Here is a 576,716-nt window from a genome sequence, read left to right on the forward strand (position 1 = left end):
TCGTTTGCTTCTTCTATACAATACCAGTTAACTATCGTTACTCCTTTGAAGAATTATAGAACTCTTAGGGAAGTACGAACCTAGCTAGTAATAAATATCGAGACGTGTTGAAATTATGTAGTTTTAAAGACATTTTGTCTAAAACTATTTTGTGTTTTCACACGGAAATACTGATTAGGTATAATTATGGGTCAAATTAAAAGAAAATACATTTCCAGGCATATTATTTTTAAGTATCGTATAAGGAAAGAAAGAGATAACAAGTCTTGTAACGTAATTTATTTTACTGCTGATAGCAATTGTATACAGATAGCATACTAGGCAATTTTTACTTTGTACAGTAAAATTCGACGTTTCACATGTACAATTGAAAGCGGAACTACAAGATCTACCTGACGATTTGGTATTCTTCATACTGATGCAATACTCAAGATGACTACCTAATCCAACTAATTAAACCCACACACAGTATGTACAATTGAAATACTTTTGTCAATCATATGCCTGTTTTAATATGAAGGAGGCGGGGTATTGTAGTATCCTACCGGTGCATTATATTGTTGTGGAGTTTCGTAGCTTGCTGGGTTATAGTACTGACCCTCTGCACTGTATTGTACCGGAGCAGGGTACTGCGCCGGAGTAGGGTACTGCTGCGGAGTAGGGTACTGCACCGGAGCAGAGTACTGTACCGGGGCAGCTACACCACCTTGTGATATTTGTTGTCCCTCTTGATTGGCTTTCTTTTTTTCTTGAAGTTCCCTCATGTAACTGGTTACCACAAAATACCCATAGCAAGATAAACCTGGAAAATAAAAAAGAAACAAAATTAAAACACAAAACTAAATATGAAAGGAGGAAAATAATTTACAGCTCCATTCCTTGCAACACAATGTTGTGTGATGGCGCAACGTGTCAATATCTATTAAATTTAAAAGTTCTAAATGAAAAAAATAGTTTTACTTTCCACGATTATGCCAGCAAGGCTAAATGACACGGTGATGATGAGAAATAAATAAGAAAGTGGACATAAACTGTAGAACCCCGAGGGAATTTATGCACACGGTGTTTGTCCACCATAAAGTTTATATGGCGGAAGTAGGGTTTGAACCTGTTCTAAAAGAATTAGAGAACTATGAGAAGTACTGAAACATGAGCAATTTATCTTCAGTGTGCACCAATACATTTCTATATGTAGAAAGAATATCAGGACGGGTCATTTCTCCGAAATATGATGTGAATGATATTAATTCATAAATTGTGATACAATGTAGTGTATAACACATGTCCATCTATGACCCAGAGTGTGGTTCGTACAGTTTGGAAATTATATATCAGTTTCTAGAAGTGTGCCCTGATATGTTCCCCAGCTAGGTAAATTAGGTATTGTTTTCTTGCATTTGATAATAAGTTATATATATTTTTGCTAAAAATGTAATTGGAACTCGAATTTTGTTTAACTAAAATATAATAAAACATATATTTGTTTTCGGCTTTTGTTTGAAATAGCTTACCCGCTATTGACAAATAAATGTATCCCCTTACACGTACCAGTACGTCCAATTCTTCATTTTCATTCTGTGATAGCAGAACGTAGTGTGTGTAACATTACCGAGTGACTTATAATCGTTACTGTTTTTTGTTTTCAATTGCAATGTGTATATTCATGTTAAACACATAGAATAATTCACAACAAGCATAGTAATAAAACATACTTAGCTGTCAATATCTTGGAAGAAGTTAGAGAACGTTAACTTATTGTGATCAATGCGATACATTTATTTTATACAAGGACATTTTATGTGTGCAAGTTCGAATGTTATTATTTGGCGACTGTACCTGAATATCAATATGTAAAATTAAACACAATTTGACGTAGATAACATGCCAGCTCTCGGAAATGAAAGTGAAATAACGTGAACTTTATTCTGTTTACTACAATCTTAATTCTAATTTAGAACTTTTGTAATAATAAATAATTTTTTTAAAATAAAACTGTATTTTCATTTTTCTCGAAGTAAAAAGGGTAACTATATTGTTATATTTCTGTATTCATTAAATGTAGTTAATTGTAACTTCAACATGGATAACCCCTTGTATTTAAACACGAGAAAATTTCGTAGAAGAAAGAAGGAATATAGATCAATTTGCAATGTAACCGCAAAGGTACACAAGTATGTGTCATTCATTTTCAACTCGATTTTGTACCTACCTGTGCTCACATTCCTCTACAGTATCTTTTAACTCATAATCTCTGTTTCGTTAAAATATTAACAAAGGTTTAACTTAAACACTTGTTAAAAAGTCCGCATCGACCGCAAATCTTATATATAAAAGAGAACGCACAAATCCTTTGTTCCCTCATCACGCTAATACGGGTGAACCAATTTCTTTCATTTTTGGGGGGTTATTAGGATTTGGACCCTAGATGGTTTTTATCATATCACTTTAATTTTTAATTACCAGTGTCTTGAGATAATTGACCATTCAAGTGTCCATAACGTACAAATCCTTTGTTAGTTCATCATAGGTAAAAATAAACGTATTTATATGCAACCCGCATGACCGTGTCACTCGGCGATTTAACATAAATGACAGGCGATATAATGTTAACATTTACTGCAATCTACTATGGTTTTTATCATATCACTTGAAAGCGAAAAAGTAAAAATTATCTAAGTAACAAAGTTTACTGCGTTCCGGGATGACCGCAGCGAAGCGGGGCGGGTTAACATAAATGACAGGCGATATAATGTTAACATTTACTGCAATCTTCTATGGTTTTTATCATATCACTTGAAAGCGAAAAAGTAAAAATTATCTAAGTAACAAAGTTTATTGCGTTCCGGGGTGACCGCAGCGAAGCGGGGTGAACGCTGCTAGTTCAATATAAAATAGAAATGCTAGACTTTTGCGGGACATTTTGTTTCGGGAAGAAGGCGTTAAATCAAGTGAACTAACCTTGCATCGCAATCGCGGTATAGTTTGGCTTTCTATTGATACGTGTACATGACCAAAAACAATGGTATGCTTCACTAATAGAATTACATTTTTAGCATTTGAGGCATTCAAATAATATAATTCCATGATAAATAGCAAGATCTAAATTTCTTAGTTTGTTTAGTAGCTAGAGCATGTCTTTAATGTGATGGCTTCGGGGCTGTTTCCCTGTAGATCATTACGTGTTAATATTATAATTCAGATTCTACCTCAAATTATTATTGTCTTATAAAGTTGTCGCAGCGCCATATATATCACGGCATTGTCAAGGCTCTATATTTGTATTTTACATTTAAAGTTCTGTGTGTGTCTGACTGCCGTATTCGGTAGCCCGATCATCACCTCCGTTCTTCGCGCGCACAGTCATTGGAAGAACTGAAAACGTACTCTGTACACAAACAGTTTATGGTTGTGAACTCGGAAAGCCTGGTACTTCTGCTTGTCAAGGTCAAAAAGTGGGAGAAAAAATGATGTGTAGAATGTAAAGAGGGTGCAACAGTGTCTGATGCTTGTAAGGGAACATATTCATTTGTAGTTCGTGCACATTCCGCCTGTAGCGCTACTGTGGCACAACGTATATTGTAACTGTATAACTCTTGTACACCGGTAGTAGGTCTATTGGCGTTAGTGACGACCGAAACTATGTTGTCAGCTCTGACTGCGATAAGGCACTGCCGTGCTGCTTTTGCTTTTCTTTTTTCCCCTTTTTCATTTGTGAGACGCCAAACATGTTGTTTTTGCTTGTTGCACGCGCTGAACGGGTTCCTGCGAGCGAAGTATTTAAGAAGTTGACTACATATTCTTGTTTGCGATAGTTTTAAATTGGTAAACTGTTGAAAAATATACGAAAATAAAGCTGTACTTGTTAAGGTATATTAGTCGACGACGTAGCTACTGACAGTGTTGATTACAGATTTTCTCGAGGAAGAATTTAATTACAGTAGAGGTGAAAAGGAGACGTCCATTTAGACAGCCCCCCCTTATCACACTCAATCGGAAATGTTCTCAATCGTTTGTACACAAATGTGCAGGCGAAATTTTCGTTTGTACACAATTAGGGGCGCCGTCAGAACGAAAACAAAGTGAGGCTGTCTAAATGGTAGCCCCCACCCACCATGTCCAATTCAATCACAAATTGTCGCAATCGTTTTGTACATCGTTTGTACAGAAATGTGCAAGAGAAATTTACGTTTTACACAATAGGGGGCGCCGCCAGAACGAAAACAAAGTGGGGGCTGTCTACGTGGTAGCCCCCACCATGTCCAATTCAATCACAAATTGTCGAAATCGTTTGTACATGGTTTGAACAGAAATGTGAAGGCGAAATTATCGTTTGCACACAATTAGGAGCGCCAGCAGAACGAAAACAACGTGGGGGGCTGTCAAAATGGAAGCCTCCCACCATGTCCAATTCAATCACAAATTGTCGCAATCGTTTGTACTTCGTTTGTACAGAAACGTGCAGGCGAAATTTTCGTTTGTACACAATTAGAGGCGACGCCAGAACGAAAAAAACTGGGGGGCTGTCTAAATGGTAGCCTCCCCACCATGTCCAATTCAATCACAAATTGTCGCGATCGTTTCCACATCGTTTGTACAGAAATGTGAATTCGAAATTTTCCTTTGTACACAATTACGGGCGCAGCCAGAAAGAAAACAAAGTGGGGGCTGTCTAAATGGTAGCCCCCACCATGACCAATTCAATCACAAATTGTCGCAATCGTTTCTACTTCGCTTGAACAGAAATGTGCAAGCCAAATTTTTGTTTGTACACAATTAGCGGCGCCGCCAGAACGAAAACAAGTGGGGGCTGTCTAAGTGGTAGTCCCCCACTATGTACAATTGAATCAGAATTTGTCGCAATCGTTTGTACATCGTTTGTACAGAAATCTGCAAGAAAAATTTTCGTTTTTAGACAATTAGGGGCGTCGCCAGAACGAAGAAAAGTGAGGGACTGTCTAAATGTTAGCCCCCCCACCATGTCCAATTCAATCACAAATTGTCGCAATCGTTTCTACATCGTTTGTACAGAAATGTGCATGCGAAATTTTCGTTTGTATATAATTAGGGGGCGACGGCAGAACGAAAAAAGTGGGGGGCTGTTTAAATTGTAGCTCCCCACCATGTGCAATTGAACCACAAATTTTCGCAATCGTTTGAATATAGTTATAGAGAAATGTGCAGGCGAAATTTTCGTTTGTACCAGGGCCGGCGCTAGAGGTTTTGCCGCCCTGGGCGGTTCTTTCACACGCCGAACTTTTATTGTTTTCTTTATCAAATTTTGCCGCCCCTGTATTCTTTTCTTTTTTCAAATTTTGCCGCCCACCAGACTTACCGCCCCGGGCGGTGGCAGGGCTCGACCCCCCCTCGCGCCGGCCCTGGTTTGTACACAATTAGGGGCACCGCCAGAACGAAAACAAAGTGGGGTCTGTCTAAATGGTAGCCCTCCCACCATGTTCAATTCAACCACAAACTGTCGCACTTGTTTGTACGCCTTTGTACATAAATGTGCAGCTGAAATTTTCGTTTGCACATAAATGTGGCCCCGCCAAAACGATAACAAACTATGGGCTCTCTAATTGATAGCCCTCCCACCATGTCGAATTCAACCACAAACTGTCGCACTTGTTTATTACGGTTTTGTACAGAAATTTGCAGGCGAAATTTTCGTTTGTACACAATTGCGAGCGCGCGAAAACGATAACAAAGTATAGGCTGCCTAATTGGTAACACCTCCCTACTCCGATTCAAAAGAAATCTATCTCAATTGTTTGTACATCGTTTGAGCAGTAATACGCACGCGAAAGTTTTTTCTACTCTATCAGGTGCGTGGACAAAACGAAAAAAAAGGGAGTTGTGTAAGTGCTAGCCCCACCATGTTCGATTGAACCACAAATTGTCGCGATCGTTTATACATCATTTGTGCAGAAATGTCCAGGTAAAATTTTCGTTTGTATTAAATAATATACGGATATGAGTATTTTTAATATCTGCGATCAACGTTAACCGGTTTGAATAATGGTTGCTGAGTTTGAAAATGGTACCTATTACACTAGTCGAAAAAAAGAATTCTTTTTCTCTGGCACACGGAAGAAAATACCTGGTTCTAATAGAACTTTTCACGTAGAATTCGAATCTGCAATTAGTGTTTCTCTATCACCCTCATTTTTTCCGTGACAGAGGTGTTTTCGGAAAATTTCCCCTCAAATTTCTTTTCTTTTTTCTTTTTTTCTTTTTTTAAAAACCATTTTCATACTTGTAGCTTGGGTACGTTAGGTATTTAAACACACAAATTATATTGTATGTTAGCTTGATTTATACTTAGTAAGCCCTCTAAGTAGCATTATTCTATCTAGAGAAATAAACATATTTATATAAAAATATGCTATGTGTACTGTTCATTTTACAATATTCATTAGTGCAGATAAAATCACATATAACTTCCATTACAATATAAGCACGGTTTATATCTTATTGGATTTGAAATAAAACATATCAATGATATATGCACCGTGTCAGCATTTTATATCTACTTAATAAATAATACAATAGAAGTGAGTGGTATCTTCTTAATAAATGGACACTTACTTACCTCAACTAATATGTTTTAGTTGTCGACTTTCTTCTGTGTTTGGTTTCTAGAACATCTCTTTTAAGTGTCCAACAGTAATCAGCTAGCATTTTTGAACTTCACTGTCACTGGTATCTCTTCTCCATGGAGGAATTGTCCTGATGAAAATGTTCCCCACACTCATCACTAACAGCACCAAGGTTTTCAGGAAAGAAATGCAGGTGGGAGTCTAGAAAGTGAACTTTAAATGACATGTTGCAACCCATTTCATTGAATGATTGCCGGAAATCACTCACCATTTCACGGTAATTTGGGGCTTTCTTGTTTCCTAAAAAAATTCTCTGTTAAACATTTAAATGGACACCAAGCTGCTTTCTCAACCAGAGTTAAGAGATCCTCAAATTTTTGGTCACGAATCAAACATGTTATTTGGGGGTCTGCAAAACTCCCTAGCGTCACTAACCCGAGGAATTTTTTCCTTGAGGTAACAAGATCCTGCATTACGTTTGCCCATTGCCCTAACAAAGTTTTTGAAGAGCCCCATTTTTATGTGAAGAGGAGGTAGAACTATCTAATCAGGGCTTACCAGTGAGGAAAAAACAGCATTCTTCTGTCCAGGAGTTAATACATGCGTTGGCCATTCCTTCTTGATGTAATGTTCCGCTTTGTTCCTACTGTCCCATTTGCAGAGGAAACAACATTTCGTATAACCAAGCTGCAAACCCATTAACAAAGAAATGACGTAAATCACAGCAAACGGTCCATTTGTATTTCTCACACTGAATGTTTTCTAACAATATTTCGATGTTTTCATAGGTTTCCTTCATATTAGTTGCATAAGCCAAAGGCACTGAAGGAAATTTGTTGCCATTGTGCAAAAGGACAGCCTTAAAACTAGTTTTCGAAGAGTCAATAAGCAATCTCCACTCTGCACTTATGTGCATGTGCAAGTGTATCCATCACAGCACAGACATTATTACAATACACTAAATCATTTTCTTGAGAATAATAGTTTTGAAACTCTTTATGAAGGTTTCGAAAAATACACACTTTAGTGTCACGATGGAGCAGATTCCAGCCTTAAGTTTAGTATCAAGAAGTTCTGTCTGTGTGTTGGAGAGTTTTAAATCCAGTACGAGGTCATTTAGTTCACCCGGAGTTATCAGATGGTGATCCAATGTAGATGTGCTTCCTACATAAGTAGGATCATCATCTTCATTTGGAACTTCAATAATTGCCTCAAGTACGTAATCCTCATTTACCGTAAGATGAAGAAGAGGTACTGGTACAGGTAATTCTGCACTGTGTGGAACTGGCCTAATTGCTTATGGCAAATTAGGGTACTGTACTGTGTGGTTAGATTTAATGCTTATTTCTTTTATCTGTGTCATACAAAAGTAGCAGTCTGAAGAATGATCTTTTCGTTCCCTCCATATTATCGGTACTGCGAAGTTCATGTTTCGTCCACCCTTTGCCCACCCAGTCAGACGTTTCACGCAAGTACAACAAATGTAGTGAGGAACCCAGTTCTTATCTTGGTCTCCTACACAGCAACCAAAATATAACTGATAACACTTCCTCACAAGTGAAGTAAAACATCGACGTTGTGATTTAAATATCAGCTCCCCACATACATAACAGAAATTGTCCGGTTTATTACACACTTCCTCGACATCTTGTATCCTGTAACGTATCACACACACACACACACACACAAACACACACACACACAGGAATCTACACTCCATCAAATTCCCACAAAATCCCTCTAGAAATTTCCTCATACAAAAATGGTGACATGGTGTACACATCATTGAAAATGTTTTATTGGAAGTCCAATGAGGTATAAACTGTGGTATATTGAAATTTTCGTGGAAATTATATGTGTTGAAGACCGACCCGACCACACCCGTGACCCGAATTGACTGACCCGACCCGACAACCCGACCAGAGCTGACCCGATTGGCCCGACCCAAAGTGACCTGAGTGAACCAACCCAAAGTGACCTAACCCGACAACCGACCCAAGTGACCTGACCTTACAATCTAATCAGTTTGAGAGAGCTAGAACCTTACAAAACTGCCACCAGAAAAAAATGCTGACCAATTTTTATGCATAAGCCATTGTTTCGGCTTTTTTATTTGTAGTATAATTATCCTCCTCCTCCTCCTCAGTGTTCTGCCATTAATGACAGGCCAGTTTCCGTGAACTAGGTAAGAAGCTTCCATTTTTGCGATTTTCCGCTAATATCTGCCTCGCAACCCAACATAAAGTACCACCCTCCTTATTACAATCTATCAATTGCTACCTTCTTACACACTATCGCTCTCCTGATATCAGCCCCTTTACTACATCTCTCAGAATGCAATCCCTTAGCAAGATCGAAACTTGTGATCAATCCATTTTTTCGCTTCCTTATATCGTCTAACATTGCTCTCGTCTCTTGCACTTTTTCAGCATTTCCTAATTCGTTTTCCTCTCTACCCTGCTAACCTTCTTTATTTTACTCCACATCCAAATTTCCAAGGTTAAAATTTAGGCAATCAACTTCGAAAATCAAAATAAAATTTGACTGAGTTCTGAAGACAAGTTCTGAAGACTAAAAGAATAAAAGTTCTGAAGACAACATTATTTTCTAGTAAGGAATGTATATAGAACTTCTTTTAATATTATTTGCTGTGTAACAAACAAAAATGTCATCACGTTAACATTCCGATTTTTCTATTTAAAAACAGCGTTGCTGTCTGATAGAATCATAAGGAACTAATTGCACTGAAATTTCGTTCTGTAGGGAATTACCTTTTATTTTTCCTTGATTAATTTATCTAGAAGATATTTGCAACATTATATAAAATTAGCAAGTATTTTTTGCGGAGAAAGTCAAATCACTACCGCAGCAATAATAATAATAATAATAATAATAATAATAATAATAATAATAATAATAATAATAATAATAATCTGAAGATGACCAAGAAAGTTCTGTCTCTTTGTGGAGGTCTGTGTTCAATTGGCCCCTCACACCGTGAGTTGAATGCGAATGGATGTAAGGTGAAGGTCAGTTGTTGGACGAGACGAGACGAGACAGAATTTTCATGAAGGGGTACGAGATGAGACAGAGCTCTTTCAATAGAAACATATGCACTTTTCGAGACCAGACTACCTTCACGACACATTTTCGAGACGAGAATGCCCCAAACCTGGTCTCGTGAGCAACACTAGTAAGTATATCCAACATACTACTTGGTTGTGGCTGTTCAGATACACCGTGAACGTGCGTAAGGACTGAGTGAACATGGGGCCTTCACAGAGCGTCATAAGGGCTTGTTTGCTGTACGAGTTCAAATTGCTGCTCCGCGGGGCGGAAGATATGACACACCTTTGGTGAGGGTGTCGTGACTACGCGGAGAGTGCAGTGGTATGACGGTTTAAGGACGGTGACGAAACACTCGAAGACGCACCACGTGCCGAAAGACAAAAAGACGTTCAAAATAAAGATCTTCAGGCAGCAATTGAGGCGAAGACAGATATGTGAGGAACTGGTACTACATTTCAGTGTGAGTGGAGATACCATTCGGCACCACCACCATCAACTTGGGAAGCACTGCAAGTTGGGTTGATGGGTCCTACATGATTTGACTTGGAGCCAGAAAGCAACGCGAGCAGACACCTGTGTTTTCTTTGGTGTCTTGTCTGAGGAAGGAGCAATTTCTGGACAGGGTGTTGACATGTGATGGGAAGTGGGTCCTGTACGAAGCTCCACGGCGCCGTCATTGTAGGTTAGCATCCCATGAACCGGTTGAAAACCGCCCAAGCCAGTACTACACCAGAATAAGGTTCTCCTGTGCATTTTGTAGACTGCTCTAGGCATCGTCCATCGGGAACTGCTACAAGCTAGTCAGATCATCAATGCGACTGTGTACTGTCACTGTGTACTGTCTGGATCCAGCAGTTCTGAATCGCAAAGGTGTCCTCTTGTTACAAGGCAACGCTATGCCCCACGTGGCTAAAATGACCCAGTACATCATTCTACGCCTTGAATGGAAAACACTATTGGATCCGCCATACTCCACGGACATTGTACCGTCCGATTATCGCCTGTTCCATTCCTTGGACAATCACCTTAGAGAACGCCAATTCAAATCGCTAGTAGAGGTTCAATATGCCCTTGATACCTTCTTCACTTCACGTCCCACCAAGTTCGACTGCGATGGAATCCATAGTCTTCCAGAACGTCGGCAGAAGGTCGTCGAGGCTGATGGAGACGATTTTTGATATTCCAGGTACGTCTTAGGTTACATACCAATGTTCGAAGGTGTTGGTGAAAAGGCGGCGGAACTTTCTTGGACACTCTTAAAGTTATAATAATAATAATAATAATAATAATAATAATAATAATAATAATAATAATAATAATAATAATAGTAATAATAATAATGTGTCCTGCCCAAAGGCAGATGTTTGACCGAAGATCCATGGGTATTGATTCCAGTTCGTACCAAGTAAGTTTTCTGGTGGACAAACACCATGTGCATGGGTTTTCTCGGTGTTCTCCCGTTTCCTCCCACTTTCTTCATTCCACCATTTCATTCATCAGTCATCATCACCGTCTCCTTTAGCCAAATCGGCATAACCGTGGGACGTAAAACTTAAAGATTATATTTTCATTTCATTTTCGGTGTTCTCCCATTTCCTCCCACTTTCTGCATTCAACCACTTCAATTATTTCTCATCATCGCTGTCTCTCTCAGCGTTGCTGCATAACGTTGGACGTTAACTAGATATTTCCTTTCAATTTCACTTAATGTGACATTCAACTTGACATAGAAACGCAGAAAGGAAAAAAGTCAGTAGTAATATTAATTACAATTACAATGCCAATTAGTTAATATATGGTTAAATTAAAATTTTGTTACTATTTCACCTTCAATTAGTCACAATTATCATTCATTCACCAACTTCGAATTGAATTCTACAACAAAGCTCCTTATAGTATTCCGTATAGAAAATAAGTGAAGAATGTGACGACTCGACCCGAGTGACCCGACACGAGCTAACCCGACTGACCCGACCCGACAATCCAACTCGATCCGACCCGACCCGTAACCCGACTCGACCCGACCCGTTTGAGAGCACTATCAGAGGGGTACAATTTACAGTACAATTTATTTTGTATGGTTTAGCATACTTTAAGGCTACCATACTTTTTCAAAACAGAAAAAACGGGAAATCTTACAAATAGTAGTAAATATTACATTTTGTATTAATTTTATCTTTCCAATTTTACTACAGTATCGCAGTAGTTATACAACTTAAAATAATGTATTAATATAGTCCATACTTAATCAACAGTGCTAAAAATTATTATAGAAGCTAGAAGCTGTTATACAATATAAACGCAATCAGTGAACATACAATATTTAGGCAAAAATTATATTTTCAATATTATTACATATACCACCTTTACATGCTCTACATGTCTATAAAGAAAAAAAATCCAGATTTATGAAGTTGTTTCCAAATTTCAATAGACTGATTTATTTTTGTTAACCTAAAATGCGAACTAAAAGAAAGCAATTTGCATAATTGTTTTTCTGAAGCAGAAAAAAATGAGTTTTCGGGGCTGGTCTGCAACGTCACAAGAATTTGTTGCCACCTCGGGGTATACATTCTTACTTTTAGTGATAGGAGTGCTACTAAGGAGGATTTAAACATTGCATGTTATATCCGGGGAAGCAGCGATTGGAATAATAATAAAAATTAGAATGAAATTGTTCCTATAGTATTGTCGGAATTGAAAGCAAAATGAATAAGTCGATTTTATTATCTTTTCAGAAATTTTGATATGTAATTAATAATAATAATAAAGAAAAAACAGGACAAGAAGGAAAATTTCTGCACACCGGAACAAATTTTAAGAAACCGGGGCGTATGGTAGCCTTACATACTTATTTGCATGCGGAAAGTCAGTACGGAGCCACTACGTAGCAGAGTTGAAACAAAACCTCGTAAATAGGTTGCCAACTCAGGAAAACAAAATTACCGGCACACCCTCAAAATTCTCTGTACAAATGAGAAACTGAAGACTGTATTGATCGTTATTTTATTTACCAGCAATTGCCACTTGTTTAAAATTATCGAAACAGATGAATAATACTGGATATTAATCTTTATGTAACAATAGTTGATTCATAAAATGAAATTTACTCTATAAACTTACACTTCAAACAAAGGAAATTGCTTTAAAAAGTCATTTTCTACTCTCAATAAATGTATAAAATCCTTTTACAATAAAATATAAGTGTTATCAAATTTGTTATGTTAAATAAATAAAAAAGAAACTGTCATACATTAAAAAAATATCGGTAATGTATAATACAACGGAAATTTGTGTTTGTAAAGGCACTGTTGAAAAATTTCGATGTTCAATGTTATATTCTGAATTGCAGATTCCAAAATACCCGTCAGAAGGAGGCTAATAAGTTTGTACCGGTCACCGGCCTTAATCAAAATCACAGCAAATACCGGCCAGTTAACAACTCTACTCGTAAATCAGAATGCTGAATGCACCAAAATACTTCACCATGCATTCTATAGTTTCTGCAAAATGAGTTTAATGAAGATGATCAAATAAAACAAAATACTGTGTTATAATTTTCCCTTTAACAGTCTACTTTGTGAATTTGTTATATCTTCCACTTATCAATTTCCTGTACGAGATGAGAATAACGGTTTCTGCGCGAGATAGAAAGAAAAAAATAAATTCTTCTCATAAGGATTCAGCTCACGTAAGAAATAATGAATAAGTTTAATAATAAGAGCCAAGGAGTGTTAAACTAACTCAGCAATAATGATTGCAAGTATAAATATAAACAAAAAAACAAAAAACAAAAATATACATTTAATTCCATCATCGTTAGAATAAGATCAATATAGTGAATCACACGATAGTGTGAACATACCAAACCACAGAAAAGTGTGAACAAAGTCCTGTTAGAAAAATACTCCATAAATGTAACACATTTTTTTAATGTTTCTACCATTTATACAGTCCCCCACATTGTTTTCGTTCTGCCGGCGCCCCTAATAGAGTACAAACGAAAATTTCGACTGCACATTTCTGTGCAAACGATGTACAAGCGATTGATATAATTTGTAATTTAATTGGATATGGTGGGGGCTACCATTTAGACAGGCCTACTTTGTTTTCCTTCTGGTGGCACCATTAATTGTGTACAAACGAAAACTACGCCTGCATATTTCTGTACAAACGATGTAGAAACGATTACGACAATTTGTGATTGAATTGGACATGATGGACGGGGTACCATTTAGACAGATCCCACATTAATTTCTCTCTTGTGTCGCCTCTAATTGTGTACAAAAGAAAATTTTGCCTGCACATTTCTGTACAAACGACGTACATAGGATTGCGACAATCTGTGATTGAATTGGACATGGTCGGGGGCTACCACTTAGACAGCCCCACTTTGTTTTCGTTCTGGCGGCGCCTTTAATTGTGTACAAACAAACATTTCGCCTGTTCATTTCTGTACAAACGAAGTACAAACGCATGCGACAATTTGTGATTCAATTGGACATGGTGGAGGGGTTATACTTAGAAAGCACCCTACTTTGTTTTCGATCTGGCGGCGTCCCTAATTGTCTACAAACAAACATTTCGCCTGCACATTTCTGTACAAACGAAGTACAGATGATTACGACAATTTGTGATTCAATTGGACGTGGTGGGTGGGCTACCAATCAGACAGCCTCCACTTTGTTTTCGTTCTGGCGGCGCCCCTAATTTTGTTCAAACAAACATTTTGCCTGCACATTTCTGTACAAATCATGCACAAACGAATGCGACAATTTGTGATTGAATTGGACATGGTGGGGGGCTACCACTTAGACAGCCCTCACTTTTTTCTGATCTGGCGGCGACCTTAATTGTGTACAAACGAAAATTTTGCCTGTACATTTCTGTACAAACGAAGTACATGCGATTGCGACTGAATAGAAAATGTTGGTGGAGGACTGCCACTTAGACAGCCCCCACTTTGTTTTCGTGCTGGCGGCGCCCCTAATTGTCTACAAACGAAAATTTTACCTGCACATTTCTGTACAAATGACGTACATAGGATTGCGAAAACTTGTGATTGAATTAGGCATGGTAGGAGGTTTCCATGTAGATAGCCCTCCCACTTTGTTTTCGTTCTGGTTGCGCCCCTAATTGTGTACAAGTAAACTTTACGCCTGCACATTTCTGTACAAACGAAGTACAAAAGATTGCAAAAATTTGTGCTTGAATTGGACATGGTGGGGGGCTACCACTTAGACAGCCCCCAATTTTTTCTGTTCTGGCGGCGCCCCTAATTGTGTACAAACATGCATTTCGCCTGCTCATTTCTGTACAAACGAAGTGCAAACGATGGCTACAATTTGTGATTGAATAGGACATGTTGGTGGGGGGCTAACACTTAGAGAGCCCCAATTTTTTTCGTTCTGGCGGCGCCCCTAATTGTATACAAACGAAAATTTCCCCTGCACATTTCTGTACAAACGAAGTACAAACGATTGCAACAATTTGTGATTGAATAGGACATGTTGGTGGGGGGCTAACACTTAGACAGCCCCATTTTTTTCTTTCTGGCGGCGCCCCTAATTGCGTGGAAGCATACATTTCGCCTGCACATTTCTGTATAAACGAAGTACAAACTATTGCGACTATTTGTGATTCAATTGGACCTGGGGGGGCTACCACTTAGACAGCCCCCGTTTTTTCTGTTCTGGCGGCGCCCCTAATTGTATACAAACGAAAATTTCGCATGCACATTTCTGTTCAAACGAAGTACAAACGATTGCGATAATTTGTGATTGAATAGGACATGTTGGTGGGGGGCTACCAGTTAGACACTCCTCAATTTGATTTCGTTCTGGCGGCGCCCCTAATTAGTGTACAAACGAAAATTTGGCTTGCACATTTCTGTACAAACAATGTACAGACGATTGCGGCAATTTGTGATTCAATTGGACATGGTAGGGGCTACCATTTAGGGGAACTCCCTCGAGAAGAATCACTCTACTTATTTATTGCAAAAAGCAGAATTTAAAAATTCGCATTCGTTCAAAGTTATCGTTGGAAGTAACAGCCGTTTGTATGTACGTACTAATATCGATAAGTTGCACTACGCAATCCCAATTAATACTTCATATACCCGCGCCACACACACACACACTAGCATATGTACACACGAAAGTATACCTGGTAGTATCCACATGCTTACGCCGGAAACTAGAAACAAAAAAACACACACACACACACACACAGAGAGAGAGAGAGAGAGAGAGAGAGAGAGAATATCTTGTTGTACCTTTATACTGAATGCACCATTACTCACAAAATCAGTTAAAAAAGAAAAAGGAAAAGAGTTGTAAATGAAACTTTCAAAGATTGGTACCACTGCTGCGTGTCACACATGAGATTGTTCCATAATGATTGATTCGTAATATGATGTATATGGGTTTCTTAATGGTAGTATAATAAAATGCCTTCAAATTTACCACTAAATAAAAAGTGAAATTTATTTCTCAAATTTTGTAAAATCGAAGTCGGTGGGCATTATGGGAACAGTCTACAATAACAATATATGCAAATAAATATTAATATACTTCACGTTTTCCAGTGGGTGCAAGAAAGCTTCGAATAGTCTTTGTTGTGATAATGATTAGCTGCTGTAAATATATATATATATATATATATATATATATATATATATATATATGCAAAGTGTTAGTGAACTATACCGACTAACTTTAAGAGGTGATTCCTTACATCAAAATAAGAGAGAAAGCTCAGATGTACACCTTGTCTCAAAAAGGTTGAGCGCATTCTTTATTGGTGTTTTGAGGCAAAAATTTTCTAAGTCCAGCTTCGGGTATCTTCGGGAAAAAGTAAGCCAGGTTCGAACCTCCAAGCCAGCCTTTGCAATCGGGAAAAAGTTTGCAGATGTGTTTTTCTTCTTTTAAATATAATAAGACTTGTTACCAAGTGTTTAAAAAAGCAACATTGATTGAAATACTTAATGATACAATATTTCGAAACCTTTTATTAATGTGAGCACATGCTTGTTTGTCATTTAGCTTTCTATACGTAATGGAACATTTAAATACGTTAAAGAATCTTTCCATATGTAAAAGAATGCTCAAAGTTAAGAAATAGAACATAATTATCGCCTGAGTACTAAAATAAAAGTAAAAGTAGAACAGAAACAGCGTTTGTAATGGATATGAATGTCATAATTATCTTGAGATCCGTTATACATCGCTAGAAGCTTAGTTCTAGAAGTCCTTGTGTTAGCTCATTGGTAAGCTGTCGGATTTCAAATCATAAGGTTGTGAGTTCGAATCCCATCTGGGTCAGTACCTTTTTTAAAGTTATATTTTCCGCAATGCATGAAAAATTATATAAAATAATTACATTAAAATACATAAGTTGCTTATATATAACATAATAATTGCAGAACATAGTAATTATTATGTTTAAAATATAACATCTGAGATAATTTTCACAGTAGATCGTTATTATATATGAGAATGTTAAATACAAGTTAGGAAAATCGTTTAATAGCAATAAATAAGTTATGTAGTGTATTTATTTGCAGCTATTTGTCACACAGATTTAACTTCTCAATATTCTCATTACAGTATGTTATTTATATTCGTGAAATACAGTATATTCCTGCGGATATAGAAAGTGTGTAAACAGAGTATCCAAAGTCGTATCCTGCTTCAAGACACATAACTTTTCCCGATCCCCTTAACGTCACGGAAAGAAACACAAATTCTCTTTAGAACGGAATGTCGTTACTTAGAGTCTCATTCGAATACGTTGAATATGCTTTTGTGTATTCATCTCTCTCTCTCTCTCTCTCTCTCTCTCTCTCTCTTTCGCTTTGTTTATTTGTGTGTGTGTGTGTTGCTGGATATCCCAAGTTGAATACGACATTTGCAAAGTATATGAGCATCATTGTCATCGAATACCAGAAATTAAAAGTCGTGTTTCTTCAGGTTAGGTTTGCGTGTTCATGTTAGCTCACTGGTAGAGTACGGACTTGCCACTGAAGAGGTCTTGAGTTCAAAGCCTACAGCTAATTATCATTCTTTTGTTAGTAGGACTGCACAGAAATCGGATACAAGGAGTGGTTTACTTCTAGAAATATTTTCAGAAGCGTTTAGGTAGCCCTGAAAAGGGCTGGTTTTCGGGAGTTAAGGCGGGGACATTAATATTGTGTTCAAGACCCTTATGTATTTATTACACGCTCCATTCTTCTGGGCATTGAATCTATTACATGGGTGACAAATCTATCTCCTTCCCTTACCTCCAGCCATGCTTCGGAAACAAGATGCCACAGGTCATCCTGAGTTCTTGGTGGATCTGCCTCAGGCCAACTTTCCCTTAGAGTACGCTTCATTTCTGCCCACATATTTTCCATGAGATTGAGGTCTGCTCCACGAGGCGGCCAGTCGATTAAATCAATCTCAGGGTGCCCTGCGAACCATTCCTGAACCACACGGGAATTATGTATTGGCGACTGGTATTGGTGGAACTGAATTACACCATCAGGCTGAAATACTCGTACAGATGGCACCATGATATTACTGATAATGTCTAATTACTGAGCATTATCCAGATGTCCTTCAATTCTATGAAGCTGTCCTGCTCCGCGTCTGGAAATCCAACCCCAACATAAAATAGATACATGGCCACTGCGATTGCAAGCAGCCACATATCCATGGTCATATTGGGTGCCTCTCGGACGATACACAAAACGGCGTCCCTCCTTTGATGTTGTGAATATGGATTCATCTGAGAAAACTACGTTTTCCCAATTGAGACCCACATTCGCCTGTGTAAACGCGAGACGGTAAATTTTGTGGTCGTCTGAGAGTTTTTCCTTCACGGCAGCAACACGGCCACGTAACCCAGTATGATAAAGCCTTCGCAGAGCTGTATGCTTACTACCAGGAAAGAGAGAAGCTTCCCTTAGCTGTCTAGACGTCCTTAGTGGGTCTAACCGGGCTTCGTTTACTAATCTCGCAGCTTGGGCTTCGGTTGACACATGCGGACGACCAGGAGATCGTAAATTACCAGTCTGACCTGTAGCACCATATTTCCGAATCCATTGCCTTCCTGTAGAGGCCGGGACACCTACTCGCCTGCTAGCTGCAGTTGCAGAATAACCTTCCAACTCCCATAAAGTAATTACTGCTGTACGTTTATCCATAGTTACCAGTGTTCTGAACTGTGAGAAGAAAGCAATAGGTAAAAGCTAGTACCTGACGTGTGATTGGTTACTTGCACGACACGCCTATTGTGGGGAACAGCGTTGCCAGATCTAGCATAATGATGCTAGATCTAGCATAATTTGCATGTCGCTAGAACCTAGCATCTTGCTTTTAGCATCCTACCCAAATCTAGCACAATTTCAGCAAGTTATCAAAAAGTCGTAAAACCTGGAGAAGTTGGTCGTGGGAAGAAAAAGAACGGCAGAAATGTATCCTCTTCCATTGATTCATACACTCGGTAAACCATACAGGCAGTCTTATTTTCCTAAGTAAGTTCGGAACGGCTTTGGGCTTTTTTTTTGTGTGTGTGTGGCTCCACTCAGGGTTTTCTAATCCTTTAACTCCGAGGCATGGGCGGAGCTATGGGGGCCATTCTCCCCCCAACTTTTTGACAATTTCGCCATCTTTACTTCTGACTTCATGATCATATTTATTCCTGAAATGACAGCTGTGAGACCGACCAAAAATCTGCCCCCTCCCCCAGCAGACGATTCCCAACTCCGCTTATGCTGCGAAGTAATTTTCTTTCAAAATATGTAAACAAAAACTTTCCATTCATTTATACGATATATACGCCATTGAGTTTGGCAACGACTGCAGTAATTTAGTTGAGTTAAAATTTTGGTGCGTGAAGTATTGAGTTCTATTCATGCATTCTTGCTCTCTATGTATTTTAAGTTACGTTATCGTATCTCAACTTTGTTTTTTTTTAAACTCCTGAATTAGTAATTATGAGGATCTAGCATAATTTGACCAAATCTAGCATAAGTTTGATCAGGTTTTGGAATAATTCCGAGCTGTGAGTCTGGCAACGCTGGTGGCGAACGACTTGGTCAACGACTCGCGGAAGAAATCTGAAAATGGTGCGCCGTAATAATAATAATAAAAACAGTTTTTATAAAGGGATATTAATACATACGAAAAGCTGTTTAAAGAATGAATTGTTATACTGACTTTATACGTATAAAAACATATACCATATACCAAACAGATTGAGCGATATGATTATAGCTGTTTTGAGACGAACACTTTCGAAGTCCAACTTCGGGTGTCTTCGGAAAACAGTAAACTAAAGCTGCTGGTTCGAACCTCCAAAGCCAACCTTAGTAATCGGGAAAAGATGTACAGATATGTTTTTCCTTCTGTTAAATATAATAAGACATGTTGAAATGGTATTAACATCGGGACCTCCCCGCACAGCGGGGGTTGCGGGGGCAGCTGCTACGCCACTGGATACAATATTTCGAGACTGTGTATTCACACTCTCGTTTCGTCATTGTGATTTCCATACGGAAAAGAGCATTTACGTATGAGCTCAGTTATATTTCAGAAGCAGCTTCCGAAAAGCGGTCATGTTAGCTCAGTGGTACACCACCGAGCGTTTAAATCGTGAGTACGATACCCGTTCAAGTGAGATTCCTTTATGATATTCTACTTTCCTCAATGCATGAAAATTATGTAAAATAGTTACATTACAATTCATCAGTTGTATATATATTTTCATATCATCAGTTGTATATATGAGTTGAATATATATATTCATATCATCAGTTGTATATATCAGTTGAATATATATATATTCATATCATTTCACGACATAAGTAATTCTTATCTTTAAAATATAACATCTGAGGTATTCACAGAAGGTCGGTGTGTTATGTGTGAATATTGAATACAAATTTAAAAAATCGTGTAATAGCAATATATAAGTTATGTAATATATTTATTTGCAGCTACTTTCATCGCAGATAACTTCTCAATATTCGCATTACAGCATTTAGGTAGAGCATATCGAAAATCGGATCGTGGTTCAAGACAAAAAAAAACTAGCTAGCCCCAAACTGTCACGTAAGAAATTCACGAATCGCAAAAGTAAAGTGAAGAGATTGAGAGCGGTAATTCCTTAATCGCTCTCTCTCAACTCTCTCTTATCTGCATTTATACATATAAAAGTGTATGTATGTATGTTCCATCATAACTCATGTATGCCTAGAGCAGGGTTTCTCAACCTGGGAGTCGCGGCCCCTAGGGGATCGCGAAGATAGGCGGGAGAGATAAATATAATACCAGAAATTATTTTTAAATATTATTTTTAATTTTGTTCTGATAGGCATACTTTTATTTTTTATACACACTGTAAAGAACAATAAAAAATAAGTCTACTGAACATTTTCAAAGGGTGTAGAATTCGTGTTACTATTCGGTTCAAAGTCTCTTGTCGTCGTGAATTCTGTCGAGAAATTTGAAGCTTAAAATATACAAAACGATAATCATGCCTGTTGTTCTGTATGGTTGCGAAACATGGTCGCTTACTCTGAGGGAAGAACATAGACTGAAAGTATTTGAGAACAAGATCCTTAGACGAATATTCGGACCCAAGAGGAACGGGAATGGGGAATGGCGGAAACTTCATAACGAGGAACTACATAATTTATACGGTTACTCAACATTGTTAGGGTCGTCAAGTCTAGGAGGCTTAGGTGGGCAGGTCAGGTAGCTAGAATGGAAGAAAGTAGAAACGCTTTGAAAGTCTTGACTGGAAGACCAAACGGAAAACGACCATTAGGAAGACCTAGGGGCAGATGGGAGGACAATATTAAGATGGATCTCGCTGAGATAAGAATACAAAGTAGAAACTGGATCCAATTGGCTAAGGATAGAAGTCAGTGTAGAGCTTTTGTGAACGCGGCATTGAACCTCCGGGTTCCATAGGCCATACAGTTAGTTAGTTAGTAGAGTTGTTTAAAAATGAATTTAAATCAAAGAGGTATGATATAAAACTAATGAGAACTGTATATAGAAATACTAGAAAAATACACATGAAACAAAACCTGCACATTGAAATACAATTAAAATTAAAACCTAATGAGATACCTAAGCATGGTGTAATTTCACTAGTGAAGTAATACCCGGTTCAATCTTCATGACGAATATTATCAAGCCATTTTCAACTGATAAGCGATTTCTTATCTTTGTTTTAATGTTTACCATAAAAAAAAACACTTTCGCACAAGTACGATATAGCAAATGGAATTATTACTTTTAAAGCAGCAATCACCAGACCAGGATATTCTTCTCTCCTCATCAGGCAGAACTTGTCCAAGTCTTCGTTACAAAAAACCAGTTGCAAAGACTTGTCGCATGATCATTCTATTATTTGGTCAAGAAGTTGTGGGCTTAGATCGGATACGTTAATGGCCTCTTCAATGAAGGAGTTTAACATCCATCTTGAACCAGCACCTTCGTCGTTGGGAATATAGATATTACAGTTACTGTATCCACTGTCAGTGCCGAGCGCCGAAAAGAGGGGCCACACATTTCGGAGGAAGTGTGTTACTCAAGTTAGGAAAGTGCATGTGCACATGCGTAAAATAGAAGGAAAAACGTAATAAAATGTGCTCAAAATTAAGGAAAGGTTGGGTTTATTTTGAAAATGTTATTGAGCTTCGTGCCAACCACGGTGGCGCTTCGTAGCTAGTCTGTCGACGTCACTCATATATACGGTGACATCGTACTATACTCTCGCCCCGGGCAATGATTTTCCATGGCATCTTTCACTATAAACAAAAAAATGGATTCTACTATTATAGAAATAGGTATGTTAAAAATCCCACACAAGCTTATTATAAAACAAATTATAAAAGGGTCGCTGGCAAGAGCGTGTGATAAAAGGGGGATCGTGATAGGAATTAGATTGAGAACCACTGGCCTAGAGTAATTTTAACCACATTTCTTATAGTTTCAAAAAGAGTGCTGTCGGGTTACCTATGATGAATGGGAGGGGGATACATATAAAAGGTTGCTAGAAAATGATCGATATTAGATTCATAGTTTTCGGGGTCGCTTAGATAAATAGTGAGACTTTCAATTTCGCTTAACTCCGATTAAGCTCTCATTAGTAGGAATGGGCACCAACGACTTTTCTTTGAAACTCGACTCGACTCGAAACAGACATCTTTGAGGTCTACTCTTGGACTCGGCGCGAAAAATATCTTCCAACTCAACTCGGATTAGAGTCAAGTCGAACCAAAACGAGCCAAATCCTGTGTGTAGTCCTACCTAGACAATACATAAACAATAATTATTCTATCATCAATTATACTACTGTTACTACAAATAATAATAATAATAATAATAATAATAATAATAATAATAATAATAATAATAATTATTATTATTATTATTATTATTATTATTATTATTATTATTATTATTATGACAACACCGTGTACAAACATGAACGATAGATGGTTAGTAAAGGAATACTAAAAGCTAGTTGACTGCCGACGTCGGTAGTCATGAAGTCTACAAGGCAAGGACATCGTTCATTACCCTAAGCTGTAAGCGTCGGTGGACTACAGATGGTCAACTATTAACCTCTCACCAGAAATTGGTGGCCCCGCAGCGACGATCCGTGATGGCCCAAGTTCCATTTTAAAAACTTTACTACCAGCGGCAGAGACGCGATGAAACGCCAACGAACCAGAAAATTTACTCTCCCAAAATATGTTAAAATGCCTATATGTGTGATTTGTTTATGTTTAGGTGAAACAAAAAAACACAAAACAAATACCCCGAGGTGGACGCGAACTATCAATATTACGATTACTAGGCACGTGTTCTTCTGACTTCCCCACGGAAACGATCATAAAAAGCTTGGTTGTTGAAGGATAAATAATTGACGTCTTAATTTAGCCAATTAGACAAACCCCTACATCTCGAGTTCTAGGAGGTCATACCGTGAACCGTTTCAGATTTATTGCTTTCTGGTGGAGTACTATCCATGCGCAAAATTTGAGCATAATAGCCGACATGCATCTTCGGTGCCTCTTATCTTTAGTACAATTTTAACCAGAGATGGTGTGGGTCAATGAAAATTTGATCCACGACACACCATGACCCACTATGACCCACCACTTAAATGACCCATTGGCCGACTCTGACCCATCAACCATCGTGATCCACTCTGACCCACCACCAACTATGAACCACTCTGAACCATTGCGACCAACTCCGACCCACCAAAACCCATCGACATCAACTCTGACCAATGACCCACGTCCTCCTCTCCATTGACTAAAGAGATTACACTTGTAATAAAACAAGACTGTGTGTGAAATTATCACTTATCGGAGTTTGAATTTCTACCGTCATTGGCTCAAGCACCTCTTTGTTACAATACTGGTAGGTCTGACCTTTACGATATATAATGGCAAAGTGTTTCTCATCTTCCGAATTAAAATGAATTTAAATTTATCATATGTAATTATTTCTTTGTTGCCTTACAGACACATTTCAGTAGAAAATAGGGTGAAATTTAAAAGTTTCGAATCAAGGAAAAGTAGACCAACGTAAAAAAAAAAAAAAAAGAGAGAGAGAGAGAGAGAGAGAGAGAGAGAAACTAATTTTCTATATAATAAAGCATGCCGTACTAATTGAAAATGCCCATGTAATTAAGTTTAGAATACAAATTTTATGGCCATTTTTCTCTAACTTTATGGCTTGATTGCCTTATGCTCGGAACGCTCCATATATTAAACACCAGCTTCAGCAATTATAAATAGAAAGCAGTGGGTAGAAAATTCAAAAAGAACTTTAGTTTGCATTACTCAAATTTTTTCTCAACTAATATCAATCGTTTTCGATTATTTTTACAAATCAACCCACTACCAATTTCCAATATATAGAAAATGCACCCCCGTCCCCCCGCTCATAAAAGACAATTTTAAAAAATGCCAGGGCATATTCTCTTTATTTTTAATTAAGAGTTATATGCTGAATTTTAGCTCTCAGTTGAACGGCTTGTGAGATACTAAATTTTTCGCAAAAATTCGGACTTCTACTCCCCCTAAGGATATGTATTATAATGGAAGTGACACGCGTATGATAACTTCCCAGTTGGGATTGGAGCCTGATTATATACCAAACGTCAATTCATTTGACTTTGCAATTTGACCGTGATGATTACGCAGACATAATTACTTTCAATTTTTTATGATACATATCCTTATTTCATATGTTACAGATGATTCAAAAATATTTTTTCAAGCAGTTAGCTCCTCTAGAATCTCACAGGCTGCATCCCAAAATCCAACTCCTACTATCCTATGACAATCCAAAAGTGACTGAACTTTTTTTATTAGGAACAAATGACAAAAGAAAAATGGAGATCTTGAAAGTAAAATGTAGAAAAGCTCAGCACCCCCAATAACTCCATATTTCTCCGCCTCTTCATTCCGAACTTAAAAATAAAACTTAATTCGAATATGGTTAATTAGTGAATTTATTACAGTTAAATTCCACTCGCTACATGCTACAGCTACAACTATGTAAGAAAAAATAACAACTGTGAAACATGTTCTGAATTACTATTACATTTCTTACGCTATTATTAAACATATTAGAATAGTAAAAGAGGATTGTTCGTGAAATAGTATATTTGCTCATGATTTTTAACTTTTTCATACGGAAAAAAATTAAAATATTATTCAAGTTTTAAAATTTGCACTCTGCAAATATGTTGCCCTCTAGGCAATGGGACTAATGTGGACTAATGGGAAATGCTGCACTGTTAGCGGCGCTGAAAACTTACGATTCGATTCTAATATCGGTTGATTTCGATATCTTTATGTCGCTACGTAACCACCCTGGGTGCTAATGGGAGCTTAATTGGACTTGAATTGAAAGTAGAGCTATTCACCTAAGCGACCACGAAACTATGGATTCAATAATAATATCGACCCGTTTCTAGCATTTTTGATATGTATCCCGACAGTACTCTTTTTCCAGACTGTAAGAAATATAGTTAAAATTGCTCTGGATATATCAGAATTATGTTGAAACACACACATAAATCCACTTTTATATTCTGTATAAATAGAGAGTGAGCGAGCGAGCGAGCGAGAGAGGGCGACTCAAGGCATCACCACTTCCACATTGCAAAAGCATATATCAGGAATTGAATTGAAAATCTATGTAAAGACTTTCTGCTGTGGCATGCTTCATAAGGACAATTCCAGTCTGCTCACGTGACCTTTGGGGTTCATGAATTTTTTTGCGAGGGTTCCGACTTTGGATTCTCTGTTTATACCCTCTGTTTATGCATCGAATAACTTTTCAAGAACATAAATGACATTCTATATTATGAATGTTGAGAATTACTCTCTATATGACAAATAGCTGCAAATAAATACACTAATGATTTATTTATTGCTATTAAACGAGTTTCTTAACTTGTATTTACATCCTCATATATAATACCGACCTACTGTGAAAATTTTCTCAGATGTTATATTTTAAACATAATAATTACTATGTTCTGCAATTATTATGTTATATATAAACAACTTATGTATTTTAATGTAATTATTTTATATAATTTTTCATGCATTGCGGAAAATATAATTTTAAAAAAAGTACTGACCCAGATGGGATTCGAACTCACAACCTTATGATTTGAAATCCGACAGCTTACCAATGAGCTAACACAAGGCCTTCTACAACTAACCTTCTAGCGATGTATAACGGATCTCAAGATAATTATGACATTCATATCCATTAAACGCTGTTTCTGTTCTACTTTTACTTTTATTTTAGTACTCAGGCGATAATTATGTTCTATTTCTTAACTTTGAGCATTCTTTTACATATGGAAAGATTCTTTAACGTATTTAAATTTTCCATTAGGTATAGAAAGCTAATTGACAAACAAGCATGTGCTCACATTAATAAAAGGTTTCGAAATATTGTATCATTAAGTATTTCAATCAATGTTGCTTTTTTAAACACTTGGTAACAAGTCTTATTATATTTAAAAGAAGAAAAACACATCTGCAAACTTTTTCCCGATTGCAAAGGCTGGCTTGGAGGTTCGAACCTGGCTTACTTTTTCCCGAAGATACCCGAAGCTGGACTTAGAAAATTTTTGCCTCAAAACACCAATAAAGAATGCGCTCAACCTTTTTGAGACAAGGTGTACCTATGGGGAAAAGTGCATGTTTCAGAGCTAAGGTTGTCCTAAATCACGAAAAAGACAAATTTCAAATGGTCGTATTTCGAATTGAAAAAACTGGTGATGGTGGCCGTTATCGGCGTAAGGGAATCCACGGATACAGAATTCAAAAGTGTATATATTACCGAGCAGGAGTGAGGAGTGCAGGAGTGAGGAGAAACACGATCTGACAAAATGACAAAAGGGAGTCTTTGGATACTTGCACTCACAGTACACAGCACAGTACCAGAATAAAATATACGAACAGCAGAGGTGCCGATGAGAAAATAACAGTCGGGTAACTTAAATAATCCTATAATTAACTCGAACCTGAGTCGGCCGATTAGAAAACTATAACTCTAACAACTCATCTAAAGTGTTTCTCCTTTCTTCTCGCCTAAATAAAAAACCTTTTATCATCGCTCAAAACAGTAGCTTGTTAATAGTCAGATTGACTGGCAAAATGCAGGAATATGAAATTGAGCGGAGGCTATTATATCACTGTATTCACTAAATTATCAACATTACAAATTTAAAAAAAATACAAAACTGTTTTATTTTGAAAAAATGAAATGAAATCTTTGAGTTTTACGTCCCACGGTTATGCCGGTTAGGCTAAAGGAGACGGTGATGATGAGTAATGAATGAAATGGTGGAATGAAGAAAGTCGGAGGAAACGGGAGAACCCCGAGAAAACCCACGCACACGGTGTTTGTCCACCACAAAGTTCACTTGGCGAGGGCTGGGATCGAACCCGGGACCCCATGTTTTATTTTGAATAAAATATGGTGTGTGTATTATACTCGTAAACAAACTAAAGGCAAATCGATTCCGTAGTAAGCGTGGTTATCGTAGTAATCGTAGTTAAGTAGTTTTCGGCGTGGTTTGATCGAAGTAACTTGTGTTTTTTTTCGAGCAGCTAATGCTTTAGTGTAGTATATCGGTTACTCGTGCCTTTGTGTAAGTTATCTGACTGAATTTGATTGTATTTTTCACTTGTTCTTGATATTATCACCTAGTTTATTATTATTTTTTTTTTTTTTTGAATTCAGTGTTGTGACTTAAGGTCGATACGAATACGATTCCCCTCAATACACTTCGTATTAGTTCTCAAAGTGTGGTAACTTTGCCGACTTCTATTATTTTACATGAGTGGACTAGGGATACCTTTGGGCTTCTCTTTCAAACCGTGTTCAGCGTAGAAAAGGATTTTCCACGTAAGCTATTATATATTAAATTGAAAACTGAGGAAGATTGTGAACGCATTTTAAATGTATTTTCTGATACTCTTAGGTATTCTGATGCGGTAGGTTCTTGTAACCTACAAATTGATTGGGCTTCATATATGATTAAATTGCTCCGCATTCATGCGGTTTCAATGGAACTTTCTGATTTACATCTTTAACAACATTTTCTTTACTTATGGGCAAATTCTAAGTCTTACTTATCAACTCTACTATACTGGACATATTTACCCGTTGCCTTCCGGGCGGAAATTACTTAAGATCTTCCTCAAAAACAATATTCCCTCATATGTCACACTTCATGGTCTACGTTTGTGGTTCACATGTCCAGGACAAATTAAAACTTGTGCGCGATGTGATAGTGGTCAGCATTTGATTTCTCAATGTGATAAACGACTGCCTAAACGTGCCCGTGTGACTCTTCCGGTTCCTGGAGGTTTCAGAATACCTCCTGAGTCAAATTCACGCTTGGCTCCGCATTCAGTGCCACTTAACGCTATTCCAGATGTTACTAACTTCAGTGTTTTTCTTGTACTTTCTATTTCTTCCCTAGTCAATACTACTAGTGCTGATGTTGATGTGGAGAATAACCCTTCATCTCTTAGTGTTCCTGGAACTACATTAGAAAAATATTCTGTAAATATTTCGACTGCTGATGTTTCTAGCACAGGTGCGATACTACCTTCTATTTCTTTGGGACTGAATCAGGTAAGTTCGCGTGATACTTTAGAGGCTGCTGCTGTGATGCCGTTAGTAGTGGACTCGTATCCTTCGACGTCCTCAGTAAACGTTTCAAGTGACCAATCATTACGTTACCAACAAGCTGCAGCATCTAGTCCGGAACTTCCTACCTCTCCTAGTGTTTCTGTTACTCCCACCGCAAATTTGCCTAGCGTGATGAATGTTGAGGTAGTACCTTTCGATACTTCGAAGAGAAAGAAACACCCTCTATTTGATAGTAATGCTCCTACAGTTCAAAAAGTGTTTGACTCATCTCTTTTTTCTGAACCTTATGAACCTCTCCGCACGCGATTAAACAACTTTCGCATCCACAGGTGCTCACTGTGTCTAATGAACATTCATTTTCGTCACACCAAAATGCTGAAACGCCATCTTAATTCTTTTGTTATGTTTTCTGGGTTTACATTTTTGGAGTGTTTTTTATGCTTCGTGCATACTTTTTGTATTTTGTAAGTGTAACGCTCCCGCGCTTAAAAGTGAAAAACCATCTACTTCGTCCAACGATCCCACAAAAAATACCGTAATAAGAATTACAAGCAAGGGCGATTCGGCAAATCACAATACAGTGGGGTGCTTTAAGAATCACAGCCGTGCTCCGCAATTACGTTAACTGTTGGGCTTTCTTTTCCTTCCTTCTCAATAGAAATTACAGCGAACATTTTTTCCCAACATGGAAATAAATCCAATCGATGGATAATCAAAATGATTCAGAAAGTCCAAAGATTCCGATCACAGTACCAAACGACGTAAAATCAAAAACCACAAAAACAGCAAAGAATTCAATTAGAACAAGTCCCTCTTAGATTTAAACACACACACTCAATCATGCAAACAGCAACTCGTTGACGTGGCAGTACAGAAAGCACGGATGGGATTGCTTCGGTGCTGCGAAATAGCACCTCAGGCAACGTTCAATTCTTCCTAGCTTCTGGCGCGAGGAAAGCGAAGCACCAGCCACGAGGAAGAGCGCAATGGTACAAAGTTGACTATTGACGTATAAATACATAAAACTCTATACAAAACATCTCTATTACTTTTCAAAGTGATTTCTTTTCAGTTTTTCTTCACAATTAATGTATCTTCTCTTTATTCTTTTATTTTTTCTTTTTAGAAAAAAGAAAAACAGAAAGTTCTTTATTTTTGAATAATTTTCGCATAAAAATAGTCCATTTCACTCCAATAGCAGAATGTATTTCTTAAATCCAATAATTCCTAATGCTTGTAGAGTCGAAACAATAGGGTACCTCAAAAGTTCGGATACAAAAATAGAAATTCAAAGAAAATATTATGACGATGAGTCCAAGTTGTCACATAAGTTACTCCCTTATGTTCTACATTTTTCCTTATGTATTTTCCATATTTTGTATGGTGTTAGGAATGATACTATAAACTTTAATGGACTTTTTTCCGCTACAAAACAGGATGTAGTTTATGCCTTTAATACAAGAATGATTGATATTTTGTTTGCCCAAAAGAATAAAATTACTGATTCACACAGTTTATATAAGTATACTTTTCTTAGTAACGAAACTTTAGCAGGTACAGGTACTGCACTTATTTATCGCAGTGATTTTCAACTCGATCATGTTTATAATTATCTTTATGGTCGCATAATTACTGGAAATTTGGAAAATTTTCGCTATTGGAATTCCTATAGTCCGTCTGGCTCGCAATGCCTTAATCAACATAACAAATTTTTCAGCATTGACGCTGCTACTGCATTACACGCTGGTACTCGATCTATTATTCGGGGGAGGAGGGGGCTATCACAATGAGGGTCGCGTTTGTCAAGGTTCCTTGCTGAACCGTGCCCCTTCCACAAATTTTCGGCATGTTCTTACTGAATTTGGTATCGTGGTTGTTTGGCGTCATTTTCATCCTCACAACCCGGGTTATACGTATGTTCATTCTCAAGGAGCATCTCGCATCGATGCTTTCTCATCCCTGCGTCCTTGCTTCCTCATGTTCACAGCATAGAACTTGTTCCGGCCTGTTTTTCTAATAATTACCCTGTTCTTTTAACTGTTAATTTACCTGTAAGACAATATCTACGAAGATCTTTTTTGGCATCTCAATACTAGTATTTGGTCTGATCCATTCTTTCAAGCACTTCTTCGACACAAATGGACTAACATAAGTAAGCAATCCTTACGTAAGCGGAACATTATGTAGTGGTGAGACTCTCGACGTAAACCTACCCTTAAACGTCCTTGGTTAGAATATTGTCGTGAGGGAAGTAAAATCTTTCATGAGCAGTATAATTATTATTACTGACTTTTACATGAGTACCATCTTGGTTATCAACAAGGGGCTCCTGTTTTGTCACAAATTAATCAGGTGAAAGCTTTCCTTTTATCATTACATAGTACCAACTTATCCGGTATGATTTTGAGGAGTAAAATTATTTCGAGCCAGCTCACTGACTCTCCCGGTCTGGTTCAAGTAAGTACTAATAGACGTCGGGGCAAACAACGGCTAATCGGTGAGATCTAATACAAGGAGGGTTGTTTATGGTTGGTAACCAATGTTGCTACTTGTTTTACCGGTTATTATGCCCGTCTTTATAGCCGGTATCCTTCTTCTATGTGCCCTGATGATTTGTTTTCTTGAGTTTACTCCCTTAGATACTCCAGCTAAAGATGTTTTGAATGCCTCTTTTACTGAAAAAGAAATGAAGTATGTTATAATGACTTCACCAAAATGTAAACCTAGTAGTGTGGATGGATTTCCTTATGAATTTTATCAAAACTTTGCTGCTATTTTTATTCCTTTTTTTACCGAACTTGTTAATGATTTTCGTGTCAACTTACGTTTAGGGACCTCTCTTACGCATAGTATTACAGTTTTACTTCCCAAGCAGCCTCAGTCCTTTTGTGCCACTCAGTACCGGTCTATTAGTCTAAGTTGCTGCGATTATAAACTTTTAACCAAGGTTCTTGCTTCTCGTTTACGTAATATCTTCCCAAATATTTGACATTTTGCCCAATTTGGTCTGGATGCTCAGCACCGCCTATATTTGGCACTAGCAAACATTCGTGACACCATCGCTTTTTAGAGCGTTATCCCACTCGTGCCACAGCAATATTAAGTACTGATTTTTCCCAAGCTTTTATAAAATTGATCATGGCAATCTTTTTCGTGTTTTGGATGCATTTCATTTGGGCACCATTGATTATATTATGTTCCGTGCTGTTTATGGGGATCATACGGCACAATTGATACTTAATGGAGCACTTACTTCTTCCTTTCGGCTTGAACGTGGTCTTATTCAAGGGAATCCTTTATACACCCTTTTGTAAAACATTGCAGAAGTGCTTTTATTAGTAATATTTATCGTGAAATTGATGGCATTTGTCATAATTAAGGCGGTTCTTAAACTACAAACATACGTTGATGATTTTAGGTTCTTTTTCCATTCTCAAAGTGACCTTCATATGATTCAACATAGTTTGCAGTTATTTTGTTAGGCATTAGGTGCGACTCTCAATGTTCATAAAACTAAATTGCCTTTCGGACCAAGCGAAAACGTCCTTTGTTTCCTCCTACACACCTGTTTCATGTCATAAAATTCTTGCTATAACCCGGTATTCATACTTTATCCATACCATCTCGGTAAATTATAATCTTGTTGTTTCTAAGTTGGTTACTTTATTCTATCAACATAAAAAAAGAAATATTACCCTTTTTCAATGTGCTACATTTATGCAGGTTTATGCTCTTAGTCTTTTATATTTTATTATGTAAATTTCCCCGCCCTCGGTTGCTAATCTTCAAAAATTAAACAAACATATGTTATATTTTCTTTGGTATCAACATACTCTTCGGGTAAATCGCCAGGTAGTTAGTTGTCCACCTTATATTGGAGGCCTTGGAATCAAGGACATTGCTTTACAGGCCAGATGTCTTTTTCTTCATAGAACATCTAAATTGCTATGTGTTTATAGCAAATCCTTTTGTCACAATATATCATGCGCTGTCTGAGTCATGTGACGCTTACTGCTCCTGACTCCGTTCATGGATCATCATCGACCTATCCTAATTTAAAAATAGTATTTCCCGATATTGCATATAGCGTTATCGCAAGTGCTCGGCTTGAAAATATGACTGTTTCAAAATTATATCAATATTATGCTTCTCCCTCTTGCATTCCTCTTATTGTACATAAATTTCCTGATAACTTGCATCTAATTTGGCGTAACATTGCATCCCAGGTATATCTTCACCATTACGTTCGCTTTGGTATTATTTGGTGCTAATTTATTTTTAACAAATGCGCGAGCTTTTACTCTTGATATTTTTCCTGCTTCCCTCTGTCATATTTGTGGGCAACCCGACACACTCCCACATCGTCTTCATACATGTACTAGGATATACCCTGTTTGTAAAAATATACTCAGATTCTTGGCCTATTCCTTCGCACCGGTATTGACTGTATAACTTGTGGCAATATGATTTTGCGCCCCGATTTTGTTTTCTTTCCTCCAGTTAAACATAATTTTGTTGTGTGTTTGACGATGGCAACGGCCGATTTTTCTTCACCTTTTTGCCGATCTCTCTCCGGATTTACAGATTTTTTGGTTATCTTATTCTCTTTTCGGTTCCCCAACTTCATCACTGGTTTGCTGAGTATTATCATGCGATCTATTAATGTGTTGTTTCTTCCTCTAACTACTGGTATATGTTAATTTTTTTGTATTTCTAGTTATTAGTTACATCCTTCTAATTTTTATTAAGTAACTATTAAGTAATAGCTCAATAAATATTATTAAAAAATAAAGGGTGGTCAAGGCACTCGACCAGTAATCTGAAGGTAGTCGAATCGAATCGGATCCACGAACGACAGGTACATTTTTTTACTTTAGCATTTTTGGTGGCGATTGAATGGCGATAAAACACGTTCTTTCTTTTGATACTTGAATACTCGGATGTTTCAATACTTGAACTATCAAATCTTCTGCAATAATAATAATAATAATAATAATAATAATAATAATAATAATAATAATAATAATAATAATAATAATAATAATAATAATAATAATAAAAACTAATATTTATTATCCCCTAGATGATTAAAGGATAGGAGCTTATTATCGCTCAGGGCATAACATTAAAACCAGAAATGCAACATTTTGCAAGAATATTTCGCTTTTGTTAGTGTTGCTTACAAAAAGAGGAATTTCTAACCTCGTATCTGAGACAAAATAATCCACATCGAGATGAGAGTTAACATATTACATTCAAGATCAGACAAGGGTAGCCCTAGTTATCGTTAAGGAGATTGAAATTGAGATGAGGTCAAAAGTATAGTAAATATTTTTCGCTTTATCTCGATTCTCGAAATAGTGTATTTCTATTCTTTAGGTAAAAATTGCTTTGTAGACTGAATCTTATATGCTGTTTTGTTACTCTATATTTCGGACTAATCGAATTTATTATGGTCTGATTAGGTATTTTTGTAGCAAAGCCCTTATAATTACTTCTCCATATCCTAAAAGTTAGTTAATTATATGTCTTAGTGTTCAGTGATATTAAGTTATTTTTATTACAGTTATTTTTCCCAAGACGTATAGTAGACTACTTTTTTACACGTGACATCAATGGAACGCTTTGGTTTAAAAATTTGGTAGTTGCAGAGGTGTGTCCAGGAGGTCCAGTCACTCTCCCGAAATCTCGATTTATCTGTGAGTTTTGCCTAATTTTAGAGCAACCTTAAACCTTTTAATACCATTTATATTATTATTATTATTATTATTATTATTATTATTATTATTATTATTATTATTATTATTATTATTATTATTATTACTAAAATTTTATTACGTAATATTGCAATGTAAATAAGCGTACCGAAGTGATAGAAAAAGAAACCGAAAGGATAAGAGATACTGATTCAGAAAGGATAGAGAGATTAGTGTCCGGAAGGAAATGAGAGGAAAGAAAGAAGGTGTCGGCTCCTGGACAACACTAATATCGAATCTTCGGATGCCTAAGCAGAAATTAAGTAGGACCTGTCTTCAGCACGATACATAGTAACATGCTTTCTTTGGCTAAAAGACTTTGGATTATATATGCTTTATATTGATATTTTAACAACATAAACATACCAATATAAAAAAGAATAGTTTCTATTTACAAAATTTCGTTGAAAGGATATGTGATACATGTTTGAAATGGCGAATGAAAATATTATTATTTCTAGCAGTAGGTATAATTCTGGAAGACGTTCCGAATAATTGCTCGGGAAAAATATCGTTTTAGACACATTTATGACTTATATTAGGCCCTAACCATGATCCTTAGGGGTCATATTCATGAATTGTTCGCTTAACACGTTACGGTTTTCACCAGAGTACGAATCAAGGTTATAAACAGATATGAGACGTCAGCTTCTTAGATTTTTTCCTGTGAAGAAATCAGCCTCCACTCTAACTTGTAAGACCGAAGGAAATAGAGTTTTTTTTAATTTCTTACACATCAGAAGTATGAATATCATAGTTCATAAATACAATTTATCGCAGCAAGAATCGATCCCGGGACCACCGAATCACGAAACGAATATTCACACCACTACGCTAAGACTGCTCTGTTAAGGAAGAATCAAACATTACTCGTTTATGCACACCTTTACGATAACGACGAAACACAATGATTTCTGTCATGATACAATACTATAGTCGAGATACTTCAAATCTAAATTAAAAAACAAAAATAGACTATATAGTGCCTCAGACCACTTTCTTTCTGATTCACCGAAAGTATCTCCTTAACTTGTCTTCTGATATATACTTGGGGAACGTGCCTAGTACGTTCTAGGTTTGTTCCACATGCCGTAAGCGCCAATGAAGCACAAACTTAGTCCCCCAAAATATGTTAAATTACCTATATGGTTAATGAGTTTACATTAAGGCGAGTTTAGAAACACTTTAAACAAGTAAAAAAATGTACCCCAAGGTGTGCGCGAATCACGAACCTTTGAATTAGTAGCCGTGTAATCTTCTGACTTGGCAATGGAGGCGATGAAGAGAACGTCGTTTGTTGAGGAATAAATAACTAATGTCTTTTGAGTTTACTCCAATTCGAAATTCAAACTCCTTTAACTACGCATATTCTGCAATAATCGCTTGGGAGCAGATAAAATGTGCTCGCCATGTATTTTTATAACAAAATAATGAGTGTTTATTTACTTTATTTCATGGCTGTACCGTATTTTCTTTCAAATGCCATGTAATAAAGTTACCACCTAATGAAGTTTATATTTTTATGATAGTTGCCATAATAAAGTTTTAATTTTGTTTAATCTACAGGAGTAAACAATCGCTTAGAAAAGGAACCAACAAATGCATCGAATGTGGGAGAAGAATTTAGAACCATAAAAGTACGCATTCCAAGCAAATTTTGTGCTGTTAGCGTATCTGAAACAATATATACCTAAAGGACTTACATAGAACATGACAGATATATATTCCAAGTCACAACATAAAACAAGTGACTGTTAGAGTGCGAAACTGAGCCAGGTATATAAATGCTATATTGTGGTGCATAGTTGCAAATAGCAATTAGGTGTAACAAGTACCTAAAAGTGTAGGTAACTGAAGTACATACCTAGCACACGACTATCATATATGCCAAGTGTTGGGTGCCTAAAAAGTAGCTGGGACACCTAAATGACACATTCCTAGTACATTTCGTGCTGTTGTGGTAATACTCGTTTTAAACTATTTGAATTAACTTTCAACGACAGGCACACGAACACAGATACATCGAGGACATATGCAATTTCAAAGGATCTCTCACCGGGAATTGAACACGGGATCGCGAGCACTGAACAATCTGAGGCAATGATGGCGAGGGTCAATGAAAACTTGACTCACGAACCAACGTGACCCACCACCAACCCTGACCCACTCTCACCCACCCTCTTCTCTACTAACTAAACAGTTATACTTGTAGTAATATAACCAGGTTGGGAAATTGTAACGAATTGGAGTTTGAATTTTTACGGTCACTCGCAGGCCCTTGCTGGCCCACCGGGACACCGGGACGTGTCCCGGTGCGCCCTCCGAAATATCACACTATAAATAATGGTACAAGTTTTTAGTAATAAATTCTTACAGTTTTATTGGTAAAGAACCCGTGAAAGGTGCAGTGAGCCTTTACATTAGGCGCCCTTCCGAGACCACATCAAAGATGAACGATTTTATTTACTCTTCAGTATAGCACAGTTCTGTACAATAAATACACACAGTTACTGTTGGCGAAGAACCCGTGAAAGGTACAGTGCGCCCTTTACATAAGGCACCCTTCCGAGACCACATCAAAGATGAACGATTTTATTTACCCTTCTCTATAGCACAGTTCTGTACAATAAATACACACAGTTACTGTTGGTGAAGAACTCGTGAAAGGTACAGTGCGCCCTTTACATAAAGCGCCCTATGAAACATCACATTATAGATAAGTGGTTTTAGTTATCCGGTATACCAGCTTTGTTTAATAAATTCAAATACTGACTGGTAGTACAGAACCTGTGAAGAATACAAGGCGCCTTTACATAGGATGCCCTACGAAATATCACATTATTATATTTTATTTTATTCTTCTGTATTTCAGTTTTGTATTATGAATTCTCAGTTGCTATTGGCAGAGAACAGGTAAAGAGTATAATCACTTACAAAAATATTATAAAGTTATATAGCTATAAAACGAAAAGATGTGATACATCAAGAATAGTTCGGATAGTCAAACGTACGATGCATTTATGTAATACTATACTGACACTAGTCTCTAATTTACGATTTTTACGGCATCGAAGCTTTCACAGTCTTAATATGCATCCATATATGCGAGCATATTGATTGTTCCTGTGTGTTTTAAAGCAGTGTTCGGATAATCAGTACCTGTTGTATTTCCGAAATATAGCTGTATTAATTTCCGTAAAATGTGGTCTTCCTGTCATCACGGCACGGCGCGTCTTCAGGTTGTGGATCGAGGAGAAGGCCTCTGTGATATAGAGGTTAGCTGCGAATATACGGAATAAGCAGTCGTGGACAGACTAGGGGTGATAATCCAGCTTGAGAATTTGGTGTGAGGCTAACAACCTCATCCTATAAAAAAAGGATTGTTCAGATAAGTTCGCAGAATCCTCGGATCAGAACTGATAACTTGGCGCGAATTCCGCAAAGTAAAATCGACATAAGATTTGGAACATGAAATGTAAGAAGTATCTATAGGTCAGGCGCGTTAAAATTTGTAAAAAATGAGTTTAGAAATAGCGGTTGGACCTAGTGGGATATCAGGAAGGTAGATGAGAAGGAAATGTAGGAGTCAAATCGGGAAATTTTATGTTCTTTTACGGGGAACAAATTAAATATTACCAACTAGAAACAGGGCTTTCCGTTCACAAACGAATACGTAATATCAGCAATTACATAGGTTGAATTTGTTAATGATATATTTTCTTTTACTTCTCTTAAGGGTCGGTGGTGTAATATTATTTTAAATGCACATGCCCCAACAGAAAATAAGGATGGCGATTTTAAAAAATACAGTCTTTACGAAAGAATAGAACGGGTATTTGATCATCTCCTGCAATACCATATGAAAATTCTGTTAGGCGGTTTCAATGCGAAAGTAGGACGAGAGGGTGTTTTCAAATCGATTATAGGGATTAAATCTTTGCATAAGGAAGGTTGCGACGATGGCGTTAGACTCGTGAACTGTGCAATATCCAGAAACCTTATCGTGAAGATTACAAAATTCCAACATCGCGACATTTATAAATATACTTGGACTTCATCAGATGGAAAAACACATATTCAAACTGATCACGTTTTAGTAGACAGAAGAAAACAGTCTTGCACAACTGATATTCGGTCGTTCAGACGAGGGGTTGTGATACTTATTACCACATGGTAGCAGCGGTAATAAGAGAGAGACTGTCGTTGAATAAAGGAAATATTCAATAGCTGAAAACGGAGCGGTTTAATTTAAAGAAATTAGAGGAGAGTCAGGTGAGAGGGAGAAAGATTGAAATGTGGAATAGATTCTCTGTTTTAGACGGTTCGGAGTGCACTAGTGTTCACGATACTTGGTTTAAATTAGAGATAACATTAAAATTTCAGCAAAAGAAATACTGGAGCACGCAGAAATACGTAGCATGCATTCGTGGTTCAACCAGGAATGTACTAAAGTAGCAGAGAAGAGAAAACAGAAGAAACTGCGTTGGCTACAAAATCCGAAAGAAATAACTACATAAAATTTCATTGTCATCCGGCAGTGACTTCTAAAACTTCTAAAACTTTTAGAACAAAGAAATTCGACTTTTGAAAGTTAAAATTAATTAACTTGAAGATAATAGTGAAAACAAAAACATTCGGGACATGTATAAATGCATCAACGAACTTAAGAAAGGCTATCAACTCCGTGCTTATATATTAAAGTAACCTAAAGGAACAATTCTCACTGATACAGATAGCATCTTAAATAGATGGAAAGATTTCTTTGACGATTTGCTTAACACATAGCCAAAAACTAATGCGTGGGGAGAAAGTGAAATGCATGCAGCATAACTATATATTCCAGAACCTACCCATACAGAAATTGAAATCGCTATTTAAAAAAAATAAACACACATCTCCGGGTTTAGGCAAAATTCTGGTTGACTTAATTTTAGCTGGAGGGGAAAAATTGTAGAGCAAGATACACAAAACTCATTATCTGGAACAAGGAGGAATTACCACAAGATTGAAGAGAATCAATCATTGTTCCAGTTCAGAAGAAAAGCAACAAAACAGATTTAATAGTTATCGAGACATTTCTCTTCTGTCAACATCCAATAAATCCTCTTAAACATTGTGTTAGCAAGATTGACTCCATACGCAGATGAAATTATTGGAGATTATCAGAACGGATTTAGGTAAAATCGATCAAATATCGACCAGATATTTACCATTCGACTAATACTTGGAAAGAAATGAGAGAATACAACATCCTGACACATCAATCATTGACTTTAGACTCTGGTTGGAGAGAAACATTGTACAAAATGCTTACAGAATTAGCAATAGCGAAAAAGGTACATTAATTAAGGTATGTTTAAATGAATCCCAAAGTAAGGTTCCAGTAGAGAAATTCTTGTTCACGAGCTTTCACGTTGAGAATGACCTGAAACAAGGAGATGCGCTGTCGTAATTATTATTTAACTTTGTTCTGGAGAACAGAGACAGCAATGAGGTCCTAGAGCTGAATTGTGTTTGCCAGGTTATGACGTATGCTGATGATGTAAATTTAATAACTAATGATAGAATAATAGAAAGGAATGCAGAAATCTTAATTAACGCTTGCAGGGATATAGGCTTAAAAGTAAATCCAGAGAAAACTGAATAAATGGAAGTTTGTCGGGATAGTAATACTGCATTTTATTGATGCGTTAAAATACCAAATAATATTTTCTTTCGACAAAGTGAATACTTTCAAATATCTAGGATCATTATTAACAGACCAAAACCATAATTACTAAAAAATTTGATGTCAACTGAAAGCAGGGATTTCGTGCTATTATTTAGTTAAAAATCTTTTGTTGTCTCTAATTCTGTTGTAGCTCAAAATATAAAACGATAATCATGCCTGCTGTGTTGTATGGTTGCGAAACATGGTAACTGACTGAGGGAAAATCGCCGCAGACTGAAAGTATTTGAAAAAAAGTTACTTAAACCAATATTCGAACTCCAAAATCAACGGGAATGGGGAAAGGTGGAAACTTCATAAGGAGGAACTACATAATTTTATACCGTTTACCAAACATTGTTAGGGTCATCAAATCCAGGAGGCTCAAATGGTCATTTTATGTGGCCAGAATGGATGAAATTAGAAGTTGTAACTGGAAATCCAAATAGGAAAATGACCTTTAGGAAGACCAAGGCGCAGATGGGAGGACAGTATTAAAATGGTTCTCGCAGAGATTGAAATATAAAATAGAAACTGAGTTCAGTTTTCTAAGGACATAAATCAATGGAGAGCTTTTGTAAGCGCGGCAATGAGCCTCTTGCGTCCATAGGCGCGCTATATTAAGTTGATACATTTAGCTTCTTTTTATTTGACAAATATGTTATTACAGGAACTAAAAAGTTTTTCTCTAGTAAAGAGGATTTCGATTCGAGGTTAGCTATTTACGTTAATACTAAAACAAATTTGGTGGATATTTTGATATAAAATGGCAGCCATACTTTCTTTCAAAGTCTCTCTCTCTCTCTCTCTCTCTCTATATATATATATATATATATATATATATATATATATATATATATATATATATATATATATATATATGTATTCCCGTTTGTATAGGCGCCCTTTTAGTAGACTTGTCCATCGCCCTCATTAGTATCCCAGCACGGCCCTGGTCACTCGTTGAAGCACCGATCTGTTACAATAACGGTCAATCTGACCTTTACGATATAAAATATTAAAGTGTTTGTCTTGAGCCAAATTTCGATGAATTTCAATTAAATTATCATGGTATAATTAATAATTATTGAATTATAGATATTTTTCTGTTAAAATTTGAAAAGCGCTTGAAATTTGAAACTCCCAAATCACGTATGGCAAGAGAGCTCCCCGACTTTAGAAAATCGAATCAAGAACTAGTTTATTTGTTTGCACCACGCTTCTAGCGTGTGCACCAACAATATTTTCGTTTGTATCATTTTCCTTATAGCGGTACTTAATAGGTCAACTGGGGGCTATCGCTTGTACCTTTTTTTTTTACCGAAAAAGGTTTTGTTTGTACCCTGATAGTTTTCGAGAAAGAGGGGATGACATTTGGGGGGCTATCTTGGCGCGAAGATAGCCTCCCGTATCACAGCTCAAAAAATTGAAATACACCATTCGAAAGCTAATCCTTTGTATCGTTTGTACTGAAAATTGTTTTGTTTGTACCTGATAGTTTTCGAGAAATAGGGGATGATATATTGGCCAAAATAACCCCCAAATGTCATTTTATCTCTCTGGAAAACTATCAAGGTATAACAGAACTCTCTTTTGGTACAAACGATACAAACGATATGCTTTCGAATGGTGTATTCTAATTTTTGTGTCGTGATACGGGGTTCTATCTTTTCTCCGAGATAGATCCACAAATGTCTTCCCCAATTTCTCGAAACTATCAAGGAACAAACAAAAGATTTTTCAGTACAAACGGTAGAAACGATTTGCTTTCGAATGGTGTATTTCATCTTTTGTGCTCTGATACGGGGGGGGGGCTATCTTAGCGCCAAGATAGCTCCCCAGTTGACCTCTCAAGTAACCCTATAAGGAAAATGATGCAAACGAAAATATTTTGGGTACAAACTGTACAAACATAATACAAACGAAGAACAGTCATTGTTTCAATTTTCTATAGTCGGGGGTCTACCTTGCCATACGTCCCAAATCAAGACAAGTAGACCAACGTACAGTCCAAACTTAAAATTTTCCTGTAATTATGCGTACATTAGATTTTATGTCTATTTTTCTCACAACTCTATTACTTTATTGCCCTGTGCCCTAAGCAATCCATATAAGAAACATATGCTTCACCAATTATTATTGTAGAAAGCGCATGGTTTCTATTTCTCAATTTGTTTGTTAATATATTTCCCGTAACAAACCCACCCACTATCGATTTTGCATATATAGAAAGTGCCGCTCCCGGTTCATAAAGAAGAATTTTACAAAATGCTATGAAACGTTGTGTTCATTTTCAATACAGAGTTAATATCTTGTATTTCAGCTCCTTAAGTTTTACGGCTTGTGAGAGACTCATTTTTTTCGCACAAATTCGGATTTCCGCTTCCCTCTTAAAATATTATTATAATGAAAGTGATATGATAACATATTAGTTTAGATTAAGGCCTAACTATATAACAAAAGTAATTTAATTTGACTTTGCAATTTGGACGTGATGACCACGAACACATAGTTACATTAATTTTTATACAATAATTTATATTGTATAATGATTCAAAAATGTATTGTTTCTAGTAGTTAGCTCCTCTAAAAACTCACAGGCTGTGTGTCTTGAAGCCAACTAGTAGTATAAATCCTATTGTTATTATTGCAATTACAAACATCAAAGTACACAAATTCCTGAAGTTCATTTTTCACTTAGAGATACTCATCTCAGGTAAGTAAACAAAAACAAATGAAAAAGGAAGAGTAATAGAAAATAAAACTTGCCTTGAAAATAAAACTGAGATAAATTCACCTGTGTTCAGAAGCATATTTTTCAACGACGCTCGACCCTAGCAATAGAAGCTAAAAGCGCGCTTCTAATTAGTTGAAGTTATCTATTTCCCGCCACCTACCGTAAATATAGCAGAAACAAACAACCTAGTGCCGTCGCTGTGGCCGATACTGCTTGTACAACTGGTTAGTAATTATAATTACGTTTGGAAAGGTTCAAACCGGCCTCAGAGAAACTTTTTTAACTCATATTTTTATTAAGTTTCCATAACACGATTTCCATAAAAAAATATGATAAATAATACTAAAAAAAGTGATTTACTTACGTTACGCGTGCAGTTTTGCTACACGAATCCATAGTGTAGGTAGTAATAGTAGTTGTTCTAACAAGGGGTCAGAAGCCCCGCAGGGCTCGTTTTGTTTCAGCTTGACAGCCATGATATTAATTTAACCTCAGCTGCTTCTTCCAATTTCTTCTTCAATTCCAAGAAAGTGACAATTTTCTTCTATTACTATAATACACAATACATACACTAGAAGGTTTGTACAATCGAAAACTGTAACGAATAAGAAACGTGTATTTAGTTCTTATGGCTAGTGTCGAGAGTCAAATAAAAATATACTTTTCAGAAGATACTGTCTACAATTCAGTAAGCAGAGTGGGTCGGTAGATAAGAAAAAAATGAAGTAAAATCTTTGAGTTTTACGTCCCACGGTTATGCCGGTTAGACTAAAGGAGACGGTGATGATGAGTAATGAGTGCAATGGTGGAATGAAGGAAGTGGGAGGAAACGAGAGAACCCCGAGAAAACCTACGCACACGGTGTTTGTCCACCACAAAGTTCACTTGGCGGTGGCTGGGATCGAACCCGGGACCCCAAGAACCAGAGATGAACGGCTCTATCACTGAGCCACCGACCCAATCAAACTCTGATATGATGGTGGGGTATTTGGTTCGTTCCCAAGGTAAGTAAGCTTGAAGTGGACAACATCGTGATCGTGGGTTTTCTCGGGACACTCCAATTTCCACCCATTTTCTCTTTCCACCAATTTTTCCATAATAATTCACTTGCTTTAATCGTGGTCTTCCTTAACCTAACAGACGTTATCGTGGAATATTAAGTGCAAAGATTACGAAATATCAAAAGTGCTAATAACAGTATGTCAGAAGTGCCTAAAAGACATGATGAGTTGCAACGAAACTTTGTGTAATGACAATACGGAAAAAATAAACGAATATATATTTTTTGTTTCACATTTTCCTGAAAGAAAAAGGTTGGGTGGGCACGGATTCCAGAAAGCCTTTGATAATGAAATATCACAATTGCTTATAACAGTATGTCACAAATGCCTAAAGGTCATGAGCAATGGCAACGAAACATTTTGCAGGGACAATACGCAAGAAAGGAAACGAATGTTTTTTTTTTTTTCATTTTCAGCGGAAGAACTGCTTTATACTGCAAAAACCCCTATCTGAAATTGTGAAAGTTGAAAGCGTAAAGGCAATAAGTATTGGACTGAAGTGAATGTAATTGTTCACAGACATTGTATACATAAAATGAGGCAATATTTGTTTCGTATTTTCCTTGAAACAAACCTTCCAAACATTTGATTACGAATTATCTAAAGTGCTAATAAGTATACGTCAGAAGTGACCAAAGAAATGGAGGATTGCAACGAAACATTTGTAGGCGAGAAATCGAAAAAAAACATGTGTTTCTAGCTTGTGCGGAGAAACAGTGTTGGGGCCAAGCCTCTTCCACAAAATGTAAATATTATCGTAAAAGTACAGGAAGGAGTGGATCGAAGCGATTGAAATTGTGTGTAGATATTGTATATTTAAAATAAGGCAATTCGTGTTTCGAACTGTCCCCATGTAATCTATTTCGTAAATATATTGATATCATGAGTTATAGTTAATACAGTCGTTGCGTAAAAAATATTCTTGACGCTTCGTGCCCACATCTGTTGACAGGGTGAATATTACAAGGGGGATGAGAAATTAATCGTCTTTGGTAATACTGGTGTTACTATAATCAAAGGAGATTATCCCTTATTCCACTTCTATTAAGCATCGAAAATCTGCCTCCAATATTAGGATGGACGTAAGACTGTTCCCATATTTTTTGAAGTGATGTTCAAAATATTTATGATGCTGAAAAACAACACGGTGCAAGATCAGGGGGCAGAGTTGTCTTCAACATTGTGAGGTGGGCAGATCTGAGGCTTATTCTGGAGAATATCAATTTAATCTCATTTTCCTTTGTGGCAATCAGACAAAATTCATCACATTTCTCCCCAAAAAACACATTTCAAATCGAATTATTGGGTGCACAATCCCTCAGTTCCAGGATTGGATGGGACATGTACCCCTCATCTCCCCTTGCCATTTGTGCCAATGCGTGTAATGCACCACTGTCAACAGATGTAGACACTATGCATAAGAACATTTTTTTACACATCGACTGTGGAAACCATAATATAACTCGTGATATCAGTGTATTTATGAAATAGATTATATTTTGTTGCCAATTACCATGAAATATTGAAAGATTTTACAACTGATTGGAATATTTCGGATGTTTTAATTCATTATAAACATAAGGAGAATTGACATTTTACTTGTGGCTAATTTATTGGATGAAGCGAGAAGGAGGTGACACCAGTGGGAATCAAACCCGTAAGCCTTGAAATGTGAGTCACATAAGCTTCTGACCCTGCTACACCGTCTCTTAATAAATTTGCGCAACGTACTACATATCCGGAAAGTCGAAAACTTTAAGACGCTTTTTCTATGCTATATTACGCCATTGCGCTCTCGTAGTTTATAATATGAACTTTTAAATGTTCACAATCACCTTGCAAAATGGCCCCGATGGTAGTTAACCAATGTCTTCCTTCTCCTTGTAAGTGAAAGAAGAACTTCATGCATTTTTGGATATTGATATTTGTAATTGTAATAATAGCAACATACGGAGATATTTTCGTTGAATCAGAAAAGAAAGTGTTCTGAGGCACTATATGTCTATTTTTGTTTTTTAATTTAAATTTGAAGTCTCTCGACTATACCGTTTATCATGACAGAAATCAGTGTGTTTCGTCGTTATCGTAAACGCGTGCAATTTCATTCATAAACAATTGTTTAATGACCTTGACTTAAAAGAGAAATCTTGGCGTGAGCATTAATTTCGTAATTTAGGGGTCCCGGGTTGGATTCTCGCTGCGGAAACTTGTTGTTATGTACTACACTATTCATACTGAACTATTCACACTTCTAATGTGTAATAAAGTGAAACATACCCAATTTCTTTCGGTCTTACAAGTTAGAGTGGAGACCGCCTTCTTCACAGGAGAAAAACTAGCAAACTGACGTCCCATCTCCCATGTCTGTCTATAACCTTCATTCGTACTCGGTGGAAACCATAACGTGTTCAGTAAATAATTCATGAATACGACCCCTAAGGGTCACACTTAGGGCCTAGTATCTCATAAATGTGTCTGAAATGATATTGCTTCTCAGCAAGTAGTCCGATCGTCTTGCATTATTACTCCTACTGCTAGAAATATTTTCGTTCTTCATTTCCAACACGTTCTATATATCCGTTCAACAAAAAAATTGTAAATAGCAACTATTCTTTCTTATATTGGTATGTTTATTTTGTTAAAATATCAATATAACGCATACATAATCCAAAGTCTTTTACCCAAAGTATGAGTGTTACTATTAATCGTGGTGAAGACAATTCCTACTTAATTTCTGTTTAGGCATCCGAAGTTTCGATATTAATGTTGTTAAGGAGCCCACGCCATCTTTCTACCCTCTCATTTGCTTTCGGACCGTATTCGCTCTTGTCATTTCTCTATCACTATCTCTTATTCTGTCTTTTTCTTTTCCTATCAACTTCACTTCGCTTATTTACATTGGAATAGCACGTAATATTGAAATCTTGAATTTTCAGTAATAATAATCATAAAATAATAATAACAAAATTGTTATTATCCCCCTTGTAACATTTGTTTTAGTCTAATTTGCGCTAAAATTAGACTAAAATTATAAATAAATCGAGATTTCGGGAGGAAGTGTTGACCTCTACAACTTCCAAAATTTTAAACTAAAGGGTTCCTCTGAAGTTTCATGTAGAACGTATTTTACTGTACGTTTTGAGGAAGATAACCGTATTAAAAATAACTTAATATCACTGAATAATAAGGTATACAATAAACTAAATTTTAGGATATGGAGAATTAACTATAAAATCTTTCCTTTCAAAATACTTACATATACCATAATAAATTCTATGAGCTCCAAAATACAAAGAAACAATATAGCATATAAGATTCAGTCTACGAAGCAATTGTTATCTAAGAATGGACATAACTATTTCGAGAATCGAGATAAAAGAGAAGTGTTTAGGATACCTTTCGTCTCGTCTCGATTTCCATTTTCAAATCGAGACGATAATTTGGGTTCACCTTGTCCCGTCTTAAATCTAAAATGTTAACTCTCGTCTCAATTTAGATTGTTTCGTATCAGAAATGAGATGAGAAATTCCTCTTCTCTTGAGCAACATTAAACAAAACTGACATATTCTTGCCAACTGTTACATTTCTGATTGTAATGTTATGCCTTGATCGATAATAAGCTTTTAATTTTATATCAAATAATAATTATTATTATTAGTTTATTATTATTATTATTATTATTCCTGAAGATTTGATAGTTCAAGTATTGAATCATCCGAGTATTCAAAAATCAGAAGAAAATAAAACGTTTGTCATCTACGATCAATCGCTACCAATAAATTCTAAAGTAAAAAAGAAATACTGGTCGTTCGTTGATCCTATTCGATTCGACTACCTTCAGATTACTGGTGGGGCGCCTTGACCACTTAAGGACGATAACTATGCAGCAATCGATTTGTGTTTAATTTGTTTACTTTTATAATACACGCGCCGTGTTTGATTCAAAATAAAGGAGATTTGTATCTTGTTGTTCTTTTTAAATCTATAATGTTGATGATTTAGTGAATATAGTAATATAATGCCCTCCGAGACAATTACATACTCCTGTGTTTTACCAATCAATCTGACTATTAACAAGCTACTGTTTTCAGCGAACAGAAAAGGCTCTTTATTTAGGCGAACTGAAAGAAGTAACCCTTTAGATGAGTAGTTAGAGTTGTAGTTTTCTGATCTGGTGGCCCGGGTTTGATTCCCTCCTTCGCCTTTCACACTTTTAAAATGTTTCACACTGTTAAAATGTTTAACTCAGAGTCTAAAATTCGTTTACATGTAATCAACACTCCAATCAGGTAAGACTACAGCTTACCCCAGTATACACCCGACACTGCAGTAGTGCTTAGTGCAACTGATAAACTTTGAACAAAAACTTAGTGCACCCTCTCTCTTGTGGGGGAAAGTTATTCGTTCCATAGAGACAGGAGCTTTGCTCGTTGCTCTCCCGTACAGGGGTAACTATGCCGAAACCTGGCGGAGCAGAGTTCACAACTGTAGCCCGTTCGGGGGACCTCCTTCGAAATATCACGACATTGAATTGCCGTCCGTCGTCTAAGTTGGAAAAGGGCCGGGACGTTGACACGGACTTTGCGTCTCTTGTTCCTTCGGGATAAATCTTCTAAGTTGTTGACGGGGACTAACTGTACGTCACAGCGTCGAACTTCTATCGGAGAGTTTGTCGAACTCCCTTTCCAAGAGATACACTTGACGTCTCGTCACGTCCATCAACGACTAGTGCTACCTTTTGTGTTGGTACTGACTATAAATTCAATCTAACGGCGTACGAAGCGAATACTTTCATACCATGGTCGCTTCACTAAGAACTTCCATGTCTTAATCTTATACAAACAGTGCGTATGCTATCGACAATTTATTCATTAGTGCTAACTTCAGCTGGACAGTACCATTTGTTTAATTGTGAGTATGCAGTCAACCTAGAACTTATTTACCATTAAAAAGACTCTATCAATTTCTGAGAACTGGCTCTTCACGGATCTCTTAACGATCCATCATTAACTCTGACTGATTGTGTTCTTGAACGCTTTCTAGTTTGCAACTATAGTTTGCCTGTGCTAATACTAATTTACAAAACTTTCGAGACCTCATAAAGGAAGTCACTTGTGTTGTATCAAGTTCACGAACTTATTCGAGTCAAATAATAAAAATCTTTATACTTCGAACTACTGTTTACGTCATGCAAAATTCTCAATACTTTCTTAGTCGAATCTCTCATCGTTTTTCTGAGATCTCTATGAAATGCAAGTGATAGAAGCGGTGTTTTCGCAATTTCAAAACACTGCTATCTCCCCTTCAGATTGTTCGTGGGCACGACGTTCTTGAAGAATTAGTCTCTAAATTGAAGTCTGAACAATTCATTTAAACTTCACAAAATGTTACTCAGTAAAAAAAAATACCCTTAGTTGTTCGTAAGGGGATTTATCCTTATGTGCAAGTGATATATTTCAATAAATGCAATGAAAAACAATCGGCCCTGAAACAGATTTATAATAGCTTATTAAATGGAACAGAATTTCTTATGAGGATTACAGTTATGTTCAAGGTGTTTGACATATGTTTGTATTAGAAATCTATGTGGAAATTTAGAAATCTAATAATAATAATAATAATAATAATAATAATAATAATAATAATAATAATGATATTTAAAGTTTTAAATTTCCCCTAAAATTTGGCAAAACACTTAAAAGTAGAGATTTCGGGAAAGAGATTCTGTACCTTCAAGACACACTTCTGCAACTACCAAAATTTTAAACTAAAGCTTTCCACTAAAGTTTCATGTAGAAAATATTCTACTGTATGTTGTAAGGAAAATAACTGTAATAAAAAAACTGAATATCACGCAGAGTAAAGCTCGTGATAAACTGATTTTGGGGTTATGCAGAGGTAATTACAAAAGCTTCGCTACAAAAATATGTACACAGACCATAAGTCAACGAGCTCTGAAATACAAATTAACAAAATAGCCTCTAAGATTCAGTCTACGGAGCAATTATTAATTAAAGTATGAACACACACTATTTCGAGAATCGAGACAAGACGTTAAATGTTTACAATACTTTTTGTCTCGTCTCGAATCTCATCTGGAAAGCGAGGCGAAAATTTCAGTTAGCCTTGTCCCGTCTCGAATGTAAAATGTTAATTCTCATGTTATTTTGTTTGTTTTAAAAACGAGATGAGAATTTCCTCTTCTCGTGGGCAACATTAAACAAAACCGAAATATTCTCTCCGAATGTCACGTTTCCGCTAGTAATGGTATTACGTGAATGATAATTAGCACCTAGCTTTTATCTACCACGAAATAATAATAATAATTATTATTATTACTATTATTATTCCTGAAAATTTGATAGTTCAAGTATTGAACCATTGGACTATTCAAATGTGTGAATATAATAAAATGTATGTCATCGCCAATCAATCGCCATAAAAAAAATCCTAAACTAAAAAAATTGCCAGGCGTGGATTTGAACCAAAACCCTCCAGATTACTGGTAAAGCGCCTTGACGACTGAACCGAGATCTGTACCCGGTAAATGATTCGTATTTTGTCTGGTTACTTTAAGTTTTTTGCCTCCGTTTGCAAAGTTGTCTGTTATATTTCTTCAATTTTAAACATCAATATAAGTGAATAATCTTAGGCAAAGTTTATATTAATAAGTTCAGTTATTATTAAAGCTTCGGTGGACAAGTTTGTTTCTTCTCCACACGAAACTACAGATATGACAAATTTTATTCTCATACTCTGCATTTGTTTAAAAGCAGTCGCCATTACCCGGTCAAACACTTATGTCCGCCACGATATATTTTACATCATACTTTGGGGAGGCATGATATTTAATCGGCCACTGTGTATTAGTCATTAATAAGTAGTGTGTAGTTTGCTTTCACGGTACTAATGTTGCGCAGTAATACTTCGTGTATACGGATGTAAGAAAGAGGAAAATAAGCGGGAAACTAAGAAATGTTTGTGATTAATATTTAATAGTGAAGCCTGGAAATGAAACGGATAATTGTATGTAAGGTACATGAAAGTAATAACAGGTAAGTTGTAATACAACGTTAAAAAAGATTCATGTGGGTTTTATCCGGGGCCGCCATCTGCGGCAGTTTAACCTTTCCTATAAATGTTCTATTTGGTAAAACCTTTTGCTGGAGTGAACCATTACAATGTTCATAAAACGTAAAAGGGTGCCGTAATTATAAAACGTATTCACCAGTGATGATTAGTACACATACGTGAAGGTGAATATGCTAAATTTAAGAACTTTCTACTTTACAACAGTCTTCCTGGGGTAGTTTTTCACCCTGAGGAAGACTACTATGTACCCGAATATGATTGTATCTACTTCTCAATCCGATAACCACGATTGCCATGAACCGCGATTACTGGTGAATAAACCTTCTCTCGTTTTTACTATATGATTGTGCAGCTTTGATTTTCAGTTTTTTTTTCGTAAGGTAAAACAAATGATGGCTGTTATTTAGTTTCTTTCTCAAATATCTTTATCGCGGCTCCGGCTCACTTTGTAGTGAGTATTGTTCGTTATTTGTATGCGTAATGTAGTCATTGATGGTGTATATAGTATTGGATTACGTGCGTAATGTGGGTAATTAACGCCCTCTGGTTTTTTGAGTTTTGAAGTCGTTTGACGTGTTTCTGGTATTATAGTTTGAACGGTGAGTACGTTTGCATAAAACACGGATCCATCTCGGCTAAGTGTCCTCTAAAAAGAACCAATGTTATCTAGCCGAATCAGGGCAGAAGTACAGCAGTGGGGAGCAAATGGCAGCGAGGTGCGCTTCCGCAGGAGCAGGCGCGTCATCGTTGGTGGGCATATATGTAAAAGATGCCAAAATTTTGGTGCACCACATTTTGGGAGATTTACAGGTAAAAGTCAATACTTTGCATTAAAATACATGTTTCAACCGCCCGACCGATCTCGATTAAATTTCAGTTTGAATGAGGTTTGAACATGATGACGGTTTTATCTATTCAGTTTGACGGTAGAACTGAGGAGAAGGGAAGCAGAGGAAGATATAAAATCAATTTATATAAGAATGAAAGTTATTATGTGAGACTTCATCTCTAATTAACCACTTTGCCGATCTCGATCAAATTTTGAATATGTGTGAGGTTCGGGCCTGGGATGTTTTTTTTATCATATCACTTTGACTGTGGGACTTACGAGAGAGGGAGGGGAAATGCATTTAAAATCATCGAAAACGACCGATATTAGTGTCGAATCCATAGTTTTCGGGGTCGCTGAGACGAATAGTTACACTTCCAATGGCGTTAAAATCCATTCCACTAAAAACAAAAATAGTATAATTGTGCTTTTAAGTTTCTTTATTTTAACCGGTAATCACTGCTAGTTTTCATTAAAGATGAAACGGTCATAGCCTTAGTTCTTTTGGGCGTCGCTCAGTAAGAATTGTTCACTTTCGCTTCTCACTCTTCACTCAGTCAATACACTACATAAGCTGTTCCGCTTGTGCTTTGGGGAAGCATCAGTGTTGAATACATAAATGATAAACATTTTTAACAGAAAAAAACGAAAAAATTGAAAGGAAAGTAGCATTAAAGAGCTTCTGGCAGAACAGACCTTGTCAACCCTTCACGAGACCGTGTAATTTGTATTTTGTGAATAGTTTTTACTTTCTTGCTGTCCGAAATGTAAACATTTGTCCAGAAGAATATAATTCTGATATGTTCTAGAACACACAAAAAATGACAGCTTTCCAGAAAGTATCGTAGTGTGTATTAGGGTACGTTTTCTTTATTGTCTCGACAAACGTTGCCTTTGACAAGGAGTGTTTCCTTTTTTTGAAAAAGAAAATAAAAGGCTTCAATAATTTGAATGCCTACTTCTGGCTTTGGCGTTCTCCTTTGTTTCCGAGATGGAAATATTTTTATTTAGCTCTTATAATTCCTACAGTCAATATAACATTTTATTTATAATGCTCACGCTGCATAGAGGGGGTTGGATAGAGGGTGGATACAAACCGTGCCCCCCTCCCCTGTTTATTGTGACACGTTTTCATACATTTCATGAGTCTATTCAGGCGAATACCAGGATGTTATTTTTGCCTTTCTACACCAAAGACCACGAGAAATATTCATTTTATTCTGTACATTTCCTGTTCTGTAAGTAGGCTTAAGAGTATTCATGGAATGTTCTTCAAGAATGGATATGAAGAAGGTTGTATATCTCATCTGTAATTTCGAGGTTAGTAGTAGAGAAATTTCACCCGACCTGATTCCTCTGTGAGAGAGAGGGAGAGAGAAAGAGGGAAAGAGATATAGGTTTTATTGTTTTCTATCTGTCTCCCGCAATATATATGTTATTTCCTGAATTCCATAACATTTAGTGAAACACGAATTATGCTTGAAACACCCGAGTTCCGGCTGAATATAATTTCATTCACTTTGAAAGACTCGTTCATGACTGACACATATTTCAAGGTGACGTTTTACCCGTAACATTGTGCGCGATTTTCGCTCTTTCATATATTTCACGTTTTCGTTTTTCCTTCGAAAGTTATAGATGTATAAAACACATGAAACAAGCCAACCAATATAATTATAGTGGAGATACGGACAAAATCTCGTGGCCGAAACATCGCCGCCCAAAATCTCGCCGGCCAAAACCTCGCGGGACAAAATCTCGCCGGGCCAAAACCTCGCGTGGCCAAAACCTCGCCGCCCAAAACCTCGCGTGGCCAAAACCTCGCCGCCCAAAATCTCGCCGGGCCAAAACCTCGCCGCCCAAAATCTCGCCGTGCCAAAATCTCGCCACCCAAAATCTCGTCGGGCGAAAACCTCGCCACGAATGAAACTTTTCTTTAATATTTACCCAATGTGTTTCTTAATATGCAATTCCACATTACAAATAATAATAATAATAATAATAACAAGAAGAAGAAGAAGAAGAAGAAGATACAAAACATCGTGTGCGTGGGCTTTCTCGCGTTATTCCCGTTTCCTCCCACTTTCTTTATTCGATCATTTCCTTCATCCTGGTCATCTACGTCTCCTTTAACCTATAGGACATAATCAAGGGACGTCGTAAAAACTCATGTATTATTTCATATTTTCATATATATTATTAGATTTTTGTTAAAATTTTAATTTTTGGATGTTCCAAAGTTCACGAAACTAACCTCGTTAGTTGTCATTACTTTCCTTATGCAGACTTTCTTTCCCTATAACCAGTTTAGAAACATCCTGTCGCCCTACCTTCACATTGAAATCCTCTAATACAGAAATAGAATTTTCATATGGTATCGCGGGACTTGGTCAAATACCCGTGATGCTTCTTCTGAAACAGCGTCTTTTATACCGTCATCCTTATCATCTGTTGGAACATTTACATTTTGGTCAGGCGAGATTTTGGGTATGGCGATATTTTGGGGCGCGAGGTTTGGGCCCGGCGAGATTTTGGCCCGCGGGGTTTTGGGTGGCGAGGTTTTGGCCAGGCGAGGTTTTGGCCCCGCGAGATTTTTGCCCGCGACGTTTTGGGCGGCGAGGTTTTGTCCAGGCGGGGTTTTGGCCCGGCGAGATTTTGTCCCGCGAGGTTTTGGGCGGCGAGGTTTTGGCCAGGCGAGGTTTCGGCCTAGCGAGATTTTGGGCCGCGAGGTTTTGGGAGGCGAGGTTTTGGCCAGGCGAGATTTTGGTCCGCGAGGTTGTCGCCGCGAGGTTCTGGCCGCGAGGTTTTGTACCCAAACCTTCTAGTGTTATTTTTTTCTGGATACAGCAAGCTTACATCCGTCGTATAAATTAGCAACAGATGACGAAATTGCTTGTACTACCAAGGGCGTCATGCCAAATAAGAGGGAAACAATGACAGTTTGGAGACTCCTCGTGGTAAATCAAGGTCATTTGAGGATTCATCTTCGTCTGTTCAGAAATATTACCATGGTACATGACTGCTTTTTTGACACTTGATGTTGTTTAACAAAAAAAGTAAAGACAATTTGTGTAACAAGAGTGTAGTTATTTTTTTAAGTGGTAGGTGACTGCTTTATCTTGAGCTCTGTATGTGACTTGACAATCTTAGGGAAAGAAGGAAGGTAATGAGAGTAATATGAAAAGCAGATTGGAAATTTATAATTTTCCTGTTAATGAATTTTGCTACAATTGTCTAGTTTTTATTTATTTATTTATTTATTTGGTACGTAACTGCATTTCTGCGTCACTACCTGGGTGATAAAATCTTGAGAAAACATTTGTTTTTCGTTCAATGACAGGAATCCTCTTAATTTGTTCCATGGTCATCCGAAAACGGTGTATTAACGAATATAACTCCATAAAATATTTCATCACTTGGTAGTGATAGTGTAAAGTATGATATTTCGTAAGTTATATTTTTATGTCATGGACGAGAAATTTAGTATCTTTCTCATCATTTTTAGTGCTTGTTATGAATATTCAAGAAAATAGTTATTTTTTTTAAAAAAAATGATCAAACTATTTCTCAATGAAAAATCCATACAAGTCTTTAGTGCATTATGATACTTAATATTTTGATATTAGTTCAGCTCAGATTTTATTATTATTATTATTATTATTATTATTATTATTATTATTATTATTATTATTATTATTCCTACGAAAGTGACGTTTAATATGTAATTCACACATAATTTCTCGGTATTTCTAATTATTTTTGTAGTGTAGGTGATTACCACCAACATGTCTTAAATATAGTAGAATTAGGAATACTGGGCAATATGATCAATAATTATAGTAAATTGCGACATGTTACTTTCGTAACTATCATTGTAAGGCTCTGCTAAACGATTCTTCCACATCTCTATTTTTGAACAAATGCTGGGTAAACTAAAGAAATATTAGATTCTTGAACAGTGGCTCATATAGTAGACATGGAACTCTATAATATTAACGGAAAGTTTTTAATAACTCATTTGTAGTTTAGATAGTTGTTGGCGCAGACTATGACGTTATCATTTGTGACTTATTAAACATCTCAATACAAGTGAGTTACTTAAAACATTTCTTATTTCAGATCATAGAGTTCGATGACCATTATGTGTCCACTTTCCAGACGTCTTCCATTTTCTTTAATTTTCCCACAATTCACAAATAAATATAATTGGCAGCGACCGTTTAGGACAACTTAAAGAATTTTATTCCACGGAAATCACGTTGATAATCCGATAGTCATCACGATTGTGAGTGATACATGGATACTGGCCGTCCCGCGAGCATCCCATGGACATTTGTGGGACCAAAGTTTGAGCTCCGAAGAACACAATACGTTATATAATCAATGTCCCATGAATATCCCATATTGTACCCTATGTCCTCCTATCATAGTCGATTCACATCCCATTGTTATCCCACAGTTTACTAATGGACATGCCTTTGAGGTCTCGTTGAATACCTCGTTTTCCCGCGGATGTCCGGGGAGCAAATTCGGATTATCCCGTTATCCATGGCAGAATCAGTCTCGGACGACGGGTGGACGTCCTTGTATTATATGGAATAAGCGATTTACCTCCCATAGTTATCCCCCTTTTTTCCAATAGACATCGCTTTGTGGTCCGGTTGAATATCCTGTATCACGGGATATTAGCGGACATAGGATCTCCTTGGAAATCATGTGGAAATATTGGGAGCAAATTCGGATAATTCCGGGATGTCCCATTGTCTGTTGCGGACTCAGTCTAGAAAATCTCGTGGACGTATTTGTGCTATGTGGATTGTGGTAATAATGTGCATACCATTAAAAATATTTATGATGATACTGTGCAAAAAGACAGTTTTATCATATTGTTATTGGGCAAAGAGATGGTACAGATAATAATCAACATCCTTTGTTACATAACAGTGTAAGTGTAAGTGTAAATTTTCGCCGTCTTGGAAGTAATAATATGGTATCAAGAAGTAAAATAGTGAGAATATTAAAGAACAAAAATGCAGTATGAGCGTAGGAAATCAGAATTGGAATTATTTGCGTGTCGAACTGGTTAAACGAGTATTATACGTAATAAAATAGTGCCAGATAAACGTGTGACGTTAGTATCTGATAATGTTCCAATTGAGTTTGTAGTTTCAGCTAATGGTGACGATTCTATTGATATACCCATACAATGTCACGTATTAAATTCAACATTACTAAAACTAATAGTTCTAATTTAGCGTGTGCAGATAAGTAATTTTTTGTTGTAGACGATTTTCTCAGTAAAATGTCCAGCGATGTACAAATATATTTAATTAATTAACTTATTTTCTATTCCTCTTATACATACTCATATGGATCGTATATTAAGAGACTGTTGAGTTATAATAGCGCAAACAACTTATCTTCAAACCAAAAGGTTGTCAAAAGACACTTCCGGATATATGGACAGCATGGGCGATAGGAATATAGGTTTTTAAACAACATCATCTTCTCAGAAATTTAAGTCAGCACTTCAAATCACTGGGCTTATTTACAGTGTTCACCGATTAGGAGAAGTTTCTACTGTGTATTGTACCGCAGACTCACTAACAGATTCCATCCAAAGCGGATTATTGTCTAATGGGCGAAATGTATACTGAGGAAATGTTATATTTACGGATGTAATAATATTGGTAACAAAGTTTGTCGTGTCGTCTGCTGTGAAAATTGCTCATTTACATAATCCTAAATTTATAGTAAAATATCCTATAATAGTGTGGCATGTTAGCGTAAGTATTCTGCACTTCCTGTTATCAACATGCAAGTTCTCCATTTTGTTACATGTCCAATCAAGACTGGAAAATTGCCGAGAGAGTTCGTAGGATCACTATTGTCGACACTGGACGCCATATTGGAAGATGGCCAACTTCCAGCAACTTAATCAAAATATTTATATGAAAGCTTTAGAAAACACTTTTCTTCTTCTCCAGTCTGTTGCCAAAGGGAAAAAAAATGTTAATAGCAAAAAACGTCCGATTTTAGTCCTTTAACCCATTGGTGACCGATTGAACAGATCAGCACCATAGCGTCGTCCTTTGGAATTCGCCTTTTAAGTCTCTACTTAAGCTTTCCACACCGTTTTTTGCATTTATTCAAGCGTGGAAGCATCAAAGAACGTGTCTCATGGGCATTTGCCAGTCACGCGTGCGATGCCTACGGGTGGTGACGTCAGGAACATTGAAGAAGAAAAAATGGGTAAATTTTAGAGCTTTGTTTGGGAATTTTTTGACACGTTCCTATGTATTCTAGAATCATGGTTCGTACCTCGTTGTGTTCGTAGTTAAGTACTGCTTCTAACTGTACTATTACAATTTCCCTACTGTGTATCAGAAGCGAAGAAATCGCGTCCAAATTGAAAAAAATGTATATTTTTAAAATTTCGCCCCTCAGGGACACGACAGGGACATGTGAGTGGTACTATTTGAAAGATACGCTAATTTGACATGAAATCGTTTGCGAATTATAATCCTCGGATAAATAGGAACGTGTGAGGTATTTTTTGTTTTTCCCTTAAGGTAGTACGGGTTACGCTTTCCACGTGGGGAAATTTTCTTTAACGCCCTTAGTTTTCAAAATATGAGATTAATATTTTTCACAGATATTACATACACCATGTAGTAGGTTTTAGGCGATTTTGAGAGCCAAGCGTTAACACAGGGGGGTGAGGGTCCCAAACTTGAAAAAAATTATTTTTCTCACAAACTATCCATTTGGAGGTATTTTCCCGTCCAATAGCACATGGTACCCACATGCGAATGGTACCACTCGAAAGGTTGGTTCATTCCAAAGACTATAAGGTAGGATTCATTTCCAACGAAGAGAAGTCTTTATGCTGAAGCTCATTGAAAAACAATTGACTAACAACGTATTATTGGGGAAATTGGTAAATCGGCTAGAGCAACTACACTAATTTTTGGGGGACCATTCTTTATGCCTCATCCTATTCACTATAAAGCAAAGTTTTTTGGTACCACTTGCATGTTCGTGTCATGTACCACTTGCATGTTCGAGGGGAGATATTGGTGCCATTTTTTGTACTTTCTGTTTTTACAGTTTGTGCGGGAAATTCCCGACTTAGATACAAAATAAGGAAATTTGACAAATACAGTTCGAAACGCAGCTTCATTAGAAAAACGAGGTATGGTCCATTATTCTACGATAAATAGTCTCGTCGCAATAGCTGTTTGACTGAAACTCTAAAATTTACCCAAAAAGGCAAGGTCCCATAAAGGTTAACTGCATAAATCTCCTCCCCGGTCACCCGACCTCACTATGAGTTTAAACAGGTATCAAGCACAAACTAATACAATTTATCATTCTACAAATTTAATACTTTTGCTACAATTTTACATATCTACATAACTCATATACACTTTAAATTAAAAAAAAAGTTCAGCTGCTGTGTTCATAGTGATATCACTGTGAGCTCTGTCCTTCACATTCTGAAAGCAACGTACAGACGAGGAAGTTCTTAATACCAGTACATTTCCCAGTACAGCACAGTTTGCTACGGTATATCACTAGTTGTCGATTGTTATCAGACATATTCCTCAACGTAGTCCACACAGGTTGGTTACCGAGTCCTTCATCTGTTTCTGTTCTTAGGTTCAACATCATGCACATCCTTTTCGAGGCACTGTCGCTAAATCTTGCACTGAAGAGTTGCTCTTCTTGCATGAAGATTCAATGCGTCTTCGGTTGGAGGTATTCTGTCTAATGTGCAATTTTGTTTCTGAATAGAATATGTCTGGTTTCGTTGATTTCCTCGCAAGTACTTGATCTGTCGTACATGAGCGTCACAAATCGCTGGATTAGCATGCGAGATTGGTAGCTTACAACATCGTAAGAATGAACGACTGCCAGTTCCCGAAAAGCTGCCTCCACTTCTCCAAACACCATCCACGTATTCCATGCACTTGTCTTGCCAAGCCAAGGAAGGCTGACTCTGTCACAGCCCGTAAAACTTTGAAAAACGGCAGCAAAACTATCGTACCAAAAGGTAAGTTCTTGCACATGATATGTATAGGAATAAAACGTCGCATTTTTGCAGAACCAAAATTAATCCACAGTTTCTTCAGAGTGGGTGACAGATGCAGAAACGCAAAGAGAGCGATAACAACAACATCGGAGTCAACTGTACGAACTGTAATATTTTTGTGTCCCTTCTCGGCGGCATGACGGACGTGAGGATGAATGCTTCCATCAGCTTCGATCTGGGATGAGGGAGAAATACCAGTAATATCTAAGTCTGAGGAAGAGGATAAGACTTGATTTCCTCTTGTGTGAGAAAATTTCTTTTTTTGAAATATCAGCTGCAGTTTGAGCGATGTAATTTTATTTTATTTTATATATATATATATATATATATATATATATATATATATATATATATATATATATATATATATATATGTATGTATATATATATATATATATATATATATTTTAATGCTCTGACAAGGCTCTTCAGTTTCAGCACCTGAAGATTTGAGCTGAAACAGGGTATCCTCATTGCAATCTTCTCTTCCTCTTTATTTCATCATTCACTTTATTTTTTTCGGGGACAAGGCCAAGGCCAAGGTTCAGGACGAGGGTTGGGTTACGAAACCGCGTCACATTGAACGGAACAAAACAAACAAAACAAAATAATTTTTTAAGAAAAAACAGCAAATCCTAACTACTAACTGCTTTTATCTAATGATGATTTAAGTCTTCTTTGCCTAATCAAACTAATCTACTCTAGTTTTTGACTCATGTCGAGATTAACGTTGATCCTATCAAAAATATCATCATTCATTGCTTTTGGTCTATACTTAGGCCATCCATGTAGTATTTCTTTTTCTTCTTTGTTTCATTTCGTTCAGGTTTTCCCTGTATGATTTCGCTTTTCACGTTTTCGGCGAGGTAATGAAATAGCCTTTCCTTGTTGTCATTCTTTGCAAGGAACTTCTGAATTTTTTTTTTGTAAGCGATCCCATTGGCTTGACAACAAAGCGGTCGCCCTCTTCCCACGCTTCTGACGCGTCTGTGTTTTCAAACTCTTTTCAATGTAGTGGTCAAAGACCAAGTCTAAGGTTTAGTGTCTCGAAATGTGAAAAAATCCAGTTAATCAAAACTGCGCCACATTCTGCAAATGTTTACTCTGCTCCTGGTTGCAGTTGATGTACCAGCACCACTCCATTGACGACAAGGTAAGAAGAATGGAGGGATGATAGTACTTGTACACCCGTCAAATTTTTTAAAACAAATTTCAAAATATTTGATTTGAAGGTAGGCAGTCTGATATCTCCAAATTCCGATATTGATCGACGATAAGTTTTGTTCTCATGAGAAACGAATTCTCTGATATCGACCCCCTTTCCTAACATGCTATGAATATTTTGCAGAACAGGTTAGAATCTTTGTGTGCACTAGCAAGTTTCAGCTTATCTTTGCAACGAACTTTCAACGAGCTACAGTTCGAAAGCTGCAAATTAACTTTGTTTATAACATCGTGTATTAACTGCTTGCATATCATTAGACGGTTATACACAAAGTCCTCATACATTTTGGTTCCTGTGGTAGCTCCGACACGGGGAGACTGGCACGAATCTTCTGGCGCCATATGTCTGGTGAACCCAACTGTACACATATGTTCTTTTTCAAAAGGATTACCAGTATCACGAAGTACATCAATTAGGTTCTTCACAGTTTCCTGTGCTTGCTTTGGAATGCATCCATGTCCTCGTGGTGTGATCTCGATACGTGTAACTCAGCAGAGTAGCTGTCATACTCAGCCAGTAAACGAGCGATTTCGGGACAACTAACCATTTTCTTTAAAAGAGTAAATGGGTTATCGTAATCTCCCCATAGATAACCAGTTTTTTTTATCAGTTTATTGTTCTGTTCGTGAAGCTGGTCGTCTGACATACGTGAAAAATGCCGGTAAGATTTCTTACTGGTGAAATGTCCCTTAGATAATTTCTTAAATACATCAGGATAACGAACTGAAAGTTACTTCAGAGTATGAAGAAAGACTGGTAACCATCGCCCGTAATGTACGCGGTTCAAAGCCAAATACCAAAGACACATAGACTGGACTACTTGTACATAAAGCATGAAATTACCATCACCCATACTTTTCACAAACAATAACAGAAGCGCTTCTAGCTCCATAACTGTACCTAGTATTGGAATTGAGCCGAGTTCCGCCTCTGCTGGGATATTCACATTGCTATATTACTAGCTTCGGAAGCTTCATGATTGGAAGACGTGTAGGCTTCGTACAATAGAGCGTGTAGAGCACCAATTGTGTCTTCATGGGAGTACCTGGCACGTTTCACGTGAGATGATGCAAGGAGCTCATCAGCTCGACCGGGCGTTGTTACTCCAGCTTGAACAAGTACATCAGTCCATCCGCTACCAGCTAACCATTCCTACGACATTTAAATGTCTAATTCACCTAGCATTAATATAACATTAACCTCATCATACCACTTAAATATTACCATTGTATTAGTTTAGCAATGGCGTACACAGGCTGGTCAGGAGTAATGACAAGAGCTTGCAAAGGATTTCATTTCTTAGTAGTCCGTATAGTAATTTCCACACAATGTCGTACTGTAGCAGGAGAATTTATGTTTTTGGGCATGAGATTTAACACTGCTGAAACGCTCTTCACATAAGCAGCGTTCTGTTCAGTTTTTCTCGAATTGTATGCTGACTACGACAAGCCGTTTGCAGTATTGTTGGCTTGAAAGAGCCATTCTTCAATGGCTGGCAGTGGCTGCGCTAGTGGAGAGTCTATACCGTAACAAACAGTAGATACTGCGATGTTATTTCGACATACAAGAGTTGGAGTAAGTTCCAAATGAGACGATGGAAGCGATGTAGACACTTCGTACGTAAAGTCTTCTTGACACAGCTTGATGGAAGCTTTTTTCATAGTTGGTTGCGTGCGGTGTTGAATTATTGAAATTCTCGTCCCTTGAAACGATTGTGATGACGTATTAGAGGAAGCCTTATCGTAAATGTTTTCAATTGCTGTTGTGGTGAAGAGATTCTCTTCAAGAAATCGTGTTTGTTAACGTCGCTTCTATTTCCTGGACACGGTTGTAGGACACAGAAAAACCAAAATTATGTAATGTATCAACTAACTCCGTCTGACCTGTGTGTGCATGCACCAGCCATCCAACGTACAGATGTAGTTTAGTTTCCCTCTCGATGGAGTGCTTTTGGAATTTAGAAGAGCTTAATCGCGGCCCTTTCACTACGTTGAACCTTATTATATCTGTGATGTTCGTGGCACACTTGGAAATGTTTACTTCACCGGCCGTTGCTCGGGAATCATCTGCCCCTCATCCTTTCAAAAGCATTCTCATGAACAATACAACAGTTTTAGGAACGTTCTCGGAGGAAGTGAAATCACCATCTAGCGAATCATAAAACTTCGCAAATTCCTTCAGTCTTTCCACAGTATTTTGGCAGCTAGGGGTAGACAAATGCCATCACTAAAAGAGTTGGCCTTACAAGTTGTCCTGATCGCATTTCTGATGTCGTCTTCAAATAACAAGAATATATCCCTCCCAATCTTATCTTCCCGAAGAATTGAAATTAGAACATTTAGCTGCTCTTTAAGTCTTGTAGAGTGTATATAAAAATCATTGTATCCAATGGCAGCAATGTGACAACGCTAGGTGGGAAGAAGGGGGCAAGTGCCCTCTTGTAGCATCGTGAGCCAGGCTCGTAGCCATCGCAAAAATGTAGGGGGTCGGTAGAAGTTAGCGGGCCCGATCCAACAATATTAACTGTAATATATGCTCTTGCAAGCTTATCGTGAAAACTTTATGGGGCAGTAGAAATTTAGGGAGTGGCCTCCCATGACCCCCGTGGATACGGGCCTGCCGTGAGCCCCCTTCCCAGAGATGCTGACTTAAAATATAGGTCAAGCAACACAATAGTCTTATTTTTGGTGTACACAAAATAACTGCCCTCCCCCCAGAATACCTGTGCCTTTTCTCTATCCACCTCAATAAATTAAAGCTATTGCCGTTATAGTCTAGCAGTTCACAGACTTCTATAGTCGTTTTGCCTGTGAATTAGAGCCCAAAGACGGTGTAAATTGGACAAAATTTAAGGAACTTGTGAAAAGTAGGAAATTTTTCAAGATGGCTTCCAGAGTCACACGAATCATATTGAGAAGCTGTCTCCCGGCTTTTTTCTCATTTACATGTCGCGTTAAACACTCTGACCAAATTTGGTCCTGGTAACCGGAAACGCACGATTAATACAAATTATTGCACTTACGGACCGCACTATAATAAAGGTGCAGGTGAAAACAGAAACTTTATCACAAGGAATTATGGAAAATACCCTTCCAGATCTTTGTTCTGGAATAGTACCTAGACCTGTTATTATTGTTACTAATGCTGATTTTATCGGTACGAATGCTACTAATTCTTTTAACTTTAAATTTAACTTTAACTTTAACTATTGTAGTATGTCCTTCTTTCGATGGTAAGTTCCCAGAACTCCTGTACCATCCAAAACACTACAGCGAGAGTTTGATAATTAGCTATATACAAATGCACATAATACATTATTTACATGGTCTGGAAAAGGTATTATTTCGATTTATTCGAATAAAGGTAATAATATTTTTGCTTCATGAATATTATAAAAAATAAACTTTATTGGTGTTTGATTGAACTCCTGATTCTAGTGCTAGTGTATCTTTTCTTACTAGCCCAAACCTCCAAGAATGTGTGCGATGGGGAGTTTATTTTAAACAAGAACTCCCATTTTATATAACGGGTGTTATATATGGGGATTTTTCTTCTGAGCTAGAAATTGATTTCCAGAGGAAAATACATATTGATTAAGATGTTAGTTGCCCACCAGCTTTATGAAGCATTAGAGCTGAATTTGCCTAACGAAATTTTTATATATGTATTAGTTCATATAAGTTTCCAAGCTCTTTCATACATTTCTAGTAGCCATAATTATAAAAACTAATCCTGAAAACAAGAATGGTGAACATGGGGTTGCCGTGTATATTTGTAACTCTGCCAACGTGAATAGTTTGGTAGTTATGGCCTACAAACCTATATGCAATATCTTATAAATTTCTTAAACCAAAACTGTTTTTTTAAATACGTGGAGTAACGAACGTGACCTATCTCAATTTTGGGAACATTGCTGTTTTTAAGATTACACTCTAGTGCTACGTTATTCTAAGATTACATTATGCACTGACTATGTTTCTATCAATGTTTCTCTTTAGTAATAGTATAGTAACATTGTCATGGTGCATTCACTAATGAGAAGTTTAGTATAATAAATAAACCTTAAACTGTGTTTTTCGATCCCTTCTCTCTCTGTGTGTGTAATTCCTGCTATGGCAATAGCCTAGTCTATATATAATCTTTACTATGTTAAATCGATGTTAGAAAATTGTAGTCATAAACTGCGTGCTTTCCTAGTAGTTTACACTGTATGTAATCTTTCATATGTTAAATAGGGTTTTGAGAAATATCAAGCTAGAGAAAGACGTATACAACAAAATTATTGAATAAATGTCGAAAAACGTATATCTCTGTTTTGCTCAATGCAGTTGATAAAAGTGGCATACTCCTTTATCATCATAGAAAATGTGCAGTTTATACCATGTTCAATAAGAGTTGGAAAATTTTTATACTACTTATCAGCTATAATGTTCGTCTCTTTTATGTTAGATGCCTAGACTTTACTCTGGTCAATAGGGGTACAAAAAGAGAACGAGTACAATCTTTTGGTTTAACCTCTGCTATGTTAAATAGGGTTAAAAAGAGTAATACTCTTTTATGAAATAGTACTTTTGAAGTGTAATTTCTGCTATGTGAAATAGAGGTTGCGGAAATGTGTTCGTAGTCTGCTGCTATACTGTAGTGTACACTTCGTGTAATTTATTCTAGTCATGGTTTCTTGTGTGTAAACTCTACTATAATGGTTGCGGAAAGGAGTTGTAAAAGAGAATGACTTTATCATACCTGGTACAACTTTTGACATGATAAATAGATGTGGTTAAAAGTGGTTATTGCCTTTCCTGTGTAATAGGGGTTGAAGGCAATGTTCGTTGGCTTTCTTTTGTAATCAGTGCTGTATTCAATAGAGGTTGTAAGAAAGCTGTACAATGCTATGAGCATAGAAAGAGGAGTCTCAAGAGACAAGAAAAATATACTAGATATGGTTACAAAAAATCACTAAAAAACTGATGAAAACTGAGCTACATGGGTAATTTTTAAACTAATGGTAATAACCAGTCTTCAAGTAATTTGGAAGTTAAGACAAATCAAAACTCAAAATTAGTAAGTTACTATAAATGAATTTCACATTACTTCTTTACTCTGATATGATCAATCTATATTATTTAACTGGTCCGTTTTAATATGTTCCTGTGTTAAGTTTAAGAAGTCACATTCGAATTAAGTAATTTCTCGTCGACAACTCCATTTATAAAATGTCATTTCGTACTTTGTCGATATTTTTAACCTACGCTGCGTTCAAGTAATAACATTTCTATTGAGTAAAGGCAAGCTATTACTACCTCATTTACTTTTAATTAGAAGATACTGGACTACATACGACACGATGCTTGTATTTTCCACAATATCTGAAACCTGAGAATTATACGTACTTGCTCTCGTCTGGTTTTAGCATTTTACGGGAGGGTGAGCAGTAACTGCAGTTTATAATTCTAATAGACATGTGTGCGTGTGTTTGTATAGAAGTAGACTGGTGGCACTTGACAGTGTTTTTTACATACTGCGCATGCGCAAACTGTTCCGGTTCCGATTCATGTTCCGACTCCTCTTCCAACTCATGTTCCACTACCTGTTCCGGTTCCCCCGGAACAGACTACGCGCAACGAGTAGTCTTTTACGACTATGAACACCAAAGCAGACCACGCATACGCAGAAACATTACACACAGCAGCACGACTATGACCAAAGTGGAACGAGCATGACACTGCTAGTAGTGTTTTTTCAACCATTATATAACATCAGGAGTGTAGTCGTTCTCCTTTACAAGCACTTTTTGTCAATGGCAACAGAGTAGAACAAAGATAAAAAAAATAACAACAGTATCTAAAGATATAGCATAAGTCTGGTTATTCACACACACACAAGCACTTGGTTGCTCTTGCGCAATAAAATTAAATTTCCAATTAAGTACAAATTACACGCATGCGAAGAAAAATTACAGTTCCAACTCCCACTTCCGTTTAAGATTAAACACACAAGCAGCAGACTACCACATAGAAGAATATGACCACAGAAAGGCTACAACATAGGACTATGAACTCATATTCCAACTCCTATTGAACATAGTAGAGCAGTCGTTCGCTTCCCGCTTGTATGCGGTTCACACAGACAGACACACACACACACATCCACACACTTGGTTTACGGAGCACTTGGTACCGCATGATCTAACTGTTCTGTGCCTGTTATAGTTCCGGAGCAGACTATGCAATGAGTACCCTTTTACGATTGTGACCTATTGTAGCGATTACAGAGGAAGGGCACCGAACACTTAAATGCGCTAACTTTTCCGCTTACTGTTCAGACTCAAGTACCAGTACCTGTTTCGGAGCACTCTACGAAACGACTAGGCTCTTACGATCCCTCATTTTGAACCGTTATAAAAGAGTATGACCTATTTTTCATTCACACACAAACAAACACACACATATTCCAACTCCTATTGAAAATAGTATAGCAGTGGCTCGCTGCCTGCTTGCGTGTGGTTTCTTATACAGCTCACACACACAAACACACACTTGGTTTTCGGAGCACTTGGTAGCGCATAAACAAACTGTTCCGGTTCCTGCTCCAGTTCCGGTTCCTGTTACGACTCATGTTCCAGTATCATAACTGGTTCCCCCGCAGGAGACTATGCAAAGAGTAGGCTGTTACAACCTCTTTTTTGACCAGTATAAAAGACTATGGCCTACTTTTCATTCACACGCACAGTAGATAAATGCTCAGTTCCATTTAAGTTGAAAATACGGTTCCAACTCCCATTCCCGGTTCCTATTGAACACAGCAGCAGCAGAAAGAGCAACAGACTACAAAGGCTACAACATACAATTATGAACACATATTCCAACCCCTATTGAGCATAGTAGAGCAGTGGTTTGGTCACTGCTTGCGTGTGGTTTCCTTTCTAGCTCTCTCTCTCAAACACACACATGTGGTTTACGTAGCATTTTTTGGCGCATGAGCAAACTGTTCCGACTCACGTTGGAGTACAAGTTCCGGTCCCGAATACACAACACCGGAGAAGCTGCACCCGACTACGAACAAAGCAGATTTTTTTTTAGATTACACAAGAAAGGCTACGGCACAGCAGCAACAGACTACGGAACACATATTGTAACTCCGAGTGTAGAAAGGTTATGGCCACATGTTGAAGCGACCCCTACATAACATACAAACTCTATCCGTTTTCCTCGTTCGCTCTTCTACAACGAAAACAGTGAAGCAGAGATTAAAACACACATACACACAAACACATGGTTCAGGGAGCACTTGGTAGCGCATGAACAATAAAATTACAGTTTCAAATTAGAAGAACTAAAAGGTATGTGCCAAAACACTACAGTTCCGATTCCGACTACTGTTCCAATTCTGGTCTTGTATGACATTGGCTGCGGTGTTTTTGTAGCCTTTTATGACTATGTCGTATAGTCCAGATATTTTTTTTTACCTTATAGTTTATGTGGGGTGTGCTCTTTTTATGACAATTTTAACCGTTTTGGATGAAAATCGGCATATAGGGGTTTTCGAAAATGCCGACTACGAATATCATTTTTAATTTAACATAGGTCTTTCAGTTGTTGTGGGATACAACATTTTATGACAAGTTTAACCATGTGTGTAAAATTCGGAATATAAGTTCTTTCGGACATGGGTTAAATACGAATATCATCTTTGCTTTTACCTAGGGCTTATAGCTTGTGCGGCATACGCACTATTATGATAATTTTAGTTTTGATAGACTTTTGCGACCACTTTTAATTCCCTAAATCAAATACAATGGTTACCCGTATTACGGCTACTCGTTTAAAAAATAACAGCTGCACTTTCTCAGAGGTTCGCTCTCACTTCGAGTGTTGTCTTATTTAGCTTATCCGGCATTTTCGTGGGCCGCAAAACTTAAAAATTGTATTTCGGCTTACTCATACATACACACAGACACATTTTTATGGAGCACTTGGTGGCGGGTGCGCGGTTCCAATTCAGTAGAAATTACACGCAGAAAAATTGTAGTTTCAACTCCCCGTCTAGAAAGGCTATAACATCATGGAGAAGTGCAGAATCGGCGCCTAAATAACATATTAAGTCGATCAGTTTTACTCCTTTACCCTTTTAGATCACTTGTATTGGTGTGCAAAAAGATCCTATGGCACCCTTATTTAACATAAGGGAGAAGAAATTAAATAATAATATCACCAAAGTCTGGGGCAGAGCGGTGGCTCAATGGCTCACTCCCAATTTCGGTTCCGGTACCAATTCCGTGTCCGGTTAGAGCGCCAATTCTGGTTTCAATTATACCTCAACTCGCTGTGGGTTTAATTTCCCCTTCTTGATTATTACCGCCTTATTTAGCATATTCGGCATATCTGTGAGACATAAATCTCAAAAACTGCACACCCACACATATATTGTTTATGGTGCACTTGGAGCCGTACGCGCAGTTCCAATTTCGGTTTCAGTGCCAGTCCCTGTTCCAATTGCATATGACGATACTGCGAACATATTTAACATAACATAATTATAACAGACTATTACTAAAATCTACTAGCACACTTTTTAACCCTATGTAACATTGCAGAACTAATAAAAGAGAATGACTTCATTTTATACCTTTGAAGCTCTATGCAACATAGAAAAAATTACAACCCTTTTCTCTCTTACATGTAGAGATTTTTATAAGGCTATGGCATATGTTTGCAATTCCTATTTAATATAACAGAAATTACATAGCCGTGGCCGCAAACGTTTTTCAGCTAGAGTCGGGATTTTCTGCTATGACAGGAGAACTGCAATTATTATTCTTCACGTAAAGACCGAGGACATTCATAATTTCGATTTAACCAATTTCGTCGAGCTCAACAAAATGATATGACTCTTATATTTTCAGAGGTGCAGCGCGGAGCATACCCCTATTCTGCAGTTTAAGACTACCACATTTTCGGATTGCTGCAGGGTTATCGACGAAGTACAAGGTTGATACAAAGTCTCTTTCAACAGACCCTTCCCTGTTTTCCCTATCACCATATTTTCTAGCATTAATACGAAACTCTAGAGCCAGTCCTCCTGTTACGCAACAACGCTAATCCACATGTGGAAACAAAATAGCATCTGACATACTCCCGGACATTGCACCTGTTCCATTCCTTGGAAACGACAGTTCAAATACTTTCTTCGCGATGTAATTTATGGCCTTCCAGAACGTTGAAGGAAGGTCATCGATGCTGATGAGAACCATTTTTTATGTCTTAGGTGAGATATCGATGTTCCAAGAGGTCAACTTGAGGTCAAAGTTCAAATATTTGATTGCATATAACTAGAGGTCCGTATTTTTTTTTGAACAGTCCCACATATTTAAAAATTAAATTTAGTTTTAATACTAGGTTAGCACATAGATTATGTATAAAATGGTCAGCTCGAAGTCGAAGTGGGGAACCATTTGACGTATTCAGTTCTCGGGTCAACACATGTATGATGTACAAAAGTGGTCAGCTCGAGGTCAAAATGGAATTTGAAAATTGCAATTGACAACCACAGTGTCAGATTTAAACTTAGAGGCAGCGTTAGCAAGGTGAACCTCGTTGGAGGAACCGGAATAGGAATCGAAACCAGTCACAAACAAGTTCTGATTCTTTGGAGTCACGCAGAACACTCTTACTCGTTAGGCATTCGTAATTATTGTTCAAGATGCCGTCATTAAAAGTGTTAGGTTATTATATCCACACTTTAAGAAACGCTTCCCGGCAGTTCTCTAAGCTCAATTTCGTAAAAAGAACTAAATAATAGTTTACTAAATATGATTCCAAAATGGCGCCGAAATTAGTCCCGAGTTACATTTGTCGTGAAGCTGACTATTTTTACATATGCTATGTACCAACGTAATACCAAAATTAAAAAAATGGGAGTTTTATCAAAAGCAATATATTATACTGCAACTGCTTTTAGTTTTATGACTACTTTTAATATTTTCGCAAGCCAAGAACTAAATATATAAAATTATCTTTTACTTTTAAAATTAATGAACTAATTAATTGAGTTTCTCATTGCAAACTCGTAAAAGAGAAAAAGAAGTTTACTAGATTTGATTCCAAAATGCCGCAGAAATTAGTGTCCCCCAGAAATTTTTTTCCTACCTATTTAACAGCGAACCTGAAAATAAAAAATCAAATGGTTTCCCACATTGACGTCGAGATGACCACTTTTTACTTATTATATTTGCCAACGTAATACCAAAATTGAAAACAGTACGTTTACTTATCTGAAGCATGATATGTAGCTGCACCCGCTGCCTTTTAACATTTTCCCAAGCTAGGAATTAAATATTTAAAATTATTTCTTTTTTGTTAATTTTAAAATCATTGTACTAATTGAGCTCCTTACAGCAAGCTCATAAAGAGAACAAAACGTTACTAAATTTGATTCCAAAACGATGCCGAAATTAGCCTGCCAACGGTACTTGCGGTTTCAATTGCCCGTGAAGAAAACGCCGGTAACGTAATGGCATGCGACTACTCACTTCAGCATACCGTTTTCCCGTAACAGAAGTTTTGGGTCCAGAGTTTTGTATTAATGCTTGTAGCAATGCCCAATCCACAATGCAGCGATTAGTGCACAAAACAAAACTATCTTTTATTGTGAGAAATTTGCGGTGGTAGGGAGAGACGAGAGGCTGTAATTATTGTTGTACAAAGAAAAACATATTCTTATCACCATTAAAATTCAAGAAAACTACACATAACAATTAAATCTCTGACATCGTATTTAATTTTTTAGTTTAACGGCTCAAAATTATACCTTTTACGTTAAGGAAGAACAATATGGAAGAATTGGTGGAATGAGAAATTGGGAGGACACGGGAGGACACAATCTTGCCAACCACAAATTTACTTTGATAAGAATCGAACCAAGGATCCACGTACCAAAGGTAAGCGCTCTATCACTGAGTTACCATGTCTCCCAATTAGCACGCACTACTCTGTTGAAAGGGACATTGAGCCCACCCTGAACTTCGTTGGGGACGCTGCAGCAATCCAAAAATGTTATAGTCTCAAACTGCAGAATGAGGGTATGCTAATCGCTGTACCTATAAAACTACGCATAAGAGTCATATCCTATTGCTGAGCTCTACGAAAATCATTAAATCGAAATTATGAAGTCCGCGGTCTTTACGTGAAGAATAATAACTGCAATTCTCCTGTTATAGCAGAAACCCCCCTCTAGCTGAAAAAAGTTTGCGTCTACGGCTATGTAATTTCTGTTATGCTAATAGGAATTCCAAAAATATGCCATAGTCTTATAAAAATCTCTACATGTAAGAGAGAAAAAAAGGTTGTAATTATTTCTATGTTACATAGGGGTTCAAAGGTGTAAAATTAAGTCATGCTCTTTTATTAGTTCTGCAATGTTACATAGGGTTAAAAAGTGTGCTAGTAGCTTTTAGTAAAAGTCTGTTATAATTTTGTTATGTTAAATATTTTCGCAGTCTCGTCATCTGTAGTTGGAACCTTGACTGGCACTGAAACCGAAATTGGAACTGCATGTATGGCTCCAAGTGCTCCATAAACAATATATGTGTGGGTGTGCAGTTTTTGAGATTTACGTCTCACAGATATGCCAAATATGCTAAACAAGGCGGTAATAATTAAAAAGGGGAAATGAAACCCACGCCCACCCACAGCGAGTTGAGGTATAATTGAAACCAGAACTGGCACTGGAACCGAACTCGGAATTGGTACCGGAACCCCTCTGTCCCAGACTATGTCGTTATTATTCTTTAATTTCTGCTCCCTTTTGTTAAATAAGAGTGCCATAGTAGCTTTTTGCACATCAAAACAAGCTATCTTAAAAGAGTGAACGAGTAAAACGGGCCGATTTAATATGTTATTAAGCGCCGATTCTGCATTTCTGCGTGCTGTCACAACCTGTGTAGACTGGAAGTTGAAACTACATTTTTTGCGCATGCGTGTAAATTCTACTAAATTGAAACCGCGCATCCGCCACCAAGTGCTCCATAAACAGTGTGTCTGTGTGTATGTGCGAGTGAGCCAAAATGCAATTTTTAAGTTTTACGTCCCACGAATATGACGGATAAGCTAAATAAGACAACACTCCAAGTGAGAGCGAACCTCTGAAAAACCGTAGCTTTTATTTTTTAAGCGGGTAGCCGAAAATACGGGTAGCTATTTTATGTGGTTTAGGGAATGAAAAAAGTGGCCGTAAAAGTCAATAAAAATTTAAATTGTCTTAAAAGTGCGTATGCCGCATAAACTATAAGCCCTAGGTAAAAGCAAAGATGATATTCGTAATTAATATGTCCGAAAAACATATATGCCAAATTCCACATAAAATTGTTAAACTGGTCATAAAAGGGGCGTATCCCACATAAACTACATGACCTAGGAAAAAAATAAATATGTTATTCGTAATCAGCATGTTCAAAAACTCCTATATCCAGAGCTGCGTCCAAACTGGCTAAAATTGTCATAGCAAAGACGTATCCCACATAAACTGTAAGACCTAGGTAAAAATAAATATTATATTCGTAATCAGCATGTTCGAAAATCTCTATATGCCGAGTTTCATTTAAATTGTTTAAAATTGTCATAAAAAGAGCGTGTCCCACATAAACTATCAGACCTAGGTTAAAACAAATATGCTATTCGTAAGCAGCATGTACGAAAAGCTCTATGTGCGGAGTTTCATTCAAATTGGTTAAAATTGTAATAAAAAGGGCGTATCCCACAGAAACTACATGACCTAGGTAAAAATAAATATAGTATTCGTGATCAGCATGTTCGAAAACCCTGATATACCGAGTTGTATCCAAATGGAATAATATTCTTATAAAAGTGCGTACCCCCATATAAACTATATGGTAATGTCTGCACTGTACGACATAGTCATAAAATGCTACAAAAAGACCTCCGCCAACGTCATATTGCTGCTGCTCCTGTGTGTTGTCGAGACCGGAACTGGAACAGTAGTCGGAATCACTGTAATGTTTCTGCACATACCTGTAATTTCTTCTAAATTGGAACTGTAATGTTATTGGGCATGCGCTACCAAGTGCTTCGTAAATCATGTGGTTGTGTTTGTATTTGCGTTTTAATCTCTGCTTCACTCTTCTCGTCGTAGAAAAGTGAACGAGGAAAACGGATGGAGTTTGTATGTTATTTAGGCACGTCTTCTGCATTTCTGCATGTAGTCATAACCTTTCTACACTTGGAATTGGAATATGTGTTACGTAGTCTGTTACTGCTGTGCCGTAGCCTTTCTTGCGTAATCTAAAATAGTCTGCTTTGTTCGTAGTCGCGTGCAGCTTCTCCGGTGTTGGGTATTAAAAACCGGAATTTGTACTCCAACGTGAGTTGGAACACTTGGCTCATGCGCCACAAAATACTCAGTAAACCAGGCATGTGTGTGTGAGAGAGAGAGCTAGAAAGAAAACCACACGCAAGCAGTGAGCGAACCACTGCTCTACTATGAGCTAGAGGAGTTTGAATATGTGCTCATGATTGTATGTTGTAGCCTTTGTAGTCTGTTGCTCCTGCTGCTGCTGCTGCTGTGTTCAATAGGAACCGGGAGTGGGAGTTGGAACCGTATTTTCTACTAAAACGGAACTGCGCATGCGCAATCTACTGTGTGTGTGTGTATGTGTGTGTGTGGGAGGGGGTGCGTGTGTGTGAATGGAAAGTAGGCTATAGTCTTTTCTAATGGTTGAAAAAAGGGGTTGTAACAGCGTACTCGTTGCGTAGTCTCTTCCGGGGAAACCGGTTAGGTACTGGAACATGAGTCGGAACAGGAAACGGAATAGTTTTATCATGCGCTACCAAGTGATCCGTAAACCTAGTGTGTGTGTGTGTGTGTTAGCTGCAAAGGAAACCACACGCAAGAGGCAGCGAATCACTGCTTTACTATGAACAATAGGAGTTGGAATATGTGCTCATAGTGCGTGTGTGTGTGTGTGTCTGTGTGGATGAAAAGTAGCTCATAGTCTTTTATAACGGTTCAAATGAGCCTAGTCGTTGCGTAGTCTGCTCCGAAACCGATACTGGTACTTGAGTTGGAACAGGAAGCGCAACAGTTTGCGCATATAGGTGTTCGGAGCCTTTCTTGTGTAATCACTACAATAGGCCACAGTCTTAAAAGGCTACTCGTTGCGTAGTCTGCTCCAGACAAAAAAAAAGGGCGCTGCAAACAGAACAGTTTGCTCTTGCGCTACCAATTGCTCCGTAAACCAAGTATATATATATATATAATGTGTGTGTGTGTGTGTGTGTGTGTGTGTGTGTGAACAACACGCAAGCGGGTAGCGAACCCTGCTCTACTATGTTCAATAGGAGTTGGAATACGTGTTCAAAGTCCTATGTTGTAGCCTTTGTATTCTGTGGTCATAATCTTCTATGTTGTAGTATGTTGCTGGTGTGTTTAAACGGAAACGAAAGTGGGAGTTGGAACTGTAATTTTTCTTCGCATGCGTATAACTTGTACTAAATTGGTAATTTAATTTTACTGGGCTAGAGGAACCAAGTGTGTGTGTGTGTGTGTGTGAGTGAATAACCAGACTTATGCTATATCTTTAGATGCTGTTGTTATTTTTTAAATCTTTCTTCTACTCTCTTGCCATTGATAAGAAGTGCTCGTAAAGGAGAACGACTACACTCCTGATGTCATATAATAGTTGAAAAATCTATACCGACAGTGTCATGCTCGTTCTATTATGTTGATAGTCATGCTGTTGTGTGTAATGTTTCTGCGCATGCGTGTTCCGGTGTGGTGTTCATAGTCATAAAAGACTACTTGTTTAGCGTAATCTGATCCTTGGGAACCGGAATAGGAACTGGAACATGATTCGCAACATGAATCGGAACAGCTTGCGCATGCGCAGTAGGTCAAAAACACCGTCAAGTCCCACCTCTCTACTTATTGATAGATACATAAATATATAAATATTTATTTATATATAGAAAACCAGTGTTAAGACTGGAACCTCAAAGCGGAACGCTTGTGAGGGGAACGTACGTTCTTCTCTGGTTATTCCTTTAACAAGCATTTATCGTAGGATCAGGCTAGGGCTGACGTGAAATACGCTATTAGTATTTGGTATTCCTGAAAACCATTGTGCTCTACATAAACAAATGGTAACGGCGAAAGGAGAATTAGAACTAAAATGAACAATCTCTCAAACAAACAAAAGAAAAGTTTGATTTTAGATGCTGACAATAGTCCCATGAACGAGGTGTATATTCGATATAAAGAACTATTTAGTTCCCTACACATCCATTTTCAAATATTTTATACATTAACGATATAAACATAAAAATTAATATTGGAGTATCTTACCCAGAATGACAATAAGAAGGAAAGCAACTCCACCTACAACCTTAGTTGACAAATAAGTATCAAAAAATTCTTCCAAGATGCAAATACATATTGCAACTATGATGATTCCAATTGCGTCTCCACCAAAATAGATCATCACCAGTGCTTGATTTTCCTGCAATGAGAGTTAAAACTATAATTCACGAAAATCCTGTTGTTTCTAAAAAAAATATTCCAGCAAAAAAGGAAAAAAATGTATTCTGTGCTATTTCCTCTTAGTAGGAGAGCAAAACTTGCGTATCTATATAACTGTTTTTATTTATTTTTTATATATTATTATGTAAAACTCGCTACTGTTTGAATGATTGTAATGCAGTTATCACTTGAGATATTTTTTCTGAATGTTTCTATTGATATCTGGACTAGGGACCATAGCACAACGATATTTAGGATATTCTCTTCTAAATTTAGAAATAGGTAGGATTGTTCACCCCACAATTTAAAGGGAGAAGCGTATGAATTATTCGATCCTAACAATTTGGAAGACGATTATGTGATCGTGACAGGGATATGCTGTTCCATATAGGATGACTTCACTGTTTATTGATGTTTTGAGGCAAACATTTTCCAAGTCCAACTTCTTATATCTCCGGAAAAAAGTAAACCATGTTCAAATCCCAAAAGCCAACCTTTGTGATTAGGAAAAGTTGTGCAGATGTCTTTTTCTTCTTTCAAATATAATAAAATATCTTACTAAGTGTAGAAAAATGGATCGTTTATTGAAACACTTAATGATACAATATTTAGAAACCATGTATTGATCCTAGGAACACAATTAGGGGGAGGGCTCGCAGGCCCACAAAATATTTTGTTATATTTTTAAACAATTCTAAATGCATAAAAAATCTAAAAAAAATATGATATTGTCAAGGTTTTCCCGATTAATCAAAAAACGTACTTGCTTAATTTTTAGGGTTATGTTTTTTTTTTTCTATTTATAAATGTAGAAAATGTTGTGGGCCTCAGGGGCCCCAACTTGGTAGTACTAAGGGGCTATTCACCGCATACACTATCTGTTATATTCCAGTGTTTTGGCTACTTATTTTACTTCCCTTTGAAACAATTTTGGTATTACAACATGGAGGGTTACGCTAGGCTATTATTCTGCTGCAGTATTGCCAACTGCACGTTATAAAAATTAGTATTATATTTTTCTGATTTTTTGGCACCGAAATATTTTATTTTCTATTAGTTTATTCAAACCTGCTATACACACACACACAGACACACTCACACACACACACACGCATATATATATATATATATATATATATATATATATATATATATATATATATATATATACAAGAAAGAGAGAGAATCAAGGTTCAATAGTATCAATAGTGATGGAAAGGAAATATGCATTCCAGTGAATCCCTTGTAATATTCATGATGCTGTAGTGGTGTTAGTTTAAAAAACTGACAGACAACTCGGAGGTAGTTTGCTTACGTCTTACATGTTCATTACATAGGTGCAAAAACCTAAAAAGTTGAAACTTTTGTTGAGTTGGCAGCACTGCTTCTCTGGTGACATCCCCTATAGTGTCTAATAAACACCCCTCACACTGTCCACTTTTTTGTGGAAACAAAATTTGAAAGAAATTCGCCACTCAAAGGATAACCGGAGTGGAATTACACAAGATTAATCCTGAATTCATTGTAATACTGAAGTGTACTTCACTCGTCCCCACTGACGAAAATCTTGGGGGACGAGGGGGATATGTCCCCCAATCTTGGACCTGGGGGACTGCCCCCCCAATAATCTGACTTAAAAAGTGCTTTTGAGGATAAGTGTAATGATTTGAGTCCGACTGCCACAAAGGAATGTAAGATGAAATTGATTTCTCTTGGCTTTTCCATTTTTTAAAAAAAAATCGTATTCTGTAATATTTCAAACTGAACTTCGTGCTGTAGTGCGTTTAGTAGTTTCATCAATCTATATATATAAAAGAGAACGTACAAATCCTTTGTTAGCTCATCACGCTAATACGGCTGAACCAATTTCTTTCATTTTTGGGGGGTTATTAAGATTTGGACCCTAGATGGTTTTTATCATATCACTTTAATTTTCAATTACCAGTGTCTTGAGATAATTGACCATTCAAGTGTCCATAACGTACAAATCCTTTGTTAGCTCATCATAGCTAAAACTAACCGTATTTATATGCAACCCACATGACCGTGTCACTCGGCGGGTTAACATAAATGACAGGCGATATAATGTTAACATTTACTCCAATCTTCTATGGTTTTTATCATATCACTTGAAAGCGAAAAAGTAAAAATTATCTAAGTAACAAAGTTTATTGCGTTCCAGGGTGACCCCAGCGAAGCGGGGTGAACGCTGCTAGTATGTATTAATTCCACTTCCGCTACTTGGGCACAAATTGCAATAAATGCCAGAGGATGATATGTCCCTCTCCTCATTCTGGAAAGTTGTCTCAGCTGTAGGTACGGGCACAAATTCCGGGGAAATGTGGACACGTCCCCCCAACATTGGAACTGGAGGCTGTCCCAATAATCCGATTTGAAAAATGCTTTTTGCAGATAAGTGTGTGATATGTGTCCGACTGCCACAAAGGAAAGTGAGATGAAAATTGTTTCTCTTGGCTTACCCATTTTTAATGAAAATGAAGGCGTGCGACTGTGCGTGACGTAACCTGATATGAAATCTTATCCCCTCCTCACCCCTAGTCCCTAGTACACGAAAAGTATATAGAGTATGCAATGTCAATAGAACCCATCTGTTCAGTAAATGCGCAGTTAATCTATTTGTAGTATCAGCCTAGGCATTAACTCATGCTTCGTAAGCTAACTAACTCTATAGCCTATGGAAGCCGGAGGTTCAATGCCGCGTTCACGAAAGCTTTCCTTAGCCAACTGGATTCAGTTTCTACTTTGTACTTCTATTTTTGCGAGATCGATCTTAGTTTTGTCTTACCATCTGCGCCTATGTGTTCCTAATGATCGTTTTCCGATTGGTCTGACTGCTAACACTTTGAAAGCGTTCCTACTTTCTTCCATCCTGGCTATATGTCCTGCCCACCTAAGCCTCCTAGACTTGATGACCCTAACAATGTTTGATAAGCCGTATAATCTACGTAGTTCCTCGTTATGAAGTTTCCGTCATTCCCCATTCCCATTCCTCTTTGGTCCGAATATTCGTCTGAGCATGTTGTTCTCAAATAGTTTCAATCTATGTTCTTACCTCAGAGTAAGCGACCATGTTTCGAAACCATACAGACCAGCAGGTATGATTATCGTTTTATGTATTCTAAGCTTCAAATTCCTCGACAGAATTCGCGATGACAAGAGACTTTGAACTGAATAATAACATGAATTCCCTGTTTTAGCCGACATTTAATTTCTTCTTGAATATGATTTTCGTCTCTTAATATTGATGTTAGATATTTGAAAGTATCCATTCTATCAAAAGTATTATTCAATATTTTAACGGCTCCACACTTTGCCGTATTACAGTCCCGACGCACTTCCATGTATGAAGTTTTATCTGCATTTACTTCTAAATCCTTGTCCCTGGAAGCGTTTAATAAAACCTCTGCATTTCTTTCTATTGTTCTCCTATCATCTATTAAATTTACATCATCAGCGTACGCATAACCTGGTAACCACCGTTCAACTCTAGGCCCTGCTTGGTATCTTTGATTTTCCTTATAGCATATTCCAGGACAAAGTAGAATAATAATGGCGACAACGCATCTCCTTGTTTCAGGTCATTCTCGACATGAAAGCTCGTGGCCAAAAATATTCGAGGCCTACCCGGACTTTACTTTGGGATTCATTTAACCATGCCTTAATTGATCTAATTAGCTTTTTCGTTATTCAAAATTCTGTAAGAACGTTGTACAATGTTTCTCTACTAGCCGAGTCGTAAGCCTTGATAACATTAATAAATAGTTGGTGTACCGGGCTACTGATATCCCCACTTCTTTTCGAGTATTTGGCGAATGGTAAATATTTGATCGATAGTTGATCGTCTAAATGCACACTGATAATCTCCAATAATTTCATCTGCGTATGGGGTCAATTTTGCTAATAGAATATTTGAAAGGATTTTATACGATGTTGACAGAGAAGAGATGCCTCGATAATTGTTACAGTCAGTTTTGTCGCCTTTCTTGTGGATTGGAACAATGATTGATTCTTTCCACTCTTGTAGCAGTTCTTTCTTGTTGATGATAAGGAGAATAAGTTTGTGTATTTTGTTCCACAGTTTTTCGCCTCCAGCTAAAATTAACTCAGCAGGAATTTCATTTACACCTGGAGATTTGTGTTTCTTTTATTTCTTTATAGCGATTTCTACTTCCATTCGGTTAGGTTCTGGAAGATACGGTTCTGCGGAATGTATCTAACTTTCTCCACGCACATTAGTTTTTGGCTGCATGTTAAGCAAATTGTCATAAAAAATCTTTCCATCTATATAAAATGCTATCTGTTTTATTGAGAACTGTTCCATCAGCTTTCTTTAATATAAGCACGAGGTTGAAAGCCTTTCTTAAATTCGTTGATCCCTTTATACATGTCCCGAATATTTTTATTTTTACTTTTATCTTCAAGTTCCTAAATTTTAACTTTCAAAAAAAAAAAAGCGTTTCTTTGTTCTAAAAGTTTTTGAAGTTTCCCGCCTGATGTCTACGAAATTTCCTGTAGTTAGTTATTTCATTCAGATTTTGTAGCCAAAGTAATTTTTCCTGTTTTCTTTTCTCTGACAGTTCGAACCATGGTTTGTTCCTACGTATTTCCGCGTGTTCCATTTTTTTTTTTTTTTTTTTTTTTTTTTTTTTTTTGAGAGAGAGAGGACGCTTCGTAAGCAAAGAAAAGAATTGAATTGTTGGAATATTTTTCTCCATAATCTTAAGGTTACATCTGTTAACTAAAGAGTATATGACATGCGTCAGATTTCGGTAACGATTCCTGTAATGTTATTGAGGTTATCATCATTTTGCTGAAAGAGTATTGTTGCGTCATACATAGTTGATATTCCTTCTTCATAGTTTAGGGGAATTCATTATTAATATTATTATATTATTATAAAGCAATTTTAATGTGTATCTTTGTGGATGCCTAATTAGAAACATGCCAGTTATAAATATGCATGTATTCAAATTTCAGAATGTGTTCACGGCAGTGATTTGTAATACTGATATGTACTACTACTTCGTCTACATCGCCTAATATATAATATACTCTACAACATTTGATCAGATTCATCTACCGTAATATGAGTTTTATCTCACTTCTCTAGAATAAGGCGTATTTAGGATTTTGTTTCGAGGGGCTATGCCCAACACAAGGAAGGAAATGGGCAATTGCCCTTCTGAGTTTGAGAATTAAATGTATTTTAATTTATGCATAAATTGCAGTTACAATGGCAATAATTGCGGACTGATAAATCTTATATGATATGATACAAAAATTTAGGAGTGAATCTAACAGTTATTTCTATTCATACAAGTAAAAGGAAACATCCTCTTGGTATTTCTAATTTCCCGGGCTAATTATTCCCTCGTTTTGATTCTCCTTAATTCAAATATTTCCTTCTTTTTGAAATAACTAAACAATATAATTTTTCCTTTGTTATAATAACTAAAGTCCTGTCATGATATCCGCTCAAGTTGGTGTAGAACACCAGTTTCACTTATCAACTCCTCTTAGTTTTGGTGTTACTGATGACGGTCGACTTGAATCACAACTGACAACGGTCGATAAAGTACGATAAGCGAAATGAAAGAAAGTAACGTCAAGAAAAAGAAACAGAAAAGTAAAAATGACGATTGAAAGAACAAAAAGACGCAGTTCTTATATAGAATATTTGACAAATACAGTATTATTTCTGAACAAAGAGGATAAGAAAATGGAAAGTCAATGACATTGTTAGAAATGGTAAGAAGAATTATTTTTGTACGTGGAATGCGAAAAACTAACAAATTTATTTCGGGGGGATTGAGCCCGAAAGCCTCCTAAACACGCCATTGAAGACAATTCTGCTCCCCTGATCTTTCACTGCATTGTTTTTCAACTTTATAAATATTTTGAATATCGCTTATATATATATATATATATATATATATATATATATATATATATAGGGAACGGTCTTACCCGTCCCCCCCCCCAACGTTGAAGACAGATTTGCGCCGATGCTCATCCCCATTCTACCCCATTCAACTGTACCACACCTAAATGATTTCAGAAGCCGCATTTGTACATATACAACACTGTATTAAGTTACTATTGATCTGCTTGGTAGTTTTTTCTACACAAGCAAATAAAATAAATAGATCATAGTTACAGACATAAATAAAAAATAGTAACTTAAACAATTACACACCTATAGTTGACAACACTATACTTATAGTAGTAATAGAAAAGAATAATATATGATGTCTTGGACATCCCATGTTCATATGAGAAAAGATAAATTATTCTCCGTGAAAAATAATAACCTTTAATGTGTGGGCCTCAGAGGCCCCCAAGTTGGTGTTCCATGTAACCCAAAAATACCTTGGTGTTCCTTGGGTTAACGTCAACACATGCTTTCCACACATAAAAGAACATAAGGTATGTAATGGAATCTCTACATATGTAAAAGATTGAAAGAAAATTATTGATCACAATTCTTGTCTGCGTAGTAAAATAAAAGACAGTAGAACAAAAACACAGTTTGGAATGGATATAAGTACCACTGTCTTTTGATTAGAACGAATTACTGTAGAATGTTCGTGTTAGCTCAGCGGTAAGCCGCTAGAATTCAAATAGTACGGTCGAGGGTTCGATTACAAGCTGGATCAATTTTTTGTATGAAATTCTTTCTTTCGCAATGGATGCAAAATTATCTATATATATAAAAGAGAACGCACAAATCCTTTGTGAACTCATCACGCTAATACGGCTGAACCAATTTCTTTCATTTTTGGGGGGTTATTAGGATTTGGACCCTAGATGGTTTTTATCATATCACTTTAATTTTTAATTACCAGTGTCTTGAGATAATTGACCATTCAAGTGTCCATACGTACAAATCCTTTGTTATTAGTTCATCATAGGTAAAAATAAACGTATTTATATGCAACCCGCATGACCATGTGACTCGGCGGGTTAACATAAATGACAGGCGATATAATGTTAACATTTACTGGAATCTACTATGGTTTTTATCATATCACTTGAAAGCGAAAAAGTAAAAATTATCTAATTAACAAGGTTTATTGCGTTCCGGGGTGACCGCAGCGAAGCGGGGCGGGTTAACATAAATGACAGGCGATATAATGTTAACATTTACTGCAATCTTCTATGGTTTTTATCATATCACTTGAAAGCGAAAAAGTAAAAATTATCTAACAAGTAAACCTTACGTTTGGGTGAATCGAGTTGCTGACTGAGACACATATGACAAAGTAGTACTAAATGTGGTCAGTATTTCAGTGAAGTTTTAGGTGCGAAGCTCCAGGGGTTTAGGAGATACAGCTACCAGAACATCACATGCAAGTACAGAATAGTCTTCATACAGTTGGAGGTAAAAGCTCTGTAAGACCTCTTGTAACGACCAAAGGTGAATAACATATATATTGGTATATATTAGGACTAGGGAGAAGTCATATAGTAAGGGTATACCTGGCGGCGGCCATCTTGAAATCCGCCATTTTGAATTAAGGTTAAGTTTTTAAAATAGGAATAGGGTCATGTGATACATGATTTAAGGCGCAAATTTAATCAGAAGAACAATGGTGACGTTAATTTTGATTTACGCGCAACTGGTAAAAAGTTACAGGGAAATTAAATATTGTTGCAGCATATGTATTAGTCCTTTACATCACCTTGTAAATTTTGTGTTAATGATAATAATTAAATAAAAAGCAGGTGGATAAATATTAGGTCTATGGTAAGAGTTGCCTTGATAGCGGCCATGTTTAAATCCGCCATTTTGAATCAGACAAAAGTTTTAAATAAAACGCATAACACTGACACCTTATTAATAGCAAATCTTACCATAACTCCAACGGTATAACCATTTTTGCTTTATCATTAACCAGCACAAAATTAAATGGATCGCTCCTTATGACTATTGCTTTGATGGAATTGTTAACGACAAATGTGTCAAGTGTAACTCGATTGCCTTTGTCAGGTGTGCTCACTGTGAGCATAGCATTTGTGCAAGTCATGCACTCTTTTCTGAACTACATATTGATTGTACTAATTGAGGACTTTTCTGGAAGAAAGACCCAAGTTCAATTATGACTCAATTCCACTTTGGTCATTTTTCCTTAAATTAGCAACTTGTTTATGCGATAACAAATGCTGGTTAACGATAAAGCAAAAATGGTTATACCGTTGAATTTATGGTAAAATTTGCTATTAATAAGGTGTCAATGTTATGCGTTTTGTTTAAAACTTTCGTCTGATTCAAAATGGCGGATTTAAACATGGCCGCTATCAAAGCAACTCTTACCATAGACCTAATATTTATCCACCTGCTTTTTATTTAATTATTATCATTAACACAAAATTTACAAGGTGATGTAAAGGACTAATACATATGCTGCAACAATATTTAATTTCCCTGTAACTTTTTACCAGTTGCGCGTAAATCAAAATTAACGTCACCATTGTTCTTCTGATTAAATTTGCGCCTTAAATCATGTATCACATGACCCTATTCCTATTTTAAAAACTTAACCTTAATTCAAAATGGCGGATTTCAAGATGGCCGCCGCCAGGTATACCCTTACTATATGACTTCTCCCTAGTCCTAATATATACCAATATATATGTTATTCACCTTTGGTCGTTACAAGAGGTCTTACAGAGCTTTTACCTCCAACTGTATGAAGACTATTCTGTACTTGCATGTGATGTTCTGGTAGCTGTATCTCCTAAACCCCTGGAGCTTCGCACCTAAAACTTCACTGAAATACTTACCACATTTAGTACTACTTTCTCATATGTGTCTCAGTCAGCAACTCGATTCACCCAAACGTAAGGTTTACTTGTAAGTAACAAAGTTTATTGCGTTCCGGGGTGACCGCAGCGAAGCGGGGTGAACGCTGCTAGTATATAATAATTAAATTAAATACATTAATCGGATATACACTACCCTCGAAAAGTTTCCGGACAAACACGAAATAAAGAAATTTTCAAAATGTAACAATAGAATGCTTTACAATTTGCTTACAAATGAAAGGTGAAACATTTTAGAATCCGTAGGGAGAAAAGGTTTTGGCCTATTGTGGATGAATTAAGAAAAATAAACTTAAATATCGCGCCGTTGTGGATCGTGCATTACGTACCCGTGAGATACAAAACGGCCATTACATTGCAAATTCAAGGTCGAACACACAATAAATGCCTCATAGGTGTCTCTCAAGCTGCTCTGTCTACTTCTCTCTCAGATCTCACTGTTGGGAGTTGTCTATTGCACGCTAGTTGTGTGGGCGTGGGTGTTGAAGTGAGGTGTAAAGTGTTCCCTATTAGTCAGCATAATGCCCCGTACGAAAAGGGAATTGGGCATTGAAGCAAGATCAAAAATAGTTACTTTACGAGAAGAAGGCTATACAATACGGGAAATGGCCGCAAAAGTGAAAATACTCCATACTACAGTGTATGATACCTTAAAACGATTTGGTGAAACAGGGGAAAATCGCTCTCGAGCAAGATCTGGAAGGGCTAGAGCTACTACTGCAAGGGAGGACAAGTACATTATAGTGACAAGCAAACGCGACAGGTTGAAAACAGTGCCCCAAATACAAGCTGAAGTGAAGGAAACTCACGAAAAGCCAATCAGCTATGAAACTGTTCGGACACGGTTAGTTAATGCGGGAATAAACGGTCGTGTGGCAACTAGGAAACCGCTCTTCCGCCCTCAAAACAAAAAGAAGAGATAGTTGTGGGCAAGAAAATTTGCAAGCTGGGGGACAGAGCAGTGGAACAAGTGCTTATTTACTGACGAATCAAAGTTTGAGCTCTTCAGTCATAGACACAGGGTTTTTGTGCGTCGCTGCAAGGACGAAAGACTACTTCCGTCGTGTATTTTGCCAACGGTAAAGCACAGGGGTGGTTCTGTGATGATGTGGGGTAGCTTTGGTAACAATCAAGTGGGGGATTTAGTGCAAATACAGGGTGCAATGCAGAAAGAACAATACCATCAGATTTTGATCAGACACGCAATGCCATCTGGGAAGAGGCTCATTGATTATAGTTTAATCATGCAGCAAGACAATGACCCAAAACACACATCCCGACTTTGTAGAGGGTTTTTGTCAGCAAAAGAGCAACAGGGAGATCTCAAGAATATGATATGGCCCCCACAATCACCGGATTGTAATCCAATTGAGTTACTGTGGGATGAGCTTGATAGGGCAGTTCGAAAGATGCGTCCCTCTAGCGAGAAACACTTATTTGAGTGTCTTCGCAAAGCGTGGATAGGAATCAAGCACGAAACTCTACAGAAACTAATACGGCGAATGCCCAAGGTCTGTAAAGCTGTTATCACAGCACGTGGAGGCTACTTTGATGAATCAAAGATTTACATTTTTGACAAAACAATGGTCCATTTCTGTTAAATTTCTGTATTTTCCTCTCAAATATATATTGTAGGTTCCAGATAAAAATAAATTCCATTAATATGTCTTTGTTTTTTCTCGAATACACGTAAAGTATACATAAACCTACTTTGTACGGAAACTTTTCGGGGGTAGTGTATATTCATATAATCATCGCAGAACATAGCTAATTATTATGTTGAAAATATAACATGTAAGATAGTTGTTTACAATACGTCGGTATTATATATGTGAATGATAAATACAAATTAAGAAAATCGTATTATAGTAATAAATGAGTTATGTAACAAATTTATTGGCATCTAATTATCATGTAGATATTATTCCTCAGCATTCTCGTAACTGCAAATCATTTACCTTCTTGAAATATTACGAGAGACATGTACACAGGGTATAAACAGGGAATTCCCAAAGTCGGATTGCGCTTCTAGACAAACAATTCAATAGCACCAAAACGCTCACAATAAATTCCTGAACCCAAAATGTCACGCGAAGATACCCAAATCGTTTTTCGAATGCAAAGTTTTTACATAGCGTTTCCGTTGAATGCTATGATATGATTTTGTAACATAGAGGCAACATGTTTTATAACATGGCGATGCCTTCTAGCTATATATATATATATATATATATATATATATATATATATATATATATATATATATATATATATATATATATATCTTGCGCAGAGCTTTCGCATCCCTAGTTGTCTGTGCAAGATGTTTCGCATCCGTTCCTCCGATACCCCCACACTCAGCTATCCTACTCACTTTCATTCGCCTTTCGTCCAGCGCGATATCATGCACATTTTGGATTATTTCCGATGTGCCTGCAGTTTACGAACTTCCTTCACGTGGGTCATCTTCGAGGGATGTGCGACCACGTTTAAATTCAGCTGCCCTCTTTTTAACGGTTGAAATGGAACTAACAGAGTGCCCGCAAACTTATGTAAATTTCGGATGAATTTTAGTAGGGGTTAATCTATCCAAAACGAAAAATTAGCTTACCTTACGATATTCGTTTATCCATTTTCACAACTAAGACGCAAGATGTCTAACTGCAACAATGCCTGCACAACAACTACTTGAAAGAAGAAGTTGACACTTGTCTACATATATAAAATTGAAAATTACTATTTTTGTTACTCTAAATCTCCTGAAACGTAAGAGTGGTCTAGATCGAATTTATAACACAGATTAGGCTCGAGGCTGGGCAGGTTTTAGACTACTCACTTTGTTGGGATAGCTGAGGGTTGGGTGAGAAGGAGGGGTATAAAAAAGGGGTTAAGTTCCAAAGTTGGGCATCCGTTTGCAGCAAAATTTTTAAAATTTACAGGAAGGATATGGATAATTTGATCATTTGTGTGCTTGATAATATATAAGAGTTGAGTTGATTTTAGTTTAGCGTCCCTTTCAGCAGCGAGGCTATATGAGACGTGGACTTACTGATTAACGTGGAATCCGAACCACGTGAGCTCCCGCCGGGAATCGAACCCGGGTCTCCCACGCCAAAGTCGCGTACGCTAACCGCTTAGCCACGGAGGAGCTCTTGATAATAATATAAGAGTCTCGAAAGATCTCTTTATTTGTTATATATAAGCGGTTATAAACGTGGGACTATACGGCGAGCGGAGGGAACTACTTGGCGCAAGGTAACTGAACAGTTGCATTGTGAGAAAGAAACGAGTATTTATGTTATCAACATGGCGAATGTACAAGGGCAATGAACTAACAATTTTAACATTTATGAGGCAATACTTTTAAAAGTTTGTGAAGAGCACGGATTAATGAATCTAATAATAATTTGCAGAAAGTGTGGAAAGGAGATAAAAGCGAAAAAACGTGGCGAAAGCGGACGCCCAACTTCGGAATAAATGCCTAAAAAAGAAATAACACTCTATAACTCCTCAACCATTCGACCGATCTTGATCAAATTGTCAGGATGGATGAGGTTCAGGCCTGGAATAGTTTTTTTTTTAATTTTAATTAGACGGAGCAACGTAGGGGAGAAGGAGGGGAGATGTATAAAAATAAATTTATAAAAGACTGAAATTGAAAATTTCTGTAACTTAATAACTGTTGAACTGTCCGAAGCATGTCAATCAAATTTTAAGATACATGAGATTTGCGTCTGGGAGCATTTTTGATATTTCACTTTAACGGTAGATCCTAGGGATGAGGGAGGGGAGGGGGACGTATAAATAAGAACAAAAAAAAATGAACCAGCCAACAAATCACGATCAAATTTTCAACATATATGAGAGTCGGACCTCTGGTGCTTTTTATCGTTTCAGTTTGATAAGCCAACCTGGGGGGTAAGAGAAGGGAGATTAATTTAAAAAATAACAATAAAAATGACTTCCTTCGTGACTTCATCACTCTTGAACCACCGAACTGACCTCAATCAAATTTTCAACATACATGAGTTAAATGGCAGGGATTATGTAAGGCTATTCACTTTGACGATGCAACGTAGGGAAGGGAGAGCGGAGAGAAATTTAAAAATGAAGAAAAGTGATCGATATTAGTGTTCAATCCATACTATTCGGGGTCGATTAGGAAAACAGTGACACTTCTGATGCTGTTTCAGTCCAAGTTCAGCCCTGATAGTTGGGGAGGGAGAGAGTGCAACGTAGGGAAGGGGGTAAACATTTTAAAATTATCAAAAATGACTAATATTACTGTCGAATCCATAGTTTTAGGAGTAGCTGATATGATCGGCGCAAATCTGTCTTCAACATTGGAGGGAACGGATAAGATCGTTCCCATATTATATATATATATATATATATATATATATATATATATATATATATATATATATATATATATATATATATTTTGTCTAGGAATTAATTCGTGCGGGTGGACAAGAGATGACGCAACGAACGGAGCGTCCCACAGTTCCGTGTATCCACACATGTGTTGCAAACCCCTGTCATCGCGTATCGTTCGTAGTATAGGGCAGTGGATTAAAGCGTCAACAACACCAGTTTGTAGTTAAGTGAACATGGCGCAATTTGTGCCTGATAAAGTGTTTTTGCGGGGTGTCCTGCTGCATTACTTTAACATGCAGAAAAGTGCGACTGAAAGTCATCGTATTTTGGTGGAAGTGTATGGTGACCATGCTCTAGCTGAGCGAACGTGTCAGAAGTGGTTTGCACGGTTTAGAAGTGGTGATTTCGGCTTGGCAGACCAAGAGCGAGCTGGACAGCCAAAAAAATTTCAAGACGAAGAATTGACAGCATTGCTCGAGCAGGATTCGTGTCAAACGCAGGAACAACTTGCAGCAGCATTAGGCGTTGATCAAACAACAGTCTCCAAACGCTTGAAAGCCATGGGAATGAATCAAAAGATATCACATTGGGTTCCACATGAATTGAAAGACAGAGACGTTGAAAAACGAAAAAACATTTGCGAATTGCTGCTTCAACGACAGAGCAGAAAGGGGTTTCTGCATCGAATTATTACGGGCGATGAGGAGTGGATCCATTACGAGAACCCTAAACGAAAAAAGGCCTGGGTGAAACCAGGTGAACCAGGTCCATCACAACCAAAACGAGATATTCACTGTGCAAAGGTTATGCTGTGCATATGGTGGGATATGAAAGGTGTGGTGTACTATGAGCTGCTGCAACCGGGTGAAACTATGAATGGAGAACGTTATCGACGACAATTAATGCGTTTGAAGCAACCTCTGGCCAGAACACGACCAGAATAGGAGAACAGACATGATAAACTTATTATTCAACATGATAACGCTCGCCCACATGTCGCAAAACCGGTCAAAACCTATTTAGAAAATGTCGGATGGGAATTTTTACCCCACCCGCCGTATTCACCAGATGTTGCTCCTTCGGACTACTACTTGTTCGATTGCATGAACCACGATTTGATTGGACAGTGGTTTACTTCTTCAGAAGATATCGAAACATGGGTCTCTGACTGGATCGCTTCCAAGGATGAGGACTTCTTTCGCCACGGAATCCGTACATTGCCTGACAGATGGGCGAAAATGGTGGCTAGCGATGGACAATATTTTTCTTAAGGTATTTATGTATTTTGTGTTTGTACTACAGCTTCAATGTGTGCGTACCAACCGCACGAATTAATTCCTAGACCAAATATATATATATATATATATATATATATATATATATATATATATATATATATATATATATAAGCAATGTTCAAAATATTTATGAAGTTGAGAAACAATGCTGTGAACGATCAGGGGAGGAGAATTGTCTTGAGTGGCGTATTTAGGAAGCTATCGAGCTCAAGCCCTCCCCGAAATTAGTTTTTTAGTTTTTCGCATTCCACGTACAACAATAATTCTTCTTACCATTTCTAAGAATGTCATTGACTTTCCATTTTCTTATCCTCTTTTTTCAGAAATAACACTGTATTGGTCAAAGTTCATTCCATGTAAGAACTGCGTCCTTTTGTTCGTTCTTTCGTCCTTTCTAGTTTCCTGTTTCTTTTTCTTGACGTTACTTTCTTGCATTTCGCCTATCATACTTTATCGACCGTTGTCAGTTCTGATTCAAATCGACCGTCATCAGTAACACCAAAACATATGAGGAGCTGATAAGAGAAACTGGTGTTACACACCAATTTGCGCGGATATCAACATGACAGGACTTTTTTATTATAACAAAGGAAAAATTATATCGTTTAGTTATTTTTAAAAGAAGAAGATATTTGAATTAAAGAAAATCAAAACGGGGGAATAATTAGCCCGGGAAATTAGGAATTCCAAAAGGATGCGTCCCTTTTTTTTGTATGAATAGAATAAACGGTTAGATTCACTTCTAAATTTTTGAATCATTTCATATAGGATTTATCAGTCCGCAATTCTTGCCATTGTAACTTCAATTTATGCATAAATTAAAATATATTTAATTCTCAAACACAGAAGGGCAATTGCCCACTTCCTTCCTTGTGTTGGGCATAGCCCCTCGAAACAAAATCCTAAATACGCCTTATTCTAGAGAAGGTAGATGAAACTCATATTACGGTAGATGAATCTGATCAACTGTTGTAGAGTATATTATATATTAGGCGATGTAGGTAAAGTAGTAGTACATACCAGTATTAAATCACTGCCGTGAACACATTCTGAAATCTGAATACATGCATATTTATAATTGGTATGTTCTAATTAGGCATGCACAAAGATCTAAGTTAAAATTGTTTTATAATAATATAATAATATAAATAATGAATTCCCCAAAACTATGAAAAAGGAATACCAATTATGTATGACGCAACAATAATCTTTGAACAAAATGATGATAATCTCAATAACATTACAGGAATCGTTACAAAAATCTGACGCATGTCATATACTCTTTAGTTAATAGATGTAACCTTAAGATTATGTAGAAAAATATTCCAACAATTGAATTCTTGTCTTTGCTTACGAAGTATCCTCTCTCAAAAGAAAAGTTGGGACACGCCGAAATATGTAGGAACAAACCATGTTTCGAACTAGCAGAGAAGAGAAAACAGGCGAAATTACGTTGGCTACAAATTCCGAATGAAATAACTACACAAAATTTCGTATACATCACGCGGGAAACTTCCAATACTTTTAGAACAAAGAAACGCGATTTTTTGAAAGTTAAAATTTAGGAACTTGAAGATAATAGTAAAAATAAAAAAATATTCGGGATATGTATAAAGGGATCAACGAATTTAAGAAAGGCTATCAACCTAGTGCTTATATTAAAGAAAGCTGATGGAACAGTTCTCACTAAAACAGATAGCATTTTAAATAAATGGAAAGATTTTTATGACAATTTGCTTAACATGCAGCCAAAAGCTAATGTGCGTGGAGAAAGGGAGATACACTCCGCAGAACCGTATCTTCCAGAACCTAACCGAACGGAAGTAGAAATCGCTATAAAGAAATAAAAGAAACACAAATCTCCAGGTGTAAATGAAATTCCGGCTGAGTTAATTTTAGCTGGAGGCGAAAAATTGTGGAACAAGATACACAAACTCATTCTCCTTATCACAACAAGACCCCATCAGGATCCTGCCGCCTATAGTCGGACAATTTTGTCCATGCCGACCAGATGCCGACCATGCCGGGCTTATATTTCCCTCGTATAAAGCTTTCTCGAAAAAGTCGGCAGACAGTCGGACGACGACTGCAAAAAGAGACTGCCGGCAATCTCTTGAAAAACGACGTCGGCACGACGTCGGCGAAAGTTGCAATAACGCGTATCAGCGGCAAAGAGTCGAATATTGGAAAATGAATAGAGCCTGTATCTTCTTTAATGATGAAGTAAAAATTGAAACTGTCCGAAGGTTTTTCTTGTGGGTTGACACTAATTCCATAAAATATGTCTTTTGAAAACGGAGTCGGCAGAAAGTCGGCATAAAGAGGACGGAACGATATCGGCATGTGATGGTTGTAAAGACGTCGAAACGTTGACGGCGTGCCGACCATAAAAAGGGTAAATGAATGAAAAGAAATGTAGTGAAGGGACTGTACGTAAAGTATATATGAGAAGTAAATATTTAAAATTAAATTACAAGTACGAGAGGATCCTTAACAAGCATTTTGGAAGAAGACAGCAAACAGCTGACGGGTCGATCTCGGCAAAGATGCTCGGACAGGCGCCCAGCCGCCTTTGCCGCCGAAGAGCCTGATTGGAGCTGGTCACGCTGTCTGTATGTTCGGTTCGCGTCCTTCATTTGTCAGATGGTGATGCAGTGTGGGTGAAGTATTTGAAAACAAAGTTCTTTGATTATTATAGTCAAGTGAAGATGAGTTTGCAAGTGGAAAAAATGTTTCGTATAAAAAATATTCATTCATTGGCACTTCAAGTTATGTATAAGTGTACCTGGTGGGGAAGACGACGAATAAACTAAATATTAACCTGCACATAAGTATTCCATGTGCAAAGATCTACAGTATATACATGTGGTGAGGTCATGAAATATTATGCATATACATTTCAAACTGTTATAAATTATTATATGTTGTGTTCCATATGTTAATTGTTGCTGCGCTAGAAAAATATTCGGTTATAGTATGTTCCCGCGCACTGGCGTCTCTGCATAAAAATTTGTGGGGGGACATCAAAGAAAGTGATTTAAATGGTACTACCTAGCCCAATCTGTTTATTAACTTCGATTCTATTTGTTATCTTTCTGCTTACCTTCACGGACCCCCTAAGGTATATCAAGAACTCGATTACAATCGTAGGGGCCGCAGGTGGCTCAGTGGTAGAGCTTTCACCTCTGGTGCTTGTGGTCGTGGGTTTGATCCCAGGCATCGCCAAGTGAACTTTGTGGTGGACAAACACCATGTGCTTGGGTTTCCTTAGGGTTCTCCCGTTTCTTTCCACTTTCTTCATTCCATCATTTCATTCATTACTCATCACCGTAGAATGTGCGTCAGCGACGGTGGGTATACGCGTAAGCGAGGATAGTGAAAACATGTGGGCTTTAGTAATAATATATATTTCACTATAACTGGTTATGGTTTCATACTAGTACTGCTTCAGTTGTAAACATAAAATACAGCTTTCGCACACTGTGCAGAAATACATTGCCGTACTCTTCGGTTGAGTTAGAAGCCACTTACATTAAAAACTAAGGTTTCTAAACTTTTGCAATTTCAAGAATAAAATCGTGTACTACAGTTTCTTAAAGATTTCATTTAATTTTTTATTTAAAAAAACGAGCGACAGTTAAGGAACTGTAGTACACAATTTTCTTCTTAAAATTGCAAAAGTATACATGCCTTAGTTTTTAATGTAAGTGACATCTAACTCAAGCGAAGAGTACGGCAATGTATTTCTGCGCAGTGTGCAAAAGCTGTATTTTATGTTTACAACGGAAGCAGTACTAGTATGAAACCATAACAAGTTATATTGTAATATATATTATTACCAAAGCCCACATGTTTTCACTACCCTCGCTTACGCGTATACCCACCGTCGCTGACGCACATGCTCCCTTCGGACACCCCAACGCTGCCGCGCGGACCCATCAGCTTTGCCCTGCTGTGACTCAGTTACATAGACTTTTTGCTTTTTAGTAGCCAACTAACGCCAAGGGCGGATCCAGGGGGCGATCGGGACAATCGCATTTCCTCCCAAAAGAGGTGACTTTCTTATTTTATATATAAATAAGACCCATTCCAGAGTTTGGAGTTCTTAAAAAGTACTTCTAAGTAGTATTACAACCTACCGCCCCCAGAAGTCCGTCCTGGATCCGCCCCTGACTAGCACGGTTTTGTTTATGTTTCTTTGCACTGTAGTTTTTATGCCCCTAACCTAATGTAAATTAATCGAACGTAACAATCTAATCCAACCAAAAAGAACCGGTTGGAGTACGTTTTAGTACTTTTTTTTTCGATTTTTAAATTGGTCCTGTGATACCACAGTAATTCCCTAAATTTAGGTTGGGTTAGTTTGGATAATTTTTAGATTAAGAGCTCTGGCTTCCTGCTAGAGGTAATAACTTGATTTTGTCTTTTTGTGAGTAGTTGTTGCATAATAGAGTGCAAAAGTGACCCGCAACGTTTTCTTATGGCAGAAGTACTTAATAAAGCGAGGTGGTATACAGGCAGCACCCCTATAATACCATAAAAAGTACGCTATTTCCAAGCAGAAATCCGTACTTGAGGGGACAAACATTAGCGCGATGAGTAGTACACTGATAAATATGATCAGTAAACAACTGGAGGTTAAAGGACAATTTGGCTGTAAGAACCAGTTAATAGTTTTATGTATGCCAGGTGTGATATTTTCATGTCGCCATGTGGAAATATTTTAGAAGCAATAAGAAGAAAATTGGTGAAATAATTATAATTTTTCATCAATTATTCCGGGTGGTGCGGCAAAAGTAAATCTGCACGAACGCAAGTTCGGATTTGTACATGTTTTAAGCCTAAATAACAAAAAGCAAAGATAATTATCTTAGAGAAACGTGGACAATTTCTCATAATGCTTAGTGCCACGACAATGTTTATGTTTTTTAGTATTCTCTAGTATTTAGTGTCTTTTTAGTAACCTACTAAGATCTACTAGGTTATATACTGCAGGACTTGTTTCATATGTGAGCGAAAATTTCCAATTGAAAAAAAATACAGGAGAAATCAAGTAGTGAATAAACGCTCTTGTGTACAAATTTACTTTTGGCGCAATACTAGACAAAACTGTTGAAAAATTATAATTGTTTCAACATTTTCCTTTTTATTGTCCCCTAAACGGTTTCCAATGGGCGGAATATATTTTACATGGCATAAATTATATTCAAGGGGACCTCTAGATAATTGTTGAAAAATTACAATACAATTACGATTTGCGTATAAATACGGCTTCCAGATACGTAGCATAAAAATAGCGCAAAAATCAATCTGTGCTGGGTAGCCACTAAATAGCATGAATGTTATCTATCCGAGTCTAATAGGGCGAAGCTGGTGGGCCCGCGCGGGGATACGTCCGAAGGGAGCAGGCGCGTCAGCGATAGTGAGTACATGCAGAGGTGAGGGTAATGGAAGTAAGTGCGTTTTGAAAATGATCGAGTTTCAATAGCAGGTGTTTTGGTTTCATATTAGTAACTCTCCACTTGTAAACAAAATACTGCGCAGAAATATGATGCCGGTGTACACGGTGCAGAAATAAGCCGCCCGTGGAGAATAGCATCTAATAGAGCCATTTTTCATATGCACTAATTTCTTTTATTCGTCTGTAATGATTTAACATTAGTAAACCTAAGATACAGTTGTATTACATTGTATGTAATTAAGTTTCCTGTAGAAATTCGTTTCTTATAAACATGTCCTTTCATGGAAAGTATTGAATTTTACCTGTAAATTTTCCAAAATGTAGTGCACCAGACTGTCTTATTTTGATTTTTTGCGGGCCGCGGTTGCTCAGTGGTAGAGCGTTAATCTCTGGTGCATGGGATTCCTGGTTCAAACCCTGCTCCTGCCAAGTGAACTTTGTGTTGGGAAAACAACATGTGCGTGGGTTTCCTCGGGTTCTTCCTTTTCCTCCCACTTTCTTCTTTCTACCATTTTATTCATCTCCTGTAGCCTAGTCAGCATATACGTGGGATTGTAAAAGTAAAAGTTTTTTTTTTAAATTTTGGTTTTATATAATTTGTAAGAAAAAAGTCACAGCTAAATACTTTTCAAACAGAATACCGCAAATGTCTCAAACAGAATGACGCGAATACCTAATTCTTCTGCCACTTCCTCATTAAAACGTAGTGATGTTCTGGCCGTATAAGTCAAAGCCTTTTCCATATGGGTCATCACCTGTTTCGCGTCTGTTAGATACAATTGTGGGATATCTCTCCAGTAGGTAAATATCAGAATGGATTCTTGGAAGTATTTGGCATCCAACTTCAGGTTTTCTTCGACCTTGCGTATCATCAACGTACCCTCATATCCGAATCCCGTAACAACCATAAATCCACGAGGGAAACTCCCTGCACAGTTTTTTTCAATAAAACCAACTGTTTAAACCAAAAAACGAAAAATTTTCGTAAAAGTGTAAGTGTTCGGGAAATTTTGATGAACACACATTTGTGGGTTATCACATTTCACTCCCGTATATTATTCGTATTATACTCAGACCTTAATTCTCCATTCATTACTCAAAGAGATTATACTACAAAAGCAACTTTTTTTTTTAAATGTATAAGCTTATGAATGTTTCTTTTGTGATTTTTTAATAGTTTGTTATTGTTATGCAATTGCAATCAAAGAAATTCTAAATATTGTTTCGTTTTAATAATGTTTACTATTGATAAAATACATTGAAATCAGAAGTATCTTTTGTAACTATTTATGTATAAATGGGTCGGAGCCAAAGTGGACTCAAATAATTCGTATCTTTATTCATTTTTCTTACTGATATGCAAATTAAGTCGTTGTATTTCTTTAACTTGGACTAATAAAAGTCGTAGTAAACTAACTTGGACTAAATTACTTCTTCGGTACTCTGCAGTACTTTGTAATTGTCCATATGTAGTTCTGTATAATGGTTTCACTTGTGTAACTGATTATCTTTTCTCCTTCGGAAATGACTCTTGACAATTATATTAACAAGTATGTAAAGATTAGTGCAACGTTTTTTTTTATCAGGAGTCCTTCGTGAGTGAGGCGGCAGACGTATCACATTTGTGGTCAATTAGTCCTGGTTCCGAGTTCAAACGGAGGACAATTTCTCTCGGATGTAAGCAGAGAAGCGGTTTGGATTCCACTTTGGGTTTATGTGACCCCTTCTAGCATAACCCGGTTGTTGCATAATAACACCAAGGCGAAAAAAAAACTTGTTTCTGTCCATATGAGGTGTAAGTACATAGAGCAAATTATTTAAACCAAAAAGACCTGGTTTAAACCAAAAAATAAATGTTTTTTTGGTTTTTTTCAATAAAAAACATGGTTTTTGCCAACCCTGGTTGAGGGTACGAAGTGAAATCTGTAGACCATATCACATTGAGTTGGGAGATTTTCTTAGCACTCGATGGATTCCCCTTAGCACTACGGGTGTCACTTTGCTTGCAGGCCTTCTTCTAGTAGTTGTCGTGGGTGAATGTTTCGCAACGGTATCCTGTTGTGTGTAACGAGCCACAATAGCTTTTGCAGTAGTCGCCCCGAGTGTTAACCCTGTAGGCCGCGGTGGCTCAGTCGTAGAGCGTTCACATCTGGTGCTTGGGGTCCCGGGTTCGGTCCCTGCCCCCGCCAAGTGAACTTTGTGGTGGACAAACACCGTGTGCGTGGGTTTTCTCGGGGTTCTCCCGTTGCTATATATTAAATATATTCTTTTAATAACGTAATAGGTGTATTTGTTATGTCTTATTCTTTAAATGTTGGAGTCTCTGCTGTCGAGTTATAGTTTTGATTTTTTTTTACCGTTTCTCAAAGTTATGTTCATTCGATTGACTTCTTTCGATATGTGTTTAAGCAGAACACAAATGTATTTGTTTTGAAACTTTTATCATTTTTGCCCACCTGATCGATTTTACCTGTAGTTTATTTAAGTATATGTGCATTTTATTTGTTCCACTAACAAGGTTTTATTTTAAGATGTAATATTTTGTATTGAGCCGAATACAAAATTCTCAATTGCCAATACAATAGTGTCGCAAAACCCTGACGCGTATCGAAGTTCTATTTCAAAGTAATATAATGCTATCTTCACTAAGTATAATATTCTATTTTAATACATCTTTTTGTCTGGTGAGGGACTTAGGGATTTATTGTTTAACTTGAAGCTTCAAGGTAATGTTTCAAAGATTTCTCAAGAAACTCCAATTCCTGCCATTGGATATACGGCAGGATTTCTTTTCTTTTCTGATTCTCGTTTGAGGTGGCGACCGTACCGTTGTAATAAAGATTAAGTAAAAGTTAACTGTTTCGACGTAATTGAATTCTTCATCAGTGACTATAGTTTTCATTACTCTTACAGGTTTTCTTCTAACATATAGCGTCTAACATATAGCGTTGAAGCCGATTCATTGCAACAAGGTCTATTGCACTGTGTAGTTTTGGTGTGATGAAGTATATTTTCGATTGTAATAAATATACGTGATGTGCCAACGCCGTACACATTGAAGAGTATATTTTACAAAGCATTATATTTGTTCTATTTGAGATATTTCATTTATTTCTGGAAGCAAGGGGAAATGTTGCTCAAGAAATACAGAAGTGTTGCAATGGAAGAAGAACCACAGAGAGCAGTAGCGTAGCCAGGATGTGTGTTTGGGGGGGGGGGCAAGTGCTGTTATAGGTACATATGGAAAAATTCCAAACGAAAAATATATAAACATAAAAATATATAAAAAAATTACAAACATCAAACTACATTGTCGGACCTCTTTGAGGGCCCGGCCTCTCTGGGCCCCCCTTCCCTACGCCACTAACGGAGAGTATTGACAAATATCATATGTACTAACATCCTTAAAGATATTTGTGAAGACTGGTAGGATATATGTGGGTCTACAGTTTTTTTTTCTTTTAGAACTGGTGAATTTCATTCAATCATAACATTTGTAAAAAAATTCCCATTTTAATGCGGTTTATTTCAAATCACACGGGAATTATGGTCATCATCAAGCGAATATTGAGAATTACGGCTTTGAAATTGATTTTTGTTTTGCCAATATTACCTTAGTCTCCCTATCCCAGTTTTTGTCGTTAAATTCTTTTTTTATTATTACTTCATCTTTTCTATGCAGTGTTGTAAAATTTTCTGTATCTCTCTGTATTTTTACAATTCTGATTCTGAGCTATTTAAATTCTACATTACTATTTCATAGGTTTGAAGTTTTCTTCAATTATAAAGACAACTGTTGTTTGATATTGTTCTTAACTTTTTTTTTTTTTGCGTTTAATCAGTTAAGAGAGAAAGTGTAATTATATTTCTCAGAGTACAAGCTCCTTAACGGTGAGGTTCAGTACCATCGCCTCCTTTCTTTTCTATCCCATTGATTTGTAGGGGAAGTATTCTTCCTTTTCTTTGAAATGAATAAAATTTTTGATGTTCTGATTTTACTGATTTCTTCTGAATATCTATTTAAATGTCCCTTGCTTTGCCAAAATGATCTTTTAGTATATATAAGTATATTATTATTTAAATTAGATGTCATTTATGAATATTAAAAACATATAACACAGAATTTTATTTCCACAAAGTAAGAGACATTTAAATAGACCTGAAGAAAAATAATAAAAAGTAAATCCCTTAAAATCTCAAAGAAACAGAGGAAGATTTCCTCGTATATATCAATGGGCTAAAAAAGAAAAATGGCGGAGTTATTCAAGACAAAATATGGATAGCAGGAATTCTTTAGAATAATATAGTGCTTTTTTGAACATTATAATCACTTCATATATATTTGCTTTTCTGATTTTACATACTGTATGAAGACTATCTGTGTTAAAACTCAATGTTATGAAATGCTACAAATTTCTGTTTAAAAAAAAATAGTAGTACATCCGAAGGTATATTACATATAACTTCTAAATGATGATAAGGTTCATTACATTGGCTAATGCATATAAGTTAATACGATGTGCATTGTATTTTGTTAATACAATTTGGTGTGTTTTTAGTGCTAATGTAGACCAGAAATAATTGTGATCTTCCCTTCATTTATTCTCTTAAAGAATTCCTTTAAAACAAAGGATCTTTGCAAAGTATTATGTTAAAACACTTCATTTTTTATGTAAATGACTTCATTAACCTTTTTTTCTCTATATAATGGGTATGCACTATGAGTATACTGTACATGTGACTGTTTCATTTACGATATAAATTACTTTCTCACATTTTTCTGTTTCATTGTATACAATTAATGTATAAATCAATAGAAACGAATTATATGAACAATTAGTTACCTACTTAATTGTTATTTTATCTTAATATGATTTCCACTTTTAAAGTGTATTTAAATAAATATTTAACGCATACAGTTAGAACTGATAGCTTAGTCGTTAGAACTTGTGTTTAGTGCATTTCAGTGTTTGGTTTCTACAAATATAGTCATGGGTGTAAGTAGGGGTAAAAGTGTGGACAATGCGGGTGGACGTCGTTCCCTCACTTCCAGGAAATGTCCGTGACGTCCCCCCACTTTCTAACTTAATTACAATGTGCAAAGATAGGTACGGGAGAATTCATGCGTCTCCCTACCTTTTCAAATCCACTTTTACCCCTGGGTGCAAGTAAAGCTGTACCTTGGCCAAAGGTGCCGATTTCTCTGTAAATTTGGGGGAGGGGGCATCCACATGCAAAAGGCATACATAGGGATTTAAAGACAAATTGCATTCAAATTATATCAAATATGGTATATTCATAAATACAATGCGAGGAAGCCTTCATGAGCTTTGGGGGGGGGCTAAGTTCTCCAGGATCGGCGCCCTTGACCCTGGTTTCAACAATACATACATGATGCATTAGTATCGGGGATTTTAAATTATTGCCTCACAATTTCGACCATAGCCGGACAAGCAGACAAGTGATCGCTCCAGCCACTTTTTTTTTTAATACCAAAGTTACAACAAATGCAGAGACATTTTTGGTTTTAGCGTAGTATAAGAAAGTGAATGCATTCAGAGACGCAGGCGTTTAATTGGTAGTGAAAGATGTTTAACATTGTGGCCAGTATTTGAAGCTTGATTCATACACATAATCCCTAACGGCTGAGCTATACGGATATTTTGCAGTATCATTATATTTTAATTAGTTCATTTGACTCTGTGAATAATTTTTTGAGTTAATTTTGTATTCACCATCTATTTGCAGTTAATTGAACAGAATATCAAAAACTCTGTAGTATGGAAATGGAAAGTAGAATTCACATTAAGGGCGGAGGGATACTGTCATGACTCTTTATAACATTGTTCTGCTTTTATTTCAATTGTTTCATATTGCTCACAATGTCTAAAATCTCACAGAGCTCCTGTTCTACTGTTTTACAGCACTATAAAAGCTTTATATTTTACAGGACTATGAAGTGCTTTATATTTTTCAGGGTTAAAATTTTGTATTGATTTTAAGGTTAAGATTTTATGTCGAACCCACAAATGTGTCCCAGTATAAACCGTTGAACCGCTTAAGTTTGACGTGAAACAAATCCATTCCACAAAGCTAAATTCTTTCCCTTTTATAAAACTATACATTTTTCGTCTTTCTTTAAATGATACAGAAAGGTGGTAACATAATTTTATGGATTATTAAATAGACCCTCTACTGTACTTTTAGAAATCTGTTATGTTGCAGCCGAAATAATTTTTCAAATTTCAATTAGCAAATTACTATAGGAAATTAGGAATTACCATTTCGCATTGCAATGATAATCCTTTTGTATAGTATTATTAATTAACGTTTCCAATTATTCATTCTGAATCATTCTAAACAATGCTTTTACCTTTCTGTATAAGACACCGTCCTCGGATTCATATTGAAAATAAGTACGTCACTTTATGTGGTTTTATAAACTAGAGAAAAATTTAGTTTTGTACATAAACGTTAGTTTCACATCGCTACGTTAAGTGGTTCAAAAATTATAAAGCGAGAACAGTTCTGAATTGGGCATAAAATTTTAACCTTCAGAAAGGTTAAACACAATTTTAACCCTGGAAACTTTGTCAATATATGGGCAACAAAGCAAAAGAGGTTATAACAAATTGAGTCATGGTTATTTCAACTAATAAAGGAGCTTATATTAGACGAGATACTCGGTTAGTAGGATTAACTTACCCTATTACATTAACCGAGTAAACGAGTTATTTCAATTAACTGAACAGGTTAAATTAACCGATCTACTCGGTTAAACATTTTCCCTACCTTATTACATTAATTGAGTAAATATGTTATCTTAAATAATTTAATTTGTTATATGAACCGATCTACTTGGTTATACTTTTGTCCTACCGTATTACTTTAACCCAGTAAATGGGTTACTTTAAGTAATTGAATATGTTATATTAACCAAAATACTCGGTTACTGCAGTTGATGCACCCTGTTTCATTAACCCAGCAGTCGGTTATTCCAGCATACTAACAAGGTTACCGGTTACAGGCTATGATAGATAGTGGTAACTACGTGATCGGTTAGCGTACCCCTGTGAGTTATTACACTGTAACCTAGCAATAATAACCTGTAACGCAAGGCTGTTACCACCTTCTCTCGTTAACCTTTTTGGCTTGGCTGCTTGGACACACGTCTCTGTTTTCCATATATTGACAAACTAACTTGGCTACTGTCCACCTTTTTCTTGTTTACTAGTAACCTTGTAGGCTCGGTTTGAATCTTTCCGCCACCACATACCTTTTATTACAGTATTTTTATTTATAATTTTTACTTCATTAATTTTTATTTAAATCTCATTTTCCATTGGGAGTGTGACCCCTGTACTTTTAAAAAATTTAGAAAATCATTGACGTTTAAAATCCTTTTCCAATAGTTGATGGGAAAACGACAACCTAAAAAGACCGTATTCCGACGGATTGCTGCGGCTTTTTTTTTTTTTTTTCGAAGAAAGCGTTTGCAACTAGCAAACTTTGATTGCATAGAACAGTGTTGTTCCTAGTGGTCGTGATAGTGAAAGATGTGCTTTCAGGGGGAAAATGTACTGACTGTTATAAGTTTTTCACATTAGGCGCACAGACATGTTAATTGAATTATTCTTAACGTTCATTATTAGCTGCTCAGTTGTTATTTTTAGTTCGCTTTTAAGCATTTGTAAGTCATTCCCTGATACTTTCCCTCTATATAGCACTTAAATCATACTAAGAATTGTAGAAATGTATTGCGTATGTACCGAGTGCAACATTACTGGTGGGGGGGCGGTGTCTCAGTGGTAGAGCGTTCACCTCTGGTGTTAGGGGTCTCGGGTTCAAACCCTGCTCCCGCCAAGTGAACTTTGTGGTGGACAAACACCGTGTGCATGGGTTTTCTCGGGGTTCTCCCGTTTCCTCCCACTTTCTTCATTCCACCATTTCATTCATTATTCATCATCACCGTCTCCTTTAGCCTAACCGGCATAACCGTGGGACGTAAAATTAAAGATTTCATTTCATTTTCATTACTGGTGGGAATCCGCCATGATTTTCATTGCAGTGCTACGCATCTTTTCTGCTGTCTGTCGACTGGTCGGAAAGGCAACTTTCCACCGGCGGCGCCGGCGCATTTTATGCGCCATTCCGGTTGTTTGCCGACTGCTTGGAAGGACCTCTTTTCGCTGTCAGCTTCTCAATTCTCCCACAGGCGGCATCCGACCTCTTGCCGCAGTCGAAAAGTAGCCCTTTGCCGACTAGATATCAACCCTACAGGAAGGCAAAATTTTCACCACTTTTTACAGTAGCATTGCCTAAGTTTGCCTCCGTGCTATGATTTCTCATGAAGGGCACAATTGCTAGTTCTGAAAGTATATAATACTTACATGTCCCATTCAATTTCTTGTTTTTTTGGCTGAAAGTGCTGCAGAAAAGCAAAAAGAACAAATTTTTTACTGGGACACACAAAAAAAATGCAAGTATTATACTTTAAGAACTTCCAAGGGTGCTCCTTGTCGAGAAATCATAGCATGGAGGAAGACTTAGGCAAGACTAATGTAAAAGCTGATGAAAATTTTGCCTTCCTGAAGCGTTGATTTCCAGTCGGCAAAGGGCCACTTTTCGACGGCGGCAAGAAGTCGGATGCCGTCTGTGGGAGAATTGAGAAGCTGACAGCGAAAAGAGGTCCTTCCAAGCAGTCGGCAAACAACCGGAATGGCGCATAAAATGCGCCGGCGCCGCCGGTGGAAAGTTGCCTTTCCGACCAGTCGACAGACAGCAGAAAAGATGCGTAGCACTGCAATGAAAATCATGGCGGATTCCCACCAGTAATGAAAATGAAATGAAATCTTTAATTTTACGTCCCCCGGTTATGCCGGTTAGGCTAAAGGAGACGGTGATGATGAATAATGAATGAAATGGTGGAATGAAGAAAGTGGGAGGAAACGGGAGAACCCCGAGAAAACCCATGCACACGGTGTTTGTCCACCACAAAGGTCACTTGGCGGGAGCAGTCGGCAAACAGCCGGAAACGGGCATTAAATGCGCCGGAGGCGCCGTCGGAAAGTTGCCTCGCCGAGCAGTCGACAAACAGCCTTTAATTAGCATTAACTGCGCCGGCGCCGCCCTCGAGACGTTGCCTTGCTGAGCAGTCGGCAAACAGCCGGAAATGAGCATTAAATGCGCCGGCGCCGCCGTGGGAAAGTTGCCTTGCCGAGCAGTCGGCAAACAGCCGTAAAGGTGCAGTAAATGCGCCGGCGCCGCCGTCGAAAAGAGGCCGGCATAAGGAGTCGGCAGAGGGACGGAAAGAGGTCTTTCCGACTGTTTTGCCGACTCTGGCGGTCGGCAACAGTCAGCAAAGAGTCGGCAGAGGGCATTTTTTCTTACGATTTTCGACCGCTTGCCGCCTCGGCAATTTTGAACAAGTAGATCGTCGTGCCGCCGCTAACGGGTGCCGGCTGCCTTCCGGCGGCCTACCACCGTCGACGGCGGCAATCCCTCTTGCCGACCGCGGCATCCTGATGGGGGAAAGAACTGCTACAAGAGTGGAAAGAATCAATCATTGTTCCAATCCATAAGAAAGGCGACAAAACTGACTGTACTGTCTGAGGAATCTCATTTCTGTCACCATGCTATAATGTCCTTTCAAACACTCTATTAGGAAGATTGACCCCATACGCAGATGTAATTATTGGAGATTATTAGTGTGAATTTAGACGAAATCGATTAACTTTCGATCAAATAATTACCATTCGCGAAATACTCCAAAAGCGTGGGAATACCGTAGCCGGGTACATCAACTTTAGAAAGGCTTACGACTCGGTTAGGAGAGAAACATTGTACAACGTTCTTACAGAATTTGGAATACCGAGAAATCTAATTAGATCAATTAAGGCATGGTTAAATAAATCCCAAAGTAAAGTCCGGGTACGAAGTTTTTTGGCCACGAGCTGTCACGTCGAGCATGGCCTGAAAGAAGGAGATTCGTTTTCGCTATTATTATTCAACTTTGTTCTGAAATACACTATTGGGAAAATCAAAGATAGCAACCAGGGCCTAGAGTTGAACGGTGTTCACCAGGTTATATGTACGCTGATGATGTATATTTAATAGGGGATTATAGGCGAACAATAGAAAGAAATGCAGGGGTCTTATTAAACGCTTGCAGGGACAATGGGTTAGAAGTAAAATGCAGAGAAAAGTAAATACATGCAAGTGCGTCGGGACCGTAATACGGCAAATTAATGAATGCGTTAAAATATTTAATAATACTTTTGATAGAGTGAATACTTTCAAATATCTAGGAGTAATATTAACGTAAGAAAATCCTATTCAAGAAATAATTAAATGTCAACTAAACGCAGTGATTTCGTGTTATTGTTCAGCTCAAAATCTCTTGTCGCGAATTCTGTCAAGGAATTTGAAGCTTAACATACAGATGGTCATCAGAAAAATGGAAACACCTGTAGTTGGCAACACGTCAGATGTATGAGTTGGCAGTGGTGTCGTGGCGCCCGCAGCTCCGGGCCACTGGTGGTCGTGTGTTAGGTGGGTCTCCATACTACGTCAGGCGCAGTGGAACAGCAAGTGTCCAGTGGCTGCAGCAGACGGAGGTAGTGTAAAATGAAAGACCTCTCAGATTTCCAAAGAGGGCAAATTGTTGGTGCGCGGTTATGTGGAGTGAGTGTGACGGCAGTGGCTACTGTGTTAGGTGTGTTGCGGGGACGGTGTCGAAGGTGATGACGCCCTACACAACACACGGGAAAACCATATCGGGGAAGCGGAACAGTGGGCGGAAGAAAATCATGAGTGACAGGTCACACCGGGTATTAAAGCGCATTGTCACACAGAACCGTCGTGCCACTGCGGAGCAAGTGACGGAGGAACTCAATCAGCACCTCCCCCATCCTATTTCGACAATCATAGTCCGCCGCGAATTACATGAGTTGAACTTGCGGGTTCGTGTTGCACGGGCCAAACAGCTCATCAGGGACCATAACTCTTTCGCACGCCGCAAATGGTGCCGCGTCCATGCAACTTGGACCGTTGAGGACTGGAAACGTGCGATATGGTCGGATGAGTCATCCTTCACCCTATTCCCAACCGCGGGCCGTGTTTATGTGTGGAGAATGCCCAAAGAAGCTTATGATCTGCAGTGTCTCCGCCCAACTGTGAAACATGGCGGCGGCTCGGTGATGCTGTGGGTCGCCATATCATAGTTTTCATTGGGTCCTGTGGTCACACTTAGCGGACGAATCACTGCCAACGATTATGTCGCAATTTTAGGAGACCACTTGCATCCTATAGTCCGAATGTTCCCGGACAATGACGCCATCTTCCAGGATGATAATGCACCCATTCACACAGCTGGCCTTGTTGCAGCGTGGTTTGAGGAACATCGGAATGAAGTTCAACACCTCCCCTGGCACGCCCAATCCCCAGTTCTCAACATAATTGAACATCTGTAGTCCGTCTTGGAAACACGACTCCGGCGACGGTTTCCACATCCATCCTCTCTCACAGAACTGGCCGATGCCCTGCACAAGGAATGGTGTAAAATTCCACTTGCTACCATTCTCGACCTCTATGCCTCCATCCCACGTTTCATCAAGGCTGTTCTGAAGGCGAAAGGTGGCCCAACACCATATTAATCTGGTAAGTTGCAATTTCGTTCAGGTGTTTCCATTTTTCTGATCATCATCTGTATATATAAAATGATAATCATACCTGTTGTTCTGTATATTTTCAAAACATGGTCGCTTACTCGGAGGTAAGAATATAGATTGAAAGTATTTGAGAACAAGGTGCTCAGACAAATATTCAAACTCAAGAGGAACGGGATTGGGGAATGGCGGGAACTACGTAAATTATACGGTTTACCCAACATTATTAGGGTCGTCAAGTCTAGGAGGCTTAGGTGGGCAGGATATATAGCCAGGATGGAAGAAAGTAGGAACGCTTTCAAAGTGTTAGTGATAAGTCCAACCGGAAAACGACCATTAGACAGACCTAGGCACAGATGGAAAGACAATATTGAGATGGATTTTGCAAAAATAGAAATACAAAATATAAACTGGATCCAGTTTGCTAAGGATAGAATTCAGTGGAGAGCTTTTGTGAACTCGACATTGAACCTCCGGCTTCCATAGGCAATAGAGTTAGTTAGCTTACGAAGCATGAGTTGATGCCTAGGCTGATACTACAAATAGATTAAATGCGCATTTACTGAAAATATGGGTTTTACTGACATTGGATAATCTATATACTCTTCGTGTGCTATGGTCTAGGGGAGAGGAGGAGAAGATTTCATATCAGGTTACGTCACGCACAGTTGCAAGCCTTCAGTTTCATTGAAAATGGAAAAGCCAAGAGAAACAATTTTCATCTCACTTTCCTTTGCGGCAGTCGGACACAAATCATCACACTTATCTGCAAAAAGCATTTTTCAAATCGGATTATTGGGAGAGCCTTCAGTTCCAATGTTGGGGGCGACATGTCTCCCCATTTCCCCAGAATTTGTGCCCGTACCTACAGCTGAGACAACTTTCAGCATGAGGAGAGGGGCATATCCTCCTCTTGCATTTATTGTAATTTGTGCCCAAGTAGCGGAAGTGGAATTAATACATATTGATGAGACTACTAAACGCACTACTGCACGTAGTTCAGTTTGAAATACTACAGAATACGATTCTTTTTAAAAACTGGAAAAGCCAAGAGATATCAATTTCATCTTACATTCGTCTGTGGCAGTCGGACACAAATCATCACACTTATTCTAAAAAGCACTTTTTAAGTCAGATTATTGGGGAGGACAGTTCCCTTAGGTCCAAGTTTCGTGGGACATGTCCCCCTCGTCTCCCCGGGATTTGCACCAGTGGCTGAGATTAAGATTGACAATTTTGATGCCGTGTGCCGCAGCACAGAGGAGGGGAAGGGGGAGCTATACATAATAATAATAATCAAAAATGATCAATATTAGTGTCTAATTCATAGTTTTCGTTATCATTGAGATCAATAGTGATCTTTCCAAACCGGTTTAAGTACAAAATCAGCCCCGCCACAAGGGGTAGGGGGATATATATAAATGATTGAAAATGGTGAATATCAGTGTCGAATTTATAGTTCTCTGTGTCGCTTAAACGAACAATGATGCTTTCGATTATCTCCAAATTAAAATCCAAAGTAGCGATGGCCATTTCCGCAAAGAGAGTTTTCCGGTTTCCAGAAATAACATTTTCCGTTTCCGATTTTCCGGAAAATTTTCCGTCTTCCATTTCCCCTTTCGTCTTTCCTTTCGTCTTTCCTTTCTAATTTTCCAGTTTCCAGAAGAATTATATTCCGTTTTCCTTTTTCCCTGAAAATGTGGTCATCCCCAGTCTGTAGGAAGATTAACCTTTTAAAGAGTTCTGGTATATTTATCTACTATGGCGTACTACCGTCTTTGACCGCTTATTTAGGTTCTATAACAGGTCTTTAAGCTGGTATTTTTTTATTTTTCAAGTCAAGGATGGACCATAGAACTCTGCAGATGCGTTTTGGAACCGGATGGTCAATTTGGCGACGTCAAGTGGTACGCAGGGACTGAAACTTTGCATAAGGACTGTGTGTACCTTTGGGAATTTATCATTTTTTTAGATCCCTACATGAAACAGGGCCGGGTCCGATGGGCGCAAGTGTTAGGAAGGGGTGAGTTTTTTCATAAAAATTCCGTTTCCCCTCATTTTTCTGTTTAAGCTTTATGATTCGGACACGTGGTACCGTTGGTAAGTATGCTCTATCGTTCGATAAAAGAGGTATGGACCATGATCCTACGATATATAGTAAGTATTTGAGTGAAAGTCTAAAATTTACGTCAGAAAGTGGAAATCCTTAAAGGGTTTAACTTCTTGGAATCTGACGCCTTTGTTACATTTCTATTTGATAATTCATTGTTAAGAGCTCTTCTTTGTCCTATCAATCTCTCAAGCATTCCATGTATAGTGTTCCACCGTGTTTTAACTTGCTGTATAAGGAAATGTACTGCCAATCTTAATAACCTTTACTATTTTTCCAGTTCTGACGTTGCCAACGTACTATGTTTAAACTGGGAAACAATCCGACTAGCAACACTTAACTTTTTCTCTATTTTTTCTATTGCAAGACCTTTATTGATAGAGAGTTGTAGGATCTGAGCGAAACAACATATGCTTGCATACGGAAGTTCTCGTTCTGATATTATTAGTATTGTCATAGACAATTGCATGTATTATATCTTAAATGTTCCACTACTTTACAACATGTGCTAAGTGTACTAAGTGCCCTCTGTGCCTCACTTCTATTTCAATTATTTGAAGGACTGAACTTATTGATCTTAGATGGAAGCATATAGTGGGCTGTGATTGCAATATAACTTTCCGTAGCCTGCGAAGTCCAGCTATCTGTTGTCAAATCAATCGATTCCGCAGCCACACTTCTCGTTAGAAAAAAAGGCCTCAATACGGCGAGACACAGTTTGCCTGGATGGTGAGTGGTAACTTGGTTCTACTTCATTCATAAATTCAAGAAACCGAATTGCTTCAACGAAAGGCAAAGGATGAAGATTCTTTGGTACCATATTACTTATTTTACTCAAGCGCCTCTGCTCTTGCGGGAGAACAAGGTTTAGGGCCTCTGCGATAAAACACAATTCTTTTCTGTTTCTTACGTACTACTATGTTCTCTTATTTGTAAAACATTTTTCTGGGATCTTTCTGTTACTTTAGATGCATTTGAGCGTGCGCCAGGTGAAGCGATAATCTGAGATATAGAGGTAGCAACACCTAGATTATCATTTACGTTTCTGAAATAATAATAATTTAAAAAAAAAACACTTTGAATGCATTAGGAGTTTACAATTTAGTAACAAAACATGAATATAGAATAATAAGTAGAGCAACTCACATTATGCTTTACTTTTTTTCCAAATTAGGCTTTATTATTAATTTCAATCATTGTTTTACATTAATCGTGTATAACGTATAATATTTACTATGCATTAAGTAATCTAAATATCTTGATCTATTTATTAATATTTTATGCAACCAGTTTCTTTCATATTTAATGAACTTTGTACCTAATGCACTGTAAAGAGATGCTTTACTCGAGTCAGTTTTTTTAAAATCACTTGTCTGCGCCTTAGAGGTGCATATATACAAAAAGGGAAAGTAAAAGATGCCACCAAAAAGTACAGAAAGTGCTCAACTTCAAGAGGTACACATAACAATATAGTGTGGAGTTCTTGTATACTATTCATTGTTGGCGGAAGTTTTCTTCTTCTTGTTCCTTTTTTCTTTTCTCCATGTCAAAATATTAGACCAAAAAGTTTACAGAAATAATAATAAGCTTTTCATTGTTGCATTGTTATGTTCTCAATAATTTTGCATTGTAAATATTGGTTTTTAGAAATATTAATACAATATGTTAAACTTGTAGTTAAAGAGATATTTTAAAGAATTGTGCTATATCTTTTAAATTATGCTTTATGCTTTATTTCTAAAATTATGCTTTATTATGCTTTTAAAATTAGTTTCTTCTAGACCCTTAGACTGAAACAGCCATGTTCAGGGTACCAATCATATGTGTAAATAGCTATTATGCTTTGTATGCTTTTGGGGTGCTCTAATAATAACTAAAACTTTCAAATGCAAACAGAAACATAGATAATAAGTGAGCATTGGGAACTGAATTGATGTATCGATGACTAGGTGTAATCGTCCTTCAGTTTAAGAGAAATTAGCGGAAAAAGTTACGAAGAGAATTATGTGGAATAGATCATTATATGAATAGCTGGCGCTAGTTTCAAGTAGTGCTACATACTATGGTATTTATAGTCAATAGTACTGGTATTTGGAATTCCTGACGCTTATAATTGCAAAATGGTAACACTAGAGTAAAGTGTAAAATTGAATTACATCAGTAGAATTGAATTTATCTTAGGATTAAAAAGTCTATGTTGACTAATAAATTTACAGAAGAAAAAAAAAACAGTCAGGACGGTAGGGCGCTCAAATCAAACATCGGTCTTCTGAATGTTAATCCGATGTTCTAACGCCTGAGCTCAGTTGGAATACGCAGTGTACTTCCGACCATGAAATAATACAAGACTACTGCGTATGGATTCTATAGAATCTAGGGCGGTGATTTCTCTGTAAGTTTGGATATCCATTCAGATGCAGAAGGTATATATAAAGGTTTTAAGACAAACTGAATTCAAATTGTGCAAAATATTGTATTTATAAATACAATGCGGTTCTACATGAACTTTGAGGGGGCTGCCCCCGGCCCCCCAGGATCTGTGACCTTCACAGATCACCGTGCTCATGATAAGCAATGAAGAAATGGTTGGAATATAAACATACCAATTGTACTAACAACACACAGACAGCTCTCTTTACTGCCAGGGTTCTGCCTTCAGGTACACGCATAATCGGGGATTCCCCGAAACACACGCATGATCGGAATTTCCTGGTGCAAACGAATGATCCGCAAGCCCTCACGTAAACAAAAAAGTACATAATTAAGCAAGTGTACAAATAGTTGTAGCAGGAAGGAATGTTTCGTCGCTGATTTCCTTCATCTTTCCTCTCCTATCCACTGTTAAGTTTGAGTTGCGTTTCTATAGCACTATATGGTGAAGAGCATTGCCTCATTTACTTGTTTTCCCGTAGCATTTTTCGTTATTTTTCTTAATGTAAGACGGCCAATGTCACTATTCCAAGTGAACATTTTCATTTTCCAGAAAATGTTTCGTCTTCCGCTTTTATGGAAAATTTTCCGTCTTCCGTTTCCGGAAAATTTCTCGCCTTTCTTTTTCCAGAAAATTTTCATCTTCGGTTTTCCGAAAAATTTTCAGTCTTCCGCTTTTCCGGAAAATTTTCCGTCTTCCGTTTTCCGGAAAACTTTCCGTCTTCCGCTTTTCCGGAAGAGTTTTCGTTTTCCGTTTTTCCGGAAAATGTGGCCATTCCTGATTCAAACCCGCAACTAGGTGGAGAGGGCGGAAGTGGTATTTAAAAACGATCGAAAATTATAAATATAAGCGTTTAATCCACTGGTTTGTGGTCGCTGAGATGAACGGTGACAGTTCCGATGATTTGGGCCACAACCTGTGGAGGGATATATATATATATATCTTAGAGTGTCCCTTATTTTGGGTAATTTCGCGTTGCGATACACACACCCCCAATGTATTTTATGTGGCCATAAACACGCATTAGTAAATTAGCAACTCTGTACAAGAACGTTAAAACGTGCCGACCTAACGACGAAATCATGAAATGGCGTCTCCCCATTATAATATAAATTAGAATTTCCTACCGTTATAACGGAGGTAATAAAAGAGACAGAGAAACGAAATTTTGCACGAAGCAACTAGAGAAAGGGCGACATCTGTTTGTGTATTGACGAAAAGCACCGGATCAGCAGTGTTGCCAACCCAAGGCAAAGTTCCGTTTTTGTAAATGGAATGACCTTAATTGAATATCGTCATTGAAAGCAGCAAAGAAAATAAAGACAAAAGAGAATATAAACGGAGATCATTATTGCAAACGTTTCAAGAAATAACGTCTAATATGTGTTGGCGCACACAAGAAGTGAGGTACTAACGTTTTGCACACCTTAAATCAGATATTGAGAAGAATTGTTAGTGTTGACTCTAAGTCTAGAAGCATTCGGTGGACAGTGTTGCCATCAACAGAAGGGAAAAATTGAGTTTGCAAGAGATACAATAACTCGGAAAAGGTCACTATTTCAAAAGTATAATGATTCGTGTATTTGCTTCTACACCGTTTTTCGTTTCTACACCTATTCCACCGTTTCAAACTCATACGAGTGGCCTTAGATTTTGCAATGAAGATCGTGTTGATATTTTGACCCACCACTATTTTGCACAGGCTTATCGTAGGGAGTCGAGACTTGATTTATTTTCTTTCATTTAACACTAACGTTCATACAATGTGCAAGTTGATCCCCCTTTCCATTTAAAAGTTTTGAGTCGGGCCCCGTCTGAGACCCTGCGACAATTTATTTTACTTTGATACGTTATACTTTCGAAATGATGAAAGACATGTTTCTCTGTTTTCATATGTCTCACTGTTTAAGATTTTTCGAGGTTGCAAGGGTCTTTAAGACACGCTTAAAGGTGTTAATAGAAATAAGTAATGTGCTGCCTCAAGCGAAATGCTTGAAACCTCCCCAATTTTGGTAACCGGTTTTGACCTTACCTTGGCCCAAGCTTTCAGGAAATATATACATCACCCCCACTTTGTGGGTTCAGGTTCAAGTACATCCCGTGTAAGTGTTTTATGGCCTGTTCAATACCGCTTACGATTTCTGTGATAGGAAGGTGTTATGGTGTTGGAGCGAATTTCAGGTTTTTGCATAGAAGACTTGTAGTTGTTTCACTTAGTCTTTTGCTGGGGAGTGTCACCATTACCTTTTCTCTGTCTGATGAGATTGTTCAGGGTTTTGTCTCTGGTTAAGCTCTATGAATTTCTTCTTAAGTTGTACTGTTTGTATGCTGTTCTGCTGCTATATGCATATGTGATAAAATTTGCTAATTCCCAGTCCCACGTATGGAGCACTGTTGTTAGATACAGAAGTAGATGCTTCATTTCCTGTCCTGCTGGACTAGTCTTCTCCCAAGTTTCTGTATCTGTTCCCTGACCAGAGCGTGGCTGGATCTCACAAGCACACGCTGTGCCTTCTGTGACTTTAAGTGACTGGTTACCTTGGCGAAGTCTGGAATGATACTTTGGTCTTTGCATCGAAGTAGAAAAGCCAATCGAGACAAAAAACTTTTGTCTGGTGCAGGGTCTCCAGTCTGTCTATCTTCCTGTAGATACCCTCCAGGTAGAAGTTTGTCACGATGAAATGCTTGTGTAGCATAAAGAAAAAAATACCACAAATCCAACCAGGGCCATTGAAAAGAAAACCTCCATATTAATACAAAGTTCCAGTCTGAATGAAGAAGAAAAGAAGAAACATAAACCTTCCGGTTCAATACCACCAAGTATTTATGGCCTTCCGACGTTATACAAGAAAGAAGTTCCATTACGACCCATAGTTAACACCATAGGAGGCTCCGCGTACAACCTGGCCAAGAAATTTACAGGACTGCTACAGCCACTAACATTAGAGTGTACACACCATATCAGATACTCCAGCCATTTTGTACAACTACTACACAGCATCAAGACAAACGCAGATGACATACTCATCAGCTTTGATGTGCTTTCTCTCTTCACCAGGATACCACTAGAAGATTCTATTAAACTCCTGGAATCACACTTCAACAGGGATATAGTACATTTCTTCAGACACACTCTAACGTCTACCTACTTCAGTTACCACTGCAATTTCTATTAACAACTCGATGGTGTGGGAATGGCTTCTCCTCTCTCTCTAGTAATAGCGAACTTCTATATAGAGCATTTTGAACACCGAGCACTAGATGCGGGAACATATAAACCTAAAATATTCTACTGATTGTAGAAGACACATTCGTTATACAGCCCCATGGCAGACAGAAACTCGACGAATTCTTGCGAAAACTGAATTATATACAAGGCAAAATTCAAAAGATATTAAAAGAAATCTTTGGGTTTCACGTCCCTGGGTAATGCCAGTTAGGCTAAAGGAGACGGTGATGACGAGAAATGAATGAAATGGGGGAATGAAGAATATAAGAGGAAACTGGACAACCCCGAGGAAACCCACGAGCACGGTGTTTGTCCACCACAAAGTCCACACAGTGCGAGCTGGGATGGAACGAGGGACACCTAGAACCGAAGGTGAACACACTACCACTAAGCCACCGCTCCCCCAGCAACATTAAATTCAGAATGGAAACAAAAACAGAAGGAAGACTTCCGTTCCTGGGCGTACTCGTATACAAGAAACCATATGGATGTGTAGGCCACTCAATCTACAGAAAACCCACGCACACTGATCTCTTGATCGATGCTACCAGTTTTCATTATCCTGCACAGAAGATTGGAGTGTTAAATACTCTAATCCAAAGAGCAAAGCTAATAGCACATGCAGATTATATAAGCATAGATATATCTCACCTAAAAACAGTATTCAAATTCAACGGATATTCGTCGAAACAGACCAAGACAGCCATGAGAAATTACAGTAACAGAAATTGGAAGACGACAGAAAAGGACAATACGGTAAACAAGGAAAATACTGCAGTTATTCCATGCATGGGAAGAACCCTCCAATCAACTAGCCAGACTACTAAAGAAGTTCAACATCAAGACGGTGCACTGCCCCTCAACGAAGTTCAGGAGTTTGCTACCAAACGCAAAAGACCCATTGGGATTAAAGGCAACGGGCGTTTATAGGATCACATGTGAATGCAACGCCACTTACATAGGGGAAACGGAAAGGGATAATGAAGACAGAATGAAAGAACGCCAGACTAAAACAACCGTAAAATTCTGCAATAGTCGAACACTCCATACAATACAATCATACGGCTCTGTGCGACCAAATTGAAGTTCTAAAGGAAAGCAGTCACTTCTTGAGAAAAGCAAACAGTTTCCTCTATGACAAAAAATACATAAATCTTTATTCATTTGTACACACAAGCCCTCCATCACAGAAACGAAGGTTATCATCTACTTGACATCTGACTCCAGCTTCTCAACAAGAAAACAACGATCAGCCAATCAGAGAACAGTTCCCACGAGCAACATAAGAGCATGACATTTGCCAATAACAACAACTAATAGAAACACAGAAATCTTTTAAGACTACAATACAAATTGTACGACCAGCACACTCCAACCCATAGCTCTGAAGATGTTATTTGGATTCCATCGAGCACGATCTAAAAACGGAAGCTCCTCATAGCATTTCATAATGCTTTGACAACGTATTATGAAAATCTGTATACTCAAGTTCCCTGTTGGTCTTGTGTTGCACATGAAAAATGTTATAAGAAGAACTACGTCTACAAAGTTTAGTATATGATGATGATGCCTGTATTGAAGCCGTGATGAGTTATTTTTTCGGAACACATTCCCATTGTCTCATAGTCACTTTTTTAAGTCTGAATGACATGGGAAAACTACTCTCCCAGGTATTGTTATGACATGTTTTGTCCATAACGCCTTCAAATTTTCAATGTTCTCTTTCCGAGAATGACAAGTAGAACGAAATCGTAAGGGAGTCGTGTGTTCTAAAAATCCAGGTACATGTTATCACTTATCGTCAAAAGGAAAGGAACGAAAGATATAGGTTTTTCATGATTAACATAAGGGTGTGCTCTCCCACCGAGAATTTAAAGATGTGTTAATGGGTGTGTGTGTGTGTGTGTGTGTGTGTGTGTGTGTGTGTATATTCGAACAAAGTGATATAAAAAAGTCAAAAAAATCTGGATTCGAGCTTAGAAATGTATGTATGAATGACACCCGCGCTAACCACTAGAGCATCAAATTTTCAGCGGTAATTGAAACACAGGACTGTGTGCTCTCCCACCGAAAATCAAACCAAGCCAAGGGACTCCAGAATTACAAGTACAAGCCAAAAGAGTAAAGAAATGTCAGATTAAATATGTGTGAATTTGTATGTGTGTGTATAACCGGACAAAGTGTTATTAGAACGTAACCAAAGAAATCGATAATCGAACTTAGGTCTGTACGTATGTATGACAGGCGCGGTATCCACTGGAGAAACTACGTCGGAGGAACTCGGAGAAACAATGTCGAGTTCACAAAATCAATTCCGTAACAATAAATATCTGTTTGTGTGTGGCTCTTATTGTCTTAATAAAATACTGTTATTAAATTGAATGCAAAAGGAGAGTACTTCAAGAAAAGTCATAACTACGACGTTCTTCACCACAAATCTACTCGCTTAAGATCGAACCAGGGACCCTAAGTATGTTCTATCACTGAGGCACCTTGCCCCTCATCTAGTAAGAGTGGTAAATTAAGTAGTAGATCAATGTGTTAGTAGTCTAGGTGCTCAAAGACTAACTCGACTCGAGAAAATTACCCTTGACTACACTCAAAACTCGAGTCGAATTCCAGTCGCACAGATGAATTTCTTCAAGGTCGTCCATCCACATCTGTTGGATCCACGTCCATTCACATCTGTTGGCCAGTATTGTTACATGATTTCAAAACGGATGAAAACGAACTGAACGACAGAGTCATTTATCAAACTCGAAAGAATTAACTTGAAATAAATGAATGATTTTTTTTAGTTTAACGTCGAACGACCCTTTAAGTTAATACAGACGATTATTAAACCAAAAAAATCATCGAAAAACTCTCCTATTATCGTTAACTAGGGACACTTAAACTAATTTTATTTACATATGATGTCCATGCCTGACTATATGTAGTTATCAGTCGTACCTTTGACGTTAGACATAGAAGTATAACTCTCAATGGGGGCTTATCTGATTCGGTAATGAAATGAAATCTGTCAGTTTAACGTATCGCGAATATGCCCTTTACTCTAAGGGAAACAAATGTTAAGATAAGTGAATGACGATGGAATGACAACGTGAAAGAAGAAAACTCCAAGAAAACTCATTTCTACGACGTTCTTCACCACAAATCTTCACTCGTGAGATTGAACCAGGCACACTAAGCATATTCTATCACTAAGACTCTCTGCCCCTCGTCTAGTTCGAGTCGTACATTAAGTTGTAGATCCATGTATTACTAGTCTAGGTGCTTGAGGGCGAACTCGACTGTAGAAAATTACCTTTGACTACAGTCAAAACTCGAGTCGATTTCTAGTCGCAGTGATGAATTTCGTAAATGACTCGGTTCGGAACTCGACTTGAGAAAATTACCTTTGACTCTAGTCGAACCGAGTTTTAGCTCGACTCATACCCAACCCTATTCTTCATTTGCTGTGAACTTAAGGTGAGTCCCTGGGAGGTTTGCACCCCATTCCACGACATCGCGAATTTTCTGTAAATGTTTTCTAATATAGGAACGGTATCATAAATTCGTCCTCGATTGCAGCCATAATTATTTTTATATACAAACATTCTTCATTAACGGTGTGCGCGAACGAGTACGTCCCATGATCGTTTCACACGTGAGACCTGGGTTCGAATCCTCGATGCTGGAGTAGTTTTTTATCTTTGCCCTTGGATCTTTAGTTCGATCCCTTCGTAAGTAAGATTGTCCATAGGTTTCTCAGGTACTTCCGTTTCCTCATGCATTATCATTTCATCAATTCTTTCAACATCATTCATTTGCCTTAATCACCGTGTTCCATAGCTTAAAGCGGTCACTTAAGAGTTGAATTATATTTGATCATATTGTTGTAAGTTTTCCGTTTCATGAATAAACTTAAGTTACATCATATTTCATAATAATACATGAACAGAAATCGAACAAACGATTCACCTGACATGTATTAAAGATAATGAACGTATGTTTGTTCACGAAAAAAGCTCACCTAAATGAACTTATGTTTGTTCATGAAGAGAAAGCTTACTTTTCCTTTTTGTATTCGAAGAATTATGAATGAATGACATTACATTTACCGTTAAAGAAAAAAATACGTATAAACATTGTGTATTTCCAAGATTACATTAAGAGATGACAATGTTTGGCTGAACTCTGGAGTTTCATATTTCATTGATAATGGAACTAGTTTGTAGGTGTTGTGTGTTTATGTGTGTGTGTTACACGTGTTAATATCACACGAAAATGTCTGTAGGTGTAAAGAGAAAGAGGCTAAGATGTTTGTAACTTGTCTACTAATAAAAATCATTACCATAATACGTTCGGAGATATTGTGTTTGTGTGTGCGTGTGTGTGTGTGTGCTTTAGCATTGATAATATCAAACGATACATCTAAAAGCTTATCATCAGTCGTAAATATTTTAATATTCCATTTCTTTTTTATATGAATAGAAATTCTCATAATACCCATTAAGAGAGAGAAAGAGAGAGAGAGATGAAATCTTTCAATTTAACCTAGAACAAATATGCCCTTTTTTGCTAAGACGTCACATGATTAAGACAAGTGAAGGACGATGGAATAATATGTGGTAGAATGAGAATGTGGAAAGAGAGTACCCCGAGAGCACTGCAGAGTGTCACAGTGAATAATTAATTTCATTTTAATTATTTTTAACGTATTTGAATTGTTCATTTTGAAGATAATCCATTTCTATATTACAAACATTCTTCCTTACTGTGGGCGTGGGGAATATTTTAGATTGTTCATAATAAAGAACAATTTCCTGTAGTATCTTTAATAAGCACGATGTGCCTTCGGTGAAAGCGGTAACGGGTTCGATTACCGGTGGGGCCAATCGGTTGGAAAAGTGTAAAACGTTTTCTTTGGTCAGCCACTCTGAATGAGGTTTTGCTGGGATTTCGTCATTCACACCAGGTAAATGCCGGTGTGGTACCTAACTTACAGATCACATTCAGCTTCCTTCCTTCCTTCCATAATCTTTTCTCCCTTCCTTTTCTCCGGGTAGTGTGCTCGCCGAGGAATGTCATTCCACAAAACGTGACGGGCTAAATGGTCTTAAACGCCGAAACCTCAGAAATATAAATCCTAATCATAATCCTAAGTGCTAATGGCACGTTAGGGCCCTGGTTGAATACCACTCGAAGTAAGATTGTTGATATAGGCAATTTGTATTCATGAGTTTTCTCCTGTTTCCTTATACACTTATTGCGTGCACCTAATATTTCACAATCAGCTACTTTAATGTAAAAGCGTGTAAACGTGGTACGTAAAACTAAAATGTCCTTTAAGTAAGTTTCATTAAGTTTTAACCTTATTTTCTCACTTTATCTTGAAGGTTAAAGGAGACCAAATTTTATTATAGAATAATTTTTAAAAGAAAAAAAAGAAAATTACAAAAACAACATTAACAACAATAGCATCACAAGACCTGCAGTCTAACTAGGAACCTTTCACATCAGAGAAAAACGCTCTTATACTGTAATGAATTAACGAGAAATAAATGAATAATTCTTTTTTCGGTTAACTTTCCACAGCCCTTTTAGTAGAATACATTTAAGATCTCTAATAGCAAAGGTAAGCACTTTATTACCCGATTTAGCGGCTACCATCCGATTTTTGATGATCATTGTAGCCTTAATTTACAACTGAGCGATCAGAATGGAACCATTTTTCTGCAACTCCTACCGTGGGGTTCGGTCCGACATTGAACCTCCTTACAATTTTTTTAGAAGTCTCATCTGATCTTGATTCTCGAAGTATTCTGTCTCGTCAACATTCCCAAAAATCTTCTTTCGTCTCGTCTCGTCTCGTTTTGGAAATTTATTTATAAAATATATGCCCTGATTTTATTGTCGATTTCGTCTATAAGTTATCATTTCGCCTTAATAAAGGTCCACAAAAGTTATATTATAAGAATACATAGACGGTGCTGTATTTACTTTTTTGAGTGTATCACGTAGTGATTAGTGTAAATTTAAACCGTGATAAATGCTATTAATCGTGTTCGTACAATTACTTTATCATGTTACAGTTTTTGTATATGACTCATGTAACATTAAAACAGTGTTTGAGATCTAAAACTTGGGTGAACTAGTGTTGTGTACGACTCTCGGATGTTGCTGTATCGTCTCGAATTCAAAAATGTACTTGTCGATTCCAGTCCTGCCTCTTTTCGTGCTGAGAAGTTTCTCGTTTTGTTGGCAATTATAGTTCAACCAATAATAGTATTTTTGAGACTTCAGCTTTTAGTCTTCCTAGCAAGTCTTTGAAGGAATGAGAGAGTGGGCGGAAACGCGAGTACCCCGAGAAAACCCACAGAATCACGATTAAATTTTGGAATATTTTTCACGTTGAACGAGAATAAAGTGTGCGACGATAAATATGAAATCTTTCACTTTAACATCCCATGTGTATATCCTTTACGCTAAGGTGGAGGGTTGATTAAGGTGAGTGACTAATGATGCTTTTTTAAATGATATAATGGAATGGAGCGGAAATATTCCGAGACAATCAACGGGCACGATGTTATACACCACAAAGTTACGTGGCCTGAGATTGAAGTGGGAAGCCCCTGCATCAGAGGTAAGCGCTGTACCTCTGAGGTATCTACTACAATAACGAACGGAGAGAGGAGAAACTCTATAATCCACACAAAAGTCCACATTGACAGTCTGGAAGATTAATTAGATACCACATAAAGTGTGAACGTTATTTAAAAAAAACAAAGATAGAGTAGCAATATCGAAAGCACTATTTAATACAACAAACGTCTTATTTTGTGTTTCTTTGAATACGAAGTTAAGGAAAACATTCATAAAATATTGTATGTCGTGTATAGAACTGTATGTAACAGAAACATAAACGTTACACAAAAGTTATGTAAGAATAATGTTCTTTTTAAATGTAGATGTGAAGAAGAAACTAACGAATCAACTTGGCCAAATGGTCAACGAGTGGGAGGGTATTAAGTGAAAATTCTAAAGCTAGCAATAGCAACAGCAACACGACTAAAATCTAGAATGTTATTTGCGTTGAACGGGAAAGAAGTGTGCAACGATAAAGATGAAATCTTTTTAATTTAACGTCCCAAGTATACTTCTTTCACGGTAAGGTGGGGGATGATTAAGGTAAGTGATTAATAATAAAATATTTTTGAAATGATAGAATGAAGCGGAAGTGCCCCTAGAAAATCAATTGACACGATGTTATTCATCACACACTCACTTGGTCTGAGATCGAGGTGGGAACCCCCTGCATCAGAGGTAAGCACTGTAGCACTGAGTTATCTACTACAAAAACGTACGAAAAGAGCATGGTCGGAGAAAGGAGAAACTCTATAATACATACAAAAGTCCATATTGACACCCAGGAATGTTATGCTACATGCGGTATCAAGTCTTAATTCGTCAAAAACTCTAATGTAAATCAGCTAACTGCAAATTCTTCGTATACAAATGGTAATTTGTATAAACCATTGAAATGTATAAACTATCTACTTTGATGTCACTTTGTTCAAATCTCATTATGATCTATCGATTGATATGAATATTTGACTTCAGTTGCGTATAGTGTTGTAAATAGAAAAAAACCGTTCGTTTTTTTTCAGAAATGTACGTTTTTTTTTAGAAAAAAAAAACATTGCCTCTCGTTTTTTTTTCTAAATTTCGTTTTTTTTCAAATAGTCATTTCTAATGCATCTTACGTCTATTTAAGTATTAAATATTTTTATGTAGGTATAATCACCGTAAAATGCAACATAAATTAAAAGCTAGATACTGATACGCTACAAATATTTTACAATTTACATGAATACCATAATTATTAACAATTAGGATTTTAGCAGTTTTCATCAATATCAACTAAGAAATAAAAGTAGAAATGACATTTTCTTTTTTCGTGAAAGCAGGTCTTTAATAAGTACGAAAATAATGTCACGAATAGTATAAAATTCATATAACTTGTCTAAAGATAAAAACTAATACTAATTTGCCTAATAGTATTTTTCTAAATGTCATATATAAATAATTTGTCGACTAGATACATATGATATGCAGAGCCGGCTCTACCATATATGCAAAACGTGCATTTGCATGGAGTGGCAAGTTTGGATGGTCCTGCAAAATCTGTGATAAGTATATTATTTAAATTAAATATTTCTTGTTGGAAACAGACTTTATGATGATGGTAGTTACATTTACTAAGCTGACCTTCTATTTGAATACTACATTCATAAATTATGTTTAGGATGCATTAGTTTAAGGCCACATGGACAATGCTAAAGCAGATAGTCGAATAAATCCGAGCACAAATTGCTTGATTGTTGCCAAATGCAAGAATTCAATTCTCGAATAGTAGTATATCTGTTCCATTTAGTAAGTTATCACAGTTTTGATATGACAACTAGTCTTGTTTTTGTCAGAAACAAGTTCCTTATCATTGAAGATAGAGACAAGTTTTTTAGAAAATGTTAACAGATATAGAAGAGAAATCAAGAAATAAAGATAAAAGAACTAGTTGCACTGGAATTGCAAACTGATACATTGAGATTGAAGCTCGATAGTGAATTCTATAAAAAGGATTACCATCTATCCTCTGCAGGTGTGTTTGCTTTATGTTTCACTAACATAATAGATTAATATTTTAAAAAACACACACACAACGGGATTGCATTTTTAGTGAGTATTTAACCCTTATCCGGGCAACCGGGGCCTCCCAGGCCCAGTAGCTTCATTTTTCTAAAATTTCTCAATAATCATACATATTTAGAAGACATAAAATACTGAATTCTTCTATCTTTCGTCGAAGTTAAAATCATGAACATATCGAGTTGGTAAAGCTTTTTTTTTTAATTTGAAAATCTTTTCCTGACGTAACCGGGCAACCGGCGCCTAGGAGGCCCCGTATAACTTTAGTGAAATTCCTGTCAAATATTAGATCAAATTGTCACATAATTATATATTGAACACGTGACTATTGTAACCTTTAGTCGGAACAGTATGCAGCAACAGACATTGAATTTTGAGTGTTCTGCACTTAAAATATATACTGGGCCTGACAGGCCCCGGTTGCCCGTTTACGTTACAAAAATTTCTGGACCGGATTTGCTATTCTGCTTGGTCGGCTTACAAAAGCGTGACACGAAGTTTCGCTACTTGACAAAAATATATACCGGTACATTCTAGACTAGTCTGAACAGTAAGTGACAATAGGCATTGATTTTGTGTATTCTGCACTTAAAATATATACTGGGCCTCACAGGCCCCGGTTGCCCGTTTACGTTACAAAAATGTCTTGCCCGGATAAGGGTTAAGCCTTTCTGAGTGCAACTGCACTTACCCTCACCTTTGTTGTTCATGCTGGAGTAGCATACTTAAAATCATGACTTTTAAGATTTGTTCTTTCTGGAGAAAGGGGGAGGCGGCAAATTATGCCATTGCATGGGGCGACAAATTGACTAGGACCGGCCCTGATGATATGTATATAAAAGACACGAATATAGGATGACTCAAATTGAAGCAATGCATGATGTTTCAAAATTAATATTAGGGTTTTGAAACTTTGTAGTATCTATTACAATTAACTTAAAATTATAAATATTATATAAAATGAAAGAGCAACTCAAACAGTTTTGTACGCACGCATGTACATGCATTGTTTCTTCTGCCTGCCATTAGAAACAGCAAGCAGCAAAGATGTAAACTGGAGGGCAGAAAGTTTTTTGTGTTTTAATAAAGACTGAATCTGTACAGTGCAACGGTCTGTGTGAAGAATATTAAGGAGACGCTTGCAACTACATCCTTATCGTTTGCAGTTGCTACAGGTCTAAAGTCTACAGACTACGGTTTACATGCCAATTTCGCAAGTGAAAAATTGCTGCATAACAATGAAGATTTTCTGGATCGTGTCGTCTTCAGTGGTAAATCGACATTTCACCTAAAAGCTAATGTGAACACTCATAATGTTTGTATCTGGCCGTCAGCAAATCCTCAGGAGATGGTACAGTTGAAATGAGACTTCCCTAAATTAAATGTGTTTTGTGCCATATGGCGGAAAGTGTATGGGCCTTTCTCGTCTATCGACTAGATGTGTACCGTGTGACGAATGAATCTCGCATCGAACACTTGTAGCAAATGCTGTTTGAGGTGCTCTTTTACTTGATGCATTGTTTATAATTGTACGCAAAATGTAATAAGTACTACGAAGACTTAAAACCCCAAAATTCATTTTGAAACACCCTGCATTTCTCACCAACAGTGTTGCAACTAAGATGTAAAAAGGAGAAAATTTTCCTTATAAAGTTATTGTTTACAACTACGATAGTATTATTAGTCGAGACTATAACTACAACAACAACACGAGTTAGTAGTAAAACAAAATGTAATCAAATGTAAACTCAGTGGCCCAGGTGGCCAAAGTGGCACACACGGGTGTGTCATTTGTTTAATCTACTCCTGTGTGGACACTAATTAAGATATCGGGATATTATTCTTGCAAAATATGGTTGGACTATAGTTTATTATATTATTTTTTTTCTTCTGGTGTCGTATTTCCTTCTCAAATTTCCACCCCAGTCAAAAATGCGAGAATTTTCTGATTACAAATTTCCTTTACTACTTTTTTCCCTGTAGCTTCCTTCGTTGTAGAAAGACCTCCTTAAGACTTGCCAAGTAGATACCTCGGATGGATACCTAACTGATGACATCAATTGGACGGGCCTGCGCGCAGTGTTGTCAATTAGTGAAATTAAAATTTTCCTAAATTTGGGCAAAACTTAGAAATTTTTATTTATAAATCCGTACCTATACGTCCGAGTGCAAGTCAACTTACGCCAATCGAACATTTGTCCTTACTTAAGAAACGCAAGTTCACATCGTTACAATGGGATAATTAGGGAACGCACGAAGAATTCATATTTAGGTTCTAACCCTTGATTTTTCTAATTTTTCCCTACTTTTCTGTTTACCGTAATATATTTTTGGAAATTACAAGTTTTGTTCCTTAAATATCGTCATAACACTTGTAGAATATATTAGTGGTGTACCAATGTTTAACTTAAGATAGTTTACGTCTGTCTGGTAGCAGTATTACCAGATACAGAAAATTTTAATTCCAGATTTTAGGGGGAAATTTTGGAAAAAATATCTGTTTTGTCTCCATTATTTCCCTCTTGTTGGCTATATCGGACCAAACGTACCAGTATCTGGAAGTCTCGTCTTTGCTCTACACAACGCACTATAGAAAGTTTCAATAGGATAATTAGGGGAAGTACAGTTGAGGTTTACAGTAGACCTTGTTCTCTAATTGGGAAGACAACTGTGATTTTTTTAAAGGTAGAATGAGATATTTTTTATTGACATGCTTACTTTATTAGATGTCATACTACTTGTAGGATATATTAGAGGGATACCAAATATTATTTTAATATAGTTTGTGTGTGTCTGATAGCAGTGTTGCCAGATACAGGAAATTTTAGTTCCAGATTTTAGGGGCAAATTTTGGAAAAAATTCCCTTTTTTATTTCTATTATTTCCTTCTTCTTTGCTACATTCGAACAAACGTAGCAGTGTCTAGGAGCCTCATTCTTAGCCTAAGCAGTGCACTATAAAAAGTTTCACTGGAATATTTAGGGAAAGTACAGTCGAGGTTTATAATAAACCATGTTCTGTAAGTGGTAAGAAATTGGTGAATTTCTGAGGTAGAATGAGATTTTTTTTAAAATTTCATGCTTAGTTTGTTATATATCGCCATGATACTTGTAGGATATATTCTTGGAGTACTAAGGTTTATTTTTAGATAGAATTCGTCTGTCTGATGGCAGTGTTTCCAGCCAAAACAATTAATTCCCGCTTTTAGGTGAAAAATTCGGAAAAAATTCCCTTTTCCCCTCTAATATTACCCTCTTACTGACTACATTGAAACAAACGTACCACTATCTGAAAGCTTCCTTTCTGCCCTACAGAACGCATCATAAAAAGTTTCAATAGGATAATTAGAGGAGTTGTAGCCCCGGCATATTTGATTTTTGCTTGTGAGGCGTAAAAAGTGTCAAAATTTCATGTGTATGACAGAATTTTTTCTTTCTCTCTTTGGATGGAAGCAAGCGACTACAGGATTTCACTGTACCTTGTAAACACACAAAAGATTCTTTTTGGTGATTTGAACCCATATAGCAGGAGTGGTACTAGATACAAAAAAAATTGAAATTCGGTTAGGGATTTTTTTTGTAAATTTTCACCCCTACATTTCCCTCAATAATTTCCTACCCATTGGCAACCTTGCAATGCAACTTACACCGAAAAATAGTCACATTTATTTTCTTAAAAACAAGGTCTTAACCATATCAATCGAATGAATGGTTTTTGAGCAATAAGTCACTAACTGGAAATGTAGGAAAACGCCAAAAATGACCTGGGGCCGAAAGGAATAATCACACAATTTTGCTAGTATATACGTATAAAGAAACAAAAGATTTGTAAGTTACGAGGGCTTCGACTCAAGTTCTGTTGATTATTTCAATAATCTGCAACGTAAATCAATAAATAATAGTTGCCAGAAAGAAACAGACATTTCAAAAAAAAACATGAAAAAGAACGGTGTTTTTTATTGAAAAAAAAACTTCGTAGAAAAAAACCGTTTTTTTACAACACTAGTTGCGTAGTTCCGAGTTCGATTAATATGAATATTTGCCTTTGGTTGATGTAGTCCGCAATTTGAATCTGAGTGAGTCACTCTGTGAGTCACTGAGTGAGTGAATCACTTTTCATTTTACGTTCTAACTTCTTTAGCACAGTGGTTCATATTAATTATACTTTTAATATCACTTTGATCACCTCAATACGATTGTAATGTTTTTATAAGTATTCGAATAAATAAGTATCACTAACGTATTTACATTATTCGTATGTCGTTGTACGTCTTTGTGAATGAATGTATCACAGATAAGAGTATGATAAAACTAGTTCTCAGAAACGAAATATGTTACTTACTCTGCTATGACGTTGCATTCTTCTTCTTTCACACACACTCTCTTGATGCAACGTAATACAAACCTCTAATATTGTATTGTACGCGTTTGCAATGTAAAGTATATTAGCTTTCTTAAAAATAGTCCCCATCACATTTCTCAGATTATACTACCACAGAGATACACAAGGAAAAATATTCATCAATCATACATAACTTCAAGGTAAACGAAATCAAAGAACAATGCCTAACAAAAGTAAAATATGAAATCGAAGATAACGAGAACGTCTTATGAAGAGGTTTCTCATCAAAGACATGAGCTCTCATTTTGATTCGAATCCTTCTACTTTTCACATCTTCATACAATCCCACAGCTGATACAAAGTTATAACACCTCTTCACACACATTCTTCGATAGGTGTAACAAAATAACATCTTGTGTGGTCGAAGATCTATGTATACGATAAGTTTCGCAGTCTCACAAGGCAAGGACATATGCTGCAACAATATAACTATTTTTAATTTAATATCGTTACAGTACCCAGAAAGGAACACTAATTTTCAATGTAAGCAAACAACTGCTTTTCTCTGTCGTACAACATTTCTTACGTATTATTATTTTATTTCATTACATTACCAAAGATATAATCCTGAATGAATTGTCTTGTGTATGATTCTCGTCAGAAGGTGTGTTCAGTGTCAGAGCACATTCCATGGAGATTGAGTTAGGTTGATTTTAGTTTAGCTTCTCTTTTAGCAGCAAAGCTATTTGAGACGTGGACCTACTAATTAACATTGAATCCGAACCATATGGGCTCTGCCAGGAATTTAACCCGTGTGTCCTAATTTTTTGTATTGAAATCCACACATAAAGTTAGCATAACATGAATCGGAGGTTTAGTCTATGGAATCTAAGAAGTAATTCCGTTCTCATTTCATGGAGGCTAAAATAAAAAAAAAAAGTGCTTTGAAACATTAGTCAAAGCATCGTTAAAGTTCCAAATCCGTCTTATAATATTCAGGGCCGGATTAACCATATCCAATTTCTCGTGTGACCTCAAGGCCATTAATGAAGTCGTGATGAGATATTTTTTCCGAAACACATCCCCATAGAAAACGATGACTAGTAATCAAAGTCACTTATGCAGAGAGCCAGAATGTCATGTTTCAACTTGTTTATATAGGCATCTCCAAGGGAATAGGATCAAGGCTAAATTTCGGAACTGCTGCTGCTGTTGGAACAACTTTCACGTCGCATCCAAGGCCGAGCACTTGAATATAGGTTTCTCATCCCAGGTTTTCAAACAAAAATCATGAAATACGATATTCACCTTAGCAACTAAGACCAATCATCTTGTTTATACCAACAACCAAGGCTAAATTTCGATGCTACTGCTGCTGCATTAATTTGAACGTGAAACCAAAGCCCAATTCAATATCTATGGGGGAGCCTGCATATACGAATTTTCATCCTACGTTTCACGCAATACGATATTCACCTTAGCAACTAAGATGAATTCGATCAAAGGTCAAATTTCATACAGTCTGCTCCCATGGACACTTACACTCTTCGCAGGAGGGGCTGGGGTCTAAAATAACTATCCAATACATGACGAGGAGAAGAAGAAGAGGAAAACAACATATTTGATCTTGTTCCAAAGCCAGTAGGTGTCCAAGAGAATACTACCTGATTACTATATAGCAACATAGTAGTTTTGGACGATTTAGGCCGGTCTAAGGGTCAAAATTGAACAAGCGGGACAAAACTTAGAAATGTTAATTCGAGTAATGTCGTCCGAATAGAAATAACTTTTATACATTTTTCTATTACTATTTGGAGGCACTAGAGGACGCATATTCTTCCATGAGATCCTATGGTTTGGGACTTGGCTTTAGCCAATAAGTTGATCAATTGGAATAAAACTACCAGGATTAGTAGTTTTTTCGGTTACATTAAACATGAGAAAAAAGAAAATTTTCAATTTTTATATACAGAGGATGCACCGGTGTGTTGACTCTTAAAGTTGTCCAAATCGGACAAAACTTAGAACGTTAATCTACGTAACTGCCTGAGAACAGAAAAAATATGTATTATAATATATTGGAGGGAGCAGAGAGGGCACAATCCTCAAAAAAATCTTATTTTTAGGCTTTTGGGGCTAGTTTACAAAGAGTTGAGCGAATGGAACGAAACTTACGTGATTCATAGCTCTTGAACTTACATTAAAGACGCGAAAAAATAAAGTTTTCAATTTGAAATAGGGACGGAGATATGAACCCTAATAAATGTCGAAATGCAAGAGCACTATAGCTATATGTTTTCATGGACACGGCACAGATTGAAATTTGTAAATTTTGTCCTACTTAAACATTTTTAGGGTTTTGTCCCTATGTGTATTCGCAAATGGAAATTTTTAGTTTATCGCGTTTTTATTACAGGCTGAAGAGCTATGACAAGGTCTCTACTGAGTTTCATTTTCAAAATTTCATTATATTTCCAGTATGACTATCAGCAAAATACATGTACCTAATACAATATCTTATTTAAAGATCTTTAGGAATAATCACACTCTTTATGATTTCAGGTTTTTAAATGTTTTACCATAAAAACAATAGTTTACATTAAATAAATTTTGTTAACTTTGATTTTTTAAATACAATGACTTTTTAACATTTTTAAAGGGCCTCCCAACTCCCGCACAGCCTTCCACTCCACCGACTGCTTTAAATGCATAATTTCAAAATGTATAGAACTTTTGCTTTGGAAAAATTTAAAATGTCAATAGATGCAAAATTGTTCCTAAGACTATTAAAACAATTACAAAGTAGTATTGTTGACAAATTACCAGCTTGATGATTTTTCCAGTATGTGGATCAAATTTCTAGTATTTCCAGTATAAAAATTAAATTACAATATAATTCAAGTATTTCCAGTGTTTTCATTATCAGTACACAGCCTGTATGAACTCTGAAAATTTTGGTCCAATCCATCAACTCGTAGTCTAGACGCAAGAGCTGAACCATGGCATTTTATGGTGGACTATGCCCCCTTCTGCTCTCTCCAAATACAAATAGAAAACATTAAACAATATCTCTGTTCGGGAAAGTATTATCAGACTCGGCGGCGTAAATCTGGCTTCAACATTGGGGGACGAGTAAGATCGTTCCCATATTTTTAAACGATGTTCAAAACATTTATGACGTTGATAAACGGTGGTGTGAAGGATAAGGGGAGCAGAGTTGACTTCAACGTTGGGAGAAGAACAGATTTGAGGCTCTTTCTGGGGGAATATCAACTTCATCTCACTTTCCTTTCTGGAAATGGACCACAAATCATCTACCTTCTCCTCAAAACCACACTTCAAATCGGATTATTTCGGGAAAGTCCCACAGTTCCCAGACTGAAAGAGACATGTCACCCTCATCCCTCCTCGATTAGTGCCAGTGACCAGACCCATTTTGCTAGCAATTATCTTGGCATTTACCTGGTAAGAAATGCAACCAACAGAATTTTACCTGTATTCTGCGTAGAAACAATTGTCGTATTTTTTCCACAAGGGAGAGATGCAGTGGTCTACCAGCCGACATTTATTTGACTAAAACCAGGCCAATAATGGAGTTCCATTAATTCATCTTTAGGATAAAAGGTATAGCAGTGGGCATTTAATGTTTATTTCAATTTAAAGACGATACGAATTATACAATGAACTAAAAGAGTCGTTTAGGGAAATAAGTGCAAGTAAAAATAATCGACTTCATGGTCACGCTTACCAATTTTAATTGCATAATAGGTGTAATGGAACTAATGACAATGTCAAACAACTAATCGCAAGAATAATGTGAAAAGTTCCTCGTAACACCATTCCAAAAGTAGAGAATTATCAGTAGTCAATTGAAATTCATTCATTGCAATTGATAACAAAGGTCGTAAAATCCCAAAGGTCGTACAAAAAACGAGGTAGGCGGATTACAAAATTGTAACAAATGTTAACTACTGATTCTGTAGTTACTGATCCAAAACTTATTTTATAGCATTTATTTTCTCCATCGCTTTCTACAGTATTGTTAAGTTATCGTCGATAATTGATTACTCACACTGTGAATCACTCAGTCTTGTTTCAATATTCTCTTGGCAGCATACACATTAAACCCGACTCATGTCTCATGTTCCAAGATCGATACCTTTTAAACATTGCAAAAAAGAATATTATCAGGTGATCTCATTCGCCAATGAAAATAAGCCTTGCCCAGGCTAGAACAGGAAAAGAATATATGCGTGTGCGACATACATATATTTTTCCGATCGAAAGGTACACGAACTAAAAATTTATACTTTTTTCATATTTCGTATGTTTTATGGTTACCAGTTCAGTTTTTACGTTAGATATTTTTTGATTACTTGGAACATAAAAAGCACGAGAAACGGAATTTAAATTGACAACCGTACAAGTTTACTGTAGACAAGCGATGGCTCCAGTATGAATGAAGTGTGAAGAATAAGAGAGACATTGAAAATGATACGACGACCATATAGGGCATCATTGAAGGCTGGTGGCCATATTAATTGTACATATATGAAATGGATGTATATATGTGTGTGTGTGTCAACATATTGTTGATATATCTAAAGCGACACGGTCGATATTAGTGTCCAATCCATAATTTTTGGGTTCGCCCAGGTAGTGTGACGTTTAATTACTCTTAACTCTTATATAACTCCCACTAAAAGCCCTTGTGCTTACCTATGGCCGCAAAAATATCGAAATCAACCGATATTAGCGTCTAGTCGTAAGTTTTCATCGTCGTTAAGACGAAATTCTGGCCCATCGGTGGGAATTTCCTGTTAGCCGTACTAAGAGGAATGGGAGGGGCTGTCATCAAGATTATAAATAAAGGACTGACATTAGTGTTGAAACCATAATTTTGAAGCCAGCTTAGATAAATAGTAGCACTCCAGATGGCATGGAATTTAACCACCCATTAGCACCTTGAAGGTGTATGAAATCCTGGTATGTAAAAATACTTGAAAATGTAAAATTTTAGTGTCGGATCCAGTGCTGCCTTGGTCCTCAAGTTCATTGGAAGTAGCTGAGATGAACATTAACTTCCATTAGGGGTAAGAACTCCTAGGAAATCTACAAAAGAGAGTCTGAGAAGTAACATCAACAATGATTCAAAACGACTAATTTTAGTGCTATAGTTTTAGGATCACCGAGAAAAATAGCAACACTTCTGTTCAAATTCAACATATTAGTACCCCCGTATTGGGAAGAATAATAACATGAGAAAAATAATGAACATCTACTGACATTACTATCGAATAAACAGCTATCAGTGACCCTAAGTTGATTGTAGATGTTCGGTATACCATTTAAGCCAGTACGTTTATCATCCATTGTTTCCCTGTGTTGGTGGGAAGATGTTCACATGTAAAATTTTGAATTTATAATTGAATTATAAGAGCAATGTCATTTAATGTCACATTTAAGCATGAACGAGTATTCCTGATGGACTTTGAATTTACAGGGGCAGCATTGAAGGCGTTGTTTGCACAACTATAAATATTTGAATGTATGTGAATAATGTATATTTAAGCATAACTTCGAAATGTCTCGGATCCAGCTTTTACCAAACATGGTAGACATATTACTTTCAATCTAAGAAAAAAAATTGTGTTAGTAAGGTACCTCAAGGAATGGAAGTTGGGATGAGTTACATGAAAGAATAATGTAAAACGACTGATCGTAGTGTGTTATCCATTGTTTGGTGGGATGTTAAGATTAAAAGTGGGGTTCGCAATGTCGTTTACGTAAAAATTTATCCCTATTTTAAGAGGATGAGGGAGGAGATCTGAAAAAATATAACGTCAAAAAGTACAGTTATATTTTTCGAATTAACAGTTTTTGAGGTCGAAAAATATTTCTAATAGCTTTTTAAGGTAGTTTGTTAAAGATTCAAGATAAGCATTTTAAGATTAACATTTTAATCCTATATATTTCTCACCGTGAGTACACATCACCATCTCAACTAGTACCCAGCTAGTCTTCGCAATCGAAAAAACAAATGTGGAGATTTACGTTTCGTCTTTTAACACTCGCATACCTTTGGGGGGCGGGGATCAGAGACTGACCCCACTGCACATTTCCTGAATTTCTCAGCTATCTTAAAATATCAATATCACATTTTATGATATTTAAGGTTGCACTTTGTCCTTGAAAATGTAATAGACTCCCTATTTTTGCGTACCTGGTTTTAGTAGTATGCTACATGAAGTAGATTTACGTTGTGTCATATGTTAGAGTGTAGTGAAAAACATGAATGTATATGTCTTAACAAATTAAACAAACGCACAACAATATTAGTACTATAGAAACTATATTATTTATATATTCTATTATAGTACTATGTTGTTACTAGTACTAGTAGTGGTAGTAATACTACTAATTTAGTACTATTACTATACTAAAACATAATACAGTAAAGCGCACTAAATACATAGACATATTCTCCATTTTACGAGGTAAATATTTCAAACAACAATATCCAGTAGAGTTACTGCTATTTTGAAGGTAGATTCCTAGTAATAACTATACGCATACGGAGGATATTCATTATATAAATGGCAACAGTGCTTTTCATGAAAAAATGAAGTTTGTGCCTTGCCTTTCAGTTTGAATGAAAGCCATGGCGAAAAAACAGAAACACTCACGTTTGAAGAAATTGAAGATGAACTCAAACATTCTGATTTCGATGGTGATTAAGATCTTTTGATAGTTCTGATAGTGACGAAGATGACTGTATTTTTGAAAAGAGGGTAGGCGAAAGCAGTGAATCGGAAGAATGATAGTAAGTTACTGAACAGTTACGAAGGCGCCCGCGTCCAGATATAAAAGTAAATTAAATTGCTGGTGATATGATATATTCGTCCAGTATGATTTGGAAATATCGAACCTTTCAAAACTATTAAGAGAACTCAACCTGGTGTTAGAAGAGGAATTCATCCTAGAAGCACGGCAGACACTTCTCAGTTGTTCTTTGATTATAATGTCGATTGCATACTAAAATATACGAATCAAAAGACTTTCATATTCAAACAATCAGGTAAGGACATATTTATTCAAACTTCTAGAGAGTTTACAAGGGAGAACATATCTGCAGTTATAGGAATTTGATAGACTAAAGAGATTATTCTAGATTTTTTAGTATGGACAATTTTTCCTTGTACAGAGCCGGATTATCGGAACACAGATTGCGGTTACTATTGAAATGTTTGCGGTTTGACGATGTAACCCCCGGTGAAGCTGGCAAGAAGGAAAATAAATGTGAACCAATTAGAGAATTATTGAATATGTTGGTTAGTAAGTTTCTTAAATATTATTACTCTGATGACTCAGTTACTGTCGATGAAGAACTAGTATCTTTTTGAGGCCGTTGACCTTTCAAAGATTATATTCCTACTTAACATGGAAAATATGGCATCGAAATCAATTTGATCTGTGATTCTAATACCAGGTATTGCCTTGCTGGGGAAAATTATGCAGGGAAAAAGGAAACTGTGGGATGAGGGTACAATAAAGCTCCAGCAATAGTGAAAATATTAGTAGGAAAAGGTCAGTTAGAGATGTCTGGTAGGAACATCTCTATGGATAGAAAATATACATCCGCTTGCTCCTGAATTACTGTAAAAGAAAATTAAAGTAGTAGCCATCATTAGAAATAACAACAAAAATTTACTATTAGAAATCCGTCCCCTGCACTAAAAGGTGTATTACGTCGGATTGTAAGGTTTGCTTTTTCCCACAAATTAACTATGGTATGTTATATACCTAAAAAAGGGAAGGTTGTTACAGTTCTATGTACTCAGCACTATGAGATGAAATTGTCTGATAATAAGCCTGAAATAGTCCACTATTACAATTCAACGAAACCTGGTGTAGACGCACTTGACCAATGTGTGAAATACTACACTTGCTGAAAAGGAACACGTAGGTAGCCTATAGCAATTTCGTGTAATCTAATTGACATATCAGATTTCAACTCTTATATAATCCTTCGGGAAACTAACGAAGAATTTGCTCAAGTACATTCGCGTAAAGGATCATATAGAAAATGTTTTATCAAACAATTTGCACGTCAGTTATGTAAATTCAACATTGAAAAGCGTGCAGAAAATGCCAGCGGCCTTGAAAAGAAGTACATTGTAGGTATTGAAAGCTTAGGGTTCACTAATAATGAAGGAGAAAGAGCCGTATCCAGAGGTTTTGTGCTTACTGAGCCACGTGGGAAAGTAACTCGGTGAAGTTGTCAAAAGTTGCCATCCAAAGGTAGTAGCTATCTATGTACTACTGGACAGAAAATATACGAAGGCATGCACAGAAAGTAACAAGTACACGTTACACGAAGAGGAAGTTACATAAAGGGTCTGTGCTGTTTGTTTGAGGTAATTCAATTCCCGTTTTCAAATTAAGATATTTGTAATTTTGTTTATGTAATTCAGTTTTGAAATTTAAAAAATATGGCAAAAGACATATTTTTATGTAATGTAATGCAAATAGTTTTACGATATATTACCTCCATATACTTAGAAATAATACAAAAATAATACAACAGTTATAATTTAGCATTAACAAATAGTTGGTATTATTATTTGAAAAATTTACCTCATACCTAATATAACTTAAACTAACCTCATAAAATATAGAACATATGAATTATAAAGAAAAGTAGGAAGATTACCTTCAGTAAAACAAAAATTTTATATGAATTCATTTATTCATTCATTCTTCACTGAAACAGGCTGAAATAATATGTTCCTTGGAATTAATATATGCAAGATTGAAAAACATTACGAACATTACATTCATTTTTAAATTCATTCATTTATAGAATTACAGAAAGTAATTATCTGAATATATCAATAATATTAATATCATATTTGACAATAGTATCCAGAAAATAGAACATTTGCCCTGGGGTCACTAACAGACCTAAATTGGAGTTTAAGGTGAACATATATTGCATTGGTATGGGAGTGTTAAATAAGACATGTTAAAATCGGAGATGGAGTGAGTCAGTGGGTCAAATGGGTCAGAGTGGTTCATAGTCGGTGGTGGCCACAGTGGGTTATAGTGGATCAACTTCTTACGGTAGTTGTTGGGTCATCGTGGTTCAGGGTGGGTCGCAGATAAGTTGGTCATTTGTCACATTGCGTCGTAGGTCATTGTGTCGTCAAGTGGATCAAGTTTTCATTGACTCACGGCATCTCTGGTAAAAAAGAAAATGTACTAAACAGGAGATGCTTCGAGGGTGCACGTCGGCGATTATGCTCCAAATTTTCACATATATAGTACTCCAAATAGAAAACAATGATCTAAAACAGTCCACTTTACTACCTAATAGAACTCAAAATATATATACGAAGTGGTCTGATTGGCAAAATTAAAGCTTCAATTATTATCCCTTTAGAAACAAGGTGTTCTTCATAGTTTCCGTTTCTTACTCTGAAGAACACACGGATATTGATCATGCGGTTGACGGTTCGTGTCCATACTGGGATACTCTTTTTACTGTTTTCTAGAATCACCTGTATATAAACAAATGACGCATTTAAGCGATTTTAGTGTAATTTCCAGAAAGGAAATGGTACCTCTCTATTCAGTGTATAACTTCTCCCCTCAGTACAAAGTGAAGATCGCGAGCTTTCCGTTGGGCTTTTAAATTTATCTTCTTTGCAACTGTTTTGCCAGTAGATCGAATTTTTCCCACATGGTAGTTCATTTGAAGAAACATGAATTTAAGCTGAAGGACAATAATTTTCTTGTTTTCCTCATATAAGCATTTCATCTGAATTCCACAATAAAAAGTTTCTGTTTTTTCTTACATATAAAGTTAGCACCTATTGGACATTTATAAGCAGCGAAATGGAAAAGTGATCTGCTTTACGTATAAAATCTTCTAACCTAGGTTTAAATGAAGATTTATCATTATCACGTTTATATGACTTCCTTTTCGTAATATAGTAATCGTCATGAGACAAATTAATGAGACAATTCGGGAGTGAGACTCTGTGGAATGCATGTCTTATCATACGAATATTTGGTTTGTCTTGCTACCCTAGAGGCTACTTTAGAGAAACTTAAATTTGTGTTGTTTGTCACTAGTGTCAAATTGAATCTCTCATCAATAAAACGTCTAAGAGCACATTCATAATTTGGTAATTTAGTTTGGAGGACACCTTGTGGGTCAACAAAGACGGTGCAAAAGAACTTATGTATGGTGTCGGCAATTGACCCAGCCATCGTTAGCTAAGTTATAGCACAGACTCCCAGCGCAGAAACACACGTCAAAGACAGCAATGAATCGTGTACGAAATGTATACACGACATCCAAAAATGTATTACCTCTTGCAATTTATCCTTTTCCTGCAACAGCAGGCAACCCCAAAACTTGACAGTTGGCTTGGTTGAGAATTCGAAAGCCGTTGGACCTAACATGAATTTTGTTACAAATATATCAGAGTGGCAAATTATTCCGCCAAAATATGAGAAATATCATATATGCGTGATTTGTTTATATTAAGGTGAGACTAAAACAGTACAGAACAATAAAACAATTATTATCTCCTATATCATTTACCTCTATTCTCAATTGTCTGTGTGTATGAAATAAGGGATATTAAAAAACGAACACCAACTAGTGATTTTTTAAAACAAATATTAAAATATAATACTCTAAAAATAGAAATGGAGTACATGTGATTGCAACCCGCGACCCTCTTGTAAACAGGAACACTACTTACTGTGCCACACAGCCTACAAGAAATCCGAACCATAACGAATTTACACATGTCTCTGGATATAATAATGTCTGCAATTGAAACGAACATAACAATTACTTGTTTCTTCCAGGTCGACGGCATTGAACATATCTAGGTACTTTCTACAGTAATTCTCGGCATTTGTTAATCTACATCAGTGAAGAGAACTGTTTGTGTTACAAAAAGGTACTATAAACATTGTGGACTGGGTAAGATTCGTACTGCCAACAGTACGAAATGAGCTCTCGGAAAGTAAGAAATGACTTAATTACCAATACGCCGAGAACACGACTGCTAGAGTGAGTTTGAAGGTGTTCGTTTGACCCATATAGTGTTGCAATGAGACGAGACCTTTCTCCTGTCTCGACTCGTAAGACGAGATGGAACTCTTTGGACGAGAGGCTTTATTAGCTTGCTCTTATTAAATTATTTCTTCATATTTAACTTTTTAGCTGTTTGTAGTATACACTACATGATTTCCTACAGTAATTTGAGTCCGAACTTTATAATTGAAATATAACTTTGGATTCAATTGCATTTTATTGTCAATAGTTAAGATAGCTCAAACCTCATTTAACTGGGACAGAGGATATGAAATTTCTTCAGATATTTCTGAACTCGAATCCGTAAACTAAAGGCTTTTGTATGTGTCCCTACAATTACTTTTTACTATGTATGTATTGCACAGTAAAAAAATTACTGTGTTGATTCAACAGAATGCGCTGACCTAGCGAGTTAACCACTTTTTGTGTTAAATCATCACAACACACGATGTAAATTTCGGTAGTAGGAGAAAAATGTTTTCTACATTGAGATTTGAACATAGTTTAGTCAAAAGTTAAGCGTCTTACCTACTTGGCTAATTCGGCAGACAGAAAGAATGATTGATTTAAACAGTATAGAGATAAAAAAAATGTTGCTGAGCTCAAAACACAACGTTACTGTCACGATTTATACAATGATTTAGTTACTTCTTCGTTGGCCAAATAAGAAGGGCAATTCCCCGTACCTTTCAATAATCTTTCCAATGTTTTTAACACTAGAAGGACCAAAACTTTAACCCCCCTCGAAGTACCGAGCCGTCATTTTGACGGCTATTTAATTCCAAGAGATGTATATAATTTTTCTTTATATTTCTCATATTTTAGCGTGAATTTAATCTGTTTAATCGACTACCTTATGTTTTACGTAAGTTTTTCTCGTGATATAATACAGGGTGATCCACTAAACCCCGTCAATATATTAAATATAATATTAATATCGGAAGTTCGCCCACAGGACATGAAAAGTTAAAATAAAGGAATAATATTCATATTCCTACGTATGATATCCTTTTCATACTAGTCACGTGGTCACCCTACGTGTCCTGTAGACATTGGCTGGGCTACTTTTCTTTAGCCAAATGAACCAGTATAATGAACGAAAATAATTAGTTTTATATCCAACTCTTTTTTTTTTAATACATGGAAGTGAATTTACATTTTCAATACATTTTTCTTTCAACTTGTATGCACTGGACTTAAGACAGCAACACTTTCCTCGCGCTTACATTTATGTACTGTGAGTGGATTTCCTGATTGCAATCCATAAACGTTTGTAGTGAACATATCCTTTTCTTCCTGTTTCAAGCACATTTTGAGAAGTTCTCCTCTATTTGGACGCAGACTACCAATCAAGGTCATCTGTTTCTTTTTCAAAGATTCGGCTCAGTTTTAACCTGTAAGAAAAGTTATCGCAAGTAACATTCAGTCCTCTGTTACTGAGAAAAGAGTCCATCGTTTTCAGAACAATATATTCGCCTAAATGTGAGTCCCGATGTCGTTCTTAGTCGTTTCCCAGGTAGGGAAAGACTTTTAGTTCATACCGTAACTTTACAACTGCAAGCAACCAAATTTGAATCCAAATTTTTCAGGCTTGTTAGGCATATATTACATGAATTTGCATCTCATCTTAGTAGAGAATAACTGTTAATCTACACAAACACTGTCGTGATTTTTATAGTGCCTGATACAATTTTCAATGAATAAGTTCTACACAGATGAAGTTTGCTTTTGGCCTTGAAGAGCTAGAACATATTTCATCAAATCAAAGATACTTCATTATTTCAAGAAATACCTTTCTTTCCATAATCTTTCTGAAAACACTGGTCCACATCTCACGTTCTATAGTTCCATTACGGGTATATCTGAAGCTAAACGAAATATCAATATTGCTAGAAATGAAACGAATTCTGCACTTGACAATAGCCAAAGAGAATCTTTACGCTGTCTGAGCTTCAACAACAGTGCATTTCAGAATGTTTTTCAACATTGTTTCGTCTATGAACAAGCGAAAAACACTACCAAATTCACCATCTTTAATGTGATGTAACGCATACTATAACAAACAGGTTTCTCGCAAAGGATGTCGTGTGAGGCATACGTCCAGCTTTGTTCTGTCTGTCCACTTTACTCCAACGTGCCCCGTGAGCTGCTCTAAAAATATTTGATCGATTACTTCTGGATACTTCTGTATCTGTTTCCTTTCTCTTATCCAAAGAAGTAGCTTGAGACACTGCATTCTCGCTACTACTGTTGTCTTCATCGAATCAGTCTCCCTGTTGTTCTTCCAAGCGAAATCCATTTTCACTCAAATCTTAGAAATCACGTAACATTTTATCAGGTCTCATCTTGCTTTTGTAATTATTCATATGTACATTCAAGAAAACATTTATTTCTACAGAGAACAATGTTACCAACGAGATACGAGCATAATTGAAGAAGAATATCATTCAAAGAAGTGACATATATACTTTTCCGTACAGCCTTGAAACTCGTTGGAAAAAATAATGTAAAATATTTCAAAATGTATTATTTCTAACAGAGATACTACCATATAGCGTACAACCTATAAAACAGTCAACATCAACAACAAAATATAGATTTTTAAATGAGGCAGTCAAATTGACGGTCTGGTCCTTCTAGGGGTATGCAACAAAAATATGTATTGATTTAAAATAGACACACAATGTTTATATGCTATATCAAACCTCTCCCTAAAATAATAAAAGTCCTAAAGTATGGTTGCGTAAGTCAAAGAAATTTATGAGATATAGAAAATTGTTTTACGTGATGCCGTCAAAATGACGGCTTGGTCCTTCTAGTGTTAAACCAAACTACACGAGGTGCCGACGCGATGTCCAAAACATTCTTCCATCATGTTTTTCTTATTGTCTCTGGAGCCTGTCATGGTCATCGCTATTACTACTGTCGAATCTTAGTGGTAAATACGATTGTAACTGTAATATGCAAGCTAAATTTTCTTCTACACTTTCCTTGTTAAAAACATTCTTTTAGTGAAGGTTATGAAAGTAACGGCGCCATTTTAAACCTGTCTTATGACCGTCTTTACTATTATAAATGGCGTTTACTATTACTAACTCCAGTATCGCAGTAGACGTGCCTATCTAACTTGATTCGCGGTTTTATACAGTAAGGTAGGTTGTACGGAATAACATTAAGAAAAAAGTTTTACTGAGTCGGTATTGAAATTTTGAAGACGTTTAGGAAGCCCTATTTCAGTTCGGTTTGCGATTTCACTTCGCGTAAGCATTATTGGTATTAGTGTCTTTGCCTTCGACGTACCTATGGGCAATTTATATTCGAGTATTCAAGCTGGTAAAACAAATTTTATTGTTTTGGAAAGTTAAAATAACAGGGTCAAGGAGCCTCAGACCAGCGGCTTAAATCTGTCTTCAACAGCGGGGTGGAGGGCAGACGGGTAAAACCGATCCATATTTTTTCTTTAAGGATGTTCAAAATATTTATGAAGTTTAGAAACAATACTGGTGAGGATCAGGGTAGCAGAGTTGTCTTCAACATTGGGAGGCGGGCAGATTTGAGACTTATTCTGAAGGGGAGATCCAAGACCGAACTTTGTCTTACGTGGAATTAATGATGATGAAAGAATTAGTGGAATGAAGAAAGAAGTAGGATAGAAGACAACTCCGAGAAAACACACACTCGATGTTGGTCCCCCACAAAGCTTACATGGCCCTAACCGAAATCGAGTCGACTATTACACACACAAGGGGTGAATGCTCAGTCGGCAAAACTACCGTGACACTATATGTCTTGTGTGTTCTGGGTAATAACTTTGTGCATCTTGATCACCGTGGTGCAGTCTACTACACTTTGTTTTCGTTCCTATGATATGCTGTAACACTTTAAGAGACGAGACTAAACAAGAAAATCGAGACGAGGCGGGGCAGAGCAACCGAGACGAGAAACGAGACGGGAAGATACTTTTTTTCGACACGAGGCACGAGATGAGACATGCTTTGTACGAGACGCGTAGAAAACGTATGCTAATGTTTGTCTAAGTACAGCAAGCAAGAATATATATATATATATATATATATATATATATATATATATACCGTAATCACACAACCACCACACCAACGTGTTAAAAATGTGAAAGTGTATTGTATTTTATAGTATTGCTACTATTCCTAAGCTTGTTTCAGAACGAACGACCAACAGTTGCTGTCTGCCTCTCCATTGAATGTGTCCCAATCTGCCATGGCTATATACAAAATAAAAATTATCTGCATATCTCTAACCTGCGGTAGTTGTCTCCACGTACAATTAAGCTTGCCACAATTGCAGATGTCACACTCAGAACATCTGAAATCAGTAAGGCCGAGTTAGACGTAATTTACCCGATTCCAGTTGCAAGCTAATTCATTGTGTTTGAGCTGAAGTTTGGAGTCTAATCGAGTATGATATTTAGCTACTCCGTGCACTCGTTTCAACTGGTTTTGAAATCATCACCAGATTATTTGGAAAACGAAAACTATGAGAAAAGTTAACCTGTAATTTGGAAAATATTTAATGTTGTTCACAAGAGAGGATAATTATATCATCTCATCTTGTCTCAATATCGAGAGAAGAATAATTTTTTATGACAAGACAGCCTCGCCGAAACTTGTCTTCTATACGTGAATGTAAGTATTTACTTACTACCAATTCAGAGATGTGCACGTTCAAATGTTCTGGCAAAAGTACTGATTGAAATATGTAGAATGAATTATGATTTTGTAGAACATTCCACTTTAACAAAACAGGAAATTCATCTTTTGCCTTGCTTAGTTTTGAAAATTTATAGAGTATATTGTTATACTATGCAAAGTATCTGCATTGCTGCTGATTTCTGTCGACAATCAGAAACCGAAGTAAAACGCAATAGTTTTCTATTAACTCGGATGTATAACTACTTTTATTTTAACAAGTTTTCGGTTTACAATTTTTATTCAAGTTCACACCTTTCCACCTCAAACTTGGATATAGAAATGTAAGAACATATTTATCTTGATTGTTGATTCCAGTTTATTTCAAGCATCATTTGGCGAATCTAGGCCTGTGTGATATGTCGATATATCGATATCGTCCGTATCGATAGTCATATATCATCATTCAATATCGCAAATATATCAACATAGATATATCATCCTGAGTTATTTATATCGATATTGTTAGAGGGCAAGGTATAGGTCTTGCCTTGAATAAGAAATAAAACTTAATTTTACAATAATGTCTTCTAATCATATTTTTTATTACCGAAAATTTCAATGTAAATAAATGTACTTGCAAATTTGCAATATTATATAGTGTAGTTTCGTAGGCCCCAGAACGTTTGTGTTCCCAGAAGAAAAGAAACAAAAAAGCACCTGAGAAAAGCAACTGCTCCGAACTTTGAGCTAGAATTTATCATAAGAAAGCCTTTTTTTATTCCTCTATCTCAGAGATTTCCATCCCTTTTGGTCCTTGGTACCGCACATTCACAAACAGTGCACACACGACCGGTACATGAAGACATGATCTTAAGCAGACTCAGAGACTTTGAAAAAAGAACGAGTTTTTAATAATAATAATAATAATAATAAATTATTCTTATTCTTGTTATAAGAATTGTGTTTACAACTGTTATCTTTTTGCTTTATCTTGCATGAAAGACCTGGAAGTCTGGTGCGCCAGTGACATCCCTTATTCTGTGTTAGCCTTTTTCCCTTTCGTATTGCTGTTTGTTTTTGTGGTGTTAGGATTTTACATTAACTCTTCACATTGTGTATCTTTTCCTTTTTGTACGAGATGTTTTTCAAAAAGGAGAGAATTTCTTTCCTCTGATATCTGTTTTTACTATTCATCTTGCTTGAACTGCATAATGAAGATCATTTTGTAAATTATTTCATCCATTGCCTTCACGATAATAAAATCGTCATTCTTAATAATTTATTTTATTCTTTTAATTGCCGTTTGCCACAGTGATATATTTGTAAAAAAATTGAGGTTTGTACCAACGACTTTCGAATTCTCAACCGAGAAAACGTTCGAGCTTTTTCGGCTGCGTACTATTGCAGGAGAAAGGAGAGTTGCAGGTGGTAATGCACTTTTGGAGTCGCCCATACATACTAAAGCATTAAGCATACGTTTTCTACGCGTCACACCAACACCTTGAAAATCGCTCTCTAGCAGTCTTGTTCTTCTTAGTCTTTTAGTAAGGAAGTAAGTTGCTACTTTCAGAATGTTCACTTCGTAATGTTAGCAGTTCGAGTATTAGCTAATGCTTTCGACAATGTTTATAGTACCTTTTCGTAATACAAACCATTCTCTTTACAGATATACATTAACGAATACCGATAAGTATTGTAGAAAGTAGCTAGGCATGTGTAATGTGAAATTTCCCAGCCATCGAGTTAGAAATAACGAGTAATTCTTACGGTCTTTTCAATTACAGACCTTATTATATCCATACACACACACACACACTCTAAATTCTTTATGGTTCGTATTTAATGTTGGTCTTGTGGTACGTAGTGTTTTGGTTTACGTGTAAGAAGGTCGCGGTTTGGAATCAATTCTACTCCATTTCTATTTTTTAAATATTATAATTTAATATATTCTTATATATATTGGCAGTAGATGTTCGTCTGAACTTATGCCTTATTTCAAACGTACAGACTTTTGAGAATGGAGGTAAGGCAAATGAGAGATTCTCCTTGTTTTCTTGTTTTATAATGCTTTTTAGAACTCATATTCAAGTAAACGAATCAACCATATAGATAATTTAACATATTTTCGGTGGAATAATTTTATGGTAGATTATGGTTCGCTACGTCTTTGTCTCTAGTGCGCCAATGGTGGTATCGTTTCCAAAATAGAAGTAACACCACCGCAGATCGGAGCCGCCAATATTTGACGAGATGTCTCTAGTTCTCCATCGATGGTCCATCGAAGCTTACAGCATCGGGGTTGCTTCTGGAATTTCATTACATATCACAATATCACACATCTCATATTAATGTTCAGTTGAGTTGATTTTGAGGTTAACGTCCCTTTCATCAGCGTAGCAATATGAAACGTGAACCTAATAATTAATGTGGAATCCGAACCACATTAACTCCGGCCGGGAATCGATCACGGGTCTCTCACGCCAAAGGTGCGTACAATAACCACTTTGCCACTAAGAAGCACGGAGCTCATATTAGTAAAGAAGAAAGCATATTATGGGAATTTCAGTTCAGAGAAGTAAGAACAAGGACTCTCACTTTTTAGAAATAACATCATCTTTCCTGTTACTCACTACAGTATACAAATTAAATTTTACATAGTGTACATTGAAGAGGGAGAGTGATTACACAGTACCATGGACTGTTTCCTACCCGATCAACAAATCATTTTTGTAAAATTCAGCACGGGCAATGTTTGCCGTCTTCTGCCACCACTGTCTACAACAACGTCGTTTGATTAAAATATTGAAAAGAACCTGTGTTATTGGGTGGTATCTACATATGTATATTGACAGAATGAAAATCTTAATTTTAGTACTTATGCTGCCCTGAGGAAAAAGAGCAAACTGTCCGCAAGAGTCGCTTCTGTGCCTTGTAGCATTATATTTAAAAAATTGACACAAGATCAGTTGCTTAGTTGTTTGTAAAACAACTGATAAGGCTTTTTTGTCTTTTATACAAACATATTTGCTAAATTGTTGTTTGAAGCCTCTTTATTCCTTATAAAAAGGATATATTCAGAATCACGCAATCCCACAGGAATTGTAATAGAAATTTGAAAAAATATCTTTATCATTCAGATCTATTATTATTATTATTATTATTATTATTATTATTATTATTATTATTGTCGCATAATATATTTCGTTAGTTCTCATAGCAATTAATATCTAGCGGCAGGGGTAACAGTGCAAGGGAAGGCGGGGGCGGCCGTCCCCACCTCCAAAAAATATGTACCACGTCCCTCTAGCTCGTCAGAGCTCCACCTCCAAGAAATTACAGTGGCAAAGATAGGCATGAGGTACTTCGTGACGTCATGCCGCTAAACACCGTTCCCCTACCTTTTCCGATTCACTTTTACCATTCCGTAGCACGAAATCGATATGAGAGTAAGTAGGAAAAAACGAATTGAAATTTTTGAGTTTTACAAACGACAGTCATGATGGTTATGCTAAAGACGACGGTGATAATGGGTAATGAATGAAACGGTGTAATGAAGAGAATGGAAGGAAAGACGAGAACCCAGATGAAATTCTTGCACACGGCTGTTGTCAACCACAAAGTTCAGTTGGCGGGGGCTGATATCGAACCCGGGACCCTAAACAAAAGAGGCGAATGATCTATCACTGAGCTACCGCAGCCCCAGCTCACAGATAGTAGAAAAGCTTTTTTTGATAATAAAAATCGTAATTTGGTAGTTATTAAAAGAAATACTTCTGTGTCTCTGTGTAACGTGGGGTCCTGTCAAAAGGGCATGGCGCGTCCTCAGGTTTCGGATCGCGGAGAAGGCATCTAGGTATAGAGATTAGCTGCGAATATACTGAATAAGCAGTCGCGGACAGACGACTACGGGTAGTCCTCAAGCTTGGGGGTTTGGGTAAGGCTAACAACCTCATCATGTAAACAAAAACTTATGCAGAAATATTCACAAAAGCCTCAGAACAAGGACTGATAATATGGCAGGACCTAAGGAAAAGAAAATGGATATGAGAATAGAACACAGGATATTATAAGTCTTTGTAGGGCAGGCTCGTTAAAATCCGTAACGAGTGAGTTAGAGAAATACCGGATGAACCTAGTAGGTGTTCAGAAGTTAGGTGGGATGGAAATGGATCTCTGAATTCAGGAAATGTTACGTTCTTTTACGGGGAAGGAAATAAAAAGTACCAGTTAGCAACAGGGATTTTCGTTCACAAACTAATATTACCAGCAATTATACGGGCTGAATTTGTTACTGCCAGCCTTTCCTTTATTACTTCTAAGGGTCGGTGGTGTGATATTATTGTTTTAAATGTATATGCCTCAACTGAAGATAAGAATGACGATATAAATTACAGTTTTTACGAAGAAGTGGAACGGATGTTTTACCAACTCCCGCGATACGAAATTAAAGTTCTATTAAGGGATCTCAATGTGAAGATAGGACGAGAGAACATTTTCAAACCGATTATAGGGAACGAAAGTCTGCATAAAGAAAATTATGACAACGGTGTTAAACTCGCGAACTTTGCAATATCCAAAAACCTAATCGTGAAGAGTATAAAATTCGTACATCGCGACATTCATAAATACACTTGGACATGATCAGCAGACGTTTAAATACATAACGTTAAATTGATCACGTTTTAGTAAATAGAAGAAGGCAATCAAGCATTAATTGATGTCTGGTCGTTTAGAGGAAACGATTATGACACTGACCATTACCTGGTAGCAGCGATAATACGAGAGAGATTATCGTTGAATAAAGGTAATATTCATTGTCCGAAAACGGAGAGAATCAATTTAAAGAAATTAGAAGAGAGCCAAGTAAGAGAGGAATACTAGATTGAAGTTCAGAGTAGATTGTTGGCTTTAGAAGATTCGGAATCCAATAGTGTTGAGGATACCAGGATTGAAATTAGTGATAACGTTAAAATTTCAGCAAAAGAAAAATTGGGACACGCTGAAATACGTAGGAATAAACATGGTTCGACTAGAAATGCATTAAACTGACAGAGAAGAGAAAAAAGACAAAATTACGCTTTCTTGAAAATCTGAATGAAATAACTACACATAATTTCGCAGATATCAGGCGGGAAACTTAAAAAAAAACTTTTAAAACAAAGAAAGGCGATTTCTTGAAAGCTAAAATTAAGGAACGTAAAGATAATAATAAAAATAAAAACATCTAGGACACGTGTAAGGGAATCAGCGAATTTAAGAATTGCTAACAACCTCGTTCTTTTATATTAAAGAAATCTGACGGTACAGTTCTCACTGATACGGATAGCACCTTAAATAGATGGAAATATTTCTTTTCTATTTGCTTAAAACGGAACCAAAAAGTAATGTGAGTGGAGACAAGGAGATACACACCGCAAAATCGTACATTCCAGAACCCAACCGAATAGAAGTAGAAACCCATATAAGGAAATTAAAGAATTAAAGAAGTTAATTTTAGCTGGAGGCGAAAAATTATGGAACAAGATACAAAAACTCTTTCTCCTTATCTGGAACAAGGAAGAATTGTCACGAGAGTGGAAAGAATCAATCATTGTTCCAATTCACAAGAAAGGCAACAAAACTGAGTGTAATAATTATCGAGGCATTTATCTTCTGGCAACATCCTACAAAATACTTTCAAATAATATATAAGCAAGATTGACTCCATACGAAGATCAAATTATCGGCGATTATCTGTTCGGATTCAGAAGAAATCGATCAACTATCGACCAAATATTTACCATCCAGCAAATACTAAAAAAAATGGGAATTCAATACTCCGGTACATCAACTATTAATTGATTTTAGAAAGGCGTACGACTCGGTTAGGAGAGAAACAATATACAACGTTCTTACAAAACATAGAATACCGAGAAAGCTAATTGATTAAGTAGGATATGTTTAAATGAATCCCAAAGTAAAGTCCGGGTAGGAAATTTTTTGTTCATGAGCTTTCACGTAGAAAATGGCCTGAAACAAGGATATGCGTTGTCGCCATTATTATTTAACTTTGTTCTGCAATACGTTATAACGAAAATCAAAGATAACCAGGGCCTAGAGTTGAACGGTATTCACTAGGTTATGGCATATGCTGATGATGTTAATTTAATAGGAGAAAGGAGAAAGAAAGAAATGAAAATATCTTATTAAACTTTTGCCGGGACAAGGATTTAGAGGTAAATGCAGAGAAAACTAAATACATGGAAGTGAGTCGGGACCGGAATACGGCCAATTATGGATGCTTTAAAATATTAAATAATTTTTGATAAAGTGGATACTTGAAATATCTAAGATTAATTTTAACAGGGGCAAATCATATTCCCGAAGAAATTAAATGTCGAATAAAAGCAGTGAATTCATGTTACTATTCGCTTGAAAATCTCTTGTCGTCGCTAATTCTGTCGAGGATTCTGAAGAATAAAATATACAAAACGACAATCATGCCTTTGTTCTGTATGGTTGCGAAACATGGTCGCTTAGTCTCAGGGAAGAACATAGACTGAAAGTATTTGAGAACAAAATCCTGAGACGAATATTCGGATCCAAAAGGAATGGGAGTGGGCATTGGCTGAAACTTCATAACGAGGAACTACATAATTTATACGGTTTACCCAACATTGTTAGGTTCGTCAAGTCTGTGAGGCTTTGGGGCCGGGTCATGTAGTTAGAATGGACGAAAGTAGAAATGCTTTCAAAGTTTTGACTAAGAGACCAATCGGAAAAGGACCATTAGGAAGACCTAGATGAGGATGGACAATATTAAGATGGAAGGCGTAGATGGGAGGACAATATTAAGATGGATCTCCAGAGATTTCAATAGAAAGTAAAAACTGGATGCAGTTAGCTAAAGATAGAAGTCAGTGGAGAGCTTCTGTGAACGCGGGATTGAACCTCCGGGTTCCATAGGCCATAGAGTTAGTAGAGTTAGTTAATACTTCTGTGTCTAGAGGTAGAAGACAGGGGACCTTGGAAGTTACTATTGCCACGTAAACAATGAAACCCGTGTTTAACATTGACTACATGTAAATCAAGGAAATTTTAATTGAAAATACGAAATGGTTACACATTTGAAAAGTAAAATTAATAAAATTTCTAAAAAATGCAATCCTTGAAAAACTGCGGGGTAGAAAGTACGCCCTCTTAAATCAACTTGAGAGCATTCGAGTCCAAGTTCAAGTAAATTCGAAGCATGGGAGACCCAAGTTCGATTCCTGGTGTGAGTTCATGTGGTTCGGATTTACCGTTAATTTGTAGTACCACGTCTCCTGTAGCCTGGCTGCTCAAAGAGACGTTAAGTTAAAAATCAACTCATGAAAAGTTAAAACAATGAGAAAGTTTCAACTGTTTTGGGGTATGCGATTCTGTTAAATAAAACTTCATACACTATTTGATAATGGAAGCATCGTCAGAAATAAAGAATCCAATAAAGCAAACTTTTCGAGTAGGGTTTGTCTGAAGATACATATACGTACTGAAAATAGTTTTAAAAGGTACGAAACGCAGAAATACTATTTTATGGCGTGTGAACTTGTGGCTTCTAAGAAAGCAAGTTCTGACCACACATTAACATCCTTCATCATCATCAATATTGAAACCCAGCCTTAGAACCAGGATATGATCAAAAGACAAAACAATAGTTTCCCACTTTATCCAGTGAAAAGAAAGTAGGATTGAAATGCTTTTTATCTAATGTATACCTTAGTGTCAAGGAATTGTTATAGTCCGTTTAACCTTCCCCTTGGATCCGTGCATTTTGAAACCAATCCTTAGTTCATAACTTCAAATGCGGCATGATCAAACACTGTATCCATTGAAAACTTACTACCTAATAATTATCGAGTTTCTGCACTTGTCCTATTAAAGATCACAGTACAGTCTATCATAATATAAATTGCCACCTATGTAGTGTGTTCCAATGTAATTCATGATATTTTTAAAAAAACAAAATGAAACAGTTGAAGTGGACTCTGCCGAGTATAAGACATGCAATTTATTAAATCACCTCGCAACTAACTTGGCCACCTAGATAGGTTATACTCTCCACCTTTTTTCATGCTATCTAAAGTATAGGCTAATCTCAAATTCTCATTGCCGATTCGGGTTTACTATCAAGAATTATTGTGTTGCAACTTAATTTGGATGTAAAATCCTGACTTTTAAGCACTTCGCAGTTTTCATTAAAATGATAACAGAAATATAGTAAAATCTCAGTATCAAATTTCACTTCTAACTTGATTCCAAATATCTGTCCTGTCATTTTTTTTAATGTTTGTAAGAGCCAAATAGCAATTCATCTCAACTTCTTTCTTATCATTTTTAATTTCCATTATTTGTTCATAAAATATTCAAAAAAATAGTTACTAAGCTCTTTCTCTCATAAACACTAAAAAATAACAAAAACAAAAGATATTACGGGAAAAATGTAAGTTACAGTATGCGTACCATTTATTTTGGACACAGTTACATATTCAAATTAAATTTCAGAAGCAGTCCCATGTCGTAAGTGTCGGAGCATCACCGATAGGAGCAACATCACGCAAATATTGTCGACCCCGCAGCGAGAATCAGCCGTGGCTACTGTTTTGAAAATTATACGACTAGGGACCACTATTGGTAAATACGCGGGGAAATGCCAATCAAACAAAAAATATTTCACCCAAAATATGTTAAATTGCCTATATGGCAGATATGGTTACATTAAGGTGAGTTTTAAGTATCTTCATGAAACAATGAAACAGCTATTGTCTCCTAACTCCTTTACATCTATATTCAATTGTCTGTATGTTTGAAGTGAGAAAAAGTTACAGAGAGGAAATATTTAAAAATATTAAATTATAATATTTTAAAAAGTAGAAATGAAGTAGAAGTGATTCGAAACTGCGACCTTCTTACATGTAAACCGAAACACTACGTACTGTGCGACGAAGCAAACATGAAATACGAACCACAAAGAATGTAGAGTGTGTATCTATGTGGATATAATAATTGAAGGTGTGTAATTGAAAGGAACGTAACAATTACTCGTTCTTTCCAGGTCGACGGCCGGAAGATTACATATTATACATACCTAGCTACATTCTACAATATTTATAGGCATTTGTTAATCTACATCAGTAAAGAGGTTTGCATTAGGAAAATGTTATACAAATATTGTCGAGTGGACTGGGTAAGACTCGAGCTGCCAACAGTTTGAAGTGAACATTCAGAAAGTAACAAGTGACTTCCTTACCAATACGCTACGAAGAATAACACTGCAAGAGAGTGACTTTGAAGGTGTTGGTGTGACGCGTAGAAAACGCATGATTAATGCTTATTTATGTACAGCAAGCAAGAAGTAATATAGCAATAGAAGAGATATATCTCTTTCTGCAGATCTCTTATCTGTGATACTTGTCTACACGAACAATTAAGGTTGCCACAATTGAAGACTTTGGATCAAATCCCGTCATGACCAAAAACTGAACGTGTAATGGTCTTAGCTCTTCATGCTATATTCTTCAAACTTCGGACATACATACTACTCCGAAAATAAATCGACACGTATTTTTTCGTTTCTTTGGGAAAAATAGGTTAAGGGGACATAGGGCCTCTTTTTCAAAAAAGGATCCAATTGATTAAAAGGGCCACATTAAAGAAACGAAACTCTCCTGATGTAAAGATGACGTCAAATTTGGAAATACGTGTTTTGTCGTTTTTGCGAGAAAGGGTAGCAGGGTGTATGGCCTTTCATAATAACAAAAGACACCTTACAATCCTTTCGGAAAAAAATTCGGTAGGTAGGAAACCGTGATATATTGTAGATATTGTGTTCCTAAGATTAAATCTCAACGGGCACTAGCACAAACCAATGATCATTTGACTATTATAGGGGCACTTCTCGAACCGAAGATAACGGCATTCTGGATTTATGTAAAAATTACTAAAACCGTGATCCTGAGAAAACCAAGATCTGGTCCCAACTACCGGTCACAGATCATTTCTTAGAAACAGCGGAAGATAATGATATTCTGGATTTCGATGAAAATGATAGAAGCTGTGATATCTTGTAGATGTTGTGATTCTGATAAAAATTCTTTATATGCACAACCACCATCACTGACCGTTTGGCCACTGCTGAAACTCTTTTCTTTGGAAACAGAAGATAACGATATTCTGGCTTTCTGTGGAATTGCTTGAAACCGTGATATGCCGTAGATATTGTGACTCTGAGGAAAAATTTTATTTAGCACAACCAACACTAACTGACCATTTGGCCACTAAGAGGCAATTTTTTGAAAGCAACCGAAGATATTTATGTTCTGGGTTTCGGTGGAAATTACTGAAACTGTGATATGTTACAGATTTTGTGATCCTGAGAAAAGGTCTTTTGGGAACAACCATTCATCACTGACCTATGGTCACTAGGAGTCGGCTTTTTTAAAGCAGCCGAGCCGAAGATGTTGATATTCTTAATTCCCGTCAAAATGACGGAAACCGTGATATGTTGTAGATACTGTTATCTTGAGAAAAAAGTCTCAATGGACCCAACCACAAATCGCTAATCGTTTGGTTTCTACGGGGCTACTTTCTTGAAAATATCCCAGTATAACGATGTTCTCGATTTCGGCAGGATTGAGAAAAATTGACATATATTCGAGATCTCAGCATGAAAAAAAATCTTCATGGATACATCCATTAAATTACGACCGTTTGGCTACTACAGGTCCATATTTTTTAATAACAGTCGGGTAGAATGATATTTTTTATTTCGATGTAAATGAATAAAACTGTGATATGTTGTAGATGCCATGATCCTGAGAGAAATTGTCTACAGTTTTCACGGCTTTCATTTGTCCCATATGATGAACATATGAATTTTGTCTATGCTTAAATGAGATTGGCCGCTAATATCCCCATCCCTTATCCGTTATGTAAGGTATGCGTTTCAGGGTTTCATACAATTATACGAAAATTCCAGAGTATTCCTAAATTATGTTGTTTTAAAAATGTGAACCCGTTGTGACAAATGGTCACTGATTGGTGGTTGTGTGCATTGAGACTCTTTCTCAGGATTACAGTATCTACAACACATCTCGGTTTCAAGCAATTTCATCGAAATCCAGAATACCGTTAAGTTCTGTTCTTTATTTTTTATAAAAGGAAAATGTAACTATAGTGGCCAAACGGACATTGGTTGGTGACTGGGCCTGGTGAGACATTTTTCAGGATTACAACATCTACAACACATTACGGTTGAAAGCAATTCCACCGACATCCAGAATACTGTTACCTTCTGTTTACAAAAAGCGACCCTGTAGTAGCAAAACGGTCAGTGATTGATGGTTTTGCCTATTGAGACGTTTTATCAGGATCACAACATCTACAACATATCACAGTTTCAGTCATTTTTCATCGAAATCCAGAATATCACTATCTTCAACTGTTTTCAAGAAACCGGCCAACTAGTGGCCAAATGGTCAGCGATTGGTAGTTGTGCCCATTAAGACATTTTCTCAGAATCACAATATCTACAGTATATCACGGTTTTAGTCATACTTACCGAAACGTAGAATGTCGTTATATTTGGCTATTTTTAAAAAAGTGCTCGTGTATTGGACAAAGGGTCAGTGCTTTCTATGGTTGTGCCTGTTGAGATTTTTTCTTATGAGTACAATATCTACAAGATATCACGGTTTGAGGCAACTTCAAAAAATTCCAGATTACCGTTACCTTATGTTTACAAAAAAGCAACAGTGGCCAAATGATCAGTGATTGGTAGTTGTGCCCTTTAAGACATTTCTTCAGAATCATAATATCTACAACATATCACGGTTTTAGTCATATTTACCGAAATATAGGATGCAGTTATCTTCGGCTATTTTAGAAAAGTGCCCATTTAGTGGAGAAACGCTCAGTGGTTTGAGGTTGTACCCGTTGAGATTTTCTCATACGAACAAAAAAAAACTACGGTTTCAAGCAATTCCACCGAAATCCAATTTCTGTAAGCATTGTGCGGTGTCCTTTGTCGTTTCGAAAAGACAAGACACGTATTTTCAACTTTGAAGTTATCTTTGCATCAGCAGAATTTCGTTTCTTTAATGTGTCTCTTTTAATCAAGAAGATCTTTCTGAAAAGGAGCTTTTTGCTCTCCTTATCCTATTTTCCGAAAGAAACAAAAGAGTCGATTGATTTTCTGTCTAGTATATGCCCCAAGGTTGAAGAAAATCGGATAAAGAGAGTCCCTTGTGAGGCTACTCCTTTTACGCTTTCACGTTTAGGAATCGACTGAGTTTTGCCCCGAAGTTCTCAATTGCAGATTGCAAACTCAGAACACCTGAAATCAGTAAGTATCAGCACAAATCGAGTTAGAGTAATTTACCCGATTCGAGTTGCGAGCCAATTCATTATTTGGGGTTAAGTTTGGAGTCGATTCGAGTTTGATATTTAACTTGACCGTTCAGCTCGTTTTCACTGTTTTTTAAACCTGTGATCACCTGATTATTTGGAAAACGAAAGCTATGAGAAACGTAAACTGTAATGTGGAACAGCTTTAATGTTGTTCATAAAAGCGGACACTTCTAGCATCTCAAATTGTTTCAAAAACGAGAGGAGAAAAAATAGTGAGAAGAGAGCCTCGTCAAAACTCGTCTTGTGTGCATGAATACCACTAATTAATTACTGGCAAGGTAGAGACGGTCATGGTCAAAAGTTTCAGCCCAAGCGGAAGTCCAAATCGGGCCAAGTTTCTGACGTGTTTGAACGACACACGATAAGTTTTAACCATTTTTGGCTCAAGCCGGAATACATGCTTCTTCGGAATTCAAACCGGAAACCTCTTGAATGACATCTTTGCCTCCTAGACTTTTAGCCACCGAGGCCACCAGTCAACCAGTAAACAAACACTGTACTTGTTAATATTCGTAGAAGAAAGTAACCCATTTTTCATCGTTATACGTGCTGTCATAGTAAGCAAGAAGAAAGATAGCAGCATATAATAAAGAAAATGAAATTAAATCTTTGAGTTTTACGTCCCATTGTTATGTCGGTTAGGCTAAAGGAAACGGTGATCATGAGAAATGAATTAAAGGGTGGAATGAAGGAAGTGGGAGGAAACGGGGGAGCACCGGAAAACACAAGCACATGATGTTTGTCCATTGCAAAGTTAACATTGATGCGAGCAAGGATGGAAACAAGGACCACATGGTTCAGAGGTGAAGGTCCTACCACTAATCCACCGCGGCTCGATATACGAAAGAGACAGAAACGAAGTAAAAAAAACTGAACGAAAGGAAAACATCTTTTCAATTTTCTTCTTGTTCTTCATATTATTATTATTATTATTATTATTATTATTATTATTATTATTATTATTATTATTATTATTATTATTATTAATGTTATGGAAATCATGATTGCAGTGCAGTGAGCATTAAATTTCTTTAAGATCCTTTACTCTTCTTCCTCACATTCTTGCAGAGTACTTAAAACATGGAATTCGCTTCGTTTTGAGTTAATCGGCTTCAGTTGGAGAAAATTCTTCGATTCGAGTCACGTTTCAAATAAAACTCGCACCAACTTGCCTATGCCCATCTAAAGAAAGCAGGATCAGTAATGGCACACAAGAATATGTGTCAATAAGCATTTATTACATTCAGTTTGCATTTGTCAAGAAATAAATAAGCGTTTTATTACCTTCCTATTTTTGAGCATTTATAACGCCTTGTGCTTGACCGTTATGAATTTTTAAGTTAAGAAATAATTTTCCATTTTTCAGTAATTTTAAATGTATAAGTTCACTAATTCACCATGAATAGGGGAAAAACAGGTGTTTTTGTAACAAAGAAATAACAACATGAAATCTAAAATCTCTTTTAATAATTTGCTGAGATTTGAGATTTTAACATTCTGGATACGGATTACCTCGAAACCCCGGTAGCCAGAATTTTAGTCCGGGTAGGGGATTTATATTTAAAAATTGTCAATCTCAGCGAAATGCTGAAGTCTTTTAGTATGAGAGAAAAAAACTAATGACATCTCTAATTTCTAGTTCTATTAGTCTTGTAGCTCAGAGTGTGGTACAAGTGCTGACTGAAATAAGGACAATGGATTACGATTATTTTGTAGAACATTGCACTTTAATATCACAGGAATATCATCTTCCTGTTTGCTTAGTTGTGAAAAATTATAGAGCGTTGCTACAAAATGTAAAGTATGTGTTCTGTCGCTGATTTGTGATAACATCAGAAACAGTAGTAAAAGGTAAATTACAGTAAGAGCTTTCTATAAACAAGATAATAGAATTTCTTTGAATAAATTATATAATAAGAAACTTGTTACGAAAAGATTCTTTAGTTTGCTTTTCAGACATTCCGTTTCACGAACCACCAGTTACAAACACAGCCTAAAGATATCCTAATATCCGCGAAAAGAATATCCCAGGATAATCCTCATACTATGAAGAAGGAAGGCTCTGAGGAATGAAAATAGGATATCCACAGGGTATCCGTGGGTATGTGAGGAGGTATAAAGTACTTTTATTTTAATGAATTTTTGGTGTTAAAAATTTTTCGGGTTCATCCTTTTCCCCTTCAATTATAGGTACGGAAATAGAAAAACATATTTAGATTTTATCTGTCTTTTCTAGTACATTTCCAGCATCATTTCTCGGAACAAGTACTGTACGATATGTCGATATATCGATTTCGTTGATATTGATATTGACATATATCAACATTAGATACCGCAAACAAATCGACATCGATATATTAACATCCTAAAATTTTCGAAATCGATATTCGGGGCGGCGAGATACAGGGAGTCAGTAAGACTTGCGATGAATGAAAAAATAAAACTTAATTTTTACACTAATATCACGAAATTAGATTAAATTTTAACAATAACATCTTCTAATGACAACATCTTTATTACCACAATTTGCAATGTAAGTAAATCCACTTGCGAATTTGCAATATTTATATACTGTACTTTCTTAGCCGAAAGAATCTTTTGTTTGTTCCCGAGACAAAAGAAACATAAAAGCACCTGTCAAAACAAGTGTTTCGAATTTTGACCGAGAATTTATCATAAGAAAGTTTATGGTCCTGTTCCGGGAGATTTGCATCTTTTCGGCCCTTGGGAACACTCATTGACAAAAAATGCACACATGACGGCTATATGTAGACATGGTCTTAGGCAGAGTCATAGATTTCCAAAAGAAAAGGAGCTTTTAATAATAATAATAATAATAATAATAATAATAATAATAATAATAATAATAATAATTATTATTATTATTATTATTATTATCGTTATTATTATTATTATTATTATTATTATTATTATAACAATTGAGTTTTCAACTATGGTTACGTCTCTTTATCTTGCATCGCACGCCCTCAAGTATGCTACGTCAATGGTGTCCCTTATTCTGTGTTTGTCTCTCTTTCCGTTTCGTGCGTATGTTTGTTTTTTGTGCTGTTAGGCTTTTTTTTCATGATAAGAAAACCGTTATTCTGAAAACTTTATTTTATTCTCTTATTTGCAGTTTTCCACGCGGATATATTTGTAACGAAATCCATGTTTGGTTCAACGACTTTATAATTCTAAGCCAAAAAAACGGTCAACTTGTTTGTTTTGCTTACTATTGCAGGAAAGCGAGAATTGCAAGTGGTAATGCACTTTTGGAGTTGTCCATATCTATTACAACATATAGCTTAAGATTGAAGTTAATCGCAAGAGGATGAGTAGATGCTCGAGTTGGTAGAGGAAAGTGGAGGGTAGAGGTAACAAGGGAGGGAAGGAAGTTGACGTGTGAATGAATAAATTTCAAACTAGTTCAATCAATGTCAACTGAGTTCTTCTTTCTTTTCGTAGCAAAACAAGCAAAGAATTTTTCAATCAAAAATTGAGAAATATTGATATGTTTCTGCTTTTTCAAAGTCCTTCCGCAAATGGAAAATGTATCATTATTGATTAGAATTTAACTTGTTTAGGTTCTCTATACCTTAGAAAAGTTTTAAAAAATAGGTAGAGTGTCTTTATGTTAAAAGTTTCAAATAACTTTTAAATATTATCAAAAAGAGCGATTTTTTCAATTTTCGAAACTTTAAATGAGATTGACAAAAGGAAGATGTTAACTGATTTTAATTATTTTATGTCATTTTTTTAAGGCAAGGAACTTAAGGATTTTAGAATTTCGAAAAAATGAAAATGATATATATTATGAAACGGTAGTATGATTGCTTCTACAAAATGTCCATAAGAACATAGGTACTAATCTCAAAGGTTTGAGAGCTACAAGTTGTGAACCATTTCTGACTTTGTTGGATATTTTTCACCCTGAAACTATTTTAGCGGAATTGAAACATGAAAGAATGACCTTTCCAACGGTATGCGGCATGTGGCAGTGTTGTCTTTGGAAGCTAAGCTATTGAGGGAAATTTGACAAATTTAAGGTTACTTAAAGAAATTGGCTGGCAATTCTGATTCCGAAATATCCATCAAAAATTTCTCTTCCAAAAGTACCACTGTCAGATATTGCATATTGTTGGATGGTCATTCCATCACCTTTCAAATCCGCTGTGTACCACCTCTGTAGAATAGGCCCAAGGTGAACAATACGCTGCGTCTGTAACTTAGTAACTTTGTACCACTCGACCGATCTCGATCAACTTTTAAACATAGATAACGTTCGGACCTAGGATGGCTTTTACCATTTAACTTTGAAAGTACAACTTCGAGATGGGGTTTGGACCTGGACCAGGATGCGGTTTGGACCGAGACTATTCTTCTTCTACTTTCACTTTGAAGGTCCAACTTTCGGAGGTGAAAATATATAAAGTTTACTCTGGTTTCGAAAGTATAGTTTTTTTAGGTCACTGAGATGAGCATTGACACTTGGGACAGACTTTATTTAAACTCAACACCGCAACTTGGGGAGGGGGAGACATACATTTAAAATGACAGATATTCGTATCTAATCCATAGTTTAATGGTTCCCTCTATTGATTGGTTACAGTTTTGATGTCATTTATGCAAAAATGAAATTTTTCTGTCGATGTGAGGACCCGACAGTAAGGTAGTCATAGAAAAGCATAAAATTTAACACACAAACGTTCAAAGTTATATGCTTTAGTTTAAGAGAACAATCACTCGTTTTTCCGCTACTTGAAATTTTCCAAATGTATGTCTTAAGCCAACAAATCCGTTCTGATTTTTTTTCAGAATAACATCAATAAGTCAGTATTCTCTACAACACAATTGATCTATCTACAAAATCATATAACCTAACAGTGTTATTAACTCCCACAAGAGCAGCTAAAATAGACACGAAAAATCCTTCGAAATATTAATTGTTGCGAATTAATTATCAATAGAATTCAGCGATATATACCATCCAATCGTGGTAATGTGAATACCCCGGTTCTATACTTCCATCCAATCATGTAAGCAAACGTACACGTACCTTAACCCTTTCACTGTGGAAGACGACGGAAAATTTTTCACTAACCTGCGAATGTCGATTATAGTCGACGTGTTAAAAGTTGTCTGTATCTTGGGTTTGTCGATTGTAGTCGCCAAAGGTTTTCTCTGTGATTTTTATTGTTTATCGAAAACAATAGAACACAAACAAAAATGAACGATACAACTTTGGCGACTACTCTCGAAAAAGCCAAGATACGGACAAACAAATTTTAACACGTCGACTATAATCGACATTCGCATGTTAAGGAAATTTGGTTCTGTCGACAAAAGTCGACTTCCTCTGTGAAAGGGTTAAAGTTGTAGTTATATGCACCTCTTATAAAATTTCATGAACAGAACAGCGTACTCCTACCGAACCTTGAAAGGGAAGATTTATAATGATATCATATTGCATGACCCAGTCCCATGTCGTTCCACTATGAACCACCCAAAAAAGATGCACGTAGGACAATACTAGTGTATCACATGTGCGTAACTTCAGAACAACTGCACTAGTACTTTCCTAAAGATCCTCTGGTACTGTTTTCCTGAGATGGCGATCAAAATATGCTGCTAGTTGGTTGAGTGAAGCTCGTTGTTCAATTATATATCATTAGCACTGAATTTGAGAAATCGGTGGCGTAAGATGCAATGATTAACAACTATTATTCCAAATGCACTTACAAAGCATGACGTACCTAGATATGCAAAATGTCCAAGTTTAAGCAGGTAAACAGAAATCAGTTACAACTGACGTTCCGCACGGTGGATTTTACATTGCCCTGATGAACAGTACATTGAATGATTGAATGCATGCCAGAGCCTGTATTCTCAACATACACGGGGTTTCCGAAGCTATGTGTGACTTCGGTATAGCCATTGACTTTCTTCCAGACGTAGTCACCGACCAAATTGAAAGTCGAGGATTTCAGTCATGGCTCCTCAGTACAAATTAAAATTGAACAGTTTTCACAAATTATCAGTTATTCGATGTCCTAAGAAAATCGGATTATTGAAAATCCGTTTAATATTAATACACACAAGTTTAAAAATGCAGCATATGTTTGAATAAGTATTATTAAATTAAGTTGCTAATAATAATAAGTTTTATTTGCTTTCTTTATCTAGTCGGACTTAATTTACGAAAGAATTATGTTTGAAAAACGTCTTACCATGAACGCTCCAACAATGGCAGAAACACTGGAGAGTACTACTATTGAAAATCCTGCATCAACAGAGTAGACACATATTTTAGCCTCTGTTAAAGAGAAAAGATGCTATAAATATTAAGAAAAGCAAATAGCAAAAAGAAGAAACATTTCAAATTATCCCATATATCTTATAATATAACAATATCATGTGTGTGTGTCATGTAGTTATTAAATTGAATTAATTTAACTAATTTTCTACAGATATAGATCTTGACAAGATCTAACGAATAAAGCCCTTTGCGTTTATTTTTGAATTGTGAAGGACTAGAAGAGTTAAATAACACTGCATGTTTGCCAGCAATATTATATATGCGAGTGGGATTATGTTATGGGAGCTTACATATCGGCACAATAAAAATGTCACCAATATAATACTTGTTTATACACTTAAAAAAATTTGCTTTTTATGAATTCTTGAACGCGCCCAATACCTGTTTTAAGGCGTTAAAAGTCTACTAAGTTGCAAAGAAGGTATGTTAATCTAGAAACATTTGGTCTTAGTATGAATTTTGTAGTTCGCTAAGCCTGATTGCTGATACTCTGTATGAGATTTAAGCCCGAGTTTAGGCAAAAAAAAACAAAAGCAAAAGCAAAAAAAACGGGAATTTGCCAGTTGGGAAGGAAGAGTTGACTGACGAATTCAAATGACGTGTAGTTCGTTGTTTATTTGCTGATTTATTTTTCTCAAAATTTATACGCAAAATGTCAAAGCTTTTTTAGTTACATATATATATATATATATATATATATATATATATATATATATATATATATATAGATATAGATATAGATATAGATATAGATATAGATATATGTATTTCACTCATGTTCACAGGGATACTATACGATATTTCCTTATTTACTTATTTTATTCTTTTTTTTTTACTTTCATTCTATATTTTGCATTAAACTTTCCCTTCACCGTAGATAACAGATATTTTAGTTAATTTTTTTCTTTTAATAAATGTTCAAATTTAATTATGATTAAAGACTGTGGTTTAATAGTACAGTGTCTATTTACGTTTTGTTCGACATATATCTTTAAATTCTACGTATCGTGTTTCATTGATTACAACATTTTTTTAAAAAAAAATGATTTTTGACATGGAATAATCCTGAGAAGGGGGAGGTAATTATTTGATTATTTTAGAGGTTTTGATATAAAGTTTTTCATTATGACACCTCGACTATCAAAGTAAGGATATTGTTCAAATTCCGATATTAGTTACATGGGGCGTAAAGTATCAAAAGATGCTAAATCCATTTTTTTTACCGAAATTAAGTTATATATTGCTTGTTATACGTTTCACCTAAAGAAATTCCATTTAAACAGCATTTTGTTTAAAAGTTTAGTATTTCATACTAAAACCCTACTTTAAATATGGAAGTTTGTAACCGTGTATATGGAAATTTACTGCATGTTTTGCTAGATTACTCAAAACAAAGCGAAATAGATGTAGCGAATTTTGATATTAGGCGGCTGACATACCATATTGCAATATTAGTTATAGAATTAATTAAATGGACTGTGCTTCTTATGTAAAGCACACTCATCAATCTCAAATGTATTCAATGATCTTTTGGAGAATTTCAGTAGGCAACAGAATAGAATTATTTGTTTAATATATAGAGAAACATTCAGGAGTTGTTCAGATATATTTCGTATTTTTAAAATAACATGCCAATCGGTATTTCAAGTTCGAATAAAAGGAGAGAGAATAACCGTTGCTAAAGAAATAAATTAAAATAATTCTCAATTAAACATTATTAATCTGAAATAATGCTTCTAAAATTTTCTATTATAGCTGAAGATAAAGAGTAGTATCGTAGTATTATACATGCGTCCATTTGAACTATAAGTTTGGGCTAGTTATTTACTTTCTATATGTCATGTGAATATTATTAAACCGACAATCAGAGATGGAAGAGTATGTATAATCAGTTTCAAATCTTGCATAATTTCACAGAATAATGTGGAATTGTATTAATAGTTGTTCGGTCAAAAACATTGTTTCCTCTGAAAGAAGATAAAATAACCAGGACGAGTACGAAAGGACGTAAATATACACCTTTTATTGGGTGTTTCCAAATAGGCAGTTCTTTCAGCATTGAGACTAAAGTTATGAAACTTCTATCTTCAGTATACGATGAAGATCTAAAAAAATATAATGCGTTTTAAGTTACCAAGAGTTTTCCATCTGAAATCAAAGGCAGAATCCCGTGAAGTAATTGAATCCACACTAGCTAGTATTACTACTACTACTACAACAACTACTACTACTACTACTACTACTAATAATAATAATAATAATAATAATAATAATCACATCTGAATATTATTGTATTTCTTTATAAAGCTTTTAACATACAGGTATTTAATTTTAGATTGATTGAATAATCGTTCAAGATATATCAAAATTATGTTGCGAAAGTGAAAAAAATAGAAGAAATAAAATATAACTATATGAAAATTACAAACGTAGAATAATGACTATATATGAATATATATGTAACATTTTTCTAATATAAAAATAAATAAATTCAGGATAATATCATTAATGGTAACATTAGGAAAATACATATAAATAAGAAAAAATTCTTTTATGCTTTACTTAAAGAATGAAAGGTTTAAATAAAATATAAAAGAACTGCAACAATAAATACACAAACAAAAGCCTAAAACAACCCAAAGAACGGGAGAATTGTTACGAGTGTGAACAAAGAGTGAACAAGCTCTACATCAGTAATATCAATGACCAGTTCAGGATCAAGTGAAAATCACAGTACATGTGCTGAGCTTTCTAATAGCTGAGTATTTGGGACATTTGACAATGCAATAAATTCTCACAGCACATGCGATTTCAACCACTCAACAAGTAACTATGCATCAGATGGAAGTCTTCGATAACCAAATACATGATTAGCACTTCATCTCGACGACGATAGCGAGCGGATGTTTGACACTCTCAATGTTTGTTTACTGCATTTTTTTCCTAGTCCTATGTGCTTGACAATAAGAAGACAAGAGTGACAAGAATGTACACTCATGTCCAAAATTATTCTAGCATATGTATAACTGTTTTCTAGTAAGAATATAACTTGAAAATTATTTTGCAAGTTATTTTTAATACTGATACTATGTGTATAATCGGGAAATGTATATTTGAGGTACATTTCATAGGAAAAGAATTATAAATACGAAAATCAGAATGAGTAAACCAAATACTGCTAAATGAACAAGAAAGTTATATTTTCGTTTCATTGTTCTTATTTACTGCTTTTTTGACATGAAATTTGCCACATATATTTCTTTGCCTATTATATACATACTAACATTATAAGAAATACCGGGCGAATTCGTTATCAAATTATATTGCTACAGAAACATATTTATAGGCATGCGACAATAATTTTGGACATGAGTGTACATAAAATCTATAGAAAGACTATACTCCACCGCTACTTCGGACAAGTTGGCGTGTTGACCGTTGTCCATTTCTCTGAATTTCGAAATGAGCCGTCACCCACGAAACAATGACGTAACAGTCATGTTGCTGCAGTTGTTGTTATAGAAAAGCTAACTGACACAAATGTACCTTGACTATGTAGCAAGAGGGACTGCAGCATTGCGCTCTTAAATCCGCCCAACACACAGACAAGGTCTATAGTGGTGGTCAGAAACAAAAATAGTTGACGAAGAGTCTGTCAAGACGAAACGTAAACAACGGTAAGTTGGTCTCAAAATAATGACTGGTAACGCGAGTAGTACAGAAGACGCCACGGACTAGCCTAATACCAAAGTGATAGGCTGTGTCAAGGACGAGCCAGCAGATGCATAAGCAAAAAAACTATATTTTACTTCGACCGGACTATACTAAAGTATAGCAGAGTAGATTAACTCAATAAGCACCCTACTTTGCAGAGGACGAGAACAGAATGGAGGAAAAGTTCTTACGGAAACAAGTGCGATATGACCAGATCGACGTTCAAAGATGTGATTCAGAAAACGAACCATATAAACGAATGACAAACGAGTACCATCCACATACAATTCCAGGTCAATAATAAAGTGCGTTGACAGAAGTGAAGAAATGAACACATTGAGATTCGTCAATGAAAAACTGAAGTCATATCTCATTTGACAGGGAAAAGATTATGTACAGTTGAAGTTGTCTAGTAATGCCGCTACCATAAATTATAAGATCGCCAACTAAAGCAGATCACGGACAGGAGCCTGGAACCGCGATAGCAGCTGGTACTAAGTGCACTGCCTTGTGAATCACAATTTCTTCAACAAAGCACTCTAAAAGTTTAAATCCCACACACAATTGACAATGTCGCTCATGAGTAAATTCTAAATGAAATGAACCATATCCACAAGAAGCCCCAGTCGTAATATTGTTTCAATATAATGTAATCATACGTGGTTCCATACGCCGTTTCTATGTCGTAATAAAAAGCCAAAAGAAAGTTCCCTGTTGGGAAACGATATCACGAATGTATATCTCAAGATGAAGGAGATTGTCAGTAGGGCTTCAAAAAGCGTGGAATCTGTTTTGATATTTTTTCAAGGCAACATTAGATTCAAATACAACACCAGGCGCGCTTTGTCAATAGTTAAAAAGTCACTTCCTAAAAACAATAAGTAAGTAGCAGATGGAACTATTTGCAGTTTTCCTAGATTCAAGATGGGAGGATTAGAGCATCAAACAAATAATGTAAACAAAATCATTTAATCAGATGCGATTAGACAATTGTATTAATGCAAGCTGTATAACGCGGCAGAGGTTGCTCAACACATGATATCAGGTTTTATCGGGTCGTGGGGCAGTATTCTTCGATTCAAGACAGTAGAATAAAACTCAGCAAGCGTGAAAGAGGCATTATAGTACTCACTGTTTGCGTTGTGGAATTTTAGTGGCTTGGGGTCTAACCTTGTCTGAGAAAGAACAAACGCTGCTAGCTTGTATGCAAATTCAGTGGTAGCAGGAAACCTTAGCCAAACAGTTAGTTGTTAGTGTAGGTTTAGTCTCCAAAACACTATTAGCAGATAAACCAGGCAGAGCAACAGAAGGATTGTTACCAGTAAGAGATAGAAAACGATGCAACACTGTAAACACAAGCATTCAATCACTTCGGAACGAAACATTTTTTCAACTTTGGTTTCCCGAGGGTTTTGCCACACTTTAAGCCTTGACCACGCAGAACGCAAAAACGCTGATTAACAAAGAATTAAGTGCCCATCGAAGTGTAATTATAACGTCACGCATTTCCGTATAGGAGCAAGGAGTTGTTCGATAAGGACTGTTGCCAAATCATACTGCAATGGAACCAGAGTAACATTGAGAGTGTCCGCTAGTAAGAATCTACTACATAAGTTGAAGATATAACATGACGACAATGAGGGTCACTGAGAGCACAAAAATTATTCCAGTCGCCAGAGGGGGACCAATAAAAGATAGAGCGACTTTCGAGGAAAAATTGAGAGGCAACACTGCCACAACCATCAGGTGACACTTTCAACGTCAATAAGGTTGAAAGACCAGCACTAACAATCAGAGGTCGATTTTGGAATTAGCGCAAGATAATTAGTTGAAATGGCGTATATTAACTATTCTGTAGTCGCTATCTTGTAATAAACAAATAATGCGTGTCACATTCTTGTTAATTATTTCAAAAGTAAAGACTCGTCAGTCGTGTTTATTTATCACCACACAATTTTTCCTATAAGTCACTGGTAAGTGTGTCAAGATATAGTCTACAAAGAGATTATTATCAAACATTTCTCCATTAAAACTAGATAAATCACTATATAGGTCTCTACAAGATATACTACCACGACAATAATTACACTTTGTGATACGACTGACAACACTATTTTAGCCGGAACATTGCAGAATGTGTTCAAGATTGGGAAGAAATGGATGAGAATATATTTTAGAATGAATTTATTAGACGTCAACGTTATAATCCCGTCGAATTAGTGATGGGTAAATTCCCGGGAAGATATTTTTCGGGAATATTCCCTGGGAAAATTTCCGGGAAGATTCCCAAAATGGGAATATTCCGGGAATGTATGTACAAACACAAAGAAAAGTGAATTCCATTACTATACGTATTACGATTTCAAAGGTAAATTCATTTCTTATCACCGTATATTGATACTAGTATGTCCAGAGGACTCTTCAAAATGTATGTTCTGAACGGTATTATGTTGTTTTATTAATATTTTATTATATTTGGAGAGTACGCATAAATGTAAATTTACTTACAATATGTTGTATGCAAGTAAATATGTGAAAAAATATTATAGTAAGTCCATATACTTTTACACCGATAAACAGTTTAAATTAAATGTAAGTGGATTTCTAAACTTGACTCTACTATTGGTATTATAAACATATTAAATTTTTAAACGTTATAAACAAATTAGGTTGGGTAACTGTCAGAAGGCACATGTCTCATCACGTCTTAGAAGACACATTTGCGCATACATATTTATGTTCACAATATTTGAGACGTCCAGTTGCAAATGAACTCTTGTCCACTTACACCAAATTCCAGAAAAGTTAGAAAAAATGTATTATCTGCATCTTTTGTAGAATTGGGATTACTTCAGTGTGTTCACGTGAAAAACTTGAACATCCTCAAATATTTTCAGTTCTACAAAACGCATCGACACTACAGTTATTGTTGGTTTTCTGGGAATTTATATAAATGGAGAAGAGTCGTTTGGGAACTGGACGACTCATTTGCAAAATACTGACCTAGTTTTATAATTTAGAACGTAACATTGCCCCACAAGACCTTTCTTCCTACATGTTACTAGGAATTTCATGCGTTAATTTACATTTAAGAAAAGCCTAAGGACCTTTTCAGAAATTCGAGTCAGAGACAGGAACTGACGTCTATTACTAACAGTGGTTCGGAGTGAATTGATAGTACTTCATCTCTATTTCTACATAATTTCTACATTATTTTAAACTGGCTCCTTCTCATCGTTTTTAAATAAGTACTTTCCTACTTTCTACTGCAAATGGAAATGGAACTTAAAATATCATATTATTAGTTATATAAAGTACTGTCAAAGAATTTATTTTTTTAAATCTCCAAATTATTTAAAACCTAGAAGCAAAACATAATAAATGAAAATAAAGTAATTAGACACATGAGTCTTATAATTTGGAAGAAAAAGTAAAGGAGTGGAAATAAATTTCTTCCCGGGAATTTATATGCCAGGGAAAAAACCGGGAATATTCCCATTTTTTATTTTCCTTCCCACCGGGAATATTCTCACTGCCCATCATTACGTCGAATGTCGTAGACTAGCACATTAAGACAAAGATTCTGCAGTGAATACCAGAACATACTCTAACTATTCCCACCCAGAATTATTTAATGATGATTTCAACGAAAAAATATTGAAACAAATTCAGTAGTTTTTAAATTTTCCCAATTCTGAGTGAGTGGCGTAAATGAAATTAGAGGTACTCGAGGGTTTTAGATCAGGGGTCACAAAAGATAGGTTTTAGGGATATGTTAATTAATTCCTATTTGTATCACGAACTAGGCCTATATGATGTACCAAAGAACGCTTCAAGTACGAAATCAAACTACAATCAATTTAAAAATGTTGGTCACTACCTTTGCTCTTTGCTATCTGGAAAACCAAAATAATGGTAATGTATCCTTTCCCTCACTTTATATTGAAACTCATTTTCTTTATAAGTTATTTGTTCTAGTAGTATTTATTATAATTCTAATTTTCTATCACTACGGAAGGAATGAAAACGTACTGATACAATATTGAATTTATAACCGTCAAGAGGTTATATAAGTCTTCTTTGTGAATGCTCTGTATATTTTGGAAAGACAGAAATTATTCTTCAATTTATACTTTATTTTTGCGACGTAAATAACTTCTTTTGTTCGGTGCGAGCAGAGAGTAACCGATCTCTTTCCCACGAATCAGGAGCAAAATATTCTTTCATAGTTCACCCATACATGTATCTGAAACGTTTCACTACTGTGAGGAAATTTTAGTAACAGAAGCCATATTTATTATATGAACTATATGTATGATAATCGTATTTATATTACTTAAATCCTCAGTGTTTCTTACAAAGGGAACAAGTTCATATTTGAATGTGGGAGACCATTGAAATTTATAGCATCACGATAGTTTGGATTTAACAAAAGACTGGTAGTAAATGTCAATAAACAAACAGACCACAAACGGAATGTTTACCAACAAGGATATAATACAAATATCCATGCATTTTGCCTTTCAATTTATACCAAATTGCACAACTGTTATATTATTTGTACTAATTTAGTGCTTACGTGAAGGTCATTTTTTAAGAATCTTACTTAATCTAAACAAACAGACCACAAACGGAATGTTTACCAACAAGGATATAATACAAATATCCATGCATTTTGCCTTTCAATTTATACCAAATTGCACAACTGTTATATTATTTGTACTAATTTAGTGCTTACGTGAAGGTCATTTTTTAAGTATCTTACTTAATCTAAAGGTGTAGAGTCGTTATGCAGAGTCGTTTTGAAGCATGATTAGTACAATATTAAAGCCTTCGACTTACATATGATTCATGCAGTAGAAAGATCTTTAGTATGACGCTAATCATACTTCAAAACAACTCTGCATAATCCACATAATATTTATTTTTGCTTTCATTGTAGCAAACTCACAAGGTATATTCTCTAAGTGTCCCTTCGCGAATTTTGCAAACTTCTTCGCGGCCCAATGTGTGTTTTATTAATTTTAGCAGCCCATGCCAGTAATTTGCTTATTTAGGGGCTTTCACATACCCTTAATTCACTATTATATCAGACACAAAATTGCTTTTAGTTTCGCTATATGTAACTAGACTTGAATGTGAGCATGTGTGAAACAAATTGGATCAAGCCCGCCCACCACGGCCGCTATCTTCGATCCGACCCATTGGATTCAATTTTCGGTTTTTCAAATGGGAATAGGTGCAAGTGATAAATCAAATTAATGTACAATTTTCTCGAAAATTTACTGTTGTAGTGAATTTTACGTACCCTGTACGTTGGGAAGGTTTTGTATGTAAAATCCTTCCAAGCACTTTGCGAATAGACATTGTAGAGTAATATCAGTTATGCTTCTGTTGGAGATGTTGACAAATCAAAACAATTTTAACTGAAAAATACTGTAGGCATAAACAAAATATTTACAACATCGGTGTCATAAACTTATTATATTTTTGTGAGTCGTTGTTATTCCTTCCATCTTACGCTAACTAGGAAGTCAAAATTCCTAATTGCTCGTCAAAATGCCTAATGAAAATCCAGATATGCCTATATTTGGGTGAAAACCTAGCATTTCCGTAATGTCGTTTGTGTGTCTATGTATCTACGTTTAGAGATTATTTCGTGAATGTTAAATCATGTTAAAGATTACATATAGAAGGGGCCCTCCACAACTTTCTACTTGGTTCAATATTGGTGAATTGCCTGACATTTAACACGTAATACCTTCCCAACAATACTCATTATGGTAAAACTGATTACAGCAACGAATGTTTGGGAAAGTTGTACATGAATTTGATATATCACTTGCGCCTATTCCCATTGGAAAATCCGAAAGTTGAATCTAATATGGCTGGTCCAAGATGGAGGCTCGGTTTAGTAACAGGTGTCAAAGAAGCAATACTTGATCCAATTTGTTTTGCATTTGCCCATATTAATGTCAATTTATATGTAAAGAAAGTAAAAGCAATTTTTCGTACTAGGATTATAGTATTATATAATTGGATTCCTGATATACGAAGGCCCATAAATATGCACATTATCTGTATACAGGGTTGGAAAAAAATAGTTTAAAAAATAAAACCTGTGTTTAATACATGAAAAAAGTGTTGAAAATGTTTAAATGCATTTTAAAACACACAAAAACCTGTTTTAAACATTTTGAACAGTTTAAAACATGCTTTTAAACATAATTTAAATGAGTTATAACGTATTAGTATGACCTTTTTTGCTCTTGCAAAAGATCGTTTCATTTATTTCATTCTCATTTAGAGTACACTGTGTTGAGTACAGAATACGTATTTCAGTACAGATTAGTAATTATCAACTTATTTCATATCATGACCCCCCTTTTATTACATCCTCTTGTAGGGGGGCGCGGTGGCTCAGTGGTAGAGCGTTCACCTCTGGTGCTTGGGGTCCCGGGTTCGATCCCAGCCCCCGCCAAGTGAACTTTGTGGTGGACAAACACCGTGCTCGTGGGTTTTCTCGGGGTTCTCCCGTTTCCTCCCACTTTCTTCATTCCACCATTTCACTCATCTCTCATCATCACCGTCTCCTTTAGCCTAACCGGCATAACCGTGGGACGTAAAACTTAAAGATTTCATTTCATTTTTTTACATCCTCTTGTCAGTGACTCTCGTAAGTACATTCTTTTTTGTAATAAGCTTTTTAGGTAGATTTTGAAATCTACCTCCAATAGAGATTTCACACACTATCAATATACATGGCAAAATAAAAGTCTTCACCTCCCTTGTATATTAAGAACGGGCTGAGAGAGAATGATGGAACTTGCAAGTGGTCTGACACATCAGATGGTGCTATATGGCGGACATTTTTGAATGGTATTCGAAATTTCAAATGCAAAGGCAGTCTACCAGAAATACGGTAGTGCGGTTATTTTAGCCCTAAAGAAAGTCATTTTGGAATAACCGTTTCAGGAGATTTTCTATTTATACAATTAGGGACGAAGCTCGCGTTTCATGGAGGTGGGTGAGATTTTTGTTGTAAAATTTGATAACTACTTCAGAACACTGCTGCGAATAAAATTATTTTAAAATAATAAATTTTCGAAAAGTAACGTTTGATGTACACCTCATGTTGTGCTAACTTTAGAATATTTTCTGCAAACCTATGTAATTGGTTGTTTCTTGAGTTAATAATTTATTGAAGAAAGGTAATATCTGAGACATTCAGAGCACAATAGATCCAAATCCTTTTCCAATAAAGTTCAGGTTTGCTAATTCTAAAAACATAATATCTTTTCAGTCAAGAGTAACAAAAACCCTGCGAAAGGGCGTGGGATAGTTTCATATGATAGCCTCTACACAGGAGGGCGCGAGTGGCACAGGAGGGCAACCTCCCCATATCAACTTTGGTTTCAGATATTTTGACACTAAGGCAGTTTTAGAAATTTTTTGATAAGCAAAGTCCAACAGAACAAGCTTGAGGTCGTTACATCGAACAAATACGAAGAACATACAGATGATTAAAACTGGAAGGTTCCTTTGGATCAATTTCCACAATTATAAGCAGGTCCGAAACCCGAAATTAGAGCCACCTTTGGAATCTTTGGGCAAAAAACAACCCATATACCAGAGAGCAATATAGTCCTAAAAATCCTTATTGGCAGTGGAAATGGAATATAACTTATCAAAATCGGTATTACTCGGTGTAAAGACTTCAATATTTATGTTGGATTTTACAGAGCAAAAAGTTTCTAAATCTGCATTACTGCCCCCAAATATATGTAATTCAGGGTTAGGGTCGGATGATCTCTAAACTGACGTCCCTCTCTAGCTGCACATATATACAATTATAGATTACATATTGTCATGTAGTGTTTCTTTCTTTCGTCTAGGATTCGTGGTTGTGAAAAATATGACGTTTTCCGTCGGTGTATTCTTTTGGACACACCCTGCATTTATTTTTAATAATTATGCATAATTGAGTATGATTCATAACTTGTTAATCATTTCCACGCTGCAGCGTATACAATATAATGTTAATATTTTAAATTTGTCAGCACGCCGGGGAACATTAGCCCTCCTCGCCCATTTCATCAACGCCGTTTTCTAGCGGTTGTCGTGTGAAACTCTAGTCCACACCCTTTCACGTGGTTTTAGTTTCATTTATTTCGTACCCTTGGTTACGAAGATACTTGGTTTGCTGAGCAAAAGTGATCCTTTCTGAAAATGGAAATGGATTTCTTGTCCTCGGTGTGCCCCATATCCAAAACTATTTTATGAAAACTGAGTGGGAGCCATATTTATTCTGCAACCCAAATTTGTTCGAAATGCTAAAATCATTTTGTTTAGTTTGATTGATTTGTCTTGCATCAGTAGCAAAGCTATGAGAAATGGCTTTCTGTTTAAAGTGGGATCCGAACCACTAATTTTAAAATTTTACTTAAAATTGCAATCAAACTCTATACAGCAAATTCCGACGTCTCGTGCCTCTACCCTCAATATGTAATGTTAATAGACCGAAAATTGCGCCGTGTGGTGTGGTGAATACATACAGACAGCCGAAAAAAATTGAGATCATATTGTGCCAGACACTGGCGTTCGGCACTGATTTTTACAATAAGTATCACGCATCATTGGTTAGTTACACGGGAAAGTGCCGTAACTTGCGTTTTCTCTCCTGGTCCCTTCATAAAGTTATACTAATTTGTAAAGCTTTTAAGAAAATTTAGAAATTAATTGGGAAGAGGGACGAAATAAAATTTCCATAATATAGTGAAAAAGATAGTGTTGATATGAAATTAATTTTTACCTGAAGTTTCCAGCTGCATTTCCACCATACCACTGACGTTAGAATCACCAGAAGAAATTTTGGGATCATCACTTTTACCATTTGTTTGGGTTTCCACTTTTTCACAACAATGCATTTTTCAAAACGATTCTTTAGTCTTTTGAAATAAACCAACCATTTGTATCTTACACGTTTTGCAACGAGCTCGTATGATAGTTTTTTTTTTCTAATGGAGTTTAGTTACTTTAATAAATTTGCTCCAAATGATGTCCTTTTCTTTTTCCGTAAAACTAATGTTAAACTATTCCAAATTGTCTCGGAAACTGAGAACCAACATGTACTGTATCAACGAATACCTGCTATATTTTAATTTCAGAACCGCAATTTAGCAAATATCCTTCTCTTTGTTCTCTGAATACAACACAAAAATTTGTTTGTATGACAATTATTTTATTTTTTAAGATCAGTTCTCCAAGTAGTCCAACCTTCGAGTACGATAATTTCTTGCAAGTTAACTGAGAAGCAATACAATATACGCTAAAAATAAGGGGAAAAAGAAACAAAATAAATGGTAGATCATCACATTGACTTACAATAGGCATGAGAAATCCAAAGATTCACACAGTAAGAAAATAATTTCTGAAATGGGAGCAGTTTTTACAATTTTCTTTCTCAAGCTGATTTGTTCACATAAATAAAATAAAATAAAAATAAGCATATGTTTAAAACAAGTCTTAAAAATACACGTGTTTAAAACAAAATGTTTGAAACGTATACAAAATTTGTTTTAAACAAAGCAACCTTGCCTGCATGGTGCACTAAAATTAGTACAATACACTTCGGAGAACTTTGCAATTGAATCAATTTTACATGAATCTCGAGAGGACACTTCCTGAATGTATCTTGTCAGTGTTTACGAGTGTGATTTACGAGCTGATTGTATTTATAATTGCACATAAAGTACGCTCAGTGGCAAAGGTTTAGTTATTTGTTCGAGTTGAGATAACAATTTATGTCGAAATGTACTAAGATGTAAGCTTAGTAATGAGCAAGTTATCTTAAGTTTATATATTAATTGCTAATTGAATTCTTAATTTCAGATAAAAACTTTTTTTTTTTATGAAAATCAAGGTTCTTTTCGTTGCCTGAAACCATTACTTTCTACTTGAAGATTGATGTTGTATTTTAACAAGTACTTACTTTTTCTATCCTCTGGAGGTATATAATCCAGAGAATCAAGTTTTTGGATAATCAAATATGAACATGCCAATATAGATATCGCAATACCCTGCAAAAATATTAAAAATCTATTACACTTTAAATCCTTTAAATCTGATAGCGTTTGTTCAAATCAGGAAATACGTATTAGAAAGTATCACATTACTCTATTAGAAATATAAGAAGAAAACTGAATTTTATAAGGATATTCCAAAACTATATTTTTCATCAATTAATAAGTACGATTTCTGACAATATGAGGAAACTTAAGGTTGTACGTGTGAACTTATGTTATTGCCAGATTATAAAAAAATACAGTTACATGTTTGGATAGACGGTTTAACTCTTATGAACTGTAAAAATTCTGTTTGAAAAATAATTGTTTTCTCGAGCAACCTACATACAGAGTGATTCAGAAAAGTGTTACAATGCAATATCTCGCGAACTATACATGGAATAAGAAAAATGTTAATAGTCAATGTATAATACAGACTTGGCTAAAGATGGGTGAAACAGGAGGTTCCCCCGCCTCCCATTTTTGGGGGGGGGGTGTCCGTGAAATTTTAAAATGGGAACATACGTCGAGTGATACCTCTTTCGAAAGAGCTTGAAAACTTGAACATTTTTGTAGGAAGCAATTTTTGATATCAGGCATCTTTTTAAAGATGTGCTCTAAAAATGGTCCTGTATCAAATAAAAGTCCCAGTACATATACATGAGAAACGGCTGAGTATAAAACGATGAAACAAAAAATGAAAAAGGAAAAGTCATAGGTAACGTGAATGGTGTTGTCGCGGTGTCACCAGGGTCCCCATCATGACGACCCGTGCCCAACTTGAAAATGTCCAATGGGAATATAGGTCGAGTGATAACTTCTTTGTAGATCGTGGAAAGCCAAATAGCCTAGTACGAAATTTGTTTTCATTTCGGTAAATCTGTTTCAAAATGGCGGCCAGAAATGGTTCCACGTTCAGATAGAAAGCACAGTGTTCAAATTGATTGTTACAAGACAATATCCCGCGAACTATGTTTCAAATAAGAAAAGTGTTAAAATTCAATGTACAATACAGATGGCCTTAAATGTGGGTGAAACACGAGATTCCCCGCCTCCTATTTTGGATTGAGCGGTGAATGTAGAATTGTCAAATAGCAACATAAAGCGAGCGATACCTTCTTTGATAGATCATGAAATACGAAACATCTTACTACAAAAGTTTTGGTGGCCATTTTGAAAAAGGCTTGTCAGAAATCAAAACAAATTTTGTACTAAGCTGTTTGGTGTTCCGCGATTTATCAAACAAGTTATCATCGACCTATTTCCCGTTTGAAATGTTCAAATTGGCCCCGGGACCCTATGATGGGGGCCATGGGGGCACCGCCCCAAGAAAATTACACATTACCTATGGCTTTTACACTTTTCATATTTTGTTTCATCGTTTTCTATACAACCGTTTCCGATTTATAAGTACTGGTAATATTATCTGATACAGAACTATTTTGGGGGATCATCTTAAGAACGATGGCCTATAGCAAAAAGCGTTTCCTGCAAAAAATGTTCAATTTTCCAAGCTCTTTCCAACGAGGTATGATTCGACCTATGTGTCCATTTGGAAATTTTGCGTACACCCCTTCCTCCAAAATGGGGCGGGGAAATCCCGTACTTGACCCATCTTTCAGGCCTTTCTGTATTGGACATTGGCTCTTATAATTTTTCTTATTTGATGTATAGTTCGCGAGATATTGCCATGTAACACATATTTTGACTCACTATATATATATATATATATATATATATATATATATATATTCGGGTGGTTCAAAAAGTCAACTTAACGAATTTTAATCTGGGTCATTCATTCCTTTATTCTTATGACGTCAACAATCAAAACTGCAAAATATTAAGGCTCTACCATATGTTTAAGTACTCGCTCAAAGTTGATAGTTTTGAATGTACTTAGGTAATATTTGTTACAACGTAATAAAATTATATTATATTCCATATTCACTTTCATACTGCATCTGTTCGTTATTAAATCACATCAAAACATGTTTTTGTTCATAATTTAATATTTTTTTTAGTGTACCCTTCTTAAATCTTTGATTTTCTTACGGTGTAGAGCAACAACACAAACCAAATATTGTTTCTGTGCCTCATCTTTCGTTATAAAACTGTTGTAAGCTTGAATAAGGGCAACAGCTCTTTCAGAACAATCATTTACAACAGCCAGGTTTTCAACACTTGTGTTAGTTTTTTGGTATACCTCTTTTGTTATGGATCAGGATCAGGATCTTCTTGAATGAAGGATTTTGCCTATTCTTCACCATCGTTCAGAAGTACATTGAAGAATATGGTGGAGCGCCTTGTAGCATAGGATTCCAGCTGACCTGCCGTCGTGAAATTGTTCCCATCTGCTCTTCTCATATCTTTCTTCTTTTCAGATTTGACTACCATATTGTTGACTATCACTTGCTTTGTTGAATCTGACACTCGGGGATCAAAAAGTGAAAGACGAATTAGTTATTCGGACATATACCATATATGCCTTTTCATCGACGCAAATGCTGCATTCTTAAATTTTTCGTTATGATATTCTTCCAGCTGACGCAAGAAGTTGAGGTCATTGAGTGGTGCTCTATGTGCCATATTTGCCTCATTTCAGCAGCGTTCATAGATGAGGGCAACGAACAGACTTAATCTCTAAAGCTCTTTTATCTCACTCTCACAAAGATTAATTTCACTGCGAAAGAGGAAGATCTTTATTGTATATATGGGTTTGGACATCCATCTTGCATGGTGCATCTCCAGGACTGGGGAATTTGACAGTTGTTTCTGCTTTTCCTCCAAGGAATAAAAAGCAGAGGAGCATGAGTTCGTTATGATCACCTCTTTGTTGCTTTTTCTCGACGGCCTCCTTGTAGTACTCAACCATCTCACTCCTAAGGTCAGCTGTACCTTCAGGGAAAATATATTCAGGTGCGTTTTCAAATGTATTATGATCTAATGAACTCCAATTCTGCTGGAATCGTTTGAATAAACCAATTTCAGGCCCACTGCTGGTCCCAAAGCTGGTGCAGGTTTTGAATACGGCAGACAAGACAACTTCTAGCACATGGTGTCTACAAGCAATCCAAACCGCTACCCAAAGATTTTTCTTTCAATGCACATGCCCCAGACTGCAATCCTGTATTTGAGGCAGTTGCGTCGAAGACTAGACCTCTAATTTTGTTCCTCAGAGACCAATCATCAACAAGCTTTAAACATGCATTGGCTTGGGCAACTCTGGTTCCAGAAGCAACCACGGGAACTCCTAGAAGCTTTTCCTCTCCTTTCGAGGGATCTGTGATAAGAATAGCTACCCTAGCAACTTTCTCAGCTCCTTGGACAATGTTTGGCAGGAGTTTTCCGTCCCAGTAAAGACTCAAGGAACCATCAGATGAAAAACTAGCCTGTTCTTTGGTGCACATAGCTTCTCTTGTTGAGCTCCTTTTGCGGCGGATAGTACTTCGAGAAAGAGCAACTTCGTTGAGTGAGTGACCGAGAGATTGAACCACAGTTGCCATTACCAATGTTGCACTTCTCTCACTGATATTGGCACGGTCGAGAGCGATTGATACATCATAACTGATCACAGTTTTTCGTCGTTTAGAAGGAAGTGTACTCTCTGGCTATTTGATGCCTCACTGTACTTACTGAACACTACATCCTTATCGATGATTCCGATGTGCCTCATGAGCTCAAAGTGGGTTCAAACACCTCGTCTGTGTTGATGGTTTCTACAATTAGACGTTTAACTTTCTCCTGACGTGCTTTTTCTGTGTGGGAACCGCATCCTTTTCCTCTTCTGCTGGTAAGCCATTTTCCTGTCGACCGGCCCGAAACTCGATGAACATTGATCTTCCAACTGTTGCACCAAGAAGCTTTTGTCCTCTTCATTCTTCATGAGCTGCAGGGCATGTTTCCGTGAAATATCAAAGACATCATCCAGATCTCCACGAAAAATGTCCTCTTTCATCCTACAAGAAAGTTAGTCTTTCGTTCGATTCTTCATCAAAGCCCTATATTCCTCATAAAGCTTTATTAGTTTCTTAAGGGTATAGCGCTTATCCATCATCGGCGCATTTGCTTTGAGCCATAATGGAACCAGAGCATCCATTGCAAGTTCGGCACTTCGGTATTGAACAAGCATCTCTTCCATGTGATGCTAGATGAATTTTCTGAGCACCTGAAGTTTCGTTGGTAGACCAGCTCCTGCAATTGTAGGTTCTGGTTTTCACAAAAGCCAGACATCACTGGAGGATCTTGTCGAAGGTTCCTTTAAAAACATTGCAGAAATAATAAATGCAAAAACATAATGCAGGTATTAGTTAAATGAAAATAAAAGTTAAATTTACACTATAAGTAAATATTCCATTCAATCAATTGTGAATTATTGTATTCTTTTCACAGAGACAAAGCGGACAAATAAATTCTTGACACAAGCTAGATATGTTATTTTAGTTCCACCACTTTGTTAATAATTAATGGCCTCCAACACAAAATACTAGCCACAACTTGCTAAATGAACGTTACCAACACCTAGCGGATACCCATGTATTCAGATGCATAGAGCGCAACGTAAAGAATCGTAGTTTCAATTTATAATCACATTCAGATCTTTTTACCTTGCACGAGTATATTCGTGGTTTTAAGTTAAGCGGTTAAATATTGTGCAAGATTGAGCGATCTTTAAATATAGTCCTACATTGGTGATTTTTCCTCATGAATGCATGTGACTGTAGGAATAAAATAACAAGTGACCCATTAGTGAATTCAAAACTTTAGTTTTTTCATATGTTTTTGGACCACCGTAATATATATATATATATATATATATATGTGTGTGTGTGTGTGGGTGTGGGTGTGGGTGTGCGATTAAATTTATAGTTATGTTCTTTCAAACTCAAGAATGTATTTGCATTTGGTATTTGCATTCCGCTTTTAGCACGAATATTAGTTTCTTGGTGCGTGTTACGCAAATCCACAATCATTCCTGCCATATATTAAACAATTTCAATCCATCACATTAGAAAGCAAATTTCATAGAATATATTTGCTGGTCTTAACACTAAGCACGTGAGGATTACAAAAACGAGTCAACGAAAATATACAATATATAGTATTGTTATATCAACACCAAGCGAGCTTTGAATAAGTTATCGCCGAAATCTTAAAAAAAAAGAAAAGAAAAAAAGATCGGTGGGGAGAATAATCCAATGTAATGCTTTACTAATTTCAAGTGCACGAGGTGTGAATGGTTGTGAAGAATTAAGAAAATCTAAGACATATTACGAAAAACGAATACTTTAAATTGTCCTTAATGTACACGTGTAAACATAAAACATCCGATGTACGAGGGTTGGAACTTAAATCATGGCAACACTGCTGTGGAGACAATATGCAAAGAAACGTACTATTGGCGCTGATAGCGCCCGTTGCTGACACACCTACCTAACCTCCGAGCAAAGAGACTCATCCGTCGCACGTCACCGGCAGACGCACAAGCGAGGGAAGCACAGTCACTTGTGGGCGGTCTAACGTTAAGGTGTCACTATGTTTCCGAAACAGGAACAACGGAGTTGGATCAAGATTGAATGCGCCAGAGGTCATACAGCACGACAGCGTCATCAATGGCTTCAAGAGGCGTGTGGGGAATCGGCATTGCCGTGCAGAACAGTGGCACGGTGGGTAAAAGCCTTCAAGAAAGGTCGGCAAACTGTGGCAGACATTCATCAGGCAGGCTGTTCTAGCGTCTCTGAAGCAGTGCAAGACGTCTGTGTAATGTGCAAAATTGTATCACAATTGGTTCCTTTACGTTAGACTGCTCGCTCACAAGTGACTGTGCTTCCCTCGCTTGTGCGTCTGCCGGTGACGTGCGACGGGCGAGTCTATTTGCTCGGAGGTTAGATAGGTATGTCAACAACGTGCGCTATCAGCGCCACTAGAACATGTCATTGCATATTGTCTCCAGAGCAGTGTTGCCACTATGTAAGTTCCAACCCTCGTATTTTATCCCATTTTACCGCCTTCTGTTTGATGGTTTGACATAGCAAACGGTGGCAATATTTCTGCAAATGGAAGGAAGGTACACTCAAATTTTCATCAAAAGTCTATTAGTTTTTCAAACGGACACATACATAAATGCCAACCGTGGAAGCACGGCTATTCTCGCTTTAATATTTATAGTTCTCTTTTATGGACAATTGACAAACATCCTCGCATTTTGTGCGGTAGCTGGGCATAAGTGCAGCTACCATGTTAATTTGGAAGTCTGAAAAAAGGCATGAGCTTGTAATTCATTACAATTTGGATAAACCTGGGAATACGGTTAGTCTCCAGAAACCTGAAAATATTTCCATCAAGAAATATTATCCAGTTAACACTGAAGGTTGCTGTTTCAACTTTGAGTAACGAAAGAGTATTTTTCCCCCCAAAATTAATGAAATTCCTTCATACAAAAAATTTGGAATATATTTACATATAGGCTTATTACCACCTAAAGATAATAATTGCTTCTCCCCAGCGACGCTCCGTTGGGGAAGTTCCAGGACTGCAGCTCACCCAAAGTAGTTCCATATTTCCGTTCCGAGACTTAATAATCAATATTTATATTTATTCCTTTCTTATGCGTGTTTCGTTGTTCAACTTTTCACCTGTTTTAAGCAAATTTGTTGTTCCACTTCACCCTCTGGGATTGTAAGTCAATCTCCTGGTTTTTCATACGACGATGTTGTGATTCCACTTCCTCCTCCCCTTAGCATATCTTCACTGGTAACGCGTGGACTGCTTTACATACAGTCCTTTCGGATGTTTGAGGGTTTGCGAAAGCGCGTTCTTTCATTTTCTGCATGTCTGCTTTGTTTAATGATGCGCACGTATATCAGGCTAGCCAGCTGCATTGAATTCTCTCCTGGACAACCGCATGTAAAAACTTCAACTTCTGATTTTTCTTCCGCGTGACATAATCTTCCTTCCTTAGATTAGCAATGCTGAGTACACTTGTGCTATTTAGGGTTTGAATGTATGTCTGCTGGCGCGTGTTTCGAGTAGGCACATGATTCCTTTTGTGTAATATTCCATTCTATTTAATTATTTCGAAATGCGGTATTCGGTTTTTGTGAATATTCATGGTTTCCTACAAGTAATTGGGCGTTACATTGTTAATTTGTCTTCTGTATCAGTGTTTCCAAAAGACAAGTGAAATGAAATATGAAACCATACTAGGCCAGCAACCAGCCACAGATGTTTGTAGGGGCCATGAATATGTTAGGGGGGCCAAGTCGCCAAATTATCTTACAAATGTCTAAATTGTATTTTTGAATTAATAATAGAAATTTCTATTCAGTCCTGGGGGGCCACGGAACGTTTAGGGGGGCAAGCCCACTAGCCTCCCTCTAGTTGCGGGCCTGAACCATACAATTAGATTTTGTGCAATTATTTTATAGTGATCTGTTTTATTCTTTTGAGTTAATTAGTATTTTGCGACAACACGCGAGTATTTTTCTCCGTTGTTGTGGTTTTACATGCTGAACTTGCGTTCTTGTATGGATAATGAAAAATGTAGTAGAATACTTAAAATCTAATGGATTTGACGGTTTGACTCTGGCAGAAAAGTGTGAAATTAAAGCACATGGAAAACGAACTCCTTTGCTAAACATAACACAAACTGTACTAAGCCGTCAGAAACAGTAGACTAGACGTTTAGATACTGAAATATACAGAAATATGAGTGTATATGTAAGTGTATAATAAGAGACACACTGTCCTCTTTCATGTGCCGTTTGTTCGGGATTGACCTTGACGCGGCGAACATTGAGTGGGTTACAAACAGGATATCGGATTTGAGGAGACTTCATGACAAAAGACATAAACATGAAATATAAGGAACCATGTTAATAATATGTTAAGTTTAGCAACACATGGTTCTGTGAAAGTCGAGACATGTTTAAGTCAAGCTTACAAAGACTCGATTGACGTCATAATAATCAGGCGCGGAAAATTATGATACTCTTTCAATAATTGTTAACTCTAAAATTTTGTGGTTTTCATCGGGAAGGATCGAAAAATCAAGGTGTGTTCAGGTGGTTGATAGAATATACAACTGAACTAGATTCCTGATTTTAGTTTTATCTTGACAGTACGTCAGTAGTTAAAGAGAGTTCTAAAAGTATTCAAATTGAGTTATTTCGGTATATGCTAGAAGTCGCCAGAGAAAATATAGTAGAAGAAATTAAAGCTCCGAAATACTTTTCTCCATGGCTGATGAGTTAACTGACATTGCAGATATGTTTCTACTTGTTGTTGACTTAAGGTGCTGTATTTATGAAGGAGTTCCTGTGTTAAGATTAGTGGACTTTATTTAAAACCTAAATGGACAAAATATCGACTCCATTGCTGAACGCATACTTTCTGAGATTTATTAAATCGTGAAACAAGAAAGTAAACTTACTGGCCAAAGCTATGATGGCACAGTTGTAATCAGTGATGCTATACATTGAGTTCAGGTCAAACTGGTAGGAGTATACTCTAATAATTATTTTGTGTACAGTTTTGCTCATAAAATAAATCTTGTGAATGATAGAGCATCAGAAAAAAACACTAAAATCACATTTTTTCTAATCTTTCTGCTTTTCCGGCTTTCTTTTCTAGCTCTTACAACAGAACATTGGCTTTAGATTCATGTGTTGCCAATTGAATACCCAGTGGTGAACTAACTTAGATGAAATTTTAGGTTTGGGATTGTTAATGTGGTCTATGAAAATCAGGAAGACCTAAAAGAATGCTTCAAATTTTTGTCAGAATCCAAGACCTCAAGTACTACAACAGTAAATGAAAGAGTGGAAAGGAATTGAAGATTTAAGTTTTACGTCCCACGGTTATGCCTTCTATGTTAAAAGAGACGGTGGTAATGAAAACTAAATGAAATGGTAGACTGAAGAAAGTGGGAGCAACGGGAGAAAACCGGGAAAACTCACACACTTGGTGTTTGTCCACCACAAAGCACACTTGCCGCGAGCTGCGATCAGACCAAGGATGCCATGCACCAGAGGTAAACACTCTACCTCTGAGGCACCATGGCTAATAAATGAAGATTCTGTCTTATTATGTTATCTTCAGAATGAAAACTTTTCTTTCTGGCTATTTTCTTTTCATTTAGTTAGTCCACCAAACTACAAAATCGTCATATACCTAGGTAGATGCAGCAAAAGTTCATTCATATTTCACTGCCTTCGCTACTGAAATTAATAAAATCAGGGGACCAGTAGGGCTAATTGACACCGAACGTAAAATCAAAGCTAAATGAGAATTGTTTCAAACACACAGTCAAGAGTAGCCACAGAAAAAGAAGAGTGGAGTTATTTTTAACCAAGTAACTTGCGCTTCCATTTTACAGATACTTGTGCAGGAAAATAATTTTGATCACTTTAGTGCTTTCTTCCCCCCCAAAAAATATCTTCAATTAATATACAGAGCTCGTTCCTCCTTTTTGACAAGGATTAACTTCGTATTGAACTTAGTGAAGTTTATGCAAGTGAAGAGTTAAGAAAACTTGATGATGCTATGAATTTCTTCCCCTACATTATGAGTAATAGTCTTGTTTGCACTTTTTCTGAAATGTTAAAACTTGAAAGTGTGGAAAATATTCACAACACTGCTACTAACTACAAGTAAACCTGAACGATGCTTTTCTGCCTTTAAAAGAATTGAAACTTTTCTAAGAAACGCAACGGGAGAAGAACGGTTCACGGCACTTGCCATGCTATCAATAGAAAAAGAAATGGTTGAAAAGATCTCTTATTTCAGTGACGGAGTTATCGACAAGTTTGCTACAAGGAAGGACCATAGTTTGAAATTAATTTTATAATAAAGTGTTTAATTTTATACAGCCCTCCTAAGTATAAGTAGCACGAGCCACCACTGCCACTTAAGATTTGGATTTCAAGTAAGTTAAAGATAGGTTACTACTATAAGATCCGAGATTATATAGAATATAATATATTAGAAGTTTTATGAGAAATGTCTGCCAAGGATTGAAGAAGGACGAAATACTACAACATGGCAAATATTGATCTATAGGAAATTAAACTGTGGTGGAACATTATATCAAAAAAGGTGTTCAGGTGCTCCGGTGCTTCCTGCCTTGCAGCTTTGGATATAATATAGCTTATCACAGTATGCATTTAATTAGATTTTGTTCAGAAAGGCCGGTCATTGTTTTCGAAAATGGTAAAAGGAAAGACTGACAAACAAGCAAAGACGCGAATATTTACACATTCCTACACATAACACACCACTACATGCACAATTGCTATGGAATCACATTGCATAATTTCCTTAACTGCAGTGAGTATAATAAATAGTGCTGGGTCAGTGGGCGAAACTAATGTGGTTTGTCAAGCATTTTAAAGACTCAAACATCTTTGACAATTTAAGGAAGGACAATTGGCCCATTTGGAAGTGAACATGTTTTCCAATTATCAAAGTTATTTTTCAAATGGGTTCAACCTAACTAACTTGATTGTTTTCTTGTATATAATAAAAATACCTCAACCTCTCCTGGCATCCTATTCGAAGAATAAATACAGTTTGTCATCATCTGCATAAGAAAGTGCTCAAAAAGGAAAATAACTTTTAAATACTATTCAGTATACACTGTGCAATCTGCATTAAATGCGCTTTCCAATAGTAAAAAATTGAATTGGTTCAGTGTGAGAATACTTGATATAAACTTGACGACAATTGAATTTTCTGCTTGGAAATGATTACACTAAGTTGGTGACGTGACTTTGTTTGGTCATCCGAGCAGACCGACCTTTTGTTGTTCAATATATAACAATCGTTACTCTATTATTTTCCCATTTTTGAACGTATTGATATTAATATTTGTTTTGCTTCAATTATCATTTCATAATTTCTGTTAAACAAACATTGACAGTGTCTGACCAGACGTTGCAAATACGACCTTTGAATTAACATTAGTTCGTAGAACATCTTTTATCCAAAATTTTATTCTTTCGTTGGCTGACAGCCTTATCTTGCCGCGGTATTCAAAGATACTGTTATCAACACGTTTTCAGAAGGAAGTCTGGAACTTGCCACGTAAATTCGGAGGGCATAATTACCCTAAGGGAAGAAGTAATTAAGAAGCTATAATTACTAATATTTGCTTATCATGAAAACAATAATTCTAATTATATACTTTCCCTAAAATTACTTAGAGTTTATTATTATTAGAAAGTTCAACAGTGTTTAATAAGAAGTATAGGAAGTAACCCAGTTATTTTACTAGATTCCTGAAAATAATATTTTTTAATGAAGTTTTATTTATTGAATTATGTTCTAAATAATTTAACATCTCAATAGCTCACTAGAAATATTAATCTTTTCAACCCTTTATGGTCACTTGATACCACACGTTATATGACCCAAATATCAATAATTGTTTTATCTGTAAAAACATTTGGGAAATTTAAATGGAGTTCTCTTATAGTCTAGGGACAACCATAAATCCTGTTGAACAGAAAAGGTCGTGAGCAAATTATTGCTGGACTTTGTCTAACTGTAATCGTGTATAATTTCTGGCACAGTCACATGTTCTGAAAACCGTGAGGTTTTCAGCAATATGGCCGCCATTGTCAGTGGTCGGCCAAAAAGTATCTTACTTTATATAACAGAAATCCTTGAATATATTTAAAATCGTTGTTTTTTTAAATAGCCTTCTATAAAATTCGTTCAGGTTTTAAATTTTCAGCAAATTTACTATTTTTACCATTTTGTCCAGTGGCGTGATGAAATATTTAGGGAGGTACTATTTCCTAAACTATCTTACAAATATCTGGACCATACAAATATTTGTATGATAATGAGGTAAATAAATATTTCAGGGCAGAAAGTTGGATGCATGTACCTCCCTGTTCCATTCTCTCTACGACGATGCGACGCCTTATCGCAAAAAAGTATCCTCATCGCAAAACTTTGCGCGAATTAAATGTTGATATATAACGCAAGTGTGTACGCTACATTTTATATTATTTACTTTGATGGTATTTAGTTAAATGTTAGTCATTGTAATTTCTCAGAGGTGTTAAATCATTAAGTAGAAGTAGTCTTACTGTATTCAGCAAAGCCAGTATTAACATTTTCTTCGGCTTGGGCTCGTTCCACACTTGTAAAGTTGTCATCAACTGCATTGTTGACTATCTGAGTGAGAGTAGATTAAAAGAAGTGCTAACAGAGGCAGAAATATTTGGAACAAAAGTAATTGAAAGTGCTCTTATTGATAGTCACTACTCTCGTGCACTTCGAGGTTGTTTTCTATTCGCAGAATCAATTCAGAGATTAAAGTTCCGACAATTTTTTTCCGAACTCAGATCTCAGGAACTATACGGATGTCATTCAGTCAGTGTAATGGCATCAAGAAGTATGTGAAGTTCAAGACCGAGCTGTAACTTAGGTTCGCATATTGATGTTTCCAACGTTATGCAACCCGTGATCGATGATTTCAATTCATTTGTTGAAGATGAATGCAATAAGTCAGAAATGTTCCGATATTGAAATACATTCATCAGAGTTGTGTTTCGAATTTTAAGAGATATATTTGGAAGCTTCATGGGTCTACTCTCCTACAGTCTCTTCCAGTGTTCTTCGCGTTCGGAAAAATGAATTACTCTAGATGGACTGAGTTCACTTAGAAAACTGTTTGAACCTTAAAGAAACACAGAAAAACATCCTTAAGGAGTCCATGAGAGGTAACTTTGTTGTCTACCTAACAGATCGAAAATGTAATTAAGTTGCAACGGACCAGGCACTGGAACAAGTGTATACCGAAAACGCAAAAGGTCCAAGAGAAATCTTTGGGATCACAAGACGGAAGGAAACTGTTTTCCAACGCGATCTAATTCAACATAAAAAGGCCAGAATTAAGCACTTTCATCGCAGGATGTGCGTGTTCCAGGAGAATGACGAGTACACGCTTCACTACGAATTTTCATTAACAGTCACGCAATCAGATCCAAATTCTGTGAAAAGGGGAATTTTATCTGTGAGAGAAAGAGACCGTTTGATTTAAGTGAGTGTAGTTTGCACAATCAAGTAACTTGAAAACATAATATGGAAATCGACCAGAACTTCAAGCTGACGTGCATGAACATTGGCGATAGAGTATACCTTAAATTGCGTGACGGTAGATTTATTTTGAATAAGTTGTTTAGTCCTCTGACGCGAATAAAGAAACTGAAGACTCCACAAGAAAACGAGAAATTTACATTATAAGAGAAACGTCGAAATTATGAGCATTATTCACATAACTATGGAGAGAGAATATCCACTCGATCGGTTATTCTGCTACAAAATAACTTCAACTTCATTCTTCCTAACCAAAAGATGATTACCTCTTAAAATCAAACAAATCTAAAATGATACAGGAACTGAAAAGAAGAATTGCCTGAAATACCTACTTCAACTCTCTCTGTTCTTCTTTAGCAACTTCAGCGGTATTTCACTTCATGCTGCATGCTCTTGTATTTGCTGCGTCGACTGGAAAGTCGTTGATGATGTTTGCAGACTTTGCACACCATACGTTGCGTAGAAGTCTATCGATAGTACAAGGTTCAAGTAGAATACATATCATATTCGATGTGTATAAAGAGAATAGTGTAAACATAAACACAAACGCCTCAGAATGATGCGTCAAGCAATTGATGTGAGTCAATCAATTGAAATTACCATCAGTGGCGTAAAAATCCCAATGCCTTTTGGGCATATTCCGAAAATAAGTACAGCCTCCAAATGTTTTTAAAGGACTACTTGATGAAACAGTCACGAATTGCAAGGGATGGATGTGTGTATGTTAGTGTTTCAGAGATTTTGGGGAAAGAAGCATTCGCATATCAAACAAGAAAATAAACGATGCTCCTGGTTTGCAATGCGAGCTCGAAGTAGCTGGTGAGAGGATATTTTTAATATTAAGCATGCAGTCTGTAACTCAAGCATTAAGTGTCTAATTCTAGCATTCTTTGATACTGTTGCCTTCATTTGTACCTTGTATTGTTACCAGAAAGACTTCAAAAGTCAGGGATTAGTAGAATTATATGAATTATGTGAGGCTGGGATCACTCCACGGTATGTTCCATCCACATTGTTGTTGACTGTTTACGGAGTCCCGTGTCTGATGTCTTACCGGAAGTCCATTCTCAAGCTGGATGTAACACTACAAGCAAAGTTGCCACTAAGAACACTGCAAAGAACATGGCGCATTACTTGACTTAATTCGGCAAAGAAGAAATGTCGGAAACTATGATAATGTCTGTAGAAACCTTTCTAGAGCAGATGATGTAAAATAAATTCTAGATGAAATTCTGCTAGATGAAATAAAACCTCTGATAAATTACAATGCCTTACCTTTAACTAAATATCATATAAGTAAAGAGAATAACATATAGCCTACACATTTACGTAATAAAACAGTATTTTGCTTCGCTCGCATTTTTGCAATAAAAGCTGGTTTTAAGCGATGGATTCGTGGGGGTGGAAAAGGGAAGTATATGCCACAACGTTCTCACCTGAAATATGTATTTACTTCTTATTCACACGAATATTTGTATGGTCCAAATATCTGTAAGATAGTTTAGGAAATAGTGTCTCATTAAATTTTTAATCACGCGACGAAACTGGACAAAATGGTAAAAATAGTGAATTTTGCTGAAAAGTTTATTCCGAACAACTTTTTTTTTTTAAAAAAAGGGTAAACCATTTTAAGTATATTCAAAGATTTGTGATATACAAAGTTAGATAATTTTTCGGCGATCTTTGACCTTGGCAGCCATTTTGCCGAGACACTCACGGTTTTCACAACATGGACTAAGCAAGAAAACTTCCATAGCAAAATAGAGTGAATTTGGAGGTTAATACGGTCGAAGTTTCACCGTCAATCTCAGCGACCGTGAAAACTATCAATTCGACACTAATATTGGTCATTTCCTACTACTTTTATATGTCCCGGTAAATTACCCTCTCAGACCCCCTGGTTCGAATTTTGACAAAAGCGTTTCGCCTAGATCTGGGCTTGGAACAAGGTATCCGTGATCAAATTTGATAACTCTCGGTCTACTTGTCTGATCCCCAGGCGGGTCCCGGTAAACGCACTCCCTGACACCCCCCTGGTTCGAAATAAAAAAAAAAAAAAATATGCTTGTCTTGATTAGGGACCTGGACCAAGGTAACCCTGACCAAAATTTGGTAACACTCGTTCCACTCTTCTGGTCCCCAGGCCGCACACAGAAAGACATACATCAAACACACAAACAAACTCTTTATTTTATTTAAATGGGAAGATTGGATTATTAACTATTTTGCCTTTCGGAAGGTCCTGGGTCTAATGAGGTTTTTTTATTTCAATTTTAGATTTGGACCTGGAAATGTTTCTTCCACCTTTGTCGATCTTCTGCTTCCTCTTTTAACTCCCAATATTTTCAACTAAAATTCAAATAATCAATCAGATGTGTTCTTCTTCTCCCTATTCCTCGCTTCTCTTCCATCTTTCCTTCTATGGCGGTGTGAAAAGACATTTTTTCTTAAGATGTGTCCAATCGAATTTTCCTTTCTACGAAAAATGGTGGCTAAAAGTGTCCTCTTATCTCATATCCATTTTAAAACTTCCTCGTTTGTAGCTCTCTCTGTCCATTTTATCTTCTCCATCTTCCTCCAACACATTTCGAAGCTCTCCAAATATATCTTCTCTAACTTCCGTAACGTCCAAGTCTCTCAACTACACAGTCCAATGCTCCATACATAGCACTTGACCAACTTCTTCTTAAGTCCAATATTGAGCCTGCTAGTTAAGAGTGATCTTTTCTTGTTGAATGCTTCTTTAGCTATGGTAATTCTTGACCTGGTCTCTTTGGTGCAGTAAGCGTCTCTCGTCAAAATACTTCCCAGAAACATGAATCTGTAGACCTCTTCAAGTTCTCTTTCTTCTACTCCGATTTGTAAGGGCGTGTTTCCACGGGATATTCTCATGACTTTCGACTTTTCGATATTAATTTCCATTCCATACAGTATTCCAGTGTCAACTGTTTTGTCAATCTTCTCCTGTAGTCCTCCCTCGGTTTTAGTTATTATAACCGTATCATCTGGATCCCTAATCTTGTTAGCGATCTGTCTTCCAATCTTGAAGTCTCCAGTTCCCACATATGCTTCCTTCAATAAACATTCACTGTAAATGTTTAATAATTGGGGCGACAAACTACATCCTTGTCTGACTCCTCGTCCAATCTCCACACTATTGGTTTCTCCTTCATTCAAGCGCATCTTCACTCGTTGTCCTATGTACAGGTTTTGAATGAGTCGTCGATCTCTCAAGTTGACTCCGATTTCTTTAAGTATTTTCAGAAGTTTCGTCCAATTTTCTCGGTCGAACTTTTACGCCAGTCGATGAAGCACAAACACAACTCTTCCTTTACATCAAGAATTCTTTCTGATATAATTCTCATCAAACCAATAGCATCTCAAGTGCCTTTTCCTTTCCGGAATCGAAATTGATCTTCTAACCTTTCATCTACTTTTCAGGAGCCTGTTCAGTATGCGTGCAATGATCTTTCCAGTGTGAGGAATCAGGCTAATGGTTATGTGATCGCTGCACCTCTATGCTTTATTTTCTTGAGCAATGCAATCATTGTAACATCAATAAAATACTTTGTTCATTCTCCACCCAGGTAGATCTTGTTAATAAGTGAGGTCAGCACTTTCATTGCATTGTTTCCTAATTCCTTGAGCAAATCCACTGGTATGTCGTCGTCTCCAGTGTCCATTCACGTTCGCATATCTTTGATGGCTTGTACCACTTCACTTTTCAATGTACTGGGTCCTTTTTCATCATCATCCACCTATTCCTCTGCTTCGATCGCAATACCTTTGGGCAGTTGTTCTGATCATGCAGATATTTTATGTTTTTCGCCCAAAGTCTAAGAATTTTTTGATGGTCACTGGTTACATTAGCTTGCTGATAATCGATGCCGAACGTTGGTATAATTTTGTTAACTCTCCCTCTTAATTCTTGTGCTTTCTGCTACATCAGATCATATCTGCCGCTGAAAGATCATACCATCAAATCATATCATATCATTGAAGTTCCATTATTTCTTCACATGTCTGCTCCATGTACATTTCTTTGACTTTGTCCGTTTCTCTTCTCAATTCATTATTCAGTCTTCTGTATTCATTGATGTCCGTGTTTTTTGCCCTTCTGCCATCCTCCATGTTCTTAAGCATTGCTTCAGTTATCTACGGTTTACTCGGTGCTCTTTCCATCCCACCAATGTTATTGTGGAGTGTGTCAAGTAGAATCTGTTTAACTTTTCCCCAACTATTCTCTATATTGTCAATTACATCGCCCATTTCACAGAATTTTTCTTCAAATTCTTCCTTCACATCTTCGTCGACATTTCTTAGTTGCTCTAATTACCATTTTCGATTTCTCCTCCCATTTTTTTCATCGATTTTAACCAGGTTTGCACTTCTGCCACCAGTAGATTGTGATCCGAATCAATGCACGCTTCGAGCAATGTCTTTACTTCTCATACACTATTCCGAAATGTTGCATCACAAGAATGTAATCGATTTGGTATCGTTTCTTATCTCTTGGACTTTTTCACGTGTACAGCTTGCTTTTTTCTTTCCTAAACCACGTTTTCATTAATACCAGCTCATATTGCCTACAGAAATCGATAATCATTTCACCTCGTTCGTTTCTTCTACTTAGTCCAGAGAAAAAGATATCGGTGCAGTACCAGAAAATGTTTGCTATGGGGTTTGCTAAACAAGTAATTCCCTCTTGTAACGCAGGATTTTCTACGACTTAATATATTGTAATCATTATATGTTTTCAACATATTACTGGTCCTAAATGTTTTGCTCAAGTAAAGGACAATAGTTATAAGTAAGTAAAGCAGAGATGCATGAGTTTTGTTTTTGGAAACCCGGAAATCAAGTAAGTAATTTCGAAGGAGTCACAAAGTGAATTATTATTGTTGTTATTATTATTAATATTATTATTATTATTATTATTATTATTATTATTATTATTATTATTATTATTATTATTATTATTATTATTATTATTATTATTATTATTATTATTATTCCGTGTAACGTGCGTTCCTGTCACTACGGCATGGCGCGTCCTCAGGTTGCAAATCTAGGACAAGGCCTCTAGATATAGAGGTTAGCTGCGAATATACTGAATAAGCAGTCGCGGACAGCCGACTAGGAGTGGTTCTCCAGCTTGGGGGTTTGGGTAAGGCTAACACTCTCATCCTGTAAAAAAAGGTACTTGTTCAGAAAAATTCACAAAAGCCTCGGACAAGGACAGATAACTTGGCACGACCTCGGCAAAAGAAAATGGGCATGAGATTTGGAACATGGAATATTAGAAGTCTTTATAGGGCCGGCGCGTTAAAGTCTGTTACGGGAGACTTAGAGAAATACAGGATGGACCTAGTAGGAGTTCAGGAAGTTAGGTGGGAAGAAAATGGATCTGAGAATTCCGGAAATTTTACGTTCTTTTACGGGGAAGGAAATAAAAATCACCAGTTAGAAACAGGGTTTTTCGTTCACAAACGAATATTACCAGCAATTAAACGGGTTGAATTTGTTACTGACAGACTTTCTTTTATTACTCTCAAGGGACGGTGGTGTGATATTATTGTTTTAAATGTACATGCTCCAACTGAAGATAAGGGTGACGATATAAAGGATAGTTTTTACGGAGAAGTGGAACGGATATTTGACCATCTCCGGCGATACCATATGACGATTCTATTAGGGATTTCAATGCGAAGGTAGGACGAGAGGATATTTTCAAACCGATTATAGGGAACGAAAGTTTGCATAAGGAAAGTAATGACAACGGTGTTAGACTCGTGCACTTTGCAACATCCAAAAACCTAATCGTGAAGAGTACAAAATTCCCACATCGCGACGTTCATAAATACAGTTAAACATCACCAGACGCAAAAATGCATAATCAAATTGATCACGTTTTAGTAGATAGAAGAAGGCAATCTAGCATAATTGACGTCCGGTTGTTAAGAGGGGCTGATTGTGACACTGATCACTATCTGGTAGTAGCGATAATACGGGAGACATTATCGTTCAATAAAGGTAATATTCAATGTCCGAAAACGGAGAGATTTAATTTAAAGAAATTAGAAGAGAGCCATGTAAGAAAGGAATACTACATTGAAGGTTTGAATGGATTCTCGGTTTTAGAAGACTCGGAATGGACTAGTGTTGAGAATACTTGGATTGAAATTAGAGATAGCATTAAAATTTCACAATAGAAAAATTGGGACACGCGGAAATACGTAGGAACAAACCATGGTTCGACCAAGAATGCATTAAACTAGCAGCGAAGAGAAAACAGGCAAAATTACGGTGGCTACAAAATCCGAATGAAATAACTACACACAATTCCGCAGATATCAGGCGGGAAACTTCCAAAATATTTAGAACAAAGAAACGCGATTTTTTGAAAGCTAAAATTAAGGAACTTGAAGATAATAGTAAAAATAAAAATATTCGGGACATGTATAAGGGGATAAGCGAATTTAAGAAAGGCTATCAACCTCGTACTTATATATTAAAGAAAGCTGACGGAACAGTTCTCACTGATACGGATAGCCTCTTAAATAGATGGAAAGATTTCTTTGACGATTTGCTGAACACGCAGACAAAAACTAATGCGCGTTGAGAAAAGGAGATACACACCGCAGAACCGTATATTCCAGAACCCAATCGAATAGAAGTAGGAGACGCTATAAAGAAATTAAAGAAACACAAATCTCCGGGTGTGGATGAAATTCCGGCTGAGTTAATTTTAGCTGGAGGCAAAAATTGTGGAACAAGCTACACAAACTCATTCTCTTTATCTGGAACAAGGAAGAATTCCCACAAGAGTGGAAAGAATCAATCATTATTCCAATTCACAAGAAAGGCGACAAAACTGACTGTAATAATTATCGAGGCATTTCTCTTCTGTCAACATCCTATAAAATCCTTTCAATTATTCTATTAGCAAGACTGACCCCATACGCAGATGAAATTATTGGAGATTATCAGTGCGGATTTAGACGAAATCGATCAACTATCGACCAAATATTTACCGTTCGCCAAATACCCCGGTACATCAACTATTTATTGATTTTAGAAAGGCTTACGACTCGGTTAGGAGAGGAACATTGTACAATGTTCTCACAGAACTTGGAATACCGAGAAAGCTAATTGGATTAATTAAGATATGCTTAAGTTAATCCCAAAGTAAAGTCCGGGTAGGAAAATTTTTGTCCACAAGCTTTCACGTCCAGAATGGACTGAAACAAGGAGATGCGTTGTCGCCAGTATTATTTAACTTTGTGCTGGAATACGCTATAAGGAAAATCAAAGATAGCAAGCAGGGCTTACAGTTGAACGGTATTCACCAGGTGATGGCATATGCTGATGATGTAAATTTAATAGGGGATGATAGAAGAACAGTAGAAATAAATGCAGAGATCTTATTAAATGCTTGCAGGGACATGGGTTTGGAAGTAAATGCAGATAAAACTAAATACATGGAAGTGCGTCGGGACTGTAATACGGCAAATTGTGGAGCCGTTAAAATATAAAATAATACTTTTGATAAAGTTGATACTTTCAAATATTTAGGATCAATATTCACAGACGAAAATCATATTCACGAAGAAATTAAATGTTAACTAAAAGCAAGGAATTCGTGTTACTATTCGGTTCAAAATCTCTTGTCGTCGCGAATTCTGTCGAAGAATTTGAAGCTTAAAATATGTAAAACGAAAATCATGCCTGTTGTTCTGTATGGTTGCGAAACATGGTCACTTACTCTGAGGAAAGAACATAGACTAAAAGTATTTGAGAACAGGATCCTGAGAAGAATATTCGGACCCAAGAGGAACGAGAATGGGGAATGGCGGAAACTTCATAACGAGGAACTACATAGTTTATACGGTTTACCCAATATTGTTAGGGTCGTCAACTCTAGGAGGCTTAGGTGGGCAGGTCATGTAGCTAGAATGGAAGAAAGTAGAAACGCTTTCAAAGTTTTGACTGGAAGTCCCATACGAAAACGACCATTAGGAAGACCTAGGCGCAGATGGGAGGATAATAATAAGGTGGATTCCGCAAAGATAGGAATACAAAGTAGAAACTGAATGCAATTAGCTAAGGATAGAAGTCAGTGGAGAGCTTTTGTGAACGCGGCACTGAACCTGTGGGTTCCATAGGCCATAGAGTTAGTTAGTTAGTTAGTTAGTTAGTTATTATTATTATTATTATTATTATTATTATTATTATTATTATTATTATTATTATTATTATTATTATTATTATTATTATTATTATTAAAACACTCTTAGCAATATAATGAAGAGCAATGCTTAACTGGCATTATTGAAATACCTTTACTCCGACTTAAAGAAATGGCGTTTCCAGTATCAGTTTGATTATCACTTGGAAGTAAAATATTAGCTCTCCATGCCAATGAAATCTTTGTGACAGTATCGAAACTGTCGTTGGAGAAATGCTGGACTGCCAGCAGGCGCTTCCTCAGATGGCGGATAGAGGAAACAACCATCAGGTATATTGAGTTCCGGGATTCACTCTGGAATAGACAAAATTAGCACTGCTGCCTTGCTGTTAGTAGTGGAATCTACACCTATAAAGACTAGGAGAAGATGACCCTGACAGAAAACTCTCGGTCCGTTATTTAAAAAAAAAAAGATGTTCAGAAACCTCAAAGAGGAATGAGCGGGACACGAAATAGAGGACGACGACCTTGGTGCTATTTCGAGACGAAACTGACTACATGGAATTTGAGAAGCATAGGACAACCTGGAGATACAGAGATTCAAAATACAAATAGTAAGAAATAAGATGGAAAGATGTAAAATGGATACCTCTGAAAGATTATATAATCGTAAACCGTGGTGAAAAAGGAAACGTGTTCGTGACTAAATTTGCAATACACAAGAGAATAATACATGAGATAATAGACTACCAGATTATACGTTCTAGAATATTTGAGATACGGATGAAAAGAAAATCCTTGAATATTACTGTGATTAGAATCTATGCTCCAAAAGAAGAGAAAGAGGAAATGGAAAAGGAATCATTCTATGATCAAGTAGGAAAAGTATATGAGAATTCTCCTAAGCATGATGTAAAGATAATTCTGGGGGATTGGAACGCAATGATTGGGAAGTATAACATTTGGAAATCAACGATAGGGAAACATAGCAAGCATGAAGAAACGAATGAAAATGGATTAAGAATGATATATTCCGCATAGAGAAATCCATAAAGAAAGTTATATCTCTCCTGATGGACGGACAGAGTCAGATGTATTAGATGACGAATGATAGGAAACACGCGTCTGTCATTGTGGATGTAAGAAATTACCGGGGAAAGGACTGCAATAATGGTCATTTTCTAGTCTGGATCAAATACAAACTAAAGATATTCACTAGGAAAGAGAGCTGCATGAAGGGAAACAAATGCTAGGATCTGAGTAAATTTATGAGAAAGGAATTACACAAGAAGAACCTTTGTTCACTGACCAAGAAAGAAGTGTCAAAGAAAAATGGGATGTTATGAAAAGAATATTTAAAAATACGACACAGGTAGTGATCATAATTAGAAAACGAAATAAAAGAACGGAATGATAATAGGAAGAGTGTGATAAAGCGGTCCAAGAAAGGAACGAAGCAAGGCGAGAGTGACTACAGTTGAAAAGCAAAGCGAGCCGAGGGAAATACCAGGAAAAGAGAACATTAACCAACAAACTGATAAGAAGCAAGAAACAGGAATAAAAAAGGGCTGCTTGGCCTTCAGGATAAATATTAAGCTAGAGAAAACAGGAAAATTTACAAAGGAATTGAAAATAAGATAGAATATCAGCCACGAGTAGAAGTATGTAGGAGAAAACATGGAACAATCGCCGCAGGACAAAAGGGGATCACAAGCAAATGAGGAAATATTTTGACAAACCATCAGATGGAAGATGAAACAGACAACTGAGCAAGACCTAGAATGGGCAACATGGAAACAGAGGAATTCGAATTGGAGACAGAAGACTGAGAATTAACAAAAAGAACAGATGATGAAGAAATAAGAGTGGTAGTAATATGCTTACAAATTGTAAGGCAGCTGGAACAGACGGCATACCGGCAGAACTGATAAAGAAGACCAGAAGACAATTTCACAACCTAATTCATAATCTGATTTCTGAACGCTGGATAAAGGAAGAAATGCTGAAAGAATAGTGTGTGACAGATATTGTTCGTAGACAAAAAACGCAGTAAAATGGAGTGCAACAACTATAGAGACATAGCTATTTTGGGAACGGGACATAGGATCTAGCAATAATACTCTATCAAAGAGCCTCAAAATAGGCGTAAGACATACTAGGAAAATACCAGGCATAATTTAGACCGCGGTGATCAATTTTAGACCACATATTCTACATTAGACAAGTTATAAAGGAAACACACGTATATAACATAATTTTACATGATTCATGCACTTTAGGTAAGCCTACTCCAGTCTAAATAGAATACAAATAATGAATAGCTTCCAAAGGATTGGATTATGACAACAATTGAGAAAATTGATAGAATTCACACTGAAATACACCAAATGAAAAGTTGAGGTACTGGCCTTCAGATTGGAAGAGTTTGAAATAAATAGTGGGCTAAGACAGCGAGACATCTTATCTCCAGTACTCTTTAACATTGCACTAGAACAATCGGTAAGATAAATCAAAGTAAACCCAGAAGGATGCATAAGTAATAGGGTAATACAGCGTATTGCGCATGCAGACGATGTGGCAATACGAGTGCTGATGGAATCGGTTCTAACACGAGTTTTTGAAGAGTTTGAAAGAGAAGCAAGAAACCTCGATCTACATATAAACGAGGCACAAACAAATTATATGGTAACAAAGAGAAGAAGACCTAGAGAACTAAAGAACACAAGTGTGTTGAATTATACATTCGAACATACGTATCAGTTTAAGTATCTTGGTACAATACTGACGGAAGCAAATTATATAATAACTGATATTAAAGTAAGAGTAACTGAAGAAATAAGTGTTTGTACGTTTTAAAGAAAATCAACAATTTCAAAAGAATATCAAGACAAGAAAAAGAAACCATATATAAAACAATTCTAAGAACAATATTGACATATCGTTCTAATTCATGGACCTTAACTGAAGGAAACGAAATATTATTACTGCCACGGGAAAGAAAAACTTTCAGAAAAACCTACGGACCAAAAAAACATATATGAATTGTGGAGGATAAGAACAAATGAAGAATAATACAAACTACACAGGTGTCCAAAACTTAACCATGATGCAAGAAGTTGCACGTAATGTCCGGGAAGGCAATCGCGAGCACAGAATTGTGGTAGATGAAATGTATTGCTTGTGAGGAGCATTAAACCGGATATGGCAAACGTGCGTCTTACCTCCTATGGGAAGAAAGCGAACACTAGTGCTTGGATTCGAAATAGGTGCATTTCGTTTGTGCAGTGAGTGGAGTCTTGTTGTGAGTGGAGGGTACTGGTATGTTGAATGTGGCAATAGGTTAATGGAATATGGCAAAAATACGTCATTTGGATGCATATACAAAAGGCTGGATCATCGGGCGCTTGGAAAAAGGTGACACACAGAAAGAAGTAATACGAACCATCAATGTGCTACAAAGTGTCGTGTCTAGGTTGTGGAAACCGTTTATCGACGCAGGAGACATCAGCTGTAGGTTCGTTGGGTGTCACATCCAACGAGTGACAACACAACAGGACCAATAGTTGTCCGTAACTGCACGTCAGAAGCCGACCATGCCTGCAAGAGTAGTGCCAACGGAGCTTGCAGCCGCCTCAGGAGTGAGAATGTCACGCCATACTGTGTACCGGAGACTGAGTACCAGTAGTCCACATGACCGACGACTAGCAATATGAGTTGCACCGACTCAGACACACAAAAGGACACGTTTACAGTGGTGTCGACAACATCACCAATGGACCCCCAATAAATTGTTCCGCGTACTTTTCACGGATGAGTGCAGATTCAGTTCAGAACATCGTGGAAAAGTATCAGTATGATGGTAGTGAAATACTGGTTTGGACAGGCATTATGATCAATGGTCGTACTGACCAGCACATCTTCGAGGCTGGTCCGTCAACAGGCAGAGGTACAGAGACGAGTTTCTGCTTGCCCATATGCGGATTTTCAGGATCGCACTGGGCCCACAGTTTATGCTTGTGCATGACAATTCCCGTCAACGTCGAGCCAAACTGGTAGAAGAATGTCTAGAGACGGAATACATCCAACATATAGAGTGGCCAGTACGACCTCCTGACCTAAACCCGATTGAACATGAACAGGACGCATTAGGAAGATGTATTGGAAACCGCCGGCCGCCTCCGGGACACACCAGGAGCTCTGCACTGCTCTTCATGTGGAATGGAATTAGCTACCTCAAATGCTCTTCCATAACCTGATCTTGAGCATGGAACGTCGTTGCCAGACATGTATGACTGTTCGGGGACCATAATCGATGTTATCCTGCTTTCGATGCCGCCAGTGCCTCTCACAGTGCTTTTGTGGTATGAGTATTTTGGTACCAAGTTTTTAGTTTGTGTTGTGTGACCCCTTCTGGTATGTTTTCCTTCAAGTTTGGCCTGTTCCATGTTAGTGTGGCCTTAAAGCATGATATCTTGTTATGGTGGTTGCATTTGGTGTGACTTCTTTACGTTCTTCGTGCCGTATATACTTGAGCAGTCATTATGCTTAAGTTTTGGACACCTGTGTATATAAAGGTTTACATCTAGTAGCTCACATTAATCAATGAAGAATAAAGTGGGTAGACCACGTTCAACTCATGGACGAGGACAGACTACCGAAAAGGATACTAAATGGAATGCCTGGAGGAAAGCGATTAACTATAAGTCTTAGCCTAGATCTGGAACAAGACTTAAGAGAAATTGCGAATACCAGGTCGGAGAACCAAGGCTTTGGAAAGAGAAGAATGGTGACTTGTAGATGAGGAGGCCAGAGTCCTACATGGACTGCAGTGCCGAGCATTAAGTAAGTAAAATCGAAAGTGTAGATGATTGTTGTATGCAGACCGGACTAAAGATATAAGTGAAATTTATAGAGTGTAATTTACATATGTAGGCATTGTTTGTGATAAGGGAAATACAATACTTAGTGGTGAATTTAACGTTGGTTTTAATTGTTCTAGAGTCTTATCGATTGTTGGGATGTTGGAAGAAGGTTGAAAATCAGTGAACATGTCTTTATACTTGGCTGGTATTCATGCGAGTGTGCCCATTTATACGAGGGAGTAATAGGAAGACCTTCCAGAGTGCTTTCGGGCCAGAAAGGAAATGCAGGTCCAGTTTGAAGGATCATGGTCATTCTAAAAAAGAACCAGATATCATTGGTTTCAACTTACGGTATGATAATAGGGGAGACAAACAGCTAATCAGGAATTTTATCACAAGTTTAACAAGTTGATCTCAGTATACCAAAGATTGTGGTATTCATATCAGACTTGACAAAATCAGAAAATTCACGCTTTTAGATTCGTCTTTCCTCTGGTAATTATGATCAGTTATTATAAAATAAAAGCTAAACGTAAAAAATAGAAAATTGAAGAGCTACAACGTAGTACAATATTCAGATATTTCAAATGTCTAGAGTAGAAATATACTTTTGAGAACAAATAGTTCATCCTTATATTTTCTTGGATACATTTTTGTGATTACTGCCTTGATTTCACTATTTAATTTAGAAAATAAATTTCGAGTCTTAGCATAAATTTTTCCTTATTTCATAATATGATTTTTTGTTTAGCGTCCCCTTCAGCACCAATGACATATGAGAGCTGAATATTAGCTTAACGTGAATCCGAAAATCATGTCCTTCTTGAGCCTCAAACCCGAATCTCTCGTAGTAATGACGCATACGCTAATTACATAGTTAGCAAGAAGCTCTTAATTACATAACTTACATTATGAATTTTTAAAGTACGTAATAATTTCATAAAATTTAAGTTTCTTCATACGTGTGTAGTTCGAACTGTTAAAACATTGTAAGAGAATAGAATACGAACCAGATTCGTTATACCAAGAAGTATTGTCCCAGTCCTCAATGATATGCAACAGATACGACGTAGTCGATCCGGCTCGCTGGCGCGTCTCATCTCTGAAAACGAAATATGAATTTTAAAGAAAATGACAGAAATTGGTGAATTTAATTCAGGAATGGTTGCAAAGATTTCTAATTTTAATTATGAATGAAATACTTTATATCTACTCTTTGGCTCATCATAATTTTGAATCTAAACTGCGTATACCTTCTAGAGAATAACACCCTGGTAAAGTGATAACGAACTCTATCATGGGAGGATGTTTAAAGGAATAACATGGAAGAGACCTTACAGATTAGCATAAATGGAGTATGAAATAAATGTATTCTGATATATACTTCAGTTTAATATCGTGATGTAAATGAAATGAAATTTTTTTTGAGTTTATCCTCCTAGGATTAAAGCAAGTGAATAATAATGGAAAAATTGGTGGAATGAAAAATGGGAAGAAACGGTAGTACAAGGAGAAACCCCACCAGCAGGATCTTGTCCACCACAAATTTACTGAACCATTGTGGCCCGCTGAAGTAAATACTCATTCATTTATTTCAGTTTGAGTAAATGACTAGCATCAATTATAAACTTCGCTGGGTTAAATTAAGAAAAAATAATAATGTTTCGTTAGTCAGTCACTTTTTACTATTACTAGAGCGCTCCTTGACAATGGTCATTTTCGATGATTTTTTATATCCCCTCTACACCACATGTTACGTTCTACGGCATCGGAAGTGTCATTGTTCATCTCAGCGACCCCGAACCCGAAAGAATGAATTCGACACTGAAATGGGTCATTCTTATTATATGTATATATATATCCCCTCCCTTCCCATAATTTTTGCTTGGCTAAATTTGGATTTAAATAGCATCAGAAGTGTCACTGTTCATCTCAGCGACCTAAGAAAACTATAGATTCAACACTAATATCTATCATGTTTGATCACTTGTAAATGTCTTTCCGCTCCTTTAAGTTACATCGTCAAAGTGATATGACAAAAATTATTCCATTTTCGAACATCATCTGGGTTAAACATTTGATCGAGATCGGTCCCGTGGTTCAAGAGTTATTAAGTTTTATTTATTATTATATATCTCATCCTCCTAACTCCTCCCCAAACTTCTATGGTCAAAGTGAATAGATAAAAACCTACCCAGGTCCAAAGTTCATCCAGATTGAAAATTTGATTAAGATCGGTCCTGTACTTAAAGCGAGATTAAGTCAGAGAAAGGTGAATTTTATTTTTATTGTTTGCACATACATGTCCTCCAACCCCCTTCGTTGCACTGCAAAAGTGAAATGAAGAAAACATCCCAGGCCCGAAACTTCGCTGTCTTGAAAGTTTGATCGAGATTGTCGGTTGGTTCAGGAGTGATTAAGTTTTATTTATTTTTATATATTTCTGCCCTTTCTTCCCGCCCCTAAGTTCTACACTTAGAGTGATATGATAAAAACCGCTTTATGTCTTAACCTTATCTCTATTGAAAATTTGCTTATGATAGATCGGGTGGTTTAAACGTGATGAATTCAGAAAGAGAGTAACTTTTATTTTTACCTTTTTTAACATTTTATCTCCCCTTCCCCTTTGTTGCACCGTACTGGGATACTTGTTTTACAATCACATGTGAGCGAAAACTTCAAGTCTTAAAAAGATATTCAGGAGAAACGAAGTAGTGATTAAACGCTCTTGTGTATATGTTTACATGTTGCGCAATACTAGAAAAGCATTTTGAACCACAATTCTTTCAGCAATTTCCTTCTTATTGTCCCTTAGAAGATTCTCACTGAGCTACAGGAAAATATTTTACATCCCATAAATAAATTTTACGGAGACCCCTAGAAGTAATTGTTGAAAAATTACAACTCTTTTACGATTTGCATAGAAATATGGTTTACAGATGCCAAGCATAAATAACACAGCAAAAAAAAAAAAAAAAATCAATCTGTGCTGGGTGTCCACCAAAAAGCGCGAATGCTATCTAGTCAAATCAGATAAGGCGAAGCTTTTGGGCCCACGCGGGGGTTTATCTGAATGGAGCAGCCGCGCCCTTCCCGAAGGTCGCTATGCGCAGAAGCTTGTGCAAGTGGAAGGAAGTGCATTTGCGAACAATACGAGTTTCAATATCACTTGTTATAGTACCATACAAGTAGCTTTCCACTAGTAAACAAAATAAAGGTTCAGTACACTGTGCAGAAATATGGTGCCGGTGTAAACGGCAAAACGTACCTCCGCAAATAAATACCCCCGGTATAATATGCCTAGGTAAAAAGTAGTTCCAAATAAAAGAGGGTCTTTTTTGATAAAAAATATAATACTCATCTAAGGAATTTATATCTCCCATCTATATCAAAACAAATACACATTGTCGGTACATCAAAGGTGGCTTATTGTTAACACACTACATAATACTCTACAGGGGGTAATTATTGCCTAGGCAATTTATACCTCCCTACCTATTTTCATTAAAGACTAGTTGTCGGTACATCAAGGGTAGCTGAATAATAACACACTCCATAATACTCAACAGGGGGCTAATTATTGCCTAGGCAATTTATACCTCCCTCACATATTTCATTAAATACTAATTGTCGGTATATCAAAGGTGGCTTAATAATAACAAACTGCATAATATTAAACAAGGGGTAATTATTGCATAGGCAATTTATACCTCCCTTTCATATTTCCTTAATTACTAGTTGTCGGTACATCAAAGGTGGCTTAATAATAACGCATTGCATAATACTCAACAGGAGGGTAATTATTGCCTAGGCAATTTATACCTTCATACCATATTTCATTAAATACTAGTTGTCGGTACATCAAAGGTAGCTGAATAATAACACACTGCATAATACTAAAAAGGGGTGTAATTATTGCCTAGGCAATTTATACCCCCTCTCCCATATTTCATTAATTACTAGTTGTCGGTACATCAAAGGTGGCTTATTGTTAACCCATTACATAATACTCTACAGGGGGGTAATTATTGTCTAGGGAATTTTTACTCCTCTCCCATATTTCATTAAATACTAGTTGTTGGTACATCAAAGGTGGTTTAATAATAACACACTGCATAATACTAAACAGGAAAGTAAATATTGCCTACGCAAATTATACCTCCTTCCCATATTTCATAAATATTAGTTGTCGGTACATCAGAGATAGTTTAATAATAACAGAATTCTTAATACTAAAGAGGGGGTAATTATTGCCTAGGCAATTTCTACCCCTCCCTTATTTCATTAAATACTAGTTGTCAGTACATCAAAAGTGGCTTAATAAGAACACACTGCATAATACTCAAAAGGAGAGTAAGTATTGCCTAGGCAATTTTCACCTCCCTACCATATTTCATTAAATACAAATAGTCCATTATGCATTCATTGCTTAACGTTAACTGTAACACAACACTATTCATTAAACTAATTATTGACAAGGGCACGCATCTTAGGGGGCAAGATGTGGTGTTCGGCGACCCTAAGAGGAAATTGTATTTGGAATTATAGAAAACCAAAATTTTTACATTAGTTATAGCAAAATTTGAAACTATAGATAAAATGTCCTTTATACTTGCCTCCCCTTCGAAACCACAACATGGGCGGCATTGATTATTGAATAGACAACTTTCCCTTTCCCATATTTCAATAAATACATATTGACGGTTCATCAAAATTTTCTCAATTTTTACAGTAGCGGTGGGGAAAAGGAAGACCAATACCTAGATCCTAGTGGTTTTGTTTTTTTTCTTGGTCATGCACATCCAATTTTGATATTTGTATTAAACTGGTTCCTTGGTGTTGATCTTGCATTCCCAGTCTTGGTTTCGGTGTTGGTCTTGCTTTCAGGAGTCTTGCGAGTCTTGCTTTGAAAAGTCTTATGCTTTGCATGAAGACGTTTTATCAGAACGTAAAGAATACTAAATTCTACAATGCGCCAAAATGACGGAAACACATTGTATGTTTCTAAATGTTATATAGTTTACCTTCGTGTATGCATGGTGATAGTATACAACAGAGGAATGACCTTTTTTATGGGTACCCATTCTTCATTATTAATAAGATAAATCGCTTTGTTTCTTAATCTTCTTACATATTTTGTAATTTTTCAATTACCAACTGGTTTCGAAGCTGGGAAGGCTACCACTGAGACTCGTGAGAGAAAATCGAGACTGTTCAGATCTTGTAAAATTATTTTGAATGAATTGTAAAATTATTTTTGTGCTCTAAAGGCGTCAGTTTTATCTTTCGAACCACGATTACCTCATCTTTGTATTGAACAAACTTATAATTAAATATTAAGATTTTGTTTTACTTTCCAATATGTACTCTCTGGGACAGAAACATGGACATTATGAAAAAACGGTGAAATAAATTGGAGGCTTTCGAAACGAGGGTTTGGATAAGAAAGGAGAGAATTTGCTGTTGTGAACGAAAAGCAAATGAGAAAATATTAGAAATAGTAGGAGTTGGGGAGAAAAGAAGAATTTTAGATCTACTTAAGAGGAGAGATAGGAATTGGTTGGGACGTTGGCTGAGGAGGAACTGTATTTTGAAGAACGTGCTAGAGGGTATGATGGAAAGAATTAAAACAAAATATTGCTACAAGACGAAGAGACAAATTGTGCACCACCGTACCTCGAAGTTTCTCAGTTGCAACAAGTGACCTTCCAATAATGGCAGAATACCTGCGGTTATTCCTACTATCGTCTGGTGGTGATAATCTACTACTATTACTTATTGACATATCTTTTAAGTCATTTTCACTCATATTTTACACACACAAACTTACAATCCAAGATGTTAATTAAAAAAAATAATGCACTTCTTTCGAAGCTAAGGAAGAGTATGTATGTCTCTTCAGTATTGAATGAGAAAAATTTTTAATTTCGAATTCAGTTCCTGCTGGGCGGTTGATACTTTTCATCAGCAGACTGCCTGAAGCTATTAAAGGGTGAAAAGCAAATCCCTCTTTTGCTATACTTTCTCCAGGACGAACCGACATATCTTACCACCTCGAAGGTCAAAGTTTTAGTTAGGGATTTGGATTTAGAATTCTGGGCTTTCGGTATCTATGTCCATTTAGCCCGTCACATAAGAAGGATGACGTCCCTCGGCAATCATACTATTCGTGGAACGCGAAGGAAGAAAGGATTGGGGAAAGAAGTAAGCGGTCTGGGACCTATAACTTAGGTACCCAGGAAACCCAGGAAAACCTTATTCACAATGAGAAAGCTTTTTACACCTTTTCGACCGAGTGCCCACAACGGGATTTCCCGATAAGTAATCCTCATTGTTTTAAAACGCAGGAATGCATCGTAATCCAGCACCAATGACAAATTTCTTTGTGTGTAACAAGCTTTCATTAATATGACACCTCTTTAATGTTAGCTTGAAAATGAGTAATAACTACACAAAACGCGAACACACGATTCAGAAAAGTCAAACTATAGATATATGCTGCAGGAGCATATCGACTCACACGGATTGAGTAAACTACTGGGAACACATTCACTCCAGCGGCACTTTACTGATTCCAAGAAATTCAACTGAAAGATGTAATGATTTTTCCTCCTTTCGTTTTAAATTCTATAAAGAGAAATTCAGGTATGACCGATACTTGTGCAAGACTCTTGGGCAAGAGTCTTGGTCTTGGTCTTGGAGGTATGATCTTGGTCTTGGTCTTGATCTTGCATGCAAGACTCCTGCTCAAACTGCAAGACCAAGACTCTTGCGCTGCTCACTAATTAACATATTATAAAAGCAATTTGTAGGGTGTTCTTATTTATTGAGCAATTTTTACCCTTTCTGATAGTTAACAAATACATGCTTTTCACTCTACTGTCAATTTCACTAATTCAGTCAATTACATCTCCGTAATGAAGAGTTTTCGGGCATATTCGGATACATTTTTTTTAGTTATCTCGGTGTATGCAATCACCTTACAATGTTTGTTACATTAGTTAAATACACCATATGTATACCTCCGTATATTGTTTTTATTGTGTTAATATAAAACTCCTCTGATTTTGTGACCATCAAGTAGGGGACCTAAGTGTAAGCACAAAATGTGTAATGAACATAGAGCGGAAAGTGCGTCCTGTCAGAGTTATAGGCGGCGCAATATCTGAAAATCTTAATAATAATTAACCGTATCTCCAATATTATAGGACCAATTCTAGTCGGGACAAATCGTCCCTTATGAACTAACTATGGCGAATTCTGCGGTAAAGACGCATGAAATTGAATTGAGAAATTTGAGATTATCAAAACTTCTCTTTGAAGATGGACAATGTTTTGTGTTGTCGCAGAACTGCTGAAAATACTATTGGTTGCTACACGAGAAACAAAAATGATATTCGTCATTTTAGATAACTTTATAAAGAAATGAAATTTTGAGAGGCATCCACATGAATATTTTCATTTATGCGTAATTAGTATTTACAATTGTTTCCTCCTACCTGAGATTGTAATTTGTTGCTCAAATATCGTAGAATATTAATTTTGGGCAGGACACTTACTAGTTTCCAAATGATTTCAACCAGACTTCAATTGGTCCCTTAATAGTGGAGCTATGGACTTTTAATATTCATTTCTTTCACGCTTTTGGGAGGGTATAGCTCTGAAGCTATGTACTTTTGAGTATAGGGCCATATGCATTTGTGTTTCTTATTTTGATGTGAGGTATAACTTCCCGAAGTTCGTGACATGAATTCTTTGACAGCCGATAATATTATATATATATATATATATATATATATATATATATATATATATATATATATATATATATATATATATATATATAGTATGGCGCTAAATTCGTTGCACAAAAGCAGAGGAGTGATTCTTCAGAGTAAAATAAACAAAAAAAGTTCCTTTAAACATAGGACGCTTACGTGTTATAAGCTACCGAAAGCGTGAGAAAACAAATTTTAGAGATAAATATTGTACAAACTAATGAACGTAGACTTGTTACGGCATTATATTGTCAAGGGATCCTAACCTGCTCTTTCCAAATTTGCAGTTTTCAGATTTATACAATGGCGGCGCAAGGGTTTCACGAAAGGACCTTAGGGATTACTGGACATTTCATGACACAAATTGAATAGACAAGAGCATGTGAAGGACGTCTCACTGACTAGAAATAATAATACATGGCAGGTCAGTCCTCACACATGCCGATTAAAAGATGGCGGATGACGTAATTACCACTGTGCGTGGTTGCATACCTCCTCAGAAAGTACTAGTAAAGACGCTGTACAAGAATACACTGGAAACGTCACGTCACTGTAATGTAAAAATACGTACAACACAAGCCGATAGGTAACAGAAAATAAATAAATTCCGGATGCTGATTTGCTCATATTAATTGCATCAAATCGCTTTTATTGATAATCTGTTACTGCTGCTACTGTCGTTTAGTTTATTTGTGTTTCGTAATGTACATACTCGTCTGTCATTCTCTCCATTATCTTTTTGAGCTTCTTCGTGGCAAAGCGGTTAGCGTACGCGCCTTTGGCGTGGGAGACTACGATCCGAATCCCGGTCTCCGGTGCTTGGGGTTCCTGGTTAGATCCCAGCTCGCGCCGTGTGGACTTTGTGGTGGGCAAACACCGTGCTCGTGGGTTTTCTCGGGGTTCTCCCTTTTCCTCCCACTTTCTTCATTCCACCATTTCACTCATTTCTCATTCTCACCGTCTCCTTTAGCCTAACCGGCATAACCGTGGGACGTTAAACTTAAAGATTTCATTTCATTTCATTTTTTCGATTCCCGGCGGGAGCTCATGTGGTTCGGATTCCACGATAATCACTAGGTCTCGTTCCATATAATCTCGCTGCTGAAAGGGACGTTAAACTCAAAATCAACTCAACTCTCCATGCGAGAAACAACAGAACTTCGGCAACTTGATATTTGTTTGGTTCTTTTTCTATCCCCTTTCATTTGTTTGTTGCATTGTATATGTGCTGGAGTGGTTACACGTGAGTGAGTAAGCTGGTTTTTTCCTCACTAGCCGTAGAACGGGATCGACATGATGGATAGCTAAATGAACCCTCTTTACAGGGCTATTTCTACTTGTGTGTTTCTCATTAACCGTTTTAAAAGGAAAAACTACGTACTGTATACCGTTTCTGTTCAAGGCTACGATCGTTTATTTGGGTTCATTAGAGTGGATTGCACCTCTAATTTGGATGTATTGTATTGTATGTGTTTCCTTAATGACCAGAACATCGACATTAAGTGTTCCTTATAGGAGGGCGATACGATATTTGTGAATCTGTTCGATAAAAAATTTAAGGTACTACGTCTGTCGTACTAGTGGTATGTGCACTTTTCTGTCTTGTGGCGAGGTATCTTCACCGTCACGGTGTAGTCGTGTACATTTGCTAATCGGTATACACAAATATCATTCTTTGACTGAAAGGTTGCACTAAGTTGTAATTTCGCTGTCTTTGATTCCGGACAATGACTACAACGGCGGAGGGAACATCTACCATTTCCGATTTAATTTCACTTCACTTTATCGCTATAGGGTGTGTATGCCCAACGTATGTGATTACAGAGGAGGTGGAATTAACAGACATTTATCTAGCATAGGGGAATGCAGATGGTAATGGCCGGCTGGCACAACGGCTGTACAGACATCATTTTCCTAATCTCAGAATTCCACACCACGAAACTTTCGCCAGTGTAGATCGAAGACTACGAGAAACAGAATTGTTGGAAGCACATAGGCTCAATGTTGGACAAAACATAACCGTACAGAGTGTTGCTTTTGAGAAGGACATTCTTCCTCGAACTTAGAGAAACCATTCTACCATCACACTCATAGTATCTGCTGAAGTCAATGCCCATTATCGGCAGTTATGGAACGTGCTTCACGAAAATCATATGTACCCTTTCCACGCAAAAAGTTGCATACTTTACACGACGCTGATTATCCACGTAGGCGAAAGTTTGTCCAGTGGCTACGTGAACGTTATGCTAATACACCCCGCTTCATACATCGTGTTCTCTTCACAGATGAAGCTACTTTTCCCGTGATGGAGTGTTGTATACTGACGATCAATATGTGTGTGAGTAAAACCCACACGGAATGTCAACTCGTGCCTATCAGGAACGGTGTTCTGTGAATGTATGGATAGGAATCGTTGATAATTATCTCATCGGAAAGTACCTACTACCACAATGCTTGACCGTGTGGGAGTATCGCATATTATTGGAAGAGCTTCTGCCTTAACTATTAGATATTGTGCCAATCTCTGTTCGTTGAAACATGTGGCTTATGCACGACCATGTTCCAGCACATTTCGCAGCGGAGGTGAGAAATTTTCTCAATACATCCTTTTCGAACGAATGAATGGACAGAGAAGGACCAGTATCTCGGCCATCTCACTCACATGACCTTAACCGTTTAGATTTATTTTCCTGGGACCATATGAAAAAACTAGTCTATGCGACTCCTGTCCAATCAGAGTAGGATTTATTTTCTCGAATTGTTGTTGTTGCCTAGATCATAAGGGAAACGCCAGGAGTATTTCAACTCGTCCGCCTGTCCGTTCGCCGCTGCTGTAACCTTTGTATTAAAATGGCGGTTCGAAAACTTTGAACCCCTTTTGTAGTGACAGTTGTGACAACCATTCTCTTTTCAATCAAAAAAGACTGTTCTCTGTACCATGTTTCCTACAACTTTCTTCGGTATGCAGTCCCGCTATACGATTTCGGACCAGAAATGTCAGCCCCTGTTACACAAGATATCGCAAGTGGAATGCATGCTTTGTTTTACGTCCGTCAGTTTAGAACATTAATTGAAAAAATAACGTACTGTAGTTGCATTTATGTACCTAGTTATATCATAAATACTGTCACAAGTTTGAATGTGAATAACACAGAGTATTAACACCAAGGCAAGTTATTTTGATCATCTTTTAGATTGATATGTTGTACATGTGATACACGAATCATTTTTCGAAATGTCCCCCCTTGGCCAGGATTCAGGCACGAAGTTTGTCCGGCCACCGGTCAATGGCATTACGCACCAAGTCCATAGGAAAATTGTTCACTGCTCAGGTCAAAGTTTGTTTTAGACTGTCGACAGATGGATGCCGTTTATGGCAGAACTTTGCCTCAAGGACTGACCAAAGTTTGTTGTCCAACGGGTTAAGGTCCGGGCTGCTAGAAGGCCAATCAGCGGTAGAAATGAATTCGGGGACGTTTCGTGCCAGCCAGTCCTGGGTTGTTTTCGCTTTGTGGCCTGAAACGGAATCATTCTTGAAGGTCCATCTTTCTCCAGGGAACATGGTAGCAGACAGTGGTTTTGCTATGGGTGTTAGCATTGTGTCCTGGTACATCTTGGCAGATATTTTAACACCTTGTTTGCAAAAATTCAGCTGGGTTGTGCCTAAGTAGCTCACTTCCCACCAAACCATCACTGAGGCAGGATGATGCGCCTTTGAACTCTAGGAGCTGCCTCAGCAGTTAAAATAAATGACGTGGCATATACACGGTCATTTTAGGCGTTGTAGGCCTGCTGAGTTGGGAACAATTTTTCGTCGGTAAACATAATCTTTCTGTGCAGATTGTTGCCTTAACGACGCAACAGTCTCTTTGATTTAAGGACCCTCTGCGACATTAATGTTTGGGTCAGAAAGTGACTAGTCCCCCTCTTATACGCCCGTAGATATAGGTCACTCCTGAGCACATGAGACAGAAATTTCTGCTGATGTTCATCTCAGGAGCCATCACAATTTGTGTTCGAACAGGATTTCTTCGAATTCTTGCTGCGACTGCTTTCTGGACCTACGGAGTTCGTACCGTTCGTGGTCTGCAAGTCCTTCCGTGGTCAGCTCCCGTTCCAGTCTCGGTGTATCGCTGTATGGCGGGATACACGAAATTCTTGCTGATTTGTAGGGGTTTCAGGAGGTTGAAAATCTCACCTGCTGTTTTCCCGATCTTGTATAGTGCAATTACTGCGATACGATTTTCGTAATCGCCCCACTCCATCAGAACTCAGTACAATATCAATGTATGTCATGAACAGTCAAACACACACTACATGCATCTTCCGCTTTATACACAGATGGTAGCACTGTGCCACTCCGGATGCCTACAGCGATACTCCAATCTTTCTGAGAGTATTTATGATATGACTAGGTAATATATTGATCGAAACAAATGTGCTCAGTTATATGCATTATTATTATTATTATTATTATTATTATTATTATTATTATTATTATTATTATTATTATTATTATTATTACGCGCTCTTTCTTTGTCTTTTAATAGTAGTTTTTGTTCAGTTCCTGTAATAGTGAAATTAGACGCGTTCTCAAAAGCGATATGGTGTCATAAATATCAGCAGATCAGCAATCGGAATTTCTTTATTTTTTTTACCTATCAGCTTGTGGTGTACGTATTTTTACATTGTAGCCACGTGACGTTTCCAGTGAGTTCTTGTACAACGTCTTTACTAGTACATTTTGAATAGGTATATAACCACGCACAGTGATAATTACTTAATTTGCCATTTTTTAATCTGATGTATAAGAACTGACCTACCATGTAGTATTATTCCAAGGCAATCAGACATCCTTTACATGCTACTGTCTACTCAATTTACGTCATAAAATGTCCGGGAATCCCTAACGTCATTTGGGAAATCCCTTGCGCCGCCATTGGACAAATCTGAAAACTGCCAATTTGGAAAGAGCAGGTTAGGATCCTTTGACGATATCATGCCGCATCAAGTCTACGCTCATTATTTTGTGAAAAATTTGACTCTAAAGTTGTTTTCCCACGCTTTCGGCAGCTTATAACATGTAAACGACGCAGTTTTTACCCTATGTTTATAGGAACTTTTTTGTTTGTTTTACTCTCAGGAATCACTCCTCTGCTTTTGTACAACGAATTTAGCTCCATACTGTATATACACACGGAGGTCCATTTTAATCTTTCCACGAAAATATCTCGAAAAGGTTGAACATAAATGAACAAAAACTCAAATAGGAAATACCATGGGGCAAATCGAATGGTGACATCGCGGAACGCTCTTCAAGGGGGGCCGGGCCTCAACTTTAAAATTTTAAATAGAAACATGCAGCGAGTTGCACCTTGTTCGATACATCATTAAAAACTAAAAAGCGATATGGGAAATGATTTTACATATCGGTCACCGTATTCAAATTGGCCGCCAAGACATGTTACCTGTATCAGATAAACATCCAGTAGCACTAATATGAAAACGGTTGAACATAAATGAACCATACAAAAGCTCAAATAGGTAAGCCATGGAGGCACATCGAATGGTGTTGTCTTGGTTCTCAGCAAGGCCGGCCTTCATGAGGGCCCAGGCCCAACTTCAAAATTTTAAATGGAAACATGGGGCGAGTGATACCTGGTTCGATAGATCTTCAAACACTAAACAGAGCTGTGAAAAGAGATTTTTCATATTGGTTGCCATATTCAAAATGACCGCTAAGACATGACGCCTATATCAGATTAAGCGTCTAGTACCACTAATATGAAAGCGGTTGGAGTCAAATGAACAGAACAAAAAGTGAAACAACAAAATGACATAAAGCACCTCGAATGATGTCATGGTGAACCCAGGGCCTTTCATGAGGACCCAGGGCCCAACATCAAAATTGTCAATGTAAAAAACATAGGTCAAGTGTTATCTCGTTCGATATATCTGTAAAAAACTAAAAAGTAATGTGGCTAAAGATTTTTCATATCGGTCACCATATTCAAAATGGCCGCAAAGACATGGTGCCTGTATCAGATAAAAAGTCCAGTTTCACTAAACTGAAAACGGTTGGAGATAAATGAACATGATAAAACTCGTATAGGAAAGCACAGAGGGTATTTATCATTCCACGCCTCGAGAATAATCCAACGGAGAAAAGGATTATTAAAGTATAAGTGACATGATGTTAAAGAGGAAATCTAATTCTTCGAAAATTCTTTTTCCGATCTCATTCCGTAAGTGGGTGAAGCGGAAATGAATGGTAAAATCTCAAATCAGAACACCATTTTTACTTGCAATAGGCATGGTTTGTCTGAAACATTTGGGTGTACAAGTGACTGTTGCTCTAATGAACCAATATTGTGCAGACGACTTTTGAGCAAGACCAACGTTTGTACACGTTATTATATAATTCCATCGTTCGACAAATTGGTTTCGCATTTCACGTATGCCAAGATAGCCCCCCCACTTTAGAAAATTGAAACAATGACTAGGTCATTCGTTTGTACTACGTTTGTACCGTTTGTACTGAAAATATTTTCGTTTCTACCATTTTCCTTATAGGGGTACCTGAGAGGTCAACTGGGGGGGCTATCTTGGCGCCAAGATCACCCCACGTAGCACAGCACAAAATATTGGAATACACCATTCGAAAGCAAATCGTTTGTACCGTTTGTACCGAAAAAAGTTTTGTTTGTACACCGATAGTTTTCGGAAAACAGGGAATGACATTTAGGGAGGCTATCTTGGCGCCAAGATAGCCCCCCCGTATCACAACACAAAAAATTGGAATACACCATTCGAAAGCAAATCGTTTGTACCGTTTGTACCGAAAAAAAGTTTTGTTTGTACCCTGATAGTTTTCGAGAAACAGGGGATGACATTTGGGGGGCTATCTTGGCGCCAAGATAGCTCCCCCGTATCACAGCACAAAAATTTGAAATACACCATTCGAAAGCAAATCGTTTGTACCGTTTGTACCGAAAAAAGTTTTGTTTGTTCCCCGATAGTTTTCGAAAAACAGGGAATGACATTTGGGGGGGCTATCTTGGCGCCAAGATAGCCCCCCCTATCACAGCACAAAAAATTGGAATACACCATTCGAAAGCAAGTCGTTTTTACCGTTTGTACCGAAAAAAGTTTTGTTTGTACACCGGTAGTTTTCGGAAAACAGGGAATGACATTTGGGGGGGCTATCTTGGCGCCAAGATAGCCCCCCCGTATCACAGCACAAAAAATTGGAATACACCATTCGAAAGCAAATCGTTTGTACCGTTTGTACCGAAAAAAAGTTTTGTTTGTACCCTGATAGTTTTCGAGAAACAGGGGATGACATTTGGGGGGCTATCTTGGCGCCAAGATAGCCCCCCCGTATCACAGCACAAAGATTTGAAATACACCATTCGAAAGCAAATCGTTTGTACCGTTTGTACCGAAAAAAGTTTTGTTTGTTCCCCGATAGTTTTCGAAAAACAGGGAAAGACATTTGGGGGGGCTATCTTGGCGCCAAGATAGCCCCCCCGTATCACAGCACAAAAAATTGGAATACACCATTCGAAAGCAAATCGTTTGTACCGTTTGTACCGAAAAAAGTTTTGTTTGTATCTTGATAGTTCTCGAGAAACAGGGGATGAAATTTGGGGGCTATCTTGTACGCAAGATAGGCCTCCTAATGTGTACTTTTTCCATGTCCATTAATAAGTATCATATGTTTATCCATGTGAATTGATGTGTATTTAGAATTCTGGTTCTGCATATCAAAATAAAAAAAATCAATTTTTCAGTAATAACTCAACGTTAGAATTGAATCAGCGAGTGGGAAAACAGTGTGAGTCCAAAATAAACCATTTTGAAGTAAAGTCATAAATAACACTAAAGATGTAGTACTACAAGTTGTAATGTAGAGCAGTGCAATTTGCAAGACCTTGCACGTTATAACAGAATGCTATAATGTCGACTGTACATTTGTGGCATTAACTAACGAAAGTTATTTTTTCAAATATCTCAAAATGCGTTTTGTGGACTATAGTAGTTTTCCACTCACCGATTCAATTAAATTTTCTCTATTTCTTTCCTTAAGTAAATACGAATTATTCAGCAATGGCCTATTTGCTTTCGTCTATTGTCTATGAAAGCGGCAAACTTCTCGAGGCCTTAATATGACAGATATAAACAGCTAATTTTTTCAGTTGGTGTAAAGCTGAAACGTGGAAGGACGCAGTTTAGGTGAGCAAACATTTCATCTTTTAGGTTTCTTTGTTTAAGATTATTTCTGTAAATCCAGTTTCTTTCTGAATTTGTACACACTTCGTTATGCTTTTTACGGTATTTATTTACGGAAAAGGGCACAAATAGATTAAATTTAATTGAATCGTTGAGCGGAAAAACACTACTAGTGCACAAAACGCATTTTGAGATGTTTGAAGAAAGAACTTTCGTCTGTTAATGCCACAAATGTACAGTCGACATTATAGCATTATGTTATAACGTGCGAGGACTTCCAAATTGTACTGCTCTTTATTACAACTTGTAGTTCTACATCTTTAGTGTTATTTTCGCCTTTAACTGAAAATGGCTTATTTTGAACTCACACTGTTTTCCCACTCGCCGATTCAGTTTTAACGTTGCGTTATTCCCAACAAGTCCTTCTTTTCATTTGGATATGTACATCAAGAGATCTAAATTCACATAAATTCACATGAATAGACACATAATACTTATTAATGGGCATGGAAAAAGTACATATTAGGGGGCCAATCTTGCGTACAAGTTAGCCTCCCAAACGCCATCCACACTTTCTTGAAAATTATCAGGGTACGAACAAAACTTTTTTCGGTACAAACGGTACAAACGATATGCTTTCGAATGGTGTATTCCAATTTTTTGTGCTGTGATACGGGGGGGATATCTTGGGGCCAAGATAGCCCCCCAAATGTCATCCCCTGTTTTTCGAAAACTATCGGGGTACAAACAAAACTTTTTTCGGTACAAACGGTACAAACGATTTGCTTTCGAATGGTGTATTTCAAATTTTTGTGCTGTAATACGGGGGGCTATCTTGGCGCCAAGATAGCCAACCGCCCAAAATATCATCCCCTGTTTCTCGAAAACTATCAGGATACAAACAAAACGTTTTTCGGTACAAACGGTACAAACGATTTGCTTTCGAATGGTGTATTCCAATTTTTTGTGCTGTGATACGGGGGGGCTATCTTGGCGCCAAGATAGCCCCCCGCCCCAAATATCATCCCCTGTTTCTCGAAAACTATCAGGGTACAAACAAAACTTTTTTCTGTACAAACGGTACAAACGATTTGCTTTCGAATGGTGTATTCCAATTTTTTGTGCTGTGATACGGGGGGGGGCTATCTTGGCGCCAAGATAGCCCCCCGCCCCTAAATATCATCCCCTCTTTCTCGAAAACTATCAGGGTACAAACAAAACTTCTTTCGGTACAAACGGTACAAACGATTTGCTTTCGAATGGTGTATTCCAATTTTTTGTGCTGTGATACGGGGGGGCTATCTTGGCGCCAAGATAGCCCCCCCAAATGTCATCCCCTGTTTCTCGAAAACTATCAGGGTACAAACAAAACTCTTTTCGGTACAAACGGTACAAACGATTTGCTTTCGAATGGTGTATTCCAATTTTTTGTGCTGTGATACGGGAAGGGGGGCTATTTTGGCGCCAAGATAGCCCCCCCAAATGTCATCCCCTGTTTCTCGAAAAATATCATGGTACAAACAAAACTCTTTTCGGTACAAACGGTACAAACGATTTGCTTTCGAATGGTGTATTCCAATTTTTTGTGCTGTGATACGGGGGGGCTATCTTGGCGCCAAGATAGCCCCCCGCCCCAAATATCATCCCCTGTTTCTCGAAAACTATCAGGGTACAAACAAAACTTTTTTCTGTACAAACGGTACAAACGATTTGCTTTCGAATGGTGTATTCCAATTTTTTGTGCTGTGATACGGGGGGGCTATCTTGGCGCCAAGATAGCCCCCCGCCCCCAAATATCATCCCCTCTTTCTCGAAAACTATCAGGGTACAAACAAAACTTCTTTCGGTACAAACGGTACAAACGATTTGCTTTCGAATGGTGTATTCCAATTTTTTGTGCTGTGATACGGGGGGGCTATCTTGGCGCCAAGATAGCCCCCCCAAATGTCATCCCCTGTTTCTCGAAAACTATCAGGGTACAAACAAAACTCTTTTCGGTACAAACGGTACAAACGATTTGCTTTCGAATGGTGTATTCCAATTTTTTGTGCTGTGATACGGGGGGGGCTATCTTGGCGCCAAGATAGCCCCCCCAAATGTCATCCCCTGTTTCTCGAAAACTATCATGGTACAAACAAAACTCTTTTCGGTACAAACGGTACAAACGATTTGCTTTCGAATGGTGTATTCCAATTTTTTGTGCTGTGATACGGGGGGGCTATCTTGGCGCCAAGATAGCCCCCCCAAATGTCATCCCCTGTTTCTCGAAAACTATCATGGTACAAACAAAACTCTTTTCGGTACAAACGGTACAAACGATTTGCTTTCGAATGGTGTATTCCAATTTTTTGTGCTGTGATACGGGGGGGCTATCTTGGCGCCAAGATAGCCCCCCCAAATGTCATCCCCTGTTTCTCGAAAACTATCAGGGTACAAACAAAACTCTTTTCGGTACAAACGGTACAAACGATTTGCTTTCAAATGGTGTATTCCAATTTTTTGTGCTGTGGTACGTGGGGGCTATCTTGGCGCCAAGATACCTTCTCCCCAAATGTCATCCCCTGTTTCTCGAAAACTATCAGGGTACAAACAAAACTTTTTTCGGTACAAACGGTACAAACGATTTGCTTTCGAATGGTGTATTCCAATTTTTTGTGCTGTGATACGGGGGGGCTATCTTGGCGCCAAGATAGCCCCCCCCAGTTGACCTCTCAGGTACCCCTATAAGGAAAATGGTACAAACGAAAAGATTTTCGGTACAAACGGTACAAACGTAGTACAAACGAATGACCTAGTCATTGTTTCAATTTTCTAAAGTGGAGGTGCTATCTTGCCATACGTTCGCATTTCAGTTGATTCATTTTTGCACAAATCATTGCCTGCAATCAAAATGAAAGGTACCATTTAACAAGAATTCTTCCTACTTTTTGTCCATAACAGATATCTATCTGTTATAAAAGCACATTTCAGATAATTTTGTTGTGTAGATACAGTTTGCAAAAAAAAGGTTCTCATTTGCAGTTTCACCGTTTATTCCCGTTCCACTTCATCCACTAACGGAGAGGACGTTGGAACGATAATTGTCTAGGAACTAGATTACCTCCTTTGCATTATGGCACTTTTACTCTAATCATCTTCTCCTCTGTTGCAACATTTTCGAGCCCTGGATTGAAAAATACCCTCTGTGATTTTCTATAGGAGTTTTATTTTGTTCATCCGTTATTACCTTCAACCGTTTTCGTATTAGTGGCACTGGACGTTTTTTTTCTGACTAGGCACCATGTCTTGGCGGCTATTTAGAAAACGGTAACCCATATGAGCAATCTTTTGCCACAACGCTGTTTAGTGTATGAAAATCCATCGAACGAGGTATCACTTGAACCATATTTTCGTTTAAAATTTTTAAGTTGGGCCTCCGCCCCATGAAAGGCTTTCCTGGGGCGCCGCGATAACACATTTGTCCCATGGCTTTCCTATTTGAGTTTTTGTTTGGTTCATTTATATTCTACAGTTTTCATATTAGTTTATCTGATACATGTAACATATATTGGCGGCCAGTTTGAATACGGTAACGGATATGAAAAATATTTTGCGATATCACTTTTTAGTTTTTAAAGATCTATCGAACGAGGTGTCACTCGTTCCATGTTTCCATTTAAAGTTTTAAAGTTGGGCCCCGGTCACCTTTGAAGAGCGACCCTGCGGGGACACCGCGATATTACCATTCGATTTGGCACATGGATTTTCCTATTTTAGGTTTTGTTCAGTTCATTTATGTTCAACCGTTTTCGATATATTTTCGTGGGTATATTAAAATGGGCTTCCCTGTATATATATTTTGAGGTGGACAAAAAATCTAAAACGTTTGCAAAACGTTAAAATCATACCTAGTATGGTGTGGGGCCTCCTTTTGCGTCCAAAACGGCTTGGATACGACGTGGAATGGACGTATACAACTCCTGAATCGTGGTGTGTGGAATTTTGTACCATTGCTCCTCCAAAACATGCTCCAATTCCTTAATTGATTCTGGTGGAGTGTAATGATACCGAACACGCCTTTCTAACTCAGATCACAATGGCTCAATGATGTTAAGATCTGGTGATTGCGGGGCCCAGGGAAGGTGTGATAGCTCCTGGTCATGCTCCTCAAACCATGGTTTCACCGTTTTTGCAGCGTGACAGGGTGCCAAATCATCTTGGTAGATGTCGTCACCATCAAGGAACAATATCTGGGCTATGGGTAGAACCTTGTCCCCCAAAATGGCCTCATACACGTTAGCATTCATCATTCCATGCAGAGCTATTATGGGACCTGCAGAAAACCACGATATCACTGCCCATACTGTAACAGAACCAACCCCATTCTTTACAGTTGGGAGCAGACAGTCTGTATCATACGCATGCGACGGTGTTCTCCATATGCAAACACGACCGGTTGTTAGAAAGCAGGTGAAGGTCGATTCGTCAGACCACATTACGTGTTTCCACTGTTCATGAGTCCAAGATTTGTGATCCTTGCACCACTGGATACGCCTCTTCGCATTTACTGCTGTGTCCAAGGGTTTGGCGATAGCGACCCTGTCATGAATTTTCAATTTATGAAGTTCCCGTCGCACTGCTTTCTATGAAACCGAGTTCTGTAGGCCGTAATTGATTTTAGATGAAATTTTCATTGCAGTGGTCTTCTTTTGGGTGCTACAATCCGTTTTAACGCCCCCGGGCCGTATATGACAGCATTGTCTTTCTACCACTATTTTGCTTTGCACACGTAGTTTGCCCATGAATTGTGTATGCCCTCGTGACATTGGACACAGTGCCTTTCAATACCACCACAATGTTCGCCACTGTTGCCACTGAAGCTCCAACCAGAAGAGCACCATCAATCATACCTCCTTGGAAGTCTATCAGGTCGCCCATTTTACCTCACCACTTTCACACCACGACACTCACAGGTGAACTGGTTACTGCTGACGGAAGAGGAAGGTCCACATGCAACAAAAAACGATCGGCAAAGGCAACACGTGTTGTACAGTGGAGGGCCAAACTTACGTGTCCTGCATGAAGTGGTTTTAGATTTTTTGTCCAGCTCCCGTATATCGGCCGTCAAAAAATTCCTGCCACGAACTTCGGGAAGTTATACCTCACATCAAAATAAGAAACACAAATGCATATGGCCCTATAGTCAAAAGTCATAGCTTCAGAGCGTCATAGCGACAACACAAAACTTAGTCCAACCTCAAAGAGAAGTTTTGATAATCTCAAATTTCTCAAATCAATTTCATGCGCCTTTACCGCAGAATTGGCCATAGTTAGTTCATAAGGGACGATTTGTCCCGACTAGAATTGGTCCTATAATATTGGAGATATGCTTAATTATAATTAAGATTTTCAGATATTGCGCCGCTTGTAACTCTGACAGGACGCACTTTCCGCTCTAAGTTCATTACACATTTTGTGCTTATATTTAGGCCCCCTACTGGATTGTCACAAAATCAGAGGAGTTTTATATTAACACAATAAAAACTATATATGGAGGTATACATATGGTGTATTTAAGTAATCTAACAAACATTGTGAGGTGATTACATACACCGTGATAAGTAAAAAAATAGATTGTATCCGAATTTGCCCGAAAACACTTCATTACGGAGATGTAAGTAATTGACTGAATTAGTGAAATTTACACTAGAGTGAAAAACACTATCAGAAAGGGTAAAAATTGCTCAAGAAATAAGAACACCCTACAGATTGCATTTATAATATGTTAATTAGTGAGCAGTGCAAGAGTCTTGGTCTTGCAGTTTGGGCAGGAGTCTTGCATGCAAGATCAAAACCAAGACCAAGACATACCTCCAAGACCAAGACAAAGACTCTTGCCCAAGAGTCTTGCACAAGTATCGGTCATAGTTGAATTTCTCCTTATAGAATTTAAAACGGAAGGAGGAAAAATCATTACATCTTTCAGTTGAATTTCTTGGAATCAGTAAAGTGCCGCTGGAGTGAATGTGTTACCAGTAGTTTACTCAATTCGTGTGAGTCGATCTGCTCCTGTAGCATAGATCTATAGTTTGACTTTTCTGAATCGTTTGTTCGCGTTTTGTGTAGTTATTACTCATTTTCAAGCCACAAATGTGCCATATTAATGAAAGCTTGTTACACACAAAGAAGTGTGTCATTGGTGCTGGATTACGATGCATTCCTGCGTTTTAAAACAATGAGGATTACTTATGGGGAACTCCCGTTGTGGGCACTCGGTCGAAAAGGTGTAAAAAGCTTTCTCATTGTGAATAAGGTTTTCCTGGGTTTCCTGGGTACCTAACTTATAGGTCCCAGACCGCTTACTTCCTTCCCCAATCCTTTCTTCCTTCGCGTTCCACGAATAGTATGATTGCCGAGGGACGTCATCCTTCTTATGTGACGGGCTAAATGGCCGTAGATACCGAAAGCTCAGAATTCTAAATCCAAATCCCTGACTAAAACTTTGACCTTCGAGGTGGTAAGATACGTTGGTTCATCCTGGAAAAAGTATAGCGAAACAGGGATTTGTTTTTCACCCTTTAATTGCTTCAGGCAGTCTGCTGATGAAAAGTATCAACCGCCCAGCAGGAACTGAATTCCTAATTAAAAATTTTTCTCATTCAATACTTAAGAGACATACATACGTTTCCTTAGCTTCGAAACAAGTGCATTAATTTTTTTAATTAACATCTTGGGTTGCAAGATTTTGTGTCTAAAATATGAGTGAAAATGACTTAACAGATATGTCAATAAGTGATAGTAGTAGATTATCACCACCAGACGATAGTAGGAATAACCGCAGGTATTCTGTCATTATTGGAAGGTCACTTGTTGCAACTGAGAAACTTCGAGTTACCGTGGTGCAAAAATTGTCTCTTCGTCTTGTAGCAATATTTTGTTTTAATTCTTTCCTTCATCTAGTATCCTTCGCCCTCTCCCTCCCTTTCCTCCCATCATACCCTCTAGCACGTTCTTCAAACTACAGTTCCTCCTCAGCCAATGTCCCAAACAGTTCCTATCTCTCCTCTTAAAAAGATCTAAAATTCTTCTTTTCTCCCGAACTCCTACTATTTCTAATCCTTTCTCATTTGCTTTCCGTTCACAACAGCAAATTTTCTCCTTTCTTATCCAAGCCCTCGTTTCGAAAGCCTCCAATTTATTTCACCGTTTTTTCATAATGTCCATGTTTCTGTCCCATAGAGCACATATTGGAAACTAAAACAAATTCTTAATATTTAATTAGAAGTTTGTTCAAAACAAAGTTGAGGTAATCGTGGTTGAAAAAATAATACTGACGCCTTTAGAGCACAAAAATAATTTTACAATTCATTCAAAATAATTTTACAAGATCTGAACAGTCTTGATTTTCTCTCACGAGTCTCAGTGGTAGCCTTCACAGCTTCGAAACCAGTGGGTAATTGAAAAAGTACAAAAAATGTAAAAAGATTAAGAAACAAAGCGATTTATCTTATTAATAGTGAAGAATGGGTACCCATAAAAAAAGGTCATTCCTCTATTGTATACTATCACCATTCATACACGAAGGTAAACTATATAACATTTTGAAATATACAATGTGTTTCCGTCATTTCGGCGCATTGCAGAATTTAGTATTCTTTACGTTCTGATAAACGTCCTCATGCAAAGCATAAGACTTTTCAAAGCAAGACTCGCAAGACTCCTGAAAGCAAGACCAACACCGAAACCAAGACTGGGTGTGCAAGATCAACACCAAGGGACCAGTTCAATACAAATATCAAAATTGGATGTGCATGACCAAGAAAAGAAACAAAACCACCGGAACTTGTCATTGGTCTTCCTTTTCCCCAGCACTACTGTAAAAAAAAGAAAAAAAATTTGATGAACCGTCAATGTGTATTTATTAAAATATGGGAAAGGGAAAATTGTCTATTCAATAATCAATGCCGCCATGTTGTGCTTTCGAAGGGAAAGCAAATATAAAGGACATTACATCTATAGTTTCAAATTTTGCTATAACTAATGTAAAAATTCTAGTTTTCAATATTTCCAAATACAATTTCCTCCTAGGGTCGGCGAACACCACATCTTGCCCCCTCAGATGCGTGCCCTTGTCAATAATTAGTTTAATGAAGAGTGTTGTTTTACAGTGAACGTTAAACAAAGATTGACTAATGGACAATAGTATTTAATGAAATATGGTAGGGAGGTGTAAATTGCCTAGGCAATAATTACCCCTTGTTGAATATTATGCGGTGTGTTATCAAGCTACCTTTGATATGCCAACAGCAAGTATTTAATCAAATATGGGAGGGAGGTATGAATTGCCTAGGCAAAATTTACCCCCTTTTTATTATTATGCAGTGTGTTATTATTAAGCATCCTTTGATGTACCAACAATTGGTGTTTAATAAAATATGGGAGCGGGGTAAAAATTGCCTAGGCAATAATTACCCCCTGTTGAGAATTAAGCAGTGTGTTATTATTATGCTACCTTTGATGTAGCAACAACTAGTATTTAATTAAATATGGGAGGGAGGTATAAATTGCCTAGGCAATAATTACCCCCCTCTAGATAATTATGTACTGTATTAACAACAAGTCACCTTTAATTTACCGTCAACTAGTATTCAATGAAATATGGGAGGGAGGTATAAATTCCTGGGCAATAATTACCCCATGTTTAGTATTATGCAGTGTGTTATTATTAAGCCACCTTTGATGTACGGATAACTAGTATTTAAAAAAAATTATGGGATAGAGGTATAAATTGCCTAGGCAATAATTTCCCATGTGTTTAGTATTCTGAATTTTGTTATTATTAAGCTACCTTTGATGTAGCAACAACTAGTATTTAATGAAATATGGTAGGGAGGTATAAATTGCCTAAGCAATAATTACCCCCCTGTTGAGTATTATGCCGTGTGTTATTATTCAGCTACCTTTGATGTACCGACACTAGCATTTAATGAAATATGGTAGAGAGGTATAAAATGTCTAGGCAATAATTACCCCCTGATTAGTATTATGCAGTGTGTCATTATTCAGCTACCTTTGATGTACCGACAAATAGTACTTAATGAAATATTGGAGAGGGTATAAATTGTCTAGGCACTAATTACCCCCTTTTGAGTATAATGAACTCTGTTATTATTAAGCTACCTTTGATGTACCGACAACAAGTATTTAATTAAATATGGAAGGGATATATAAATTGCCTAGACAATAATTACCCCCTCCCTGTTTAGTATTATGCGGTGTGTTATTATTAAGCCACCTTTGATGTACCGACAAATAATATTTAATGAAATATGAAAGGGGGTATATATTTCCTAGGCAATAATTACACTCTGTTAGTATTATGAATTCTGTTATTATTAAGCCACCTTTGATATACCGACAACTAGTATTTAATGAAATATAGTACTCAGGTATAAATTGCCTATTCAATAATTTCCCCCTATTGAGTATTGTGTAGTGTATTAACAATAAGCCACATTTGATGTACCGAAAACTAGTATTATTGAAATATGAGAAGGGGGTATCAATTGCCTAAGCAATAATTACCCCTCTGATGAGTATTATGAATTCTGTTATTATTAAGCTACCTTTGATGTACGGATAACTAGTATTTAAAAAAATATATGGGATAGAGGTATAAATTGCCTAGGCAATAATTACCCATCTGTTTAGTATTATGAATTTTGTTATTATTAAGCTACCTTTGATGTAGCGACCACTAGTATTTAATGAAATATGGTAGGGAGGTATAAATTGCCTCTTCAAAATTTACCCCCTTTTTAGTATTATGCAGTGTTTTATTATTGAGCCACCTTTGATGTACCGACAACTGGTGTTTAATAAAATATGGGAGAGGGTAAAAATTTCCTAGGAAATAATTACCCCCTATTGAGTATTAAGCAGTGTGTTATTATTCAGCTACCTTTGATGTAGCAACAACTAGTATTTAATGAAATGTGGGAGGGAGGTATAAATTGCCTAGGCAATGATTACCCTCCTTTAGAGAATTATGTACTCTATTAACAATAAGTCACCTTTGATTTACCGACAACTAGTATTTAATGAAATATGGGAGGGAGGTATAAATTGCCTGGGCAATAATGACCACAATGTTTATTATTATGCAGTGTGCTATTATTAAGCCACCTTGGATGTACCAACAACTAGTATTTAATGAAATATGGTAGGTAGGTATAAATTGCCTAGAAGATAATTACAACCCTGTTTATTATTATGCAGTGTGCTATTATTAAGCCACCTTTGATGTACCAACAACTAGTATTTAATGAAATATGGTAGGGAGGTATAAATTGCCTGGGCAATAATTACCCCCTGTTGAGTATTATGCAGTGTGCTATTATTAAGTCACGTTTGATGTACCAACAACTAGTATTTAATGAAATATGGTAGGGAGGTATAAATTGCCTAGGCAATAATCACCCCCTGTACAGAATTATGTACTGTATTAACAATAAGTCACCTTTCATTAACCGACAACTAGTATTTAATGAAATATGGGAGGGACGTTTAAATTGCCTGGGCAATAATTACCCACCTGTTTATTATTATGTAGCGTGCTATTATTAAGCCACCTTTGATGTACAGAAAACTTGTATTTAATGAAATATGGGAGGCAGGTATAAATTGCCTAAGCAATAATTACCCCCCTGTTGAGTATTATGCCGTGTGTTATTATTCAGCTACCTTTGATGTACCGACACTAGCATTTAATGAAATATGGTAGAGAGGTATAAAATGTCTAGGCAATAATTACCCCCTGATTAGTATTATGCAGTGTGTCATTATTCAGCTACCTTTGATGTACCGACAAATAGTACTTAATGAAATATTGTAGAGGGTATAAATTGTCTAGGCACTAATTACCCCCTTTTGAGTATAATGAACTCTGTTATTATTAAGCTACCTTTGATGTACCGACAGCAAGTATTTTATTAAATATGGAAGGAAGGTATAAATTGTTTGACAATAATTACCCCCTCCCTGTTTAGTATTATGCGGTGTGTTATTATTAAGCCACCTTTGATGTACCGACAAATAATATTTAATGAAATATGAAAGGGGGTATATATTTCCTAGGCAATAATTACACTCTGTTAGTATTATGAATTCTGTTATTATTAAGCCACCTTTGATATACCGACAACTAGTATTTAATGAAATATAGTAAGCAGGTATAAATTGCCTATTCAATAATTTCCCCCTATTGAGTATTGTGTAGTGTATTAACAATAAGCCACATTTGATGTACCGAAAACTAGTATTATTGAAATATGAAAAGGGGGTATCAATTGCCTAAGCAATAATTACCCCTCTGATGAGTATTATGAATTCTGTTATTATTAAGCTACCTTTGATGTACCGACAACTAGTATTCAATGGATTATGGAAGGGAGGTGTAAATTGCCTAGGCAATAATTACCTCCCTGTTTAGTGTTATGAATTCTGTTATTTTTATGCCACCTTTGATGTACCGACAACTAGTTTTTAATGAAATATGGGAGGGAGGTATAAATTGCCTAGGCGATAATTACCCCCCTGTTTTTTTATTATGCAGTGTGTTATTATTAAGCAACCTTTGATGTACCGACAACTAGTATTTAATGAAATATGGGAGGGAGGTATAAATTGCCTAGGCAATAATTACCGCCCTATTGAGTATTATGCAGTGTGTTATTATTAAGCTATGTTTGATGTACCGACAACTAGTATTTAATGAAACATGGAGGGGGTATAAATTGCCTATGCTATAATTCCCCCCTGTTGAGTATTATGTAGTGTGTTAACAATAAGGCACTTTTGATGTACCGACAATGTGTATTTGTTTTGATATAGATGGGAGATATGAATTCCTTAGATGAGGATTATAATTTTTATCAAAAGAGACCGTATTTTTTGGGGGGTACTTTTTGTCTAGGCATATTATACCGTGGGGTATTTTTTACACCGGCTGTACAGTGTGAAGAAATAAGTCCCTCGTGGAAAATAACATCTAATAGGGCCATTTTTATATGCACTCATTTGTTTTATTCATCGTAAAGCCCTTGTAATGATTTTACAATAGTAATCATATTCTTGTAAACCTAAGTTACAGTCGTATTACATTGTATGTAATTATGTTGCCTGTAGAAATTAATTCCTTATAAAAATGTCTTTTAATGTAAAGTATTTTGTTTTACGTGTACGTTTTTCAGAATGTAATGCACTAAAACTTCACTGGCATCCGATTGTCTTATTTTGAATTTGGTGGGTCGCGGTGGCTCCCTGGTAGAGCGTTCACCTCCAGTTCATTGGATTCCAGGGTCAAACCCTACTACTGGCAAGTGAACTTTGTGGTGGAAAAACACCAGGTGAGTAGATTTCTCAGAGTTCTCACGTTTCCTTTCACCTTCTTCATTCAACAATTTCTTTCATTTGTCATTATCGATTTCTCTTTTAGCCTAGTCGGCATAACGTGGGTCTTAAACTCAAAGATTTTTTTTTATAAATTGACTTTATACAATTTGTAAAAAATCATAGCAAAATGCTTTTTTTAAGGCTAAGCTGAATATGTTTCCGGAATGAGAAACAGTAGTATTGTAACAAAGCGTCAGGGGTAGGTTTCTAGAACACAGGTCCCCCTGCCGATTTTGTTGTCATACACATAACTATAACCAAAACATATAATTAACGCCATTGCATTGCGGGGTTTCTAAACTGGCTTTACTCGCTATCGTTTCCTCGGCAAAACTGTGTAATTGAAGTATTTTGCTGTGGTACACAAAGGAGTCTCCCACCGTGGCAGACGTGTTCAGTTCCGTGGTATGGATGCCGCCATTAGAAGGTTCTTGAACGCTGGTCGCGAGATACAGGTTCTTAGCCAGGTAGTTCCTTTCTGTGCCACAGCTCAATCCTCAATTCACGCGGTATTATCAAGCGAGTGATGGTTTGTTAGCAGTCCCGCAGGGCACGTCATTTTCTATCATTATTACAACTAATTGAAGATGGACAGTGTTATACGATTCTGCTGAGGGCCAGCTTGATAAAACTTACAGGAAGATTTACAACCAATGAATGAGTATGCTAGGAAAAGTGAAAAAGAGAGAAAAAGTTTCTTGATTAGCCACCATATACTGCCGAGGAGTGAGTTTTAGTGTAGATAAATTTATTTGCGTGGAGATCTGTTGCAGTAAGTGAGGATAGCAAAAGTGGAAAAAGTGTCACAGAATGTGTCCAGAAATAAGAATAAGTGGAATATTTATATGGCATAAATGTGTTCATTATTTTGCAAGTACGTTGTATCATTTGCAGAGATACTGAGCGCTACATGTGTATGTACAGTAGTTGAAGCGGGTTTTGTTTGAGCCTAAACTAATAATTTAATACTTCTACAAAAAATAACCTAATTTTACCTAACCAACCTTAAACTAGCCAAACTTCATTGTAGCAGTCCCGCAGGGCACGTCATTTTCTATCATTATTACAACTAATTGAAGATGGACAGTGTTATACGATTCTGCTGAGGGCCAGCTTGATAAAACTTACAGGAAGATTTACAACCAATGAATGAGTATGCTAGGAAAAGTGAAAAAGAGAGAAAAAGTTTCTTGATTAGCCACCATATACTGCCGAGGAGTGAGTTTTAGTGTAGATAAATTTATTTGCGTGGAGATCTGTTGCAGTAAGTGAGGATAGCAAAAGTGGAAAAAGTGTCACAGAATGTGTCCAGAAATAAGAATAAGTGGAATATTTACATGGCATAAATGTGTTCATTATTTTGCAAGTACGTTGTATCATTTGCAGAGATACTGAGCGCTACATGTGTATGTACAGTAGTTGAAGCGGGTTTTGTTTGAGCCTAAACTAATAATTTAATACTTCTACAAAAAATAACCTAATTTTACCTAACCAACCTTAAACTAGCCAAACTTCATTGTAACGTAATTTTGTTCTTTTCAATGTTTACTTGTTTACACATTATAAGTTTTGTTCTTCTTGGCTATTAGCTGTTTGTGTGTGATGTTGTTTCCGAGAGGTATTAAAGGCAATAACGATTGTGCAGCAGAAGAGATGCAAAGCTGGAATACATGAGAAGCTAATATATATGTATAGTATTAAAAGTTCAGCAATAGAAAAATTGGGACATGCGGTAATACGTAGGAACAAACCATGGTTCGACCAAGAATGCATTAAACTAGCAGGGAAGAGAAAACAGGCAAAATTACGGTGGCTACAAAATCCGAATGAAACAACTACACAAAATTTCGCAGATATCAGGCGGGAAACTTTCAAAATTTTTAGAACAAAGAAACGGGATTTTTTGAAAGTTAAAATTAAGGAACTTGAAGATAATACTAAAAATAAAAATATTCGGGACATGTATAAGGGGATCAGCGAATTTAAGAAAGGCTATCAACCTCGTGCTTATATATTAAAGAAATCTGACGGAACAGTTGTCACCGATACGGATTGCCTCTTAAATAGATGGAAAGATTTCTTTGACGATTTGCTGAACATGCAGCCGAAAACTAATGTGCGTGGAGAAAAGGAGATACACACCGCAGAACCGTATATTCCAGAACCCAATCGAATAGAAGTGGAAGCAGTTATAAAGAAATTGAAGAAACACAAATCTCCGGGTGTAGATGAAATTCCGGCTGAGTTAATTTTAGCTGGAGGCGAAAAATTGTGGAACAAGATACACAAACTCATTCTCCTTACCTGGAACAAGGAAGAATTGCCACAAGAGTGGAAAGAATCAATCATTGTTCCAATTCACAAGAAAGGCGACAAAACTGACTGTAATAATTATCGATGCATTATTCTTCTGTCAACATCCTATAAAATCCTTTCAAATATTCTGTTAGCAAGATTGACCCCATATGCAGATGAAATTATCGGAGATTATCAGTGCGGATTTAGACGAAATCGATCAACTATCGACCAAATATTTACCATTCGCCAAATACTCGAAAAGAAGTGGGAATACAATATCCCGGTACATCAACTACTTATTAATTTTAGAAAGGCTTACGACTCGTTTAGGAGAGAAACATTATACAATGTTCTTACTGAACTTGGAATACCGAGAAAGCTAATTAGATTAATTAAGATATGTTTAAGTGAATCCCAAAGTAATGTCCGGGTAGGAAAATTTTTGTCCACGAGCTTCCACGTCGAAAATGGCCTGAAACAAGGAGATGCGTTGTTGCCATTATTATTTAACTTTGTGCTGGAATACGCCATAAGGAAAATCAAAGATAGCAACCAGGTCCTAGAGTTGAACGGCATTCACCAGGTTATGGCATATGCTGATGATGTAAATTTAATAGGGTATGACAGGAGAACAGTAGCAATAAATGCAGAGTTCTTATTAAACGCTTGCAGGGAAATGGGTTTGGAAGTAAATGCAGAGAAAACTAAGTACATGGAAGTGCGTCGGGACCGTAATACGGCAAATTGTGGAGGCGTTAAAATATTAAATAATACTTTTGATAAAGTGGATACTTTCAAATATTTAGGATCAATATTAACAGACGAAAATCATATTCACGAAGAAATTAAATGTCGACTAAAAGCTCGGAATTCGTGTTACTATTCGGTTCAAAATCTCTTGTCGTCGCGAATTCTGCCGAGGAATTTGAAGCTTAAAATATATAAAACGATAATCATGCCTATTGTTCTGTATGGTTGTGAAACATGGTCGCTTAGTCTGAGGGAAGAACATAGACTGAAAGTATTTGAGAACAGGATCCTGAGAAGACTATTCGGACCCAAGAGGAACGAGAATGGGGAATGGCGGAAGCTTCATAACGAGGAACTACATAGTTTATACGGTTTACCCAACATTGTTATGGTCGTCAAGTCTAGGAGGCTTAGGTGGGCAGGTCATGTAGCTAGAATGGAAGAAAGTAGAAACGCTTTCAAAGTCTTGACTGGTAGACCCATAGGAAAACGACCATTAGGAAGACCTAGGCGCAGATGGGAGGACAATATTAAGATGGATCTCGCAGAGATAGGAATACAAAGTAGAAACTGGATGCAATTAGCTAAGGATAGAAGTAAGTGGAGAGCTTTTGTGAACGCGGCACTGAACCTCCGGGTTCCATAGGCCACAGAGTTAGTTAGTTAGTTATTTCATTTAGCACAGCATGCATTAAATGCGCACCACCATTACTACTTCGAACCACCATTACCACCTTGACTTTAGGACGGCTCTGTGTAATACGGATTGGACGTATGGCATAAACACTATAGTGCATAAAACAGGAATAAATTTGTTCTAGGTTGGCACTGAAAAGCGCAAGTTCTATGCAACCAAGCCAGAGCAGGAGCGCAGCAGGGGGTCCGAGCGGTATGTGTGTACGGAGAAGACCTGTCAGTGGCGGAAAATATACGAATAAACAAGGATAGTGGAAGAGCAAACTTATACATTACTTTCAGTATCACTCAAAATTCATTTCAATACGCTGTACACTGACAGTAATTACTTATACTCACACTTTCATTCCTTCGCGAAAAATATTTCATATGGTATTTCACCTATAGAATTTCATAGTACACATATGGTGGGCTAGTTAAATATTGTATGTGTAAAAGTGCTCTTCCACTATCCTGTTTTGTGCGTAGACCCTCCTTTGCTGATTCGCCTGCTCCCTACTGGCGCACTCACTGGCAGTATTGCCCCACTTGGTACAATTGTACCAAATTCAGCCCTTTCTGTCATTCATCGGCCCGTTGGTACCACGGAGGAATATGCAGCCCCTTTTGTGAAAAAGTTGGTACAATTCTACCCAATTCAGCACCATTTAACAAATACTTCTCACAATTTCAAAAGTGTCAGCAAGACTTTTTCTACATCTCTCGTTACTCATACTGTGTGTTGACAAAAAAACGCTGTTGAACATTCATTTCTGTGACGTCGCACCGCATAACGCTACGAACTTTGTGTAGAAAATTCGTAATTCGAACTGTACCAGAAAACAAATGACGCTAGATGAGCGCATCTGCGCTGCGCATGAAGAAGATGACAAAGGAGCAGTGTGGTAGAAATTTTAGTCTTCCTATTTGGATGTTTTAAAAAATTATTTAAAAAAACACACTTTCTTTATTTAAATTCTTGGAAATGGAGGGAGTGGTATAGAACTTTACATCCGTTACTTGTATGTTATAGAGCCATGAATTACACTCAGGGGTAAAAGTAGATCTGAAAAAGTAGGGGGTGCATGACGTCACGCCGTTCCCCGTGCCTATCTTTGTCCATTGTAATTTTTTAGAAGTGAGGGACGCCACAGATATTTTCTGAAAGTGGGGAGACGGCGTCCCCCCGCGTTCCCCTACACTTTTACCCTCGATGGTATAAAATAATGAATTCAGCCCTTTTTGTTTCAATTTGGTACTATTTTTCAGCCCACTCCAGAGTTAGAACTGTGGCAACACTGCTCCCTGGCTTCTGCAAGTAGTAATGGAGCTCCTCATTTAGTACATGGTTTGCTAAAAGAAATACAAAGCTCTACGATAACCTGAAAATGTAAAAAATGTGTCAAAATTTGGTAAAACCCCCAGCTAATGCCAATATAAATTTTCAATTTGATAAAACCGTCTGCTAAAATGCATGTCCATATTTTATAACAAACATAGTTTAATTTTATTCTACTTATGTATTCATTCACACACTAGTGGATGGAAAACCGATAACCGAATTGGATACACTAACACAATTTTGGTTATCTGACGCTTGTACATTGTATGCAAATGGAGCTCTAATAGGTGCGTTTTGTTTGTTTATATATATCAGCTGAATAAAACTTGCGGAAATCGCAATGGAAATCTCGAATCGAACGCTAAAATCGAGAGCACGCTCGAATCAACAAAGCAACATAGGGAAGGGCACCACTAGGTCTATATATTATCTCTACAGAAATGCATGATAAGCTTTTGGACGTTGGCAATGTAGAAGAACTGCATAAATACGACTATTTAACCTGATACGAGGCAACGCAGTTCGTAGGAATACAAACCACTTAAGGGAAAAAATCAACTCAATTGTTCTTTATCATGATTCAACTGCTGATTATTTTTGTGCTAGTTTGTTGATATGGTCATTGAATCATAATTTTCGCTCAACAATGGAAAAAATATTACACTATAAATGAGCTTGTAATAAACGTTGTTTGTATGAATCCCTGTCTTATTATAGACTTTACGAATCTGTTCTTATGTTGAATGTCTCCAATTTCCTGTATTATTATGGTAGGTATAAAGAACTCCGCTTACATTATTTCTGCTTTACTTAAAGTTTGTGAATAAAATTTTATTTTATATCTGTGCTTTCATATTTTATGGCGGGAGAGTTCTGTAAAATTTAAGTGCGAAATATGAATTTCTATTTCAAATCAGGAACAACATACGTAAACCAAGAGATTGTATAATAAACATTCTACCATTCCAAGGACAAGAACGCACTGTTAAACACTCAAGGCTTATTAACCCTCCAGAAGTCGCGCTGAAAAAGTAACGCGAGTAGTCGCGCGCGGTCAAAAGGACCGCACGAACATAATGTGTTGCAAATATCGTTTTAAACATTTTTCTTGTATTATAAACGTAATTTTATATATTTTCTGATCAAGAGGGAATAACATTTTTATTATTATAAGTTTTACAGTAATAACTATTAGAGGAACCTACAATTAGTCATGTGCTGTTTTTTTATTTCTTATTTGGAATAAAATGATTTCTTTTCGCTACGTATTTGTTTAGATAGAAAACTACGTACTGGTTTTATTGAAAATTCTAAATCTGATGAAGCTCTTTTGTTCTTGTCAACTCTAGTTCGTCTAAAATTAGAAATGCAATAGTAAATTAGTAAAAAATGTACTATATAAACATAACACTAAAACAAAGCTTCACAGCGCATTTTACATTCAATTACAGCTCACTCGTAGCTAATCGGTTAGAATACATGCCTTTTGCGTTGGACTTCCGGGTTCGATTCCCGGTGAGAGCTCATGTGGTTCGGATCAAACGTTAAGCAGTAGATCCACGTCTTACATAGCCTTGATGCTGAAAAGGGCACTAAATAGAAATCAAATCAAATTTACATTGAATTATTTTACGGTCCTGTTATTTTGAAACTCCACCTATACAGCACTACATTGAATTATTTTAGGTTATCTTCAAATTTACACTGTTCTACACTTCGTCGTCGCTTATTTCGTTCTCTCCTGCTCTGACTACATTCGGGGAATCGCTGGTCATTTCTGGGTTTAAGATCTTCAGACTCGCTCGCAGGCTCCTCACTTCACCTTTCGTGTTCATATATATATATATATATATATATATATATATATATATATATATATATGTGTGTGTGTGTGTGTGTGTGTGTGTGTGTGTGTGTGTATGTGTGTTATGATCCTTGTTATTTGTTATGAGATCATCTCGGCTGATTTATCCAAATAGTCCATTCCTAACAATTCCCTCCGTTCTTTTAAGCTGTTCATTTCTAATTTTCTCTTTTTTCACACTTGGTATCACTTTGTTAACTCTGTCGACCTCTCTTCAGTTAATTAAAATAATATTTATATTTATAAAGCTTAAAAAATCTCCAAAGCAAAGGTCACGTGCAGAGTGAAACACTGAAAAAAAAAACATTACACGGTTAGTCGCGCGCGGTGGAAAGCACCGCAGAATCACTAAACAATCACTAGTAGTTAAACTAAACAACCGATAACGGCGTGATTGAGCAGGAATGTTCGGGAAGGTGAGGCGGAAGATTAGCTAGACGGAGAAGTCTGTCGGACAAACAGAATGGACACACGATCAAAAATAATTTCCCTGCGGTCCTTTTGACCGCGGCGCGACTACTGGAGGGTTAAGCCGTGTTGCAAATCGTGATATATAATGATCGAAAGGTACCCAAAAAGAATGCAAATTGTTCCAGTTAGAGGCCTCAATTAACATACCATATAAGTGTTCGGTAACAGAATCAAGTAGATAGAGTTCGAAAAAAGGTAACGAAGAGTAGGAACTCAGCAGATCCGTAACCACGGGGGGCAAGGGGGGCCGGGCCCCATAAAATTTCACGGTAACCTTGCAAATGAACTATAATATGGTGATGAAGTATAATATGATTGGGTCGGGCTCCCCTAACTTCTACCGGGCCCCCCTAAATTTTTGGGCTGGCAACGGGCCTGGAACTCAGCAGGGCGTCATTTCAGACTTCGTTTGAGGGGGACAAGAGCACCATCGACATTAGACTTTCACGTTTTGTACCAGTATTAGTAGACATAGATTAAAGTATATGTATTCTTCAAACCTTCGGGGGGACAATTGCCCCCTCCTGCCACCCTAAATGAAACTCCTGGAAATCAGTGTTATGATAATAAAATATCAGGAGCAAATGAAACAGAAAACCGAACTACTGAACATTGTAAAGGAAGCAACATTAGCATTTCAAGGAATTTCTCATGTGTATAATAAGGTACAATTCCGAAACAACAGGTAGAAGCGTGCTTCTTAATACACAATAGCGACTATGCAACCAATCATGAATTAAAGTGCCATGTGAAGGCAGGGTACATTGTGCTCAAGCATAACTATAGAAGCTTTACAAAGCTGAGGCACACACAAGGTATGGGTTTTTATACCATTTCAAAGGGTTTTCCATTAATATCATTTATATGCGTATGAAGCATGCATCACGCGCCTGATGCCTCACTATGCAACATGACGCAAAAGTTCGCTTAGCTGAAACTCTTTTCCCTTCTAGAGGAAATCAAATGGAAACCATTCGTGCTTTTTATAGGGTACGTAGCAAAAGCTTGATTCTGTTTTATGTCAATTCGTATTTTATACGCCACAGTTTTCATGACATATGTGCTCCCGATGCACTTACACTCAGTCCCCCTAAAGTGAATCTCACATATTAATGTAAGGCATGCCTTAAAAAAGATGTTAAAGATTCTCAGGTAAAATTCAATTCTTTGCATGAAAGTACATATTTATAATGAACAAATTTCTGCGAGCTGCACAATTAAAAACGAGGTAATAGAGATGTATATTAGGTTTAAACATCTTGGGTTACTAGTGTAAAATCATTAGGAAATACAATTGATTTGCGGTGGATAAAAATAAGTTACTGCGTATGAAAGATGGCTTCATTACGTTCTATTTTATTTCACCAGCGGTGAATTCTTTTAGCACAGTGTACAGAAGCTGTATTTAATGTTTTATGTTCAGCGTTATACTATGAAACCATTTCAAGTATTATTGATACTTGTATCATTGTCAAACACATGTCCTTTAACTACTCTTGCTTATGCCTGTACTCAACACCACTGATGCAAATGCTCCCTTCTGACACACCCTCCGCTAGCGCACGGATTCAACCACCTGAACCTGCCCTGGCACGTTTAGATAGCAATCGTGCTTATCATACGAACCTAGCACAACAGTGTTGCCACAGAAGCCAGGGAGCAGTGTTGCCACAGTTCTAGCTCTGGAGTGGGCTGAAAAATAGTACAAAATTGAAACAAAAAGTGCTGAATTCAATTTTTGTCAAAAAATAAAATATGTTTTCCCACTTATGATCGTCCCTGATTTAACTTTTGGCCCATATATAAAGTTGGTTACAACTAGTCGATATAGATCTATAAAATACAGAAATGTTCGCGTATCTTTATATTAGCAAATATGGCGTCACTATTAAACAATTTAGCCGGGTAAGCCGCCAACTTCTTCAATGTTTTTCGTGCTATTCAGTACCGTCCCATTGAGGGGCGAGCGGGGCTAGGGCCCAGGACGCTGAATGAAGGAGGCAGAAAAATCGAAAGAAAAAACAAAAGATATATATAAAATGGAAAGAAAACGTAATAAAAAGTGGCCCAAATGAAGAAAAAGCAGGGTCGATTTTTAAAAAGTTTATTACGATTTACACCAACCCTGGTGGTGCTTCGCGGCTGGTCTATGGACCTCAGTCCTATGTACAGGGCGGCCGTATACATATACTCGCCCCAGGCGCTGATTTTCGACGGCACGGCACTGGTGCTATTATCGTTTTGGTGTAGCATCTTTGCAACGATACATAAATTATGAACTTTTGATCACACCCTGGTCTTCTTCAGAATATGCAACACTTGATTCAACGTGCGTGTGCTACATTCTTTTTAATATTTCAAGCTAAAATTTCCACCAAACTGCTTATTTCTCGTCTCCTTCATGCGCTGCGTCATCTAGCGTCATTTGTTTCCCGGTATAGTTCGAATTATGAATTTTCCATAAAAAAGAGTTCGCTCTGTTATGCGGTGCAAAGTCACAGAATGAATGATCAACAGCATTTCTTAAGAGTCCAACACATAGTATGAGTAACGTGAGATGTTTTACTGACACTTTTGAAACTGTGACAAGTATTTGTTAAGTGGTACTGAATTGGGTAGAATTGTACCAACTTTTTCACAAAAGGGACTGAAAATGCCAGCATAGTACCAACGGGCTGATTCTGGTACAATTGTATCAAGAGTGGCAACACTGTAGCACAAGTCCGCTAGTGCTTCTAGAACTGTTGTTTCCATTTCGTACAATCGGAAAGATATTTCTACCTAAATGGTAAAAAGAAAAAAGTTCAAATTTCTCAACAATTAGCTTAATGACTACCTTGAATTTTATCTAGGTGAAGTGAGACATTTTGGTGTCACCCATCGCAAATCATTTAGATGACAATAGGAAGAAAACGTTTAACAGAAAGTATCCAGAAATACGTAAAAAAATAAAAAATCAGAATCAGAAGGAGTTCACAAATGGAAGATGCAAATACTTAGACCGAACACAACATAACTAAATCTAACCTAACTTAAACGAAACTAGGATATAATATACGTAAATCCGCGTCAGTTCCCGAAGGAGCTTGACGCTCATACTTTTAGGGACTATTCATTGAATATCTACGAACTTGCCAAGGGGATAACAAAGCGACTTTGATTTACTTATCGACTGATACGAAAAAAAAGAACGTACCTGTACTTTATATCTGCATGTGTAGTGCCCTTGTACTTTATCTATGACTATATGTGTGTGGGGGGAGGGGGTAATTTAACGCATATGGCATGTCTTGTGCACATGGATACTTCGGCATTTATTCCGAAGTTGGGCGTCCGCTTTCTCCACGTTTTTTCGCTGTTATCTCCTTTGCACACTTTCTAGAGTTTGTTATTATGTTCATTAATCCATGCTCTTCACAAACTTTCAAAACATTTTGGTCGTTATCAACGTATTGTTTCACAAATCTTAAAACTGTTAGTTCATTGCCCTTGTACATTCGCCATGTTGATAACATAAATGCTCGTATTTTTCCCACAATGAAACTGTTCGGTTACCTTGCGCGAAGTAGTTCCCTCCGCTCGCCGTATAGACCCATGTTTATAACCGCTTATATATAACAAAAATAATTTTCGAGACTCTTATATATTATCAAGCACACAAATGATCAAATTATCAATATCTTTCCTGTAAATTTTAAACATTTTGCTGGAAACGGACGCCCAACTTTGGAACTTAACCCGATACTTCTTACTATTGCACTACGTAGAAAATTTATGATATTTCATGTAGAGGTGGTAATAGAACACAGAAGAAATGCAGATCACGGCGTTCTCATGTATACTATTACCCGAAACTAATCAAATAATTATAATAAAGCGAAATTATGTTTTGGACACGTACACTAACATAATCTAACAAAACGCAATTTAAACTAAACTTACATAACCCCAAACTAACCTAAACTAACTTAATGAGAAGGGAAATTGCCAAAACATTTTTTTTTTAAATTCTGGTCCCCTTCTGCTAAAAATTCGATGAAATTGTTGAAAGAATTACCATCGACTTACTTCCCAATCACTGTAGCAGAACTGAGTGGAAGACAAAGCAAATTCAGTCACTTAAACTAGTTTTACCATAAATTGTAATTTGAAAATGTCCTGTGATTGATTCTTTCACGTAATTAAGAGAATAGTAATTGAACCTTGATAATTATTGTTCCAAATAACAAAATTAAAAGTACTTGTAAGAATTGAGGTGAATAAGTTGAACGAAGTTTTTCTTCTTCTATTTTCCTAACATGTTGAAAGTTTTTTTTATCTTCCGATAAAGATCTATGCCCAATACACCAAAAATCACTTATTTCTGTTTAACAGTGTAATGTTTCTTTTTTTGGTTAACACACCACGTATTTCATTGAAGCTAAAGTAGACGGTTAAAAGAAATATAAAGAGATGGAATGCGGAAAGTGGAAGACCATTAAAGTCCATATTTACAAGTTGTTTGTAAACCCGGACAAATTAGATAAGAGATTTCAACATTAGTATGTGACACATGTTAAAAATAAAAGCATTTAGTAGTGAAAGAAATGTAGACAAAGATGATTTATGTACATAGTTCACTTTAGTAGAACACTTTCAACGTGTAACTAGACATGGTTCACTTTGTTTGAACGAGACATAACATCTATGAATTGAAACCACAATATTGCATAGTTTCATATACGTTATGTGTCGGTAATCATTACAGCCTGGTAGAATAAAGAATCATACATATTAAGCTTAATAAATATTATATTGTTTATAATAACAAAATATACTGATCCAGTGTTGTGGTACATGCCCATTTACTCAGCTTCCCCTAGTCAGCAACAGCATACTAGTCATCACTACAATCATCATGAATGTCCATATCGGCACTATCTTGCTCCACTGACAGCAAATTTGTGTAAAATAAATGGTAGATGAGTGGGATGTATTTGGTAAGACCTAACAAGTCGTTTTCCTTCTTAACACTAATTGGATGTCCATGAAGATAGAGTTCTTTGAGTTGGGTGTAATCGATGTTTGCTGTATGGCCACCTACTTTTTTCCTCAAATCTACAACTGAGTAGGGCACATCTTTGTTGAAAGTATAGACCAATCCTGGATTAGCCTTCTCAATGTCAATTTCTCGTATTTTTCACCGAGAAATTTTCTGTCCTTCAGTGTCTTTTTTTCTCAGTATTATACTCTTTTTCCATCTGACAGATCGAAACGAAATCCTTATTTTTCATCTCAATAACCTTAAACTGCACTTTATTTTTGCCCTTCTTCCTTGTTTTATTGTATTGCAGGTCACCTAGGAGTTCACAATAATGTTTGAAAGAGTAAACAGATTCCCGCTTGCCAAGATATTTCTCGAAATCTGCAAAGCCTCTATCGTTAGGTAAATAACTATGTCCAGAAACACAAAAAAGATGAGTTATGAGTTTACTGGAATTCTTTCACAATGGACAATATACATCCACATAAGTGTTAATTTTATATATCTATTTTGGCCCCCACACAAATCAGACCATGGTATTAACGAGGTAGTGGAAGCATTGGTTTCCAAAAACTTTAGGAAACATGACCCGATCTCTTGACTGCTTCGAGATGCTTAGCTGTCATGCAGGGGCGTCATTTAGGGAGGGCAGGAGGGGGCAATTGTCCCCCCCAAGAGTTTGAGGAATACATATACTTTAATCGATTGTCTACTAATATACTAGTACAAAACGTAAAAGTCTTATATCGGTGTGCTTTTGCCCCCCTCAAGCAAAGTGTGAAATGACGCCCCTGCTGTCATGGCATACATGCATGAACGCAGTATAGTATTGAAATAATGAATTTATAGATTAAATGCCCATAGCTGCCTTTTGTAGTATGCCTCCCCTGTTGTAAGTTTGGGTAGAGGAAACCTTTTATTGCAGATGAAACGTTATACACATGACGTCGCCCTTCTGAGACAGTGCCTGTCGCAGAGCATTAGCAGCCTCCATATATATAACGTGATGTAAAAATGCCTAAAGATATACTATTTGTCCCTAGATCATGATTCATACCTCATTCTGTTAAAAATAAAGAACCATCTCACAGGTTATATCTCACATGCCCATATCATACACCAGAAACGGGACATTACGGAAAATCTGTGGAATTTTCCGAAAAAATCCTCGTTTTGAGACCTTTAATGGAGACGAAGGGTGGGAAAATGTTGATATAATAATATATAATTGAAAATCACTATGTTTGTGATTCTAAATCTCATGATCTGCCCCACCGATCTCCATCAAATTTGTAACATAGATGAGTTTCAAGGCTGGGCCGGTTTTAGGCTATTCACTTTGATGTTAAAACTAAGGGTTGGAGAGGGTGTATAAACAAATAAATAAAACTTATTAGCTCCTTAACCACTCGACCGATCTTGATCAAATTTTCAACATAGATGAGGTTGAGACCTGGGATCGTTTTTGTCATTTAAAAATTTGACGGAGCAACATAGTGGGGAAAGAGGGGGATATATATATATATATATATATATATATATATATATATATATATATATATATATATATATATATATATAACTCAATTTATATAAGGCTGAGTGTGATTGTTTTTGTAATATAACAAGTCTTGAACTATCTGACCTATTTCAATCAAGTTTTCAAGATACATGAAGTTTGTATTTGGAAAGATTTTTGTAATTTCACTTTTGCGGTAAATCCTAGGGGCGGGGTAGAGTAGGGGACGTATAAATAAAAACTAATAAAACCTAATAACTTTTGAACTACCTAACTAATCTCGATCAAATTTCCAACATATATGAGGGTCGGACATAGGGTGCTTTTTTATTGTTTCACTTTGACCAGCCAACTTACGGGAGAGGGATGGGGAAATATAATGTAAAAAATAAAATAAAATGAATGCTTTTGTGACTTCATCACTCTTGAGCCACCTGACCGGTCTAAATCAAATTTTCAACATACATGAGTATAGGGGCGGGGATTGCTTTAGGCTATTCTCTTTGACGATAAACATTTAAAAATGATCGAAAATGACTAATATTAGTGTCGGATCCATAGTTTTAGGAGTACCTGAGATTAACAGTGACAATTCTAATTCTGTGTACTGTAGGACGGTGGGGGAAGGGGAACTATACATAATGATTGAAAATGACCATTATTAGTGTCTAACCCATAGTTTTCGTAACCGTTTAGATGAACAGTGACATTTCCGATCCGGTTTAAATCCAAAATCAGCCCTGCCACTTGGGGGAGGGGGACAAAGAGATATATAAAAATGATCCAAAATGGCCACTATCAGTGTTGAATTTATAGTTTTCTGGGTCTCTTACATAAACAGTGATACTTTCGATCCATTTTAATCCAAACTCAAACCTTCAATTTGGGGGAGGGGAGGAAGAGATTAAAAATTATCGTAAATAACTTATGTTAGTGCCGAATCCATATTTTTGGGGGCGCTGAGATGAACGCTGACACTTCAGATGAACGGATCAGATGACACTTCAGATGAACAGTTAAAGTTCTTGTGCTGTTTAAATCAATTTTCAGCCCCGACACTTGGGGGACGAGAAGGGGAGACACACATTAACATGATCGAAAATGAGCACTATCCGTGTTGAAGCCATAATTTTCGTGCTCTGTAAAATGAGTTGCTTCCTTTGGGATTATTTGCCCTTACTACTTTGAGAATGACAGCGGTGTAGCTGTAACTGTCACCAGTGAACGCTACCAAAAGATGCTGCAAGACTTCGTTCTTCCCCAGTTAGGTATTGTCGATGTGGATGTGGAACAATTATGGTTTCAACAAGACGGACCGACCTCGCATACAGCCAGAATTTGCATTTATTTCTTGCAACATACATTTCCAGGCAGAGTAATTTCCCGTTTTGGTGACATTTCCTGGCCGCCTCCCTCACCTGATGTTTCATGAGTAGACTTTTACCTTTGGGGCTACCTGAAGCAAGAAGTGTTCCGAACTCGTTGTGCCACCATTCCTGAGTTGAAGGATCGCATCAGAACTGCCGTCGGCAATGTCCCAGGGAATACGTTACGCCAAGTTGTAGAAAGCTTCCAACGCCGCATAGATAAATGTGTTGTTCAGAGGGGGTATAATTGTAACAGATCACTTTGACCGTGTTATATTGTTGTGTGTATTGTGTTAATTTTATTTAAAATTGTGTTTTGTTCTGTTCCTTATTACCATTATTCTTATTCTTATTAAGTTTGGTTGTACTAATTCTGATCTGCACCGGTTATTTAATGTGCAGATAAATGGGAAGTCGGAACACTTTATGGAGTTGACTTGTTCATAAAAGTTGAAGTCGACTGTAAAATATATTAATACTTCTATTGCAAATAAGAGGAAGAAAAGAGTAATTTATCTTTATAAATGATATTTATTATCCGTTGTACTCTTATTATTGATGTTATATTATATAAAACCTGAAGAAAATAAATCAGATATCTAGTTATCTAATAAGTTTGAGGAGAAGAGAAGTAACTGTAATCTATTTCATTCTAATAATTTAGATAAAGGAAGAAGAAAAGATTTAATAATAAATATAATTTAGAAGGAAAAATAAATATAAATATTGTATTATCGCCTAGCAATGCTTCAGAACCCTCAATTAGAAACCATTCTCACTAATATTCAATCTTGTTTAGATTTTAAAAAAATCATAATAATGGATAAGGCAGAATATAATAGGTTAAAAATTTTACAATGGAATATTCAAAGTGTTTACGTAAAGGGATACTATCTTCAAATACTTATAAATATTTTTTCACCTGATATCATTTTCCTTCAGGAAACATGGTGTAATTCCAAAATTCCGCTAATTCTAAAGGGATATAATTGTGTAAATCAACTTCGCTTTGACTCATATGGAGGAATAGCAGTTTGTATTAAAAAGAATATTAATTACCAAGCATTCTTTTTAGACTTTAGTAACTATCATCCTCATATTCAAACAATAGGAATAATAATTAATATTAAAATGTTAAATATATATATTCCTCCAAAAATTCAACCGGAACTAAGTTTTTGGAATTCATTACTAAACCCAAATCACAAATTAGACTACATAATAGGGGACTATAATGCTAATGCCAAAATTTGGGGCTCAAACAGAAATGATAAATCAGTTAAAGCATTAATGAAAGCAATGATGTATTCGAATTTTATATATTTGAATGATGGATCTCCCACTCGTATAAGTATAAACTCTTACAGTGCTCCTGACTTAACATTGACAAAATACACCCATTACATAGAGACGGAATGGTCCACTTATTATCACCCGTGCACCAGTGACCATCTTCCCATAATTTTGAAAACTCATTATTTTAAAGATTTGGACAAGCCTCCACAACAAATAATTAACAAATCAGGTTCCAAACTTCAACAAGTGTATTATAACTTCGATCAGAAGGAATACCAGAAAATCATCGATGACAAAATCACCTTATCAACTAAAACATCAGATATATTCAAAATTATAAAATCTACATCGACACTTTAAACAATCAGAAGAAAAAAGAAAGTAATAAAACACTCAAAAATAATTCAAATATTAATAGAAAACCCATATGGTGGAACAAAACTTGTCAACAAAGTGCTAACGTCTGTCAAGCAGCATTTAAAGCCTTTACTAACAATCAAAGCCCAATATTATTTTTCGAATATCAAAAGAAAAAAGCAGAATTAAAAAAAATAGTCAACCAAACTAAACGATCAAGCTGGCAAACCTTCTGCGATTCTCTAACGTTACGTACTTCTTCTTACAAGATTTGGGCATTTTGGAAAAAATTCAAAAACTACCCGTATAATCGGGAAACCCAATTACACCTACAAGATTCAACTTGGATTGAAATGTTCCATCAAAAATTAACTCCTTGTTCAGTGAATAATGATCGGATCTTAGTGAAAGACATCCTATTCAGTAATAACTGTTCTGAATTAAATTTAGACTTTAGTATGAAAGAATTACAAATAGTTTTAAGAAATATAAATCGGAACTCAACGCCTGGAATTGACGGCATTAGATATAAGCATTACAAAAACTTACCATTAAAAGGACTTCAGTTATTACTAAGTTATTATAATCAAATCTGGAACACTGGTAACATTCCGAAGGAATGGAAGAAGGTACTTATAATTCCAATTCCGAAATAAAAAAACAGTAAAACCAGCTGAAAACTTCAGACCTATCGCATTGTTACCATGCGCATACAAAATCTTTGAGAATCTGATACTAAATCGACTGAATTGGTTTTTAGAAGACCATCAAATTTTTCCATATAACATTACTGGATTTAGGAAAAAACAATCAACATACGATGCTTTAGGATTATTAACGTTGGATATATATATATAAAACTTTCATTACAAGGAAGGTAATGGTAGTAACTTCATTCGACATAAAAGGGGCATATGACAATGTAATCTTGGACATCTTAATTCGAAAAATGGCTAACCTAAAAATTCCAGGAAAAATCATAAGAATTGTACACAACACATTAATTAATCGAAAGGTATTCATTAAGATTAAAAATACATACACACAGGCTCGAGAAACATCTTCAGGATTATTACAAGGAAGTAAACATAGCCCAGTACTATTTAATATATATATGCTGGACTTAATAAATATGACATGGAAGGACAGCTCCATAATATCATTCGCTGATGATATTCTACTCAGTAATATTGCTTCTAACATAGATAAAGGAATTAAAATTGCAGAATAAAATTTAAATTTACTGGTTTCCTGGATGCATAACAATGGCTTTGAATTGAACTGGAGAAAAACAAAATATATAATTTTCTCACGTAAAAAACACATTCCTCCACATCAGATCACGTATAACAATATTAAACTACAACCGGAACCTCATATTAAATAACTAGGCATTTATTTTGATAAGAGACTTAGTTGGAATGAACAAATGCAAAATTTATTAAGGAGTACAGAAAGTCACGCACAACTCTTAAGATGTCTAGCTGCAAAAAAGTGGGGTATAAACCCACTTACTTTAATTAAAATACTAAAACAAGTAAGTCAAGCAAAACTTTTATATGGTAGCATATTTTACAATATAAGCAACAAATTTTATAACAAGATAGAACAAACCTTATATAAAATTGCCAAAATTATTTTCTCGCAACCTGAATTTTGCCCGAAAATAGCGTTACTAGAAGAAGCCAATTGTTTACCTATCCAACTGGAAATCTCAAAGTTATCTAACAAGTTTATCTTAAACAGTTTTAGTAAAACTAATTCAACTTTAATTATCAAACTACAAAAAATATCAAATCTATTAGAAGAAAAGAAAACCCCATATTCGAAAAATAAACCATGGATTGTGGAAGCTTTCCTCAAATTAAATAAATACTATCAATATATACATAAATTACCATCCATAGCTTGCTATGCATGGAAATATTCAGTTAACATGGTACAAATAGAGGCAATAATTCCTTCATATATTAATTTAAAAAACATAGGTCTGGAAAATCAATTATTTCAAAACATCTGGCAATATAACATAGAAAAATATGCTCAGGATCATTATCTAATATATACAGATGCATCAAAATACCCCAACATCAATGTTGGGGCAGCTATCTACATAGCTGAAACAAACACCATTATCAAGTATCAACTACCTAAAAATTTGTCTATTTTTGACGGGGAAGCATTTGCAATAAGACAAGCTTTCTTATACATCAAAACGGGAAATAAAAAAGCATTAATATGTACAGATTCTTTAAGTGTAATCACTGCCTTATCAACAACGCATTGGAGCAACAAAGTTTCTTGGTTAATACTTAACATTAAATATCTCTATGATACCATGAAGAAACTAAATTACTCAATCATACTGGGCTTTATGAGAAGTCATGTCAACATTAAAAATAGTGACATTATTGACGGAGCTGCAAAGAGTGCGTGTAAAGAAGGAAACAAAACTTTAATAAAATTATACCCAAGAAATTTCTACTCAGAACTATTAAAAATATCACAAATAGACCTAAATGATTGGAAAAGTCATCAACCAATCCTGCCAGGCAAATTATACTGGAATATTCAAACTAACAAAAAAGAAAAAGAAAAAATTCTCAAACCTTTGAACAGAAGAGAGGTCATAACTTATTATCGGATACTATTTGGAACGGCTCTAACGCCCTATAAATTATATCAAATTAAAAAAAAGGAAACCTATCACTGTTGGTGCGACAAAGGTGTCGGCACAATCAACCATATTCTATTCCAATGCGATGCATATAAAGACTTAAGGGTGGAATTACTAAAACAACTAATAAAAACTTATGGTTACACTCCTTTATCATACAAATATATATTTGCCAGTAACAATTGGAATGCGATAAGACTCATCATTCAATTTCTGATAGATACTGGAATTAACTTTTAAAAAAAAATAATGATTGAAAATCCTTCAACGCACTCAGAATATCAATACTAATAAAGAGTAGAATAAATATATGTATATACATTTAATAATGATTAACTTAACATTCTACTTACATATATTGTGGAATACAAAGTTTTTTCATTAACATTCAAGAAGCTATATGATCCAGGAAGATTCAAGTACTCATAAAATAAATATTTAAAAAAAATAAATAAATATAAATATCATTGGCCTATTTAGTTTCAAGAGAAAAGGGTACTTCATATAGCTCCAAAATCGAATCGAATCAACAACATAGACATCGAAATACATCTACAAACGAAATAATCATTAAATAACATTAGAAGCATACTGGGGTGAAAAAAACCTGATGCAAAAAAACCAGCACTATTAATAGTGAAGAAGACAAGACAAGACAAGACAATGCTTCAGTGAAGTTCTATTTTGTATTAGAAATTAATGATATAATTTGAGACACTTGAGTCAGATTTCCGATGTACCTACCAGGCTCCAGGTATTGGTATAAAGGCGAAAACTACTAGAATTTAACAACAGACAAAGGTCAGTAAATTAAATTTATTCATAAATTTGGAGGAAGGTTTCGAGACACCAGATTGTTGAAGATTTTTCTTCGGGCTTCTTATTGTAACAAGTTCCGGGGACAGGAATAAGAGAACGCATTGCTAAATTTGACTTCTTGAGATATCTATAGTGATTTGGTTTGACAGCATAATGGAAGGCTTAAGTATAATGCGTCAGTAAACGTTTATTGCATCATGTACTAAGGACTTTATCGTGGAGAATGACGTAACAGGCCACCTACGCGAATTCTTTAAATTAACCAGTGGAAAGATTATAATGATGAAGATTCACAGTTGCATTCCTTTTAGCAAATTATTATCGAGAAATATATACCTGTAACAGTAGTTGAATAAGTTGGAATCTAAGCAACAGTTAAAGTAAAAGTGGAACCGATTTATGATATTTAACCAGTATTATTGTTAGTATATATCATGACACTGAAAGTATTGATCTATTTGCCTAGATATAAAATTAACTTCTCCTATTTTAGAACATATTACATTCTTGATATTCACACTGTAATACACTGAAATATATTGCAAAAAAGGCTGATCACGCTTGTATAAATAAATTTACTATACTTTGAACTGTTAATAGTGTGGAATGCATATGTAATTCTTGTTTCCTTTGGTTATTACGATGTTATAAAAACAGACTGCCATTATAAAAGCTATAGAGATATTCACCAACCAATGTAAGCATGTCAATTATTGCAAGAACTATAAAAAATGTTTCACTTTCTCATTTTTTAATCGAATAAAGGCGATAAGAGGTCAGCTAATATTTATTTATGATTTTCTATATTGAAACTATATGTCAATAACTTTTACATAATCTAAATAATACTATATAACAAGGTTTCGTATATGGGTGCGCCATTTGAAAGGATCCTGGGAATTTTCTGATTTTACTTCTTAACTAAGGTTTTCTTTTCTATTTATCCGAAAGGAGTCAATATACGAAAGGAGACGGTTTGGGTCATTGGATTCCATAACTCCATAGTTCAAAATTTATATTACAACAGTATCCCTAGTTGTTGAAAGCTTGTAATACCATTATTTAAACAGTAATAATAAGCAAATTTTAGTATCCCGCTTTATTAGTCACGATCTGTTTTTTTTTTTTTTTGTAAAGTTATTGTTGCTATTCTCTGGTTATAAAAAGTAGCAAAAGTAGTAACAACAATCGAACGAATTTTAAGATTTGTTTCATAATTTGACAGGAGTCATCCACGCAATGAACATTGACTTACACATTAGTAAATAGCATAACTTTAACTCTTAATTGACATAAGAGATAATAAACAAGTTACAGTTACTGCCTGATGGTGTGTTTTTAATATCCTAGTATGAACGCTGCTGCACCCTGTATATATATGGACATAGCAGAGTGTAAATATTCACTGCGTCAATTTTATTTTAGCTAGGATCATGGTTCATACATCAATCTTTTCAGAATAAAGCATCCTTTGAAATGTCACATTTTCGTGCCCATATCGTACACCAATAACGGACAATTAGGAAAAATCTAGTAAATTATGTGAATAATTCTTTTTTATGAAAACGTTGAGGCCCTTCGGTCCGGGCCTGGATTATCTTATAGATATAAAAAGTGATATACTGTTAGACTTATGCACATTGGTATATTGAAGGGTAATGGAAGGAAAATTTTAGATAATTACCTCAAGAAAAAAATTGAGATCATACCTCCCCATCCCCATTTGGTTCCATAATACTTCTGGAATGTTTTTTCCATGTCTGATTTGATCAATAAAAAGCGTATTAATATACATTTTATACGACCTAAATATACGGTTAAAGGCAGCACTGCATTAAGGAAATAAAATGCGTCATGAAGAGTATAAGGATTAAACAATATTTGTCTATCACCTGAATTCAGAAACATTTAATCAGAAACGCATCTGCTTTTTAAAAGAAAATTGCAACTAATTCTGTCCTGTGAAACTTGCTAATTGAAATATAAAGAGTACATTGCTTTAAAAAATATATAATATGGAATGTGCGCAATTTAGTTAGAAGTTGTAACTTAGTTTAGAGTTGCTCCTCCGCTTTCGAAAGTCATGAAAGAGCACTACAAAATGGTTAGATAATGTTTCCTTTAACCCTTTTAAAGTCCTAGCTTGGAGCTCCTACGCCCTGCACAAATTGTAAGTAAATAGTTTTATATATAGACTACTCATTCACAGGTCATTAAAATATTGATTTATGTAATAGACTTCTGTTTATATATCGTTCGTAGACCTATGCATATATTTTAACATAATAGCGTTACGTAATTACTTGTTGAAAATATTTAGACTACAGAAAAAGGAATAATGTAATACAAAATTCGATTACAAAATACTAATTCAATACTAGCAAAAATGCACACACACAAATACAATAAATCTGGAATTGTATGTTCAGACTGTTGAGATATTGTGGTTTATAATGCAAATGGAAGGATTTCATACTTATCCGCTAAAATATGGAGAAGTACAGGAAGTGGTACAAACATAGGAGTGAAAGGGTTGATCGCACAACAATACTATATCCACTTAAATGTAATTCAAATTCTATATATTTTAACGTCTTACGTGCATAGATTTACCAACACCCAACCTCTGCTCCTAATTATAAACAACCGCCACGTGCAGCTTACTATGGAGTACTTCTCCAGCAGAGGTTGGAGACGACAGCTACACCACTGGTCACATGAAGACAAGGCAACAGCAGCGTCACCGCCTCACCTCCGTATAAAAAAGAGGATTCCATGGACAGCCATCAGTTTTGACTAGTCAAATTGACTTTCTTGGTTTGCAGTGGAGCCTAGGAAGTATTTCACAAACACAAAGACTTAGCTTAAAGTGATGCTAACGGTTCATTTTCGTCCTGGCTTGCAGTGGAGCCTTGTGGGAAACTTTACCTGTCTCTCTCTCTGCCTACACTGGAGCATCGAGATATTACAAATCACAACCAGTCTAGCTTGCACTTAAGCTTTGTCGGGATTTCTGTCTCCCTCTATGTTTGCAGTGGAGCAGCGAGTGTTCTAGACCTCCTCACGTAGTTAGCTACTGGGAATCCTTCTCGAGACCTTACGGTCAAGGGGACACTTATTCCTACCTAATATTAGAGACCTTACATTATTGCAGTATTTTCGTAAAACACTGTTCATAGAGGATTTTATAATAAATAAGTGGTAGTAGAAATCGATTCTGGACAGTAATTTGCGCTACCTACTGCTGCATAAGCAGAACTCTACAATATCCATCAATGACACTGATACCTGCCGCTCCAAATGAAAATTTATGATTCTGCCACTTTACACAGAGAAATGTGAAGCAAGGGCGCAAGAGTAAATGTGGACTTCATTGATGAAATGTAATGTACAAATGAGCAAAGAGCGCAAGAATTTTCCGATTTCTCACTATATTTAAAAGAAAATCCCTTAATTTGTGCCGCCTATATGAATTTCCCATTTTCGACCCTTCCGTACAAAATTATGAGGCCAGAATGTTAATAAGTCTCTTTGGGGTGGTAACCTTTTTACTTCAAACCTGTCCAGAAATAGGATAAATGTTTAGGAGGGCTAAGTAACATATACCCTATACCCTCTTTACGTTTAACAAAGTTTTTTTTATTTAGCTATTAATGACGCAATTAGTTATAATCTAGGAAAGGTAATCAATGAGTTTAAATATTGAGACATGTGCGACAACTATCATCGAAACCAACATAAAAGCCTCGTAGGTTATTACTTTAGTATTTGAAACGTAACTCATTTTCATTCGTACAATTCAAACGTAAAGTAATTTGATTGTGTTCATTTCAATGTTTTATTTGCTCAAAACAGTTGATCTCATATTGGAAGACATTCAAATTCTGACATTAATAAATTAACATGTTGTTACGGGGGCTTGCCAATGGATTACTCCAACGAATCAGAAATGTGTATTATTTCCTATAGCTGGGGTCCAAAATGAAAAAAGTATGCCTTCTAAATGCACATCGTAAAAGACATAACATTAATTTCTTCTTTTCTTCTTTTATATAATAAATACTGATCACCATTAGCCACACTAAATTTGTCAAAATTTACAAGTAAAATTAAATATTCTGCTCAGAGAGACATTTTTATGGGGTACAGATTCAGGGTGTGAGCAGAATTAAATTCTAAATAGTACAATTTCACTTAGAGCTATCAAGTCTAGGATTATTAGCGAAAATTCATAAAGTGTTATATGAATGCTAAAATAAGTGATTTCTTTTCAAATATGACATTTTCATACGCGAAATACACCATTTTCGCAGGTGGAGAATACTTGCACAGTGCGCAAAAGGTTTATTTTATACTTACAACTGTAGCGTCAATAGTGTGAAACCCACAGTTGCTATTGGAACAAGTATCATTTTTAAAAAAAAAGTGTTTCCCCTACTCCAGGTTAGACTACGTTTGTACCTACCATCACTGACATCACTACCTCTACCGGACGGACGTGCTAACTTCATTTTGCAAGGCTTGATTAGATAGTATTCTTGCTTTTTAGTGGCTGTTCAGTAATTGTTGTTTTGTGATTTTCGCACTGTAGCTGTTATGTCATACACCTGGATGCTCTATTTATACTCAGATCGTAAAATAATTTAATTTTTTAACAATTACTTATGGTATGCCCATTGAATTTAATGTATGCAGAGTGGGCAAATGTCATGTCGCCTGTTGCAAATATTTTGGAGAACAGTCATAAGATAATTATAGAATGAATTATAGGTTTCATGAATTGTGTCAAGTAGTTTGTTTCAAGTAGTAGTTTGTATACTTCAAAAAGAGTAGACTATAGAAAATCACATAACTGTGTGCAACGAAAGTTAGATCTATTAGTGACTGTTACGGTAACAAAACAGAATTCATTTACAGTCTTAGTTCAATACAATGTGTCTGAATACAATATAGCTTACATAATAATAGTTGAAATTAATCAAATATAAAAGTAAATCGTTAAAATCGTAGTGCCTTAAACAACTACCCGACATGACGCCATGAATATGGAACGATTTTAGTAATATAGCATTAACGCTGTATTTGTACATTGTTCAAACATTTAAGTTTACAAAAGCATGCTCTTTTGCATTCAGTTGAAATTATTGTTCACAGAGATAATAAGATATATTGCAAAAATGATTTATACGTGGTTACGAGGAGCAAAGCATACACTGAAAAACGATTATAATTGGGGAAACCAGAATATAGTTGCTTGAACCATAAAATATAGTCAATATAGATACAACTATACGTATAGTTGTTTTCTTATCGTTACATGAACCATATTTATTGTTATAGATACCATAAATGTTACCATGTATTGTATTGTGTATGCAACTATATATAGGTATTATAGTCTTTTAATACTATATATAAGTATTATAAGATGCACTTCAACAATCCTGATAAGGTTCCACCTACTATACAGAATGGTTCTTACAATAATACTTTATAGTGATGTGAGTCATAGTACCATGCTGTATTGTTGTAGGAACCATATTGTATAGTTATGTGGACCATACTGTATTGTTGGAGAAGCCATACTCTCTCAGTGCATTGTTGTGAGGAACATACTATATTGTTATAGAAATCATACTCTATAGTTGTGTGGACCATACTGCATTGTTGTAGAAGCCATACCGTATAGTCCCATGTAAAACACAATATATTGTTATGAGAAATACATGGCTAGCAGGAAGCTTACAAAGACTTGAAAACCGCTCTTACTGTGTTACTCAAATACAAATAAGGCAAAAGTTAATTTACAACGTTTGTCCTATTTGAATATGAGGAACATGGTAAGATGGTTTTCAAGTTTTCATAAACATCGAGCTAGGCATATAGTACACAGAACAATATAGTGGTACATGGAACTATACAGTACTCCATAGAGGGTGGATGCACCCAAAATAAAAGTGGAAATCGGAATTCACTCTCTCAACTTTTCCACGTCTATATGTACAAAATCAAGTGTATCTGTGGAAAATACTAAATAAAATTTCAACTTGATCTGATGTGAACAACACCAGGAGCTCATGTGGCTCGGATCCCACGTTTAGTACCAGGTTCATGTCTCGTACAGCCTCTCTATTAAAAGTGATACTAAAACTAAAAATCAATCAATCAATCAATTATGTGAAGAAGGCTGTGTGAGAGACTATTCACGGTTTCGCATGAGAGAATATCTTGTATTGCGCAGAATATTACAAACAGAAACATGTATGAATGAGGAGCTTGTTTTCAAACACCACTTAAGTATTTTTGTGGCAATTTTCTCTTTTGGTGGTAATTTTACACTTGAGGATGCTATTATGTATGACAATTCAGAACATACTATACCACTGAAACATGTTTCATTGAATCAAGATCTATTGCCAGATCAGTTTGTCGTGTCCTCTGTAAAATTACAAAGAAAAAAAGTGTTTGAAAACAAGCTCCGCATATATATACGTTTAAAAGAAAGACAATCAATCAAGAATTTATATATTTCAATAATATACTGCATACAAGCTATGCAATGTAGCATTGTTTGGCTAAGTACATCAAACACCATTATTGTATACTATACAAATATGAGTTAAATACATTGCAAATTATTACACCACTTATTTATCATTCATTACAGAAACATATTATTCTTCGTTTGTAAATAAAGCATGACTCCTAAGAATATCATTGTACAGACATTGAAACAAATGTTCAGAAATGCTTAATTTTAAAGAGATGTTGAAAAGCTGGTCGAGGCCGCCATGTCGGTCTTATATCTCCGAAAATATTTGGAGACGAATAGTACTCACACTCGAATTTGACTCAGTATTGAGAAGACGCTAAGGAATGCAATTTGCTGTCATATAGAACACCCTAAACGAGATCTTTATGAAACGCGGTTTAAATGTGAAGATTGCCCTAAGCAAATGTTCCCTCTTAAGCGACTTTAGAGAACCGCTTTTATTAACATTTCATAAGACACAAATTGCTTTTCTTACGCTCTATCCAGTACAGAAAGAAAGCTCTAGTGTAATTTTCGTTTTCCGTACATTTTCTTCAATGTAACACCAAAATTAAGTACCTCCACTGATTTTAATGCGCTTCTATGTCTCAAATTAATATTTCCTGACCTATGTATATTAGGACTTGCTTTGAAGTCATTTAAGTGTAACACAGTTACAGCCAGTACATGATACACGTATTATCACAAAGGAATGCCAAACTTTTAATACAATAAACAGTTATTGCACATGTAGAAACATATTTTATAACAAAAATATATTAGTATAAATTTACTTTACTAATTGTAGCAATGTGCTGCAAAAAATCATTTCCCAAAGAGAAAATTAACTATGTGCCTGAAGTTGGACCCCCACCTCTCGCAAATTACGCCAAACATTGCACATCCTTAGTGCATCGTCAGTGCACGTTAGTGCACTCAGAACTAACGTTAGTGCTATCAGCGCTTACGAAATATTGAAGATTTTTGGTGGGGGCCAACTTCATGTGAAGTTAGCCCCCACCCATCTTTATGCAGACATATTTTCGCAAAACTTTGCGCGTCGTTAGTGCATCGTTAGTGCACTTAAACACACTTAGTACTACCGTTAGTACTATCATATTTTGAGATTTATTCAAGATTTTTGGTGGGGGGGCTAACTTCAGAAATACCAAATTCTATTCAAATAGAGGTAGAAACGTAGAGCTAACGGCAATCGTTAGTGCATCGTTAGTGCACCTAAACGCACTAAGCACTAACGTTAGTGCTACCATATTTTGTGATTTATTCAAGATTTTTGGTGGGGGGCTAACTTCAGAAATACCAAATTCTATTCAAATAGAGGTAGAAACGTAGAGCTAACGGCAATCGTTAGTGCATCGTTAGTGCATTTAAACACGTTAAGCACTAACGTTAGTGCTACCATATTTTGTGATTTATTCAAGATTTTTGGTGGGGGGACCAACTTCAGAAATACAAAATTCTATTCAAATTCTAGAAACGTAGAGCTAAAGGCAATCGTTAGTGCACCTAAACGCACTAAGCACTAACGTTAGTGTTACCATATATTGGGATTTATTCAAGATTTTTGGTGGGGGGCTATCTTCAGAAATATCAAATTCTATACAAATAGAGGTAGAAACACGAGGTTAGTGGCAATCGTTAGTGCATCGTTAGTGCACTTAAACACACTAAGCACTAACGTTAGTGCTACCATATTTTGGGATTTATTCAAGATTTTTGGTGGGGGGCCAACTTCAGAAATATCAAATTTTATTGAAATAGAGGTAGAAACATAGAGCTAACGGCAATCGTTAATGCATCGTTAGTGCACCTAAACGCACTAAGCACTAACATTAGTGCTACCGTATTTTGAGATTTATTCAAGATTTTTGGTGGGGAGGCCAACTTCAGAAATACTAAATTCTATTCAAATAGAGGTAGAAACGTAGAGCTAAAGGCAATCGTTAGTGCACCTAAACGCACTAAGCACTAACGTTCGTACTACCATATTTTGTGATTTATTCAAGATTTTTGGTAGGGGGCTAACTTCAGAAATACCAAATTCTATTCAAATAGAGGTAGAAACGTAGAGCTAAAGGCAATCGTTAGAGCACCTAAACGCACTAAGCACTAACGTTAGTGCTACCATATTTTGGGATTTATTCAAGATTTTTGGTGGGGGGACCAACTTCAGAAATATCAAATTTTATTCAAATAGAGGTAGAAACATAGAGCTAACGGCAGTCGGTAATGCATCATTAGTGCACCTAAACGCACTAAACACTAACATTAGTGCTACCGTATTTTGGGATTTATTCAAGATTTTTGGTCGGGGGGCCAACTTCAGAAATATCCAATTCTATACAAATAGAGGTAGAATCACGAGGTTAGTGGCAATCGTTAGTGCATCGTTAGTGCACTTAAACACGTTAAGCACTAACGTTAGTGCTACCATATTTTGTGATTTATTCAAGATTTTTGGTAGGGGGCTAACTTCAGAAATACCAAATTCTATTCAAATAGAGGTAGAAACGTAGAGCTAACGGCAATCGTTAGTGCATCGTTAGTGCATTTAAACATGTTAAGCACTAACGTTAGTGCTACCATATTTTGTGATTTATTCAAGATTTTTGGTGGGGGAACCAACTTCAGAAATACTAAATTCTATTCAAATAGAGGTAGAAACGTAGAGCTAAAGGCAATCGTTAGTGCACGTAAACGCACTAAGCACTAACGTTAGTGCTACCATATTTTGTGATTTATTCAAGATTTTTGGTAGGGGGCTAACTTCAGAAATACCAAATTCTATTCAAATAGAGGTAGAAACGTAGAGCTAACGGCAATCGTTAGTGCATCGTTAGTGCATTTAAACATGTTAAGCACTAACGTTAGTGCTACCATATTTTGTGATTTATTCAAGATTTTTGGTGGGGGGACCAACTTCAGAAATACAAAATTCTATTCAAATTCTAGAAACGTAGAGCTAAAGGCAATCGTTAGTGCACCTAAACGCACTAAGCACTAACGTTAGTGTTACCATATATTGGGATTTATTCAAGATTTTTGGTGGGGGACTATCTTCAGAAATATCAAATTCTATACAAATAGAGGTAGAAACACGAGGTTAGCGGCAATCGTTAGTGCACTTAAACACACTAAGCACTAACGTTAGTGCTACCATATTTTGGGATTTATTCAAGATTTTTTGTTGGGGAGCCAACTTCAGAAATATCAAATTTTATTCAAATAGAGGTAGAAACATAGAGCTAACGGCAATCGTTAATTCATCGTTAGTGCACCTAAACGCACTAAGCTCTAACATTAGTGCTACCGTATTATGGGATTTATTCAAGATTTTTGGTGCGGGGGGGCAACTTCAGAAATATCAAATTCTATACAAATAGAGGTAGAAACATAGAGTTAGCGGCAATCGTTAGTGCATCGTTAGTGCACTTAAACGCACTAAGCACTAACATTAGTGCTACCATATTTTGGGATTTATTCAAGATTTTTTGTTGGGGGTCAACTTCAGAAATATCAAATTCTATACAAATACAGGTAGAAACATGGAGTTAGCGGCAATCGTTAGTGCATCGTTAGTGCACTTAACGTACTAAGAACTATCGTTAGTGCTACCATATTTCGGGATTTATTCAAGATTTTTTGTTGGGGGGGGCAACTTCAGAAATATCAAATTCTATTCAAATAGAGGTAGAAACATAGAGTTAACGGCAATCCTTAGTGCATCGTTAGTGCACTTACACGTACTAAGCACTATCTTTAGTGCTACCATATTTTGGAATTTATTCTAGATTTTCGGTGGGGTGGGCAATTTCACGTAATATCAAATTCTATCTAATAGAGATAGGAACATAGGGTTAACGGCAATCGTTAGTACATCGTTAGTGCACTTAAACGCACTAAGCACTAACGTTAATGCTACCATATTTTGGGATTTATTCAAGATCTTTGGTGGGCGGCCAACTTCAGAAATATCAAGTTCCTTACAAAGTGTCAGTGTTTTCAGGAAGCACTAACGAATGCACTAATTATTTTGTTATTACTTGAAGTGGGAGCAAATTCACGCTGACCACCAAAGATATTTTACTTGTAGCACCTACACTAATTAAGCACTATCGTTATTGGTTGGTGCACGAAGAAGCACTAACGATGCACTGAGGATTGTACTGGAAGTTATCATGAGTGCTTTTTAATTTGAAAGAAATTAGACACGGTGAAAAACTCTCCTTAAATTTCTTATGTGAGTTTCCTGAGATGTAACTGGTCATAACTACACTAACAGTGAAGCAGTAACGAAACTAAAAGTATTTTTAGAACCACGAACTATGCACTAACGAATGCTTTAATTTTTTTTTTTTAGGTTAAAGTGTGGGCGCCAAGCTCATGAAGGCTGCCAAAGGGTTTTTTTTTTTACTTGTAGGACCTACATTAATGAGAAACTAACGTTAGGTGTTAGTGCACTATGAAGCACTAACGATTTCAGTAGAAGAGGTCATTATTGCTTTTGATTTTGGCAGAAATTTGACGCAATGAAAAATACCCCATGCATTTCTTATGGGATTTTTGTGGCATATAATTGGCCATATCTACATCAAGAGTTAAGCATTAACGGAACTACGGGTGTTTTGCAGAAGCACTAACGATACATTAACGAATGGACCTGTTTTTCGTTAGTGCTTGAAGTGGGAACCAAGTCCACAAAGGTTTTTTACTTGTAGCACCTACACTAATGAAGCACTAAACTTAGGTGTTGGTGCAATAGGAAGCACTAATGTTACAAGTAAAGAAAACTTTCGAAATTAGCGGGAAATTAGCCCCCACTACAAGAACTAACGAATACATTAGTTTTATTCGTTAGTGCATTGTTAGTATCTTTAGAAGATACAAGTAGTTTCGATAGTGTTTCACCATTAGTGTGGATACGGCCAATTATAAGTCACAAAACTCCCATAAGAAACACACGGGAAACTATTCATTGCATAAAATTCCCATCGCATTCAAAAGCACTAATTACCTCTGTTAGTGCAATTGTTAGTGCATCGTAAGTGCTTCTTAGAGCACAAACACCTAACGTTAGTGCTTCATTAGTGTAGGTGTTACAAGTAAAAAAATCTTTGGGGAAGTGAGCGTGAATTTCGCACCCACACTTAAGCACTAACGGAAAAAATAGTGCCATTCGTTACTGCTTCTATAAAGCACTAACAATTTCATTACTGCCTCACTATTAGTGTAGTTATGGCCAATTACATATCACTAGACTCTCAAGAAATTTATGGCAATTTTTTTTATTGAACCGAATTTCCGCAAAATTCAAAATCACTAATGATCTCTTTTAGAGCAATCGTTAGTGCATTGTTAGTACTTCTTAGTGCATCTACACCTAAGGTTAGTGCTTCATTAGTATAGGTGCTACAATTAAAATACATTTTGAGGCCAGAGTGAACTTAGCGCCCCCATTTCAAGCACTAACTAAAAACTTAGTGCCATTCGTTAGTGCATTGTTAGGCTTCTAGAAAACACTAACAGTTTAGTTAGTACGTCACTATTACTTTAGTTATGGCTAATTACACGTTACGAAACTCACATAATAAATTTATGGGAAATTTTACATTGCATCAAATTTCCGTCAAATTCAAGAGCACTAATGATCTCTTCTAGTACAATCGTTAGTGCTTCTAGAAAATACTAACAGTTTCGTTATACTTCAATATTAGGGTAGATATGGACAATTACATGTCACGAAAATCCCATAAGAAATTTATTGGTAATTTTTAATTACATCAAATTTCCGCCAAATTCAAAAGCAGTAGTGATATTTTCTAGTGCAATTGTTAGTGGTTCTTAGTGCACCAATCACTAACGTTAGTACTTCAGTAGTGTAGTACAAGTACAATATCTTTGGAGGGCACGGGAATTTGCCCCAACTTCAAGCACTAACAAAAAATTAATGCCATTCGTTAGTGGATCGTTAGTGCTTCTAGAAAGCACTAAAGGTTTCTATGGACTTTGATAATTCTGAAGTCCGCCCCCCAACAAAAATCTTGAATAAATTTCAAAATATGGTAGCACTAACGTTAGTACTTAGTGCGTTTAAATGCACTAACAAAGCACAAACGATTGTTGTTAACCCCATGTTTCTACATCAATTTGTATGGAATTTGATATTTCTAACGTTGACATCTAACCAAAAAATCTTGAATAAATCCCAAAACACGGTAGAACTGACATTACTGCTTACTGCGTTTAAGTGCACTAACAATGCACTAACGATTGCCGTTAACCCTATGTTCCTATCTCTATTTGTAAACAATTCGATATTTCTGAAGTTCCCCCTCCACCAAAAATCTTGAATAAATCCAGAAATACGGTAGCACTAACGTTAGTGCTTAGTGTGTTTAAGTGCACTAACAATGCACTAACTATTGCCGCCAACCTCGTGTTTCTACCTCTATTTGTATAGAATTTGACATTTCTGAAGATGGCCCCCCACCAAAAATCTTGAATAAATCACAAAATATGGTAGCACTAACGTTAGTGCTTAGTGTGTTTAGGTGCACTAACGATGTACTAACGATTGCCGTTAGCTCTAAGTTTCTACCTCTATTTGAATAGAATTTGGTATTTCTGAAGTTGGCCCCCACCAAAAATCTTGAATAAATCACAAAATATGGTAGCACTAACGTTAGTGCTTAGTGCGTTTAGGTGCACTAACGTTGCACTAACAATTGCCGTTAGCTCTACGTTTTTACCTCTATTTGAATAGAATTTAGTATTTCTGAAGTTGCACCCCCACCAAAAATCTTGAATAAATCCCAAAATATGGTAGCACTAACGTTAGTGCTTAGTGTGTTTAAGTGCACTAACGATGCACTAACGATTGCCGCTAACCTCGTGTTTCTACCTCTATTTGTATAGAATTTGACATTTCTGAAGTTGGCCCCCCCACCAAAAATCTTGAATAAATCCCAAAATATGGCAGCACTGACGTTAGTGCTTAGTGTGTTTAAGTGCACTAACGATGCACTAACGATGCGCAAAGTTTTGTTAAAATTTGTCTGCGTAAAGATGGGTGGGGGGGTAACTTCATATGAAGTTGGCCCCCCAGCAAAAACTTCAATATTTCGTAAACGCTGATAGCACTAACGTTAGTTCTGAGTTCACTAACGTGCACTAACGATGTGCAATGTTTGGCGTAATTTGGGAGAGGTGGGGGGCAAACTTCCGGCACGTAAATTAACTTTACTATTCGTAATTATCACAAAGGAATGCTAAACTTTTAATACAATAAACAGTTATTGCACATGTAGAAACATATTTTATAACAAAAATATATTCGTATAAATTTACTTTACTAATTGTAGCAATGTACTGCAAAAAAATCATTTCCCAAAGAGAAAATTAACTTTACTATTCGTAATTTTTGAAAACTGTCTTATTAATGAAAAATATAAAATTAATATTTTATACACTTTACATTCCGATTCTTTGCTCGTGTCACAAATAAACAAAGATAGTTAAATGTTGAACTGTTTACAATGGATAATTATACAGGGTTAGTCAAAAATATCGGTACATGTCAGTAATAAAGAAATGGCTGGATATAGGAAAACCAAACATTGCAAGTCTGTATTGCTTAAAAAACCGCATTGAATGGAGCATGTTTTCATCTTGGCAGTCATTTTGCATTCTGCCATATTGGATATCACATAATATGTTTCAAATGGAAAGAGGTATGTGTGACAAATTAGGCTAGAACTGTCGGAAAATCAAGAATCTGAACGTATTTTTTACCTTTTGTCTTTCGTCTACGAGCTAGGTTGTTCTAGGTTTAATACTTCGATCTATTAGATTGAATGTTAAAGGTATCTTATAAACGAATCTCAATAAAAAAAATAGTGCAGATTCTTTTTGGAACAATTCTAGCATCATTTGATATGTCACAGACAACACTTTCCTTTAAAAGTATTATGTGCTATCCAATATGGCAGAACCCCTTTCAATGCAGTTTTTGTAGCAATATGCAATTCCAATATTATACTCTAAATTCAAAGTAAAAACGAAGTAAAAACGATTTTAGAAATTAGAAGAAACTGGAAACTTTATTAAACCTGTATATTACATTATAGGAGAAACAACAAAGCAAGTTAAATCTATATTACAAGTAATACCAGTAAAGGGAAAGAACATATGCATGAGGCGTGTTCTAAATATCTTACAATTACCTAATATTAAGTGCAAATATTAAATTACATGAACGATGCACTTCAATCCACAGATGTACTATTCAGTTGTATACAAGTAAACATTTGGAGAAATGAGGTAAAAGATTTAGTTTTACTATACTTTTTGTATTATGATGATTACGAAACAAATAATCCTTTAGGCGGGGATGCAGGTTTGAAAAAGTTATCACTCAATAGCTTGTATCCCACCAGAAAACTCCGGCAAATTGGAAAATATATTTTTGGCTCTCCAATTTAAAGCTAACGATAAGAAAACTTTTGATAACAAAGCGAATTGCTCAATTTTGGTTGAAGAGTTGCGTTTCCTTCAAGCAACAAGTATTAGTGTCACACATGATAGTTAATTAGTGAAGGTTAAATTTAAATTATGTGCAATTTAGGCGATAATTTGGGAGTTCACTCCGCTTTGGGTTTTACAGTCTTTCTCTTGTAATGTTTCCTGTAGATTCTGTCTTAGTACTATATCTATCATTCAGAAACAAGAAATCGAAAACAGCAACATTGTACGAAATAAAGTAAATTGCATCTAAGACTTACAAGTTGGATGACACACAACAGACTGAGATAAAAGAGGATAGGATTTGAAATACATTACGTAACTTGCATGTCACAAAAAATACTGTGTAGATATAATGCATGACCTTCTTCAAGATGTTTGCAACTACGATATGTGTCATATTCTAGATTATTTTATCAAAGAAATACATATTTTTACATTGTCCAATTTAAACACTAGAATAGCAGCTTTAGCAAAAACCTTAGGCAATGTGAATAAACCAACACCTATTCAGATTTATATCCTTTTAAGGGAAATTACAGTGATATTAACTGCAAGAGTTCTTCATGTGAATACTTTAGATTTGCTTTCAAGCTTATTAATGAACACCACGAAGTACTTAGTTCTGTAAGGTGTTTAACATGGAAATGATTCTACTTACAGCTGTGAACCTCTTATCCGACACTGTTTCTATTCCATACATATGATGTATAAAGGTCCATGCCTGCTCGCTCCCCTGTGAGTACTTTCCATTCAAGAAGTGAAATGATTTGAACCATATATCTACCGCCTTGAGTGCACTTTCCACTTTAAAAATATTTCCTTCTATGCTGACATAAAATTGCTCTGGCTCCAAGATATTATACGCAACTACAATTGGTAAGGGCTGCACAGTACCTCCCAATCTTTTCATTTTCAATTGGTGTCTCTGAATATCTGAAACGAGATCCTAACCTTCCAGAAATTATAAATATATGCATGTTGTTAGTAATTAGCGTGAAATTGCAGATAGTAGTCACATATCTTAATGTACATAATCTGTCAGTTTAGTTGTAGATAAAAAAAGTATTTTTACTTAAGAAAACATTTTACATCAGTTTAAAAATTTTCCTGTTGTTTTTGCAGGGTATTATACACTCTTAGCATTTCCAATCATCCGCGCGTTCCTCTTACTTCATATAAATTAAATAAAAAATTTACATTTACTATATTTTAAACCAATATAATTAAATATCATTAAACCAATATTGAATAATTTCATGTCACAATGACGAACACAAGGAAAATAGTTATACTGCCCATACTCTCTATAAGAATGTAAGTAATATCTTCAGGGAATAACATTCCATTATTTGCTTTTAAAAAATCTGAAAAAGGTGAAATAACTGAAATTATATTAAAATGCGAAAGGATAAAAAGGAGTAAATAAACAACTTCACTACTCCAGGTTACAGAACACAGACTGTCTCTACACTGTACACTGTGTTCTGTAACATGGATCAATGCAGTTACTTTAATTCCTTTTTATCCTTTCAAACTTCCGCTTAACTTTTACCGTTATTTCATATTTTTAATACTTTTCCAGCTGGTAATGGCACAGTTATTCCCTGAAAATTTTACTTCATAGAGTGTGCGGTGAGAACTAAGCTATATCTTGTGTTTGTCATTGTGATAATCATAATTTCAATTTGTACTTATATAATTTTATAAGTCCAATCAGAGTTCTGAACCTGACTATCCCAAGACCAAATAAACATTTCAGTTAGCAGGAATTTGTATGCTAATTTCAAAACTGCAAATTGTCTCACAATCGGTCCACTGAATCTCGAGTTACTAATTTTGACAGTTAGTCTACATTTGCGTAAACAGTTGTGATTGTCCTTTTTGAGTTCGAGATTATTCGGAAAACACGTCTTTTAACTTCCTTTGTAATTGAGATAGAGTGTGTATTTTTTATTTTAACGAAATTGACTTTCAAATAAGATAGAAATAGTTCATCACGCTGCACAGCAACTTTAAATATTCCCCTTCCTCCAAGAAAAGAATATTTAAGTAAAAGCTTACATTATTAAGCACATTATCCTTTGTAACTTTTCAGCCGATGCTTGGATTTTGATGAGAATTTTATCTTTTATTCCTAAGTTTATAAACACGAATATGATTGAAATTCTTGTGGGCATCCCTTCCCCTACACTCCGACTTGCTTTGATGAAAAGCGCAGTTTTCATTCCAGGAAGTGCAGTAAACATATTAAAAATACATGGCGTTATCTTTCCACAAAGAGATATGTTTAGGAATAAAAGGTAGCTTGGATTTAAGAGAAATAACTTTTTGAGAGACAACATTAATGGCTCCAATGTACGTTTCTGTGTATATATAACAACGAATGCGAAAAATATTTCCGAAATGTACAAATCCTCTGTCTCATTACATCTGCTGCTTTCCTTCATAAAACACAACAATCCATAATTTGATCTCATATCATTAAAAATACTTATAAAGTACCGGTAGGAAACATAATTGAAAGGGTCAGGTGGGGTTATGTTGATACGCTCTACAGAATGTACAGTCATACAAAATTCAAACTATATACCCAGGATACTTCTAAAGATTACTAAATATTATTCCATCCAGTGACCTATTGAATCGATGTATAGAGAACATTCTTGAACACAAACTAACTTTTTAAAAAATCTTTCTTTCCAAATCCTTCCACTTCTGTAACAAAAAAACTTTTATTTTCTGTTAGGAACTCAAACTTTTATTAAAGCTATTGAACTATAATGATAATCCAAAATTCAAAATATTGGCCGGTAGTGGACTTTATAGAGTAATAGAATCACCACAAAATTTAACGTATCAAGCAGCGTGTGGAGAAGCAGGATCTGTAAAATGCATGGGGTTATTATGGGATAATATCTGGGGCTATTGTACGGCAGCTTTTACGACCCTTGAAATACACTACTTTCGTCTGTATGTATAAGTAACACATCAATTCTACTTCTACTTTCACACTTTTAGGAAATGGTTCGCATCGAAAAATAGTTTTTCATTAGACAGCAAAAATATTGTATTACATATGCTAAACGAAGTATACTGTTATCCAGTGGTGCCCACCCCCCTCATGTCCATGACGCACCCCCCTCAATTGTCTATACGTAGGTGTTCTTCCATGAAAAAAATCTTTTCGATTAATTTTTAACCCTCTCAAATATATTTATATAGATTTTTACCCCTCCCCCCAAATATTTCAATGACGCAGTTTGTGTCATAGCCCCCCCTTGCGGGCACCCCTGGTTTATCTTGTTCAAATGCTGAGAAAATAATTATTCAAGTTAAATACTTTACTTTTGTTATTATATAGGGTGAAAAGTGCATCATTTTCAGATAAATCAAACCATAATATAAAAAAGATTTACGTGTCATCAATAATACGTAACAAATGCTTTAAGGCTTTGAGTGCGTATTAGCTTAATTTGCAGTTTTAAACTTAGAAAGTTGGCAACAACAACAACAAAAAAAAACACTGTAAGATAAATTCTTAGTAAATCGTAGTATTGATTTTGAATAAATACTGTAAATAAAAACTATCCATCACAGAGTCACCCAACTCAGGGTTACTTAAAGAGAATGTTCGTGACTACCTTACAGGAGCCCACAAACGTTCGTATGATTACCTGGGCCAGAATGATAAGCATGCGACGTTATAGCCGCATCATTGTCTCATAATAGCCGCAAACGAGGGGCTAAGACACACTATTTTTATCTTTTATTACAGAACCTTCAGAATTAAAACATTAAAACGGTGGAATCTAATACAGTCCACAGTTCACTACATTCTGACGTTTGTTTGTACTTCTTAGCATTAATAATACAGGTGATATGACAAAAGATTGTTGTATCTCAAAATAGCCCCACCCAGTGGCGGTTCCAGGATATGATCATGGAGGGGCTAAATCTTAATTTGCCGTTTTATCCAGTGTAAAGCAGAATTGAAACCCATTTTATCCAGTGTAAACCTGAGCATCAAGAGGGTGCTATAGTCCCTTAGCCCCCCTTGGATCCGTCCTTGGCCCTACCTTACCCTATTTATTATTATCAGGTAAAGTGGTCACTCCGATTTATCCATAGTATTCTATTTACGTACCTTTACATGAAAAATGCTGTTACTCTAACTTCGACGGTTTCCACACGCCACTTTTGTCTTTTCGGTTCATAGATTTCATAACAGGTGGAGAATATCTGCCCAGTAGCTTAAGTAATACTATTGTTTTGGATCCTGTAAAAGATACAAGCATACCATATTAAAATATATTTCAGACGTTCTAACGACACGCGCAGGAGTTTTACTCATATTACTACTAACTCTTCCAGGCAACACCCGAATATTTCTTGCCAAACTTTCGACTCTCTCATGGAGTCTTGCTCACGGAGTTTAAAAATATTAGTAAGAAAAATAAAAATAAAAACAATCCAAGAAATAATAGGAATAGAATTAATAGAGTGGAGAGCCCTGTTGTTGACGCATTGTCAAGATCGTACACTGACATTTATTCATTAAGGGTCTTCAACACCAGCGACGTTACTGCCAATCTTATAGCTTTTCTGTAATATCTTCAAAACAAATAAAATTAATCGAAAAGCAAACACGTAGTGCTCTACACAATATTATTTTGTGTATTATAGTAACGTTATCACGAGTCAACTACCTGCTTTCACTTTGCAGCTGCTTATAGATTTTGCATTTATTTTCCGGTTTATAAGTGCCTGAAGATTGAAAGCAGATAGATGAGTTGTGATAATGTTAATGCAGTAATATTCTGAAGTGCTCTCTGCTTTTGCCTTTCAGTTACTTCTGTGCTTTTGCCTTACAGTTACGTTTATTCACGTTGAAAATATTGCAGAATAACTAAAATTAACTGTAGCTAAGTTCGCGAATAGTGAAGACCCTTAATTGCATCTTTTCATGTCCATGATCGTAATATACGACGAACGCTTATCTCTAAATGTAACATGCAAGTAGTTACATAAATATAAGATCTTAGATCATTTGAAACAAATACCTTTAGTAGCCTATGAAAGTTTTTCCCAAGTTTTTATGGGTGTATAACGCAGGAGTTAGGTTATATGATTTAATGCTCTTCATTACTTGAGGTGTGATATTAAGAAATAACGGCATTTATTTGGGTGGTAATTATCTGTGTTTTGTGGAGTGTGGATACCTGATGCAAATAAGAAATAAAATATAACTTATTACGTTAATAGTGAATCGCAGGACGAGAGAAATAATTAACGATGTCGAATATACAGGGTGAGACATAAAAGGCTCTTAACACTCCAACATATCACCACTTTAGGTCGAATGTATAAATGGTGCCAATGAATCACCACATCAAAAATGAATGATCAACACCATCTTGGCTGTGAATGGCTATCGATGCAAGGGGTCGGTGGATCACGTGCATAGTACCAGCCTATTTCCACCTTGTTGTGATGATCAATGACTTTCTCCATTCCACGTAGGACACTACAATATAGATATACTTTAGGTGTTAAAATACTTTTTTGCGCTAATCTGTACAGCATATATAATTCAGAATGTGTTATGGAATTGTAGTTAACAGCATCTTAATACATTATAACTCATTCCAGACAGGATGAAGAGAAAACCTAATTGTTTTAACCTGTGAATATACGAAACGAGCACTACAATAATTTATATTTAGTTAGTTTGACGCCTCAATTCACACTCATTATGATGTGATTAATATAATTTTATTTTCATTAAAGTGTATTTTCAACTATGGAGGAAACAAAAATAAGTTACCTGCATTTATATTTTCAAATTCCAAAGCTTGCACTAGTTCCATTGCTTCTGGAGCTGTGTATGTGGTACTCTTAAAAATTCTTTCTAATTTTGGACTTTGTTCTGCCCATCTTGAATAGGACAGTATCTCTTTGTCGCGGTATATATGACAGAAATCAGCATCAAACTGAAAAAGAAGTAAATTATTGACCTTCATCGTAGAACGGATAAGTGCGTATAAAGAGTGAATGTTATTAGCATTGATTATTACAGGATTATATATTTTTTACCGAATCGAAGGATATTCAAATGAATCTTCTTCGTATTATATGAATGACGAAGATCATGGGTTTCTTTATTCGACAAATGGTGTGGTGTTATTATAGACTCCACCCACCTAATTTATAGACACCAGGCAGAGTACTACAGAATTTCTTTCCAGGTCTACTAAACGAAGCAAGTGTCAACATGATGATAACATATAGTTTTAAGCCTTCATTCCAAATTCCTTTGGCTGGTTTTCGTGATCGTCGAAAGAAGTCATTCCTCTGACACGAGACAGGTTTTTAGGCCACAGTTGCCACAAAGGTCCAAGACTGCTTCCAAGAGTGTCAAGAGGGTTAATTGGTCTTTTTGTGACTCGGGAAAACAAAACCTTTCTTAAAATATGATTCCATACCGAGTGGAATCACTAGGTTTTACTGAAGCAAGAAAACAATAGGTTGCTCAGAAACAAAATCAACTTTTTGCTTCTATGGGCTGCGGTGGATCAGTGGTAAAGCATTCACTTCTGGTGCGTTGGATGACCGGTTCGATCCTAGCTCACATGAAGTGGGCTTCTTGGTGGACAAACATCACGCGCTGTACCCCATGTTTCCTCTTATTTTTGTCATTACACCATTTCATTCATTTATCATTACCACAGTCTCCCCCAACCTACCTTCCACCTTAGCACGTACTCGGTGATATTCAAAGGAGGGAGTAGGTCAATCTTATAATTCATGGTAATAATGACAAGTGCCTATCATTTTCTAATGGTAGCAACATTTTATTCGTTAATATTTCGCGTATGATTCTAACGCCTTGTCCTTTGAGAGTTTGTAACTGTACTCTACTATACATTGACCTAGCAATATTCATAAAAAAAAACACCTAATATCTGGTCGGCCCCTCTGGACCTGCGGAGCGCAGCGATAAAGCATGGAACCGTGTCTGCAAGCCCCTGGTGTTGTTCCGGAGACAGTGGACACCACACAGTGTACAGATTTGCCTATTCGTAGGTCACGGATCCAATGCACTGACCCTGAGTTCAACATTATAAAACATATGCTTGATGACGTTCATATCAGGGTTCCGGGTGGCCAATTCAGTCATTGAACTTGCATGTTCTTCGAATCATTCGACAACGATATTGGTAGCGATGTGGGAGCACATTGTCCTGCTAAAACATCGTAATGTCGTCCGGTATGTTGTCTGTTGTGGCCTCTGATGCCTTCATCCACCAATTCTCGGTAAACTCTAGACATGCTTGCACATGGGTAATCAAATCCCTGTACCACTTCCGAAATCCGATGTCCCTTACGTCGTTCACTCAGCACTAGGCTCCGTACAAAATGTCATCAACTCACGACAACGTCGTACGTATTTCAGAAGAATCATTCTCACAGCCACTTCGAACAACGTCTCACACAAAACTGCAGCCATCGCAGAGCACTGCAGTGGGCGTGGAACACACCTAGTTTCCACCCGCTAATCAGTGACTTGCTATACAAGAATTTTGCTTGCTTAGTATACAGTTATTGCGTTCCCTTACAAAACGAACATTATATATAAAATACATACCAAATATAATTATTGTGAAATGCAAATTACATAGGAATCGAAATGTAAATTACTACTTTCAAGCATGTATCCAAGTGGTTGCTTCAGAATCAGATATTGACTGAAGTATTAAGCTATGGATGTATCACTGTTCAATTCTCTGGCGCTGCGGAGATGTTCTTTCCAATATTCCAAAACTTTCTCCCAGGATTCTAAGTTGTTCGAAAGCCTCAATATGTATTCATTGTTATTTTCTTCAGTTAAACCTATAAATGCATATTGCAAAAGTAGCACCAAATGTTGAAATGCACTCTTTCGAATACGATAATTAGTACTAGTAATATGATATAAGAAACACACACTACACTATTTACATTTATATATACAGAGTGTATCAGACCACACGTCCCAGGCATTTTTCTCGGCTCGTAATGCACGTAGACATTTTAAACAAGAAATTGAATCACCAAATAGTATCTGAAGAATCAGATGGTGATGCTTCCATATCCAGCGGCGTACCGAGAATACTACTACGGTGGGTCGACTCAAAATTTCAAGTGAGAAGTGAAATCAATTTCGATTTCTTTGGAAACACTATTGAAGAAGAAACAACTTTTACAGGAAACATCTTCGTTAAATTCTATGGTTTGGCAACGATGAGTGTTACTTGTTCTTGAATTGAAGCTACAGAACAATAGTTTTATAGTTGGCAATGATTTCAAAAGAACAACAGATAACAGATGTTCAATCAAATAGTACCGTTGGAAACTATTTACAGAATTCAGTATCAAATGTTACGACATATCTCGTGTACGTATCAACAAAGGAGAACATTATTGCAGGAAAATACGTAGTTTAAATTCCTGGCTCAGAACCAATTTAAAACAGAAAAATAGAGAAAAACACTCTTTGGTTTTAAGTAAAACTACGTATGAAACGATTTTGAATATAAAGTCCCAGCAATAAAGCAACAAAAGAAAACAAAACATTTCAAACTCATTACATTTCGGAACTCATTGCAGAAATAATTGTTCAAGAAGGGTACAAATAAATATACTGAAAATAATAAATAACATAAATAAAGTGAACGGCAAATTCTGAACATTCTTATCAATATATCGCACTTGGACCTAAAGAAAACTCAATAAATATTCAAAGGATCGTCCAGCACGTGCGATACACATGCGATTGCGTACCGGGACTCTCCGCTTATGAGTAGTATGTGGAGGAGTATTGAACAGTGAATACTGTGATCCGCGCATATTGAATCACTTTCAGTTCTTTATGGCTGCCATGTTCATAAACAATTCGCAAACTGAGTTCTGAGGGAAAGGATGACAGAATTTCACAAGTGTTGGAACCAACTTAAAAAAAAGTGTTACACGTTATCCAACCAGTACATTTTTCTACAGCAATGCTATCGGGTGGAGCATCAACCATCCTTCTATCGCTCATATTCTCATGCGGAAATACGAAGAGGTGTGGTATAAACTGACCTCTTATATATATATAGAGTTAATGAACTAGATCGACACACTGAAACAGTTAATTCCTCACATCAAAATAAGAAAAAATTCCATATGGGTCTGTGGTCAAAAGTGCATAATTTCGAACACAAGGAAGAATGAAATATAAAGGTCCATAGCTCAGGGGTGCCCACAGAGGGGGGTTATGACGCAAACTGCGTCATTGAAATATTTGGGGGGGGGTAAAAATCTATATAAATATGTTTGAGGGGGGTTAAAAATTAATCGAAAAGATGATTTTTTCATGGAAGAACATCTACGGATAGACAATTGGGGGGTGCGTCATGGACATAAGGGGGGGCTGGGCACCATTGCATAGCTCCACTGTTATAGGAACTATCGTAGCCTGGTCAATACATCAGTTGCAAACTAGGATATGCCCTATGCAAATATTCATGTTTCACAATCGTCTAGTACATTTTAAGCATGTTTTAGAGAAGCAATCGATAAGTACTCAGAGAATATGAAGGACGCCCAAACTGCTTCTCAAAAATTGTCGCGCAAGTACCAGAAAATTGTGAAACATGGATATTACGAACAAAAGAGTATTCTTCAATAAAATAATTATAGTTGGTTATGTGAAACATCCGGGACTGCTAAAATTACGTTATAAAATATTAAAATTTAAATTTAAAAAAATGCTCCTTTATGTATGATATACACAGAAATGAATTCGACAAGCAACAATTAAAATCCTGAGAAAAAGTGAGAATAACAGAAACATTTAATGTGAATACTAACTAACCTTTAACTATTGGAATACCGTCTGAACTTCCTTTATAGTTACAATTTCTTTGACTGCTTCACGTTTTTTGACTCAGAATACCCTTTCACGGATATCTTTTTCCGTTGTTATATTTATTCCATAGTTTCCCCTTTGGTAAAATTGTCCTCTCTTGGGTCAAAGAATAGGGAATGTAATATGTATGCTGTAAACCAAAAATGAAAATAGGAACTTCATTTCAGTCATTATTATTTTTAATACTGAATGATGTATGTAATTAACATATAAGCATTTATCAGAGACATGCAGAAATGAGTCTTTGTGTAGTGACGAAACCCCATATACATATTGTTGTTTAATATATGATAACTATTAATACAATCATTTAACAAAATAAAATAAATAAGTTTTATCTGAAATTCGAAAAGTTGATACTCCAAAGAAAAACAATTCAATTAAAAACACAGCAAATAAAGTAAGAAAAGTGAAAGATGGACATGTGGAATGAAACAAATTTGACACACGCCTTTTTCTTTTACTTTTCTGGCGTTTTCTGTGAGATATTTTCTGAGCCCGGAAAGAAGCCACATCATGACCATATATGTTACGATAAAACTCTGTTACTTGCCTTCTGTGACTAAGTGAAATCCGAAAAGAAACCTATTTAAAAAGGATAGCGCAATAAACATTTCTACACCCTCACTAAATACCCCACTGAAAATGAAAGCCAATACTGCCCGCAACGAAGGTTAAAATATTAGTTCTCATACTACACGGTGCCCGTCAAGGAATACACACACATAAAAGATAACGACTGGTATTGTACTGTTTAAGGAATATATGCCTCCTTCACATTTAAACTTTCAGTATTGCTGTACCACTGCCGTAATATAAGAAATGACAGTAGAAAGCGGGAATATGTTTATCGATTTCTACTACTTCGGAAAAAGAATTGTTTCGAATGCAGTAAAATGTTTCATCACTGAGGAGACAGTTTTCAATGGTGTAATATATACAGAAGAATTGGCAGAGATAAAGAAAAGATAACGTTTACTTATTGAAAATACGCATTTGTAACAGAGATAACAACTGACTTATGCCTTCTACGTATATGTTTTTTTTTTTTTTTTTTTACAAATCTTATTTTCTGTTGGAAAAAGGTCAACAATAGCTTTACTTATTCTGGTGAACGTTTCACTCGTAATCCTGTGAAATTATAAATTAATATTAATAAAATTACACTCCATGCCACAAAAGAAAGAAGACTAGAAAAATAAAACAGAAATAACTAAATATTCGATTACATGAGACATCTTTTATAACAATTATGACGAAATAACATTATCATCACATAGTGGCTGTACAATGTGAACTTTTACTTGTTTTTCATGGCGTGCACTTTGATAAGGGAGAATAATAATACCTAATACAATAATAATACAATGTCAATAATAAAATTTATAATGAAAATAAGAACTACTTCCTGGAATAAATACGTACTTGTCGTAATGTGAGAAAAAATATATTGTGTTTTTTTTTTTTTTTTGGTATGCAATGATTTCTTGCTGTCAATTTTTTAAAAGATTCAAATTAGTCCCGATGAAGGAAGTAGCCTAAAAAATACTATACATATCATCTTGGAATTCAAGTCCTTTCTGTACAAACACAGGATGGATATTCGTAAGTACAGGGTCAGTACAGCAACAGTAATTCTTACAAATGAAAATATAAACTACTACATTTATTTACACAAGATTATGAACATTTACATATATCCCACCAGTAAACTGTATCTCTGAAAATGAAAAGACCTGCTGTTTATTAAGATACATAATTGAAATGTATTTCACCAGGAGGTTTCTATTGAAGACAGTGCTTCCACAGTACAGGACCTGAAATTTGAGATGGGTTGATTATAAGTTTAACGTCCCTTTCAGCAACGAGGCATATGAGATGGTAGGTATTGATTAACGTGGACTCCGAACCACATGAGCTCCCGCCTGGAATCGAACCCGGGTCTTCCACGCCAAACTCGTGTACGCTAATCGCTTAGCCACGAAGGAGCTCAGAACCTAAACATTGTCAGAGGTGCACAACTGAACAAGATATATATATATATATATATATATATATATATATATATATATATATATATATATATATATATACCGAAAGAGGCGAGAGAAATCAATATACCTTGTATTCGGACCAACGTGGCGAGTTATGACATCAGTGAGTAACTGTCGTGTTCTTTGATTTAAACATCCTATTGTTTTGTATATATTCAATACTTCTCTTCCTTCTAGGTAAGAGTACAATATGCAGGCCAAGTTCTATAAGAAAAGAATGTAGTGTTTACCAAAACACAATTACACCTGGCAAGGAATACAGTTGGCATATAACATTGTATAATTCCATGTAGGATAAAGAGATGGAGAGAGTGAAGCAAAATACCGAAACAATACAGCTATCTCGTATGAGAAACATTAAAACATTCAAAGTACTCATGTTATGGAATATGTACACGAAACTGAACAAGAACAATAATGTGTGTCGGACAGACATGTTAATTCTCGGAATGTTTTGAAGTCGAACGTATCAAGTATGATTTTCTTCTGAAACAGGAACATGCTCTATGACAGTCTGGCAATTTGAAATTATATAGCTGACCCTAAACATGCAGAAAAACAAAAGACAAGAGAAAAGTAATCAATTTATAGCAATAACTTATCAAACTTTACAATCTACACATCTAAAAACGTTTCGAAGACTGCAATCGGAATTTAGAAAAATTAAAGCACAGTGGCATTATTCGCTTACATATGTACTCCCATGCGCGTATACTGTAACTCACGATTTTTTGCAATTATTTCATTTTCCTTATGTTTATGGGTAAAATTCAGTTATTAGTATGTGGAGATAATAGAAAGCAATCCATCTAAGGAGATATTTCCAAAAAAATATAATAAAATAATAAAAATATAAGCAAAAAACAAAATTATGTTCGGTTTTATGTATACTGGCAATAATGTTTTCGAGGGAATTTTTGGAGTAGCACAGTACGATTGTAGAGGGAATTACAGAATTGGTAACAGAACAGGGGGACAGTTGAATCAAGGAACAGGAAAGTGGAGTAAAATATTGCATTTATTGGCTTAAATCTAGGGTGTAAATTGTCTGCCAAATATAAATTAGCTTCTGTAACCAAAATGTTGTACGGAAATATATAAACAAAGAGAAAAACTGTTGTCTTAAGTTTGGAAGTGACATGCTCTATAGCCATGAACATTTATTTCTTAAGAAAAAGATAGGCAACAAAAGAAAGTCGGTGTGGTCAAGTGGGTAGAGCGACGGATTAGTAATTCTTATACTGTTTTGACCCCAGATCGAATCCCATCCGATCTTGTTCAATTTTTTTTCTTTACAAAACATTGTAGAAAGTGTATAATTTTTATGTTAATAAGAACCGAAACAATATAATAATGAAATAATTTTTGTTTTTCTGATGACGTATTTATTCAGAATTAGCTTACTATTTATTACTAATAGCGCTTGTTTTTAGTTTATGGTATGGTATGCTTAATCATTCCCTCTCCGTTTTTTTGAAACAGCAAAAGTAACTTCAAACTTCAACTCACTGCGAGTGTGTCTGTAAAAAACAAAACCAGCGCGACCTGCAGCTTTACACACAGCGTGACGAACACAATCACAGCCATAGCTCGTTATCTGTTCTAGTGTTTCTGTTTGTGTGTGTTCCTTTTTAGAGTATTGACTCTCTCTCTCTCTCTCTCTCTCCTTTTGTTTCATATCAACAAGTGCAACAAATGCAAGTCTGTGTAAAAAAAATCAAGAATGCTTTCTTTAAACAAAACTAAATTCTACAGCTCTCTTTGTGAATAACACGAATGCTTCCGACGAATTATACAGCAGCGTGAAAAACTGATAATAAAATGATCTAACATGCATAAGCTTCTTTTTCTAGCGTGACAACACATTAAACATAACAAATTAAATTTTTGGGATTACAAATTATCACATTACGTGTCGGTGTAGGCCTATTCGTTTTTCACATTCTAGCGACGAAAGAAGAAAGTGTGGTTATAGTTAGAAAAACCAAATACCTGATTTCAATGAATTCAAGTTACATGGCACCTACATATCGAAAAAATGATTTTTCGATGTCCATCCATTCGTCTCTCGGTTCGTCACGCTTTTACACGCACTCAAATAGAGGCCATACTGTTCAACGTATCTGGACCGAATTCTAGACATAACGTTTTAATAACATACTATCTTTCGAATTTTATGTCCTTCGACATCTAAAAGTAAGGGTAATTTACTGAAGGATTAAAATTTAAAACAATTCAATTTTCTCAAGTAAAAAAGCTGTGACGGTTTTATTTACATTTTGTAAATATATATTTTATTAACGAATCCCAGCGCATATGAATAATTTTTCTGAAAAAATATGTATGGTGTAATTTACTGTATGGTATGCGTTCTTTTTACAGAATTTTCTCAACCACATTTCATAAATAAACGTATCATTAATAACCTAACAAACAACTCGTTCGAAGGAGTAGCTTAATCTTAGGGTGAGCTTTACCCCGATAGTTTTCCCATTAACGCCTCAGGCAATTTTGTTCATATTTCGTAAAGAAATGTTTCATTAATAAACTAACATACTGCATAAATCGTTTATTCCGATAACATACAGAAGAAGTGGTTTTCTCAAGGGTTGAATTTTTTGGACAATTTTCTCAGTAATAACTGAGACAAATTTGTTCTAATTTCAGTAAAATATTTTCTGTAATAATCTTACAATATGGTATAACTCGCTTGTTCCGAAAAGAAAAATCCAAAAGAGATACTTTGACAGTGAATTTTTTCCCGACGATTTGCTTAAAAATTACTCGATATACTGTCAAAATTACAGATAGAAGACTTTACTTTTGGGGGTAAGCTTTTCCCGATGACCTTCCTAAAAAACACTCAGGAGATGTTTGTTGTTCATATTTTATAAATACATGTGACATAAATAACCTAGCTATATGGTATAATACCCTCATCCGGAAATACTAGAAAAGGTATATTACTTTTGACAGTAAGTTTTACACTGCGATTTTCTCAAGAACGACTCAGGCCATTTTGTTCGTATTTCATAAATAAATGTTTTACGAAAACACTAACAATATAGCATGGCTCGTTTGTCCTGAAAAGATCCACAAGGGATAATTTATTCTTGGGGGTGACTTTTTTCATGATTTTCTCAGAAATTACTCAGACGCTTTTGCTTATAGTTCACATACAATTATATCCTTCATAATTCTAATATATTGATCAAGTTATTTCTAACGAAAATATGACCAATGGGTACTTTACTTTTGAGCCTGAAGTTTATTCTAGCAATGTTTTCCAAAACATTATTTTATTCGCAATTTCCCAAATAAATGTTTCAATAATAGTTACAGCCTAACATAAGTCAGTGTAAAAAATTCGAGGGAGAAAGTACAGTGCGTTTGCTCCGTATCCTTTCTTAAATATATTTTTTTAATATTACACCTAATCACAATTTTCCGAACAAAATCGAAACTTCTTTTTAAATGTCCCTTGTTGTGGTCAAATGGTTCAAGTGCATTGATTCTGGATTTGATCTCCAGTGAGAGCTAGTGTATTTTCATCCAAGAGATGTGACACGTCGGTGCAAAGAAAAAAGTGTTTAAATAAGCCTAGCCAAGCTAATCAACAAAAAGAAATAATACAATGTTACGAAATTATCGTAGAAACGTTGTTAATATTAGGTAGGTGCGACTGAAATGTCCAAACGATTACTGTCAATTCCAAAGGCCTTTGTTTTCGTCCGGCGGGAGCTCATGTGGTTCGGATTCTACGTTAATCAGTAGGTCCACGTCTCATATAGCCTCGCTGCTGAAAGGGACGTTAAACTCAAAATCACATCACACATCTTTGTTTTCGCCTTTGTTTTAAATGTCTCTGTTCATGAGCTCCTTAGTGGCTAAGCGGTTAGCGTACGCGCCTTTGGCGTGGAAGACCCGGCTTCGATTCCCGGCGAGAGCTCACGTGCTTCGGAGTCCACGTTAATCAGTAGGCCGACGTCTCATATAGCTTCGTTGCTGAGCGAGACGTTAAACTCAAACTCAATGTCTTTGTTCATAAATGTCTTTGTGTATGGTTCTGCATATACGTGGCATGGACATTAAATTTTGATTTCTACGCCATATGTATCTAATTACATACACAGCTATAGAACGAACACAACAAACTTGGAGTATCTACATTGTTTGCGTATGGAAAATAATCACGCTCTACTGCACAGGAGAGCCGTGTGTATGGAATTCCATACACATGGCAATCAACGTAATAAGAAATGTATAATAATAAGAATTAATAATAATAATAATAATAATAATAATAATAATAATAATAATAATAATAATAATAATAATAATAATAATAATAATAATAATAAATAACAGAAGCTCGAAAAATATTCTTGCAAATAATAGGAAAAAGTTTGCGTCACACAGTTCACTTTGCTGGACACACCAGTGTGCCGCGTTATACCGATTGTGGCACACTGGAATATCGGGTATGTTTTTTTTTTATTTTTTTATTTTTTTCCAACTATTCCAACTGCTTCAATTGAAATGGATCTATACTAATAAGAGAGTGAATTTAGTCTTCTTACCCTTCGATTTAGAAATAAGGTTCGCGAGAATTTCATAAAAGAATAATATACTCAGAATTGTATATAGTAGTTTGTTTTATTCGAAATTACATACTTTCTGCAACTGTTTTTTGATTGAAATGACTTGAAATGAAATCTTTAAGTTTTACGTCCCACGATTATGCCGGATAGGCTAAAGGAGACAGTGATGATAAGAAATGAATGAAATGATCGAGTGAAGAAAGTGGGATAAAACGGGAGAACCTCGAGAAAACCCACGCACAGTGTTTGTCCAGCACAAGGTTCACTTGGCGCGAGCATAGATCGAACCAAGGACTCCATGCACCAGAGGTGAACCCTCTACCACTGAAACACCGTGGGCTCTGAAATTACTTAAAGGAGAAAGGGACTACTATATGAAAACTTGATGACGAACACATTTGTTAAAAAATACCAGCTTTTCGTGAAATATTGCTTATAGACAGGGGCAGATTAAGGCTTTTGGGGCCCTAGAACCGACTGTTTTAAGGGGGCTCTATGTTAAGAATAGTTCCAGTGCATAAATTTTCTTTTCTACCTTCCACAGCCTCATAGGCTTATGGAACTACCGAGAACTATGCTGAAATATTTGAATGTGCTCCAAGTTTAGAATAATTAGTTTAGTTAAATTCATTATTAACAATTAAATAATTGCATTCATTATTAACAGGTAAATGCTGCTGATAGAAAGACTTAAATCTAGCGATACGGCGAGCGTAACGAGCGGGAAAAAAATAGCATCGGTCTGAAGCCTATACTATAATAAGTTGATTACTATATTTTAGTATTAAGCAGAGGGATTTTAAAGGGCCCCCTGAGCTTGGGGCCCCAATGCCTGGGCTCCATTGGCTCCGCCCTTAATCCGCTAATGCCTATAGATTATAAATTAGAGGGGACGGGCCGGGTCCGTTCTAAAAATTCCGGCCCGTGCAGACCTCTAGCCCCTGTGTATATGCTATCTTTGAAAATACAGTAGAGTTTCGTATATAAGACATGAAAAAGGCAGGCAGAACGCCGGATAATATGGATGTATTAAGGAAAGACCTATTAAAAGTCAAACTATTGTATAATTTTACATATTATGCATCTAATTATCATGTTTTGCAAGAAACAAATACAATGCATTGACTCAGTGACGTATCCAGCGTGAGGTCCTGGAAGCAGTCCCTTACCAAACCTCAAGCACTTTTTAATAAACCTACTTTTTCCCTTTTGAGGTTCTTTTATGTCAGATTACTTTCAGTCAGTGTCCAAACTGTGGACAATACGTTGTTGTTATAATTCTAACAAGTAACACTTCCCAAGTGTAACACTCCGATTTTGATAAAATTTGGCAGGTAGATACTACACATAAAATAAACAAATAAGTGCTTCTTTATTTTTTGTTGAAAAACGGTTTTAGGGGGCAAAAGCCCTCACCCAAAATTTTGAAAGTTGACGCCCGAAAGGCAAAAACAAGTGGACCAAAGTGAACGAAATTGTGAACAGATATTCCGGACATAAAATTAGGAAATACGTGTTTTGTATTTTCCTGGAAAAAACGGTTAGGTGGGGCACAGACCCCTCCAAACCTTTGATCATGAAATATCAAAAGTGCTAATAACAGTATGCCAGAAGTGCCTAAATTTACACGAAGAATTGGAACAAAACATTGTGTTAGTACAATAAGCAAAAAATAAACAATACAATAAACAAATACGGCTTTTTTATTTCCTGCGAAAAAAACGGTTTTAGGGGCAAAAGGTCCCACGCAGAATTTTGAAATTGGACGCAAGAAAGGCAAGAAGAAATGGACCGAACTGAATGAAATTGTTCACAAATGTTGTAGAGGTACAAACCCAAAAATACATAGCGCTTGTCCCAAAAATACATAAGTTTGCCCTGATAGCGTGATATTAACGGAAACATGATCCGCCATTCCTCTCGAATTAAATGCTGGTACTCAGGGTCCATAAGTATAGAGGTGTTAAAATACCAAAGGGGACTACTTCTCAAAAATGTGGATACTGGTAGGGTTATTCTCATAATTAGAGCATAGTGATCACTGAAACAAACAGGTTCGAGCTTAATATTGCGCACTTGTGCAACAAGTGAGCGGCTTATGTAAAAACGGTCCAAGCGACTAGATGATTGTGAAGTATGTAATGAGTGACCCGGTTCAGAGGGTCGAAAATGACGCCACACATCCACTAAATCATAGGTATTTACTATGCGCTGGAGTTCGGGAGAAAAGTTAAAGTTCGGAGTCTGGTCAATGGGTTGTAAAACTGAATTAAAATCTCCACCTAATATACATGGGTGAGTACCATTAAATAGAGCCTGAGCAAGGTCAATGTTGAAGAAATCTTGGCGCTCTCTCTTGTTATGAGAACCAGAGGGGACATAAATATTACATAATTTGATGCGTTCAAGCATACCAAGGGAGATTCGTTCATTTGGGTAATCGTTAATTGTCTTAAAAGCTAGATCACATAGATAGATATTAGCTGTACCTAACCCATTCTCTGTAAAACGAGAATAGCATGTATGATTGGGAAGAGAACCATAGTTTGGAAGGGCCACTTCTTGAGCGAACAACACATCAATATCTGCTTTGTAAGTAAAATCTCTTAACGCTTCTTGTTTAACAGGAGAAGTAAATCCATTTAGGTTAATGGTGGCAAAACTAAAACTATACATTAAAAAAAAAAGAAAGTGAAACGAAGTGGTAAACACTGCATAAAGGGCTGAAAATGATACCACAATAATACAAAGAAGATAATTATAAGTCTTTCCCAACAGGGGTACCAGCTTTCAACTTTTTCAAGGTGGCCCGTGTTCGTGCACCTGAAACAGGTGTAACATCTGAAGAACGACCTCCTTTAGAAGTTTTTGAAACTCCAGTAACAGCTGCCTTTAATTTGGAAAGTTTACGTTTTTCATATACAGGGGCACTAAGATCGGATTCACTGGCGGAATCACTTGTGAGTGATTGCACATTCCGGTCACGGGTGGTATTCGAGTCGGCTACCAATGGTACGACAGACTGATTATCGTGGTCCATGGGAGCACTAGAATCCATATGTAAATCCTTTACCGACTGTTGGTCACCTACCTGAGCTAGTTGTCCTTCCTAAAGAATTCCTTGGGCCTTGCATTCAGGAGAAGACTGGGATACTGCAGTAGATTCCAGAGAGGCAATAACTTCCCTGTCAGTAGTACGATCTTCTTCCATTGGTAGGTCGGGGCGAATGACGGGATCGTGGGATGTTTCAGGTGCTGGAACGTCATGACTTGAAGAAATACCAGGGTGAGCAGAAGTGAGCAGAGGAAATTCCGTATAGTTATGAGTATGCAGAGACACCTTTTCATGTGGGAGATTATAAGGGGTACGAAGCGGTGGCAGTGGAGAACTTCGAACTGGCGGGTGAACTTTGAAGGGCGGACCTTTTTTCGGGGGCATTCTTGAACAAAATGGTCCTGTGAATTGCACAACGCGCAAGTTTGGATTTGACCGGAATAACTACAAAAGAGGCGCAAACCACACACAGTAATAAATGAAGGAATATTTTGTTTAACCTTCATTTTAATTAATTTACGTCCAGTACGAGTGACATAGACATGATCCGCAGAATACTGTTCGTCTAGGATTGACTGTATTTTACCATACTGAGAAAACACTCGTGTTAACTGTTGATTACTAAGTTCCATGGGGCACAAAGGCACCTTAACGACGGTAATACTGTTGTCAGCGAGATCAATAGGAAGTAAATATTCCTTGTCACTATCGGTGAATTTAACTTCACCATGAGTAGAAGATAGAATTCGTTCACACAGAACCTTGTTCACTAACTTAATATACAGTTGTTTCTTGATATAGTCCAGTTCAATGCTATGTATTTGATCTATTGTTAATATGAACGTGTTTCGTATCCATTCATGGATAAAAATCGAAGTAGGCTTTTGACTTACTTGACCAAAATTTATACGTAAGGTATTTTCACGTAAACAACTCATGTCGAAATTTCGTCGTAGAACGACCACAAAATCACTCGAAGAAATAAACATATGAAGAGCTAGAAGACAATAATAAATCGCATTCTTTAGTATTTGAAACTGAACTTCGTGCTGTAGTGCGTTTAGTAGTCTCACCAATATGTATTAATTCCACTTCCGCTACTTGGGCACAAATTGCAATAAATGATAGAGGAGGATATGTCCCTCTCCTCGTGGAGGAACGTTGTCTCAGCTGTAGGTATGGGCACAAATTCAGAAGAAATGGGGAGACATTTCCCCCCAACATTGGAACTGGAGGCTCTCCCAGTAATCAGATTTGAAAAGTGTTTTTTTTTTTTTTTTTTTTTTTTTTTGCAAATAAGTGTGATGATTTGTGTCCGACTGCCACAAAGAGACCTCGATGTGGATGCTCTCTGGTTCTGTTCTAACATTTTCTGTTCAGCACTAACATTTTCTGGTGTTGGCGCAGCAGCAAGAGACAATTGGTTAGCTATCTGAATTAAGAGGTAGCGAACTCCGGTCCAGAAAACAAGAAATATTGGCGCTTGGGACCAGATGCGCTGGCTACTCATCTCCCAGGTAAACGTGAGACATGTAGCTGGCCATAGTTTTTCATGGCTGCAGTGTCAGGAATATTAATTTAGCACTTCTTAGCAATTTTACCAGTATCTCAAAACTGTATAAGTAAAGAAAACTGAAAAAGATTATAACTTATTTCTTATCTGTCTCACTTCCAATTAGCCTCCCTTCTGTGTACTGAAACAAATTACTAAACTCATGTCACAGGATCTTATAAAGTACTCTGGCCAACCATATGGCCTACATTTCAACCTATGACGCCTAATAATGCTCAGTGTATATGTTTATATGTGTCTAAGCACATTTCTTGCTTATGAGAATTACTATTAAAGCTCTTCATGATGTAAGTATTTCTGCATGTGGCACTGATCAGTATTGCACTACTTACTGTATTTGGGAAGTTCATAATATTTATAATGTGTTGATGTGATTAGATGTGTTTTTTTCTTTCGTATGTATACTATTATACAAAAGTGACTTAATCATTAACATAAAGAACATTAGACTATAAGTAGCAAAAAAATTTGGACAGCAAAATCCCCTGCCATGAAAATTAGTGATAAGGTAGGATTTGTGAAAGTACATACCCTAAGCGAGTCACAGAGAGTTCAAATCTTTTTTTTTTTTCTTTTTAATGAATGAAATATCTCACATTAGGAAGATGAAATTTGGCAGATGAGTTTCTTATGAAAAATAAATGGCCCAACAAAAAAAACGCTCTTAAGTAGGAAAAAGGGGCAATTTCTATTTTTACAAATTGCGACTCTTTTATTGTGGAAATTAGACAATTTATATAATGTCCAAATTTCTGATTCTCTACACACAAAATATTTATGTGACTATTCGTTTAAGCTGATAATAAAACATCTGGTACATAAACTTCTAATAGAAATTAACCGAAGACGTGTTTCAGCCTTTTGAAAACTTGGACTCTAAACCTAAAGGGGCAATCTCAGTGTTAAAATTGTTTATTCTTTATTCAGACAATGCTTAAAGTAAACATTCACTTCAGTTGGAGGCGTCAAATTCTCTCAGTCAAAAGTGAGTAAACATATGCAGGAGTGTTTTCGATAGTTCAACTTCTAAAATGGATTTTTTACAGTATAGAAATTTTCTGTTTTATATTAAGTACATTTTATTCATCCGGTGTGAATATTGCGCACTATCATATGTTCTACTACAAGCATTTGTCGTTTGTTTAGTAATAATAAATATCTTGAAATAAACACGTAACAGTTGAACTCCACTTGAGGGGGCGGGTAAACATTTTCCCCCTCTTTGGTAAACCCTTCAATATACTATCCAGTAAAAAGAAAAAAGACATAAGAATAAACTCTTGTATCAAATTTGAGGTCTATTAGAGGATGTAATTATTACGGTAACACAGTGGCGGATCTAGGCCACGGTTGGGGGGGGGGTCTAGGCTCTTTCAGTTTTTTGAGTGACAAAAATAATTTAAGCTATTATTTATATATTTTTGAAAGTTTATTGTAAATTCATCATATAATTATCATAGTTTGAGTTCTGGCTGGCCCCCAGCTTTTACCTTCTAGATCCGCCACTGCGGTAACATTAATAAGATTTAAGTAGAACAGATGATTAGAACTGCTTTTAAAGAAACCATAATGCTAATGATTACATCAGAGCATTTGATATTATAAAATAATGAAAAGAAATATATAATAGCTTCATTTCATCTCATGAAAAAGTATACAAGTTTCGAGATGTTCCGTAAAATTGAAGACTTATATTTACCTACGCAAATTAGTTGATAACCATCTCAAAATTTCACTAAGGGTATATTCATATTAATGTCACATAATTGCTTCGATCTTATGTGCCATCTTGGAGTATATTGTAAAACTTTGTCCCAGAGCGTTAATAAAAAATGTAAAAATGAAATGAAATCTTTGAGTTTTACGTCCCACGTATATGCCGGTTAGGCTAAAGGAGACGGCGATGATGAGTGATGAATGAAATGGTGGAATGAAGAAAGTGGGAGGAAACGGGAGAACCCCGAGAAAACCCACACACGGTGTTTGTCCACCACAAAGTTCACTGAGCCACCGCGGCCCCAATAAAAAGAGTGTCCGGAATCGATCTCCCAACCAATTTTATTATAAAATTTCTCTATAAAAGTATTTTCACAAAATACTGTACAAATTAATCTCTCTGATATCAAAGGTTAGTTATAGTCTGTCCTTGACAGGATCTCTTGTAGAGTTCCATGCAGGGTAAACAGAGTGGAATTAGGTACCCAAAGCTCCGAAGCAAGCAGTGAGTAGGTTAATTGGCCAACAGAGCCCTCAAGCAGGCGAAGCGCCTGAGGTTGGGATTCCCAGTCAGAGCCCCGAGCAGGCTAAGCCAGGAGAGAGGATAGGATTAGTCCCGAAGCAGACTACACTGTAAGAAAATCACGAAGGTTTCTCACCTTCGGGGATCGTTTTTGCAAAGGAAAGTCTAGTTTCCGGATAAATTAACATAACGTTTCTCCATTTTAACGTAAATAACACACTTTCCGTAAGAAATCCAAAAGGATTCGGTGTGTTCAGAAATATGTAGGATCCTTTTATCATCGGAAGCAAGTTTTCTTTATTGTTAAAGAATTTTCTCATACATTTCCAATAATCTGATGTTACTTTTCCTTTATTTCACGGTAAACTAGCTTTACCAGGCTACTCGGAAACTTTTTGGTTATGCATCGTGGGAGAAATACGAGCCATGTTTGTTTAATGAGTAGTGCTATTATTTATGTTGCGCCTTTTATGTCGAAGAATTTGGGAAATAAATAATTAGAGCGTCGAGTAAATAGTACGCTAAATACATTAAAAAGCTTTATTATTTTTGTAAGTTTTGGTTGGAGTTGTGATTATTTAATGCGTGTTTTAGCATAATGAATGAGCGTAAACAGTAATGCGTCCTTGTACTTAATGCATGTTTTCAACATAATTGAGCGCAAACACTCATAATATTATTAGTTTTGGGTTCACTCGAACAGTTCGGGTTATGTTAAGCAAAAGGGTCCAGAAGCACGCAAAAAACACAACATTTACAGGAGAAATGGATGATGCAAGTAGTTAGACCAAAATAACGTAACCAAAATCTGGGTTCACTCGAGCAGACGGTTCTACCAAATAGGAAATCTATAGGTAAAATACGATGTGAATAATCGAGAGTGTGAATATAAGTAGTTAGTGTCAGTACACAGTTTACTGAAATGAAAAGTATGCTATTCCACTAAACTCGTTTATGCGTATACTCTCCATCGCTTACACGCCTGCTCCCTGCGGAAGCACCCCCCCGCTGACTCTAGTGCCTCCCTACTGCGCTCCTGTCCTGACTCGGTTAGATAGCATTCGTGCTTTTTAATGGCCACCTAGCACATACTGGTACGTGTTTTATGCACTGTAGTTTTTATGCTACATGTCCAAACTGTATTTATACTAAGCCCTCCTGAAGTCACTTTGTAAGTGTTAATGGAGTTCCTTATCGTGCATGCTCTAGTAAAATAAATATAAATATTTGGCATAACCTGAAAATGTAAGAAATGTCTCAAAATTTGGTAGAACCGTCTGCTCGAGTAATGCCTCAAATCTAATCTAAGCTAACCTGAACTATCCGAAACTAACCTAACGTTAGTAGAAGTAAGCAAAATTCGGTAAGAGTGCACATTGTGCAGAACGCTCGTAGGAACTATAGCGAAACACCCCTACGGAGCTTCTAACCCCCTTCGCTCGCTCTGCTATGTTTGTGAAGTAAGGCCGGCTATACACTATAAGATAGATCCTAGGAAATCTCTTACGATTTATCCTAGAGTCAAAATCTCAACGTGTATGGCAACAGATCCCATGTCATTTCCTGTGTTCTGAACGATCCTATGAGATTTCTCTTGTTTAGAGCACGCTCTATTTCGGAAAGAAAATTCGTAAGATTTCGATTTAAGCGACATCAGGTGAGAGAAAGTGAAAACAAAACAAACGAAAACACAAATGATGAGGTATCTTCTGATCGTGCAGGTTTACTTTAGATGTACCACTCGAAATAATTGTTGAAAAATTATAATTTGTCACTATTTCCTAAATGATTTGCGTTGACCGACATGAAAATATCTTACATAGCATAGATAAAATCCCTGAAGGGGACAAACAAAAGCAATTGGTGATAAACTACAATTCTTTTACGATTTGCGTACAAATACGGGGTCAAGATATATATATAGTATAAAAACTATAGTGCAAAAAACGCAAACCAAGTTGTGCTAGGTTCTTTCTAGAAAGTACAAATGCTATTTAACCGAGTCAGAGCAGGGCTAAGCGGAGTCCCGAGCGTCAGTGAGGGGGTGCGAGCGAAGGAAGCAGGCGCGTCAGTTGATGTAGTGAAAACGAGTGCGTTTTGGCAATGATACGACTTTGAATAGCACTTGTCATGGTATCGTGGTAGTAGCGCTCCACTCGTAAACATAAATTATAGCTTCTGTAAACTATGCAGAAATACACCGGTGGTGGAAAATAGTAACACCGGTCAACTTTCATATGCACTCACTTACGTAAAAGTTTCGCAGAAGGGGTCCAGAAGTAAGCAGAACATGCAAAATTTACAGGAGAAATGGAAGATGCAAGTACTTAGACCTAACACAACCTAACTAAATCTAACCTAATGAAGTTAACTAGCTTAAACTAACCTAATATTAATAGAAGTAAGCGAAATTCTATCACTTTTTGAAAATTGTGTTGGACCCATGTACTAATATAATCTAACGTAACATAACCGTAACTAACCTGAACCAACCTAAACTAAACTAATGCGAACATAAACTACCGAAATTGTAGCATTTTTTAGAAAAAATAGCTGGACCCTTTCTGCTAAACATTGTCTCACCTATTTTAACCGTCGTTAAAACATTTATAATGATTTTACACTAGTAACCCTACAGTTGTAAACATAAAATACAGGTGTATTACTTTGTATTTAATTATGTTGCTTCCAAAAAATTTGTTCCTTATAAATATGTCTTTTCATGCAAAGTATTAAATTTTACTTGTAAATCTTCTAAAATGTGGTGCGCCAAAAGTATACCAGCACCCTTCTGACTTATGCTTTTTTTTTTTTTTTTTTTTAGATGTATCCAATTTAACAATATAGCGCCTGATATTAATATCAGTGGGATGTGCAGTGTGGCTAGCATAGTAATTCTTCAACTTTATACTTTTATTAAATAGAACTATTTCACAATGTTGATATACGTCATTCGGTCAGACAGGAAAAATCTTCACGTGTATGGCACACAAGAGTAAGATTTCCTACAAGATATGTCATAACATTTTTCCGAAGATAAATCCTAAGATATTTCCTAGGATTGATCTCGTAATGTATAGCGCGCCTAAGTAACACTTCAGGTCTTATATTTGCAAGATTGGGAGAGAAACTAGAAGAAACCCAAAATCACTTGTTCTGCACAAACTGCATTTTTACCCGAAATTTTATCATCTTTTCGAAAATTATACTAGATCTCTACCCTACAATAACCTAACATTAAATAACCTAACCCAAACTTACCTAATGTGAATAAAAGTAAATTAAATTGTAATATTTTTTACAAGCAATTGCCGAACTCCTTCTACTAAATATAAGCCGACGGTCAGGGGCGGATCTAGAAGGTGAAACAGGGGGGAGGACAGCCAGAATCGCAAACTATGGTAGGTATATCATGATATGACTACAAGCTTCCAAAAATATATAAATAATAGTTAAAATGATGTTTGTCAAAAAAAAAAAACCTGGGGGATCCAAAATGATTCCCGGCGGGTGCTCATGTGGTTTGGACTCAGGCTCGTGCTGGCCCACCGGGACGTGTCCCGGTGCGCCCTCCGAAATATCACAGTATAAATAAAGGTAAAAGCTTTTAGTAATAAATTCTTACAGTTTTATTGGTAAAGAACCCATGAAGGGTGCAGTTCACTCTTTAAATTAGACGCCCTTGCGAGATCACATCAAAGATGAACGATTTTATTTACTCTTTTGTATAGCACAGTTCTGTACAATAAATAGGCCTACATACAGTTACTGTTGGTAAAGAACCCGTGAAAGGTACGGTGCGCCCTTTCCACAAGGCGCCCTACGAAACATCACATTTTAGATAAGTGGTTTTAGTTATCCTGTATATCAGCTTTGTATAATAAATTCAAATACTGAGTGGTAGTACAGAACCTGTGAAGAATATAAGGCGCCCAGGGCCGGATTTCCCAATAGGCCCGAGCCTATGGGCGCAAGCTCCCAGGGGGCGCACGGCCGAGAGAAAAAAAAATCTAGAAATAAAAATAAATAGCCATAACTTAACATATTTTTTGAATTGATTTTAAAAAATCAGGCTAATAAAACATTCTGATTTTGAAGTTAATTGGAACAAATAATTGTTGGTAAAGTTAAACTATTTTTCAAAATTATGAATCAACTACGTTACAACATTGATCTCAAACACGGGAAAACTGGCTGTAATTTTTTAATAAAGGTTTTTAGGAAAGTAACTTTAACCAGACTAGGGGCGGAAAAAATTATTGGGCCTAGAGGCTCCAAAATGCTAAATCCGGCCCTCAAGCCGCCCTTACATAAGATGCCCTGCGAAATATCACATTAAATTTTTATTTTATTTTATTCTTCTGTATTTCAGTTTTGTATTATAAATTCATACAGTTGCTATTGGCAGAGAACAGGTAAAGAGTATAATCACTTATTATAAAGTTATGTAGCTATATAACGAAACAATGTGATACACAGTGGCGTATTTACGATTTTGTTTCGGGAGGGGCTTTGCTAACTTTCGGGGGGGCTTTGCCTGAAAATTCTGCAAGATATTTCATTTAATTTACTATACTAAGTAAGATTTCGGGGGGATGGCTTAAGCCCGGAAGCCACCCCCTAAATACGCCACAGGTGATACATAAAGAATAGTTCGGATAGTCAAACGTACGATGCATTTATGTAATACTACACTGACACTAGTCTCTAATTTACGATTTTTACGCCATCGAAGCTTTCAGTCTTAATGCGCATCCATATGTCCGAACATATTGATTATTCCTGTGTGTTTTAAAGCAGTGTTCGGATAATCAGTATCTATTGTACAGTATTTCTGAAATATAGCTATATTAATTTCCGTAAAATGTGGTCTTCCTGTCACCACGGCACGGCGCGTCCTCAGGTTGTGGATCGAGGAGATGGCCTCTGGGATATAGAGATTAGCTGCGAATATAGTGAATAAGCAGTCGCGGAGAGACAAGGAGTGATTCTCCACCTTGGGGATATGGCGCGGGGCTAACAACCTCATCCTGTATTTACAAAAAAAAAAAAAAAAGGATTGTTCAGGTAAGTTCGCAGAATCACCAGATCAGAACTGATAACTTGGCACAAACTTAGCAAAGTAAAATCGGCATGAGATTTGGAACAAGGAATATAAGAAGTCTCTATAGGGCAGGCGCGTTGATATTTGTAAAGCATGAGATTAGAAATAGAGAATAGACCTAGTGGGATATCAGGAAGTTAGATGAGAAGGAAATGAAGAAGTCAAGTCGGGAAATGTTACGTTCTTTTACGGGCAACGGATTAAAAATTACCAACTAGGAACAGGGCTTTTCGTTCACAAAGGAATACGTAATATCAGCAATTACATGGGTTGAATTTGTTAATGATAGATTTTCTTTTACTTCTCTTAAGGGTCGGTGATGTAATATTATTGTTTTAAATGCACATGCCCCAATAGAAAATAATGATGGCGATAAAAAAAATACAGTTTTTACGAAGGAATAGAAGGCGTATTTGATCATCTCCTGCATTACCATATGAAAATTCCGTTAGGCGGTTTCAATGCGAAGGTAGGACGAGAGGTCATTTTCAAACCAATTATAGGGAATAAATGTTTGCATAAGGAAGGTTGTGGCAACGGCTTTCATCAACTGTGCAACATCCAGAAACCTTATCGTGAAGATTACAAAATTCCAACATCGCGACATTCATAAATATACTTGGACTTCATCAGATGGAAAAACACATAATAAACCTGATCATGTTTTTGTAGATAGAAGAAAACAGTCTAGCACAACTGATGGTCGGTCGCTCAGAGGAGTTGATTGTGATAGTAAGAGAGAGACTATCGTTGAATAAAGGAAATATTCAATATCTGAATACGGAGCGGTTTAATTTAAATAAATTAGAGGAAAGTTAGATGAGAGTGGAGTCAGATTAAAGTGTCGAATAGATTCCCGGATTTAGAAGGTTCGGAGTGCACCAGTGTTCAAGATACTTTAATCAGCAAAAGAAATATTGGAGCTCGCAGAAATACGTAGGAACAAACCATGGTTCAATCAGGAATGAACTAAAGTAGCAGAGAAGAGAAAACTGAAGAAACTGCGTTGGCTACAAAATCCGAACGAAATAACTACATAAAATTTCATTGTTATCTGGCAGAAAACTTCCAAAACTTTTAGAACAAAGAAATGCGGCTTTTGAAAGTAAAATTAATTAACTTGAAGATAATAGTGAAAACAAAAACATTCGGGACATGTATAAATGTATCAACAAACTTAAGAAAGGCCATCAACTTCGTGCCTATGTATTTTAAAGAAACCTAAAGGAACAGTTTTCACTGATACAGATAGCATCTTAAATAGATGGAAAGATTTCTTTGACGATTTGCTTAACAAATGGCCAAAAACTAATGCGCGTGAAGAAAGTGAAATGCATGCAGCATAACCGTATATTCCAGAACCTAACCAGACAGAAATAGAAATCGCTATTCAAAAAAAAAAAAAATAAAAATAAAGAAACACACATCTCCGGGTGCAGACGAAATTCTGGTTGACTTAATTTTAGCTGGATGGGAAAACTGTAGAGCAAAATACACAAACTCATTCTCTTTATCTGGAACAAGGAGGAATTACCACAAGAGTGAAAAGAGTCAATCATTATTCCAGTTCAGAAGAAAAGCGACAAAACAGATTTAATAATTATTGAGGTATTTCTCTTCTGTCAACATCCAATAAATCCTCTTAAACATTGTACTAGCAAGATTGACTCCATACGTAGATGAAATGATTGGAGATTATCACAACGGATTTAGGTAAAAATCGATCAACTATCGACCAGATATTTACCATTCGACTAATACTTGAAAAGAAATGAAAGAATACAACATCCTGGCATATCAATTATTGACTTTGGACTCTAGTAGGAGGGAAACATTGTACAACATGCTTACAGAATTTGCAATATCGAAAAAGGTAGATTAATTAAGATATGTTTAAATGAATCCCAAAGTAAGGTTCAAGGTGAGAAAGTCTTTTTCACGTTGAGAATTGCCTGAAACAAGGAGATGCATTGTCGCCATTATTCTATAGAACTTTGTACAGGAGAGCACTATAATGAAAATCAAAGACGGCAATCAGGTGCTAGAGCTTAATTGTATTTGCCAGGTTATGGCGTATGCTGATTATACCCTATGTAAATTTAATAGGGAATGATAGAACAATAAAAAGGAATGCAGAAATCTTAATTAACGCTTGCAGGGATATAGGCTTAAAAGTGAATGCTGAGCAAGCTAAATAAATGGAAGCTTTTCGGGATCGTAATACTGCATTTTATGGATGTGTTAAAATACCAAATAATATTTTCTTTCGACAAAGTTTATACATGTATAATTGCTAGGATCATTATTAACAGACCAAACCATAATCGCTAAAAAATTTAATGCTAGAAGCATGGATTTTGTGTTATTACTCAGTTAAAAATCTTTTGTTGTCGCTAATTCTGTTGAGGAATTTGTAGCTCAAAATATAAAACAATAATCATGCCTGTTGTGCTATATGGTTGCGAAACATGGTCACTGACTGTGAGAGAAAATCGTAGACTGAAAGTATTTGAAAACAAGATTCTTAAACCAATATTCGAATTCCAAGACGAACGGGAAAGGGGAAGGCAGTAACCTCATAAGGAGGAACTGCATAATTTTATACCGTTTACCAAGCATCGTTATGGTCATCAAGTCTAAGAGGCTCAAATGGGCAGGTTATGTAGCCAGAATGGAAGAAATTAGAAACGCTTTTAAAGTTGTAATTGGAAATTCAAATAGGAAAACGACCATTAGGATGACTGAGTCGCAGATGGGAGGACAATATTAAAATGGTTCTCGCAGAGATTGGAATATAAAGTAGAAACTGGGTCCAGTTGGATAAGGACAGAATGGAAAGCTTTTGTAAACAGGGCACTGAACCTCCTGCGTCCATAGGCCAAAGACCTATATTAAGTTGTTGATACATTTAGCTTCTTTTTTTTGACAGAAACTTTATTACAGGAACTGAAAAGTTTTTCTCTAGTAAAGAGGATTTGGATTCGAGGTTAGTATTTACGTTAATACTAAAACAAATTTGGTGATGATTTTGATAGAAAATGGCACCCATACTTTCTTTCAAAGTTTTCTCTCTCTCTCTCTCTGCACACACACACACACACCCACACCCACACCCACACAGACACACACACAAACATATATATATTTATATATATTCCCGTTTGTATGGGCTCCCTTTTAGTAGACTTGTCCACCGCCCTCATTAGTATCCCAGCACGGCTCTGTTCGGACTCCATGTTAATCAGTAGGTCCCGTCACATATAGCCTCGCTACTGAAAGGGACGCTAAACTCACAATCAACTCAACATTCGATCGATTTTCCAGTACTTTCTACGTAATGAGCTTCTTTGGCGCATTACCCACGGTGGGTATAATCTTTTTATAGATCGGGCCGCGGAGGCTCAGTGGTAGAGCGTTCACCTCTGGTGCTAGTGGTCTCGGGTTCAAACCCTGCTCCCGCCAAGTGAACTTTGTGGTGGACAAACACCGTGTGCGTGGGTTTTCTCGGGGTTCTCCCGTTTCCCCCCACTTTCTTCATCCCACCATTTCATTCATTAATCATTATCACCGTCTCCTTTAGCCTAACCGGCATAATCGTGGACGTAAAACTCAAAATTTCATTTCATTTCATTTCTTTTTATAGATCATACATAAAATGGTAAATGATAGAGACAGATAGGATAGATAACATAGGATTTTTTGAGCGCAAGGAAACGTTACGCTAAGTGTGTTTGTACGCTTGTACAAATCATTTTTCTACCTTATGTTTTAACATTATGGATATCAATACTAGACACACATACACAACAATGGTATGTACACATACACCTGAAACTAATTGTATTAAGTACACGAGGCAAAACTGTACTAATCATTCCTCAAATCATAAATAAGTTTTGGTATCGTTTTTATCCTTGTACTTAATGCAATTCTGACAAGCTGGTTAGATTAGCTTATCTAAAATCACCTATTGTTATGATACAGCTCCGTAGATCGAGGGTATGATCAAGTGGGCCCACCCCAAAAGAAGCCGATTTTTTCGGGTTTGACCCGCCTGAAAACCTGCCTGTGTTCAGACAAACAAAGTTTCACTATGAGCAACTTACCAAAAGGTTTTAGTCGACATCTTGGAAAATGGCGTTTTTTTCTACAACTTCTTTATGTATGGCAATATTTTGACCTAACAAACAAGGTTCGATTCAGAGTGACTAGATATCGGACTTACTACAATGATTTTATTTTACTTGTTCTTTCTTTGTTCCGCAATTTCTTGGAATATGTTTTCCAAACAAACGTTCTATGGTTCAAATTAATGTGCTTAAATGCTTTTCGAGTGTTATCTTCCAGTGCTCGGGATGTAACAGTTTTACCTAAGTGGGCCCAGCCCGAAAAAAACTGGAAAATCCTTTTTTTCCAGTTTTTAGATCCTTTTAAAGATATTTTTAGAATTTTTATAGGTTCTTTTTAGGCCAGGGGTGCCCACAAGGGAGAGCTATGACGCAAACTGTTTCATTGAAATATTTGGGGAGGGTTAAAATGTATATAAATATGTTTGAGGGGTGTAAAAATTAATCGAAAATATTTTCTTTTCATGGAAGAATACCTTCGGATAGACAATTGACGGGGGTGCGTCATGGACATGAGGGGGTGGGTACCACTGTTTAGACAAGTTTTAAGTCTTCAACATCCGAACCCTAGTAATCATGAAACAAGCTGTCGATTCTCCCCTGGAGTCTTGGACACGGAGGTTAAAAGCAGGAAAAAAAAAATAGAAACATCAAGGAATAAAAAGGAACAGATTTACCAAGGGGAAGAGCTGTGTGCAACACACATAAAAACGGACGGCAGTCCTACGTACCTAGAACTTTATGTAAGAAGACAAAAGAGCAAATTCGTTACCAGTGTGCACCACAAGCCAACAGCAAGTACACAGTACATTCATTATAAATCTCCCAATTCAGAAAGTACCAAAGCAAATAATTGGAAGAATTTCTTTTTTGGAAGCCATACGTCTCACTTCCTTAAAAACTGACCAACAGGCAGAGATTGAATTCCTGATGAAACCGGGTACTCTGAACGGGTACCCAGTTTCATTATTTGATAATTGGTATAATCGGGAAAAAAGGAATTTAAGTTCAGATAAACCTGAAACTGACATAAAGGATGAAAAATGGATTGGATTGCCTTTTTTTACAGATTGACATCTACAGGAAATAGAATCTGCACACAATATGATTTTCTTACAGCTTTAAAGCCACCTAAAACTTTAGAAAAGAACATCACCCAATTTAAGTTATTACACGGATTTCAAAGAAAAATATGGTATTTATGAAATAAAATTCAGTTGCTAAGAGAGTTATAGGCAAAATGAAAAGAAATTTAAGTCCGAGTAAAGGAATACATTAGAGATTCGAAAGCGGAAAATCCGGTGTGAGGGTTTTCGAAACATTTAAAAGAAACGCAGCACAGGATAGAAGATTCAAAAATTTTATTTGGAGCTAGAAATGAAGTAGAGAGACTGGTTTATGAAAATTTATTTATTCACTTAAAAACAAAATTAAATCTAGACAAGGGATAACTGAGTGACGAATGGGATACGGTTTTCATAAAATTTTCACAGCATTGACATGACAGTGAAAATAACATGAGTTAGCAACCTTTCACAAACCTTCCACGCCTAGGTACGTAACTGCCATCCTTTTGTGTGTTTGTGTGCGTATTGCACACAGTTCTTCTTGGTAAGTCTGTTCCTTCTTATTCCTTAATGTTTCTGTTCTGTTTCTTCCTTTTTTAACCTCCGTGTACAAGCCTCCAAAGGAGAGTCGAAAACTTGGAATTGTAAAGATTTAGGAATAACAAAAACCTCTATAAGTAGGAAGGAGCTCCTTCGTGTCTAAGCGGTTGGCGTACGCGCCTTTGGCGTGAGAAACCCAGGTTCGATTCCCGTTGAAGTTCATGTGGTTCGAATTCAACGTAAATCAATAGGTCCACTAATCATATATCCTCGCTGCTGACGGGACGTTAAACTCAAAATCAACTCAACGCTATAAGTAGAATGATAGTTACAATTCCTGAGCGTGGTTTTGCAATATCTTCCTTCTTTTAGTTTAAAATTTGGAGGTACAATGGGTTGAATGACTGTAATGTATATGCTATAGTTGAATGATGGTAAACATACGGTATAGTTTTGGTCTTAAGGTTTCACTATAGAACTTCATTTTTTTTCAAGAATATAAGACTACATTAAAGACAAAAGTGATTTTGGAGCAAATAAACTATGTAAGTTCAATCCTCTGCTTTTTGCTTTCCTGTTGTATTTCACCAGTTTTGTATTATCTCACTTTCTTTTTAGGAAATGATGCCTGATTTTTAATTTTATACAGCACGGAGTCCTTCTGAATTTTGTTTGATCCATCAAAGATGCTAATACAATGTAATTCATATCTTTTTTTATTATTTTCTTCAATTCCACAAATCCAGCTGTTTCCCTCGGAGACCATGAACTATTTAAACTGATTTTAAAAATGAAGATCCACTTATAGCTGGCAATTTCTATTTTCTTCTTTTAATCAAAGTAAAAGTTTCAATGTCCTCCTAGGGAGACATATAGTTTTGATTTGCAATCAAGACTATCAAGACTTTTGTGGCAAAGCGGTTAGCGTCCGCATCTTTGGCGTGGGAGACTCGGGTTCGATTCTCGGCGGGAGCTTATGTGGTTCGGATTCCACGTTAATCAGTAGGTCTTATCTCATATATACTCGCTGCTAAAGGGACGTTAAACTCAAAATCAACTCAACTCAACATCGAAGCCAAATTTTTTAAAAAAAGATATAATTTATTAGCATCTTTGATGGATCATAATATAATATTCAGGAGGTCTCCATTGTGTATACAATGTAAAATCACAAAGAAAAAAATAGGATGTTCCCGAAGGAAATCGGAAAAGCTTTACTATGGAATCTTTCCGGGAAAATGCGGGCAGCTCCGGAGGCAGAGACGTTTCCGAAGAACTTCGGAAACTACATTTTTCCAATTCGCTAAGAAACACGTATGTTTCCGAAAAGTATTGGAAAGATATTCGGAAGCTTTTCCGACCCAAGTCAGAAAACTTTTCCGATCGTTTTCGGAAACCTACAGGTTTCTTAGGTAGTCGGAAAAATATAGTTTCCGAAATTCCTCGGAAACGTCTCTGCCTCCGGAGCTGCCCGCATTTTTCCGGAAACCTAGAGAAAATTTTTTTACAGTGTAGAGGCCTGGGGTTAGGTTACTCCAAAAGTCCCGTAGCAGACTAGAGGAGGGTCCCCGAAAAATTGGTATAGAATTGCCGTGGTCCATCCAATGTATAGGGTTTCTTGGGTGGCGGTGGCGCTCCGATGTCGTCTTCTGCTCCGCAGGAGGGGCTATAAGCCATCGTCTGCAAGTGATTGTAGGTTCATCTGATGTGAAGTCTTCTTGCCGAACCACGGTGTGGTGTTTGTAAACACTGAAATGTGGAATTGTTTGTTTACAATATGACATGGGGTATTACAAAATGAAAGAAATTAGGAAGGCCAACTACAGTTACAAAATTTATCAGAGGGAGAAATGAATAATTTATGTCTTTCATGAGAAAAAAGGAAGATATTATTTAGAATTTATATGACAAATACATATATATATGGTTTTAGATACTAACGTAGAGTAATTTTAATTAGTAACTAGACCCATGCAATGAAGATCTTCGAGGGAATGATTGAAGCAAGATTGAGGGAAGAGACCGTATTTGATTTCATTTCATACCCATTGAGGGTGGTTACACTATTTACAATTGGGATGCTAATGGAAAAGTACAGACAATACCAAAAGGACTTCATATTGTCAGAACCAAGCCCGTAGCCAGCCTAAAAATGTAGGGGGGACCCGGTAGAAGTTAGGGGAGCCACCCCAACCACATTATAGTTCATTTGTAATCCTACCGTGAAAATATTAGGGGGGACAGTGAAAATTAAAGGGGCCCTAGCACCCCAGTGGATACGGGCCTGGTTAGCACTAAAGCAAAAGTGTGTTCCGAACTCATACATCTCTATAATTCAAAATATGTGATAAATGTACGAGTAAGATGTATATGTGGAATAACAGAAGAGTTCACAGTGGGACTTAACAAGGAATCTAGTTTTACACCATATGTTTTGCAGTTGTGTTGTGCGAGCTTATAAGGGATATCCAAGAATTAATATCTTTGAATTCCCATTTTGCGGATGACATCGTGCTTGTGAATGAGACCAAGACAACACTGCGAGAGAAATTAGATAACTGGAAAGGAGCATTGGGGAGCAAAGGGTCTATAATTAATAAAATTAAGACAGAATATTTACATTGTCCATTCATCGAATATACAAGAATAGAACAGGAAAAAGAAGAGGTGGTAAGGACAAAGAAATTCAAATACATAGGATTAATACTATAGTAAAATACAGGAATAGATTTTAACAGTAACATTTGCAGTGGTTGACAATTTGAAGAGAAGTGTCAGGAATATTGTGTGACCATATTCTACCTATCCACCTTAAAGGAAACGTTTCCAAAACAGTAGTGAGATTTGCCATATTGTACGACAAAGAAGAGAAAGGAAGAAACGTTATATGTAGCAGATTTGAAGATGCTGCGGTGGATGTTTGGAGCGAGGCCGAAGGAAATTTAAGAATGAAGTGATCAGAGAAACAGTAAAGGTGAGATCAGTGATAGAAAAACTGCAACAAAGTTGACTTCTATGGTTTGGACATATAACAACAAGATCTTCGAAATACGTAGCTCACCGAGTGGTGCTATAGAACCAAAATGGGGGAAACGTGCGCGAGACCGACTAAAGGAGAACTGGGAAGATTGTATGAAGATTGTATATGGCGCAATATGCTGTCACAGTAAATATATCACAAGAAAAGCGGAGAGCTGCTATCCGAAAAGCCGACTCCATTCAACTGGAAAAATGATTTAGAGAAAGAAGAATTAGACCAGCTTCATTAAAAATAATTGTAATACATATAACGAAAAATGTATATTACTATTCCCGATAGAAGTCAGGTAGTTTGAATCACACGTTTGAATCACACGTTTGAATCACTTGGTACATCCTCGTCTCATAGCCTCGGCGCTAAAAAGGAACCAAAACTTATTAAATCTAACGAATCAAGTATATTACACAAATGACAAATGTTCGTGCCCTTTAATGGTCTTGTAATAAAGATTTTACATCTAGTAACAGTCCTTTCTATACTTTCAAAAATGTTCTGCATGAACACATAGAAATTCACATATATTTAGAGTTCTACTCTTATTCTTTCAGAAACAGTAGTTTCTATTCATGATTATGTCACTATCGAAAGAAACTGCGATTATGACCAAGATGGTTATGAAACACGAAATGCAAGATGATAAAACTGAAGTATTCTTAAAGTTTGGGCTCCGGTTAGATAAAAGATAAGAACGCCACATATTGAATTTTCTTCCTGAATACTAAGCTACATTGTTGAGTTGACAGTGTGTAAGATCATTTATCTAATTTATAAAATAATCGTACTAACTCACGAAAATATTTTAACACTAGTAGGTCCATAGGGTGTCACTTTAATACTTTACGTCTGAAAATTAAATTTAAACTAATTACTTCTTAAGCTAGATGTTTCTAACTTCTTTGTTTATTTTCAAGGTAATACTGCAAACATAAATATGAAATAACTTTATACTAGTTTCTTTAAGTGCGACTGTGCAATATGCTTAATAGGAAGCGCTCAAAAGTGCCTAATTGGTATATGGGACTAAATAAGGGGATGTTGAGCTCATATTGATGGGCTCTCTATACTATTATTGTCATTATTTCCCCTTATCTCGTATCATTAATCTATATAACTGTACTCAATCTAAATGACTTATCGTGATATACAATAATTTAAACCTTAGTGCTATAGGGCCTATAGAATAAACTATATAGCGTTAGTGCTATATAGATTTGGAAAAGCTGCGAAGAAAGCCATGCGATAATAGTTGAATATACAATAATTTTAGAACGCATACTTTCTTCGCAGCTTTTCCATATCAATTAATGTGCATTAAACAATAATAAAACATACACACTGAAATTTTTAACCGTCATTCCCGCTAAAATAAATCAATAACAATATAAGAATTGGCAAATAACAGCCTTACATCCATTCTTTAATTCAGTTATATTTACGAGGGGTGGAAATGTTGTTGTTGTTTCAGAATAGTGTTAACCCTTATCTGGAAGTCTTATACTTGTCTGACAGACATGCATGATTTTTTTTATTTCGCTGTGCTGGTAACCTGTATGTTTCAGTGAAGCGAGCTGATACATACACAGTGATAAGAATAAGTTTATGAAATACTTTGCCAAGGGATCCAAAGTTTAGGCGTTCCGTGTCTATCAGACACATACTTCAAATTATGTAATAAATATCATCCTTGCAGTTAAGGGAGGGTAAAAAGAAAATGGCTTGGACAGTGACTCCGATTTGGAGTTCAAACCTGAAGATTAATAGATAAGTTTGTTATATATTATTGTTATTATTTGTAGCACTATACTTGTTTGTACAATTATCACGTGTATGACGGACATACTATATTTTTGGAATATACGATAATTTTCAAAACAGAAATTGATATTTTTTCTCTCAGGTTGGCAACTCTGCTAGGAAGTGACCATGTTCCGATTAAAATAGCAACTCAGTAGTCATCCTATGCTTCAATCTTCACAAGTTGAAAGAACTAGGCTCCTCTTTGACAAAGACAAGTGCCGAACATATCTATCGGCAGCGATGGGGATTTTACAACCCCATTCGTCAGCGGGTGAACTATATCATGACGTTCATATCATTACTACTGCAATCGAAGAAGCCAGTTCAATTTACATGCCAGTCACCACATCAACACTTTATCAGCCAACATTGCAACCAAAATATCTTACATTTATCACTCGCTCACGACACTTTTATCCTGATTATCAAAGGAAAAAAATCCCAAATCACCAGCAACTATAGAGGATGTTTAACAACTACATTTGTGCTTGCATACCTTCTTATTGGGTAAAAACCTGCAATTCTCTTTTCGCCGCAAGTCATCCAAGTTCGTACTGAAAACGTTTTCATACTTTTACGGAAAATTTACTAAAACATCATTTGGACTATTAAATGGAGACTTACTTACCCGCACCAATTCAGCCAAAGCTGACACTTTCGCTGATTTTCTTGAAGACATATTTAGATCAATCAGATTCGCACATGCATATAACTATCCACTTGACACAGTCAATCTATCTTGTCTTTCATTACAATCTCATGTTCTTCATACTCTTCCACACAATCATCCTCAGAGAGAGTTTACTCATTTGTAAGATCATTCTTCTTCTTCTTCTTCTTCTTCTTCTTATTATTATTATTATTATTATTATTATTATTATTATTATTATTATTATTATTATTATTATTATAAATAACAATAATAATGGTAAAGTAAAATAACAAATACTTTTGCATTGTTAGCTAAAATTGGACAGAAATTTATATGCTATTACTAAGCTATACTTAGAACTATAGAACAAAAATTAAGTTAAAGAACTCTTAAATAATTCTTTTAAATATCATTCCTACAAGTAGCGCACTAAGTGCACAATCAGACTTGTTCAATTATTACCTCAGTAATTTCTAAACTTCATCAACCTTTTTTCATCAAGGTCGTTTATTCATTTCAGTTTAACGTTCCTTGTTTGTGCTTCGAAGGTAAGAGAGATGATGATTGTGATGATGATGAAGTAAAAAGTTTAATGAAGAAATAGTAACACCGAACGAAAAGGAAAAAGAAACGAAAATATACCCACACATGCTGTTTGTCTAACACAAAACTATTTTGGCGCAACCGGGAAGCGGACCACACACTCAACCGCACAAATGTTAAACGCTCTACTACTGAGCTACAGTGACCCATTTTTGAGGTTCATGTGTTCGTTGCAAGATTCATTATGAGTAGATAAGAAGACTAAAAAGGCACATTAGCCAATTACTTTTACTATGAAATGAATGCCACTTTCGTACTAATTTCATACAGCAATGCCATGATTTTGGTTAAATATTTAATGCTTTATTTTCTATTAGTTTTACGGTTACTTTTTTCTCATTTCACCAATCACCAGAAAACTACTTAATAATAACATGAGACGAACTGGTATGAAAACCTGATGATGGAAACACTGTTTCAGTGCAAAGACGTGAGTGAGATTTCTTCTCCTTGACTAGGACGGAGCGAGCGTCTTGGTTTATACGTAGACCCGCTGTATAACACTTCTTAGTGTTGTGATGTGCTAACACACCTCTTCTCATCTTTCATGTTTATCGTTAAAGAAAACTATAGAAGTATGATATAATTTAACTATCTTGATATATCTATAATTCATTCCATCTTTCCACCGTTTCAATTTTGTATGATATTGCAGTAACTACACCTTTTCCGTTAATTTCCTGGAAAATGTTAAGGATTGCAAAGGTCCTTAACCTTTAAGTACTATGGACGAAAATAATCACGTAACTACTATGGAACGGTCTGTCAGACCGAATTGTTGTTTCGCATTTTCTTAATAGTAGTTTTATTGCATAATTTTTTTAAATGCTATCCTACATATCTTAGTTGCTTATAGAAAAATCAAACATAGTAATTTCACGATGTAAAAAAAGCTTTATATTTTTAAAACAATAAGAAATAGAACATAGTCAAAATTTGCAACAATGCTTTCATTGTTATTCTAAAATTGTAATTGTTGATATATTTAATTTTTTTTTCCGTTTCTAGGTTGTCAAAATAACACTAATTTAAAATACAGTGTTCTTGTCTATGCAGTGAGAATAAAATATACAGGAAAATCAGAGAAAAAAACAAAGAATTTTAGCTTTTTTAAACTTACAAGAAGGCACTGTTATAGTTGTACTGTTACATTTTTTTGTAGTGAAAAGGTAATGAGTAAACCTTATTTTAGTTCTTTATGATGGCGAAAGTAAAGAAAATACATTTTGCCGGTAAAGACAATACCGCACGAACTTTTCTGACAGCATGTACTTTCTTCAGGTAGGCACTTATATATTTTTTTCTACACTGCAAGGAAATCGGTACCACACACCGCTGACACGAATATCTTTGCTTTTCCCTTAGATATTCATGAACAGAAGAGTATGTTTTCCTCTTCAACTCCTTGTGTGCGAAGGTGGGAAAGTTACTTTCAAGCTATAGTATGATTTTGATTGAAAAACTCAGCTCTCGTGGCAGATGTCTGATGAACAATCTACGTTCTATGTGAGGCCTAAGAATTCCCTTTCCCAACGGTTTCATGAAATCAAGTCTTGTCTCACTGGGGACTTAGTGTAGACTTGATTCAAGACATACTGTACGCATTGACACCACACGCAACATCCACCAGCATAAAGAAAATTGTCAATGGCTATCGTCTTGTTCGACGACTTGTTGTGTAATCTGTACATTTTTTGTCTAGAGTATCCCACTCCGCCTTTACTCGTTATAAAATATGAGTATTTCAGGTTTTCCAGTGTCTGGGTCATTATTTGATGTGTGGTGCAAGACGTGCCACAAGGTGAGACACAAAACTGCTAATAATCAGTAGATAACGAAAGACAACTGAACAGCAAAATACTCGCGTAACTACTATAGTACGTCTGTGAGACCGCTCGACCCCTCCAGCGCCGCGTACAGGGGATCAATTATAACACGAACTTCACAATACGTAACCATTTGCTAGACAGGGAGGTAGACGAAAAGATCCACTTGTAGTAGGGAGACTGTGGAAAATATAATGATACGAAAAGTAGCAGCGGTCTGAGAGACGGTCCATAGTACTTACGGGTTAAGAACATAGAAATGATACTAATATAATAATTTATAACTAACTTCTCTGGGACCGTCACTCAATCCCTCATTTACTCTATTTATGCAATACTTCTTCGCATGAGAGGGCGTAATGCTCTAAAACGGGTGTAGCCATCAATGGCTAGCAACAAACAAACAAACTTCTGTTGTTGTGTGTTCCTCCGCCACATTTTATGTTGTGAGGTAGTTTTTGTACTACAACCGTTGAAGGTTTGCTTGTGTTAGTTACTATAGACATTTGTTCCATTGTGTGCTCAGGTGTTCTATACTGGATTACTCTCACTGCTACGTCAACAAGACAATAATTTTTTGACACTACAAGGACAATTTTTACTCAATATTCTTTGTTGTAGGACAATGTCCAATGGACGGAATTTTTTTTTCAAACGAAATGCTTCTGATTATGCTAAATGCTTTCTCAGAAGAGTAGGATGGTAGTGAATTATCTGAACAAATAAACAATTCAGACGAAGGTGAATTGGAATTCCCAAATTGATGAATTGATGACACCGTTGCGAATGATGATAGTTACCACTTAAATGAAAATAAAAAAAAGAAATGAATGTTTAAGTTTTACGTCCCACATGTATGCCGGTTAGGCTGAAGAAGACGGTGATGATGCAAAATGAATGAAATGAAGAAAGTGGGAGGAAACGAGAGGACCCGGAGGAAACCTACGAACACGGTGTTTGTCCACCACAAGGTCTAAACGGCGCAAACTGGAATCTAATCAGGGACCCCAAGCACCTGAGGTGAACCCTCTATCACTGAGCCACCGCACCCTCTTTAAGTGAAAATGAGGATAGTAATTGAACCAATCAGTCAGCTACGGTCCAACTACCCGTGTGAGTAGAAATACAATGAAATGGACTGTGCCAGGAATTGGAAAATATTGAAACGTCCTGGTATAGACAACAGTCTGCGCGAAATGATTATCGGTCATGACAATACGCACTGGAAGGCGATAAAAATAGAACCCAATAATCCAGGAAGGCGATTAGCTCTGTAGGTGCTCCGAGGAGTACATTGACCAACAAATTAAGCCAAGAGGAACGTGTGAATAGCAGTCCCGTCAGCGCTTGGTTTCTCTTTCCGAATATACTAATTTCGAATACCATTCTTCATTGAACCCAGCTGAAGATACCAGTTTAAAAAAACTCATAATTGATCCATCACAAGGGATGAACTTTTGCATTTATGTCCATTATTTTCCTTCTAGGAGTACGTGGGTGGAAAGGTTTTGACGTGCATTATCTTTGCGAAGGGAAATGCGGATTAGAATTTGTCAAGTACAACATCGGGAAACCGCTTCTTTTACATAATGTGGTTCCTTTGGTGTAATCACCTCAAAAATGATTGCAATTTTTGTTCACATGGAAATGTTTCAGAGATAACTTCTTCGTATATTACAAATCAGGAGAAAATCTTTGAATCGATGAATAATTATTTCTCAGCAAAGCTAGATGTCCTTTCACCCAATTCATATCTTCGAAGGCAGACTAATTAGGGCCATAACTTTTGGGCGTTGTAGATATGAGTGAAAATATATGGTAAATGAATATCCATACTTAGGCAAGGATGCGTACAGACCACTAAATGAATAGTTTCCAGATTATGTTGTTATGAAACTAGTACAGCCTCTCTTCAACATTGTTAATAACGTTACCTCCGAGAAGTTTCTCACCTCAGTTTAGTTGAAAATGAAACTGCGAGAGAAGAAAATTAGCATAGCCAGCATTATAATATGACGGTAGGCCCGTCACAAGTCTAAAATGTATGAACTCGAGGGAGTAACTCGTACAGTTTACCAGTGCAATGAAACAAAGAACATTCTGCCTCTGTCCTCGCTCCATTCTAAAGTACGTTTGTTTTTATTGACACACGTTCCGCCTAAAAGATTGATCTGTCTGCAACACGTTGTTACCACACCGTGGCCAAGTGGAAAGTTAAAGTACGCCAGGAAACACAGCAAAACGCCACAACACTCAAAATCACTGTAGCACACGTGTTGACGTGTGAGAGCCAAGCATTTCAAATACCCGACAAACAGCAATGAGCTCATTTGATGGGTTGGCTGACAACTAACGTCACCTAGACGACGAAGCCAATAAAATGTCTGTTGGATTAAAACGTTCACGTGAGTGATAGCAGAAAGTATTTTAAAAGCCAACCAAATGCACTGGCGGGAAACGTGCCAAGATAAAATAAACGTACTCTAGTGGAGTCCAAATTATGACCAATGAGAAGAAAACAACAGAAATTCTTTCCTTCTACAACACTACTAAGTACGCGGTTGATATTATTGACCGGTTGACCAGGAAATATTCAGTTGGCTTGTCTACACCTTCTATAACGTTCTCGACCTGGCAGCCGTCAATGCTTGTACTGTCTAGAGAAAGTCACTACCGAAAGAAATTCATTCAATCTTGGCAGAAGAATTGGGATAAACCCATCCAGAGATGTGGAACTATTGAGTCCCATCCATCTCTGACAATAAAACAGTGGCCATAGCAAAAGATACTGAGAAGCGGATGAAATTTTAAGTCGAGAAATGCAAAGGGAATAGTATGTCCAAAAATATTTTATCTGCTTGAAGTTAGCGTGAAAAATGAACTACTCATTTTCGTTACACTTGCATCAACTGCAAGTCAAACTGACAGTAATTGTAGAACTTTTCGTGCATAGTGTTGTTTTCATTTAATCCCTGATGTGAAAGAATGTGTACAAATTGTTTAAAAATGTTGACTAGTATCACAGATAGTATCAAAAACAGAACAAAAACTTCAGTGAGTTTTTGGTATACTGTATTATCAAAATAATCTTTTTTGAAACATTTATGTCATGAAGAATGAATAGTATTTTTTGATTTCACACACACGCACATACACGCACACACACACACACACACACACACATATATATATATATATATATATATATATATATATATATATATATATATAAAGTGTATTCATTCGAAAAGTATTCAACTATCTATAATGTAGTTTTCATATACAAAAGCACCCAATCTCAAAGTGACACCTTGTGGTCGGACTAAAGGGGCCAGAGATATTTGGTGTACTAATATTAAAAAGTGCCAAGAGATAATTTCTTGTACGGATACAATTTATGAAAAATAATATAAAACCTGCCAGAAAAAAACAAAATTTACGGGATAAAAGATAATACCATCCAAACCTAGAACAAATAAATACTTCCCAAAATTTGAATAGAAGTACAAATGAAATGACATCTTTCAGTTTAATGTCCCACGATTACATCTGTTAAGCTAAAGGAGACAATTGAATCATGATGGAAGAATTGATGTAATGAGATAGTAATAGCAAACTGAAATATCACGACAGAACTCACGGTGTAGTCCAATGCAAACTTACTTCGCAGTGATCGAACGACGAACCCCAGGCACCAGAGGTAAACGCTCTATTACTGAGCCACCGTTTACCCTGGATAGAGATAAAGTCGAAATTCTTAACAAACAAATAGCCCAATTTGAATTTATAAATTGTGCTTGCCAAAAAATTCTCACAAATCTGCCATAAACCAACTCACTCCTCCATAAGGTTTCGGCAACCAATCACCTAATTTGTACCTACACGCCACACTAAATTAAAAGTATTAAACAACTTTAGTGTGTGTTAACTTACCCCTGTCAACATATTCGTTAGAGATACTTGAGAAATTAATATTAATTTGATAGTATATACCACTCTGCATTAAGCTTTGAGACTTGTACGAACTTACATTTTTTTTTTAAAGATGGCTACTTGATATTTCACCCTTTGTCGTGCACAAACACCGCGCTCGTGGGTTTTCTCGGGGTTGTCCCGCTTCGTCCACTTTCTTCATTCCACCATTTCACTCATTTCTAATAATGACCGTCTCCTTTAGCCTAACCGGCATGACCGTGGGACGTAAAACTAAAGATTTCATTTTTCACTTTATATTTACGAAAGAGTCTATGTGGGTTTGGGTACGCTATATTTAAAAAACGGTCTAACATATGCTCAATAAAAATTCTAGCGTTACACCAGTGTTAGTATATCATGTAACTAACTCCCGGTGAATTCTGAAAGTAGACATGGCTGTGCCAGAGTTTCCCCGTGGGACGTAAAACTTAAAGGTTTGATATTTCACCTCGCGTCAAACGATACCGGACTGTCACCTTGAAATACGAGCAAGTTAGGTTTTGGGACTTAGTAGGATGCCAAATTTGGCTTTTACCGTGATTAATGTGAGGTCAAGTTCTGAGCCCTCGGAAGGGAACAGAAACAATAATTCTTGTTTTCTTCTATGATGCGTCCTACAACCATTTTTACCCGGAGTATTTTAAACATGGGTGGCAGTGATGAATTTAGATTTTCTCCGAGGGGACTTTCGATATACAAGGGGTGTAAATAATTCGGCAATGAATCTGGATATCCATGTCGAGCACTATCGGAAGTTGACCAGGGAAAAGCTCCCTAACAGTGATCTTCCCCTTATGTAGTCACTGAAAATGTTACTATGTTCACCACTTGGTCACTAACGGATGAAACTAAAACACGATTTTTTTTTAGAATACAGTTTAGAAGTTCAATATCTCATGAGAAATTCATATTTAGTTTGTGGTTGCAACCACAAACATAATTATAAAGTTTCTTTTTAACGACTATAGTGAATAACATTCTCTTTATCCGATTCACTTGAGATTTTGAAGTTGAGAAAGATCAATTTTATTATTTTGATATCCACGTGATAAATTTGTAAGGGTATTCAAAAATATACCGTCATATCGAGAGGAAACATTTCCGTCCCCATACATTTTCAGAATTTGCTAATTTGTTTGCATTTTCTAAGAGCAAGTGTATTATCAACTCAATTCCAGGTATTTCAGATGTAAAGATATGTTTTGCTATTTCTAGAAATATTCCAAGAAGAAGCTGTAAATAAATCAGATCACATGGAAACACAAATAACCAAAGTTAACACGATACCGTGAAAGTACTTGTGTTTAATTACTTTTCAGAGATATCAATACTTTTTTCATAATGTTTTAAAGGCAAAATGAAACTTATCATTCTCGTGTCGAAAATTAACTTCTTTGTATAACGAGTTAACCAGGTAGGAATGCATACGTTTTGCAATTTCAGAATGTGGTATCCCCAGCGCCGTATTTACGATTTTGTTCCGGGAGAGGGTGTTTTGCTTACTTTAGTCCTGGAAATGTGAAAATTCTGCAAGATATTTCATTTACTTTAATATAGTAAATAAAATTTCGCGGGGATTCAGCCCGGAAAACCCCCTTAAATGCGGGTGGGTAACTCTATCACTAATCAGTAGAATAATGTATCCCAGAAACATTGTATGACTTCACGTTCACATTTAACAATGCCAAAAGATTTCTTTTCTTAAAAAAAAGTCGTTAATCAGCAGAACAACTTAAGGAAAACTCACAAACATGTCAAAATTACGACATATGTATTTAGTACATATTTTAAATTAAAAGTTAAAGTAATTTATTGGGTCTGGAAATATTAATTTAACAAACTATCTTTCGGTAGCATGGAAATTATCTATCTTAGCTTGGTATATGAATAATAAATTTGCTGGCAAACACTTATGGTTGTATATACATATATTGTAAGATGTTGCACTGCTATATATAATTCTTTTCATTTCGTGGCATTTCTCAACTATCTAGACATTAAATGTGTCAATAACGAACTGTTTGAGCTATAAATTTGGGAGTTGCTGATTTTAAGTGAGGACAATATGATTATCAAAATAGAATCAAAGCTAGTTTTAAATTAAGAGTAGTTAAGGGTAGTTGGAGGTGGTGTAGAATAAATTCTATAGGCCTAGTACATGAAGAGCAGACGGTGATGCAAAGTGGATGACCTCTCCGGTTCCGAAAAAAGGAGAAAATGTTGGTTCATAGTTATGTTGTGCGGTCATGGTTAAAATTTGTTTGGTGCGTTTTGAGGAACAGATTCCGAAGTGATAGGACTAGCTCGGGAGAGTAATACTCTCGGAAGTAGGAACTAAGTACGATTCTGATTGGTTGGCGTTATTCGTGTCATGCCACGCAGCGTACGTATACCAGAAATCAAACGCTTTCTGCTGTCGTCCTCGGGGCTGATCATGCTAGCGCTACGGGATAGTAACGAGAATCGCTTTTGGTGTGGGTTCAAAGAAGACTCAATTAAAGTTTTTTTATTTTTTTTAAAAAAAATCATAAGATTCTTTGCATTAAAATAAGATGAAAATAATGGTAAAAACAGTGATTTACCTACTTTGTTCAGGTAAGTAGTAGTAGTAGTAATAGCAGTAATAACGGGTTAGAAGCTCGTTTTGTTCCACCTTGACCACATGATTTAATTTTGTAACTAACTTAAAACCACTGGCTAGGGTAGTGCTCGAAATAAAAAGTACTTCCGGGAGTATTACTCTCCCGAGCAGGTCGTCGAAGTGATGAGTGTTTGCAAAACATAAGGGAACAGTGATTGTAAACAAAATTCTCAGTAGCAGGTCTCTCCGATTATTAAACGGATTGTAACCCAGAATCGTCGCGTGACTGCGTTTCGAATGACGGGGAAACTCAAGCAGCATCTGGCACAGTCATGTCTACTTTCAGAGTTCACCGGGAGTTAGGTACATGGTATACTAGCACCGGTGTAACGCTAGAAATTTTGGTGAGCATATGCTAGAGCGTTTTTTTTTAATATAGCGTACGACCCCCCACATAGGCTCTTTCTTTTGCAAATATAAAGTGAGTATATGATGCACTACAAAAATATTAGGTAAATACACGTCATATACTTCCTTATAAGGTCCATTACATACCTGTTACGAGGTCAGATTCCAGGGGCAAAATTAATGTTTAAGAGCCATCACGATTTTTGCATGACGATACACCCCACATGGTCCACTGAATACTAGAAATCTTTGATGTCGTCACATGAATAATTATTTACCTTCTCTCAAACTACCATGTTTACGTACAGCGGAACCCAAAGGAGCTCATAGTCCATAACGTTTCCCCTAACTACTAAACATGGTGTGAATTGTGTGATGTTGTAGGATGACTAAGTCCTGTGATAAGTTTATCTGTCGCATCATTACTTTGTGCTTATGTAGCATTTTCTGGGATCATATGCATCGTATCATCTAGATGCTCTTTCCGTGAACTTAATGCCATATTATAGGATTATAATGAGCCCATTTACACAAATGAGGCTATTGTGGCATGGTTTGAGGAACATTGAGATGAACTTAAACACCAATCCTGAACCGGAAAATAATTGAACTTCCGAGATCCATTTTGGGGAGACGAATCAAGACTTCCACGTCTCAAAGGACTAAGTTAAACCCAGCACATGGAATGGTGTAGAATTCCACTTGCTAAGATGCACGATTTCTGTGACTGCGTTAGAGATGTTGTGAGGTTAAAAGATGGTTCAACATCATATTATTGTGGTAAGTTTATTTTTTTCAGATGCTACCATTATTTTGATAATCATCTGTATATACGAGATTATTTAGGAACAGGTCTTCTTATACGAATTTTGTCTTTCACATTGGTACTAACTGCACACTCAACTATTACGAGCTGCACGAAAAGCTATCTATTTCTGCACATCTTAGGTCTTTCCTCATGAAATCTGTAAGGTCTTTCATATTCCTGATAATTTAAAATTTTGAAATTTTGACCACGTTTGGCGGGTGTCTGGACCACTGTGAGTACTGATAAAATCCAATACTAACATGCAAAACTTCCCAAATGTAACTGTCCAATTTTGATAAAATTTGGCAGATAGATACTACAAACGAAATAAACAAATACATGTTTTTTAGTTTCTGCGGAAAACGGTATTAGGGGACAAAAGTTCCACCCAATTTTTAAAAGGTGATGCCAGATAGGCAAGAAGAAGTTGAATAATGTGAACGAAAACTTTTCACAGATATTGTAAACCAGCCTAGAAATAACGGTTGGGTGGGGCAAAGACCCTTTAAATCTTTGATTACGAAATATCAAAAGTTCATAAAGCTTGTGGAAAATTGCAACAAAACTTCGTGTATAGACAATACGCAAAATACAAGAGAACATGTCTTTTTAGTTTTTTGGGGGGGCCGAGACCTCCGAGAAAAGTAAATATTATTGTAGAAGTGCAGGAAGGAGTGGATCGAGGCGATTGAAATTGTGTGTAGATATTGTATATGTAAAATAAGGCAGTCCGTGTTTCCGAATTGTCTCCATCAGATTTGCCTCAAATCTGGCACATCGACAATAAAAAGAAAATAAATCGACACCTGTTTTGTTTATATGGAAAAACATTGTAAGAGTTAAAGGCGCCTCCCGGAATACTATAAACTATGCTATAGGTAGGAAGCAGCTTGTGTTAAAATAGTAAAATCTTACTAAAAGATAGATGATCTAAAGATTAGACGCAATACAATGAATTTTAAGTTTGCCATGCTTCTATCCTCAAAACTTGAAGTTCACAGACTAGACATTGCACCTTCTAGTGTTGTATAAACAGACAGACAATCGAGCAAATGTAAATCGAGTCGTTCCTGGAAGCTTCGCTGACGTTCGACTAATGACAGGAACGTATACGTTGATCTAAACTTTTTGTTTTCTGAAGTAACACAAACTAACAGGTATTTTCTACTTTCAACCATCAACGCATTGGTAGACTTTCGTTGTTTTAACGGTAGTCAATTTCTACTATAGGGTAATATATAATAATATTTCCGGGGGATTACTTCCTTGCAGTATTTTCCGCGTTAACAGAACGTTACGAATTTTTGGGATACTGTTGATGTTTCAAATATGAAGAAAATCGGATGAGAACACTTGTGAAACACATATTGTTTTGTTTTACTTATAGAATATGTATACACAATTTCATTCGCTTCGCTTCATTTCTTTCTACGCTTCAACGGTAAAATTTACTTTTTCGGAGGGGTCTTTGATTCCACAAAATTTCTCGCACAAACGAAGAAACACGTGTTCGCCAATTATTTTTGTATTACTTCTAAACATAGTTTCGTCACTTCATTTATGCACTTTTCGCGTATAATTTTGATATTTTGTAATCAACGGTTTAGAAGGTCTATGCCCCACCCAACTGTTTTTCTAGGAAAATACGTAAGACATATTCCCCCATTTTCCGTCTAAATTATCGGTGCCCAATTTCATTCTCTTATTTTCCGTAACTTTCATAACTTGGGTAGTGGCTTTGTCCTCTAAAACCGGTTTTCCGCAGAAAATAAAAAAAAACGTATTTGTTATCTGTTTGCGTATTGTAACTATAAAAAGTATCGTAGCGATTCTGAATGTCCTTTAGGCACTTCTGACGTATATTTACCCGTACTTTTGGTATTTCGTAATCAAAGGTTTGGGCATGCTGTGCTCCATCCAATCTTTTATTTTTTCAAGAAAACATAAAAAAAACACTCTTTCATTTCACGTCTGCAATACCTGTGTAAAATTTCATTCACTTCGGTCCACTTTTTCTTGACTGTCGGGTATAAACATTCAAAATTTTGTGTGGCGGTGTAACGGTACCACTTTACCCCAGGGAAAGGTTAACCCCGGTAAAACTGTACTAGGGGTTAAATTATCTCGCCTATAACACGGGACCAGATTACCCCATATAAAATACCAGCAAATAAAGTACTGTTACAAATAGTGTTCTTCGTTAAGTTAAACACTTTTAAATGCTAATCAGTTCACACGACGCACTGTCCATTTACTCTAATATACCCCTCTCCAAATAAGAAGGAGCCAAATAGCAATCAGAAAGAAAAAAATCAATGCCTTTAATGTATAACTGTCATCTCCTGATCCTTAACGATATTATTTTATCGTTATTTGAACCACACAATGAGTACACTAAATTGAGATAATGGAAAATGTCGTTTATTGTTCACCTTCCCTTTTTTATAAACATTATGATTCTTGCAAGGTAATTTACATTATGTCTATAACCTTACTTCTGTTATCATAGCAATAACTAAATATATTGTCTTGGTGATGATGACAACAACAACATATTCACTTTTTTTAATACATTGATTTTATAATATATCTTTTCTTCTTCTTCTTAATCTAGCTGGTTAGTGCATATTTTATAAACAAGATCAGACATTTTGCCCAAAGAATACACGAGCATAATTTAAAAATACAACATATCGTTGTACAGCGGTGGACACTTCTAAATGGTACACTTTAGCCGTAAATCTCCGTATGGCTGTACCATTTAGAAGTGTCCACCGCTGTACATGGCGAGCGGACATATGAGCTTCCTTTTTATTTATCTTATAAATAAAAGAAAAGAATCCTGGACCGTTAGGATTCTTACACTGGTCACCACTACTTTTCGAAATTTTCTCGTATGTAAACAAAATCACATTTCATAATAACATATATATATATATATATATATATATATATATATATATATATATATATATATATATATATATATATATATATATATATATATATATATATATATATATATATATATCATTCATATATCATTATTAATAATTCATTTTACATTTAATCATTTGTATATTCCTTTGGGGATCTGATGGTACAATTTGTACCACCGGGTGTTTCATGGTACATTGCATTATAACTCTCCTATTTGAGCTTTTTCTCCGGGATTTTTTTTTTGTTTTCTATTTCTGTCAGTTCAAGAACGACTCTTTCCCCTTGTTTGACTTCCCTTCCCTGTTCTGGACATTCTCCACTATATATTTGCATCTTCCACACATAGATTGTGGTGCTATCACAAATAACCCAGAACTTTATTCCATATTTACCCGGTTTACTTGGTATGTATTGCTGAAACAACATCCAAGAAAAGTCATAAGCTGTCCACCGTCATGTTATCTCCGGGAATATAAGCGTCTTATAGAGTTTTAACCCAGTCTTCAAACACTGCACGAATTGGAGATTTTCTCTGGCGCCTGACCTCTGCATCATCAAAACGTAGAGCGGAATTGATTTGTTGAAAACGATTCCTACTCATAATGGAATTGAAGATAGGTCGACCGTTTTCCTTACTCCAGAGGTGCCTAGTTTCGTCATTCTTTGATTTGTATACCCCGATAAGTATTAGCACGCCGATATATTTCTGAAGTTCCTCAACACTAACAGGTTTCCACTCACGAGGAAATGTTATCATACGTTCCTTGTTAGTTCTCTTGCAAATTGTTTCCAGAATGTTCCTACGAAAAAATAGACAAAATGCAGATTTCTCATCATCAACTACCCTGTTAGCATACCGTGTAAGATCACGGTCCTTTCTAGTTACATTGGCAGCACCAGCATGCCCGCGACTGGTAGTGAATAGTACTAAATTCCAATGTTCTATGCCACTTCTAGAGCGGAAAATTGCTTCATCTTGCACGTCGCTGTCACTAACATCAGAAAAATCACTTCCACTTGCAGACAAATCTCTTAATTCACAGCAGTGTTGTCAGATTCAGAATAACATACTTCCCTGAAATTTCCCGATCGCTTGCAAAATTTCCCGCAAAGAAAGAATATCAATCATTAATTAATTTAATTAATAATTAATGATTAATTAATTAATCATTATATTAATAACTTCAAGTTAAAATCAAATAATTATGAGCAATCAAACTGAAGTACATTTTTTCCTGGGGGAGGAGAAATCTTTAATAGGGCCATCCTTCTATCTTTCATCTGTAGTTTATTTGGTATAGAAAAAAATATACATTGTGTGTGTGTGTGAGATACTTCCAACACCGGAATTTTTTTGTTTTCTAAGTCCAGAGGCATTGTAGAAGACCTTACGTATGGTTTCACACCCTTCTGCGTCGAGACATGGGAGGTGATGACGTCATAATTTTAAAATATATTTCCTTTTATTAAGCCTATATACATTATTTTTAGCGGGCTTATTTTTGCACGTAAAAGATTGAAATATTGCACAAACATTCAGTCCACCGAGTAGTATTTACCAGATTTTTTCCCTAGATTTTCGCGTTAAAACAGGGGAGATCTAGAGGGACAAAAAGTTGAAAAACGGATATTGTTACCAACAAATCACTTTCTTCAGGATTTTCCCCCCTTAGATACATGATGAAGACATGTGAATGATGCTGCCTGAAAGGCAGTTCTATTCTGAAAAAAATGGTGTGCACCTCATGATCCTAGGGTAATTAGGGATGTCTCAGTTAATTTTTACAAAATATCCTTCTGTATACGGGAATATGGTACATTGTCGGTATATATATACTTTTGGCGGGCTTACTTTTGCACCTAGAAGATTGAAATTGTGCATAAACATTGAGACTACTTAGTAGTATTTATCAGATTTTTTTAGATCTCTGCGTTAAAGCAGGGGGTCCAGAGAGGCTAAAATTTGAAAAAGGGATATTTTTAGACCAAAAAATCCTTTTTCGGGATTTTCCTGCCTTAGATACATGATGGAGACACGAGAGTCATAGCTTCTGAAAGGCAGTTCTATTATAAAGAGAATGATGGGCGAAACATGACTCTAGGGTAATTAGGGATGTGTCAGGGAGTTTTTCTCAAAATATACTTCTGTATAGGGGAATATGGAACAGTTTCGGTATTCCCTTTTGGCGAGTTTATTTTTGCACCTAGAAGATTGAAATCGTGCACAAACATTCAGTCTACCAAGTAGTATTTACCAGATATTTTTTTCAGATTTCTGCGTTAAAACAGGGAGGATCACTAGGGGAAAAACTTGAAAAAGGGATATTTTTTAGCAAAAAGTCACTTTCTTCGGGATTTTCTCACCTTAGATACATGATGGAGACATGTGAATGGTACCGCCTGAAAGGCAGTTCTATTCTGAAGAGAATAATTGGCGGATTAAATTCCTAAGGTAAATACAAATGTCTCAGGATTTTTTTTTACCTGAGATCATGGTGTTTTGCGGTAATTTGGGGCATTGTGGGAATTCTTTATAAAATTTCTCCCTCCCTTAGTATTCAAGATAGAAACTTGAAATTTGGCACACGCTTTCAGTATACAAAGTACTATTTACCAGATTTTTTTAGATCTCTACGGTCACACAGGGTTCCTCCAGAGGGGCCCGAAGTGTAAAAAAAATTCCCCCCGAAACTTTCTTTTGACATCATTTTTCCCTCTTCTGGTATTTGAAATGAGGATGTATGTGGTGCCATTTGAAAGCCAGCTCCAGTTTAAAGAGAATGAGGTTTGAACCATGATCCTAGGATAAATAGTGACAATGCAGTAACTATTTGACTGAAAGTCTAAAAAATACCCCAAAATCCCGGATCCCTTAAGGGATATTTTGATTTTTATATCATGTAACGTCGATAAGGAATTCCGAATTTTAAAGTTATATTAAGTCCATTCAAAGCCATACAATATTAAATAATAAATTTAAATCATTTGGGCAAATTGAGAAGAAGAAATTAATACAAAATGTATTTTATAATTTATTTCAATTATCTTTTGGCTTGTCATTATGTTTAACATTGTAATATATTAAATAAGAAATAAGCATATCACAAATATATACCAATGAAATACATATTAGGATTAAATTTGTATTGAACGTAGAAACAAAATTTAACATCAGGAAATACAATCAAGATAGATAAACTATTAGGTTAAATATAACTTTAGAGATAAAATAACAAAAATTACAACATAATAAGTTAGAATAAATATAAATAAGATTCTTTGTTTTCTCTATTGAGATTGCATACCATTGATCAAACTTCACATATATAAATAGGGTACGGTTTTCTCGAACACCGTAACTTTAGTTTAAGTTACAATCCCAAAGACTTCGTATAGGTTACATTGAAAGTCGTAAATAGGAATACAATATTGCTCGTTATTTACTTCTACAGTTCTTCGTTTCTTACTTTTATTACCGTAATTCCTGCCATCTACGCAGCGATTCTGAAAAAAAAAACATATTATTTCTGTTGTTATTAGATTACATCATATTACTGGTAAAATTAGGTTCAGTTCTCATTCGTTTCACTGGTGGTGAAATATCGTGTCTCCTAATGGATCTGTACTTGTCCTTTACATGAAATCCACAGTAGTCTGTCCTGCCATGGTTTTTGTTCCACGAAGACTCCCTCGAGGCATCCGATGTATCTCTATTTTGCTTCTTAGAAGTAGCCGCATTGTTGTCAGGCGGATAATTTCTGTTTGACTTCTTTCTCTTTCTGTCAAACCAATCTTCTCTTCGCATATCATTTTGCCATCCATCTCTGTAGTTAGGTTTAGTTACATTACCGGTACACCAGGGGTGCCCACAAGGTGGGGCTATGACGCAAAGTGAGTCATTGAAATATTTGGGGGGGGGTAAAATCTGTATAAATATATTTCAGGGAGTGTAAAAATTAATCGAAAATATTTTTTCATGGAATAACACTTACGGATAGACAATTGGGGGTGTGTATCATGGACATAAGAGGGGGTGGGCACAACTGGGTACACACGTATTTAAGAGTATCTTGTACATTGAGATCACACTTTAATCTAACATGAATGTATCGAAGTTGGTTTCGATTAGGGTTAGTTTGATTCAAGTTGTTACTAAATTTTACCATTGAAGGATTTTCAAAATCTAGCAATGTCATGCTTAGATGACTCAACATTGTATCATGTTCCGTAAAGGCATCAACGGATTGTTCACTATTATCATTTTGGTCTTCTCATTGAATGCACAGTTCAACAGATTCAACTCAATCGACCAATCAACACATGCATTGGTGGGAACACACGTTTTCTTTCTGAATCTCATGAACACTAGAATTAACATGCTTCTTGCTACTAACGTCATGTATATACCATTAAATAATTCTATTATCATTACTTCAAGATTAATATCATGACATGATATATACTCAACTTGATTCTGTGAATTCAAGTACTCAATAGAATTCAGTAGACGAAAACGATCATAACTTTTCACACTTTGATGCATACCAAAATCTTCAATACACGCTGCATCCATAAGACAATCAAAAACGTTCGACTGAAAAGAAAAATAAGGATAGTCTGATCCAACCAATACGGCAGTATATTTTTGCGAGAATTCAGTACATTTCACTAACATAAACTCAAATTTCTGCATTCTCCATTGTTTCTGTGGAAGGTTCAGGTTCATTTAAAGCACTCATATTAATCTGTGATGATATTTCTTCAACCTATCCCTTGTGCTGATCTTTTCGTTCCATTTTATTATCGTATTGCTAAAATTTTGCATCCACTTGATGATTCATCAAGTGCTGCTGGATCAACTGCTGCTGTATTCCAACTAACTTAGTATCGAATTGCTGCTGCTGTTGACCCAACTTACTATCGAGAAGTTGATGTAATTCACCCATAAGTCGTTGTTGCTGTTGAGAGAGTTCGTCTTTAAGGGTCTTCAATATAGCGAAATTAAATTACCGCTAATTTTAGAGTTTTTCTGTACTATCTCCAAAACAAATAAAAATATTCGAAAAGCAGAAACGTACTGAACTAGGCAATACGATTTTGCATGTGATACCTTTACCACAGTTCACCTATCTGCTTTTGGTATGCCGCTATTTACAGAATCCGCAAAAAATACTAAATCTATCTACTGTTGCAAATCGGAAGTAGATAGATGACTTGTGATAACAGTATCACATGCAAAATCATATTGTCTACTTCACTACGTTTCTGCTTTTCGAATATTTTTATTTGTTTTGAAATTATTACAGAAAATCTCTAAAATTAGCGGTAGTTTATTTTGGCAGTAGTGAAGACCCTTAAGTTGTTGGGAAAGTTAATCCTTAAGTTGAGAAAATTCATCCTTACGTTGTTGGGAAAGTTCATCCTTAAATTGAGAAAATTCATCCTTACGTTGTTGTTGCTGTTGAGAGAGTTCATTCTTAATTTGTTGGGAAAGTTCATCCTTAATTTGTTGTTGTTTTTGAGAGAGTTCATTCTTAATTTGTTGGGAAAATTCATCCTTAATTTGTTATTGCTGTTGAGAGAGTTGTTTGAGGAGATCCAACACACTTTCAGTACGATTTGTTCCAGCCTTATTCATACTGTTAACAACCGCTTTGTGTTCAATATCGATCATCTTGGCACTTCTATCTATTTTTGTGCCACTTCTCAAAATAGTGAAATTAATATTTGGCTCAATTGTGATCGTCTTGCTAAAACTTCGGAGCGACACAAAAGTTTTCTCGGATTTTCGGCACCATATATTTATATAACTGTCATCTCCTGATCCTTAACGATATTATTTTATCGTTATTTGAGCCACACAATGAGTACACTAAATTGAAATAATGGAAAATGTCGTTTATATTTCACCTTCCCTTTTTATAGACATTATGATTCTTGCAAGGTAATTTACATTATACCTATAACCTTACTTTTGTTACCATAGCAATAACTAAATATATCATCTTGGTGATGATGACAACAAAAACACATTCACTTTTTTTAATACATTGATTTTATAATATATCTTTTCTTCTTCTTCTTAATCTAGCTGGTTAGTGCGTATTTTATAAACAAGATCAGACATTTTGTCTAAAGAATACACGAGTATAATTTAAAAATACATTTCGTTGTGAATGGTAGTTTCACTCAAGCATATCTCCGGCATTAGTATACATACCTGTATACTAACAACTGTCGGAATACTAATTTCAGTAATTAACATCGGAAATAATGGAGGGGGTAATCATGTCCAGGGATCAGATTACAAACGTATAAAACACAAGCAAATGAGGTGATACTCCAGGTGTTGTGATATATTACGTTAAACATCTCAGAACACTAATTGGTTCGCCCACCCCTTTAGTAATTTCTCTTACTATACCCTTCCCCCAACGAAAAGCGCAAAAATAGCACTCTCAAAGGGAAAATCTGTTCGCTTAAAATTGGATTTACTTAAAACATATTTTCGACATTGGTACTCATACCTCTGTATTAACAACTGTCGGAAAACTAAATCGAATAATTAACATAGAAATAATGGAGGGAAGTAATCGTGTACCGGAATCAGATTACAGGCATATAAAAGAACAGCAAAGGAAGTGATATTCTAAAAGTTGTTCCTTAGTAAAATAAACATCTCAGAATAATAACAATAGTCGCAAAAAAAAAAAAAATTCTCTTGCACATACCTCAGAAAGAAAATACCTGATTCTAATAGAACGTTTCACGTAGAACTCGAATATGCAATCAATTTTTCTCCATCACCCTCAGTTTTACCCATTCTTTTTACAATTTTTGTACGTGTAGCTCGGGTACCCTTAGGCGTATAAACACACAAAGTGTATTGTGTGTTAGCATGATTTATACTTGGTAAGCCATATAAGTTTCATAAGAATCGCATTATCCTTTCTAGAGAAATAAACATATTTACATAAAAAATATGCTATGTGTACTGTTCATTTCACCATATTCATTAGTGCAGATAAAAACTCATATAACTTCCACGAAAATTACAATATGAGCACAGTTTATATCTCATTGGATTTGAAATAAAACATATTTTCAATGTTGTATACACCGTGTCGCCATTTTTTTGTATGAGGTAATTTTTAGAGGGGTTTTGTGGGAAATTCCATTCAAAAAGTATTTTTTGTCTCAACTTGCTATTTGTATCTTTTTGATTCAACTTGCTATTTGTATATAGTTATACAGAAATAGGAACAGCACTAAAACATAATGTTATGTCTACTCAATAAATAATACAAATGAAGTAATGAACACTTACTTACCCCAACCAAAATGTTTTAGTTGTCGACTTTCTTCTGTGTTTGGCTTCTGGAACATCTCTTTTGAGTGTTCAACAGTAGTCAGCTAGCATTTGTGAACTCCATTGTTCCTAGTATTTCTTCTCCATGGAGGAAATATCCTGAAGGAAACGTTCCCCATGCTCAACACTAACAGCACTAAGGTTTCAGGAAGAGATCCAGGTGGGAGTGTAGAAAGTGAACTTTAAGAGACATGTTGCTACCCATTTCTTTGAATGATTGCAGAAAATCACTCACAATATTACGGTAATTTCGGACTTTCTGGTTTCCTAAGAATTCTCTGTTAAACAATTAAATGAACACCAAGCTGCTTTCTCAACCGGAGTTAAGAGATCGTCAAATTTTTGTCACGGATCAAACATCTTATATTGGGTCCTACAAAAGTCCGTTCCTTGATTTTAGCGTCACTAACCTGAGGAAAGTTTACCTTACGGTAACAAAATCCTGCATTACTTTTGTCCATTACCTTAACAAAGTGTCTGAAGAGAACCAACTTTATGAGAAGAGGAGGTAGAATTATCTTATGAAGGCTCAGAGTGAGGAGTAAACAACATTCTTCTGTCCAGGAGTTAATACTCGCTTTGGTCATTCCTTCTTAATATAATGTTCCGCCTTGTTCCTGCTGTCCCATTCGCAGAAAAAAACAACAATATTTCGTATAACCAAGCTGCAAACCCATTAACAAAAAATGACTTAAATCACAGCAAACGGTCCACTTGTATTTCTCATGCTGAATTCCTTTTAACGCTATTTTGATGTATTCATATGTTTCCTTCATATTAGTTGCATAAACCAAAGGCACTGAAGGAAATTTGTTGCCATTGTGCAAAAGGACAGCCTTAAAACTAATTTTCTAAGAGTCAATAAGCAATCTCCACTCTGTACCTATATGTGCATGTCCTAGTGTATCCATCACAGCACAGATATTATTACAATACACTAAATCATTTTCTTGAGAATAATAGTTTTGAAACTCTGTATGAAGGTTTCGAAAAATACACACTTTAGTGTCACGATGGAGCAGATTCCAGCCTTTAAGCCTAGAAGCAAGACGATCTGCCTGTATCTTGGTGAGTTTTAAATCCCGTACGAGGGTGTTTAGTTCACCCTGAGTTATCAGATGGGGATCCAATGTATATGTGCCTCCTACTTAAGTAGAAACATCTTCTTCATTTGGAACTTCAATAGTTGCCTCAAATACGTAATCCTCACTTACCATAAGTTGAGCAGGAGGTACTGGTACAGGTACTTCTGGACTATGTGGAACTAGCCTAATTGCTGATGGCAAATTAGGGTACTGTACTGTGTGCTTAGATTCACTGGTTATTCCTTTTATCTGTGTCATAAAAAAGTAACAGTCTGAAGAATGATCTTTTGGTTCTCTCCAGATTATCGGTACTGCGAAGTTCATGTTTTGTTCACCATTTGCTCAGCCTGTCAGATGTTTCACGCAAGTACAACAACGTATTGAAAAGTCCAATTCTTATCTTGGTCTCCTACATAGCAACCAAAATATAACTGATAATACTTCCTCACAAGTGGAGTAAAACACCGACGTTGCGATTTAAATGTCATACATAACACAAGTTGTCCGGGTGATTTACATACTTCCTCGGCATCTTGTATCCTGTAAGGTATCACACACACATACACACACGAATGTACACTCCATCAATCATGAATCAACAAAAGCGTAACCTAACTCAATGCATCACAACACAACACAATGTTTTCGAACTCCATAATACACAAACACTTCAACTTACACGCGACCACATCTAAAAAGTGTCCAGCTTGGAACGTCACTCAACGCTACTAACAGTCATCAGGCTACGTGAATAATCAATTTTAATGCATTGTTCCCAGATCAAAATATTAAAAAGTGACTTACTTTCCACAGAAAGAATGCGTGTATTTGTGCTTGTATTTGAGTATCCGTCTATGTGCCGACAATAATACGTTAACGTTAGGTTTTTGTGTTTGGTAAAAGTCTTGTACGAGTGTCGCTACGAAAGTTTAGATGTGAAATAACTGACATATATAAAATCAATTTAACACTTACATTTTCTCAAAGTATTCACCATTACACTGTACACACTTTTGCATCCTCGAAAACAACTTTTGGAAGTAGGGCTGCAGTCTTTTTCTTCAAGTGTTGAAAGTTCATTCTCGTAAGCCACTACAGCTTCTTCAAGTCTGAAAATCTCTTTCCACGCATGCGATCTTTGATCCTGGAGAAGAGAAAAAAATCACACGGAGCCAGCTCAAGGCTATACGGTGGATGAGTCATAAGTTGGACCTCCATAGATACTAAAAACTGAATAGTGATATTGGCCGTGTGTGCGGACGCGTTTTCATGATGAAGCAGGATCGCACGCAATCCAATTCTTGGACGCCGTTCCCGAAGCTTCTGGAACACTTTTGTTAGGCAAACACTGGTGTACCACTGAGCAGTAACAGTCCTTTGTTCTTCAAGTGGAACAGTTGCAGCATGGCCAGATTTGGAGAAGAAAGTTGCGACCACCTTCTTCCTCATACTCCGCGGTCACTTCACTTTCGTGGGTGGATTTTCGTCTGGAAAGATCCAAATTGTAGACTGGCGTTTGTTTTCGGGGAGAAATTGATAAATCCAAGTCTCATCACCAGTAACAATGTCAGAGACGCGTCGGGAATTGCCTCCATCAAATCTTGCAAGCATTTCTTCACACCATTCCACAAGTATGCGCTTCTGCTGTTCAGTCAAAGTGTGAAGTACCTAACGAGATGAAACCTTCCTGAGCCTAAGATAATCATGAAGAATTTTTGTTACTGCCGGCGATAAAATGTTCACTGTAGATTCAATGTCCTTGAAAGTTGTTCGAGGATTTTCTCGAATCAATTGTTCCACAGGGGCAATGTCTTCATCTGACACAGCTGTTGCCGGACGTCCACCTCTCTCTTCATGTTTAAGTGGTGTCCGGCCACTTCTGAATTCACCAAACCACCGAAAAAGATTAGCATGGGAAGGAGCAAGGTCCCCAAATGCTTCTGGAAACGGCCAAGGCTTTGTGTCTCGTTCGAACTACTTTTGAAATCGCGAAGAATCATTGCCCGAAAATGTTCCCTTTTGAGCTCCATTCTAGACCGACAAATAGTGCTCACATCAACAAACAAATGAAGGCGATACGGCCACGCCGATAAGCGAGGCGAGTTGAAACTTGCTTCGCTTCTTTGCTGTGGATACCACTAGCGAACGCAATTGTTGGAATTCAAATACTGTGCCACAACCGTGCGTATCTCAAAGCTTTCGTAGTGACCATCGTATAGTATATTCTTTATTACCTATAAATGGACACAGTAGTTTATATATCTAGACAGAATAATATGATTGAATTGAAATTAACATTATTTATTAAGTAGACATAAAACTATGTTTTAATGCAGTTCATGTTTCGGTATCACTATATACAAATAGCAAGTTGAGACAAAAAATCTTATAAACTACTTTTTGGAGGGAATTTCCCACAAAATAACTCCAGAAATTCCCCTATACAAAAATGGCGACATGGTGTACAGATCATTGAAAATATGTTTTATTGGAAGTCCAATGAGGTATAAACCGTGCTTATACTGTAATTTTCGTGGAATTATATGTGATGTTCTTTCCAGTAATGAATATTTTAAAATGAACAGTACACATAGCATATTTTTATATAAATATGCTTGTTTCACTAGAAAGAATAATGCAGTTCTTATGAAACTTAGAGGGCTTACTAAGTATATATCAAGCTAACACACAATATGATTTGTGTGTTTATATACCTAAGGCCTACAGGTACAAAAATCGTAAAAAAAAAAGAAGGGAAATGTGAGGGGAAAATTCACGAAAATCACTGTCACGGGAAAACTGAGTGTGATGGAGAAAAACTGATTGCAGATTCGAACTCTGCGTGAAAAGTTCTATTAGAATTATTCATTTCTATGCCACAATCTTGTTAACTAGTGTAATTAGTTGGGCTACGGCTTTAGTGCTTTCTCTTATTATAATCCTCTCCCAACGAAAAGTGGCAAAATTCCACACACAAAAAGGGAAAATAAATTCTATTAACATTGGATTCACTTCAAGCATATCTCCGACCTTGGTACCCATACCTGGAAATTAAGAACTGTAAATTCAGTAATTAACATGGGAAATAATGAAGGGAAGTAATCGCGTCTCGGGATTAGATTACAACCAAATAAACACAACCAAATGAAGTGATATTCGAAATGTTGTTCGATATTAAGTTCAACATCTCCGAATGCTAAATAGTTCGCCCCTCTCCTCATGGTGGAAAGTTGTCTCAGCTGTAGGTACGGGCACAAATTCAGGGGAAATGGGGAGACATCCCCCCTCAATATTGGAACTGAAGGCTCTCCCAATAATCCGATTTCAAAAGTGTTTTTTGCAAATAAGTGTTATGATTTGTGTCCGACTGCCACAAAGGAAAGTGAGATGAAATTTGTTTCTCTTGGCTTTTCCATTTTTATTTAAAATGAAGCCGTGCGACTGTGTGTGACGTAATCTGATATGTAATGTTATCACCTCCTCTCCCCTAGGCCCTAGGACACGAAGAGTATATAAACTATCCTACTTAGTAGAACCCATCTTTTCAGCAAATGCGCATTTAATCTATATGTAATATCAGCCTAGGCATCTACTGATGCTTCGTAAGCCAACTAACTCTATAGCGTATGGAACCCAGAGTTTAATGCCGCGTTCACAAAAGCTCTCCACTGACTTCTATCCTTAGCCAACTGGATCCAGTTTCTACTGTGTATTCCTATTTTTGCGAGATCCATCTTAATATTATCTTCCCATCTGCTCCTTCCTACTGGTCGTCCTAATGGTCGTTTTCTGATGTGTCTTATTGCTAACACTTTGAAAGCGTTCCTACTTTCTTCCATCCTTGTTATGTGCCCTGCCCACGTAAGCCTCCTAGACTTCACGACCCTAACAATGTTTGGTAAGCCAAATAATTTACGTAGTTCATAGTTATGAAGCTTCCGCCATTCCCCATTCCAGTTCCTCTTGGATCCGTATATTTCTCTCAGGATCTTCTACTCAAATACTTTCAATCTATGCCCTTCACAGAGTAAGCGATCATGTTTCGAAACCATACAGAACAACAGGTATGATTATCGTTCTATATATTTTAAGCTTCAAATTACCCGACAGAATTCGCGACGACAAGAGATTTTGAACTGAATAATAACACGAATTCCCTCCTTTTATACACATTTAATTTCTTCGTGAATATGATTTTCGTCTGTCAATATTGATCCTAGGAATTTGAAAGTATCCACTTTATCAAAAGTATTACTTAATATTTTAATGCATTCATAATTTGCTATATTACGGTCCCGACGCACTATTTAGTTTTCTCTGCATTTACTTCTAAACCTTTGCCCCTGCAAGCGTTTAATAAGACCTCTGCACTTTTTTCTATTGTTCTCCTATTATCCCCTATTAAATTTACATCATCAGCGCACGCTTAATCTGGTGAACACCGTTCAGCTCTAGACCCTGGTTGCTATCTTTAATTTTCCTTATAACTAGGACAAAGTTGAATAATAATGGCTACAACGAATCTCCTTGTTTGAGGCCATTCTTGACGTGAAAGATCGTGAGCAAAACTTATTCCTACCCGGACTTTACTTTGGGATTCAGTTAAACATGCCTTAATTGGTGTAATTAGTATTGTTCACATTCCAAATTCTGTAAGAACATTGTACAATGTTTCTCTCCTAACCGAGTACTAAGCCTTTCTAAAATCAATAAATAGTTGATGTACCGGGCTACTGTATTCCCACTTCTTTTAGAGTATTTGGCGAATGGTAAATATTTGGTCGATGGTTGATCAATTTCGTCTAAATCCACACTAATAATCTCCAATAATTTCATCTACGTATGTTGTCAATCTTCTTAATAGAATGATTTAAAGGATTTTATAGAATGCTGACAGAAGAGAAATGCCTCGAAAATTATTACAGTCAGTTTTGTCGCCTTTCTTGTGGATTGGAACAATGAATGATTCTTTCCACTCTTGTGGCAATTCTTGCTTGTTGTAGATAGGAGAATGAATTTTTGTATCTTGTTCCACAATTTTTCGTCTCCAGATAAATTTAACTCAGTCGGAATTTCGTTTATACCCGGAGATTTGTGTTTAATCTCTTTATAGGTATTTCTATTCCTATTCGGTTGGGTTCTGGAATATACGGTTCTGCGATGTGTATCTCCCTTTCTCCACGTACATTAGTTTAGAATGCGTGTTAACCAAACAGTCAAAGAAATCTTTCCATCTATTTAAAATGCTATTTGTATCAGTGAGAACTCTTCCATCAGCTTTCTTTAATATAAGCACGAGGTTGATAGCATTTCTTAAATTGATCCTTTTATACATGTACCTAATATTTTTTATTTTTACTATTATCTTCATGTTCCTTAATTTTAGCTTTCAAAGAATTGCGTTACTTTGTTGCGAAAGTTTCAGCTGTTTCCCGTCTTTTGTCTACGACATTTTGTGCAGTTACTTCATTCAGATTTTGTAGCCAACTTAATTGTGCCTGTTTTATATTCTCTGCTAGTTCGAACCATGGTTTGTTCTTAGGTATTTCGGCGTGTCCCATTTATTCTTTTGAGAGGGGATGCTTCGTAAGCAAAGAAAAAAATTAAATTTCTGGAATATGTTTCTCCATAATCTTAAGGTTGCATCTGTTAATTAAATAGTGTATGACATGTGTCATATTTCTGTAATGATTCATGTAATGTTATTGAGATTATTATCATTTTGCGCAATGAGTGTCATACATAATTCATATTCTTTCTTCTTAGTTTTGGGGAAGTCGTTTTTTATATTATTAAAAAAAACAATTTAGCGTGGATCTTTTTCGATGCCTAATTAGAAACATACCAATTATAAATATGCATGTATTCAGATTTCGGAATGTGTTCACGGCAGTGATTTGTAATACTGATATGTACTACTACTTCATCTACATTGCCTAATATATAATATACTCTACAACACTTGATCAGATTCATCTACCGTAATATGAGTTTAATACTCGTTCTCTAGAATAAGCCTCAAATCTTGAAACCTGAGAAATAATCTTGACATTTTCAATCAGAGTAATCGAATTGTAACATAATGTGGATTTCCGTTGCTGGAAAAGTTTTTTGTTGAGATTATAATTTATCGTAATTTTTCACTTTCTCCCACCCAGTGACTTTCTATTGCTGGCACTGGCCATATTCATGATCAGCACTTTCAAAACTATAAGAGCCGTTCGGTTTGATCCTCCCCAAAATGTTTAGCTGACACCGCCCCCAACGCAATAGCTTTTACCTTTACAGGGCCTGCCAAATTAATGTATGATAATTCTTCTGCGCTGTATCCTGTTGCAAACATAAGACTATGCATTTCAGAAACAAGACTTCATTTGTCTGGGAATAAAAGTTAAGCATGTCTTCCATAGAAAACCAGCGCACAAACATATAGCAGTAGACAACTAAAGGATAAAAGATAGAAAACCGTAACTGGTATACAGTTAGTATAATTGGCAAACCTACCTATCTATTTACAGCTCAGCACAAAAGTTCTATAACCTTAGAGATTGCCACCCGGCTATCTGGGAAGTGTGCGTGATCAGCATACTGCTATTCCCTCTGCATTATATTTCCTTCTACATAAGAATTAGTCTCTACACTGCCACACGACCTTAGCTACACTCTTTCAGATTCTGAGTCAGTCGTCGAAAGATACTGGGATGAATTGAAATGTGCCTCTTGACCAGACGGGATATTTACCATGGTCGCTCGAATAGAAGTCAGTCCCCCCACAGATCAGTGGACTTCATGTCCAACACTTATTTATATCCCAAAGGTATAGGTGGGCAACTTTTTTGAGAGTGGGTGGCTATATCTACTTAATCTCTAAACAAAATTTCCCCTCGTGCCTACAAATATTTTTGAGGCTAAGATGAAATCCAGTGCTATTTGACGTTCTCGACTTTTGCATATATTATAGGAACTACTCTTATCTAAGCCAACTAAATATTACCGAACACTCCACCCGTGAAAGTGACTTAATTTTTAACCTGGATCTTATAAACTAATGTTTGCGTTTCATTATGTATCAAAGACTACTAAGTAGATCTCATAATAACACTACTCAACCAGAAAAATGAATAAGACAGATGCAGGTAAATACGCCATATAAAGGGTGTTGCACTTTCTAAGGCCTTAATTTTCATGAAACACAAAAAAGATATTTGTGTTGCAGAGCAGCCTTTCCTTCGTGTAACAAAAATTTGTCATTGATGCTATTCAGTTCTGTTTTGCACCCAGGGTAAAAGAAAAAGTGTTACAAACAAGTAGAGGTAATTATACCAAGTTCAGGATACCACTAGAAAGCTAGAATAAATCTTGCAAGTGCTTACATCGCCTGTATTATATGAACTAAAATACAACTCATGGCTAAAGCAATTGCAAAATGAAGATAAAAAGATAAAAAGTTAAAACAATAATCTCTAAACTTGTAATCAAGTGCCAAAGTGAAAAGTTTTAGACTACATGATTATAAAAAAACATAAACAAAAAGTGTCACTGTACTGTGACTCAAAAGAGTTACAGCCACATTATATGTGACATGTAAGACAAATGAAAACATTTTTGTCTTCTGGAGTCAGTGCTACAAAATGCCTGGTGCATTTCGCTGCATCATGCTTGGTATTGATTTAGTAGCGATGCAAAAACTGAAAAAACAAAGTGTTCCTAGACGGACACGAAATCAGGCGGAAATTGCTGTCAACAATATTCAATTTTCTGAGTTAGTATGGTACTAATAAGGGATTTTTACCTCTATTCAAATAATAATGTCTTTCCACGGAATCTTCCAGAAGCAAAAACACACTGAATGGCGTGAAGCTCTCAGCGCTGTTTCCCGGAGTATTCATAAAATCGAACTTGTCAAAGTCCATATTAAATACTGGAGGTGCATTCTAGTGAATTTCGTCGGAAACGTCCTAGCACATATAACTTGGTGTATATAGCTACAGTGACGTATATGTCTGCAGTTACCATATATGTTACTAATTTCAAAACATTTGTGTGTTTAAGATGTAGCGAAGCTGTTGAGATTGGCGTAAGGAATAGTTGTTAGTTTCTGTCGTAATTAGAAATAACATTTCACCCCCTATTAAATTTTGTTTCTTTAAGGTTTTTAAGGCACTGAACAATTTTCAGTTTAAGATACTTTTTTCTTTTGTAATAGTACGTATGTGTGTGTTGTTTCATGTTCAGTATTATTTTCTTTTACTGACGACAAACTAGAAATCTAGTTACAGACTATTTATCACATCTAGCCAGAATAACTAATACACGAAACTCTACCTTTTCCTTCTGAGTTAAACGTTTAGACTAAAATATCCAAAAAATCAAATAATTTTAGCCTGAACTTGTTTTGAGTGACAGGGACAAATCAAAATTGTGCAATGTTTGCCATGCATATCACAGGTTACTCACCCGTGTCCTAGAGACATAAAAAGCGTATAACTTTAGATGTTGTGCGAAGTTTGCTAGGGTCTTTTTGAGTAACTGTTAGATTGGTCGGAGCCAACCCGAATTACCCGAGTCCGGAGATATCACACAATAGTAGAAGTTGGCATTATGCTTGCATGGCTCTCTGATAAATTAAACCATGTGGGGAAGAAGAAGTGAAAATAAAAAGGAATACCTACGAAACAAGAAAAGTAAACGAAAGAAACAAAAATATTTATCTCTCTTTACTTGATTGCTCTCTGTTGTTTTCCATAACTAAAATAGTTGCAAGAAATATTGCAAGTACAAAGGTTGGCACACCTGTCCATTGAATTATTTCAGAATGGTAAGAGAGTAAAATTTATGAACCGTATAATTAGTGTTTTTTTAATCATATAATATGAGCGGATAACAAATTTGTCAAGTCAAAACCAATTTTTATTGTTATAATATGTGACGTTGATAATCAATTAAATGTTTTCTAGTAGTTACCATAATCGTACGAAATGTAATGTGTGCAACAATTGCAATCGAATTTATACATACACATACACACACACTACACACACACACACACACACACACACATATATATATATATATATATATATATATATATATATATATATATATATATATTAGGGTGGCAACCAGTTATATGGGAAAATTTCGAAATTTATTTTAACAGAGTCTCACCCCATATACGAGTATTTATTCCGTTTGGTTACTTAAGCATGCGTGCAAAATTTCATGAAAGTATTTTGATATTTAAAGGTCGCTCAACACGCTCAAACTTATAGCTACTTTTACGTTACTTAAGCATTACAACTGGATGTCTTCACCTGGATCAGCTCAACTTTTTCTCTTTGAGGTATAGTTTTCGCACTTAAGTATATGAACTCCAGATTTAGTGATAACGTATTGTAAAGTTTAGTGATGATATGTTTAGAGGTCTCATGTGTAGGGTGCGTGACAAGTATTTCGAACTTCTGACGTTATATCACTGCCGGAGTGGATATTAGATTATCAATATGAGAAGAAAAAGAAATGAAAGAGATAACAAAGAGGAGAGCAGAAAGAGAAAGGAAATGTATAGGCTTTCAGTAAATGCCTCAATCAACAGTGATGATAGTGACAATTTAAGAGGCTGCCTAAAATAACGACGACTCAGATTGCGTAATTCCTACTTCGCAAAGGCTGTCCGTTATAACGAAGCCAATGCTGTGTCGTTCAACGAACATCATTACACCAGAGCTGTCTTCAGTTTTGAATCGTACAAAAATCAGCGACAGAAATGTCATTCATGTTCTAACTACTGCAGCGGAAGCTTTGGGCTACAGCTCAAGAGAAATCTGTGTAATAAGGAATCTATTAGAAGAGCGTGAAAAACTAACCGCTAGTAAAGATTGTTCGTTTTTGCCACCTGGCGGTCCACTTACAGTCATTGAGTTGAGTTGAATTTACGTTAATGTCCCTTTCAACAGTGAAGCTATATGACAAAGTGCCTACTGGTTAACATAGAATCCGAATCACATGAGCTCCTGCCGGGAATCAAACCCGGATCACCCCCGTCCACTTACAGTGCATCGGGATCATAAGTTTTAAGCTGCTTTTACTTCTAAGGAATCAGTTAGTCACATAGTGGTTCTCATTTATTTCAATTATTACTCGATACTATTACAAGCGCCTGCTCTTTCAAATGGAAGTGTTGCCTTCTAGTAGCAAGCTGTTTTGAGATCGCTGAGTGATTATAACTCTACCACATATGTGCACAGCAGCATATACTGGTAACACGGGGTCACAAAACATAGGATATACCCTGCTGGAACAGAAAATGCAGAAGGATCTGATCGGAGTCCATTGCAGGCATCACATAATCGAAGTAATTATGGCGGGAGTGTTCATCATGGTCTTCGGAGCTTCAATGGGTTCATACATAAAACTATTTCAACGTTTGTCTGTAGCATGGAACTCAACTGACACGCTAAAGTTCGAAATAGGAATAAAGGACCAAGTTTTCGCAGAGGTTTTTGTCGTCAGTAAGGTATGAACTGATATTTTTGTTCAAGCAGAAACTTACGCCTTATCAACCCAGAGGTGATTATACAGAACTTTGGCAAATTGCTCTCATATTTCTTAGCGAAATTCTTCCAGGAGGCATCAATCCTACGTTCCTGACGCCTAACATGGTGCGAAATTGATTTATTGCCTGAAGATATATCTTTCCCAGTCACAGTTTCACCTTACATCTCATGAGCTGAGCGGATTTCGCGACTTCAACATCTGTCGTTGCAGTGTATTTGAATACATGGTGTTCCTCTCTTGCAGTTTCAGCTCCAAGAAATGACCTAAATCTCTTAAGACTCATTCATTTCTACAAGAATGTTAATGCAAAAATTGCAGAAACATGAATGCGCACTTTCTCACGACAGCTGTTGTATTTGAGTGAATCACTTATCGGTCTCAGTTTCTTAGATCCTGAAATCCCCGCAGCAGTGAAGAAGGACATGGTTACAGCGTTATTTAGGGGTGGAAGTGAACGAGAAGAACTCGTGCCCTTGAGAAATGAGAAGACCATTAAGAATAAAGCTCTTAATGACTTCGTTTCCAGGACCACCAGGAAGTTGTTTGAAGCACTGAATACTCCTGGGATCTTTTTATTAGAAACCCCTGAAACATGGGAAACGAACGGCAATTTCCTTCAGACTCAAGAGCGTGCGAAAGCTCTGAAAGTTATAAATGATCTGAGAGAATGAGTTATGTTGATTCAAAACTTCAATGGAAACTGACCAATCAGGAAGATCTTTCCAAATTTCTTCTCCAAGTTGTAGAACAGCACAAAAAGAAATGTTCCCATCCAAGTAAATTCATTCCAAGTTAAAGCCTTTCTCGGTTGTTGTGTTGAATATACTCTCTCAAATTTAAATACATAAAAATTTTACATTCGCAAAACATAATTTCATACCGTATTTTTGAATTTCATTGTATGTGCATTTTCAAAGTTTAGTGGTTTTAAGTGAATTTTTGGATGTTTTGAGCGACCACTAGATATTCTTTAATTGTTTCAAAAGTTTGTAGTGAACTTTTGAGATAAAAAGAAATAAAATTTGACAATGAGACCATTAAAAAACCAAAAGTGAATTTTCGTTGCCACCCTAATGTATATACTTATGCAGGATTTTAACAAGTAACGGTTGTTTAGCATTGATTTGCATAATACCTTTACAACAATACCCATTAGAATGTTTTACACATTTTTTTTCAGATTGTAAGTCATATATGTATCAAAGTTTGGTTGTAGTTGATCCAGACGTTCTGCACTAATACTCATATATATAATAGAAAATCTTCATATCAGAAAAAATAAAAATATTGAAATATATACCTCAGAATTTATCTGTAGTCAAGAATATTTACTAATCTGTATAATTTTACTAGGAAAACCAATTTTATTTCACGAAAAACGTTACTTAATGGATTCAGTTCGTGACCTTTATTACATTGTAATTAAATTCAAGAACGGGAAATCAGATTGTTTTTTTTAAGAAGAGGATAAATATATCCCGCCTTTTTATTCACAACTTTAGTTAGAAAAGTTTTACTAAATCTAGAAACTTACCTTCATATCCATAGTATTTCGCTGCAGTTCGGAAGACTGGAACTTTTGATGTGACCTTCTTATTTATTAATATCATTTACTCCTTATATGTTTGTATTTTACAAGTGCGAGAAACATTATCCGATATAAACATCGATGTCTCATAATGCAGTAAACGATATGAACTATTTCACTCCCTTATTTTGCATAATATCAGTGAATTAATTATAGACACCTAAGGAAAGTACAAAACATTCTAGAAATAATCCTCAAGATATTCTGCTAAAATATGTGGTTTTAGAGACATCTTGTACACAAACGCTTTGTCTTTCCACCTGGCAAACTGATTAGATAACTTTCCCGATCAACTTAAAAGAAATTAAATTTCTAACTATATTCATTTTTTTAAAGAATTATACAAACAAAGAAAGAAATTATAAGTTTTTAACGTAGTTTATTTTAATACTGCCACCATTTGTATACATATATCATGATACTCAATATCTATTATGTACAGTAAAATATGACTTTTCTCATGTAGAATTGAATGTGGAATAGCAAATTGTTGTGAGAATTTGGTGTTATTCATACTGTGGGAAGGCTCAAAACTACTACTTAAAGCAACTAATAAGAACGCACATATCTATGTACTATCACAGTGTGTGTACTTGAAATATGTATGCTAAACATATCCATGTCATAATATCACTGGTTTGGAGTATTGTAGTTTGCTACCAGAGAATTATATTGCGGTGGGGTACCGTACTCTGCCTGGTTATAGTTCTGAAACTGAGCATCATATTGGACGGGAGCATAGTATTGTACCGGAGCACCGTATTGTGTTGGAGCAGAGTACTGCAGTGGGGCACCATAACCTGCAGCATAACCTCCTTGTAGGGGTATTGGTTGTCCTTCTTCATTTGCTTTCTTTGTCTCAAGTTCTCTCGTGTAGCTCATCACCACCACTAACGCAAAGCAAGATATACCTGGAAAATAAAAATTATAAAATTAAAACAAAAAATGAAATACGAATTGAGGAAATTAATTGCTCGTGCTGGTGCTAAAGTATTGTGCAACTGTTTCGGAGTCTGACGGGTTATAATAAGTGAATTGTACCAATGCCTGGAACACGCGTTGGTTACCGGCCATGTTACTACGTTAGTGATTTGACTAGGGTTGCACTTTTGTCGTTGCTAGTGGGTTCATTATCTACTATTATGTTATCGTCTAACGTCTGATGTTTTTATTTTGTGCTATAAAGAAGAAAGATGGCAACATCAACTAGGAAGAATATGTCAAGAGCAGAAAGTATTATTTGTAGTGCCAATGATCTCGAGTGCAGAAAGCTTCTCACTTACGAAGACTTTATGGCACGTTACTTATTTTCGCGTCAGCAAATGAAGGTAGTCTGTTGCAAATAACTAGCAGAGTATTTGATTTCCAAGAAGGTAGCAGAAAAGGGGGAAGATATTTGCAAACATGCTCGAATGCTCGTTGTTTCGCTCCACAGCATACCAAAAATAATCAACGGCTATCTGAAAATCTGAAAAGTATTTTCTTTTAATTTCAACTAGGAGGGAGAATGAAATAAAATGATGAGGATTGAAAGAGCGGGTCAATAAATTGGTTGATATAGAAGTTTGCAAGTGTTTAGTTTGGGCGGAGTGTCGTTGTAACTGCAAATTCAAGTTACCTGAATCGGAAAGAGTAATATAAGAAAATCCTCTAGTCTGCTTCGGGACATTTCGCTTTTCCTCTCTTCTTGCTTAGTCTGGTTCGGGGCTCTGTAATCATTAACCCACTCACTGCTTGCCCCAGAGCTTTGAGGAATCCTTCATCACTCTGCTAAATCTGCTACGAGGCTTTGTGGAGATCCTGTCTACGACCTCTTGACCAAGGACTACCTATTTCTAACTTCATAAATATAGAGAAAATATCTTTGTAGTGTTTTGTAAAATACTGTTAATTACTGAAATGTTATATTAAAACCCTGTAGTAGGAGTCGATTGCGGAAGCTCCATTTATTACCTTGCTCTACCTAAATCCTATATGGGACGGAGATGTACATGGTCCAGTCTTTGACCGCCTCAGTTTTTATCTGAATACTCTCTTACCGGACGGTATTTTTTAAACCGGAATTGAACGTTTTTTTTAAATTCATAGGTATGCGACTTTCTTACCGGTGAACTTAGTGACTCGGACGTGACTATATTTTAATGTATGCCTTATACCAGATTAGGCAAAAGAGACTTTCCGGGAGACAGTGCTAAGATGGAACATCGTATAATATCTCTCACCTTGCTAAGTACTCTGGACACGTTACAGAAATTCCGGATAGTTTTTTTTGTGTTATTTGAACACCTGGCTCAATTGCTTTCCTGGAATGACAAGCAAAATGAGGACCTCCTACCCATGTATCTTCAGGACAAGGTTCTTGATTTGGTATGGCTATTAAAAGCACAAAACTAATTGGACACACTCAGTTATGATCAATTGAAAGCCAAAGTAACGGATGTAAGTAGGCCTAAATTGCGAGTATCAGGCAGAATTTGAAAATTTTCAGATTCAACAGCGAAAATATACCTATTGACACATATTTTTAAAGAATATTAAAGGTTATCAGTCAAGTAATGCCTGAGTCAACTGAGAAACAAAAATTAACTATTTATCTTTGGGTTTAAAGAAACATTTCCTACAAAAAAAGCACAATTGGAACCATTTTGTACAGTACAGGCTTAAACGTCATATTTACATAACTTGTCATAATCTTATGAAAAAGCGTGATTATGTAGTATTACAGCCAGGGTTTGTCGAAGTGGGCCCAGCCATCTAGAAAAGCACTTTAAAACCCTCCTGGGTTTTTGAGTTTTTGTTAGTATATTATTGTTACAACTAATGTGATGACACTGAAAGTGATTTTTATCAGATTTTGGTCACTTCTTGGGCGAATTAGATGCTTTCACTTTGAATTACACAACATCTTTCAACATAAGACCTTCATACATTTCTGAAAGAATAAGAAATCTTACCGTAGCTTGAGATAATGATAAAACAGAGTAACGTATGGAATATGCTTATAACCTGTCGAAAGTAAAGGATACAATTTTATATTTTTGTAAATATACAGTAAAGAAACCAAGCTGCATTTTCGAAAAAGAACGACGTAAACGAAGAATTCAGAAAATTCCCGCAATTGAACGCAAAAAAACATCAAAAGAGAATACTTCTTTAACAATAGAACCATTTATTTTACGCTAGAAAATATTTAATTTCATCTACGACATTTTGAAACATTTACTTTATAAAATAGGAATTATATATTTAATCGTTTTAAATTAATTTTCTGGAAATAACTGTCTTGCAACAAGTGCTCGGGAAATTCCCGTAATTCAACGCACAGAGTATTGGAAGTTATCTTCAACAAAACAATTGGCGAGTGTCACTGAGGCTCCTGGGATGATATTATCTATATTTGTTCATTCGTCCGTTAGATCATTAAACGAAAATGTAACCTCATCAGCCCTGACCGCCCCCCTTTCAAGCTACCCACCCACTTACAGGACTTCGTCCTATATCCGCCTCTGGTGTACCACACATACTCTATGGTACAGTAAGAGACACTTCTGGATGGTACAGCCATATGGAGATTTACGGCAAAAGTGTTCCACCAGTCGAGTCCAAAGTATTGGCCGGGAAGTATTGCAACCGAATTAGCTTTAAAAGAAGACGGGTGGCATAATCGCCAGGCACCGAAAATTCCCGTACACTTGGGTGAAATTCCCACTACCGTCTACAGCATCATTTCTACAAAATGAAATGAATCTTAGACGTTTAGTTCTTATGCCAAACATACTACTTGATATACGCCCTATTCGTGAAAATAAAGCACAACAAAAAATAAAAGTCAAATCCTGTTGCTATTGTAATGAATTCTCTTTAAGACGTTTGATCTGAAATGACTTTGCAGAACCTGAATAAATAATCTGTCACTTCAGGGGGTGGGGGTAAAAAGAGCAAATGCTCTCCTCCTACAGTATGAAAACATATACTTTCAATCAAATGCTTAGCGAGAGTGAGCCCATTGGTATAGCGCTTTTATGCAAATATGATGAAGGAGAAATACACCCACATGTGCAAATTCAGAATTGGAGACAAAAGGATCGGATAGCTTCCATATTTTGTCGCAAATTTTGATTTTGTAAGTAGACATGTAAAAGCTCACCCGAACCTGAGAGCATCCCATTACCAATTGTTGAATTCAAGTGGACAGCATCAAATGATTAGGGAGGGAGAGAAACATCTTAAGATATGGGGAACGAACAATGGAAAAAAATACCAACTTCCCCCGACCGGACTCTATCCCTAAACCCCATGATTAGCAACCCACGCCTCAGCTCACTTAATATTTTTTGTACTCTGTCACTAATATTACATAGCAAAATTACATGGAGACAATATAGGGGTAATCTAGGACCGACCACTGGGAAGAGATTCCAAGATGTGGTTCTGAGCGCACCCACTCCGCTGTATGATGATAATGGTTATGCATCACAAGGAAAAAGTTCACAAGCACAATCCATGGCCTCCCGGTCTTTCCCGAAGGTGGGACAGAGCTGCATGCAAAAAACACTGAAAGACTGTCTTTCTAGATCGACTGAAAAATATTTGCGGCGTTCCCGTTGTAAAAAGTCGAAATATAAGCTTTCATCATTTCACGGCATGGAATGATGAACATATAACAATGTGGTACCACTAACCAGAGGACCGTATTATGTTTGTTTTTTGGGTAATACTGAAATGCAGGAAAGAATAGGTGATCTACGGTAAATAAAGGAACAGGTGTACGGCAGATCAAGCTCAACATACGAAGGAGGATGTACCAAATAATATCGTCACCTGAACATGACATGTAGCGATGGGGTAGTGTGTCGGAGTGGTCACAATATTTGCAGGTGAGGGTTGTGGTACGTCCAATGCACAGAAGTCTTTCTTGTGTGGCAATCAGTTGATGAACTATGGTCGTCTATACCGCTTGTGTGTGCAAAGGGAGGACATTGGTTCTTAGATTTTGCCAAATATGGCGCCATTGTTTATTGGGGAACATATCCTGTACCCGGACTCTCAAATCTAGAAGTGACGCTCTCCACAATTGCTGGTATAAGGTTTGGTGAGTATATGTAGTAGGGGAAGCAAGCTCACCAGAATATGTCCATGCTTGAACAAGATTGGAGACATAAATTTGCCAAATCTGCAGAAAGGCGGATTCCTTGGTTGGGAGTATTTGGGCAAGAAACATTCGATCCACACCCGTGTATATTCCATGTTTTGCTCAACGTCTTGATACGCATCTAGCATGTATAAAACTTGACTTCTAAGACGAATGTTTACGAGTCCAAGGTCCCCTTCGCTGCGAGCAAGATAAATAGTGTTGTGGTGGAGATCTGTACTCGACATTGGGCCGATTGGTATAGTTGTCTTATGACTTGTTGAAATGCAGGAGAAAATCCCCAAGCGTCTAAAGTTTGAAGAAGAAACCCGTGATCAACGCAGTCATATGCGGAAGAAAAATCTATGCCAGGGACCCCCGCTTTAATGCGCCGAGTTTGCACGTACGCTATAAACGAACGTAACACATAATAGATGTTATATTTGGGGTGGGTGGCTGCCTGATACGGCCTAATATACTTTTACAATATGGGTTTTAAACGTACCGTCAGAATTTTGTGAATAGTTTCAAATCGGTAGGCAGTAAAGTGATGGGTCTGTACTCCTGTACAGTCTGGGAAGTGGCGGATTTTTGGATAAATATTGTGATTCCGACGTTAACGCGGATGAGGCCTCCCTTTAAATATGTATTAAACAACTTGACGAGGGTATCTGAAAGAAAAGTCCAGTATTGTTTATAGAACGCGTACGGCAGACCTTCATATCCTGGCGCGCCCTTTCCTTTTGTTGCCTGGAGGGCCATCCATATTTCCTGAGAAGTTATGGGGCGCATGAGATCACGACCCTCTTCCTCTGTAATCAGTTTGGGAATAATCGACAAAAAACTGAGTTGTAACATTGGTGTCAGAAGGTCGGGGTTGTACTAATTTATGGTAATGCTCACGGAAAACATTTAGGATCTGAATCGAATCACTAGTCATATCACCATTCGGGAGACGGACGGAAAGCTACTATTGTAGCCTGTTTCCGCCGGTGCAATTGACGTGCAACGTCGTAAATAGTGACAGTTTCCTGGGCAAGCCTATAATATGTGGTCTCATTAATAAAAGAAGGCATGAGTGTGGGAGCTGGAGATTTGGAGTCGTAGTTTGAGCTGTTGCACTGTGCGTTTATTCTGTAGTGAGGGGGCCGCACACCATGCCTGACGCAATGTCTCATAGAGGAAGTCAAACATCAACTGCCGATCGTGTCGTGTTTCGTGTCCTTTGCCTTGGAAGAACCGAGCGATCTTAGGTTTAAGGAATGTCGTCCACCAAGAGGCGAGATCTGGAAAATATTGTTGCATCCTTTCCCAATAGTAATATTGTTGTGCCAGTTCCTCCCGATAACCGTCGTGGTGAAGTAAGTATGTATTTAACTTCCAGTATCCTCGCCTGCTAAGGGCTGGCAAGGGTTGATATTTTTTTATGTCTGCTTGATCGCTGCATGATCGGTGAAAGATGGTATAATAGTCTGTACGTCAATAATAGTGTGAAGTAAGTCAGGAGTGACGTATATTTTGTCAATCCTACTTTTGGAATGTGGAGTACAATGGGTATAGATCCTCGGTGAATTGGAAACAATGACTACATCCCTTAAGTGATAATCCCGCAAAAATTCAAAAAAAAGGGACAAGGGGGGCGGAATTGAATCTGCGCTGGTTTCAGTGGTATTCCAATCAGCCATGATTACTATACGAGAAATATTAGGAGGCAGGAATTGTGGCAAACTTTGGCCATAAAATTTAACCCGTTCCTTCTTAGCTGTATAGCCAGAAGGAGAATAGAGTCCGACGACCAGGTGCCCCTGAATGACACAATGAATAATACGTCTGTCAGGGGAGAGAGTAAGATTGGTATACCCCAATCCTTTTCTGATAAACATCCATACTCCACTTGTGGGTCCTAAATTAGCAAACTCATCATAGTCCAGCATATTGTGAAATGAATCATGTATAAGTTCGTGCACACAAACTACACCCGGTTTATGACATAAGAGAAATTGTTTTAAATATGCTTTTTTATCGTCACTACTTGCGCGATTTAAATTTATCGTGAGAAGGGATAAAGAGTTTATCACAGTCATATAGAGGAAAATTTCGTAGTATAACACTTCTGTGCAATGTCGATATCTACGTAAATTAGCTCTACTCAAAGTTAATATGAGTCTTAAAACTAAGAAGTGAAGCAAAAAATAACTTAGAAAATCCATGATAGATGTTAATGAATATAAGTGCTGCAGTTAAAAGATAAAACATACATCGACGGTAGATTTAAACACAACTAACACTCAAGGATTTGCTGTTTGTATACGTGATAAATACCGCTGTTCCACTCTGCACTCTTGCACTATTAGAATCGGAGGGCACCTGTGTTGTACACACGTGACGTAGAGAAGGAACAAAACAAAAAGGAGTCACACACCACACTACTTGGGGTGAATTCATATCCATTGACCTTGAAGACCAATACCTTATGTATCTCTTTCGAACACCGGCTTCTGGCGAGTACGTGGATCTCGTTCGCAAGACAGAGAGACTTGGCTGCCTTCCAAGTGAGAATTCAGTTCTTCCTTCCGGGATAATTTTCGTCGTTTTGTTTAGAAATACATCGCTAAATTTAATTCCTTGTGTCTCATGCTGGAGGAACTAGCTTTCAAAGGGTTCAAGATGCTCTACCTGTGTCTCTTTCGGGACCTCGCTATCCTCAACTGGTGAGGGACTTGGTTCAACCTCCATGTTTTGTGAGGTGATATGCTGCTTTACTCGTATGCCGGAGGCCTCCGATGTAGTCGATAAAGGCACTCGTTTACTGGGAAGTTGGGTATCGTCCTTCGCTTTCTCAAGAGACGTTATTGTAAGTGCAGGGAACTCCTTTGGGTCCGAAACCGAGGGTCGATGCTCAAGATCATCTTCTTGGTCACCAGATTTCGTAGAAATGACAGGTAGGGCTAATTTGTAGAATGTCATAGGAGTCACTTTTCCAAGTTCTGTCATGTGAGGAATTGACGGGGAAGTGGTCGGGATGACACACGTTCCCCCTCGGGGTTGAGCCCCCCGTTTCAGTACACAATTCGCTACTGTGTGCATAGAGCTTTGGCATCGGAAACATGTAATCCGTTGTCCACTGTATGATACTCCTACTTTATAACAATGGACTAGAAGTCGGGATGGCACATGAGATGTCAGTTTAATATGTACATAGCGAGTTCCAGTTTTAATACCAGGGGAATAAGGAGGGGCCCATTCCTGATCTTCTATTTTAATCACTGAACCATATGCACTAAGAGCCTCACTCAATAAGTTATTCGGTGCCTCGATAGGGAACTCAAACACACGAAGGAGGGTAGTCGGATCTACTGCGGAAATAATTCGAACAAAACTCACTTCCTTATTTGAATGAGTGAATGGGACCTCACTAGGGGCATGAGCTGCAAAGTCATCGTAATCCTGTTGCGTTTTGAATTTTAGAAAAATACAAAAGTTTTCACTATTTAACTGCATGGCACTGATGTGATCAAAAATACATGGGAAAGTGGAGTTCATCCAATGGTAGATTTGCAAGGGGACTGGTCGAACTGCACGGAACTTCTTGTCAAATTCTAGTTTAAATTAAAGATCTTTTTTATATTCCATATTCACGTTTGCACTGATACACCGACACTACGCCGAAACGGCAATAATCGAGAGTACGGAGTATAACTCCTACTTCAGTAGATTTGCTTTGATATAGTAATCAAAGCTATGAAATACACCTAATGTATATATGGTCTACGATACTATAGGCTATAGTACACTGTGGAAGCACCAGAGCAACCGTGTTGTCTCGACGGCGGCTCGATGCGAACCGTGTGCTCACTCATCCACGGAGACACAAAGAACTACAGACAGTCATACGTCAGGAAAAAAAGTTCGTTACGACCACTGATTTATTTGTATGGGGAAGCTAGAGAAATCCCCGTCTCTAGTTTTTCTTTCCTTGTCACTTATTTAATTTCTGTTGTCCCAGCCTGAGAAGAATATTTTCCACCCTTGGAAAATTTCCTAACAACTTGCATACATTTTTAGCAACACGAAACATTTGTTCATAGATGTTTTGCATAATTATACTTATACAAACGAATTATTTCCAATTCTATGAATTCCCGTACTAAGTAAACAGAAGTACTGAGTATGAAATTTTATATCTCGCGAATAGTTTTGCAGAAAATATCTAAACTAAATTTTCTATTGGGAACAGGAAGAAGCACACACGCGGGGCTTAGGAAGCAGATTGCGCCCATAAGATTTGTTTTGGTGAGTAAGGGACATAAATTTATGATTTATAATCAGGAACAATGGATGCTACCAAGCAGTGGCGTAGCCAGGAGGTTTGAAACGCCCGACATTTGTAGAAGTTGTTAATATAAGGCCTAAGATTGCGGTTTTATTTAAACTTTTTCCCGGGGTGAACTCCCGGACACATCCCAAATGAACATTTAGCCAGCCGTGCTCCTGAAATCAAATTCTGGCAACGCTCGTGCTACCAAGTGATGTATTCTCTGTCACATAAGAGAATGCATGTTTCCCGTGTGATACTATTTTTTCCCATTGCCATTAGAATGAAATCGCTACACATTCCTTGCTACCATATCGCGATTTAATTAAATGTATTAAAAGTTTTTAAAGCTCAATCCCTAACCAAATCGATAACTGCATGATCTATCTTTTTGCAGTTCACCCAAGACACCACAGAAATATCCTAAAACTTAATAAAAGGATAAAAATTCTTTCACAGCCTGAAGCTTACGATTATTGCCATATATTTATAGCGTAGATGTTTCGTGTACCTTACTCCGTAGCTCATTGGATCCGTGCAGAATTCCCTTCCCCGCGACCCGTGTTCGAATCTTCGTGTCGCTATTTTTTATTTTTATTTTATTATTGATCAGGTAGGACTCCAGTAGAAAGAAACATATGGTTACAGTTCACGGTGTCATTCGATATTCTGCAAGTATATATTTATTTTTTTCTTGTCAAGCAAAAAACGAAGTAGAATTTTACAAGGGTAAAACTTCTAGATTTGACTGTTAATAAGAACTATGAATAAGATTACAGCTCAAAATAAATTGAATATGGTCAAGGAAATGGATTTCAGCTGTTTTGTGTGTGATCAGCACATTGACTTCCATCATCCCTATTTCTGGAACTAAATATCACTATTTTTGTTCTTTTCGTTTTTATATAAAATTCTCATCTTTTAGTCCTTAACAAAACAGAGATTATTCTTCAAACTGTCACTATGGGATTACATTTCATTATATAATGAAATGAAACAATATATATATACTATATATATATATACTTATACTATATATATACTATATATATATATATATACCTAAAAATATCGCAAATAATATGACAAATTTTATGAATAATTTTATAATGGAACTAAGCAATGTTTTATAATACAATAAACTGAATGAAATGCAGGGTATTTGAAGTTAGCGATAATATTTCCAGTAAATTCTGAAATAAAAGTTCCTTGAACAGATATGGACACATCACCATGAAATATACACCTTGAATTTGATTCTCGATAGAATCTGAAATATGTTAGGAACTTTAAACATTGAATAACGCAAAACAAGTCTGAATCCCATGGTTGTAATAGTCTCGTTACAAACTCACTCTTTTTATATAAATCAACCAATCTACAGCCGGATCTTTTATCAAGAAGTATTTTCTGCTTTGGGTATATTTCAGGGAGAACATTTAACGCCAACTTTTTATTAGGAAATGTAGCAACTTATCAAAATGAATAATGCTAAAAATAGCCTACTTCGCTTGCTAGAACTTATGTTTGGTTGAAAGTTCATACATCAAATCGTTTGTTTTGTTTGTTTGTTTCTTGTTTTATTTTTTTTTGTTCTCTTAGGTTTCTGAATACTTCGGAAGATATTAATAGAATGCTTGTAATTATACATTTATGTTTGCTCTGTTTGATATGAAAAAATATTTATTATGAAGAAAATGGTCTGCAGAGCTCTTTGTAGAATGTCTGTTATTAGTTGTAGTAGTTGCTTTTACTTTAGCGTCCCATTCAGCAGCAAGGCTATATGAGACATGAAATTACAGCTTAACGTGGGATCCGAAACCATAGGCTTCTACTGAGAATCGAGCTCTGTTTTTAGGGAAAAAATCTAACCACAGTCAGTTCCTACCCGTTGGGGTTAGAACATACCCTACTATTATACTGGTATTTGGAAGTAGTGATAATTGGTGACGAATTTCGTGACCTGGAAGCAATCACACTCGTGTCCCGGCATGACCGGAGCAGACCTGGAGACGACACGTCGTCATACGCACGATGAATTTGTATGATACTGTTAAATATTAAAGTTAATACATCATTTTTTATATCAATAAATAACTTAAATAAAAAGACAGTAACAATACTATTAACGTATATCTACATAGTATATAAATGAAAAATGCGTTGTCTATCATAACGAAAAATGGCTGAACCGTGTGAAATGAATTTTATTGACATAGTTAACCTCTAGCTTGGACTAGGTTGTTGAGATCTTGCTCGGGAGAGTACTCCCGGAAGTAGTAACTAAATACACGATTCTGGTTGGCGTTATTTGTATCTTGCTACGTAGCCTATACCTATTTATACAACAGAAATCATACGGTTGTTGCTTTCGATCCCCTTGTTCGTGCCCGCTAGCGTTGTAGGCAGGTAACAACAATTGCTTTTGGCTGGTAACAAGAATTGCTGAAGAAAATTTTCTATTTCTTTAAATCGCTCATAACACTTTTTCACAATGAAATATGATGAAAAAATACTCAAAAAGGCGATTTGCTTACTTTTGTGGACATAAGTAGTAGTGGTGGAAGTAGTACAGAAGCGAAGATATACATATAACTTTCCATGATATCATGAAAATAAAAACATGACTACCAACTCTATTCAGAAGGTAGGTATATTGCCACGTGTCGAACCGAGTTGTTTGCTACGCGACGTTTTGCCTTCAGGCAAACTACTGGCTATCGTCTAGGTAAGTCTTAAGGGCCACCATGAAGAAAGAAAGAAAGAAAGAAAAAGGTATGCTTATTTCATGGGGAGAACAAAATAGAATAGTCTCTCTCCTCCTTGACATTAAGTGTTTGAAACCGATGCTGTAATGAATATCCATTTTTCTAATTTCCTTACGAGGCTAAAGGGAAACGTTAATTCTTCTATATTTGAAAGAAAAATATATCCCATATATCACACACATAACGAAATAAAATAGCATATTTATCTAAGCCTTGGCCTTAAGTGCTTTAAAATTTTTCAGAATATTTTTCCTTATTCCCGTAGAAAAAAGAAAAAATGAGATTCGTTAATTTCCATAGAAAAAGAAAGAAAAATATAATTATACTTATTAAACAAAAAGAATGAAATAAAATATATTTAAAATAAAGAAATAGCGGCAGAAATAGTTAGACGATGTAAAATGAACATAGAGAACGTGACCCGATAAATAACGTACTCATTGTTGTTTTGTTTTTTAAAGTGGTTCAAAGCATTGTATATGCATGTAGGTTTGTTCGACTGTTCGGTGCTCATGCGTAGTATTGGAAGAGCTACGTAAACCTTCCGTCAGTAGCCATGGAGCGTTGGTTTAACAAGCATCGCGCTTTCGCAGTGGAGTGTTTCTTCAAGAACAAAGACTCTGCAACAATTACGCAGCGTAAGTGTCGGCGTCATTTTAACATTGGCTGAATTGGACAGGTACCGACACGACAAACTATTCTTAATTGGGTGAAAAAGTTCCGAGCTTCGTCTTCTGCAATATCAAAGAAATCCCCAGGTCGATGACGTTCAGTGAGAACACCAGGCAACATAGAGAGGGTTCGAGGAGAAATAATTAGAAGTCCAAGGCGTTTAGCTCGTCGGCATGCTGTGTTACTTGGCATGTCAGATAGGAGTGTGCGGGGAATATTACACCAGGTCATATACTTCCACCCATTCAAAATTCAGATGATTTACAAGTTGCTTCCTGAGGATTTTAATGCTAGCGTAAAATTCTGCAATACGCAGTTGCAAATGATTAATGAGAACCGAAACTTTATGCAGAGGTTAATCATGTCCGACGAGGGTCATCTTCACATTCATGGATGTGTAAATAAGCAGAATTTCCGTTACTGGGCACACAGAAATCCAAGGATGTTGCATGAAGTGCCCCTTCATAGCTCTAAAATAACAGCCCAGATAGCAGAAACAGCTTGCCACAAGCATGATATAAGCTTGTCGTGACAAGGATATAAGCTTGTCCCAAGCTTGTTACGACAAGTCTGTAAGCGTATATCAAGGCTGATTCAAGCGACGAAGTTGACAGGCGACAAGCATATTGTAGGCTTGTACTGCAAGATTGTTTCAAGCTTGTCAGTTCAAGCTTATTGCAAACTTGTTACATAAAGCATGCTATAGGCTGGTTATTTCAAGTTTATTTCAAACTTGGTACGTAATGCTTGCTCCAGGCTTGTTACCTCAAGTCTATTTCAAACTTGAGACATAATGCTTGCTACAGGCTTGTCACCTCAAGCTTATTTCAAGCTGTTCACTTGGAGTTTAGCACATGCTTAATATGTCTCGTTTATTGCAAGCTTCTCAGTAAAGCTTGATACAAATTTATTTCTGCACGTGAGAAAATGGTTCATCTGCTTGGCGACATCTATAATGTTTGATGTGTAGGTTAGTATAATGTTCAATGTGTAAGTTACATAAATGATGGTGTGTATTCTTTTGTCATCTGAGGGTGTTTGGATATTGCCATCACTTTATTGGCATTCTTTTAAATATATATAGGGGAAACCATACCATACTTACTATTAATAGTAAACATAGTATTATCCTATCGTAGTAGGCTATGGTTTCTGCAATATTTTTAAAAGAATGCCAATAAAGTGGTGGCAATATCCAAACACCCTCAGATGGCAAAAGAACACACACCATCATTTATGTAACTTACACACTGAACATTATATTAACCTTCACATCAAACATTATACATGACGCCAACCAGATGAATCACATTCTCACGTGCAGAAATAAATCTGTATCAAGATAGACACTACTGGACCTCACTTCAAACCTTATACAAAATGAAATCAAGCTCATATAGACAACAATTCTGCAAAAATAAACGTAAAGGTGAGGACGAAAGAACTGTTAAACCTACATAAGCAATGTTCTGAGAAAGAATAGTTGTGTTCGGTCAAAATGAAAGCAAAATATGGATACGTTCACAATCTTTATTATGCTTCTTTCCTTCGTCCATTATGCGTCTTTGCAGCACGAGGTTTATTTCTGTTGAGTAACATTATTGAGATATCATGTTAAATTATAAGTCCATGTCTCACACAACATTGGTGTTGAATATATACCCCATACTCCAGTCTATTGAGAATAGTTACTTATCTCAATATAGAAAGCAACACTTTTCCTGAGTTCCTTGGTGAATATACTATGCGACCTGGCAGATCAGCATCCAATTAGTTTACCATTAACCACAGTTTGATGTTGAAGTTGAGCGTCCCGTTTCAGCACGAAGCTTTATATGAGACACTGACCTGTAGAATCCGCAGTAATGCGTTCAGTGTTTGTAAGGTCTTCCACTGAGAATCAATCACGACCCTAGGCGCAGCAAAGACGTACACCACTAGACAAAGGTGTAAGGGCTAAGCAAACTTTTAAATTATCAGATTTCAGGAAAGAAATATAAATTAAATCCTAGAACCACTGCTACACAGGGTGCGAAATACTGAGGATGGCCATTCCCACACTTCAAAATTTTGGAAGAAAATTCATCCTCAATAATTTACTGGCGAGATATGGTGACACTGACACTGTCAGAAGTATACAAACTATTTACAGTAAATCTGTGCAGATAGTGGACAACATAGTGGTTAAGCATTATCCCTAACTTTACATAGTTCAATAATTTTGGATGTTCAATATATGAAATCTTCATTTCAAAACTTTCCAGTGCATTTTTTTTACTTATTTATCTACTCCTCTCTCTCCCCGATCACAACTGTTATTATTTCGCATCCTGCTGCTACATAATTGAAATAAATTATCCCTACATTCTACGCAATAACTGATATAAAGTTTCATGAAAACAATCAGCTTGTATTACAATGTTATTTATTGAACTTATTTACATTTTTTGTATTATTTCTAACTTATTTCCTTAATTGGGTTCCTCAACTTCAACGGTGTCACCTTCCACTAAAGGTTTTGAATTTCTTCGTTCTCTGCAAAATAACGATCATAAATACGTACTGAAAACATGTAATTGATTGCACAGTTAAAAGAAAACATTCATATTGTTTACCTTATAAATACGCTTTCATTAAAATACATTATTATTCTTTGAAGTAAGTGCCACACAAGGCAACCCAGTCTGGCACTCGTTTCTGAGATCTGGTGATCCATGGCTTGGAAGCACTCCAAATATGATCTCTATAGCATTACGGTAGAATTTTTATAGTGAATTAATATTCCCTAATCGAGCTCACCTATTCAGATGTTAGATTTGCAGTGTGACACTTCTTATTCAAAGTGTCTTGACTGTCAAATACAATATAATTCATCTTCCCATACTGAAAATTAATAAAGTAATTTTAAACACTACTATACACAAACATTACACAAACACTATTTCGGTTCAGTGGAATCCCTTATATTCTACATTTTACGTTTTACAGCCTTATTCGATTAAATTTTGACGATCACTCATAAGAAACACTTGAAAGGAAAGAATCGCATTTGTTACAATTACAACATACTTTCCCATAATCTGATATTTAGTCGACTGGGGATCGCACGGATATGTCTGGGTCATACAGGGTCAGGGATCTGACTACTTCGTGATCACGAGTCACGAAGTATGTGACTCGTTTCATCACTGGTACCATTGCATGGTATTTATTCACTTTACCTATTTCAATGTTCTAGTGCCAGTAAATTTTCAGTACAAGTTTTTTCCTAGCTGAAAACGTGCATTGTTCTGTGAGAGCATCAATTGAGATAAATCCAGAAAATGTCATATTGACTCACTCGGTACTGTTGTATAAGTACGGCGTTACGAAAAACAAACGAAGTGATCACTGATATAAGAAATCACTGAGGGATGGAAGAACAAATATTTACGTATCTCTTTAATTTTCTCTCCATGCCTTGTATGAAATGCAATCTGATCTCACGATTCACAGGAAAGATAGGCCATAAGTGTGTGAACCTATATACCTTGTATTCTTCACGGAGCAACACAAATGATAGATGATGACATACAAGACGTTATCCTGCGTAATGTACAACAGAACGCATGGGAAAGTGTAGTTCGCAATTTACAGGAAAAGCGTAAGAATTTACTAAAATAGGTACCGTGTACACGGACAACTTCGTACCATTTTGCAACGAGTTTGGAACATACCTTAGAGGTTCAATTAAATATTTCTATTTAAAAATATATAAAAAAAGTTACTGGTGACTAATACGTAAGGAGATGTTGAGCAACAATTCTATGGATTTATTTGTGACAGTAAAACAAACGGATTTCAATCCTGAGCCTTACAGCGGAGGAATACATCTTTGCAACGTTTCATTCTTTCAAAACACAAGAATCACTGAGAGGAGGACATGCATATTGCCTTCATCATACATATCAAATGAAGAAGGGATGACTCATTACCGTAACTGTAACACTAAGTTTATTTGACCCATATTCATGGAACGTCGTGTCAGAATCATTAGCGTCGTTTCACAATTCATTATAAGGAAGTAATAAATACTACTGCGACCTATCGACCTAGTTCTTTATATCCCATTTTTGAAAGCAGAAACATTTCTCAGTGTACATGGCACAAAGCAGGCAAATCACTTCATTTACTTCAATCCAGTCAAATTCTGAATGCATTTTAAGACCTATGTCTCCCTATGTATTTTCCTGGTAATTTGTTGTTGAGTGTTTACGCATACTCATACTTTGGTGTGCTCCATCCTATTGAAATCTTTTTGTCTTTGGAAAAAAAACTACTCTTACTTTTTTTAAATTTATTTTTTATTACTGCCACTGCTGAATGAAGTCTTTATCTTGTGGATAAAACATTAACCTTTGTTTCTTGTTCAATTTTGGTGTTGACTACTTCTTTTTCATACTGAATGAAGTCTTATCTTCCGGGAAACTCGGGAATGTCTTTGTAAGAGAGAATGTGCATTTACTATTATTTTGTCTTTTAACAAAATTTTCTAACTGCTGAAGTCTTTATCTTCTAGGGGAAAAAACTGTTTCTTGATTAGTTTTAATTTTATTTTACTTCTTTTCTATCTCCTGAATGAAACCTTATCTTTTGAGAAGGAAAAAAACTACAATACCATTCTGTATCTTAATTAATTATAGTGCTTTATTGCTTGTTTCTATACTAAACGAAATAATCTTATCGTCTGAAAGATTCTGCAATTGCATATTTCTCTATTACAATAGCATTGTAGAGTTTTCCAGAATGTAAGATGGTTTCATTTAGTATAGAAAAGAAGTAATTAACTCTAATCAATCAAGAAAGAGGTGGTATTGTAGTTTTTCTCTCAAGAGATGAGTTTGTTCAGTAGATAGAAAATATGTAAAATAGCACTAAAATTAGTCAAGACAAAAAGAGGTTAGTTGCTTTCTGTTTTTCATGCAGCAGGTAGGAAATGTTTTTAGAAGGCAAACATAACAGAAAGTGCCTATCTCTCTATTACTGTGACATCGCAGTTTTCAAAAAATGAAATCTCCTTCAGTATAGAAAAGAAGTTATCAACACCAAAATTAATCAAGGAATAAACGTTAGTCTTAAAAAATTCACCAGCAGATAGGAGTATTCAGTAAATAGAATTAAACTAACAGAGGTACTTTCTTCCAGAAGACAAGAAAATAAAAATGTAAACAGTAATGAATCTCGATTTTAGTTAAAATTTCCACCCTCCGAGGAAAGTAACAGGCAAGTTGCTAAATTATAACGGATAATAAAATAATAAGTACATACCAGGTAAACATTTTATCTCATTTCACTAAGTTGCAGATCCCTAGCTTATTTAGTGATGGTATGAACTTTCCGATCTCTCTCGTGATTGTAAGGAAAATAGGTAAAACTATACTTACCTACGCAGTAGTCTAGGCTTCGCCTGCTGCAGCCAAAGACCCAATACTTCCTTCACCGTTTCTTCTGTTGCGTCGGTGTACATCTTACGAACAGCAGCTGGAGAGAAAGATAGAATTTCAAGCAAATACTAGCGATTTTTACTCTTATAAAAAAATAATTTGAAATAAATTTCCCTCTTAAATAGCTTTACGGAATTATGGTATGGTTTGTAAACGTGGATACCTAGAGCTAAAACTAATTCCTATATTATTTTTCAAGTCACCTAAGCTAGGCCCCTATTTTGTGATTTTTATGTAAGGGTACTATAGAAAGTTATCTTTCACCACACTTTTGGTATATTATATAATGGAAAAGTTACATTTTTCTATACAAGTGTAACAAGATTTTCTTCCGGTGCCCTTAGTGGTGATATGGTTTTGAGTCAACGTTTCAAGTCACTTTAAATAACACTCCAAAAAAAAACATTAGGTTTTGGCTAACTTCGTTGTCGCGAAAAATTGAAAGACGAAGACGACAGAAAGACGAAAGTTTGACTATTCGCCGTCTTGACTTTTTATACTGGAATTATGGTAACTTCGAAAGCTATATTCTTCGTGTTTTATCTGCGTTCTAGTGTTAGACAAAGAGCTCTGAAATTTTGCACCTTTAAAATATCGACAGGGAACACAGTTTGGCATACTATGTAATACTACCAGACTAACAGTGTTGCCAACCCAACCAAGTTATATTCTTTCAAGGTTACATTCGTGTAGTAGACACTATCAAATTTACAGGTATACACGAAAAGTCTGGTGCAAAATTATACTTCACATAGTGATTCCTATACTGTACTTCAATTTAAATTCGTTGACACTAATGACTTTATTTAGCCCTGGATTCATTCCTACCTTGGAATTTTATTTGGTTTTAGGTTTTCCGTACACCTTACAAATTGGTCTTGAATACTTTTTCAAGCAAAGATTTGTTTAAATGTGTACTTTGTCAGTAAAGCTTTGTTTACAACATAGAGTGTTGGATTAGTTATTGAATTTCCTATATACTCTACACAGATTTTATATTCACCCAGTAGGGGTGAACACATTTACATATACTACTTGACAGTAAAAGCATCCTAAAATACTCAAAGCATACTTTATTCATGAAGAATTACTTCTGATTGCTTGGGACATACTAATATGAGAACACACGTCCAGTACGAGAGAAGTAAGACTTAGTAATTAGCAAACTGGAATTTTGTATGGTTACTAGCATAAATAAATAAATGAAATTAAATATTTCAATACAACTTTTCAAATCAACTTACTGTGGATCTTTTTGCACATTTGGGTGGACCCAAAGGTATGCTTTTTTGCCTCATGATCCTTGGTTTCCTGCCAGAGTAGGAGAATTCCATTGCGAGCTTGTCGCACAAAGTTCTTCTTATTGCATTGTGAGCGAAACCTTTTAAATCCTTACCACAAATTGACAGTAATACTTTTACCTGAAAAAAAGGAAATTATTTATATCTAATGCATGCTGAAATCGAAAAGAAAAACAATATATATAAGGGTCCGTATTGTTATGTTTTTCTACCAGTGTAAAGAAAATAACGAAGCATGAATGAAACTAGATTAATTTTTAAATACCGTAATGTGAAGTGTGAAAAAAAGGGCGTGGAGTTCTGAGTTTCATGAAAGGCCGTATCAAATGGGCTACGTGACTAACAAAAACTGTTTGCCTGGGATTTATTTGGTAACTTTCAGCTTTATATTGGAATTGCGGTTATTTAAAAGGACCATTGTCCGTTTGAATTAGAAAAAATACTATATATATATATATATATATATATATATATATATATATGGGTGTGTGTATGTGTGTGCGTGTATGTATATGGAAATTACATACACTTCAAAAAGTAACAAGAAACAGTGGGTTAATCAGTGCTGCCAACAAGTAGTGTCAGAAAATAGCTAAATGACGCACAGAAACTAGCTAAAAATGGTTCAACTTACCTTAAATTATAGGTAACAGAATTTAGGAACAAAGAAAGTAAAAATTTGGTACTTTTTGTTTACTAGTTTACAAAGATGTTCTAATATTATTTATCTTTTGATATCCTCAAATCAAACAGTTTCACAATATAATTTGTTCCTTCATTGACTAGAAGTAATAAAATCTCTTTAATTATTTTCAACTTCAGATGCTGGGTATGTCTTGATAACACTTTTGATCTATCACAAAATATATACATACACATGCACGCATCTTAACAAGAAAAACCCAACCCAAACTAAAAATACACTAGAAACTAATCAAAGAACTGACTATGGAGAAACCAGATTCAGGAATCCCAATTTACCGTGACGGATAGGTCGCACTGATAAAAGATATCTAATCTACTGTGACAATGTAAGTGCTGTTGTAAACAGAAGAATTAGAAAAATACCAAGATAAACGACTTTTTTTTTAGGTTTTTCATATGTTCTAAAAAAATTGACTGCAAAAGATTTAATTGCCGCCTGAATGACTATATTAGCAGTATGAATGGCAAGTTGACCAAAATTCAGCGGCGGCTGGTACTATATGTTGCATGGTTGTGCAACCGGATATTTTTTAATACTAAAACTATTTTTAAGTATTAATGTAGTGTATCAGTAAAAAATAAACCTCTGCTCTTGAGCACAAAAACAGTATTGATGCATTTCTGAAAAAAGTAAATTAAAAAACGGAAAGAAAGAGAGATTTACATTTCCGGTGGCAGCGAACGTTGCCACGGGAAGCAGTAATATCGAGCATATGGCAGCAAGCTCCTATCTGTTAACATGGGGAAGTGGATTTATTCTTGCATCGCTCCTATCTTCCCGTATAGCTTTCTTGCGGTTGCCTTTCTTCCGCAACTGGTCAGCTTCTGTAATAGTTACAAATTCCTCCGCTTAGCAGCGCTTGACTCAATTCATAGGGTGAGGGAGATACAGACGCTTGGAAAAAAAATGTTATTCACAAAACAAACTCGCGAAGAACAAATATAAGTCTGGTGGTAGCAGGGACGAATCCAAGCTGAAAGTTTGGGGGGCGGTCGTTCGAAGTCAATAGATTTTATTTAACATTTATAATACAAAAGTGAAAATTCTTGGGATAAGATTTGCTTTTTAAAAAACTCTATTCCTGGGGGGGATCGATCGAGTCTCGAAGAAGAAAATGTCTTACTACTGGTCTAATTCCTAGCTCTGTGTCTTTCGTGCACATGATTCTGTGTTCGATTTCCGGCGGAGACCATAAACTAATATCAAATCATTCACTTCCAATTCTCATCTGTCTTCTTTAGCTTAATTTGCTGGAATGTTAATTTTTTTTCATTTTCGAAGGAAAACATCTTAGATTTCATGCTTCTTTACAGACAAAAATACCTGGTTTCTGAAAATGGACTTTTTGTACCGTATATTTATACAAAGAAATGCTAACAAAATGCATGTTGTCGGAGGAGAGAGATGTTTCTGGACCCTAAAGAAAATAAAGCGGAAAATATTTGCGGTAGCGATGCTTTCTATTCAGAGAAACTTGGCCAGCAGAATTTCAGATTTCAATAAAGTCATAGAAAATTTGAAGCCCAAAAGATCGAAGAAAGACCTTCCATTCTAAAATAATGCATAGATTATATAATTAAATAATTTTGATTAACTGCGTGCATGCAATTTTCTTGCTTTTTTTTCTTATTTTCGGATTAACGCCATCATTCATGGCTTATAGCACATACTATATATTCGATTTATCTCGTGTTCAATAACATGAGTGTAGAGGTTTTGTATATAAATAGTGTATAAACGTACATTGATAGTGGTTGTTTGAAAAAAAGGAAATAGCTTATATATTAAATCAATATTAGAGAAACAATTTAATCAATAATATATAAATAGAGCTTAAAAGACTTTCCTCTTCACATTTCCTGAATATTTTTTGGGGGAAGGGGAACACTTGCGCGTACCTACATACCTTTGATATTGCAACATTGCAACCGGTGCTTGTACAGACTACGTGCCGCTACTGCCAAAATTATAGTCCATAGCTAATGTACATGATAATGGCTAAATTGGCCAAAATGGAGTTGATGCTAACATTTAGTCAAAAAAGTGATGTTCCAAAAATACGTAAATTAAAATAAAAAGATATAACAAAGATTTGAAACCTGCTTCATAACTTGTACAGTTTTGATAGGACACTTACATATTTCTTTCCGAAGTTAGGATCTTCAAGCTTTCTCTCAAATGTTTGAAAATCATCCAACGTTCGCAGAGGCAGAAGGCCAAGAAGTTTGGATTCATCGTTTATGGACTCTGCTTTCACACTCACATCATTACTTAGAAGTGTGTCGACTTTCTTCTCGACGGAAGATACTCTTTCACTAAGGTCAGCTAAAGTAGATTGCATTTGGCCAAATAACATTCTGATATCTGCAATAAATTTTAGGAAATATTGTTTTGAAGGTGTTAATATAACTAGAAAATATACTATTTCACAAATCATTGAAACAATAAAATGTACATTCATGTCCAAAATGATTGTCGCATATCTATAACTGTCTTCTTGTAAGAATATCTTTTGATAATGATTTTACAGGATACTTTTAATACCGATACTATGTGTATAATCGAGTAATGTATATTTGTAGAAAATTTTATAGGGAAAGAATTATAAGCACGTAAATTAGAATGAGTAAAACAAATGGACAAGAAAGTTTTATTTTCGTTTTATTATTCTTATTTACTGCTCTTTTGACATGAAATTTGCCACATACATGTCTTTGCCGATTATGCACATACCAACATTATAAGAAATACAGGGCGAATTCGTTATCAAATTTTATTCGTAAAACAACATATTTATAGACATGCGACAATAATTTTGGACATGAGTGTACGTTTGTGGTGGACAAACACCGTGTGCGTGGGTGTTCTCAGGGTTCTATCGTTCCCCTCCACTTTCTTCACTCCATCATTTAATTCATTCTCATCATCACCGTCTCCTTTAGGCTGCCCCGCATAACCGTGGGACAAAACTCAAAGATTTTATTTTAATATGATTTCGCTGTTCATTTAATCAGAAATCTTGGGGGGGGGGAAGTGGGGAACAATTAGGAAGACGTGTGTAGAAGACCACTACGTTGGAGAATTATGAACAGGTCATTAAAGTATGACGTCATTCATCAGCACTGCGGAAGGAAAGGGTTGATTGCTCAGAGGTAGAACGTAGCCTTTTGGTGCGACGGATCTTTGGTTCAATCTACGGCCTCATGAGTTTATGATGGACAATATCATATTCGTGAGGGTTTTCCCGTTCTCATGCCACTAATTCCTTCATAATCATTCACTATCACTAGTCATCCGTGTATCTTAACATTAACCCTAGGAAGACTAAACTAGAATTGGTCACGTGAAAGACTAAGGGGGACAATTTTGCTCGCGGTTTTAAATTCCAATTTTAACCCTACTAATGTATTTTAAAGTTATTTAATGGCTGCTACTAATAAATGTGAGTTGTAAAATTATTATAAGACTTGTGAAATTTTATTTTAATAGGAAATATTACAAATATAAGTCCCAGTACAGACTACTACCGCATTTGGTTAGCAGACATGAAGTAGCTTTAAATGCATTAGCCTGTGTAGACAAGTTACTATACTAAACCTGAGAGTATTAAGTTTGCTCAATGTATAAAAGTAGATTATGTTAATTTAGTCATCCATTCAAAGAATAGATAAGTTTACAATGATCCTTTTAAACTAAAACTGTATTTCTCTTAACACTTCTAAGTTGCTAAAAAAGATGTATTTAGTCACCTGCGCTATTAAAAAAAACTACCACAATAATGTGCTTTCTAATAAAACTAAATTTAAGTTTAGATTACAGAAGAAAATACAAAAAAATTCAAACGTTGTAAAATTCATTTGTTCGGGCAAAGAGAAAAAGAAAGTGCGGGTTAATTTGACCAACCTTCGTCTTTCTATGGTTAAGGACATAACAGTGGGGTTATGAAGAACGGGACCTACATCTTAAAGTGAGATCCGAACCACTACTCAGTTTGCACTCGAGAGATATTGTTCTTCATTTGAACTCGAAACCAGAATCCCTTGATAACAAAGGTGATAAATCCACAGACTCATCATCCACGGAGGTCAACTGATAGAAATACCTTGCAGTGATCTTGCATACTTGTGAATATTTTAGGAGCCACTTAAGAACCAAAAGGGAAAGAACTGCAAAGTGGAATCACTCTACAGTTATACATATTAAATCAATGGACAATTTTAAAAGACTACATAGTACAGAAGATCTAATTTAGTCAAAGTCAGAAATATAGGGTTAATTTAATTTGCTAATCAATACCAGAAGTGACTAATAGTTCTGGACCATTCATACTATCTTTCTAAATAAACCCTTTATTATTATTATTATTATTATTATTATTATTATTATTATTATTATTATTATTATTATTATTATTATTATCAAACCAGTCAAACCTAACAGAAATCTCTGTTTCGTCGATCTACTTTCCAATGTTATAAATTTAGACACTTGATCAGCTTCTTTGGAAAAGTTTTGTTGACCGTCCGCCAGTGTGACAGACACTAGAGGCAGTTCGGCGGGAACTCCAAACTTGATAAAATAAAATCACAATTAAAGAGACAAGTTAAAAAAGTATTTTTCACGAATCCCACCCCCACTCAACTTGTGGACGATCATGACTGCGACAAGGAAAATTCAAGCTTAACCAATGCCGAAGGAGTAGACTGCTGAATAATTTATGATGTACTGGTAAATCGTTTGCAGAACTAATTGACCTATGACCTCTAGTTTGAGCGGGTTGAGGTCACTTCTCGAGGTTGCGACCTTGTTCAATCGAATCATCAGCCTCAAATTACCTTTACTCTTAAAAAAGGGGGCGCAACGGTTACTCTATTTTAATCTAAGGTAAACCTATTTAAATAAAAGAAACCTGGTTTAAAGCAAAAATTCCGGTTTAAGTGGTAAAAAAAGTTTTTTTAAAAAAAGAACGGTTTTTGCCAATCCTGAAAAATAGCATTATTTCTTTATTACATCCGTTCAGATTGCAAATATTTTTCTGAGATTTTAGATTCAGACTTCAGCTGGTAGAAAAAAAAGTTCACAAAACCACTAAACTCAATCAAGAGACAGAAGTTACTGTTTTCAGAAGATAAAAGGATTAAAATGTAAGCAACGAAAAACCTAGTTTTCCTCAAACTTACACCTTACAAACTTCAAACTAATATGCCAACTTATTTTCGCGTAATAATCCATTTTGAGTTATTGTTAATATCTAATAAGTAATTTTTCGAAATTCATCGTTCTTTTACCCTAAACCCAAAAGTCCATACCTGATCGAATCTTTCCTTGCACTTATTGTAAAGCGATGAAATGAGTGATATCATTTAATCTAAGATTGATAAAGTATACCTTAGAATAAGTAATTGTTACCAAATAAAATCGGACATAAGTATTTATATTCTTCATTTGAACTATTTCAATTTTGCCACCAACCTCCGAATAAATATGGAAGAACATAAGGAACGAAAATAGGCATGATGCATTCTAAAATGAGTGAAATGTCCAGGCTTGCTGTATTTAAATATAATCCGTACCGATTCTTGGGGAAGCCACATCAGTTAAAATTTGTAGTGTATCGGTGAAAGCTGAAACAAGCAAGCTTACGCAATGTATTAATTCAAAGCAGTTTTCTCCTCGATTGTAGAGATAAAACGTAATTTTCATTACTTTAGCAGACGGCTCTCCAAATTTATATCGATTTTGTTGATATTTTCACTAGATTTTCACTAGATTTCACTACTTTACAAACGCTTTACGAACCACACCAGAGCGAGCGGAGGGGATTAGAAGCCCAGTAGGACTCATTTTTTCCTTATCTTTTAAGTTAAACACGATTGGCATTGCAGCAATTGTAGACGGTCATTTTCCAAAACTTAACATACAAATACTGGCATCTCGTTCCTTGCTTGTATTCAACCGCCTTCCGTCCTGGCAAATAGCTCCACCATAATATACTTACATTCCCATGTATACTAATTTGCACATAGAATTTATTGAGTTTAAACCACTTACATTATCATTTAACTTCCTTCACTATTAACATGGGGTTAACTTTAGCAGATGGCTCTACCTAATTAAATAATTTATTTTAATGGGTTTAGACTTAATAAATCGTATCTGTTATATAGAATCCTACGAAATGGGAAATTAAGTATGTTTTGGTGGATCTAATGGACAAGGCGGTAGGCAGATGAATACAAGCAAGGAATGAGATTGCAGTAAGTACATATGAAGCTTTGGAAAATGACCGTCTGCAATGGTTGCAATGTAGGTATGCTACGTAAAGCGTTATGTAAGGGCATATTTTTGGAACTGGGGGGGGGGCAGTATTTTGCTTAAATCTTGTACTTTCTTGCTATATATTCTCTACTTTTTTTGGTTTAGGTAGGTTAAGTTACTTTGGGTTTGTTTAGCTTAGGCTGGGTTAAGATACTTGGGCATTACTCGAGCAGACGGTTCTACCAAATGTTCCCACATTGCATTTTCCGGTTTCTTTTTGTAGAATATCCACTAAATGAGGATCTATTGCATAAATCACGAACCAACTTGTGCTAGGTGGCCACAAAAAAAAGCACGAATGTCATTAACCGAGTCAGGGCAGGAGCGCAGCAGGGGGTCCCGAGCGGAGCGACGGGCTCCGTCCGTAGAAAGCAGGCATGTCAGCGACGGAGGATATGCACATAAACGAGGAAAGTGAAAAAATACAAAAAATATCCGCAATAATTTTTACATGGTGATTTCACCTAAATTCGTACTTTCTTCCTATATTTTCTGTGTTTTTGATGATTTAGGTTAGGTTTGGTTAGTTATGTTAGTAATTACAGTTACGTAACATCAACTCATTTCTCTTGTAAACACGGTGATTTTACCTGATTTTGGCCCCCAAGTTCCAAAATTATCTATATGTAACAGTATTATCTCAAATTTAGTGAAAAATGACCACAAAATCGATATAAATATGGTAGAGCCGTCTGTTACAGTAATGCCTTAACGTGTTATCAAGTATTCCACTCATAAATTTTTAATATGGTAAAGCCGTCTGTTGAAGTTAACACTCTAATTTTTGTACTGATGTTCAGGGGCGCCCGAAAAATTTTTTCTAGAGAGGAGCCCATCTCCATGGATGCTATATTTGCTATATTACGTATACATTTTTGTAAGCCAGAAGGGGGCCCGGGTCATACCCTGCCCTCCCCTTCGGGCGCCCATGCTGATGTTAATTGTCAAGAGCCATCACTGACATTAAATAATCCAATGGCTAAAAATTGTATACATTATACGGATGAACATATACTTAAAAAAAAGTATAAGCATAAAATTCCATCCATATTTCGAAAGTAATGAAGTAACACTAGTGTATAAAATTATCCTAAAAGCGCTCAGCGCGCCAGTTTAAAACAAAAATTACCTTTTTATTTTGTAACTAAAAGTAAATTAGGGCTTACTATTACATTTTATACACAGAGCTTAGCTTTCTTTACCTTTTGGAAGAATTCAAGCGCAAACTATCTAAGACTACTCACCAATCCTACAGATGGCTCCATTTTCTAAACAATCGACAAACGTCAAGCGTTTTGAATCAAGCTTGAAATAGGCTTAGTAGAAAGTTGATAAATTCAAGCTTCTCTTCAAGTTAAAAACAAGCTAAAATAAACGTTGATTGTCGCTTGTCGCATTCAAGCTTCTTTTCAAGTTAAAAACAATCTAAAATAAACATTGATTATCGCTTGTCGCATCAACTGTACATTGCTAAGCCAAAATCAAAGGAAAGCGACCCTTGATTTAAGCTTACATGCTATCTGGGAGTATGGTGTGGTGCAGTGTGCGAATTGAAATTTTTTTCCCAGGGGGGATGAATTTCACCCACATATGCGCACCCAGTCCTCCCCTTACACACACACACACACACACACACATATATATATATATATATATATATATATATATATATATATATATATATATATATATATATATATACGGTGGTGGAACAAAAATACGAAATTTTAATTTCCGGTTGGAGTAAAGTTATTTTCAAGTAACACGGGTTCTTTTCCAGTAACTGCAGACTCAAACATTTGGTGACCTTTCCACCCCCTTCGAGTTTCCTTGCATACTTCGGACCCACCCCCGCAGCCCTCTTGCGGAGGAAACCATCCCTTTACTTGGGGAAGGAAGTCAATGACCTCGGCTGTATTTCCAATTTGTCATTCAGTCGTTTGTTCTTGGCAAGTGAAGATCGTAGGTTACTTAGAATGGCTAAAGTGCACAGCGAAACCCGCGAAATAGTTCAATGTGGCAACATGTCTGCATCCACCTATTGAAGGATCTCGGGCACAGCAACTTGTCCCTCCGTATTTCGTGTGAGATACGGAAAAACACACATCGGTATAACACCAATTAGGACACACTTGAAATATTGTTTTTTTTTTTTAACTAACAAGTACAAAACATTTGAGATGTGAGATGTTTCATAAATTTTCAGTCAATCAATATTTAGGTAAGCTACACAAAGTAAGAATTGTTCCCTTTTTCTATCTTCATGTCCATTCAAAAATACTCCAGAGGGGGAAAAAGTTATCCCTGCCAGGGATAAAATTTTTCTTCTCCAGAGGGGGAAATATTTTTGTTAGGGGGGAAATCCCTGGCATCCCCCCCGCCAATTCGCACCCTGGTGTGGTGTTTACTTTGATGGGATTATTGGACCATACTTTTCAACGACGAGGATGGTAACACTGTAACTGTCATGTGTGCTTGGTATGTGGACATGCTCGATAACTTTTTACTCCCAGAACTGCGAAGGCGTCGCCTTAGACAGATGTGGTTCCAACAAGACGGGGCCACGTCACACACAGAAATTGCATCGATCAACATTTTTAAGAGGATGTTTACAGGACGGGTTGTCTCTCGTCGCGGCAATGTTCCTTGGCATGCACGCTCGCTTGACCTATCGACATGTGACTTCATCCTATGGGGTTACTTGAAGCAACAAGTGTATGCAACAAAACCTGCAATATTACAGGATTTGCGTGAATCCATTCAACATGCAATCCATCAAACTCCGCTAGACATGGTTCAACGAGCTGGCAGTGTTGTAAGGCGACGTGCAAATATATGTTTGAAAAACCATGGTGCACACCTCATTGACATAATTTTCAAGATGTAGTTACCATATGTAATGCTTTTTTTTTACACCTTGTCTCAAAAAGGTTGAGCGCAATCTTTATTGCTGTTTCGAGGGAAAAATTTTCTAAGTCCGACTTCGGGTATCTTCGGAAAAAAGTAAACCAGGTTCGAACTAGGGATGGCCAGACGAATCCGGATCCTATAAGATCTGGATCTCGGAAATCCGCATCCTATAAGATCCGAATCTCGGATACGGATCTGAAATTTCGGATCTTAGATACGAATCCAGAATTTCGGATCTTGGATACGGATCCGGAATTGCGCATCTTGGATGAGGATCCGAAGTTTCAGACCTTGGATCCGGACCCGGAATTTCCAATCTTGGATCCCGATCCGAAGTGTCGAATATTGGATCCGGATCCGGATATTCGGTTGCTGGATCCACACTCGAAATTTCGAAGTTCAGATTCGGACTCCTGTTTTGAATATTTTAGGCTTTAGATTGAGACACAGAACTAAAATACATGAGAAAAGATTACATGAAAATCTCATTTTCACATTTTTCGGGGTTAGACCACTGTTGCGCACACCCCATCATTTAGTCTTTAGTATATCTTTAAACGTACTAGAAGTATGCCACTTTCATCTCAAGTCAGTAGTTGTATAAATCTGCCTTTTGTTATATATTAATCGAGTTAGGATTAAAACTCGATTGTTTGTGAGATCTATGATAATATTTTCAGAATGAGTTATAACGTTGAAAAACTGCATAGTAATGCTGCATATTTTCTTTGTGCCATATTGGAACTTAATGTAGTCTATCTTATACAGTCGGCTCTTATGATTAATTCAATAATCTGAACTCCTGCAGCATTACGCTAAAATCATGGATGTCTTTGAATTTTCGTCATCATTTCTATTTTTTTATTACGAGCAAAATAAATATCATAAGCGGTATTTTACATAATACATATAGACGCAGATCAATCAGTTGATTGCTTAAAATTTATATCAAAGCTATTATATTTCTAAGACACTGGCGGACTTAGGACCAAATCCATGGCTTTCCCATAAAATCTTAAATCTCTCTATATAAAAAGGGCAAAGTGACTGAGTGAGTGAGTGACAGATCACCGTACAGGACAAATCGCTTAATCTACAAACTTGAACTTTGGACAGTTTATAGGCTTTGTGACGTAGGATACTACTAAAGAAGGACTTTGGGAAATTCGACGAGGAAGGGGGAAAATGGGTTGAAAATATTGATGATTCTTGACGTTAGATACTTCAAATTTGGTATTTGGTTTTCTCATTGAAAATAATTTGATACTTGTTTAAGTACTTTTTGATATTTAAATTAGAAGGGCAGGGAAGACGTAGAAAGTAAAAGAACGGGTGGTAATTGTAATTATTGCAATTAGTATAATAATATGCCTATATCTCGGAAACTTAAAGGGTTAGAAACATGGAATTTGGTATTTGGACTTCTCACTTAAAATAATTAGATACGTATTTCAGCGTTTTTGATATGTGGCCCAGAAGGGAAGAAAAATGGCGAGAAGAAAATTAAGTGGGAATTACAATTATTGTATTAATATGTTCAATCCCTTAAGGTTAGAGACTTGAAATTTGGTATTTGTATTTCTCATTGAAAATAATTTGATATGTGTTTCAGTGTTTTTTGACGTTTTAGTAAAAAGGAAAAGAAAAGAGATGGAAAGGGAAGAGGGTGGGGATTGTAATTATTATAATAACATGTCGATATCTGGGAACCTTTGAAGGTTAGGAGCATAGAATTTGGTATTTGGGCTTTACATTTGAAATAATTACGTATGTACTTATCTCGGAATCCTGGAATGTTAGAGAAATGAAACTTGTTTTTTGAACAAAAATTCGTTATGAAATGAAATCCTTGAGTTTTACGTCGCACGATTATGCCGGTTAGGCTAAAGGAGACGGTATTTATGAGAAATAAATGAAATGAAGAAAGTGGGAGAAAACGGAAAAACCATGAGAAAACTCAGGAGCGCGGTTTTTGTGCATCAAAAATCCACACGGCGCGAGCAGGAATCGAACCAGGGGCCCCAAGCACCGGAGGTGAACGCTCTACCGTGAGGCACCGCTCTACCATGAGGCACCGCTCTACCAAAATTTTAAAAAGTTACCAAAATGTACTCTTGAATGAGTTGTATATTATGTTTGCGCAGTGGCTAATCCTGAACGGACTCCTGGAGGGGCGGATGGATTGTTAGGGGGCGTTTGAGGACGCTAGCAATGAAAAATTACTTAGATGATCTGAAATTGCCACAAATTAATACTAAAGTACACTGTTAATGGTGGCGCTGGGTAGGGGCGAACGACTTTTCGCTCTCCTCCTGCATCCGCCTATGTGTTTACATGAATGATATAGCTCCTTATACAACCTATGCATAGTTAATAGTAGTGGATTACTAATTACAAAGATACGTGTTACTGCTCGAGGCTCCATATGGTATTTTGTATACGCATACAGTACATTAATACATTGATTTAGATACGTTAATTGCCATTTAGAACTTCATGTCTACTACAGTTCTTAATTCTAACTTGAGTGGTAAGGTCACAGAGAAACGTATTTTTAAAGAAAGAAAAAAAAGCTCATCAAGAGCAAGAAAAGGAAGTTGCTCCTTAATTTGATTTGATCTATATTTTATAGGCTGTTCTATTAGGAATGGCTAGCCCATCACGACCAGAAAATGGCCTCATTCAGTGACCACAATAACTGAGAAATAATTAGAAAAGTAAGCAGCCTGAGCCTAATGAAGAAACTTGGGCTTGAGACTAAGGTTTCATCCCAGCATTTGACTAGTGTTACAGAAAACAAAGGACAAATTTCTATCAGGACGACCGCTTTAAAAAGATTTACTACCTTTTCGGTCACGTATTTACACTAGAATCGAATCTGACAATGAGATTGCTTTCACCTAAGTCGACAGTTTTATTATATCAAATTTGGAGGAATTATGACATATTAAGGCACGAAAACCAAATATCAACAGAATGAGGAGAACGCTAGGCTGTCACACGATCAGATGCCAAAAGTGTCTTAATATCTTAGTTTAAGCATAGGAATGAAAATCACTTTGTCAATAATTTCGAAAATTTTGCTGATTCGGAACACCCGAATTTTCTGACACGGAGTTTCGAATCCGGATCCAAGATACGCTTTTTCAGGTCTGGATCCAAGATCCGAAATTTCGGAACCGGATCCAATATCCGAAATTTCAGATCCGGATCCAAGATCCGAAATTTTAGATCCGGATCCAAGTTCCGAAATTTCGGATTCGGATCCAAGATCCGTTTTTTCGGATCCGGATCCAGTGTCCGGATATCCGGATAAAAAATATCTGGATCTGGCCATCCCTAGTTCAAATCTCGAAGCCACCTTTGCAATCGGGAAAAATCTTGCAGATATGTTTTTCTTCTTTTAAATATAATAAGACTTGTTACCAATAATATATAAAATGCAACATGGATTTAAATTCTTAATGATACAATAATTCGAAACTTCGTATTAATGTCAGCACATGCTTGTTTGTCATTTTGCTCTCCATACTTAATGGAACATTTAGATACGTAAACGAATCTTTCCATGTGCAAAAGACAGGTGAAACTTAAGACATAGAACATTATTCTCTCCTGAGTACTAAAATAAAAGTCAAAGTAGAACAAAAACAGCGTTTGCAGTGAATATAAATGTAATTATTTTCTTAAATACAGCTCTATATATCGTTAGAAGTATTCTCCGAAGAGCGCTTGTGTTAGCTCAGTGGTACGCCGTTGGATTTCAAATCGTAAAGTTGAGGGTTCGATTTCCATGTGATTCAACGTTCTCTTTTATGAAATTCTATTTTCCGAAATGCATGAAAAATTATATAAAATAATTACATTAAAATACGTCAGTTGTATATATATAAATAACATATAATCATTGCAGAACATAGTGGTTATAATATTTAAAATATAACAGGTGTTCACAGTACCTTGATACTCTATATGTGAATGTTAAATACAAATTAAGGAAATATCATAGCAATAAATAAATTGTGTAGTGTATTTATTTGCAGCTATTTGTCATATAGAGGTTACTTCTCAACATTCGTATTACAGCATGTCATTGATATTCTTGAAAAAATATCCGAGGCATACAAAGAGTGTATATACAGAGAATCCAAAGTCGGAACGCTTGCAAGAAATTCATGAACCCCAAAGGTCACGTGAGCAGACTGGAATTGTCCTTATGAAGCATGCCACAGCAGAAGGTCTTTACATAGATTTTCAATTCAATACCTGATATATGCTTTTGCAATGTGGAAGTGCTGATGCCTTTGGTCGCTCTCTCTCAATTTCTCGCTCGCTCACTCTGTATTTATATATATGAAAGTGGATGTATATGTGTGTTTCGACATAATTCTGATATGTCTAGAGCAATTTTAACCATATTTCTTACAATCTGGAAAAGAGTACTGTCGGGACACATCAAAAATGCTAGAAAAGGATCGATATTAGTATCGAATCCATAGTTTCGTGGTCGCTTAGGTAAATAGTCCTACTTTCAATTCAAGTCCAATTAAGCTCCAAATTAGCACCCATGGTGGTTACGTAGCAACAGAAAATATCGAAATAAACCGATATTAGAGCCGAAGCGTAAGTTTTCAGTGCCACATTTCCCATTAGTCCAACTAGGCCCGTTCCTAGAGGGAAACATATTTGAAGAGCGCAAAGTTTAAAATTTAAATTTTTTTTTCGTATGAAAAATTTTAAAAAATCGAGAGCAAATATACTATTTCATGAGTAATCCTCTTTTATTATTCTAATATATTTAATGATAGCGTAAGAAATCTGAAAATAATTCAGAACATGTTTCCCATTTATTTTTTGTTCCGTAGTTGTAGCTGTAGCATCTAGTGAGTGGTACTTAACTGCAATAAATTAACTAATTCAGCATATTCGAATTAAGTTTTATTTGTAAGTTTGGGATCAAAGGGCGGAGAAATATGTAGTTATTGGGGGCGCCGAGACCAAAAGTGCGTTGGGACGCCGAGCTTCTAAATGCAGCACTGTTCGCTAAATTAATTGGTAGAAATTTAATGACATTTAAGACCAAATTTAGTCCTAACGGTTGCAGTATCCGTTTGCTCTCTTAGGAGGAATGAAAGGCCTGACATCAAAATTATAAAAAAAGACCTACATTAGTGTCGAATCTATAATTTTGGGGGTCTCTTAGATAAAGAGTTGCACTTCCGATGCCATGTAAGTTAAGCTCTCATTAAAACAATGAAGGAGTGTGTGAAATTTGTGACATGTAGAAAATGACCAATGTTAGTATACAACCCATATCTTTCGTGGTCCCAAGTTCATTGGGAGCAGTTCTGATGACCTTTGAGTTTAAGTTCAACTTCCAGTAGGAGTAAGATCCCCCAGCACATCTAATAAGGAGAGTCGAAGGGAGTAACATATACGATGATTCAGAACGACCGATATTACTGTAAATTTCATGGTTTCGTTATCACCGAGATAAATAGCAACACTTCTGAACGAACATGTCAGCCTGATTTTGAATTTTCAAGGGCAACATCGAAGGCATTCCTCGCACAGCTCTATGTATTTTAATGTTCCTGTGCAAATGAATATTCCAGCGTATTTCTCGAATGTCTGGGTCAACCTATAACAAACTTGGGGGACATATTACTTTCAATCTAAGAAGAAAATATTGTAGTAGTATGAAGTTACGAAAGTTGGGAGGTGTGGCAAGTAAAAATAATGTAAAACGGCTGATTTTAGTGTTTTATCCATATTTTTCTCGGTCGTTGATATGGATAGTGATGCACTAAATGAAGGTTATATCCAAATTCATCCCCATCTTCACAGGATGATGGCCTGGGAGAGCTAAAAATAAAATCTCAAAAATTACTTAAATATTTGTCGAATTCATAGTTTTCGGGGTGAGAAAACGTTTCTAATAACTTTGTAGGGTAATTTGTACCCACTTTAAGATGGGCTTTTTAATAATATCAATTTCTTACGTTAAGAAGAAATTACCATTACAACTATGATATTAAGCAAACCTTCGCAATCGATGAAAAAATTATGTGGATGTATGTTTCGTCTTTTAAATGTTAAATGTTAAAATCAAAGATGGAGTGGGTCAGTGGTCGGTTGGTAAGTGGCTGAAATGGGTCAAGATTTGTGAGTGGGTCAGTGCATCGTGGGTCAAAATGACTAGACCTACTACGAAACACCACTCACCGTGACTCACACTGGCCCACCGGGTGGCCACCCTTTTAGTCCAAAGGTATTTCGTCTAAAGAACATTTCGTCCAGAGACATTTAATCCAAAGATACTTGATCCAAAGGACAATTGGTCCAAATGACATTTCGTCCAGGGATGTTTAGTTCAAAGCACATTTCGTCCAAAGAACATTTGGTCCGGTAACGCTTGGAGGTCAAGGGTTTGTTTCTATTAGAAGAGTAAAAGTGATTCATATAACATTATGACTCAGTGGCTTCTTATTTCTAAAGGAAATTTGAAATAGAGATTTATTCCGCAATTTTCATTTCGATAGAACAAATAATGCTGAGATATTCAGAAAAACGTAGCCTGAAAACAAGATGGCAAAACAACAGGAGTGAGGGAAAGGTTGCAGTGTGAAGTATGTTGCTGTAATAACTGCTAACATGACATCTAAAATTTTCATGCTGTGAATGAAATAGTTATAAAATAAGTACCGGTAACTAAAATTATTGGAGTTTAAATTTGAGTAAGTTAAACATTAGGTATTCAAACCCTTGTGTTACAAAAGTGAAAAATTATGTGTCAAGTGTCTTTGAAGAAATACTGAGAATAGAAAAATACACATGTGTAAAATATATTCTTAGTGTCCAAAGATAATACTCTTAAACAGTCACATTCTTGGCTACAACATTGTGAACAGTGATTGACGAATAGAAGATGAAAGTTGGAACATTTCGTGTAGAATATACGTATCTTTTCAGGTTAACCACAAGTCTGGTTTCTATTCGTAGACTATTGATAGTGTGTAACTTCGGCAGACGTTTCTACATAATTTGAGAGTTGTATGACAAACCAGAATTGTTAACTTGTCTTGTATTTTTATTCCAGTGTTACTCCTTATGCAAATATAGTATATAGTTTTGCTTTCATATTAATTTTCTCGCTACAGCACAGTACATTTAAGATATCCATTGCAAAGTCTCAAACCAAATACAAGATTTACATGACCATGCGGAGGCAATGTTGCCCGCAAATGAAGAGGGAGTATGCTCTTTAAAGGATTGTTTATCATTTTGGGAGGTGAATTCCTTAACCAAAAAAGCTACAACTTCATTTCTGCGAAGCTAAAACTGTATTTTTGTAAAATTATTAATGAAAACAAAGAAATGTGGCCATTTAGTTTTCAGGCATTTACGTTTTTTCTGAATATCTCTGAAATTATTTGTTTTATCGAAAAGAAAATTGCGAAATAAATCTCTATTTCAAAATTTCCTTTAGAAATAAGAAGCTACACAAGTAACAGTTCCCAAGTGTAACACTCCAATTTTGATAAAAATTTGGCTGGCAGATACTACACATAAAATAAATAAATACGTGATTTTTTATTTTCTGCGGAAAAACGGTTTCAGAGGGCAAAACCCCCCACCCAAAATTTTGAAAGTTGTCGCCCGAAAGGCAAGAAGTGGACCGAAATGAATGAAATCGTGCAAAAATGAGGGAAAACGGGTTTCGTGTTTTTCTAGAAAGAATGGTTGAGTGGGGCACGGACCCCTCTAAACCTTTGCTCATGAAATATCAAAAGTGCTAATAACATTATGTCAGAAGTGCATAAATTTACATGAAGAATTGCAACGAAACTTTATGTATGGACAATACGCAAAAATAAATGATCACTGGTTTTTTATTTTCTGCGAAAAAAGGGTTATATTGTGCAAAAACTCCCACCTAAACTTTTGAAAGTTGACGCCCGAAAGCCAAGAAATAGTGTAACGAAGTGAATGGAATTGTGCACAGATATTGTATTTTCCTGACAAGAAAAAACTGTTGAGCGGAACGAGGCGTTGAGTGGCGGAAAGTGTGGACTGAAGCGAATGAAATTGTATGTAGATATTGGATACGTAAAATAAGGTCTTTCGTGTTTCACAAGTGTCTCCATCTGATTTCTTCAAATTTGGCGGATCAACAACAAGCACAAGCAGTACAGTCGATTTTATAGCATTTCAGGAGGCACCATTAACCCTTGCAAGATTTTCCGCATAAACAAAAACACGTGTCGATTAATTTCCTGTTTGCTGTTGATGTGCAAATTTTAAGCAAAACGGATAGGGACACTTCCGAAACAAGAAAGACCTTATTTTGCATAGGGTCTCTAAAATATCTACCCACAATTTCATTTGCTTTGGTCCACTACTTCCTGCGCTATTACGATAATATTTACTTTTTTTCGGAGGAAGCCTAGGCCCCAACACTGTTTTTCCGCACAACACAATGTGTCATTGCAATTCTTTATGACCTTTAAGCACTTCTGACATACTGTTATAAGAACTTTTGATATTTCGTGATCAAAGTTTTGGAGGGGGTCTGTGCCCCACGTAACCATTTTTTCCAGGAAAATAAGAAATATGTATTCCCTCATTTTACGTATGCAATATCTGTGCACAATTTCGTTCACTTCGGTCCACTTCTTCTTGCCTTTCGGGCGTCAACTTTGAAAATTTTAAGTAGGGGCTTTTGCCGCCCCTAAAGCAACTTTTCCGGAGAAAAACAGGTAATGGTTTATTTTATGTGTAGTATCTACCTGCCTAATTTTTTCAAAATTGGAGTGTTACACTTGGGAGGTATTACTTGTGAGGCATAATGTTATATGCATCACTTTTACTCTTCTAATAGAAGTAAACCCTTGACCCTCACAAGTGTTACCGGACCAAATGTTCTTTGGTCGAAATGTGCTTTGAAGTAAACATCCCTGCACGAAATGTCTCTTGCACCAATTGTCTTTCGGACTAAATGTCCTTTGGACGAAATGTCCTTTGGACCAATTGTTTTTTGGACGAAATGTCCTTTGGACCAAATGTCTTTTGGACGAAATGTCCTTTGGAACAATTTTCTTTTGGACAAAATGTTCTTTGGACAAATTGCCCTTTGGACCAAATGTCCCTGGACCAAATGTGTTTGGACTAAATATCTCTGGACGAAAATTCTTACGACGAAATATCTCTGGACGAAACGACCCCCAACCACCCACCGTCCCATTCTGTTCAGCGCATTGTAGACATCATCTTCTGAATACTGGTGAGCTTGTCTACGTTTTACTTTCAAGATCTCCATTTTTTCTTCTTTTTCATTTGTTTCTAATGAAAAAAGTTAAGGCATTTTTGGATTTTGATATTTGCAATTATAAGAGTGGTAATAGCAATAGGAATTCAATTTTGAGATACAGCTGGTGAGCTTTTAGAGGAGCTAACTGCTGGAAAAAAGTTGAATCAACTGTAATATATGAATTATTGTACCTAGTATAAAAAATTGAATGTAACTATATTTGCGTGATTATCACGGTCAAATTGCAAAGTCAAATGAAATGACATTTTGTATATAATCAGGCCCCAATCCCAACTGGAAAGTTATCATACGCGTATCACTTTCATTATAACACATATCCTTAGTGGGGAGTAAGTGTCCGAATTTTTGCGAAAATTTGAGTATCTTATAAGCCCTTCAACTTAGAGAGCTGAAATTCATTTCATAACTCTTTATTAAAACTAAACATGTTCTGGCATTTTTAAAAATGTGTTTTATGAGTGGGGGGGATTTTCTATTTGTTGGAAATTGGTAGTGGGTTGATCTGTAATAATTATCGAAAACGATTAATATTAGTTGAGAAACTAAGTGAGGAATGAAAACTACAGTCATTTGCATTTTATACCCACTGCTTTCTATTATAATAATTGCTGAAGCTGGTGTTTAATATATGAATCGTTTTGAGCATAAGGCAATCAAACCATAAAGTTGTGAGAAAAATGGACATAACATTCGTATTCCAAGCTTAATTTCATGAGCATTTAAATTAGTACGGCATTCTTAATTATATGGAAAACTAGTTTTTCTTTCCTTTTTTCTTACGTTGGTCTACTTTATTTTGATTTGGTACTTTCAAATTTCATCCTGTTTCCTACTGAAATGTATACGTAAGCCAAGAAAGAAATAATTATATATGATAAATTTAAATTCATCTTAATTTGGAAGATGAGAAACACTTTACCATTGAATATCGTAAAGGTCGGATCCACCGGTATTGTAACAGAGCGGTGCTTGAGCGATTGACCGTAGGAATTCAAACTCCGATAAGTGAAAATTTCACAGTCTTGTTTTATTTCAAGTGTAACCTCTTTAGTCAATGGAGAGAAGGACGTGGATTATTGGTCAGAGTTGATTACGTTGATGAATCAGAGTTGGTCGCAATGGTTTAGAGTGGCTCGTAGTTGGTGGTGGGTCCATTCTATATTCTTCCATTAATTTCATAATTAGCAATCGCCCTTTCCTTTAGCTTAAAGACACAATCGTGGAACGTAGAATTTAATATTAGTGACGTAACAAACCCATAACGGGTCACTTCTTGTTTTACGTTGGTGCATTATACATTTTTTATAAATTTTAGTAATACTTTTAAATGACATACTACTTGATTCCCCTTGCCATTTTCAAATTTTGAGTGGCACCCTTCCTGAGATCCTCCGGGGAACCTTGGGCAAATCTTTTTCCTCGATACGGGGTACCTTTGAAATTATAAAATACATGTTTTCCGGTGTTGACATATGTTTCATCGTTTCAGACTTTTATTAGTGTCAACGGGGTTCATGGATACCATGCTTTTTTATTCTCTTAGTTTTCCGATACAAGCCCCTATGCGGTAAGCGTCAGTGGACCACCGATGCGCAACTGGTGACTTTTCGCCAAAAGTTGGTGATCCCGCAGCTACGATCCGTGGTGGCCCCACTTCGATTTTGAAAATTATACAACCAGAGGCAGAGACTCGACGAAACGCCAACGAACCACAAAATTCCTCCCCCAAAATATGTTAAATCGCCCATATGCTTGATTTATTTATATTCAGGTGACTGTAAAACACTAGGGAAAAAGCAAGTATCCCAAGGTGGGCGCGAACCTTCAACCTTAAGTTTACTTGCCGCATATTCTTCTGACTTCGCCACGGAAACGATGAAGGAAATCTCGCTTGTATAAGGATAAATTATTGAGGTCTTAATTTAGGCAATCAAACAAATCCCTCTATCTCGAGTTCTGTGAGATGGTACTGTGAACCGTTTAGAGAGTTATTGCTTTCTGGTGGGGTACTATCTATGTGCAAAATTTGAGAAAATAGCCGACGCGCACCTTCTGAGGCTCTCCTCTTTAGTGCAATGTTGACCAGAGATGGTGTGGGTCAATGAAACCTGAATCCAGAACACACTGACCCACCACACATAGTGTCCCACAATGACTCAACACCCAACGTGACCCTTTCACCCACCATGACCCACTCTGACCCACCACCAACTATAAACAACTCTGAACCATTGTGACCAACTCCGACCCACTAAAATACATCGTCATTAAGTTTGATCCATTATCCACGCCATCCTCTCTACTGACCTATGAGGTTATATTTGTAATAAACCATTTTTTCAGTAGTTAGCTCCTCTAAAAACTCATAGCCTGCATCTTAAAAGTCAAGTAGTAGGTCCTATTGCCATTGTTACAACTGGAAATATCAAACTCTAAAAGAGCCTAAACTTCTTTCTTCATGAAATGAAACCAAATGAAGAAAAGAAGAAAAATGGAGGTCTTGAAAGTAAAACGTAGACAAACTTACCAGTGTTCAGCAAATGCTATCTAGAAGGCACTGAGCAGAATGGGTTGGTGGGTCAATGGGTCAGTGTGAGTCACAGTGATGGTGTTTCGCAGTGGGTCACGCCTTGTTGACCTACGATCCACTGAACCACTCACAAATCCTGACCCATTTGACCCACCGATCAACTCAATCTCTGATTTTACATTTAGAATATCATTTAAAAGACGAAACATCCATCTACACATTTTTTCTCGATTGCGAAGGCTAGCTTGATACATGTACTAGTTGAGATGGTAATTTCTTCTTAAGGTGAGAAACTGATACGATTTAAGAACCCATCTCGAAGTGGTTACATAGTTATTAGAAGCGCTTTCGCGACCCCAGAAAACTATTACTTCTACAAATATTTAAGTAAGTTTTTACATTTATTAATCATACCTCCAAGCCCCTCATCATGTGAAGATAGGGATGAATTTGGATATAACGCTATTGAGTGCCCCACTACTCATCTCAACGACCCGGAAAATAATGGATAACACTCTACAATCAGTCATTTTATACTATTTTTACATGTCACTTCACCCAACTTCCATCCCTTGAGGTATCTGAATTCCACAATATTTTTTTTCTTAGATTAAAAGTAATATGTCTACCATGTTAGGTAAAAGTTGCTCCAGACATTTCGGAGTTTCGCTGGAATATACACGTATACATACAGCAAAACATTTAGAGCTGTGTGAGCAATGCGTTCGATGTTGCTCCTGTAAATTCAAAATCCAGGTGGCATAGTCACTCATACCTAACGTGGCATTAAATCACATTTTGTTTGTAATAGCATCACGAACTCAAACTATGGATATGACACTGATCTCAGTCACTGGAGACATTTTATTTTTCATCCTTTATCGCCCACCATAATAATGGGTTTTGAATCGATTGAATTTATTTTGAGTTTAACGTCCCGTCAGCAGTGAGGCTATATGAGACGTAGACCTACTAATTAAGGTAGAATCCGAACTACATGAGCTCTCGCTGGGGGCCGAATCTGGGTCTCCCACGGCGAAAGCGTGTACGCTATACGCTTAACCACAAAGGAGCTTTACGATGAGAGTTAAACTTGGAGTTTAACGCTTTCGGAGTTCTAATTATTAATACCTGTAAAAACGAGAACTATGGATTCGACACTAGTATCGATCGCTTTTACTTTATATATATCCCCCTCCAGCTCCCAATATCTTACCCCGAGAGTACTTTTTAGACTGTAATAAATATATGTAGGGAGTTTTTTTACATGATGGAACATACACACACACAATATATATATATAAGAGGCGAAGAGAAAGGGACCATATCCATATACAAAAACCTTGCAGATTATTGAACTGAAATCCTTTGGAAAGAAATCCTATTCTGCCTTCTTTCTAGAGTATAAATAAGTCTCTTACACATGACTTCGTGTTCGTAAATTTTCTGTTTACATGGTTTTAGGGATCCTCAGTTTCGTGTCTGTAACGAAGATTGGAGTTTGTATAATAATTTATGTTTATACCCGAATAGTCTTTACGTTTCAGAAAGCGTAATTCACTTGCAGTAATAAGAAAATTCAGAAGTAACTTCCGATGACAAATTGTTGCAAATAAACACACTACATAATTTATTCATTGCTATGATATTATTTTCTTAATTTGTATTTAACATTCACAGAATACCAACGTACTGTGAACACCTGTTTTATTTTAAACATAATAATCACTACATTCTGCAATAATTATATATATATATATATATATATATATATATATATATATATACAACTGACGTATTTTAATGTAATTATTTTATATAATTTTTCATGCATTGCGGAAAATAGCATTTCATAAAAGAAAACGCTGACTCAGATGGGAATCGAACCCTCATCCTTACGATTTGAAATCCAACGGCGTACCACTGAGCTAACACAAGCGCTCATCAAAGAATACTTCTAGCGATATATAGCTGTATTTAAGATATTAATTACATTAATATCCACTGCAAACGCTGTTTTTGTTCTACTTTGACTTTTATTTTAGTACTCAGGAGAGAATAATGTTCTATGTCTTTACTTTCACCATTCTTTTACATATGGAAAGATTCGTTTACGTATCTAAATATTCCATTAAGTATGGAGAGCAAAATGACAAACAAGCATGTGCTGACATTAATATAAAGTTTCGAAATATTGTATCATTAAGTATTTGATCAAAGTTGCTTTTTTATATATAATTGGTAACAAGTCTTATTATATTTAAAAGAAGAAAAACAAATCTGCATGATTTTTCCCGTTTGCAAAGGTTGGCTTCGAGGTTCGAACCTGGTTTACTTTTTCCCGAAGATACCCGAAGTTGGACTTAGAAAATTTTTGCTTCGAAACAGCCATAAAGAATGCGCTCATCCTTTTTGAGACAAGGTGTACATTCTGGGCATGTAAAACGTTTGTTCATAGAAAGTCAATAAAATATTTAATTTCTAAAAAAAAAATCGTCTATCTTTTTCTGCCGCACCCTATATATTAAAATAAAATATGACTAAACTAAGTAAAACATTTACTCCGAATATTCTCTGCAAGTAATTTGTAGAAAATTGTCAGAAATAATGAACAGAAACTATTAGTTTTCGATTAAAAGTGTAGCAAGTGATATTTTTAAACCCAAGTAGAATATTCACTCTGCTTTATTTAAATAATAGACATTTTACAAAAATATTGATCTTTTGGCTGTATCGTAAATATTTTAGTAAATAAATAAATAAAATACATATGTATAATTTAATCATCGCAACTGGATAGCTGATTCCGTGGGTGAAGATAATGAATATTACTAAAAACTGTTGCAAAGGTGAGGCCCGCAGTGGCCCAGTGGAAGCCACTGGGTGTAGCTAAGTAGCCTGAGGTGTCACCCTGTAGTGTTGTCAACGGCTCGAGCGGCTCTGCTCACGACTCAGTCACCACCGAGCCGAACCTTGAAGTGAGCCGACCCTACGCCTCAACATACCGAGCCATTCGAGATTCAAACGAGTGATTAGATGCTAATACAATATGAAGTATATGTTCTATAAGCCTTTCCCTCAATTCTATTGCTTTGTGCTGAAATCAGTCAATACCGAGGAAGTTAATTATTCGTCCCTGACTGAAAACTGATCCGCCAAGACATCTTTAAACAAATCCCATTTTTATGGAACATAGTGAAATTGATCAAAAACAAGCGCTACAATTTGACTCAACTGACATTTGTGTGTATGTGCGGCCGTTTGCCTGTTCCACAAATATCTTTTATTGTTTTGGTTTCATTTTAATGAAAATTGGCGTATGGTTTCAACTAATAATCCCATTGTTTGGGATTTAACTCTATCAAGAATAAGATGTTAAAGCTAAAACACTCACCCTTTGCACATACACATATAAAACAATTTTGTGTTATAGACAAAACAACTTGTAGATCATTTGATTAGACAAAACATAGGCAATTTTTACTTTATGCCATCCGCATCATTCGAATTGGTTGCGGCTGAAACTGGCAATGGATAAGCGAGTAAAAGGGACCAAGTTCCTCTGAACTTCGAAACCATGTTATTTGAATATTATAATAAAATATTTTTAAAAATAACTTCCACCATATTGAGTCAATTTGATTCGATATGGCGTATATTTTCTTTGGGGCTTGTCGATCATCTCTATTAAACGAAGTCAATTGGGGTCAAGAGAAAATTGAAATTAACTTTTTCAATTTTACGTCCAAAGATTATGCTCTGTAGACTAAGGGGGACGATGATTGAGGGATGTGAATTATGATGGTAGACTTGGTGGAATGATAATGTGGGAGGAGATGGAAGTACGCCGGCTATCAAGAATTAGAAGTTGAATTACGTTACGCTGCCGTTTTAAAAAGATCCAGTATAACTTCTGTAAAAAGTATTTAATTTTTAAAGAATATGGTGCGAATGTAATTTGGAGTTTATCAACAAGCCACAATTTTAGGGGTAAAATCAGTCAAGAATGACCAATCGCCCCCTCCCAATCATGTTCTTTTAGAAAATTCCAAATATTTTGTAGGTTCCCAATTATCCCCGCTGTTTGGAATTATAATTGGATTATAATAAAGGAGTAAAATTCATTCCTCTTGTCATGTAACAAGAAATATTTCGTGCAAATTAGAGTTTTGTGAAACATAATGTGTTTTGTTTGAAATTACAGGCATAACGTTATTGTTTGGAGTTGAAGTTGGAAGAAAAAAAGGTGAATTAATTTCATTTCTTGAAACTGTTAACATTTTTCTCCAAAGTTCCAAATTTCCATGAAATAGTAGGTATGTTTTCTTTCAGGCTGTAGTTAGTTCTATTGTTTATGCTGTTACACATAGGAGTTGGGGAAATTAAGCCAATTTCAAGATTACATTTTACGATAACTTCTGTGCTTTTGTTAAACCTGATTTCATGAAGCAACTTTTATTTTTGAAAGTGTAAGAACTATTATTGTTGGTATTGACTGAAACTGATGAAGAGAAAGATAATGTAAATATAAAAGTTGAAAAGAAATCCGCTCGCTTCTTTAACATACAGCACAATTAGTGGTGATAAAACGTTATTTTGTAAAGAAAAAAATAAAATATATAATTCTAGCCCCAAATGTCTTTTGGGCATTAATTAGCAAAAAAAAAAAATAAATAAATAAATAAATAAAATTAAAACTATTTTTTCTAAAACCAAAATAAAATATTTAACTTTAGCTCGAGAGGTCTCTTGGACACTATTTGGGATGAAAATAAAATCAAAGCTGAATTTGATGAAGAAAACGTAACACATTTAATCCAGCTTCAGGTGTCTCTTAGGTTAATTGAGAACAAAAATGAAATGTATAAGTTATTTACCATTGGACAAAAGAAGAAAAGATCAATAAAAGGCAAATATTTGGAAACGAAAGAATTCTAGTATTTTGTCTAGTCACCTTCTGCTTTTATAACGTCACCCAAACGATTAGGTATACTAGTTACAAGATTCGAGAATATAGTTGGATGTTGTTGGAAATTATTCCAGAGTTCTATTACATGTGCCTCAAGAAATCCTTTGTTACGGTCTTGTCGACGTTCTTTCCATTCTTGAACCATTAACGCCCAAAGATGTTCTATGGGGTTAAGGTCTGGCGATCGAGGAGGCTATTCTATACATATTAGCTCTGGATGATCTTCCAACCATGCTTGAGTTTGCCTCGAGGTATGAACACCACTGTTGTCTTGCATAAACACGAATTCCTCTTGTTCTGGAAATTTTTCGTGTAGAGACGGAAGCAATGTATCATCCAGTAGTTGGATATAAGTCGCACTAGTCATTCGTCCAGGAACAGGAACGATCTCGCCCGGACCTTCAGCTGTCATATAGCCCCAAAAATGAGCTGAAATTCGTCTTGAACGTTAGGTGCGAATGACATGTTGTGGAAGACATGTGTCCCGCGTGGCCTGTATAATATCATTCTCCCTTGCAGATCAGAGAGGAACACCTTCTCATCAGACCAGATGACGAGATCCCAATAGGCTTGTGGAAGGCACACGTTCTTCTTAGCCCATTCTGAACGCCTTTCCTTGTGGTAATCTGTCAAAATAGTTATCATAGCTGGTTGTGCGTGATGGAGTCCAGTCGCAGTAAACCGTTGCCTTACTGTCTTGTGTGAACATCCTAGTTCAACAGCTTTGTCTCTCAACAAAGACCGATGACGCAAAGGATGGTTCCGCACTTCTTCAACAAGTGCTCTGTTTCCCTGCTCCATTCTCTGTTTCCCTGCTCCCCATGACGATCCAGCCACTTCCTCACGGTTCTAGGATCACACCCAAAATCTTTAGCAATGAGAGACAATTTCTCCCCATTAGCAGCACGGCCAATAATTTCGCCTTTTTGATCGGCAGTTAACTCCAAAGCGCCTTTAGTTCTAGGCATTTTAGCTGACACTAGAATCACAAACGAAATACTCCACAGGATGTATGAATGTGAAGGTGTGTGTTAAGGATCAGAGTAATATTATGTGTTGATTTATTTATTGATGCATGTTTTTTGTGGGTACTATTAATTTTATTTTTGTAAAGAAGAAGTTACTACCCGCAAATACGAGTATAAATACAATTCTAGCTATACTCTTTTTCTATTTTTGACAAAATAATATGACGAGTGTGGATCTTTTTATTTGTTTTTGGGATTGGGACTGTTGACCAGGGTGAAAAAAATCAGGATTTTCTTAAAAAATATATTTTTTGTTGATTTTTTTTACTTAAATCGATTTTTTTTATTTAAATCAAAACTTTCACCTCGTATAATACAAGTCGCGAACTGCAGAAAAGACATTAGGAATTAGTATTAAATGTTAATTATGTCATTTAGGTGGAAGTACTAGGATTTAATTTTGAATGAATCCCCAATCGTTTACCTATTTCAATCCCAAACAATGTGTCTCAAGCATTAAGGAAAAAACTTACAGCAACGTTTATCAATATGACACTTTCCTTTTCGCGAAAGTTACTAATGTTTGCCACGGACATATTTTTATTAAATCGAAACTAGCTAGCCGCACGAAATACATATAAAGTCCACAAATTTCGCCTAAAATTAACTAACTCTATGGTGTATGGAACCCGGAGGATAAATTCCACGTTCACAAAAACTTTCCCTGACTTCTATCCTTATCCAGCTGGATCCAGTTTTTACTTTGTATTCCTATATCTGCGAAATCCATCTAAAAGTTGTCCTCCCGTCTGCGCCTGAGTCTTCCTAATAGTCATTTTCCGATTGGTCTTCCAGTTAAGACTTTGAAAGTGATCCTACTTTTTTTTCATCCTGGCTACATGACCTGCCCACCTGAGCCTCCTAGACTTGATGACCCAACAATGTTTGGTAAACCGTATAAATTATATAGTTCCTCGTTATGAAGTTTCCGCCATTCCCCATTCCCGTTCCTTTTGGGTCCGAATATTCGTCTGAGGATCTTGTTCTCAAATACTTTCAGTCTATACTCTTTCCTCATAGCAAGCGACCATGTTTCGCAACCATCCAGAACAACAGGCATGATTATCGTTTTATATACTTTAAGCTTCAAATTTCTCGACAGAATTTGCGACGACAAGAGATTTTGAACTAAATAATAACACGAATTCCCTGCTTTTAGTCGACATTTAATTTCTTCGTTAATATCGTTTTCGTCTATTAATATTGATTTTAGATATTTGAAAGTATTCACTTTATCAGAAGTATTATTCGATATTTTAACGCATCCAAAATTGGTCGTATTACGATCCCGAATAATTTCTATGTATTTCGTACATAAATATCGCCTGAAGTTTTAAAATCTATTATTTTTTTTATTTTTATTTTTTTTTTCGCAGACGGGATCGAGCTTTACTAAGTACGACCCTATTACCTGAAAACAAACAAATAGACGTTGACACAAAAGAACTTTCGTCTTAAATTTTTATGATGATTTCTCCGTTGGAATAGTTTTAACGATTTCAAAACCCTGTGTTACAAAGAGAAGAAAGCAGGATTCTCCCGTTACCCGTCCAAAACGGGATTTTCTCTAATCATCCTCTGCATGATACTCGTTTTCATATTGTGCTTACATAATTTGAGTCTCATTGTATTTTATTATTATCTTCTATAATCGAAATAACAGAACAGAAACGGGATTTTACTTATTTTCACTTTAAATTAATTTATTTCGGATATTGATTTAAACCAACGACTTTTATTCAAAAAATCAAGTGATTTAAATCTTGATTGAAAAACGTGATTTAAATCAGACTGATTTAAATCAATCCACCCTGCTGTTGATCCAATGAAATTTCCTTCAGTAGTAAGCAAATACTTATTCAAGAGTCATCACTAAACGCTATAGGCAGAGAAACGTTAAGCAATATCGCCTGAAGGTCGTTTGAAATGCGTGTCTTGTCTTTGGTTTACCTGTGAAATGAAGACACCTTGTTTCTTCTACTAAGTTCTGACACACTTTGTCAATGAAATATTGGTCTAACTGTGAAAACAAAGAGAGAAAAGAAAAAAAATGAGCTATCCGCGTCAGTCTATTAGATCTTTAAGCATGTTGGAAAAATAAACCATGTCCTGTATTTAACCAAAATATGCTTAATAAACTGGCGTTATCATTAAAGGCCGTATGTGTCCTGGAATCTTGTATTATACCTGGAAAAGTTCGTGTCAGATTCAGAGGAAATGTAACATTTTATAATTATGCAACGATAAATGAAAAAAATGGAAGTACACTCTGTCTTAGTATTCGGTGCGGAAGATCAGGGTTCGATTTCCAGTGTGAGTTTATCTGGTTTGGGACAACACGTAAGGTTGTAGGCCTATGTCTCATATAATCTCGGTGCTGCAAGTTAAGTTAAACTTCTAATCATTCAACCCATCAGTCTTAGAGCTCATAGGATTATGAGAAAGTGATTGGTGTGATCCGTGATGCGTTGCAATTAAAAAAAAACACACAATGAGAATCACAATGCTGGATATAAAAGTTGATCTCTCGCTGAAGCATCGTGACGTATAATTAAATTTCAGATTTTTATCTTCTAAAAATTGGGCCTATGGGTCCCTAATATAAGATTGGCAAGGTAGTTAAATACATTCTAAAACTCATGAAATAGAATCAACAATTAATTTAAAATTATTGACTGAGTATAACTGTAAACCCAGGGTTTTAAAAGAAATATGTAAAAATTAGGCACATAATTGCGTTCGTCTGGATTTTCAAAGCACGTTTTCACTGTTCACATCAGTTTAAAAATTATCAACCAACTAATAACAATTTCCATTCTCTACACGAAAAGAATAAGTGTACGAAAATGTTATTTGGGAAGTATTTAAGCCCCTTCCCCCCAGAAAAACAGCGAATGATAAAAGCTATCCCAGTCAATCCCCGTGTTAACTACGTATGTTCAAAATTCATTGTAAACAGTTAAATTACTTCCTTGCTTTGACCATTTAATTAGGATCTTGTAGCAATTACCCCCGTTCCGCACCCCGTACATTCTACACGACAAATTTTACAGGCTCCCTTGATTGAATTTTGACAAATCTCTAAAATCAAATAACTTATCTTTTCTGTTATTCTCAAGAGCTTATACTCTTACAGAACTTGTAGTTATCTTTCAGTGCAATGTTTTGACACACACAGACGGGCACACATCAAAAAAGAAAGGCAATTATGCATTTAGTGAGAAGAGAAAGCAGAATCGTGTTGTTATAATTCCATTTAAAAATTAAATGAACATTAATGAAAAATTAGTTTCACGTTCCACGATAAAGTCCCTTAGGCTAAAGGAGACGGATCATCAACGAAACTAATGTTTCTTAAAGTAACGTTTTAATGATCTCCTAACGAAAATCGAATCCGAGACTACACGAACCACAGGCGCACACGCTACCCACTAGATCAACAGGAACGGTTAGGGCTTCTTTAACTATTTCGTAGACACTTTCATTTCCACCGTCCACAGGTTTGTTCGGTCATGCCGGATCCAGGTAATGAAATTCTTATCTAGTATCATTACTGTTTCCCAATAACAAATTAATTTCATTTTTCTCTTGACCCAATTTATTTCGTTTAATAGGGATTATCGACAAGCCGCAAAGAAAATATACGCCATATTGAATAAAAATTGAGTCAATATGGTGGAAGTTATTTTTAAAAATATATTATAATATTTTATATTATAATAAATAATAATATTTAAATAACCAAGTCTCGAAGTTCAGAGGAACTTGGTCCCTTTTACGCGCTTATCCATTGCCAATTTCACACGACACCAATTCGAATGATGCGGATGGCCTAAAGTAAAAATAGGCTATATTTTGTCTATACGCTATATTTGCGCGGTGGCTCAGTGGTAGAGCGTTTACCTCCTATGCTTGGGATCCCTAGTTAGATCCCAGCTTGCGCCGTGTGGACTTTGTGGTGGACAAACAACGTGCTCGTTTGTTTTCTCGGGGTTTTCCCATTTCCTCCCACTTTCTTCATTTCATTTATTTCTACATAATCACCGCCTCTTTTAGCCTAACCGGCATAAGCGTGGGACGTATATCTCAAGGATTTCATTTCATAACGAATTTTTGTTCAAATCACAAGTTTCATTTCTCTAACATTCCAGGATTCCGAGATATAAAAGTCTTTTCTCCCCGCCCCTTTTCTTCGCCTCTAAGACATATATCAAAAAAACTCTTAAGTACATTCATAGTTATTTCAAATGTAAAGTCCAAATACCAAATTCTATGCTCCTAACCTTCAGAGTTTCCCAGATATCGACATGTTATTATAATAATTACACCCTCTTTCCTTTCCATCTCTTTTCTTTTCCTTTTTACTTAAACGTCAAAAAACACTGAAACACATATCAAATTATTTTCAATGAGAAATGCAAATACCAAATTTCAAGTCTCTAACCTTAAAGGATTGAACATATTAATACAATAATTGTAATCCCCACTTAATTTTCTTCTCGCCCTTTTGATTCCCTTCTGGGCCACATATTAAAAAAAGCGTTGAAATACGTATCTAATTATTTTAAGTAGGAAGTCCAAATACCAAATTCCATGTTTCTAACCCTTTAAGTTTCCGAGATATAGGCATATTATTATACTAATTGCAATAATTGCAATTACCACCCGTTCTTTTACTTTCTATATCTTCCCTGCCCCTTCTAATTTAAATATCAAAAAGTACTTAAACAAGTATCAAATTATTTTCAAGGAAAAACCCAAATACCAAATTTGAAGTATCTAACGTCAAGAATCATCATTATTTTCCACTCCATTTCGCCCCCTTTCCTCGTCGAATTTCCCAAAGTCCTTCCTTAGTGGTATTCTACGTCACAAAGCCTATAAACTGTCCAAATTTCAAGTTTGTAGCCGAAGTGATTTGTCCTTTACGGTGATCTGTCACTCACTCACTCAGTCACTTTGCCCTTTTTATATAGAGATATTTATGATTTTATGGGAAAGCCATGGATGTTGTCCTAAGTCCGCCAGTGTCTTAGAAATATAATAGTTTTGCTATAAACTTTAAGTAATCAACTGACTGATCTGCGTCTATATGTATTATGTAAAATACCGCTTATGATATTTATTTTGCTCGTAATAAAAAATAGAAATGATGACGAAAATTCAAAGACATCCATGATTTTAGCGTAATGCTGCAGGAGTGCAGATCATTGAAATAATCATAAGAGCCGACTGTATAAGATAGACTTCATTAAATTCCAATGTGGCACAAAGAAAATATGCAGCATTACTATGCAGTTTTTCAACGTTATAACTCATTCTGAAAATATTATCATAGGTCTCACAAACAATCGAATATTAATCTTTACTCGATTAATATATAACTAAAGGCAGATCTGTACAACTACTGACTTGAGATGTAAGTCACATACTTGTAGTACGTTTAAAGGTATACTAAAGATTAAATAATGGGGTGTGCGCAACAGTGGTCTAACCCCGAAAAATGTGAAAGAGATTTTGTTGTAATCTTTCGTCATTTAAATTGAATTGTCTTCCCACTGATTTAGACAAAATTCACCTAGTAAATTTTATACATATGGATATTTTAGTTCTGTGTCTCAATCTAAGGCCTAAAATATTCAAAACAGGAGTCCAAATCTGAACTCCGAAATTTCGGGTGTGGATCCAGGAAACGAATATCCGGATCCGGATCCAAGTATCCAAAATTTCGGATCCGGATCCAAGATCCGAAACTTCGTATCCGGATCCAAAATCCGAAACTTCGGATCCGGATCCAAGATCCGAAATTCTGGATCCGGATCCAAGATCTGAAATTTGTGATTCGGATCCGGATCCGAGATCCGGATTTTATAGGATTCGGATATTCGAGATGCGGATCCGTCTGGCCATCCCTAGTTTAAAACTATCACTTGCTACACTTCTAATTGACAACTAATAGCTTAGGTTCATTATTTCTGACAATTTTCAACAAATTACTTGCAGATACTATTCGGAGTAAATGTTTTACTTACTTTAGTCATATTTTATTTTAATATAGTTGAAATATATTTTATTTTATTCTTTTTGTTTAATAAATATATATATTTTTGTTTCTTTTTTAGGGAATTAACTATCCTCATTTTTTTCTGTTTATTATGGGAATAAGGAAAATATTCTGAAAATTTTAAAGCACTTAACGTCAAGGCTTGGATAAATATGCTATTTTATTTCTTTATCTGTGTGATATATGAAATATATTTTTGTTTCTTATATAGGAGAATTAACGTTTCTTTTTTGTCTCCTAAGGAAATTAGAAAAATGGATATTCATAACAGCATTGGTTTCAAGCGCTTAATGTCAAGGAGCAGATAGACTATTCTATTTTATTCTCCCCATGAAATAAACATATCTTTTTCTTTCTTTCTTTCTTTCTTCATGGTGGCCCTTAAGACTTACATAGTCGATAGGCAGTAGTTTGCCTGAAGGCATAACGTCGCGTAGCAAACAACTCGGTTCGACACATGCCAATATACCTACCTTCTGAATAGAGTTGGTAGTCAATTTTTTTTTATTTTCATGATTTCATGGAAAGTTATATGTATATATTCGCTTCTGTACTACATCCACCACTACTACTTATCTCCCCAAAAGTTAGCAAATCGCCTTTTTGAGTACTTTTCTATCATATTTTATTGAAAAAAGTGTTATGAACGATTTAAAAAAAAAAATAGAAAATTTTCCTTCAGCCGGGTTTGAACTCACGCCAAAAGCAATTCTTGTTGCTAGCCTACAAAGCTAGCGCGCACGACCACGGGAACCGATAGCAACAAGCGTATGATTTCTGTTATATACAGAGGTATAGGCTACGTAGCAAGATACGGATAACGCCAACCAGAATCGTGTATTTAGTTACTACTTCCGAGAGTACTCTCCCGAGCAAGATCTCAACAACCTAGTCCAAGTTAAAGGTTAACTATGCCAATAAAATTCATTTCACACGGTTCAGCCATTTTTTCGTTATGATAGACAACGCATTTTTTATTTATATACTATGTAGATATACGTTAATAGTTTTGTTACTGTCTTTTTTTATTTAAGTCATTTATTGATATAAAAATGATGTATTAACTTTTATATTTAAGAGTGTCATACAAATTCATCGTGCGTATGACGATGTGTCGTCGTCTGCAGGTCTGTTCCGGTCATGCCGGGACACGAGTGTGATTGCTTCCAGGTCACGAAATTCGTAACCAATTATCACTGCTTCCAAATGCCAGTATAATAGTAGGGTATGTTCTAACACCAACGGGTAGGAACTGACTGTGGTTAGATTTCTTCTCTAAAAACGGAGCTCGATTCTCAGTAGAAGCCTATGGTTTCGGATCCCATGTTATGCTTTAAGTCCATGTCTCATATAGCCTCGCTGCTGAATGGGACGCTAAAGTAAAAGCAACTACTACAACTAATAACAGACATTGTACAAAGAGCTCTGCAGACCATTGTCTTCATAATAAATATTTTTTTCATATCAAACAGAGCAAATATAAATGTATAATTACAAGCATTCTATTAATATCTACCGAAGTATTCAGAAACCTAAGAAAACAAAAAACAAAAAACAAAAAAAAAAACAAGAAAGAAACAAACAAAACAAAACGATTTGATGTATGAACATCTACCAAACACAAGTTCTAGCAAGCGAAGTACGCTATTTTTAGCATTATTCAATTTGATCAGTTGCTCCATTATCTAATGGAAATTTGACGTTAAATGTTCTCCCTGAAATATACGCAAAGGAGAAAATACTTTTTGATCAAAGATCCGGCTTTAGATTGGTTGATTTATATAAAAAGAGTGAGTTTGTAACGACATTATTACAACCATGGGATTCAAACTTGTGTTGCGTTATTCAAGGTTTAAAGTTCTTAACATATTCCACATTCTATCGACAATCAAATTCAAGGTGTATATTTTAAGGTGAATTGTGCATATCTGTTCAAGAAACTTGTATTTCAGAATCTACTGGAAATATTATCGCTAACTTCAAATACCCTGCATTTCATTCAGTTTATTGTATTATAAAACATTGCTTAGTTCTATTATAAAATTGTTCATAATTTTTTCAAATTATTTTCGATATATATATATATATATATATATATATATATATATATATATATATATATATATATATATATATATATATATATATATATATATATATTTATATTTATATTTATATATATAGTATAAGTATATTTACTATATATAAAGTATATAGTTTCATTTCATTTTGTTTCAAAAAACAAAATTAGTGATGTTTAGTTCCACAAATAGGGATGATGGAAGTCAATGTGTTGATCACACACAAAACAGCTGAAATCCATTTCCTTGACCATATTGAATTTATTTTGAGCTGTAATCTTATTCATAATTTTTATTAACAGTCAACTCTTGTAAAATTCTACTTGATTTTTTCCCTTGACAAGAAAAAATAAATAAATACTTGCAGAATATCAAATGTCACCTTGAACTGTAACCATATGTTTCTTTCTACTGTAGTCCTACCTGATCAATAATAAAATAAAAATAAAAAATAGCGACACGAAGATTCGAACACGGGTCGCGGGAATGGGAATTCTGCACGGATCCAATGAGCTACGGAGTAAGGTACACGAAACATCTACGCTATAAATATATGGCAATAATCGTAAGCTTCAGGCTGTGAAAGAATTTTTTTCCTTTTATTAAGTTTTAGGATATTTTTGTGGTGTCTTGGGTGAACTGCAAAGAGATAGATCATGGAGTTATCGATTTGGTTAGGGGTTGAGCTTTAATAACTTTTAAAACTTTTAATTAAATCGCGATATGGTAGCAAGGAATGTGTAGCGATTTTATTCTAATAGTAATGGGAAAAACATAGTATCCCACGGAAAACATGGATTTTCTTATGTGACAGAGAATACATCACTTGGTAGCAGGAGCGTAGCCAGGATTTGATTTCAGGAGGACCGCTGGCTAAATGTTCATTTGGGATGTGTCCGGGGGATCACCCCGGGAACAAGTTTAAATAAAACCGCAATCTTAGGCCTTATATTAACAACTTCTACAAATGTCTGGCATTCCAAACCTCCTGGCTACGCCACTGCTTGGTACCATCCATTGTTCCTGATCATAATCAGTGTGTTCATTTCCACTTTCAGACATAATTTTGTTCTTCCAAGCCAAGAAGAATGCCTTCGTTCTACGCATTTGGCGCTCTTAAAAGTAAAATTATGGTATAATTAAACGTGTGATTTTGCCATTTGAATGTAAATTTATGTCCCTTACTGACCAAAACAAATCTTATGGGCGCAATCTGCTTCCTAAGCCCCGTGTGTGTACTTCTCCCTGTTCCCAATAGAAAATTTAGTTTAGGTATTTTCTGCAAAACTATTCGCGAGATATAGAATTTCATACTCAGTACTTCTGTTTACTTGGTACGGGAATTCATAGAATTGGAAATAATTCGTTTGTATAAGTATAATTTTTCAGAACATCGCTGAATAAATGTTTTGTGTTGCTAAAAATGTATGCAAATTGTTAGGAAATTTTCTAGAGAGGTGGAAAATATTCTTCTCAGGCTGGGACAACAGTAATTAAGTTAGTGCCATGGAAAGAAAAACTAGAGACGGGGAATTTCTCTAGCTTCCCCATACAAATAAATCAGTGGTCGTAACGAACTTTTTTTCCTGACATATGACTGACTCTCATAATGTGTGTTTTCGTGGATGAGTGAACTAAGGCGTGGGTTGGTGATTATGGGGTTTAGAGATCGAGTCCGGTCGGGAAAAGTTGGTATTTTTTCCATTGTTCGATCCTCATATCTTAAGATGTTTCTCTCCCTCCCTAATCATCTGATGATCTCAAGTGAGTTCTCCACTTGAATTCAACAATTGGCAATGGGATGCTCTTAGGTTCGGGTGAGCTTTTACATGTCTACTTACAAAATCAAAATTTGCGACAAAATATGGATGTTATCCGATCATTTTGTCTCCAATTTTGAATTTGCACATGTGAGTGTTTTTCTCCTTCATCATATTTGCATCTCCCGTTCTCCTATGTTATAAGTTATGACATAAGATGACTTGAGAGCAAGATTTCAAATCATAAAAGCGCTATACCAATGGGCTCACTCTCGCCAAGCATTTGATTGAAAGTATATGTTTTCATACCCCCCCCCTGAAGTGACAGATTATTTATTCAGGTTCTGCAAAGTCATTCCAGATCAAACGACTTAAAGAGAGTTCATTCCAACAGCATCAGGATTGAAATTTCATTTTTTGTTTCAATTTATCGTCTCAAATAGGACAAATATCAAGTAATATGTTTTCCTTAAGAACTACACGTCTAAGATCTATTTAATTTGGAGAAATGATGCTGTAGACATTAGTTGGAATTTCGCCCAAGTGTACGGGAATTTTCAGCTCCTGGCGATTATGCCACCCGTCTTCCTTTACAGCTAATTTGGTTGCATACTCCCCGGCAAATGCTTCGGACTCAGTTTGTAGAGGACCTTAGCCGTAAATCTCCATATGGCTGTACCATCTAGAAGTGTCCCCCGTTGTACCATTTTCGGTCTTTTAAGTTTAAATTTTCACGGTGTATGAACGAAACACCCTAAATTTCCTGTCTAAATTTTAGCGGTATACCAACATAAAATTTCAAAATGGCAGCCATTTTTTTTTCAAAATAGTTGTTATATTCTCTAGAAAGCGCAATTTTCAGTTTTCCTAGTTAATTTTTTTATAGTAGAAGCACGAGATAATCTAAATTTGCCGTGTGGATTCTCTCGGCGAGAAAATGTAAAATTTCAAAATGGCGACTATTTGCTCAAAACGACGGTGACTAGAAAATTGTTGCAAGTTGTGACAATGATTATTTTGATCACATTTTAACACTTTTACGCACATTGAAATATTTGAAAAATCCAATTAACCCCGAAAATACCAGAAAAAAAAACGTATGGGCCCAGGTGGATTGGCCTTTTTTTTTAAAAAAAACGTGTTTTTTCAAACCCTGATTACAGCAAGCTATTTAATCACTTTGTGACCAAACTCCATCAGTTATCAATATCACAGTTCCAGCAGTTGCTAAAACATATCCATCACGCATCATCCGTCATCTGAACTGATACTTAAATATCATGCAATTTGACACCCAATTCGCATCACTATCAACAACCTGCTCCAGCATTTCCTGTATCTTAAGCATCACAGCTACAGAGTGTCTCATAAGTAAAGTACCTTCATATACTCGCTCCAAGTTAACAATACACAACCTAGAACTGAACCTCTGCGTCAAGCTCATCTAACACTACGAACGCCAATAGTTCATGGGAATTTAGTAAACTTGCCAATCAGATGGCCGAATTACCTCTTTTAGTGGCTCTAAATGCTCCGAGAAATTCATAATTTAGACGTGGCGGATATAATATTTATAAATCACAAACTACAAATAACAGTAATAATAATCCAAATATGAATTGTAAGGAAAGCAATCCTAAGAAATATAATAAAAATAGTAAGACACATAGACCAGAAACAGTCACAGTCATGTTGCAAACAGGGTGCATGTTACAAACAGGGATATTCTTGCAGTATATGTTACAGTAACAACAAACAGGGAAACCCATAGAGGGGCTGCATGACAATTTTTCTCCAGAACATGTTCTGAGAGCTGTTACACAGGAAGACGATGAAGAACGAAAAGTTTCCCGTTCTTGAGTTTAAAATTATTAAATCAGGAGCATAAATTACTAATCGTTGTAATAATTATTAAAGAAACACACCGTGTAATAATTGATACAGAAAGCTCTCTAAATCTTCGGCCGAAATCAATGATTCCTCCAAACACGAAATTAATTCATTTTAATACCAACCTCAGAGGAATTGAGAATTCCATTGTAAATTTGCGGTACACTGCTTTAATTAAATTTAAAATTGGGTCAACAACATTTTCACGTTATTTTCGAATTTTGGAGCACGGAGAATTCTTTGCTTTATTTGGTGAACATATTTAAAATTGTTTAAAAACTAAAATTGACTTACAAGTCAATACATTGTCTGTATAAAGGAAGTCACGGCCACTGACGCGTCCAGCTTATGTGAATGCACGGGAAGAACTATCGAAAAATGCAGTTAATTCAATAAGACATAATACGTCAGCTGATGTATTTACCACTCGTAAAGTTACCATCCGAGGTAGAATGCATTATTTTCTCCCTATTAATATCATAAATCGGAAAATGGATAAGGAGTACTTCATTGTCTCTCCACTTGAGAATTTATTAGATACGGATTGGAGATATTAAATACCAAAAGTACCAAGAAACAGTATCACACTGTTAATATCTAACCCGAATAAAAGGCTAATCACGTTAGCGAAAAATAAACCAATTGCGTATGTTGAGGGAGACCTGCAAGAAATCAATATAGAGAGAGATCAACAATTAGGCGAACAAAATGACGAAAAAGTTTATATATCACAACAGGAAATACAATATAGATTGGTCAAAACTAAATCACTTTTTGATCTCAAACTTTTTGACATGAACCTGAATTTATGAGAAGAACCGAAAATGGTTGTGCCCAATTTACTTTTTAAGTACAGAGATGTCTTTTCCTATTCACCGATCGACATAGGATATTTTCGTGGCTATGTTCACACAATAAGGATAGATAAAGGAATCTCTTTTCATCTGAGGGAATGTCATATTCTTTGGCAGAAAGACCATAAATTGCTCTCTAAATTAAGCAGTTATTAGAAGCTAATATAATCAAAGAAACCAGCGATACCTACTTTTCATCGCTACTTCTCATAGTTCGATAGTTAAATACTTCAGAGTTTCGCTTAGTTTTGAATTTAGAGGCATGCAATAAGTTTACATAATATCTTAGTATATCATTCCAGTCAACACCAGATATTTTACTTATGCTTATGAGCAAACTTTGGATATCGACCTTTGACGTAAAGCTAAGTTACTTTCTGCCATTATTGCACATTAAAAGCAAAAATACGTGATTTTCGAGGTCAATCATAGCAGGGAATCATATCAATTTCAACGCTGCGTCATGGGACATACCACGTTGTATGAAAGCTTAACTTTAGCAGTACACATGCTTTTGGAAGGTTTACCACCTAGTATTACTGCGTTTGCGTATGATCTCCTAATAAGGAGCAAAAATTTTAAGCAGAAAATATCGGACTTGGAATTAGTCTTCAAGAGGCTACGAAAACACAATTTCAGACCTACCTCAAATAAGATCCACCAGTTACACTCATAATTAGACGTACTAGGATTTACAGTCAGTTTTTAAGAAATCAAAATGTCTCCCAAAATTACCAATAAGATACGGAATTTAAAACAAAAACAACTTCTAAGAACTCCTTAAAGTCTTTTCTTGGACTCTGCTCTTATTTTACAGCCCAGATCAAAAATTTTAATGAAAAAGTGGAGTCGTTTCAAGTTCTTTTAGAAAAAAAATCGAAATTTAAGAGGACATCACAACATGACGAGTTGTTTGGGAAACTTAAAACACAATTCAGACTCCATCCTTATTCCATTGAGACCCATCTTTAGAAATTCGTTTATACTCAGATGCATTATTGGCCTTAGCCATGGGAATCTTCTTTTTGGTATAACCCTAAAACTAACCAGGAACCTGTCGTTTCTTATTGCAGTAGGCATTTTACTAAAAGGGAATGTAAGGCCTCAACCTGGCAGAAAGAATTATTAACCTTAATACACTTCCTTAGAAAATTTTAATATTTTCTACTAGAAGGAAAGTTCAAGTTATTTATTTACACTAAGTGCCTGGCTACAGTGAATACTAAGCTTGATAAAGTGGCAAACTTCACTTACTATAAGATGTTATTAGTAGAATATAAAGTTTACATACACCACATTGAATGTTTGCAACATCCTGTAGATATTTTAGACGTTTAGAAGAAAAAACAAGACATACAACGTGATGAAAAGTACGAAAGTAACAACATTTCTGACTGAGGACTATAAAGTATTTGCATCTTACTCATTGGAGCAAATCCTTCAAGTTGACCAACCTGGGACATGGCCAAATATGCCTAAAGAACAATGAATGGACACTTTATTTTCAGATATAATTACTGTTCTAGAAAATAAGGAACATAATAAATTGCCAACACTCCATGGCAAGAAATATTTCTGCCTTAAAGATTAATTATTATATAGGACATACAAGCATCCTAAATTGGAACTGTTATATTTGCTCTGTATTCCAAAGTCTTTACAAGCAAATGGTTTTGAAAATATTCATAATAACCCAATGTCACCGCACTTTGCATATAAAACTTACCAATCTGCATTGCGAAAATATTATTACCCGAATATTAAAGCACATATAGCACACAAGATATGGGCGTGCACTCTGCCAGAAACTTAAAAGATACCTACGAAGCAATCGGGTCAATCACTCCATCATCCTACTTCAACTATTACGTAGGATTCGAAATGGAAAGTACCACTCGGACAAACAGGTTTTAAACACATGCATTTGAAATTCAGATGTCCACTCGTTTTTGTGTTGCAAAAGTTGTAGATAAACTTATAGCTGAAGAGATTGAACAATTTCTCGTATACGAAATCATTCTTAAATCTGGAGCTATTTCGTAAATGTATCTAGACAGACACCCTGTGCATAATACAAAGAAACTACAACCATGAATTTAAATTTGTCCGTCATACGATCATAAAACTTTGGGTGTAGTGGAAACATTAAACAGAATTCTTTTTTTTTTTTCTTTTTACAGAAAAATCGAATCAGTGGCTGAAGTTCATTCCATATATATCCTTTGCGATCAACACATTAATCTAGGCTGGAACTAAGTATTCAAGATTTTTCTTGTTACACGGTTACGGACTCAAAACAATCTTTGATATTGCGATTGCATTAACTCTAACATTATGCATTAACTACGACAGAGAACACTTGGAAATGATTACAGGAAATGTGCGGGACAATTTAGCAGCAAGTTATAAGAAGGAAAGGAAATATTATGATGCAAAGAATAAAAAACTAGTTTTAGGAAGGGAAAAATACATGTGTTCTATCTAAATCCTCAAATTCGAGTACCAGAAACGTTCTCCTCTAAATTTGTCGGCTCAGCAACAATACTCGAAAGAATCAATCCAATCTTTATATGATTAAGTTCCCCGATTCTCATCGTCAATCCACACATGTAATTTCTGTGAACAGAAGTAAGCCATCTTATGAAAAGTTAAATGAAACCCAGCATCAGGATACTTACCTACTTTTTGCTCTAAGAGCGAAGACATGTAAACGAAAATACAATGACGGCAGACCGCAAGACGAAAGATACATGATAGTATTTTACATTTTTAAGTATTTCTCTTCCTTCAATTGCCAGCACGAAACAAAAACAACAGGATAAGAAAATAAACAAATCTCAATTGGTTAAGAACATTGTAAAGCATAAAACATTTTAATCATTATCACATTCTACATAGAAAAAAGATAGTACTAGCCATTCGGAAGAAGAAAGACGAAGACAAGCATTCAGTTGAATAAACAACTTTTCTTTGGGATACAAAAGCTTCCTATTCTCTGTTTTTAGAAAAAGCTGATTCATTATTCTTCATTGAATGAAAGAACGCTGAGATTGCACTTCTGTATTTAAAAATATAAATGTTCTATAGAATGACCAGTAACATATAATTATTCATTTTACCTATTATTTCTTCTTTTTTCACTATGAACTACATATTATCACGACATCAGGCAACATAAACATTATACAAGATGTTAAAAGCTCATGATTTCAGTTGTATTATAGAGGATGTCCAGGAATTAAAGTTCATCATTATTATAATCATTGGCATTTAACAATTGGAGTTTTTTTTATTTACATATGTATGATTCCTGCAAATATTTTAGAAACTTTACAAATTACACAGGGTGACCAAGAAATCACGCCGGTTGCATCACGAACGTTCCAATGTAAATCATCTTTACATTCCTGGGTTTACCGCATCCTTTTTAGTATTTGTAACTCTTTTTATCTTATACCTACTATATCACCTTCGCTCTTCGTTCCGTCTTCGCTCGGAACCAAAAGACGTCCAAACGACTCTGTGTAGATGTATCTCCACCAATTCAAATGGACACATTTAGTAGTTTTTATACTCCTAATGGACAACCTATTCCACAGAATTCAACACCTTTTACATTAGTGAGCTAATATACATAAATTAACAAACCAAAGCCAAAGTTTAAAGCAACTCTTCCTCGAGGGAAATGAAGTGACACTCTTAATGTGCACCGATCGTGCCTGTGTTTAAGGAATAACTGTTTAGTGTTTTCTTCCATGGCCTTAATAGTGTTTGAAAAGTGATTTTTTAAGTGCACATAGTGTTATCAGTTCTATTACTGATTTTTGTGTGTCGTCTCTTAATGGTGCTACTCCCAAAAGAAGAAAAATAACACTTGGGCTTATTTTATACAAGCAAGTTGGTGCAATATTCAACGTGGTATTGTGTACAAACAACAATTTACGCTTATGTTTATAAACACCACCACACGGTTTTACATGAAGATACCATGCAGCACATGGATCTACTATAACCAGAAGACGAGGGATTTCTGGCTCCTCCTACGAAGCAGACGACAACATCGGAGCAGCAGCGCCACCACCGTCTGGGAATTCATAAATTCAGTAGTCGACAGCGGATGTTTAGGAGTTCACTCATGTCCCTCCTACTGTGTGTTTCGGAACATTAGGAGTAACCTAACCTCAAGCCTCTAGTCTGCTACAGGACTCTTGGCTTTTTATTTCTCCTGGCTTAGCTTGCTAAAGGGCTCTGTCGGGAATCCTACATCCAATTCATTAGCCTCGTTCGGAGCTCTGTAATCACAAACCCCTCTCTGCGTGACACGGAGCTTTGGGGAATCCTACGCCACTGTGCTAGGTAAAATATATTTAAATAATCAACCTATTTTCTGTTCATTATATACATATCCATATCGCTTGCATTGGAAACCTGTTGAGTTATGATATCGTCAAACCAACTTATCCTCAGACCGAAAAGTTGTTTAAAGATACTGCCAGTGACAAAAAAAAAAAAAAAAAAAAAAGACGCAGATAGCAATATACGTTTTGAACAACGTCATCTTCTCACAGGATTAAATCAGCCATTAGAATTAATGGGCTTTTTCTGCTTCTCACAGCCTTTTGTTTGTAAGATCTACTATGTTACATAGAGGTTGCGAAAAGGGACTGGAAGGGAAATACTTTACTATACCAGGTAATTCTCTGCTATGTTAAATGGAGGTTGCGAAAAGTCTTCTTAGCCTTTCGTGTGTAATAGAGATTCAAAACAATGTTTGTTGGCCTTTCTTGTAATTTCTGCTATATGTAATAGTGGTTGAAGAAAGCTGTACCATTTTATCCCAATAGAGAAAGGGGTCATAGCAGAGAAGAATACGTTAATAGATTTAGTTACAAAAATCACTAAAAATCCGCTGAGTCAGATTGCTGGTTTTATACTGATGATAATAACAAGCTTTCAAGTAATTTCGAAGTGAAGGCAAATCAAAAGTAAGAATTAGTGAGTTAGTATCAACGAAGTTCACCTGACTTCTTTCTTTTCATACGATCTACCTATATGGTCAGCTCCTCCCATATCCCATAAACAATTCCTTTCAGTAGGATGTGCCCTGCGCCGACATGACTTACGGGATTAGGGTTTCGAGAAAACCATTGGGGTCGAGAGGAATGAATAGCACTGGAAAAAGAAGAATGAGAAATAAACGAAACAATCACTCAAACCCCAAAAAAATGTTTGATGTTGAATGTTCACAATAGTGTCATCAGTGAGGAGCAAATTTGGTTTAAATAATTTTGTTGTTCCCTAAACATCTACTGTGAAAAGATTTTATATGATAACGACATTAAGAAAAAAACAGAAATTATTACAGTATCTTACCCATAAAGGCAACACAAAGAAAGGCAACACCAATTACTACACCACTTGAGACAATTCGGCTTAAAAATACGTCAATGATGAATCCACTTATTGCAACTGTGAGGAATCCAACTAGTTCTCCACCAAACCATATCCTAACGATTGTTACGTTTTCCTGTAACGAAAGTTGAAATTATAATTTACACAAAATCCCATTGCTTCTACGAATATATATTGAAACAAACAGGGATAACATAGCTTATATCCTGAGTTGTTTCTCTTAGTGGGGTGGCAAAACTTACATATTATTGGGTAATACTCACTACTGTTGGAACGATTGCAATGCAATTATCAATTGAGATGCTTTGTGTAAATATATTGAGTTGTTCCGTGTAGAAGAGCACAACGATACATACGATCATTAATCCTAAATCTAGAGGTACGTAAGTTTTTTTTCACATCCCTTCATATCTAAAAAGAAAAGCGTAAGAATTCCTCTGCAGTGAAAATTTGGTAGGCAATAATGTGAACATTATATATATAAGTAACGCCATAAGTAACTTCGTCCGACAGAAATAGTTTGTATGCAATAGTTAGTATCTTAAGCATGTATGGTACTGCAAATGCATGGATATATGGAAACCAACTAAAACATAACTTCTCATGAATTCAAAGACAATTGGTGTGTCAATGGAACACTTAAGCAGACTTTCGTCATGAAGAACATGGACGCAAAATATATATACTTAAAGACATATATCTCTTGCTCGGAGCGTGTTGTCTAACGAGCGTAAACTAGAACAAATTTATAACTTATTATTTGAATAATACAGAGTCTTCCAAAAGTCCTGCAAAAAGTAAAAAGCTTTAACTTTAAAGTACTACTTACAATTTTGTATTTTGTTTCGTAATGTTTCATGGAAATGTTAAAATTTTAGTTGGCAACAATGAGCGGATGTAAACTTTGACGTCATAACAGCAAATCACTTGACAACGATGGCGCCTATTCAAGAGAAAGCGCATGTGTGGCGTAATTTTGTGAGTTAAAATCTAGTGTTTTGGTGAGAAGAAAATTTCGACAAAAATATCAAAAACAACCACCTGCAGGTTCAAGTATCAAGAGATGGTACGATAAGTTCCTAGCTACTTTAAGTGTCTTGGACTTGCCTCGTAGCAAAAGGCCAACAACCAGTGTTGCTGTGCCTCAGTTCGCGCAAGAAAGCGTGAAGCGAAATCCAAAGAAATCGTTGAAACACAAATCCTTGGAGCTGCGAATGACAATGACAACGATACAAAAAATCGTTCGTAATAAAATAAAAGCAAAGCCTTACAATTTCAAACTTGTACAGGAATTGACAGAAGAAGACTGTGACATAAGAAGTGAGTTTAGTGAAATGATGCTTGCATGGTTGAATAGCGATCCAGGGCTTCTATCAAAGTTACTGTTCTCAGATGAATCCACGTTTCATATGTCTGGTAAGGAAACCGACAGAATTGTAGAATCTGGAGAATTGAGAACCCAAACGAATTTGAGACACATGTTCGTGATTCTCCAAAGTTAAATATGTGGTGTGCCGTTTCAATGACACACTGCATTTGACCTTTCTTCTTTGACGATGAATGGCGCCAACAACCTTCATATCTTAACTAGCTTTCTTGTTCCGGAGCTTCAGAAGTTAGGCATTATCAATGAGGTCCACCCACAACAGGATGGAGCCCATCCGCATTCTTCCCGACACGTGCGAGAATTCCTTGGTAAGCAATTTCCCAACAAATGGATCGGCCGAAGAGAGTAATCAATTGGCCTGCGAGATCGCCAGATCTCACGCCTTGTGACTACTGGCTTTGGGGACATGTGAAGACAGAAGTTTGCCAGCAAAAACCGAAAGATGGTCAGGATCTTCGGAGGAAGATACGTGATATGATTGGGAGTATTACGGATAAAGCATGTCGAAATGCCATTCTTGGATTCCCGAAAAGACTTCAGTAATGTTTAGACATAAATGGTTCTCAGCTGGAGGTTTGGCGTTAATAAAATGCGTGGAAACAAAATTTCAGACTTTCTTACAAGTCCACTAAACGTTTTGTTGAAATAGAATATATGGTAACAAAGTTACAGCCTTTTACTTTTTGCAGGACCTTTGGAAGACATCTGACAGTTTAGGCATTGAAATCAACGGCATAAGTATCTGCGTCTGACAGAAATAGTTTCTATCCAATGTTTTGTATCAAACCCATTTACTGGTACTACAAATGCATGGACATATGGAGACCAACTTAAATATAACTTTTCATCGATTCAAAGACAATTGGAGTTTGGGTGGAACACTTAATCAGAATTTTGTCATGATGAACATGGACGAAAAATGTATCCATTTTAAGAAAAATCTATCTTGTTTGGAACATATTGTTTAACGAGTGTCAAATACAACGAAATTATAACCTGTTATTTAAATAATATATTCTTTCAATGCATTAAGAATGAAGGAATAGGACTGATGTGGAAGTAACCTAAAATATCAAGTCTGAAACAATTGAATATAATCAGTTTGCAAATCTTTGACTTCATACAAGGACCTATTCCAGTACACCATCATTGGAACGTCTCATTCGTGATTCACAGGTAAAAATCTTCCTTATGTCAAAGACTAAAACTAACATTGACATTCAAGCAAGTTCAGAAGTTCAGATCAGCCTTAGCTCGAATCATGGTGCTCTACTTCGTAATACCACCTAGTAACCAATTGGAGTAAAAAGATGGATAATTCTATTAGTTACTTGAAATCATTTTATGGAAGACTACATGGAATACAAAGATCCATATGATAATTAATTTATGTACTCAATATTTCCTTCTTGAATTCAGAGAATGGTTATATATATATATATATACCTAAGCGGAAAATATCTAAAAACGCCATTAAATGGAGACGGAGGTTGTAAGGTGGGCCAAATTTCCTAAGGAGGAGGAGGAGGAGGAGAGTAAAGTAGGCATTATTTTGTGTTGTTTAAATTCGATCAAAACTTCCAGAAATATTGGTTAGGCTCCAAACTATTTTAGGTTAAAATATGCATAAAAATAGGTCAAGGATAGCAGTTACATCTACCAATGCTATATAACGCAACCTTGTGAACATATTAAGTTCACACTGTTGTTCAACCCTGAGTAACAAACCATTGCTGTATTTAATTTTTGTCTTGCAGAAAATATTGTATATTATATTGTACTAAAGTGTACCCTACTTTCAAACATTTTATTGTCTTAACAAATATCTAAATATTAATAAGAGCTTAGTGTGCCCAATTTTGTATGAATGTGGAAGTCGATCCCTAATACTAAAACAAGAAAGTTAATTGCGGGATTTCGAAAATAAAGTATTGATAAATAATATTTGGAGGAAAAGAAAAATGAAATGAAATCTTTGAGTCTTACGTCCCACGGTTATGCCGGTTAGGCTAAAGGAGACGGTGATGATGAGAGATGAGTGAAATGGTGGAATGAAGAAAGTGGGAGGAAACAGGAGAACCCCGAGAAAACCCAAGAGCACCGTGTTTGTCCACCAGAAAGTTCACTTGGCGGGGGCTGGGATCGAACCCGGGACTCCAAGCACCAGAGGTGAACGCTTTACCACTGAGTCACCGCGCCCCCGTTGGAGGAGAAGAGTTATACATTGAGATGAATTAAAACGCTATACAAGCCTTTATTTCACAACAACTACAACTCACAGAATATTATAGAAAACGTAAATACGTATAAGATAAGCATGGCACGTTGCTATGTGGGAAATACGCACCAAGTTACCAAGTCCTATTCGAAAAGTCTAGGAGAAGGAGACTATTAGATGGGCGAAATAGAAGGCTTCCGGACAATGTAAAGCAGGATCGTTGATAACAAACATGGTACACTGACTTTTCACAGGTTATAATCGAATGGAAATGTTTGTTTCTGCTACGATGAGCCTTTGAGCTCTTTAAGCCAAAGCGATCGTTCTTATTGTATAATTGGACGAAATCCAATTTATCGGTATTCGTTACTCTATCTTGATTATACAATAATCAACTGTTGTTAGAACATTGGTTTATCCTGTACGACGGGGGCCGCAGTGGGTGTGTGGTAGAGAGTTCACCTCTAGTGCATGGGTCCCTGGTTCCATCCCTGCTCGCGCGAATTGAACTCTGTGGTGGACTCGCACTTTCTTCATTTTCCCATTTCATTCATTTCTCATCATCATAGTCTCCTTTAGCCTAGCGGGCATATCCGTAGGACGTAAAACTCAATGATTTCATTTAATTTTATATCCTGCACGCCATAACCGTCTCTACTGTAAATGATTATTCCTATTAATGGACGCCGATAATATTTCTAAGACAATAAATAAAAAATTTCCCCTTCTTCTGCAAGAGAGGCTCTGCAAACAAAATTATAACACTATTACCAGTATATATATATATATATATATATATATATATATATATATATATATATATATATATATATATATATATATATATATATATATATATAGTTCTTTTTCTTCTTCCTCTTTGTAATGGAAGAACATGTTCATGAGAGAGGAAAAGAGAAGTGCTCTTTTTATCATTTCAGGGTTTATTGTTAATCATCTTAAGGCTCTGATAACCCACTCATACATATTGTACTTATTTTTCTATTTTACACCGTGTACGTGCGTTTTCTCAAAGTTCTCCCGTTTCTTCTCACTTTCTTCATTCCACCATTTCATTCATTTCTCATCATCACTATCTCTTTTAGCCTAGCTTTTAGCATAATCGTGGCACGTAAAACTTATAAATATTTCATTTTCGGTTTTCGATTTTATATTATTCTAATATTATTGTATCAATAAGTAAATATTCACTCAATTGCCAACCCTGATATCCCCTTCCCATTCCAACATTATGTCACAACCCCGACTCCCAAGAAGAAGGAAATTAACAATATACTGTTCAACAAAATTTGCATTATAATAGCACGTCTTACTTATTTCACTAATACAAGTAAATGTAATTCAGTGTTTTAAAATACGTAAGGTTATTATGAAAGTTGTATTTATTATTTATACATATTAAGATACACTCTATACTAGTGCTGGGCACAAAAACCGTTTTTTCGGTTTTCGGTTTTTAGAAACACCGAGACCGGTTTTTGAAAATTCTCTTCAAAATCGGTTTGGTTTCGGTTTTCTTCAAAATCGGTTCGGTTTTTCACCGAAACCGGTTATCGGTTTTTCACCGAAACCGGTTATCGGTTTTCTCCAAAACCGGTTCGTTTTTTTACCTGGTCCGGTTTCGGTTTTCTTCGAAACCGATTCCGGTTTTTTTCAAAATTTGTTCTCTTTCTGACCAGAATGGTGTTTCGTTGTTCTCCGGAAACCGAATCCATTTCCACAGAAATAGTTTTATGTGTTTTCGAAAAGTTTTCCCCGAACCTGGTTTCGGTGAAAACCGAACCGGTTTTGGAGAAAACCGAAATGTCGGTTTTTCGGGTTTCGGTTTTTATAGAAACCGGTTTTCGGTTTTTATATAAAAAAGGTTTTGCCCATCCCTACTCTATACCTCCGTGTGCAGGGGCTGATGGTATAAAACGGAACACCAACATTCACCTGTGCTTGAGAGTGGTGGGGGGAAAACTTCTCCTTTTACCTATCAGACTGAAACAGATTATAGTCTAACATGTCATCTATTCATGAAGAAGTTCGAGCATGATGGAATTATAGGAAACTGGTTGGATTACCGCTGTCTCATTTACCAGACCAAATATTATTGTTGGTTAAGTATTATTGCAATTGCATTATTGCATTATTAATATAATTTTTAACGGTTATTTAAACCTTCATCAGTTATCAAATTCACACTCTTTTACGTACCTGCTAGTGACATAGGATTTAGGATTTAGAGTTGGATTTCTGGGCTTTCGGAATCTAAGCCCATTTAGTCCGTCATCTTTGAGGGATTACGTCCCTCGGCGAGCACACTAACCGGTAAAGGGAAGGAAGAAAGAATTGTTTAAGGAAGGAAGCGGCCTGGGACCTATCAATTTGGTACCAACCCCGACATTTCCCTATTGCGAATAAGGAAAACCCAGAAAAATATTTATTTAAGGTGAGTGGTCTGAAAAGGCGTTTTACACTTTTTCGACCGTGTGTCCCACTGGGAATTGATAGTGACATAAAATATCACAAAATATTCAAGTGATTTGATATTTTTTGTTGGTATTAACTATTATGTATTTTACATATCAATGTACTTTCGTTTTTTTTCTCTCATCGAATATGTTGGGTAATAATATGCCATGTATGCTCCTAGTTCTAAATATTAGATTAGTGGTATGCATTCAACAGTAATACACTCTTCTAATAGTGAAGAAACTCTAAAAGTAAATGTATTTTGTACATTAACACCTCTACAAACACTCGTTCCAGTACTTGACAGGCTTACAACTACGATTGGCTCATAGAAATGTCACGTATAAGGTTGGTTGAACATCTAGAGACGTTTGTAGCGCCATCAAATTACTCCATACTACCTAGTGAGGTTAAAGCAGTATCGGAGATACGTTTGAAGGGACTGTATCGCAAGCCTTAACAAAATTCTGAACAAAGGAATGAGTCTAAAATTCTACTTTCTGATACAGCTCTAAATTAGGAGAAAATAATAACGTACTCCTTGTTGAATTCTACTTTCGGACATTTTTCATTACACCCAAACTGACAAATATATGTGTTATTAGTTACAAAACAAAATGAATCTCCGTTCGATGGTATTTTTTACCCCTCTTTGCAATGGAATGTATGAGACATTCAGGTCCCTCTATCGTTTAAATGAACTTATTAAAATCTCAAGAATGTAAATATAGATGCAGTAACAAGATGTGTTTTGTTTGATAAACAACATTAATCCACACAAAGCAGAAATAGTGTATCAAGCATGTATCAAGCAAACAATCCAGCAAATCTGTATAACTTGAGTTCCACACATTATGAAAAAAATCACTTGAGTACTTAAAGTTTAAAGTTAGGGGAATGTACAGATGATGATCAGAAAAATGGAAACACCAGTAGTTGGCAACATGTCAGATGTATGGGTTGGCAGTGGTGTCGTTGCGCCCGCAGCGCCGGATCGCTGGTGGTGGTGTGTTAGATCGGTCTCCATACTACGTCAGGCGCAGTGGAACAGCAGTGTCCAATGGCTGCAGCAGACGGAGATATTGTTAAATGTGACAGCTCTCAGATTTTCGAAGAGGGCAAATTGTTGGTGCGCGGTTATGTGGAGTGAGTGTGGCGGCAGTGGATACTGTGTTAGGTGTGTCGCGTGGGACAGTATCGAAGGTGATGACGACCTACATAACACACGGGAAAACTACACCGGAGAAGCGGAACAGTGGGCGGAAGAAAATCATGAGTGACAGGTCACGCCGCACAGTGGGGCGAAAACGTAAAAAGTTGGCCAAAATATGATAACTATATTCAAATTGAATAAAATTTAGTATTAAAAGGTTTTTGAGGTTGCTGATTACGATTCTGCAACTAAAGTTGAATAAAACAAAATGGAGGATCCAACATGGCGGAATAAAATTTGCAAAAGTCGAAAAGTTCGTAGAAATATTCTCAAAAGTGGCGATAAAGGGGTTATTGAGGCTGCTTATTACGATTCTGCAACTAAAGTTGAAAAAAAAAAAATTGCGGATCCAAAATGGCGGAATAATAAGAATGTCAACATTCTTCGTAATTCTCACAATGTATCTTTAACAACATTCACTTTTTTCACATATTTTGATAAACAATTACTTGTTACTTACGTTCTTATTTATTAGAAATGTATTATTACTTAAATGACACAAATATTGGTATTTAATTCGGTTATGATAACTGCAACGGCTTGTCACTGTAACATTAAATGAACAATGATTAACATCAACACGCTTCGTAATTGGCACGTTTTGGCAGCTACGTTTTTATCGACAGCATTAATTAATATTCAGACTACCATTCTACAAAATATGAACGTGGTGCACGAGGGTGCATATAATGTTTTCAACGCTTTAAGTTAATAAAATATATAAATAATGTAAAAATTTTGCCTAACTTGTGATTCAAATTATAAATTATTACATCGTAAGATCGTTATTATTAATTTTTCACTTCATGCAATTATTTTACTTACCAGTGGGATATATGAAAACTTTACAGATTTAAAAACTATGAACGCGTTCGAAAGTTACAACCGTTTCAACGGACGCGTTACAATTCTTCTATTGTTCTCTACGTATTTGACCTGCTAAAGCGTCTTTTTAAGAGTGGCTCAGGTAGTCGGAATAAAGTAAAATCCCTATCCTATTTATGGATTTGCGCCCTTCTAACATCAGTCTAGCCAACTACATAAAAAATTCCTCTATTACTAACTTTTGTTTTTTTTACTTTTGGCCAGCTTTTTGCGTTTTCGCCCCACTGTGTGCCGGATATTAAAGCGCATTGTCACGCAGAACCGTCGTGCCACTGCGGAGCAAGTGACGGAGGAACTCAATCAGCACCTCCCCCACTCTGTTTCGACAATCACAGTCCGCTGTGAATTACATGACATGAACTTACGGGGTCGTGTTGCACTGGCCAAACCGCTCATCAGGGACCATAACGCTTTCGCACGCCGCAAATGGTGCCGCGACAATGCAACTTGTACCGTTGAGGACTGGAAAGGTGTGATATGGTCGGATGAGTCATCCTTCATCCTATTCCCAACCACGGGCCGTGTTTATGTGTGGAGAACGCCCAAAGAAGCTGATGATCTGCAGTGTCTCCACACAACTGTGAAACATGGCGGCGGCTCGGTGATGCTGTGGGCCGCCATATCATGGTTTTCATTGGGTCCTGTGGTCACACAAAGCGGACGAATCACTGCCAACGATTATGTAATTTTAGGAGACCACTTGCATCGTATGCTCCGGATGTTGTTCCCGAACAATGACACCATCTTTTAGGATTATAATGCACCCATTCACACAGCTGGCGTTGTTGCAGCGTGGAGGAACATCCGGATGAAGTGCAACACCTCCCCTGGCCAGCCCAATCTCCAGATCTCAACATAATTGAACATCTGTGGTCCGTCTTGGAAACACGACTCCGGCGACGATTTCCACCTCCATCCTCTCTCAGAGAACTGGCCGATGCCCTGCACGAGGAATGGTGTAAAATTCCACTTGCTACCATTCACGACCTCTATGCCTCCATCCCACGTCGCATCAAGGCTGTGCTGAAGGCGAAAGGTGGCCCGATACCATATTAATCTGGTAAGTTGCAATTTCGTTCATGTGTTTCCATTTTTCTGATCACTATCTGTATGTTAATGTGTGGTATAATGGGTATTCTGCTTACGCAGCAATCAAGCGATCTATGTTTGAATCAAACAAATTTTACTTGTTTTAATTTCCCTTTCTTTTCGTCGAAGGAATTAATAAGACGTATGGTAATTAACTTATATGTGTACAAATTATCTTAATATGATCTTGTAAGTTTTAAACTCATAGATATTAAACGCTAAATTTCACACAATCCTAATATGGATAACACTGTTTGGCATACATTTTAGTACAAGCAAATTAACAGTTTAGTAATTTCAATTTAAAGTTGTATTGCATCAAATAACACTACGTCAGATTATTACATATTTCAAATCTACACACTAAATAAAAACTTACATTAGTTCAGTTGTTAATCAGTGTTGCATACTAGGGACTTGTATATAAATAGAGAGATATATCTAGATATATTTGCTTTGCTCCAGAATGTGGTTAAAAGGGAAAAAAGTTATGGGTGTATTAGTTTACCGATTGAACAAACATTCTCTACAATAAATTTTCTAAAGAAAACATTTTGATTTTGTAGGATATAGGCTATGCGTATCAGGAACTTTCCAGCCATGTCCAGCTCATCATTACCAAATCAGTGCACTATGAAGGAATGAATTTAACTTCCACCTTGTGATATAGGAAATACGACCCTTGAAATCTTTCGTAAGAGAAATTAGATTCTGATAAAATATGAATTTTGTTCTCTAAGCCCTGTCCACAATTTTAGTACGTAGAGCTGAATTAAGGCAATAACCAGAGAGTGAATTATTCCCCTCAGATTTAAAAACAGTTGGTCGAAAATACATTTTAAAAAATCTCATTTGTATGAAATAGTGCAAATGGTCAAGGATACTAGGACACAAATAAGAACTAAAAAGCTCGCTCAATTGTACAATGCACAGAGACATTTGTTATAGTTAAAGAAAGTCTACCGAGCTCCATCACTAGACTCAATCAGTATTTGTGCGTATGTGTGTCGGTTTGTATGGTCAACTATAACAATCGTAAAATTGATTTTATTTTGTTTCGAATTGGCTTATGACTACAAGCAATAAGCCTATTAGTTGTTGTATATTTCTATCATGTATAGGGGTTGAAAGCAAGCAATACAATACTATACAAAAATATGAAGATCATATGATTTAGGCAAAATATATTTTTGAGGCTATCTGGCTGATTTGAATTGGTTACCGCTGAAATTCGAAGTTGAGAAGACAATAAAAATATCGTTTCGCTCAAAGTTGATTTTTCGTTATTTAAATTTTACAAACAAATAAGTTTCCTTAAAATTCTTTACCACTATAAGTAATTTTAAATGAACTTAGGTGTATATTTTCCTTGGGTTTCCTCAATCTCTCCTATTGAACTAAGTCAATTATGGTAAATAGTTCGATATTGTATTACCTCATCCTTCTATTTTGAAAAGATTATCACCTAGACGTTGTGAAAAAGTCAGTCAATTTTTAAAGAATGGCATTTCCAAATAATACGAAAAATCAAATAAGATAAAACGCACATACAACAACGGTGATTAGATTCTTACGAAGCACGAAATGGGGTCCTGCTTCCTAACATGCTTGCAATGGGACCTCTGTTGCCCAGTTCTGCTTTAACAGGACAATCGTTTCCAAGGTTTGCTTGTAATGGTGCTCCAGTTCCCAGCTTCACTTGTAATGCGGACCGTGTTTCAGAGCCCAGCTTGTAAAGGCTAACACGTTTCCTAGCAATGAGACGTAATCTACTGTAATAATACATCACAGTTTAAGTGATGCGATAACTTCTACTTGCACGTGTATAGAAGTCTAGTGCTATCCTTTCGCGTACTCATTGGAATTCGATAAGATATTAAGTCTGGTAACAGTGAGTGCATATAAAGAAGACATGAAACGACAAGCTGACGCAATAATAGTAAAGTATAAGGGAATTACAGCAATAAGCGGCACTACTTTTTATATGGCGAAATTATATATATTTTGCTGTATTTAAGAAAGAGAAGTAGTGTACGGAAGTATTGCATAACTTTCAGAACTGCTAACCTTAGCCCTGATTTTCATAGTGATCTATAGAGTACCAATAACGGATCGATAAACAAAAGAATAGAAGCACCAATCATAGTGATTTGATCCTTTTGTTCTTGGCACATGCAAAAAAAAAAAAAAATGAAATCTTTGAGTTTTACGCCCACGGATATGCCGGTTAGGCTAAAGGAGACGGTGATGATGAATAATGAAAGAAATGGTGGAATGAAGAAAGTGGAAGGAAACTGGAGAACCCTAAGGAAACAAACGCACACGTTGTTTGTCAACCACAAAGTTCACTTGGCGGGTGCTGGTATCGAACCCGGAACCCCAAGCACCAGAGGTGAACGCTCTACCACTGAGCTACCGCGGGCCCTCTAGGTTAATTTTCGAGGGTTTCAATCCATATTGATTTACCCTAGTAACGTGACATGGAAAAAAATACACGATTCGTTGACAGCTGAGTTGAGCTTCAGGCAGTACAAGCCTGGATGACATTCAGACTGTATTTATGTGCATTGGATGTTTTGAAATATTTCAAGCTTTACCAAACTGAATGGAAACAACTTGAAATTAGAAATGATGCGGCCACCACATATAGAAGCATGGAGTGAAGCCTTGATCATAGTTGGTTCAAAAGGAAATAAAGATAATAAATGGGCATCATTGGGATTAAATTAAACTGGCGCTAATATTCCATTTTCCTGTAATACCTTCAAACAGTAAGTTATCGGAATATATATTTTATATGTAAACTTACTTACGTACCTCTTAGGTCCATAAATTACTATATAACCAAGAGGATGACAGGTTTCTTTGAAAATGGAATGTAGAAATATAAAGGGTGCTATTACCTTGAATTGCTTAGGGCCCCATCGCACCTAAATCGGCACTGTGTAGTACATACTATTTTAGGTTCTCAATTGTTTCCAATGGTTGGAATCACAATTGGAAAATAATGAGAAATTATATTTTATCCCTTTCCCTAATAAACAAGAAATATTTCATGAAAATTAGAATTTAATGAAACATAGAGTGTGTGTTTTGTTTGAAATTAGAGGCTTATGGCTATTGCTTGTAGTAGAAGTGATTTAGAAGAAAACGGATGAGTTCATTTCATTTGGTGAGGATGTTACGGTATATTCTGAAATTTCTGATTTTGCATGAAATAGTAAGGATATTTTCTTTAATGTAATGGTCAGGGCTATAGTTTATGATGTTAGGCAAGACAGTTGGTAGAAATTAACAACTCAAAGAGTACATTTTAGACTAACTCCTGTCCCTCTTTTAACACTAATTTCGTGGAGTAAGGTGCTAATTTCTTGAAATATAAAGCATTAAAGGTAAAACAGTTGTAAAGAGTGAAATTTTAGAACAGAAAAGTACGATATATGCAAAAGGTGAAAGAACACTTCTCGCGTATTCAACTCACAGCATACGTGGTAACAACAAAACGTAAATTTTTAATGAATAAGCCAAACCCACGATCCTATCATCAAATGACACTTGAGCATTAATGACGAAGAAAAAGATGCATTCCGATCGTTTACAAAAGCAAAATAAAACATTTATTTCTACCTCCAAATCTTGTTTCTTGCATTAATTGTGAAGAAAATAATATCAAAGTTAATTTGGATGTAGTTTAGTAAGACATAAGACAGATTCAAATGCCTTTTGTACTAATTGAGAAAAATAAAATATTTTTCTTCAGTGTTCAACAAAGGAAGAAAAGGCTATTAAAAGGCAAATATTTATAAATGAAAGAATTCCAGTATTTTGTGTAGACACGTTCTGCTTTTGTAACGATCCCAGGGCATTAGATATACTCGGTATACACACGAGCAAAACTGCATTCACATTTCAAATGTTCACATCCTACACCGTTAGCTGTTAAGCTGTTAAGAAAGACAACGGTATGTGTTGGTGGCTATCTTTTTTGTCATATGTGACTGAATGTTAAAGTTCCGTACAAAATAGCCATGTTGGCCTAAAATCTCTGTTAAACTTGCCTTGAAGAAAGAGATAGGTAAAGCAGTAGTCACGGTCAACAACTTCCGGTACATCGCATTTAATACAGACTCCGAAGGAAAGGTGTTTTCTACAATTACAGACATACAACATTATATCAACCAAGTCGTTTTGATGAAGAGAAGCTATCGATCCCAGTTAGTTACTTTTGATTATCTACTTCCGATACACGATATTTAGTAGTTTCCACGTTAAGGTGTTATCGTCGATTACACACGTGAAACATACATATCCATCAATTTGTTTTGATAATAGAAAAACATTAATGCCAACATGAGTCAATTTCGGTTACCACGTTCATAATACGATATCTAAAATAATTTACGAGGATGACTTGTTTACCGCGATTCCACACATCCGACATATATGTTCATGAAGTGTTCTTTGCAAAAGAAAATGTTCGGAAACGGAATTATTCACTTTATGTCAAATATATCCGGTTTCCATATCTGCAACGTATAGATTATTCAAGCTGTCTTCACTAAAAACGCGAACCCTAACTCAGTTCCGGGCACTTCCGGTATAGGATGCATATTACAGTTTCCAAAGTGAGGTGTCAAAGGAGTTATTTCATATATATTTATATTTCTAGTGTGCAATGGCATGAACACACAACAACCGGCAAAGATGAAAAATTTCGAACGACGAATACTGGAAGCAATTAGACGGAAGTGACCAATTCTGTACCGATCACTTTGTTCCGTTAAGAAGAGTTAAATTATAATATGGTGTATGTGTGCAATCGTTGGGAATATCTCACTCCCTGAAATTCTGTTAGCTACCTTTTACCGTAAGTACTTGACCGGAACTAACTAATTTTCGGACCGGTCGCTTTCTTTTACAAAGCTTAGTTGTATGATAAATATGTTACATATGTTCAGTCGTAGGAAATTCCTCACAACTGAAAAATATTATTTCATTACTACTACTGCTGCTACTACTACTACTACTACTACTACTAATTTTAATAATAATAATAATAATAATAATAATAATGATGATAACGTTTGTTTAACGCAACATTGGTTCAGGAAGCAGTAAATTCGTGTGGTTTTCCAAACTAATATGTTTCTCATTTTGAAGTATTATAAAACAAGGAAAGTAAGGTATGTTATTGCTTGTGATGAACATTTTTTTTAATACAAAATCGTCGTTTATGTCTGTTTTCATTTATGAAGTAGATAATATTAAAAAAACAGCCTGAACAATTTCGGGCATGTGTGTTCTTTGTTTGTCAAATAATATTAGTTTAGTGCCTTGCGGATACGAACGGTGCTGCAGGATTGTAATGGATGTGGCTGAACTAATTGGAGAATAAATTCTTTTCCCTGTTCTCTGGCGTTCAGTTACCCCTTTTTGGTTTGTTCTGTAAACAAAATTTTACGAAGCAGAGGGAGAGTAACGAGTGGAACTCCCCTTTAATCAACTTAAGAGTTCCTTTCACCAGACACAAGTCTGAAATACCTAAACTGTTCTTAACCAAATTTGACTATGATTTCAGAACGCTCTCCGAGTGTCGTCATTAACAGAAATATATTAGGTTTGCTACTTCAATTTATACAATACATAACGTAAATAGAGTAACAAGCACGGGAACACGCAAATATGCATCACAATATGTAGCTTGTGATTTTGCTGTTTTCTTACGAAATAAACGCTTTTGTATTTTCCGTGCTTGTTACAAAATTTTGTTATGTATTGTGAAAATTGCACAGTCTTACCTTATATTTGGTCTAGGAATTAATTCGTGCGGTTGGTACGCACACATTGAAGCTGTAGTACAAACACAAAATACATAAATACCTTAAGAAAAATATTGTCCATCGCTAGCCACCACTTTCGCCCATCTGTCAGGCAATGTACGGATTAAGTGGCGAAAGAAGTCCTCATCCTTGGAAGCGATCCAGTCAGAGACCCATGTTTCGATATCTTCTGAAGAAGTAAACCGCTGTCCAATCAAATCGTTGTTCATGCAATCGAACAAGTAGTAGTCCGAAGGAGCAACGTCTGGTGAATACGGCGGGTGGGGTAAAACTTCCCATCCGACATTTTCTAAATAGGTTTTGACCGGTTTTGCGACATGTGGGCGAGCGTTATCATGTTGAACAATAAGTTTATCATGTCTGTTCTCCCATTCTGGTCGTGTTCTGGCCAGAGCTTGCTTCAAATGCATTAATTGTCGTCGACAACGTTCTCCATTCATAGTTTCACCCGGTTGCAGCAGCTCATAGTACACCACACCTTTCATATCCCACCATATGCACAGCATAACCTTTGCACAGTGAATATCTCGTTTTGGTTGTGATGGACCTGGTTCACCTGGTTTCACCCAGGCCTTTTTTCGTTTAGGGTTCTCGTAATGGATCCACTTCTCATCACCCGTAATAATTCGATGCAGAAACCCCTTTCTGCTCTGTCGTTGAAGCAGCAATTCGCAAATGGTTTTTCGTCTTTCAACGTCTCTGTCTTTCAATTCATGTGGAACCCAATGTGACATCTTTTGAATCATTCCCATGGTTTTCAAGCGTTTGGAGACTGTTGTTTGATCAACGCCTAATGCTGCTGCAAGTTGTTCCTGCGTTTGACACGAATCCTGCTCGAGCAATGCTGTCAATTCTTCGTCTTGAAATTTTTTTGGCTGTCCAGCTCGCTCTTGGTCTGCCAAGCCGAAATCACCATTTCTAAACCGTGCAAACCACTTCTGACACGTTCGCTCAGCTAGAGCATGGTCACCATACACTTCCACCAAAATACGATGACTTTCAGTCGCACTTTTCTGCATGTTAAAGTAATGCAGCAGGACACCCCGCAAAAACACTTTATCAGGCACAAATTGCGCCATGTTCACTTAACTACAAACTGGTGTTGTTGACGCTTTAATCCACTGCCCTATACTACGAACGATACGCGATGACAGGTTTGCAACACATGTGTGGATACACGGAACTGTGGGACGCTCCGTTCGTTGCGCCATCTCTTGTCCACCCGCACGAATTAATTCCTAGACCAAATACATTTTGTTATTTTATTCTAATCCACAACTTTAAAAAATTTAATAACATTTATAACATTACTAATTTAACTGATTTTCTCATATTTTCCATTGCTTCAAGGGATAAGAGATACTATCTGGGAGAGTTGGTGCCGTTACCCAACTCTATTGGATTAGGGACACTCCCTCAGACACACTTACTAAGTCCTTGTCCAGAACGATGTATGCCTACTTTCAGGTTTTAGGTGACACTGCAGTTAAAACATCCAAAGCAAAACATTGTCATTTTTCATCCAGACTAATCTTATTGTTGTAATCCGCCTTACATTGTTCAGTATTGCTTACCTTTTGACCAGAGAAATATATATATCACTAAAGAACACTGTCTGTTAATCTTTTTCCTCCACGCACGTTCCGCATGATAGGCGCTTAATAAAATACTGAAACTGTAAACAGTAACTCGACTGTCATAAATCTCTCTGTAACATTCTACAGATGCATGCTATCTAATTTTCTAAAAGCACTCATTCTAAGGAAATATGGTCCCTAATATATAAAAAAAGAATAATAATCTCTAAATTTCTCTGTAAATCTATCAAAAACCCCGATGAAGTTTTAATTTTAGCTGTGCAAAATTCGAAATTAAGATTTGGTGCCACCTAAGAATAATTCATATTATTTTCAAGATCATAATCAATTTTCTTATATTTTACACTTGCTGCCTAAATTAGATAAATAAGTATTCTAATTTTATATTATATATGTCTATCTATCTATCTATCTATCTATCTATCTATCTATCTATATATATATATATATATATATATATATATATATATATTGGGGATTGCAAAATAAGTGTTATAATTCTTGGGAGGTTAAAACTCTTGCCACTGTGACGAACTTCTCTTGAATTTTCGGTTATCGGCATAGTTTCAGATCTACAAGGTGCCGAAAGCGTGGGAAAATGACTTTCGGACACCAATAGTTCAGAAACTATACAACGTAGAGAGGGCGAGAAAAAATTCACTGAAGAAGTCATACCTGCTTTATTGAATTTTGCAAGTTTCACTATCCTACAATGCACGCGCAATGGATTCCCCAGAGGGACGTAGGGAGTCCCGGATAATCTGCCAAATGAAAATTGGTCTAAATGGATATGAATTGATGGGGTTTCTACCAGGTAACAATAATTCGTTTGTATTCAGTCGATATTTGGAAAAATACAAACTGGCGGACAACTTAGTGCCTGTTGTGCGTGGTTGCATAATCACCAGGTACGAATGGTGGCCAACAGTGACGTACTGAGTATTAAGTGTAGCAAATTTGTACTCAAATGCTCTAGAAAGACTTCTGGAGTGTCGGTAGAGCACAACAGATGAATCAGTGTGATTCATATGTGTGCAAATACCTAACGAAAAATGCCCAGAAATGCACTCATACTAAGTAAACGTGAGTTCAAAGCGTCGGAAATGAAAGGAATAGCATCAAGAACATGAAAGGCATTGCCAATTCACCAATAATATTTCATCAATCCGATGCAATATGATCTGCACGGTTGTATACCAATAAGGATGCAACAACTGAGGCCAAGTTGAAATTGTGCAAGGACACTCACTAAGAAACTGGGTAAACTAAATGAATGTCTCTAGTGGGATCGCATGATCGATATTCAAATATGGCCAGTGTGTGTGTTGATATCGGCATGTAGCTAATAGACAAATGTCAATATATCCCACTACTGCTGGGACACGGTCCCACGTGCGAAAAATAGGAAAGTAACTGCTCGTGTCTTGAATCTGAGGCCGTGGGCTCTCAGTAAGATTGGAAACAGCGACCACTCGAGTGAAAGCGAGAGTTCTAGCCCTATGGTTCCGAGGGAGCCTCACTTTATCTGTATTCAGTTCTTTTAGGAGTACCCACTTTGTTAGGCGAGCGCTTTTGTACAGCCTCCCGACATACTTGTGTGTTTCATTTTGTTACTCCTACTGCACAGCTGTAAACAATCAGAGCTTTAAGACGTTTCTTCCTATTTCTCATGTCGTTTTATTTTCCATATGTATGGTGTTCCAGCAGCAGTGCTGCATGTGCCTAATTGGTTCATATTCGTCTTTGTCTTTGCATGTGCACTATGTGTAAGATACGAATTTCTGGATGTATTTGCCTATATTTCGAGTACGTCATATGTCCCAGAAGACGTGGGAAATGATACAAGTTTGTTATTTTCACGCTCTATCAAAATTTGAACCATGGATTATGATATTTCTTTTCATATATGTCGACTGTGGGACAATGTCTGATTATATCCGATGTCTAATTTTCTGATTATATCCGGTGTTGATCAAAGTGGATATCTAACTGAAAACTATAAGCAGAAGAAAAGTAGACAAGATGTAAAATACTGATAATTTAGAAGACGAGTAAATAGGAAATCCATTCGCTAAAAAATTAAAACAAAAATACTCAAAGGCGGCAAGAACAGGTGCGAGTAGTAACAGACGGTGGGATTGTAATAAGTTTTGCATCCAACAGGCAGCAGAAGAAGTCATATTTTACTGTGAAATCAAAACGGCTAAGAAGCTATAGGTTAGATAAATGAGGGAAAGGAAGGAATGGGAAAAGGTTGATACAACAGACGATTGAGAGATGTACAAGTTATACAGCAAGTTTCGAAGTGAAAGATACTGAGGTAAGGAAGAGTTTTACAAAAGAAAATGCGAAGATATAGAAGAAATAGAGCGAGTTAGCTAATATGAGGAAATGTAAAATAAGGTGGAATTTACGAAATTTCGTAGGAAAACAAAGGAATATTACGATGGCAGTAGAAAATAAGAAATGGAAATGTGTTAGCAAGAGAATTGAAATCTTAGGAAGATGGAGAGAATATGTTGAGGATTTACATTCGAATAGGAATAGATTATGTGACCTAAATGTTGAAGTAGAATATGAAAACCTTGGGAACTACACAAAGTTCAGTATTCTTCGGGATGAGTTTTAAAAAGATGTATTCGAAATTGGGAATGGAAAGGAAACCGAACATTCAAGCAGATATATGAAAGAGGAGAATGATTAAAGGAGTCCCTGAAGAAAATCATGATACACATGGCTACGAAATGGAATCCAGGGAGATGTGAAGATTATACAACGATTATACCTATATGTCACGCAGCAAATATTTTGCTTCGAATTCTGAACAGAAGGATATAGGGAAGAACAAATGTAAAAAGTTGAGGAGATAGAGTTCGGGTTGATGAGAGGTAAGGGCACAGAAGTTACAATTGTATTATTAAAAGTGACCAGTGAAAAATATAAAAAAGCTAAAAAATATATGTTGTATTTATTAACCTAGAGAAAGGAGTTGCTTCGTGAATTGGGAATTGTTAGTGGAAGTTCAAACGGAAGTTGGATTTAAATGGTGGCAAGATCGAAGACTGATAGGAAACATATATATGAACCAACAATTAAATTTTAGAATAGAAACATTACATGCAATTCTTAAGGCATATAAAAATAAAACTAAATAATTTCACAGTATGATTGAATAACCGTATATACATTGCCTTAGTGTTTCTGTTCAAGTATTTTTATTACTCCGTATATGAGGAAGAGTTATTCTTAAATATACATCAATCTCAAATTTTAAAACAACAATTCATCAAAGTAACCAACAATATTCTGTCGCTTTTTCACCCAACACATTTGAGCGTCGATATGTCACCTATGACGTACCTACAAGATTAAAAATTCGCCTAGTCACCATCGATTACTTTTTGTCAATGTCAAGCGAAGAAGGGATTTGAACTGGCGTCCTCTAAAGTGATTCTCCAATAAATGTAACCGGTGAAAATCGGACGGTGCACTGTCCGGGGTGTATGGTGAATATTATAGTGTTTCCCACTGAAGGCGCAGAATGGTCTACCGTGTCATCCTAGACATGTTTATCATAGCGTTCTCGTGTAACAGGAGGACCCCTTTGCGATCCAAAAATGCTGGCTCAAGAGTTTAGAGTTTTTCTTCAACACGGCTCATCTGCTGTCAGTACACAATTGTATTTATGAGAGCATTCCACCAAGCACGCAAGAGATCCTTCTGGTGCAGTGCTTGTTTTGGCTCCTTTGAAACCGGTTTATGAGATGATAGCCATTGATGACGTTGTCGTGGAACTTCGTACAGGACCAACTTTTCCTCACAAGTCAACATGCTGTCAAGAAATGTCTTCTTCCTCAGGCGAGATAGCTTTGAAAGGCAGGTGTTTGCTCGCATGAAACTCAGGGGATTGCTACAATCGTTGCTGCAGAATTGTAGATTCATTTTACAACTAGTATTTTGCAATAATCCCGTGACGTATCTTGCCAGGGGCCGGGAGCCCTAAGCCCCCTGTTATTGTGTATTAATATTACTTTAACTATTATTTAAATATTTTTTAATTTTAAACAAATCTCATGATCGTAGTGTGGGTTATGTCTTCCCGTCCCCTAATTCTTACCTTCTAGATCTGCCATTGGCTTTATAGCCATTTGTATGCTGAAATTGAGGCTATTCTTGTCTGTGCCCAGAACGGGTACTACGATAGTCATAGAAAAAAGATAACATTGAACACATAGAAGAACAGAGGTACATGCTTTAGTTAAACATATCGATCACTCATTTTTCTATTCTTTAACATTTTCCAAATTTAAGAATTAGACCAACACATACCTTTTGAGTTTTGAAGAAAAGCATCAATATGCCCATAATCTGTATAATAGAGTTTGCTATCTGCATAATCATATAACCTAATAGTATGATTAATTCTCACAAGAGAGGCTAAAATAGATATGAAAAATCTACCGCAATATTAATAGTATCCATTTAAATACCAATAGAAGTGAGCGACACAGACAACGCAAAAGTGCTATTGTGAATTGTTCAATCATTTGCTTCCATCCATTCATGTAATTGAATCTACATATATTTTAAAATGGTAGTTATGTACACGTGTTATAAACTTTGATGGGCAGGTCAGTGTATTCCTGAAGAAAATTTAAGGGGATATTCCTAATGATATCGTATGGCATAGCCCGTTCATATTCCGTTCAGCTGCGAAACAAAGATGTACTAGAAAAGTACTACTGTTTCGTACGTGCGTAACTTTCGCACAACTGGACTTGTACTTTTCTAAGGATCCTACGACACTGTACTCCTAAGAAGGTAATCAAATTATGCTGCCGGTTGGTTGAGTGAATACCATTTTTCAATGTTATATCACTAGCAGAAAATTTTAATCATTGGTGGCGTATGATTGAGCGATTACTCCCTCTTTGGCCAAATGTACTTACAAAGCGTGAGGTGTCTAGATATGTAGAAGGTTCAGGTTTAAGCATGTAAACAGAATTCAGTTATAACTGAATGTTCCGCACGGTGCATTTTGCCTAGTCCGAATGAACAGTACACTTAATGACTGAATGGGCGCAAGAGACTAACTTCTGAACATTCATGGAGTTTCCGGGGTTACGTGTAACTTCGTCATTCTCAATCATTTTGTTGCCGACATACTTAGCAACCAAATTGAAATTCGGTCATTTCAATCACGGAAGTTCAATACAAATTTAAAGTGAACCACTTTCACAAATTAGCATTTACTCGGCGTCGTAAAATATTCTGGCATCTCCAAAATTCGTTTGATATCAATACACATAAATTTAAATATACAACATTAATTTTTGAATAAGCATTAATAAAATTAAATTTTTAATAACAATGAATTTTATTTGTTTATATCATCTACTACTATTTTGTACGAAATAAAAAATAAAAAGTGCATTACCATACACACTCCAAGAATGAGGATAACATTGGAGATTGCTACGATTGAAAATCCTCCAAGAGATACGTAGATACATACTTTGGCCGCTGTAAAAGAGAAGAAATTTTAGAAATTACTTTTTCCATATAAAAAACTAAATTTCAGAAAAAAATCGAAATAACTTACTGTCAAATAATTATAATAATAATAATAATAATAATAATAATAATAATAATAATAATAATAATAATAATAATAATAATAATAATAATAAATATTGTGTGCGTCTGTCATAAAATGATTTCATTGAAAGAATTTACGAAGTGAAACTCATCTTCTACAGATATAGGAATTGACCAGATCTAACCAAATAAAGTCGTTTGCTATTATTTTTGAATTGTAGAGGAGTAGAATGGTTGAATAACATTGTATATTTACTAACAATATTGCATATACGAACCTGTTTAATTTATGCGAGCCTACACAATAAAATAAGATATAAACCAGCAATATGACAGTTGACTACGCACATAAATATATCTTTTTTGTGTGTACTCTAGAACACTTCCCGTTTTAAGACGTTAAGATTGCATAGGAGCCATGCTAATTTAGAAACATCGAAATTAGTATCAAATTAATGGCTTTCGTGATCCCTAAGCCTGACTGGTGATAGTAGCTATGCATTTTTTTTTAAAAAATGAAATCTTTGAGTTTTACGTCCCACGCTTATGCCGGTTAGGCTAAAGGAGACGGTGATGATGAGGGACGAATGAAATGGTGGAAAGAAGAAAGTGGGAGGAAACGGGAGAACCCCGAGGAAACCCACGCACACGATGTTTGTCCACCACAATATTCACTTGGTAGGGGCTGGGATTGAACCCGGGACCCCAAGCACCAGAGGTGAACGCTCTACCACTGAGCAACCGCGGCCCATATGAAATTTCAAGTCCGAACTTAGGAAAGAAGTGATATACCAGCTGACCAGAAACTTGACTGACTAAATCAAAGGCGATTAGTTAATCGTTTACTTCATGATTTATTTGTTTAAAAATGTATAGGTAAAAGGTCGAATCTTTTCACTTCGTTTTTATTTATTTCATCCATGTTGACAAAGATATTGTAGCTATTTTTTTATTTTACTCGTTCTTTAATATATTTTGAACAAAACGTTTCCTTCCGTGTGAAGAACATATATTTTAGGTATTTTTTGTTCAAATTTAATTATGATGAACGACCATTGTAGTTTAGTGTTACAGTGAGTAATTATAGTTTGCTTGACATGTATCTTAAAATACTACATATTGTATTTTCATCAATTGCATATTTTACGAGAAATTGTGATTTTGACATGAAATTATCCTGAGAAGGGGTAGGTAATTATTTGATTTTCAGTTAGGCGGACACAAAGTCTTCCATTACGAAACATCAACTATCAAAGTAACGAAATTTTTTAAATTTCAATTTTAGTTACATACGGAATTTAAATATTAATTATAGAACTAACTAAGTTAAGTGAACCTCTTATATAAAAGACACATCATTAATCACAAATTTATTCAATGTTCTTTGGGATGATTTCTTTAGACAACAACATAGTAGCAATTGTTTAATACGTTGGGTAACATTATGGAATTGCTCAGAGATATTTTGTATTTTTTTAAACTATTATGTCTATATGTATGACAAGTTTAAAGAACATGAGAGGGTCCAGTTTACTTAAGAGATAACTGAGAAAATAATTCTTAATTACATTCTGCAAATCTGAATTAATATTTAAATTTCTGTCCTATAGTTGAACATAACGAGTAACATCGTCGTACATGCGTCCATTTGACCTATACGTTTGGGCTAGACCGTTGTATTTTATACTTCATGTCAAAAGTTTTAAAAGGTTAACTAAGGAAGGGAGAGTTTGTATCATCTGGTTGAACTCAACATCATTTTACAGGATACAGTAGAATTATAGTAATTGGCGTTAATTTCTGAAACATTATTTACTGTGAAAGAAAATAAAATCTCCAGGACCAATACGGATGGACGTATATCATACACGTTTGTTTATTGGTAGTTTTCAAATTGATCGTTCATTTCAGCATTGAAACTAAGGTTAACAGACTTCAATTTCCACTATTTGATGAAGTCCTATCAAATGTAATCCTCTCAAAATTATCAAGGTTTTTCCAATAAGAAGTTAATGAAACAATTCCGTGAACTATTTAAACGCACTAGGGTATTGCAAAAAAATTTTTTTTCGAATATTTATTGTCCCCCCTACCATATTGTTACAATTACTGAAACAAAATTGTGTGCTAATTTTAAGGTTTGTAGGTCACGTTTTGACCCCCGCCCACCCCAAAAATAGTTTTCAGTTGAAAGCGCACATACATAACACGAAGTAACTTTTTTAATGTTTTTGCTTTTTTCCTTACAGATTATAACTAAGGCAGAAATGAGTAAAGTATAGAAAAAGAACCATCTCAGGACCCGGTTCCTCCAATTTTATCCACAACAGACCGACCAGTGCTTCGAATGGACGACAAACAAATGTCTGAAGCATGGCTCTTAGGTAATTTGTTGCAAGGTTTGACCCCGAGAAAAGGATTTCAACTGCCCACCAATGGGGATGTGCTTCGCTACTTGCTTTTTCTCAATCGCAGAAAGATAAAAGATATAATGTTATGAAACACGTTATTCTGAAGGCTGAGCAATTTTGGGAACTTTCTGGCATTTCTGTAACTGCTATCAAATTAGGACATTCCAAAGCAAAACTGAATAAATTAATTGTGCAATACGAGAATCTGCGGAAATATAAAACAAGAAAGAACTCCCCAGCTGAGCGTGAAAGCTTTCTCAAATCTCTTCCTCTACTCTTTGACAATGCTATTTCTATTATCGAACATGACAGATGTAGAACTAGGAAAATGGTTCTGGAAGATGTGCACTTCTTAGAAGATCAACGAACATGTCAGAAAATTTAGTTAGGTGGTCTTAATAAGACACATTTTGCGAAAGTTATGAGAAAATTATCTCATCATGAAAAGGAAATTGAGCAAGCTGCGAGGGGGAAGCGTCATCAAGAGGAAGCTTCAACAAATATGAGCACAAGTACTATCCTCGAACTTGATGATATCGATAGCGTTGATTCAAGTGATTCGGATAGCTTGGAAGTTGAACCTGAACCAACTGACGATTCTCTGTTTGTATTTCCATCAACAAGCAATGGCGCAGCTGGTACAGATACTGTTCGTAGAAAAAGTGCATTGATTGATTTGAAACTACCCAGAAATCCATTTACAAGCCATATCATACCAACTACGGGGGAAAGGCTTAATCTGTCAAGTGGTCAACGAACAGCATTCATGGGAGCAATTCTTACAGAAGAGAGTTCCACTGGAAAAAGCTACTCTTTCAATTAAAAGCACATAGACAGCAGGCAAAAAAAAAAAAGAAAAAAAGAAAAAGAAAGATTAGCGACTCTGGTAACTGGCATTCCAGGCTGTGAAGAAGACAAAATTCGTGGTATCCCAGTAATAACAAACACAACAGGTGAAGAACAAGCAAGAGCTACGTTTTCCCTTGCAAATGAGTGGAATGTTTCAGATAATGTAAGATCCCTTGTTTTTAACACTACAGATTCGAACTCAGGGTGGAAAAGTGGAGCTTGTGTTCGGTTGGAAAACATCTTTGACAAGAAATTGTTTATGTTAGCTGGTCGGCATCATATATTTGAAACAATCCTAAGTTCTGTTCACAAAGAATTGTTTGGTGCAACATCAAGTAATGAAAACTCCGAATTTATTCAATTCAGAGACTATTTGGTTAACTATTAACACAGAAGCTGGTTTTAGGACACTGGAAATCAAAGACAGGAGTCTGAAACTTACTATGAAAATTCTAAACAAGCACTAAAGAGAATACTTTCTACTCCAAATGAAAATAACTTGCTACCTCGTGATGACTATCGGTAGTGTGCTGAATTGATGTTGATACTTCTGGGTGAGACACCTGAAAGAGGAGCAACGCTTCATACTCGATGGATGTCATTCATTTTGTATCCTGCAAAGATGTTTGCTTTCAGTGCTCAAGCAGGATATGACAACGACATGATTAGTAAACTGGAAGCACTATATAAATTTAGTGTCCTATTCTGCGTTGTGAACTGGCTCTCTTTATCTATTAGGGCCGATGCAGCGTATAATGATCTCAAGCTATGGCAAGACTTGAACAAGTATTGCAAGTATGATCCACAAGTTGCAAATGCAGCCATAAAAGCCATGAAAAGGCACTTCTTGTATTTAACCGAAGTATGTGCTGTGTTCACTCTATTTTCGAACAGACTTTCCTCTTCAAAACGACAACAGATTGCTCGAACATTACTCCGAATTCCTCAGCCAAATAAAGTTTGAAAGGGGCCATCCAATTGTTCCTATTCTTAGCCAAAGTACCAAACTATCATCCCTTATTGGGTCTAAATTCTGGTTTTTGTTTCACAGCATGAGAATTGACGCAGACTGGCTAGGAAAACCTGTTAGTGAGTGGCACAATTATCTCGATTACCAAGAAGCTGATATATATATATATATATATATATTTATATATATATATATATATATATATATATATATATATATATATATATATATATATATATATATGTGTGTGTGTGTGTGTGTGTGTTTGTGTGTGCAGTATGTCTAAGTGGTGAATGATCTGTCGGAACGGGCTGTGAAACTAATCCAAGACTTGTCAACAAGTGTTACCAATGATGAAACACAAAAACAGTTTTTATAGCACGTGATCGAATATCACCGCAAAGAAATCCCTAACTTTCGAAAAGAGACATTGAAGAAATTGACATTCTCCTCCACAAAACCATAAACCAAGTCATTTGACGTGATTCTGTGTATTATGTAGTACTCTGTTACTAAACTTGTTTTTATATGTAGTTGGCAAACAAGTCTTATACAAGTAAAATGTTGTATTTTCAATTTATGTAGAAAGATAATATTTTAAAATTAATACATCTCACTAAGTGTCATTGCAAAAACAAAATTAAGAAAATTTTAGCAAAAATCCTCCTAGCGTAAAAATCTTTTCACTTGAAAATGGAATCTAAAGTAGAAAATGGAATTTAAATTAAAAAATGAAAATCTATAATTTCAAGATATTTAATGTTCATAAGGATATATGTATAAGTTATGTAAATAGCTAATCGTTGTTGGGCGGGGGTCAAAACATCACCAAATGACCTAAAATTTGGTATGCATTCAGATTTTGCCAGTTGAAACAACATAGGAGGGGGCCACCATACAATTTTTAAACTTTCAATTTTCCCATACTTACATGCAATGCACTAAAACGCACGCTATATAGTAATGCAGGCGTGAGGGCTAACAATAACACAAATAGCAATAAAATAATAATAAAAATAATCACAGCATTTTTGTCTTTTTAAAGTTTTTTACATACAAGTATCCATACTATATAATTTTTCATTGATTGAATAATTGGTTGAGATATAGAAAAAAAATGTTGTAAAAGTGAAGTTAAAGTTTATAAGAAGAGACAAAATTTAATTATTTGAGATCAGCTAACAAATATGCAGTATGGATAATATACTTCGATATGTATAGAAGTAGCAAATATAAACCAATAACAAGTTGAGAACAGTAAGAATAAGCATTAATAATGGTAACAAGAGAAAATATGTAACAATATGAATAAATAATGAAAAATAATAAGTAGCTGAAATAAAATATAAAAACACCGCAACAATAAATACACGAACAAATGCCTAAAGTAATTCTGAGAGCGTGAGAATTGTTACAGGCACGAAATGAAGAGAGGACGTGATCAACAACAGCAATATCATTATCCAGTTGAGGAACAAGTGTAAGTTACAGTCTGTCATGTACAGTATTCTAAGTTCTGGGTTTTGGGAAATTTGATAATACAATAAATTTTCATACTAGGCCCTATGGCAATAAATTTCTCACAATATTGTCGACTCAAACACTCAGCAAGTAACACTGCGTCAAATGGAAGTCCCCGATACCCGAATGTCAGGAGCACTTCATCTCGAGAACTATAGCGAGCAAATATGTACCATCCTACATGGTGTGAAATCCTACGTACCCAATAAGACCTACGGAAATCGAACCGAGGATGAATATGCTCCAATGCTACTTCGGTCAAGTTAGAGTGGTTGATGACTATGTCACGACCTTGGTTTCTCCGAATGCCGAAATGACCAAACAACGACGTAGTAGTCCTATTGCTGCAGTTGTTGGCACAGAAAACACTCACGACCACGGATGTACCATGAACATGTAGCAAGTGGGCGTGTAGGATAGTGCAATTAAATATTCTGAACATGTAGACATGGTCTGCAGTGATATTCAAAAACGCAACGTACCTATGTAATAATAATTGTAAAGGACTTTGTCACGCCGAAACGTAAGCAAAGGTAAGTTGACCTCCAAATTAAGATTGGTAAAGAGACTAGAATCGGAAGGCGCAATTGGCTAGTCTAATACCCAAGTCATAGGATGTGTCTAGGGCGCGCCAGCAGATTCAAAAGCAACAAAACTATAATCTAATTAGACCGGATTGGATTAAGGTACAGCGGAGCACATCAGTGCAGCACCCTAAGAAAACGAATGTGATATGACTACGTAAGTCGAGTCAAGGATGAAATTCAGAAAATGAACCATGTCAACGAATGACAAACGAGTACCATTCACATACAAGTCCTGGTCAATAATAAATGCACTGATAGGAGAAATGCACATATTGAGACTCAACAATGGAAAACTGAAGTCATTTCTCATTGGACAGTGAAAAGATTATGTACAGAGGGGGACACTTCTAAATGGTACAGCCATATGGAGATTTACGGCTAAGGTGTACCATTTACAAGTGTCCCCCGCTGTACAACCAGTTGAACTAGTCGAATAATACTACGAAAGTGTCAGTAGGAAACATAGGTTATAAGATAATCAACTAAAGCAGACCACGAACAGGAGCCGGAACCGCGATACCAAGTAACACTAAGTACACTGTCTTGTCGAACACAATTTTTTTCAACAAAGCACACTAAAAGTTTAGGTCCTACTCACTCTTGAAAATGACGCTATTGAATACAATTTAAATGAATCATATCCCAACGAAAACCTCAGTCATAATATTGTTTCAACATAATATAATTCCATGTGGTGTCTTACGCCTTTTCAAGTTAGATAAAAAGTGAAAAGTGCTCTGTTTTGGGAAATGATATTATGAATCTAGCTATCGAGATAATGGAGATTGCCAGTAGTGCTTCAGAAAGAGGGAAATGCATTCTTATGATTATTGAATAGCATATTAGGTCCAAATACAAAGCCAAGCGCCCATTTGCCAATAGTTAAGACATCTTAAAGATGCAGTTCGTAAGAGCAAAAGGTCTGTAGCACATTAAGCTAGTTGTATCATGCCTCGTTCCAACATGGAAAGAACTAAAGTCTCGCGCAAACAATGTGGAAAATCATTTAATCTGATGCGATTATACAATTTTATTAATGCAAGCTGTCTATCACGACCCTGGTTGGACAACATACGATACAAGATGTGATGGGGTCCTGGGGAATTCCTGTAGGATTCAAGAGAGTAAAATAAAACTTTGCAAGTGTGAGAGAGGCATTATAGTACTCACTGTTGGCCGTAGTGAAGTTTAATGGTCTCTAACCTTGTCCAAAGAAAAACCTGCAGGGTAGTATGCAGATACTGAGATAGCCCGAAACGTGAGGCCATATAGCTATTACTTTAGGTCAAGTCTGTAAAACGCCCGTAAGAGAACGAACCCGATGCAAGACTGTAAAGACAGGCTTTTGTTTCGATAACGCAGAAAGGAAATAAATATTCTCAGCTTTGCTTCTCCGATGGTTTTACCACGTGTTGAGAAAAGGTCGCACACAACGCAAAACCACTCATGATTTATATTAAATGGATAACGATTCGTATCAAAAAGTGTTATCAAAGTATCATTATAATCTCATGGATTTCCGCAGAGCAGCAAGGAATTGGGTGGTAAGGACTGTCGCCACCCAATTCCGTAATGCGGCCACTACCAGCATTGAGAAATGTCCGCTCAAAGACATTTGTTACAGCAGCTACAGGTATACCATCGTCGGTAAGGAAACGAACAAATAACAGTCAGACTATGTAGAAATAATGGAAAGCCATCACTGCCACAACCATCAAAATATCGTTCACATGTCAATGCGATAGAAAAAGAAAAGCACTGCACAGGCAGAGGTCGATTCAGGAATATGCACAATGGGTAGTGAAGAAATGAGTCGGACTCCCATCACTGAGGATTAGCAACCCATTATCCTCAAGACAGTTTTCTACCTGATGCTAACGGTCCTCAGCGCGGATAGAGAAATAAAGATGAGAAAAAAACTTTAGGATATTCAGGAAGCAAGACTCTCGATTCTAGGTACTGATAGAGCTGAAGAAGATCGGTGTTCGTAAAAGCTTCAGATTGACAAATGTATAAGTAATAAATGGTAAACATGCGAGGGAAGAAAACTCGGAGCTGTCGGAAACAGTTTGCAGTCGGAAAATTATCTGAATCTGGCGAGAGTGAAGAGAATCGAAGAACATGGGGCAATGCTCGACCAGTTCCATGACATCACATAAAAAATGAGTTTAGCCAGAAATAGAGAACACTGGTTGGAACTGAATTGAGTTTCCTTCAAACAATGATTGATGAGTGGTCTGAGAGAAATTGTGTGGAATAAATATAGTGACTATGAAAGAGTTAAAGTTCTACTAAAGAAGTGCCGTAATTTTGGATATTAGCATTAGAGATGAAATTTTGCACGTAAACTAATCACTGTTCACTCTGTGGTCATTAGTTGGTCTTCCATCATGTCAAATTTTAATTTTAAAGAAACTAATGATGGTTTACGAAAAATAATATTTTTTGTCTTTTCTCAGAAATTATAATATATTTAAGCCATCATGTACGCTCAGCCTTAGGCCAGCAAAACAGCGATGAACCGGTTTTCGCTAAAGATTACTATTAATAGAAACATGAGTTATATAGTTTTCGCTAGTAGATGCGACTAGATATTGCAATTTCAGGATTACGTCTGAAACCAAATCAGTTTCAGTGGGAATGTCTGACGTTTTGGTTAAAACAGATTTACAGAAAGAATGTCTAAACGTAGTAGAAAACAGGAAGAAGATATGTTTTCGATTAATCGATCGGCGGCAGAGATCTTCTCATCAATCATTAGCTGTCTGATACGTTTTCCTAATTGCAAATCTGGAAGTCCCGAGATCAAGCAGAATGATCTCGTTTTTAGTTGACAAAAAGGGCTTTGCGGATACCACACCATGACTTCCTGGCCGCTGTTAACGTAAAATCGCTCGCAATACCTGACATATTGGTGCACGAAGTGTTGCCCTTTGAACCAGCACAACGTACTAGGAATATAAGAAAGGGCATTAAGCTGATAATTACCAGTCTTCATGTACTTTGGAATTGTTGGCAAAGTGAAAGTAAGAATTATTGCCTGAGAGGCAACGAGTTTACCTGACTTCCTACTTTTGATACCAGCTACATAACATTAAGTTGGTAAGCAAGCTCCGATTTTAACAAATCCTCGGTGGCATTTTTGAGTTTCCAATGTGTTATTACATCGCAAGTGACGTACAGTAGACGACGAGATTCTAGCGAAATATTAACTGGGCTATTGGTTGTCAATTTTTGTAGTTTCATTGTTTACTTCTCATCGACCACTTTCACCAACATAGTGGTATTCTGTAATTTCATGATATAATGAACCTGTTCCGACCTTTTAAGTAGCAATTGCATTGATGATGGAACAGGACAATTCCTTTATATTACTCAGACGATTTGATTTTGCATTGGCTCGTTCGGCCGTTTTACTTTTAATTGCAAGACATCATTCTACAAATACCACGATATTTGTCATTTCCATATTATAAACAACTTGAAAGTTCATCTCATTCTCGTTTGGATTGAGTTTTGTTGGCGACAATGTGAGTGCATCTCCGAGTTTATAGTTTTAGTACCCATAAAACGTTTGCACTATATATAAATTTATAAAGAGATAATGTGTGTGCAACTTCAGATAGAGGTTGTTACGAGGGGAACTTAAACTACTTCCCCGGCTCTCGCATAATCACGACCTCAAAGAAGTATCATCGTGGGATCGACGGGTTACAATTGAATGGAAACAAGGAAACAATTCTTTGACAGGAATGTATGGCAACCAAAAAAGAAGGATTGCAACAAAATAAACAATCTGTCGAACGACAAACAAATATCTGGCCTTCCCAGAAGGATACAACATTTGTGGATTGTTTTATCTTTTGTAATTTTACTTTTTTTAATTTTAGAAAAAGTTTCTGATTTTGTTTACTTCACCAAAGACTTCCATTAATCATCTACTTTCCAAAAGTGCCCCGAAAACTCTGCGAACACAGATCGATACCGCTGATAATACTGCATGCAAGAACTTGTGAGTGATAAGAGCTCCTTGAATGTAAAATCATGCTGCTCTTTCATCTCCAACCTTACCCGTTGATCACGTAGGACCGCGATCATCGGGTAAGGTTGGATGGGAGGGGAATATAATATTTAGAGATCATCCTTGCAGTTAGATGATTAGCATGCCTGTTTGTGATAAAGAAGGCAACCACTCACACTCAATGCGTCGACTTGTGATTCGAATAACATGCTAAACTGTATGTTAACGACAACTATAGGCTCGCTACTAAACGGGCTACTAAAGCTATAATCAAAAAACAATTAAAAGACTTACAGATTAACATCTCATTCATAACACATTCACTTGTCTTAGTCAACTTAAGCAGTTCTTACTTCTATTTAATTTAATGTGGACGAATAGTAATCGATTCCTCGTGTGCGCAAAAGTTTTTTTTTTAACTTGAAAAGTTTGACTTAAGTTTCGAAACGTTCGGAACGCTCATCTCCGAATGATATAGATTCTGTGTTTGTTTTAATTGCTTATTCCAATTCTAAATCAAATTTGCATCATTCTATTCGAAAAGTAAAACATACTTGAATTGCAAAATTTTATTGGCTAGAAAACATTGTTCAGCTGACGATGTTAGCCAATAGTTGTGTAGATATTTCACTTCATATAGTCGCTTCATGCGCTATAGAAAGTTCCTTTTCTATTTTTCTTTTGGTTTCACATCTAATATGATTGTAGTTGACACACCGCACACATACGTATGTATATACACACTGAGGGAAAATGATACAACGCCATGAGACTGTTTCCAAATATGAGTGACACTTATTCGATTGACTGTTCATAATAAATGTATGACTTTATTTGTATTACAACATTGACTTTATATGCAGTAAGTTCGCACAGATATGTTTACCATTACACTTCCTGGCCCTCATTAGTACCGTGTGTGATCTTCGCAGACATCAATTCAGACCTGGTTTCACGCAATAATATGGTGAATAGAGATAACGGACACGGTCTTGTAGTATTCTAGCGTGCCTTCTCGATCTGATCGTGCAAAACAGCAACATTTTTAGGTGGACTTGGAAAAAATCAGGTAACCACGAATGATGCCACAACCACGAATGATGTCACATACATTTTCGATATGAAGTAAGTCTGAGGAACGTCCTGGCCAGGGAATCCATGACAAACCTTGCAGAACAGATTATGTTCTACGGACAGTTCCGTTTACGTGCACTATCTTGAGAGAAAAATACCTCACCCTGCTGTTCAAAGAAAGGTAGTAGAACGGATTCCTGTAAATGTTGCACGTAGAAGGTACCTGTAAATGTCTTATGTACAAACATTAAAGGAGAGAGGGAATTATAACGCTTACGTGAGATCAATGTGTCTTTCACGAACATACTGTGGAAGCAAACACTCTTCTGGTCGACGTACCACTCACAGTCTGTCATCAAGAGCTTACAGCTAGAATCGAATTTCATCGATGAACATAACAAAACGCTATTCTCCCATCCTGGTTCTCCCTTGAGGACTCAAGGAGAGCAGTATGAAGCGATTTTGTGGCATTAGTGGTACAGGGGAAATTGTTGCGTAATCCCGAATATTTACTCTGGTAATCTATTCCCTATAGTGCGTGTGGATACTCCATGGACGAGCAGCGGTACCTACACCAGATGCAATATCTTGGTCGTCTGATAAAGTGCCACAACTGATTTGAAACTCAAAAATATTAGTTTTATATCCGGTGAATCCACCATGAAACTATTGGAAAGTTCCCCTTATCATAAATGAATAGTAATTTACCTTTCTAAAAAAATAAGTAAGACCACTTATGCTCTGTTTGTTCTCCAGGATAAAGGATCAATAATATTGATTTAGAAAATCAAAGAACTGATGAATTGGTTCAGAGGATATTTGAAGTGTATATGATTGAATTGATAATGAAACAACGTAATATACGGGTAAAGAATGAACAACCAAAAAAGCCATTGAAGACAACGGCGTTTTTGGTCGATTATTCTTCTGCTGTTTTCTACTTGCTAAACAAATAATACTTTTAATTTTTAACCTTCTTCTCATTCACTCTTTAGTGTTTGTTGGAAAGAAAGAAGTAAGAGAGAAGTATGAGATTGAGAATGAACTCTTTTCTTTTATATCTGCCGTCGTTATCATTGTGTATATTTCACTTCAATAGAACCAATACGACATCAAGAATAATTTTACAAAATAACATATTTCTGGTTTTACAAGCAAACTTTCCAGTTAAAGTGTAGGTACGTTCTGGGAATATTTGAAAAAAATAGCACCCCGCAATATACGAGCATAATTAAAGAATGAGTATATTCGCATAGTAAACCATATTCCCGGTAATATAAATACTTCATCGGTTAATAATTTCTGTCGTAGTGAAAAAGTTTCTTGTCCAATTGTGTGTTTTTATTTGCAAACATGACCGGTGAAGTGAGGAATGACGTCACATTAAATGAGGTGAAGTGTATAACTGATCAAAAATGTATTGCAATCTATAAAGTAAACCAAGATACTTGTAGTTCTGCCGCCTTTTCACCCAATACCTCCAAACATCGATATATCACCCAAGTCGTACCTGGAAGATCAACAATAGTCATAATCAGCATCGACTATCTTCTGGCTACGTTCACGACAGCCACGAGTTCCATGACGGTAGAATTTGGTGAGTCGTGAATCGAAGAAGGTATCAAGTAAATTTTTAACCTCTACTAGGAATTTTATCTAGCGACCTCTAATGTGATTGTCCAAGGAGTGGATCAGATGATAATTGGGTAATGCAATGTACAAAAGCAGTGACCATTTTATAAAAGAGTGTGGACCATTTTTCTATAACGAAAGAAACCGGTGGTTACGAAATTTATAAAGCAACCGATGCTCCTTATGTTCCGCAACATTACGTAATTGAAAGTTGCTTTAATATTAATCCATTTTGATATAGTGTAACATTTTTAAATTTGAATTTTAACAAGCTTAGAACTTTGTTCTATTTTGTAGATTGTTGTACCAACCAGACCAATTTCAAAATTTAGCTAGGTTGAAATTTTCCATTATTCTTATCTTCATTTTGGAATTTGAATTTTAATTACCCGAGAATTTTAGGAAATTTTGTGTTATCAGAATAAAAGAAGGAACACATTTGGATTGTATATTTAATATTGTACCTGTCAGAAAAATATATTTAAATAATCAAAGAACTTTTCCAACTAACTCAGAATTTTATGAGTATTTACTATTTAAATAAACGAACGAATTTTTCCCTCGATTATGTGAATAGTACAAAAAGTAAAGAACTCTCAGCTAGTTAAAATTAACCTTCTTCGTTCAGTTAAATAATACAATTTTCCTGGATTGTATAAAAGTAAATTACCCAAATTTATTTCTTCGCTTGTTTGAATAGAGGAAATTTCTTGTTGGCATAAAAGTGCAAGAATCTGAGCTGGTTAAAATGATCCATCTTGACTTACTTAAATAACAGAAAATAGTAAAAACTCAAACTAGAAAATAGAATGTCACACCAGAGCTAAACAGTTAACCAAGTTTCTTGGTGATACAAAAGAGAACCAAATGTTGAGCTAATTACCGCTATTTAAGTAATTAAAATGGCTTAATGTTAAATTGTCTTTTCTTTATTTATTAAATGGTACTCTTTTAGGAAGTACAAAATGTAGAAAACACAAAATTTCATGGGAATTAAATTTTGAAATTGATTCGAACTTGGTACAATTTCTCTGGTTAGTACAAAAATGCACAAAGTAGAAAAAGTTTTAACGTATATAAAATTTAAATTTGGAAAAATGTTACTCTGTAACTAAACGGATCCATATTAAAGCAAGTTCCAATTATGGGATGTTAGGGAACCTTGGCCTTTTTCGTCGCTCTGTAAATTTCATAGTCACAAGCAGGACAGATTATATCCTTTTATGAAATGACTTACTATACGGATTTCATTAAACACAGGTCACCGATTTTCACTGTTCTCATACCAATCATAAAAAAGAAGTTCTTAAAAATGCTCCGTTTAAGACACAGATAAATATTCGCCCTTGATCTCTTACCTATATAAAACGTATTTAAATGAGGCTGTATAGAATATATATTGTAGGATTTACAAATGAGGACATACAGTCTTTGAAATTGTTTACATAATTTCTGGTATGATACATCGGTGTCGTTAGAGGGGTCATAGTCTTTAAGTATAATTTCTGCTATAATGAAAAAAGAGGCGTTACAAAACTAACGCCGCACATATGACCTCACTCGCCTTCTCTATTATGTTAAGTAGCGTTACACGAAGGTGCTATTCTCTTAGAAGGGCAGACATAAGGTCACTACTTTAATCACATAAACTATTTTGTGTGATTATACTAAAAACTGCAAACATAATTTCAATATGTTGCACTGTTTTCACGAGTTAGGCATGGTAAACTATTTGGTCCTTGACATCAAGGTGATCTCATGTTTAATAAGTAGTACTCAAGGCCCTATTGCTAAACATGAAATAACTATTTTAATATATCATTCCGTTCACGAGGCGTAATCACATAAACTGTAATGCCTAGGTAAAAATAAATTTAATGTTCGTGATCATCACGTTCGAAAACCCCTACATACCGAGTTTCATGAAAATTGGTTACTTTCTTATAAAAGGACGTATCCTTCATACACTAATAAAAATTCAAAATCACCATGTTCAAAAATGTATATATACCAAGCTTAATGCTTGTATATAACACCCTTTGTATAAAATATGAGTTGACAAAACATATCGTAAAACTGAACAAGTCATAACCTTACTTAAGGAAGCTATACTATGTTACACAGGGGTTAATAAAAATGGGGTTGCTAAATTCTGCCTAAAGGGGTTGTAATATGTGTTCGACGTCTAAGTTGTGTGTAACTTGTGCTATGTTAACTTTTGATTGTAATATGTGTTTTAAATTTGGAATGTTAAATAATAATTGAAAATATTGTTATAAAAGAACCAGTTTTAAGGACGAAACGTTATTATAATTTGCTATAAGTCTTCCTCTTTATCATCATAACGAGTTCTATGAGCTATTTATTTTATTATAGTCTTTTGTGTAATCTCTGTTATGTTCAGTAAAGGCTGTAAAAAGTGGTCATCTGCTATGTCGTAAAAGACTACCAAAATGTTACATACCGTCATAGCTTTTCTTGTATAAGTTTTGCTGTTACACACGGGTTGGAAATATAGTCATACCTTTTTATTAGCTCTATTATGTTACATATGGGTTGATAAATAAACTATACTCTCTTACCAACACTGATATGTTATATACCGAGTTGCGAATATAGGTGCTCGTAGTCTATATGTAATTTCTGCTATGTTAAATAAGGGTTTAAAAACGAGTCGTAAAAGAGAATGAATACACCCCATTCTCTTTTATCAACATAGAAAATGAGATCATCAAGGAGAAGAAGTTTTCGAGGTATTAGTTTCTACATAGCTGTACGGTACGGGTGACCCCACATGACTCCGAGCCCTGTAAAATTTAGCCTTTTCTATAAGGACGCCCTGCAAAAAAGAGGCAACTATTCACAAAGTGGTGTCATCTGAGGTAAATATACTCACATGTGATTACCTTCTTCTGGTGCAGTACTGATTTCGGCTGTTTTATAGCAGGTTCATGTTAGCTGACCGATGATGAAGAGGCCGTGAACAATTATACAATCACTTGATCACACTTTGTGATGAATTTTCCACAATTCTCAGGTCTCAATGGATCCGAAGGACTCGATTTTTCATTTCGCACGATCTGCTATGTCCTGTGTCACGCGAATAGCCCAGCTGTGGAAAATTGAAGATCCCTAAAAGTCGTTTTCTTTTATGAGGGTATACTTGTTATCTTTAATGATCACCTTTTATGGGTGTATTCGTTCTTCTTTATGACCACTTTTTGAACCCATATTGACGTAGAACATATTACATAAGACTATTTAACATAGCAGAGCAAATAAAAGAGTATGGCCTATTTTCCACCACTATTTTAACATAGCACAGAGAATACGAACATATATTACAACCCTTATGTAACATGGCAGATATTATAAAACTGTATGGATTATATTTCAACCCATACGTAACGAAGCAGAGATTACATAAGACTATAAACTCATAGCATTTCTCTCCTCCCCCAAAAAACTCTCACAAAAAAGAAAAGTCACATAAAGTAAAAGTTTAATAAAAAGCCGCACCAAAAATTTTGAATGTTGACGCCCAAAAGGCAAGAACAAATGAACCGAAGTGAATGAAATTTTTGCACAGATATTGAAACTTAAAATGAGGGAATATTGGTTTCGTAGTTTTCTGGAAAAACGGGCTCGGTTGTGCAGGGAACAATCCAAACATTTGATTATTAAATATCAAAAGTGATAATGACAGTAAAGGACAGGAAGAATTGCAACGAAACTTTGTGTACAAACATTAATACGGAATACGGAATAATACGGAAAAAAATAAAGGAGTAAGGATTTTTTATTTTTCTGCGGAAAAAAATTTAGGGGGAAAAGTCACCACCCAAAATATTGAAAGCTTACGCCTGAAAGGAAAATAGAAGTAATCAGAAGCGAACGAAATTGTGCATAGATATTGCAGACGTAAGATGCAGATACGAGTTTCGTTTTCTCCTCCATAAAACGGTTTGGTGTGCACCGACCCCTTCAAACCTTTGATCACAAAAAGTCAAAAGTGCTAGTAACAGTACGTCAGATGTGTGTAAAGGACATGAAGTATTGCAACGAATCATGGTGTATGGACAATATGCAAAACAATGTATATTGTTTTTTTATTTTTTCTGGAGGAACGGTTTTAGGGGGCATGTAGCACCCCCCATACTTTTGAAAGTTGACGATCAAAAGGCAAGAACAATTGAAACGAAGTGAATGAAATTCCGCTCGGATTTTGTTGGCATAAAATGAGGGAATATAGGTTTCATATTTTCCTGAAAAAAAAACGGTGGGTGGGGCACGGACCCCTCCGAACCTTTGATCACGAAATACCAAAGCACTACTAACAATATGTCAGGCGTGTAAAAGACATAAAGAATTGCGACATAACTTTGTGTGTGTACAATACGCAAAAAATAAAGAAATATAGTTGGTTTTATCTTCTCCGGAAATTCGGTTTCAGGGGTGAAAGAACGCACTCCAAAATTTATAAAGTTGACACCCGAAATGTATGAAGAAGTGAACCAAAGTGAATAAAATTTGTACAGATATTGTATACACAAATTAAGGGAATATGGGTTTCGAATTTTCCAAGAGAAAACGGTTAGGTGGGGCAAAGACTCCTCCAAACATTTGATCGCGAAATATCAAAAGTGCTATTAACTGTATGTGAGATGTGTGTAAAGGACATGACGAATTGCAACGAAACTTTGCGCATGGACAACATGCAATAAATAAATGAATACGGGTTTTTAATATCTGCGGACAAACGGTTTTACGGCAAAAACTCCCGCCAAAAATTTTGAAAGTTGACGCCCGAAAGGGAAGAATAAACAGAAGTGAATAAAATTGTACGTATAAAGTGAGAGATTTAGGGTTTCGTATTTTCCTATAAAAAACGGTTGCGTGGGGCGAATAAACCTCTGCAAACGTTCTATTACGTAATGTTAAAAGAACTGGTAACAGTATGTCAGATGTGAGTATAGGACATGCAGAATTGCAACGAAACTTTGTTTATGGATAATACGCAAAAAAAAAGGAATACTTTTTTTTCATTTTCTGTGCAGAAGTCGTTTAAAGGGGCAAATGAACCGAAACCAAAATTTTGAAATCTGATGCCCGAATGGTAAGAGGAAGCGGACCGAACTTAATGAATTTTTTTTACAGATACTGTAAACATAAAAGGTGAGATACGACTTTCGTATTTTCCTGGAAAAATGGTTGGGTGGGGCAAGTGCCCTTACAAACCATCGATCACGAAATGTCAAAGGTGCTAGTAACAGTATGTCAGATGTGAATATACGACATGAAAATTACAACATAACTTTGTGTATGGAAAATATGCAGAAAGAAAGGAATATAGTTTGTTTTATCTTGTGCATAAATTCAGTTTCAGGGGTAAAAGAAACACACCAAATTTTGAAATTTCACGCCCGAAAGGTATGACAAAGTGTACCGAAGTGAATGAAATTTTGCACAGATATTGTAGACACTTTCCTACTTTCCTGGAATACACAGTTAGGTGGGTACAGACTCCTTCAAACTTTGGTCACGAAATATCAAAAGTGCTAAAACTGTGTGTCAGATATCTGAAAAGGACGTGACGATTTGCAACGAAACTTTGTGTATGAACAACATTCAAAAAATAAACAAATTCTGGCTTTTTATTTTGTGTGGAAAATCGTCTTTAGAGGATAAAACGCCCATCCAAAATTTTGAACGTTTACGCCAGGATGGCAAAAAGAGGTGAACCGAAATAAAACAACTTGTGCACAGATATTGTAGACATAAAATGAAAGAATACGGGTTTCGTATTTTCCTGGAAAATATCATGGATTTGGTAGGGACCCCTCCAAACCTTTGATCACGGAATATCAAAAGTGGTAGTAACAGTATGTCATATGTGTGTAAAGGACGTGAAAAATTGCAACGAAACTTTGTGTATGAACAATAGGAAAAAATAAGCGAATACGTTTTTTCGGCCAAAATAAACGGATACCTTTTTATTTTCTGGGAAAAGAAGGTTTAAAGGAGTTTATCGAACTTAATAAATTGTGCACAGATATTGTAGTCACAAAGTGAAGGAATTCGGTTTTCGTTGGGGGTGATTCCAGTCTACAATTAATGTTTGTGCTGTACTGTTTTCCTGAAAGAAAAAAAATCAGTTGAGTGGACTGAGGCGTTGAGTGGCGGGAGAAGTGGACCGACGCGAATGAAATTGTATATAGATATTTGATATGTAACATATGACCTTTCGTGTTTTACAAGTGTCGTGTCTTCATCCTATTTCTTCAAATGTGGCATATCGACTACAAGCACAAAAATTAAAGCGTATTTTATAGTACTTCAAGAGGCACCTATAGCTTTTAGAATGATTTTGCTCATAAACAAAAACACGTGTCGATTTATTTCCGGTTTCCTGTTGATCTTCGACACTTGAGACCTTATTAAAATAGAGTATATATCATATCTACACACAATTTCATTTGTTTCGTTCCACTCCTTGCTGCGCTATTACGGTAATATTTACTTTTCTTTGGATGGGGCCTAGGCCCCAACATTTCATTTCTACAAACATTAAAACACGTTTCAATTTATTGTTTTGCAAATTGTCTCTATACGAAGTTTCGTTGCAATTCTCAATATTCTTTACGAACTTCTGACGTACGCTTATTTGCAGTTTTGATATTTCCTAATCAACGGTTTAGAAGGTCAGTGATTTCCTCAACCTCTTTTTTCAGAAAAAAAAGATACCCAATTATCTTATTTTACGTCTACAATATCTTTGCAAAATGCCATTCAAGTCGACGCACTTCTTGATTCCTTTTGTGCCTCAAATTTCAAACTTTTGAGTGGGGGCTTTTGCCCGCTAAAACATTTCTTCAGCAGAAAACAAAAAAACACGTATTCTTTTATTTTATGTGTAGTATTTACTTGCCAAATTTTATCAAAATCGGAGTGTTACACTTGGGAAGTATTACTTGTCAGTCATTGTAGAGATATTTTCCATGTTCCTCCATCAATAATAAATTATCTGATAAGTAAAGGGTCCAAGCGGATGAATCGAGTTGCGGAATGCGACATAGTGCGAGTAGGGCTGTGCGATATATCGATATGGTCGATATTCGATATCGATACCCGATATCGTTGATATTTGATATCGATATCCGATATGGTGGATATTCGATATCGATATCGTCGATATTCGATATCGATATTTAATGCTGATATCAATGTCGTCGATATCGATATTCGATAATGGTGTTTGACAATGTCTCAAAAAAATTACGGCCGGCTCTACATCTGTAACACTCTGGCTTGCGATAGCAGCTGTATTTGCATTTCTTAACCGAATGAAACCAGACTGAACGATATTCGTATGAGACAGAAAAATGCCCCGTTCCATAGGTCAAATTAATGTAGGGTTGTGGTACAATGGCCCCCAACATTATATGTTTATATTTAATTTTCGCTGTTGGCTGCATTTCTTAACCGAATAAAACCAAATTTGCACACGATTAAAAATTCAGTTCGTTCTGAAGATATGTCAATCAGTGGTGGGATTAGGATGTTTCTACGTCTATCTAATCCACCTAAATATTGTCTAATTTAACTTGTATTAACGGCTGCACTTCTTCACCTATTCAAACCAAACTTTGTGCAAAACTTGTATAGGGCAGAAATAGTGTCCCTTTCGAAGTTAGAGTCAAAGCAGTTCTGAGCAGGGAACTATGCCTTCCAAAATATTTTTCATCATGAACATGGCAGCATTCCTTAAACGAGTCAACTTGATATCCAGTCTACAATTAATGTTTGTGCTGTATTGCCATAGCGAGTGAAGAATCAAATGTCAGTGCTAATATTTGCTTCGATCTAAAGAGACAGGGAAACACGAATCTCTCGTTTTTTGTGCAAAAAAATTATTTTCCGTTTATTTGTGTGTGGTTACTTGATGTAAGTTGAGCCACATAACTCAGCTCACTATAATAATCAAATCTTCCATTCTGTCATTTCACTAAACAGACCTACATATTCTGTATAGGTAGTATCAACACTTCCCTATTACTTTGGATTTGCATAAGTATTAGAATATGCATTATTAGGTAAACTATTATTGGAATAACTAGAATTTTTCTAAATTGATTTCTTAAGCAAAACTGAGTAATTGTATAAGACGTAAACGTTAGTCTAAATTTAACGAAAACATCAACACTTTTAGATATGAGTTTGCACAAAACCAATAACAAGAAACCTCTCCAGTGCATGTGGAAGATGTCACGTCTTTGCGTAAAGCTCTTTAATACATACGATTCTCTATTTAATAATAACATAAAAGCGATTTCAATTGATCGTGTGCTTTTTAAAATTGAATATTAAAATAGAATACTATAAAAGAATAAGTGTTAAATTTGTAAATATGTAACATCACACAGAGATACAAAATGAACAATAACTGTCTTGTTTAGAAATATGCATATTAGGACTGAGTTTTTAACTAGAAATATATGTTGTATTAAAGTTCATGATACAGCTACTTAGGAACGAGCTTTTTGTTCATGGGAAGTTGTTTCGAATGTTCTACACTAAATGAAGTAAGAGCATACGTTACGATATTGCATCCACAACTAAATACACTTTCCAATAAAACGCTGGTACCTTACACAAATAAATACGAGCCAGAGCAGCTACTTTGGAAAGTCACTGTCACGAGATTTACGCCAGTGAAGGAGGTTTTCTTCCATATCTGTAGGCAGTGGTGCTATTCTAATTTTTTAACAACTGGTTATATATATGAGAGGGAGATAGTATATGGATAGGTAGAAACATATTTCTCTCCGTCTCTCTTAGGAAAGAAATCATACAAGATAGACAAAAGCAATTTTTTCACTGGATACCACAAATGAAAGTAAAGACCTAAACAGCAACCTAATATGAGGTGTTGTGACGAAATCACCTAGCACTGAGAATATCTTGGAAACGAATCATCCAAAATAGATGTTTGTCTATAAGTATTCGAAACATCTTAATCCAGCAATGGATCAACAATTGTTGATAATGATGTGTATGCGTTTCAAATGTAAATAACCCTCACAACTGCACTCATATGATTCCAGTTTTCATTTTTGATATCTAACCAGCCCTTTTGAAATTAAGAAATAATCGTTTATACCTTATACAGAGAGATTAAATATTTAACCCTGTAGCTGTAAGAATTTACTAGAACAAAGCTAAACAAACTAAAACTTGCTCGTTCTTTGGTATAACTTGGTAAAATTTAATGTTATGTCTGGGTATAACAAGAGTTCAGCAAATTCGAAATATTTTAACAACCGGCTCTAGCCAAACGGTGCGAGCCGGCTGAATATCACCACTGTCTGTAGATGGCACTGAAAGATATGCATCGATTTCCTGTTGCAGTAAGGCATCAAATAATTCGCACAAAAGAGAAACGGGGACTCAACGAAAGAGTGGTGGATTAGAAGAAACACAAGTCTGTTTTCTGTGACTAACAAGTATTCTAATATATCCCCTATTCAAACGTTTTGAGACTAGATTGTCTATAGCAACATGAATATTTAAAAGCAATCAATACGTTGAATATCCATACTTGATGTTGTTGATATCAATATTGGATGTTGTCGATATCGATATTTGATGTCGATATCGATATTCGATGTTATCGATATTGGTTTTCGATATTGTCAATATTCGATATCAATATTGTGGATAACGATATTAGATATTGTCGATATCGATATTCGATATTGTTGATTATGTAGGATATTTTAAGATTAATATTCTTTTGAAGAAATCATGTAATACTAGAGCCACTTCGAATGTGTGGTAAGAGGTGGAACTAGTATTGTCTGAAGTTAGTTAACTGAAGCCCTTATGGCCATTGGAAAATTGAATTCAGACAGAGAGCACATGCTCTGGTTAAGAGTCGAAATGCTACAATGTTGAGAGCAAGCAAGGACTTTGTCTTCAAAATTTTTAAGTTGGTGAATTGTACAATACATGATATATTTGGGTAAGTATTTATAGTTTTCTTTTTTGAAAAATTCCTAGTGACATCAATTGAAGTTGAATGGGCGTTCTATTTGGAAATTTATCGAGGCACTATTTGCTGTAAATTAATAAGTGTAATTTTGGAATTTCTTTTCCTGTTTTGACTGACTATGTGATAAGCCTAGTAACTGTGAATATTTTACTAAATATCAAAGAAGTAATCAGTATTAACATTTAATATTAAGGAATTATGTGGAAAAAGGAAAATGGCAAAGTGCAATCTAAAGGTACATTTAAAACTGATTACCATTATTCATCGACTGATTATGTTATCAATTTTTGTGTAAGTGTTACAACTATACTTTGTGTTCAACCAAATTTTGAACAATAATTATTAAAACCTCCAGTGAACTAGTGGAATTTGTGGAGTTTTTTTTTTTTTTTTTTTTTTTTTTTTGCAGTTACATTAAAATTTTGATATCTGAATTGCCACCACGGTTTTCGTAATAGTATAGTGCACAGCCAAATTCCTTTATAAAGACTTCTTTTTAATAATTTTGAGTGGGTCCTATAACCCTGCACCACGGCGTCTTTGTTGATAAAAGGCGTCGGCATAATATCGATACATCTATTCGATATCGGTATCAGAAAAATAACGAATGTCGATATCGAAATTTCGATATCGTACAGCATTAAGTGCGAGTGACAGAAGATGTGGAAATATGTTATGTGCAAAGTTATAAGGGCTGAACGTCATAAAAACTGGAGGGGGTCAAAATTGATGGGTGATGGGCTATGCTATGTTATTGAAATTCATGAAATAAAGTATTGAATGGTGAAAGTAGTGAAAGATAGACAACGCAAACGGTGATAGTTTCAAGAAACAAGAATAAGTAGAGTATATATCACGTACCTCCGGCGCCATCTTGAAATCGGCCATTTTGAAATCTGTGATAATTTTGCTAATGGAAAGGTAGTAATGTGATATATCAGTTAGGGACAGCATGTTCTGAAAAGTCAATAATGAACTTTAGTTATCCTTATCTGTACTTACTTGGAAGATTTAGGAAAATCTTCATGGATATTTACGAAAATCTAACGGACTGGTGTTCGTATGTTGTAAGTTTGGACTATCACGAAAACACATGTAAGTTCAACATATCCAAAGCCAAGAACACTAACCGTGAAATGTGATATCCAAGTTGTATATTATTACATTTCATGTCGAATATGAAATTTCACTCATATAGAAGTATTCTTTGTAGATATGTGAGTTATTTCTTGTCCATAATACGGCTAATAATGCTAGAAAACTCACAAATCGAATTTAGTTCGTACGTTTAGCATTTTTTAAAACAAATGTAAAATTGTAGTTGTCAGACTTAAGAAAATTAGGAGCCCCGTATATTCCTTCTACCTTACAAATAATAGTATTAGCAACACAACAGTCACAGTAACCCACCGAGTAGCTGCAAACAACCCCCTGTAAAATGAATGAAGTGTTTAATTTTAACGAACCACGATTATGTTCTTTAGGTTAAGGGATACAATGATTAAGGTAAGTGAATGTTGATGGAAGATATGATGAAATGAGGATGTGGAAAGAAATTGGAGTATCCCGAGAAAACCCACACACGATACGATGGTGTTCACTACAAACTTTATTGGCTGAGGATCGAACCAGAGGCCCCACGCACCAAAGGTATGCTCTTTACCACTGAGTCACCGTGTCCTCCCCCAATCGTAAGAGACGCGGGAATCCAGTTAAGAATAACAGACATAGAAAAACGTACTTCCATTTTCGCACTAAGTAAACTCCACGAATCCCACATTCTGACCGTTTGTAGTTCTTGTAGGTTGGTTTATCACACAATATCTAGTATATCGATATATCTCTCAGAATCATAGTGTTTCCTCAAAAGTAGAGTCAGTGTGACTTAATGATAGAGCGCTTACTTCTGGTGCGGGATGGACCTACTTATATCCAAGAACATAAAAGATTGCAGTGGATACCATCGTAGCCGTGAGATTTCTCGGAATTATCTTTTTTCTCCTACATTCTCATTTCACTTATTATTTCACAGAAATTTACTTCCATCTATTATATTTCTCTATTATTGGATCAGATTTCACTTTAGCATCCATTCGATAGGAAAATTACATGAGACATGGAGCTAACCCTTAAACTATGGAGGTAAGTCTTTAACCTGTAAACTTGAAAAGTAATTTACCATTAACCTTTAAATTATATTTGAAGCGTTTTCGTAAGAGTCCGCAAAGAAGTCCATTTTTTCACTCCTATTTATCGAAGACACATGAAACAAAACGTCTTAAAAAGTTATTGTAGTACCAGTTCAAAATCGAAATTCCCATGGTTAAGACAAGAAACAGGGTATTTTGAAAACAAAATATCCCGTAGTTTAAAGGTCGTGAGATCCGAACTGCTTGCGCTCCCGCTGCGAATAGGAGCCGGGTCCCATATTGAAATTCGCACACGCTACGCTATTGCTATGCGCGATCTCTCTGTCTTCATTAGCCTAAAAGGCATAACATTTAATCTTTATGGACTTCATATAATTTCAGTTCTTAATCGATAGCCAATTCTATACTGAGCTAAGTAGATCAATCAAATAAGTGCATCTTCCGTTTTAATAATTTTAATGATGTTCTTGTAACTTCGACCGTTTTCTAAGATTCCTGTTACTTGAAATATCGTATTTAATTGTATTTAACTTGCCTCCGTCAACGTTTCATAAAATATCCCAATAATTCTCCAATTTCCTTTGTGTGACCTTTGTGCTGCCCCTGTACCATATCGGGTTGTGTAAGAGTGGAAGCTATGGCTAAAAATAATATACATTTCCTTTCCACCGACTTAGGTCCGACATTTTCTGCTCGAGTTACGACTGTTTTGGCCATTTTTTGGCTGGTCATAGCGCCAAAAGCAAGCATTAGTGCACCCTGGTTGCCTTATTTTCGTTACAGTAATCGGCTCCCAAACGTTGTCGGTGTTGTTTTGAAACAACCTGTATATTTCTATAATGTTTCTAATTAGCTCCTGTTTGCTAATCAATTTCCAGTATTCCCAAAACAAACTAAAAGAGAACTAAAATCACTAAATCGCCTTCCCCATATGCTTTCTTCTTGTATAGTACTTATCATATATTTATGTTGTAGTTCACAGATATTACGAATATTGTTTGAAATATCTGGTTAAAGTGATGGTAGAGAAAATGCCTGTTTAGTACAGATATTCCCTCCTTGCAACCTACCGCCATAGGCGAGATGGGATTAGACAAGATGGGAATTCCCATCAAGCCTAAAATGGTGGACATTTTTATCTTGGAGATATAAGTGGTTGATAAATCGTTAGGCAAGATGGGATGGAATCATCTGAAAAGGTAGGGTGACGTTAGGTAGTGGCATGACATCACGCCGTCCTCTATGTCTATTTTTGCACATTGTAATTTTTTGGAACTGCGGGGACGCCGTACACGTCTTTTGGAGGTGGGGGACATAGTCTCCTGCATTCCCACGCACTTTTACGCCTACAGCTAAGTATTAATTGCTTAAGAACTAAAGGAATATACTATTTGATAATAATAATTCCGGTCTTCCCATCTATCACGGCTGAACGTGGTTTGAAAAAGCATCAGAAGTGCCACTGTTGCTCTCATAGACCAGGGAAACTATGAACTCAACACTAATATCGGTCATTTTTGATAATTTTAAAATTTCTTTCTCCACTCCTTCTCCCCTACGTTGCATCTCCAAAGTGAATAGCCTAAAGTAATCCCAGTCTCCAACCTCATGTATGTTGAGAAATTGATTAAGATTGGTTGGGTGGTTCAAGAGTGATGAAGTTACAAAAGCAGTCATTTTTATTTTTATTTTCTTTCCATATATATTTCCACCTCCTCCCTATCCTACGTTGGCTTGTCAAAGTGAAACATTAAAAAACACCCAAGGTCCGACCCTCATATATGTTGAAAATTTGGTTGAGATTGGTGGTGTTGTTCAAACGTTATCATGTTTTATTTGTTTTCAGTTGTACGTCCCCATTCTCTCTCCTCACCTAGAATGTACCGTTAAAATGAAAGTATAAAAGCGTTTCCAGATCCAAACCTCATATATATTGAAAATTTGATTGAGATCGGTAAGATAGTTCAAGAGTTATTAAATTACAAAGATAGTCACATTGAGTCTCATATAAATTGATATGTATATATCGTCCTTCCTTCTCCCACACATTGCTTCCACAGATGACTGTGATCTGGACATAAGGTCATGGCTTAGTTATAAACAATAGTACAGTAAGAAAGTAAAACGTAAATATAGTGAGAATAATAAGAACTGCGAGCGAGCTATGTTTTCTCTTTTGTTCCCTCAGATGATCTAGTAGTGACTGTGCCGCACTCAGAACACGTAGATAAGAATTGGCAACGCCACACGCGAGGCCGCCTGAAAGAAATACGCCTGAAATACCTGAGTAATTCTTTCAACCTACATTCGATTTCTTTACAATGACAAGGAATATATTGTATATTTTACGTTGTACTTCGCTTACAATATTTTGTTATTCTCTAGAAGATTTTAAGTTCAATGCCCTCCTTTTCTTTCTCTTAGTTGATAAAAATTAACGACCTTTTTTTACTTATCCGTGGAATGTTTTTTTTTCACATAAGTACTGAACTTTGAATTTCGTGCTTGAGAGTAGCAGAAACATATTATGAGTTTAAATTTCTCCGCGACACCAACATCCATTCAACACTGAGTTCTGTTGCTCGCCATTAGATGGCAATATAAGATGGAGTTACGATAAAGGTACAGTTAAGGATTTGACTTCCACTAATTTCACTTACAAATGGTAACCTATTGAGTTACTAGTGCATCATATGCTTTCCTACGATAATGTAATTTGTCCTTAGTTTTGTGGTTTCTCTCAATTTCCAAGCAGAAAGAGGACAGATTGGTTTGATCTTCACTAGAGCATTTTTCTTTCTATTTTATAAAATGTTAAATATGCGTAAAAAATAAATTGATTTTCACTAAGATACAGACAATCTAATAATTACGCAGATGAAATCAGCACAATCATAATCTTGAAATGCCGTCTCGTTTCGGCTCCAAAAGTAGAAGATTTTCTCATATAAATCAATGGGGAACATTTGAAAAATGCCGGCAAAGTCCTCTAAGGTGAAACTGTCGCCGATTATTAGAAAATTAATATGGGACAACTATAAAAGCAGTAAATACACACGCGTCATTTTGTAATAAAATTACATTTCGAATGCATTTTATCTGATCTGAAGCTGTTATCATCGAATAGACACGATTAAAGGAGCTCTGGTTGGACAAATTAGAAAGACCTCAGCCATTTATCCCTCTAAATGCGATTTTTCTTCGTGGCCACCGGTGGGAATATGGGTCTCTTATTTTCCTGAAAAAAAAAAGAAACCACTTAAGTGGGACAGAGATCCCTCCAAACCGGATCGTTAAATTTCCAAAGTACCAATAACAGTATGTCAGAAGTGCTTGAAATACTTGAGAAATTGAAACGACTTATTGTGTAGAGACAATACGGTAAAATAATCGAATACATTTTTTATTTTCTGCGGATAAAGGGTCTTACGGGCAAAAGCCCTCACCCAAGATTTTGAAATTTGAGGCCCAAAAGGCATGAAGGAGTGCACCGAATTGATTGATATTGTGTACAGATATTGTAGACGTAATATGAGATAATTGGGTTTCGTATTTTTTCTTAAAAAACCGGTTAATTGTGGCACGGACCTCCTAAACCGTTGATTACGAAATATCAAAAGTGCAAATAAGAATACGTCAGAAGCTCATAAAGAATATGTTGAATTGCAACGAAATTTCATATATGGACAATTTGCAAAACAAAAAATGAAACGTGTTTTAATAATTTCATAAAAAGGGTGCTGTGGCCTAGGCCCAATCCGAAAAAAAGTAAATATTACGGTACTAGAGCAGGAAGGAGTGGAGCGAAGCAAATGGAATTTTGTGTAGATATTATATATACGATATTTAAAATAAGCCCTTTCATCTTTCTCAAGTGTCCCTATCTCCTTTGCTTTAAATTTGGAAGATCAACAGCAAACTGAAATAAATCGACACGTGTTTTAATTTATGCGCATAAACGTCTGGAATATGTGTGTAAAATTTCGTTTACTCGGTTCACTTGTCTTTTGCCGATTGGGCGTCAAATTTCCAAATTTTGTGTGGGGGATTTTGCCCCTAAAACCTTTTTTCCCCAGAAATCTGAAATCTATGCGTTTATTTCATATGTAGTATCTACCTGCCAATTTTTCAAAATCGGATTGTACACTTTGATTTCCTGCTAAAAAGGGGAAAAGTGAATCTGAAAAGGTAGGTGGGCGGTAGTTAGCGGCATGACGTCACGCCGTCCTCCATGCCAATTTTGCCCATTCCAATTTGTTAGGAACTAAGTGGACCCTGTTGAAACTTTTGGAGGTGGGAGCGGTGTCAACCCGCATTTCCACGAACTTTTACTCCTGCTACTAAGTATTAATTACTGTGAGGAATAACCATTATGTGATAATAATAATAATAATAATAATAATAATAATAATAATAATAATAATAATAATAATAATAATAATAATGAAGATGATAATAATAATAATTATAATAATGGTAATAATAATACGAATACTAATACTATTACTACTACTACTACTACTACTACTACTACTACTACTACTAGTAATAATAATAATAATAATAATAATAATAATAATAATAATAATAATAATAAAGTATCTGCATGAAAAAGATATTTTCCCAAATTTCTATTACAATTCTTGTGGGATACTGTGACCTGGATATATTTTTTATAAGGAATAAAACAGCTTCAAACAGCATTTTTTCTATATGATTTGTATAATAGAAGGAAGTCTCATCAGTTGTACAGTACAAAGAACTAAGCAACTGACAACTGATCTTGTGTGTTTTTTTTTAACAAAATGTTACAAGGCAAATTAGCTACACCTGCGGGTAGCTTACATTTTTGCCTGAGGGCAGCTTCAGTACTAAAATAAAGATTTTCATTCTGTCAATATAATGTGTATCTATCAGTCAATCAAACAGGTTCTATGCAAGAGGTTACTGAAACCACTTTCTTGTAGAGAGTGGCGTAGAAAGATGCCAACCTTTGCCAGCACTGAGTTTTACAAGAAAGGCTTTGTTCACCAGGTAGACAGCAACGTGCGTCGTACGTTGTAATCCCTTCCCTTCTTTCGCAAACTGTGTGAAATTTAACTTGTAAACTGTAGTGAGTTACAGAAACGAGAATGGTATTTATTTAAAAAATGACATCTAATCTAATCTAATCTTGTAATTTAATTAAAGGGTGTTTGTGATTGTGTCTATCTGTCTCTCTGTATGAGGACTGGGAACCAGACGAGTGGACCGAAAGTTTCCAAATTTTTCTCAAAGGTACCTCGGCCCAGTCCCAAGCATTGTTTTAAATTTCGATCCAGGAGGGTCTCTGGTGGAGCGTTTACCGGAATCGGTTTGGTTACAGAAAAAAATTACCTAGAGTTACCAAATTTAAGTCACGAATCCCTTGGTCATGGCCCCAGAAAAAGACGAATCTTTTTTTTTTTAATTCGAAGCAGGGTGCTCAGGAGGCGTTTACCGGGACATGTGAAAGTGGTAGAAAATGACCGATATTCCTGCCGAATGAACAGTTTTCTCGGTCGCTGAAATCACTGAGGAAACTTTGATTGCATTAACTTGATATCACCCTATTCGGGCCGGGTTCAGCTGGTGGGCAAATACCGAGACATGTAAAACTAGTCCAAAATGACCGATATTAGTGTCAAATCTATAGTTTTCGCAGTCGTTAAAATGAATACTGCCACTTCCATTAGCGATGTTTTGGAAATTCAGCTACAATTGTATGTGTGCCGGAAATCAGCGAGGGATGAGATATACCGAGAGTTGTAAAAGAATCCAATATGACCAATATTAGTGTCAAATTCATAGTTTCCGCGGTCGCTGAGATTAATAGTGACACTCCCATTAGCAAAGATATGCAAATTCACCTACGATTGTATGGGGGCCGGGAGACAGCGGGGGGATAACCGAGATATGTAAAAGTAATCTAAAATGACGGATATTAGTTTCAAATCTATAGTTTTAGCGGTCGTTGAGATCAAAGGTGATACTCTCATAGGTGTTGACTTCCAAATATAGCCCCCGTGCGAAGCATGGGTATATTCAACTAGTTAGCAAATATGATGACCATTATCACAACATATTCAAGATGAATAACATTCATTTAACAGTCGTCGTACATAGTTGTCTGCACTGAAATTTCCATAATGTACTTTCTTCTTTACCATTATCTGTTCAGGCATTCTAATAGGAAACTCACCTCCCTCCCACCACTTACAACTAAAGAAGGGGAAAGCAAGTCGTTGACCTTCACAGGAAGATTTTCTATTAAGCAGAATTGTGTAAACTCTGTTCGCACCTGATGTTGAGAAAGCACTCCTGTTTCTTTTAGCTATCAATCCCGATTAACAAACAATTATTGTATTCAATTTTTGTCTTTAAGTAAAATTTTGATTATTATTTATGTAATAAAATTTTGGCTTTATTCTTATTTATTAAATTGCATTTCTAGAAATAAGAAATAATCATTTATAAAGTTAATTTCATTATTGTTTCCTTTGAGAATCAGTATGATTTGTCTTTCTGTGTGTATTTATATATGTTGATTTTATAGAGAATTCGAAGTCATTGCAAGTAACTACACACTAATTGCATTAACGTCCACGTTGGGTTCGTGGTGGCTTCGTGATAGAGCGTTCACTTCTGGTGCACGTGATCCGCGGTTCAATCCCAAATAGCGCCAAGTGAACTATGTGGTGGACAAACGTATTTTTTGTAGGTCTTTCGGAGTTCTCCCGTTTATCTTACTTTCTTCTTTCTAGAGTTTCATTCATTCTGCTTTAGCCTACCGTCATAACCGCAGGATGTAAAACACAAAGATTTCATTTCCAAACTTGTGTTTCTTCCCCTCCCCCTCAACGGTCGTCAGTACTCTTGACAACTCCGTTTTTTATGAAAACAGTCAAGCAACAATTCAAAAGTCAATATCACTTTTTATCAATGGACTATACTCAAATCCGACAAAAGGGCCTGGCGAGGCTTGGAACCGCACAGGGAGCCAAATTTAGGGCATTTTAGGATTTAGATAGCGCCAAATTCGCTATGATGCTTAAGCTCCCATAATTATAATTTTGCTTGCAAAGAGTAGGCTGAAACATAAGCCTGTTCAAATTATGTGGCGCCTGTAGTTATTACTTCATGTCAGGCTTTAATCAATTTAGAACTGTTTTTCTAAGTACACCATAACACCTCTTCCGCCCCTAGAAACTCAGAATATTTAGTGTTGATTATTATTTGATATGTAATGCTTCACTGTAAATTTAGCGCCGAGTAAAAAAAGCAAACGAAAACAAAAATACTTCTTGGTCGTCTTATTCCCATCGGATCAGGTGCACGTACCAAGGAAAGAACTTAGAAAAATGATTTCATTGACAAATAGCAAATATAAACCAGGACATCCGTGCGAGTTGCGACGCCTGGAGCGAGAGGTGTTTATTAACTATTATCAGTGCATATATATAATTATTTTTCTTCATATTATTTTTAATGAAAGAACATCTGGTTATAAGAGAGGAAACTAGATATTTAAATGTCAGGTTCTACCAAGGTTGTCAACAGTTCTGATTGTGTCCTGAATGTACCGATTTCTGATTTATCTGTCCCGCGTCGCGACCGGACACTCGTCGGGGCGCATATTGGCTCTATTTATCCCCAAGTTAATTAATATTTTACTGAGTCATTTTTACAAAGAAATAACATTGTTTTCCACATGCAGTTTTTGTAGAGAATCAAATTAACAAATTTGTCTTTTAGTTTGACTCATGAAAAGAATAGTTAGCAGCTCGTCTTTAATTTACAGTTATTCTATAATTGTTTTGAGTTGATAATCCAGACGATAATGATGATAGTATATTCTATGCAGCGCTAAAAATATTGTTTTTGGAATCTCTCCATGAAAGCGACTATTGCCAAAGTGGAAGTAACACTAACGCTCATTTCAGCGGGTGGCCGCCACGATAACTATACCAGACACGGTCAGTCTGCGAAATCTGATACCAGTGTCGGCATTTTCTGCTTCACTTTTCGTTTGTCGCTCAATCGCATTGTTTACCTTATTCTTTACTGTGCAGTGTTATTCTGTTCTTCAACGTTATTCATTACAGAGAATGGTTGTTGACGATGAAGACAACATCAATAATGGACCATCCACATCGAAATTTAGGAGGGAAGAGGGACTCCAACAGCGACTGTGCTTTCCCTGGTGTTACTGTTGTTTTGTTTCTGTGGAAATCGGTCTTAACTAGCGAAATTCGAAATTTGAGTCCTAAAAGGAAGAAGAACTTAACCAAATTGAATAATATAGTGCACAGATATTGTAGACGCAAAATGAGATAACTGGGTTTGGCATTTTCCTGAAAAAAAAAATCGTTGAAGGTGGTACGGACCTTATAAACCTTTGATTACGAAATATCAAAAGTGCAAATAAGCATACGTCAGAAGTTCCTAAAGAACATTGAGAACTTCGTGTAGGCACAATTTGCAAAACAATAAAAGAAAATTTGTTTTATTTTTTGTGGAAAGACCGTTATGGCCTAGGCCCCATCCGAAAAAAGTAAATATTACCGTAATATTTACTTTTAGGAAGGCATGGACCGAACCAAATTAAATTGTATGTAGATATTATATAGACCAGGGACAAATAAGCAACGAAATTTTACTCGCCCAAACAATAAGCAACTAGCCCACATCTCAAAGGGCGCCCAATTCAAAGTAAAACTGGGGAGACCACTCAGATGCAGAAGGTATATATATGAAGATTTTAAGGCCAATTGCATTCAAAGTATGCCAATTGTTGTATATTCATAAATAAAATATGGGGCTCACATGACTTTTTTAGGCCCGGCTTCCCAGTAGCGGCGCCCTTGCACATCTCACAATAGAAATCATTTACTTACCTTCAGTAAGATATTAAATAGTCGCCCGCACCGGTAAACCACTCGCCCCGGGAGATGGGCGAGTGGTCATTTCCATCTCTGATACAGAACCTATGTAAAATAAGGTCTATAGTGTTTCTCAAGTGTGCTTATCCGCTTTGCCTCAAATTTGGCAGATCAACAGCAAACTGAAACTAAAATAGATATGTGTTTTTGTTTATGCGCAAAAACATTCTATGCGTTAAAGATACCTCCTAAATACTATAAAATACGCTATACTGTTTATACTTGTAACTGATTTGACTAATTTGAAGATATCGTATGGATAAACGACACTTATGAAACACGAAAGCCATATTTTACATACCCAATATCTACTTACAATTTCATTCGCTTTGTTCCACTTCTAAAGCCACTCAAGGCCTTGGTCCATTCACCAGTCTTTTTTCTTTAAGGAAAATACGAAACACGTATCCCTTATCTTGCCTCTACAACATTTGTGCATATTTCATTCACGTCGATCCACTACTTCACGTCGATTCACTACGTCTCAAATATCTGTGCACAATTTCATTCATTTGGTTCCTTTGTTCTTACGTTTCGGGCGCCAACTCTCAAAATTTTGGAGTGTGTGTTTTTGACACTTAAGAGCATTTTTACACAGAAAATAAAAAAACACGTATTTTTTTTTTACTACTGTCTACATAAAAAGTGTCATTGCAATTCTTCCCTTCTTTTTATACATCTGACATACTGTTACTACCACTTTTGATATTTCGCGATCAAATTTTTGGAGGGGTCCCTGCCCAAGACAACCGTTTTCTCCAGGAAAATACGACGCCCATATTCTCATTTTACGTCTGCAATATCTGAGCAAAATTTCCTTTATTCGATTCATTTCTTCTTACCTTTCAGGCATCAACATTCAAAATTTTCGGTGGGGGCTTTTGCTGCCTAAAACCGTTTATCTGCAGAACCTAAAATACCGTTATTTGTTTATTATTTGCGTACTGTCCTTACACAAAGTTATGTTGCAATTTTCATGTCCTTTGCAGACATCTGACATACTGTTACTAGCACTTTTGATATTTCGCGATGAAGGGTTTGAAGGGGTAAATGCCCTACCCAACCTTTTTTCGCAGGAAAATATCAAACCCGTATTCCCTGATTTTACGACTACAATATCTGTGCACATTGTCATTCACTTCAGTTCATTTCATCTTGGCTTTCCGGTGTCAACTTTCCTAAATTTTGAGTGGGGACTTTGCTTTTTAGAACCGTTTTCTGCATAAAATAATAAGCCCGTATTCGCTTATTTTTTACGAATGGTCAATCCATAAAATATCTTGCAATTCTATGTGTTCTTTACACACATGTGACATACTGTTACTAGCACTTTTGATATTTCGTGATCAATTGTTTAGAGGAGTACATACCCCGCTTTGCTCCCTTTTTTCCCAGGGACATACGAAACCTGAATTTCCTCACTTTTGCATCTACAACATCTGTGCACAATTTTATTAAGTTCGGTTCACTTCGTTTTGCCTGTCGGGAGACAACTTACAAAATTTTTGTTGGGGTCTTTTGCTTCCTAAAATCTTTTTTCTGCAGAAAATATAAAACCTGATTTTTCAAAAAAAATTTGCGTATTGTTCGTCCCTAAATTTTCGCTGCAATTCTTCAGCTCCTTTACACAAATCTGATATACTGTTCCTAGTACTTTTGATATTTCATCATCAAAGGATTGGATGACTCCGTGCCATATCCAACCGTTTAATTCCAGGAAAATACGGAACCCGTATTCCCTCATTTTACGTCTGCAATTCCTGTGCACAATTCTACTCACTTCTTTTCAGATATTCTTGCCTTTCGAGTCTCAACTTTCAAAATTTGAGTGGGGATTTTATATTAAGTTTTTACATTATGTAACTTTTCTGTTATTTATGGGGTTCTTTTTTTCGGGGGTGGAAGCAGAGAAATATTTGCCTCTAATATTTGTTTCTTGCCATTCATCTTGTTTGAACTACTTAACTAAGATCATTTTGTAACTTTTGATGTCATTCAACTCCATCACAATAATAAAATTGTCATTCTTAACAATTTCTATTATTCTGTGCTTTGCAGTTTGCCACACTGAATACGTTTATTACAAGATTGAGGTTTAGTCCAAGGCCTTTCGAATTCGCAACCAACCCAAACGCCGAGCTCTTTGAGTTGCCTGCTATTGTAGGAAAGGGAGAATTGCAGGTAGTAATCCACTTTTGGAGTCGTGTATTGATAAACTTTTTGCAACTAATCCTCTTTTGTTACTAACTTGTCGTTTTGTCTTTGTCTTACGTGCAATCCATTCTTACGTGCAATGCTCTCTGTTACATTTAACGTTTTGCTTTCAAGTTTTTTCAGTTACTATATTTTAAAAACTGCTCAAGCATAATTTCTTCACGTGTTCTATAATTCAAAGTGATGTTCTGTATCTTATATACGTAATCACGTTTTTCCGTCTTAAGTTCATTTAGCCTATATGCATAATTTTTGGCCTCAAACCTACAAATTTGTCTATTTCCCACCCATCTTTTAGTTTGTCTTTTAGTTCTCCCAGGCATGAACCCAAACGCAAGCTTATGTTTTTCATTGCACTGCTTTAACAAATATATTACTGTTGGTGTCGCAGTATAATACGTCTTTTGGTCCTATAGCCGAGAACAGATCGTAAAGCTTCAGACGCTCCCACAATATAATGAACGTCGCCAAAACAACGTTCGAGAATTCCAAGGCTTATTTTTATTTTAATGACTGTGTGTGAGTACAACATTTTTTCCCCAATGACTAGTACATTATGAACTTCGTACTGCAATACCTATAAGTAGATGTAAAGCTTTTCGGTGTCTTAACAACCACCTATTGTAATTAATCCATTCTTTGTGTCCATTTCTCATGTTATAAGTTGAGCAATAGTTTAGCTATGTACCTTAAGCCTTCGTTATTAAGACACTCCTTCGCGTTTCCTATTACCAGAGAAAAACTTTGGCTTCTTGCGTTATTTTGTGAAAACAAGCTAATCAATTATAGCTCTGAGAACCAATTAGTTCAAATTCACAGATTTCTCTTTTTCTGTGTATCTCATATTCAGCTTTTGGAGTTTTATGTATTTCAGAAGTACAATATATGTAAGTATGTAAGTTAAGGCATCACAATGTCTACAATTGTTTAGTGGTAAGTAAAGTTCCACGGTATAATACAAGTACAAGTCTAGTTTTACATGTATATCTCACTAAAATACTGAAGTGTTTTCCTTAGTTTGTGTATTCCTATTGTTTTTCTGGGACAATATTCATAATATGTAAATAGTAAATTATTACATCAGTACAAAATGCCTATTTCCTTAAAAATCTTACTTAAGAATAAAATGTTCCTTAAGATATTGTGATCAATGAAAAAAGTGATGCCGTTCTGACGTGCCGAATTAAATATCTCAATGCGCAATCTTCTGCGTAAATATGTGGCTATTAATCTGTGCGTGGGTGTAGTTGTGCTACTCAATGAAGTGTCTGACACGGTGTTAAAATGTACAGTCAAAAGTCAGCTGTTTCAGTTGATACAAAACGAAAAAAAATTGTGATTTACATATAAATTCTTATTCTTCTCATAATAAGCAGAGAAAGGTGAGATTCAAAGCAATGTTTCCTAATCCGAAAGTAATCGTGTGATCTCCAAGTATACTTCACCATGTGAAAAACGTTTTGAATTTTAAAACCAAAAGAAAATTATTTTTGTACATTTAAATGATCCTGACATTCCTGAAGAAGAAGCAGGTGACGCATTTGAATTTTTTTTACCCTAAACAAGAAATAAATCGTGATGCTGTGTATATAAAAATATTCATATATTCATATGCAATAACCTTTGAAGAGGAAGAAGTAGTTCTAAATACAGATTCTAATGACTTTCTAATGTATCATAAACTGAAGTGTGAATGCACCCCTAATGAAGTAAGTGAAATTCGTATAAATTTTTTTTTTTAGAAAATTATAAACTTTCTGGAAATCTACTTTGTGAAAGTTGTGCAATTGGTAGTGAGAACAAGAGTGTTCACAAATGTGTAACTGAAACTGATTAAGAATTAAATACTTGTGTGTGGAATTTCCTAATTCGGAAATCTACAGGCGACCAAAACTTAAAACCGTATCTGAGTACCCATGTAAAATATATCGATATAAAATATTATACCATAGCTTATAAACAAATTTAACTATACACATCAAGAGATTAAATTTAATGATTATCATATTTCTGATTTAAGAGAAGCGTATCTTGAACAGGATAAACATGTGTTTCAACAATCGTCAGTGTGAGCGTCAATGTGTTTCATTAATACGTATGATAATTGCGAATATCAGTGCACTTCCTTTTTTGTAGATGAACAGTATGTGCGTTACTGTGTACTGCAAGATGGAATGCACGGCGTAAAATTTTGTTATGGTTGCTTCGAAAATCGCAGTATTTTAGATGAACATGAATGCATTACTTTATACTATGATATGCTATGCTATAACGCCTGGCGTGCTTTGGTTAATATGCAAACCTTTGATGACTTATGTGAAGAATTTGCAACTGTACCAAGTGCTATTGAAATTGATGATTGGACATTTACACATGCATTATATAGTATATTGTTAAGCAGGGAAAATATTAAATTAATTACAGAGTTATTCTTACAAAAGGATTTAGAATATAATATGTATTTTTAAAAGTTGTAAAGAATAATAATGGAGAATAAAAGCTCTTCTGTAAATCAATTAGAAAGCAATGTGTATAAATTAATGGAAAAAGAAGTAAAAGACTTTCAGCATTAATTTGCCCAACATGTAGTTCTACATATGATAGTGTAAATATTGATTGTATTAATCAATATTTAAGAAATATGATATTGACATTTGTAAATACATTTTTATTACTTCATATATTACTTGTTTTTATTTCTTTCCTTACATGATTTTAAAAATATTTATGTATAAATACAATATAGTACTTGAATAAAACTATGAAGAAGAATTACTTCTTGCAACAAAATTTAACTTGTGTGTGCATGTAACAAATTACTTTCTTAACACAACACTCTTAAAATGTGATCCGTCAAATAATTTATAACTTAATTTTATACATTTAGTCCTGCAAGAACTTTGTTGTTGTTAACAATGTTGGGAACAAATAAATTATAGAGAGTAATCAGTCAAGTAATTAAAATTTTTCAAGACCCATCAAACGTTTAAATAGTGCAAAGTAGTAGTAGTAAAAACACTGATCAGATATCAAAATTTTAAAAACAATAGAGTACATAAATAAGTTTCAGCTTCTAACTATACTAATGTCACCTTTTTTTATTCATGAAAAATGTATTAAATAAAAAATCAAAACTAAAATTTCTATATATATTATTTGCATATAAGAAAAACAATACATACACAAGATATACAATATATGCATGTATAGCAATAATAATCAAGAAAATAAAGATAAAAAATACGGTACAATATTTTATATATTAATACAATTTGTCCATTATTAATAGGATATCTACTAAATTTCTCAAATATTAAGTTTTTCTTATTAAGTTGAAATATTTTTCCTCAAACACATTTCTGTTAGAATTTTTGAGCACGTTTCGCAAATATATTGAAAAGTTCATTTCTCACCTTGTCTTTTATCACGATGCACCATGTCTCAGTTTCCAATGTTTCAATATCTACGTAAAGACATATGTGCAACATTTGTTGGGCGGAATCATAAAATCACATAGGAAAATACTATTAGGATCCAATTCGTTAAAACACACATTATAATGCAGTTTTCATTTATAAAGTTCAATGAAGAATCACACTTTTTTTTCGAGCGCACTGATAAATTCAAGGGCAGTTTTGCAGTGAAGGTTGAAAGTATGGTGAAAGTATCGCTTCTATTGAAGCTTGCTTAATTTCATCCAACTCCTCAAATAATTGAAGAATTTCTTCATCCCCTTTACTATATAAATCCGGAGATGATGCTTTTTCCGATAAGATCCATCTCATTATGGGAATTGTTAGTGCTTCTAGTGGTGGTAATTCTGCTAAGACATCTGATGAAGCTCCTACTGCTGGACCAAGTAATGAGGCTGCTTTGTATTGAACAACTAATGAGGATGTTACTGCTGAACCAACTGAAGAGGTTGCTACTGCTGGACAATGTGTTGGATCATCTGATGAAGCTGCTAGTGATGGACGCGCTGATAATTCTACTTGTGATGGACGAACTGATAATGCTGCTACTGCTAAAGCATGTGGTGATGGAACTACCACTGCTGGATATACTGGTAATAATAGTGATGGAGATAATGCTAGTGAAAACGTAGGAATTAAAATGGGTTCTTCTCTTAAATCTATAATTTTAGTTACTATGACGACATCTGGTGATGCTGTTGAAAAAAAATGTGTTCTTGCCGGGAGAATCCTATGAAGGTTAGAAGAATCCGACGAAGGTCGGGAGAATCTCTGAAGCCTTAAACGTTTTCTCTGGAGATTCGAAAAAGTAAAACAGAAAATCCCAATCGATTTGAACCAAAAATGCTAATTCACGTTGAGGGTAACTGAAAAACTCCATGACAATTGTATGCCCATCTTGTTCTCAAACCCCACATATGAAGAAAATTTTACCTACAGTCACAACACGTGATATTTTAAAAAGACATTTTTCAAACGGTTTCCTATTACCACATTTAAGATATTTCTTCAAAAACTTTCATTTTCCCAATTCCCTATACAATTTCCATAAGCACAGGGTATAAGGAAAATCATATATATCATTTCATTCTTAATTACGTGATCAAGGGCACTTACTTACTTTCTTAAAACAACAACATAGCTCATGTTATGGTCATTCACATCCTATCAGAAAGAAATTCATGTTATCTATTATAAAGCATTTCATCGTTTATGCAATTAATTTAATTATATCATATACCGTTCATTCACATCTACTTTCAAGAGGAACAACATTTCATCAATAATGTTATTAATCTCATCATTCGGATATCATCCATTTGCAAATAAATGGTTTACATATTTTGAAAAAGGAAATCCATGTTATTTTATTCAAACATTAATCTTGTTCAAATACAAAAAAGTTATTTACAATGTATAACAATTTTGTATTGTAAGTTATTATTCTCTAATGCCTACCCAACATGAGAACAAATTTGTCTTTTATTCTCCATTAGTATTCTGTGACGTTAAACTTGTTTTATATTCCCGCCACTATTCTCTGACGTCTACTCATCGTGGTGTCAAATTTCATTGTTATGCGTTGTCGGTATTCTCTAATATTAAATTTGATTTTATTCTTCGCCGGTATTCTCTGATATTTACCAAGTGTGGTGCCATAGTTCTTTTCTATCACGTTGTCGTTATTGTGTGATGTTAAACTTCTTTTTATTTCTCGCCGGTATTCTATCATGTTTACATACCGTGGCGCGAAACTTGTTTTCTGTTACATTGTCGGTATTCTGTGATGTCTACCCACAACGGCAGCACACTTCTGTCCTAATACATGGCTGGTGTTCTGTGATGTCACGTAAGAATAAGGTCAATACGCTACGCCACCAAATTTCACTTCCGTCCATCTATCTTTGTTCTACAATCCCGCACATATTTAGTTAGTCTCCTGACTACGGCTATGAATGTTGTGCGAAGATCGTCTTCTGCATCGTGTTGTAGCTGTTCAGAATATGCCAAACGTATGATCGAATAAAACAAATGATCCAATTTAAAAAAAAAAACATTACGAATGAATGAAGAAATGTTCCAATCCACTCCACCATGTTATGCACTTAGTATGCAGGGCTCTCATATTCGGTGGTTAATGGGAAACCAAGTTGTCAATTTTGCATATGAGGACCAGGTCCTAATACAATTGGCGGAGACATGGAACTACTTTGACAACAAGCTTTTAATTTTATTTCATCAGTATCAAATTTAACAACGATGTGCTATACATACGTTAATCAAAATAATACGTAGTATTAAAAGACATGAATGATATAAAAAGAGATGGGCAGGGTACTAAAAGAAGTCAAAAGGTCCTGGAACAATAACGAAGAATATTATTGTAAATAATACGGATAAACTAAAATCATAGGAGGAGGGCCCTAAAACCATTGGTGGGGTCCTATTGGCAATGGAGCGTCTCCAGAGGACTCCTCTGGCACTACTTTAAAAACAAACGTTTTTACTAAGCTCACACATAGTGTTTGAATTTTCGTAATTCATCGTTTTTTGCTATTAGCTTGTCGATTTGTCTTTGTCTCTGGTCTGCACAGAATAATAAATCCATTCTTACATGCAATCCTCCCTTTATATTTAACGTTTTGCTTTCAATTTCTTCAGTTACTAAATTATAAAAAACTGCTCAAACGAAATTTCTTCGGGTGTATGTTATCCAAAGTGATGTTCTGTATCTTATATACATAATCATAAGACGTTTTCCGTCTCAATTTCTTAGACTATACGCATAGTTTTTGACCACAAACCTACACATTTGTCTATTCCCTACTCATCTAATACTTTATCGGTTTGTTCTCCCAGGTATGAACACAACGCAAGCTTAGATTTTTCATTGCAATGCTAAAGAAACACATTACTGATGGTGTCACACTACAATGTGTTTTTCGTCCTACAATCTTGAACAGATCGTAAAGCTTTAGCCGCGCCCACAATGTAATGAACGTCGCAAAAACAATGGTCGAGAATTTCCAATGTTTATTCTTATTTTCAATGTCTTTTTGTATGGCTACAACATTTCCCCCCAATGAGTAATACATTATGAACTTCGTACTGCAATACGTATAAGTAGGTGTAAAGCTTTTCCGGCGTCTTTACAACGAACGATTGTAATAATTACGCTCACACATAACGTTCGAGTAATCATTACGACGGAGTAAAAGATACGAATAAAATAAAATTTACAGGTGCTACAGGGATCACGTTTTAACAATAAATTTTTATACTCTAACTAGGATTGAACCTAGAAAGCCAGGGAAAACGAGTTTTTCAGGGACCAGGTGCTATACAAGGTCCGCACACAGGGACTCTCATCACGAAAACTTCTCAACCCAGGGGCCATGTTGCTGCATGACCGCACCATGAATCAAGGGTCATTCGCGTCCCTAATGTCATTCACATCACAATGCCATTCACACCTCTTATAAATCAAGACCTAATTCCTTCTTATGTACCACTTAACGTTAATAATACTTTCTGTGTTTTATCTACTAACGTTTACAAGAGACGGCAACACTTTTGATTTTGAACAATCTAGAGTAAAGTACTAAATCAGACTGCTGCTGGAGCCAATTCTGTATTAATTGACTTTAATAAAACGGAGATTGCTCAGCTGTGACTGAAATACTCCATCGGAGTACAGAAAATGCACATATGACAATATAACATCCCAAAGGATATGTAAATATTGGTCACGTGTAAGATGCACCTCCACCTTATGGAGTACTCCAAGGCACTGTGATGTCATGAAACTCCAAGCAGATACAGATACGCGTCCACAGGTAACTTCGTGAAAAACGTATCTAGCATCATGGCTACAGTCTCTCGGACGATACACAGACTACTGGAGCGTTATTTCAGGAAGAAAATGTGCATTCGTGTGAGAAGACAACGTTTCTTCAATCACGATTCACCTTTTCTTCAGCAAACTCAAGCCATCGTCTTATATGGTTTTCCGAGAGAAATTCTTTCACAGCAGCACAACGGGCTTGATGATTATCCTCCCTAAGACACCGTGCAGCAGTATCTCGAGAGCCTGGGAAAGCTGGTTCGTGGACAGTTATCTGGCGGTCATGTTGGGATTAATTCGCGCTGAAGCAACAGTCTGTACATCCTGCTCTGGTGTCGTCTCACGACGCCTGCCACTGCCTCGGTGCCGCATAGTTTCTCCAGTCTCTCGAAAACGCTTTATCTACTTCTGTATTTTTCTTTGTAAAACTCTACAAATTTCAGTGGTTTGTGAAGCGCAACAGCCTTCTTGCACTAAAGCGTCAACAGTCTCTTCCCTATTCGCAGCCATTTCTGACTTCTAAGTTGATCACCTACGCTTGATCACCTAGACAACTTATGAGAAAATACGTTGTAATATTACTAATATATCGCTCCAAGCGCAGGTTCACACTTGAAGTTTTAAATAGTTACTTCCTCCCTATATCAGTAATTTCAACTAAAGATATTTATTGGTTTTGCATATTGGAACTGTGCATGAAGTGTGAAATGCATATGCAAATCAGAAATATGTACTCGACTCTTCAGTTCATGTTTCTTTTCAATAGTTTCACATGTTAGTAAGTGTTCCTAATACCTGTCCAATGTGACGTGTCATTTTCCCTGTAATTTTTATCGGGATATTCTTCGCGTAATTATTTGACTACTAAAGTTTAATAACAATAGATGTTCTATGATTATAATTTTCTTACTTTGCTTTAATTTCTCTAAAATAATAAAGAATTATTCAATATTACACTGTTTAGTTAAGGAAATCACAAAGAAGCGATAATATAGTAAGAAAACTGAGCTATTAATGAAAATTTGAATGTTATAGTATATGAGAACTTTTTATTTCGGATGACGATACAATGTATAATTTGCGTCTGTACTGAATTTTTGAACAAACGGAATGTTTATATTTGTCCAAAATGACTAACGTTATTTTTCTATATTTCGTAAACATATATTTCGTTGAAACTCAAATGACATGTTATTTTCCAAGAAGAAATTCTGAAAATGTACTTCAATTTCTGGCCTGAAATTACTTGGACAAAGGTTCCTGAAAACACCTTTAGCTGTTGTCCTATATCACAAGTAATCATATCAACACAAACCTAAAAATAGCGTGCCTCAATAGATATAAATGGTGTCAAGACAATTTAGTGCAGTTATCCGCATCATTGTGTTAATAGTATATGAATGACAGTAATTCAAGCACTGAAACACCGACACAGAATATTCTAAGCTTTCCACTGAAACTCAAACCACGGATCACCTGAAAAACCTAATGATGAGCAGAAAGCTACAGAATGCTCAGCTTCAGATGTCATTAGCAAGATAAAAGAGCATGCTTTTCAAATATATCAAATTCATTCATCTGAAATGTTGAGTAATTCCAATTGATTTTATTCTTACCTAGACAATTTAATATGTTTATATATTAAGTAGCAACAAAGAGTAATACTAATACTAAATTAAAATTTAAATATCCTTATGCTCAGCTTCAGATGTCAGTCGCAAGATAAAAGAGCATGCCTTTCAAATATATCAGATTCGTTCACCTGAAATGTTGAGTAATTCCAACAGATTTTTATTCTTACCTAGACAAATTTAATATGTTTATATATTAAGTAGCCGGAAAGAGTAGTACTAATACTAAATTAAAATTAAAATATTCTTATTTAACAATATGACGAAGAATCTCTGTATTTCTGAATTATTTCATTTCTTTATTAATTTCGCTTCATAATAACTAGTTATTTTCCAAAACACCCCTAAGTGCACCTAATTCTTCCTGTAAAGCTTGATACATTTAATCCTATTAATTAGATTTAGAAGCTCCAGTATTACAAGTTGGAAGGATTGACGTACTCTTGCCCGGAGAGAATCATTGTCACCGTACGGCTATTTGTTTATGTGTGATTTGACGATACCCAACAAAACACTTGTGGTGAATTTTGTGGTGGACAAACACCGTGTGCGTAGGTTTCCTCGGGGTTCTCCCGTTTCCTCCCACTTCCTTCATTCCACCATTTCATTCATTACTCAGCATCACCATCTCCTTTAGCCTAACCGGCAAAACCGTTGGACGTAAAACTCAAAATTTCATTTCATTTCATTTCATTTTCTTTGAGCAGTGAACAGCGAAATGTGTTGTCATACGCCTGAGTCTTACGAAGGTTGAATAGATCTTCGTTCCTTCCCATTGGAGTGGTAATTGAACTGGATTTTGTAAAGAAGCATCTTCTTCTGCTTCCAAATTTCTAAACTTACGCCAAATAATAGAAAATTTGAAATGAGAGAGAATCGCATTTTCTTAATCAGAATTGAAATCTAGGTAGACAAAAGTGTCGTCTGTGCCTTCATGACTTCTCGTCTTTTCATGTACCGCGGAAATTTCTTGCCCTATACTCAAAATGAAGATTCCTCTAAATAAGGTGCGTTGCAAAATGATACGAACGATACCAGATAGCGTCATATTATGTGATCGGAGAGGAAACGGAAAATAGAAGTGAGGGTGTTGTATTTATGTTACAAGAACACAGGTACTGTAGAAATATACACGTATAGAGGACAGGGCGAAACAAAAATGAAAAATCAGCCCAAGAAAAGTGTTGCAAAATGATACGAACGATGACATGTTTAGTGTAATAACATGTAGCTAGGTTTCTGCTACGAACATAAAGGGCGCTAGACGAGAAGGCAAAATGTATAACAAATGAGTGATAGAAGTGTAGGCTAGTTTACTACGGCGAGGACATCTGTGTGAGGTGACAAGTAAGAGAAGCATAATGGGCCCTGGCAAAGTATTATCTGAGTGCGAAAATTGCCAAATAATAGCATATAAAGAAAAAGGTGTATCTGTTAATGAAATCGCACGTCGAATTGGGCAGTGTGCTTGTGTCCTGAACAATTTTCTTAAACTTGAGATTCGGTATCAAGTAAGGAAACCATCAGGAAGGGTGCGTTAATTAACGCCACAACAGCAAAGACAGGTTCGAAAGCTAAGTTGTGCTGGAATATGCCTTACACAGTTGGCACAAGACCCTAACATTCGTGTACATAAGTCTACTCTATCCAGACCTGTGAAACGCTGTAATCATATCTCTGATATAGGAAGCGTAAGCGTCAGCCACAACTCACCGCGCAGAACAAGGAGCGACGGGTGATATGGACCAAAATACGTGTGACCTGGAAGCAGAACGCGTCGTGTCATATTCAGTGACGAAAAGAAATTTAATTTGAATGGTCCCGATGGCTGATGATACTATTGGCATAATCTGCAGAAGTAGGAGCAGATGTTCTCCAAGCAATAACAAGGACAGTCGGTAATTATGTGGGGGGAAGGGCTTCGGTTGTTATGGTACAACAAATCACGAATTTCTTACATCTCATATGACATCAACCACGTACTAAACAGTACTTGCAGACAATTTGTTGCCATTTACCTCGCAAATTGCTGGTCCCGAGTGGATCTTCCAACAGGATAATGGTACTATCCACGTTGTTGGAACTACCAAGGATTGCTTTCGGGAGAAAGACGTGGCTGTACTTGATTGGCCTTTCAATTTCCCAGACAAAATCCCGATGGGAAATCTTTAGGAAATGTTGTGTCGCTCAGTGATCGCCATCGCTACCCAGTACAACAATGTTCGTGAGTTGCAGCATGCCATCATCGCGAGTAAACATCATGTTTAATCGAGCGTTCAAGATGGTCTTATGCACTGGCTCATTTGTTGTCTATTAGAACTAGCTTTGGTATTGCGTTCGTATCATTTTGCAACAGTCATTATAATGTTGTTTTGATTGTTTTTTGTTTTCAATTTGGTTAGCCATGGAAATGAGTGAACTATCCATGGTCTGTAAACATATCATCATTATACATCTCTACATATCACGCATTCCATCTGTGACGGGTACTTACTAAAGTTATGCCACATATTTGAATCGTTCGTATCATTATGCAACATACCTTAGTTCAAAATTCAATCTTTCTCAAGGTCAATTTTGTTTGCAAACACTTGAGAAAAAAAATTCAAGCATTGAAACACAAAGGTTGTATACACGAAGCTCAGATTCGACAAAATATTACTCGACGTAATGTTTAACAATATAAACTTTACCTATGTAAGCACAAAGGCGTAGCCTCAGACAACGCAAAATAAAATTACGCAAAACGGAAGCGAACACAAGCTCAACAATTGGCGTCCTACGCTGTCTAGCCACACACTGAAGGTACATGCAGTATGAGAAGTGAGAAATGAGGGGAAAGGGGCGATATGAGATTTCGGTATTAGTCACGTAGTTTGCCAAACGGCGCCTTTGTAATATAGGGTTAAAGTCTTAGAATTCCATTACTTTCCATCCTGAATATACCATGATGAGAAATTTGCCATGATCACCATCAAGAAATGAAATATATATGTGTTATTTACATAAGTTTACATACCATACTAGATTATGAGCAGCACTTTTCATAGAAATGTGATATTCACTTTCATTTCTCTTTTGGTTGTTTATTTGCTTACATTTAACATTTCTTTGCTGCCCATAGTCTACATGAGTCACTGACTTACAAAAGTAACGAAATCAAATTTCATTGTATTAAGGATATTGAAATTTGCAGCATCACTACAGTTTGGATAACTCTAAACGATTGACCATAAATATCATTACAAAAAGAGAGAACTAACGGAATGACTTCCATCAAAGATACATACGAAATAATCAGGCATTTGAGCCTCTCAAAATATAACAAATATAACAAATATTATGTTATTTGTACGAATTTAGTGCTTACGTGATAGATACATTATAATGTAGTATGTAACTTGAACCTATGGTATAGTATTTCTTTTCGCTTGTACTTTCATTGTACCAGACCCAGTGTTGACCAGTGTAATATACATTTATATTACTAGTTGCACATGAGTTAGCTCATACTCTAAGGGTTTGTTATTTGTCAGAGTTTAGTGTATAATTTATATCGAAATGAACTAAGATGTAAGCTTAGTATGAGCGAATGTATATTAAGTTTATACCAAGTGCACATATTATTCTTAATTGCAGAAAATACTTTCTGCAAAAATTAAAGTTTATTTCATGGCATGAATCTATTGTTGTCAACTTGGAATTTCAGGAAGTAAATTAAATAATATTTACCTTGTACTTGGTCTTTAGGTTTATAACGAATGGAATTCAATCCTTGGAGCATCGAATACGAACACGCCAATATAGACAACGCAATAATCTGCAAAGATATTTAAAATCTATCACTGTGTACCTCATATAAATATGATAGTGTGGGTTGAAATCCACGAAATATGCATTTCAAAGTGTAACACATTGCACCATAAGATATGAAAGAAGAAAACTCAATTTTATAATATTATTCCAAAAAATAAGACAGCCTGATGAAAATTTATCTGACTGCGTGAACTGAAGTAAATACCCGATCTTAAAGAAAAATCACAGTCGCATGTTTCGATTGACGGTGCAACTTTTCCACACTATAGGAATTTGAGAGAAAGTAGATTTCTTCACCAATATATATATACAGGGTGGTCCAAAATGGCACTTACGGGTCACAGAGCACTATTCTGCAGCTCAAAATAAAGCGAAAATGTTATATAATGAAACGTTCTCCGGGGCCTCTTTCAGCTACTATGCGGAATCAAAATTTCACTATATGTCAACATCGTACTTTTACTTGGAACCATTAGCATTGCTCTACAAATCCATCAAACAGTTACATCAATTGTTATGGTAGTAAGTGGCAGTAGCGTAGCCAGGATGTGTGTTTGGGGGGGGGCAAGTGCTGTTATAGGCACGTATAGAAAAATTACAAACAAAAAATATATAAGCATAAAAATATATAAAACATTACAAACATCAAAGTACCAAAGTACTTTGTCGGACCTCTTTGGGGGAAGCCCGGCCCCTCCGCCCCCCCCTTCCCTACGCCACTGGTAAGTGGATAAGTGCTAACGTCTATTAACTCTACTTTTCATTTGGCAAGAATCTATATAACTATTTATTGAATAGTTAGATCTAGCCTATGGTTCTTAATCTACGACGTTGTCACATAGTGCATTTCGTTTCTGCAGACGAGGACCAGGATATGAGTGAAATAGTGGAATGAAGGAAGTGGGAGGAAACGGGAGAACCCCGAGAAAACCGACAAGCACGATGTTTGTCCACCACAAAGTCCACAGGACGCGAGCTTGGATTGAACCTGGGAGCCCAAGCACCGGAGGTGAACGCTCTACCACTGACCCCACCGCGCCCCCATACACAGAATACATTCACTCGTTTTAACATTAAGCACAAAAGGATTACAGAAACGAGCCAGCGAAAATATACATTAAATCATAATGTTCTATCAATACAAATTGAATTTTTAGTAATTAAGGCGGAAGTCTGAAAAAGATCTGTGTGAGGTGGGGGGGAATACCTCAACATCTTTCTTTACCGAATTCAACTTCATGAAGTGTGAATAGTTGTGGAACATTAAATAAAATCTACGGCAGATTACAAAAGACGAACAGTAATCTTTGTCTTGAATATGCGTGTGTAACTTGAAACATATGATGTGTTACATGCCATTTTGTCACTCTTTATTTGATAATGTGATACACCAAATAGTGGAAATATTTCTGCAAGTGAAAGGACGGCTAATACAAAGTTTCACCAAAATGACATTAGTATTACAAACTTACAGATATACAAATTCCAACCGTGGAAGTATTGATGTCGGAGCTTTAGTTGTTATTATTACTGGGCAAATGGTAAATCTCCTCATACTATATTTGATAACTTTTCGTAGGTGCAACTACCATGTTAATTTTGGAATTCTGAGACTTTTGAAGGGAGAAAAGCTCAAGAGGGAAGAAGTTGATATTCATTACAATTTGAACAATTCAGGGTATAAAAGAGCATATCGCAGCAAAGAAATTTATTGAATCGGAATAGTACAGAGATGAAAAGAATTTAATTATGCTAAACTAGCAGCGTTCACCCCGCTTCGCTGCGGTCACCCCGGAACGCAATAAACTTTGTTACTTAGATAATTTTTACTTTTTCGCTTTCAAGTGATATGATAAAAACCATAGTAGATTGCACTAATGTTAACATTATATCGCCTGTCATTTATGTTAACCCGCCGAGTGACACGGTCATGCGGGTTGCATATAAATACGTTTATTTTTACCTATGATGAACTAACAAAGGATTTGTACGTTATGGACACTTGAATGGTCAATTATCTCAAGACACTGGTAATTAAAAATTAAAGTGATATGATAAAAACCATCTAGGGTCCAAATCCTAATAACCCCCCAAAAATGAAAGAAATTGGTTCAGCCGTATTAGCGTGATGAGGGAACAAAGGATTTGTACGTTCTCTTTTATATATAAGATAACAATAAAAATTATGTAAAGTTAAGTTAACAAAAAAAGCATAATTATTTAAAAAGATCAAATAGCAGATTTAAAAGACGCGGGGTTAAATACTTTATAAATTACTTTCAAAGATAAAATAGCAAAAATAGAAACATAGTTAGCCCGAATCCAGTCCTCAGTTCCGGTAATAATTTTAGCCAGTCAACATAGAAGTTGATGTTGTATCTTTAAGTTGCCAAACCATACTTTTCCACTAGCAAGTTCTGAAATCTCTTCGTACAAGCAGTTTTGAAGCTCTATGCCTAGGCATAATAATTACTACTCCAATTGAGGTATAACCTACCTGCAAGCCCGGTAAGTTAAACATAGGTTACTACTATGAGATTCCAGAATATGTAGAATACAGTGTCAATATATAAGACGTTTTAAGGGAAAAGTTGCTGAACGATTCAAGAAAGGATGCAAACCAATCACAGCATAAAAATAGGGTTCCATCGGTAAGTTAAGTTGGTGGAATATTTTACCAAACAAGAAAATGACATTTTATTTAGTGGGACGGAAAAAAATAATAACAACAAAACAATGTCGAGTAATATAAACGAGAGTACTAATTAAAAGAAAATTTATTTCAAATGACATTTTATTTTTAATCATGAAAATAAGAAAAGGAAGAAGAAAAACTTACAATGAGAAGGCAGAATTTGGTAAGTGAATTTCGGGGTAATTTTTTGCGAGGTGCTAGTTAATATTACAAACTGGGTTAATATTACAAACTGGGAGAGCGGAATGGCCAAAATTAACGGAGAAAAAACGTATTAAAGTTTTTTACTCGATGCATTATCGCACGACGCGCAAACGTATCAAGTGACGGCGTAGCTGAGTGAGAGGAATCCTCCATTTAGGTACAAAGGGTCCCGCGTTCGAGTCAAACTGTTTTGTTGTTTTCTGCTTCATTCAATAAAGTAGCCATTTGTAACTATAAGTAAAGTATTAATTCACCATATGTTTATAATGAATTAAAACAATAGACAGTTTCTATCACTTGTAAAATCTTTCAATGTTCCATGTTAACTAGGAACAAAATTTAATCTCTTCTGCAAATATAATTGTTACTGGAGTTGTCGTATAAAAAAGTTATTGAAGCTTCGTCTCTACATATGTTGACAGTGGGAGAATTACAGGAGGAATGAGGAGGAAATATCCTTTGGTTGTAGCAACATCCAGTATTAGCAAAAAGGATTTCCCCTCAACTCCTTTGTAATTCGCACACTGTCAACAGATGTATACACGAAGCGCCAAGAACATTTATTACACTGGACCCCCAAAGATCATGTGGGCCAATGTATTTTTATGAATGTGTTTTTGTTTGTAATTTGTATTGTTACATGTATTGTTGTATGTACTTTTTATGAATGCCCCCCAAATTTACAGAGAAATCGGCGCCGTTGACTGCCATAACCATAATACAACTCGTTATATAATTATATTTATGGATTATATTAAACGTTCTTGCAAATTAACATTGAAAATTGAAAGATTTTACAAGTGATTTGAAAATGTCTAATATTTTATTCATTATAAACACATGGTGACTTAATATTTTACTTATAGTTACAAATGGCTACTTAATTGGTTGAAGCGAGAAACAAAACAAAGATTGACTCCAACAGGAATTGAACCCGGGAACCTTTGCCATTTTTCGCACATTTTACTCACCCTGCCATCCCTTTACTTAATAAAGTTCCGCGTCGTACAGAATATGTGGCGAGTAGAAAACTTTTGAAAGACGATTTTTCTCCGTTATTTTTCCCACTGCGCTCTCCCAGTTTGTAATATTAACTGTTTAAATGTACAGTCCGCGGCTTCCCAGAGCTTCATAAATATCTTTAGTTTCATTCTTTTCTTTCTTTAAAGAGTGCAAGCTAGTAAGATGCTCCCTAAGAAATCTATGGAAATTGCCAAGAGCTCTAAAATATCTACGGACAGAAACGAGTTTTATTCAATGATTAATTTAATTTCTTTTCAGTAAGTGCAAGCAAATGTTTCAGGGGCGTCATTTGGGCAGGGCAGGAGGGTGTAATTCCCCCTCTCTTGAGCTTTATAAATACGTATTTTTTGATCAAATGTATAGTAATACACGAACAAAAAGTGAAAATTTTATGTCGCCGGAGAATCACTTCCTTTCCCCCCCCTTTCGAATAAAATCTGAAATACACTGGTTTTAACAACAAACCTATAGAGCTACGATATCACATTACTAAAGAGCTTATATTTGGTTTCAAGAGTCGAAGGTTTGATCTCAAGCCATATGACTTCCTGGGTGACATTGAGAGAGAGATAAAGAGAGAGAGAGAGTGAGAGGGATTCAAGTATGGAGACAGAGAGGGATGATTTGTGTACACAGATTTAGAATTAGGGAAAAATGACCGGACATCATTCGTATTATGACGAAAATTCTGATTTTGTGAAAGATAAGAAGGGAAGTTTTCGAACTGCGAGGATGGCACTAGGCAGTTGTCGAATGAATGTGGAGAACTCTTTTGAGAGCATCAGATGATTACGAAAGGAGAGAAAGATCTTCAGAACTGAAGAATTAAGTTTTTAAAAAATCTTTTTTCGGCGACGGGTTTTGAACCACGAACCTTGTGGTCATCGAACCATGACTTTATGCATTCTACTACGGAGGATTCTGTTACTCGTTCACATACGTTTCCCTTAGCTGCGTTGAAAGCTACCTTAAGGGCATATTCCAAAAGTTGACTCGGTAGATGCGCCGTTCAGTTAGGACGTAAACCTCTTGTAACTTAGTTACAATGTGCAAAATGAACTTCCTCTTCTTCAGAACACTTTTTAAAACTTTAAAATTTGTTACTATTGTTTTAATTAGGTTACATTTGATAGAACCATCTGATAAAGTAGTGCCAAGCTCTGTGCGTCATTGTCTGTTAGGTGAATGATTAATGTAAGTTACTCGTACGTGGATTGTCCAAGCTTCCAATCAAGACCATTCTTATTGATTATTTTATTTGAGCTACACTCATACTGTATATTCCACAAGTTCAAGTTTGAGGTAATGTAGTCACAGCTAGATTAATTCGAAATAATTTTCCAATATTATATTTGTTACTAAATTTACATGGCACTCCTCACTTGTTTGTAGCCCTGCATAAATGCAAAATTGTTTCAAAAGTATATTTTTCTTTCAAGTATTATTGATTTTTTATATTGTCCTTCAAATTATTTTATAATTATTTTCTATTTGTTAATTATAACATATTTTCTATTTATATTGTATTCTATGTCACACGTTTATTATTTACATTTTGTGTCTTACTTTTGAAGAGGAGCTTTTGACAATTCAGAGCAGCAGGGACATACACAGGATGCAGGCCTTGGAAATCCAGAGCTTTTGCCCCCACGAAATCACTGCTTTTTTGTTTGTATATATATCTAATTTTATAGATGGTGATAGCAGGGGCGGAATCAGGGGAGTGTGCTTGGGGTGATCGCATCCCCCAGAATAGAGAACTTTTTATACTTTTTTATTTTAAAAATAAAACATATCTTAAGTATTTTTTATTTTTGTATTATAAACATAAATTAAAACCTAAAGTAGATAGGCCTTACTTTCTTAAGAAAGTTAATTCTACAAAAGAGCTCTTTCTCATTTTCTATTTCTTTCTTTTCTTTCTTTTCTTTCCTTGCTTTCTTTCTTTTTTCTTTTATTTTTTTGCAATCCGCTCTTACCTTGATTTGACTTCGAACGACCGCCTCTCCCAAACAATCATCCTGGATCCGCCATTGGGGGTTAGACATTTTAGTAAAATATGCCCTCAATCGCTGAAATAAATTCCTGTCAAGCTTTCGATCGCTGAAATAAATTTCTGTCTATGGCCCTGCAAAACAGTGACGATTTTAGGGAGTGATCAGTTAGTAATGCCTCCCTGGAGCAACGACACTTCCCCAGAAGTCATATCTCCGATAATTCAGAATGTGATTTGTGCATTATCACTTTTCGCTCTCAGTGTCTTGAAACGCACCAAAAAGGAACTGTTCTGAAGTATTTTCTGGTTCTCACTATGACCCCATTTCAATATGGCCAACCTTGGACATATACATATCTGAAATATCACCTTTTATGTCAGTGATCCCGAGAACTATCCATTCGACACAAATATAGGATATTTTCGATTCTTTATTCCTGTCACCCTCCCATTGTCAACTCGAAGCCAACCAAGGCTTATTTTGGAATTACGCAGCATCCACAGTGTCACTTTTCATCTTTGCACATTAATTCGACACTAATTTCGTTCGTATTTGACTTCTTTTACATGTCACCTTCACCTCTTGGTAGGGATTTTTTCAGTATCTCGTCCCCACACCTATCGAGAAAATTCAACCAACTAAGTATAATTAAAAATTATCATCTGAAACACAACAGTATGGCTGATCTTTTTCGCAGAGGAATTAGTTAACTACTGTTTCAATATCAATGTATTGGGTTTTTTTGCTGTCCATGCTGAAGATTGCCAAAGGTGCAATAAATATAGGTTTTAGTGGTTGAATTTACTGAATACTCGCTTAGATGTTGCTCTCGTCACAGAAAAAATGATATACAGTTATAAAAGAAAAATGAAATGAAATATCTAATTTTTACGTCCCACGTTTGTGCCGACTATGCTAATGGAGAGAGTAAAGGTGAGAAATAAATGAAATTGTTTAATGAAAAAAGTGGCAGGAAACTGGAGAAAACCGAGGACACTCATGCACACGGTGTTTGTCCATAATAAAGTTCATTCGGCGTGAGCTGGGATCGAACCAAGGACCCCATGCACCATAGGTAAAGTTATAAAAGAATAGGCGTCTAAACAAATACGGAACACTACTATCAATGAGAGTTATATAAGATTAGATTTTTAGTTATTTCATTCTAAGTTAAAATTTCAATCAATCTTGTTCTTCATTACTGTTTGAAAACCTAAAGTTGTTGCTGCATGGACGTGACAAATCTTTTCAGTAGACTTCTCAGTCCCGTTTACAGCTTCTTTTTCATGTAAGGCTAAAGTAGTCTCATTTTAGAGTCGAGGAAAAATAGTGGAATTACGAATTTTCAATGGGCCTCGTTTTACTCTGGGCTCCCTCAACGCACTGCCGTTGGTTACGTCACTGTTCAGGATGCATGATGCAGCTTCTGCTTTCAGGAATACTTTCTAAGGCAGTAAGAGTTTTTTTTAACTGCTGTGTGAATTAAGTTGTATTTGCTAGAAGTGTCGGTTAGAGGAAACTAAAGATCCTACACTCAAACACAAATAATCTCTTTCGAAATTTGAATTGAAAACGAAACGAATCGTTCTAAGCATGTTACGCTTTTGAAGAGAAAAGGAGCAAAACAGTTGTTGCACATACGCTTAATGGTGTTTCTTGGATACAAATTTATAACTTACAAAAGTCATGTTCACGTCATGGTATGATAGATGAAGGGTTAGTAAAAGGAATTCTTACGCTGGTGGTCGTGAATTAGAATCTCTGCTTTTCTTGTTACTTTTTCCTCTTAGCTACACTTAGTTTGTGCATTTCAAACCTCGAAGTTTGGTTTGTATTATTTATGAAAGCAGGTAGAGAATTAATTCTAGTCGAAATTAGTTTCAAATATAATATTATAATTACATATTTTGTCTTTAAATTATTTCGTATCAATTTTTATATCAAATTTTCCAGTCTTTATTTAATTCATCTTCCGGTGTAATACAATGAACATTTGCAGAGCGACGTCAGTCGGACGAAAGTACTATATTCCATTGTTACTCTAATATACCTAGGTATTTGTTCATATATTTATAAATTGTTTACTAAGTAAAAACTTATGGCGGTCCTCATTATGTGTCATATAATAGACCGTACGAATGCGGACATAGCAGAAGGTGTATTGCAAATATCCCTGGTGATAAAAAGTAGGGGTCTTCTTCACTAGATTCGAACCACTGTTACAGGCGGTTTTGGTTTACATAGCAAGCATAATACCATTCGGCCACCAAGTCTCGCACGTTAGCCTCTTTATTAATGCACATCATACTGAGACACTTACATTCACTGGTGTCGCGTAATGTATTTCATAAAATTTTGTTAATAAGTGGGTCAAATTAGGTAGCCCTCGAGAGGGTTGATGGTGTTGTGGGCGAGCATTTATTAATAGTGTGTATAGTCCCCTTCGGACTCGATTACAGCTGCCATACGCCGTGGCATTGAATCCACCAGGCGAGAGATATAGCGTTGGGTGCAACAGATCGACCACGCATCTTCAACATGCTCCCAAAGATCATTAGATGTTCGTGGAGGATTGTTCGACCAGGTTTCCCGCAATGTTCTTGCAACAGAGGCCCACATATTTTTAATAGGGTTCAGATCTGCTCCATGAGGAACCCAGTCAACTATTTCGACATCAAGTTGTCTCTGCAACCATGTCTGAAGCATATTTGAATTATGTATCGAGCTATTGTCCTGTTGCAAATATAATATGACGTCACCTACATGAGTTTATATTTCCGGAAGCGTTTCATCCAGATGTTCCACATACTTGTGGGCGTTTAGGCGACCAGGAATCCTGTAGATTCCTCCTAAATTTGCCGCCTTGCATATCCATGCCCAAGAGTGGACAGTTACATGTCCCATTCGACCAGAACGGGAAACGTATTCAGAGGCATACCTTTTTCCAGGGGGCGGTAAACACACTTCGGCCCGAACTTTGCATTGGAAAATATTTTTTCGTCTGTGAAAACGACCTCGTCCCACACACGTGCAATATTTAACTGTGCAAACGAAAGACGTTCAACCATGTGGTCTTCTGTTCAGTCGCTCCTTAACAGCTGCCCTGTATGATCTCAAACCAAAGAATTTGAGTCTACGACGGACAATCGTAACATCGCCTGGGAAATTGGTATCCTCTAGTAACTGTGGGGCAGACATGAAAAGGTGCTCACGGCATTGGGCAATTAAACTCTGGTCTTCTTCGGCAGAGGAAACTCTTTGTCGCCCACTTCCTCTTTTACGTGTTACATCTCCTATTTCCTCATATCTCCTCCACCACCTCCGTGCTGTAGCACGGTTAACGCCATATCTCGCGCCTGCCTCGCTATAGTTCATGCCCGCATGCTCAATTAAAGCAATCACGCTGCTTTTAACAGAAGCTTCGTAGTGAGCCATTTTCACACCAGGAGCAAAATGATAGCTTTGCTTAGGTGTTTGAACGGAACGTGCTTCATGTGACGTCACGTAACAAGGCTGAGTTTCCTCTCGTTACTGTAGACGACATCGTACGCCCTCTGCTGGGTGTTTCGTGACGGAAAAAGTGCTTTTAAGCAGTTCATGGCGACCACTTTGAAATCAAATGTAAAGTATGAGAATTAAATTTCTCATATCTGTAGTTTGGTGTAGAGGCAAAACAAAATTGGAATCCAAAGGTTTAAGAACAACTCAGATTATGAATATAAGACAAGTCAAAAATTATTAACTTGTATTATCATACAAGAAATGCGAGAATTTTGAAACAAAGAAAAATAAATTTGCAGCTGAAGACAAAAAAAACTAACTTAAACACACTAAAGGGTATGAGTAGGGGGATTAATAGGGGCGTCAGCAATGAGGCTATATGTCCCCGTCTCGATTAACGCGAGGGATGGATTTTACCATTTCACTTTGACGGAATAACGTAGATTATGGACAGGAGGGAGAAGATACATAACAGCTATAAATACAAAAATAAAAGTGACAATGTTCGGTGGTGAATAACTCTTGAACTGCACGATCGTTCTCAATCACATTTTGAACGTAGATGAAATTCGAACCTGGGAAGCTTTTTGTTATTTCATTTTGATATTAGAACTTGCGGAAGAGGAGGGAAGGGTAAATATATGAAAATGAATAAAACTTAATAACTCGTGAACAATCCCAATCAATCAAACATTCAATATAGATAAGGTTCGGACCTGGGATGTTTTCATTTTTTGCCTTGACGGCACAATGTAGGAGAGGGGAAGGGGGACTATTTAAAAAAATAAAAATAAAAATGTTGTCTTGGTGGCTTCATCACGCTTAAACCACCGAACGGATCTTAATCAAATTATCAACATAGATGAGGTTCGGACCTGGGGTGGTTTCTATCATATCTTTTTGATGGTAGAACATAGGGAAGGAGGAGGGGAGGGGAGATATCTATAAAATGAATAAAACTTAACAACTCTTGAACCACCTGACCGATCTCGATCTAATTTTCAACATAGACGACGTTCGGGCCTAGAAACTTTTGTTTTAATATCTTCACTTTGACGGTAGAACATAGGAGAGGATAAGAGAAGGGGAGATTAATATATAAAAATAAATAGAACACCTTTTGATCCATCCAACAGATTTCGATCAAATTTTCAACGTACATGACATTCGGGCCTGGGATAGTTTTTGTCATACCTTGCCCTCAACATGGAGAGGAGAGAGGGATACATAAAATCATCGAAAATGGCCAATATCAAAGAGTGCGTTAGTAATAGTAAAACCATATCATACTACTATTTTTCTTTAATTTAGCCCTGCGAAATCGGGGTGCGACTTAGATTCGAGGACGTCTTAAGTTCGAGTAGTTATCGAGAAATAATTAAAGATATTAACGTGTTATTGAATTACTTTGCTAATAATAATAATACGGTAAAAATAAAAATAATAATAATAATAACTATTATTATTATTATTATTATTATTATTATTATTATTATTATTATTATTATTATTATTATTACTATTATTATTGAAGACTTGACCATTCAAATATTGAAAGATCAAAATATTCAAATACCTTAAGACAATTAAACGTGTGTCATCGCCGACTAATGATCACCAAAATTTCTAAATTATAACAAAATATTCACACATGGTTCCGACTTGAGAACCTCCAGATTATTAGCTAGCGCCCTGAACACAGATCCACGCTCTATATATGCGCTAAATGGTATGTTTTAGTATTTTTAAATTAGATTTTCTTGCCTCCAGTTACAAAATTCTAAGTATTTTTCGTTCTTTCACAATTGCTTTCGATGTTTTCTAATCATATAAGTCAATAATCTTTGGCATAGTTTATATTAATAACGTGGTTGTTCTTAAACCTTTCGTTCCCTATTTGGTTTCTTCTCCACACCAAACTACAGATATGATACGTTTAATTCTCATACTTGTCATTTGGTTTCAAAGCAGTCACCATTATCAGGTAAAGCAATTTTGTTCGCCACGATTCATGAGTTTTGTAACAAAACACGTCAGGAAATGAATTAAATGAGGGCTGCAAGAGTTTATATCAAAGTTGAGTATTGTGAGCTAGTGAGAAGCATGTAATAACGTCTCGTATTTGAAAATAATGTTAGCTACTTTTAATTCACTAACTGGTATTAGATTTAATTCAAGCTTAAAGAATTGGAATGAACAAACTCAGTGCAGCTTCAAGAAACAAAAAGTAAGAAGAACGGACGAGATTCGAACCCTGGACCACCAGTACAAAAATCCTGTTCACTAACCCCTCACCTAACAAGCTATCAACTTCTATAAGTTTTAAATTTACAAGCAAATGATACCATTATACGTTTGTGCAATCAATGTTTTGCTGTTTTCCTCTTCAAGAGCGTAACATGTTTACGACGATTCGTTTCGTTTTCCATTAGAGGTTCCAGAGAGATGATTTGTGTTTGAGTATAGGATCTTTTGTTTCCTTTAACCCACAGTTCTAGCAAATACAACTCAATTGAAACAGCTGTAAAAAAAACTAGTACTGTATTAGAAAGTATTCCTAAAAGGGAGAAACTCCATCGTGCACCCTGAACAGTGACGGGAGAGCGTGGAGCGAGGCCAACAGCAAAAGGTTGTCGATTGAAGATTCGTAACTCCACTTTGAAGGGTTTTAATTAATTTCACACTTTTTCCTCAATGTCTAAAATGTAAGTACTTAGCCTTAGATGAAAAAGAAGTTGTGAAGGAGCTATAGACTGTGAAGTCTCCCGAAAAGATTTATCACATCCTTGCAGCAACTATTTGCAGCAACTATTTCCAGCAAAAGGGAATAAGTACAACAGACCTAAGTTTTCAGAAACGTTCAAAAACCTTCCCGAGGCGTATTTCTAGTTGTTTCAACACGTGTATAACTGATTAATTGTAGCAAAAGAACTGACAAACTCTAAGACAAGAAGAAGAATCTTGTATTGTAACACTGCAATTGGTGAGAAAAGCTTAAAAGTGGAAAAAATATTTTTATGTACATATTCCCTTTTTCCAATCAGTGGTTAAATTATGAACCTATATTTTTGAGGTGTTAAAAATAATAATAAGAAGAAGAAAATTTATTAACTGGTAGGTTACGCTTTTCTCTTAATTGTGTATATGGAATAATGGAACGTGGGGTTATACAGAGGATTTTGGATTTCTGTTGGCTATCAATTAATCTTTACCCTAGTAGGGAATACTGGGTGGTCCGGATTTCGAACAGTAATGAAGATCAAGATTGATTGAAATTTTAACTTAGAATGAAATAAATAAAAATCTAATCTTATACAACTCTCATAGATAGTAGTGTTCCGTATTTGGTTAGACGCCTATTCTTTTATATCTTTAGCTATGGTGCATAGAGTTGTTGGTTAGATCCCAGCTCGCGCTGAATGAACTTTATTATGGACAAACACCGTGTGCATGAGTTTTCTCGGGTTTCTCCAGTTTCCTCCCACTTTCTTCATTAAACGATTTCATTCGTTTCTAACCATCACTGTCTCCATTAGCGTAATCAGAATAGCGTGGGACGTAAAACTTAAATATTTCGTTTCGTTTTTCTTTTATAACTGTATCTCACTTTTCCTGTGACCAGAGCATCATCTAAGCGAGTATTCAGTGAATTGAACCACTATATTCGTTCCACAATAGTACAGAATGAAGTTTAGCTCTTTGGCAATCTCCAGCATGCAGAGCAAAAAAAAAGCCAATTCATTGATATTGAAACAGTAGTTAACGAATTCCTCTGAGAAAAAAATCACCCGTACTGTTGTGTTTCAGATGATAATTTATAATTATACTTAGTTGGTTGAATTTTCTCCATAGATGTGGGGACAAGATACTGAAAAAATCCCTACCAAGAGGTGAAGGTGACATGTAAAAGTAGTCAAATACGAACGAAATTAGTGTCGAATTCATATGCAAAGATGAAAAGTGACACTGTGAATGCTGCGTAAGTCCAAAATAAGCCTTGGTTGGCTTCGAGTTGACAATGGGAGGGTGACAGGAATAAAGAATCGAAAATATCCTATATTTGTGTCGAATGGATAGCTTTCGGGATCACTGACATAAAAGGTGATATTTCAAATGTGTATATGTCCAAGGTTGGCCATATTGAAATGGGGTCATAGTGAGAACCAGAAAATACTTCAAAACAGTTCCTTTTTGGTGCGTTTCAAGACACTGAGAGCGAAAAGTGATAATGCACAAATCACATTCTGAATTATCGGAGATATGACTTCTGGGGAAGTGTCGTTGCTCCAGGGAGGCATTACTAACTGATCACTCCCTAAAATCGTCACTGTTTTGCAGGGCCATAGACAGAAATTTATTTCAGCGATCGAAAGCTTGACAGGAATTTATTTCAGCGATTGAGGGCATATTTTACTAAAATGTCTAACCTCCAGGGGCGGATCCAGGATGATTGTATGGGAGAGGCGGTCGTTCGCAGTCAAATCAAAGTAAGAGCGGATTGCAAAAAAAGAAAGAAAGAAAAGAAAAGAAAAAACAAATTTAAAAAGGAGAAGTAGCTCTTCTGCAGAATTAACTTTCTTAAGAAAGTAAGGCCTATCTACTTTAGGTTTCAATTTACGTTTATAATACAAAAAATGAAAAATACTTAGGATATGTTTTATTTTTAAAATAAAAAAGTATAAAAATTTCCCTATTCTTGGGGATGGCATCGCCCGAAGGCACTCCCCTGAATCCGCCCCTGCTATCATCATCTCTAAAATTAAATATAATTTACAAACAAAAGTAGTGATATCGTGGGGACAAAAGCTCTTGATTGCAAAGGCCTGCATCCTGTGTATGTTCCTGCTGCTCTGAATTGTCAAAACCTCCTCTTCAAAGGTAAGACATAAAATATAAATTATAAACGTGTAACATAAAATACAATATAAATATAAAATATGTTATAATTAAGAAATAGAAAATAATTATAAAATAAATTTGAAGGACAATTAAAAAATACAATAAAACTTCAAAGAAAAATATACTTTTAAAACAATTTCGCATTTATGCAGGGCTACAAACAGTGAGGAGTGCCATGTAATTCTAGTAACAAATATAATATTGGAAAATTATTTCGAATTAAACTAGCTGTGACTACATTACTTCAAAATTGAACTTGTGGAATATACAGTATGAGCGTAGCTCAAATAAAATAATCAATAAGAATGATCATGATTGGAAGCTTGGACAATCCACGTACGAGTAACTTACATTAACCATTCACCTAACAGACAATGACGCACAGGGCTTGGCACTACTTTATCAAATGTAACTTAATTAAAACAATAGTAACAAATTTTAAAGCTTTAAAGAGTGTTCTGAAGAAGAGGAAGTTCATTTTGCACATTGTAACTAAGTTACAAGAGGTTTACGTCCTATCTGAGCGGCGCATCTATCGACTCAACTTTTGGAATATCCCCTTAAGGTAGCTTTCAACGCAGCTAAGGGAGACGTATGTGGAACAGTAAAACAATTCTCCGTAGCAGAATGGATAAAGTCATGGTTCTATAAACACAAGGCGCGGAAACCCGTTGCCGAAATCAGACTTTTTAAAATCTTAATTCCTCAGTTCTTAAGATCTTTCTCCCTTTTCGTAATCATCTGATGCTCTAAACAGAGTTCTCCACATTAATTCGACAGCTGCCTAATGTGATCCTCGCAGTTCGGAAACTTCCCTTCTTATCTTTCACAAAATCAGAATTTTCGCCATAATACGAGTGTTGTCCGATCATTTTTTCCCCAATTCTAAATCTGTGTACACAAATCATCCCTTTCTGTCTCCATACTTGAATCTCCCCCCCCCCCTCTCCCTCTCTCTCAATATCACCCAGGAAGTCATATGGCTTGAGATCAAACCTTCGACTCTTGAAACCAAATGTAAGCTCTTTAGGAATGTGATATCGTAGCTCTATAGGTTTGTTGTTAAAACCAGTGTCTTTTAGACTTTATTCGGGGGGGGGGGGGGAGGAAGAGATTCTCCGGCGACATAAGATTTTCACTTTTTATTCGTGTATTACTATACATTTGATCAAAAAATACGTATTTATGAAGCTCAAGAGAAGGGGAATTACACCCTCCTGTCCTGCCCAAATGACGCCCCTGAAACATTTGCTTGCACTTACTGAAAGAAATTAAATAAATCATTGAATAAAACTCGTTTCTGTCCGTAGATATTTTAGAGCTCTTGGCAATTTCCATAGATTTCTTAGAGAACATCTTACTAGCTTGCACTCTTTAAAGAAAGAAAAGAATGAAACTAAAGATATTTATGAAGCTCTGGGAAGATTGTGTGACTTTCCTTTAATTTAGGCTCTGAAAAATATTTCAGAACAAACGAATGGAAAAGACTGTTTTAAAGCTATAACGTTGTAAACTTGATTCCTGTTTCTTTTTCAGCTGAATGGAAAGAGTGTACTACGTCACACACATTGCTTTAAACAAGGAGAGGTGGAGGACGGGGAGGAATTGGAATAAATACTAGAAGCAACTAATCGATTGATACATGTATTGCGGGAATGCATAAGAAAACTGGGCAAGAGTTTGTTATTGATTTGGACTTAGAATTTTTGTAACAAATTTTATGCCGCGGACTGTACAATATCACCTCGCAAAAAATTGCCCCGAAGTTCAGTTTCGAAAGTCTGACTTCACTTTTTAACCTAAAAGAAACGTACATATAAGCAATATTAGTATGACTACGGGAGATAACTATAAAACAAAGACAAGAAACAGATTATATGTTTTTAAGTTAATTTTGCTCAATTACGTTAGAAAATTCAAATATCAATTTAAAAATTATACCAAAACTTGGAGCTAGTTTAAGGTGTTTCTGATGATAATATTTTGGAAAATATAACTTAGTGAACCGATAATCTCTTAGGTTGTTTCTACTTTACCATAAATTTAGAGATAGAAAAGGGCAATTGTAACTCAGTGGAAGATCGTTCATCTCTAGCAGCTGGGGGTCTTTACTTCGATCCCACCCAGCGCCAAATTGACATTGTGGTGGAAAAAACAGTTTGTGTGTGCTTGCTCGGCGTTCTGTTATCGTGCTTCCTTCTACTTTCTTCACTTCACCATTTGATCCAGCTGGATTATCACCTCTTTTATCCATCACACGTAATCAGGAAACAAATTCTGAAATATTGCATTCCATTATAGTAACTAAAACCATAATAATCTGTAAAATCTGATACTTCAAAAATTATTAGAACACGTTTAAACACCTTGTTTTACAGTTATGTTCCAATTATTATTATTATTATTATTATTATTATTATTATTATTATTATTATTATTATTATTATTATTATTATTATTATTATTATTATTACGAGGGTCATTCGGAAAGAATAGAACGTTTTTGTATAAACACTTTAATAACTTATATACAAAGGGGAAATTTGTGTTACATACTATGTGATACTTAAGTTACTTTTCGACATAGTCGCCGTGTAAATTTAAACACTTGTCATACCGTGGTGCAAGTTTTTCTGTGCCTTCGGCATACACAGTTGACGCCAAACTGTTGAACCAATCACTAACAGCTTCCTTAAGTTCATCATCACTGTCGTAGTGGCTTCCACCCAAAAAGTCTTTCAACTTTGGGAATAGGTGGAAGAATTCGTGCAGTAGATCAATAGTGAATCGCCTATCCTCTTGAATTTTCTGCTCAATTCTTCCTCTGAGTTCTTCATTCACAACAGAAGGCCGGCCCGAGCGTTCCTCATCCTGCACATTCGTCCGTCCGTCATTAAACATAATGCACCACTTACGAACTGATGCTTCGTTCATTACATTTCCATACACCTCAGTGATTTGTCTATAAATTTCTATCGGACGCACTTTTCTTGCATTCAAAAATCTTATCACACTACGAACCTCACACTTGGCGGGATCATTAATTGTATCTCACATTTTACAGTCGCACAGCGAATCAATAACGAACCGTAGCGGATCGCAGCTGGTGCTAGACTGAGGCTAAAAAGCATGCCCAGGTCAATAACCCAGCGGCAGCGGGGTTGGGGGAACACGCGCACGCGCTAGCGCAAAACGTTCTTTACTTTCCGAATGACCCTCGTATTATTACCAATCGGTAATTAAGTACTAATAATTTAACTCATTTTAATATCATCATAAAGTGTTTGATTGGATGTACAGATCAACGAATGCTACAGTCCTAAATTCTTTCTTCATCCGGAATCTCTGCAGAATAAAATGATAAGCGTTACATTCGTGGGTTTGGTAACAATAATGTCAGTGAACTTTTCATTTCTGTGTTTGATACTTCTAACAGTACATGCTTTCGTTCGATACTTCAAATAAGTAACAGTAGCTGAAAATGTCCATTTGCGTGTGCTCCACCTTATCAAATATATACTTCTGTTGCAACACGTACATACAAAATGCATTTTCTATCCTATTCCGTTCTCAACAACATATATTAAATTAAGACAATGAAAGGTGTAGTAAAACACCGTTCTTCAGTACACTAACGCAAAATAATTTAAATAAAATGAAATGAAAAATAAAGAGGAATGTTACGTAGGGACGATTATAACTGGAAAAATGAAATGAACACACTACATGAAATGAAACATTGCCCTGCAAATCCTAAGCTTATGTTTCCGACCACACGCAATCAGGCGTATTCGTACCACGCATTTCTTATGCGGGCACAATATTAATGTATTCTACTACGAGTAAGCATAAAGTTATTAATAACTGTTGACTGGCTACTATGTTCAACTCCTCGAGGTAATCAAAGTTTGGAACAAATAAAACGTATTGTCATATAAAACGAAAATGATTGTCGTATAAAAAAAATAAAATATCGTCGTAAATACCAAGAAATGGAATTATAAGGAACAATGATGTCTTTTAAATTTATTTGTTTTGAAGCTATTTCCAGATTTTTCGCTATTCGCTTTAGAAAATATCTCCTGAAAGAGCTTACTTGTCCCAAGGCGTACAGCTGACAATTAATGAACTATATGAAATAAAACATACATTAGTGATAACCTACATCGTATACAAACTGTATTGCACGTGTAAATGACACTGCAGACATTCGGATTCAGGTTATGACATATTCCATATGTCTGCAATTTGTGATGATGATGTGGCGCAGACGGACAGGAAAATTCTGCATACCCTCTGAGGTATCGGAACATCGATGCTGTCGACAACCTCCTGAATGACATTTCAGCTCGGCAATAGTTTTTGGTGTTTATGCAGTACACCGTGTCCTTAACATAGCACCACAGACTCACATGGGTTCAGATCCAGGGAATATTGCGGGCAAGGAAATCTTATTCTATTCACCTCTGGGTACCCCAGAGCCAGAATGCGTTTCCCAAAATACTCCTCCAAGACGTTAAACACCCCGTGGTCCAATGGGTTTCCGATCCGTCTTGCACGAACCATATGTTATCGGAATCAAGGTCAGTTTGGATAGTGGGTATGAAATAATTTTCCAGAACCGTCACATATCATACGCTAGTCACCACGCCCTCAAGTAATATCGCACGATTATTCCATGGCTAGACATTGCATACCACAACGTCACCCATTGAGGGTAGATAGACTATTCTATTGCGAAATGCGGCTTCTCAATTCCCCAAATGCGCCAATTTTGCTTTTTGACGAACCCATTCAAATGAAAGTCGCATTCGTCGCTAAACCAAATAAAATTACTTGTCGTCAATTCTCTGGAAATAGTGTAGGCGAATTAAAATCGCTGTTAGATGGCCACGATTTTTAATAGCTGATGGGTTTGAAATTTGTACAGGAAGAGCTGCAGGTCTTCAGCAACAATTTGTCGGAGTGTCTCCCGTTTGATTCCCGCCTATTGTGCAGCTCGTCTGATCGATGTCTGTGGGCAGGGTTAAAACACAGTGCGCATCTTCGCGAAATTTTCACGAGTTTTCATACTTGTTTGTCTGCCAACATTGTCAACACTATCATCACAAACACTACCTGTTCTCTCAAACTTCAAATAAAATTCTTGATAGCAGACTTGGACAGGTTGTATTTAACTTGTACTCGATCACAAACTTTCTTTCCGCCTTAATCGGATTGGTAGTGCTCGAATAATAGGACTTTAAAAGTGCTATACGCTCTTACACGCTGCACTGAGACATTTTGGCTTGCAAACTGCCGACATCAACACGTTGCGTGCCCATGCATATACGAATTGTCATCATGCCTTGTGATTAACCCCGCAGTTTGGACCTCATCACGCGAACCGTTTTATTTCAAATAGTTCATCGATTGTCACCGTGTATAACTATTTCGATTGAGAGATGTGTATTATCTCGATTCCGTCACGAAAACTGCCTCGTTTCGTCGCGTAGAAAACAGCAATAACTTTATATATACTCTCTCAAATGAATGGATTAGCATGTCACTGCTTTTTAGAAACAACAACTTGTATCCAGTACTTCGTTATAAACCTTGACACACCAAGAAGCAAACCCATGATAATAGTAATAGTGACGTAGTATACAGTAGAAGAGGATATTACACAAACATCTAATTCTCAAGATGCTCAATCCAAATATGGACTAGATACAATATATATTGATTATCTTGCGATACACTTAGATAGTTTCCTGCTTTGAACTATTTATATCGTAATTTAATGCCACGAATTATTTGTTCATAAATTTTAGTATGCTGATGCACATTGTTATTATTAGCTAACTCTATTGCCTATGGAAACGGAAGACACGACGCAGCGTTCACTAAAGATTTCCATTGATTTCTATCCTTAAACAACTGAATCCAGTTTCTAGTTATTCCACTTTCTTCGAGATAAATTTAAATATTGTCCTCCCTTCTGCAGCAAGGTTTCCTAATGTCCATTTTCTGATTGCTTTGCAAGGTAAGACTTTGAAAGTATTTCTATCTTCTTCCATTGCGGCTACATGACCTTTCACTTGAGCATATTAGATTACAAAACCCTAATAATGTTATTTAAACCGTATAAATTACGTAGTTCCTCGTTATGAAGTGTGCGCTATTCCCCATTAACGTTCCTCGTGGGTTCGAAATTTCGTCTCAAGATCTTTTCTCAAACACTTTCAGTTTACGTTCTTTCCTTAGAGTAAGAGACTGTATTTCGTAACCATACAGAAGAAACACATTATTATTGTTTTATATTTTTAAGTTTCAAATTTCTCAACAGAATTCGGTACAACTACAGCTTTAACATGAATAATAACACGAATTCCCTGCTGTTAGTCGACATTTAATTTCTTCGTTAATATAGGTTACTATTACAACAAGCTCCCCTAAACAACCGAAACTCACTTATCCTTAATTGTCTTTTTCTATCTACTAAAACGTGATCCCTTTGATTAGTACTTTTCCGTGTGCTAGGATAAAGTACATTTATAAGCGTCACGATCAGGGAATGTTCAACTTTTCGCCATGAGGTTTTTGTATGTTGGAATGTTCACGACTCTAACACAGTTGTCATTACTTTCCCTATGCAGACTTTCGTTCACTATACACGGGTTGAAACTATCCTTTCGTCCTACCTTCGAATTGAAATCCCCTTATAGAATTTTAATGTGGTTCCGCGGGAGTTGGTCAAATAACTGTTGCATTTCTTCGTAAAAATTGTCATTTATTTCGTCATTCTAATCTTCTGTTGGTGAACGTACATTTAAAACAATATCATACCACCGAACCTAAAGAGTAATAAAAGAAACTATATCATTAACAAATTGAACTCGCTTAATTGCTGATATTATTCGTTTGGAAACGGAAAACCCTGTTCCTAATTGCTGATTTGTTATTTACTTCGTAAGAGAATAAAAAAAAATTCTAAAATTTTTATTTCCTTCTTATCTAATTTACTGAACTCCAAGTAGCTCAATCCTTTATTTCTCTAACTAATCGTTACGAATTTCAGTTTGAACAAAATAGGCTTCTAATATTCCATGTTCCAAATCTCATGTCCGATTTCTTTTGCTGAAGTAGTTCCAGGTTATGAGTCCTAGTGCAAGGATTCTGTGAATGTTTCTGAGGAAATGCGCTTTAAAAGGATGAGGTTTTTAGCTTTGAATCCATTCCCCACGCTAAATAACTACTTTTTGTTGTCTGTCTGCGACTTGTTATTAAATATATTCGTAGCTAACCTCTATATCTGCAATCCGTTTCTTTGATCCGACCTGAGGAAGCACTGTGCAGTGGTGACAGGAAGCCACACTGCATGGATTATTATCATCAATGTTATTACTAAAAATTAACATAATATTAATAAGTTCAAAATTTGTTCTCTGTATGTCCTTCCAAGTATTAAGACATTTTATTCAATTTGGCACATATCATGGACACGTATCATTTTGTTAACTGCACACCATATGATTGTTCATCACTTTTCTCTATATTATAAAGCAAAAAGTAATTGAATTTCCTCTAATTTAAATTGTATTCCATGGAAAGTGATGAACAACCATATGGTGTGCAGTTAACAAAATGATACGTGTTCAACATACTAGGTATTACAAAGTTAATTATCACATTGGAGATGGGAATCTGTAATATATACATAATCATCAACTGACCAGAAGAAGAAAAATTAGTTTTATTGTTGGCTCAGTGTTAGAGTACGTAAGTCGAGTGGCGAATGAATAATAACAGTTAAATTTCTCACAAATTACAGTATTTAAAACGATCTGTTCCTAGGCATTTACTCCACTACAAGAGAGAAAAAAGCATGTCTACACTGCTCAACACGCGACCTCACTAGAATGTGGCAAATATTTTCCGCAGTAATGTATTAAACATGTTATACATATGTTCAGTATGTATACAGAAAGTTAGAATTCAAGTTGACGCTTGAAACATCCATTACACTGAGGGAGCATATCCTGCATGTGAAAAACTGTAAATATTTTAGAAGAAACTAGAAACATGCTAGGGAATAAAATAATAATAATAATAATAATAATAATAATAATAATAATAATAATAATAATAATAATAATAATAAGCTCCTTATTTAAGAAGTGAGAAATACATAATAATTGCAATGGCAGGAAAATATAAGCGACCGGAAATATAAGAATTGAATATTCTTCACCAAGCGCCCACGAAATTATCTCTTGTATCCACTACCATTTAAGATTATGATTACTTTGTCGCTTAGAATCACTCATATTTATGTCGTAAACATTTTGCGTTTGTTATAATCGAGAATCAATTGATATAGCTCTTTTTACTTTCTTAAAAAATAAACAAATTGCTTTACCCAACCCGAAGAAGTATTGATGACCGTACACTCTTTCGTTCTATGCCGTTCCAGTCCTACTCTGTTCCTGTCGTATGATGTGACGGTGTATGCCGTTGCGAACAAACGTAATATTGTCAGGAGTTTGTAATTTATAGCAACATATTTTAAAAAGATAATAAAGATAATATGCTTTTAGATGCTTGATTAAAAGTTAAATTATTTAATGGCAGTGGCGGAGGAGTGATACGGCATAAACTCAAAACGGCATAGGATCGAAACGGCGTATGACCGAAATTTTGTAGTACGCAAATAGATCTGAACAGGAGATTCGGTCGAATGCTGTCCTAGTCCTATGAGGCTTTCCCGTGAAGGACAAATTACATATCTTAATGTAAATATCTACAATACCAATACGTTCCATTATAAATATTACAGCATTTGAATATCACGTATTTTCAGGATCGCGGTGTCAAAGAAAAAGTGATTCCGACATACAATCTTAAAAATGTAGTAACTCCAATATTTTGTTTTATGCTATAACTATAGAATTGTTATTGACAAGCTACTTCGACTTTACATGTCATTTGTTATGTTTCTGTTTACTAATGTCTGATATATATGATTTTTTTTATTCACCATAATCGAACGATAAAATCTTACAGTCTTTCAGAATTGTGTTGAAGTCATTTCTACACTACTATTTTCGGAGAGGTTAACTGGATCTGACTGAGCTGCCATGTACATGAATATTTTATCACGAAGTTTCTACCTCTCGACATTAACCACCTAACGTCTGTCGTACAAGAGAAAAATGCAATGAAAATCTAATGAAATGTTATGAAAATGAGGATATTCTTGTAGAAATAGTTGATGGTGCAAAGTAACAATCAAAAATCAGTAGGTCATAAAAGTTAATGTCACACTAACGAAATCCTCGTAAAGTATCAGCCAAATATGTTAAAAGCAACCATATACAAAAGAGGGCACAGTATCTTCGTATCAAGGTTATTTTGCCTTTGTTCGTCTGAAATAACTGCAACTCATTAAACAAATGTGACGAGAAAGTGTGTTGGCTCGAACAATTTGTTTTCTTTGGAAACTAATCCTAAAATCCCCACCCCTGATCCATATATTAGGTTAATTTATCGTACTTCAAAAGAAAAACCGGCGTATCAGGTGCTACCAGCCTCGCATTTTAGGATAAATGAATGCTTATTACTATAAGGATTTTATTATTTTTTGAAGAGAAAGCCAAGTCCTTTTTTTTTTCAAAAACGGTAGAAAGGAAGTCTATCAAACAAGCACAGACGCACATATCAACACATTCATACACAACATACAACACTGCATGTACATTTGTTATTGGCTCGCATAGAATAACTTCATTTTTTAACTACAGTAAGTATAATAAATAGTGCTGGATTAGTGAGGGAAACTAATATGTTTTTTCAGGTATTATTACAAATCGAATCTCTTTGACAATTTAGAGCTTCTCCGTGGCAAAGCGGTTAACGTCCGCGCCTTTGGCGTGGGATACCCGGGTTCGATTCCCGGCGGGAGCTCATGTGGTTCGGATTTTACGTTAACCAGTAGGTCCACGTCTCATATAGACTCGCTGCTGAACGTGACGTTAAACTCGAAATCAACTTAACTCTTTGACAGTTTAAGGATGGACAATTGGTGTTTTTCAAGGAGTACATGTTTTACAATCTTCAAAACATGTTGTAAAGTGGGTTCAAACTAATTTACCAGATTCATTTCTTGGATGTAATATAAAATATCCCAAGCCCTCGTTGTACAATATTAACTAACTAACTAACTCTATGGCCTATGGAACCCGGAGGTTCAGTGCCGCGTTCACAAAAGCTCTCCACTGACTTCTATCCTTAGCTAATTGGATCCAGTTCCTACTTTGCATTCCTATCTCTGCAAGATCCATCTTAATATTATCCTCCCATCTGCGCCTAGGTCTTCCTAATGGTCGTTTTCCTATGAGTCTACCAGTCAAGACTTTGAAAGCGTTTCTACTTTCTTCCATTCTAGCTACATGACCTGCCCACCTAAGCCTCCTAGACTTGACGACCATAACAATGTTGGGTAAACCGTATAAACTACAATATTGCAAGAATAAATACAGTTTGTCAACATCTACATAAGAAAGCTCACCAAAAGAATTTAAAAATATATATATATTCAGTATTCACTTTGTTTTCATTGCTTTCATAAGGAAGAAAGCAAAATACGGGCTCAACTTTTCCCTATCATGTATAACGGGATCAGATCAGCGTTACATTTGATTTTCAACGCTAATATAAATTGAATCGATTCAACAGTATGTGAGAATACCTTATATAAATTTGAGATTTCTCCTTGGGAACGTGTATCACAAAGTTAATCACTCAATTTTCCTTGGTCGTCCTAGCAGAGTGAATTGTTTTTGTTCAATGTATAACTGTCGGTGTGCTATGAATTTTCTCATTAGTATGTGTATTAATATTCACATTTAGTTTGTTTCAATTTTCATCCGTAATTGAAATTGACAAAAATATTAACAGTGTTTGACCAAACTTCGAAGAGTCGACGTCAGGCTTAACATTAGTTCCTAGAAAAAACTTTATCCTAAACTCTGCACATGCACCGGCTGACAGTCATCTCTATCTACGGTATACAAATGACTATAATAAATATTTGCAAGTCATGCTTCTGGAAATAAGCCTGCAACTTGCAGCGGAAATTTGGATGACATAATTGTGAAGAGGAAAGAGGAAATTTTTAAAAAAATAAACCGATCTACATTTATAAGTACTGAGATTTGGTACGCATTGCAACCACAATTCTAATTATGTACCTTCACTAAAGCCACTTGAAGTTTTATTAATCATAAAAATGATAATAATAATAATAATAATAATAATAATAATAATAATAATAATAATAATAATAATAATAATAATAATAATAGAAACTTCAGAAACGTTTAATAATCAGTATAGAAAATACCCTCCTGTTACACTAGATTCCTCAAATAAATCTACCCATATTGAAATTGTATATATTGAGGAACCTTGAAAGTAATTTAGCATCTTAATAACATAATAGAATCTTGATTTTGTTTTCCAAACATTCAACTTTGAATTATACCACAAGTTTTGTACCCAAAATATCAGTATTTTTTATGTTTAATCTGAACAACATAAATGTGGATCCCTTATTATTACTTTTACTACTTTAGTGATTTTAAACTGAAGATGAATTACATTATATTACATAAGTGTAGTATTATTTACTATGTAAATCTGAGTAATTAATAATACCCAAGAAATATATTTAAAATACATATTTAAATATAAATGAAATAAAAGATCCGTACCACAGCTGTAAAGTTTCTTTTTAAAATATTAAATTAAAGCAAAGTACGTTGCAGTAATTAGTAAAACATTCATTATTGAAATATTAACCAATTTATAATAGAAAGTATTTAAAACCTTTGAAGGAAACATCCCAAAATACTAACTATACATTGTTCTTTCTTTCCTGCTTGCTTTTATTTATTATTATTATTATTATTATTATTATTATTATTATTATTATTATTATTATTATTATTATTATTATTATTATTTTGAAATTATGTGTGCAATGCTGTACACTTGTTATTGTGCTCATTTCTAAAATATCTGCAAAATTTTCGTAGTACTAGTCATAAAAAATCTCTGAAAAACTTGTCTCACGAATACACTACCCTTTGAGGATATTTTCTGAAGAACTACTCACAATACGTTGTAAGTTTTTTTATGAAATATGAATGAAGTCGCGTGAGAAGTTTGAGGATATAGTCCAAGAACGGTATTTAGATTTAGATTTTTCAGTTTAAGAGCAATAATGTGTTAGATACGGATATACGGCTTAAAGTGGAATACAAGGTTCCGCTGCGAATCGAACCTCAGTGTCCAATGTGAAAGTCGAACAGGAAACCCTGGGTCTGGTTGGCGTGGAGGAATCGTGTTGTATCGCTTCCGAAGTTCATATGAAAAAGTACATCCGAAAAATAACTACGTTTGAGAATATATTGAGAGAATACACTTTATTTACATTTCGGGTTGTTAAAGCTATATATCGTTACGAAACCACAACTATGTCGTCAAAATAAGATAAGTATTCTAAAACAAATCAACCCGTAGATTAAAATAAACCTTTTGAACTTTTACATGTTAAATTTCTTACGTCACATTGCAGGGTATTTCATGAAATATTAATAAAATAAGAAATAAATCATCTCTGTTATAAAAATATTATGTAGAAACAGAAATTAAGAAATATTGTAATTATGTTAAGGCCAAATCAATTATACCGTGTGTGTTAATCGAAAATTTGTTCATAAAATGCTGTATGAACAAAGTTAATTCTGTTGGTTTTGAAACTATCGTAGTAAATAAAGTACCCTTTATGGATATTTTTCTACCAAAAAGATATAGAATGTATGAATGTGAATTACTTGGTGTTCTCAAAACTATATTAACTGCTACAGTAATGGAGCAGTATTTCCAAAGTAATACAGAGTGTTCACTGGATCCAAATACCAGAAGTAAAATTTGCATTCTATTTGGATACTTATTCAAGAATAATTTATTTTTTCATTACCAATCTGCAAAATTCGTTTCGAATAATATTTTGATTAAAGCAATTATGGTTAGAAGGACATATACGAGGGTGACTCAAGGGTTTTGTGAATATTATAGAAAATGAGAATCTAGAATGGAATAATTATGAGTATTAGAACAGTATAACCTTTGATATTAATGTGTATCAAGCTCTTGGTTCTAAGTAATTTCTTTTCTCACTTAGTCAAGCAGAAGTTAAGAAAACGGAAAAATCGAGCACAACTCACCCATTAAATATCCACCATTAAAAGGAATGTCTGCATCTGAGACCCACCATCATCATCAAAGATGGGTGCAGAAATTCAGGCGTGGTAGGCAGAGTGTTGAAGATGAGCAAAGGTCTGGCAGACCATCAAGTGCTATAAACACGGAAAATATTTGCCTGGGACATGATATGATCGTTTGAGATCGCCAATTGTAAACTCGACAGATCGCAGACAAGCTGGGCATATCGCAGGAGCGGCGATATCATGTTCAGAAGAATGAGCTTGGGTTGTCAAAAGTTTCTGCCCGATGGGTACAACGTCTTCTTACTCCCAAAGGAAAACGAACTCGGTACATCCTATCTGTGGACAATTTGAAAGTCTTAGAACGTGATGTGAACGATTTTCTCTCTCGATTGGTAGGTGCACCATCCCCAGCCAGAAAAGAAACAACAATACAAACCATGGAACCACCCCTCCTCCAATATCCCAAATAATTCAATGGTCATCTTTTTCGATGGCATAGTGATGTCCTCTGTTTTTTTTTGTGATTCACAAGTGTGAAGTTCATTGATTACCAGCAAAAGGGTTATACCATCGCAGGACTGTTGTGTAGTGATCTTCAGAAAAATCGTTGACTGCAAATTCAAGGAAAGAGGCCACAAATTTTGTCGAGAGAAGTTCTCGAACATCACAACAATGGTCCCAGGTACACAACAGCAATCAGCATGACTACTATTCACGAATGCGGCTTTGAACTCGTTCCTTATCCACCCTATTCTCCAGATTTACACCCATTCAAACTTCCACTTGTTCCCTAATCGAAAAACGGCTCTATGAGGAAGACTTTGTCCAATCAATAATGACGTCGTGACAGCCGTGGAGGTGCTTTTGTGGGCACAACCTAAGGTTTTTTTTTTCTTTTTATATTGGAATAAGAGCACTGCAACTTTACTACTGATTCCCTTCAGTAATGCAGGATTTTCTAACTACTTAATATAGTCATCATTATGTTATTTATGTATTAGTGATGCTAAATGTTTTGCTCAAGTAAAGAGCAATAGCTTTAAGTAGGTGAAGGAAGAAAAACATGATTTTTGTTTCTGGAAAAATTTCGAAGCAGTCAGAGAGTGAACTATTATTATTATTATTATTATTATTATTATTATTATTATTATTATTATTATTATTATTATTATTATTATTATTATTATTATTAGAATAGTTTCGGTAATAACATGAAGAGCCATACTTAACTTACATAATTGCAATACTCTTACCCAGATTTACAGTAACGTTATTTGCAATATCGCGTTGGATGATCATCTCTAATTAACATATTCGTTATTCAGTTCTTTTTATACAAAGTGATTTATCTCCATAATAGGACATTCCCGATGAAATCGGATATGGTAGAATCGAAAGTATCGTAGGGAAGATACGATTCTCATACCGGGGCTGCGGTGGCTCAGTGGTAGAGCTTTAACTTCAGGTGCTTGGGGTTCCGGATTCGATCCCAGCCCCCGCCAATTAAACTTTGTGGTGGACAAACACCGTGTGCGTGAGTTTTCTCGAGGTTTTCCCGTTTCCTTCCACTTTCCTCATTCCACCATTGCATTCATTACTCATTATCACCGTCTCCTTTAGCCTATCCGGCATAAGCGACGTAAAACTCAAAGATTTCATTTTTTTCTCAGACCAGATGGCGCATAACGGACCGCCCATCACATATGCTGGGTACCGGGATTCACCTGTTATGGACCAAATCAGGAATCTACAAAGTCTGGAAGAAGATAAGTGCAAGAGAAAACTGCTTGTGGTTCACGTTTGCTGGTTGGGCTTAAGGCCAATAACCCGACTATGTAAAAAGAAAAAAAAATACATGTTGTGGAATCTCAACAAAGAAAGAGCAGTACAGACATTATAAGACGTCGAATTGCAGATTGGAGATGAAACTGGTTTCATGGAATGTGATAAGCCTAGGCTAACCTAGGGTCTCGAGAAATCGGGAGAATGAGATACAGAGATACAACGTACAGATACCTGTCTTGCAAGAAATGAGACAGAAAGATGTAGAATGGATACCTCTAAAAGATTATAATGCTTAACAGTGAAGAAAAATGAAACTTGTTCGTCACTGGATTTGCTGTACAAAGAGAACCATAGATAAAATCATTAACTACCACACAAAAGACCCGAGAATTGCAAGAAAAGTATAGAAGTAAAATTCTCTAATATTAATTGGATTCGTATTCACGTTCCTACAGAAGACAAACGAAAAATGAAAAGGACTCGTTATATGTTCAAATAAGGAAAGTGTATGAACATTCTCGTAGCATAATCTAAAAATAACTATGGGAGATTAGAGCGCAACGATTGAAAAGGAAGACTTCTGGAAACTAAAGATAAGGAAACATAGTACACATGAAGAAAAGAGTGAAATGGATTAAAGATGATATATTTTGAGGAACGAAGACACTAGTGAAAAAGGATAAAGAATGATATATTTTGAGGCAACAAGAAATACTAGAATAAGCAGCACAAATTTTTCCTCATGAAGAAATTTAATAAGAAAGTTTGGATTTCTCCTGATGGACTCACAATAAATCAGATAGAGTATGTGGTGATCAATGGAAAACATGCGTCAGACATTGAGGACGTAAGAAGTTACAGAGAAACGGACTGCAGTACCAATCATTTTCTAGTCGGGATCAAATACAAAGAAAATATATAAACGATGACAAAGAGACACATTGTTAAAACATTAGTTACGATTTGAGTAAATTTAATGTGAAATTAATTGCAAAAAAAAAGTGGTAAAAGAAAATAAGTGAAAGAACAAGCTTTACTGAAAGGAACAAGGAAGCGTCTAAGAAAAATGGGAAGCTATGAAAATGATATTCAAAGATACGAAGCAATTATTGATCTGTATGAGAAAGAGAAATATAAGAATGGAATGGTATGAGGAGGAATGTGATAAAGTTATCCAAGAAAGGAACTAAGCAATGTGAAAGCGGTTATGGCTGAAAACCAAAGTTAGTCAAGGAAAATTACAGATAAAGAAAGCAGTTATCCAGCAAACTGATAAAAAACAAATAACGAGAGAATGGGAAAGGAAAATAACGCTTAATCTTCAGGATAGTTACGAAGCTAGAGAAATCAAGAAAATTTTAAAAATAATTCAAAATTTTATGATAGGATATTAGCCACGAGTAGAAGCATATAGGACAGAATATGGATCAATCGTCACAGGACAGGAGGGGATCACGAAATGGTGGAGAAACTATTTGCAGGAATTGCTAAGCAATCAAATGGAATATGAAATAGAAAATGGAGCAAGACCAAGAATGGACAATATGAAAACAGGAATTTGAATGGATGACACAAGAGCACGAATTAACAAAAGAGCCAGATGAAGAAGAAATAAGATAAGTAATAAGTCGCTTCGAAAATGATAAGCTACGAGCTCGTAGCATGGACAGACCAGATACCGCATAAACTGGTAAAGAATTTAGGAACGCAATTCCACAAGCTAATCCATAACCTGATGTCTGAATCGGGATAAATGAAGAAATTCCCAAAGGATGGTATATGATAGAAATCCACCCAAGACATTAAAAACACAGCAAAATGGAATTTACCAGCAGCAGAGGCATAGTTCATTTAGCAAAGGTGTATACGATACTGGTAATAATACTGAATAGAAGAATCATAAAAAGGGCAAAAGAAATACTAGGTGAATGCCAACCAGGATTCAGACTGGAAAATAGAGAAAACATACAAAAATAACAATTTCGCCTAATCTGTTCTCATACTTTAGACAATCTAGATAGAATAGAATTAATGAGGAGACAACGAAGAATAGGATTACCACGCAAACTGAAAAAAATGATAGCAATGACGCTGAAAGATACAGAACAACAGATTGGAAGAGTTCTAAATAGTGTTCTAAGCCAGGGAAACACTTTCGTTACCCTTTACATTTGCACTAGAACAAACGATAAGGGCAATCAAAACAAACCCAGGAGGATGATAAATAATAAGCTAACTCAGCACATGACGTATGGAGGCGACATGATAAGATCAGCACGGACAGAAGTGGACAAACAGGAGCATTTAAAGAGTTTGAAGAGAAGCGAACGGAAGAAGGTTTTCGAGAACCTCTGTCTACACACAAAAGAGCGGAAATCAGAGTATATTATAACAATCAGATTGCGCGAAAGAGAACTAAACAACAAAAGTATGCTGAATTACACTTCGAACATACGGACCGGATTAAATATCTTGTACAATAGTGACGGAAGCAAATAATATAACAACTGATATTAAAGAAATGTCGCAGGAAAAAGGTGCTTGTACGAGTTAGAGAAAATCAATTTCAAAAGAATGACTACAGAGGCAGATGAAACAATATATAAGACAATCCTAAGACAAATAGTGGTATATGCTAATGAGAAATGAACCCTAACTAAAGGAACCGTAACACTATTACTCAGATGTTAAACATTCAGAAAAAGTCTACAGATCAAGAAAAAAAATTTAGGAGGGTATGAACAAATGAAGAACTGTACCAAATATATAGAGATTTAAACATGGTAGAATTCATTAAGAAACGAAGAATAACCTGGGTAGGCTACGTTCAAGGTATGGACGAGGACCGACTACCGAAAAGGATGCTAAATGGAAGGCCAGGGTAAAGACGATTGAACGGTTAACTACGATGAAATAGAACAAGAGTTTAGATAAATAGGAATATGACTTTGAAGAACCAAGACCATGGAAAGGAAAGAATGGAGACGTGTACTTGAGAAGGCCAGATACCTACATAAACGGTAGTGCAGAGGAGTAAATAAGCAACTTATAAAGGTTAGATGCTCCATATATGCAGTCCGGAAAACTGATATAAGTGAGATGTTCTGAGATGTAATTTAGATATGTAGGCATAGGTATTGCTTCTGATATCGGGAAAAGAGCATTTACTGGTGAATAGAATGATTGTTTTAATTGTCTTAGGATGTTGTCGATTGTTGGAATGTCGGAAAGAAGTTGACAATCAATGTCCATATCGTTATACTTCGCTGGTATTCAGGCAAATTAGGAGATTAATACTTGGGAGTAAAAAGAATAGTTTCCAATGTGTTTCGGATCAGAAGAGAAGAATAATTCCACTTTTACAGAATCATGGTAGCCGTAAAAAGAACGAAGTATCATTGGGTTCAATTCATGGTATGGTCCTAGAGATACTAGAGGAGCAAGTGTTTCAATTTATGGTATGGTACTAGAGGAAGGAAATAGAATATCAGGAGTAGTATTGCACAATGAACAAATTGATTGCTTTGTACCTAAGTTTCTGGTATTCATATGAGAATTAATAAATTGAAAATACGTCTTTTTTGCTTCGACTTCCTCTGATAATTACGATGTTATATCAAGGTAACAGTTGAATGTGGGACATAGATAATTAAAAATCTACCACCAGATAAAATATTTTTATATTCAAAATATCTATATTAGATATATACTTTTGAGGACAAATATTTCATCCCTATGATTTCCTCAATATTATTTTGTGACGAGTGAAATTATTTCTTTAGTTTATTTAGAAAATAACTCTATGGTTTCAGCTTCAATTCTTAATAATTTCATAATACGATCAGTTTGTGTTTAGCGTTCCATTCAGCAGCAATGACATATGAGACGTGAATATTAGTTTAATGTGAATTCGAACACGTGACCTCCCTTAGCCATCCAGCACAGATCTGTAAAACCAAAGGCGCATTGGTAACTACATGGTTACGAATAACCTCATAAATATCTTACATTATGCATTTTAAAGTATATATAAAGTTCATAACATTTACGTTTCTTTATACGTTAAGTATGTAGTTCGTTCTGTTAAAATATTTACTCCAAAATCACTCTTACTTATAGAATAGAATACCAACCAAATTGATGAACGCAAGAAGGAGTGTTCCGTTATTCAATGACATGCAACACACTTTATTCAATCTGTCCGGCCTGCTTATGCGTCTCATATCTGAAACGAAATATGGATTTTAAAGGAAACAAGAAAATTTAGACGAATTCGGTTCAGAAATGGTCACAAAGACCTCTAAATTTAACTATCAATAAAAGACTTACGCCTGTTCGCTTAAAGGAGATTATTATTAAAGCAAGTGATGATAATTGAAGAATTGGTGGAATAACAAAATGGAAGGAAACGGGGGTACACCGAGAAAACCCACGAGTACGATGTTGTCCACTACAAAGTTATTTGGTCAGGGATTAAAAGAGGAACCCAACGCACCTGCCGTAAGTGCATACTACTGGTTGACCCGGCTTCCGTGAAGTAAATACTCTTTCCTTTGTTGCAGTTTGAGTAAATCATTATGAAGTAAAATATCAACTTTTGGTTGGAAGATAAGAGAAGATAAGACTTCATTTAAATATACGTTTTCTACTGGATTAAGACCAACAATATTCCAAAGAATTATGTGATAGTATGTGTAGAGAGCAGTTCTTTTCATTTCACAATCAACGAGTAAGTTACAGTCGTTAGAAGAAGAAAAACATAGACCAAGTGCTTGACACACCGAACTATAGTAAGCATCGGAAACGTTTAATGTGTGTACAAAACCCTAAGGTAGATATATTGAACTGAGGAATGTACGAGTCAAATTGTCGATAAATGTGACACGAATCAATCACATTGTTTGCAAGAATGAAGTAACAAGAAAAATGCTACCACATTAAGGCAAAAATAGTTGACGGCTAATTTGAAATTACATAGTGCACTTGATTTATACACAGTGTTGGGCTATTTTGAGAATAATTCCTCTAATTTTTGAATCGTCTCGGGGCAGACTTGGATCGTTTTGATTTTATTTATCCGAAGAATAAAAACAACAAAATATAATTAGAAGAAACACATTTTCAAAGCAATGATTCTGCAATGGGTGTTGTTACAATTAGCTTCTTAAATGAGGATAAATATCTTCTTCTACACTAGTTACGAGTTGTATTTCAGAATTTTTGGGACTGGTGCTGCCATCTGGAAAATAGTAGTAGTGGAGCTTTCTACTGATAGGTGGCAATACTAGATTATCTGATGAGTGAAAGTGCACAGTTTTATGGAACAGGGTTGATGTGTTGAGTTTCCACAGTGCTTTTCATGATAATATGTGTGTGGTGATTTTACGATGGATCCGAGAATAGAATAGCGCGTGTGTATCAAATTCTGTGCGAATCTTGGAAAAGTGTTACGCAGACCTTTGCAATAATTCAAAAAGTGTTTGGGAAACATAACATGAGCAGTCAAGATCCTTGGAACAAATTTTGCGGCGACACCATGCATGCCTAATTCAACAGTCAAAATTCGTTGGCATGTCCCGTAACGAATCCCCACTTAATCAACAAGGTCGTGAATGGTTCGACGCCGATCTGCACAAACCAATTCTTAAAGTTTGTCAATAATGTCTGGCGTTGTACTGCTAACGGGCCTTCCAGTTTGGGAATTTTCTTCGATGTCTGTATTGTCGAATCTGAACTGAGTATGCCACACAAACACACGCATACGGCTTATGCTGTGTTCCCCAAACACTTGCTGAGTCATTGCAAACTCCTCCGTAGCATTTTCCCCGAGATTCGCACAGAATATGATACACACGCGCTGTTCTATTCTCTGATCCTTCGTAAGATACCACACACCGCACACAGAGAATCATCAGATGCACTTTGGACACATAACACATAAACCTACCTGCATGAAACTTTGCACTCTCACTCATCACATATGCTAGTCTTTCCACCTATCGGTGTAAACTGCTACTAGTACTACTTTCCAGATGGGAGCACCCGTCCCTAAAATACTGGATAGCACTTCGTAAGAATAATTTTCAATAGTATATTGTACACTTTAGGGAGTATTAATTTAGTAAAATGCTATTATTATTAAAATTTCGTCTCGTTTTCACGCTTGGACTTAAATTTTACAAGTAACCTCATAAATCACCTATATGACTTTCCTTGTGGAAACTAAAATGTAAACCAAACATAATTTTAAACAAATACCGAATAGCTCCAACAATGTCTTTAGATACAGATATTGACTATCATTTCGAAATACCTAAACTTTCCATCATCACATTTTCACAAAATCAAGTTTCAAATTCGGTGAATATTTGATATAACAAAGAATATCTCATTCACAAGGAATAAAACGAAATGTATAGAAGCAGTAGCCTGCCGGCACTCTGCACATACCAACATATTGCAACTTCCACTTTTATAAGGCAGTTTAACTAATCTTTGTTCTCGATTTAGTACAAGTGTGGACGTTCAGGAATTCTATACGTTTGTTGAGAGCGTCAGCGTTTGTGAGGTTCGTTTGTCTGATGATTAACGGAAAAGGACCGGTCAGCAAGTTTGGGCTGGGTTCTGCTATTACATTTCATATAAAGCTTCGCGAATCTACTACTATTTTTACGAGTGCTTAATTTGAAAAATATTTTCAAAGAAAGCTGTGTCGTCAAAGTGAATTTCTTGGGATATTAATCAAGGGTAGAACGGGTACTGGGACCGAACGACATTTGTCTGATTTGAAGAGAAATAAAAATAAGAATTGCAGTTTCTTTAAGAGAGAGAGTGTGTGTAGGAAAGAGGTGAGGAAAAGAAGGGATGAAATCTGTCGTCACAGTACCTGTAGCTTCATCTTCTCTGCTGGGCTTCCTGCTATCCTCTTGTTGTACGTCCGACCTTCTGTATGTCGATAACCGAACTACAGATTGTTCGGTTTGTTTTCTAATTTACTCTCGGTGTTTCCAATTGACTGCCGTGCATTTCCCAAACCCATTCCGTTAACAGTCTTTTGACAACTCCGCGACTGAGTCCTAAGTTGACACCGTAGACCGACTCTCGACAGTCTCTGGAGAGTAACTTCGAAAACCTACTCCAAAGACTATCTTCGACTTACTCCAAAGACTCCGAGGGACTCCCCGTTTCCGGGTTGGAGAGAATATTTAAAACACAGATCTGCTCTTATTCCTGCTTACTCCAGACACGTGTATATGTGATATTTTCGTCTTAACAGGTACTCATGACCTCAGAGATGGATAGATAGTTTGGAAAGGAGTTCTCTCAGATTTATTATATAAAATACACATTGACATAATACATTTTATAACACAAACAAACATTTCCAAGATTTAGCTATGAAAACACAAAATTACGGAAGAGAAATATTTACTAAATATTGAGACATAAATGAATTTCATTAACTAAGACTTCCGAACGATTAGCGTTTATTAACACATAAGGAATAGTTGCATGTAATTAAGAAGAAAAAAGGAAATAGTCTCACAACACCGATGATAAGTCTTAAAGAAATTCACGTTTCTTATACAAACATTAAATGATTTTATGGGAGATCAACGAAAATTAAGAAATCTTATATATAAAAGAGAACGTACAAATCCTTTGTTCCCTCATCACGCTAATACGGCTGAACCAATTTCTTTCATTTTTGGGGCGTTATTAGGATTTGGACCCTAGATGGTTTTTATCATATCACTTTAATTTTTAATTACCAGTGTCTTGAGATAATTGACCATTCAAGTGTCCATAACGTACAAATCCTTTGTTAGTTCATCATAGGTAAAAATAAACGTATTTATATGCAACCCGCATGACCGTGTCACTCGGCGGGTTAACATAAATGACAGGCGATATAATGTTAACATTTACTGCAATCTACTATGGTTTTTATCATATCACTTGAAAGCGAAAAAGTAAAAATTATCTAAGTAACAAAGTTTATTGCGTTCCGGGGTGACCGCAGCGAAGCGGGGCGGGTTAACATAAATGACAGGCGATATAATGTTAACATTTACTGCAATCTTCTATGGTTTTTATCATACCACTTGAAAGCGAAAAAGTAAAAATTATCTAAGTAACAAAGTTTATTGCGTTCCGGGGTGACCGCAGCGAAGCGGGGTGAACGCTGCTAGTAATAAATATTAGTCTCTTCACACTATGAATTATAATGATTACAATGATAATTATAATGATTACAAGAGAAGTGTGCTCCAAGATTCTTCTAAAACACCATGTCACAGACAACTCTCCAACAATGAACTTAGGAAAATAAAACCTGCCCTGGTTCGTGAGCATCTTTTGGGGCTTATCTGTTGATGTGACCATTTTGTATGCTCTTGCTCATTATCCAGTAGTTGGTCACAACTTTTGTACTTTAGGTATCTTCCGGAAGAGCGTTACTGACAAGTTCAAAAAGCGTTATAGCAGAAGCCTTCTAGTACTATAACGTAGCCTTAAAACATCTCTTCCATTATTATGTAGTTGCTGAAGGTGACTATTTTCAAGGAGATAATTTTATTTTTAAAAGTAATAAGATTTATCGATACATAGAATCATCTTTCATCAACTGACACATATTACATCACTCCCTGTCAAACAACTATAAATCATGACATAATCGGTAAATGTAATGACGTAGTGATGAGAGTGTTAAATATTCACTAACAGGAATACTAACAGGTATATATACCAGATATGAAAGAGAAAGGTACAAAGTATAATATAAAAGATAAATGGTTAAAAAAATGTGTGATCTGCAATAATGTACGAAAACAAGAACTAAAATATGTACAAAGAAGGATTACCTGACCAGTTGTTAACTAACTCTGAGGAATAAACAAGAGAGGATCATGTTAAAGACTAATATTATTTACCACTCCTGAGCAACGAGTACAGGCCACAATATCAATGAAAAATGTCAAGTTGCCATCAACATGTAGTCAGTGTTGCCGAAGGTGAAGGAAATATATACTTCTAGATTAAGGTAAGATAGTACATGCGCATAAATAAGTTTAAGGCAATACAAGTGTGCAATACCGTCGCTTGCTTCAAACTGGAACGTTGCCACTGACTGTTCTCATTCCAGAACGATCGCTTTTGGATAGAGATGCAAGGGCTCGGGAAAAAACGGCTTTTTTTAAAAAAAAAACTAGGTTTTTTCTGCTTCGCTTTTTTGCGTGGGAAAGTTTGGGCTGTTTTCAAAATTCTGCTTTAAATTGATAAAATAGACTTTGTTACGCTTCTCTATAACACAAAGAGTCATTTAATTAGTGGTTGATGCCGATAATGATATAAAACCTCGAAACTAAACCATGAATTTCGAAAATATATTTCAAACAATTTTACTTCAACATATTTACATTATGAATTCCAAAGGATTAACCAATGTATATAATAAGAAGTTTTTAACTTCCTATACACACAAGTAAGCGGAGTTGGCAAGAACCATGGATGTTTAAACCAGGCTTTTTTTGGTTTAAAGCAGGCTTTTTTGGTTTAAACCAGGTTTTTTGATTTAGATATTTTGCTTTATGTATTTATATTACATATTCAGAGAAATAAGTTTGTTTCACCTTGGTGTTGCTACGCAACAGCGGGGTTATGCTGGAAGAAGTCCCATAAGCTTAAAGAAGTCCGGTCAGTAAATGTCTTAAATTGAGAAGCTCCCGCCCTAGCCATCGGGAAAAACCCGCCATCACTTGAAATGTAAAGCAATAACGGAAAATTCTGTTATTGCTTTGCATGTAAAATTTAAAGGGCAACGTATCATAATCAGTACGCTAAAACTGAGGTATTAAATTACAAATTTAGTACGTGGATATCATTGAAAGTCCAATCCAAGCTAATTTTGGAAGCTACGTAGGCAATCGATAAATTTTGCCAATTTCTATGAATATATTTAAGCAATCTTGGCTTCTTTATAAAACAACAGGCATTTAGGCATGCAGAAATATACAATTTGGTTTCGTTTCATATATTTAGGCTTAACATCCTTACGTTATACCGAGGTTATCAAGGAGAATACTTTCGCTTAAAGTGACATCCGAACCGCTACTTGGTTTACGTATGAAAGAAGGGTTGTGGTTCGACCGAGAATTGAACATGGGAGACCTTGATTAAAAGGTGAAAGGGAAATAAAACTAATGCAGGTGGCTTGATATGTGGAAACGTCACCATGAAGTTCACAAGATTCGTATTTTTCGTTCTTTTTATTTTTTGGTTTAAACCAGTTATAAAAAAAAGCTGATGTAAACCAGCCAAAACTAAAAGTTAACACTTCTTTAAAAAAAAAAAAAAAACACATAAATAACTAGCAAAATTGTATGTAGTATTTTTACTTCAAAATATTCCATATCCTCTTTTTGAAACAAAATAAAATTAAAATAAAACATAAGAGAAATATTAGGCTGCACATCTAGAGCGTTTGATTCTGTATATTCTTGAAATTCTACAGTTAAGATTTATATAACCGTCATCACGGTTTACCCGATCCTCAAGTTTTCTTAATTTTTTAACAAGAGGGATTCAACATATCATTACGGTACCCCCCCCCCACCAAAAAGGATTACGGATATATTTAAGTTAAGCTAAATACAACTGCAAAACAAACATGACTGAGTGGTTAGTTTTTGCGCTTCTATCGGGAAGTCCGGGATTCAACCCAGCATTCGACCATTCTGACAAAGCTTCCATTCCATCTGTGAATGTAGAAATAGTGCGTGTACTGTGAGTTGGCCAACTTCCTTTCTTATTGTTTTTAAATCGTTATTATTACTAATTACTAGCAGTGACGGTTTTGCGAAGGTTAGGGGAGCGGTCTTTTGGACTGAAGCCTGTTCCGCAATGTTACGGAATGTCTGCAACAAACGAAATATTTATTAGTTATGCCTTTACTCATAAACTTTAAGCTCCCGTCAAATAAAAATTACGAATGTTTAGAAAAACTAAAAATTAGTAAGCAAAACGCCTCCCAAAATACTTTTCTACATCCGCCACTGATTCTCAGTATAAAATGAGTAGAAAATGAAACAATCAGAGAAACCCCTCCTAAAGTACTTTTCTAAATCCGCTACTGATTATTTGTATAAATTGGTATTCAAGGTTGTCAGGAACATTATTGCTAAATCACTGCACAGCTACATTATAACAGAAATATGGAAGTACGGTTTGACGGATATATTGAAAACGTACGTTTTGACGAATATATAGAAAAACGCAAGTTTAACTTTTGCACTAGAAGCTAGAGTACTAAGTTCTTAGAAATGAAACACGGATGACAAATTGAAATGATCAAGAGAAGAAAAATTGTCGAAAGCTCAAAAGTTAAAATAAAGTTAAATGGCCTCTAAAATTGCCCTCAAATACTACATTCTTAATGTTACCTTTGGGATCTTGTGTTTTTGGGCTATTTTTTAGACTTTCAGTCAAGCAGCTACTGCATCGTCACTATTTATGTTAGGAACATGGTTCATACCTCATTCTCTTCAGAATAGAGCTGGCTTTCAAATGGTACCATTTGCATGCTCATACCATATACCAGAAGCGGGGAAAAATGTCAAAGTGAAAATTTTGGAGGGAATTTTTTTCTAGAACTTTGACCCCCCCTGGACCCCCCTGTGTGAACGTAGCCATCTAAAAAAATCTGAGAAATAGTACTTGGTATACTAAATCTGTATGCCAAGTTTCAAGTTTCTATCTTGAATAGTGAGGGCGGGAGAAATTTTATCAAAAATTCCCACAATACCCCAAATTACCACAAAACACTAAGATCTCAGGGAAAAAATCCTGAGACATCCCTAATTACTCTAGGGCCATGTGTCGCCCATATTATCTTTTGAATAGAACTGCCTTTCAGGCGGTACCATTCACATGTCTCCATCATGCATCTAAGGCGGGAAATTGCAGAAAAAATGGATTTTTTGCTCTAAATTTCCCTTCTTTCAACTTTTAGCCCCTCTGGACCCCCTGTTTTAACGCAGAAATCTGAAAAAAATCTGTCAATTACTACTCGGTGGAATGAATGTTTGTGCATAATTTCTATCTTCTAGATGCAAAAATAAGCCCGCCAAAAAAAATTCAGAAATTTCCCCATGTTACCCTATACAGCAGTATATTTTGAAAAAAATCACTGAGACGTCCCTAATTACCCAAGAATAATAATTCGACCGTTATTCTCTTCAGAATGGAACTGCCTTTCAGACGGTATGAATCGCGTGTCTCCATCATGTATGTGAGGCGGAAAATCGTGAAAAACGTGATTTTGGGGGTAAAAATTTCCCTTTTTTTTAACACTTTGCCCCTCTGGTTCCCCCTTGTTTTAACAGTGACATCAGAACAAAAAATCTGGTAAATACTACTCGGTGGACTGAATGTTTGTGCAAAATGTCAATCTTCTACGTAAAAAAATAAGCCCGCCAAAAACTAGTGAACATAGGCTTCATAAGGGAAAATTTCTATTTCAAAATTATGACGTCATCACCTCCTATGTCTGAACGCAGGACGGTCTGAAACCATACGTAATGTCTTCTACAATGCCTCTGAACTTCAGAAACAAAAAAAAAACGGACGAAAACGCTGAAATAGAAGAGAAATAACGCAATGTACCATGAAAAATGCGTATGGTACAAAATGTACCATAAGATCCGCAAAGGGTTAATGTGCTCCATCCATCTTGATGGTGAATTTCAGAGCGAAATATCGCATTTAGGTAATGGAATTCTTATCTAACTATAGAATATACTATAAGTAAGCTATTTAGATAGAAAAATCATGAAAATGAAAAAATCCAAAATTTCCAAAATTCTCGTTTTTTTCAAAAAAAAAACGGCTTTTTATGTGAAGAAAAACATCGATTCAAAAAAGACGTCTTTTTTGCATCTCTAATTTTGGTACTAAGACCTGCGGCTGAGTAGATATTGACCGAAATGTTGAAGTGGATTACATTGTGAGCTACAGGCTTCAGTTGCCAGCACGTAACCAGAGTTTTGATCTGTACATCGTCGAAAAGAGAAAAAATATTTATTAGGTAGGTGAGAAGTAAGACTACGAATGGAGACGGATTATGTACTTCGGAAGCTTAATTGTTTGCAGAAAATCTTGTCTGTTACGATTTTATAACAATTAGCGAATAAATTGATCCCACTCCTGGTTTAAACAAAGGCTTCAGAGATATATGGTAGTATCGTTTTTATAACGTCAAATTGATTTAAAAAACCTTTTTGCAATCTATTATCATTTCAAAGTATAAATCAATAAATCAATTTTGGAACAGCAACTTCCCGAGAATTTCTTTCACTCTTGACGTTAATGAATTGTTATATGGTATACACACAAAAAACACTCACTCTCACCCCACCCCACACACACCCACACATACACACACACACACACACACACATATATATATATATATATATATATATATAAAGAGAGAGAGACATAGTAGTTTTGGTTAATCAAACTTCTTTATTGTTCATTGTCAGAAAATAACGAAATTCATTCCAGAAATTTTTAAAATCAAAGTTTATTCTAACTTTTTGAAACTTAATTTCAAGGTAGGTCTTTTGTTAAGTAATAACACAGGAATAGTGGCTCAGATCAAACATTTAAATTATAATATTTTTTTTAAACTGTAGAAAAAGTCATGTCCACAGACGTGACGACCTGATACATGGATGTGATAATTTGCTTTATAATTGTAACAGTATAAGCCATAGACATGACACAAAGAATAAAAGAGCATTTAGTCTATTTAAAATGAACTTTGTAGGTCTAGCCTACATGTAGAAAACTATTTTTCATATACCTATAACATATGAATATTCCATAATGTTATCTTGAAAAGGCCTACGGGTGAGAAAATCAAATAAGACTGCTAAAGAATTGCAAATCATATCCTGAAAAGTATCCATGGTCTATTGGGCATCGAACCAAAAAGTAGCAACAAAAGTAATTTCAGTATATATTTTTCAGCTGGGTAACGGCCTCTGTAAACATATACTGATGACATTTATATATTTCAAGATGCGCTAATACTTTAGCTAGAGAGCTTTCGTCAGGAAAAATAAATTTGTCAGCTACGGTCGATTTCCTCATAAAATTGACACTTAATTCTCCCTCAGTATCTACTCTTTCCACCATCGCAACATAATGCTGTACAAGGTTGCTGTCAGATTTAAACTCAACGACTTCATAGCTGTTAAATGTAATGATCTCTGATGATCCATGATCATATTCCTCATCGGAGTAGACTTCCTTCACCTATAAGTGCTTCAGATTTGCAATATCCAATGTTCATTAAGGAAACTATTCAATCACTTGTAGTCATTAAGTAGCTATAAAATTACGAGAAACATGACAGAAGAAGATAACAAACATCTAAAGGCACCTAATAATCTACATAGATGCACGCTACTAAGAGTAAAGAGAGACACAATACTATTTGTCCTCTGTAAAGAACAACAAATACACATTTGGATCATTAAATTTCATCTCTCCAATTCCATAATAGACACAAGTTTGTCCAGAATTGCACTGCAGGCAGGATAGTCGTCTTGCCTGAATATTTGCCCTGTTGTTCTTACTCCATATGAGCTCGTGTACTTTTTCCTCCTTGGATAGTTTCTTGGAAAGTCTGTAGATTACTTGGGAGAAGTTTATAAAAACCCTCTATCTCCTCGGAATTGATTCTGTGATCATCAATGGTGTTTTTCTTTTAATACTGAGACAAAAGCACCGATATTCGGAATGCCTTTGCCATGACTCACAATACTGTCAGCAAACCTTTTGATACACCCACCTACAACATCCGGTGACCTTTTTCATGTCCCTTCTCTGAATTATGGCAATGAAGGGTGCCAACATCTAGTTTCTTTTCTACAGAAGTTCCGGAAAAGTAAAACATGTTCTTATTTCTTTATTGGGTACTGAGACTATTACTAAGAAAGTGGACTTTAGGGAAATTAGGTACTTCTTTCTTGATTGCTGCAAATACAGGTTTCAGGTATGTAAATATTGCTACAGGATCACGTCCTGTGCTTTCAGACAAAATACAGACTGACTTGTTGGATGGATTTTTCTGTTGCAGTTTTGTATTATATGACAACAGTATACATTATGCCATCCTTCTACAACTTCCAAACTGTATGGATTGGACCTCTTCGCCATATTTACAATGATAGTTTTCTGAGAACTCATATGTATAAAAACTTCATCAGCCAAGGACTTCTTAATACTGCTTGTAACATGATACTAGTATTTAATGTTGGGTACATGTCGCCTATACTGTTCAAGAAGCATATTAAACTTGAAAACCAGTTCACGCTTAGAACAGGTGATTATCTCTTTGTATGTCTTTTGTATGATTCGAGTTCCATCTTTAGTGACGAGTTTTTTTTAAACGATAGTTCTTACTTAATTTCTTCATCTGCAAAATCATTATCAGTATTGCAATATTGTTTGGCAACAAGATTTTTTCACTTCCTCCCATATGGTAAAATCTGTTATGAAATTGTGGTGAGATTAAGCTTTCTAATCCAAATTTCGAAATTTGACACACCCAGTGTGTGGTATGATGGTGGCTAAACGTGTAGCAGCTCCAGTGTGTGGAAAATCTGGCATTTTTCAGCCGTATCTGTAGCATGTATCTGTACATGCCACATGTATACATGTATCTCTAGCATGTAGGCATAAACATGAATTTGAAATTCAAGATTTGCCACACAGAGTCGGTGATGCTTGAATCACTCTTTTGGATTAAAAGATCCAATACGTTTCAATCAAAACATTCTTGTATGTCTTATCTTACCCAAAGCCAACTATCACTTAACTTAGTACGATTTGCTCATTCCGCAGAAAATACGAAAAGTTGACTTAAGGGCAATTCAGAAATTTTGCATCACCTAATCAAAGATCCAATATTTTTCAGGCGAAAATTTTGATTTGAGTTGATTTTGACTTAACATCCCATTCAGCAGTTAAGCAATATGAGACGGGATCTACTGATTAACGTGGTATGCGAACCACATGACCTCCCGCTGGAATCAAACCCGAGTCTCTCACGCCAAAAGCGCGTACGCTAACTCCTTAGCTACGAAGGAGGTCGGCAAAAATTTTCTTGTACGCCCTATATGTGGAAAACAATATATAGTGTAGCCAAACACAAACTATCACTTAACTCAGTATGATGTGCTTATTCCGCAAAAAGAAAAAAAATTAATTTAGAGGCTGTTCAAAATTTTTTGGCCCTGATTTAAAGACTAATTTTGGTCACGGTTGCAATCTTTTATGGACTTTATTTTTGGATATTTCCTAAATTTCTTGTTTTTAGTGATACCTTCATGTGCTACAATTGCTATTTGTTTCTTGTTTGCAACAAGATATTGTGTCTTAATTATATTATTAAACTTTTTGCTTTTAAGCCACGGTGGCATGTTGTCACTTTCGTGGACATAGTGTCGCGTAAATGGACGAGCTGTGTCCACAGATGTCAACGGCGTGATGTCCACATACTTGACAACACTTACATTCCATTATTAAGGAACATGTGTTTTTTGAGGTTATGCTTTGTATGTTGGGCATAAAGGCGTTAAACCGATTACTATTAATTCATTGAATTATTTTGCGAAATTACCTTATTATTTGAAATCTATTTGCAGCACAGACGTGATACGGTGATCTGTACACTGTTATAAAATTGTGAACAAAATTTAAATGTAGAAAGAGAAATGGCAAAACTTGTATCTAATTATGTTTCTCTGAACTAAATGGCTGTCTGAGGGTTGCTCACAAAGTATGTATCGTCATCCGCAATAAACAGCATATACTGTAATTTCTAAATTTTCATTAATAACTCAATTTTCTTTCTATAATATCGCTTCTTTGTGCTTTCGTTAACAAAGCAGCATAATAATGATAATTATTTATTATTTTGGAGAAAATTAAAGAAAAATAAGAAAATTATAAGCAAAAAGACATTATTCTGATGAAACCTTAGTCTATGAAATAGATACGCGAAGAATATCCCAAGGGAAATTACAGGGAGATTGACTCGTCACAGTGGGCGGGTATTAGAAAGACCCACTAACATGTGAAGCTATTGAACAGAAAGAGAGCAGGTCAAAACTCCCACAGCCAAAACTCAAACACTCAGAAAATGTCAAAACGCCCACACAAAAGGTCACAACCCCGCCCTACATACAAATGGACAAATCTCGAAAATCAACGAAATCCTGAAAGGGAGCAGGTCAAAACTCCCACAGTCAAAACAAACACACTCAGAAAATGCCTAAGCGCTCTCACAAACGGTTATAGCCCCCACATTCATGGACAAATCTCCCAATTGCACAAACGATCATAACTCACACAACCAAAACTCCCACGCTCAGAATATGTCAAAATGCCACACAGTCGGTCATAACTCCCACACAAATCTTTCAAATTCATGAAATAATAACTCCCACAGCCAAAACTCCCACACAGGTAAGCGTTCATAACCATCAACGGTCATAACTCCCACACAAATGGACAAACTCCCACAAATAGCAACGGTCACAATCTCCACATAAATTCACGAAAAACCCATTAAATCGCACAAATACCCGACAATTTGAAACGATCCTGGTTGAACCACTTTTATGTTTCACACGATGAAAATAAAAAGAAGTGTAAAAACCCATTATCATCCAAAGTGGACAAGGTGATAAGTGAACAAATAGCTTGGATTTTGGATAATAAGTGTTTTAAGGACTTCATTTTATTATTTTTAGCGTGCGAAACCTACAAGGCGGGCAACCAGGATAATTTCCAAGTTTGGAAAATTTGTCCGATTGTGGGGGTTTTGGCCATCTGTGTGGAGGTTGTGATAATTTCTGCGTGTCGGAGTTTTGTCCATTTGTGTGGAATCTTTGTCCGTTTATGTGGGGATTGTGACCATTGATACGTGTGGGTGTTTCGTCCATTTGTGTGGGAGTTATGACCGATTCTGTGGGCATTTTCACATGAAATATGTGTGGGAGTTTTGACCGTTCGTGCATTTGGAAGATTTCGCCATATCTGTGGGAATTATGACCGATAATTTGGTGGTTATGGCATTTTTTGATTGAGGGAGTTTTCACATAGCCACAACAGAAACATGAACTGAACAGTCAACTACATATTTCTGCGTTGAATATGCAAGATGCACTTGACTGGACTTGATGCACGGTTCCAATATGCAAAATAACTCAATATCTACATTTAAATTACTGATATAGAAACGAAATAACTACTTAAAACTTCAATTGTGACCTGCGCTTGGAGCGATATACTAGCAATATTACAACGTATTCTCCCATACGTTGTCTCTGTGGTCAAGCGTGTTTAATAATGCTTTTAAATTCTGGCATCGCAGGCCGGCAGTTCGAATCTGCTTCTGGGAATTTCTTCAATATATGGGAACATTTCTTTAATTATAAAGTTGTGCTTTGAAGTGCTTAAAAATCAGATAAGCTATCACGTTTCCAAGCAAAGTTACATTTATTCACCCTGTCGCCATTATTATACGAGGAAGGGAAAATTGAGACGTTAAAATTTTTATAATGGGAACAGCTTTCTGATTTGAATACCAACCTCTAAAGAGTATATGTAAACTCTCTACATATACACCTGTCCGAAACGAGAATTATTAATGTTCATAATACCTATTGTAATATACAGGTGTATATGTAGAGAAAGAGAGAGAGACAGGGAGAGTGTGTGATACATATAGAAAACAATAAATGCTTGTATTTTAATTACAACGTAAAAAAATATTATCACTCATAAAATGGATTTTACAAAGCGATTTGAACGCTTGAAACCACATAATGTTCATAAAGTTTTTCTTCTTGAAGTTTTTGTAATTAATGACGCAAATAGTCCGATACTTTGTAATATGTACCAAAGAAAAAATGGCATCCTTTAGCAGGATTTTATTCCCTACATATTCGTTCTATTGATGGTATAAAAATAATGTCGAATTGATTTTAACATCCCCTTCACAGCGAGAGTATATGAGACGTTTAATTACTGATTGGCGTTGAATACGAACAGTATGAATTCACACCGGAATCCAACCGGTTCACTTACGTCAAACGTGCGTACGCTAACCGCTTATCTCCAAAGGAATTCAACATCAAATTATAATACAACAAATTACGAGATATTACTTCACCTACAGGTTGCTGTTTTATGATTGGTTAAAACAATATTTCTGGGCACCATAGCAGAAAATGTATTTGCTTTCTCAAGCACTGTATGAAAAATACAAAGAATAAACACAATAAAGACGAAAAGAAGAAAAGATTTTAAAGTATAATGCTTTGCTTCTCTCGAATAAATCACTCAATCATACGTATGTATATCAAGAGTTTTTCAAGAAGAACTATTAAAACGCGCTGGGTTTGTAACTTGCGTGCGTGGTCTAGTGAGTAGTAAGTGAGTCTGTAATGTACATGGTCCCTGGTTCAATTCCCGGTGGGAGAAGTTTTGTAATTTTAAATGTTCTCGATGTGTTTGTGTTCGTGTCCCTGTCATTCAAGATTACTGGAAATAAGTTAAAACATGTATAATTGAGTAGGAAATATACACAAGTTACTGCCTCAGTGAAAGCAGACTTTGGTAAGTGAACGTCAATGCCGCCTTCGTGACGTAACTTTAAAAGAAAATAAGTGTGATTAGCGAGGCGTTTGAAAATACAGTAATCATGATTGACGGTTCGGTTCCCAGTCCGGTTTTCCTTCAATATAAAGATGTTTGTTTTCTTTTTTTAAAAATATAACGTTATGGGGACTTTTTTTGAACATTTGAACTAGTTATAAAAACAAAATCAGATATACTGTCAGCTTTCAAACCTCTGTCACTTTTATTCACCATCTGTTTTTATACGTAAATGACGCAATGGAAATGAGCACTAAAATGGTTCAAACATTTCTAAGTTAATATCAAATTGTAACCACATGCCCAACATGAATATATGTGTTTCTGCATTATATGTATAGTTCAGTCATTCCAAACACAACCTACTATCCCCACCCCTTTGGCTGTAGGGTGTAGCGTTAAAATTTTCAAGTGAGACCCCCATTTCTTATTGCACATTTGGTTTCTTCGGAAACAATTTTTCATTTCACCCAGAATTGAAAACAATTCCTTCATGGATTGCACTTTAATCGATACGTTAAAAGGAGGGGTACCGAGACGTTATGAAAATGTGGTTTGCAAAGACTCGAGTTCTGTTGTCATACGATTAGCATACTGGACTGCGGAATCAGATATCCTGATTTCAATTTCTAGTAACCATGGGGAAGCACCAAATGATTACATAAAAAGTAGTGATTATTTTCATGAATATATGCATCATATAAAAATCCCATTAAGTCTAATACTAAGAGTATATTTAATTATTAATATTAATAATAATATTGATAATAATAATAATAATAATAATAACAGTAATAATTGTTATTACATATTACATGAGATATAGTTGCAGTAATTTTAGAAGGAATGTTGTCTAACTAATAATAACTTTGTTAAATGTTACAATTCTAAAGTTGTAAAAACTATTCTTCCGCCCCTGGAAAAGCAGTAGTTACATATGTTCCTCTTACCATCTGCAAATAAAGCACTGCATGGCACATATAGGACTTTAAAGACATATTAAATTTTAAACTGGAGATTACAATTTTACATATTGTTTTTTTCTGTAAGATTCACTTTAAAATTATTTTATGAAATTATTGAACGTTGAAAAATATCAATAAAATTTCCTGATTGGGATAAAAGAGACAGCTTTCATTTTTAAAGGAGGCAGTCGTAACAAAAATATATAGGAGATAAACGTAAATTGAAAATGTTTCATTGATTTTATTTTTCATTGATTTTGTCTTCTGCGGCAGGCACTGACAAGATCAGACGAATATTGTCCATTACGTTTAAAATTGCTTAAAGTGTAGTTGAACACAATACTACTGATCTTATAACTCAGTAAATGGTTGTGAAGTGCTCTCTTGAACTCAAACATCATATATCAAAATTAGAAATATTTCCTGGCTGTTAGCAAGTAAAAATCTCCTATTTCTTAGCTTTTACATAACCAACTGTGCATGCCGTTTGAGAGCTTCAACTAAGAGGGGTGCTCATTTAACGTTCCACTCGTTTAAGGGTAGAAATAAAAATGGCACACAATAGAAAAGCGCATGTTCTCGCTTTACTGCAAGAAGGCTATTACGCTTCACAAGCCGCTGAAAGGTGTGAAAATTTAGCAACAACAGCACAGAAGTGGTTTAAGCGTTATCGACAGACAACAAAATATGCGGCGCCGAGGTAGTGGTAGGTGTCGTTGATGACACTATTGCAGCACCCACAGCTTGTTGCTGCAGCGCAAGTTAATTCCAACATGACCGCCAGACAACGTCGGCACGCATTAGCTTTTCCAGGCTATCGAGATACTGTTAAACGCGTCTTAGGAAAACTAATCTTCACTCCCGTTGAGCTGCTGTGAAAGAATTGCTATTTGAAGAGCATACAAGAGGAGCTTGAATTTGTGGAAGGAAATGTGAATGGTGATTGTAGCAATGTTCTCTTCACAGACCAATGCAGGTTTTCTTCCTCAAATAACAGCCCTGTTATCGTTTATCTCCCGATAAGCTCGGGACATGAAACCAGATACGTTTTCCACGAACGTCACATTGGACGTGTATCTGTATCTGTCATCACAGTGCCTTGAAGTACTCCATAGGGGTGACTGACGTTTTACAGATGATCAATATTTACAGATCCTTCGGGATGTTATGTTGTCATCTGTGCGTTTTCTCTACTCCGATAGAGTAATCCAGTTTCAGCACAACAGGTCACCGGTTCATATGTGTCAATTAATTCAGAATTGTTCTTGCAGGAGACTGATTTAGAGATAATAGATTAACAAGAGCGTGGAGCGGATATGAATATAATTGAGACAGTATGAGCAGAAGTCAAAAGGGTGATAAAGGAGAAATAGGCTAATCCGGTTCCATCCATAAGAAATGAACTATGGGAAATCATTGCAATTATCTGGGATGAAGTCGCCCTTAGTGAAGGTTTACTCCGCAGACTTACCGAGGCCATGTCCAGAAGGGTCCAGCGAGGCATCGATGTAGAAGGTCATTCGAATTCCTATTAAACACTTCTATATAAAAAGCCCTTTTAAGGACTACGTTTTCACTTCCATTTTTAATGCCAATGAAAATGTATCTACGTCACTTTCACCGTTAAACAATGAAAATAAAAAAAAAACATAATAGCACTGTACAAGACTCGTGCGAACTTGTGTATTGTAATCTATCACTTGCCCCCTGAGCTACGGAGTAACACGTGGAATTTTTCTTCCAAAAGATATTAGTAGTTCATAAAAACACACTCTCTTTTATATAAATCCTATATCCCTTGTTGCTATCGATGGTATGAAAACAAAATGCTACAAATTACTTCATACCATTTCACTAGTAGATTGCTGTATTGGGATCTGTTAAGACAGTATTCGTGGGTAAATAAGCAAAATCGTACTTATTTTTAATGTATTCAATTGAATACCTAAAGAGTAAACAAAATAAAAAGGAAACAAGGAAAAATTTTCGATGTAAAGAGCTTTGCCCTCCTCGAACCACGCAACTTACTGTCATTACAAATAATGTCCCCGTGATATAATGAACAACAAATTGTAGTAAAGATCATGGGATCTTCAGATGAAATCCAGTTTGTCATATGTTTTGTTTTCTTCACCACAAAAGAAGTTTTTTTTAAAATTATCCAGTAATGTAAGAAAAGCAAGTTTTGCATAAATATAACATTTAGTTTTGACAGGCATATTAACAAGAACAAATTGTTTTATTTTTTGCATCAAAATCGTGAAGAATGAGTTAATGAATAGCGTTTATGCGTCTTTTAATAGTCGCCATTCAGTGGGTTCCCTTCGGCAACGTTAAGTTTTTCACTTTTTCGTTTGCGCGCATCATATTATCTTTCCCAATGACTAATAATGCTAGGTTTTAATCCGATGTTACTTCTTTCATCGTGTTTACTTCCACATCAATCTTATATTTAGGTATAGTTGACTATCCTCTAAATTGTATCGAAGTTTTGTCAGTTTCCAGTGGACGTCAGCTAACCGTTTTCTTTCAAGTACTAAATGTATTCAAATATATATTTCAAACTTTGATTTGATTTCTCGTGATGTTAGGACAGACAATCTCGACGTCACTTTGACATATTTACCGCCTTATTTGGAACCTGTATTATTTCCCCTCAAAAGTTGATTTTTAAGGACAAGGGAAGATGGGCTCAATAATTTTGAAAAAAAGGGTTTATGTTCATCTGTTCCTCTTATGATATATGTGTTAATGAATGATAAAAAAAACAGACTGGACGAAATTCTAAATACCGTATATTAAAATAATAATTTTAATTGCTTACCCGTTTTGCAGTGAAGAAAGACACAGCCTCCATTCCATAATTCTTTAATATTGAGCAAAAATGATACAAATTGCCCCTATTCTCCACTTAGTACCAAAATTTCTGAACACGGTCGTACAAGTGCACACTCGTTTTAAATAAGGAATTTATGTATTAAATTTCATCTCGCAAACGTGACAGATTCTATTGTTGGCATACATTTTAATCCCCTTTCCTCTCTTATGATACCAATTTCAATAAAAATGGCGTGACAACCCAGTAAGGGGAGGTATTAACTATGTTAATAAAATCGATTTCAAGCAGTTCAGTAATTTTTTGTTATGATAACAAGGTGTTTTTAATTTATCTATATATATAAAAGAGAACGTACAAATCCTTTGTCCGCTCATCACGCTAATACGGCTGAACCAATTTCTTTTATTTTTGGGGGGTTATTAGGATTTGGACCCTAGATGGTTTTTATCATATCACTTTAATTTTCAATTACCAGTGTCTTGAGATAATTGACCATTCAGGTGTCCATTACGTACAAATCCTTTGTTAGTTCATCATAGGTATAAAAATAAACGTATGTATATGCAACCCGCATGACCGTGTCACTCGGCGGGTTAACATAAATGACAGGCGTTATAATGTTTTTTATCATATCACTTGAAAGCGAAAAAGTAAAAATTATCTAAGTAACAAAGTTTATTGCGTTCGGGGGTGACCGCAGTGAAGCGGGGCGGGTTAACATAAATGACAGGCGATATAATGTTAACATTTACTGCAATCTTCTATGGTTTTTATCATATCACTTGAAAGCGAAAAAGTAAAAATTATCTAAGTAACAAAGTTTATTGCGTTCCGGGGTGACCGCAGCGAAGCGGGGTGAACGCTGCTAGTATATATATATATATTAATTGTATTATTACTGTTTATTATTTATTTTTTAAAGTTATTTATTGATATATAAATTAGATGTTGCGTTTAATCTTTAACAATACCTACCATTTTCCAAGTTATCAACAGTGAAATAACGAATACTGTATCTAATATTTATATTAAATTCAATTTCATTTGTCAGTCTGGTAGTAAATTAAGAATGAATGCCAAACTATTGTTCAGTTTCAGTTATCAAGAGATTTTCTTTTCTGTATTTCTATTTTGTTTTCAATAGCTTAAAAAATACTGGCATCAGACATTTGCAAGTTTATTCTTTAACATTTTCCGGATATACGTTCCTCAAAAGTTAACAGGAATTGACATTTACGAGGATAATAATAGGGTCTGATTCAACGCGAACGGATAAGAACAGACTGGATGATCAGATACTTTCTCTAAAAACGGAGTTAGATTTTCGGCGAGAGCTCACGCACTTCAGATCCCACTTTCACATGTATGTTTATATCTCATATAGACTCGCTGGTGAATGGGAAGCTAAAATCAATTAAGCTACTACAACTAATAACAGGTATTCTAGAAAGACATCTGCGGACCATTTTCTTCATAATAAACTTTTTTTCGTACCAAACAGGAAAAACATATATGTATAACAACAAGCATTCTGTAAAACCTTCCGAGGAAATAGGAAATTAAAAGAACACTAAAAGAAACAAATGATATAGGAACTTCGACTAAAAATAAGTTCTAGCAAGCAAAGTGAGCTATTTTTGGAACTATCCTATTTGATCAGCAGCTACATTTGCTAATGGAATGTTGACGTTACATATTCTCGCTAAATACGATCGTTTCATCAAAAAACCGTTGTTAGATACCTTAATTTATATAGAAAATAAAAAAAAATACCTGGTTGAGTAATTTACTCCCTGGATTTATCTCTAGTCTACTCAGTTTATAATGATAATAATATAACCATGGTACGTCACATTAGTGTTGCGTTCTTCAAGATTTGAAGTTCTAAATATATTACAGATTCTATCAAGAAAAAATTCAAAATGTATATTCAAATAACGAGTATTTCAGCATATATGGGCAAATATTTTGCTAACTTCAGATACCTTTCATTTCGTAGAAGTTTATTTTTAGTCCAGGGAATCTAGAGCAATTTTACACTCAACCTGGTCAAAATTGTAACACAAGCTTTTTAAAAAGTTTTGGATTCAGGAATTAGTACTGAATAACATATTCATAATCCGACAAAATCGGACCACGGGAACACCCCCAAAAATGGTTTCTAAATGGCGGATCATGTTTTTTTGAAAAAATCGTAGACCTTTACGTTGGCGGCTCTACTAGCCCCCTTAATTGACACAGAGAAATGAATGATACCTCGTTGGAACGCTCATAGACCACAAATTGCAACGAAGTGACTTTTGTACCCATCATGCCCAACCCATAGAAGAAGAAGAAGAAGAAGAAAATCTATTTTTGTTTTTAATTAATATTTCTTGGACCCTGGCAACACTGTACGTCCTCATACTCCGGCAGAAAAATTCCTACGCGTAGACCAGACATTGGTAACAATAATATTAAAAAATGAAGGACGTAGGTTCAACAGTAAGGGAGATAAAAATTCGGAACCGCGGACAAAGGAGGGTCACTCTGTATATTTTTTACTGTGATCTAACTTCTGTTTCTTAGGTCTAGCATTCTCCCTAATTGTCACAGAGACATGAAGCGTACCGCGTTGGAAAGCTTATGGAACCCCCTTGCCAACGACGTATCGTTTGTGCCCCGTGTGCCCAACCTGTAGAAAAAGAAGAAGAAGAAACCTTGAAAAAATTGGCAAAATCTACACTTACCTTTCCAGGGCTCTGGCAACCCTGATGATCGTTGGGTATAGGGGGCACGAACGATACGTCATTGGAAGTGGGGTTCCATAAGCTCTTCTACATATCATAGTCTTGCCTGAACCTAGGCACTGAAGAACCATGGCTGATTCCCTTACACGTTTGTGTATTATCTGCAGAAGCCCAGATCCAGACGATAATTTCATCACGCTTCAAGTAAAGGGAGCTGAAGGAGTAAACAATGACAGTAAGGCTCGCGGTAGTAACATTCTGGCCGCTACAAGTATGGTTGTTCATGTCTCTTGTCGCAAACGTTACATTGATAGAAAAAATATTGCGATTGCCCTAAAAAGAAAAACGTCATCGCCGATTCAAAAACGAGATACCCGTTCGTCGGATGGGTCTTCAACAGCAACAGTGACTGCCTGTTTTGCGGAACGCTGTCTTATTTGATGACCGTCACGTGTTGAAATCAGAAAATGTGCGAGTGAAAACACAAGCATTGGCACACATAATTTTAAAGTGTTGCAATGAACGAAACCATACCGGGTCACAAACTGTCCGAGGTCGAATTGAGTACTTCTCATCTGATCTTCATGCAGGAAATTGTGTCTATCACCGATCATGTAGTATCAACTTTCGAACAGGTAAAGCAATTCCTCAACAATACTGTACCGACAAACAGTCACCATTAAAAAAATCCGGGCTGGCCGACCTACAAATGATGAGACAATCCGAGCATTTCAGCACATCTGTAGTTATTTGGAAAAGCATGATGATGAGCAACTAACTGTGGAAGAACTTGTTACAAAAATGGGGACATTTCTTGTAGGGACTGATCACATTGCATATGACAGACGGCACATGAAGTGTCAACTAATGAAGTACTTCGGTGAAAAAATTATAATTTCTAGTGACAGTGAAAAAGACGACTTCGTTACACTTCGAGAAACTGCCAATCAGATTCTACGGGCATATCGTGATTTACCACGAGAGTATGATGGAGAAAAGGAAAAAAGTAGAATAATAGAAACCGTAGCTCTACTGATCAAAAGCGACATAAAATCCAAACTAAAAACTGGAAGTGATACATATCCTACACCTAGCGACTTGACAATTCAGGAATTCCTTCAGTAGATTCCACCTAGCATTAAACTATTCTATGCCATACTTTTTGGCGGAAAGGACAATGATACCAAAATAGCTTCGATTGGCCAGTGTTTGATGCAAGCAGCGAGAACAAGAGATATGTTAGCTTCTCAGCAGTTAGGTTTTGCTGTGCAGTTGAACCACCACTATCGATCGAAACACCTGATTGACACGCTGCATCACCTGCGATTTTGCTCTTCATACACGGAAGTGCAGCGGTTTGAACGCTGTGCTGCAAGTACATTTGGTAATCGTGTGATCGAAATGCCAGCAGACTAGACTCTCCTCTTTGCAGCGGATAATGTAGACCATAATCTCCAAACGCTGAGTGGTTTAAGCACATTCCATAGTATGGAAATTCTATGCCATTACTCCATCCACCACTACCAGTGTAACCATTCTTCGGAAGCCCGTCTCTGATGGTGATATGAAGTCCCTTGCCAGTGTTCCCATTCACGCATACACTGAAGCCAGGGCTATTCTTGAAGAGGTTAACTGTGAACTGGTAACAGCACCATCACCGAACGAAAGCTTCCTGGATATTTTGTGCAAACGTTCCTGGCACTTTCCGTCACGCACACCAAACTGGTCAGGAATGATGCAGGGCATTCACGCAGATCATCTCTTCATTAATCAGAGAAATCCACTGTTCTCTGCTTACCGATTATTGACCTCCCTCCATCTGATATGTCATGCATCTATTCCACTTTAGTGTACCTAAATAATCTTGCGAGAAAATATAATGTCACACCAATCATCATCTTAGACCAACCACTAATTTGGAAAGCTTCACGTATCCTGCATGACAGAATACATAACGCCAGTATTAAGGACAGGTTCTCCTGTTGGGCTCATTTCATACTCTGATAAACCTTCTAGGAGCAATTGATTCCCTGATGGATGGTTCAGGCTTACGTGAAATCTTGCATGAGGTTTATGGAGAAAATTCGGTTGTACATATGTTAAGTGGCAAGTCCATAGCAAGAGCCTTCCGAGAGCACATGATGATTGACCTCACATTAAGTGCATTTCTTCTGGAGAATGTTTTTCTGGAGACCGATAACGGAACACACAGAACTATCAACGATGCTTACTTTCTCTACCAGTGTCTGATGTCGAGTGAGATGACTGTAACTGGAACTAGTACTTCACCTCTTCTTCAAGAAGCCCGAGAAAAAATAGAAGCACGAAAATCAGAACTTATTAACACATCAAAAACAAGTCAGTTGTTGCTTGCATACCAGCGCATGTTGACTACAGCAAGGAAAATGGTGGCAGCAGACCGAACAGGAAGCTGGAACGATCACCTTGATGCTATAGCAGAGTGCATTCCCATATTCGCTGCAGCAGGACACTTCAATTATTTGAAGTCGACGTGCTTGTACCTGCAAACAATGTTAACACTGCTATCGGTTAATCCAACAGTTCATGAAAACTTTCAAAATGGGTTCGGAGATACTAGAAGAAGTAACCGTTATTGGGCCGGGTTGTCCTCTGATCTAGTCATGGAAAAGGTTCTGATGAGATCGCTAATATCTACTGGGGATCTAACCCATGGGAGTGCAATGTCGGAGATGAAACGATCTTTGTAGGTGCTCTCCATGGCAGCATGCTGCGAGTACAATCTGGCGATGCAAACTCTTACTCACACAGCATATATCACTAGCGAACAACATAAAGAAGCCGAAACGTCAAGAATATCACGTGATATCAGTGAAACACGTCGCATTCTTGCAGGACTGCAACCCATTTCACCATTTGACGGAGACAAATCGTTGAGAATCATTGCCACTGACGTCACAGCGGATTCCTCGGTGAACGTCCATAATTTATTTTCAGATGGAGAAGAGCTTGAGAAGAAACTATGTGGCAAAGACCTGTTCACTGTGAAGTGGAAACGTGCTGATAAAGTCAAAATTCTAGCATCCCCGAGTAGTGTTAAAATTAACAGCAATATCTCCGTCGATTCGAATCTTTTGTTTCAAAGACTGTTAGTTGATGCTAATGCAGGCAGCACATCTTTAGAGGAGACCTTAGCGCATGAATTATCTGAATACCCACCAGCTTTGTTTGAGTCACCCAGCATGATGCGTAAGGCAGACAAAGCCCCACTGGCCCATGCTATACTAGAGTTCAGCAAGCAGCAGACCGCACAGTTTGAGGAAACGGAGCCAGACAATATTCTGCATATCTTAGACGGAGGATCTCTGTTATATAGACTACAATGGTGTAAAGACAGTTCGTACGACAATATCGCTGCATCATTTGCTGAGTATAAGCCTGAGTATAAATATGGCACATCAACCTTCGTGCTTTATCAGTATGGAATTTGCTCACCATTGTTCACTGCAACTGTGCTACCGGGTGTGCAAGAACGTATTGTACTTGCAGAAAGCATGCCCTTCCATGTATTATTGCTTGTGGTGTGTGCCAAGAAGCTGAATATTTTAACTGTTTAAGTGAATATGGTGAGGACAGTGTTAGCGTAAGCGATGACGATGTAGATGTATAATTTGCCTCGCAAAGTATTTTGTCTTCCCATTATTTTGCTTTAGAATATTTTTTGTTTTAGATATAGGTGTTATGTTTCTATAAAACGGATCGTCTTGTACACTGTATTATGGTATGACCTTCTATTTGTTATTGCTTGCGGTGTATGCCAAGAAACTGAATGTTTTAACTGTTTAAATGAACATGGCGAGGACAGTGTTAGCGTAGGCAATGACGATGTAGATGTGTAATTTGCCTCCCAAAGTCTTTCGTTATTCCCATTCTTTTGCTTAAGAATATTTTTGTTTTATGTATAGTACTTACATTAAAGCGACCTTTGATTTAAAGAAAGAAACAAGATCTTTTCATGCGTAGAACGATTATCAGGTTTGCCAGAGCCCAAGAAAGGTAAAAGTGTAGATTTTCCCAATTTTTTCATGGTCTCTTCTTCTTTTTCTGCAGGTTGGGCACAGGGGGCACAAACGATACGTCGTTGGCAAGGAGATTTCATAAGCTTTCCAACACGGTATGATTCATGTCTCTGTGACAATTAGAGAGGATGTTAGATCTAAGAAACAGAAGTTAGACCACAGTAAAAAATATACAGAGTTACCCTACTTGGTCAGCGGTTCCGAATTTTTATCTCCCTTACTGTTGAACCTACGTCATTCATTTTTTAATATTACTGTTACCAATGTCTGGTCTACGCGCAGAAATTTTTCTGCCGGAGTATGAGGACGTACAGTGTTGCCAGGGTCCAAGAAATATTAATTAAAAAACAAAAATAGACTTTCTTCTTCTTCTTCTATGGGTTGGGCATGAAGGGTACATAAGTCACTTCGTTGCAATTTGTGGTCTATGAGCGTTCCAACGAAGTATCATTGATGTCTCTGTTTCAATTAAGAGGTGCCAACGTAAAGATCTACGGTTTTTTTAAAAAAAAATATGGTACGCCATTTTGAAAACCGTTTTGGGGGTATTCCCGTGGTCCGATTGTGTCGGATTTTGGATATTTTCATCAGGTAAGGTACCTAAGCAAAATACAGATGTAAAATTAAAGGTTGCAATTTTGCCCAGGTCAAACCGTATTTTGACTCGACTGTTTATTATAGAAAACTGTTTAATACTATTATAGAATTGTTCATAATATTTCTAATATTATTTCGACATTTTTAAATGTAAATGTATTGTTTTTTGATTTCTTTATATAATGAAATGTAATAATTCTGTGATATTTTGAACTATGATATTTGTTTTGTTATGAACTAAAGATGAATATTTTATATCTAAAGAAAGAGATGGTTATATTCTATTTCAGAAATAAAGATACTTGAAATCATAGTGCTGACCACACACGAAACAACTGAAATCAATTTCCTTGACTATGCATAATTATGAGCTATAATTGAAGAGAATTCAATTTATCTTTGAGCTGTAAACATATTCATAGTTTTTATTAAGAGTAAAATCTAGAACAGTTTTACGTTTGCAGAATATCGAATCACATTTTAAACTGTAACCACATTTTTCTCTTTAATGGAGTCCTACCTGATCAGTGAAAAATCAAAATCAAAAATAAATAAGACTAAATTCCGAACGCTAGTCTCGTGAATGGAAATTCTGCACAGATTCAATGAACTTTGGAATAAGATACACAAGTCATTTACTCTACAAATATATGGCAATAACCGTAAACTTCACGCTGTGAAAAGACGCTGTTTTTTTCATATTTTTCTTTTTATAAAGTTTTGCGGTATTTCTATAGTGTCTTGTGTGAATTGCAAAGAAAGTGATCAGACGTTTATCCATTTGGTTAGATATTGAGAATTTGAAAATCATTACAACATTTAATTAAATCGCGAAGTGGTAGAAATTAACGTGTACCAGTTTCACTTTCATAATAAGGGCAAAAGATACTATCCCGTGGAAAAACATGCATTTTTATGTGATAGGTAATGCCTGCCTTTGGCGTGGGAGATCCAGGAGTCATTCCCGCTGTGAGCTCATGTGTTTTGCATGTCACGTTAATTAGTAGGCCCATGTCTCCTATAGGCTCACTGTTAAAAGTGTTACGTGAATATAGACTACATCAAAATTAATTATTAGTTCCATTTCAGGGTGACTCAGTAGTAGTTTTTAAGTAGAGGAATGTTACGTTAATATAGATTAGAACAAAATGTTTCACTGTGTTATTAAACGATTTATTTTATAAAAGAGTCTTGAAAGTGTATTCACGCATACAAGAATTATACAAAACACTTTTAGAAGGAACCATTTGAAGTAAAAGGAAAAACAGAAACTATTTGTGTAACAAAAATATATGCTTTGTCAAAATATTTGTGACATGATCTAGTCTATATTCACATAATACTCCTTAACTTGAAAACATACTACTGAGTGATCGTGAAATCGACACAAAAAAAATGTTGGTCTAGTGTATATTCATATAACAAAACGGACGTTAAACTCAAAATCAACTCAACAATATCGTAATACAGATCTAATTTCTAATTTCTAAAAGATAACAAATTAAATCAAAAAAAGAGTAAAAAGGAAAGAATCAAGAAACGCGATTATTCTAAATTTAATTTTCCATTCCATAGAAACGTTTACTTTTCGTGTCTCAAGCAATTCGCTTTCAATCGTTCAACATTAACCGGAAACAAACATGCAGATAAAGCAGAAGATGGAAAAAAACATACAATGAAACTGCAGACATAAGATGGAAACACATTGAAGAGATCGTTCTCATCACAAGCAATTGATTTGGTGAGATACGGACGCCAGATCCTTCGAACAACGCCAAGCGAAGTTACAAATAGAAGCAGCAACTAGTAACACTAATCTTTTTATTACGAAAAATCAACCGCGCAACATCTCTGTGTGCGAGATACTCCAATTTGTCTTTGTTACTAAAGCATATACGAATATGAAGAAGAAAATACCCAAAATGAGAAAAGGACTGTCATAGACTTTTAGGGTACTTCAGAACGTTAGGAGACACCCTCGTGGTCCTTCGAAAAGAGGGAAATTTGCCGAAAACATCGCCCGTACAGAAAAGAAGGAAGAGATGGTTGCCTTGGAGTCTACGATGCTGGAGTCCAGATTTCTAATTGGTCGTCACCCAGGGCTGATCTCCAAGCAATTTAGATGTTTAATTTACTAAGACCTTCCCACCTCAGTTTTCGGACTAAGACAAGTGTCACTGAACACCCTTCAAGAACTGTGTATTAATGAAGTGTTAGTGTGAATGTTAATACCGACTACAACAAACTGGAATGGGTAGAACTAAATCCGTAAGTAGTACTCATTTATTGGCAATTCCGAGTCAGTTGCAGTTTCTATTACATATACTCTGCGTTCTGTTCTCATATCTAAATGTTTCCTTTTAGGCTGTGTTGTTTCCAATCCAACGCTAACCCAAAGTTTTATCGGAAACTAAATTTCAAATTAGATTCGTTTTAGAAAACAAAGGCACTCGCATTAAAACCTCACACAGTGCCTTTGCTCTGAATGAATGTTTCCTCCTCGAAAACTGTGTACGTTTCATTCACCCAAAATGCTCTCCCTAATAACATAAAAATGAAGATACGTTCTAGGTTTGCAAGTACGGAGACCTCACCTGGACAAGAACGTTGAGTGTGCTCTGCGCCCCTGACACCAGGTAAGACTTAGTAGCATATGCACACAAGGTGGTGCCGAAACCCGCTCGTACACTTGTGGCCACAGGCTCACATCGTGGTTCCGAAACCCGCTCGTACACTTGTGGCCACATGCTCACATCGTGGTGCCGAAACCCGCTCGTACACATGTGGCCACAGGCTCACAACGTATTGCCCGAAACCCTCTCTTCCCGTAGTGGTTCTGAGGACACACAACGTGGTGCAGAAACCCGATTTGTCCACAACGTGGTGACTGCTTTGTATGCACCTTGCTTTTTTAATCCCATCACTCGGATTCGTACCTAGAGCCACGGCTCTTCACCTTTAAGGATATTCGCTTTGTTTATAGCAGAACATCAGAGTGTTTCTTTTACTAGAGCGACGCACTCACAATGGTCTTGGATTTTGTGGCCGGGGTTCCCCGTTCATTTCCCGCCACGGCACGAGTCCGGACCCGCTCAACCTTTTGGTCGTTGTCGCCCTTACGCCCTAGGCTCGGTTTTGTGCGAGGTTCTGATACTTAGTCCTCATGCTCCCCTGGATCCCCTTTTGTTGGCCGCACTAACTTTTCAATGAATGACTCGTCTCGAGTTCGACGTGCGCATATGTACGCGTTTTGTGGTGTCTGTACTTTTCCAGATATTCACTGAACTAAGGGCCATGTTTCATACATTATCCATAGACAGACCATTATAGTTAGCGTTCCATTTATCGCGGTGGTTTACTATGCCATGTTGATACCGTCTAATCCATATCCTGTAATTCTATCGTTTTGTCGTGTCAGCTTCAGCTGAGTTCCGTGCAGACGCATAGACTTTTACTTGCTGTTGGTGAATAACCTCCTCATCATCAGGAAGCATGTCATCTTGCTTGTTTGTGTAACTGGCTTCGTAGTTAGTAATGGTAGTTCTTTCTAAGTCCCCCAGTCCGCGCAGTATTCATTCTTATCTCTTGGAACAGTGTTTCAATCCCAAGGCTTGCCCTTCTTTATTCGAACACCTATTTTGTACCTGGTGTATACATTTGGATTTTGGCTTCCAAACTTATCGCTTGTCTGGTTGTCCTACTAGGAATAGACATTTGTCGTCTCCTAGAGAAACGGATCAGGAATTTCGTGACAGGATTATTTCTCAAATCCCTTGTCATTTTCAACTCGCGGCAATTCAAGAAGACTTAACTTGTTCCAATCATCGTACGAGTAGAGCTGTTATTCCCTTTTTACTTGGTATTACCACCTTGGGACTATCTTCGTACAATACTTACCAAATACACAACATAAATGGTGTGGTAAACTCCCTAGAAAAACATGATCAAATTTTAGCGTCGGAAATAAACTCTCTTAAACGTACGCTTCACAGGGAAATTTCTATCATGCTTGATGTTGTCCTTACTATTAGACGGATTTGGTCGGAATTCAGTTTTCGTTATGAGCCTTGTATTGTCATCTTGCAAATACAGAAGGCTTCCTTATTGCTAATTTGACTGATATTTTGACTAGATAAGACATAATTCGTATGTTTGAAGATATATATGCCAATCGCTTAACTATGCGTTTGTTGCCATCACATGTTGCTCGCCAATACATACAGGAAAACTAATAATTACGTGATACAGTATAACTTTCGGACATAGGTTTGTTTTACTCCGTTACGAAGGTCTCCTTATTACAATATTCTCTTAACCATGATGTAATTACCATTCTATTGGAGATCCCTCTCGTATCCTACACGGATATAGCTCACCTCTATTCCATTGTTAATACCGGAGTTTTATCTAGAAACACGTTAAGATCTCTAGTTTTACCACCATTTGTTTACCTGCATAACACCCACTTTTTTACTGTAAATATGGCCCATTGTCAATGGCATAGTCATATCTTCCTTTGTCAAATTAATGTCGTCTCTCCAGAACATCCTTCGCTTTGTATTAATGGTTTATTGTTGTCCAACTCTACATCCAATTGTGAATTTCTTTCCGTTCATACTTCGGAGAAATTTGTGTATCGCTATACCTTGGCTGGTTTGGTATTTACGTCTCTGTTGGATGTACACATTATTAAACGCTCTCACAATAGACCGTTTTATACGAACATGTCAGCAATACACTGTTCGACCCAATTTCTCCCTTATGACAATTTTACTACCCTTATGGCTGGTTCCTTTCTTTTAGAATCGAGAACTCCCTTGCACGTTAATCATACCGTCATTCCTGTTGTACTGCCGAATTTCAACTTTTCCGCTAATTTTGACGAGTTTACAGTGAAATTGGATCTTTTAATTACCGAACTTAGTAACTTGTCAGTTAATAGTCAATTACCAACTTGGTTCAAATCTACGATCGTTACTTATCCCGCTTTAACATTGACATTCATTTTCATAGCCATTTAGCAGGTTTGTTGGTATATGCATTTATTCGCATTCGTTCCATTACTGTCGACCTTCTTCAATTTATGAAGACATAATGAATCCCATCATATGGCGGAATCGCGCGATGTAGAAGCACAATAATATCTTTCAGAATGTTCATAACCGTTCCTCCTAAATTCCCCCTTATCCTTATTGGCTTCGAAACACTTGATTATGTGGTGAATAGATAACCCTCTTTGGTACCACAATGCTTGCCCAAACTGTTCCTTCAGTTTTAGAGATGAACCTTGGTTTCCCCACCCATTGTGGCGTTCCAAATCCTTTCCAGCTTGCCAAGCAAGGTACCATTTCGAGTGTTCTCTCTTTACCCACATTCATAGTCTTTCTTAGGTTTGGTCTAGTTTTCCGCGTAACGACATGGCAGTTATTCGAATAGGTCCTTAATTCCATTAACTACAGGTTCAACTGAAAACTTTTCCATGAGAGGTTAACTTACTTTGTTTAACGACATGGCCGGTTACTTTTGTCTTCAGATCGTCTCTAGTTGTACACTTTCGAATGCTTGGTCATTCTCGTGTAGGGTGATTTTCTTTAGACAATTGTTATACCAGGTTCAGCTCCTGGATTTTTCGGAGGTTTTCCTACTCGTAGGATATACGACATGACCGTAGGGAATTTACCATTTCGATTATAACACGTTCAGCCACGTTAGTATGGAGGTACATCGTTCACGTTTCGTAGTGAGAGTATTCAGACTTACTCTTGGATCGTTCCTCTTTTCAAATACTTTGTGGAATTACGAAACTCTTCAGATCAGAAGCCTATTTCGAAAGTCATTTCGATTAATTTTTTTCGCGTTAATTTTCAATTCATCCGATTTTTTGATTGTTCAAACTGACGTTCTTTTTGAACATTTCGAAATTTGCTAGTTACTTCAGTACACCGTACTTTTGCCACTGTTTCGAATTTGTTCTTTTCTTTTCGTTTTATCGCTTTGTTTACTTCGAATCACATCATACGTCGTAATCTGTGATCCAACTTTTTACCCTATTTTTTGGTCACTTATGTGCTCTTCTTTCTTTATGCGATTCCCCTCCTCATAGGTCGTTTATGTAATCTTTGCGAATCAATTTTCTCGTTTTTTTGTTCAGTCACCTGCTTTTATACTTCGTATTTGGAAGACTTTGGACTATTCAAAATTTGTATTTGGGATATACATTTAAGAGTGTACTTAGGTTGCCTTGATGGTACCGTGTACAATTTATTCCCCCTTTTTGATGTATACCACGCGCGCCCTTCGTCCGCTTTGTATACACATACAATTTGTCTTTGTTCTCCATTGTCTTCCTTTCCCGAATTGTTTTGTACTTATCCCATGTGGGAATGACATAGGCACTTGCGTTTGTTCTCTGGTAGGAGCAAACTCATCAGGTTCCATTCTTATACTTCAGTTTACTTCGTGAATATATATGTTGTCAGGTTCTTTTCTGTACCTTTCACCATCCAGATGAATCTTACATGTCATCCTCGTGAGCACTTTTAAATGGTAATGACATGGAGATCAGTCTTAATCAAATGTGCGCATCCTTTTGTTAGTACGTATGTGAGTCCTACTATGGCAGTACCGAACACACCTCTAGACTGTATCACGCCAACCGGAAACTCCACTGTGCGAATGTTTGTTTGTGTATTTCTCGTTTCCTATCCTTTTGTGCACATCCCCGTTTGCCTACCGGGCTGGTCCTGTAGTCAGACTTTTCTTTCTTCCACTTTGAGAGACCGGAATACGCAACCCTACATATACGCCAGTTTTGCACGAAAATAGGCACATGCATAACGTAAACAGGGTGTTAGACACACTCAGTAGTCAATGCACGCCATACAGTACACTTCCCCATCCCGATCGATGTCACCGATTTTTGACAAGACAAACAAGTATGTTGGGACCGCAGTAGTTTCATGACACGTTAACTGGAATATTTACCCCTGGTATTTTGATCATGCCTACGCAGTCTTCTAGTTTTCGTTGCCAGTAGCTTTAGTTTAAGTTAGGTTAGTTTACAGGGATTGCACCTTCCCGCCAGTCATTTGCTCATGTCATTCTGCTCTGCTTACCACATGTGGATATTCGGACGTACTCGGTGAACTTCGTAGATCCTCGTTCTGTTGTGTTTACGTTGTTCCAGTTCTGGAATTCCGCGGATACATTTGAGTCTGTTTCTGTTGGATACGGATACCCTTTCCTTAAGGATTTTCGCTTGTATCCTTACCTTTTGTTTCCGTTCCTTGTGTATAAGCTTACTCGTCTGTGGTCGTTTCCATTCAGACTCGTTGTCCAATTTGCTATTCTTAGGATTTTGGTTCTTTTGTAAGCATATTCACCAGAAACTCCTATTATATATATTTTAGCCGGCTTTTAGATAAATATTGAAGTCTCACAAGGAGCCGACTCAAATAGGTAATCTCCGTTTTCTACGAACCCTCGTCGGATTTTCCATAACCCTTTTAATATTTTGCGATTTTTAGAAACTATATAGCATATTGATTTTACTTGTAGATTAGGTTAAAAGCGTTGTTTATTTCCAAGTTTTCCAAGCTTCCAAAGATTCCAAGTTTAAGCGTTGTTTATTTACATATACGTTTTAATACACTTTATATACGGGAGACTAAAACCTATGTTGCTTTATGCGTTTTATTTGTTTTAGATTTACCTAGAATACTCCCCTAACCCCTATCCTTATAATGGGGCTTTACGGAAACATTTATTTACGCTATATATATATACTCAATTTGTAGCTAGGAATTCCCTTCATTTTAGTTTAGTAATCCCTCCCTTGAATACATTCTTGATTTGTGTACTTGTAGCAGCGCATGCTTTATCACACGAAGTTGACTAGATACCCACGTGTGATGTTCTACTTGCTGTTTACACACACACATGTATCGCATATTTTCATTCCATGCAGCTCTGCCTTGCTCCTCCTCTGTTGTATGCGGCGCATGCGCATTTGTTTATCTTGTAATATGTTGCCCTTGACATAGTGACGGAGTGGAAACATAGTAGCTTTTAAATCCCTACTCTCCTTATAAGAAACTGTAATATGATTTTCAGGATTCTTGTCTTTAAATCATTTTTATTAAGATAGATGTTCGTTCCACAAACAGACATTGAACCTACTTAATAGAGACATGCATTTAAGTGCTACAGTAATATACAAAATGATATTGACATTTTGCAATTAGCAATGAATTAATTTTACTCCGTTTGTGTAGGATTCGTGTTTTGAGTGTGTTAATGAAACACCAGACTCTAGAAGCAAATATGATATCAATTTATTTACATGTTGTTTTAGCTTGCTTGTTTCAATATCATTTTGCATTTTATTTTAGTTGGTAATATTCATTCATCATAACTACGTAGTGCTTGCTGAAAATTTAAGTGTGTACTCATATATTTTCATTTCAGGTACCTTTCACATATGTTTTATATTCATTTAATGATTAATTTTCAATTTCTTTTTTGATTACTGAATGATACACACATTATGCAATTTTAAGAAATCATTTCCAGATTCATGCATTGTAATTATCTGCAATTTTAATAATTTTCATTGCTTTGAGCTTTGATTTTATATTCAATATTTGCATTTAGGTTTTGATTTTGATTATTGTATGTTTATGTCATAGTTAGTCTTACACTCAATTTACGTATTTACGACCTGAATGATATACAAGGCTTTCCATTTAAATTCGCCCATATTTTGATTCTAATTTCTCATATATATATATATATATATATATATATATATATATATATATATATATATATATATGTTTCAATTTTTTCTTCAAATTCAGCTTTCATTCACTTTTCGTATGTTTAAGGAACACATTTTATTTCATTTTACTCACTTTTTGAATACATTCAAGTTTTCAATTTTGTATTCGAGTAAAATTGCAACTTCGCGGAGGGAGCGTAAAACAGATCTAATTTGTAATTTCTAAAAGGATAACAAAATAAATCAGAAAAGATAAAAAGGAAATAATCAAGAAACGCGATTATTCTAAATTTAATTTTCCATTCCATAGAAACGTTTACTTTTCGTGTCTCATGCAATTAGCTTTCAATCGGTCAACATTAGCCGGAAGCAAACATGCAGGTAGAGCAGAAGATAGAAAAAAAAACATACAATGAAACTGCAGACATAAGATGGAAACACTTTGAAGAGAACGTTCTCATCACAAGCAATTGATTTGGTGAGATAGGGACGCCAGATCATTCGAATAACGCCAAGCGAAGTTACAAATTGAAGCAACAACTTGTAACACTAATCTTTTTATTACGAAAAATCAACCGCGCAACATCTCTGTGTGCGAGATACTACGATTTGTCTTTGATACTAAAGCATATACGAATATGAAGAAGAAAATACCCAAAGTGAGAAAAGGACTGTCATAGATTTTTAGGGTACTTCAGAACCTTAGGAGACACCCTCGTGGTCCTCCGAAAAGAGGGAAATTTGCCGAAAACATCGCCCGTACAGAAAAGAAGGAAGAGATGGTTGCCTTGGAGTCTACGATGCTGGAGTCCAGATTCCTAATTGGTTGTCATCCAGGGCTGATCTCCAAGCAATTTAGATGTTTTATGAACTAGAAACCTTCCCACCTCAGTTTTCGGACTAAAACAAGTGTCACTGAAAATCCTTCAAGAACTGTGTATTAGTGAAGTGTTAGTGTGAGTTTTAATACCGACTACAACAAACTGGAATGGGTAGAACTAAATCCATAAGTAGTACTCATTTATTGGCAATTCCGAGTCAGTTGCAGTTTCTATTACATATACTCTCCGTTCTGCTCTCATATCTGAATGTTTCCTTTTAGGCTGTGTTGTTTCCAATCCAACGCTAACTCAAAATTTTATCGGAAACTAAATTTCAAATTAGTTTCGTTTTAGAAAACAAAGGCACTCGCATTAAAGCCTCATACACTGCCTTTGCTCTGAATGAATGTTTCCTTTATACTCGCACATTTCCTCCTCGAAAACTGTGTACGTTTCATTCACCCAAAATGCTCTCCCTAATAACATAAAAATGAAGATACGTTCTAGGTTTGCAGGTACGGAAACCTCACCTGGACAAGAACGTTGAGTGTGCTCTGCGCCCCTGACACCAGGTAAGACTCAGTACCATATGCACACAAGGATATTTTTATGCCACCAATAGCAGCAAGGTGCAGACGATACTATCCAGAAAAACATGAATTTATTTCTTTGACGCACATTGCAAAGCACTGGACAATATGCAAAATAAATTACAAAAGCTTCTAGGAAAAGAATCTTTATGGACAATAAGTTTCTTGCGTACAATATCTTATCTTAACTATATATAAAACTACAGGAACTGACATAAATTGTTCAGCACTACCTCCAGGGCTCAATGATTAAATTTGGCACAACTGTAGCTTTCCGAAACTAACCGCCAGTAACATTGGCAAAAGTGAATATTGTTAATTTTTAGGGAGTCTAAACAGAGGATGAAGAGTTTCCCTATGTTATTTAAATGGGCTTTGTTTACGACCTATAATCTCATATTTTAGGTACTTGGAATTGAAATAAAAACTTGAAGGCCGGTATGCTTACACGTTGTCGTTAACGTTAACAACGTAAATCGCTAATAATACAAAATTTCCAACTGTAGAGTGGTTTTATGGGGAACTGAAACCTTTTCCCCATGTTATTTATATGAGACATCTTCTACACCCCAAAATGTTAGGGACTTCCGGCAGGACTAGAATGACGAAATTTCGTAAGAGTGTATCCTTCCGGGCCTAACGTACAGAAACATTTCCAAAAGTGAATATTTTTAGTTTTTAAGGTGTCTAAAGGGGGGATGGATCTTATTTAAATGGGCGTTTTCTTAGCATACAAAATCTTATCTTTTAGATAGTTGAAAGAAGAAAAAAGCTTGAAAGTTGGTAGAATTGTGGATTTAAGAGGTGCGAAGCCTGTGGACGGGTAAACGGTAGGATCAGGGGGCGAAGCCCTAAGCTGTACCAAATTCAGAAAATGTTATTAAAAAGCAAATGCACAAAATTCACTCTTGATGCAAAGGCTGATACCTAAGAGATGCGAGGCAGTAGGCCGAGCAAACGCGTGGAACTGGAGGCTGAGCCCACAACTAGCCAAAGGCTATTTCATTTATATAGTCCATACTACTTATCTTTTTCATTTAATTTATGGGGTGCGATGGTTCACTAGTATAGAGTTTACTTTTGGTGCTTGCAGTATCTGGTTTTATTTCGTCGTAGTAAGCTTGTGGTGGACAACAACATGTCCGTGAGTTTTCTCACAGCATTTTTGTTTCTTCCCACTTTCTCATTTCACCAATTCTTACAGCATTATTCTTACATTAATCATCTCCTGTAGCCTATAGTAGCAGGGTTCTAGAAAACTGGTCCGTATACCAATTTTTTCTTATAAAGAAAGCAATCAACCTGGTTACTAACTTCCTTAACTCGCTATCGCTCCCACAGCATTACTATATAAACTGCATTTTGAGATTTGATACAAAAAAAGAACCAAACTGCTTATTAACCAAAATTCACCTCTATGTGAGGAGCAGCATTCTAGAATCTTCCCACCTAAAGACGTAATTGTGGGATTTTGAACTGAAATATTTCATTTCATTTTCTTATTAAATTTGGCTCTTCCACATAATATTTCATCTAATATAATAATAAAACATTATACAGTGCTCGCAAAGCTGGGAGGGAGCTTGAAATCTACCGTAATGTGCGGTAATCTTATTAAATATGTTTCACTACCAAATTAGTTACAGAATATTTCATGATGCTATACTATATACCATGAATGTTGAAGCAAAAGAAGTAAAATGGTGAGATTGAGAATTTGAACTGCATAGCTACAAAGCTAGTGTTGTAAATATATATTCCAATACGCAAATTCTGTTTCAAATACAACCGTGATTATACACTTCCATTTCGTTAACTTGTTCTTGTAACAACTATATCAGTTTAATAATTAAATTCAATTTATAGATAATCTTGGCTTACATATCAGCTGATACTCATTTATAAACTATACAATAAGTTAACATTCGATGTAGATAAATAAGAAATGTAAGATGTTACATATACTGGAATTGCAATTTAACTCAATTTCTAGCAGTATACATTTTCTATTTGATTATTCAAGTTGCTTTATAAAAATCCAGATTATGATTTAAACTAACTATTTTAGTTAGAAACACAAGGATATATGCAATGATTTATGTCTCTCTTGCACTCTCACTCTCTCCCTACGAATACACCTATATGTTGCAATAGGTATCAGGAAAATGAATAATTTCAATTTTTGGACGTATGCTTTAAGGTTGCTATTCAGATCAAAAATCTGTTTTCATTATAATGGATGTGGTATTAACGTTAATAAGAATTGTTAACGTTCTTCATTTTAGTGTCGTTCTATATAGCCTAAATGTTGAACATAGTGAATAAATGTGACTGAGTATTGAAAAATGATTGTTAATCTGGTCTTATTTTTTCAAGCACTTCAAAAGAGACATTTATATTTAAAAATCCACTATATAGAGAAAAGGAATTTTCCTTACTCAGGCTCAAACTCGCACCTTCCGATTCTATAATTTGAACAGCATTGCTAAACTCAATTATTCACGGAGGCATGTTACGAAATAACGCGTTGTAATATTATAGATAGAATCGCTGAAGGCGCAGATTTAAACTTTGACTTTTTAATAGCTATTTTCTGTCTTCTTCAGTATTTTGAACTTAAGATATTGATTGATTTCCCATATTGGTGTTTCGCGTGAAGTTCGAATTGTATGTTCATCTCAAAAATGCATTACTTTTTTATTCCTTCAGTTTTATGTATTTGTGAGTGCTCCTAATACCTGTGCAGTATGTGGAGCTATTTCCTTCAAATTCCCATCGGAATATTCTTCGCGTAATTATCTGACAGACTAATGTTTCATAAAAATCAAATATTTTAGCTTATACTTTACTTATTTTGATATATTATTTCTAAAAAAAGCAAATCTTTATTCATTACTACACTGCTTTCTAAGCAAAGTACAAAGGAACGATAATATATTAAGAAAACTGAGTTATTAGTGAAAAATGTTGAAGTTACAATATATGCGAACTTTTCATTGCGGATGATGATACAGTATGGTACTGCTACCTGGAAGTATTTAGTGACTCTTTAATGTTTGTCCAAAATGTGACCTATTCGTGTCATCACAGCTATGAAGCTTGAAATTAAATGAATAGGAAACCTAAGTTTAACTTTATGCTTTGGAAAAACTTTTTAAGGCATTTCTTTAATTACAGAAATATATGCTAACGACTTAGGTGTGTCTTAATATGTGAAATATAAACCTGTAAACAAACGAAAGAGTGAGTGGTGAAGTCCACAGACGTAGCAAATCACACTTTGTGAACAATATTTGTACTATATATACGATTTGTTTGTCTCACTTTTGAATTCATATGTTTTCCATCAGTTATGTTCATTTTTTAAATATTAAATTAATTTCTTAAATCCTTAATTTTTATAATAAAAAAACAGGTACATAAATTCCTGATTTTCTGATAATGGCCCTTATAGAACTTTCTTTTATTTGAAATATTTTTTTTTAATTTGTAGAATCTAATCTTAGTTAAAAATAAACTCGATGTTTACTCGAGCATTAATAAAAGTATCTGTTTTATCGGAATTAAGATATAGATGGCAATAACTTTGTCTGTTTATTGAAACACTTGTCCCCATAGACAGATGAAAAGTTTATTTAACACAAACTTTGTGATATATATTTTTTTTCCATCTTTTCGTTGTTTACGGCTCGGCGTAGGTAATCTTAATCTAAATCCAGAGACTCTTATCTGCTCCATCACCTGTAGTTCTTGTGAAACTAAAACTTCAATTCAAGAAATCTTATAAGATGATTAGATACTATACAGAATTCTAAGTTTTAGCACCAATTGTATAAGGACGAAAATTGGCATGCAAGTATATAAGGTTCGTATCACTAATTATTTTCTATTATTGTTTAGTCAATCATATGACATGCCACTTTAATTCTGCATATCTTACCGAAACACCTAACGCAACCGAGTTCTCTATTATTACTACTTCAGATATTACTTAGTCCTCGAATTGTGGACGTTCATTGAATGAATGATTAAGGTTTAATGGGGACGTTATTAACGAGGTTATCTGTCGCATCATGTTCAGGAAGACAAAAATTGAAAAATAAACATATCAATATTCAAAGAGAAAAGATATGAATAAGAAAATTATATGAGAATAACAAACAAGTAACAGTAATAACAAATACTAAAGGTGTATCAATAACAACTAGAAAAATATATAAGAATAAAATTAAATAGTAAACAACAGTACAGCGAACAGCAAATAGTAAAAAGGTAACAAATTAATAAGCTTTCAGCTGAGACAAGGTACCGGTAAAGTGTTATCCATCAGTACCTCTTCCGCCATATCTGATTTCAGACAAAATACAAGGTTGCTTACAAAGAGATGTAGATTTTTGCCTTTTCGGAGATAGAACTGTTACATTAAGCCGCCATAAATGCTGGTTACATTTAGACCAGCGACGGTAGTGCTCAACAATGATCTGGTGTTCGCCGAAAATATGAAAAATCCTAGCAAGTGTTTTTCTTTTCTTTTCTTTTTGTTTCATAAGTTGATAAATCTGACTCCGAGATATGAGCAGATAGATCAGTTTGGGTACAAAGACAGATCATATGTGTCTTTCTAGCATACCATGACGATGGGAGAAAATTGTCTGTTATTATCAATTTACATAATTATTATAACCGTATTCGTTTTTCACTTGAAGAATGGTATACTTATCTATCATATTCTTTATATATTGATATATTCTACTTTAACGCTATTACAGATTCTTCATTGTCTACACAATGTTTCGTTGGTGATAATTATGAGGTATTATTGTCAGATACTCTTAAAGGTATTCGTCAGTGTTTATTCTCCCGTCAGATGACGATAGTAGTGGTCAGGTAAATTGTTCTGTTTGTACATGGACAAAACTCCATCTTTATTTGCCATGCATTCAGCAGGCCATATTTACCTGCTCTCAATTATGTAAAGATGTAACAAAGTATGCTCAAACATGTATGAAAAAGCGTACTACTACTACCATTCCAGAATTTACTACTACTACTACTACTATCATCTGAACGAATTGCTCTGAAAGTATTCACATTATTGAATCGTAATAATAATAATATTCTATTATATTCTTAATTCTTTTGTGATGTATTAGAATACGAAGTTTTAACAGCCACTTACTTGTATTATAGCCGGGCCGACCGGTTGTGGTAAATCATATTTTGTAAAAGAGTTTTTTGAAACACTACGCTGAAAAATGGAAAAATATAGTATAGTGTTATGGTGAGTGGCAACCTCTATGAAACTCTCTTCTAAGATTGTATCCTCGTCGCCATAAGTGCCTTTACATCGCAGTGACGGGTATGTGACCGCGCAGTACTCCAAGGAAGGGATGGTTGTATAAGAATTTTTTATTAATTTTTAAGAGTTTTTATTTTGACTAGGGAATTAACATAGGTATAGGGAGTAAAGACACAGACTTGAAGCATCAGTGCACGAAAAGATTCGTATTCTCAGTTTTTCTATTTATTGTTTTATATGTTAAACACCACAATATGTATCACTGATATCGTAGATCGTATTATTTTGTAAAATCGTGTCTGTAACCTATTGTCAAAACATTCATCTCAAGACATGATGTAGAGAAAAGAGAAAGAGATAAGACATCTGTAATATATGTATAATTACTCAATAAGTAATTATAAGTAAATTAGACTCAATAAGTAATTGTAGAAATTAGTTAAAGGACACGTAAGAGAGCGAAAAGGAGGTCTAGAAGTCTGACCTTTTTAGAAACGTCCTAGATAGGTGAAAATATAGTTAAAAATTGCAAAAGGTATCATGTAATTTATCTTTCTTTTCTTATATCCTAGTATACTTTTTTCTTTCACATCCAAACATCTCTATTCAGAATTACGAGATAAAGATGAAGAGAGAAACATTTCAATCTCAAGAATTATATCATAAAAAAATCTTTTGACTTAGGCTAGATTCGAACTCGTAACCCTTGAATCCATAAGTCTGCGCTCTACCGATTGAGCTAATAATTTCTGTTGTAAAAGCCTGATTTCTACAACTACCGGTTGCTGAATGGTGTGCATTAACGAAATTGGCCGAGATAATTGCTTCATATAGCTATTGCAATAATAATAATAATAATAATAATAATAATAATAATAATAATAATAATAATAATAATAATAATAATAAAGATGATGAACAGAATTTAAAAAGTCGCATTGTTAAAAGTTTGGTGTGCGAAGTTAGTCCTAATATGAGATTTTATTAATTATATATAATAAATGTAAGCGTGGTTTATTCGTGCGTGCTACTCAAACTGCGCAACTCATAAGGGTTGTACGCGTATGGTACAGTAGCCTTGCGTCCTCCAACCGTGAAGAAAGATTCGGTTTGAACCTATGCGTGTCCTAAGAGGAAGGTGGATATTCAAAGAAAGATAAATGGTTTAGAAATTATGCAAAAATAGAATATCTCACGAGGTGAGGTGATATAGAGTTCAGCGTGTCTTTCAGCTGTGACTCTATACAAGATATGAATCTACGACTTAGCGTGGAACACGAACCACACGACTCCTGCCGACACAAGGGCGCCCATATTGTGGTTTTCAAAGGGGTAAGTATAAGCGACATTTCAAATATAGTTCCAAATTTTGGGGTAAATATTCAAACAATTTTTGGGTTTTCGATCTTGCAAAGTATAATTTCCTCTAGAGGGGGCAATCGCCCCCTCTTACTCCCTTAATGGGCACCCCTGGAAACACAAGGAACATGCAAAAATAATCGAAAATAAACAATATTAATGTTAAATCCATAGCTTTTGAGTACATGAATTATGAAACCTTCTATATCGTTCACATCAAAGTTTAGCATTATCGGCATGGAGGTTTAATGGGAGGGGTGAAAATTAAATAATTCTTAATTGAAAGATATGAGTGTCTATTCAATAGTTTTCGGGGTTGCTGAAATTAATAATTACACTCCAGATACCATTAAAGCCCAAAGCTTTACTCTTTCGTTAGCAGGAAGGTTATTCATTTACTTAACTCAGGAGACCTTAAAGTTAAGGATATGAAACTCGATGCATATATTTCTAATTCAAAATTATTAGATACGTATTGTAGCTTAGACTTCTAAGGAGGAGAAGGGCCAATTTATGCAATGATTTCCTTCACATTCGAATAAAATACTGTTCCATTATATTGCGAAAACTCATTTCGAGTAGTATCATTGCTAATAGTTTTCCGTATTTGTTTAGACCCCTACTCATTTATAACAGAATCTCACTTTTCCTGTAACACCTAAACAAGCACTTAGTAAAGTAAATGCCATTAAAATCTTTATTCATAGGACAGTGGTGCAAATGCAGTTGAGCTCTTCGGCAATCTTTAGCATGGAAAGAAAAAAAGCCACCACATTGATATTGGAAAAGTAGCTAATGAATTCCTCCCCGAAAAAGGTCACCCGCACATTTATTTTACAGATGGTGGTTTATAGCTATACGTAAGTTTGTTGAAATTGCTCCATAGTTGTGGGGGCGAGACACTGAAGCCATCCGTAATAAGGGGGGAAGTGGCATGTAAAAGTACTCAATATGAACAATATTAATATCGAAATCGTTATGGTATTAGTTTTCGTGGTCGCAGATGAATAATGACGCTGTCGATGTTGCTTAAGTTCAAGTTAAGCCTTGGTTGGCATGGAGGTCAGAGTGGGAGGGTGACAGGCAAATAAATAAATAAATAAAATAAAATAAAATCGAAAACATCCTTTATTTGTGTCGAATATATATTTTTCGGGATCTCTGACATAAACGGTAATATTCCAGATGTGGTATATGACCAAGGTTGGCCCCATTCGCATGCGGTTTCAGAGGAGAGAACCGGTGAAGATTTCAGAACAGTTCCTTTGACTTAAGTTTCAATACACTTAGAGTGAGGAGTGGTAATACACAAATACTGGTGTCACATCCGGACCTATCAGAGGTATGATTTCTGGGGAACTGTCGTTGCTCCAGGGAGGCATTACCCCATGATCCCTAAAATTCTTACTGTTTTACAGGAGCGTAGGCAGGAATTTATTTCAGTGATCGAAAGCATTTTTAGGGTAAAATTGTTCAGATGGTAATGTATACGTATACTAAATTCGTTTGAAATCCCTCCAGGAGCCCATGTTGCATCGTACGTTCAACTGTACTTTTTTCTGAATCAAAACTTTCTCTCTCTCTCTCTCTCTCTCTCTCTCTCTCTCTATACATAAAACGGTTAACAGGATCGGTTGTAGACATTTTGTAAGTGTAAATAAACAATATTTAGTCGCCCCCGCCTAAATGATAATAAATGAATAGAATGCTGTAATGGACAAAAATTCTTCAGATAATTGTTACAATTACAAATTTCTGCAATATATAATAATTCAGTCTTCCTGTGAGTATTAAAGGAAAATGGCGAAATTAAACCTAATTAACTGTGGATGAATCATGACCAAAGTTCCAGTTTTAATAATTTATATATTTTTTTATTAAATAAGCACAGGAAACAACTAAAATGTATACCTAAGATGTATTTTGACAAATACAGTTGAAACATAAAAGTCGAATAGAATAAAACTAATGAGCTTTAAGTTTAACATTATCACAGGTTTGATTTTGACAAAGAGATATGCTCTTACACTTCATTAAAAGCATATTTAGTGTTTTCCAGTGATACAAATATGGTAGTTAGCTTAATTTCTCGTTTTCTTTGTTACTGTAAAGTTCATGTTATAAAGACACTTTTCTGGCTTTCAATTTGGCAAAATCTCTTATTATTGCATCAATATCAATTTCATTCAGAATGTAATTTTCAATGGCCATCAAAGCTAATCCATTTAATCGTTCTTGAGATATACTTGATTTCAAATAATTCTTTATTAATTTTAGTTAAACTAGTTCAATACACAACAAATGACAAAAGTGTGTGTCTTAATTGATATTTAATTTGTCCTCGATCCCGTGGCAGCACTTTAAAATCAGGTTCCTTCGCAAAAATTCTTTTCAGGGCCCTTTAGGCCTATAGAACAATTCAATTCTTTCATGTTTCTTTCCAACATAAACGTACGAAATCAGGCAGTAACACAATTTAAGCACAAGCAAAGATGCACCCAAGATTTTTCTTTCGGGTTCGAAGATTTTTCGGAATAGCCTACAAATGCAAATAATTTTGTGTATCTGCCCCTGAAATTGTGCTAATTGAAGAATCCAGACTCTCAGACTACCTGTGCAGTGTTTCGTCCACACATATTTTTAGGGGGCCACTTTCCCCCGGGAGGAGATCAAAATAATACGTCTGTAATATAATAATAAATAAAAGAGTAGCAGCAGTGGCCCTCTGAATACTAAGTGTACCCCCCCGGAAGATTTTTTTCTGAAAGGAACACTGCACCTATTAGGGATGCCCACGAGACAAGATGTGAAGCTGTCTCGTCTCGAAAATGTGTTGTAAAAGTGATGTCTCGACTCGAAAAATATATATTACTCTATTGGAAGAACCGTGTCTCGACTCGAATTTTGTCTGGAAAATCCTGTCTCGATTCGTCTCGTACGCATCCCTAGCACCTATGTCGGTTCATCCCTGAACACAAGTAACTAATAATCAAAACTCTACTTTGCATTAGAATTATTACTAATTTAAAATATCGCTCCATCTAAATTTAATAACAGAGAATGGATTAATAATTATTGTTATACTGTTATAATAAAACAAGCATCTGTATATGCTGCTGTGATTGAAAGTGAGAGTACAAAAAAAAAAACTACTTGTCATCCAAATGACCTTTCATCGCTTTCGATTATATCCTTTCAAATTCTATACTTATATGCCACGTGAAAACTAATTGTAATCAAACATATTTTGAAATACATGAAATTTAATTCAGACCCGTAACAGAAATGACCGTATCGTCCCATTTTAATTCAACAATTAAATTACTGCAATCAGGTAAAATAACCTTACAGTTTCAAAAGAATGTCGACCTGCAAATGCTTCGTTAACAGTGACTGGTATTGACAACTCCCCACCTCAACATTTGTATGATTTTGTCCAGAACGCGAAAGAAACCTTTTAGAGCATTCGGTTGCCTCTTATCTTCTTTCATGTTTTGTAGCTTTTTTTTTCGATAAAATGCTCACTTGGTTTTATATCGTTGCTCATTATTATTACATGAAAAACAAAGTACTATTAAAAAGTGAAAGCACACATCATTATAAATTTAAAAAATAAAACAAAAACGAAATGACTTAGGATAGAAATGAAGATCTTGACGAACGACAAATGAACTAATAGTCTAGATATTAAACAAAGGGAGCATTAAGCAGTGGACAGCGATTTGAGCCATTAGGAACTTAAGTTAAAATTTCCCTCAGAAATGATTTTAAAAAAATCCATTTGTACCGCCCGTCTTTTCTTAGTATTCGCTCCACTCCCTGGGCTAATGGACAATAAAAGCCTACTTGCTTGCATGGGGGCCCGAAGAATTTTTTAGAGGGGTCATCTTCCTGGATGGTATATTACGTTTGGTATTTTTATTTGTATTAAGAAAATCTTAAGAAATTATACATATATATTATACTTGTCGTAAGCCAGGTGGGGCCAGGTGGGTAGTGTAGGAGTTCCTTACACTAACCATTCATCTACTATATTTTGTTTACTAAAAATATTTTCCATGCAGCAAAATGCCATTTCACACTGAAACATTAACAACATAAGAACAAAGATTTCAAGAAAATTTGCCAAAGCTTATGTATTAAAAGTATCCCGGTATTCGCCCAGTGGTACTGCAAAATCACTAGTCAGGAAGCCTCGTATCGAAATTTGAACCGGGAGACTCTCAATTACGAAGCGTCAACACTAACCAGTAGCCTTCGTTCGCCCAGTAAATGTATTCAAATTACTTTTCTGTAATTATTTTTAAAAAATGTTTATTATTTTCATGAAGCAAAGAGTGCATCTTCTACTTGGGTTGAGAACTATATCTACTATACTTCTAAGAGTCAACTAAAAGTTGATGTTCATTATTTCTATCGATTTTCTACGTCTACTAAGTTATTTCAATTTTTTATAAGTTTTCCCTTCCGTTTATGACAATGTAGAAATGAAGGCTCCTCTTCTTATACAAATCTTGATCATTGTAACATTTTTAGTCAAAATTCTGAATTATTGAAAATATTTAAATTAGTTAGAATGAAGAGGATAATACTAAGAAACAAGGTTAGAAAAAAAGAAACATTGTTGTTTAACGAATTGATAAAATCAAGCTTTTTCAAAACATAAAAAAAATACTGTATGGTATGGAATGATCATGGAAAAAATAAAAATAGCCATCGAGGACACACTAACCAACTACTGTACGCGGATAAGTCTAGGTTTGTTAACTTGGTAGACGTATATGAAGAAACCACTAACAGAAAATAGCTGATAGCTTTACGCCTAATCATCTCAGCGACCTCGAAACTATGAACTCTACATTAACACCGGTTGTCGTTTTCGATCATTTTATATGTTACTCCTTTCCATTGTCCGAAGGTATGCCTTACCCCTTATCCCAATGCATGAAAAGCAAATAATATTTTCGCAAACACCGCGAGGGGCAGGGAGGGAGTAACAGAACGCACACAGCTCGCTGTATGGCTTTAGGGCAAATACCTAAAGGCATAAGCAATAGGCCACTTGACCAAGAGCAATGTTGCCAAACGTAATACAATGTAAGCCCACGCGCAGCCTGTCTCTTCAAGTGACATTACCTTCGACACAAAATCACTGACCCTTCGAACAAGATAACATTGTTGCGCTCTCAGAGTCAGGTTTTAATTGCATTTGTGTTAAAGAAATGAAATGAAATCTTTAAGTTTTATGTCCCACGGTTGTGCCGGTTAGGCTAAAGGAGACGGTGATGATGAGTAATGAATTAAATGAAGAGAGTGGGAGGAAATAGGAGAACCCCGAGGAAAACGACGCACACGGTGTTCGTCCGCCACAAAGTTCAATTGGCGGGGGCTGGGATCGAACCCGAGGCCCCAAGCACTAGAGGTGAAAGCTCTGCCACTGAGCCACCGCGGCCCTAAAGGAAAAGAAAAGAAAAGCGCACCCAAGACAATACCTCTAGAGTTGTGGGGAAACTTGTCCAAATAGACTTTTCTTTTTTCCTTTTATCTATACAGGATTATGCGCGATCAACATTATAACTGTTACATTTTTCATTCTCTGTTGCAAGAAAATAATTGACATAAGGATAGGACCTGTACTTAAACGCAAAATTACATAAACGGTCTGGTAGTTTTAGTTAGAACGATCCGTCAAGTGGAGGTGGGGTAAGTTCTCAAACATTTAAATATACGACGTCTTATATACTGTAGGTGCACTACGCAACCAGTTACTAGAGAACAAACCCCGAAGTAGGAATGCTATCAAAACGAGACAATACGAAACTATTTACAGTATTAGTCTCCTTTCAACCGACAAATAGCGGTCTCAGTCTCGTCTCGATAGTTTCGAAATAAATTATTTGAAATTATTCCACACTAAATTCGACAGTAGATAAATAAAATACACCTCCAATAGTTCTCCCTATTGCTTCAGAATATATAATGGATGCAATATTTTCTACTAGATAAAGTATGAATTAGCAATTCATATACAACATTCAAAAATACATATGTCTGTTTCCATTAAATATACTCATTGTTTCTTAAATTATTTATTTACTAATTGAAATACCCGGCGTTGCACGGGAAGAAGAGGTTTATATTTCAAAGATATATTTGAGATTAGTTTTCCCAGTAGAATACATATTTGAATCGGAATGAAATAGTACGAATCCATTTCCAGCAGGAGCAAATGAATTAACTTGCCGCTAACGAAGAATAAAAACTTGGGCTTTTATGGTATCGGGAGAGTCATTGTTCACTTCAGCGACCCCGAAAACTATTGAATAGACACTCATATCTTTCAATTAGGAACTTTTAGGACCAGGAAAGCTATGGATTTAACATTAATATCGTTTATTTTCGATTATTTTTACATGTCCCTGTGTCTCCCATGATAGAGCTAGAGGTGATATGGGTTTTGATTCCCGGCAGGAGTCGTGTGGTTCGGGTTCCACGTTACGTCGTAGATGCATATCTTGTATAGAGTCACAGCTGAAAGACACGCTGAACTCTATATCACCTCACCTCGTGAGATATTCTATTTTTGCATAATTTCTAAACCATTTCTCTTTCTTTGAATATCCTCCTTCCTCTTAGGACACGCATAGGTTCAAACCGAATCTTTCTTCACGGTTGGAGGACGCAAGGCTACTGTACCATACGCGTACAACCCTTATGAGTTGCCCAGTTTGAGTAGCACGCACGAATAAACCACGCTTACATTTATTATATATAATTAATAAAATCTCATATTAGGACAAACTTCGCACACCAAACTTTTAACAATGCGACTTTTTAAATTCTGTGCATCATCTTTATTATTATTATTATTATTATTATTATTATTATTATTATTATTATTATTATTATTATTATTATTATTATTATTATTATTATTGCAATAGCTATATGAAGCAATTATCTCGGCCAATTTCGTTAATGCACACCATTCAGCAACCGGTAGTTGTAGAAATCAGGCTTTTACAACAGAAATTATTAGCTCAATCGGTAGAGCGCAGACTTATGGATTCAAGGGTTACGAGTTCGAATCTAGCCTGTCAAAAGATTTTTTTATGATATAATTCTTGAGATTGAAATGTTTCTCTCTTCATCTTTATCTCGTAATTCTGAATAGAGATGTTTGGATGTGAAAGAAAAAAAGTATACTAGGATATAAGAAAAGAAAGATAAATTACATGATACCTTTTGCAATTTTTAACTATGTTTTCACCTATCTAGGACGTTTCTAAAAAGGTCAGACTTCTAGACCTCCTTTTCGCTCTCTTACCTGTCCTTTAACTAATTTCTACAATTACTTATTGAGTCTAATTTACTTATAATTACTTATTGAGTAATTATACATATATTACAGATGTCTTATCTCTTTCTCTTTTCTCTACATCATGTCTTGAGATGAATGTTTTGACAATAGGTTACAGACACGATTTTACAAAATAATACGATCTACGATATCAGTGATACATATTGTGGTGTTTAACTTAACATATAACACAATAAATAGAAAAACTGAGAATATGAATCTTTTCGTGTACTGATGCTTCAAATCTGTGTCTTTACTCCCTATACCTATGTTAATTCCCTAGTCAAAATAAAAACTCTTCAAAATTAATAAAAAATTCTTATACAACCATCCCTTCCTTGGAGTACTGCGCGGTCACATACCCGTCACTGCGATGTAAAGGCACTTATGGCGACGAGGATACATTTCAAGAAGTACTGCCAAAACTAGATGAATCAAAATTTGAGTGTCATTTTATAACGCAAAATATTTTTCATCAGGCCAGAGGTATGGGTGATATATCGTTAAATAGTCATTATTTGGTATGCTTTGTAAATCAACGTGATCATTCTCAAGTTAATTACCTAGCACGCCAATTGCTTCCGGGTAACAAAATTTGGGCAGCACGCCTACCAAGACGCAACTCAAGATCCTCATGGTTACTTACTTTTCGACTTAAAACGGAATACCTCGATGAACATCCTGTTCGTACAAATATTTTCCCCACAGATACTAACAATTATGTTTATGTACCAGTACAACAATATTCTCAATAGTCTATATATTTTAATAAACAATTTTAATATAATAGGCCGTAAAAATGGCTAGTAAAGAAAGTGAACATCTACTGAAGCTTTCAGATGGGGAAAAACATAAAGTACGTGAAGCGATATTACAGAATGCAGGCCCTAATTTAATTCGCTCCATTTGCGAATGTTGATATAACGTATTGCAGTTAAACGTTCCGTTAAACAAAAAAGAGAAAAAAGATTAAGAGGGTATAAAAATGATCTTAGTTATTTATTGAACACGTCCATCATAGAAACAAAACAGAAAACGTATTATTGTACCAAAGTGTAGTTTTCTCGCCGCATTGCTTGCACCTATTGCAGGAGGTTTATTGTCCGCTTTAATTAAGTAAACATGCAACATAGGAAAAAAACTTGCTTTAATTGCACCAGAAAAATTGCATCATTATCAGGCAATGTCTAATCTAGATGAAGAAAGGTAAAATATTTTAAATAATAAGAGTGTGAGTGTTGATGAAAAATATGTACGTTATAAAGGGGTACTGCAAAAATATTTACGCATCGTACAGAAAACTACAACAACAACAGAAGCAAATGTTGAGACGATTAATGAGAGAAAGAGGAGAATGGAGAGGTATGAAAATAGTATCTACACTCCCCGAATTTCGCTTGCGTAAAGCAAGACCTTTATAGCGTAAATTAAAACGGAATCCCAACATTCAATGGGATGATAATGGCAATGCCAATATGTATAATAAATTAATTCCAGGTGCTAATATAGAACATTTAATATGGCATTTTGTTAGATGTCGTAAGAAGAATATTCCAACAGCCGGGTGGGAGCCCTTTGCTATACTATTAACAAAATCTTAGTATATATAGCTAATCCTCACGTACAACATATATTCGTAAACTAACAACTCGTGAAGAAGACGAAGAAAAGAAGGAGGAAGAGAAGGAGCAACCAACACGTAAACGTAAATGGCATGATTATAAAACATGAAGAAGCTCGTGGCCGTTTATTATAATCCCTCACATCCTGTTTCATTTTCAACTGCATCGGCATTATGGAAAGCTGTAAAGAAATCAGTACCATTACACCATGTAAAATGATGGTAAAAGAACAACCGACATATACTGCACAAGCCTACCCGAAAACAATTTCCACGTAATTCCTATCTAGTGTTTAATATTAATGATAAATGGGAAGTTGATTTAAAGGATATGCAAAGTCTACAAAATATAATAATAGGTACAGTTGTACTTTAAAAGAAATAGATATATTTAGACAGTATGCATGGGCTGTGCCTGTGCGTAGAAAAACTAGTGTCGATATTATAAATACATTTGAGAAAATATATGGATCTACCCTTCGTAAACCAAAACCTCTACAAACAGATAAAGAAGAGAGTTAGTTAACAAACCATTCCAGGTGTATTTGAAAAAGCAAAACATTAAGTTTTTCACACCAAAAAAACGATATTAAGGCAAGTATAGTGAAACGCTTTAATAGCTCTGTAAAGCAGCGAATGTGGAAATATTTTACTGCGAAGAAGACGTACCGTTCCATAGACAGGTTGCCCAAGTTTATTCTGCCGTATAATTCTCGGCTGCATAGAGCACAAGAATTACCACCATCCGTTTTCAACAAGTGTGGAATAAATTAATATCGCCTCATAGTAGTTTTGTTAAAACAGCAACATATAAACAAGGTGATACCATGTGCATTACTAAAGCAAAATGTCATTCTGAAAAACGTTAAAAAGAAAATTGACCGTGGAAATATTTGAAATAAAACACGTGCAATATAAGGAGAAAAAAGTAATTTATGTTTTGGAGGATTTAAATGGAGAAGTGATTGACGGTACATTTTACCAACAGGAATTACAACAGGTACAGTTACCCATTGTTTATGAAACACGTGAGAATTTAGAGGTGAAAGGTAAGCGTGTGCTTGTTCTTTGGCGCGGCTACCCTGCATCATTAATTCGTGGATTCCTGTATCGTATTTAAAGAGTGTTTAGCAACAACAACAATACTGTATTATAAGATGGTAATATATTTGAGTATATAGCTAAATGAACGACCCTTTTTTCAATATTATTCTCCTCAAGCTGGTAATTTGTTATCATGTATATCGTGGTGCAAGGAGGGTATCGTATTGGTAGTTTTTTAGGTGGTTTATTTTTACCGTAAGGTATTTCTATTAATAAAACAATGTGCAAAAACTGTTGGTAAATAACTGTTACGTACGAGTATTAATGTAGTCGGAGATGTACTGGCTGATAATAGACCTATTGACAAGGCTTTACAGTCACGGTGGGAGGAAGCAGAAAGTAATATAAAAACAAAAGCTCAAAATAAATTAAATCAGGTATTAGAGGTATCATGTAAAACAAAAAAGAAAAACTCACTTTGCTCAGAGAGGTGGTAAGGGCAGGATGAAAAAGAAAAGAAAAACATATATTTTTAATTAAACTATGGAGCCAGGGCCGGATTTCCCAATAGGCCCGGTAGGCCCGGGCCTATGGGCGCAAGCTCCCAGGGGGCGCACGGCCGAGAGAAAAAAAATTAAACAACATCTAGAAATAAAAATAAATACCCATAACTTAACATATTTTTTGAAATGACTAAAAGAAAATCAGGCTAATAATGCATTCTGATTTTGAAGTTCATTGGAGCAAATAATTGTTGGTAAAGTTAAAGCTAAAATTGCATCGTGGAGTGGTGTTTAAGCAATTAACATATAGGCCTGATATAAGATTTTAATGAAGGTTTATAATAAAATAAATTTAACCAGACTAGGGCGCGGGAAAAATTATTGGGCCTAGGGGCACCAAAATGTTAAATGCGGCCCTGTATAGAGCAATGTAGTTTTTACCTCCTAATCCCCAGTAACAGTTCTACGGTATATTTTCCACAAAATACTTTGTCATGTTATACTACCAAATCGTATCATTATCTTGTACTGAAGAAAGGTGTATGTAAGACAGCAGTTGTTGAAGTACATTATGTAGCTTCATTTCAGAATATTTCTAATATTTCAGAATAAAGTAATCAAAAGCGATATATTGAACTTACATTTGAAAGTTAAAGCATTGGTAAAACGAATTGAGGTTACCACAGTGAGAAAGGATTTGGATGAGAATATAGAAGTGCGGCTATCTAACGAATTAGCCGAAATACTAGGTTTTGATCATGTTGAAAAAGAAAATATTATACTTGTCCATCACGCACGTTACCCGACAAATTTACAAAAAAAAAAACACTACCCGAAACACTACATGTATGTTTATAGCGATATAATAGAACCTCAACTGGTAGGCGATGTTGTTCCTGCACTGTTATGTATTATAGCTACAAACATTAAAGAGTATTGTACCAGTAATGTGATATGTTTGAAAATTCTTACTAGGTCACTGTGCAGCGTAAACAGTTTCATCATATTTTTATTGATTAAATCGATAGTACAGATAATCCACTTTCTTTTCAATATAGTGGTGTATGTGTAAAATTATATTTTCGACGTGGTGATTAGTAATAATAAGGTAATTAAAAATAACCCAATGAAAATATTTATACTAAGGAAAATGCAGTGTGAGTGTGCGAAATCAGAATTAGACTTATTTGCTGGTTTGTACGTTGTAACAAGTATTATTATGATTATATATATATTGTAACAGCAACATAAAAACTAATACCTTTTCTCCCCAGCTGGGGTGAGTGCGTGTGTGTAAAACAGGACACCAAGAAAGCAACGGTAGCTACGTGTGATTCTGTTAATATCGCATTAATCCAAATGTAATAATGTTCATCTAGCAAGTTCGTTTGTATTTTTTGAATTCATATAATCTTGTGTGTTATGAAATGCAAATATATTGAACAGCCTCTAAGCAACGTCGAAAATTTTTTAAGAAACCAGCGCCTACACAAGGATTACATCGACCAAATGGTCCTCCGGGCCGGATCGGGATTCAACAGTGCTGTTAACAAGATAGGTAGTGAGCGCATATTTCAATGTAATATTATCCTTGTATTACTTATACATAATAAGAATGTAATAGCAAAACCTCATTAAGAACGTAAGTGTTAAAAGCGTATTTAATTTGACTGAAGCATGACGGACAGAATAAAAGAATTAGTTTTCAAGGGAGGTCAAATTAAGGACAAACTCACTCCTTTTAAACCTTTTGAGATAGTTTTACAAAAGATCCATATATTACGCAGTTAGTGTTACGTTACGAGAACATAAAACAGTGCTATGAAGAATTTAATGCAATACAATCCGAAATAGAAATGTTACAGGGTTCATCAGAAATTGATCAGGAAACGCAAGAAAGAGAGCAATTCGAGAGAACTTATTTTGATTTAGCAGCTAAGGCGCAGATGTTCATAAATCAACACAGTACCAGTGCAAAGAAAAATGAAAACAATGAATCAAGCATTTCTAATCCATCAGTTAGGTTGCCGGTGATAAACCGTCCGACCTTTCCTGGAAGCTAGACGAGTGGTTGTCGTCCCATGACTCGTTTTAGGCCTTAATACATAACAATAGCTCATTGCAGCCAGTCCAAAGATTTCATTATTTGCGTTCTTCTCTACGTGGGGAGGCGCTTGAAGTAATACAAGCCTTGGAAATTTCCTCTGAAAACTAAGACGTAGCATGGACTTTACTCAAAGAACGTTTAGAAAACAAAAAGTATATTGTTAGCAAACACGTCAAAGCTTTATTTGAAATGCCAATGGTGGAACGTGAGTCGGCTGTTTCGGTTAAATCTCTTTGAGACAACACAATAAAGCATTTGAGAGATGTAAAATCATTAAGTCAACCGACAGAAAGCTGGGATGCATTACTTATTTATTTCATTGCAACCAAATTAGACAATCCAACACATAAGGAGTGGGAGAAAACACAATCAACGAATGAATTACCGAGCATGTCACAGCTGACACAATTTTTACAACAGCGTTGCCAAGTTTTAGACGCAGTTGATAATAAGCGTAGACCTAAAGACACACACTCAGTTCCAAGTAACAAATATCAGCAAACAAATTAGGCAGGCAAAAAGAGATCTTACTCAACGATAGCACACGTAATGTGTTCCGACAACAATGCATGTCCCAGCTGTAAAGGCTCACACAAATTATTTCAATGCCAATTATTGTTGAGAAAATGTATAGGAGAAAGAACTAAAGAAGTTAAACGTCTTTCTTCGTGTATAAATTGTCTCAAACGGGTTCATAAGGCAAATGAGTGCTTATCAGGTAATTGTAAAATAAGCAATAAAAGACATAACACTTTACTGCACTACTCGCGTTGCCCATCGCCCACTAGAGCGAATGAACCACAAGATGAAGGAAAAATAGATCAAGGTCGAAACACGATCGCTGCGACCACATCTCTAGAGCAGGAATGTGAAGGTAATAATATTCGCTCTACAAACAGTATACCGCAGAATGTTAGGAGACCAGCAAGCGTTATGCTATCCACAGCTGTAATATATGTTAAAGATAAACAGGGTAATTTTCAAATGTGTCGTACACTTCTCGATTGTGCTTCTCAGTCTAACTTCCTAACAAATAGAATGGTTCAATTATTGGGACTAACAAAGAGTAATAGCGTTGTATACATAAATGGTATAGGTAAAGCTAATACAAAGTCATGCCATAGCGTTCAGGCTACAATTAAGTCAAGACATAACAATTATTCGGAAACATTAGATTTCATCATATTGCCGCAAATATCACAAGACTTGCCTATGGTTCATGTAGACACGTCGTCGTGGGAAATACCTTCCAACATTGAATTAGCAGATCCTAGATTCAACATACCACAGCGTATTGACATGTTATTGGGGGCGGAAGTATTCTTTGATCTACTTTGTGAAAGGCAAATAAAATGCAAGGCAGGGTATCCAACCTTGCACAAAACATTGTTTGCCTGGATTGTAGCTGGAAAAATAGACAACCAAACACACATTTCGACAAATGTGTGTCACCTCTCCATAACAGAAAAAATCACGAGCAATTACAAAAACTCTTGACGATAGAAGAATGTTCAACGAAACATCCATTAAGTCAAGAGCAAGCAGAATGTGAAAGACACTTCAAAGAAACACACCGGAGAGACGAGACTGGGAGATTCGTCGTCAGACTTCCCTTTGAAGAAAATGTGGAGAATCTTGGTAAATCAAAGGAGATTGCAACCAGAAGACTTTATTGAATGCAAAAAAGGCTTATGAAGGATCATCAGAAAAAAGGCATACATAGCGTTCATGAAAGAGTACGAAGATTTGGGCCATATGGAAGAAATAACTAGAGCAGAGACCGATACAATGATGCCAGACTAATATCTTCCCCATCATTTCGTTATGAAGGAGACCAGTACTACTACCAAACCCAGGGTTGTATTCGATGCATCGTGGAAAACAACTTCTGGACTTTCATTAAATGAGATGATAACAGTCGGGCCTACAATCCAAGAAGAATTATTTTCCATAACAGCAAGATTCAGGCAACATCAATACGTCATGACAGCTGATATAGAGAATATGTATCGCAACATTAGGGTACATGATTCAGATGCAAACTACCAGAAAATACTGTGGAGAGAAAACCCTCAAGAAACAATAAAGATATATCGATCAAACTGTAACATATGGTATTGCAGCAGCTCCTTTCCTAGCCACTAGATGTCTTCAGCAACTAGCCATAGAAGAGAAGAAGAATTTTCCTAAGGCAGCAGAAGTTCTAATGAGGGATTTCTATACATATTGATGATCTTCAAACAGGAACAAACACGAAGAAGGAACTACATGATTTACAAGGTCAACTCACAACTCTTCTGCAAAGAGGTGGTTTTTGTTTGAGAAAATGGTGTAGCAACGACACTTCACTGCTTTCAAAAATACCCAGTGAACTTCAAGAATCAAATTTCACCATTCAACCAAATGATGATCGCATCACAAGAAGTTTAGGATTGTTGTGGAATCCCGATAAAGACACATTTTCTTTCCCTGTCAAACCAAGAAACAACCGTCAACAAATCACAAAAAGAACTATTCTTGCTACAGTAGCGAGCACATTTGATCCCTTAGGATTAATAGGACCAGTTAATCTTAAGGAAAACATTTCTGCAACGTTTATGGGAATTAAAATTGAATTATGATCAAGAAGTTCCAGCCCCATTGCATTCAGAGTGGGAAACTTTTGAGCAGCAACTTGAAGAGTTGGAATCACTACATGTTCAGCGGAAAGTTATTCAAGAAACACAATCGCAGGTAGATATTCATGGATTTTGCGACGGATCTCAGAATAAATATGGTACTTGTATATACTAAATATCTAGTACAAAAAATATAAAATTTACAGCAAACTTACTATGTTAAAAATCTCGAGTAGCACCTTTGAAGAAGACAACTACTCCTCGCCTAGGACTTTGTACAGCTTTGTTACTTGCACAGTTAACTCAGAAAGTAATACAGGCGTTACATTGCAATATCGATAAGGTTGTTTTATGGTCAGATTCCATTATTGTATTAGCATGGATAAGAGGACCTTGTTCTCAATGCAAAACGTATGTTGCAAATCGTGTAGCGGAAATTCAACAACTGACTTTTAACTATGAATGGAGACACATCAGAACAGAGTAGAATCCAGCAGATCATATATCGAGAGGATTAACACCGTCAGAGATTCTTGATAATGAACTATGGTGGCATGGGCCTTCCTGGTTATCTGAGAAATTAGACTCACAGACGAGGGAAGATATCTGTAACCTAAGCGATGTTCCGAGCGACGAAAGAATACAGGAGTAATGGTTTCTACAACACCGTGTTAACTCTTAGACAGATATTCATCATTAGGAAGATTGCAACGTGTAACTGCTTATTGTCTACGATTTGCACACAACATGAGAAGATCTAATTGTGACAGATAGCATGGATATCTTACAGTAAGTGAATTACATGAAGCACTCGAATGTCTTATTAAACTATCACAGCAACAAGCATTTCACAAGGAATTAAATGCATTGAGATCAGGAAAGGAAGTCGACAACCAAGGTCAACTGAGAAATTTGAATCCATATTTGGATGAGAGGCAACTCATCAGAGTCGGAGGAAGATTAAATGCAGCAGATCTTACTGAAGGACAGAAACATCTTATTGTACTTCCAGCTAACTGCAACTTGAGAAAGTTAATCGCTCAAGAAGAACATAAGAAGCGATTGCATGCCGGGCCTCAATTATTGTTATAATCCTTGCGACAATCATATTGGCCAATACGTGGACGGAACTTGATTCGTCAAGTTGTGCATCAGTGTGTCACGTTTCAGAAACAATCCTAAAGATGGTAAACAGATGATGGGAGATCTACAAGCTGAAAGAGTTCAACCAACAAGACCATTTCTTCACAGCGGCGTTGACTACTGTGGGCCCATTTATCTTAAATCGAGTAACCGAAAGGGAGCCAAACTCCATAAGGCATATATAGCACTTTTCGTGTGTTTTGCGACTAAGGCGGTTCACATTGAACTTGTTAGTGATCTAACTACAGAGGCGTTTATTGGAGCATTAAAGCGATTCATGGCTCGTTGAGGAAAATGTACTAAACTGTATTCTTACAATGTAAGTAACTTCGTTGGTTCAAAAAGGAAACTACAAGAATTGAAGACTGGATTTGAATCAGAACACCATAAAGAAAAATTAAATAATTTTCTAGCAGCTGATAACATCACGTGGGTTTTTATTCCAGCAAGATCACCAATCTTTGGATGCTTATGAGAATCATCAATTAAATCTCTCAAATACAATTTAAAGAGAGTTGTGGGAAATGCTTCACTCACCTACGAAGAGATGAACACTATTTTGACACTGATTGAGGCTTGCTTAAACTCTAGCCCACAACACCATTATCAAATAATCCAAACGACCTACATCCTTTAACACCTGGTCATTTCCTAATAGGCGACGCACTCACTACCATGTCAGAACCTAACTTGAAAAATATTCCTGTCGACAATCTTTCGAGATGGCAATACATACAACTTCATCAGCAATTCTGATCCAGATGGTCAAAGGAGCATCTATCCAGTCTTCTAGAACGACCTAAGTGGAGAAGAAAATTCCCCAACCTTCTGGAAGGTGATTTGGTGCTCATCAAAGAAGATAACATTCCACCTCTAAAATGGAGAACTGGTGTTTCCTGGGAGGGACGGAATAGTACGAGTGGCGACAGTGAAAACTACCCGAGGTACAAAAACAAGATCTATTCGTAAATTGTGCTCGCTTCCTAAGGAGAGTTAATGTTGGTGTTATTCATAGTGTGTACATTGTGTGATTTATAGTGTTGTGTTGTGTGTGCATTATTCTGTTTATGTTTATATCATTCATTCATAACTTCTGTTATCTATTGTTGTGTATATTAAGTTCATGAACCAAATTAATCATTCATAGATTTATTGAAGGAATTACTTCAAGGCGGGCGGTATGTTCAGAACTGAGCGTTCTTCTCAATAAAAACTAACGCCAGTAAGTAAATGAAGAGGCAGCAACATGAAAACTATTACTTTTTCTCCCCAGCAGGGGTGAGTGTGTGTGTGTGTAAAACAGGACACCAAGAAAGCAACGGTAGCTACGTGTGATTCTGTTAATATCGCATTAATCCACATGTAATGATGTTCATCTAGCAAGTTCGTTTGTATTTTTTTAATTCATATAATCTTGTGTGTTATGAAATGCAAATATATTGAACAGTCTCAAAGCAACGTCGAAAAATTATTAAGAAACCAGCGCCTACACAAGGATTACATCGACCAGTGCCTAAAGGTATTATTATTGGTTTTGTTACTAATGTTAATTTTAATGGTAATTTTAAGCCATATCTTTTTAATTAAGCATTTCAGTATGACCTTCTTTACATTGTATGTTGATGGAACACCTTTTCCATCCAAACGATTGCAGCCACATTTTGATAATATCCTATATATGCAAGTAAATTCTACGTTATTTACAGGGTCTGGTATTTATTTTAAATATTACTCTAATCAAGGTAATGATATTTCGCTTGCAGAATATCCTAATGGTTATATTTTTATTTAACTCCTGATTCTAATGCTAGTGCGGCATTTTACATTAGTCCACTACATCAAGGAAGTTCAAGTTTAGAGGTTCATTTCAACCAAGCATTTACATCTCCCGTACCAGCAATTATTTACGGCGAGTTCTCTCCAGAACTAGAAATTGATTTCCAATGAAAAATGTATATTAATTAACATATTAAATACACTTCAACTTTATGAGGCATTACAACAAAATCTGTCTATCATTTTGTCGGTGTATAGGCTCCAGGCCAATTTCAACGTTTTATTTACACATTTCCTGCTGCAATAAACATAAACATTGATTCTAGTGATAAACCAGGTGAATACTGGGTTGCCATTTATATCTCAAAATTATTGGTTGGTGAATATTTCGATACTTACGGTCTTCCACTATATATATCGTATTATATAAAGTTTCTAGAAAGTAACTGCTTATTTTAAACATGGAACAATAAACCCATTTAAGGTGATTTATCTCAATTTTGTGGACATTACTGTTTTCTGTATTTAGCATGTCGTATCTGGTTATTCAATATAACATTTCTTAAATTCTTAACTTCCACCGTTGATACTAATGATATTATGCTTTATTTATTTATGAAAATATAATGGTAACTGGAGCGACATTAAGTTGCCCGTACCCATATATGTGTGTGTGTCTGTGTATGTCTGCGTGTCGGTCACTGGAGTGGGATTAAATTCTATGTATATCATGTGTGTGCTGGTCATTGGAGTGGGATTAAGTTATCCGTAAACCATGTTTGTGTGTGTGTATGTGTGTATAACCAGACTTATGCTATATTGTTAAATGGTGTTGTTAGTTTTTAAACTCGGCTCTGCTGTGTTGCCATTGAAAGAAGGGCTCATAAAGAGAACGAGTATATCCCTGATGTTATATAGTGTGTTAAAAGACACTATCGACAATGTCATGTTCGTTCTACTATGTTCATAGTCTTGCTGTTGTGCGTAATTTTAAGTGCAATGCTTCTGAGCATGCGTGTAATGTCTACTAAATTGGAAATTTAATTTTAATGCGCATGAGCAATCAAGTGTGTGTGTGTGTGTGTGTGTGTGTATGTGTGAATAACCAGACTTGTTAAATGCTGTTATTTTTTAATCTCCACTCTACTATGTTACCATTGTCTTTTTTTCACATCAAAAAAGTGTTTGTGAAAGAGGAGTAGATCCCTATTGTTATATAATAGATGAAAAAACACTACACGCAGTATTATGTTATTTCATAATCTTGCAATTGTGTGTAATGTTTCTGCGCATCCGTGTTCATAACCGTAAAGGGCTACTCGTTGCATGTAGTCTTCTCCCTGGGAACTGGAACAGGAGCCGGAACATGATTTGGAACCGGAACAAGAATCGAAACCGGGACAGGAACCGGAACTGGAACAGGAACAGTTTGCGCATTGGCAGTAGGTCAAAAATGCCTGACTGATGCTGTTTTAACAGAAAAGTCGGTAACTCCTTCAAAAGCGTAAATTAATTGGTGAATACATTTTCATTGTTTTGTTTGGCTGAATCATGTATTATTGTTATAAGTTCACTAATACGATACGGCGTTGATAGAATTTGATTCGAACGAGAGGTTGATGCGTCAAAAAAAGGCCATTTCCTTTTGGCAGTAGGGAAAATGCGGGCACTATTTTTGGAGTCTGATGGAAACTGGAAATTGGTAAAAGCTGACAATTGTGACTCACATTACATTTGCTGAAGTATAACTGACGGAAAGTTGTTCTTTTCATGTGTCTAGCGACGGAAGGCAATCTGGAAGAGATTGGGACAAGAGTAAGAAATACATGTAAATTTAAAGAAATCAGTGACTTAATATTAGTTGGGAAATCGCCAAAAGACCGAAGAGGGTGAGGTTTGTCTAATGCCATCACATCCAACTGATGATAGGGAACCATTTGAAACATTCCCGGTGAAGAACACAAAGTATTCCACATAAATGCAGACCTTAATATAACGCAGATTTGGAGGTGGTATCAAGAAAAGCATCCTGATGTTGAGTGTTCACACTAACAGCACTGTGACTATTTCCGAAAAATCATAACTATAGATTTCGTCGACCACAAGTAGGCATTAAACCTGTTAGGTTTGCACCTAAGGTCATAGAAGCTTACATCTACTACTGCAATCAGTGGTGGATGGACTACTATAAATATATATTTATTTCCAATAAAAATGAGCACAAGCCAAAGACGGAACGAGTGTCATTTCCGATATCAAACCTGCTTAACTTCCTTTTTGAGAAGTAAAGAAAAGGTTATATCAAAGGCTACACAACAATCAATGGCCTCATTTGTCGCACATTACAGATGGCACATCAACAATATCACGTGATTCAACTCCTACAAGGGATGGCATATCCTAAAGGGAAAATTTCCATTAAATCATGTAAAATGAAAGACATGTTGCGACTAAAAACCTTTGTTCCTGCAGAGAAGACACAGCCTTAATGTGAATTTTTGCGCTAGCCACTGACATTAGAGACTGACAAAAATGATGACTAGATACGCTGCATTTAGATACTACATTTTGTTCAGCAAATCACATTATGCGACTTCTGAACTGTGATCTTATTGGGGATGGACATAAAACCTGTTTTTCTTTTCTTATATTTTTTTTTTACAAAAACTTTTGACCATCGCCTATTCTTTATAGATAATAACTCTTCTGTACTAAATAGTGTGTCTATTTGACAATAAGTAACATTCTTCTTCTTTCTCACCTCAATCATAGGTTGATGGGCAACATGGAAATTTTAAAACTTCTCTTCCTCCTGGGAGAGCTCTTTTATACATTGATAAGGTATCTTCTTCATAACTGTAGCTAGATATTCTGTCCTTGGTCTTTCTTTCCTTGTTTTTCTTTCTGCCTTTCCATCTATTAACACGGTGATCCAATCGGGGTGCCGCATAGGTTGGCCAGAAATGCTGTTTCTTCTTTTTCATATTATCTTCATGATCTGTCATAATTCATTAGGATCTTTTAGTACT

General features: G+C 36.1%; 2 protein-coding genes across 4 annotated transcripts in view; both read right to left on the reverse strand.

Annotated features, from left to right (window-relative positions):
* Positions 1-270: 270 nt before the first annotated feature.
* LOC145681642 (uncharacterized) lies at positions 271-243,943 on the reverse strand. 2 transcript variants are annotated; one of them, XM_081753261.1, is made up of 6 exons: positions 243,731-243,943; positions 204,831-204,922; positions 177,591-177,678; positions 163,797-163,882; positions 76,733-76,886; positions 271-802 (listed from the first exon to the last, which is right to left on the reverse strand). In XM_081753261.1, exons 2-6 carry the CDS (start codon positions 204,918-204,920, stop codon positions 510-512), a joined length of 711 nt encoding a protein of 236 aa, XP_081609387.1. In that variant the 5' UTR covers positions 204,921-204,922; positions 243,731-243,943; the 3' UTR covers positions 271-509. The 2 variants fall into 2 exon arrangements, with proteins under 2 accessions (XP_081609387.1, XP_081609388.1); XM_081753262.1 differs by having other exon boundaries at positions 243,720-243,943.
* Positions 243,944-341,713: 97,770 nt separating this feature from the next.
* The window catches only part of LOC145681643 (uncharacterized), a 238,272-nt gene continuing 3,269 nt past the window's right edge, over positions 341,714-576,716 (reverse strand). The window contains exons 1-5 of one of the 2 annotated variants that reach the window (XM_081753263.1): positions 511,879-511,970; positions 478,284-478,371; positions 429,003-429,088; positions 406,819-406,972; positions 341,714-342,245 (exon numbers count right to left, since the gene is read on the reverse strand). In XM_081753263.1, coding sequence (XP_081609389.1) covers positions 341,965-342,245; positions 406,819-406,972; positions 429,003-429,088; positions 478,284-478,371; positions 511,879-511,968 — 699 coding nt within the window. In that variant the 5' untranslated portion in view covers positions 511,969-511,970 and the 3' untranslated portion in view covers positions 341,714-341,964. Of the gene's footprint in view, positions 342,246-406,818; positions 406,973-429,002; positions 429,089-478,283; positions 478,372-511,878; positions 511,971-576,716 lie in introns of those variants that run through there. The other variant, XM_081753264.1, reaches the window with a different exon arrangement.

This window comes from Thermobia domestica, chromosome 3 (genome assembly GCF_964235325.1).
Source record: "Thermobia domestica chromosome 3, izTheDome1.hap1.1, whole genome shotgun sequence".
NCBI lineage: Eukaryota > Metazoa > Arthropoda > Insecta > Zygentoma > Lepismatidae > Thermobia > Thermobia domestica.

Bases quoted from the DNA above. Each gene is read 5' to 3' on its own strand.
- LOC145681642 (XM_081753261.1), bottom strand. From the start codon at position 204,920: ATGAGACGCGCCAGCGAGCCGGATCGACTACGTCGTATCTGTTGCATA. The intron at 177,679-204,830 runs GTTCGTATTCTA...ATATTTTTGCAG, and splicing joins TTCTTGGTATAACGAATCTG to GGTATTGCGATATCTATATT. The intron at 76,887-163,796 runs GTAAGACGTTTT...CTCTCATTGCAG, and splicing joins CCATTGTTGGAGCGTTCATG to GAAAATCAAGCACTGGTGAT.